Raw genomic sequence first — 567,338 nt, 5'->3', positions numbered from 1 at the left:
CTAACCTAACCTAACCTAACCTAACCTAACCTAACCTAACCTAACCTAACCTAACCTAACCTAACCTAACCTAACCTAACCTAACCTAACCTAACCTAACCTAACCTAACCTAACCTAACCTAACCTAACCTAACCTAACCTAACCTAACCTAACCTAACCTAACCTAACCTAACCTAACCTAACCTAACCTAACCTAACCTAACCTAACCTAACCTAACCTAACCTAACCTAACCTAACCTAACCTAACCTAACCTAACCTAACCTAACCTAACCTAACCTAACCTAACCTAACCTAACCTAACCTAACCTAACCTAACCTAACCTAACCTAACCTAACCTAACCTAACCTAACCTAACCTAACCTAACCTAACCTAACCTAACCTAACCTAACCTAACCTAACCTAACCTAACCTAACCTAACCTAACCTAACCTAACCTAACCTAACCTAACCTAACCTAACCTAACCTAACCTAACCTAACCTAACCTAACCTAACCTAACCTAACCTAACCTAACCTAACCTAACCTAACCTAACCTAACCTAACCTAACCTAACCTAACCTAACCTAACCTAACCTAACCTAACCTAACCTAACCTAACCTAACCTAACCTAACCTAACCTAACCTAACCTAACCTAACCTAACCTAACCTAACCTAACCTAACCTAACCTAACCTAACCTAACCTAACCTAACCTAACCTAACCTAACCTAACCTAACCTAACCTAACCTAACCTAACCTAACCTAACCTAACCTAACCTAACCTAACCTAACCTAACCTAACCTAACCTAACCTAACCTAACCTAACCTAACCTAACCTAACCTAACCTAACCTAACCTAACCTAACCTAACCTAACCTAACCTAACCTAACCTAACCTAACCTAACCTAACCTAACCTAACCTAACCTAACCTAACCTAACCTAACCTAACCTAACCTAACCTAACCTAACCTAACCTAACCTAACCTAACCTAACCTAACCTAACCTAACCTAACCTAACCTAACCTAACCTAACCTAACCTAACCTAACCTAACCTAACCTAACCTAACCTAACCTAACCTAACCTAACCTAACCTAACCTAACCTAACCTAACCTAACCTAACCTAACCTAACCTAACCTAACCTAACCTAACCTAACCTAACCTAACCTAACCTAACCTAACCTAACCTAACCTAACCTAACCTAACCTAACCTAACCTAACCTAACCTAACCTAACCTAACCTAACCTAACCTAACCTAACCTAACCTAACCTAACCTAACCTAACCTAACCTAACCTAACCTAACCTAACCTAACCTAACCTAACCTAACCTAACCTAACCTAACCTAACCTAACCTAACCTAACCTAACCTAACCTAACCTAACCTAACCTAACCTAACCTAACCTAACCTAACCTAACCTAACCTAACCTAACCTAACCTAACCTAACCTAACCTAACCTAACCTAACCTAACCTAACCTAACCTAACCTAACCTAACCTAACCTAACCTAACCTAACCTAACCTAACCTAACCTAACCTAACCTAACCTAACCTAACCTAACCTAACCTAACCTAACCTAACCTAACCTAACCTAACCTAACCTAACCTAACCTAACCTAACCTAACCTAACCTAACCTAACCTAACCTAACCTAACCTAACCTAACCTAACCTAACCTAACCTAACCTAACCTAACCTAACCTAACCTAACCTAACCTAACCTAACCTAACCTAACCTAACCTAACCTAACCTAACCTAACCTAACCTAACCTAACCTAACCTAACCTAACCTAACCTAACCTAACCTAACCTAACCTAACCTAACCTAACCTAACCTAACCTAACCTAACCTAACCTAACCTAACCTAACCTAACCTAACCTAACCTAACCTAACCTAACCTAACCTAACCTAACCTAACCTAACCTAACCTAACCTAACCTAACCTAACCTAACCTAACCTAACCTAACCTAACCTAACCTAACCTAACCTAACCTAACCTAACCTAACCTAACCTAACCTAACCTAACCTAACCTAACCTAACCTAACCTAACCTAACCTAACCTAACCTAACCTAACCTAACCTAACCTAACCTAACCTAACCTAACCTAACCTAACCTAACCTAACCTAACCTAACCTAACCTAACCTAACCTAACCTAACCTAACCTAACCTAACCTAACCTAACCTAACCTAACCTAACCTAACCTAACCTAACCTAACCTAACCTAACCTAACCTAACCTAACCTAACCTAACCTAACCTAACCTAACCTAACCTAACCTAACCTAACCTAACCTAACCTAACCTAACCTAACCTAACCTAACCTAACCTAACCTAACCTAACCTAACCTAACCTAACCTAACCTAACCTAACCTAACCTAACCTAACCTAACCTAACCTAACCTAACCTAACCTAACCTAACCTAACCTAACCTAACCTAACCTAACCTAACCTAACCTAACCTAACCTAACCTAACCTAACCTAACCTAACCTAACCTAACCTAACCTAACCTAACCTAACCTAACCTAACCTAACCTAACCTAACCTAACCTAACCTAACCTAACCTAACCTAACCTAACCTAACCTAACCTAACCTAACCTAACCTAACCTAACCTAACCTAACCTAACCTAACCTAACCTAACCTAACCTAACCTAACCTAACCTAACCTAACCTAACCTAACCTAACCTAACCTAACCTAACCTAACCTAACCTAACCTAACCTAACCTAACCTAACCTAACCTAACCTAACCTAACCTAACCTAACCTAACCTAACCTAACCTAACCTAACCTAACCTAACCTAACCTAACCTAACCTAACCTAACCTAACCTAACCTAACCTAACCTAACCTAACCTAACCTAACCTAACCTAACCTAACCTAACCTAACCTAACCTAACCTAACCTAACCTAACCTAACCTAACCTAACCTAACCTAACCTAACCTAACCTAACCTAACCTAACCTAACCTAACCTAACCTAACCTAACCTAACCTAACCTAACCTAACCTAACCTAACCTAACCTAACCTAACCTAACCTAACCTAACCTAACCTAACCTAACCTAACCTAACCTAACCTAACCTAACCTAACCTAACCTAACCTAACCTAACCTAACCTAACCTAACCTAACCTAACCTAACCTAACCTAACCTAACCTAACCTAACCTAACCTAACCTAACCTAACCTAACCTAACCTAACCTAACCTAACCTAACCTAACCTAACCTAACCTAACCTAACCTAACCTAACCTAACCTAACCTAACCTAACCTAACCTAACCTAACCTAACCTAACCTAACCTAACCTAACCTAACCTAACCTAACCTAACCTAACCTAACCTAACCTAACCTAACCTAACCTAACCTAACCTAACCTAACCTAACCTAACCTAACCTAACCTAACCTAACCTAACCTAACCTAACCTAACCTAACCTAACCTAACCTAACCTAACCTAACCTAACCTAACCTAACCTAACCTAACCTAACCTAACCTAACCTAACCTAACCTAACCTAACCTAACCTAACCTAACCTAACCTAACCTAACCTAACCTAACCTAACCTAACCTAACCTAACCTAACCTAACCTAACCTAACCTAACCTAACCTAACCTAACCTAACCTAACCTAACCTAACCTAACCTAACCTAACCTAACCTAACCTAACCTAACCTAACCTAACCTAACCTAACCTAACCTAACCTAACCTAACCTAACCTAACCTAACCTAACCTAACCTAACCTAACCTAACCTAACCTAACCTAACCTAACCTAACCTTGCTGGCTGGGATACTCCCCTTGGACCTGCGTATACAGGAGGCTGCCTCGCTCTATGAGGCCCGGAGGGGAGTATGCCATCCAGTGCTGGCGGGTGGGGAGATCGAGCGTGTTGCATCGGCACTCCAGATGCCGCACCCAGCAGAACGGGGAGCGATAGAGCTTCGTCACCTGGTAGATGAGGAACAATACCGGGCCAACTGCGACTTTGATGTCCGCATTTTCACGGATGGCAGCAAGATAGAGGGAAAGGTCGGAGCCGCACTATCCATCTGGACTGGTGCGACGGAGACGAAAACCCGAAAGCTTGCTTTGCCATCCTATTGCACCGTCTACCAGGCCGAGCTTCTCGCTCTCTGCGAAGCCACTCGGGAGGCCCTGAAACGTAGAGAGACCAGCTGTGCCATATACAGCGACTCTATGGCAGCCCTCCTCACAGTCGTGAACCCCGAAGCCCTCCATCCTCTTGCCGTGGAATCGAGAGACGCCATTTACCGCAGTAGCATCCAGAACAAGAGCGTCTCCTTGTTCTGGATTAAAGCTCACGCGGGGTTGGAGGGTAACGAGAGAGCCGACTCGCTCGCAAAGGAGGCTGCCCTAAAGTCGAAACGCAAGCCGGACTACGATATGTACCCGGTATCATTCGTCAAACGCTTTATCCGCATGGATACGCTTGACGAATGGAACCGGAGATACAGCACGGGGCACACAGCGTCCACCACCAAGCTGTTTTTCCCGAGTGCGGTTGAGGCGTACAGGACGGTACGCAAGCTGAGTATCACCAAGGAGTTGACCCAGGCTCTAACGGGGCACGGTGGGTTCTCCGAGTATTTGACTCGCTTCAAATGCAAGGACAACCCAGCGTGCGCCTGCGACCCTAGTGTAGCTGAAAATGTTGCCCACCTACTGCTGGACTGTCCTATTCACGGCCAAGACCGTTTTAATGTGGAACAGCGTACCGGTCTAAAAATGGAAGCCGGAAATCTGGAAATTTTGTTAAGTAGCAAGAAATACCGGGACATATTTGTAAATTATGTAATCAAAATTGTAAGACATGCTAATAATAGGAATAGTTAAGTAAAATGATTACATTATATATTTATAGATGTATATCAATAGTAGTCATAACAATACAGTAGATATAAGAAATTAGACTTAAGAATAGCATAAGGTGCAAAATGTTAGAATTAAGATCTTGGTTGTTATTTGTATTTGTAAAATAAAACTTTGCTGTGTACCCTTTTTAAATAAAGAAACCCCACTGTGTACCGACATCCTAATGATAAGCGTAGAATAGGGCCGTAGGAATGACAGAATGAAAGATGATGGATAAAAGTGCGAGAGGCATAAATGCGAGAACTGGTATGATAATAGAGACTCGGAATGAAAGTGTAGCGTAGAGTAGGGCCCTATTGCGGGCAGAATAGAAATAAGTACATAGATGGATAAGATATGTACGTATAGTATTGATAAGGACCCTGCCTTTCCTGTGCGGCAGGGGTACGAGAAAAAAAAAAAAAAAAAAAAAAAAAAAAAAAAAAAAAAAAACCTAACCTAACCTAACCTAACCTAACCTAACCTAACCTAACCTAACCTAACCTAACCTAACCTAACCTAACCTAACCTAACCTAACCTAACCTAACCTAACCTAACCTAACCTAACCTAACCTAACCTAACCTAACCTAACCTAACCTAACCTAACCTAACCTAACCTAACCTAACCTAACCTAACCTAACCTAACCTAACCTAACCTAACCTAACCTAACCTAACCTAACCTAACCTAACCTAACCTAACCTAACCTAACCTAACCTAACCTAACCTAACCTAACCTAACCTAACCTAACCTAACCTAACCTAACCTAACCTAACCTAACCTAACCTAACCTAACCTAACCTAACCTAACCTAACCTAACCTAACCTAACCTAACCTAACCTAACCTAACCTAACCTAACCTAACCTAACCTAACCTAACCTAACCTAACCTAACCTAACCTAACCTAACCTAACCTAACCTAACCTAACCTAACCTAACCTAACCTAACCTAACCTAACCTAACCTAACCTAACCTAACCTAACCTAACCTAACCTAACCTAACCTAACCTAACCTAACCTAACCTAACCTAACCTAACCTAACCTAACCTAACCTAACCTAACCTAACCTAACCTAACCTAACCTAACCTAACCTAACCTAACCTAACCTAACCTAACCTAACCTAACCTAACCTAACCTAACCTAACCTAACCTAACCTAACCTAACCTAACCTAACCTAACCTAACCTAACCTAACCTAACCTAACCTAACCTAACCTAACCTAACCTAACCTAACCTAACCTAACCTAACCTAACCTAACCAACAGTCGGCTCCCGACCGTCGTGGAGTGCGGACGCGTCCACCGCGCAGTGTCTGCGACTCGCGAGTGCGACGTCTGCGACCTTTGCGACCTACGCGACTATTGCGACCTACGCGACTATTGCGACCTACGCGACTTTTGCGACCTACCTTTTTCGCGACTCGTGCGACCTGTGCGACCTACCTTTCGCGCGACTTCCGCGACCGCTGTGCCGTCCGCGGAGACTGTGACTCGCGCGACCCGTGCGACCTACCTTTTGCGCGACTTCTGCGACCGGTGCGACCTACCTTTCGCGCGACATCTGCGACCTGTGCGACCTACCTTTCGCGCGACTTCTGCGACCGGTGCGACCTACCTTTCGCGCGACATCTGCGACCTGTGCGACCGCCGCGCCGCCTGTGGAGGAAGGCTGCGACCTACGCGACCCCTGCGTCTTTTGCGACCTACCCTTTTCGCGACCTGCGCGACCGGTGCGACCTGCGCGACCGGTGCGACCTGTGCGCCCTCTGCGACTTCTGCGACCTCTGCGACCTACCTTCGACGTGAGTGGCGCGACTGGTGCGACCTGTGCGACCTGCGCGACCGGTGCGACCTGTGCGCCCTTTGCGACTTCTGCGACCTACCTTCGGCGTAAGTGGCGCGACTGGTGCGACCTGTGCGACCTGCGCGACCGGTGCGACCTGTGCGCCCTCTGCGACTTCTGCGACCTCTGCGACCTACCTTCAGCGTTGGTAGCGCGACTGGTGCGACCTGTGCGACCTGCGCGACCGGTGCGACCTGTGCGCCCTTTGCGACTTCTGCGACCTACCTTCGGCGTGAGTAGCGCGACTGGTGCGTCCTGTGCGACCTGCGCGACCGGTGCGACCGGTGCGCCCTCTGCGACCTGTGCGACCTCTGCGACCTCTGCGTCCTGTGCGACCTCTGCGACCTGTGCGACCTCTGCGACCTGTGCGACTTCTGCGACCTCTGCGACCTGTGCGACTTCTGCGACCTCTGCGTCTTTTACGATCGGCCTTCCACCAAGCATGTTGGGATTGAGCAGCTCGCAGCCCGAAGGGCCCGCAGATGCGCTGTCAGCAAATGAGTCCTTGGATGACATCCCCTTCGAGGAATGCTACCCCACGCCTGCGGGCTTACCCAGAGATAGTGCAGAGGGACAAGCAACCGCTCGGGAAAAGTACAGGAGGATACAGGAGCTCAGCAAGAAGATCGTGGTCACCATCACATCAGGCAAAAGCGTCACTTCTGAAAACAAAAAACTCATTATAGCATATGCACAAGATATTGAAAGGCTTAATAAAGATAATATGAATGTATTTGAGACCACCGCTTACCTGTCTGACGTCAAGAACTGCCTGGTAAAGACCATCAAGCAGGAAGTTGCAAAAATTGCAACTCCCGGACATTCCCATCCCCCAGCATCAACCTATGCAACCATAGCTGCTTCCAAACCCAAGACGGCGCCATCCCATACCAAGCTGAAACCTAAAACAAAACCCTCAATTATTATCTCACCAGTCCAGGAAACTATGTCCCGCCAAGAGGTTGCGGAATGCTGGAAGAAGAGCATCCCCTTCAAACAACTCAATTATGCCCCCTCAAGCCTCCGTCCCCTACCCAAAAACAAAGTCAAGATCGAGTTTGATAACAACACCCAGAGGGATGATGCTCTTAAGCGCCTGCAATCAGCAGCGGGCATCAAAGCGGAGTGTGCCAAAAAACTTCAACCAATGCTTCTGCTCAAGGGCATATCTAAAGAATTAACCAGAGAGGAACTCATAGAGGTGATCACCAATCAAAACGACTGCATTAAGGAGCTCAAACCTACAGAACAGGACTTGCGTTTAAGATTCATCAAAGATAACAAAAGCGACAAACTATATAATGCTGTTTTAATTGTCTCTCCTGAGATCTGGAAAAGATCAACTGAAGCTGGCAGGCTCAATGCTGGATACCAAAAGGTACATGTCGAAGATTTCGTACCACTGCTACAGTGTTACAATTGTTTGAAGTTTGGGCACACTAGAAAGAACTGTAACTCTCAAACACGCTGCTCTCATTGTGCATCAGAGGAGCATGGGTATACCGAATGCCCGTTAAAATCCAAAAAGGAGGCGGTGGAGTGCTACAATTGTAAAAATGGTAAAAATGTGACAGCTAAAAATCACTCTGCAACATCTTTATACTGCTCATACAGGGACTTCATGAAAATAAATTTAATTAACAATATTGATTATGGCTATTAAAACTAAACTAAATATATTACAATGCAACGTTGATAGAAGCTATTGTAGTCACAATGAATTCTTAAATTACTTTATTAGTAATAAATATGATGTTGGGCTCATATCTGAACCATACACTGGAAAATCCAATACTGTCAAAAATATACAAGGACTCGACATATTTCAATATCCTATGGATCGTAAAGTTAAAGCCTGCATAATTGTTAGATCTGGACTAGGAGCAACGCTCGGAATGAGCGGTTTCTCAACACCGAATTTCAGCGTGATGCAAATCATAACCAATGGTCGTAAGATGTATATTGGAAGTATTTACATAGAGCCTAATGAAGACACTCATGGCACTCTTAATAAAGTTGAACACTTCATCAAAAGTAACCAGAATGCTAGTATTGTTATAGGGGGTGATTTCAACGGATGGAGTCAGCTTTGGAACTCTGCCAAATCTAACAAAAGAGGTAGAGATGTGGTACAACTGGTCGCCTCAAATAATCTGGTCATTGCTAATACAGGATCCATACCTACATTTCAAACCATAACACATAGAGTTTGTCGTAGTTCTATAATTGACCTCACAATACATTCCGATGACTTGGCGCCTAAGCTGCACGATTGGCGTGTTAACTTGAACGCATGTCCTTCCTCCGAACATAACGCAATCGACTTCAAAATAATTATGGGGAAAAATACTATATGCAAGAAGGAAAAACAATCTACGCGTAAATACAATACTAAGGAGGCGGACTGGCTTGAATTTGCTAACGAGATACGACAGACTATGCAACATAAGAAATATGATGAAGTTAATATCGAACTACTAAATGCTGAAGAAATTGAGACATATATAAGCAACATCACGAAATGTATACAAGAGACATGTGATAACGTTATGAGGCCCGGAGGACGAACGCGCTCGAAGCCAACCTGGTGGACTGAGGAGTTAGAGGATCTGAAAAAGAAAGTCATTAAACTTCACCATCGCATCCAGGACCTCAAACGTGCGGGGAAATCAATTGACCATGCTCTAACCGAAAGGGAACAAATCAGGAATGAATATACGGAACAAATTAAAAATACTGCAACTAACAACTTTCGCGAATTCTGCAATAAACAAGGCAAGGAGAATGTCTGGTCACTGACCAATAGATTACTCAAAAATGCCCCTCAGCCCAAACCACCAACTACTCTACGAATGGATGACAACACCTATACTACCTCCGGAAGTGACACGGCTCGAGCCCTACTAGATAGATTCTACCCTGATGACACCAAGGACGACTGTAGAGAACAAGAACAAATGAGAAATGACATGTATCATGTACCCAATACTGACGACGATATGCCATTTACGGAAGAAGAGATGTTGGACCACCTGAAAAACATGAACCCTAATAAGGCCCCGGGACCTGACCACCTGACATCGGACATCTGTACCGCTTTTGCTACTTGCTATCCCAGTATAATAACCAGAGTTATGAACAGGTGCGTCAAACTATCTTACTTTCCTATGCAATGGAAAACGGCACAAGTCATCATATTGCCCAAGCCCAACAAACCGGATTATACTACAACCTCATCTTATAGACCAATTGGCCTAATTAACGTATTTGGAAAGTTACTTGAAAAACTCATCTGCAAAAGAATAACCTATCATATGGAAAGGACTAAAACAATGATCAACACACAATATGGCTTTAAAGAACAGATATCTACAAACGACGCCCTGAACGCTGCAATCGAAATAATCAAGGAAGCTAAATCCAATCAAATGCAGGTTATAGCAGTGTCTTTAGATATTCAAGCTGCATTTGACAATGCTTGGTGGCCAGCGCTTTTTAAAAGATTAAAGTATATTAAATGTCCACAAAACTATTACAAGTTAATATTGGACTACGTTCGGGAACGCGTGGTGACTCTTAATTATGCAGATAGCCAACTCACCAAGAAAATGACGCGCGGATGCATTCAGGGATCGGTTTGCGGACCACTTTTCTGGAACCTTATATTAGATGATCTCCTAGAGACCCAATTTCCTGAAGGATGTCACATACAGGCTTTTGCCGATGACGTACTACTGATTGTTAAAGGATCCAAGCCAGCGGAGGTCCAATCTGCTGCTAACACGGCACTTAAGCAAATAGTAACCTGGGGGAATAAAGTAAAATTAAAATTTGGCCCTTCAAAGACACAGTTGATTGCATTCACGCCTAAAATCAAGACAACTAAAATAATAATGGACAACTTAGAACTAGAATATATAAATAAAATTAAACTACTTGGAGTCATAATTGATAAAAATCTAAAATTCATTGAACACTCTAAATACATAATAAATAAAGCTTTAAAAATATATAATAATCTGTGTAAATTTGTAAGACCTACGTGGGGCATAAACTCTGATAACATTTACATAATATACAAACAAGTCATTGAACCTACTATAACCTACGCTGCTGGCATCTGGGGAACTGCTACTCAATACCAAACTGTTGTGGCAGGTTTAAGATCTCTGCAGAGGGGATTCGCTATCAAAATACTGAGAGCATTCAGAACAGTCCCTGCGATTACCGCCATTGCGCTGGCTAAACTTACCCCCCTCCATCTAAAAGTAAATGAGATAGCCACAATAGAAAGAGCTAAATTGACTGGCACAACTGATATCTTACCTGACGATGTGACGCTGGAAAGGCCTGTAAGGAGCTCGAGTCTCCTTCATCCAGCCGAAAGGATAAGGGTACCACACTGTATGGCAACCACACAAGAAGAAGTTGAGCGATTCTGCGCCAGTGACTGCGTACGCATTTACACAGACGGAAGTAAGCACAGCGAAGGCAAAGTGGGCGCAGCCTTCGTAGCTCATTATCCCTGTGGAAGGAAAGTGATTAAGAAATATAAGCTGCATGATAGCTGCACCGTGTTTCAAGCCGAAGTACTCGCAATACACCGCGCCTGCGAATGGATAATAAGCAATAATATATTACGCGCTACTATACTTACCGACTCGCTATCTAGTCTAAAGGAAATTGAAAATAAAGACAGCACTAACTGCACAGTTGCATCTATCCATAAGCTTATACACAGCATAACAAGAACCGGTAGCATCGCATTTGTTTGGGTCAAGGCACATTCTGGTCTACAGGGCAACGAGGAAGCGGACGATGCAGCCAAGACTGCAGCTACCCAACATAGCCAATTTGAATACACCAAGTTCCCAATCAGCTTTATTAAAAGACACGTCAAGACTGTGAGCCTATTTAAATCCAACGAGATATACCAGCAAACGGAAAAAGGACGAGTTACAAAGATATGGTGCCCTAAATTAGAGGACATTCACTATTTATGGAGCATACTGAAACCATCTTTCGAGCTCACTCAAATACTTACTGGCCACGGGTACCATCTGCAATACCTAAACAGATTCAAAATTAAATCCAGCGACAAGTGCCCTTGTGATGGATCGACTATACAGACAATTGAACATCTCTTAGTGAATTGCCCTAGGTATAATAAAACCAGGTACTATCATACACAAGTATGTAACTATTTAAACATTGGAGAACCATACAAGCTGAATGACATATTATGCCAGGAAGGCTCAACCAAAACCTTTTTAACACATGTAAACACCATAATTGGTACTCTTAAAGAATTCAATAAGAATGTCACCTAACTAACAATCCCTCATTTACGCATAATATTAATATACCAACCATTACTTACTTACCTTTACCGTTTACAATACGGTTAAGCCACTTTTCATAATACTAATACAATTCATTAGTTTACCATTTATGATATGGTCACTGTACAACTATCCTATATACAACTACCTAATATACCGGACATTGTCTTATTATATCGACATTAAGACATCAGCGAACTTGACCTTACCTACTTAGTCCGGCCAATCCTACCCTACTATACCGCATTCCTACATCATTTTCCGTCGCCATATTGGCTCTAATTTGCTTGGAACTTCAAAGCCGACACCATGAACAACTGTTCGGACTGTAAGCGGTTGAGGAAGAGGGCGGCTAGACTGAAGAAGGAAAACAAAAAGCTTCGCTTACTGCTAGCTGAGAGTAGACGTCGAGCAGGGGCAACACCACCCCCTCCATGTTGTTCGCGCGTCGAGGCACTCGGAACTGATGATCTTCCTCAACCAGACATCTTCGACATGCCCTGGCTGGCCAACCTCACGCCCCCACGAGGGCCTGACCCGCCAGCAACCGGAAGGCCTGCATCCACTATCTCAGACACGGCTGGGAGTATCATCTGCTTAGATTCCGATTCATGCCCAGGCTCGGTGACAGACGTTCACTCTGGACCTCAATCACACGCAGCGCCTACTACAAGCACTCTTGCGACGACCAGCAATGGGGCTCCGACCGAGTGCAAGCAGAGCTCTGTGCATCCGTATTTCTGTGAATGCACTGGAGTTGAGAGCTCGTTGCTGAAAAACGATGCTCGAACCCCTGGAGTGGCGGCGGCTACGGCTTCCCGTAAAGAAAAGGATCGGCGACCGGAGGAGAGCGTCCCGACTAGTGCGGCAAAAAGTGATAAGTGCGTATCAAAAAGTGATAAGTGCGTATATCAGTGTGTGTTTTGTGGTCGCCAAATAAATGGTCGACAAGTGAAACGTCATTACAAGTGCCATCACCCAAACTATAACTACGATACGTGCTCGCGATACTATCCGCAACTTTATTATATTGTCACCAAGGAACTTCATAACATGTGCCCAAAAGACAATAGACCTCATGAAAGAGTGATTAGATCCGTAGTGGGAGCTGACTTGACGTTTTTCGGACTAAAATAGATTATACTTAAAATACTATTGTTTATTGATTACTTAATTGATAATAATTTAAATTTATATAACTGAGCTGATTAATAATAATTGTTTGTTTATTATATAACTTAGTCACTTAAACCTGTGAACAGGACATAAATATTAATTTTGTAAGAATAATTATTTCACTAACTTTTCTTTAAATACTGTGTCTTTTTGCATCTTATTTTACATAATCGTGTGCTATTACGTGTATTAATCTAACAAATTAATAATTTCATGAATGATTGTTTATTAATGTCTAAGTATAACTTCTTTTTATTTCTTAATTATGTCACAAAGTTGATTAATAATTATAACATATGTCTACTAATATCTTTACTACCTTTAACACATTGTTTAAATATTTAGTTTTAGATTGTGTAGATTTAAGTAAAATTCATTAATTAAGAATTTTATGATAATTTTCTGTTCTAATTTACTTTGTATAATTGAGTTGATTATTAATTCCGAGCCACTTTGTGTCTTAATTCTACATTATTGTGTGTTATAATGTGTGTCAACCTAATAAGTTAGGGATTTAATTAATGTTTTGCTTATTGATGATTAATAATAATTTCTTTTCATACTTTTATTATGTATACATTGTTGATTAATTATAACATTATTTTTAAAACACTGTTTAGAGTATATAACTTCAGATTGTGAAAATTATGTCAATCTTATCGATCTAGCGTTTTATAATAATTTTCTAATTTTCTTATCAATTTTCAAGTCTTGTATCATAGCTTAACCATGTGACAATGAACATAGTGTCAACATAATGCTAATTCAATGTTGTCTTCTTTAGAATAACACCATAATATTATTGTTACAAATTTAGGCTACTTACTTTTATATATAATCTTAGTTCTCTAAGAATCGCCCGTATCAAATCGCGAGGAATCTTAGGGATATAATGTAAACATGTTTGTAACACATGAATAAACTCCCTCCGGAGGCGGAATTACCCTTTGGTGGAAATCTTAAAAAAAAAAAACCTAACCTAACCTAACCTAACCTAACCTAACCTAACCTAACCTAACCTTTTTTTTTTTTTTTTTTTTTTTTTTTTTTTAACGTTGGAAAATGCGTTACGCATACCACGCCGCCCGGGGGGACGACGTGGTTATGTGGGACTCCCCGGGTGTCGCCACCCGGTATACCCACTAAAAACCAACGGTGTTCCTCCTTGCCGCCATGTGGCGAGGACACGGGAACGCAGCTGCACACAACCGCGTCCCCGCCGGCGGATGCCCATACGGGCCCAACGCCCATGGGAGCGCGTCTAGCGCCTCCCCCTCCGCCGAGGGCTGCCCCGGAACACTGGGGAGCCCTACGGCACGGGACCTATGTTGTGGACGGCGGTCCCCCGACCACCGCCCACAGGTCCCCGTCAAGGCGGCGCACGGTCAATAGTGACCAGGTGCGCCAGGCGCCGCCTTCCTGGTCGTCTGCGGCGCATCGGGAGTGAGTCAGCGGAGTTCCCCCGCTCTCGCTCCGCCGCTTCCTTCTCAGACAACACTGCGTCTGAGAAGGTGACGACCGCATTCCAGGCCGTTTCACTGCCCACCATGGCCACGATCATGGCGGGCAGCGAGAGGTCCGCCCCTATCACCGCGGACAAGGCAGCGCGAGGGACCGCCCAAGCGGGGCACTCCTCGCGGGTGTGCCGTGCCGTGTCCACGGTGTTGCCCACGCAGTGATGGCAGTCTGCGGTGGGTTCCCTACCAACCACCCCAAACAGATACTCACCGAAGCACCCGTGCCCGGTGAGGAGCTGCGTGAGGTGGTAGGTGGGAGCGCCTGGGCACTCAACCCAATCCCGCAGAACGGGTCGGATTGCCGCAACCAACTCCCGGCTGGCATCCGGGGTCTCCAGCTCCTCCTTCCATTGCTGGAAGAGGATAGTGCGGGCCTCCTCCCTCCATTGCGCTACCTCCCGAGGAGGCGGGAGATCGCCGTTGGAGTTGGCGTCAGCGCGCCGCCTGTACACTGCCGCGAGAACTCGCGCCTCTAGCTCCCACGGCGGACTGCCCGCTATTAGACAGGCCGCCGTGTACGACACTGTACGGTATGCCCGGGCCACCCTGAGTGCCATGACCCGCTGCGGTCGCCGCAGTAGGGTCCGGTTTCGGGCGCTCAGGGACTCCGACCATATAGGCGCACCGTACAGCGCCATGGAGCGGATGACCCCCATGTACAGGCGGCGGCATGATCCTCCTGGACCCCTCATGTTGGGGAGCACACCTCCGAGCGCTCCGGCTGCAGCCACCAATTTTGGGGCCAAGCGCCGGAAGTGCTCCTGGAAACTCCATCTGCCATCGAGGACGAGTCCCAGGTACTTCATCGTCGACCCGATGGAGATGGAGGTTCCGCCGACCACAATGTGGGCATTCGCTGGTGGTGCGTTCCGCGGCCCATGGAACGCCAGGGCCTCCGATTTGTGGAGGGCCACCTCGAGCCCGAGATGCCGAATTCGGCACACTACTTGCGCCACTCCGGCCGTGGCGAGAACGCCAGCCTCCCGGTGGGTGCTGCCGCGGGCCGACACGAGAGTGTCGTCAGCGTAACAAGTTACGCTGACCCCCCGCAGCGTGGCCCCGCGCAACACCCAGTCGTACCCGATGTTCCACAGGAACGGTCCCAAGACCGAACCCTGTGGAACACCGCACGACATCTCCCGACGTGCCCAGCCGGCTCGTGTCGGGAACACCACTGCCCGTCCGCTGAAGTAATCCCGGACCAACCTTTGCAGGTGGCCGGGAACCCCAAAATGGTCCAGGGCATTCATGACCGCGTCCCAGGGGAGCGTGTTGAAGGCGTTGGATATGTCCAACGAGACCGCCAACAACACGTCACCCTGGGAAACCGCCTCCTCCGCCTGCTCCCTGACTCGGGATATGGCGTCTATGGTTGACCGGCCGACCCGGAACCCATACTGGGTCTCGTGCAGTTGGATGTGCTCGGCGAGACGGTGAACGAGCACACGCTCAAAGAGCTTGCTCATCTCGCCGAGCAGCACGATGGGCCGATAAGCAGATGGCTGGTCAGCCGGACGCCCGTCCTTCCGCAGGAGCACGAGTTTGCCCTCCTTCCAGGGGCTGGGGAAGCGGCCCTGCACCAAACAACCGGTGAATAGGGCCCGAACTTGGCTCCCCAGCTCCGAGAGCGCTAGGGCTAGCACTCGTCCTGGCACACCGTCAAGCCCAGGTGCGGATAGCATATAAGCGCATCCTAACCTAACCTTTTTTTTTTTTTTTTTTTTTTTTAGCGTTGGGAAATGCTTTACGCATACCACGCCACCCGGGGGGGCGACGTGGTTATGTGGGACTCCCCGGGTGTTGCCACCCGGTATACCCACTAAAACCCAACGGTGTTCCTACTTTTCCACTGTGGTGCCAGGACCCGGGAATCGCCGAAGCATTCTTCCGCGACCCGGCAGTGGTGGCCTGTAAGGCCTCGCCTCGTCGTGAGTGGCGTGCGCGGAACACGCACGCAACGCCTACTCGAGCCAGTTGAAAGTTGGAACGACAGACTCCCCCGAGTCTGCCGCCCGTGGCTCCCTGGGTCTCCCCCTTATGTGCACTCCTCCCCTAGTCCAGTGCACACAGGGTGAGACCCGCGTCGGTGTTTGGGCGAAAGATGGCCGACATCCGCCCGCCATCCCCGCCCCGCTCCGCTCATCTGAGCGGCGTGCGTCGGTGGTGGAAGTGAGCTTCCACACAAGCTGGTCTGGTCTCCCGCCCCGGTCTCCCAGGACGAGACCGAGACCATCACCACACCCACAGAGCCGTCAGTTGGTATTCATGGGCTCAGTACCAACTCGTCCCGCGGCCTGCGGGCGGGAAGGTCGCGAGGAGGCCTGAGGGCCATCGCGAACCTTCCGCTTGTTCCTCGTTTGGGCAGTACATTTTGAACTGCCCAATCGGTGCTCCGCCGGTCTTCTCGCCGCCTCGCACACTGTGCAGTGCGGGGTAGCGGAGCACTGTGAGGACTGGTGGCCGGTTTGGCCGCATCGGAAACACTGGGTGCTCCGGTCCACCTCGGACTCGCACATGGCGTGCGCATGTCCGGTTTCGTGGCATCGGAAGCACCGCAGCGGACGCGGCTCCAGCACCCTCACCTGGACAGAGGTCCAGCCGACAAGGAGGCGACCCTTGGCTACCCTTTTAGCAGCTGCTACAGGGCAGCTCACCATCAGGGAGCCCATGCCACCCGCGCCTTCGCGAATGACACCGGTCCTGACGGCGTCGGTCGCACATCCGCCGGCCGTGGCCACTGCCTCCACCACCTCTTGAACGGAGACGGAGTCATCCAGGCCCACAATGCGCATGTCTGCGCGTTTTATGGGCCTGGAGACTTTCACCACGTCCCCGCTCATCGACTCCCTGAGCTTTTCAGCCAGGGTGTCGGCCTTCTCGGCGCTCGTTGCGCCCGCGAGCTCCAACACTCTCGCGCCGGTCACCGCCTTGCGGATCCTGAGGTTGGTTATCCCCAGGCTCTGGAGATTCACCTTGGCCTTGGCCGTCCTCAGGACATCCGCATAGGTGGTTCCCCCCTCCATTGCCGCCGGTTGTAGATGCAGCACTACCGCCGCTGTGCGGGGTGTGCGCATCTTGGGCACCTTTGGGCGCTGTTGTGTGGGAGCCGCCTTCTTCTTTCGGCCTTTGCCGACGGTGGTCCAGCCGTCGCCGGCAGACCCGGAAGGCAGGGGTTGGGCCTCGACTTGGCCGCCGTTCCCTCCCTTCTTCCCCTTCTTCCTCCCCCTGGGGCCCCTCTTCTTCTTCTTCTTGGGGGGGGCAGAGGTAGGGCCACTAGCAGCCGCGGCTGGGCCTTGAGAGGCCGCGAGCGGCGTGGCACGTGTGGTGCCGGCTGCGGTGGCAGTCGCCTTCTTGGTTACTGCTGCGGGAGTCCTCGCCGAGGCAGCGGGAGTCCTAGCCGCAGCAGCATAGGTCTGCGCGTTTTTGCGGTCCGCCGCTAACGGGGGGCGCAACGTCTTTGGAGGCAGGAGCCTGTCCTCTAGACCTGCCAACTTCGCATCGATCATAAACCCCACCTGGCTTATGATCTGCGCGGCAAGGTCTCCGTCGGTATCGGACGTGGCTCTACTGCTCTTGCGCAGCGGCGGGTCCGTCTTCTTTGCCGGTTTGGCGCCTGCAGCCCTTGGGGCCGGCTCCGGGAGCGGGCTCTCGGAGACGAGCGAGGTCTCCATTGGCGGTGCAGGCGCTGGCGCTGGCGGTCTCATGCTTTGAGATGCGCCCAGCGATTCCCTCACTTGGCGCATCTCCAGACGAAGGGTCTCCATCTCCTTCCTTTGGTCGTCGATCGCTTTCTGCAGGCGAGAGTTCTCGGCCTGCAGATTGCGCGTCTCCTCGCTCACCGACGTGGAGCGGAGAACGTCCAGGACCTCCATAATAAGTCTGGTGGAGTCCCTTAGGGCACGGACGAAAGTGCCCTTTAATCTGCCCGACTTGCTAGCCACGTTTTCGATAACGCCGGCAGCATCCTTCGCCTTCTGGTACAGAGCGGCGACCGTCTCTGTACCAGGTGTAGGGGCGGGATCAGCTCCTGCCACCATCGTCACTGTTTCCGGCAGTGTGCCGGAGCTTCGTAGGCCGAAGACTTTTTTGGCTGACTCAGCCACCGCCATTTCAGCCTCAAGCAGGAGCTCCTCCCGCCTGGCGCGGTTGAGCTCCGCTTTGGCCTTGGCCAGACCCACGTATTCTCCGGTAGTGGGAGGGCGACCTCTACCTCTCTTGGCCCGCGCCCTCATGACGGGTGAACCGAGCTCCGTAACCGGAGCTCGGTCCCCCTCGTCAGAGGACGGGTCCGAGAGCACAACTGTTTTGCGCTTGCGCCACAGTGTGCCCTCTGGGAGGGAGGATAGGCTCTCCATGGAGCAGACGGTCCGTAGACTACTCGTTTCATCCGAAGATGAAACGAGGCTAGGACCGCTCCGTCTTGGCCGTCTCTGGGCTTTTGGCCCAGGGGCAGCAACTTCAGCACTTGGTGCTGGGGTCACGTCAGGGGATAGGCGCTCCAACACCACCCGCGCTTCGGGAAGCGCAGACGGTGTTGATGCGCGAGTGTCATATCCGGTTTTGGCGTTGAACGCCGGGTAGAAGTCTACCCTGTCCAGTCCTTGTTCACGGGAGCTCGGTGAGCCCACGAAGCGGTCGCAGTCCCCCCCACATACGATCGGGGACCTTAGACCGGATTCACCAGTTTCCTGGCTACCGGCGTGGGTATTAACTTTCTTGATCGCTTTATCCATAGTAGCTGAGCCTCAGCTGGCGGTCTCTTTTATTAACCAGGGTGAGCTCCCTGGGGTGCCCTAACGGCCTGAGCGTCAGACCATACAGCCCCTCGCCGGGCACCACAAACTTAGGCTTACGGTGATTTTTTCAGAGGTTTTCTTCCTCGCGGCCCCCTCCGCTCAGTGCGGAGGCGGCCCCCGTTCCAGACAGCATTGCGTCTGGGCTACGGGTCGGGCCGACGGTGGCCGAAGCCATTGCCCGGCATTGCTGCCGGACCCGCCGCCCCTGCCAACGGTGGGGCCGAAGCCCCTGTCATCTGGCCGAAGCCAGAGACGCCGTCGGATAGTCGCCCTCCTGTGTCCACTCTGCGCACCACCTCGTCCCTGCAGAGGGCCACGAGCGAGAGCGACTCCACCACGCTGTTTTGGTCCGCGCCGGCCGAAGCCGGTACCCCCCCATTACTGGGAGGGCATTCCCCTATCCGCCACCTGGGGACGCGCCCGATGGGAGATCAGCAACTCCACACGGGATCCTAACCTAACCTAACCTAACCTAACCTAACCTAACCTAACCTAACCTAACCTAACCTAACCTAACCTAACCTAACCTAACCTAACCTAACCTTTTTTTTTTTTTTTTTTTACGAGGAGAAATCCATCATGGATACCCAGCCGCCCGGGGAAAGCGACTGGGTTATGTGAGACTCCTACTCACTAAAACTCCTCGGTGTTCCACTCCCTTCGCCGATTGACGGGTGTCCGGGGACGTTGGCACACTCTTCCGTGCACCCGTCGGCGCTGTCCGATTCGGACACTCCCTGAATACAGGATGGGAGGAGCAGTCCATCCTGATCTCCGATGTTATGTGATCTGCCAGGAACACACGGCAGATCACATCCTCCACGAGCCCTAGATGGAATCGGGCGACGGAATTTCCCCGCTTCCGTCGCCCGAGGGCTTGGCTAACTAGGCAAGAGTTGGCGAGCAAATACCCCCCTTCTCCGCCCAGTTCGCCTTCTTCGGATAGGATCCGAGAGGGGGTCGTCCTCTCGGGTCCGCTCGGCAGCCTCCTTCTGTGCCACCACGTCCTCACAGAAGGAGACCATCGCCTCCCACGCTCTCTTGCTGCCAACCATGGCGTTGACCACGGCTGGCAGCGAGAGGTCGTTCCCGACCACCGAGGCGAGCGCCGCTCGCTGTTGCGCCCATTCTGGACAGACCCCCAGTGTATGGTCGGCGGTGTCGTCATTGCAAGCGCAATGGTGACACACTGCCAACGGCTCCCTGCCGGCTATGTGGCACAGATATCTGCCGAAGCTACCATGCCCCGACAGTATCTGCACCAGCCTAAAGGTGAGCGAGCCGTGACGTCGGTTCACCCATTCCTTCAGGACTGGGCGAACAGCCGCCACGGTCCGCAAGCCAGCGCACGGCTCTTCCAGTCGCTGCCTCCACCTTCGCAGCAGACTGCGTTGAGCGCGCTTTCTCCATCTGGCCAGGTCTTCGAAGTCTAGGCCATCTTGTTGCTCCTTCGCTTCCGCACATCTCGCGTAGACCTCCGCAAGAACCTCAGCATCGAGGTCCCACGGAGGCGTGCCCGCAAGGACACATGCCGCCTAACCTAACCTAACCTAACCTAACCTAACCTAACCTAACCTAACCTAACCTAACCTAACCTAACCTAACCTAACCTAACCTAACCTAACCTAACCTAACCTTTTTTTTTTTTTTTTTTTTTTTTTTTTTTTTTTTTTTTTTTTTTTTTTAACGTTGGGAAATGCGTTACGCATACCACGCCGCCCGGGGGGACGACGTGGTTATGTGGGACTCCCCGGAAAAGCCGGTATACCCACTAAAACCCAACGGTGTTCCTCCTCGCCGCCATGTGGCGGGGATGCGGGAACGCAATTGCACACAACCGCGTCCCCGCCGGCGGATGCCCTCTTGGGCCCTGCGCCTATGGGGGCGCATCAAGCGCCTCCCCCACCGCCGAGGGCTGCCCGGAACACTTGGGCAGCCCTACAGCACGGGACCTATGTTGTGGACGGCGGTCCCCCGACCACCGTCCACAGGTCCCCGTTAGGGCGGAGCTCTGTCCATTCAAGGAACGGTGTCCATCTGCTCCGCCCCGGCCCTCTTGGCCTTGCGCTTCTGCCGCTTCGGCTTCGGCGCACCCTTCTGCGGACCTTTGACTGCCGGCTTGGCAGCAGAAATGCATCCGCTGCCACCGATGGAGTGAGCCGCCGGTTTGCCTGCCGTCGCACAGACGGGGCAATGGGGCTCAGCCGAGCAGTCTCGCGCCTGATGGTCGGGTTGACCGCAGCGGAAGCACAGTCGGCTGCGGTCAACCTCGCAGGAGCACTTGACCCCGAGGTGCCCGGGCTCCAGACAGCGATAGCACCGTGCCGGTCTGGATTCGAGGAGCCTTACTCTGGCCGACGTCCACCCGACCAGTAGTCGGCCAGAGTCGGACAGCCTCTTGGCGGCCGCCACCGGACAGCTGAGCCAGAGGGAGCCGTCACCTCTTGGCCCAACGACGATCCGCCCATGCTTCACGTCTTCGACCGCGCACCCTCCTTCCTTGGCGACAGCGTCAGCCACCTCAATGGCGTCGGCTGAGTCGTCCAGCCCAGTGACGCGGATTTCCGCGCGCTTCACCGGACGGACGACTCTGACCGCTTCCGGGCTGAGGACCTCTCTCAGCTTCTTAGCGAGAGAGTCCGCCTTCGCCGCCGAGCCTTCCCCTCCGATCTCAAGCAGGCGCGCACCCGTCGCCGCCCTGCGGAACCGCATGTTGCTGATTCCGAGGTCAGCGAGGGAGACGCGCCGCTTGGCGTCGGAGAGGATCGAGGCGTAAGTTACGCCTCTCTCCTCGACTCCGGGCACCAAGGTCAGCGATACCGCTGCCGTTCTTGGTGTCCGGAGCTTTGCCCTCTTCTGGGCCGTGGGCTGAGGCTTTGGCGGCTCTTTGGCCGCTTTGGCCGCTTTGGCCGCCTTGTTCTTGGCCTTTCGGCCAACAACAGCGGTCCACGGCTCCGCCGTTGGTGCAGGGGCAGGCTGGCGCCGAGCCTCTGCTGCCTCCTGTGCAGCCAGACTTTTCTTCTTGCTCTTCCCCTTCTTTCCCGAAGAAGGGGGAGCAGAAGAGGCCTGGCTGTTTGTGGGAGCCTCTTTGACAGGCTTTGGTTCTGCGCCTGGTCCTGTCAAGGGGCGGCCACTGCCGCTTGTGGAGGCGACTGGGGCCCCTGCTGGCTCTTTGGAAGCAGGGTTTGCCCTGGCACTCCTGGTGTCCGCCGCGAGCGGAGGTCTTCTGCGCGGCTCCGGGAGGAGACGATCTTCGATCCCGGCCAACCGTGCGTTCAGCATGGTGCCGAACATCTCGGCGTTGGCGCGGGCTGTCTCCTCCAGTAGCTGCCGGAGGCTTGGCTCCGAGCTCTGAGGCTGGGATGGTCGCTGCCGCAACTCTTGCAAGTCGCGGCGCAGATCGGCGACCTCCCTCGTGAGCTTGGAGTTAGCAGCCTCCAGCCGCATCACCTCCTCAGACATCGTCCGCTCCCTGATCTGGGACACGGCCTCTTGAATGCCCTTTACGGCATCCTTCAGGGCCCGGACGTATGTCCCTTTCAGTTGTGAGGACTTGGTGGCAACCATCGTAATGGTTTCCAACGAAGTCCTCACCACGTTGGCCAGAGCAGCGCTCGTCTGCTCATCCTCCTCAGGGGTGACCATGTGGGGGCTGGGCTGTAAAGAGGCCCTAGCCTCCCTCAGGTTTCGGGCCATTCCCGCCACCTCTGCCTCTGCCTCAAGCCGTAGGCTCTCAGCCAGCTCCTGATTATATGCCGCCCTGGCTGCGGCCAGGCCGACATATTTGCCAGTGGAGGAGGGCGGACGACCTCTCCCCCTTTTGGACCGGTGGCCTGCCTCGAAAAGCGACGCAGGCGAGTCCGACTCCTCAGCCTCAGCGTCCGACCGGTTCCTTTTTAGGAACCGTCTTCCGCCCGACAACTCCGACCCCACCGTCACCATGCTAGCACAGGAGGAATCATCGTCCGAGTCCATGGACTCCTCCTCCCGGCTAGCGGTCTTAGCGGTGACAGGCGTGTCACAGCGTGACAGAACCACGCTGAGTCGCCTCTCCTTCTCAACTACCGACAGCAGATCCTTGCCGCTTAGGATCGGCTGTACGGGGTTGGCATTCTCCACAGTCCCCTTGCGGAGACGGGTGGCGCAAGCGCCTAGGCCAGGGCAGAGTGCCGCTTCCGGGGTGGTGGATCCCGGTTGCGCCACTAACTGCCCCGCGGACTTGGTGTCCGCATCAAGGCCGGTAAACAACTGTGCCTGAGCACGCTTCTTTTCTCCTTTCTCTCCCTTCCTCTCTCCTTCACGCCCAACGTTCAGCTCCGAAATCTCGGCTTTGCTATTTGAAATTTCCATATTGAGTCCCACGAGTATGGGGGAAAGGGTGGTCCATCCGGGCAGTGCCCCCTGTACCCGGATAACCCTAATACCGCTGGGGTGCGGGAGGTGCCCCAGGGTTGGTCGCTAACTGGCGGAGAATACCCCCTCCGCCACCTGCCGGCGCCCCGACGCCGCGCGAAGGCCCGAAGGCACCTCAACGCCGGGACTTTGGGGGTTTTTTATTGAGGTTGGCTCCTCTTGGGCCGGCCGACCAAGGCAAGCCCCTTGGTCCTGGTAGGCCGCGAGACATGTCCACGACACCTGACCAGGATAACAAGTTTGGCGACGGTGGCCGAAGCCTGTCCGACGGGCATGTGTTCATGGCCGCCGAACCCGTCACCGACGGCGCCAAGCGCCCTCCTCCTCCGGGTGGATTTTTTAAAGAGGTTGTCTCCTCGCGGCCCCCCCCACTTGTGTGGGAGCGGCCCCCACGCCTCGGAATACCGAGGGTTGCGGGTGGCCCGACGGCCGCCGTGCAATACGAACGACCGCCGCGCGCAGGCGAAACGCCTCCTCCCGGCGGTTTTTTACAGAGGTTGTCTCCTCGCGGCCCCCTCCACTCAATGTGGAAGCGGCCCCCGTTCCTTTGGCGCCCCACCACAAAGCGCTAAGGGTTACGGGTTGCGCAGCGGTGGACTTTGCCACCGCCGCGCTGGATTCTTCTTAGCTTCACTGCATCATTGGGCTAAAGCGGCACCCGCCGATGCAGCTACTGAGCCCCCCCGCCACGACAAGGCGAGAATCCATTGGGGGGGAACCTAACCTTTTTTTTTTTTTTTTTTTTTTTTTTTTTTTTTTTTTTTTTTTTTAGCGTTGGGAAATGCTTTACGCATACCACGCCGCCCGGGGGGGCGACGTGGTTATGTGGGACTCCCCGGGTGTTGCCACCCGGTATACCCACTAAAACCCAACGGTGTTCCTACTTTTCCACTGTGGTGCCAGGACCCGGGAATCGCCGAAGCATTCTTCCGCGACCCGGCAGTGGTGGCCTGTAAGGCCTCGCCTCGTCGTGAGTGGCGTGCGCGGAACACGCACGCAACGCCTACTCGAGCCAGTTGAAAGTTGGAACGACAGACTCCCCCGAGTCTGCCGCCCGTGGCTCCCTGGGTCTCCCCCTTATGTGCCCTCCTCCTCTAGTCCAGTGCACACAGGGTGAGACCCGCGTCGGTGTTTGGGCGAAAGATGGCCGACATCCGCCCGCCATCCCCGCCCCGCTCCGCTCGTCTGAGCGGCGTGCGTCGGTGGTGGAAGTGAGTTTCCACACAAGCTGGTCTGGTCTCCCGCCCCGGTTTCCCAGGACGAAACCGAGACCATCACCACACCACACAGAGCCGTCAGTTGGTATGCATGGGCTCAGCACCAACTCGTCCCGCGGCCTGCGGGCGGGAAGGTCGCGAGGAGGCCTGAGGGCCATCGCGAACCTTCCGCTTGTTCCTCGTTTGGGCAGTACATTTTGAACTGCCCAATCGGTGCTCCGCCGGTCTTCTCGCCGCCTCGCACACTGTGCAGTGCGGGGTAGCGGAGCACTGTGAGGATTGGTGGCCGGTTTGGCCGCATCGGAAACACTGGGTGCTCCGGTCCACCTCGGACTCGCACATGGCGTGCGCATGTCCGGTTTCGTGGCATCGGAAGCACCGCAGCGGACGCGGCTCCAGCACCCTCACCTGGACAGAGGTCCAGCCGACAAGGAGGCGACCCTTGGCTACCCTTTTAGCAGCTGCTACAGGGCAGCTCACCATCAGGGAGCCCATGCCACCCGCGCCTACGCGAATGACACCGGTCCTGATGGCGTCTGTCGCACATCCGCCGGCCGTGGCCACTGCCTCCACCACTTCCTGAGCGGTGACGGAGTCATCCAGACCCACAATGCGCATATCTGCGCGTTTGATGGGTCTGGAGACTTTCACAACGTCCCCGCTCATCGACTCCCTGAGCTTTTCAGCCAGGGTGTCGGCCTTCTCGGCGCTCGTGGCGCCCGCGAGCTCCAACACTCTCGCGCCGGTCACCGCCTTGCGGATCCTGAGGTTGGTTATCCCCAGGCTCTGGAGATTCACCTTGGCCTTAGCCGTCCTCAGGACATCCGCATAGGTGGTTCCCCCATCTGCCGCCGCCGGTTGCAGATGCAGCACTACCGCCGCTGTGCGGGGTGTGCGCATCTTGGGCACCTTGGAGCGCTGTTGCGTGGGAGCCGCCTTCTTCTTTCGGCCTTGGCCGACGGTGGTCCAACCGTCGCCGGCAGACCCAGAAGGTAGGGGTTGGGCCTCGACTTGGCCGCCGTTCCCTCCCTTCTTCCCTTTCTTTCTACCCCTGGGACCCCTCTTCTTCTTCTTCTTCGGAGGAGCAGAGGTAGGGCCACTAGCAGCCGCGGCTGGGCCTTGAGAGGCCGCGAGCGGCGTGGCACGTGTGGTGCCGGCTGCGGTGGCAGTCGCCTTCTTGGTGGCAGCTGTAGCGGGGGTCCTCGCTGAGACAGCGGGGGTCCTAGCCGCAGCTGCATAGGACTGCGCATTTTTGCGGTCCGCCGCTAACGGGGGGCGCAACGTCTTTGGAGGCAGGAGCCTGTCCTCTAGACCTGCCAACTTCGCATCGATCATAAAGCCCACCTGGCTTATGATCTGCGCGGCAAGGTCTCCGTCAGTATCGGACGTGGCTCTACTGCTCTTGCGCAGCGGCGGGTCCGTCTTCTTTGCCGGTTTGGCGCCTGCAGCTCTTGGGGCCGGCTCCGGGAGCGGGCTCTCGGAGACGAGCGAGGTCTCCATTGGCGGTGCAGGCGCTGGCGCTGGCGGTCTCATGCTTTGAGATGCGCCCAGCGATTCCCTCACTTGGCGCATCTCCAGACGAAGGGTCTCCATCTCCTTCCTTTGGTCGTCGATCGCTTTCTGCAGGCGAGAGTTCTCGGCCTGCAGATTGCGCGTCTCCTCGCTCACCGACGTGGAGCGGAGAACGTCCAGGACCTCCATAATAAGTCTGGTGGAGTCCCTTAGGGCACGGACGAAAGTGCCCTTTAATCTGCCCGACTTGCTAGCCACGTTTTCGATAACGCCGGCAGCATCCTTCGCCTTCTGGTACAGAGCGGCGACCGTCTCTGTACCAGGTGTAGGGGCGGGATCAGCTCCTGCCACCATCGTCACTGTTTCCGGCAGTGTGCCGGAGCTTCGTAGGCCGAAGACTTTTTTGGCTGACTCAGCCACCGCCATTTCAGCCTCAAGCAGGAGCTCCTCCCGCCTGGCGCGGTTGAGCTCCGCTTTGGCCTTGGCTAGACCCACGTATTCTCCGGTAGTAGGAGGGCGACCTCTACCTCTCTTGGCCCGCGCCCTCATGACGGGTGAACCGAGCTCCGTAACCGGAGCTCGGTCCCCCTCGTCAGAGGACGGGTCCGAGAGCACAACTGTTTTGCGCTTGCGCCACAGTGTGCCCTCTGGGAGGGAGGTTATACTCTCCATGGAGCAGACGGTCCGTAGACTACTCGTTTCATCCGAAGATGAAACGAGGCTAGGACCGCTCCGTCTTGGCCGTCTCTGGGCTTTTGGCACAGGGACAGCAACTTCAGCACTTGGTGCTGGGGTCAAATCTGGTGATAAGCGCTCCAACACCACCCGCGCTTCGGGAAGCGCAGACGGTGTTGATGCGCGAGTGTCGTATCCGGTTTTGGCGTTGAACGCCGGGTAGAAGTCTACCCTGTCCAATCCTTGTTCACGGGAGCTCGGTGAGCCCACGAAGCGGTCGCAGTCCCCCCCACATACGATCGGGGACCTTAGACCGGATTCACCAGTTTCCTGGCTACCGGCGTGGGTATTAACTTTCTTGATCGCTTTATCCATTGTAGCTGAGCCTCAGCTGGCGGTCTCTTTTATTTACCAGGGTGAGCTCCCTGGGGTGCCCTAACGGCCTGAGCGTCAGACCATACAGCCCCTCGCCGGGCACCACAAACTTAGGCTTACGGTGATTTTTTCAGAGGTTTTCTTCCTCGCGGCCCCCTCCGCTCAATGCGGAGGCGGCCCCCGTTCCAGACAGCATTGCGTCTGGGCTACGGGTCGGGCCGACGGTGGCCGAAGCCATTGCCCGGCATTGCTGCCGGACCCGCCGCCCCTGCCAACGGTGGGGCCGAAGCCCCTGTCATCTGGCCGAAGCCAGAGACACCGTCGGATAGTCGCCCTCCTGTGTCCACTCTGCGCACCACCTCGTCCCTGCAGAGGGCCACGAGCGAGAGCGACTCCACCACGCTGTTTTGGTCCGCGCCGGCCGAAGCCGGTACCCCCCCATTACTGGGAGGGCATTCCCCTATCCGCCACCTGGGGACGCGCCCGATGGGAGATCAGCAACTCCACACGGGGGGGGAACCTAACCTAACCTAACCTAACCTAACCTAACCTAACCTTTTTTTTTTTTTTTTTTTTTTTTTTTTTTTTTTACGTTGGGAAATGCGTTACGCATACCACGCCGCCCGGGGGGACGACGTGGTTATGTGGGACTCCCCGGAAAAGCCGGTATACCCACTAAAACCCAACGGTGTTCCTCCTCGCCGCCATGTGGCGGGGACACGGGAACGCAACTGCACACAACCGCGTCCCCGCCGGCGGATGCCCTCTTGGGCCCTGCGCCTATGGGGGCGCATCAAGCGCCTCCCCCACCGCCGAGGGCTGCCCGGAACACTTGGGCAGCCCTACAGCACGGGACCTATGTTGTGGACGGCGGTCCCCCGACCACCGTCCACAGGTCCCCGTTAGGGCGGAGCTCTGTCCGTTCAAGGAACGGTGTCCATATGCTCCGCCCCGGCCCTCTTGGCCTTGGCCTTGCGCTTTGGCCGCTTCGGCTTCGGCGCACTCTCCTGCGGGCTTTTGGCTGCCGGCTTGGCAGCAGAAATGCATCCGCTGCCACCGATGGAGTGAGCCGCCGGTTTGCCTGCCGTCGCACAGACGGGGCAATGGGGCTCAGCCGAGCAGTCCCGCGCCTGATGGTCGGGTTGACCGCAGCGGAAGCACAGTCGGCTGCGGTCAACCTCGCAGGAGCACTTGACCCCGAGGTGCCCGGGCTCCAGACAGCGGTAGCACCGTGTCGGTCTGGAGTCGAGGAGTCGCACTCTGGCCGACGTCCACCCGACCAGTAGTCGGCCAGAGTCGGACAGCCTCTTGGCAGCTGCGACTGGGCAGCTGATCCAGAGGGACCCGTCCCCTCTCGGTCCGACGACGATCCGCCCATGCTTCACGTCGTCGACCGCGCAGCCTCCTTCCTTGGCCACAGCGTCGGCCACCTCAATGGCGTCGGCTGAGTCGTCCAGCCCAGTGACGCGGATTTCCGCGCGCTTCACTGGGCGGACGACTTTGACCGCGTCCGGGCTGAGGACCTCCCTCAGCTTCTTGGCGAGGGAGTCCGCCTTCGCCGCCGAGTTCTCCCCTCCGATCTCAAGCAGGCGCGCACCCGTCGCCGCCCTGCGGAACCGCATGTTGCTGATTCCGAGGTCAGCGAGGGAGACGCGCCGCTTGGCGTCGGAGAGGATCGAGGCGTATGTTACGCCTCTCTCCTCGACTCCGGGCACCAAGGTCAGCGATACCGCTGCCGTTCTTGGTGTCCGGAGCTTGGCCTTCTTCTGGGCCGTGGACCGAGGCTTTTGCGGCTCTTTGGCCGCCTTAGCCGCTTTGGCCGCCTTGTTCCTGGCCTTTCGGCCAACAACGGCGGTCCATGGCTCCGCCGTTGGTGCAGGGGCAGGTTGGCGCCGAGCCTCTGCTGCCTCTTGTGCAGCCAGGCTTTTCCTCTTGTTCTTCCCCTTCTTTCCCGAAGAAGAGGGAACAGAGGGAGCCTGACTGTTAGTGGGAGCTTCCTTGCCATCCTTTTTGTCGGGCTTTGCGGGCTTGGCAGGCTGGCCACTACTTCTCGTAGAAGCGACCGGGGCCCCTGCTGGCGCAGACTGAGCAGGGTCTGCCCTGGCGCTTCTGGTGTCCACCGCAAGCGGAGGTCTCCGTCGTGGCTCTGGGAGGAGACGATCTTCGATCCCGGCCAACCGCGCGTTCAGCATGTTGCCGAACATCTCGGCGTTGGCACGGGCTGTCTCCTCCAGAAGCTGCCGGAGGCTTGGCTCCGAGCTCACGGGCTGGGATGGTCGCTGCCGCAACTCTTGCAAGTCGCGGCGCAGGTCGGCGACCTCCTTTGTGAGCTTGGAGTTAGCGGCCTCCAGCCGCATGACCTCCTCCGTCATCGTTCGATCCCTGATTTGGGACACAGCCTCTTGGATGCCCTTTACGGCATCCTTCAGGGCCCGAACGTAAGTCCCTTTCAATTGTGAAGACTTCGTGGCGACCATTGTAATGGTATCCAGCGAAGTCTTCACAATGCCGGCTAATGCAGCGCTCGTCTGCTCCTCCTCTTGGGTTGCCATGTGGGGGCTGGGCTGTAAAGAGGCCCTAGCCTCCCTCAGGTTCCGAGCCATCCCTGCAACCTCAGCTTCTGCCTCAAGCCGGAGGCTCTCGGCCAGCTCCTGGTTGTATGCCGCCCTGGCTGCGGCCAGGCCGACATACTTACCGGTGGAGGAGGGGCGACCTCTCCCCCTTTTAGAGCGGTGGCCTGCACCCTCGAAGGGCGACGCAGGCGAGTCCGACTCTTCGGCCTCAGGGTCAGACCGATTCCGTTTTAGGAACCGTTTCCTCGGGCCTGACAACTCCGACCCCACCGTCACCATGCTGGCGCAGGAGGAGTCGTCCGAGTCTAGCATAGACTCATCCTCCCGGCCAGCGGTCGTCGTGGTGACAGGTGTGGCGCAGCGTGATAGAACCACGCTGAGCCTTCTATCCTTCTCAACTACGGACAGCAGATCCTTGCCGCTTAGGATCGGCTGTCCGGAGTTGAGTTCCTTCTCCATGGTCCCCTTGCGGAGACGGGTGGCGCGAGCGCCTAGGCCAGGGCACTGTGCCGCTTCCGGGGTGGTGGATCCCGGTTGCGCCACAAGTTGCCCCGCGGACTTGGTGTCCGCATCAAGGCCGGTAAACGACTGTGCCTGAGCACGCTTTTCTCCTTCTCCTCCCTTCCTCGCTCCTTTACTCCCAACTTCCAGCTCCGAATTCTCGGCTTTGTTATTTTTTGAAAATTCCATTATGAGTCCCACGATTATGGGGGAAAGGGTGGTCCATCCGGGCAGTGCCCCCTGTACCCGGATAACCCTAATACCGCTGGGGTGCGGGAGGTGCCCCAGGGTTGGTCGCTAGCTGGCGGAGAATACCCCCTCCGCCACCTTCCGGCGTCCCGACGCCGCGCGAAGGCCCGAAGGCACCTCAACGCCGGGACTTTGGGGGTTTTTTATTGAGGTTGCTCCTCTTGGGCCGGCCGACCAAGGCAAGCCCCTTGGTCTTGGTAGGCCGCGAGACAAGTCCACGACACCTAACCAGGATAACAAGTTTGGCGACGGTGGCCGAAGCCTGTCCGACGGGCATGTATTCATGGCCGCCGAACCCGTCTCCAACGGCGCCACGCGCCTCCTCCTCCGGGTGGATTTTTTAAAGAGGTTGTCTCCTCGCGGCCCCCCCCACTTGTGTGGGAGCGGCCCCACGCCTCGGAATACCGAGGGTTGCGGGTGGCCCGACGGCCGCCGTGCAATACGAACGACCGCCGCGCGCAAGGCGAAAAACGCCTCCTCCCGGCGGTTTTTTACAGAGGTTGTCTCCTCGCGGCCCCCTCCACTCAATGTGGAAGCGGCCCCCGTTCCTTTGGCGCCCCACCACAAAGCGCTAAGGGTTACGGGTTGCGCAGCAGTGGACTTTGCCACCGCCGCGCTGGATTCTTCTTAGCTTCACTGCATCATTGGGCTAAAGCGGCACCCGCCGATGCAGCTACTGAGCCCCCCGCCACGACAAGGCGAGAATCCATTGGGGGGAACCTAACCTAACCTAACCTAACCTAACCTAACCTAACCTAACCTAACCTAACCTAACCTAACCTAACCTATTTTTTTTTTTTTTTTTTTTTTTTTTAGCGTTGGGAAATGCTTTACGCATACCACGCCGCCCGGGGGGGCGACGTGGTTATGTGGGACTCCCCGGGTGTTGCCACCCGGTATACCCACTAAAACCCAACGGTGTTCCTACTTTTCCACTGTGGTGCCAGGACCCGGGAATCGCCGAAGCATTCTTCCGCGACCCGGCAGTGGTGGCCTGTAAGGCCTCGCCTCGTCGTGAGTGGCGTGCGCGGAACACGCACGCAACGCCTACTCGAGCCAGTTGAAAGTTGGAACGACAGACTCCCCCGAGTCTGCCGCCCGTGGCTCCCTGGGTCTCCCCCTTATGTGCCCTCCTCCCCTAGTCCAGTGCACACAGGGTGAGACCCGCGTCGGTGTTTGGGCGAAAGATGGCCGACATCCGCCCGCCATCCCCGCCCCGCTCCGCTCATCTGAGCGGCGTGCGTCGGTGGTGGAAGTGAGCTTCCACACAAGCTGGTCTGGTCTCCCGCCCCGGTCTCCCAGGACGAGACCGAGACCATCACCACACCCACAGAGCCGTCAGTTGGTGTTCATGGGCTCAGTACCAACTCGTCCCGCGGCCTGCGGGCGGGAAGGTCGCGAGGAGGCCTGAGGGCCATCGCGAACCTTCCGCTTGTTCCTCGTTTGGGCAGTACATTTTGAACTGCCCAATCGGTGCTCCGCCGGTCTTCTCGCCGCCTCGCACACTGTGCAGTGCGGGGTAGCGGAGCACTGTGAGGACTGGTGGCCGGTTTGGCCGCATCGGAAACACTGGGTGCTCCGGTCCACCTCGGACTCGCACATGGCGTGCGCATGTCCGGTTTCGTGGCATCGGAAGCACCGCAGCGGACGCGGCTCCAGCACCCTCACCTGGACAGAGGTCCAGCCGACAAGGAGGCGACCCTTAGCTACCCTTTTAGCAGCTGCTACAGGGCAGCTCACCATCAGGGAGCCCATGCCACCCGCGCCTTCGCGAATGACACCGGTCCTGATGGCGTCCGTCGCACATCCGCCGGCCGTGGCCACTGCCTCCACCACCTCTTGAACGGAGACGGAGTCATCCAGACCCACAATGCGCATATCTGCGCGTTTTATGGGTCTGGAGACTTTTACCACGTCCCCGTTCATCGACTCCCTGAGCTTTTCAGCCAGGGTGTCGGCCTTCTCGGCGCTCGTGGCGCCCGCGAGCTCCAACACTCTCGCGCCGGTCACCGCCTTGCGGATCCTGAGGTTGGTTATCCCCAGGCTCTGGAGATTCACCTTGGCCTTAGCCGTCCTCAGGACATCCGCATAGGTGGTTCCCCCTCCATTGCCGCCGGTTGCAGATGCAGCACTACCGCCGCTGTGCGGGGTGTGCGCATCTTGGGCACCTTGGGGCGCTGTTGCGTGGGAGCCGCCTTCTTCTTCCGGCCTTTGCCGACGGTGGTCCAACCGTCGCCGGCAGACCCAGAAGGTAGGGGTTGGGCCTCGACTTGGCCGCCGTTCCCTCCCTTCTTCCCCTTCTTCCTTCCCCTGGGGCCCCTCTTCTTCTTCTTCTTCTTGGGAGGAGCAGAGGTAGGGCCACTAGCAGCCGCGGCTGGGCCTTGAGAGGCCGCGAGCGGCGTGGCACGTGTGGTGCCGGCTGCGGTGGCAGTCGCCTTCTTGGTTACTGCTGCGGGAGTCCTCGCCGAGGCAGCGGGAGTCCTAGCCGCAGCAGCATAGGTCTGCGCGTTTTTGCGGTCCGCCGCTAACGGGGGGCGCAACGTCTTTGGAGGCAGGAGCCTGTCCTCTAGACCTGCCAACTTCGCATCGATCATAAAGCCCACCTGGCTTATGATCTGCGCGGCAAGGTCTCCGGTATCGGACGTGGCTCTACTGCTCTTGCGCAGCGGCGGGTCCGTCTTCTTTGCCGGTTTGGCGCCTGCAGCTCTTGGGGCCGGCTCCGGGAGCGGGCTCTCGGAGACATGCGAGGTCTCCATTGGCGGAGCAGGCGCTGGCGCTGGCGGTCTCGTGCTTTGAGATGCGCCCAGCGATTCCCTCACTTGGCGCATCTCCAGACGAAGGGTCTCGATTTCCTTCCGCTGTTCATCGAGCGCTTTCTGCAGGCGAGAGTTCTTGGCCTGCAGATTGCGCGTCTCCTCGCTCACCGAAGTGGAGCGGAGGACATCTAGGACCTGCACGATGAGCCTCGTGGAGTCCCTTAGGGCACGGACGAAAGTGCCCTTTAATCTGCCCGACTTGCTAGCCACGTTTTCGATAACGCCGGCAGCATCCTTCGCCTTCTGGTACAGAGCGGCGACCGTCTCTGTACCAGGTGTTGAGGCGGAATCGAGTCCCGCTGCGTCTGTTTCCGGCAGTGTGCCGGAGCTTCGTAGGCAGAAGACTTTTTTGGCTGACTCAGCCACCGCCATTTCAGCCTCAAGCAGGAGCTCCTCCCGCCTGGCGCGGTTGAGCTCCGCTTTGGCCTTGGCTAGACCCACGTATTCTCCGGTAGTAGGAGGGCGACCTCTACCTCTCTTGGCCCGCGCCCTCATGACGGGTGAACCGAGCTCCGTAACCGGAGCTCGGTCCCCCTCGTCAGAGGACGGGTCCGAGAGCACAACTGTTTTGCGCTTGCGCCACAGTGTGCCCTCTGGGAGGGAGGTTATGCTCTCCATGGAGCAGACGGTCCGTAGACTACTCGTTTCATCCGAAGATGAAACGAGGCCAGGACCGATCCGCCTTGTACGTCTTTGGGCTTTTGGCCCAGGGACAGCACCATCAGCACTTTGTGCTGGGGTCACATCAGGTGAAAGGCGCTCCAACACCACCCGCGCTTCGGGAAGCGCAGACGGTGTTGATGCGCGAGTGTCGTCCGGTAGTGGCGTTGAACGCCGGGTAGAAGTCTACCCTGTCCATTCCGTGTTCACGGGAGCTCGGTGAGCCCACGAAGCGGTCGCAGTCCCCCCCACATACGATCGGGGACCTTAGACCGGATTCACCAGATTTCTGGCTACCGGCGTGGGTAATAACTTCTTTGTCCGCTTTATCCATTTTTTGCTGTACCTCAGCTGGCGGTCTCTTTTATTTACCAGGGTGAGCTCCCTGGGGTGCCCTAACGGCCTGGAACGCCAGACCATACAGCCCCTCGCCGGGCACCACAAACTTAGGCTTACGGTGATTTTTTCAGAGGTTTTCTTCCTCGCGGCCCCCTCCGCTCAATGCGGAGGCGGCCCCCGTTCCAGACAGCATTGCGTCTGGGCTACGGGTCGGGCCGACGGTGGCCGAAGCCATTGCCCGGCATTGCTGCCGGACCCGCCGCCCCTGCCAACGGTGGGGCCGAAGCCCCTGTCATCTGGCCGAAGCCAGAGACGCCGTCGGATAGTCGCCCTCCTGTGTCCACTCTGCGCACCACCTCGTCCCTGCAGAGGGCCACGAGCGAGAGCGACTCCACCACGCTGTTTTGGTCCGCGCCGGCCGAAGCCGGTACCCCCCCATTACTGGGAGGGCATTCCCCTATCCGCCACCTGGGGACGCGCCCGATGGGAGATCAGCAACTCCACACGGGAACCTTTTTTTTTTTTTTTTTTTTTTTTTTTTTTTTAACGTTGGGAAATGCGTTACGCATACCACGCCGCCCGGGGGGACGACGTGGTTATGTGGGACTCCCCGGAAAAGCCGGTATACCCACTAAAACCCAACGGTGTTCCTCCTCGCCGCCATGTGGCGGGGACACGGGAACGCAACTGCACACAACCGCGTCCCCGCCGGCGGATGCCCTCTTGGGCCCTGCGCCTATGGGGGCGCATCAAGCGCCTCCCCCACCGCCGAGGGCTGCCCGGAACACGTGGGCAGCCCTACAGCACGGGACCCATGTTGTGGACGGCGGTCCCCCGACCACCGTCCACAGGTCCCCGTTAGGGCGGAGCTCTGTCCATTCAAGGAACGGTGTCCATCTGCTCCGCCCCGGCCCTCTTGGCCTTGCGCTTTGGCCGCTTTGGCTTCGGCGCACCCTTCTGCGGACCTTTGGCTGCCGGCTTGGCAGCAGAAATGCATCCGCTGCCACCGATGGAGTGAGCCGCCGGTTTGCCTGCCGCCGCACAGACGGGGCAATGGGGCTCAGCCGCGCAGTCCCGCGCCTGATGGTCGGGTTGACCGCAGCGGAAGCACAGTCGGCTGCGGTCAACCTCGCAGGAGCACTTCACTCCGAGGTGCCCGGGCTCCAGGCAACGGTAGCACCGTGCCGGTCTGGAGTCGAGAAGCCTTACTCGGGCCGACGTCCACCCGACCAGTAGTCGGCCAGAGTCGGACAGCTTCTTGGCGGCCGCGACTGGACAGCTGATCCAGAGGGCGCCGTCCCCTCTCGGCCCGACGACGATCCGCCCATGCTTCACGTCGTCGACCGCGCAGCCTCCTTCTTTGGCCACAGCGTCGGCCACCTCGATGGCGTCGGCTGAGTCGTCCAGCCCAGTGACGCGGATTTCCGCGCGCTTCACTGGGCGGACGACCTTGACCGCGCCCGGGCTGAGGACCTCCCTCAGCTTCTTGGCGAGAGAGTCCGCCTTCGCCGCCGAGTTCTCCCCTCCGATCTCAAGCAGGCGCGCACCCGTCGCCGCCCTGCGGAACCGCATGTTGCTGATTCCGAGGTCAGCGAGGGAGACGCGCCGCTTGGCGTCGGAGAGGATCGAGGCGTATGTTACGCCTCTCTCCTCGACTCCGGGCACCAAGGTCAGCGATACCGCTGCCGTTCTTGGTGTCCGGAGCTTGGCCTTCTTCTGGGCCGTGGACCGAGGCTTTGGCGGCTCTTTGGCCACCTTGGCCGCTTTGGCCGCCTTGTTCCTGGCCTTTCGGCCAACAACGGCGGTCCATGGCTCCGCCGTTGGTGCAGGGGCAGGTTGGCGCCGAGCCTCTGCTGCCTCTTGTGCAGCCAGGCTTTTCCTCTTGTTCTTCCCCTTCTTTCCCGAAGAAGAGGGAACAGAGGGAGCCTGACTGTTAGTGGGAGCTTCCTTGCCATCCTTTTTGTCGGGCTTTGACACGGGCTGACCACTACTTCTCGTAGAAGCGACCGGGGCCCCTGCTGGCGCAGAGTGAGCAGGGTCTGCCCTGGCACTCCTAGCGTCCGCTGCGAGCGGAGGTCTCCTGCGCGGCTCCGGGAGGAGACGGTCTTCGATCCCGGCCAACCGAGCGTTCAGCATGTTGCCGAACATCTCAGCGTTGGCGCGGGCTGTCTCCTCCAGTAGCTGCCGGAGGCTTGGCTCCGAGCTCTGAGGCTGGGAGGGTCGCTGCCGCAACTCTTGCAAGTCGCGGCGCAGATCGGCGACTTCCCTCGTGAGCTTGGAGTTAGCGGCCTCCAGCCGCATCACCTCCTCAGACATCGTCCGCTCCCTGATCTGGGACACGGCCTCTTGAATGCCCTTTACGGCATCCTTCAGGGCCCGGACGTATGTCCCTTTCAATTGTGAAGACTTCGTGGCGACCATCGTAATGGTTTCCAGCGAAGTCTTCACTACGTTGGCTAGTGCAGCGCTCGTCTGCTCTGCCTCCTCATCCTGGGCTGACAGGAGGGGGCTGGGCTGTAAAGAGGCCCTAGCCTCCCTCATGTGCCGGGCCATTCCCGCCACCTCTGCCTCAGCCTCAAGCCGTAGGCTCTCAGCCAGCTCCTGATTATATGCCGCCCTGGCTGCGGCCAGGCCGACATATTTGCCAGTGGAGGAGGGCGGACGACCTCTCCCCCTTTTGGACCTGTGGCCCGCCCCTTCGAAGGGTGACGCAGGCGAGTCCGACTCCTCGGCCTCAGGGTCTGACCGATTCCTTTTGAGGAACCGTCTTCCGCCTGACAACTCCGACCCCACCGTCACCATGCTAGCGCAGGAGGAATCATCGTCCGAGTCCATGGACTCCTCCTCCCGGCTAGCGGTCTTCGTGGTGACGGGCGTGTCACAGCGTGTTAATACCACGCTGAGACGCCTCTCCTTCTCAACTACCGACAGCAGATCCTTGCCGCTTAGGATCGGCTGTGCGGAGTTGACATCCTCCTGTTTGGTCCCCTTGCGGAGACGGGTGGCGCGAGCGCCTAGGCCAGGGCACTGTGCCGCTTCCGGGGTGGTGGATCCCGGTTGCGCCACAAGTTGCCCCGCGGACTTGGTGTCCGCATCAAGGCCGGTAAACGACAGTGCCTGAGCACGCTTAATCTCTCCTCCTACTTCTCCCTTCCTCATCTCTTCACACCCACCGTCCAGCTCCGAAATCTCGGCTTTATTAGTTGCAGAAATGTTCATTTTGAGTCCCACGAGAATGGGGGAAAGGGTGGTCCATCCGGGCAGTGCCCCCTGTACCCGGATAACCCTAATACCGCTGGGGTGCGGGAGGTGCCCCAGGGTTGGTCGCTAGCTGGCGGAGAATACCCCTCCGCCACCTTCCGGCGCCCCGACGCCGCGCGAAGGCCCGAAGGCCCCTCAACGCCGGGACTTTGGGGGTTTTGTATTGAGGTTGGCTCCTCTTGGGCCGGCCGACCAAGGCAAGCCCCTTGGTCCTGGTCGGCCGCGAGACAGGTCCACGACACCTGACCAGGGTAACAAGTTTGGCGACGGTGGCCGAATCCTGTCCGACGGGCATGTATTCATGGCCGCCGAACCCGTCACCGACGGCGCCACGCGCCTCCTCCTCCGGGTTGGATTTTTTAAAGAGGTTGTCTCCTCGCGGCCCCCCCCACTTGTGTGGGAGCGGCCCCCACGCCTCGGAATACCGAGGGTTGCGGGTGGCCCGACGGCCGCCGTGCAATACGAACGACCGCCGCGCGCAAGGCGAAACGCCTCCTCCCGGCGGTTTTTTACAGAGGTTGTCTCCTCGCGGCCCCCTCCACTCATGTGGAAGCGGCCCCCGACCCTTTGGCGCCCCACCACAAAGCGCTAAGGGTTACGGGTTGCGCAGCGGTGGACTTTGCCACCGCCGCGCTGGATTCTTCTTAGCTTCACTGCATCATTGGGCTAAAGCGGCACCCGCCGATGCAGCTACTGAGCCCCCCCGCCACGACAAGGCGAGAATCCATTGGGGGGGTCCACACGGGAACCTAACCTAACCTAACCTAACCTTTTTTTTTTTTTTTTTTTTTTTTTTTTTTTTTTTTTTTTTATTTTTTAACGTTGGGAAATGCGTTACGCATACCACGCCGCCCGGGGGGACGACGTGGTTATGTGGGACTCCCCGGAAAAGCCGGTATACCACTAAAACCCAACGGTGTTCCTCCTCGCCGCCATGTGGCGGGGACACGGGAACGCAACTGCACACAACCGCGTCCCCGCCGGCGGATGCCCTCTTGGGCCCAGCGCCTATGGGAGCGCAACAAGCGCCTCCCCCACCGCCGAGGGCTGCCCGGAACACTAGGGCAGCCCTGCAGCACGGGACCTATATTGTGGACGGCGGTCCCCCGACCACCGTCCACAGGTCCCCTTTAGAGCGGAGCTCTGTCCGTTTATGGAACGGTGTCCATCTGCTCCGCCCCGGCCCTCTTGGCCTTGGCCTTGCGCTTTTTCGCTTTTCGCTTAGGCGCAACCGTCTTCGGACCTTTGACTGCCGGCTTTTTGGCAGCAGAAATACATCCGCTGCCGCCGATGGGGTGAGCCGCCGGCTTGCCTGCCGTCTCACAGACGGGGCAGTGGGGCTCGGCCAAGCAGTCCCGCGCCTTGTGGTCGGGTTGGCCGCAGCGGAAGCAGAGCTTGCTGCGGTCAACCTCGCACGAGCACTTGACTCCGAGGTGCCCGGGCTCCAGACAGCGGTAACACCGTACCGGTCTGGAGTCGAGGAGCCTTACTCTGGCCGACGTCCACCCGACCAGTAGTCGGCCAGAGTCGGACAGCCTCCTGGCGGCCGCGACAGGACAGCTGAGCCAGAGGGAGCCATCACCTCTCGGCCCAACGACGATTCGACCATACTTGAGGTCTTCGACCGCGCACCCTCCTTCCTTGGCCACAGCATCAGCCACCTCAATGGCGTCGGCTGAGTCGTCCAGCCCAGTGACGCGGATTTCCGCGCGCTTCACTGGGCGGACGACCCTGACCGCTTCCGGGCTGAGGACCTCCCTCAGCTTCTTGGCGAGGGAGTCCGCCTTCGCCGCCGAGTCCTCCCCTCCGATCTCAAGCAGGCGCGCACCCGTCGCCGCCCTGCGGAACCGCATGTTGCTGATTCCGAGGTCAGCGAGGGAGACGCGCCGCTTGGCGTCGGAGAGGATCGAGGCGTATGTTACGCCTCTCTCCTCGACTCCGGGCACCAAGGTCAGCGATACCGCTGCCGTTCTTGGTGTCCGGAGTTTTGCTCTCTTTTGGGCCGTGGGTCGAGGCTTTTCCGGCTCTTTGGCCGCTTTGGCCGCTTTGGCCGCTTTGGCCGCCTTGTTTTTTGCCTTTCGGCCAACAACAGCGGTCCACGGCTCCGCCGTTGGTGCAGGGACAGGCTGGCGCCGAGCCTCTGCTACCTCCTGTGCAGCCAGACTTTTCTTCTTGCTTTTCCCCTTCTTTCCCGAAGAAGGGGGAGCAGAAGAGGCCTGGCTGTTTGTGGGAGCCTCTTTGACAGGCTTTGGTTCTGCGCCTGGTCCTGTCAAGGGGCGGCCACTGCCGCTTGTGGAGGCGACCGGGGCCCCTGCTGGCTCTTTGGCAGCGGGGTTTGCCCTGGCAGTCCTGACGTCCGCTGCAAGCGGGGGCCTCATACGGGGCTCGGGAAGGAGACGGCCCTCGATGCCGGCCAGCCGAGCGTTCAGCATATTGCCGAACATCTCGGCATTGGCGCGGGCCGTCTCCTCCAGTAGCTGGCGGAGGCTAGGCTCCGAGGACTGGGTTGGACGCTGCCGCAGCTCCTGAAGGTCGCGACGCAAGTCGGCGACCTCCCTCGCTAGCTGAGCGTTGGCAGTCTCCAACCGCCGCACTTCCTCCGATGTAGTCCGGGTTCGTATAGCGGACACCGCCTCCTCAATGCCTTTTGCCGCATCTTTTAGGGCTCGGACGTAGGTCCCCTTCAGCTGCGACGATTTGCTGGCCACCATCAAGATGGTGTCCAGTGAGGCCTTCACGATATCGGCCAGAGCAGCACCCGTCTGTTCCGACTCCTCTGCCGATAGATCTTCTGCTTGGAGGCTGGGCTGTAAAGAGGCCCTAGCCTCCCTCACTCCTCGGGCCACGTCAGCGACCTCCGCTTCGGCCACGAGCCGGAGGCTCTCCGCGAGCTCCCGGTTGTATGCGGCCCTGGCTGCGGCCAGGCCCACATACTTCCCGGTAGAGGGCGGGCGTCCTCTCCCTCTTTTAGACCTGTGGGCCGCCCCTTCAAGGGGCAGCACCACCGAGTCACCGGAGTCATCCTCCCCCTCGAGGTCTGACCGGTTCCTCTTCAGGAACCGTTTTCCGACCGAAGGCTCGGAACCCACCGTCACCATGCTAGCGCAGGAGGAGTCATCGTCCGAGTCCATAGACTCCTCCTCCCGGCTAGCGGTCTTAGCGGTGACAGGCGTGTCACAGCGTGACAGGACCACGCTGAGTCGCCTCTCTCTTTCGACTTCGGGTAGCCGATCCCTGCCGCTAAGGATCGGCTCTCCGAAGTCAACTCCCTCCTTATAAGTCCCCTTTCGGAGACGGCTGGCGCAAGCGCCTAGGCCAGGGCGCTGCAGCGCTTCCGGGGTGGTGGAACCCGGTTGCGCCACAGAATGCCCCGCGGACTTAGTGCCCGCTTCACGGCCGCAAGTCTTCTGTGCCGGAGCACGCGTTTTTCTTTCTCCTTCTTCTCCCCTTCCTTCTTCTCTACCTCCTCCCTTCAGCTCCGAAATTTCGGCTAAATTGTTTTTAGTAAATTCCATTTTTGAGACCCACGAGTATGGGGGAAAGGGTGGTCCATCCGGGCAGTGCCCCCTGTACCCGGATAACCCTAATACCGCTGGGGTGCGGGAGGTGCCCCAGGGTTGGTCGCTAGCTGGCGGAGAATACCCCCTCCGCCACCTTCCGGCGCCCCGACGCCGCGCGAAGGCCCGAAGGCACCTCAACGCCGGGACTTTGGGGGTTTTTTATTGAGGTTGGCTCCTCTTGGGCCGGCCGACCAAGGCAAGCCCCTTGGTCCTGGTAGGCCGCGAGACATGTCCACGACACCTAACCAGGATAACAAGTTTGGCGACGGTGGCCGAAGCCTGTCCGACGGGCATGTATTCATGGCCGCCGAACCCGTCACCACGGCGCTGAACGCCTCCTCCACCAGTTGGATTTTTTAAAGAGGTTGTCTCCTCGCGGCCCCCCCCACTTGCGTGGGAGCGGCCCCCGCGCCTCGGAATACCGAGGGTTGCGGGTGGCCCGACGGCCGCCGTGCAATACGAGCGACCGCCGCGCGCAGGCGAAACGCCCCCTCCTGGCGGTTTTTTACAGAGGTTGTCTCCTCGCGGCCCCCTCCACTCAATGTGGAAGCGGCCCCCGACCCCTTTGGCGCCCCACCACAAAGCGCTAAGGGGTTACGGGTTGCGCAGCGATGGACTTTGCCACCGCCGCGCTGGATTCCTCTTAGCTTCACTGCATCATTGGGCTAAAGCGGCACCCGCCGATGCAGCTACTGAGCCCCCCCGCCACGACAAGGCGAGAATCCATTGGGGGGGAACCTAACCTTTTTTTTTTTTTTTTTTTTTTGGTAACGAAGGGGAAATCCTCATGGATACCTCGCCACCCGGGGGAGTGACGAGGTTATGTCGGACTCTTACCGACTAAAACCCCTCCGATGGCCCTCTGCTGCGCATGTCGGGAAGCTCCGGGATCTCTAGCGAACGCACCGGTGCTTCCCTCGCGCCTGCTATAAAAAATGCGCGTCCCGGGGTAGGTCCCCACCCCTACGCCATCTCGCATTTACAGCAACGCGAGGCCATGTCGCGTTGCCGTCCCTCCCGGAGACCGTGTGTTGGGCGGTTCGGGCCCCCGCCCTTACCACCCACGATCTCCAGTGTCCCCTTTCAGTCGCCTCTTACGACAGGCAGGGGGTACCGTAGCCCTATTCTTGCACCCGGTGCTACAGGGCGGACTCGGCTAGACAGCCACGGCTACTGCCGCTACCGCGCGTCGCCGACGTCGCCTTCTCCGGGCGGGATCCCTCCTCTCCCGATCTCGCTCCGCAGCCTCCTTCTGGGTCATGACGGACTCACAGAAAGTGACCATGGCCCTCCAGTGACTTTCTCCCGACAACATAGCCGCAACTACTGCTGGGGGGGAAAGATCAGCCCCAATCGTTGAGATCAGGGTGCGTCGTTCCGTGTTCCACGCCGGACATTCTTCCAGCGTATGCTGGGCATCATCCTCATCGTCACTACAGTGATGACATTGCGCTGATGTTTCGCGACCAATCCTGTGTAGATAGTGACCGAAACAGCCGTGTCCGGTGAGCACTTGCGTCAGCCGATACGAGCCGTTCCAGCACTTATCCATCCACGGGGCAAAAGATGGAAGTATTGCCCCGACGACTCGCTGTCGTGAGGGTCGTGGCCCTTCGAGTCGCACTCTCCATTCCTCGAGCGCTTTTAGGTGCTCGTGCTCTTTGAGCCTCTCCACAGCACGCTGAGGCTCTCCTCTCTGGCGGATGCTGCGAGCAAGATGGTACGTTCGCGCATCCATGTCCGCCAAGATGTCTAGAGGCGGGCATCGGGCCAGGAGCATAGCAGCCTCGTATGATATCGTGCGATATCCCCTCACGATTCTGATGGACACTCTCCGCTGTAAACTGTTAAGTTTGTGCCGTTGGTCGCTTGTCAGGCTAGAGGCCCAAACAGGCGCACCGTAGAGTGCCATCGATCGCACTACTCCGGCATAGAGGCGCCGTACTCCCTCTCTCGGTCCACCGAGATTGGGTAGTATGCGATGTAGTGCGCCAATCACCTTCTCGACTCTGGTGTTCAGGCGATTGTGGTGTTCCCAGAAATCCCACCGACCATCCAGGATAAGGCCAAGATATTTTATGTGCCTACCAACCCGTACTTGAGCATCGCCGACGCGAATCGACGAGTCTGGTGGTTCCTCGCCCCGTGAGAGGTTGTGGAACCACAGCGCCTCGGTCTTGTGCGGCGCTACCTGGAGGCCAAGATCATGTATTCTCCGGGTAACACATGCCACCCCCAACTCGGCAAGCCGAGCCGTCGTCTCGAAGCTGTCTCCATTGGCCAGCACAAGTGTGTCGTCCGCGTAACAGACAACGTGCACGCCAGCGGGGAGATCGACTCTCAGGACTGGGTCGTAGGCTAGGTTCCAAAGCAGGGGACCCAGGACGGACCCCTGAGGGACCCCGCAATAGACCGGCCTCCGATGTACCTCTGCATCTCGTCCCACATACGTTATGTGCCTGTCCTGTAAATAGGCGCCAACTATCTCTCGGAGATAGGGAGGTACTTGGTGATACACCAGAGCCTCCCTAATCGCCTGCCAGGGCAGGGAGTTGAACGCGTTGACGATATCTAGACTTATCGCCAACGACACCCCGCCCTGGCATACGGCCTCGTCGGACAGAGAGCGGACGCGAAGAATCGCGTCCACTGTCGATCGACCCCGTCGGAAGCCGAACTGGTACTCCGATAGGTTGGGACCTTCCAGCACCAGATGATCGACGATTCGGTCGGCTACTATTCGTTCGAACAGTTTGCCGACCTCATCGAGTAGGCATATGGGACGATATGCAGAGGGAGAGTCTGCAGCCCTGCCTTCCTTCCTCAGGAGAACCAGGCTCGAGTCTTTCCACCCGGAGGGGAAAAGGCTTTCGCGGAGGCAAGAGGTGTAGAGTTGCCTCAATCTGTCTCCAAGGACGGTAAGAGCCAGCACCCAGGCCCGTCCCGGAATTCCGTCAGGACCTGGGGCGGTGTTCTTGGCTCTTAAGCGTTTGACAGCTCGGTCAAGCTCGTCCTGCGACACCTCAAACTGTGCAGACCAAGGTATAGGATCTGCAGAGGATGGGGTGACAGGAGTGCTGTCCTGGACCCTAGGGAACAGTGAGTCAATCACTGTCCGCAGTAGAACGGGGTCCATTGTCTCCGTTAAGGGAGGTACCCACGGCCGGAGCTTGCCCAGTACTAGTTTGTACGGGCGGCCCCATGGGTCCCTGCTCAGATCTTCCAGGAGCTCTTGCCATGCCCGAGCCTTTGCGTCAGAGACGGCGAATTGGAACACCTTTGTCGCCTCTCTGTATGTCGCATAGGTATCGGCTTTTTCTTCCGGCGTGGCTCGGCGTCTTCTTCTTGTTCGGGTGTACTGGCGTCGGGCTCGGAGGCATGCCACTCGCAAATGCGCACATTCCTCTGACCACCAGTACACCTTCTTCCGGATTAGGGCCTTCACTCGGGGCATCGACGCGTCACATATGGACGTCATCGCGCTCCGAAACCAGGACGCTTCCTGTTCAGGGTCGGAAGCGATCCTTCCGCCCGGCCACAAGGCGACGTTGGCCGCCGCTACAAGGAGGTCCTGGTCAAGTAGTTTCAGGGACCAACGGCGCGGTGGTCCCACGTCACTCTGAGCGCGTTCCGGTTGGCGAACTGAGACATCGATGATGATATGTCTGTGGTCGGAGAGAGTGACCAGCTCCTCCGCCACTCGCCAACCGGACACTAAGCGCGCTGCAGCGGGAGTCGCCCACGACAAGTCGACGATCGACTCCCCCTGCCACCGCACACAGGTGCTTACGGACCCCTGGTTTAGCAAACGCAGGTCTAATCCGTCCGCCCACTCCTGCAGAGTCTCGCCCCTTGGTGTGTCCCGAGCACCTCCCCATTGTCTGGCGTGGGCATTGAAATCCCCCAGCACAAGCACCGGACGAGGGCGGCAGCTGCGGATGCAGTTTGCCACCGAGTCCAGGTAAGACTCGAATGCTTCGAGGCGACAATTGGGCGAGATGTAGCATCCGACCACCGCCAAATGCCCCCATTCCACTGCGACGAATCCCTGTCCACTGCAGAGCAGGGAACAGGGAGGGTCGCTTCGTCCTCCTCCCCAGTGTATAGCCACGGAACCGCCATCGCCTGGGAACCATCGAGGATGGTCCGGAACGCGGTAGGGTTCTCCGACAACTGTCAGTGCAATCGACCACTCCGCGAGCGTCTGCAGCAGTAGGTCTTGAGCTGCGCGGCAGTGGTTCAGATTGCACTGAAGGACTCTTAGGGGAGGGAATCTTGGGCCTCCATAGCCTCCGGTGGGCTTTCGCCCTGGCGCGAAGATGGCGCTACGTCACGGCTGGGTTGAGGATTCTGCTGCTGTCCTCTGCCCTTTCTCCTCTTAGGAGGGGTGCACTGCTGGCTACCCAGTCGGTGATTCGACGGTCGCCCGAGGTCTGTACAGACCGGGCACTTGGGCTCGCGTGCTTGACAGCTGCCTGTTTTGTGACCAGTCAGGCCACATTTGTAGCAGCAGCTGCTGCGGTCCTCGGCGTTGGGACATTGAGATCTGACATGTCCCATCTCCAGGCATTTGAAGCATTGCAACGGCCTAGCCGTTAACACCTGGACTCGCGCCGACGCCCACCCCACTCTTAGCCTCGCCGTGCCTGCGAGTTTGCGGATAGCGATGAGCGGGCACTTAACCCAAGCTGTGCCCATCATCCGTGGCGAAAGGCGGATTTCTCCGACTTTGACATCCTCCCGCGAACAGCCCCCCTGGTCCGCGATCGCAGAAGCGATGTCAGCCTGGGTTACGGACTCATCAAAGTCCGTGACCCTGATCTCGCCAGTCTTCACCGGACGCGATATGCGCACATTCATATCCGTGAGAGCGCTGCGCAGGCGCGCGGCGAGGTCATCTGCCTTCCTAGCACTGTCAGGACCAGGGACCTCTAGGATCAGTCCACCGGTCGCAGCCCTCTTCTGCCGAAGATCAGAGATCCCGCATTCTGCGAGACTCACGCGCTGCTTTGCTGCACCCATGACCGCAGCATAGGTGGTGTCAGCCCCTTCGGGGACAGTCACGGCCACAACAGCAGTGTTAGGGGGCCGAGCTGGCTTGGCTCTAACACTGCTCGCCTGTTGGGCTGGCTTTTGTGGCTTAGCCGGTTTGGGCTTTGAAGCAGCTGCCCTCTCAGATGGTCGAGAGGCAGGCTTCTTGCCCGCGACCTGGGCCCATGAACGGGTCTGAAGTCCTGAGGGACCCGCTACTGTCGCTGTCACTGCCGGAGCCCCCTTCGGCACTGGGGGCGGCTGCAGGTTGGCACCTTTCTTCCCACCCTTTTTTGCTTTCTTCTTCTTCTTCTTCTTGGGCGCTGTTGTCGCAGGCGCCACTACTGGAGCGACTGGAGCTGGTTCCTGGTTCGGTCTGCGGACCCTGTCCGGATACAGCTCAGCTTTGAAGTCGGCCAGCTTCCTCTCGATCAGGGCTCCAACTCTATCCATGAGGATCTCGTCAGAGCCCCTTCTCGGCTTAGGTGGCGGCGGTGGTGGTAGCGCCGCTGCTGGAGCGTCGCTTGTCACCAGCCTCTTACCCAGGGGCGGCCTGATGGCTCGGCCTGGGAGTAGTTCCGCCTTGAAGGCAGCCAGCTTGTTTTCGACAAGGGCTCCGATGCGATCCATTAGGATTTCATCGGCGCCCCTGGCGGGCTGTCTTCTGTCCTCTTTTCTAGGAGGCGCGCGCTCCCGCTGGCGGAGAAGCTCCGGGGGGGGGGGAACAAAAAAAAAAAAAAAAAAAAAAAAAAAAAGGTTAGGTTAGGTTAGGTTAGGTTAGGTTAGGTTAGGTTAGGTTAGGTTAGGTTAGGTTAGGTTAGGTTAGGTTAGGTTGGGGGGGGGGAACCTAACCTAACCTAACCTAACCTTTTTTTTTTTTTTTTTTTTTTAGCGTTGGGAAATGCTTTACGCATACCACGCCACCCGGGGGGGCGACGTGGTTATGTGGGACTCCCCGGGTGTTGCCACCCGGTATACCCACTAAAACCCAACGGTGTTCCTACTTTTCCACTGTGGTGCCAGGACCCGGGAATCGCCGAAGCATTCTTCCGCGACCCGGCAGTGGTGGCCTGTAAGGCCTCGCCTCGTCGTGAGTGGCGTGCGCGGAACACGCACGCAACGCCTACTCGAGCCAGTTGAAAGTTGGAACGACAGACTCCCCCGAGTCTGCCGCCCGTGGCTCCCTGGGTCTCCCCCTTATGTGCACTCCTCCCCTAGTCCAGTGCACACAGGGTGAGACCCGCGTCGGTGTTTGGGCGAAAGATGGCCGACATCCGCCCGCCATCCCCGCCCCGCTCCGCTCATCTGAGCGGCGTGCGTCGGTGGTGGAAGTGAGCTTCCACACAAGCTGGTCTGGTCTCCCGCCCCGGTCTCCCAGGACGAGACCGAGACCATCACCACACCCACAGAGCCGTCAGTTGGTATTCATGGGCTCAGTACCAACTCGTCCCGCGGCCTGCGGGCGGGAAGGTCGCGAGGAGGCCTGAGGGCCATCGCGAACCTTCCGCTTGTTCCTCGTTTGGGCAGTACATTTTGAACTGCCCAATCGGTGCTCCGCCGGTCTTCTCGCCGCCTCGCACACTGTGCAGTGCGGGGTAGCGGAGCACTGTGAGGACTGGTGGCCGGTTTGGCCGCATCGGAAACACTGGGTGCTCCGGTCCACCTCGGACTCGCACATGGCGTGCGCATGTCCGGTTTCGTGGCATCGGAAGCACCGCAGCGGACGCGGCTCCAGCACCCTCACCTGGACAGAGGTCCAGCCGACAAGGAGGCGACCCTTGGCTACCCTTTTAGCAGCTGCTACAGGGCAGCTCACCATCAGGGAGCCCATGCCACCCGCGCCTTCGCGAATGACACCGGTCCTGACGGCGTCGGTCGCACATCCGCCGGCCGTGGCCACTGCCTCCACCACCTCTTGAACGGAGACGGAGTCATCCAGGCCCACAATGCGCATGTCTGCGCGTTTTATGGGCCTGGAGACTTTCACCACGTCCCCGCTCATCGACTCCCTGAGCTTTTCAGCCAGGGTGTCGGCCTTCTCGGCGCTCGTTGCGCCCGCGAGCTCCAACACTCTCGCGCCGGTCACCGCCTTGCGGATCCTGAGGTTGGTTATCCCCAGGCTCTGGAGATTCACCTTGGCCTTGGCCGTCCTCAGGACATCCGCATAGGTGGTTCCCCCCTCCATTGCCGCCGGTTGTAGATGCAGCACTACCGCCGCTGTGCGGGGTGTGCGCATCTTGGGCACCTTTGGGCGCTGTTGTGTGGGAGCCGCCTTCTTCTTTCGGCCTTTGCCGACGGTGGTCCAGCCGTCGCCGGCAGACCCGGAAGGCAGGGGTTGGGCCTCGACTTGGCCGCCGTTCCCTCCCTTCTTCCCCTTCTTCCTCCCCCTGGGGCCCCTCTTCTTCTTCTTCTTGGGGGGGGCAGAGGTAGGGCCACTAGCAGCCGCGGCTGGGCCTTGAGAGGCCGCGAGCGGCGTGGCACGTGTGGTGCCGGCTGCGGTGGCAGTCGCCTTCTTGGTTACTGCTGCGGGAGTCCTCGCCGAGGCAGCGGGAGTCCTAGCCGCAGCAGCATAGGTCTGCGCGTTTTTGCGGTCCGCCGCTAACGGGGGGCGCAACGTCTTTGGAGGCAGGAGCCTGTCCTCTAGACCTGCCAACTTCGCATCGATCATAAACCCCACCTGGCTTATGATCTGCGCGGCAAGGTCTCCGTCGGTATCGGACGTGGCTCTACTGCTCTTGCGCAGCGGCGGGTCCGTCTTCTTTGCCGGTTTGGCGCCTGCAGCCCTTGGGGCCGGCTCCGGGAGCGGGCTCTCGGAGACGAGCGAGGTCTCCATTGGCGGTGCAGGCGCTGGCGCTGGCGGTCTCATGCTTTGAGATGCGCCCAGCGATTCCCTCACTTGGCGCATCTCCAGACGAAGGGTCTCCATCTCCTTCCTTTGGTCGTCGATCGCTTTCTGCAGGCGAGAGTTCTCGGCCTGCAGATTGCGCGTCTCCTCGCTCACCGACGTGGAGCGGAGAACGTCCAGGACCTCCATAATAAGTCTGGTGGAGTCCCTTAGGGCACGGACGAAAGTGCCCTTTAATCTGCCCGACTTGCTAGCCACGTTTTCGATAACGCCGGCAGCATCCTTCGCCTTCTGGTACAGAGCGGCGACCGTCTCTGTACCAGGTGTAGGGGCGGGATCAGCTCCTGCCACCATCGTCACTGTTTCCGGCAGTGTGCCGGAGCTTCGTAGGCCGAAGACTTTTTTGGCTGACTCAGCCACCGCCATTTCAGCCTCAAGCAGGAGCTCCTCCCGCCTGGCGCGGTTGAGCTCCGCTTTGGCCTTGGCCAGACCCACGTATTCTCCGGTAGTGGGAGGGCGACCTCTACCTCTCTTGGCCCGCGCCCTCATGACGGGTGAACCGAGCTCCGTAACCGGAGCTCGGTCCCCCTCGTCAGAGGACGGGTCCGAGAGCACAACTGTTTTGCGCTTGCGCCACAGTGTGCCCTCTGGGAGGGAGGATAGGCTCTCCATGGAGCAGACGGTCCGTAGACTACTCGTTTCATCCGAAGATGAAACGAGGCTAGGACCGCTCCGTCTTGGCCGTCTCTGGGCTTTTGGCCCAGGGGCAGCAACTTCAGCACTTGGTGCTGGGGTCACGTCAGGGGATAGGCGCTCCAACACCACCCGCGCTTCGGGAAGCGCAGACGGTGTTGATGCGCGAGTGTCATATCCGGTTTTGGCGTTGAACGCCGGGTAGAAGTCTACCCTGTCCAGTCCTTGTTCACGGGAGCTCGGTGAGCCCACGAAGCGGTCGCAGTCCCCCCCACATACGATCGGGGACCTTAGACCGGATTCACCAGTTTCCTGGCTACCGGCGTGGGTATTAACTTTCTTGATCGCTTTATCCATAGTAGCTGAGCCTCAGCTGGCGGTCTCTTTTATTAACCAGGGTGAGCTCCCTGGGGTGCCCTAACGGCCTGAGCGTCAGACCATACAGCCCCTCGCCGGGCACCACAAACTTAGGCTTACGGTGATTTTTTCAGAGGTTTTCTTCCTCGCGGCCCCCTCCGCTCAGTGCGGAGGCGGCCCCCGTTCCAGACAGCATTGCGTCTGGGCTACGGGTCGGGCCGACGGTGGCCGAAGCCATTGCCCGGCATTGCTGCCGGACCCGCCGCCCCTGCCAACGGTGGGGCCGAAGCCCCTGTCATCTGGCCGAAGCCAGAGACGCCGTCGGATAGTCGCCCTCCTGTGTCCACTCTGCGCACCACCTCGTCCCTGCAGAGGGCCACGAGCGAGAGCGACTCCACCACGCTGTTTTGGTCCGCGCCGGCCGAAGCCGGTACCCCCCCATTACTGGGAGGGCATTCCCCTATCCGCCACCTGGGGACGCGCCCGATGGGAGATCAGCAACTCCACACGGGAACCTAACCTAACCTTTTTTTTTTTTTTTTTTTTTTTTTACGTTGGAAAATGCGTTACGCATACCACGCCGCCCGGGGGGACGACGTGGTTATGTGGGACTCCCCGGGTGTCGCCACCCGGTATACCCACTAAAAACCAACGGTGTTCCTCCTTGCCGCCATGTGGCGAGGACACGGGAACGCAGCTGCACACAACCGCGTCCCCGCCGGCGGATGCCCATACGGGCCCAACGCCCATGGGAGCGCGTCTAGCGCCTCCCCCTCCGCCGAGGGCTGCCCCGGAACACTGGGGAGCCCTACGGCACGGGACCTATGTTGTGGACGGCGGTCCCCCGACCACCGCCCACAGGTCCCCGTCAAGGCGGCGCACGGTCAATAGTGACCAGGTGCGCCAGGCGCCGCCTTCCTGGTCGTCTGCGGCGCATCGGGAGTGAGTCAGCGGAGTTCTCCCGCTCTCGCTCCGCCGCTTCCTTCTCAGACAACACTGCGTCTGAGAAGGTGACGACCGCATTCCAGGCCGTTTCACTGCCCACCATGGCCATGATCATGGCGGGCAGTGAGAGGTCCGCCCCTATCACCGCAGACAAGGCAGCGCGAGGGACCGCCCAAGCGGGGCACTCCTCGCGGGTGTGCCGTGCCGTGTCCACGGTGTTGCCCACGCAGTGATGGCAGTCTGCGGTGGGTTCCCTGCCAACCACCCCAAACAGATACTCACCGAAGCACCCGTGCCCGGTGAGGAGCTGCGTGAGGTGGTAGGTGGGAGCGCCTGGGCACTCAATCCAATCCCGCAGAACGGGTCGGATTGCCGCAACCAAATCCCGGCTGGCATCCGGGGTCTCCAGCTCCTCCTTCCATTGCTGGAAGAGGATAGTGCGGGCCTCCTCCCTCCATTGTGCTACCTCCCGAGGAGGCGGGAGATCGCCGTTGGAGTTGGCGTCAGCGCGCCGCCTGTACACTGCCGCGAGAACTCGCGCCTCTAGCTCCCACGGCGGACTGCCCGCTATTAGACAGGCCGCCGTGTACGACACTGTACGGTATGCCCGGGCCACCCTGAGTGCCATGACCCGCTGCGGTCGCCGCAGTAGGGTCCGATTTCGGGCGCTCAGGGACTCCGACCATATAGGCGCACCGTACAGCGCCATGGAGCGGATGACCCCCATGTACAGGCGGCGGCATGATCCTCCTGGACCCCTCATGTTGGGGAGCACACCTCCGAGCGCTCCGGCTGCAGCCACCAATTTTGGGGCCAAGCGCCGGAAGTGCTCCTGGAAACTCCATCTGCCATCGAGGACGAGTCCCAGGTACTTCATCGTCGACCCGATGGCGATGGAGGTTCCGCCGACCACAATGTGGGCATTCGGCGGTGGTGCGTTCCGCGGCCCATGGAACGCCAGCGCCTCCGATTTATGGAGGGCCACCTCGAGCCCGAGATGTCGAATCCGACTCACCACCTGCGCCACTCCGGCCGTGGCGAGAACGCCGGCCTCCCGGTGGGTGCTGCCGCGGGCCGACACGAGAGTGTCGTCGGCGTAACAAGTTACGCTGACCCCCCGCAAAGTGGCCCCGCGCAACACCCAGTCGTACCCGATGTTCCACAGGAACGGTCCCAGGACCGATCCCTGTGGAACACCGCACGACATCTCCCGACGTGCCCATCCAGCTCGTGTCGGGAACACCACTGCCCGTCCGCTGAAGTAATCCCGGACCAACCTTTGTAGGTGGCCGGGAACTCCGAAATGGTCCAGGGCATTCATGACCGCGTCCCAGGGGAGCGTGTTGAAGGCGTTGGATATGTCCAACGAGACCGCCAACAACACGTCACCCTGGGAAACCGCCTCCTCCGCCTGCTCCCTGACTCGGGATATGGCGTCTATGGTTGACCGGCCGACCCGGAACCCATACTGGGTCTCGTGCAGTTGGATGTGCTCGGCGAGACGGTGAACGAGCACACGCTCAAAGAGCTTGCTCATCTCGCCGAGCAGCACGATGGGCCGGTAAGCTGAAGGCTGGTCAGCCGGACGCCCGTCCTTGCGCAGGAGGACGAGTTTGCCCTCCTTCCAGGAGCTGGGGAAGCGACCCTGCACCAAACAACCGGTGAATAGGGCCCGAACTTGGCTCCCCAGCTCCGAGAGCGCTAGGGCTAGCACTCGCCCTGGCACACCGTCAAGCCCGGGTGCGGTCTTTTTGAGGCGGAGTTTCGCCGCGGCGTACCGCAACTCCGCCTCGGACACAGGCCTCACCTCCTGCTCATCCGCGACAGTCACGGGCCGGGCAGACCACGCCCGACTCGGAAACAGCGTTTGCACCACGCTCTCAACCAACTGGGGTTCGAGAGTCGTGGTGAGTGGCGGAGCCCAGGGCCGGAGCTTCCGCCTCACTGCCCGATATGGTCTGCCCCAGGGGTCCCGGTCTAGGATGGCAAGCCAATCCTCCCAGGACTCCTGTTTGGCCCGCGCTATGGCCGTCTGGAGGGCACTACAGGCGGTCCTGTACTCTGCGTACAAGGCATCCTCCAGAGGCCTGTCGCGGATGCGACGCCTCCTGCAGCGCGTGTATCGGCGCCGAGCTGTTACGCACGCCTGGCGTAACTGGCGCAGCTCTGCGCGCCACCAATACACTTGCCTGCGTGGGGGGAGCGGTCTAGCTCTGGGCATCGACGCATCGCAGATGTTCGCAAGCGATGCGCCGAGCAGCCCCGCTCCCGCGTCGATGTCATCAGGAGGGTCGGTGTCCACCACCCAGCTCTCCACGATGGCGGCTTCCTCCGCCAGCTCACGATCGAGCCGCCCAAGCACCCACCGAGGGCCATCCTCCGCAGAGGGGCGGATCGTTGGTGCCGTTGTGGCGGCAGACGTGGAGACATCGAACCGGATGTACCGGTGATCCGACAGTGTCTCCACGTCTACCTCCACCCTCCACCTTCGGACTCTCCGAGCCAGGGAGGGGGTCGCAAACGTGATGTCTACGATGGACCCCCCCTGCTGTCGGACACAAGTGTCCTCTGCGCCTTGGTTGAGGACTTCTAGGCCCAGGGTCGCCGCCCAGTCCTCCAATTCCTCTCCTTTCGCGTCCGTCGCGGGTGATCCCCAAGCCGTGGATTTGGCATTGAAGTCCCCCGCGACGATCACGGGGAGGGAGGAGACTTGCGCGATCAGCGCGCTGACTCCTGCGAGAGCCTGCTCAAATTGGGCGAGGCTCCAGCTAGGTGGGAAGTAAATTCCCACGATAGCTATCCCGCCAGAGACTGCCCGAATGCATCCCCTGCCCTTCGCTACTTTATCGAGGGGAGGGGAGCCACCGGAGGTAGGGGCGAAGATGGCCACCGAGCTGGTGTGGTCACTCGCCCAATCGTCCCGATTGGGAACCGCATATGGTTCAGAGACCACCGCCACGTTTATCTTCCACTCCGCGATGGTCTGGGCCAGAAGGTCCTGTGCCCTGGCGGAGTGGTTGACATTGGTCTGGAGGAAGCGGATGGGTTCCATTTACGAATTGGTGTCCATCCGCTCTCCCCTGGCCTTCTTGGCCTTGGGCTTCTTTTTGTCCTTCTTCGGGGCCTTAGCCATCGGCTTTTTGGCGGCGGAAATGCATCCGCCACCGCCGACAGAATGAGCCGCCGGTTTGTCTGCCGCCGCACAGACGGGGCAGTGGGGCTCGGCCACACAATCCTGCGCCTTGTGGCCCGGCTGGCCACACCGGAAGCACAGCTTGCTTCGGTCGACCTCGCAAGAGCACTTGACTCCCAGATGCCCAGGCTCCAGACAACGGTAGCACCGTGTCGGTCTGGAGCCCAGGAGCCTCACTCTCGCAGAGGTCCACCCGACCAGTACCCGGCCGGAGTCGGTCACCTTCTTGGCGGCCGCGACCGGGCAACTGAGCCACAGTGAGCCGTCTCCTCTCGGGCCGACGACTATCCGGCCATGTTTGATGTCATCGGCCGAGCATCCGCCTTCCCTGGCCACCGCATCAACCACCTCGATGGCGTCAGCCGAGTCGTCCAGCCCAGTGACGCGGATCTCCGCGCATTTCACTGGGCGGACGACTCTTACCGCGTCAGGGCTGAGAGCTTCTCGCAGCTTCTTGGCGAGCGCATCCGCCTTCGCCGCCGAGTCCTCCCCTCCGACCTCAAGCAAGCGCGCACCCGTGGCTGCTCTACGGAACCTCACGTTGTTTATCCCCAGGTCCGTGAGGGAGACGCGCTGCTTGGCATCGGAGAGGATAGAGGCGTACGTAACGCCCCTCTCCTCCACTCCGGGCACCAGGGTCAGCGTCACCGCCGCTGTTCTGGGTGTCCGGAGGACAGCCTTCTTCGGGGCCGTGGGCCGAGGCTTTTGTGCCTCTTTCTGCGCTTTGGCCGCCTTGCTTTTTGCCTTACGGCCAACAACGGTGGACCACTGCTCCGCCACTGGGGCAGAGGCAGTCTGAGTTCGCGCCTCTGCAGCCTCCTTAGCCGCCAGGCTCTTCTTCTTTTTGCCTTTCTTGGCCTTTTTCCCCGCGAGGGGGGGATCCGCAGGAGCCTGGCCGCTATTGCCAGTTTTCTTGGTTGCCTCCTTACTAGCCTTCTTGGGCCGCTGGCCCAGGCTAGACCCAGTCGCAGGAGCGCCATCACTGCTGGTGGACGCTACCGGGGCCCCCGCTGGCTCTTTGTGAGCGGGGTCTGCCCTGGCAGCTTTGGCGTCCGCTGCAAGTGGGGGCCGCACGCGAGTCTCTGGAAGGAGTCGGCCCTCGATGCCGGCCATCCGTGCATTCAACATATTGCCGAACATTTCGGCATTCGCACGGGCCGACTCCTCCAGCAGCTGCCGGAGACTTTGCTCCTGAGACTGGGCCGGTCGCTGCCGCAACTCCTGCAGATCGCGGCGCAGGACAGCCACTTCCTTCGCCAGTTGCGCGTTGGCGGTCTCCAAGCGCAGGATCTCCTCCGAAGCGTTCCGGGATCTAATGAGGGACACCGCTTCCTCGATCCCCTTCGCTGCCTCCTTTAAGGCCCGGACGTAAGTCCCTTTTAGTTGGGACGATTTGCTGGCGACCATCAGAATGGTCTCCAGCGAGGCCTTGACGATGCCAGTGAGGGCGGCGCTCGTCTTCTCTGCCTCCTCCGGAGACTGAGACTCCATTTGGGGGCTGGGCTGTAGAGAGGCCCTAGCCTCCCTCACGCCTCTTGCCACTCCAGCGACTTCCGCCTCGGCACTAAGCCGAATGCTTTCGGCAAGTTCTTGGTTGTATGCCGCCCTGGCTGCGGCCAGACCGACATACATCCCAGTTGACACCGGGCGTCCTCTACCCCTCTTCGACTTGTGAGCCGCCCCTTTGAGGGGCGACCCAACAGAGTCGCCTGAGTCGTCCTCCAGCTCGGGGTCCGACCGGTTCCTTTTAAGGAACGGTCTCCTTAGGTCGGACCTCTCTGACGTGACCGTCACCATGCTTGCACAGGAGGAGTCTGAGTCCATTGACTCCTCCCCCTGGCTAGCCGCTCTCGTGGTGACGGGTGAGTCGCATCGTGACAGTACCACGCTCAGCCGGCGTTCTTTCTCGATTCCGAGTGCCAGATCCCTGCCGCTTGGGATCTGCCTCTCGGAGTCGTCTCCTCCCTCTTCTGTCCCTTCACAGGGACGGGTGGCGCAAGCGCCTAGACCAGGGCATCGTGCCGCTTCCGGGGTGGTGGTTCCCGGTCGCGCCACAGAATGCCCCGCGGACTTGATGTCCGCTTCACGGCCAGTAGTCAACTGTGCCTGAGCACGCAAAATCCTTACTCCCTTTCCTTCGTCTCTCCCTTTCGCTTCGTCTTGCTCCTCCATAACGTCTTTTTTGTTTTTATAAAATTCCATTTTTAGACCCACGAGTATGGGGGAAAGGGTGGTCCATCCGGGCAGTGCCCCCTGTACCCGGATAACCCTAATACCGCTGGGGTGCGGGAGGTGCCCCAGGGTTGGTCGCTAGCTGGCGGAGAATACCCCCTCCGCCACCTTCCGGCGCCCCGACGCCGCGCGAAGGCCCGAAGGCACCTCAACGCCGGGACTTTGGGGGTTTTTTATTGAGGTTGGCTCCTCTTGGGCCGGCCGACCAAGGCAAGCCCCTTGGTCCTGGTAGGCCGCGAGACATGTCCACGACACCTGACCAGGATAACAAGTTTGGCGACGGTGGCCGAAGCCTGTCCGACGGGCATGTATTCATGGCCGCCGAACCCGTCACCGACGGCGCCACGCGCCTCCTCCTCCGGGTTGGATTTTTTAAAGAGGTTGTCTCCTCGCGGCCCCCCCCACTTGTGTGGGAGCGGCCCCCACGCCTCGGAATACCGAGGGTTGCGGGTGGCCCGACGGCCGCCGTGCAATACGAACGACCGCCGCGCGCAAGGCGAAACGCCTCCTCCCGGCGGTTTTTTACAGAGGTTGTCTCCTCGCGGCCCCCTCCACTGATGTGGAGGCGGCCCCCGACCCTTTGGCGCCCCACCACAAAGCGCTAAGGGTTACGGGTTGCGCAGCGGTGGACTTTGCCACCGCCGCGCTGGATTCTTCTTAGCTTCACTGCATCGTTGGGCTAAAGCGGCACCCGCCGATGCAGCTACTGAGCCCCCCCGCCACGACAAGGCGAGAATCCATTGGGGGGGAACCTAACCTAACCTAACCTAACCTAACCTAACCTAACCTAACCTAACCTAACCTAACCTAACCTAACCTAACCTTTTTTTTTTTTTTTTTTTTTTTTTTTTTTTTTTTTTTTTTTTTTTTTTTTACGTTGGGAAATGCGTTACGCATACCACGCCGCCCGGGGGGACGACGTGGTTATGTGGGACTCCCCGGGTGTCGCCACCCGGTATACCCACTAAAACCCAACGGTGTTCCATCTCGTCCACTGTGTTGCCGGGACCCGGGAATCGCCGAAGCATACTTCCGCGACCCGGCAGTGGATGGCCTGTTAGGCCCCGCCTCGTTCAGGGTGAGTGGCGTGCGCGGAACACGCACGCAACGCCGACTCGAGCCAGATGGTAAGTGGAACGACAGACTCCCCCGAGTCTGCCGCCCGTGGCTCCTACGGTGATGGTCTCCGTAGTTGCGCCCTCTCGGGTCTTATCGTCCCTGGGTCTCCCCTGATGTGCCCTCCTCCTCAAGTCCAGTGCACACAGGGAGAGACCCGCATCGTTGTTAGGGCGGTAGATGGCCGACATCCGCCCGCCGTCTCCGCCCTGGTCGTCTGCGGCGCGCGGGATCAGTGGAAGTTGCTTCCCTCACCCGCTCCGCATCCTCCTTGGCCCGCATCACAGCCTCACAGAAGGTGAGAACTGTTTTCCACGACCTTTCGCTGTCAACCATGGCCTGGACCACAGCGGGCAGCGAGAGGTCGCGCCCCACCACAGCGCCAAGTTCGACGCGCTGCTCCGCCCAGGCTGGACACTCTTCCAACGTATGTTGGGCCGTGTCCACGAGGCAGTTGTCACAGTGGTGACATCTAGCGGTTGGTTCCCTCCCGATCAAGTGCAGATACTTTCCAAAGCATCCATGCCCGGAAAGCATCTGCGACAATCGGTATGTGAGGGAACCGTGCCGCCTGTCCACCCACTGGATCAGCACGGGACGTACTGCCTCGACCACTCTCAGGCCAGCACTAGGCGTTTCCAGCCTGCGCTGCCACTCCTCCAGAGCTGCCTGGCGCAGCTCCTCCCGTCGGCCTTCTACCTCCCTTGGAGCTGGATAGGCTCCTTGGGAACGCGCCTCCTCACGCCAGTGGAACACTGACGCGAGGGCCCTCGCGTCCAAGTCCCATGGCAATGTTCCTGCCAGTAGGCAGGCCGCCTCGTGGGATAGTGTGCAGTACCCCCTGGCCACCCTGATCGCTATCGTTCTCTGCGAACTTCGCAGGAGAGCGATGGTACGGCGATTCAGGGTGTCTGCCCAGATGGGGGCCCCGTAAAGGGCCATGGACCGCACGACTCCCATGTACAGTCTCCTACAGGCATTGCCAGGGCCCGAAATATTCGGGAGGAGCCTGCTAAGTGCCGACGCAGCAGCCGAGAGCTTTGGTGCTAAGCGGCGGAAGTGGGGCTCGAAGCACCATCTGCTGTCCAGCACCAGACCCAGGTACTTTATGTTGGGCAGTACCTCAATGGGGACGCCATCCACCACAATGCTCGCCCCAGCCGGCGGCTTGTTGCGAGGACCATGAAAGGACATGGCCTCAGACTTGTTGAGAGCCACCTCCAAGCCAAGTCGGCGGATGCGGCCCACAACATGTGCTACGCCGGCTGTGGCAAGCATCATGCACTCTCGGTGCGTGCCTGCCTGAGCCGTGACCAGCGTGTCGTCCGCGTAACAGGTCACGCGAACGCCACTGAGAAGCACCCCTCGCAGCACCCAGTCATAGCCGATGTTCCACAGGAGTGGCCCTAGGACCGACCCCTGTGGAACACCGCACGACATATTGTGCCTGCGCCATCCATCTCTGGCAGGGTAGGCAACTTCTCGCTCGTGGAGGTAGTCTCCAATCGTGCGGCGGAGGTAAGAGGGTACCCGATGATATCGGAGAGCCTCTCTTATGCAGCTCCATGGGATGGTGTTGAACGCATTGGCGATGTCTAGTGACACCGCCAACACCACCTGCCCCCTGGAGACTGCATTCTCCGCTATGGCCCTCACCGCGCTGATGGCCTGGATTGTAGACCTGCACGGGCGAAAACCGAACTGGTTTTCGTCCAGGTCCGGTCCAGTGTCATCCATGTGCTGAATGAGGCGCATTGTTATTAGACGCTCAAAGAGCTTTGCAGCCTCATCCAGCAGCACGATCGGACGGTACGCGGAGGGGGAATCAGCAGGCCGACCATCTTTCCTCAGGAGGACCATTCGACCCGATTTCCACAACCGAGGAACCCTGCCCTGCCGGAGGCAGGCGTCGAACAGTCCTCTGAGTCTCTCCGCGTATTGCTCTTCCGCCATGACCCACACGCGTCCAGGAACACCGTCTGGTCCCGGAGCTTTGCTCCCCTTGGCTCGAAGCCGAAGAATAGCAGCCCCGATCTCCCCCAGGCTGACATTCGGGGTGTCCTCTACGTCCTCCTCGTCCTCCTGCCAGGGAGGCACCATCGCTGGCGGCGTGTGTTCCTCTCTGTCCGGGAACAGGGAGGAAACCACGGTCTCTACGAATCCAGGCTCAAGGGTTTGAGTCAGGGGGGGTGTCCAGGGGCGGATTTTGTTCCTCACTACAAGGTAGGGGCGTCCCCATGGATCCCGGTCCAGATCTTCCAGCATCACCCTCCTGCTCTCAGCCTTGGCTTCGTCAATAGCGATCTTCAGCGCCAGCTTGGCGCTTCTGTAGCCATTGGCGAGGGCTTCCTCCCTGGCTTCATCCCGTCTCCTCCGTCGGCGTTGACGGGAGTACTGGCGTCGCGCGAGGACGCACGCAGTGCGTAGCTCCTCGATACTCGCTGACCACCAGTACACCTGCCTTTTCGCAGAAGGTGGTCGCGCTCGCGGCATCGCAGCGTCACAGACGCGCGTTATGGAGGCACGCAGATTCGCCGCTTGCTCGTCCACGTCGACTACCGCGTCCTCCTCCGTGTGCGGCGAGACCCATCCCTCTACAAGAGCAGCCTCAATGAGAGCGTCCTCGTTCAGCCGCTTCAAAGCCCATCTCGGACCATCGCCCGAGGTTGAGCGGGTGCCTACACCGTGTGTCGTCGACGGGAGAGACAAATCGAGACGGATGTACCTATGGTCCGATAATGTCTCATCCTCAAGGACCCTCCACTCGACGACGCGTCTTGCTACAGCGGGGCTGGCGAAGGAGACGTCTACTATAGACGAACCTTGCCAGCGCACGCATGTAGGTGTTGTCCCTCTGTTTAGCAGGCACAGGCCCGCTGCCGTTGCCCACTCCTCCAGCACCTCACCCTTCGGCTCTGTTGCTGGGCAGCCCCACGCCACACTTTTGGCATTGAGGTCACCCAGCAACAAAACCGGAGCGGGATGATTCCGCAGAATCAGCGCCTCTATCTCTCCCAGAAACCTCTCGAACTCGGAGAGAGACTTGTTTGGGGAAAAATAGACACCAATGGTCAATATTCCCCCAACCAGAGCCGCCACGCTTCCCCGACCCTTCGCTACTTTTTCGAAGGGCGGGGAGCCAGCCGATCCCCGCGACACCAATGCTACGGAGCCATCACTGGCTCCCGCCCAGTGACTCCCATCTGGTATCAGATAGGGCTCCGCTACTACCGCCACCTGTATCTCCCACTGCGCCATGCTCTGCATCAGCAGGTCCTGAGCTCTGGCGCAGTGGTTGATATTCGCCTGTAAGTAGCGAAGAGCCATCACTTATTAGGAGCCGGTGTGCTGTCCTCCTCCATCGCCTCCATCTGCTCTACCCTTTCGGGCGCAGATGTCTGGCGTCCAGGTTGTGAGGGACCTGGTTTTTCCCCCACAGCTAGCCTCCCTTTTCGCAACGGGGAAGTACAGGATTTACCCCCCATCACGTGGTCCGCTCGTTTTTGTGCCATGGCGCATACTGCACAGTGCGGCTTTTCTGTGCATTGTGCATTCTTGTGCCCCGGTTTACCGCAGCGGTAACATACATTGCTGCGGTCATCCGATCCAGCACATTGTGCACGCACGTGTCCCCTCTCCATGCACCGATAGCATCTCAGTGGTCTGTGCTCTAATAGCTTAACAGCCACTGACACCCAGCCCACGAGCAGTCGTTGCTCTTCCGCCAATTTTTTGGCGGCCATCACCGGGCAACGTAGCCAAACGGTGCCAAGCCCCGATGCATCGAAGCGGATTTCACCACACTTTATTGCCTCCTCTGAGCAGCTTCCGGTCTTTGCAACGGCCGCAACCACCTCCTCCACCGTGGTGGAATCATCCAGGCCGGACAGTCGCACTTCCGTGCATCTGACCGGTCTAGAAATCCGAATGTCCTCGGCGCTGAAAATGCCTCTGAGTTTTTCAGCAAGAACATCCGCCTTACCGTCACTATTTGCTCCCGGCAACTCGAGCATTCGCGCACCCGTGGCGGCTCGCCGGAAGCGGAGGGCCTGTATGCCAAGGCTGGCCAGATCTATCTTGCTCTTGGCCTCAGCAAGCACCTTTGCATACGTGGCTCCCTTCTCCTCTGCCTGGGGGCAGATGGTGACCACTACAGCCGCGGAGCGGGGTGGCTTCAACTTTGAAGCCTTGTGCTCCATGGTCGTTCCCCCCTCTGCTGGTCTTGTGACCTTCGCCGCTCCAGCCTTGCCTTTCCTCCCACGTTTCACCACCGTGGACCACATTTGGTCAGTCGCAGATGGAGCCGGTGGAGGTTGGGCGCGGGCAGTCGTTTGAGGCTGACGACTAGCCACCGCCTGGGGCTGTGGGCGAGGTTCCTTCGGGGGCTGCGAGCGAGGTGCAACCGAGGGCTGCGAATGTGGGCTCGTCGCCGAAGAAGAATCCTTCGCGGGTGCCTTCAGGCCTTTCCCCTTCCCTTTGCCCTTGCCTTTGCTCTTCTGGGCAGAAGGCGCCGGCGTTTGGGGCAGCCGGTCAGGGGCCCTCTCCCTTTGGATCACTGCAGTTGTCTGCTTGGTTGCCGCAGCAGCAGTGGACCGCGTCGTCCGTGCCGGAGCCGGGGCGGAGGATTGCGAGGTTGATGGGACGGGGGCCTTTGAAGGGCCCGGCACTGCGCTGGTCTCCATCTTCCTGTCCGCCGCCAGTGGAGGACGAATCCGCTTCTCCGGCAACAAGCGTCCCTCCAGAGCCTCGAACCGTGCACTCACCATAGTACCCACCTGTACCATGATGGACCGCACCAGTTCCTCTGTTGTCTGAGGCATTCCCTCGGTTGGCTGAGGCGTCCGCTCCACCACCGGAGCCGGAGTTATCCGTCGCTCAGCGCGCTCTAGACCAGCTCGCAGATCCGCGACCTCCTTACGGAGGTCCGCGAGTTCGGCCTCTTGGCGGCTGCATCGAGCTTGAAGTATTCGTGTCTCGGTGGACACACTTCGCGCTGCGCTCACGTCGACAGCCATCCGCAGGAAATCCACCGCCTCGTTGAGGTCCCGCTGGTAGGTTCCCTTAAGCCTGCCAGAGTTCTTAGACACTCTGGAGACCGTGTCTAAGAACTCCTGCGCCCTCTCCCTGAGAGTCTCCGTTGGGAGTTCCTCCACATTTCTGATGGAAGAGGCTTTGGGTTTAGAGGCACTGGTCGAGCGCTTCTTCCCTCCCTCCATCTCCTCCTCAGCCGCCGCCGCAAAGTCCTGCTCTTGCAGGGCTTTCAAGTCCTTTTTGGCCTTTTCAAGGCCAACGTGTGCCCCAGTTGACGTGGGGCGTCCGCGTCCTCTTTTGGGTGGTGCCTTTAACCAACGGCTTTTGCCGTCAAAGAGCACAGGAGACTCCGGGTCCGAGATCGAACCAGGGTCTTCCCCCAGAGGCCGCTTGGCCGCTCTTGTAAAGTAGCCGCTGCTGCGCGGCTCCTGCTGGTGCTCGGATGACGGAGCCATTCCTGGGTGGGCAGAACCCAGGGATGACTCAATGTCTTCGAGCGATGCGCATCTTGCGCTATCCTTTCGCATGCATCCATTTCCGTTATCGTCGCCAAGGTCGTCGTTTTTATTAAGATCCGAAGTTTTTGTTGGTTGGGTTTTAGAAGTAGAAGAGAAAACAAGATGAATATTAGACGCCGTTTTGATTCCCACGAGTAGGAGGGATCTACGTGGTCCACCCGGGCAGTGCCCTCTGTACCCGGGTAACCCTACTACACCTGGGGGGCGGGTGGTCCCCAGGGTTGGCCGCTAGCGGGTGGAGTTACCCCCTCCACCACCTGCAAGCAGGCGCCCCGACGTCGCGCTAGGCCCAGAGGCACCACTACGCCGGGACTTTGGGGAATTTTTTAATGAGGTTGTCTCCTCTTGGGCCGGCCGGTTAAGGCAAGCCCCTTGGTCCCGGGTCGAGCCGCGAGACATGACCACGTCTCTGCCCGGGGAAACAAGTTTGTTAGGCGGTGGCCGCAACCTGTCCATCAGCCATGTCCTCATGTCTGATGAACCCGCCGTACCAAGGCGTCTCCGCCTCCCGCTAGTAATTTTTTCAGAGGTTTTCTTCCTCGCGGCCCTCTCCACTCGGAAGTGGAGACGGCCCCCGGCCCTGCAGACGCAGGGTTACGGGTCGGGCCGGCGGTGGCCGAAACCATTGCCCGGCATTGCTGCCGGACCCGCCGCCCCTCGGAGTTGGGTCGAAGTCCGGATTCCTCTGCCCTCTGCCCGAGCAGAAGAGCACGGAGTGCGACCCATCTCCGCCGATTTTGGTCCGCGCCGGCCGAGGCCGGTACCCCCCATATCTGGGGGGCATTCCCCTATCCGCCACCTGGGGACGCGCCCGATGGGAGATCGGTTACTCCACACGGGAACCTAACCTAACCTAACCTAACCTAACCTAACCTAACCTAACCTAACCTAACCTAACCTAACCTAACCTAACCTAACCTAAACCTAAACCTAAACCTAAACCTAAACCTAAACCTAAACCTAAACCTAAACCTAAACCTAAACCTAAACCTAAACCTAAACCTAAACCTAAACCTAAACCTAAACCTAAACCTAAACCTAAACCTAAACCTAAACCTAAACCTAAACCTAAACCTAAACCTAAACCTAAACCTAAACCTAAACCTAAACCTAAACCTAAACCTAAACCTAAACCTAAACCTAAACCTAAACCTAAACCTAAACCTAAACCTAAACCTAAACCTAAACCTAAACCTAAACCTAAACCTAAACCTAAACCTAAACCTAAACCTAAACCTAAACCTAAACCTAAACCTAAACCTAAACCTAAACCTAAACCTAAACCTAAACCTAAACCTAAACCTAAACCTAAACCTAAACCTAAACCTAAACCTAAACCTAAACCTAAACCTAAACCTAAACCTAAACCTAAACCTAAACCTAAACCTAAACCTAAACCTAAACCTAAACCTAAACCTAAACCTAAACCTAAACCTAAACCTAAACCTAAACCTAAACCTAAACCTAAACCTAAACCTAAACCTAAACCTAAACCTAAACCTAAACCTAAACCTAAACCTAAACCTAAACCTAAACCTAAACCTAAACCTAAACCTAAACCTAAACCTAAACCTAAACCTAAACCTAAACCTAAACCTAAACCTAAACCTAAACCTAAACCTAAACCTAAACCTAAACCTAAACCTAAACCTAAACCTAAACCTAAACCTAAACCTAAACCTAAACCTAAACCTAAACCTAAACCTAAACCTAAACCTAAACCTAAACCTAAACCTAAACCTAAACCTAAACCTAAACCTAAACCTAAACCTAAACCTAAACCTAAACCTAAACCTAAACCTAAACCTAAACCTAAACCTAAACCTAAACCTAAACCTAAACCTAAACCTAAACCTAAACCTAAACCTAAACCTAAACCTAAACCTAAACCTAAACCTAAAACTAAACCTAAACCTAAACCTAAACCTAAACTAAACCTAAACCTAAACCTAAACCTAAACCTAAACCTAAACCTAAACCTAAACCTAAACCTAAACCTAAACCTAAACCTAAACCTAAACCTAAACCTAAACCTAAACCTAAACCTAAACCTAAACCTAAACCTAAACCTAAACCTAAACCTAAACCTAAACCTAAACCTAAACCTAAACCTAAACCTAAACCTAAACCTAAACCTAAACCTAAACCTAAACCTAAACCTAAACCTAAACCTAAACCTAAACCTAAACCTAAACCTAAACCTAAACCTAAACCTAAACCTAAACCTAAACCTAAACCTAAACCTAAACCTAAACCTAAACCTAAACCTAAACCTAAACCTAAACCTAAACCTAAACCTAAACCTAAACCTAAACCTAAACCTAAACCTAAACCTAAACCTAAACCTAAACCTAAACCTAAACCTAAACCTAAACCTAAACCTAAACCTAAACCTAAACCTAAACCTAAACCTAAACCTAAACCTAAACCTAAACCTAAACCTAAACCTAAACCTAAACCTAAACCTAAACCTAAACCTAAACCTAAACCTAAACCTAAACCTAAACCTAAACCTAAACCTAAACCTAAACCTAAACCTAAACCTAAACCTAAACCTAAACCTAAACCTAAACCTAAACCTAAACCTAAACCTAAACCTAAACCTAAACCTAAACCTAAACCTAAACCTAAACCTAAACCTAAACCTAAACCTAAACCTAAACCTAAACCTAAACCTAAACCTAAACCTAAACCTAAACCTAAACCTAAACCTAAACCTAAACCTAAACCTAAACCTAAACCTAAACCTAAACCTAAACCTAAACCTAAACCTAAACCTAAACCTAAACCTAAACCTAAACCTAAACCTAAACCTAAACCTAAACCTAAACCTAAACCTAAACCTAAACCTAAACCTAAACCTAAACCTAAACCTAAACCTAAACCTAAACCTAAACCTAAACCTAAACCTAAACCTAAACCTAAACCTAAACCTAAACCTAAACCTAAACCTAAACCTAAACCTAAACCTAAACCTAAACCTAAACCTAAACCTAAACCTAAACCTAAACCTAAACCTAAACCTAAACCTAAACCTAAACCTAAACCTAAACCTAAACCTAAACCTAAACCTAAACCTAAACCTAAACCTAAACCTAAACCTAAACCTAAACCTAAACCTAAACCTAAACCTAAACCTAAACCTAAACCTAAACCTAAACCTAAACCTAAACCTAAACCTAAACCTAAACCTAAACCTAAACCTAAACCTAAACCTAAACCTAAACCTAAACCTAAACCTAAACCTAAACCTAAACCTAAACCTAAACCTAAACCTAAACCTAAACCTAAACCTAAACCTAAACCTAAACCTAAACCTAAACCTAAACCTAAACCTAAACCTAAACCTAAACCTAAACCTAAACCTAAACCTAAACCTAAACCTAAACCTAAACCTAAACCTAAACCTAAACCTAAACCTAAACCTAAACCTAAACCTAAACCTAAACCTAAACCTAAACCTAAACCTAAACCTAAACCTAAACCTAAACCTAAACCTAAACCTAAACCTAAACCTAAACCTAAACCTAAACCTAAACCTAAACCTAAACCTAAACCTAAACCTAAACCTAAACCTAAACCTAAACCTAAACCTAAACCTAAACCTAAACCTAAACCTAAACCTAAACCTAAACCTAAACCTAAACCTAAACCTAAACCTAAACCTAAACCTAAACCTAAACCTAAACCTAAACCTAAACCTAAACCTAAACCTAAACCTAAACCTAAACCTAAACCTAAACCTAAACCTAAACCTAAACCTAAACCTAAACCTAAACCTAAACCTAAACCTAAACCTAAACCTAAACCTAAACCTAAACCTAAACCTAAACCTAAACCTAAACCTAAACCTTGCTTGCTTGCTTGCTTGCTTGCTTGCTTGCTTGCTTGCTTGCTTGCTTGCTTGCTTGCTTGCTTGCTTGCTTGCTTGCTTGCTTGCTTGCTTGCTTGCTTGCTTGCTTGCTTGCTTGCTTGCTTGCTTGCTTGCTTGCTTGCTTGCTTGCTTGCTTGCTTGCTTGCTTGCTTGCTTGCTTGCTTGCTTGCTTGCTTGCTTGCTTGCTTGCTTGCTTGCTTGCTTGCTTGCTTGCTTGCTTGCTTGCTTGCTTGCTTGCTTGCTTGCTTGCTTGCTTGCTTGCTTGCTTGCTTGCTTGCTTGCTTGCTTGCTTGCTTGCTTGCTTGCTTGCTTGCTTGCTTGCTTGCTTGCTTGCTTGCTTGCTTGCTTGCTTGCTTGCTTGCTTGCTTGCTTGCTTGCTTGCTTGCTTGCTTGCTTGCTTGCTTGCTTGCTTGCTTGCTTGCTTGCTTGCTTGCTTGCTTGCTTGCTTGCTTGCTTGCTTGCTTGCTTGCTTGCTTGCTTGCTTGCTTGCTTGCTTGCTTGCTTGCTTGCTTGCTTGCTTGCTTGCTTGCTTGCTTGCTTGCTTGCTTGCTTGCTTGCTTGCTTGCTTGCTTGCTTGCTTGCTTGCTTGCTTGCTTGCTTGCTTGCTTGCTTGCTTGCTTGCTTGCTTGCTTGCTTGCTTGCTTGCTTGCTTGCTTGCTTGCTTGCTTGCTTGCTTGCTTGCTTGCTTGCTTGCTTGCTTGCTTGCTTGCTTGCTTGCTTGCTTGCTTGCTTGCTTGCTTGCTTGCTTGCTTGCTTGCTTGCTTGCTTGCTTGCTTGCTTGCTTGCTTGCTTGCTTGCTTGCTTGCTTGCTTGCTTGCTTGCTTGCTTGCTTGCTTGCTTGCTTGCTTGCTTGCTTGCTTGCTTGCTTGCTTGCTTGCTTGCTTGCTTGCTTGCTTGCTTGCTTGCTTGCTTGCTTGCTTGCTTGCTTGCTTGCTTGCTTGCTTGCTTGCTTGCTTGCTTGCTTGCTTGCTTGCTTGCTTGCTTGCTTGCTTGCTTGCTTGCTTGCTTGCTTGCTTGCTTGCTTGCTTGCTTGCTTGCTTGCTTGCTTGCTTGCTTGCTTGCTTGCTTGCTTGCTTGCTTGCTTGCTTGCTTGCTTGCTTGCTTGCTTGCTTGCTTGCTTGCTTGCTTGCTTGCTTGCTTGCTTGATATGGTCCTGTTATCCTTCCTGTTGAGATTTGTCAGGTCTACGCGGTAACATCAATACTATGAAAACCGGTGTTTATATTGTCAATTATCCATACTAATATTATAAATGCGAAAGTTACTCTGAAAATAACCTAGAAATGGTCAAGAGTTTATAAATAAACACGCCATCGTTCTTAGGGGGTAGGCAGTAGGCAGATAACTAAATTGACCTAGTGATTTTTAGTCGCTTTTGTTGGGACTTTTGCTCTTTCACGTCTAAACGGCTGAACGGATTATATGAAATTTAGTAAGATAATAGATGGTTACCTAAAAACGGATATAAGATCACGTCATCCATGATCATGTGTTTCCTAAGTATAGGGGGTAGGAAGCAAGCAGAAAACTGAATTGAGTTAGTGATTTTTTTAATGGTTTTTTTTACGAGTTTTGCTCTATCATGCCTAAACGGCTGAATAGCTGAACGGATATTGATGAAATTTAGTTAGGTGATAGACCTAGAAAAGGATATGGGCTATTAATATTCATGCTATCGTAAGTACTTAAGGCGCAGAAAACTAATTAAGTTAGTGATTTTTAATCGTTTGTTTTAAAAGTTTACCTCATTCACGCCTTAACGTCTGAACGGATTTTTATAAGACTTTGTTAATTTAAAGATAGGATCCTAGGCACGGACACAGGCTACTTTTTACGGCGGGAAAATACCTCATTCCCGCGGAAATCTAGCGTGATCGTGTCAAGAAGCGCATGACGCCATAGCTACTGAAATGATTTTGATGTTTTTTTTTAAACTGAGTGTTACTAAGACTTCAAGTTAAATATTTATTTTATTCTGTTTTTATTATTTGTTATTATAGCGGCAACAGAAATACATTATCTGGGAAAAAAATACCAACTTTCTGACCATCACGTGTCATGGACACAGCCTGGTGACGGACGGACTGCAGTCTTATTTAATCCGGCCCCGTTTTTACCCTTTGGGTACTGAACTCTAAAAATGATACAACATATTATAAAATGTTTTATTCATTTATTGAGTTTCTCATATTGTGTTTGTATGCAGCAAGGTGATTCAGTTACCCAATTAAAATTTGATGGTGTTTATGGAGTTCGTTAAAGTTGCGCATGTTTCTAAACTGGTAGTGAAACGTCTTCCTCCTCTTCTTGATGCGGCCCAGGTGCTGCAGCACGCGCAGCGCCGGCAGCAGGCGCGACACCGCGCTCGCTGTCTGGTCGCCTATGCAGAACAACCACGTCGTCTCTATATAAGCTGCAAGCACACGTCAAATTTGATGATTCTGTCGTTGGCCAAACGATGGTCTGCTGCCTGGCCGTGGAGGGTCGCGGGATCTGAAGCATGGGTGCCCCGCAGGGGGCACGGGTGGCCCAATTGGCTAGTTTCCATTTAGTCAAATTCCCCATCATTCATTTGATTTTTACTAATCGTCAAAACAAGAAATTACTAATCATATGAAAACGCACACCGTGACGTCATAAAAAAGCCAGCTTGGGAAATATTCAGTTTCTAAAGCGGTCGGAGCAAGAAGAATTACACAGATTTGGAAGATGGTATAATTTTTTTAAATTACTTATTTAACTCTCGTTGCTACGCGGAGAGGTGTTGTAAGTTTCGGTCCTTTATCTGTATGTGTGTCATGTTTGAAATAGTTTGAACTGTCTTGATGAGTACTCTAGTAGTGTTGGTGATTGGTATTCAGGGTCTGAAGATGGCTAGGTGGACACAGGAAGGAAATCGATATTAAAATGAGGTAATCCTCTCGAGTATGGGTATCGTTTGATTTTGAATAATACTCTGGTCTAAAAGCGAATTGGGATAAATCTTGATCTGTAACCGCATCGTTCCGTACGTACCTATCGAACTAATCGTATAGCCTATATTCGCTTATCTTAAAATCCATGAAATAAAAAATAAAAGAAATACTCATTCAAGAAAAGGAAAAACAACAATTGTCGACGTGTGCTTAACAGAATGTGATCTATTATGTTATACTAGCTTTTACCCGCGACTTCGTCCGCGTAGCGTGTTATAAAAGAGAGATCTTTCTGTGTGTGGGAGTGCGTGTCAAATTTTAAGCATCTAACTTATGCAGTTTAGATTTTTTCATACAACATATTTTTCCCGTTAACTCCCATTTTTCAAAATACAGCCATAACTAAACTTTATATTTACTAAGGTATGCATGCATGCTAGATTGAAAACATCTATCTTACGCGGTTTCGATTTTTTCATACAAATGTTTTTTCGCGGTAACTCCCGTTCTCGTGGTAATTTTGCAATATCCTGTTGCAACTAAGCTTTAAGTTAACTAAGGTACCTACATGCCAAATTTCAAGCGTCTATCTTAAGCGGTTTAGATTTTTCATATAAAACGATTTTCCCGCTAATTCCCGTTCCCGTGGCAATTCCGGGAATTCCTTTCTTAGTGCACCTCTACGGTACCTAAGATACGTCCCTTCCAAATTTTAAGTGCCTATGTTTAGCCGTTTAGGCTGTGCGTTGATATGTCAGTCAGTTTCTCCTTTTATATATTTAGATTATTCACTAAGATGTAACATGTTAACACCAGCACCTCGGCTCTCAGCGGTCCTCGCCGCGCCAGTAAATAATCTTCTGGTAAGCCGAAATAGACAATAAGATTGTGAACAGTCAAACAGATCAAAAGACATTAAAAATAAAGAATATACCCCGACACAAAAAACGTTCGTATGTATACTATAGTACATACATTAATGTATAGTATAATAAAAAGCTCATCAAGTGCGAGTTGGACTCGCACACCGAGGCCAGGGTTCGAGGAGCAAAATATTATGGATAGATGGGCATAAAACAATCAAGCTTACTTGGTGGTGGATACACCTTTCCATTATCGAACAAGTTGTATTTGTTAAAGTGTATATAACAGCTAGCGGCATCCATGTAGCAGTGGTTCTTGAACATAAACCCCGGCAGCAGCGTGTTGGTGGGCCGGCTGCCGCACACCGGGCTGTAGATGTCCGGGCATTGCTGTGGACACACCACCCCGACCACCCGCCACTGTCACTGGCGACTGTACACGGTACAGCCTCCGACACCGACACTCTGGCCGATTAAACGGTGCTACATCTTATTTAGGTACCATCCATATTTGAGACACACTTGGTCTCTATGTTAGTTACTTGAAAGGTATTATGAAAGTAACAATGAAAACGAAATTAAAAAAATAACCGCCTTCAAAATCTGACTGATATAAAGTAAGAAATTAAATTTCTTTTGTTTTGTTAAATACAATGTTGAAATCGAAATTCTCAAGTTGGCACAAGTGGTGCATTTTGCAGGGTTTGAACGAATGTTGCGCCTACTTTCATACTTTTTATGAGACAGATTTTGAAGCGGGCTTAACTTTTTAAAATGTTTTTTTTTTATTTGCCTAGACATATTATTCAGTGATCTTATTTCCTCCTCGGAATCTCTATATGTATTTTAGGTAATGTTCGGAATATGTTTGAGATATCAAGTTATCAATTAAACGTAATTATCAGAAAATACAAGCAAAGTAGATGCGCTTAGGAAAACATATTTTTGACTTCATCACTTCATGTCCACAGAGGGTGCCACATTGAATTGATTGGCCGCTAGGTAACATAATTACACATCAATGTGCTGTAGCGTATAGGAACAGTCAACACTGTAGCAAGTAAAACCCCATTTGTTAAATTCTGAAAATGAGTGTAGAACGTACATCACAGCGAACAGTCATATTCTTACATACATCAATCAAACAGTTAATTTTGCTTCGCCTTAGAAGGGTAATTATCAGAATGATACATAGATTGGTATACCTCTGGGCACTTGTGATAGCAGCTCGAAAGTAAGGGCTGGTACATAAAGGTGGTGTTAGTTATCGCAGGTATTTGTGTTAAAGGCTCGTACACATTGACGGGGCCCATCCATTTCACCAACACGCGTCGCGTGGACTTATTCATTGTTGACTTTATGTCCCGAATCGGCATTGGGAACATATGAGTCGCATTGAAGAAATTGTCTATAGTGTGGTTAGGGTTGCCATCAAAGTCAAACATACTTCCGTTCACGATCATTACAATATTTCTTTTTGAAGGTTTCTTTTCTCTTTCAAGAAACTTTCTGCGCGTTTTGTCGTTGCTATATTGTGACGGAAACGGATTAATTTGATTATTACCGTCACCAAGCTCCTGCGCAGCGATATTGGTGGTCGTGGCATAACGACCTTCATCGTGTTCTTCTCTCGTTGTTGTTCCTTTAGCGACTTGTTTAAATTGTGCGGAAGGGCGTAGTGAACTACAAATGTAAAAGTCGGTTTCAAAAAATATTCTTGCTTTGTGACAATTATATTTCCATAACTCGCAGTTATTTGAAAAAAGTCTGATTTTAAACCCTGCGCCGTACTGTCTGATACCACAAACTGCATTTTCGTTAACTTCGAAAGAGCAATTAAACTCAGCGCATCGAGTTTTGTTTATTTCGATAGAATCATCATCGGGTTCCAATGCCTTAACAAATATGTTATTTTTCGGTGGGGCAACACTGGAGGTTTTGACATTGGTGTCTCGATCAACAACACTTGATCTGTCAGCTGAACTCGTTGTCAATAATTCTTTGGACATCGGCAAGCTACTGCAGAGGTCAAGGTCAGTCTCAAAGTATTGTAATTTATTCAAGCAATTATATTTCCAAAGTTCGCATTTGTTTAAAAAAATTTTAGCTTTAAATGCTGTGCCACGCTGCCTGATACCACAGACAATGTTGGTTGTGATTTCTATAGAGCATTGAAGTTTATAGCAACGTGTTTTACTTATTTTAAGTTCGTCTGAACTGGTTTCCTTAATCCGGATGTCAGCTTTGGCAAGCGCTGGCCCATGGTCGACACGGGCACCCTCGCCTGGTTCTTTGCTGCCACTTGGTGGTATCGCGTCGCACATGTAACCAAACGTTTCAATATATTTTCGTTTTGTACGACAGTTGTATTTGAAAAGTTCGCATTGGTTTATAAAATGCCTGACTGTAACCCCGTGGGTGCGCTGCCTGACGGCGCACACGGCCGCGCTGTCGGGGCTCGATGAGCAGGTTATATTATTATCACATTGTGTTTCAATATCTCGTCTCGGTTCATTCGGTTCAGTAATTAAATCAGATTTCGGCGGCTTTCTAATGTGTTTGCGTTCACAGTATTTCATTTTTATTATTCTGTATGCTGAAAATATACAAATTTGTTAATAAATAATTTTATTTCAAATCCAATTGACACAGACGTGGCAAATACCGTGAGCGCTATGATGTGCGTGTCAGTCGAATACCACAAGAACATCCCGGTGCAACATCTGTGTGCTTTAACCTTTACATGAGATAACACATAAGTACACACACAGGCGATCATTACTACGTATACATACATTGATATGGAAATGACAAACATAATAATAATAATAAAACACTTTATTGCACACAAATTTACAAACAATTTCCAGGATAACCTTATTCTAAGGTGGGCAAAGGCGGCCTTATCGCTAAGAGCGATATTAGTTTAGGAGAAAATGAAAAGTAAAAAATATTTAGAGACATAAATAGTTAGTTACATAGGCACATATGCCACCGGATTGTGTTTTTGTGTTTCTGTGTGCTCGTACGACGACGTCGTGCTCGCATCGATTTAATATATCCACGTGGATAGCATTCTTTGTTCCTATTGGTCCCAGCCCTCGGAAGCCGCGCGGCAGCAGATAGTCATGTCGTCTCAGCTGGAGTACAATCGGCGCCCACGCCGTATATAATATACGATGTAGCAGCGAGCCGTAGAATAAGAAATGATAAATACTCTCTAACCTAGCGCTGCCCGGCCGGCGTTGTCCGTGCGCGTGCGCAGTCGCGATCAATCTTCCGCAAGTTGCCTACCTTTTCTCAAAATATGTGGCTTGGCCGTTTCGCTACCATCATATGAACTTAAGGTGAAAAAACTATTTCGCTATCGCCATCATAGGCAACAAATGTATTGACTGTTCATTGCCATTCTGTTATAACGTGCTTCTTATAGTAGCGGAACGGGCAAGCCCCATATTTTACCTAACGTGTAGAGTTTGTAAACTTATAGTTTGTATAATTAGGACGTGTAGATTTAGAAGCTAGGCTCCACATGAGATCTGACGACTTTTTGACATTGTGGTCAATATGATCTCGTCTCGGCACACTTTACATGGAAATGTTATTGTTGGGATATTTTCTTTCTCTATGATGTTATAATACATAAATCTTACCATTATGGTAATCCCCAACGTGACATCCATATTGTAAAAGTTTGCATTTACTTGTAAATACTTTAAAATAATGTTTTCCACGTGTTTTCCTCACGCCGCAAGTTTTCTCAGTTTGGTTTCCACGAGCAACACAGTCCTGCAGCCGCGTACAGTATTTTTGCTTCATCAATTCTCCATATTTTGCAGACGAAAGTTGAAGAAAACACACAAGTAAAGCAGCACATAAGTATTTCATTCTTTTTGAATTTCTTTTAAGTGAGGCAATATAATGTGTTACCTCAGGCACATCCCGGCCCCGCCGGCAGGGACATGTCCGTGTCTGGTTGCGACTGCTGGGTGCCAATTACAGCTACATACTACACAGATTGATCTGGCGGGGCGGCGCCAGTGGTGATGAGGGCCGTTGAGGGCTCTCACCCAGTACAAAGTTTAAGACAATAACAAGCCGGGGGTGCCCAGTCGGGCGGGAACCTCGGCTCAGGGCGTCGTCTGAGTGGATTTTATTTGAAAGATCTAGTCGACCCTAGTGCGCCGATAGCGAAAAATGAGGGAAATCGTCGAGCGCGCCGGCGGGATCAATATCGGGGTCCTGTAAGGCAAATAGTTGATCAAAAAATAAAGAACATAAAAACGCATCAAGATTTGTGGCATAATACCTATTTACAAATTCCGTCTCTCGTGTGGACCGGTCGGTATGTATGTATATGTATTAATTATATTATGATCGCTTGATCGAGATCCACAAACACTTGCGCCAACTTCAGAGGAGATAGTATTGTATGCAACAAAAATTACCTAATTAAGAAAAGGTAACAAATAATTATTTGGTTTAGTACGATGTGAGAATCTAAATTCCGAATACAGTCGCGCCCTGCCACCCCTGCAAATGCCGTGGTCACACCCACCGCCCGCGGTCTGCTAACAGCGACAAGAAGAGGAGCATTTTTAAGTATTCGACAAAGTATTTACCTATTATTTTATTAGTGTTTTTATGAGACAAAAGATCGGTCCAATTTTTCAATTATACTTGTTGTTTCTGGTGATGGAGTCGGCAGGTAGTCGTCATAGGATCTTAGACAATAAAATAACGTGAACCCTCTCAAGTATAGGTATCGTTTGGTTGAACTTTCGAAGATGAAGTTCAGTTTTAGCTTAAGTTTAATTAAAGCTCATGTGAAGCTTACTTTATGTAAATAAGCTTATTATAAGATTAATGATTAGGTATCTACTCTCTTGGTTGTCTTTGATTACTTGTGGCTCTGCCCACCCCATTAGGGATTACGGGCGTGAGTTTATGTATGTTTATGTATGTATGATTAGGTATCTAAATGATAAAAAATATGTTCACAGGGTCCGCTTATATAACCTGAAGATTTGGCAGGTCCGGTAAAAATCGTGAAATATAATTTAAATTTATATTTAAGGAGACCCCTCCACATTGAACGTGCTTCCAACAAGCGTTGTCTACTCGACTACTCGTGCTTACCAGCGGACACCTCCGTTGAATACGCGTCACCAGCGTCTTAGCTCTCAGCGGTCGCCTATGTCGATGGATATGATGAGTGTTGCGGTGACAAGGGATCAGCCCGTGACAATTGTCCACCATGTCCAATGTATTAGAAAGGTCCGACTGTACGAGTTGCCCGGGAGACGAGCAGCTGAGCGTGTTCTATTATGTTCTGTATTCATTATTGAAACATACAACTATCATTAGATTTTTTATTAAATAAATATAAAAATAATACCTATTATTTTTCTTACTTTATTACTAAGGTATTATTTTTCTTACATTACGATACGGGTCGACTTCGGGTCGGGGTTTACTTTATGTAAATAAGCTTATTATAAGATTAATGATTAGGTATCTACTCTCTTGGTTGTCTTTGATTACTTGTGGCTCTGCCCACCCCATTAGGGATTACGGGCGTGAGTTTATGTATGTATGTATGTACGATACGGGAGAACATAGCACCTACAAGCATTATTTATTCCACATTGCCTCAAAAAGAATTTCTGTTGACTCCCTGACTACAAGCAGTCGAGCATTCAAATGTAGTGAACCCTAAATAAAACTAAAATATATACTTGACCACATTTTGATCACTTTTTAATTAGGTATACTTAGCTAAGTCATAATACTGGTACGTACCTACTTTACAATGTATACTTCGATCGAAATTACTCAATGTTCAATCAAAATAATTAATTGGCCATAACACATAAAATACCGTCACATGTAGTTTATCGTAAAAAAAGACGATTTTGTACAAGGTTGTAGGAGAAGGAATGGAAATAAAGATATGATAACCTTTGGCCTGAGGAAAAGAAATTCTAGAGGAGAGAGGTCGATACAGTTTTGTGAGGAAAATGGTTATTCAAACAGCCAAAAAGAAGGCTATATACTTGGAAGGTTCCAGGAGATATTGGACGATACCAGTTAGATTATACGTATACTAGTCAAAAATATTAATAAACAGAAAGTCACATTATGCAACACTTTGCCAGGTGCCGATTTAAATACAGACCACAACTTGCTTATTAGTAAACACTATTTTGAAATGAAGAAGCAGAAGAGGAAAAGCAAACCAAACAAGATAGATCTCAATAAACTTAAAAGCAATGACAGAGTGCAATATAGTAATAAAGTATGAGATGTGAAGGGCATAGAACACTGAGAGAGTTGAAGATACTACAGAATAGACTAAAACCTAAAGAAGGAAGTGGTAGGAGACGACCAATATGGGTTCATTATTCGTAAGATTCGCAGATGACATTGCTGCATTCACAGAAAATGAAATATCATAACAAAATCTAATAAAAACTATGGACATGATATTCAAAAAAATTCAGTTGAAGATAAATACAAGCAAAACTATATAATGACAACATCCAACTAACAATAGTCCTATTAAACTAAATGACAACATATTAGAAAGAGTAAATACTTTTAAATATCTTGGAAGTATAATAAATAGTGACTCATGATGCACCCAAGACATAATAGCCAGAATTGCAATAGCCAAAGCATTTAACAGAAATAAATACATTTTCATAACCAAAAATATATCAGTTAAAATCAGGAAATGGTTTATTAAATCCTACATTTCGAGCATTGCAATCTATGAAAGTGAAACGTTGACTACTTATGACACAGAGAGAGGATGGAAGCGTTTGAGATGTGATGTTGGCGAAGGATGGAGAGTTTAAGCTAGACTGAAATGGTGTCAAATGAAAAAGTGCTGGAAAGAGTAGAAGAATAAAGAACCATAATAAAAACTATAGAGAACCGAAGAGAGAAATATCATTGACCACCTGATACGACACGACTCGCTAATAAAAAACATCATAAAAGGAAAAATTGAAGGAAAGACAGAAAGGGGTAGACCTAGGAGAACATTTATGAGACAAATAAAAGAGAAGGTGCAGGTCGTGTCGTATCAGGAAGTGAAGGATTTGGCGGGAAGAAAAGAGAAATGGCGATTACTCCACCGACAAGAGCGCAGCTCTTAAATAAAGTGAGACGAGTAAATGATTGAGTAGAAGGCGTATTGGGAGCGATACAAGTATATTTAACAGGCAGAGTTCCTTTGATTACCTTCCATCTGAAGACCCTACATCATGTAGCCTAAAAGTGTTTGCCAAACTCGAATATCAATGTCAAAAAAAAAGATGTCGAACCTATCAAGAGTGGTTGTAAGTTGTCTTCTGACTAGTCGTGGCTCTGCCCACTAAATTAAGGATTACGGGCGTGAGATTTTGTATTTATGTAAGTAAAAGCAATCTGTACTAATTTATGGTTCTGAAAAATGAGTACGGTCAATAAAGGAGTTGCAGAGTGCACAAGAGGACACCTAAGCGATTCTTTCAGTTTGTTCAGGGTGTTTAGGGAGTTTACATACTTACTAAATGTCCCCACGTCTAGGAGGATAGCCGGAGTGAGGGGAGGGGAAAGGTTCCATTGTCTATGGAACCTTTCCGTCATCATCGGTGTATGTCCTGCGGAGAGTGCCATTTGTTGGCTCGCCACTTCGCCAGTAGCGGCCAGTGGCGGGCGACTGCACCTCCTACACATTACGGCGCAGCACTGCACTAATTTGTTATAATGACACAACAATCCCCTCACAGGTGACACCTATTTCCATACACAGTGAACAGATCGTAAATAGTCACATTGCGCATACCACGCCAGCTATTTATAATTAAAGTTGTACCATACAAACGGTTATACGCGCTATATTTCAAGGAAAAAACCAAATAAATAAGTTGTCTACTCACTGTACTTTGTTTGATTGTTGTAAAAAATCGGCCAAAATATTTTCTATTTCACTTTTGAGAGCGCCATTTCTTTCGTTGTCGGAATTTAGTTTCCGCCCAAGGTACGCACGGGTAGCCGGAGCATATGCCTAGTGTCTACATATTTTTTTCTGTCGCAGTGTCGTTATAATATTTATCTTGAATTCCATTCAAGGTCATTCCATGACCGACTTTAAAAATTCAAATTTTAATATGGTTCTGTAATATCAACACAAAAATAATTAATTTAAAATAAATATGTAATTGAAATCAAGTCATTATTTGTTTCTCCTGTTATTGTTATGCTTCCATTGTAAACGGTGCGTGTGTCTTGGGGTGTCTTTCTTTTTGTTTTGCTTTCTGTCGCAGCTACTTACTTGTATGCTGGGGGCTGGGATCTATAATTGGCTTTGTCTTATTAGTTTGATTTAATGATTAGTCAATAAGTGAATGCTGTTGATCTCTCAAATATTAAATAAATAAACACATAAATAGTTCTCGCAGCGCATGAGGTAGACATCACAATAATGTAGCATTCTAACGGGGAAAGAATTTTATGAAATCGGTCCAGTAGTTGGACAGTTTGTTCGATACAAAAATACAAATTTAGTCTTTCCTCTTCATAATATTATAGTATACATATAAAAGGTAGTGACATCAAATCTGTTAATTTGTCAAAGCTGTGTACTTGTAGAAATTGAATGTATTGCGTGAGATCGTGTCGCGATACGCTTTTATTTGGATTTTCATATAAATTGTTGAGTTTCGTGACTTGCGAAGCTCTCGGGAGCTTCGCACGTGTCGCGTTCGAGTACGGTCGGGCTGGACTGAAATGAAAAAGGAGCACGAGTGATGGGAGTTTATTTGGAGAATACGTGGAGTCGTCAAGTGTGACAGATGCACCGGCCGGCGGTGCCGGCGCGGGCGCGTGTGGCGCGGCGCTTGCGGCGCAGGTCCCGCTGGCTGGCGGTCGGCGGCGCGGCGCGGCGCTCCGGCACGATGGCGCAGCCGCGCACCGCCAGCGGGTCGGCGCCGGGGCCCGCCCTCTCCGACGCCCGCCTACCGCTGAAAATACGACGCGTCCGTCCGGTCGGGCCGCCCCCGCCGCCGTCGGAGCGAGGACGGCGACCCCGACCCGAACGGGCCCCCGACGTCGAGCGGCGCCACGAGTCGCGCCCGCGCCCGTTCGGGTCGGGGTCCGATCGATCGTACGTCTATCGGGGCGAGTCGCCGTCGTCGTCGACCGACGCGGACCCGGGGATTGTCGATCTTATGAAACACATCGTACCTTCGCATCGGCTCGCAGACGTCGATTCGCTCGTGTATCGATTCGCTTTTTGTTTAATCGCGGAGCATAATTCGATCGCTCGGCGACGGCGTTCGAGTGCATATCTCGTAAGCGCGAAAGTTTGAGGGGATTTCGGGCGGGGATGTGGGGATGTGGACGCTCGTGATGGATATCTGTGACTCTCACGCGAAAGCGAGTGATCGCATTTTGACAAATTTCAAATGAATGTAACGTCGTAGCTCACTTTCGACCTCCGGCGCGGGGGCTGCGCGGGGCGCGCGACGGCGACCGCGCGGGGGAGGGGGGCGCCGGCCAGCAGCGGGGGCAGCGCGCGCGCACCGCCTGCAACAACCGCCTGCAGATTCTCAATACGTGGCGAAAGCCGCACCGGCCGAGCCACCGACGCGACCGTTCAAAATACCACTCCACCCGGCCAGGAGGATTCACCGACGGCACGGCGCGGCCGCGACGACGACTCGTCTCACAGAGCCGACAGAGAGCACACCCGAAGACACCCCGGACACACAGACCCAACACGTCGACACGGACGCGCGCATCCACCGACGTGACATTCCATTCCAGCCGGCGATGCGGCGAATCAATCCCCCCACGACCCTACAAAATACTTTAGGCGGAACACAGTCGCGGTGGCGGGTCGAACCGGCGAGTCCTCGCGGTGATGCGGTCATTTTACCTGGGCGTCGGAGCGACGATCAGGCGGCGGGCCGAGCGCGGGCAACGGCTCCCCGGGCCGCCGGCCGCCCCGCGGCGAACGGGCCGACGACCCGTAACCGATAGCCGGCGCTGCGGTCGAACGGCGACGCGGAGTCGACTCACATTTGCACGCGGACCACTCCGTATCCTGAAATAGTATACTTAATTTGATATTTCTAAAAATGAAATCACCCAGAGTGTTCACCGTAATATACCTATCTACGAACTGCAAATTCTTACACCCGTTTTCTAAAATGTTAACCCCAACCTTCGTGGACTCCGCCCTCAGTTCTCAGTTGAGACGACCTCAAGGTGTTCCTTGAACTCGGATCAAAAATCGTTATTCTCACACGGCGCCTCATCCTCCATTGAGGTTGAGTAGAGGAATGACGTCATTACATTCGGAAGTACTTACTATTTTGTTGGCAGTATTGTACAACTCTAATTTATGGTAACATACAGATGTTAAATGTTATTATAAAAAAAAAACAAATTGACAAATTGTTGTTGTTGTTGCTGTGAACTTTTTGACGGGAACGGGAACGGGGTGGTTGCTTTCTTCATTGGATAATCTAAATAATTAATACGAAGTGGTGTTTTGTGGTTAATGATCGCATTAAGATATTCGGAAAACTTTCGCGATAGTGTTATTAAATCAGAAGATTCAATAAATGAAGTATACTTTAGTATACCTATCTAGTTTCGCTTCGTGCCAAGAAGCAGCTTCATTTAACTCGAAAGTTTATGCGGACTTTTGAGTTAATTCGTTTGGGGTTCGGTGAAGGAGTCTGCTCCGAGGGAGGGGCCTTCGTAAGTTCTAAACCTATAAGTATACAAGTTTTTGATTTATGAGCGGGTCAAAAGTGGCTCCAAATGGTTCGTGTAATATTACACACGGTGCGGCTCGCCAGTTCTGTTTCTTGAACTTGGCTTGACACGCTACCGCGTGTCTAGATCAAGATACCCATAATAGGGGATTGCGTTGTGCACTGTATTTATTGCAAAACACGTTGAACTGACGTCGCGGCGACGCGACGCCGAGGCGTCGACGCCGCGTAGACGCTGGCACGACGACGACGCTCGTGTGTGCATTTTTTGTAGGAAAAGTGTGAGTTGGTATATACCCCTATGACGTATTAAATGTTACATAATACTCACTAAAAGATCTAAAAAATAAGAGCATCACAGTCAAAGTTTAATACGTCGCGTCGTTTTACTTTAGTATCGTTTAGACTTTGTGTAAAATGTTCTAAATTTTCTCTATTGGATTTTGAGGGAGAGCGATATTCTGCAACAATGGCCATTTTTTCATAAGTAATTTTACAAATTGTACGATAAATACTCTTTTAGTAGGTAGTATTATTTCACTATATTTTTTTGCGCAGTGCTGCAAACAATATTTGCCCATATCGGATGAAGACTTTTTGAGCTTTCATTTGTACCTAGGTACTCTAGTGATACATTGATGGTGTAATATGTTGTAACTACCCGTAGTGGACTCACCTGTGACTTGGTGTCACTGCAGAGGTCGGTGGCGGCGTCACTGCGGGGCGTGTGGCGGGCGCGCGGGGTGGCGCGGGAGTCGGCGCGCGTGCTGGGGAAGCGCAGGCGCAGGTCGAGGCGCGCGGGCAGCGCGGCGCGGCACGATCCCGCCAGCGTCAGCGACCAGCCGTCCGCGCCTGCCGCCCACACCGGGTTAATCCACATCGATCGCCGCCGCCGTGCACGTGCCGTCGTTCAACAAAACGTTTCGACATGTAACGTATTAACTTTTTTTGTCCTCGCTTATTGTCCATTTGCCTCGGACAGCATCTACCACTCGCTCGGACAAATAGAGAACGCCGAGGCTCTCGTCCGGCACAATGTTTGAGACAGCCACCGATGGGCGACGTGCCCGAGGGCACCTCGACTCGGGCCGTCGTCTGGGAAGATTATATTTGAAAAAATCGATCGACCCTAGGGTCAGAAATTACAGGGTGTAACTTGAAATAAAATTAGGAGGTGCCCGCTGGAATCGGGACCGATGTTCTTCGTAATAGCTAAATTCTTTTGCTGCTAAATTATAAAAAATAGTGGTTGGGCACCTGTGTCGTGTACGGTGGGGAGAGCGTCGGGCGCGGGGCTGGCGGCCGGGGCGGCGCCGGGGGCGACGGCGTGGAGGACACGGCGGCGAGGGCGCGCGCGGCGGCACGCCGGCGCCGGCCGCGCCTGCTGCGGCTCGCTGGCCGTGTCGCACTCGCATTCGCTGGAACTCCGTTCGCCGACGATCGGGGCTCTCTCCTCGTCGCTCCCCCGCCAGAGCGGAGAAGGGCCCCGCCGCCGAGGGGATCGAGCCCACTGCGTGCCGACGGATCTTCGGTCTTCGACCTCCTTCCGGTCGCCTCTTACGATGCGCTCGTCGGGACCTCCCGCCGAGGTCGGACCTTCCGGTAAATAAAACGACAATGTAACTTCAGAAATTTATTTGCAATCACCACGAAACAATATTTAACGGTTCCCACTACGAGCGAGTCGACGTCGCGTCGTGTCCATCAGCGGCGACGACGTCGATCTGTACGCCGAGCGAAGTCCTCTCGGTTCGAACGGTCGATACGGTGCAGCGTCGAGGCGGAGGAGCGGTGGTGCGGCGTGCGGCTACTCTACGGAGACGGAGGGGGCGGCGGGGGCGGTGCGCAGTGCGAAGGGCGGCGGGGACGGGGTACATGCGAGCGCTATACCTGGCGGCGCGCGCGGGCTCGTGGCGGCCGAGCGGCGGGCCGGCGACGGCTCCTCGCCGGCCGATTCCGGGCTGAGACCGCTTCGCTCCTCTGGAATCGCGTCGAACACTCGCTCGAAGCGTAGCGATCCCGAAGGCGCCCGAGGTTCCGCACCGGGAACGGAAGCGCGCCTGGCGGGCGCGGATACGACCGCAGGTGTCGTCACGATCGTCGCGGGCGGTACGGAAGTGCGGCGCACGCGAGTCGTGTCGCTTTTGTCTCGGCGAATCGGAACGGGAATGCGCGATCGTCTCCCTTTCGAAGTGTCGACGCTTTCGTCGGAGTTTGTCTCGGACGAACTTCTGGAAACGTTTCCGTATTCTAGGATCTCCAAAATTTCTATGCATTTGCCGCCGTCGTGAATTTCCGACTTATGGTACAGTCTGCGCGGTCCGCGCTCTCGGAAAGGTCGGGGCGGGGGCGGCGTGGGGGCCCCTCGTCCGGTGTCGGCGCGGGGCCGCGTCGCGTTCGTGATGCGTTTCGTGTTGTCGGTGCGGGGTTGGTGGGGTCGAGGTCGCGGCGGCGAGTCGTCGGCGAGCGGCGCGGGCGGGTGAGGGGCACGTGCGCGTGCGATGCGCCCGGCGCGGTACTCCTCGCGCGCCACGCGCACCACGGCGTCGTCAATGAGGGCGTCCACGAGCGCCGCGCACTGCCGCTGCACGTCCCGCGCGGGCGCGCGCCGCGCCCCCGTCCGCCGCACTCCCTGCGCTCGCATCTCTCGACGCCGATGTCGTCTAAATAAGCGCTGCCTTATCTTCTCCGGCATGCGGTCCGCCACCCCTACGTTTTCATTTTCGCGAGCGCAATCATCGTCGTTCATGCGTATAAAAAACGATTCACCCCTCTCTCTCGGCGGAGGATCGTCCAAACCGGCGGACGGGGAGGGCGGAGACGACGGCGAGAGAGAGCGCCGGCGCCGGGGACGCGCGGGCCCGGGCGGCGGGGGCGGCGCGGGCGGCGGGGGCGCGGGCGCCGCGCGGGGCGACGCAGGGTCGTCCAAGCTGTCAACCAGGCTGGCGCACGGCGAGCCCGCACCGGACCGTACGCGCCAACACGCCGGGTTGGCCTCCGACTCGTCACCGAACACGTCCCGTCCGGCGGGCGGCGCGGCCGCGGACAAATCGCGGACGCACAATTCTTCGTTACCGAAAATAATCTGATTATTCGACGTCGGACTCAAATGGACCACGGTGTTCACTCCGGTATTTTGCAACTTAACTTTGATCTCTTTCTCTACGACACTGATTGTGCCGTCGCCGCCGATCGACACCGTCATACTCTCCAGTCGATCGGTCAAAGAGTTCAAGCTATCCACCAAAATGTTGGAAACGTATTCGTCGATGTCGAGGGTACGGTCTGTCGATCGAGACGCGGGAGTCCTCGTCGGCCGTGACAGACCCGCGGGGGAGGTCGCCGACACGACGATCTCGAGGAGATCCGGCGGGGGCGACGGGGGCGAACCGCCGAGAGCGCCGGACGAGACGGGGAAAGAGTCGGCGGCCGAGGGCGGCACGCGGACTCCGTCGACGCCGACGAGGGTGGCGGACACTTCGGAGCGCGAGCCGTCGAGCGAGCGAGTGTCGCAGCTGCACAAGGGGCGGGCGGGCGCGCCGCACAGCCGCCGCAGCAGCGCCGAGCGCCGCACCAACTCGCGCGACGCACACGCCGCGCCGCCGCCCGGAGACGACGCTCCCTCCCGCTCGGACTGCTCGCTCGCCAGCCGGTACCTGCCGCACGAACACCGGTCAGTGGCCAGCCCGTCGAGGGACAGCGGCCGGGGCAGCCGCAGCACTCACCTGCGCATCACGGTCTCGGGCACAGAGTAGCGCCGGCGCAGGAGGCCCGGCGAGGCGGGCGCGCGCCGCCCCATACCCGCGCCCGCCGTCCGCACGCTCCCCTCGCCCGTGCAACCGCCCACACTGCACACCGACGCCGACGCCCCACTTGTTCTGGAATTTTCAAAACTAAACATTACGCGATCGCCGATAACTCCAAAGTTTAACTAGTAGGGGGTAGCTTTTAGGTAAAATATTTTTTAATGGCAAGCTTGACCTCGAACTTGTAGCACGCCGCTCGCTTGTAGGTATATGGCGCGTTATCTCGTAGCCAATGCGGTCGGCTCATTGTTGCATCTTGTACAATAAACAAGCGCAGCCAGGAGCAGGACTGGGGGGTTACAGAGGCCACATCGAAGCAATTCATCTAAAAAGACATATTGCAATTTGACATTTGCGCATATAAAAGTAAGTGCGCAATGCAAACAAATGTAAAATAGCAATATTGCTTTTTTATATGAATTGCTTCGATGTTTTAACCCCCTGACTGTACTAAAACGTATTAAATAAGTATGTCGTATCCACGCAGATATTTTAACCTCTCCTGAATTTCTAGTAATAAGTAGTAGTAGGTAGTAGGTTTTTTTACCGACTTCAAAAAAGGAGGAGGTTCTCAATTCGACCGTATATTTTTTTTTTTTTTTTTTTTTTTATGTTTGTTCGGGCATATCTTCGTCGTATATGAACCGATTTTGATAATTCTTTTTTTGTTTGAAAGGAGATATACCCAAGGGGGTCCCATGTCAAGGAAGTCAGGATCTGATGATGGAAGACCAGAGAAATCGAGGGGAATTTTCAAAAATCGTAGGAGCGACTAGTGCGTGTGTAAAGTCATATTGATCGGATCGATTTTTAGGCTTCGGGAAAACTTCCCGACCTTCGAAAACTGGTCAGCATCAGGGAGATACCCTATGGCCTGGCAAAACTATACAACCTGGAGCAATTTTTCTTTCACGAAACGTATTTAAATCTTGATCAAATTCAATCGCCGGTGCAAAAAAACAAAATGGCGGAAAAAAAAGATGGCCGCCATACAAAATTTTGTCGATTTTGGAAGAAGCCCGTTTGGGTAAAAATAATGTATGGGGCGCTTACTCAAAACGTCATGTAGAGTACGGAAATACTTTCTGGTCACCAAAAACTGCTCCGCATCAGAGAGATACTCTACGGCCTGGCAAAACTATCGCACGTGAACCAATATTTCTTTCAGAGCACTTATTTAAATCTTGGTCAAATTCCATAGCGCGTAAAAAAAAAACAAAATGGCGGAAAAACAAGATGGCCGCCATACACAATTTTGTTTTTTTTTTTTTTTTTTTTCAGAAAATGTCTCGGGATATAAAATATATATCGGGGTTGTGATCGGATCGTCATGTTAAGTATGGAAATACTTCCCGATTTTCGAAAACTGCTCCGCATCAGGGTGACACCCTACGGCCTGGCGAAACTATCACACCTGAACCAATTTTTCTTTCACGAAACCTATTTAAATCTTGGTCGAATTTAATGGCCGGTGAAAAAAATACAAAATGGCGAAAAAACAAGATGGCCGCCATACAAAATTTTGTTTTTTCAGAAAATGTCTTGGGGGTAAAAATGATGTATAGGGGTGTGATCGGAACGTCATCTTTGAAAACTGCTCCCAATCAGGGAGACATCCTACGGTCTGGCAAACCTATTGCACCTGGATTTTGTTTGTTTCCACGACACCCATTTAAATCTTGGTCAAATTCTATCGCCGGTGAAATAAAACAAAATGGCGGAAAAACAAGATGGTCGCCATACGAAGAGGGACAGTTTCGAATAAACAGGACACGCGAGCTGCTTTAGCAGCGAGCGAACCACGCGAAATCTACTGTATCTATATGTATGCGTGAGTGTGTATGATAGCAGCTTCCACTGACAACCACATGTGTGTATGTACACATACACATGTGTGTGTGTGTGTGTGTGTGTGCGTGTGTGTGCGCGCGCGCGCGTGTGTGTGTGTGTGCGTGTGTCTGTGTGTGTGCGTGTATCTGTGTGTGTGCGTGTGTACGTGCGCGTGAGCTCGTGTGCGTTAGCGCGTGTGTGAGTGTGTGTGTGTAAACATGTTCATCAATAATAATTGTGATCACTACTAATAATATATTATATTATTATATATGAATATAAATCAGAAAATCTGTCTGTCTGCATCCTTGCTCGGTCTAACCATCACTTAAAATCGTAAAATAAAATAAAATTTTTAACAAAAAAAAAACCGACTTCAAACGCAAAACTAAAAAGCAATAAATAAATTAACTTCGCACAAAGTAATAAGTACGTATTTTCAATTAGTTAATTAATTTATAATTCTGAAGTCGGTGCCAAGTAAATGCTACAACAACCCTACTACAATATCAAATTACTATGTACACACAATATTGTTTAATACCTATATCAAAGCAATTACAAAACAATGTCAAACAAAAAATTACAAAACAATCAGTATTGAAAAATATATGAATCGGTACTTCGTTGTAGCATTTCCTTGGCACCGGCTTCAGATTTATAAAATAATTAACTAATTGAAAATACGTACTTATTACTTTGTGCGAAGTAAATTTATTTATTGCTTTTTAGTTTTGCGTTTGAAGTCGGTTTTTTTTTTGTTAAAAATTTTATTTTATAAAATGCACTAATTATGAACAAAACTTTTCGGTTGTAGTGTAGGGGACCACTATGTAGTGGTAACTTTTATTCTATTTATCCGCAGGGATGATACATACGAGTAATAGGTGTTAAAACTTATGAAGTAGGTATTTTTAAGTTCAGTTCAGTCATCTTTTATCCGCCAATGTTCATCTCAGATTGAGTAGTATATACAGTAAAGTATTGACTACTCGTATATGGCGAAAAGCTATAAATAGGTGACAGTAGTTTGAACGACTTAATTATATTGGTCCCACACATGGTAGTCACGGCGTGCGGGGCGCGGGCGGCACGGCAAGCTATTCCCGACGCCTGCGCCGGCGCCGCGCCGACGGCACCGGCGACACTCCGCTTGTTCTTATTCCGACAGACTCGTGCGTGACTCGCTACCCGAGCACTTGCTAATTCATTTGTGTAATAGACTTTATTATGGAATGTATGAAACAACAGCCTAACAGCCTCCGTGGTCTAGTGGTTAGAGCGTTAGGCTCACGATCTGGAGGTCCGGGTTCGATTCCCGATGGGGACATTGTCGAAATCACTTTGTGAGACTGTCCTTTGTTTGGTAAGGACTTTTCAGGCTTGAATCACCTGATTGTCCGAAAAAGTAAGATGATTCCGTGCTTCGGAGGGCACGCTAAGCCGTTGGTCCCGGCTATTAGCCGTAAAAAACACCTCCACCAACCCGCAGTGGAGCAGCGTGGTGGAGTATGCTCCATACCCCCTCCGGTTGATTGGGGGGAGGCCTGTGCCCAGCAGTGGGACGTATATAGGCAGTTTATGTATGAAATACAATGGACTATTGAGTATTGCAGTTGCTGCCATACTTCTTTGCAGACCTCGGTGGCGATCGTGCGCAATTTCAGTGAGGCTGAATGATCCGCTCGGTCCTGTCGTCGGTGCGGAGTGTACGGGGCGGCTCGCGCGCGGACGGCACGGATGCCCGGGGCGGGTGTGGGGTGCGTGCGGATGTTCTCGCTGCAGTTTTGCATATTTTCTCCGCACGCTCCGGTTGCGCGCGCGGCGTGGCGGCGGCGGCGGCGCCGCGGGCGAGAGGAGCGTGGGGCGCGGGGGACGCGGCGATGCATCGCCGGCGCCGGTTCACTGGACACGCGCTGCACATGCACATCTTATAATCTCTAAATAGTTCCATGAGTACTACACAGACCACTAGATCGTGTACCACTTAGTATCTTGTTCTGGGGGGTTAAAATGGCTACATCGAAGCAATTCATCTAAGAAAGCAATATTGCTAGGTATTTGACATTTGTTTCCATCTTTGGAATTCGTATCAACAGTGGCTGCAAGTTGTCTTTGATTACTTGTGGCTCTGCCCACCCCATTAGGGATTACGGGCGTGAGTTTATGTATGTATGTTGACATTTGTTTGCATTGCGCACTTACTTTTAGGTATATGCGCAAACGTCAAATTGCAATATTGAGATGAATTGCTTCGATGTGGACATTTTAACCTGATATGTTTTAGTAGGTAGGTTATAGGTATCGTTGGGGTAGAGTCTGAGATGTTAATTCCAACCTTCCTCGACGCTGACTTCGATTGAGCCTCAAGAAAGCCTCAAGGCCTTCTTCGAACTCAGTTCAAAATCGGTATTCCATGGCGATGGCTTGCCATCAATATTTTGGGATTAGCTATAACGTTGACAATATGATATTCCCGACTCCAGTGACTGATCTCCTGAAGTCGAGGAGTTAAATGTCAAATTAGAATACCAAAACGCTCAGCTGAAGCCGAGTCGGGTGGAGCAACAGTCGAGTGAACATCTTACAACGCGGGGGTTAGAATTGTCTCGCACTCAATATATCAAAACAAGAGAAGTGGAACACGATCCGGAGGTGGTCGTTATTATGTGTGTACGCGCATCGCGATTCGCGCGTATCCAGGGAACCGGCGGCGGGTTGTACAGGTCTTCTAAGTAGGTAGGTACTGGCCTGTCAGCAGGCTTGACATTGAAAAATGTTTAAACAAATATTATCAGACATAATACAATAGTGAAGCCACATGAAGTAGAGTGGGTACATTATCAATATAACCAAATGAGCAGAGGTTCCCAAACAAGACGGTGCCTGTACTGATGATTCGGGTTTAGTTAACCTAACCTAACCGATTTGTTAACGAAGCTAACTTTACATAGGTATTACGTACATACTAAATACCATCTCACTTGCCCCAAATTGATAATATTTACAAAGATTTTTTTATTGGTACTTATTTAGATAAGTACGTTTATTTTACTATAGTTACGATTATTCCTTGGGGGAGGCCTATGCCCAGCAGTGGGCGTCGTACGGCTGATGATGAGGATTATTTAGTTTTAGGATAATTCACATTAATATAATAAAGTTTAGGAACATCAATAAGTAGTAGGATTATGATCCTACTACTTATTGATGTCCTACATTATGATGTAGGACAATAAATGATTAGGACTATGGAGTATGAGTACCTACTTAATATACAAATATTAGGAATATCCCAACGTCTATTGTCCTAACATAATGATGTTAGGACAATAGACGTTGGGATATTCAGCATATATTTAGATATGGGTACCTATATTTTTAAACGCTTAAAATATTTATTAAGTAGTTAGGTATTAGATAAGTACTGCATGACTGTGCGACGATGGTATCATGAATGTGACGTGTGGTGTGAGGCCTATGATGGTAACTACTAAAAGTAAGTACAAAATGGTGCTAATTCCTGTAAATACCATCTAATTTTATTTTAAGTTATATCTGTCATTTTCTTATCCGCCGAAAAGGAAAGGGACGGGTAATCGACAAGCATAAAATTTATGGAACACACGTCAATTTTAAGCACAAATCTAAACCAACCGTCTAAAAATTTTACGTTCGTCAATAACCCGACACAGTTAAGTAGACAGCACGTCAAACGGATTGCATACAAGAGACGTACCTTTTGATTCGCCCGGGTTATTCATTCATTTACTCATTCTTCCTAAAATTAAGAGCTGTGAATCATCCGTCCCTTTCCTTTTCGACGGATATGAAAATGACGGATATAACTTAAAATTAGGCGGTGTCTGCAGGAATCGGGGCCATTGTTGTAATAAATAAATAGGTAAGTAAGTACGCGTTTATTAATATCATTTACCAATTAAAAGTAAATTTTGTTAAATCAAAATTTTATATTAAGCCCTTAAAATAAATAAAAAGTATTCGCACATTACCTACATAAATTACAAATATAAGGTACCTATGCAAAAGCCATGTAAGTATAGGTAGGTACCTATTATACTTTGTAAAACAAGGTAAATACAAGCTTACCTTTACGGTTCCGCAGCGCTGTGTTTGAAAAGCGAGCGAGCTGTCACCGGCCGAGCACGTCTTGAGCGAGCGTCTGCGAGATATGTACCTGCGGCGGCGGCTGGCGATGGGGGCGGCTGGCGTGCGACTGGCACGCCGCCGCCCCCGCGCGACACTCACCGCGAGCCGGAGCCGGTGCGCGTGCCGCCGACGGACGGCGCGGCCGCGGCCGTCTCCTGCCACGCGGCTCGCAGCGTCGCCAGCGCAGCGCGCACGCCGCGCGACGAGCTGTCCGCCGCGCCGCCGTTGCTGCCGCTACCTGTGTCGTCACAAGTGTATATCACAGCTGCATACACAATACACGCGCCGCCGCGACCATGCCGCCGGCTTCACGCCGCCCGCACCTCAATGGTAACTCGAGATGAGCCCGGCACCTACATAGACCGTAAGGCGCCACACTTCCATAATATTTGTTATAGTGCAACGGTTACCTACTCACTTAGTTCGTGAAGTGATTCGCATTGCTGGAGAGTAGGGATATTCATCAAAGAGGGGCACCGCAAGGTAATTGCGTTTTGTTTTCGATTGATTACAAGATTTAGGCCTGTGTAGTAACTAGTAATCAGAAATCAGAAATCAGAATCATTTATTCAACGTAATTATCATGGATAAACTTGTTGAAGGTCAATGTAACATTTTTGAATTTACGTCATTTCGCAAGGTGTTATGGCTGAGGAGAAGAAATGACAAGAAACTGCAACAGCAACACATCTTTTAAAAACCAATGAGGATATACATTACAAGTTATTTAATAACTAGAGGAACACATTCAATACCAGACATTTTTATCATTTAGGTAGTCATTAATCTTATAATAAGCTTTTTTACATAAAGTAAGCTTCACGTGAGCTTTAAATTTATTTTCTGACAAATTTAAAATATTATCTGGTATTTTATTGTAAAAACGTATACATAACCCCAAAAAAGATGAATTTAATTTACTTAATCTAGAATTTTGAATAGCAATTTTATGTTTATTTCTTGTATTGTAAGTATGCCTTTCACAGTTTCTCGGAAGGAGAGATAAGTTTTTACGTACATACATAATGTTTTCATATATATATTGACTTGCGACCGTCAGTATATTTATTTCTTTAAACAGCTCCCTCAAAGAGTCCCGACAACGCAGCTTATAAATAGCGCGAACTGCTCTTTTTTGAATGATGAAAATAGTTTCTACATCAGCGGCTCGACCCCACAGCAAAATACCGTAAGACATTATGCTGTGGAAGTAGCTGAAGTAGACAAGTCTAGCAGTGGGTACATCTGTGAGTTGTCGGATCCTTCTGACGGCATATGCTGCTGAACTTAGCTTGCCCGCTAGTGATACAATATGTGGGCCCCATTGAAGTTTTGAATCTACAGTAATTCCTAAGAAAACTGTGTGTTCAACAAAATCTAGTTTCTCGTCGTTAATTTTAATGTTATTATTTACTTTCTTTACGTTTGGTAGAACAAATTTAATACACTTCGTTTTCTTAGCATTTAGAACTAGGTTATTTACTGTAAACCAACTTAGAACCTGCGACACAGCGCTGTTTGCTTCGTCAAATTCCTCTAACTTTCTGTCGAAGTAGTTTTGAAGACTTCTTTTTATTTTAGTAAGTACTTTTGTATACTTTAACTTGAATGATGAAATAAAAGCTTACTTATTTATTTTGATAATTCCATTATCATCATCAATTTAAGAGCCGCGCTCGTGTCGGTGTAGCATTCTCCATGCTACTTTTTAGGGAAAAATAGGGCAGTGGTTTCCATTATACTAAAAATAAAAAAAAATTGTTTATAAAACAAACACCAAACAAAATATTATGACTCCCAACTTTGAGCAACTGTGTTGCAAAAAGTATGTACTACTTATGCTTGATAAGCAGATTATTTTGGACATTCTAAAATTGTTTTATTATTTTAACGCTGCTATTACCATTTTAATGTCTCAAACGGTGCCCGAGGGCCTTTAAAGTAAATACATACACATACTTAGTCGGTCCCAAAGTTCTGTCATATATGAAAATAGTGATAAAATAAAAAGTACCAATAAGTTTATAAAAATTTATATATCAATTTAAAGTATATTTATTAAGAAATGAAAATAACTTAAAATTATTCGAAATGACCTCCCTTGTTTTTAATAACTTCCCTCAAACGCCGCGGCCAGTCATCTATCGCAGCACGCACCATATTCATGTCTATTTCAGCGACGGCTTAAATTATGGCTGACTTCAGGCTCGCCAAATTTTTGTGGGGTTTAGCACAGACCTTGTTCTCTAAGACCTGCCAAATTTTATAATCCAGAGGATTAAGGTCCGGACTGGAGGAAGGCCAATCTTCGTGTCTAATAAAGTCAATTTTTTGATGGTCGAACCAGGCTTGAGTAGTTTTGGCTTTGTGTGCAGGCGCAGAATCCTGCTGGAACACGAAATGATGTCCTGAAAATACTAGCGTGTTGGGCAGATCTTTGACAAGCCGATTCAAAACCGTCTCTTGGTACACTTTTGCACTGGTTTTGACACCTTTTTCGCAGAAATGGACCTCCGTTGGCCCATAGTAAGAGACACCTAACCAGACCATCACTGAAGATGGATGATGCCCATGTTGAACCCGCGGAACTTTTTTTCCTGCTTCTTCAGAGTTCTCTGCGTACACTCTATCGTTTTGCTTATTGTACTTTTCTTCTATATCAAAAATTTTTTCGTCTGTAAAAAGTATGTCACGGTGTCGGTTTCTCGCGTACCGTTTTAATAACAACCGGGATCTTTTGAGTCTAATTGCTTTCAGGCGGGCATTAAGTAAGTGTCCACTCTTTTTCTTGTATGCTCGCAACTTAAGGTCTTCGTTTAAAACCTTTTTGACTGTTTTTCTACTGACCCCCATCTGCAAAGCCATCAGTTTCTGTTTTCGGACAGGATTTCTTCGTATGCGCGCCTTTATCGCTTTGATCACTGCTGGTGTTCTTGCGGAGCGAGGCCGGCCAGTTTTTTTTCTTGTCCTCAACACTTGAGACTTCATTATACCTATTTATGGTACGATACACAAACCTAAGTGTTATTTTCAAATTTTTGAGCAACTTGAAAATGGTACTCGGCGAGTGTCCACAGCGATGCAACGCTAAAATTGCGATTCGGTTTTCTTTCAAGGTCCACTCCATCGTAATAAATCACGGAAAATGATCATTTTTTGTTTTAAAATAATTGTCAAACATTCAAAAATGGAACGCCATAAAATTTTTCTAAAAGCATGTTCGAAATTTAAAAATAATGTGCCTGTGACAGAACTTTGGGACCGACTACGTACATAAACTCACGCCTAATTCTCATTGAGGTAAGCAGAGGCTATGGAATTCCATTTGCTTCGATCCTAACACACTTCTCTTGCTTCCTCATCAATAAACAGCGAGAAAAGTAATCATAGGGAGGACAATATCAAGCAAAGGGATAGGTGAACATATTGCAGCTGAAATCATCACCGCTAACAGCGTTAGAGGAAAACATTAAAGCGCTTTCAGTTTCGGAAAATGATGACGGAAAACAAATTACGAGTATGTCCATTTCCTGTAACGCTGTAAGTGAAAGATAAAGAATAAGGAGACGACATAGGGGTACATAAGAACGGGTTCTTACCGCGTTTAAATGGGGATATGAGTCGTTTACGTTGGTGTTATTTTGACATTTATTAAATGTCTGTGATCAAAACATAATATTTGAATCACAACTCATTTTAAAATTATATTGTTACATTTTTAACACACTTTCTTTTGAATATTTTTTTCTGAGTAAAATGTTGTAAACAAAAAATAATATTTGATCAAGGTACTATAGAATATGTATTATTAAAAGGTCTGTCAACATAAAAAGAAGATAATTATATGTTCTTAGTTTACGTAGGCAAAAGTAGGTTTGCCTGCAAAGCGAGCCATAAAACCTTGGTAACCTGTATCGGGTGTGCCGGGTGCCGCGCAGTTACCTCCGTCGTCTTTCGTTGCTTTCCTGTCCGAGTTTACCTCCATGTGCTGTGTAGGTACTACTTTGACCAAGTGGCAGAAAATAAATGTTGATCGTCAGATTTTTATTGATCTGAAATATTATCCAATGTTCTGTTGTAAAATGATGAATGAGTAAGTATACAAAACAATCATTTTGTGAGATGTAGGTTTTGTAAAACATTTATTACGTAATGTTGAGTTGTCAAATGATAATTGATCGTCCGCGGTTTTTCATAAGAAAATTTGGTACTTATAGGTAATGACTGTTGGTATTTCGACGGGTCAGCAATTCACAGCGGTACATGCAGGTATATTCCAGGTATGTGGGTCACTTAATTAGAATCGAGCGCTATTGGCCAACGAACTGTACCAGTTTGGCGAGGGTGTTTTGTTGAATTTATTTATTTAAGATACACCATCGGTATATTCATAAAAATTACATACAAGTAAAATGCAACGGCAGTGGCCGTGTGTTGTAACATTACAGGCGTATACAACATCAAGTTAAAATGTTAAACAAATAATAAAACAACACGTACATGTGTTTGAGGTAACTTAAAGTTAGAAAAGTTAAATAATAACAATGTTGGTTAAAACTATAATAAAAAGTTAAATTATATGAAACTGAATATAATATAATACTCGTAATTTAATATTTAAAGTTAGTGAGGGTTCCGCCGAAGATGTCGATGTTATTGTTACATGTTTTGTTATAAGTTAGCATACAACGGTATAATGGAGAGTATTTGCCAACATTAGTACGATGTCGGGGGATGTGCAGACTGTAGGGAACCGTGGAGGCTCTCTAGGCGCCGCTACGCCAATCTGAGACAAACAAATCATATAAGTTATTTCTTCAAGAAATAAATTTAAAAATATCCGTCTCTGCCTACCCCAACGTGAAATTTGCGTCATCTTCTGAATGAAATAATAATAATAACAAAATCAATCTGAGTACAGTTATGGTAAAAAAAACATAGTTATAGAAGAAAAACAATGAGCCCGTTGATGTCTTTTGTATGAAAGAATTTTAGTAGGCAGCATGACGCCCTTGAAGATGTGTGACGCTGGAGGGAAAGAAGCGGTTGCTGGTGAGAATCCGAGGGGGTTGGTATGATTTCACTAGATGAACCGGGATAACCAAGGGCGGCCGCACGATCAGTTGTAACTGTTGTTGTTACTTATACGACACAATGACACGATGAATATTCCGACGTTACCATGGCGACGGAAAACGAAACAAGCTATTTGGCCTACATTGGCCAGCCGCCTCCGGCTGCGGGTGTGCGTGCACCAACTATAGCAACATGTTAGGTATGCATCAATGGCGTGCACTGTGGCTAGACGCGTACACGCGGCTGCCTTTGTCACCTGCGACCGGTTGTAGGGCAGGGGGACTGGTTTTTGATATGACATGTCGTCGGTTGCATCTTCTCAAACAGCAAAGACAATCTATCCTCCGTCTACATGCATGCACCGAACAGAACAGCTTGATTCTTCTTGTTACATGGCAATTTATTTCAGCCAAGCATGTGTGGACTGGCGGTCGTATGGTGGGTGCTAGCGCACAGTACCCGCTGGCCGGATGGCGGCTGATCGATAGCGCGCGCTAACGTGCCGCCGTCACGCCACCACCGCGCCGCCGCCCGCCGCCCGCCGCCGCCCGCCGCCGACCGTGCTGCGGCGGACCTCGCGCGTAATGTCTTACGTACCTATAAATTACTATAAATATCACGTTTGACCTTTGCTAACAAAGAACTTTATGTTTTTAAATCTAACACCGACCCAATGCGTGTCACACCCGTTTAATAATAAGATTTATTTTTCTCTGAAATTCAACTTCTTATAATAATAAGGTGTTCATATTTGTAGGTAAGTAACAGGAATAGTATGATACTTCTATTTATTGTGGGTGAATCTTTTGTGATATATTTGCAAAGTTATCATTCAAAGATTTAGTTGTACGATCTCTGTCACCATAACCACATCGTGATAAGAATCACATTTTATCGTCTGAATGAACCTGTCTAGAGCAGGAAAAACTCAGTTCAGTCACTCGTACGATACGCCGGGCACAACGACTAAACCGAAACGAATTATAAATTCAACAATCTCATATCAGCCTGCATTACTTACATTGGATTGATGACATAACTGCTCAGACCAGGCATATAACGGGCAAGTTGCTTCTCCAAATATTGCATAAAATAAAGCAAGCACATAATTTTAATAAATAAGACATTAACCTAAAAATAATACAAGTAAAGTATAAGTTTAAGAACTAAAACCCGACTACGGCAAAATCACACCCGCTAGTAAGACGCAACGACAAAATATTTCGGTCGAATCCTAAGACTTTGCTTACCACGGCCATAGAACACCTAAGGGATACCATCTTCGGCATACGACCACGACTATCTCCTAAACATCACAATTCGGAAGAATTTCAGAAAAATATTTACTTGTTTTGTTAGGTACCACCTCTACTTCCAAAGGACTTAGGTGGTGGTACAGGTTACAGTATAGAACCTAGTTTGAGGCGTATGGCAATGGAATGGTTGGGAGGGATTTCCACTATGAAGGCTATGGCTTTCCCAATAAAAACAATCTCGGCTATTACACTATACACACCATCGATGTATAATATGGTGCTAATTAATTGATGCACAACACACACACATACGCGGCGGGCCGCAAGCACCTCTACGAGATGTAAATACCACCACCGAGGATGACTGCGAGAGGATCCCCAATGTGCGTCTGCAGTGCGCGCAGGTGGACGCTCGTGGCTCGTACGCCTCGTGGTGGCCCGCGGGAGCAGCGCCGGCGTGACGTGCCTTACACATGTATCAGGTGATACCAGTATCAGTCAATAGCTTCATAAATCGCTTGCTATATTCGAAAGAACAAACATTACAACCCAAAAAATATTGTACGTTTCTAAAGCCAATTTAGGTCTGACTAGATAAACCCTAGTTTCATTAAACAGAGTTTCGGCGGCGAGAGTCGACGGCCCAAGACGCTCCTGGGATTAGATATAAACTCGTTGGTTAAAGTTCGAAATATAACACAGAATACAATTGATAAGTTGTACTTATAGTTTGTACCGCAAACTTTTTAATTTTTAAATATTTCCTCGTCTTATGGTTGTCTGGAAAAAATCGCTTTAAGCGATAAGGCCGCTATTTGCCATTTACCTAGTTACGAGCCTTTTGGTAATATTTCCTTTTATTTTGGTGGAATAATATATATTTGTATTGTTTTGTAATTCGTATATGCATTTTGTATGTTGTGTACGTATGTACATACCTACAGTCAAAGTCCAAACCAATTGAACTAAGTACTACTATATTGTATCCTGTGCTTTGACAGAGACTAGTCGCCAGACCCGAGGATTGACTAGTCAAATCTAGGAGCGACGCGCGACGGAGGTTCGTTCTTTGACTATAACTCATAGAGAGATAGTAGGTTGAGAAAAATCTTGTTCCCACTTATGCGAAAGTGTTACCGCATACATCTCAATAGTTTTGTTTCCAGAAACAAACATAATAATAAATATAAATAAATAAATAATAATAATGAACATGAGGAAGGGGAAGATCAACAATAGCTCACAGACAATTAAAGAGAAGGCGAAAACAAGTCAAAGAATTGGCCTTTGATTGACAAGAATGGAGAATGCTACACCGACAAGAGCATGGCTCTTATGTTAATGATGATGACTTCAAATGACTTGTAATATTAATATAAAAAGTTACTGTGGCCATGTCGTTATCAGCTTGCTTCTCAAACGGGGAGTGAAACTAGAAAGGGGAGGGGAACTAGACTTGCTCCAATGCATTGTATTATTTTCACTCACACAATGATATAGCAGCTAATTGATTCGATAGTGAACATTACCATAAGAAGATTACCTACAAACGGCGATAAGGACACTCTATCATGTTGGTGTAACAAAAACCTCTGTGAATGGTGCATATACTTCTGACTACCCTAATTGTGAATATAGTCGTGAGCATATTATGTTATGTTGTTACGTTTAATGTTATTGTAAATATTATGTTTCTACCTAAGGTGAAAAGAAGATGCGTTGGACAGGGACAGTTGACGAAACTTCCAAAGGTTTCATTCAATTCCAGTCCAGTAGGACTTTGTCAACCAGTTTGTGGTCCAGTGCGGTCACCGGTGACCGGGCGCGGATAGGGCGGCGCGCGGCTCGCGGGCGGCGGTCGCGGCGCGCACTGCGGTCTCCGCGGCCGCCCGCGCCGCCGACCAGTGACCACACGCCCCCGCTGCCCCGCCGCCCCGCCGCCCCCGCCGACCCAGCTGCCCTCACTGCTAGTACTGTCAGCCAACCCTCACGCCACCGGTCACCAATTTTTAAACATAGTATGTTATGTATGTTATATTACATCACTGCTATAGGTATTCATAATCAATACCTATTAATAATAGTGATGACTTTGCTGTGACTAATTATTACTGATTGAACCTCTGATTTAAAACATATATACGTATCAAAGGAATTTATCACAAACAGTCATGACCGCAAAGTAGACTCAAAGTTGATTACGATAACGTTGAGGTAGAGCGAGAAGAGCAACACAAGCAGCGCGGCCAGCACTAGCAGCGCGGCAAGCGGCGCGCGCCCGGCGAGCGCGAGCAACGACACGTCGGCGGCCGCCAGCAGCGCCAGCGCACCCAGCATTGGCGGCGTCACGCTCACGTACAGCGCGCACAGGTTGCGGCTGCGCGCCGCGCCTCCCGCCGCCAGCAGCGCGTGCGCTGCCACCGCTAGCACGCCGAGTGCGCCGTGCGCCCGCCGCAGTGGCTCGTGCACGCAGCCCGCACCCGCCCAGTACGCCGCCACGTGCAGAGCGCCGCACGCGCCGCCTAGCGCCGCACCCGCCACCACGCCCGCGCGCAGCGGCAGCACGCCACAGCACGCGTGCACGCGCGGTATATCCAACCCCATTTTTCTCTCGTGCACCGACTAGCGGCTATCTAAAGGAATTTCTACCGGCATGCGGCAAACGAACGACTTAGGAACTTGTTGTTCACTGATATATTAGATAAGAATGCTAACGAGGTGCTACTAAAAGCAGATTTTTACAATATCCAATAACTAGACATGGCTTTTTTTCAAATGACAGTATAAACAAGACATGAATATTGTTTTTTCCTTTTTTAAGAGACAGGCTAAGATCGTAACACCATGACGCCTAGTCTTCAGTACATTTCAAGTCATGAATCATTCCATGTTCATGCACATTTCTTTACTTTTAAAATGACATCAAAATTCAACGCTATATCGAGCCTGGTATCTTAAAAATACGACCTTAACATGAACGTTTTTGTTTTTGTGAAAACCAAAATTATAACAATTTCCAAAACTCAAACAGACAGACAATTATATTAAGTAAAATCCCGATTAAAAATGTAAGTAAGTACCTAACTTTACATACCAAGAATGGCAAAACAAGCCTTCCATAACAAGGAGTACATGTTCAAGGCTAAGATAGCCAAAGCAATCAGAAAACGATGCATCACAACTTTCGTATGGAGTATAGTCATCTATGGATGTGAAACACAGAAAGACAGAGAGAGAATCGATGCCTTTGAAATGTGATGTTGGAGAAGGATGGAAAAAAATAGTTGGACAGAAAGGGTTAATAATGAAAAAATTCTAGCAAGAGTAAGAGAAAGGAAAAATGAAATAAAAAAATAAAAGGAGACAATTATTGACTGTTATTGAGGACAGAAGAGAGAACAGTTAATACGACACTATGAATTATTAAAAAGATCATAGAAGACATAGAGGACGGGGAAGACCAAGAAGAGCTTACATGGAACAAATGAAAGAGAAGACGCACGTCGTGGTTATAATTAAGTCAAAGAATTGGCTTTAGATATACAAGAGTGGAGAATGCTACTCCGGCAAGACCGTGGGTCTTAAATTAATGATGATGACCAGGGGGTTAAAATGGCCACATCGAAGCAATTCATCTAAGAAAGCAATATTGCTATTTGACATTTGTTTGCATTGCGCACTTACTTTTATATGCGCAAATGTCAAATTGCAATATTACTTTTTTACATGAATTGCTTCGATGGGGCCGTTTTAACCCTCTCGTTCTCGTTTTAACTCTGAACCAAACATCTTTCATCTTAATCTTGAAATGTATCATCAATATATCTGTCAAGTGTGGTCCCCATTCCCCATGCAAGTACGTACACCTACCACAAATATACAATGGCGCATGCCTTATATGTATTACCTATCCGCCTAATGTAAGTAGGTATAGGTACTCTCCTATTTCTCTTTTGTTGGTAATTTGCCTATGTGTGTTATGTTAATTAAATTAAAATGTTCTATAATAAATGGAACACTACGATTTCTGGTTTGTTATTGTCATGACCTCAGCCATCCCAAGTTCCGTATGATTACCACTACATACGGGAAACCCTGTTTAAGTAGTACCATTAGGTAATTAAAACTGTAATAATATTTTATTGAAAATTGCTCTGTAAAATAATAAAAACATTACTCGTGGAGTAATTAATTTTTAGGGTTCCGAAACAAAATGGTAAAACGGAACCGTATGGTGGGAGTAACTCCGTCCGGTCGAAAAGCGTGCCACCCCCAAAGTTGAGGTGAGGCAAACATTATAGGAAAACTATACTATAGCAAATAAGTTATCTTCCTCCGTTGTCACAAAGAATAACAGGCGTAATTACTTAGTAGGTATATTATTAGTAGTAGGTAAGTACTGTGCCGCAAGTAGTTATGGTTCTAAAAGTACACAAATCGATAATACGTACTTACCTGTAGCAACAGCCCGGCGCAGCAGGCGTGTAAGTGCGCCACGTGAACGCTTGCGCACGCCGACCGGGCCTGGCCGCGGGGAGCGCCGAGCGCGGGCTGCACCCACAGCGCACGCGCCGCCCGCCGGCACCGCGTCCACTCCTCCACTCACCGCAACCGCGGAGTAGCCAGCAGGGCACATTTCACCCGTTGCCAATGGCAACTCTATAGGCGGCAGAGATACCTTCTCGGGAGGTACAAAAATGCTCCTTGACCACACGTCATCACAGTCACCAGGACTCGAGGTCGGTCTCGGTGTTGGCAATCTTAAAGGCGGCAGCGTTCGCGTGTAGGGAGGCAGGCGGCGCGCGGGCACGGTGGCGGCGGGCCAGGCGGCGGCGGGCGCGGCTGCGCGGCGGGCCATAGCGCCGGGGGCGGCGGCACCGGGGGCGGCGGCGGAGGCCGCGCCGGGCAGCAGCACCGTCGGTGGCTCACAAGACAGCACACCGAATGGGTGCGCGAAGTAGAAGAGACACAAAGGTCGACCCTAGTATAATAAAAATGAAGTGTAAACATAAAATAAATAAATAAATAAGTAATCAAAACATCGGAAATAAATACCTATAATAGATGCCTTGAAAGACAAATGGCAGGCACATTGTTCACCAAGAGAAGAAAGTGATCGATTACCAACGAGTTAGCAATTCTACTTTCCCCCGAGTGATGTAGGTACTTAGTGCTTTTACTACACCTAAATATGTGGAAAATAAAAATAAATAAATAAATATAATTTAATATTTGTTAACCGACTTCAAAAAAGAAGGAGACTATCAATTTGGTCCGTATTTATGTCAATAATGGTGTACAAAAGTCCACGTGCACGTGTGACCTCTCACACATCCGGCTCGAAGGCTCGAAGGGCGAATCTAGCGGTAAACTACACTCTTGTGATAAATTATATTTAGAATGATAATTGAAAACGGCTAAATGATATAGAAAACGGCGTTTGAAAGAAACGATATATATATATACAGGGTGTTAGTGACATCGTAACGAATACTCAGAGGGATGATTCTGACCATGATTCTGAGTTAATATCAAGTGGAATTTTCCGTCGTAGATAGATTTTTTCTTCCCGCATTTATTAGGGACAAAAAAAACATACACTTCTTCTTCACTTTTATCTGGGGGCACGGGAGTGCCTCCGCCAAGACGAGCAAAGCGCAGCGCAAGTGTAGGGGGCACTGCCTCCCGAACTCAAGCCGGGAGTTGGTGGTGGCAATTCGACCAGTCCTTCGGGACTGGATCGAGTGCCCTGGCGCTCCCACCTACCACCTCACACAGGTCCTCACCCGGCATGAGTGCTTTGGTGAGTAACTGTTTAGGGTGGTCAGGAGGGAACCAACTGCGGAGTGCCACCATTGTGTGGGCGGCATAGTGGATACGGCACGACACACGCGCGAGGAGTGCTCCGCTTGGGCGGTCCTTCGCGCTGCCGTGTCCACAGTAATAGGGGCGGACCTCTCGCTGTCGGCCATGGTTAGGGCCATGAGCGGCAGCGAGCAGGCCTGGAGAGCGATCGTCACCTTCGGAGCGGCGGAGAGGGAACGGGAAGACTCTGTCGACTCGCTCCCAATTCGCCGCAGGCGACCGGTGCGTGGAAAGCTGTGCCTAAGTATCTATCAAAAAGAAGTGAAATCCCAACAAAAACATTTTCATGTAAAATGTGTCTAGACGAGATCTTATCGATCATAATATCAAAAAGTTATCAGATCTCATGTAGAGCCTAGCTTTTAACTCTACACGGGCTAACTATATACAAACCCAATGTTTACAAATTCTATGGCCATTTCGCTACCATCACATGAGCGTAAGGTGAAAAAAACTATTTTATGCCGTCACCATGGGCAACTTCATTCTCTGGTCATTGCCATTCTGTTATTATAGTTCTTGTCGGAACGAAACAGACAAGCCTATTTTGCCTAACGTGTAGAGTTTGTAAACATTGGGTTGGTATATAGTTAGTCCGTGTAGAGTTAGAACCTTAGCTCTACATGAGATCCGATAACTTTTTGACTGGCACACTTTACATGAACATGTTTTTGTTGGGATTTGTCTGACAGTAATGCTGTACTTTCTGCCCCTTTTAAAAAAGGAAGAAGGGTCTTTCCTCGTGTGCAGTATAAAATGAGATAACACATCTTTAGTAGATAACCACTGGGTAACTGACTGATTATAGGACCTTCCGCGTTGTAGAATGGTCCGAACAACAACAACTGTCAATTATACGTAGTAATTTTGTTGGCTAGGTACGTACTATTGTAACTTATTATACTTCAATGAGTAGGTATACTCTTTCGCATTAAGCTGTATTCTATCTTTTTATGTCAAATCCTACGAAAGAGGAAGGCATAAAATGTTTACCTTTAGCCTACGTAATGTTGAAACGCAGATCTACGTACAGTGAGCGGGTACAACTGCCTATTATGTTTGTCACGCCCATGTTGTGTGCCACTGGCAGCTCCTGTGCTGTGTATTTACTGTCGCCGCAAGCACGCGGCGGCGGCCCCACCACCACTAGTCGTTCGTACATAATGTTTACGTACCTTTATGTCCTCCGTAGAAGTCGCAGCGTCTGATCTACTGGTGTTCATGTTTTGCCTACATGGTTTTTCACTTATATATATTATATGTAAACGTAATGCACATGAATGACACTTGAATATCGAATCATCTAGATATTGTGCTTTGTTATGTCCTGCATATTGAACAGGTAAAATATGAATCTTAATGTCATCGTTATATGCTTTTCAAGACCACGGATGGCGAGGCATTGGAACTCGTAATGAAGAAGAAAAGTAAGTATAGGAATGCCGTGGCATAACACTACAACGTAGTCAGGTCTTTATGGAGTACAGGTATAAGAAGGCAGTAGCGAGAGAACCGCGAGAGACAGGCAGGTGCAGCGCGCGACGGCGGCGCCTCTGGCGGGGGCACTGTTGGCGGCTGGCGTGCTGCTGGCGGCGGCGGCGGCCCGCGCCTGGCACGGCCGCCCCGCCTCGCCGCCCTGCCTAACCCAAATACAGCCAGGAAGCTTGTACTCTACCCTACTGACTAATACTTACCAGAGTGCCACTCATCTCTACTGTTTTACGTTGTACCACGCAGTTACCTACACCGTAATTACTGCAATTATTATTATCCAGTTTCTATGATAACATATCGGTAGGAATTCAACCTAATCATACTATACATTTACTTTTAGAAAAACCAACACCTACTTACATTTAAAATCTATATTAGGGCGATACCTGCCTATACTTAATAAAAACTAATTGGTTAGTCTCGCTAAAACTCGAGAACGGCTGAACCGATTAGGCTAACTTTAGTCTTGAAATATTCGTGCAAGTCCAGGGAAAGTTTAAACGGTGATAAAAATGGAAAAGAGTGATACGAAGTTCAGCGGGTCATCTAGTAGATTTCAAATGCATCTTCTGTACATTATAGAGCACAGTCGAGCCAAAACAGGTAAGTACTACCTATATCGCTCTGACAGCAACCTATAAGTATACACATAACACTACCCTATAAGAAGCACAAATAAGGTGTACAAATGTACCTAAAACACAACAAATAACAAATGGTACTATTTACAAATAAGTCAGCAACGAACAAAACCCGTCCCCGTAAGTGCCCGGTGATGTGCCGTTCCCGGGGATGTTCCCACTTTGGGAACGTTCCCAGCAGTAAAAAGTCGCAAAAGTTATGTAATAACTCTCCTTTTTGCGTCGCCGAGGTCGGGTAAAAAGAGCTTTATTACCTAACCTTTAGGCAGATAAGATTAGAGTACAAGAAAGACCAATTATTATTTGAAAAAGAAAAACAGCCAGTATCCTTACTATTAACGAGTTTTTAAAACGGGAACCATCCCACTTTGGGAACATTCCAGGGCGTCGTCGTCAAACTCCTCTTTACTGAGGGCGAGCTACTATTGAAAATATCAAGATCTTTACTTTTATCATTGAGATTTCTACCTGCTATCATAGTATATAATGCATGTCCCTATCTGACGTCTTGGGGATGCTGCTTCCAAATACCTACCTATCATAGGAAGACGAGGAACAGTAGAACTTTATGGATTTTTTTGTATGGTTCTCGTGACAAATAAGTCAACGATTGATATATTTATCAATATTGTGAGGTATTATTATCAATTTAGGTGACTAATGTTGCCTATAAGTTTTATTAAACCTAATAATTAAGTAGGTAAAGTGGGTACCTAGCTACCTACCTAGACGATGACGTGAAGTTTTAGTGAGTGTCAAGCCGTTTATCACAGTTATCTTATATCAATAGGTAGGTATATATATTTAGCACAGAGAAAAATACTCTTTATTAGGCTAGGTTCGACTTTACAAAATGCCCGCCGACCGAGTAGGTAAAACCATACCTGGTCTACTAAAGATACAACGACATCTTACAGATTAACATAGGTACTATTACGTCACACCCACGACGTAGTATTACTCATTGAGTGCTACTTACAACTTATTTTGTTGTTGCTTGGCATGGCAGTTGACATTTTCGTCAAGCAGCGCCCTCTAGTTACGAAACTGCCCTTTTTGCAGTGTTGCCATAAAATGTGTATCGGGCGGTTTGCAAGATATTTGTGATTTGTTTGAATGCCGTGGTAAACATAATTATAGGAGAAATTGCCATACGACCACAGCTATCTCCTAAACAACACAAAAAGCGACTTTCCAAGCTACACTTCCCAAAAACAAAATATAGATAGCGCTGTACAGATTTAACGTGATAATTAATTGCTCGGGAACATAATTGATTATTCAAAAGTATAATGTAATAACAGAGGCATAGTTACTTTTTACCGACTTCAAAAAAGGAGGAGGTTCTCAATTCGACCGTATTTTTTTTATGTTTGTTCGGGCATAACTTCGTCGTATATGAACCGATTTTGATAATTATTTTTTTGTTCGAAAGGAGATATACCCAAGGTGGTCCCATGTCAAGGAACTCAGGGTCTGATGATGGGAGACCAGAGAAATCGAAGCGAATTTCCAAAAAATGTAGGGGTGACTAGTGCGTTTGTAAAGTCAAATTGATCAGATCGGTCTCTAGGCCCCGGAAAACTTCCAGACATTCGGAAACTGGTCAGCATCAGGGAGACACCCTATGGCCTGGCCTGGCCTATAAAACCTGGAGCAATTTTTCTTTCTCAAAACGTATTTAAAACTTGGTCTAAACCAATCGCCGGTGAAAAATACAAAATGGCGGAAAAACAAGATGGCCGCCATACAAAATTTTGTTTATTTTGGAAGAAGCCCCTTTGGGTAACAATAATGTATGGAGCGCTTGCTCAAAACGTCATGTAGAGTACGAAAATACTTTCTGGTCACCAAAAACTGCTCCGCATCAGAGATACACCCTACGGCCTGGCAAAACTATCTCACGTGAACCAATTTTTCTTTCACGACACCTATTTAAATCTTAGTCAAATTCCGTCACGGTTAAAAAAAAACAAAATGGCGGAAAAACACGATGGCCGCCATACAAAATTTTTGTTTTTCCAGGAAACGTCTCGAGGGTATAAAATATATATCGGCGTTGTGATCGGAACGTCATGTAGAGTATGGAAATACTTCCCGATTTTCAAAAACTGCTCCGCATCAGGGTGATACCCTACGGCCTGGCGAAACTATCGCACCTGAACCATTTTTTCTTTCACGAAACCTATTTAAATCTTGGTCGAATATAATGGCCGGTGAAAAAAAACAAAATGGTGAAAATACAAGATGGCCGCCATACAAAATTTTGTTTTTCCAGAAAATGTCTCGGGAGTAAAAATTATGTATAGGGGTCGGAACGTCATCTCTGAAAACTGCTACGCATCAGGGAGACATCCTACATCCTGGCAAACCTATTGCACCTTTTTTGTTTCCACGACACCTATTTAAATCTTGGTCAAATTCTGTCGCCGGTGAAAATAACAAAATGGCGGATAAACAATATGGCCGCCATACGAAGAGGGACAGTTCCGAATAAACAGGACACGCGAGGTACTTTAGCAGCGAGCGAACCACATCCACTGACAACCAAATGTGTGTATGTGTGTGTGTGTCACTTAAAATCGTAAAATAAAATATTTTTTTAACAAAAACTAACAACCCTACTACAATATCAAATTACTTTGTACACAATATTGTTTAATGCCTATATCAACGCAATTACAAAACAATGTCAAACAAAAAATCATAAAACAATCAGTATTTGAAAAATATATGAATCGGTACTTCGTTGTAGCATTTACTTGGCACCGACTTCAGAATTATAAAATTAATTAACTAATTGAAAATACTTACTTATTACTTTGTGCGTAGTAAATTTAATTATTGCTTTTTAGTTTTGCATTTGAAGTCGGTATTTTTTTAAAGCGGGGTTTTAGTTTTAGACTTATGATTTCATTTATATTATTTGTGGGTCTTATTTACTGAAATAACGTACTTTCATTATTATGTTTTCCCCACTAAAAGAGTTGTGTTTGATCTCTGTGTATTTATTTATTTTTTAAAAATTTATGTATCTTCCCCTCCTTACTAACAACCATGTCATTAGAAGCGTCTTGATTGTTTGGTCTGGCATCTTGATTGTGAAGTAAATAAAGGGAAGCTTAGGAACTGAACTGTAAACGGAAGGAACTATTTATTTATTTAGAAGATTCAAATCGATTAAACTAAGTTGCCAGAAACATGAGTAAGGTTGCAAGTTTGAAAGAGGTAACTTCTAAGAGTTATTCGATACGATACTTGTCAAAATTACTCATCAAGTGAAAGTATTGTATGCAAAGTATCGAGTACAAAAGTATCGAGTCGAAAGGAAACGCATTCGATACCACACAGTATCTACCACAATCTCTATATCTTTTTTGCATTTTCATTGAAAATATACCAATTTTGATTGTTTTTAATTTTCACTTCTCTTTACCTCCTTTAGGGTTTATACGATGTTGCACGAACGCTGTTAAATCTTTTAAATTTGTCAAAGTTTGATTGTCAGAAAACTACAATCCAACTACAATCACATTCTGATTGTTATGATTCAAAGAAAATCAATATCTTATTATTACTGCACTATGATCATAATTTGAATGGACCGTATTCTGGCCAGAAAACCAAAATCTATCTTTTGACAAACAGTGCATGATCCCACAAATCACGATCACAGTACAGCAATAATAGCGTCGATATTTCTTTGAACCGTATGTAATGATTGATCTTCTTCTATCGTTATTTTCAAATTTCAAATATCAAAATTATTTATTTTGGACAATACAAGTGTACATCCAAAATTTGTTAGTAACAATGTACTTACATGATAGGTAAGTTAACAATCAAATTAAATATTAAAAGTGTTAGTAACAATGGAACTTACTTCTATGTTAGTAGCACAATACCTACATACTACTATTATTTATCATAGGCCCCAGAATCAGGCATTATCAGTACCTTCATCCAGTGCCTAACCATAAGGCAGTCAACCTTATCAGTAATAACCATTCAGGAACACGCTGCCGCTGCCCCGCACCCGCCGCATCAATGAAGCTATTCGCTTTCGCACGATGGCATCGAAGACATCTGTCCGTGTTTCGACAAACATATCCGATGCACTGCAATAGCGTGGCAATTCCAGTATCACCCTGAACGTATTATTGAATTGAACACGCAACACCCTGTATGCCTTCTGCGTATAGTTGGTCCATAGGCTGCAAGTGTAAGATGACTGGCATTACGCCTTGAAAAGCGTGATTTTAACTGCCCTAAAACATCTTGCAAACTTACGAGCCAACATATTGCATAGGACAGTCAGGGCTCTGTGTTCCCTATCCATGTCCAGATCGTCTTTACGAGTACTCGTGACCCAGTGCCCCAGGTATTTTAATTGCGAAACATTTTTAAGAGGAGTGCCATTTAAATATACCGGGTGTAAGTGACATCGTAACGAAAACTTTGAGGGATGTTTCAGACCATGATATCAAGTGGAATTTAATTAGTATTTTTATAGATTTTTTGGTCCCAAATTGTGTTTTAAGCTGCATATAACCCAAATTTAAAATAAACAAAAATGAGTAATTATTAAAAAATATCGATGTTATAACCACAATAAGTAATAACGTACGTACAACTTCAGCTGTGCCCAGGTGAATAGCCGCACGGGTCAATGGCAACGCGCGCCAATAAAGTAGGCATTACGAACAGACAGATACTATATCTTTCTCTGTCACCTGCAGCATAAAATGCTTCTCTCTAGTCTCTCACTCTAGTCGTTGGCGGCGCGGCGGCGGCGCCTTTGACGCTTTGCTCTAACGCCGCCGCCGCCGCGCTTTCGCTCAGTCGGATGCTAACCTTGATGTGAATCGCGCGAAATTTTTCTAGGATATTTTTTCGTGTTCGTGAGTGTTTTGTGTTTGTTTTATTTTGCAAATGAGTAGTGTCGACTACGATGATGGACAATTTACTGCGGAACAATATGGAAGAATGTTGATGTTAAAGATAAGGTGTTATGTTGTGAGTGCGTGTGATACCTACCTACTGCGGAGGAGACGCGATGTTGCATACCTATGTGACGTGACGTGACGTGTTCTAGGTTACCTAGGTACTTCATCCGAAGGTTTTTTTTTTTTTTTTTTTTTTTTTTTTTTTTTTTTTTTTTTTTTGACGTGACTTATTGTAGATTTGCCGCAGATGGCATTAACTACTTGGCCGGACAAATGGGGAGCGCTGAAGGCTCTCACCCGGTACAACGTTTAAGACAACAGGCCTGAGGGTGCCCAGTTGGGCGCGAACCTCGGCTCAGGGCGTCGTCTGAGAGGAAAAATATTTGAAAGAATTAATCGACCCTAGTGGGTCGATAGCGATAAGCGCTGAATGAGGGAAATCGTCGACCACGCCGGCGGGGTCGGTATCGGGGTCCTGAAGTGTTTGGTGTCGCGAGCTGATTGGCTGCCTCTATGGCTAAAGTGATCGGGTCGTCGGGATCGTATATTACGTCCTTCGGACGCCGATACTTTTCAGTACCGTCCCTAAGCGGAATGTACTCGGAAGCCGCAACTACCAGGGGATTTGGGTGGTGCGGAGCAGAATCGAAAAAACGTTTGGAAGCTAATTTGAGCCATTGGGCAATGGTTGGCAGACCTAGGTCAATGTGCAGATTTTCATTGCGAAGGAACCACGGAGCTCCCGTGGCTTTCCGCATGAAACGATTTTGTATTACCTGTAGACGGTGGATTTGAGAGGGACTCGCATGAGCGAAAACTACCCCTGCATAGGTCATGATCGGACGGATGCAAGTCGTGTAGATTTTCACCTTATTCCTAAGGGACAATTTACTTCGCTTGTTAAGGAGACAGTGAAGACGGCCCATTACAAACGCGGCGCGATCGCGCACACGTTTGATATGGGCCTTGAAAGTAAGACGTCTATCTAAGACTACGCCGAGATATTTGACTTGCTCCTCCCAAGGGATCGGCTTGCCAAACATCTTGATGACTTTAAGTTGACGGCGTGACCGTGGCGTGTTATAATAGCCCTTTGAAAAGTACACCGCTGCACTTTTCTCCGGGTTTACCTCGATTCTCCATTTGCGAAACCACTTGCCCAAGGCATTGGCCGCGCGTTGGAGGATTCCGGTCATCATAACTCGACCACGGCACGAAGAATAGATGGCTGTATCATCCGCAAATAAAGCTAATTCGGTATTAGGGGATTTGGGAATGTCACTAGTATATAATGAAAATAGTAAAGGGGAGAGGACGGAGCCTTGTGGGACTCCGGCATGTATCGGGTGCGGTGACGAGAGCGTCCCCTCCACGCGGTAGCGAAAGGTTCGATTTGAGAGGAAGTCTCGTATGATGTGCACGAGACGGTCTGGCACTCCCAGTGAATAAAGCTTGTAGATCAAGCCGTTGTGCCAGACTTTGTCGAACGCTTTCGCCACATCGAAGAAGAGCGCTCCCGTAGCGACAGGTTTTTTTAAGTTTAATCTACTAGATATATGTTCAACAATACGGTGCACTTGTTGAACGCAGGAGTGTTTGGTTCTAAAACCAAACTGCTCTGGTGGAATAAGACTATTGGATTCGGCGTAGTCCCGTAATCTAGCAAATATCAGCCGCTCATAAACCTTCCCCATGGAATTGAGGAGACTTATGGGGCGGTAACTCGAAGGTTCGTTTTTAGGTTTCCCAGGCTTTGGTATACCAATTACAATTGCTTCTTTCCACTGCTGTGGAAAGACGCAGTTGCTCAAGGCGACGTTGAATATTGCCGTTAGTAAGCAGATGAGGGGAGCACCGAAGTTTTTAAGGACACTTCATCCGAAGGAATAACAGTTAATGTAAGGTAAGAGTAGTGTTTATAATTAGTTAGGTACATTTTAATAATTGCTAGGTAGGTGCTTCAACAAACTCAACAATTTTTAAACGTTGAACCACTAAGCATCTAAATAAAAGAACGAAAACTCCACTACAATACCTACCTAGGTATCAAGTATCATGCACGCACGTGTAACGTAGCCGCGCGTAGGTAGGTAGGTCTAGCGACTGTTTCGCGTTGTTTGATTTACATTGCGGCACAGTAAAAACTTAAATAAACATTTGCGACAAGAAAAACACCCACCATTGTTTTTAGTACAATCAAATAAACGTTCCATTTTTTTTTTCGTTACGATGTAACTTACACCCTGTATAGGTGGTACTTCTCTATCGGTTTTCTTTCCCGATTTAAAAACCAGCAACTCACTTTTTTGATTTTTCACTGTTTTTGTTATTAATAAGGTGGATGACAAACCTCAGCAACGCTGATGTCAAGATTAATATTGAGCCGCCAATGGCTCCTGACTACGTACTTACATTAATAAGTAGTAACCGGGACTAACGGCGTGAAGTGCCAGCTTTCCGTAGCACTGCTCACCTTACTTTCTGACATTCGGGTGATCAGTCAGCCTGTAATTTTCTAACCAAACTAGGGCTCACAAAATGAATTTGGAATGTGTTTCCACCGGGATTCGCACCTGAGATCTCCGAATCGCCGAATGAGCCCAACGCTCAAACATTGGAACACGCTCTACGAGGTACGAGGATGAACAAATTTTGACATAGCACAAAGAGGTTTTAGTTTGACGGCTGTAAATTCCCTATAAACTCGACTTACTCTAAGTAACATTTGTTGTATGTATCACTTCTCGTACCCGCTCTTGTTCTCGAGACGGTTTTTATGCCCGAGTCAAAGAATGTTAGACTAGCACGCTTCAGCGAGAATGTAAATAAATGGTAAACCCTCGGCCTTTCTTTTAGACGTATTATGACTTCTTGGTGATACTTCACGAGACCACATGCTCGAGAGAGTACAGCCACGGTGCTAAATTCGCTGCCATGTGTGTGATGCGCCTGATTTGTTTTTAATTAAAAGTGACTTTTTAACGTAGAAAAATAAATGACCCCATGCTTAAACGTTATGACGTCACAAGTGTTAGCCACTTTGTAGTATCGAAAAAAAATAAACGCTGTATTTTATTTTTCATGATCTTTAATGGGAGATATAAATATAAAATAGTGGGTATTTTCCATTACGCTAAAATACCATATATTATATATTTTCAACTGTTACGAGCAGAAAAGTTGTAATTTTTATTTTTTGGTCTTATATAGTTGGCTACTCTGGCAACACTGTGCTGTTCTGTGCTGCTGCTATTTAGTTGGACCAAGATTACCTCTATTTGTGTATTATTTTTTTAATAGTTGCTTACTAAAACATGTTATCCACTGCCGCAAGAAATATTTCGTCGGTGTTTACTTGTTAGTATGTGCTTCAGTGAACAAGTGCAAAGAACTCAAGTGAAAGCGCGCAACCGACCACTGTCAGTACTGTGTTGGCTGAAAAGTTTGATCAAAGTTTCTAGTGGGAGTGGTGTGTATTGTCATGACCCGGAAAATATTATCAGTTCGGTATCCAGAGGAGTGAACTGATCGGCGGCAGATAACCCCTGTAGAAGAGGATGGAGTCAAGTTATGTCGGTAAGTAAAGTGGAGTTGGGTCGGTGAAGCGAGACCTTGAGTGATCGGCGCGCGCGCCGGCGTCGTTGGCAGGCGTAGTCTCGTGATGCAACAAGCCGTCGCGGCCGACTCTCAATTAACTTATTACAGCCGATGTGTCGTCGCCGCCGCCGCCGCCGCCGCCGGGCCCACATTCGCCGCGGTACTAGCTCTCGCGCCTATCTTATCTCTGTTCTACGCATACACCGCGCTCGCCACACGTCTTAATAATGATATACTTTATCCAATTTGGGGCATATCTACTTACATCAGTATAATAATTATAAGGCATCAATGTCTGTCTATTACATTCATCTAGAGAGTAATAGGTATGGCTCCTATAGTACCTATTCAATTTAGTTACTTAATTTAGGTACAACAAATTTTATAATTTATAGATAACATAGGTAACGAAGAAGATGATTTAATATAATCTTTTTTATTCAAATTTTTAATAACGATTTGATCGCCCTTGGTCATCATGCCAGCTGCATGTGTGCTTCCCCATTATGTACAATAAAAGTGCAAAAGTTGGTACAAAGTGTTACTATACAAATAAATTAATAAAATAATTAACATATTAAGTGACATTGGCATTTAACATTTTATGCAATGTGATACGAACAGGCACAGGTTTCCATAAGATTTTTTAATAAATTGTGATTTGTTTGCTGAAAGTCACAGCTGTCAAATAGGCACCACAAAACCTGCACCAGCTTCCCATAGTGCGTGACTGAGACCATAGGATACATTCTAGCAAGAACCTAAAAAAAGAGTGGTGTATATATGGAACAATTTCCTTTTTAGCAGATTATAAAATGGCAGTTTATAGTTAAGGTGCCATTAATAATAAATAAGTAATGTTTTAAATTAGCCAGTGTTAGGTAGACTATACTGCAAACAGAGGCAAAGATAAGAGGTGTGTAATCATTGTACAGCCACTTTTGTATTGTATGGAAAAATAATAATAATGTGTTGTGGGATGTTACCAGTTTAATTGATATTTATAGCTAAATATAAATTTGTAAGTAACAGAATACAAAAGTATTTTTTTGAAATTGCAGATTAAAGTAAGGGTTTTAGCTTACCTGTGATAAGAAATCCCTCTGCACAATAGTCAATAATTGACTATTCGCCCTGGTTATATTAGCACAAGAAAGCATTTTAATATATATTTGCAAAGTGTGACTGCCGAGTGCAAAGTTGAAGTACGAGCTATTTGTTCACATTTGTGCCACACATGCCAAATCCCCTTTACTTTGCCAATGCATATAACAATAAAGGAAATTAAAGAAACAAAAACCATTACTAATTACATATGTATCTGTCAAAGTATTTTTAAACCTTATTTTACTGATGCCGATTCCAGCAGATATTTTGTGATTAAATAGATAATGTTATATCTGTAACTTTCTCATGTATATGGTGTCCCAAGGGACAGTGTACTGTTATTACACTATTGCATTAGCCGAAGTAGAGAGAGAGAGAGCACCCTTGGGGGTTCCCGAGTCACCCCCCCGGTATGTTCAGCAATTTTTTTTGGTTAGGAAATATGAATCATTTCGTAAGTTTTTGGAGTCTCAGAAATAATTATATTCTCGCTATCTCTTTCTTACTTTTATTTTCAGAAAAATCGGAACTTATAAGATCATTTTATTGTTCATCTGTCAAAACCCTCTTTCTCGGGAATGTGTAGAGGTTGAAATGAGGGACGTTCCAGGCTACATTCCTTAAAAAAATATAGATCGGCAGAGTTGCCTTCACTAAACCTGCTAATTCCATAAATAACAGTATGTATCTTTTCTTTGTTTTTGGGTATGAATGAGATGATCCTTGTTATTATACCCACACACAACATGTTTTCCCCCCAATATTATTCTGATAAAAATGAAGAGAAGCAATATAGGTGGCAACATAATTCTGTATCATATCTGCTTCCAATATCAAGCAACAATTATTTTTATAGGTAGTTATATGCCATTTCAGATAAAGCATTACAGATAAACTCCATTATAAAAAAAAAAATGATGCAGCTCTTAAATAAAGAGAGAATATTTTAGTAATTTGTATGTAATTTTAAAAATATTTATATTTTAGACTGTGTTGTATATTATGATGTTATTATTTTTCATGTGTATAATAATTTTGTTACCTGTAACTTGTTTACTTCATAATATTGTTATTAAATCTTAACAGCACCTTCTATATTTGTTTAGGAATTGTAGCGTGGATAGTCCCTTGTTAACATCTAATAGGTACTGATGTGTGTGGTGCCTTAAAGCTGTAAAAATAAGGCTTCTAAATTATCAAAATCGCATTTTTAGCGAAGGGGAAACAAAATGACAATAGTTCTTTTACAGCAAGCCAAAGTCTCCCTTAGGAACACTCTGAGCGCGAGTCGGACTCGCACTGGACCGGGCTTATTTTGTGCTAAGGTGCATAATGTGAAGTAAATGGCATAAACTCTCAACTGGACCTGAACCTGCGCCCAAGTTGCCATTGGCATGACAGGTATTGTCATTGTTAGCTATTGGTGTAAGATATGCAATGAGTAGATACGAGGCGCCTTGTAGAGACAAGGGGGTTAGAAAGGCCACATCGAAGCAATTCATCTAAAATAGCAATATTGCAATTTGACATATCCGCATATAAAAGTAAGTGCGCAATGCAAACAAATGTCAAATAGCAATATTGCTTTCTTAGATGAATTGCTTCAATGTAGCCATTTTAACCCCCCTGGTGTTCAGAACCCATTGTTTTATGACATATGTTGCCCAGTGTCATACTAATTATTTGTAAACTGCTGCATGTTTGTAGGAATTTTCTTTTACATGTGCTGTAAGACCTTCCTTCTTGCCAAATTTCATGATTCAAGGTTCGTGGAAAGTACTCCATAGGTTTTGATTCCCAATTAAATGTATGAAAATAACAGTATACCTAACTGAACACAAAAGAAGAAGTATTGCATTATTATACTTCTATTGCATTATGAAAAGAAGGAGTAGGTAGAGGTGGACAGCATATACACCCACTCTCCGCCACTCAAGTACCTTTGGATTGCAGTGATTTAGAAGTTTGATTTGATCAGCAGCTTATTACAGCTTCAAGGAACTGCTGACGTCACATGTTAATTTCAACTTGATACCTTAAAGCTTCATAAAAATCAGTAGATTTTTTGTTGCTGAGTGCAGATGAAGCTGGTGGATTATTTTATAGTACTTATCTTTAATTAAATTTTTACGGATCCCTAAAATTAAGTGTGCAATGTTATTAACTTTACTAGAGTGACTGTTTTTACATGTCAATAGTAAAATAGTGTACAGACAGTGACAGATTGTAATAAATAAGTGTACATCATGCGTCTCGATCAAAGATGATCGCTGGAGGTGCGGATATGGGTAGGGTAGAGCCGCACCGAAAAATATCGTCGTAAAGAGTGGCGCGGCACGCGGCGGAGCGCATCGGGCGGCGGCGGCGGCGGCGGCGGCGGTGGCCCGGCGCAGTGTCTGCGGCGCGCGGCAGCGGCATGCTCGCGCTGCTCAAGGCGTGGGAGGCGCTGGCGGCCCGCGCCGTGCACAGTAAGCTGCGCCCACGCCGCTACCACCTGCACGCCGCACGTCGCCCACGTCACCCACTCGCATTACTAAATTATTCCATTCTTTTTACAGATGAAAGAGAGGACGTGCAGAAGAAGACATTTGCCAAATGGATTAACTCGCAACTGGTAAAGGTTAGTGGGCTAGTCGTTATAAACGTTGTAGTTCTGTAAATATTGCACTTTACTGATGTTTTGGGATATTGCTAAGAGGGGATATCGACAATGTATGGTACCTACTCTGCAGCTTTGAAAAACTCGTGGCAACTGCACGGTGTTCTTCTTCTATTGTGAGGTGGATGACCAACCTTATCAACCCCAGTTTCAGGGTTACTATTGAGCCGCCAAAGCCGCCCCTCGGTGCTCTGAAAAACCTTGAAATAGACCCTTTTTACAAGATTGCGACGAAGCAAATAGAAGGGTTATGTGTTAGACATTTTTTTTGACGTGACTTATTGTAGAGTTGCCGCAGATGGCACTATCTACTTGGCCGGACCAATGGAGACATCTCACCCGTTATAAACGATAGGGATCGGCTTGCGAAATATCTTGATGGCTTTAAGTTGCGTGGCGTGTTATAATGGCTCTTTGAAAAGTACACCGCTGCACTTTTCTCCGGGTTAAGTGTATGACCGCTATGGCCGTATGTATGTATGTCTCTAACATCTTCATTTCTAAACTGGCCCATTCTATTATCACTACCCATCCATCTTCTCTTTCATCCGTTTCCTTGGTAACCAACCCCCGGTCAATGTCTCCGTCGTGTCGGATCAAAGAGACGAGATGAGTAGTTGCCTATTCTAAACGCAAAGCGGACTGGTACAATTGCATCATCAGGTTTTAATGTTGGTGTTGCAGAATGCGAAGCCGCCGGTGGAGGATCTGTTCCGCGACCTGCGCGATGGCGAGGTGCTGCTGTCGCTGCTAGAGATCCTGACAGCGCAGCAGTACAGGCGCGAGCGCGGACGCATGCGCGTGCACCACGTCAACAACGTAAATACGGCGCTGGCCGCGCTCGAGGCCAGCGGCGTGCGCCTGGTCAACATCTGCGCCGCCGACGTCGTCGATGGCAACCCCAAGTTGATCCTAGGTGAGTGTCGCCTACAGCGCCCCCCAGCCCCCCGCGTCACGCCCCGCTGACCGCCGCTATCGTTACAGGCCTGGTGTGGTCGGTGATCGTGCACTGGCAAGTCCAAGGGCAGCTGGCGCCGGAGCTGCAACACTCTTCGCTCGAGCGCACGCTGCTCGCCTGGTGCCGCGCGCACACGCAGGTAAACTACAACCAAATACTATTTATAAAATATGTATATCCCTGTGCTGAATATCAAGTGTTAGTTTTGGTGTGTGTGAGCAGAACTACAGCGGCGTTGATGTGCGCGACTTCACCGTATCCTGGTCGGATGGGCTGGCGTTCAACGCGCTGCTGCACCGCTGGCGGCCGCAGCTGTTCGACTACGCGGCTGTGCTGCCGCGTCCTCCCGCCGCGCGCCTCGACCACGCTTTCGCGCTGGCGCACGCGCATCTTAACATCCCGCGTCTGCTCGATGTCGAGGGTATACTACTACTATATTACATGTACATTTCAACCTACATTCACTCTTGTGCATTCAAAGAACAACAACCGCAGAGGTATGTTTAAGTCTCATGTATAGGGGGCGAGCGATAGCCGTCCACAAATTCAAGAAACCACGTGACATCAATTTATTTATTTATTCATGTAATCGTTAACAATTTTACATTGTAATTACCTGTGATCCAAACGTAAATTTAAGCTCTTAAGTCTACGGGCACTATGTCGTGGAATAGAGAATGTCCCCTCGTCCACACAGCACATGTGTTGCGTTGGGCGCGTGTGCGTAACGTTATGGTTGTGGGCAGACGTGCACACGCCGCACCCGGACAAGAAGTCGATCATGATGTACGTGATGTGCCTGTTCCGCGCGCTGCCGCACGCGCCGGAGGACGCGCCCCCCGCCTCGCCGCCCGCCTCCCCTGCCGCCGAGCCGCACACTAACTCTGCTGATTTTGCCACCTTCGCTGAGGTACCTTTTACTATTTTTTATTCATATTTGGTTGCCATCTCATGGAGTTGTACTCGTTATTGGATCTCGCTTACTTATAAAATGTATAGTCAATCGGTTCTAGAAAAACGCAAAAAGTATGGCTGTATAAACATGGAGGTACCGATTTAATTGGCACTTCTACTAGTAACAAAAATTGAAAGCGTCTTGTATGGAGTTGAGAATATACACGACAAAGCTCACAATAGTAGCTGAGATACAGCAGTAAAATAAAAAAAGCCGGTCAAGTAAGTGCGAGTTCGACTCGCGCACCAATTTGTACAAACCGGCGTTTACCAAAGGATGTATAACTTTGACTTTGCCGTTGAAAAACTATTGCCTCCATACATCGACATAGGTCGTCATTTAGTTTACCAAGTGAATATAAGTTTGTAATCGTGTAAACATGTTTTTTGTGATGAAATAACACATTTACTACTTTCTTTATTTTTTACTTGTGCTGTACTTTAGTCCTTCCATTTTGCCAGATTTAATGATTCTATGTCTAAAAGGGAAGTACCCCATAGGTTTTGATTCCCCTACGAAATGTATGAAAACAAGACTAAAAATGGCGACAATAGTGTGATCCCATAAGGGTTGGGGTTTTACCTTTTATGGTACGGTGGTTTGTTGTAGGGTGGCGGCAGCCGGCCGGTGTCGGGCGCGACGTCGGCGTCGGCGGAGCTGGGCGGGTACGGCGCCGCGCTGGAGGACGTGCTGGCGTGGCTGCTGGAGGCCGAGGAGCGCTTGGCCGCGCAGCCGCCGCTCGAGCGGGCTGCCGCCGGCGCCGGCGCCGACGACGCGGACGAGCGACCTGCCGAACTGCACGCGCTCAAGCAGCACTTCCACACGCACGAGCGGTTCTTGCTGGAGCTGTCGGAGCAGCAGGCGCGCGTGGGCGGCGTGCTGGAGGCGGGCGCGCGCCTGCTGGCCGAGGGCGGGCTGGCGCGCGACGAGGCACACGAAGTGCGCTTGCAGATGCGCCTGCTCAATCAGCGCTGGGAGCAACTGCGCGCGCACGCTATGGACCGCCAGGCGCACGTGCACGCCGCGCTCATGCGCGCGCAGCACGACAACCTCGAACATTTCCGGTAACTCGCAATCGTAATGTATAATAATAATATGTTTTGATATTGGTCTTATTACCGGACTGCCAGAAGGGTTATGTGTTTCCCGGTTTTTCCCTTCTCTTGAAACATCCCAACGACTATATGGATTGTAATAAATGAGTTGTCTGTTTAAATATAACACAACCTGAAAGTTTTGTACGATAGCATCTTTAGCTAAACTAACTTTAACTTTCATATACGTTTAATTGATTGATTTACTAAATAAAATGATTTGAATTACCTATTTTCGTTTGATAGAATACAAAGAAGAAGTATACAAATTAATATATATTTTATAATCATCAGGGGATGTAAAAAGGTCTGGTGTTGGCCAAAGTCAACAGATGTGAAATCACATGAGAAATGGATTTAGGAAAATTCGATCCCTTAAATGAATATTTGAAGTGATCACAACGGGACAAGTGTCGGAAGTGGCATGGATGTTGCGATGGTGATCGTATTGAGAAGTTGTGCGCGTGTCAGGCGGTGGTTGACGGCGACGGAGGACCGCATGTCGCGCATGGGCGGCAGCGGGCTGAGCGCGGTGCGCGCGCTGCACGCGGACCTGCGGCGGCAGCAGCCGCTGGTGGACGCGCTGGCCGACTGCGTGGTGGTGGTGGAGGGCGGCGACGAGGGTGGCGAGGCGGCCGCCGTTGCCGAGATCGAGGACCAGCTGACGGCGCTGGGCGAGCGCTGGTCGCACACCTGCCAGTGGACGCTGGCGCGCCTGCAGCGCCTCGAGGACCTGCAGCGCCGCGCCGCGCACCTGCGGGACACCCACGCCCGCCTGCTCGCGCTCGCTGACGCTTACGAGCACCAACTCAAACAGGTACATTGGATTGTGACTGACACATACACCACTTACATTTATTACCTTTATTTTAATTTAGTAATAATGTTCAATAATGTATATACCTAATGTCTTCTTAAAGAAATAATGAAATGTTGTTGTGAATAAGAACTACGTTGAATTTCTTTGAACTGAAATAGTTTTTATTAACACACTTGTTTTATAAGTAACTACATTGTTCTATACTTAATAACTAAATCTCACCTGAAATAGAGAAACAATATTCGAAGCAAATGATATCACATTCAGAATCTATGTATACAGAGTTGGGCGTAATCGATTACTTTTGTAATCAGATTAGTAATCTGATTTAATGTAATCATAATTACATCAATCGTGATTACTTTGTATCTTTGACTACTATCAATCTTAATTACATGTAATATTTAATCATGATTACAGTAGTTATTAATCAATGATTACGTGATTTATTAAATATTAAAAATATATTGATAAATATTATTTATTTGCCAATTAAGTAATAATTTTATTAAAATTCTTACCTATAGTGTGACAGTCTAAAATGTCAAAAGATTTTTTTATACAGCCACAGTGCAAGGGTACATATAGTTGGATATAAACATAAATTTCATCATTAATAATTAAATTAAAATTATTATTATTAATAATACACTTTATTGCACACAAATTATTTAATTCATTATTTTATTATTATTTTTTTATTTTTGCGTCTTTCTTTAATTATAATAATCAATGCTAAAGTATGATCTGTGTTTTTGTTCAATTAACATGATTAAGAAAATATGGATATCAAATAATTATGTTCTTTAATTTGAAACCTAAGTAAAATTATGTAATCAATTAATCTAAATTACAATTTAGATTTATTAATCTGTAATCAATGTCAAGATTACACTCTTGATTTAATTTCTTATTTTGTAATTATGATTACAGATTATTACGTTTGTAATCTGTAATCATGATTGCAGATTACAAAAAGTAGTCGTAATCAACAATCAATAATCTAATTACTTTTTGCCCAACACTGTATGTATACAATTTTTTGTTAAAGTATGTTGTGGCGTGTTTAGATGGAGGCGGGTGAGGCGGGCGAGGTGGGCGCCGTGTTGGCGCGCATGGATGCGCTGCGGCGCGCGTGGCGCGGAGTGGCGCGTGCGCGGTCGGGCGCGGCGCGTCAGTTGGACGCTGCGCAGGCGCTGCTGGCGGAGAGCGCGGACGCGGGTGCCGCCGCCGCCGCCGCCGCCGAACTGCGCGACCGCGCCGACGCGCTTCTCGACCGGCTGCACGCCCTGCAGGACATCCTCCACGTACAGGCACATCGGGTAAGACATATATATGTTAGAGTAAGAATATTATACTCTGATCCCAAGGTAACAGTGACCTTTGTGGAGGACGCATAGCGCCAGTTAAACAATGGCTCACTGTCACGGCTTACTTTTATTGGATGTTCTCTGTACGGAGTTCGACACAAGAATGGTACAACTCGTGCGGCTCGCCGTCTTATAAGGGTTGTCCCCACTACCGTACCTTGCACGTGTATCGTAAACAAGTGCAGGTGTTGTTTGTTTGCTAGCCGCACGTGTTGTTTACAGTTAACATAATATTTAGATTTTCAATATTTCGCTGTCGCGCTATCATATATATACATTTACCATTCTATCGTGTGTTACACGAATACTTATAGTTTATTATATTTTTGTTCAAGATTAAAGATTTAGGATTCGAATTTGACATCGAGTCTCAGCTGGAGGAAAGTCCGGAAGCAAGTGACATAGATGCTATGGAACAAGACCAGATGGAGACGACACTCACTGAGGATGGCGTGGAGCGAGAGGTCAGCTCGGATAAAGAGCATCGAATGGAGAGTACAGAGCGAATAGAGACCACGGAACAGATAGCGGACACGAAACCGGCAGAGAGCACAGGACAGACAGAGAGCACGGAACAGACAGAGAGCACAGAGATCGCGGAGCGGACGGAGGGCGCGCGCAAGAAGCCTCGCCTGTCGCACGAACCGCCCGCAGACCAGCCCGCTGCGCTGGCCACGCGTGACCAACATTCTACCTCTGATGGTAACATCGAGATGGACAACGATGAGTCCCAACTAGTCGAAAAGGAGACTGTCAATGAAAAAATGCAAGGTAACATCACAATGCCAATGGTTATCGAAGCTCTGTATAAGTATGCATTACTAATGTTATATGTATATTACCAAAATTTTTACAGCGTCAACCAAACTGGAGGAAAGCCAGGAACCGCCCTCGACAGCAGCCGATGTGGAACACGTAAGGACAAAGCTATTGTTTAATTGACAAATTGGCTAAGGCACCGCTGCAGCGAACAGTGAGACGTGTGTGTGTGGGCAGGTCGGGGCGGGCGGCGAGGTGGGCGCGCGCTGCGCGGCGCTGGAGGCGTGGCTGGCGCGCGTGGCCGCCGACACGCCCGCCGAGCACGAGTGCGCCATCGCCGACTCCGCGCAGCTCTACCACGTGAAGGCGCGCTTCCAGGCGCTCAAGGACCAGTGCGACAACCAAACCGCAGAGTTTCGCGCCGTCAACGAAGCTGGTACAGCTTTATACATTTAACGTTATGATGCTTCGAGTTACCTATACGTGGTGAGATAACATAATGTACACACATGCCGCGAGGATGGCCCGGTGGTCAAATTACATCGTTGCAACGGCGGAAAAGTTGTGGATGAGATTAGTTCAGGATCAGAAGGAAGGTCCGTGTAAAATAGAGGAAGCCTATACCCAGCAATGGGGTGGTGCGGGGTGATTGAAAGTCCTGATGATACCACCCGTCCCAGGTAACGACATCCTGCTAGCGGCGGCGGCGGGCGGCGCCGGCAGCGATGAGGCGGCGGCGCTGGCTCGCCGGCTGACGGCGCTCAACGCGCGCTGGAACCAGGTCACGCACGGCGTCTACGAGCGTTACAAGTGAGCGCACACACACACACGCTAAACAAATAATGATCTAGACATCAACAGGGTTACATACACCCACTCCTCGCCAGCTATGTTTTAAGTTATGTGAGGTACATTTGCTTGCCACGTAAAATACTTTTGTTTTTTTTCTGTCATTTTTACATAACTTGGGACTTAAAACAACGCTGGCGAGGAGTGAGTGCACTATATACACCTCTGCCCACCCCTCTGCGGATATAATATTTGTTGTTATGTCATTTTTACAAATACTTTAGCTAAAAACTGAAATTTGCGTGTTCATTAAAGTTTACTGACCCGATTTATGACTTTGAGGTATCATTACAAGAGAACGTTGTATTTTCCCACCTTAGCATAGAGAGTTTAGTCCAAAATAAACAATATAAATATTAATAACCACATCCTTTTTCTGCGAATCTATAAAAGATAGGAAAGGGCGAAAAAGCTCTTGGTCTCTGAGTTGGAAGCAAGTAGAATTCCATAGTTTCAATAGAAATAGGCGTGGGTTTATGTATGTATGTATGTCTATGGGTTCAGTAGCTTTTTTCTGAGGCGTCAATTAGTCAAAATTTGAGATTAAATCAACCTCTTTGTTGTTTGAAGCTAACAAACTTGTTGGATGATTGGCAAGTTAACAATAAAATGTCCCATGACAGAAATGGTGTTCGCTCTACCAAATAAAGCGGGCAATGATCTGTATATACCGCTGGTCGAGCATTGTTGTGTGTGTGTCAGGGTGCTGGCGGAGGCGTGGCACGAGTCGGGCGAGCTGCGTGCGTGGCTGGCGCAGGAGGCGGCGTGGCTGGAGGGGCTGCAGAGGCGGCTGCAGGACGCGCCGCACACGCAGCCCGCCGACGCCGAGGAGATCGCCGACCGGCTATACGTGAGTGCCGCGTCCACGCGCCCATCGCTCGCGGCAGTACACCTCCGCACCTAGCCATATATGTTATAGGTCAAAATATACTTATTATTGCATTATGGTGTCTGTGTGTAGGATCTGGAGAGTTATGTTCAGAACCATAGCTCGGAACGACTAGCGCGCATTCAAGACGTGGGGCGGCAGCTGGCGGACGCGCACATCATGACGGGCTGGATCCAGGCGGAGCTGGAGGCGCTGAGTGCGCGCGGCGCAGCGTTGCGGGCGCAAGCGGCGCGCCGCGCCTCCGAGTTGGAGGAGGCGGCTCGTGCGCAGGCCACCTGCGAAGCCGCTTTGGACCACGTGCAGCAGTGGCTGGAGTCGCTGCCCGCGCGGCTGGCGCAGCATGAGGTGCCGGAGCTGCAAGCGCAGTTGGCGGCGGCGCGTGCGCGCCTGGCCAGCGTGGAGGCGGCCGCCGATGCCCAGCGCGCTGCTGGCCACCAGGAGCGCGCCGCGCGCCTCGCCGCGCAGCTCACGTTGCTGCAGGACAAGTTCGCAGCGGCGGAGGAGCAGTTGGCGGGGCTGAGCGGCGCCCCGCTGTCGCCAGACGAGCCTGAGCAGGAAACGGCGCAGGCCGAGGAGGCAGCGGCGCTGGAGGCGCGGCTGGCGCGCGCCACGGTTGCGCTTCGTGAGGTAGAGCGCGGCGCGGCGCACGCGCTACCGTTGCCCGGCGCAGAACCCGATGCCGTGCGCGCGCAGCTGCGACGCACACTGGTATTATATTCAACTATAGTATCTATAGATATCGTTATATGTATACAGAAATGACAGTCGTTTAACTTGTATGTACACACTCATTATTATTAAAACATCTTATATTCGTTTGGGTAGTATGTACATACTATTCTTGGTTAAAATAAATAAACTAATATGTCAATGACATAGTTCTGTTGAATAAGGAATGAGGTCTGTGCGGTGTGGTGTGTCTACTCACCAGCATTGTAAGACAATCGTCGCGGAACGTTGACTGTGTATTAACAAACACATTGGTTAAGAAGTGTGTCCCCTGAGAGTGGTGAAGGCGCTTGTTGTCGGGTGTCGGTGGTGAGGGGCGGAGCGGGGCGCCGTGACCGCGCGACATGTGATCCGCGGCGCGCTGGTGCGGCGCACGCGCCTCGCCGATATTTCTCAATCGTGTCCTCTGTTTCCGATACTTGTGCGATGTGAATTGTACCAGCGGAACTAACGACATAATACTCAATATTGTTCTAATTTGTAAGTTACGGTTGTAATTAAAAAAAAAAAAAAAAAACTGTAGATAGATAAATAAAATCCTCTAAACACTTTCATACTTTCATAAAGTAAGATAATGTAGTATGTAGTCGTATAAATATAAAAATATACGCATAAGTAATCGTAAATTATACAGTGTTTGGTTACTAATTTATAATTTAAAAGCATTAAAAATAAAGAAACCGTTGAAATAAAATAATTTCGTCTATTTAGTAATAATTACGAAGTTACAATGGCCCAAGCGAGGAAAGTGTGAAGGTTTATTTTTCATCAAACTCATGCGTGTGGGGTAGGGTAGGCCTTTAAAAATGTTATTTGAAGTTTCTAATATATTTCTTTTCTAAACTGAATAGTGTGCGCGAGAGATTCTTCCAAAGTTGTAAAGTGTGTCCTCCATGTTCTTCCACAATACCCGATCCTGTGCGAGATCCATCCAGTCAATAACTTACCTTAAAAAAAAATAAACAATATTAAAACATCGATCAAAGTTACAATGAACTACAAGAACTCTTATATCATGTTGCTTGCTGCTACGGAACACTTCACGGGCGAGTCGGACTCGCACTTGGCCGCTTTTTTACAAAAAGTGTTTGTTTCCGGCGCCAAAACTATCCAAAAGTAAATTTTGAATTTTAATGAGAATTTTATATATTTATATACCTAATATAAAAACGTACACATTTTGGTGATTTTATGTATCTACTGTTATATAAAACAAGAAAAAAATAAATGCATGATTAGATTAAGAGTAATTGATGTATAAATGAATGATAAGTGTGCAAGTGTGAGATGTGTGTGTGGTTGTCGCGTGCAGCGGCGGCGTCAGTTGTAGGGGTTCCGCGAGCACACGCCGCGCGCCGCGGCCGCCGTGCCGGCATGGACTGGGACGCGCTTTATTTCATTTTTGTTTCCATTTATGTTCTTTATAAATGCATCGTGAGTATATACATCTCCCCCAAGGTGCCGAACAAATTCAATTCTTGGAAATATCGTTCTATGAAAAGCTGCTTCCTTGTCCACATAGTTTAATATTATTATAATGTTTATGTGTATAATCTGATAGAGGCGACGGCGGTAACGTGTAGATGTAATGTGGTGTGGTTGCAGAGGCTGTACCGCACGCTGAGCGAGCTGAAGGGCGAAGTGGAGGGCGCGATCCGCAGCGGACGGCGCGTGGTGGAGGCGGGCGGGGGCGGCGCCGACGGGGCGGGGCTGTCGGCGCGCATCGACGCGCTCAAGGAGCTGTACAACCGGCTGGGCGCGCGCGTTACGGACGCCAAGGCGCGGCTGGAGGGCGCGCTGCTGCACGCGCGCGAGATGCACGCCGACCTGCACGCGCTGGCCGCGTGGCTCGATTCGCGCGCCGCCGCCGCGCCGAAGCAGGCGCTGGAGCTGGAGATGTCGCGCATGGAGGCCGTCAAGGACAAGCTCAACGCCAACTACGCGCAGTTCGCCAGCAGCTGCGACGCGCGCCACCTGGACTCACTGCGCGACCAGATCGAGCGCATCAACGCGCGTTGGGACCAGCTGCGCAAGCCGCCGCCCGCGCCGACCTCGCCCGCCGCTCCTGCGCACACCGACTTGCAGGTCACTCTTACTTTCATTATGCACTTAAGTTAAATCGGTCTAGGGCGTGTCAGACACAGTACCACTACATTAAACAAATTATGAGACATCTTATATTCCAGTGTTTTGATGACGTTGGTACCTGGTTGCTAACTTAATAATGTTGTTAGTGTTACTTATTCGACTTTAACTAAAAAGTAAAAAATAAATAAAAAATAATTTTTAATAAAATTAAACCGACTACAAAATCTGTCAAAAAAAAGAAATAATATTTTGTTGATTACAATGTTAGAATTTGAATAATGACGTCATCAGCGCAAATAGATAAACGGTCGCACACCCGTTGTCACGGGTAAAGTAACCACGGAGAAGCATTTGTAAGGTTTGTAGGTAATAAGGTTGATGGTTGTACCGACTTCAGAGTTTAGATTCTAACATTGTATACAAAAAAAATATTTCTAACTTTATATTTGACAGATTTTGAAGACGGTTTCATTTTTTAAATTAGTATTTTTCTGTTAATATAGTAAGTATTGCTATTTGTAATAATTATTATAGCCCCGCTATGGGCGGTAGAATACCTGAGAAATGCCATAAAATTACGTGTCAAGAAAAATCTATAAATCACTTCTGTCAGTAAGATAATCTTATCCTCCTGTAACATAAATTCTACATAACATTAACATAAATTCTTGCTTATATCTGCATTGGAGCACTACTAATTCAAACTCATGATAGGCACCATTATTGTGTGTTTGTACTTATCACTCACTCGTTCGGAGCTCGCGGTGATGCGGATGTAGCACCCGTGGTCCGTGGAGCACGTCCATTGTCGGGCAACACGTGGCGGCGTCCGTACGTGTGGCCACACCAGTGCGCGCTGCGTCCGCACGCAGCGGCGCTCACATGCCGAGCTGCGAGTCATGTATACCTCATCATTCACTTGCGGGCTCGACGCACTTTCAATTCGTTTATCACGCATATTACATCACTACACGCTTATTTTAGGTATATTAACAAATTTTTGTTCACCGTTGACGACTCAAACTAAACGAACGACTAAGAAATCTCAAAGACCTTTGATACTTTTCGTTTGCGGTCGTATGTGTAAACTTTTGTACATCGTAAGTGTGGTGGCTATGGGATGGTAACGTATGCATTAAACAAATAATGTAAATAGTGGCTGTACATAAAGCGACTGCTCGGTGTTGGTGTTAACTTGTGTGGTGTTGAACAATCGCTTCGTGTGTCATGGCATCGAGCCGCGCCGCATCGCACGGGACTCATGCCGCTTGCATCACCTCACCTGCCATTGACCGCACGGCGAGCGCGGTGCTAACCGAGCGGCTGGCCGCGACTAAACCGGCGGTTTGGGTTGCAGGCGGGCGAGGCGCCGCACTACGAGTGCGTGACGGACACGATCAAGCGGCGGCTCGAGAGCCCGCAGAGCGCGCGCCGCGACGCGCCCGACGACAAGCCCGACCTGAAGCGCTCCAAAATCCCGCTGGCGCTGCGCAGCCCCGCGCCCGTGCGCCGGCGCCTGCAGCACGCCGGCTCACGCGCCCATGATACACACCGACACACATCTCCAGACAAACATGACAATCACTTCCAAAACCAATTGGGTTTACATTCTTCGAACAAAATAGATTCATCGGCGCAACAAGAACATTCCGAATCGGGCACTCATCAAGATATCGCTGTAAGCGCTCGTGAAATTGCTAAATCGGCGGAATGTCCCACGGAAGGGGAGAAGCCGGACATAAATGGCGGGGAGGAGAGCGGGCGCGCGGACGCGGCGCTGGAGTTCGTGCCAGAGGGCACGGCGGGCGACGCGGCGGAGGAGGCGCGGGCGCCGGAGGGGCAGGGCGCGCCGCCCGCCGTGCACCTGGGTTCCGAGCCGCGGACCTTCGTGGTGGAGGTGCGCCGGCTGGAACGCCGCATGCGCCCTACGCTCGGAGTGTTGAAGTGCCGCGCCGAGGATCACTCGCCGCCGCCGCCCGACGACGCTTCCACCGCCTCAGATACACCGGAGACGCCGGCCACGCCCGACACGCCCTTGACACCTGACATGCCTGTAACACTCGACACGCACGCGACCCCCGAGCAGGCGCAGCCGGCCCCGGACCCGGTGTCGCAAATAGATGCGCCCGCGACCAGCGCAGCACACCACGCGGACGACCGGCCACCCGGCGAGCCCGCATCGCTCTTGGCTCAGGAAGTCATATATACTGAAGTAGAGGATACGCCTCAGGTAATGGGAAAGACATAGACAAGTTTATGATAATATAAACTTAGACGAAAAAATATCTCTACGAGTGGCTGGTACAGATTGGTACGTACCACCGCTGGAGCGCACGCCCACTGCCACTATCTTCTCAAATGACTCCGACCAAAGTTTCTTAATTTTAAGTTATTTTTCACTTCTAATATAAACAAAACACTGAAATAAAATAAAGCACTATGTACATTTTAATGAAGGATTTTCCAGACTACATTCCCCAAAATAAATAATATAGATGGCGCTGTACAGATTTGCCTCCGTTTAACCTTGTAACTTTATGGATAACAGACATAATGCATCTTTTATCTTTGTATTCGGCTATAAATGATGACACTTGTTATTACACCCAGGCGCAACACATCCTCCACCCACTATTATATTGATCAAAACAAAAAGAACCAACATAAGTAGCAACATAATTCTATACGTATTTGATCCAAATATCAAACAACAATTATTTATATATATATATATATATATATATATATATATATATATATATGCCTTAGCTATTAGATTATATTTTTGAATAATCATGTACCCTAAAATAGGTAATTAATATAATATTAATTCTGAACAGCGCCATAAATATTTTTTTTGTGGAACATGGCCTGGAAAGTTCCTCATTAGGGTTTTTGTGTGGGTTTTATATTGCCACACTATGTTTGGAAGTATTGAAGTGGGACCGTAACGTACGTACAGTCGGCGGGCCGCGAGTGGGCGGCGAGCGCCCCGCTGTCGACGTCGACGCCGCTGAAGTCGGCGCCGAGCAAGCAGCACGTGCAGGTGGTCGCCATGTCGCCCAAGCCTGCGTCCGCGCCCACCACGCCCACTCCCGGCACACCGCCCACACCTCCCGCGCCTAGGGCGCTGGAAAAATACCAGAAAATGGGTGACGCGCCACAAGTACGTAACCACATATTATCAGATACATAATCAGGTATTAATCAGGTGTCCGTAACATATAATAATATGTACAATAAATTATGTATTTGAAGAAAGTAGAGAGCAAAGAGACCGCGTTAACGGAGGAAAAAACGGAAGAGTATAGCGAAGACAAGAGCGTGGACCGCAGCGGAGGAGGAGAGCTGGTGCGCGCGCGCTGCCCGGAAGAGAGCGACCCCGAGCTGGAGCAGTTCGAGGAGGAGGCGGCGCATATGTCGCGCCGCATGGACGTGATGCTGCTCACGGTGCGCGGCGTGGCCAGCGAGCGCGACCCCGCCAAGCGGCTCGAGGTGAGTGCTGAGCAGGCCGCCGCCATAGCAGCGCACTGACTGCTGTCAGTTACGCTGCTGCGTAACTTTGGTGACCCTTTCCCCGCGCAGATCCTGAAGCATCAGCTGGGCGCGCTGGCGGAGGATGCAGCGGCGCTGATCTCTCGCGGGGACAGTCTCGTGTACGCGCTGCACGCGCGCAATCCGCTGCTGGCGGACTGGGCGCAGGCGCGCGTGCAAGATCGGCTGCGTGCCGAGTGGGCCGGCGTCATGGCCGAGATCGAGGCACGCCGCGAGCTGGCCGTGCGCGCCGAGGAGCAGGTGGTCGAGCTGCGTCGCCTCGTGGAGGCGTTGCGCGACTGGCTGGAGCGCGCCGCTGTCGCCCCGGACCCTGCAGACGTGGCCGCGCGCGAGCCCGACGTGGAGCGCGTGCAGGAGCTGTGCGCCGAGCTGCGCGCGCAGCGAGTGGCGCACCCCGAGCGCGCCGCCGCCGATGCGTGCGCGGCCTGGGCGCGCCTCGCCGCCGCCACTCTGCCGCACCACGCGCACCCCGACGCTAAGATCAAGCCGGTCAGTTATTTATAACCGCCATGTAATACTTTCACTTTTCATGTTCAATTTTAGACATTCATGTAGTGTTTCGTACTGCAGTACTTAGAGTACAGCTTTATAATGCATACAGAGACGGTATTACGGGGACTGGGGACCTTGTATAAAACCGCATCCCTTCCTGCAAATTATTACTGGGTCGTTCTTCTTTTTTATCGACAATAAAAAGACATTTTCTCAATTTATCGGATTTAACATCTTTAAAATTATAACGGCATTAAATATTTTAAAACATCATATAAAGATGTGTCTGTAGAGGACCATTTAGAGGTTCTCTTTATCTTGGTAACATACTTTTCTTTGTAGACACATTCCAAAAAATATTGTGACAGAGTGGTCCTTTTCATCGGAGACAGCATTTTAATTTACCACTCTGTCACAGAATTTTGTGAAAAACAATCAAGCTTCTTTAAGGACTAATTGAGGAACCGATTAGTATTTTGCTTGTATTTTGAGTATAATAAGATAACTATATTTTTGGACAATGGAAACATGAAACAAAATTCTAAAACATAACTTATCAGAAGCAGAACGAAGGACAGATCATTGTCGATAAAAAAGAAGAACGACCCTACTACACGTGTATGGTGTGTGCAGGACGGCGTGGAGGCGGCTTGCGGCGAGTACGTGACGCGAGCCAACCGCGCGCGCGAGGCGGTGGCGGCGCTGCGGGCCGCGCTGCGGGCGCCGCCGCTCGGGGGCAAGGACTACGACGACTTCCCTCTGCAGGAGGACGCGCTCGCGGTCAGTCAGCATGTGGCAGAACACCCCGACCCCCGCGCCCCGCCCGCCCGCACACGCCTCATGTACACTTCTGTTGCAGAAAGTGAAGGTGTCCCTGGACGAGGTGTCGAGCGGCGTGGAGGAGGCAGAGAAGGAATACTCGTGGCTGGCGCGACAGGGGCGCGCGAGCGAGCTGGCGCGTGTGCGGCGCGTGCGCGACAAGCTGCGCGGCGAGCTCAGCGCGCTGTCTGAGGCGGTGGCGGAGCGGCGTGCGCGTTGGGCGCGCTGCCAGCAACAGTGGGCCGCTCTGTACGCCGCGCTCGAGGACTGCGGCGAGTGGCTGGACGCGTGCGAGACGCAGCTGGACCGCGTGCGGTGCGGCAGCACACCGCCGCAGGTGTGCAAGGAGACGCTGCAGCAGCTGGAGCGCGAGCTGGCGGCGCGGCGGCGCAGCACGGGCGCGTGGCGAGCAGCGGGCCGCGGCGTGGTGGCCGCGTGCGGCGGCCGGCTGGCGCGCGACGTGCAGGACCAGCTCGACCTGCTCAACGACCGCTGGCACCACGCGGCCAAGCACATACACCAGCTCAGAGACAGGCGAGTCAAATACGCAACTGTTCTGTTTGAACGACTAAATAAACACTTAATACATATCACACCTACTCGGGACGAAAATAAAGTGTATGATTTTTTTGCCCCCTTTTCGAAACAGTAAGAAGGGGCTTGCCAAATAGGTGTAGTACAATTGGGCCAGTATATCTGGGCCAGTAATTTTTGACCCAGATATATGTATTCGTCAACATACTGTAATTGCTGCCCATATACCTCGACCCTATGTTTGGTACTTCTATGGCATGTATTCAAAAATGTATTAATGTAAATGGCTATGTGATGTTATGTAAGTGGCTGGAAATAGTCTTCTGATTATATGTGGCTCTACCCACCCTTTCGGGGAACATGGGCGTGAGTTTATGTATGTATATATATGTATTAATGTAAATTATTAAATATGGATTAAATGAATCTTATTTAATGTAATAAGTATGACACTTTGTGACGTTAAGTAATGGTTTCTGAAAGCATGAATAAATGATTCGTTTATTTAGCTGAATGTCAAGTGTTGTGTAGAGTGAATGCGGCGGAAGCAGCGGAGAGGAGGAGCCCCGGCGTGCCGACGGGGGCCGCGGGCGGAGCGGGGGGCGCGACGACGACGCTGCGCGCTGTGCGTGAGTTGCTGGACACCACCAGCGCCAACCCCTCGGACGCCACCAGCCTGTCCATCCGGCTCAGCCTCGTCAAGGTAAGCTGCCGCGCCCTGACCGCCCGTCTCGGCCGCCCTCTCGCGCGCTCTATAAACGTGCTGTTCTGTCGCAGGCTCAGCGGCCCCCGCTGGTCACTGAACTAGTATATTCACTCCACTGGTATGTCTCTGTTGTTCAAAATGTGTGATTTACATGCACTCGTTCGTTTCGTATTATTATAACCCAACCTAACGTGTTGAAATTATTTGTATTGAAGTTTGAGTAAAACATAATGTTTTTAATCATTCATTTAATAAATGAATACTTCTCATATAGTGAACGGTTAAACAATTCTTTATGAAACTGCATAGCACAAACTAATGTATAAGTGCTTAATTATTGTACATGCAAAAGTGTTTCTTGTCACGTGTTCAATAACATTATATATTTTTCATCAGCCACTATGTAACTCAACTGTAACCACCACCATAAACTCAGGTATGCAGGCAACTCAAAGGAGGAAACAGTTCGTGCATTTTTGCCTTTTTCATATGAAAACCATAAAGACGGCACGGAACAATAGATATCACGTGGTTACCAGGATGGAATTGAATTGAATCAGGAGTTGAATTTGTGCCCGCCTCTTTTATATGGAACTTAAATATAGCCAGATCTTAGAATTGATCATTTCATGATGTGTTCGACCATTTCATGAAATGGTCTTATTTCATGAAATAGACAACTTAAGCCGACCATATCGTTGAAACGTCAACTTTTTTATGACGTGACTTATTGTAGATTTGCCGCAGATGGCATTAACTACTTGGCTGGACAAATGGGGAGCGCTGAAGGCTCTCACCCGGTACAACGTTTAAGACAACAGGCCTGAGGGTGCCTAGTTGGGCGCGAACCTCGGCTCAGGGCGTCGTCTGAGAGGTGGTCAACGTTTAATGATATTGCAACCAACGTTTGGCCATATCATTAATGTAGGCGGTGTCCATGCTATGTGGTGTAATAAAATGCGAATAGTGTTCCCGATAATCGATTAATTTCTAAACTTTAATTTCTTAAGCTTAAGTACCCTAAAAAGGATTACTCTTGAATATCGTTGGCCAGTATAAATATAAATATACCTCTGAATGATGAGTATTATTTAATGTATTGTCTTCTGGAGCGAATTCGTCCGACTGGGACCAGTAATGCTTGCCAAAGAAGGATGTACGAAGGCGTCGCCGAACTTGCTTCTAATGAAATCTATCTCCCACAGTGCGTTGATGGTGATGTAAAATTTAATCTATAGTTTATTGAAAATACATTGTATTGTCAATATTGACAATACAATAAACTACTGTACGGAAAATAATATTTTTCAACGCACTTGTTCGTAAAGTAGCTCTTATTGCACAGCTTTTAGGTACATAAAGCACTCTTAATACACCGGTGCTGTAATGTAACATTACTATAATAATAATAATAAAATGTATTTCCACACAAAGCCACTTAACAACAATTTTAAAGTTACAAAATTAGTAAGAAGCAAGTTACAAAATATTGATTACAGCTGATGCCTAAAATAGACTCAAGCCTGTGTGTACTATAGGCATCAGCTACCATCTTAGTGTTACAATCATTTATAGATATAGACAGTATTAGATTGTGGACACAGATTCGTGAAACAAGCTTAGCTTAATGTTTGACAACATTTCGACTGCGAAAAGAAAATTTATAAAAGAACAGAAATTTAACATAATTAAAATCAAGATATAAATATGCCATATTTGTGTAAATGAGTATAGTATGAGACCAGTGGTTTATATGAAAGGTAGATTATGTGTGTGTGTGTGAGTGAGTGTGTGTGTGTGTGTGTGTGTGGGTGCATATGATTGTGTATGAGTGTTAGTGAGTGTGTGTCAGATACTGTATAGTGCTTCTTTGTATAGTTTTTTTTTTTAAATGTCACCATGCAGATTTTACATCCAGAAATTAAAGAACGAAAACAGTAGTTATTTCTGTGACTAAATAAATATATTTTTAATATTTGGCGCCATTGCCTCTATAACGGCGCGCGCAATGAATTCACGCGCCATTTGCTATTTTTTTTCAAGAATACGTCAAATATTTACAGTTGTGTTTTGCAAATTGTATTGTTTTTCTTCGCAAATGTGTTGAAATCCGTCGTATAAAACGGGCACAGATCTCCCCACAATCAATCGGAGGAGGGGGTATAGATCATACTCCACCACGCTGCTCCACTGCTGTATATGAATTTAAAAAAGTTAAGCCATTAACGCCACTCCATCGCTCGATCTCATGATAGTGGCATGTTATATAATTATAACGGGAACAAATTTATCTTCTGCCACTTTAGGTAACAAAACTGCCGATATAATAGAATTGTAATGCGCTATGCGTGTGGCTTGTAATGGCGGCGTGTCTATTTCTGAATCTATGAAAATATTTCTGTCCCATGAGTGCCGGAGTGTACAGTAGAGAGTGCGCGCGCATCAGTGCACAGCGCGCGCGACACGCCACTCACCGCGCTTTAAGCGTAATAAGGCTAACTCTCTTCAATGTTTATTTATTGTCTATGACTGTATAAGTGTTTTTATTTTGCTGTAATGAACGGTGTTCTGCTATCACAGCAGATGTACACAATTTAGTAGTGTGGTAAGAGACCGCCCGCCCCGGGCGGTGGTCGCGCGTCCATTCACCGCGCGCCGGCCGGCGGCGTGGCGCGGCGTGGCGTGGCGTGGTGTGGTGTGGCGCAACTTTTCCTCATTGTTTACGCCATTGCATTTATCGATTCGTGTTTCGACGTTTTTACTAAACATGTTATTGAATACACACTCAGTGAGTAATTGCCACGGTTTTAATTTACTTTTTTAGTTAGGTATTTTTTTATTTAATTTTCTTAACGACGGTTAAAACAAATATAATTTAATACAGTTTCTCAGAAATCGGAGTGGGTCTTTCTGTATTGTATATAGTTTATTGTGTTTTTGAAATAATTTAAGATTTATGTACGGAAAAAGCTGGAAACGATAGTGTGTTGACTACATTATGTATGTACATACATAATGTAGCTTCTATGTATGTATGTACATATAAGTACAAAGGTCTTGAATGCCTAGTCCAAAATATGATGCCTGTGGATTAGTCGAGTTATTTTGATTGATCCTCTGTAATTTATCCGAACTTAAACACTAGTACATATAATAAGATTAAGTACACATGATAGACAATGGCCTGACATATTTTCCAAAAAAAAAAAAATGAATAATTAATCGATATTTGATCTGTCTCGCTCGCTTCACACTCAAGGAATAACGATCATCGTTTATCACCGTAGGGCGCGTTCACTCTGCTTACATTCATAATTGTTGCATGGGGACAACATGTCTATCATCAAGTTGCTATAATTTTGCATGAGCGTTATTTCTAAATGACTTATGTGATTATAGATGTTTTGTGTCGTAGAAGCGGAGATGCGCTTGTAACACTTTCACCTTTTAAAAATATAAATAAAATCGATAGAAATACGTATTAATATGAGCAGCACTGCAGCAGTGTGGGTGACACAAGTGCGACTGTGTGGAGTTGTGTAGTAATGTGTTGTTGTGCGCAGGCGCGAGAGGAGGAGGTGTCGGCGCGCGCGCGTGAGGCGGCGCACGAGCCAGCGCTACGCCGCGACCTCGACCAGGTAAGGGGCCGGTAGCGTGGCGTGTTGTCACACGTACAGCGTGCAGCGGGTTGTATAGTAGTAGTTACAGTGTGGTCCGTGTGTGCGCAGGCGGCGGGTCAGCTGAGCGCGCACCGTGAGTACATCGGCAGCAAGCTGGCGGCGCTGGGCAAGTTTAGCGCGCGGCTGGAGGCGGCCGCCGCGTGGGCCGCCGCCGCGCGCCACCAGCCACCGCACGACCTGCAGGTATACCGGCGCACGCACACTTGGACAGTTTGGATAACACTTTGAAGTCGTTGCTTTATAATATCTGAACCTACGGATACGTGCACGCTCACGTCATGGCTTCAATGTCTTCGCAGTGGATAAACTAATGGTCAGGACGTTATCAAAACTGTTTATCGACTTTGGCAATAAAATCAAGTAAATAAATAAATGAATAAACGTTTAAACGTGGTATTACCTACATCAAAATGACTCTAATTGTGTATTGTGAATTCATGAACAAGAAATATTTACACCTTCACCATTTATTTTAATAACAAAATGTTCCTGATAGTTTGTACGATGCGTGTAACTAGGTATTTGTTAATAAATAATTGTCGAAATATTTAGGCGCAAGTGAGCGAACGTGAAGCGGAGGTGCGTGAGGTGCTGGAGAACTATAACAACTTGGAGCGCGAGTGTGGCGCCGCGCAGCAGTGCGTGGCGGGCGAGCTGCGCGCGCGCGCCGCGCGCCTGCGCACTGACTGGGCGCAGCTGCGCGCCGACCACGCCGCTGCCCCGGCCGTCGCCGGTGCCGACCACGCGCCGCCGCCCGGTGAGTCGCACCTTACAATGGTGACGGGTGTTACTTGAACTAAATCGTAAATAAAACACTTGGTGACGGCAATCTGACTTTGTATCATGTGCACACCTCAATTTGAGTTATTTACTTGTAACTAATTATAACCACAAAATTGTGTGATGTAATGATCCATAATGTCTGTAATCAATTAGCAACATGTAGAATTTATCTAAATTGTACGTAGCTTAATGTGCGTTGAGTATGGTGCTACCTAATCGCTTGTTATGGGTAATAAATACGTGGAATACTAACAGCTCGTTTCATTAACTGTCGTTGTGTCGTCAGCATCATCGGCGCTCGTACGTACTGTCTAACCTGTAATGTGGTGTGGGGCGGGGGCCCGGCGCCAGCCCCACTCCCGTGCTTGTAATTACTACCGCACACAACACCCTAGTTTTAATCACCCGGTACACTTTTATTTAAAAATAAATTTGAATGAAGCTAATCTGTGACCGTCACTTTTCATGGAAATCTTATCATTTGCAGCCACAGCGACAACCATAAATATAGGATATCCCTTTCCAAATCTTGAAAAACCAAAAAATAGAGTCAACACTAAAAGAAAACATAAGTTGTCCGTATGACGGCGCGACCTACTTGGCGCGCTCATTTGCCGGAATCAGTGCAGGCGGCGCGGACAATGCGGGGTGCTCTTTGTTTGACACAAAAACCACCCCCACCCCCCGGCCCCTGGCCCCGCGCGCCGCCGCCGCCCCAGATACACCCGACACACAGACTACACAACACAAAGCTTAGGTGATGATCTTGCGTTGCACCGGTTGTCTAGCTAAGACAAACAAGGCCATATTTATATTACTTTAGAAATTTTAGTGTAGTGCAGCGCTGGTCGTTGATACATCGGCAGCGCTGGCTTTACTTCCATCATGCACCTTGTTAGTGGAAAAAATATATGGTAAAATAAACCTAGTCATAAGTGTCGTATCATTTTTTTTTACTATTATAAACACACATACCGATTACATTTTAGGTAGTCTAATTAAAAAAGTCAAACAGTAAAAAAAACTAATTAAAAACAAAACCGACTTTAAAATCTATCAAAATGCAGAGAGGCTGCACCTCCGCTAAAGGTACAGTGGTTACTATGGTTACCTATGACAGCGGGTGGAACATGCAGTTGTTTACCTATGACAGCGGACAGTAGATCGCACATTATCAGACCCTGAATATCATCTGTCAACAGACCCTGAATAATGTCTTACGTCATTTTAATGTGGAGTTCTAATCCTATAACCACCTGGTTGTCATCAGACGCTGAATACGTTAGTATTCCTAGGGTTTGAGTGCTCGTCAAGACAAATTAAACAAGCCCAAACTCGGCGGACTTGTGTCATTTTATTGTGGAGTTCCTATGACCACCTGGTATTTGACCCTGGATCTTTTGATCATATCTAAGAACCTTCTCGCTAATACCACCTATCAAAAGTAGAAAACTGCATCCAAATGGGACTATCCGTTCTGGAGCTACGATACATAGACAAAGGAACGAAACTTATACACAAAAAATACATCTCTGCCTACCCCTTTGGGGATACGGGCGCGATGCTATGTTATGTTATGATGTAAAATATAACGAGGTCAAACACGAATATATTATGAAAGATCCTTGGCAAAGCTACGCAGACGGGGTTAATTATCAAACTGTTTTTATATACTTGACAACCGGTACCAGCTACCCCCGCCCACACCAAAGCAAACAGTAGAACGAGTCATCTGAAGACTAATTCGCCGCGGTCACCGCTCACACCAGCGGTCCAAGACTGAAATGATGAACACGCAACAATAAACTACCAACATTTAATTAACATACAGTACAGTACAGACAGCTCATTCAGCTCAATCCAGCTCATCTCTCTTAAAACTTTCCTCCAGCTGATTGGGAAACACTCACATTTACTTAAACTAGGAGAAGCAGATTAGCAACATATTTTCATTATTTACGCGTGACGACAATTAACTAATAAATACATAAACCTTAGTATTACTACAAAATAATTACAATAAAACCAGAATGCGCACAGACCCCCTTTGAAAATAAAGTAAGTAGACCAAAAACTAACTAACAATATTAAAAAACAAAACTTAAAAAGAAGACTAAAAGTAATCGGGATTCGAACAAACACATCAAATAGTAAAAAAATGTAGGTATATACTCGTATTACTTACGTTGATGTTTATAACTACTACAGTTTTTTTTAATAATGTGCAATGCAATATTTCGCACACAAATTCACGCCCGCAGACCGGGCCGCGCAGAACAGGGCCACAATAGGATAGAGCCATATTATTGGAATCACTAAATTAAAACTCCTAAAAAGTCATAAGGTGAATCCACAAAACTAAATTACAAATAGAATGTTAATAATAAATTAACACAAATAAAAATAAAATCGTAATAAAATTGGGAGCAATTGGTTTTGCAGCCTGCCGCCAAATCACCTGGGCCAGTTCGCTGTCAGTCAACTCTCCAGACATTAATTGACATCGTAAATAAACTGGTGGTTCACAGCGTGCGCGGTGGGTGGCGATGTGACAGTCAATTATAAATTATATTCAACAACAAAACATAATCTCACGACTATATCCCAATGGGGTAATCAGAGGTACAACCATCGTAAGATAATCTACGTTATATTATATCAGATTTCGTTATAAACCTTTGTATTTACAGCGACATCCATCGATATTTCTGCTACTACTGCTATCTGTTGATGTGAGCCGGAACTAACGCGGGGGTCACTGGGTTCATAATCGCGAAATATTTTAAAATAAGGGTAAAATTGTTGATATCTTCCGATGTTGATTAAAAACCTAGATTTTTATACAGTTTCAAGAGACCGCAGATTAACATGTAATACTTATTACATGTTTAGGTAATACTTTTTACATGTTAGGTTTTACAGGTTAGGTTTGTAATACTTATTACATGTTAATTTCAACTTGATACCTCCACGCGTTCCCGAGGAAAAGGTCTTGACAGACAGACGGACAACAAAGTGATGAAGTTTTACCTTTTGAAGTTCGGAACCCTGACAAATAAAATTGAGAGAGGTGTTCATATTTTCATAAAACGAAACAAAATACCGTCATCTCGTATTAGCTCAATAAATAAATAATAAATGAATAAAACACATGAGCGTCAAACTTGTAATTGTAAACTGTAAGGGCCCGCTATACATGATAGAAATTCCATTAAAAAGAAATCTAATAAAAGTCCAAATAATGGTCATAGACGTTTGGTGTCATAATAAAAAAATGTGTCCTGCCAGGATGGACGACGCGCGAGGGCTGTTCGGCCAGCTTTTTTTTTGACGTGACTTTTTGTAGATTTGCCGCAGATGGCATTCACTACTTGGCCGGAGTGTTGGGCTAGCGGTAGAGGGAATCTTGAGACAATAAACCTGTAACTTGGCACACTTGTTTAAAATCCCACCTAGACTAACATATACAAAAATGGAACACATGAGGAGTGAGCGTACTAGACACCTCTGCCTACCGCTTCGGGGATACAGGCGTGATGCTATGATACAATAATCGAAAAAATAACAGCGACATTATTAAAAAAGCTCGCAGTCATTGTAGTGTGACGTGTCCTGATCGTGAATAAATTTCACTCCGTCGCGGGGGAGGGTGTCAATGAAACTCGGGACATTGAAAACATCGTGCCAGGAAAAGTCAACCCGAGACGGTGATATGGGGCGATCGAGCAGGAAGACAAGGAGCGCAGAGAATAGGGGAAGATTTCCCTCTCGTTTGGGTGGCGTGCGGGACAGTGCGGCCGGGACGCGCGCGGCGGACACTCGCGCGACTCCCGCACGCGAGGCTCGCGCTCACTCGCGCCCACACTCGCCGCAGCGCTCGCCTCCGCCGGCGGCGGCCGCCACGCTGCTTCGCTATCCCCACGTCGTCAGGCGAATGCCTTCCAAACTGGATTTACGTTTTAAGCGTTGTTGATGTCGTGACAAGTACTCACCCTGGTTTGTTCCCCAATGTAAAGTAGTGCAACGCGTCAAGTTCGACCTACACCGGAGATACCAACTAGACTTGTCACTTGCCCGAAACGATATCTTCTCGTGCGCTGCGATTTACCCCGCACCGCGGTATCTCTTAATGAAAATATTTATTAGCTTCTTTTCCCAAAAAATAATGCAAACACCAAATTATTCTTGTATCTGGAGGAAGTTTGACGACATGTGCCGCGTTGACGACGACAAGTCCTCAACTGGTTTCATCAACGCTGCAACGTGTAAATAAACATGGGACAAGTGCTCCACGACGTGCTATGACTGCTTTTTAAGTTCGCGTGTGTTTGGTCGATCTATCGTAACAATAGTGGATTGGTTTGCGGTTTAAAAGGAGGGCTTGGAGTTCAACCAAGTTATTAAAATTACCTACTTAGTTATGTGACATTTGCTAAAAGATTTTACTCGAACTGAAGTTATGTTCGTAACTGGATGAGCTGACCTTTCTTTAAAGTTTTATGCGTAGAGAGCAGCTGAAGTGTGAAACGTGCAATCAGGCGGGGTGAGGCGGCGGGTCCCTGCCTGGAGGTGAGAGCCCCTGTAACGTTTGCTAAACCTTTCAGTAGACGTAAAGCCTCGGTGCATGTGTGCTGCTTTTGTGTTGCTGAATGTCAATTTTCTTTCCCCTCGGTCTGAAAAAAATGCCCTAAATATAGTATAATTCCAAAGGTCAGTCTGTGGGTCCGTAGTACGGCGTCGTCACGGACTGCACGCCTGGCCCTGCCTTCCGGCGCCGCCTGCCGCTCGCCGCGGCTCGCACACACTCGTTCACTCGTTTCAGTGCACACAAAAGAACTCATTTCGTGTAATGAAACTGCTTTGTTTATATTTGCATGATGCCTGTGTTTAACATTATTAGTCGTGCTATACTGAAATAGATCCTAACTATTTACGATTATGAAATATTTTGTAACGATTGGACACGAGGTAAGTTTTCGCGCGTAAAGTAGCGAGGAATGCAATACAAACCTAAATCGGGGTTATAGGAGGTAGCTATTTTTGTGCGTATGGTAGCTGCGCCATTTACGATTGTAAGTTGTGGTAGCATTTTTCTCATCAAAAAAAATTTAAAAAGGGAAACATGTTAATGTTTTTAAGATCATCATCATCAATTTAAAAGCCACGCTCATGTTGGTGCACCATTTTCCATGCTACTTTTTTAGGGAAAAATAGGGCAGTAGTTTCCCTCTTGCCTTCCGCCCGTTTTTAAGATTTTATATATTTAGGTGATATACAGATATTTTTAAGTACGTTTCACACAATAATATAGCTAAACAATGTGTGAGGTGTGCGGGGGCGGTGCGCGGCGAGGGCGGGCGGCGCGCGGGCGGGGCGTGGGGGGCGCGGGGGGCGCGGTGCCGCCGCAAGGTCACGGCCGGCTCTCCTGGCATCCCTCTTTCCGAGTTAATACTATTACAGTGTCACACGTTCGGTTTCCGTTGTCAATACAAATGTAATTCGAACGGGGGCTGAAGCTAGTTTGGTCAGTCTCAACATCTAGTTCGGTTTAATTAGTAGTGTAGGTGCTATCTCACCAGTACATAGGCACATATAGTGCCTTAACAAGTCATCTTTGAAACAACACGAATCAAAATTGGTGAAATCTAATTCAGTACCAAATTTAAATGAGTTTAAGTCTATATTATGGGTGTCTAAATACTATACAACCCTGCCTACCCTTTCGGGGATACAAGCGTAATGCTATGTTATGTTATAATTACTTATTCTAAAACCCGTTTTGTTCGTAGCGGTAGTCATGTTATTTAAAGCGATTACATGACAATTTCAAAATGAAAGGACCCGTACCACACGACCGGGGGACACCTTTAATTTTTCATCTTTTCACTTCATACAAAAGTCTCTTACCGTGTTCCGCTTTACGGCGTAAGTGGGAGCGAGACAGACAGTACGCGCGCGCTCTCCCTTACTCCTTAGCGGCTAAGGCCATTCACATAACGTAAGGCCAGAGGGGGTGAGGTAAATCTATTTCGGCGCCCGATACAAATTGAGTGGAGAGTTACCGCAGTATTATTTATACAAACCATAGATTTACTACTACCGAAGTTGAACATCAGCACTTAAAAAGTGGAACGCAAAGTTACTGTTAATACCATAGCAACGTTGACAGTACTTTACTCAGTGCGCGATTAGGCTCCGAACTGGCAACACGGCGAAGTGCGTGGTAAAACCTTGCAAAAATAGAAACTCAAAGTGAAAATAGAAGGATGAAACATCATAATATATTTCTAATAAGTAATGACATTGTGCATGTTATCATAGTATAAACATTTTAATGTTCGCAGTAAAACCCACCAAAATTATTATTTTAGTTGAAAATACATCATCAATAATCCGAGTCGCAGTATAACCCTACCGCATTACGAAGCACCACGCGCCAATATACGTAATAAGACGATGCGTACTTTCTTAATTTGACACGATTTAATTGAATCTATATACCGTTGTGTACGAATATATAGCTAAAAAAGCGCCAAGTTTTCGCCGTATTTTTGTATCAAGCGTTGTAACCTACGGTAGTGGTAATCCCTATAGAACGGCAAATCTCCGCCAAGACAGAGTCCTACCCCTATGGAAAAAACCTATTGAACTGCTTTGGATTTTAGATGCACGATGTCTGTGTCGACATAATATTTATGTTTTTGATAAGATTTCAGTTAGTAAACAACAAATATTTGTTAGAATACGCGCTATGAAAGAAGTCGCGCGGATTTCAATGGAACTAAATGACACGTCTAATTCTATGCAGATACTGCTGCGCCAGCGCTGACTCTACTTGTGGTTGGTGCAGAAAAGTATCTCACACATCGACCTGTTTGAGGAAATAGAACTCACAATTGAAAATTTTTTAAAATAATTCTGCGCTCCATATTAGACCTGTGTGCTTACACTGTGGTTGCAATGTAACAGTACAGTGGGACGGATCTTAGTAAACTGGTCGGTATGGTGGGTACCGAGCTTCTGTATTTTAGTAAGTCCAAATCTCAAGATCTGTGTAAGACATGATGATGTGATTTGGTACATTGCACTAGATCAAGTATCCTACAGCGTGGTTTCCATTTGACATGTGTATCGGTTCGTGTACGTTCGTGCGTACGGTTTTTCAGAACTTGTCCTGCGCACTACCGCGTTTTTATAGCTAAATAGTATTTAAGTGACGGGGTAAATATCACTGATTATCATTTATTGTGCGCGCTCACATAGTGTGGCAGGCAGGTACCATTAATTACCGTACTATGGTCTGGTAGGTGCATGAGGCGACGTTAAACACGAAGTGGCTAGTGAGAAGATGCTGTTTATATTAACTTCTCGGTCTTTTACGAAATTAAATAAAATTATTCTTTTTACTTATATGGATTCTATGGGTATTGGCCCCGCAGTAGAAGGCTTTTGAAGATATTTTTATCTGAGTTAAAAAGTAACCAGTGTGTGCGGGGCGCCCCGCGGCTTGGCCGGGGTTACGCCATTGACGTGAAGTACCAACATCAATACACTATGACAAAATAAATACGGCTATAATTATTCAAACTCGCATGAAACCGCCATGGGGAGGCCTTTGCCCAGCATTGGGATCAAGTGGGCTAGTAGGTAATAATAATAATACTTTCACGGATCTATGTGCCAATATTTTAAAGTCGTACGACCGAATGTCCTTTTAAAATCCAAACTGCACTGTTTAACTATTGTGTCTGTAAATCTCGGTGTTAGGAGGTTAAACAACGTTCCTCATTATACAGGGTGGCCCAAAAGTTCAAAATGATAACAAGGAGGTCAAGGCTGATTGGTTACTAGAAACAGCGTTGTGTTCAGCGATTATTTACGCCCATTTTGTAAGGTTTCAAGATTTTCTAACTTACTTTAGAAAACATTATTTTGTGGCTATGTCTTTCGTAATCAATCATTTAGTTTACTTGGTAATTATTCCAGAGGGAAAAGCAAGAACTAGATAAAAAATAAAACCAGCTCAGCCAACCCAGGCGTTTCATTCTTAGACGAATCGAAGATAAAGAAAAGTTATAAGAAGGCGAGCTGTGAAAATGTTCTATCACTGTTGTTAAAACGTTGACAAATAATAATTAAACAATCAGGGAGTTATGGACCCTGAAAGTATTTTCAAATACTGCTCCATTTATCCAAATAAAGTACCTGCTTTTAATACGGACACCGACCCTGACGACATGTGGACCGGGGTTGATAACCCGCACATTGGGAAGGAGCGGTGTACCTACAGCGGTAGACAGATCGCAGTTAATGGCGCTCGTAGTGGTGGGTTGCACGGTAGACGGATTTCAAGGAAACATTTAACATTTTTATACATTCATTTATACTATATTATTTTATACAAATAATCTCTATGATCTGGTGATAAGAGCGTTGGATTCACGTCCGGGAGATCCGGGTTCGATTCCCGACGCGGCCAAAGTCGAATTCTCTTTTTGAGACTGTCCTTTTTTTGGCTAGGACATGGTAGGCTGAATCACCTGATTGTCCAAAAAAGTAAGATGATTTCGTAGCTCGAAAGGTAAGATAAGCCGTTGGTGCCGGCCTACTAGCCCTAACGCTTCCACCAAACCCGCACTGGAGCAGCGATGTGAAGTATGCTCCACACCTCCTATGGTTGATTGAGGAGGGACTTCAAAAGTGTTTGGATTAAGTGCTGTATATTTGGGATTCCATTTTGTTTCTGTAATTTAGAAAAATAATACTATAATTTGTTGAAATAATATCGATTTACAGTGGTCCACTATTGAATGGTTTTATAAATATGAAGAGATAGACCCAAGATATGTCGCAATTACAATTGTAATTTGTTGTGACGGCGGTGTTGAGATGTTGAGTGTGTCCCTGCGCTGGGCAGCAGACTGGGCGACTAACCGGTGCGTTGTGTTGCAGAGTGGTGCGCGCGCACGTCGCCGCGGCGCCGCTCCTCGCAGCCGCAGGCGCCGCCGGCCGCGCTTCTTGCGCACTTCGACACCAGCGTGCTACAGGTAACTTCATTTCATACTAATTCCACTAGGAATGTAGCCAGTGCGGGTTGTTAACGGAGCTTGGTGGAGTATGCTCCATGACCCCTCCGGAGGATTGAGTAGAAGCCTGTGATCAGCGGCAGGACGCATTAAGTTATTAGTTATGAGTTAAATTACTTATGAAATAGATTTTAAACGAGTTCCACGCAACCGATCGAGCCGTTAATTGTGGACTTGGTGACACAATCTACTCAATAATATGTCATCGTCGTGTTGGCCACATTGGAAGTACATAGGTGCACCGTTGTCGTAATTAAACCTCCAGCTATATATTCGATATCTCCATTTACGCCACGTGTTACGATGTCTACTTTATAGAAATTTTCAAAGTTGAGAATGTTGTTCTAAATGTTCTAATATTAGGAAGAATTATTTCAGCATTTGCCTGCGATCTTATATATTACGCCACTGCGTTGATGTCATTAATACGTAATACCTTCTAAATTTGATTGGTTATTAGATACTTATCAGCAAATGATGAAACTGGCCGCAGTTGTTTCACGTGTGTGTTGCGTGTGCGCAGATCCGTGACTGGGTGTCGGTGGAGGTGGACATGCTGCGCGCGCAGCCCGTCGCGGTGGGCGACGTGGACGACATCCTGCACCAGCTCGACAAGCAAAAGGTAAGGTCCCTCCCCCGCCCGGTAGGTCCGCTGCCAGTCAGCCACGTCTGACCTCGGCCGTTGTCGGAGCGGCGACACCGAATAAAACCATGAAGTAGGAGTTGACATGTCTGGCGACGCGTGTACCGCTATTACTGGATGCTCTAAGGCACTTGTAATAAGTTATTGCCATCTAGGGTTCAAAACGCACGAAGCGATAATATACGATATATATAGATATATTTTGAAAATAGCTAATTTAATAATCAAAGTGTCTGTGCTTGGCGATCGAGCTCCTCTCGAGTTCTACGAGTTGATCAAAGAAAAAATGTATTTTTTTTCGCAAAGTCGTTTTTCTGGTAAAATGAACGAACCATAAAAGTAAATCCTTATTTATAATATATGTATATACAAGAGCGAAATTGTTAGAGCCTATGTGCATGAAGTACGTATATACGTATATTATCTATTACGTTAGGGTTCAAAAAATAGATAGGTTGATGATAATATGTAAATTCCACCCACAAAGACCCAACACACACACACACACACGACATCCTGAAGATTGATATTACCAGAAATGAGAACTGAAAATGATCAGTAGAAACAGTAATATCATAATGTCTGAGAATTTTTATTAATCTACCTGAGTATTAAAACACTTCCAGTTTTAACAATTATACGCGTACTTCGTCAACGGAAAAGTGGCCCTGTTCTTGTCTAAGTCCGAATCATAAAAGTGTTTATTAGTGAGTTTCTTATCTGGTGTCATAAATTTCCGTTGGAAAGACTCATCCCTACCAGTAACTTTAGTAAAATATTACCAAAAAACAAGTATGTTCTACCTATTTATTTTGTATATTAAGAAGACCTTTCAAGTAGGTAACACTCTGCTGGAATTACCACCAAAATGAAGACGGGGCTCACAGGTCTCTCCGAACAGCCCAAATATCCAATAAGAATAATTACGACGTGACGATGTTAAATATTAAAAAAAAAATAGATTAGATTAGAGAATTACCTATTTCTATTATAGTCTATTAAATTACTTAGTAACATTTTATGCCATTTAATTCTGAACAAAATAACATAAATGTAATTATTTAGAACTAATTGTATAATGGCGAATGACCTCCGTGGTCCAGTGGTTTGAGCGTTCAGCCCACAATCCGGAGGACCGGGGTTCAAATACCGTTGGTAATCAAATACATATCACGAAAATCACTTTATGATCCCTAGTTTGGTTAGGACATTACAGGCTGATCACCTGATTGTCCGAAAGTAAGATGATCCGAATTTCGGAAGGCACATTAAGCCGTTGGTCCCGGATACTTCTTACTGATGCAAGTTAGTAGTCGTTACATGAGTCATGTCAGGGGCCTTTGGCGGTTCAATAGTAACCCCGACACCAGAGTTGATGGGTGGGTAATCCATCTCACAACCCACACGATAGAAGAAGAAGATTGTATAACACACGGTCATTATTTTTGTAACATCTTTCAGACTGCATTCATGACAAATAGAGAAACCTACCAATTGTTTTGAGATGTTGTAGTATAACAGTATTGCAATAGATCCCTATCGTAGGGGATACGCGAGGTGAGTGGTGGCGGCGGGCGGGGCGGGTTGCGGCGCGGGGCGGGGTAAGACGCTAATCGCAGCCGAATTTAAAACAAGCCCAGAGCGTGCACACCTTGCCCGCCCCCCCCGCCGCCGGCCCGCCGCACCCCGCACCCCCGCCGCTGTAGAGACTCCCCTGCGTAGTTCATATCTATTTGTCGAGTTATTAAGGTAAACTACGTACGACATGCGGGTATCCCTTGGTAAAAATAATTCTCTTGGGCAACTGTTTACATTTACCGGCACTCTCGTGTTTAGTATCGTTTCAGTACCTACCTACTAGTATGCTGGCCGCGAGGTTGGCTGGGCTTTGTACCACATGTCATCCACTTTTTTAACCTTTTAGTGGATGAACAAAAATCCCTTTTTGTTACGTGAGACTTAACGGCGTCTCTGGTCCAGTAGTTGTGCGCCTAAGCTCACGATCCGAAGGTCCCGTGTTCGAATCCCGGTAGGCAAAAATCACTTTGTGAGCCCTGGTTTGGTTAGGACATAGCAGACTGATCACCCGATTGTCCGAAAGGATGATGATCTGTGCTTCAGAAGGCACGTTATATCGTTGGTCCCGGTTACTAATTACTGATGTAAGTACTTAGTCGTTTCATGAGTCGTGTCAGGAGCCTTTGGTGGCTCAATAATAACCCGGGGTTGGTTTTGACAGCAGGGTTGATAATCCACCGCATAACCAACATGATAGATGTAGAAGACATGGGACTTAATATATCTCTGCCTATCCCTTCGCGGATACAGGCGTCATGCTCTGTCATTCTAACTTCAAAATACACAATTTCCATAAAATATTATTTCTCTTTTTGGTTTTTCTGAGAAGAGAGTTGTGCCCAGGCAGTGGGGCTGACGTATATTTATGTTACCTATATTATATCACGTTTTTAGTTAGCATCTATCTGAAGTTAAAAAAAGTATATAACTTGTTTCTAACAATCACGAATTGTCATCAAAGGTACCTTTTTAGAACCTTAGGGGATGAATTTTAGAAAATTTGTCCTTTAGTTCAAACTCCTTCAATTGTGTCACTTATCTCGGAAACTATGTTTTTCGAAGGTCAAGTGTAGTATTTTTTGGTTAGGCTATTACCATTATTCGTTAGATTTACTACTTACTTAGAAACCTAGCTATATTGGAAGTAGATAATAATGACACCTTTGTGGTTGTGGTGGTCCATGCTTCAATTATGGTAAAATAAAAAGGAAAGATGTCGATAAAATAAAATATCGAGTGTGTCGCGACTCGATCGCGGTGCGGGCGCAGTGCGCAGACGCGGCGGCAATGGCGGGGGACGCTCGTTGCTAGGCGACCCGCGACGCATGCCCAGCTGACCGCCCGCCGCCGCCGCGCACGGTATGCACCTCGTACACTCCGTAGCACTACACACTTGATACTTTGAAGACTGTTTGGTATTGGATGTTACCTATTTGAGTACAATCTGATACGAAATACTAAGTATTATGCGAGTATCCGAAAACTTAATAACTTAAAGAACGGTTAAATAACAGAGCGCTTATTTTTCGGAAAATCAACAGCTACATACATATTGTAGAAATATAATAAAACGCAGAATAGTTACACGTTTCCATAATGTTTACGTCACTACAAGGTTTATTTTCAATATAACAGCAACAAAAAGCAGTTCTACTATTACTAAAAGTTGTAAAATCAAAAAGACGGCGGTGGGCCACGTCGCGGCCGCGGCACGGGCTCGCCGCCCGCAGCGCGGCACACGGTCTGCAGCGCGCGCTTACACGGCAGTGATCCTCGCTAGCTATTTATTTATGTCTTGTCGTGCATCAACAGCTACTGCTGCCGTTGTGGCGCTGTGCGCAGCAGTGGGACGTATGTAGGCTGTTTATGGTACGTGTAATGCGTCAACATCAGGGGGGTTCAAAAGGCCACATCGAAGCAATTCATCTAAAATAGCAATATTGCGATTTGACATTTGCGCATATAACAGTAACTGCGCAATGCAAACAACGAATATAACTAATACTGAGTTAATATCAAGTGGAGTTCTCTGTCGGAAAACTCATGTTTTTTTTACATTATTTTCAATTACATACTTTTGCGAAGGAAAATTACACTTGATATTAACTCAGAATCATAGTTGAATATCCCCTCTATAATTCTACTTAGATGGTTATAACAACATGCGGGCATGGTCTCTTTTTAAAATAGTTAAAAGTTAGAAAATGCGAAACAAGGAAGGAGAAGGGGAGGTCTTCCAGTGGGATCGTCATAGGCTGATTTAGATTAGAAACGTTAATTAGTGTGTCGACTGACTTTCAGATAAAACTACATATCTCTCGCAAAATGCTAACCAGACCATGAAGTGGGTAAAATTTACTATTTATTCAAGGGATTTAAGAAGTCTTCTCCTTTGCGGTCAATGACTCAAATTCAAATTCAAAAATATCTTTATTCTGTAGGTATCAATATTTATATTTTGAATCGTAATTTTTTACATAACAAACGTCTCACCCGCCAAAAACTACTGCAGCTTCTCACAATTTGTATAGCCGGGGAAGAGAAGCTGCAAGAAAAACGTTGGCACAGGGCCCTAGACCTTTTTTTTAAATACTATTATACATTTTATTATTTTGGCTACCTAATTTAAGATCCCAACAGCTAATTACATGCATTCACATCTTCTAGATAGTCACTAATCAAATAATAACCTTTTTTACAAAGTAAGTACTCTGTTTAATTCTGAATGTCAATAGGAATCTCATTGCAAAAACGTATACATTGCCCTATAAAAGATTTAGTGATTTTATGCAGTCAACTCACATGTAAGGCAAGTTTATGCTTAGTGCCGATCACTATTATTTCCAAACGATCCTATACCTATGTTTTTTTTTACATATAATAAATTTTCATATTCATATATTATAGGAAAGTGTATTATTGTGATGCCAAAGTTAAAATTACAAATTTCTTTAATTTTATGTCTAAGTGACGTTTTGGGTCCTGCAGCATGAGCCCACAGCAAGATACCGTACGACATTAGGCTGTGGAAGTAAACTAATGGCGCGGTTTCTACATCGGTTATTAAACGTTTATTTTTTGACCGCAAATGCTGCTGAGCTGCGCCTTGAGCCGGATTACTTATCAATATGAGATCTCCATTGTAGCTTAGCGTCCAAACTAATTCCCAAAAAAACAGCAGTATCAAGAGAGGCTCGAAGTATTTGTATTTGGGCATATTAAATTAATTAAATAAATTACCTGATTAAAAATAGAGGTGTGTGTAGATATAGTGTCGTATAGAGTGGAGATTGAGCTGTGTTGTCGTTGCAGGGCGTGCTGCGCGAGCTGGAGCAAAAGAAACCGCAGCTGGACGAGCTGCTGCACACGGCCGAGAGCCTCAAGGGCACCGAAAACAGACAACACCTGCACGGGAAAGGTACGTGCACCATACACACTTAAATATTCACACTCGAGAGCTGTCCCTTTTAATCATGAGTGGTTAAGGGGCCTTCCCCACGGCGCAATCAGACACCCCATGGAAGTGAATTTTTGACGACGTCATACATAACGCATCACCGCATACAATGCTCATTTTCAACTGGATCCAACATAAAATAATATAAAAATATTCAGCAAGGTAGTATGCAGCTTCTGACAAATAGGCGTATGCAGGTCAATCTAAATGAAACGAACGTAAGAATAACATTGCCAAGTGCGAGTGGTGTCACACTGGAGACTAACACGATGTGACCAGGGCGCGCCGCGTGGCTGCTTGTTTATTTTATACAGCATATATTCAAACGTACCAAACCGAGCCTTCCGTATAAGAGTAAAGATAACTAGGTCACAAACGGTGCGTATTGAGTGAAGAAGATAACCAGAGCACATATCTGTGGTTTTTGATGACCTTTAAGAAAGAGGGGTATGATCGTACGTAGGTCCGCGGTCACAGAACCCAGGTGCGAGTGCCGGTGGCAACACCAATCCCCCCTCCCCCCGCGCGGCTCGGCACGGCGGCGGCAACAAGCGCCAGCCGCTGATTCATATCCTCGCTCCAGAAACACTTCGTCTGACAGGCACGTAATATAATAACGCTGGTTATCACGCTGGTTGTGTACTGCGGGAGCAGAGCGTTGTCACGTGACGTCATAGCCGCTGTCTCGCCACGGCGGCCAGCCGCGGACGCGCGCCTGCGTTGTTTTACTCACTATAGACATCGCTTGCTCTGACATTAAAAGTTAATTTATTATTTATCTATAAATAACAACATTTACGGTTTTGATTTTAATGATCGATTTCATAAAATAGTTGTACCTAGTACATTGGCTTAGTTGTAGAAATCACTGGATAGATAAGCGGTGGTCTAGGTAGATGTACCACCTTAGGCCACATTCTCATTTACTATCAGTCCTCGCGGCAGAGCAAACGCGCCGCGCGCAGTTATATCGAAGACTTCGACCAATAGATGTTAGCACGACTGCTATTGAGTGGTCGAAAACCTTGACGTAATTCGTGACGTGCGCGGCGTAGTTGTCATGACCCTGCAGGAGACGTGGTCAAACAATACGTTTGAGAGACGGCGTAGCGTAGCAGGCTCCGGCTGCGTAACACTTTGCTACGTGCGTAGTGACGTAACAGGCCCCAGACGCACGTACATTCGTACTCGTGTCCTCGCGTCGCTTGTTTGCCAAATACTGATGTTTAATTCTTCTAGTTTTAATCTATAACATAACATACAGGGTGTTAGTGACGTCGTAACGAAAACTTTGAGGGTTGATTCAGGCCATGATTCCGAGTTGATATCAAGTGGAATTTTCCGTCGCAAAATTCATGAAATTTTGAGTTTTGTTTTTAATTATTTTCAATTCCATACTGTGCTTTAAGCTGCATAGAACCCAAATTTCAATAAAAAAAACAATAATGACAAATTTTTGAAAATTTTCAATGTAATGGAGACAACAATTTTGCGGTATCCGTAATCAGCTGCTCGAACGGGCCAACGGCCACACGCACCGCGCGCCGTGCGCCCCGCTCCGTACGCCCCACTCCGCACGCCCCGCTCCGCACTCCGGCAGCGGCGCGGCGGCGGCGCAGCGGCGGCGCAGCCTACAAAGTAGGCACTACGAACCGATCCTATTTCTTTCTCTGTCTATCGTAAATTATAAATTTATTTTATTCTTATTCTTAAATGGACGGATAATCGACAGGCATAAAATTCACACAACACGTCAATTTTAAGCAGAAACCTAAAACAACCGACAGAATTAAGTTGATAGCACACGTCAAACGGTTTGCATACCAGCGAGATACCTTTTTGATTCGGCCGGGTTATTCATTCATTTACTCATAGGAATCGGGGCCATTATCTACCTAAAACAGTTGAAACAGTAAATAATTGTATTCTTTGTTGTTATTAGAATACCTAACAACCAACTAACACAACCACCACAGATTAGGTAATTAGTTACTTACTACGTCAATCATCCACCAACTCAGTATGTAAGTACCTACGCAAAACCTCGCTACACAAAAATCGAGCGAGGTCGCGTCTAGAATTGGGCGAACACTCCGCCAGAGTGTTGCCTATCGATATTCTATCGATAGGTACCTAGTTTAAAAAAAAACAATAGTAGGTACCTATCGATAGATCTCTTATATCAATACCTACCATTATTGTTACAAAGCAAGACTATCGACTATCGCTAGTATCGATCTAAATGTACTATCACTACTTTCGATAGTTTAGACAATTTTCAAGTTCAACAATTGATAATCTACCTATCGATAGTTCGGCAACTCCGCCGCGTAGGCAATGTCGGCATGTTCAAAGAAAAAAATTGTCCAAGAGGAGTGACCTTATTTTTTCTTGTTACATGTTGGTACCGAGGTAAATAAGTACTAAGTTATTCGTGGTTTTAAATCTCATTGTTAAATCATCAGTAAAGAACTAATTAAACCTATCCTGTTCTGTGTACAATACCTATTCATGTAACGGCTACGTACCTACTTACATAAGTAGTAGACGGGAGCAATGGCTTAACGTGCCTTCCGAAGCACAAATCATTTTACTTTCGGACAATCAGGTGATCAACCTGTAACGTCCTAACCAACGGCCTTATAAACAGATTTTTATGATATGTCCCCACCGGAATAGGAACCCGGACCCTCCACATCATGAGCCCATCGCTCAACCACTGGACCACATAGGCCAAGAAGGTTCTAAGACATAATTAAAGGATCCTGGGACGCAAGACCTCCGAGTTAGGGCTTGTTTGATCTATCTTGATGAATACTCGGCCGTGAATAGCCGCACGGATCAAGGGCAACGCGCGCCAATAAAGTAGGCATTACGAACAGATACTAGGTATTTCTTTGAGTTGATAGGTATCAAGTAGAATTTCCTGTCGCAAAATTCATAAAAATTTTAGATATTTTCAGTCCCATATTGTGTTTTAAGCTGCATAGAACCCACACTTAAAATAAACAAATAAAAATTACTAATTATTAAATTTTATCAATGTCATCAATAATAATAATAACGTATCTACAACTTCAGCTATGCACAGGTGAATAGCCGGCGCACGGGTCAAGGGCAACGCGCGCCAATAAAGTAGGCATTCCGAACAGATACTATTTCTTTCTCTGTCACTTGCGCCATAAACATACTTCTCTCTCTCTTTCTAGTCGTCGGCTCGACTCGGCCGCGGCCGGCGCGTCGTCGGCGCCTTTGATGCTTTGCGCTAACGTTCAGCCGAATCGCGTGATGTTTTTCGAGGATATTTTTTTTCGTGGTTGTGAGTGTTTTGTGTTTGTTTTATTCTGTAAATGAGTAGTGCCGACTATGATGATGGATCACCATTTACTGCGCAAAAGTATGGAAGATTGTTGATGTGTTATTAAAGAGCAAGGTTTTGTGTTTGTGAGTGCGTGTGATACCTACCTACCGCGGAGGAAACGCGATGTTGCATACCTACGTGACGTGATATGTTCTAGGGTAGGTACCTACCTAGATACTTCATCCGAAGGAATAACAATTAAGGTAAGGTAAGAGTAGGGTTTTTATTGTTAATAAGTTAGGAACATTTTAATAACTGGTAGGTAGGTACCATGTGTGAAAAATCGTGGTAGTAGGTGTTCTACTTCAACAAACTCAACAATTTTTAAACGTTGAACCACTAAACATCTAAATACAAGAGAATGAAAACTCCTACCTAGATATCAACATCGTATTACGCACGCGTAACGTAGCCGCGCGTAGGTTTAGCGTCTGTGTGGCGCGTTGTTCGACTTACATTGCGGCACAGTAAAAATTGAAAATCTTAATTAGACATTTGCGACAAGAAAAACACCCACCATCGTTTTTAGTACAATCAAATAGGCGTTCCATTTTTTTTTTCGTTACGATGTCACTAACACCCTGTATACTTTATTGCACACACATGAAATAGAATTAGTTCAATGGGCGGCCTACCCACCGGTGTGGATCAACCTCTATGCCGGTTCCGTTAAATATATATTATTCTATCTAATATAATTAAATAATTATCATTAAATACCCAAAATAAAATTAATACAATCACTTTGATCCCTAGTTTGGTTAGGCCATTACAGGCTGATCAGGTGCGTCCGAAAGTGAGATGATCCGTGCTTCGGAAGACACGTTAAGCTGTTGCTGCCGGTTACTACTTACTGATGTAAGTAAGTAGTCGTTACATGAGCCATGTCAGGGGCCTTTGGCGGTTCAATAGTAAACCTGACACCATGGTTGATGGGGTTGATAATCCACCTCACAACCCACACGATAGAAGAAGAAGATAAACACCATTTTAATCTAGCAACCGTATTGCGACTTATTGACATACACATTGTGACATAAAATCATATCCGGTAGAATTGTCAGTGTAAAGTTGTAAGAGGCAACCGGTGAGAGGGCGCGGGGCGTGCTGAGGTCGGTGGGGGGCGGTGCGCGGCAGCCGGGGCGGGGGGCGGGGGGCGGTGGTCGGCCGGCGGGGCGCGGCGGCGCGGCAGTCGGCGCCCGCCCGCCCAGCCGCCGGCCGCGACCGCTCGCGCGCCGACGATCACTAAACATATCATTGCTGCTAGTGCTAGTAAGCCACCGTAGGCCGCCGCCCGCCGCCCCCGGCCGGCGCCGGGCCCTCCGCCGGCACGTATCCTCGCTTGATCGACTTACACTAATTAACTTAATCTGTAAAATAAAATAAGTAGTGATTGTTAGTGCGAAAGTGTAAGCCGCGATAGTTAGCCGGCGTCTCGTGTGAATGTTATACTGAGCAGGAGCGAGGCTGGCATGCGGCCCCGGCCGCCCGGCGCCGCGTCCGCCCGCCGGGGGCCGGGACCTCATCAGTTTATCCACAAATCTTGCTACAACTGCCAACCTATATTTTAACTGCTGCCATCTGCACTTTGGAAAATATTCTATATCTTCGTTTGAAATGTTAATATTAATTTCATAATTTCTTTAAAAACTATTAATTCTATAGACATCCATGCCACAGTAGGTGAGCCAAATATAAGCGTAATATCCATTAAAATATTTCAAGTATTTACGTTCGTACGCCACGTTTCATATAGAAACGTAGAGACACGTTAACTATCTTTGAGAGTCACTGATCTAGACATCAATTGCGAGTTAAAGATATCATGGTACGTAATTATAGCTGGCGAAGACTGGGTATATAATACTATACACCTCCACCTACCCCTTCGGGGATATAAGCGTGATGATATCGTTGGTGTAAAAAATCGACCATTCCTCCAGTGCCAACCTTCCAAGCTGCTGCACGTGGCCACACACATCGTTGTACACAAACAAACAAACAGGCTGCCCCTTACACCACACGCGCACAACGATGTCGTTCCCTTCGTGCAAAGCGAGCAGCGTAAGCGTACATTACGAGCGAGCAGCTCGTAATTCCTAATGGGGTGGGTAGAGCTACAAGTAATTAAAAGGTAACCTGAAGTCCTCTCGTACGACAGGTTATCAAGCAAGAAAAAAAATATTCGTATCTGGTTACCAAAGGTCAGTTACGAACGTGGATTAAAGGGACACGCCTGGGGAGATATGAAGTTGAACGCATCCTGTGTGTTGGTACGTTCTCAGTCCAGTATAAAAGCAATAAGGTATAAATGTCAATATTGAATTAGTGCTTGGTGTTCATCAGCACTTCCCTAGGGAATTCCGTTTCCACGGATTACGCATGCTGGCTGTCATTTTACCTAACAAAAGGGAATTAATGTATTATTCGGGTACAAATATTCAAGCACCAAGACGTCTTGAGAGACTACAAATAATGAGGATGATTATTATAAAAGTAACGATTGAATGTGATATTATGATGATTGGAGATGTCGATTTTGGACTCATGTCTACACAAGAATGCCTAAACCATAAATGATTCAGTAAAGCCACGACAGAATGATTCTGTCATATCTGATGTGATGGGCATACCGAGGCGGATCGTTAGGTCCCGTGCGATGCATCACGCTCCGTCTTACATCAGAAGTGGCTGCTATTTGTGTGCTGATTACTTGTGGCTCTGCCCTCTTCATTAGTGTGATGATCGATTGCTTGATAGCATAGAATTGGGTGTTCCCTCCAATGTGTGTCCTGCTTTCATATGCGAGCCCCGTGTGCTGCTGTTTCAATAAATGATTTGAAACTTTCATAAACATTTTGATCTTTTCCATTTCAAGAACATCTAATAAGCAAGGAGTGCAGTTTAATATTTACACCAAAATCTCTGACACAATTACAACAACAAAACAGTACAAAACTTTTAATCCACCGGACGAAGATGTAAAGTAAAATATTTACCCATAAACATCGTGTTTAGGAACTGTTATGTAAACAGAATATTGGAATGAAATAAGTAGGAACTCCATGTGGGCAGTAGCGCGTGCAGTAGCAGCCAGGCGAACGGCGACGGGCGGCGCGCCAAGCCGCTCGCCGCGCCCCTGCTGCGCCCCCCACCCTCGAACCCATTCTGAATCTTAACTATTCCTTTCTGGATGAAACTCAGTGACATCGAGTTCACTCTTTTATCAGATCGATATATCTTTATTTCAGACTCTGTTAGCTTCATTTCTTATGACATACTTACGTACGCATTTAGAAAAAGAAAACACAGCTTTTCTCACAATTATAATATTTTTTGTTAAAATTAGTCCTTCGCAATAAAAATACAAAACAGCAATAAAAATGTCCAAACAATGTTTGTAATTTTTTGAGGTTTTCGGAGGTTGAAAACATGGATTTTTATACTAAAACTACCTAATTAATGTCAGCAATGCCCATTGATGATGATGACACAGATCACATAAGTCAAGATAACTAAATGTACACTGGTCACTGCAATCATTCATCACATCTTGGTCTGTGTTGGTCATATCAGTTCCTATGTATTACAACTTGAGGTGTGAATCTGGGTCGTTCTGACCAGCAGCGGCATCTCCATGCTTCCAGCTTCGTTTTTACGCTCCTGGAATGAGCGAATGAAGATCCGTCGTAATAATATGATGAAAAGGCAGTACTATTTTAAAATTATTTTGCGTTTAGTACTTGGACAAGTGAGGTACGTGTCGTGCGCGGCGTGTTCCGTGGTGTGCGTGGCGTGTCGTGGCGGGGCGCGGGTGGCGGGGCGGGCCGTTGCTAATTTAACCACTGAATATTCCTTGTAGCTGGTGTATTTGGTTGTGATTACTTTCCTAAAACTAGTGAGTGAATGTAATTTATAGTGTTTGTACTTAGACGTTTACAAACTGTTAATACGAGACTTTTTTATATACGAGCTATTTGGTAGTCAATTATATTAATGTCAGTGCTAAGACTGCTTATTTTGATGTTATTTACGTCGGTGTAAAGAAGAGAATCTGAAAGAATGTCGGAGGCGGGTCAGCAGACAGTGTGCGAGGAGGCCGCGCGCGGCGGGCCCGGCGACGGCGCAGCGGCGGGGGAGCGACCGCGCATCGAGCCGCACGTGCATCCCGCGCTCGCGCAGCCTGACTACCCCCTACCCAGGCACAACCCTCTCGAGAAGAACCCGTTCGCGTCGCCGCAGGTGTTCCGCAGCAGTCGCATGCAGCAACACTTCGAGTTTGGCTCACGCGCATACGAGCACTCCCCGCACCGCGCGCTCGAGCTGGAGCGCGCGGAGTTCGCGGCGCGCGCGCTGTACGGCAGCCAAGCGGGGATGGTGGGGATCCGCGACATGGCGGGGATGGCCGGGATGACCGGAGCGGGGGGCGGGCGCGGCGCGGATGATTGGATGCGCGCAGCGCGCTTCTCGTCACAGGAGTACCTGAACGCGGCGGCGGCAGGCGCGCGCTGGCCTGACTACCGCGCCGAGTACCGCCAGCGCCGGCGCAGCCAGCAGGATCTGCACTCGCTGGGACACAACGAGTCAGGTACCTACCTACCGCCCACAGCCATAGCACATCTCCTTTTCCGACATATTCATTAAAATTAAAGTTCTCTAGTTGCGGTGCCCCATGGTAGCAAGTCACGTGTAATACTTTTTTCACCCCTCCAGCTCGAGAAGGGTACTACAAGTATTCCTGCGTAAAAACAATCTAGAAAAGTGCGTTTTATTTACTAGTAAGACAAGTACCTAGCTTTCAATTTTATACTTATCGTCGCTTTAAAGAGAAAACCACATAAGCGTCTGTTTGAAAAATCACATTCGGAAATGATTTATTCGCTAGTTTCTATTTTGAGATTTTGTGGTTAAATTTTTCTTTATTCGAGTTTGTGACTTTCATTTCATTGGATCATTGATAATTATATCACATGGCGTCCAAGGTTTGTGTCCGGTTAATAGCAATAGGCTCGCCCTCTATTTCATGGGATTTAAACATAGCTGATGAGGAGTGAGTCAGCCTACCCCTTCGAGGATACAGGCGTGATGTTCCAATTTTTACCCGGAATGAAATTGACTGAATTTGAGGTTTTGTTAATGTAAATCAAAGGCGACAAAAATATGTAGTTCGTTTTATTACTACCTACATGTGGTATAATATAATCCATTGGTGACCCAAAAATGTAAAAAGAATTAGAGAGGTGAAGTGTTTAACGAGAGGAAATCTGTTTTGTCTCGTGCTGTTCATTTAACTTCACTGCGCTGCGTTCAGTGGGCTAAAATGGAATGGCGAGAGTAGCATTCGTTACTTCGTAAATACTTTTATTAAACGTAACTTTCCACTCTTGTACAACAAATACGTTTAAATATTCCGAGAAAACTCTTAATTTTTACTTGATTGTAACTATATAGGAGCTCGGTGTCGCAGCGGTTAACGCGCTCGGTCTGCGATTGTTGGAGTTAAGCAACTTTCGCCTCCTAACAGCCTCCGTGGTCTAGTGGTTAGAGCGTTAGGCTCACAATCTGGAAGTCCGGGTTCGATTCCCGATGGGGATATTGTCGAAATCACTTTGTGAGACAGTCCTTTGTTTGGTAAGGACTTTTCAGGCTTGAATCACCTGATTGACCGAAAAAGTAAGATGATTCCGTGCTTCGGAGGGCACGTTAAGCCGTTGGTCCCGGCTATTAGCCGTAAAAACACCTCCACCAACCCGCAGTGGAGCAGCGTGGTGGAGTATGCTCCATACCCCCTTCGGTTGATTGAGGGGAGGCCTGTGCCCAGCAGTGGGACGTATATAGGCAGTTTATATAAGCAACTTTCGCAAAGGCCGGTCATAGGATGGGTGACCATAAAAAAAGTTTTCATCTCGAGCTCCTCCGTGCTTCGGAAGGCACGTTAAGCCGTTTGACCCGGCTGCATTAGCAGTCGTTAATAACCATCAATCCGCACTGGGCCCGCGTGATGGTTTAAGGCCCGATCTCCCTATCCATCCATAGGGAAGGCCCGTGCCCCAGCAGTGGGGACGTTAACGGGCTGATGATGATGATGATGTAACTATCTGTTGACGGTCAGTCCGCCCGTGGCTTGACTCCTGCAGCCGCTAGCTCCTACAGGCACCTCGCGAGGCGTCTCATGATTCGTGATACGCAACTACTATTTCGAATGAAAAATAAGCTTTTTACACATAGGTGTCGATACTTGTTAAGTTTTGCCAGCAGTGGCTCTGTAACACTTGTTGCCCATATTTTACCGAAGTTTCTTAATTGTAACCATTCTGATGTCAGACAAAATTATATGAAATAGAAATGTTTAAATGCGACCATGTGTTCGTACAAATTGTGTGTTATAAAAATACAGAAGTAAGTAGGTATTCTAGTATCAACGTGGACCCGGTAAGGTCACTGCAACTGGTACAGAGGACGACATACTTAATTATCAGTCACTGATATAAAATTTATATTTATCATACTTACTATTCTACTACTAGATCAAAAACTAGATCAATCCTCGGCTATCACATCCCGAGAATAAACTCCGTGATTGGCAGACACATAATACGAACACTAACAACTACGTTATATTTTTACGCGTAGTGTATCTGTCCGTCACAGAATAGTGCAGCTTTTTCTAATGGCTTAAATCGACCTATTGAAATGGAGTCGCTATTTAGAGATTCCTACCGTCAGGGATCATAGTTTAGAAAAAATAATTACTCACGAAAATTGAGTTGAAATGTCTTATTACTTATTGGAGCAGGCACGTTAAGCCGTTGGTCCCCGTTACTACTTACTGATGCAAGTATGTAGTCGTTACATGAGCCGTGTCAGGGGCCTTTGGCGGCTCAGTAATAACCCTGACACCAGGGTTGATGAGGTTGGTATTCCACCTCACAACCCATACGATAAGAAGAAGAAGCATTAACAGATCGGTGCGAAGTAAAAAATATAAACAATGAACATAATGTCAGGCGTCTAAAGACGTTATTCAAAGAATTACTTACTTTTGATAATCACGCGCCTGCCAGCCAGGCTGCAGTTCGAAGTGAATCAAAATATTTTTCTCGAAGCATTTAAATGTGAAAGTTTTATACATAGAATTCATTTTTCGTATCAATATTGCAGTGTCAGTAGACTGCGTCTCTCTTGTCGGACTTGGGAGTAGAACAGAAAGCATGTCAAGATCGCTAGACATCGTGATTGATTTACGGTTCGCGAGAAAGCTGGATGCTGGGTGTTTACCTCGATCAGAATGTCAAACGTTGCCTCGCCATCCATCACCGGAGCCGAGCCGTCTCTCGCGAATTTCTTCGCGTCAGTACATATTAGAACCTTTATTCTTCCGCGTCGGACTGTCGTTAGCGCTACGCCACCGCCGCCTCCAGCTCGGCTGCCTGGCCGCTTGTATTCGTCAGTGCACTAGTTCAGTTCATCCTGGGCGAGCCTTGACCTTCATATTTTTGTTAATTGGTCGCGCAGGGATGGCAGCTCTGAGCACCAGCTGTAAGACGCGGGGGCGGCGCGCGGTCGTTGACCTCGCGGGGAGCGGGCCCCTCTATCGATCCCATTCATGCGTGAGGCGACACCACCGCGTAAATCGTGCAAGGTGTTCCCTGTTCATAGTCTCGCCGTCGTTGCCGCCGCTGCGTCGTCGCAGAGTCGTCGCCCGCGCAACTAACGAATCAACTCTTACTCTTCAATTGAATTCCATTAATTTTTTTGTTGTATTTGTACAGGATTTACTTATTTATATGAATTTAATTATAGATAGATAAAATGCTTTATTGAGCAAAATTGACACAAAATACAGATATAAGGACAACATATACAGAAAAGCACAACAGGCGGCCATATTGCTCATGCAGCAATTTCTTCCAGGTAACCTTTGGGTACAGGAAAATTTTGTACAAATATAATAATAGCGGGTATATGTTTTATGTAGCAAATATTTTACTGCATACAATAAGTATTATCAGCTATTTAAACTTGTAACTTTGTACTAGCTCTTAAAGTATTGAACCTCTGAAAATCTAACAAAAATAGAAAAAGTAGTGATGTAAAAGTAATCGCATTGACATTCCCAAAAGTTTACGAAAATTAAACCTCCTCTTTCCCGCCGCCGGCCCACTCTCAGCCTCGGCCGTTTTACACCTCAAATAATAAATGTTCCATTTGTAACCTTTTGATGTATAATATTTATGTTATTTTAGTTGAGATCGCAACTTTTTCCTGGCATATAGGAAAGGCACACAGGTAGTATAGCTATTTATAATCTGTGTCGTCGGGACTCTCTAAGGGAGCTGTTTAAAGAAATAAATATTGTTAATGATTTCGATAGCTCACGACTGTAAATCCAAAGGGTTGCCTTGTCGGGTTGTGAGCACTTTAAAAGATGGAAAAGGGAAACGGACTCACGTGTGATGAGGCTCTGAACTTGGCTGGAATGCTGTTCCTGAGGGGCGCCCCTTATTACTTGTTCACGGTGAAGTTTAGAAGCTGGAGATGGTCACTTAGGTAGTTTTATGATTTTTTAACACAATATGTTATGATGTCCGTACGCACACTTGACGACCGCTTTTGAAGAGAGCGAAAATGGGTCGTTGGGGTGAATGAATGGATGTATGGGAATGGATATAGGAAGAGCGGGAGATTTAAAGTGCTAACTGATAATTGATTACTTAACATTCTCCCCCCCGCTGGCGAAATTAAGAGCCAGAAAACAAAATTTTGAAAATGTTCACTCAAACCAATAGCATACAATATTGATAACAACATGTTATGAAAAGTTGCATAATGATTGAAGTTAGGACACATGAAATAAATATTATGATAAATTGTTAAAATTAGATATATGATATACATTATACATACATACACACATGATGATAAATGTTATAATTTTGTTTAAAATAACTAATCAGTAAGAGGAATAGGGCAAAGCTTCACAAGAGGTCTATCTAAGTTCCCTTGTGCAGTTTTGACAGTAGCTGAACGAGGCACACCATCTCGTCCTAGGTAAAGTTTGATAATCCTACCGAAACGCCAACGAAGTGGGTGATTACATTCATCTTTGATTATTACTGGTTGATCGACTTTAACATCTCCAAATGATTTGGTCCACTTCAAACGTTGCGATAAGTTAGTTAAATATTCTGAATGCCACCGAGACCAAAAGTCTTGGTGCATGCGCTGCAATAACTGCCAACGTGTAAGTCTATTTATGCTTGTGTTTGTGTAGTCAGGCGTAGGCACTGTGGTCAGTGGTGCTAATGTCAAAAAATGACCCGGTGTGAGTACTGAAAAATCGTTAGGGTCTGAGCTAAGCGGGCATAGAGGTCGCGAGTTTAAAATGGATTCTACCTGCACCAACAGCGTATTCAATTCCTCATATGTTAGGATTTGTGCACCAATAACTCGGTAGAGGTGAGTCTTCACAGACTTCACACCCGCCTCCCAAAGTCCTCCAAAGTGAGGAGCTCCAGGTGGATTGAACTTGAACTCGATACGCTCAGTCTCACAAGCCGTTCGCATGATGTTTGCTAACTGTGACTGTGCGCCTTTGAAATTGGTGCCACAGTCGCTGTGAATGATGTTACACCGACCACGTCGACCTATGAATCGTCGTAGGGCCGCTAAAAATGCTTCGGTTGACAAATCAGATGCCAACTCTAAGTGCAGTGCTTTGGTAGCAAAACACACGAATAGACACAGATATGATTTTGTTGTCCGTGCACCACGATGTCTCTGAAAAGTAATGTTAAATGGACCAGCATAGTCGCAGCCCACCACCTGGAAAGCCTTCATTTGAGTGATACGCGAACGAGGTAAGTCCGCCATTTTTGGTTGATATGGAATAGGCTTCATTCTGAAGCAACGATGACAGTTTGATAAAACCTGATTAATGGCTCGTCGAGATGATAATATCCAAAAGTTCTGGAGAAGAAGATACTGCATAGTTTGTAAACCTGGATGCAGATTCTCATTATGCACACACTGAATGATTAAATCAGTTAAACGATGTTTTCGAGGAAGCAAGGCTGGATGTTTGGTTTCGAAATTCAAGTCTGATCTGGAAAGCCTTCCCCCCACACGAAAGACATCTTCCTCGTCCAAAAAAGGATTGAGTTTTCTGATTGATTTTGATAATGTTCGATTTGAACGAAGGCGATCAATTTCGGCTTTAAATGATGATTGTTGCACATGTTTTACTAATAGTAACAGAGCGTCGTGTAATTCTGGCTCAGTAAAATGACCTGTATGCTTGTCTTTACGCAGACATTGAACAAAACGCTTACAGTAAGCGAGGATGCGCTGAATTTTTCTTAAAGAAGAATATTTTTCGATAAGACGATCAAACGGATGTTTGATTACTGGCAGAGTACTGGTCAAAACACACGCACGCCTTTCACATGATATTTCAGGATCGATTGGAGGTGATTTGGTTGTATCAGGCTCAATAGGCCAATGATGCTGATCGTGAGACAGCCACTCAGGACCTGTCCACCATGAATTATGATTGATTAACTCATCTGGAGTTAGCCCGCGACTTGCGCAATCTGCGGGATTTTGCTTACCGGAGACATGCATCCACTTAGCATCCGGAATCTTTCTTTGAATGATTGATATACGATTGCCAACGAAGGCTTTATAATCTGTTGAATTTGAGTTGATCCAAGACAACACTATCGTGGAATCACACCAAGCCCATACACCTTCGATGGTGATCATATCTGCATACAGGTTTTTGATATGCATCATAAGTTCTGCGAGCAAAGTCGCACCACAAAGCTCAAGGCGAGGCAGCGTTCTACGTTTGGTTGGAGCTACTCTTGATCTTGCCCCTACGAGGGCCACGTGATGTTGATTTCGCTCGTCAGTGGACCGAAGATACACTACACCGGCGTACCCCGCTTCGCTTGCATCCGAGAACCCATGGAGTTGGTAAGTAACTGTGTCATTTTTAGTTATACGCCTAGGAATTCGAAGCTGCGATAAATGAGGTAACTGCTCTGTATACTTCATCCATATTTGATGAATCTCACCGGGAACGGCTTCATCCCATGATGTTCCCAACAACCACAATCGCTGGATTAAATGTTTAGCCATAAATGTTAATGGAGTAAGAAGCCCGATGGGATCGTAGATACGCGCCAACTCTGACAACATGGTACGCTTAGTACAATCTCTTTTGATTTGATTTACTTGATATTCGAAAGTGTCATTTTGTGAATTCCAGGCTAAACCTAGCACCTTCACAAAATTGCTGTCACTATCAAAAGTAACACCTGGAACCGCCCTATGATTTTCAGGAATGCTTTGCAGCACAGCGGTATGATTGCTGGACCACTTACGAAGCTCAAATCCTCCAGACCCCATTATGCCTATAAGTTGCTGTTGACGTTCTAAAGCCTGCTCTACGGTACTACATCCTGTAACGACGTCATCGACGTAGAGATCTTGACGCAAAATTTGCGCAGCAACTGGAAATGACTCCTCTTCATCTTGAGCTAATTGTTGGATCGTGCGAATGGCCAAGAATGGCGCTGATGAAACACCGAAGGTGACACGGTTAAGACGATATTCCTGAACGGGTTCATCAGGGTTACTCCTGAAAAGAATGCGTTGGTAATCACGATGCTTATCTGTTACTATGATGCGACGATACATCTGTCGAATGTCCGTCGTGAACACAATGTTATGAAGACGAAAACGCCACAATATATCTGTTATCTCTGCTTGAAGTTTTGGTCCCGTCAAAAGAGTGTCATTCAAGGAAATGCCTACTTTATCCTTTGCAGAAGCGTCGTAAACCACGCGAAGCTGCCCGGGTTTCACTACCGCAAAATGTGGAATATAATATGCTTTAGGAGATCGGCACTCTTCCGGCGGCACCACTTCCATTTGACTACTCGACAGGTATTCCAAAATATGTTCATTGTATTGTTTTTGAAATGCTAAATTTTGAATTAATTTCTTTTCAATTTGTTGAAAACGACGATACGCATTAGAATACGAATCTTCAAAAACTGGTAATTGATCGCGAAAAGGTAACTGAACAACGTAACGTCCTTCGCTATCACGACGAGTAGTTGATTGATAGATTTGTTCACACCGAATGTCATCTGCTGATTGACACTTCGGTTCAGATGAGATGTTATCCATTTCCCACAACTTTTGAACTGCGACATCGAGATTCGCGTCAATTGATACATGATTTACTGATAGAGGAGTAGGAATGGAGTCACTCGATGATGTTGGTGTACGTCCCATAAGGACATACCCGAAAATTGTATTGATAGCGGTAGCACCTTGATTTTCACCCTCCACTTTCCCCGGCAACAAAATTTGTGGAAACAGTTCTCCCCCCATCAAAATATCCACTGCTCGAGACTGATGATAACGCTCATCAGCCAATTTCAGATTTACTACATGTTTAAAATTGTTTTGATTTACATGATGGGTGGGCATGTCACCACAAATCTTGTCCAAGGTCAATGCTTCGGTCACAAAGGAAGGCTCAGATTTACCAATTGGACGGATCTCGAGGAACACCCTACCACTGGACTGCGCTGGAGCCTCACCTATACCCGACATGGGAGTGTTGGTCTTGTACTTAGTCAAACCTAAACGTCGTGCACAGCTGCTGGTAATGATATGGCTTTGACTACCCGGGTCCAGAAGAACTCGAACTCTCTGATATGCACCAAATCCATCTTTCACTTCAACCTCTGCTGTGGCAAGCAACACGAATGATGAATCTGAACTGTTAGAAATGTTTGATAAGGATGTTACTGGAGTGATAACATTTTCCGAAGATGGTGGTGAAGGTGCTGATTGCTGATTCGAAGCAGTCTTTTGATTTTGTTTGACAGGAAAATGTAGCAAGCTGTTATGCCGTTGATTACAAGTCTTGCATCTAAATTGTGAAATACACTTTGATGTGTTGTGGTTACTGCGTAAACAGTTGAAACATAATCTGTTTTGTTTAACAACCTCATTCCGCTCTTGAGGTGTCTTGTTTAAAAATTGTTGGCACATATAAAGGGCATGTATGTCCTTACATAAAACGCATGTTGGTGCATGTGATGTCTGAGCTAGAAGCATGGTAGGTTTTGATTGATTTGATTGATGAGAAGACTTTTGAACATTCCTCACAGATTGCATGTTTGATGTTTGAATGTTTGATGATAACGAAGAGCGTTCCAAAGCCTCACATCTTTCTTTTAAAAATGATTTTAATTGTTGGAAACTAGGGAAATCACCGACCTTACAATCCAATTCAAATGCTTCCCGAGATGCTTTATCAAGTTTGGTCAGTAGGGAATGGAACAACACAAAGTCCCAGTTGCTGGTAGGTAAACCTAATGAATCAAGCATTGACAGGTTTTCATTGTATGTGTCCAACAGATTCCGCAAGCTTTCAGCAGATCCCACAGTCACAGATTTAAGATTTGTAATTTGTTCCCAGCACATAAATGCTAAATATCTTTTATTACTATACCTATCCACCAAAGCATCATAGGCATGTTGATAATTTGCTTCAGATATAGGAAAAGCTCGAATAATGTTAATTGGTTCTCCTGATAAAGAAGTTATTAAATATTGAAACTTTTCTACATTTGATAAGTCTTTCCGATGATGCACCAGTGTGTTATATAAGTCAATAAATCCTGGAAAATCTTTTAGCTGTCCCAAAAACGTTGGCAATTTCATGGGAGGAAGTTTCAAGTTCTGGTGCTTTGAAGTGTCAATAGAAGGTTTAATATCACTCTGTTCTTTTTTATGTAAATGCTTTTTCATTATTTCCAGCACTTCAAAGTACATATCATCAGCTTCCTCTTGATACTTCTCCTGCTCTTTGATATTCTCTGGTGCAGCATTAGACTCTGTTAAGGCAACTACAAGATTGATATGACTTTCATTAAAAGTCTCCATATATGTATCTAAGCGAGAACCCCATACTTCTAGACGTGGTAAAAAACTTACATCACTCTTACACCTTCGAGCGAGGGCAACAGCATCCGATAATCGTTTGTAAGCGATATTTCGCTTTGATGTATAATGTGTGATCATTACTGCACTCATTTTCACTGTTTACACCTTGTTTACACGAATATTTCGAGTTTATCTCACTATGGACACACAAACCCGAACAGAACACACACTGATTTAAATGAATAAACGTTTAAAACAGTTTAAAACTCGACAAAAGTTCTAAAAAACACAGTATTTTGTTTTGAAACTCTCGATTCGTTGTACTGAAACGTCAAAAACTCGGCAAATGAACGAATGATTTGAACGAATGATACCGCCAAAGGGGTCGATTCTTGACGCTCTATTTTGAATTCGAAGGACCAGTTTTCTACTGATAGAAAACAATGTTAATTTATTTTATAAAAGTGAGATTTTGCTATGTTAATGAAACCAAATTTGATAAACACCACGACCGTTTTATAATAAAACAATGATTAAATGATAGAATTATTTATGTTTTTGTTCTCACATAAACGCTCGAAAATGAAATGATAAAAATGTTTTATAATGTTATTTATGATGATAGTTGATGATTGTTTACTTGTTTGCTATATGTTACAAACAAAAAGATGATGAATTTTACGATGAACTATACTCGTGTCGTATTCACTTAAAACAACGTTTGATGTAGTTAAGTATTCTTATGTTACTCACTAAGCACTTTGATTGATATTGAAATGATATTACCTAATGTATGTATGTTTACGTTAGGACACTAAATGAATTTGAAAATAACCACCCACGAATGCGAACGAACAAACTGAATAGGTAGTAGGTACTTTCTGGAATGTAAGAAAGTACTTACTGATTGATGTATAAAATGATAAATTGTGTGTGAAAAAACTAGGACATATGATAGAAAACACAAAAGTATGCTGTGAAATGATATGTTTTGTATGATTTACACACTATAAATGATAAATATAAACAATTTGCTACTTGGTTTTTGTGAACAAAATGGACGCCGAACTACGCCGCAACTTTCCCAAACAAGGCAACACGGTGCAAATTTAGAATATCCGGCTCGATGCGACCAGAAAATGTTAATGATTTCGATAGCTCACGACTGTAAATCCAAAGGGTTGCCTTGTCGGGTTGTGAGCACTTTAAAAGATGGAAAAGGGAAACGGACTCACGTGTGATGAGGCTCTGAACTTGGCTGGAATGCTGTTCCTGAGGGGCGCCCCTTATTACTTGTTCACGGTGAAGTTTAGAAGCTGGAGATGGTCACTTAGGTAGTTTTATGATTTTTTAACACAATATGTTATGATGTCCGTACGCACACTTGACGACCGCTTTTGAAGAGAGCGAAAATGGGTCGTTGGGGTGAATGAATGGATGTATGGGAATGGATATAGGAAGAGCGGGAGATTTAAAGTGCTAACTGATAATTGATTACTTAACAAATATACTGACAGTCGCAAGTCAATACATTTATGAAAATATTATATATGTTCGTAAAAATGTATCTCTCCTTCCGAGAAACTGTGAAAGGCGTACTTACAATACAAGGAATAAAAATAAAATCGCTATTCAAATTCTAGACTAAGTAAATTAAATTCGTTAAGTAATTCGGTAAGTTTTTTGCAATAAAATACCAGATAATATTTTGAATTTGTCAGAAAATAAATTTAACACTCACGTGAAGGTTACTTTATGTAAAAAAGCTTATTATGACATTAATAATTACCTAAATGATAAAAATAACATAACATAACATAAATAGCCTATATACGTCCCACTGCTGGGCACAGGCCTCCTCTCGATCAACTGGAGAGGGTATGGAGCATACTCCACCACGCTGCTCCACTGCGGGTTGGTGGAGGTGTTTTTACGGCTAATAGCCGGGACCAACGGCTTAACGACCCCTCCGAAGCACGGAATCAACTTACTTTTTCGGACAAACAGGTGATTCAAGCCTGAAAAGTCCTTACCAAACAAAGGACAGTCTCACAAAGTGATTTCGACAATGTCCCCATCGGGAATCGAACCCGGACCTCCAGATCGTGAGCCTAACGCTCTTACCACTAGACCACGGAGGCTGTTTAAATGATAAAAATGCTTGGTATTAAAACTGTAATGTATACCTACATTGATTTAAAAGATATGTTGCTTTTGCAGTTTCTTGTCATTTTTCTCTCCCTTTTCCTCAGCCATACCACCTTGCGAAATGACGTAAATTCAAAAATGTTAAATTGACCGTCAACAAGTTTGTTTTTGATTCTGATCCTGTATCGACTCGACAGCTCCGCGTAATGCACTGGCGATTAAACATTAATATAATTAATTTGATCAAGCTAGCTATTTGATCACGTGTTCGGAAGCATTAGACCGAACAATGTCTGCTTCTAATAACTGAATGGCGCATTTGGTAAAGCACTCGCCATAATTCTTGGTTTCACGGTTCAAACTCATATGGTCATATGGTCTGGCTACCCTTGTGGAGCCAAACGGGTCGCTAGTTTGACAAATAATGTTCCGTCGCAGCCATCACGATTCGCGACGACGATGATGATCATTGAATTTACGGAAACCGGGAGAGATTAGTTATTGTATTAGTAATAATTCAGTTAGGTCACTAATGGCTACAATCTCAGAAAACTACATATTTATGCATTAAAGTAAGAAAAAGGTAAATCTGACATAATTTTAACAAATCGGTTGGAAAGGGGTTTACGAATTATAGTGATACTTATGACGCGGTCCATGTTGCTCTGTGCTTCTAACTCTAACTTGAAATGAGATCAAATATAATGAGTCCTAAGACTGTAGTATTTTCAGTTTTTATAATTAAACTCCTCATATTAAGTCTCTTTATGTATTGTCACCGCCATTCTGTCACGCTTGTCAAGCAGGCAAAGTTGAGGCAAAGCCATTAGAGACATTACACTTCTACACGCTCAGCAGATACTCTGTAATCTGCACCATACAAATCTAATAAATCTAAGTATTCGGACCCTACATTTTTGTCAGATCGGGAAAATAATACATCAAATATTACTATTTATCGGTTTTAAAACAATAAATAAATAAAATATTCCTCTATCCGTTTTCCTGTAGTATTGCATCAACTTTTGAATGAAACACGTCATGGATCCGCACAACTTTACAACTTTAGGCTGACAAATCATGTCCGGTGCATATTTATGTTTCAAGTAGCACGTATACAAACAATAGTTGACGGCCATAAACAATCGCGGGCGATGCGCGCGCATCTTGGACCGCGACCAATTGCAATAAAGGTAGCGCGAGCCCGCCACCACACGCACGACCCGATCATCTTAAACTAGAATTAATGTTAACATAAATATCTAGCAACGAGAAGGGTAATATTCTGCTGGTTCAAGTTTCTACGCGTTTACGATTTAGGTAATTATTGGCAGGGAAAATATTGACTAAAAGGAGAGAACATACACACGTCAGATTGTGAGCCGGCTGTTTTGGCGTTAACTATTTGTTGCCGCGACTGTACCTCGCAGCTATGCTGTAGCTGCACAGTGTACACAGCACATCCGAGCTTTGGAAATAAACCGGCACTCAGATTTACGCACAAATAAATAAATCTAAATCGGTGTTGAATAAACATAATGTTATCTATTAGTAACGCGATGTATATCCGGAAGCCTCTCTCCGGCTTCCAGCGCTACATGCGGCCCGCACATGCCTCACAACATTTATATATGATCAAACGAACTTCTCGAGTGAAGTTCGATCGATATTATATGAGTCGCTTCATTCGAAGATATAAATAAGATTTACTAGGTAGTCCTTTTAACCTACAGGCAAATGATCGCACGTTCAAAGCATCGATTTATCAATCGATATTTTTTTTTTTTTTTTTTGTATTATCTGTGTCAACTGTCAATCTGTCATTCTTTTTGAGAGAAACTATAATATTTTCTGATAGAACAAGGGGATCGACAGACGGGTTGGGAGGGAACTTATATCTTCGAATGAAGCGACTCATATAATATCGATCGAACTTCACTTGAGAAGTTCGTTTGATCATATATTATATTTCGTCGCTTCATTCTTCAGATATAAATAAGATTTACTAGGTAGATGTTCAGAGACTAGTGTTTATTAATCAAAACACTTTTATGAAATCAGAAAATATTTATTTCTTTACCTTTGAGCAAACGAAACTTAAAATTATAATCACAGATTATTCTTATCATTAATAATTAGTTAAAGGAATTATTTACGAGCAGTATACGTATACAATCATTTATTTATTATATAAAAATATATTATGGAACGTTTTTATCCCTCAGAATCATTTTAGCAAAAACTCCTTCTTCTATAATTGGACGGTTGTAAAATCTAGCGAAGCTCTGCGACGTGGTGGACCAACCGGCTGTTTTCCTTATAGTGTCCAGACATACACCAGCGGAGGCCGCAGCCGACGTGGACGCGTGCCGCGTACTGTGCGCGCTGAATATCCTTCCGTCAACTCCACTTTCTGAAAGTGTTTGCTTAATCCATCTGCTGATCGATTGGGCAGAGGCTTTCTTATGGGGCTTCTTATGAGTAATGAGAAGCTCATCTATGTTGTCGGGTCTTAGCGATGGTGTCCTCTCGAGGTAATCTAGTAACGCCGTTGCTGGGCATATCCTCGGGTTCTCTTCGTAGAACGGTAAAAATAATACGGGAGGTTCTCTACCCGCCGCAGAGGTTTTAATAATATCGTGTATCGAGATCTTTATTCCTGAGGTCATTTTGTGGATATTGTTTACCTTTATGAGGGACAATGTCTGTACTCTATGAGCGGTACATAGGGCTAATAAGACAACCAGCTTTTTAGTGAGTTTTTCTAACGACAAATCTTTGTTAGGGAACCAGTCGGAAATGTAATTTAGCACAGTCTGGGGGTCCCATGTACTAGAGTACTTGGGTCGGGTTGGTTTCTGCTTATAAACGCCTTTCAGAAGTCGTTTGATTCGATCGTCTGAGCCGATATCATTCCCAACAAGCAACGATAACGCAGATCGATGGCTGTTAATTGACCCGTAAGACGCACCATTTTTAAACTGTATTGTCAAGAAACTTAGTATAGAAGAAACATCAGGATTAAAGACCTCAATCTTATTCTCAGTACAATATACCCACCACAACTTGTATGAAACATTATATTGTTTCAACGTATTGCATGAGATAGAGGACAGCATAAGGTCTAGCGCTACTTGGGGAGTATTCCGTCTTGCGAACGCGATCCTGAGAGCATCGCGGCCCCCAGGGTAAGGGTCTTGTGCAGTGGGTGTATTGATCTGGAACGAGATAGTAACAAATTCTTGTTAGGGCTAAAATAAATTATATCAGAAACTACCATTCTTTTTAGCAATGGGAACCATGGTTGCCCGGGCCAGTAAGGGAACACTAAAATACCTGTCGCTCTCTCGTTAACTATTTTTCTTAAGCATTTGAGAATCAAAGCGAAAGGAGGAAAGGCGTAAAAGTTGTATGAATGCCAAGGAATTGTAAAAGCATCCACCGAGAGAGCGTCAGGATCCTGCTTCCAGGATACATAAGTAGCGCATTTGGCATTAGTGCGAGAGGCGAATAAGTCTATATCCGGTTCACCTAGAGTGGCGACTATTTTGTAAAATGCCCAATCGGCTAGTTCCCACTCTATATCTGCGTTAATCTTACGCGATTCTTCGTCGGCTTCTATATTTTCCTTCGTGTTGATGTAAGATGCGTAAAGCCAAATGCCTCGCCTCTCGCACCATTGCCAAATTTGTTTTGTCAGTTCGTTAAGGTGTGGAAACTGTGTCCCACCCATACGGTTTATATAACATAAAGCCGTCGTATTGTCAACTCTAAGTAGGATAGAGCAGTTAGTTAAATTTTTAGAAAAACTTTTTAATGCTAAAAATACGGCTAGGAGTTCTAAATAGTTAATGTGATGAAAGAGCTCATCATCTTTCCATTGACCATTAACTCGGCTGTCATTGCAATAAGCTCCCCATCCAGATCTAGAAGCGTCGGAAAATATTTCCAGCTTGAAGTTATCATCGGGTCTTAAAGAGTTTGAGACGGACATAATATTGGTTCTCCACCAATTTAAGTCATCTAAAATGCAATTTGGTAATTTAATTTTAACCTCAAAATCAGCATATTTTTGAAGTGCCAAGTATTTTTGTCGCTCAAATTCTTTAGTGTATAGCCAGCCGTACTTAACAGCCGGACAAGCAGCTATAAGGACCCCGATTAATTTGGAAAAATCCCTAATGGTGCAAACGGGCAGTGTAGAGAATTTATTTAATAATGTCTGTATATTTCTTCGTTTTTCATCTGGTAAGCCAAGAGTCATATTAACTGTATGAAATATGAAGCCTAAAAATTTACATGTTTGTTTAGGAATTATTGAACTTTTTTCATAATTAATTACAAATCCGAGGCAGGTAAGTAAATTAAGTGTCTCCTTAACGTTATGGGAGCACTCCTCGAAAGTATCGCCTATGCACAAGATATCATCGAGGTATATTACAGACTTATGATTTCGATCTCGCAAATAACTGACAACTTCTTTCATAATCTTAGTGAATACTCTAGGTGCAACAGAGAGACCATAGGGCATAGCATTAAACTGATAACATTTTTGATCAAATTCAAAACGTAAATATTTACGATGACCTTCCCAAATAGGCACTAATAAATAGGCCTCTTTGAGGTCAATTGTGGCCAAATAGCCTTTTTTCGGAATTAGCTTTGCTGCTGTCCTATGGTCCTCCATTTTAAAGTGAGATGATAAAACAAATTTATTAAATGATTTAAGATTGAGAATAAATCTTTTACCTCCACTTGCTTTAGGGGCCAAAAATATATTAGATAAGAAATCTTCTTTGGATCTTTTACATATAGAAATTGCACCTAGAACAGTAAGTTTTTCTATAGATAAAAACATTTCTGCCCGTTCGCTTTCGGGGATAACATGAGCATGGAAATTGGCTTGTGAAATGTTACTGTTGAGTGGTATAGTAAAACCATCTCTAATCCATCTAAGAACTTCCTTATTTTCTGTAATTTTAAGCCAGCAATTATAAAAATGTCTAATTCGACCTGCATGTACCTCTATGGATGGTGCGACGGGGCATGTGAAAACAGGATTTTTAACGTTTAGAATCGAAAAATCCAGGAACGCGTGCTTTAGTTTGCCTCGCACGAAAAAAGAATGACAGATTGACAGTTGACACAGATAATACAAAAAAAAAAAAAAAAAATATCGATTGATAAATCGATGCTTTGAACGTGCGATCATTTGCCTGTAGGTTAAAAGGACTACCTAGTAAATCTTATTTATATCTGAAGAATGAAGCGACGAAATATAATTCAAATGAACAATGTCTTTAATAACATAAATTGATTGAAAACAATAGTACTCCGTGCGAGAGTACGTGCATATGTGTGGTGGTGGCGCGCATGTCGCACCACGCGGGCACTGGGTCGCGGCGGACTCGATTCATAAAGCTGTAAATCTAATTCTGATGTAGTAAAACAAGAAATGCAGTAAAAGTGTTGTTTGTATCGCCTAGTTTATGAGCGGGTCCAGCTGGTCGCTCCGGCCCCCCCCCCCCCCCCTGCCAGCGCCGGCCAGCGCCCTGCTCTCAACTGTTACACTGGCTACTCGTACAGATAGAAATAAACGAAGGGTCATACAAAATTAGTACTTTAATAAAACAAATAACGTGGCTGTGGGACCATTTCAGGTAAATAGTTTTGCTGAGAAATTACTTACTTATAAAAAGTACCTACTTACTTGATACAAGTAGTGTTGTACTCTGCTAATAATAGTGTAGCAGCGACCGGCGTGGCTGCAGCTGGGAGCTCGCCAGAACTCGTTAAATCAGTTCGTTTGTGAAGTGTTGTTGTTAAGTGTTGTTGTTGTTATATATTTCATAAGTTCGCAATCATTGGTTTACTTACTAAACATTATCATAATGTTGATGCTGCGGTGTTATTAATACTTACAAACATTATGACATCGTACGCAATTGTTTTTACTTGCAAGCAAGGTACATTTCTTGCCCAGATAAAGGCGAAAGTAACAACGTCGCGTGACCGGGCTGCCGCGTGAGCCGCACCATCCAGCTGATGTTGTTATTGCTGGATACACGATCATCAATAAAACTCCGTACCTGATAGGAGGCTCATGCACCCTGACCCCAGGGTAGATGAGGTCGGTTATAATATTGACTTCACAACCCACGAGAGAAGAAGGAGACGCACATATGCAGAGAGTGCAGTCAGCGCCAGACTTAGGAGTTCAATTTGACAGAAGACTGGAATTTACTGGAATTTGTAAAAGTGCATTCCGTAGGCGAAGCTTATTGATCATGGGAGCAGTAAGGGCGTTGTACAATGCTCTAGTTCAGAGTAAACTGGAAGTTGGATCAATGGTCTGGATTTTGCATGAGGACAAATACAGCCACATGCTTGAGAAGAAACAGAACAAGTTGCTTAGATACTGGTATTGGAGATTGTACGGTATCTGCCCGTTGTATCCACTGTGTATTGCTCCTTACTCGTGATGGGTATGGTGGGTTACAGTAGACTGGCTACGTGGAAGGTGCTTCGAGGGGAATTGTATAATGGCCAGTTGTCGGGGGCCCTCGGGCTTGCTATACCACATCAGCGGAAGACGAGTACCGAGAGGGCTGACACTAGTGGCCCCCCGCGCTATATACCAGCTGCACCAGGCTGCACAACATGTATGGACATGGTCCGCGGAGCTCCGTGTTGCTCTATGATGGACATTTGTCATTTGTTTGTTTTCGGAACTCTTGATATATTGTACAATAATAGGGTAGTTTCAAAGTAGTCAAATCAGTTACTTTTTACTAAACGTCTTTTTTTTTGACGTGACTTATTGTAGATTTGCCGCAGATGGCATTAACTACTTGGCCGGACAAATGGGGAGCGCTGAAGGCTCTCACCAGGTATTACTAAACGTCAAAACACGAAATTACTATGGAATTTGTATGAAAAAGCAACCTGTGAAAATGTCATACTTATTACATTTTCCTTCATTAAAGTTGATAAATAATGGGTTAAATAGAAAATGTTTTTGTCACCTTCAGATCTGTCTTTATTTAGTAATCAGAATTTTATAACTTATCTTTGATCTAAAACTAGCCAAATATGGACATGGAATGAAAACAGTATTTATTTAATTTGTAAATTAACATCCCAACAAATCATTTTCATGTAAAATGTGTCACACGAAATTATATCAATCGCAATGTCAAAGAATTATCAAAGCTTCTAACTCTACACGGGCTAACTATAATATAAACCCAATGTTTACAAACTCTACACGTTAGGCAAAATAGTCTTGACCGTTTCGTTCCTACAAGAACTATAATAACAGAATGGTGGCGGCATAAAATAGTATTTTCACGAATTTTATTGCGAATAGTGTTGTAATAATAAATAAATAAACATTTTTGACAATATTTTGATTACAAATATTGTGATATTATATTTATTTTTGTACCTAATCGTTCATATATAGGTAATAAATGGTACTTGTAAGAGTATCGACCGCGGCCCCGAGCCCGCGGCGTGCGGCCTCTTTTGGTACTACCATCAATCGGTAAGGTCATTCCCCGTGGAAGAGTCTCCATTTCCACTAATATTCTTGACAATAGAAATCGTTTCATTTATTCACCGGGGCAAGCTTCGCAGGAGCGAGGTGAGGCGGGGGGCGCGCGTCTTGCGCACTGTTGTAGCTCCACTAGGAACTCCATTTATGTATCCGGTAGTCTACTCTGTGATTACGATGTTTTTAGTATTTCGGTATTATTGTGTCGCGTCGTTTTAGGGTTGTCACCGGAGGTAGGGTGAGGTGTGGGGCGGAGGCGGCGCGGTAATGGCCCTGGTGCCGGCGACCATCGGCCCCGTGTTGTGGTCGCATTACCTGCTATCGATCCCGCCACCACTAGCTGTTCGGGTACCCGCTATTAGGACATCGGCAGGTCAGCTCCTCGTGTCGGCTGACGTCTGCCTCACAGCTGTGCACATGTATCTGAGACCAACAACGGCCACACTGCCTATAATATCGTTACCCTCGAGGAGCGCGCGGGCGGAGGTACCCCGAGATATATCCTCCTCACACCTACCGTTTTAATGAAAAATCGCAGCCGCCGCCGCGTGATTGATGTGTGTCGCACGGCTACCGCGCGGATGCTGCGGCGTACACATGCGCGACATGTTTTGCAAGCTTACAGGACGTCACACACATTTATTTTTTTTAATTTAAATTCTGGTACTTATATTCGGTTTCAACCTTATTGTCAGGGAACGAGTTACCTACATGTGTCTCGATATCTCTGCATGTTGTAGCGAATGCATGTTTCTCCGCACGATGGAAAGTTTCTCCGCACGAGACACCTGCTCGCTTGAGGTGTAAATGTCGCCCGTGATACTTTCTATTATTGACACTACAAATACGGTGGAACGGATGACGCGTTTGTGGCAGGAACTGCGATGCCTCAGACAATTTAAAAGCTAAGTTTGGCACTACGGTTGCGTCTGATAATTGTTGAATCATTATTTACTTCAATATGTTTTGAGGCAGATTTTGTAAACATTGCAAAAAATAGGCAAAAGTATAGGCACTGCATCGCAATGCAATATACAGGTGGTCGGCACCGGCAAGCAAGTAATGCCGCGGGCCCACACAGGCGGGGTTGCCGCGCCGGCGCGGCCGCTACGGTGCAACAAGCTAAGATACTGCTCATTTACATTATTAAATTACAATTTGAATATTTTAGACAAACCACGTTTAAGTACCTTTTTATATTCTATTGGAACTAAAGAGGTTACACTCAATATGCTCAATATGTAGCTTTGAAACTGCACTGAAAATGATGGAAAAGGTACAATTAGCAAACATTTGTCCAAGTTGTAAGCTTGGTTTTATGCTATTTTTTGTATCCTTACTAATAACACGTCACAGTATTGGGATCTAACGCGGTTTTTGTGTTTACTTTTCTATGATGGATAAGGGGAAGATTTGTTTATTGACAGTTAATTCATTGGTCAATTTTTCAAAATCTGCAACATATTAAGTAAATCGTAAATATCCAACGTGATTTATTTATAAAATACAATCACGTAACGACCTTACCTACTGATACTGTGCTCCGTGCACAACTCGTCTATTTGGGTAGGAGTTAATAAAAAATGGAATGGCGGAAGTAGCAATTAACGCGTGAATCACCGCGCGGTGCGGTCGCTCCGCCGTGCTCCGTTCCGACGTGCTCTGCCGCGCTTCGCTCCTCCGCGCTCCAATCCGCCGCGCTCCGCTCCGCCGGTCTCCACTCCGCCGCCGCGGCGCCGGCTGCACTTTCGTCGATGCCAATCAGTCCCGCGATACACCTAGCTACAACTAACACTGGTATTGAAAATTCCTCACTGGCAGAGATATTTTTGGATTAGTCACCCACCATAAATGTTTTTAAACGAAGCCCACGCATTTTGGTTTGAGAGTATAGTATTACGGCATATAATTTCTTCATATTTCACATAAATAAACATTAAAGTCATTATTAGTCATTAGTCATTATATAGAGTTTGGTAGCAACATGTAGCTCTAAAAACCATAATAATTTACAAGATTTCGTATTCCTGGTGCGGTTGCGGAGCGCGTCACTGTCACAAGTGTAAATGAAGTGACCGTCCCCTCCCTGCCCCCAACCCCCCCCCCCCCCCCCCTCCGCGCTCGTCGTTCCTCCCCCCGCACCCGCGACGAGGTTGCGTCGGAATCTAATCCATCCTATGAACGGTTTAATCGGATGCAATTCGAGGCGATACGATTGAGCTCAAACAAGCTTTGTTGGTATTAAGTGGCGAGACGAGCGTCAATGCAAACGTTTTGTTGTTTATGTAAGCGTGTGGTGCACAGTAGAGGCCGGACAGTAATTACATACGTGATGTTACTGTGCTATAGTAGCACGAGATTGGCAGTGGACGGTTTAGTCGGTAACGCAGACTGGCCGATGCTTTCATCACGCCATATCCATAACGCAATTTTTCGGTGAATAAATCACCGTTTTACTTTATTTTAAAGAAAGCTTGCCTAAAGTAATAATGATAATGTAGCATCGACATAAGGCTTTGCCCTAACTTATTACAATTAAAATCATTGTTCGATAAGCGATCGAATACACATCGTGTTAACTCTCTGGACTTTTATGTAATCTCGTACATTTATACTGCATCTGATATTTACATTTACGTAGTGACACCGATATTAAAATATGTTGTATGAACAAAGTGGGACAAGTAACGAATTCATTATTAATTAAAATCGGAATATTTCATTATTGGTTCCAGTGGCAAGCAATAAACAAAAGAGTAGTTGCAGATATAAATCCGAGTATCAGTTCACGGATGTGCTTATTACCAGTCATCGGGATGCGCCATTTGCGAGATTATAAACATTTATTTTTATTTTGTGAAATATTTATGTATTTTTGTGATTTTTTGTTTATATTATTTATTTATGGATTTTTGTATTTATTTTTTAAAAACATATTTCTTAATATTAGTAGGACTGCGTTTATGATATCTCAAACAGTTTTCTTTTATTTAATACAAGAAGAAGACAATATTGTAATGTCACGTAATCTCGCAATCTCAAAATGTCGGGGTCATACCCATAATAACAACAAATTATGTGTAGGGTCATTGACCCCTGCTTATTAACCCTTATTATTGATGAGCTACGGGGAGTGTGTAACGTATTTGTAACATGATATGTAGAATGCTACGCCCGCAGGCATACGTGAGACGTAGCCGCGTAGCTACGACGGTCGTGTGGGTGATGGGTAGCGGCCGACACTGCTACTATGCCGTTGCAGTGTAGACAGGCAGTATGTACGAGCCTGCCAACACCAGTAGGCAGGCACACCGTGTAGATACATTGCTTGCCATTCCTTGCTTTTCATTCGTTGAAGAGCGAAGATTTATGCTACAATTGACGTCAGAAGCGATTTGAATGTGTAGTATCTGAAGATAAGATAGCGCGCCGTACCTCCGCTTGACAACAATGTACACATTGCAGCCGTAGATTTTTTTCTTATAAATCCACATTGGCTCAAGGAAACTGCCGACTAAATTTATAGGCGCTTGAGCTGAATATTTGAAGGTTCCGATCACCGGTTGCAATCAACGTGACAAACCCGTCAAAAGCAAAGGAATACAAAAAATGTCTTTTTAAACATCTTCATGAATAATGAACTGCGCCCATACCCCCCCCCCTCCCCCGTCTCCCCCGTGCCGCCCTCCGCCGCTGCCGCGACCCCTCCCCCACCACCGCCGCCGCCGCCACTCCTGACTAACATTTTTATCTCCATTTGTGCCCATCCCGCGGAAGCGAGCCTTCCCGGGCGTATTTTTCAATCAGTTTAACAAGATTTTTATTTGTTTACTTACCTGGCTACGTATAAAGCCGTGTTAGCCTTATTGAGTCGCGTTTCCTTCTTACAGATTCCAGACTGTGTAGAAGGTAACAAGCCTTTGGTTTGTGTATAAATATTAAAGAAGGTCGATCGCTACCGCCTTGTATGCTTACGATTATTCTTACAATGCACGCGTGCGTGTGCGGCGCGGGCGCCGGCCGGGTCATATGCAGGCCCTCGTCACAAGTGTTCACATTATCGACGTGTCACCTCGCTGCTCGTCAGGGGAAGCGTCGAATTTCGCTAACGAGCGCGCGTCTTAATTATTGAATGCCTGCCTGTAATTGGTCGTGAGCGGAGCATTGCTGACGTGGTACGTTACGTTCTGTCTGTGGAGCCACAATCCCACGACCTAGATAAAAACATGAAGGGAGAGCGGAGCAGGTGCGGGGCGAGGGGTGCGAGGCGCGGGGCTGTGCCATGATTATCAAATAATCATTCCTTCTCCGGTCTCGGCTGTCGCAATATAATTGTCTTGTTTTCTTAATCAACGAAATGCTCCTGGTTGGTCTTTGGGAAGCGACCGCGTTCCTTTGATCACGCACAAAGGCTCTGTTTTTACTTTGTACAAGCAACAGAAACACGCGCCCCGTGCCGCCACCCGGTGTACGTGTGATGTGTGGCCGCCCGAGGCGGCGGCGGCGCGCTGACTTCTTCAATCGCAAGGTTCCATTTTGTGCATTGTAAAAACAAGTGACGGTCGCTGTCATGTCTGGTTACTACAAAAGATTAAAATCTCCAGTAGGTATTTAGTTTTTGACGTAAAGAGGCCGGTGTCAGAAGGAGAATAAATTGGGTAAAAAAATATTTAAAATCTATTGCAGTTTAAGAATAAGTAAATAGTTACAAGAAAAACCTCGGCACAGGGCCCTAGACGGTCTTAAAAAAATGTTACCTATGGTTAATACAATTTTTAATGTGGCCGACGTTACTCCCAACTATGTACTCTTTTTATTTTTATATATTTTTTTATGATTGACTACGAGTTTAAAACTATCCAAGGGTAAATTTTGATTGTCAGTGGGAATCCTATTGTATAATCGTGCAAGCAATGCTTGCTTGCCCCATACAGACAAATGGTGATTTTATCCGACTGACATACAAACAAGTATATTGTAGTTCCGACTACTTATTGTTTTCAAAATCTTATATTTTTCTTTACATACCAACATTACGTTTTGGCAGATATATTTTGCAATGGCTATGTTAAAACAGTAATGAGTGAGATTTTGGCTCTCAATTTGTAAATTTCCCGAAGGGCTCGTGTTTGTTCCTTCGGGACGACAGTTTTTGTTCACTGGTTCGAAGATAACAGTTTCAGTGCAGCAACCGAGCATAAATATGACGTAGATGAACACGGTGCTCCTGTCACACCGTCCCTAGTGTGTATGTGGCACGCACGGGACATCCCACGTAATTGTGTTAAAGTCACGGCGGGCACTTGAGTGCGCTTGCCTCCTCGCCAGCGAGTGCTCTCCGCATGATAATGGAGTGTTGCAAAACTTGCTTCACCGGTAGAGTGTGGCGGCGCCGGCGCCGGCGCCGACGGCTGCACGGGCCGGCCGCCGTCCGAGTGGCCGCGTCGCCACTCATCTCTGACACCGGACCAAGTCTGTTTGCCTCATAATTTAGTACACTCATAGCGTTGTCTTAGTTTATTAAAACGACACTTATTTATTTCTTGAATAGCTACTTTAGTTTTATACTTTTACTTACTTCTATATTTCTATGTAATATATATGTACGTGTATGATATTATATTATCGTAAGTATATTGGCATAATATAATTTGTATTACAGTTGCGACCGGGTTCCCGGCGTGGCGCACTAGCTCGCCGCTGTTACACTTGCGTGCACTCTTGAAAGGTTTGCTGGTCGTGCCCCGCCCCCCGCGCCCCTCGCCCCGCCCCGTCCGCGGCTGTTGTTTCAATAAACTTGTTGTTCGGACGGAACAAATTCGCTTGTCATGCTCGACAGCCTGCGTCCGGTTATCTCGCCAATGTTCACTATATTCTGCGCCCACGTCCACGACAGTAATTCAATTATTCGGGAAACGTTGGTTTTATGGTTTTTGCACAGGTTAAACTGAAATTGGCTTTTATCCCATTAGATCACCACTGGGTGTGCAAGTCAATATTGTATCGCTAAATATTTTGCTCGAACGCAACGTGACGCCGCCGTTAAAAAGGTAACGTAACATTGACATGTAATAAAAATACATACCTATTACCTACTTAAACAATAATTTCCAGCTATGCTCTTGCCGGCATATTCACCGTCTATACTATTAATATTTTACTTCTTGAAGATTGTTCAAAAAGCTTCTACTTGATGAATGTAATGTTCGTAGCGCGAGCTTGCCCGAGTGTGGCAGTGGCAGGGTCGGGAGTGCGCCGGCGCGAGGCGTGTAGTGAACCCACTTGTGTACACCTATTCACTTGTAACATTTGTTCATATTTATTTATATTTACTATTAAGTATACATGTGCGATATCGTTAGTAGTTTTTGAACAAGCAGCGCCCGCGCGGGATATCCAATGTGTCGCGGGAGCCCTCTTGAAAACTCTATTATACGTATATAATCTATTGAGTTCAAAAATATGAATTTACTTAGGTACAAGATCTCTCTACATATAACGTTTATATGACCTGCCAGCATACGGTCACAGATACTCGACGGTGTTATGCCGCAAAGAGTGTCTCGCTATTCTTCGACAACAACATGTTAAATAAGCTGATGGATTAAACCTGATAATATTAATTGAACATGAAGTGCTATGAGGTATAATGAACGATGCGCATACTTACTTGTGGAATATTGCAAACGGGGCGCGTGGTGTGGCGCGCGGGGGTGCGCGGGCGGCGGCGGGTTAATTAACGACACGTTGGATATTGCACCGATACACTGTTACTTTACACCTATTGGATACGATTCACCGCCATAATTGGCGAAACGTTAATGCATGTGGAAAATGGAATGGGTGAAAATGTTATTGGAAAATTTTGGGCCTCTGTTATTAATTTTAACTGCTGCTTTTTTACTGCCAAGCGACTGAACTAACTCACTGGAGCGCCTGTGACGACGTATTCATAATGACGTCATCCCAGGCCGCTGATCATACGCACATCCTTCGCAAGGTAAACTGAGTAGGTAGGCCCGCGCCTGACCGTTCTGTGAATACCAATGTGATATGTGGGTTTGCCGTATCGCCGTCTGAAGTAACGAATACTGAGAGGATTGATTCAGCTCGTGATTCTGCGTTAATATCAAGTGGTATTTTCCGTGCCGAAATTCCTGACTGATTTGTGTTTTCTAAATTATTTTCTATTCTGTACTTATGCAATGGAAAATTCCACTTGATATTAACTCAGAACCATGGTGTGAATCACCCTTAAAACTTTTCGTTACGGTGTCACTAACACCCTGTATAATGACGTGTTCGCCGGATTCATTTAATATAGACTGGGTATAATATATGGGTATGATGGGGACGAGGAGCTCGGTGGCGCAGCGGTAAACGCGCTCGGTCTGCGATTGTTGAAGTTAAGCAACTTTCGTAAAGGCCGGTCATAGGATGGGTGACCACAAAAAAAAAGTTTTCATCTCGAGCTCCTCCGTGCTTCGGAAGGCACGTTAAGCCGTTGGTCCCGGCTGCATTTGCAGTCCTTAATAACCACCAATCCGCACTGGGCCCGCGTGGTGGTTTAAGGCCCAATCTCCCTATCCATCCATAGGGAAGGCCCGTGCCCCAGCAGTGGGGACGTTAATGGGCTGATGATGATGATATGGGTATGAAAGCGCTTGACGGATATGAAATTATGAAATGAAATAATGTTTGTAAGGATTTTAGATGAACCTCATGTTAGAGGCTTCATATTACTGTCAACGTGATAATCGTTTAAGATCCACACTTGAATTCGAAAAATTTCGAAAATGTAGATTTAGGCCAGTAAAAATAAAGTTAATAAGGATTCACTACACAGCGTACGCGTCGATATAAACCTCTAATTATTAAACGGCAATCCGGCAAACTCCGCCCAGTTTGAACATGTCCAAGGCAGAATGTCACCTCTTTGATTCTTGTTTCACTTACAATCTAACACAATATGAAATAACTACCTGCCTATTTAATTAACATTAACATTTAATGACTTTCCTACGCGTTTTGATGTGTAGTTTTCATTGTTTTGTTTATTATCAACTAAGGTTCGACTTATTTGTAACTATTTTAAGTACTTAATTGTTACCTGTGTATATAAAGTATGCGTTGTTTGTTACCAACTTAATGAAAATAATGAGTGTTCACCTGCCTGGAGATGCCGAAAGAGCGAATCGTGTCTGAGTACCCGCACTGCTTGTACTGGAGCACAATCAGCCGGGTCGGCACGACTATCTACTGCTGCGGAATTGCTTTAGATATATGCAGTTTCTATCTTCTCTAAGGACACGGCTTGACAGCGCGGTCCACTATCTACCGTGGATAAAATTATAACTCGTAGCATAAAAAAATGTTCCTATCTGAAATAAAAGTGATGTTGTTTTTATTTGTTAACACTGTATTCCTAATTGTGCTGTTCTAAATCATTCGTCCATTTCGTAATCTTTATTTTTTGTCGTATTTACAAGATTAGAAAAGGATAGCGCTATACAAATTTAATGTTTTATTATGAGTCTTGTGATTGTTACTATGAAAAAAAAACACGAACGTTTTTGACATAAAATATATAAACAAACGATTCTTTGAAAAGTCAAGGTGCTGAAATTTTGAAGGGTATTCGTTGTGTTCTTTTTGAAAATGAACTGTTTCTTGGCACTGTCGCCCGCTGCTTCATTCTCTCCCTCTTCTCTTCATAAAAACTTATTACGTTCCTTAATTCCTCGACTAAAACTAAGCAAAATACTTGTGTTTCTTTGCCTGACAACGCCTATCTCAAGCTTATCTGCCACCCTCGGGACGCAGATAAATATGTCAATCGAAATGTCATACATAAGAAATAAATCAGACGGCAGCCATATTGGCGCCGTGCACGCACTTGGATATACTATCGGCAAGTGACAGTTGTTGGCGGAATTGCTATATACTCGTACGACGACCTCGTGCTCGCATCGATTTAATATATCCACGTGGATAGCATTCTTTTCTCCTATTGGTCCAAGCCGTCGGATAGTCGTGCTGACCCGGCTGCACATTGTACTGGCAGTGTACTCTGAATGTTAGCTTTTTCACGTCATCAATGGGGGCGCAAATGCGTACAAGTGAGGGAGTCTGCCGTCGCCAGCCGACATTCATATACTCAACATAATAGATATGAAGCACTCCCGGGGAACCTGAGAAAATATTTGTTTTGTATCTCGCCACGCAGCGTAGCAGCGTACCCGTCCTCGAGTCGGGAGTTCTCGTATTGTCTTTGATTTACACGGAATCAGTTGCCCATGTTTAACCTAAGCCCATGAATAAGAGGTATTGTGGTAAGGAGGAGATGGTAAATGTTGTATAGTAGGTAATGGTGGTGTTTGTCATTAGTGACGGCGCTGCGCGAGCACTGGGATGAGGCGAACGCGCGCGTGCTGCAGCGCAAGGCGCAACTGGACGCCATGCTGGGCGACTCGCAGCGGTACGAGACGCGGCGGCGCGACGCCGACGCCTGGCTGACCCGCATGGAGGCGCGGCTCGCCGCCATGCAGCCGCCCGGGCACACCGCCGATGTGCTCGAGATGCAGCTGCGCGAACAGAAGGTACACGCACACCTACTCTTACAAATAATTCACTTGTTGAGCACACGCTTGTTGGTAATGATAACATAATTCAGCGACGCGCGGCGGCGACGCGGGCCGGTATCGCGCCCGCCGTCTCCGCCTGCGACTAATATTAACATAATTGCACCAATAAATATTGGAGTTTTCAACAGAATTTGCATTTTAAATTATGTAGGTACTACACTCAACATACCTACAGTTGTTTTATTGACCCCGTACCAAACTAGTATAACCCTTCTTTATGCTTCTCCGCTGTCGGGTAAAAATAGAAGCTTTGTGTTGCGTTTTTATAGGTATACCTGTCTGTTATAACTCCTGCTGATATTTTAGTAACTATTAACGCTATCGTCTTTTTAGTATAATATTAGATAATGCTTGTCCATTATTTTAAAACTCGTTTCTGTGCGACTCGCACAGATTGTGTATTGCGAAACAGGCACGTCATGCAACTAGGTAAATTGTAAAATCAATAGGTACCAGCCAAATATTTCGGATTATTTTACCATTATTTCTTATATTAAATATATAATATATACTTTCGACCTATTTTTGTGATAACCACTGGATCTACGCGCGGTTTTTAATGTAATTTGTTTAAAAATGAGTTAGCTTAAAATATTACTTGTGCGAAGAGCGAAGACATTTTATTGCCTATTTTCATACTTACGTAGATTAAAACAATTTGAAAATTTGACATAAAATATAGGTAGATAGATAGATTCCCATTGGAGAGAAAAATATTACAAATTCGCTCCGGGGTCCATGCCCTGGTGCGACTGTCGCGAGTTGACGAGGTTCAATGTAGGTACAGCCGCAGATCACTGAACACTGACTATAATGTGTGTGTGTTGTTGCAGTCGTTCCACGCGGAGGTGCACCAGTACAAGCACCAGGTGGAGCTGTTCGGGCAGCTGACGCAGCGGCTGATCGCCGTGTACCGCAACGACGACACGTCGCGCATCAAGCGCGCCACCGAGGCCGTCAACCACCGCTACACCGAGCTCAACAACAAGTCAGTACCACCACACCACCCACACGCGACCCCTCGTCGATATTGCACGTCCACGGCCCGATATGTACTCGGGATCACGTGCAGTATTATGTATTACAACCTACAAAATCCTACAAATGATATATCACCTATGTGATAAACAATATTCTTTACCTTATTGTTGTTCCCGCCGCAACGATGGCATGTTAAAATAAGAAAATTATTATGTTTTAAATAGTTACATGTAAGCGATTTTACGCAACCGGTAGGTATAAGATGTAGAGATAACGTTCGTAACTCCGAAGTCGGAGGGTGCCCGTAAACTTGTTACCTACTCCCCGGCCGCCGGCGGTCGATGGGTGATACGTGATCGGGCAAGGACCGCATTACTGCTCCTGCCTTTAATGTTTTTGTGTAATTATATTGGTTTTGCTGTTCAGATTCAACAATAAATAATGATTTACACATTGAATGTTACTAATAGGTAGTTATTACAGAATCTCATTAGCTAAATGATACCATAATAAATAATGATGAACGTCGCCGATGTAGCCTGCCCGCTTGTGGCGCCCCTCGGCGGCGCTCGCCGTCTGCCGAGCCGTCAACCCGCGCCGCACCCGCCTAGTATATCGTGAGCTTGAAGCTAGATGGCGCTGACCAACATGCACGACGCAGCCGTGCTCGGAACAAAATGTTTTTTATTTAATTATTGTTAAAATAATGTTTTTGTGGCCAAATTGTATACAATTAATGCGGTGTAAATAAAATATTATTATGGATATTGTTTTACTTTGGCACGTGGCACGTCACACGCGAGTAGAAGTGTAAAACAGCGCCGCCTAGCAGCAGTAAACCAACACGCCAGTGGAGGCGGGCGTCGCGCCATCTAGCGGGGGTTGCTGATACGCTTGTTCCGCTCGTCTGGAACAATATTCAGAGGCAATTACAAGTAGTTTAGTTTCGCCCCGTATGGCGTTACTAGTTAATAATGTACTTAGTTCAAAATCTTGGGCAAAATTGATCCGGACGTCGAATAACGAATGCATAGGTTTTATTTAATTATTAGTAAATAATTTTAATAATAATAAATATTTAATAATAAGGTGTATTTGCATATACCATAAGCCACGTTGTTGTAACTTGCCGTTTAAACATTTTGTCAGTTAATTACCTTTTTAGATAACAATTTATTCGCATAATGCCTAACTCTGACTTGGTGGTAGTTTTGTTTATGATCACGAGTAGAAAAAATGTCAGGGAGTCGTATGGTGACTTATAACTTTGCCTATTGCGACTACGTGGAAAGTGTGTGTTGTACGTATAGTGATGTGTGTGTTGTGTGTGTGCAGCATCATAGCGCGCGGCAAGGCGCTGCAGGGTGCGGTGTCGTCGCTGCAGAACCTGGACCGCTCGCTGGAGAAGTTCGTGGGGTGGCTGTCCGAGGCCGAGTCGCTGCTCGACGCCGCCGAGCGCGACCCGCAGCTGCTCAAGGTTTGTGCTCCACGTCTATACATACACACTGACACCAACCTACCTGCATGTTAGTCCTTATAAAACCGCGCGTTATTATATTAATCGTCACCAGGAAGCATCTTGTGTTGTGCAGGTGCCAGACAAACACATGTATGTAAATGGTACATGTACCATTTTACTCGTATTATAAAGGGGTCCATCAGCATCCCGTCGACCTGGGCGTTGCTGACAGGACTGTAGCATTGCCGGTAGATAGTATATTGAAGAAGGGTAGAGGAGGGCGGTTGTGTTTTGTCCGCTACTAGCGCCCTCTCTGGGAGGGCGTCGGGAACAGATCGCGAGAGAGGTACTGCAGCGGCGCGGCTCCCAGAGCCAGCCCGGCGCCGCCCCGAGGAGGGCACAGGTGGCGCTGGCTGGCAGGAAGCTGCGACGACTAACAGCGGCCGGGTTTGGTTCGCATTCGCTACTAGTAACTGCTGTTTTGGATCATTCGTAATAGTTTCGATGAAAGAACGTGGCTAGTGTACATCGGCGATAGGGTCTATAATCGTATAATGTAACTTACATGACATACATACATAAACTCGCGCCAGTAATCCCAAATGGGGTGGGCAGACCCACAAGTAATCAAATACAACTTGCAGCCACTGTTGATACGATAGCCTCGGCTGGAATAATGTAATTTACTTATTATTTATTTTCATTACAATTCTCCACGCCTATTTCCCACCGGGGTAAGCAGAGACTATAGAATTCCATTTATTGAGTTTATGTATGTATGTATGTACAATTCTCCATTGGTATATCATTCATACATAACTATGACAAGAAGATTGGTCTTCCTTGATAGGAAGCGGGAACGACAGCAACTCACGAGAGCATTACCACTCGCAGCACGAGGTTGATATCAGAATTCGCGGGCCGATTTCTGTAATTTAGAAACATTAATATTATCTTACGTGTACCGGAGAGATGGTTCATAGATATATCGCATATTTAAAAGTTGGGCGTTGTTTTAAATTGGTCGGGAAAAGTTAGTAAGTAGAGCATTAGCTGGCGGCCACAGAGCACTTCGGCAGCGGCGGCGGCGGCGGCGGCGCTCATACATAATGCGCATACGAGCGCGGATAATATCGCGGCGGCCGTACGCACCTGCGCGCGGGTTATTATCTTGAATAAAGGACTTATTGCTTTTTTTATCTGTACATATTGGTCACCAGACCAGCCGATGTTCTATTTAAGAGCTAACACCGGGTTCTGTGCAAGTTTGCGAGTTTGGACGTCGAGCAAGCGACCCCAGTGTCGCCCGTCGGCCGCTCTCTTACACCTGTTTACCTTTTCTGTAGCGGCAGGTAAAAGTTTTTCACGTGAGTGGTCAAAGAAAGCGGCGCGGCTACAATGCGGGCAGCTTGTTATAATTAGGGGGGTTAAAATGGCCACATCGAAGCAATTCATCTAAGAACATATCGCAGCTCACAGTTGGTGCAGCGCTGTTACCATGGTTACCGTCCGTGATCCTATATATAGGTACTTTACATCTTTCTGATACTTTTCTGCATCATAAAAATACACAGAATATAACGTCAGCCACCGCCTGGACGACGTCACTGGAGTACCCGTGTGTTGCGTCATACGGCTCCGATGAGCGCATTCATATATATAATTGCAAATATGTAGGTATTAACTGGCTTAATTTATTCAAATTTAGTTTCTGTATAATATGGAATGCACTTATATTCTTAATCAAATGAGAACCGAGGCTTATTGACATAAAAAATTATAACTTGTTACTGAAGATTGCTTTGATAAAGTGTAATGTAGGCCACATTAATACAATATTTACAATGACTCTCGTAGATTATACTGATTGTCTCTATATAAAACAGAACAAACTTGTACAAAACAAGTATTTTTGGATAAAGGGACCAACGAGTAAAGTATTTAAATAACTAAAATTTTACAAAGTCGGTACGCATTGTAGTCCTAAATCAACAACGGATTAAATTTCAAAGTAAGAAGTCAAACGGACAATATTCACAAATTTAAACGTCGACTGACTTGTATTAATTATCTCGTAATTGTGAACACCCGCTCCCCGGGCCGCGCGGCGAGCGGCGCGGCGAGCGGCGCGGCGAGTTTGTTTATATTGTGGACGACGTAGGGCGCAGTGTATCACCAGTGACCACAGCTGCACCGCCCCCCGCCCCGCGCTTCCCTCGACAAACGTCAATTGATTTATAGTTCCATTTGAAAATTGCGTCTCACGCATTTCTAATATCGTACCTATTAAGGAATTACAAATACGGAGTGCGTCGTCCGTGCGCGCTTTGATCCCAAAATGTTGGCCCTTTCAGGGATTTGTTTATGGATGAATTAAAGGGATTTTCTTTGAGCTTTTTTCTTAATGTTTCATACGTTTCAGACGAAATAGAGGGGTTAATACGTTTCTTTCTTTTCCCCATTACACGAGCCGGTGGGTCCGGCGAGGTCCGGGGGCCGGCGGCGGTCGCGGTCCATTGTTACTATATAGAACACGCCGCGGTAATTGTTTTCAGTATACGATCACGAGGTGAAAGGAATATCTGTTGTTATGCATATAGTTACAGACGCGAGGTGGTTTAGCTTTTTACCTCCAACTAGCCGCAACTTCGCTGTGTGAACACCGCTGAAAGCAGTACGTATACATCAATAAGATGAAATGTATAATAATGTAGGTTTTCAATTTACATTTACATAAATAATTACAGCGATTTGTTGTGTCGGGGTGGCATCGGGCCCGCGACCTGCATCATCCGTCGAGAAGTTATTTCCGTCGCGAGAAGTGATTGGTATCGGGCGTCAGCGGCCGAGCGTCCCCCCACCGCGCCCCGCCCCCCGCGCCCCGCACCTCCCTTATAGTCAGTTAAACAGACGCTAAATAAGGGTAATTTCTCCACGACATAATTAAGCAAAGCTTACAGTTTCTCATATTCATTTCAAATTGAAATATATTGTTTCGTTCATCTTTACATACCCGGCTCACTTAAATTACATTAGTCTGAATTTGTTTCAAGCACCTTTTTTATAAGTTATTAGAGTATTTTTGTAGTAGTTGAAAGTGAAGTAGTGCGGGCGGCGGCGGCTCCTAATGGACGAGTGCCCGCGATATATATAGCGCGGGCACTGCCCCGGCAGCGCGCGCGACCGCGCTCACGGCCCGGGCGACCGTCCTCGGACACTCAAGTGCTTCCATGTACTTATGTTTCACCGACAACAGACAGTTATGGTTGATCCAGCGAAACAAACATTAAAAATAACAAACAAATAAGTAATAGCAAGCGCGTAATAAGTCGCCTCGTAACGATGGCGTAACAGCTATTAGTGTGAGGCAGCCCTTATCGTAAAGTATTTAGAACAATGATTGTATAAACCAAGGAAATAGCTAATAGAACATGTACGCTACATGTAGCCGAAGTAATAACCTAAATAGTTGTACCAGATACGGACAGTAGAAAGAGGTATTTTATTTTATAAAATGGCCATCCCAAATATGAATACATCAGTTATTATCTCAGGATTCAACGAGAGTACCTATTATTCATCAACATTGCAGCTCGTAGCACACCCGTAGCGCGGCGTAGCCCGCTCCTTCGTACAATCATTCAAAACTCACCGTTACCTATAGAGTATATTGTTGAAATATAACAATATTATTCTACCTGTAATTTAACATTTTCAGCCGCTATTTCTAATCAAAATACTTATTTATGCAAATAAGTATTTAATTATGTTTCGTATTTAGTTAAAGAAATGTGAATTTAAACGGGTAGGTAACCTAATATTAAAATCGCAAAGTAAACTAATAAAGTTCGGCGAAAAGTTTCGCGATCCTCCCCTAACGGAGAGCCAGACGAAAAGCGCACTTAAAAACCAAAACACGAGTGCGTCGATGCGGTGCGGCGCGGCGGCGGCGGCGGCGCGGCGCGGCGGCGGCAGTGTCGCGGCGCGCGGCGCACCCGGCGCACGTCATGACGGAGGCAGGACGGCCGCGGCCCGCGCCGCCGCGCAAGCCGGACTCGCTGGCGCTCGCGTGGCCTCGCTGGGACGACCCGCCGCCGCCCGCGCCCGAGCCCGTGCGCTCCTGCGACTACGCCTCGCACATACCCGATGACTTCGGCGGGTTCTCGCCGTACACGCCGCCGGCGCCGATGGCCGTGGAGCGCGTGGCCGTGCCGCGGCGGCCGGCCAGCGCCACCCTGTCGGCGGGGCAGTGCGCACCCTTGGCCCGGCGGCCGCGCTCGCTGGGAGCTGGGCAGCCACCGGCGTGGCCGCTGCTGCAGCCCGTGCCGCGGCGCCCGCGCCCGCTGCACGCGCCGCTGCTGGGCTCGCTGCCGCGCACCGCCACTTATTCGCTGCCGAGCTCGCGCAGTGACTACCAGCTGCAGCGCCCCGCCATCATGAGCAACGGCTACGGCGCGGTGCCGCCTAGCGCCGCGCGCCGCCTGTCGCTGCCGGGCGGGCAGGCGCTCACTCCGCCTAAGCCCTCAGCTACGTTCCACGGGCTAGCGAGCCTGACGGAGCGGCTGCACAGCCTGGCCGTGTCGGGCTCCGCCCCCGGCACGCCATGCACGCCAGGCACGCCGGCCGCGGTCCGGGACGCGGTGCGCCACCTGCTGCAGCAGCCGCGCAATGGCTTCCCCATCATGGACCACAAGCTGTCGCTGTTCATCGAGATCCTCGACGCGCAGGAGAAGTTCTCGCAGGTAGCCGCGCGCTCTCTTACAGCTGACGCCGCGCCACGCCGCCGGGACCTTGTTTACAAATATGAGTAGGACGACAACTCTCAGCACAGTATTATTGAGTAAAGCCCGCCGGCGACTCCGCCTGTGTATACGAGTCTTTAGCCCATGTGTTATTCGGATATACAGTTAAATATTACGTATAGTGAACTAACAACAACAATACAATACAACGAATACAACGATACAATGTAATAGTAGGATGAGCATTGCGATGAAAAAAAAAAACAAAAAGTATTAATATTCTGCAAATGCATTACATTCGGATCATATTTATAAGTATTTGTAAACTACGTAGAAGAAAAAATAAGTGTCTATTTAGTGATGGTTCAGATAAATAGCTTCAAGATTCCATTTTTAGACTTAATGGACTGCGACAATAGATGTCAAATCCAAAGCCAGCTAAATGAAGTTGACGGAGTATCACCTGCCGCCGGCCCCGCCCCCGCCCCGCGCCCGCCCTCGCCGCGGGTCAAGAGCCCGCTACATCGACACTCAACGACACCGATATGAAAGTCTCACCTAAAACCATCATCGGCCGCCCTCACCTACGACACGGAACAAACACTGACCTGTTTGAAACAGTGGATTCAATTAAAGGTATACTTGTAGTGTGCCACTCGGTGCAAGAAGCGGGCGGTTCTCGTGTCGCGGGGGTTGAATTTCATGGAGGTTCCATCTCTTGACCCGGTTTTTAAGAACTCTTTTGTTTCAATATGAAAAATTACTGGAACCGGTGAAATATAAAAGGAGCACGAATGAAAGAAATGAAATAAAGTTATGCGCAGTAGTGGGCGGGAGAATAAACTGTAGCTCGTAGCAGCGTAGCGGTGTAGCGCTTTAGCTACGACGCCGGCGGCGGGCCGTAGCCGCGGGTCGTAGCGTTTGCTACGCTCGGTAGTACCCGTTAACAATATTGATGACATATCCAAATACATATAATAACTATTTACATATTTTTATATACAATCATAAATTATGATTATGTCCAAGCGAACAGACTAAAGTCAGATAGCGTTAGTTGATAGTAGTTGTGGCCGAGCGGAGTATGGTGTCTGTCACATTTAATAACATCAATTTATGAGTATATCCCGAGTGGCGAGCTGTGAAATGAGTGTGCCAGCTGCCACTGAAGGGAGGACAGACGGCCACGCGGCTGCACTTAGGATTGCACTTACACGTCTTGGTTTTTGCAAATTCTAACCCAAATAAACTAAAACACACTTGCCAAACAAGTGGATAATGTAATAAAGTAGTTTTAGTAAGTAATAAAATATGAAGGAGCCGCCGCCGGCCTTACGTGGCGCCGCGACTGCCTCGAGATATACGTTTTTAAATGACTTCCGGTTGGATATAACGTTACTAAGAAATAAAGCAAGCGCCATGTTAGTTTACAAACGAAGGCGATGACAGTTATATCTTGTGCTCTATTTTAATCGATCCTTGTTCGTCTCGTGACGGTGAGGAATACCGCAGGTACACACATGCACAGGCTGACGCGCGGCGTAGTCCTCGTACCGGTGCCGTACACAAGTTGTTAAGTTTTAACGTTTTAGTTCATGCCCACAGTGCAGCTGCGCCCGCGCACCGTGCACTGCTCGGTGGCTAGTGCCTTGTTATTGCTTACGACCGTCACGTAAACACGCACAATGTTATGTTGGTCCTCTCGCAGTGAACAACGGCGGCGGCCGCGCCATTGACGTGTCAACAAGACGAATGTGCCGCGCCGCCGCGCGCGCCGCTCGCGGGACAAAGAAACTGCTCTTTCAAACTATTTACAATGAAAATGATTTGAGTTGTTTGCTGGTTATGTTTGTCGGACTGCTGAATACATTCCTGATTTAATTTTAATGTGAATATATTATATGTATTTAATTTAATTCTACGTGTTTGGCATGCCAAGACATGCGAAAGCTTTTATGTGTTAGTTGGTTACCATCTGGCTGGTACGGCAATTTAGAAGTAGGTCGTCAGTCCATAGAGGCAGGTGCGTACAGGAGAGGCGCAATTTCTCTGTAGCTACACCGAGATGGATTCACTCCCATAATTGGGAAACGTCGTGTCGAACAACGTGAGCCAATCTAAATAAATGGAGCGCGATAATCGGTCCGGCTCGGAGGCGAACGTAGCGGGCGCGGGCGCGGGCGCGGGCGCGGGGGCGGCTGCCAGGAGATGAGAGCGTGCACTACTCCTGCCGCCGTCTTATTGCCTGCCGAATATGAATCCGTATAATTTGAAACGCATTTAGGTCTTTAGTTACTTTCAGTAGGCATTCAGGTTATTGAGTGCCTTACCACACGGTTCGCTTGACTGCTCTCACTCCCACCTACTTTTGCCGTTTTTGACAAATGCAAATATGGTCCGTAAACAGGTAACTGACAATCAGGCGTTAAGCTAAACTGACACGCAAATTGATAGGAATTAAAATGTCGTCCCCCGCTTCATTACAAGGGTGACGGTAAATAAGGCGAAAAATCAAAATTTAATGAAGTCCCCCGCGCCGCGCCCCTCCTGACCCTGAACATTGTACGCGGCGTCACTACCGGCCCTCACACCGCCCCCACCCGGGCCGGACACTCTTCCCTCTTACTAGCCACAAGAAGCAAAATAAAACAAGAACTAGAACGATACAAATTAAAAAAATATAATACACGGCGAGGAAAATGGTAGGGCTCGCAAATGTTGGTGCGGATGTAATGAAAGTATCTATTATACGTAGATATAAAGTCGCGCACGCAGCACACCTCCGTCTTGTGTGAGTTCTTTTCTAAACTTGTTTACAGCAGCAGTAAGTAATTCAAACCGCGCCGCGCCCCTCCCGCCCCGCCCCCGCAACCATGAGTTTACACAATTGCTGAACGGATCATTACGCTGTTGGGTGTTCATTCCATCTTTAAATGGTGCTAAAAACATCGATCTCCGCGCGAAGAGCGTCCAGGTGTCCGAGTGTGGTGTGTCGGGCGGCCGGCCGGCGATGCATGTGGAACATGCGCATGCTTTATGCAGCGCGTCATTCCCCGCCGGGTCAAGTGGCGCGTACCGGCCCCGCCCCGCGGCCCCCTCACCACGCCGACGGACAAACGGACCTGGACCCGGGCCCATGTTCGGAACATTCACGTTTTTGTACTCCAGGTGTCCTCACCTTGTAAGGCTAAGTTAGAGGGTAGGATTTTCAATCTACCATCGCGTCCAACATGCGCGGAAAGATTAAAAACATTACGATAGAAAATCCGAGTATTTGTGCCGAGCTTTTAATAAAAATGATGAGACGCGGCGGTGCGTCGAACCCGCGTCACAAAGGAATGAGATGTAGCCTCGAACGCTCAGACGCGAGTAATTGGGAATCGCTTGAAAAACCGTGCGAATACTTACGACACGTTGTTTTGTTGCGCGCTATTGTGAGCGCCGTGTAAGTATTATACCCGCGCCGTATTACCTGCACATTAAGCGCTATTATGGCGCGCGCTGCGCCGCGGCGAGAGCATTTAATTTATCTCAAGTGTGGGAGATTCGGGTTCAACTTCCTTGAGCGCAGTTTTTATAACGAGCCACTTGCGAACACGTTTCCAAATATAATATACTACCTACTGTATTTATTACGGTAAATTCGTTGAGAGGTCCTGTCGGTCCGCCGGCGAGCCATTTGCGCCGCCCGAATAATTTTAATGATGTTATGAAGTAGTAAATCTGAAGTAACCGGGCAAGGAGCATGAGTAGCCGCGAGGACGCACGCGGCGGCCGGCGAGCGCAGCGGCGTTGCGCCGGAAGTGCGCGCGGCCATTAATAAACCAACGACAGCCGTGTTGAATAAGCAAGGGTTAATAAATTATGAATTCCGCCCTCAGATATGCAGCTTATCTACACAACATTTAAATTACAATGTGAATTTCGGCCCGAATTTTCATCGCCTCTGAGAAGTTTTTGCATTATTGCGAACAACGTTGCTCAGCGTCGTCGCCGGCGGCTGTCTGTTGCTTTGTTTTAAAAACAACTGACGGAACTTGCTCAGTTCCATCGAACTGCCTAATTTCATGAAAACCTAATCTAGGAAATGTTTCATCACTACAAAATAGCACTCTAACGTTAATAACTTTAATGTCACTGTAACGGATAACAAACAAAATCATAATCTTGTCATTAAACTGTCATTAAGTGTTTCCTGATGATTGTACGATAATCGGTGAAGTCGGCGTGATGTAGAGTTCCGGTCCGCGTCGCACTGCCTCCGCTCCGATGTAACTGACCTCCTCTACTCCACTGAGTGTGCCCTCCAGAACGTGTCGTAGGAGTCGAATGTCTTGACGGTTATAGTTTAGATCATCATATTATTATGTATGGTCACTGCGATATTCTGACGTTTCGTAGCCCTGCTGGCCCCGTTTCAACGCCGTGAACGTGAGCTGTATCACGTGAACGTAAGGTGCTTCTTGTAATAATGTTATTGTAAAAACGTTTAAACAATTTATTCTTGATTTTCGAAAAAGTATGTACGGAAGTAATATGATGCATTTTATAAATTCACCTTCATTCGCATAATTAAACACAACGGCGCACAAAAACAGCGGCAGCGCAAGGCTGCGACATGTAATGGAAGGACGGACGCGGCGGTGCTGTGAGGGTTCCGTTTTTGCCGTTTTGGTTGCAAAGCCCTAATTAGCCGCATTTGTATTATGTAACATGGCACTTCGCTAGGTGTCCCGGCCGCCGTGTGTGTGCGGCTACCAAAACTCCTAAAAATAATTCAACCGCGTTTTTCTGTAAGTTAGTGAATCAACATTTTACACAAATCGTTTTGCGGGTAGTGACAGAGTTAGCGGTTGGTGGCGCGCGAGCCGCTGAATCCTTAATTAGCCACAAACAAAAGCGGCGATTATTCAGCACAGCATCCGCCCGGCGGTGCCGGGTGCCGGGTGCCGGGTGCCGGGTGCCTGGTGCCGGGTGCTGACCGAACATCTCGCTCTCTTAATACTTGTCGATAATTTACTTAAGTAAATAAATTAATAAGGCGTCTTCTTACAATCCATTCTTGTTACAATCGGGATAACTGTTTGTATCGGAGGGTGACACCTGTCACTTACCAGTTGCCTGCGTCGCAGTTTGAGATTGGGACGTTGTCACTGCTCATAACTCCTGCCGGCGACGTCGCCGTTGGCACCCATCTTGTGACCATGCAAGTGACACAAACCCCTGACCCGCGTTCGCAACGTCATGTAATTTAAGCTTGATCCTATATTTAGAAAAAAAAGACAGCTTATTTGATGCATTTTTGTAAGTGTTTTAGTTTCGTGTTTAACTTTTTACGAGAGGCTAAGATGTAACCGCGATCCTGCGGAGACAAAACGTCGAGAGTGGCGACACAATGGAGGCGGGTCGCTCGCCACGCATAATTACCTAAACGAAAATCGCTCCATTACACTGGGACCCTTTTAGGGCCGCGTTATTACGTGTCGGCCGCCGATTAGCAGCCGGAGCGGGCGTGAGTGGGCGCTGGTGGCCGCGCGGTCGCGGCTTTTATTTTAGTTCATCTGCATAATATGCGCTCAGAATTGGGCTACAATGACAGATTTGAAATGTAGGTCGTAGTCTGCATCGGCGCGCAATGTCGAGTCTAAAATAATTCTAGAGTCGCTTTATTGGTATTCGCCGCGTTTACACGTAGACTGTGCTTTACAGGTTATACGGTACGTGTTCCTGCAGGCGTGTTACAATTAGGCGTAGACAATTGCTTGGTGGGTTGGTATTGCGGTGGGTACGAATACTTATATAGTTCGCGGATTATATCATAGTGGCGTCTAGTTTGAATACGTGGTCGTTACATGAGCCATGTCAGAGGCCGTAGGCGGCTCGATACTAACCCTAACACCAGGGTCGCTTTGTTGCACAGCAATTTGATTGCACAGAATGTCAAGGTGTGCTCGGTACAAAAGTGTACGTATAATTAATTGAAGCTCTAAGACTAATGCAGCACCGGTGGTGCGGAGGGGCGGGGCGCGGGCGGCGGCACCCGCACCACGGCGCTGTTGTGATGTAAATGAAGGCGGCCGCCGCGCCGGCGCCCCGCCACCGGATATAATATCATTGTATCCGTGGCACCGCGCCGCGCCGTGGTGGGCGCTGCGGCCTCCATAGTGCGGACTATTCTTATACCGATGCCCAATCATCTATACGATCGCATAAATTAGGATTTTCATAGGTATTTTAAGTATCATCGCATAGTTTAGCGCTCTAAAAAGTATGAAACAATATTTTTTGAAATACTTTTCTGCAAACAATAAAATAATGTAGTTAGATACATAATTTAATAAGTTGACAAGATATTCATTTTATACTCGAGTCATGTCAGGGGCCTATGGCGGCTCAATAATAACCCTGACACCAGGGTTGATGGGGTTGGTAATTCACCTCACAACCCACACGATAGAAGAAGATTCATTTTATACTTACTTAACTAGGGCAGCAGTAACTGTCAGTACTATTCAGTGGCGGGGGCGGGGGCGGAAGGCAAGAGGGAAACCACTGCCCTATTTTTCCCTAATAAAGTAGCATGGAAAATGCTACACCGACAAGAGCGTGGCTCTAAAATTGATGATGATGACTTACTTAACTATTTTAATTCAATAGGTAAGGTTTATAGATGGTGATGTTCAGAAGGTAGTCGTATGCCGTAGTAACCACCCCGTCCCCCGTGGTCCAGTGGTTGAGCGTTGGCCTCACGATCCGAAGGTTCCGGGGTCGATACCCGATGGGGACATATCACAAAAATCACTTTGTGATCCCTAGTTTGGTTAGGACATTACAGGCTGATCACCTGATTGTCCAAAAGTAAGACGATCCGTGCTTCGGAAGGCACGTTAAGCCGTTGGTCCCAGTTAATACTTACGTATGTAAGTCAATACATGATTCATGTCAGGGGCCTTTGAATAGTAACCCTGACACCATGGTTGATGGGGTTGGTAATCCACCTCACAACCCAGACGATAGAAGAAGAAGAAGAAGCGAACTCTTAGGATAAATTGACATAATTCCTGTAGAGGGCGCCGCTTTGTACTTAGTATGAGGTCACATAGCCTGTAACTAGCGAACATTCGAGACGTTTATTTCTAGTGACTCCTCATTTCCTACATTCATTCGCGTTCATACACATAACCCCCTTTTTGCTTTACCGTTGTCGGGTAAATATACTAGCGACGGGCAGCGGGCGGGCGGGGGGCGGGGCGCGTCCTGTGTACCTGCGGGACCAGAGCTCACTTAATACAAACAACAGATTTATTTAATTTCCCCTTCTTAATCAACTTGTATTCATCTCGAAATCCAATTGTGTTCTTATCTCGAGCGGGCAAGGTTTTTATTGGGCGTGTGGCTGCGTCGCGGCGGCGGCGGCGGGTGGCGTGGCGTGGCGTGTGGTGGCGTCACCTGTTGCCGCCAACAAACTGTTACGTTCCAATAAAAACCAGCATTCTAGGTAATCGCGTTGTCGGCGAGAGGTTACGATTGTAGACGAGGATGCTGTTCTTGGTAGAGCGTTCCAAAGTTTCCAGTCTTATACTCAGCACATCCGCAGCCCCCGCCCGCTGCTCACAAGTTGCGTCTGAAGTGAAAGATGATTTGGTTCATCTTTTGTTATTTTATAGAGCTCTCCTGCAGAAGGGATTATGTCCCTTCACAATTCTAATATCTAAAACTATCTGATCCATTGTCACCACAAGGTTCATCATCCATATCATTACTTCGTAGTAAAAGTTGACTGATTACTTGTGGCTCTGCCCACCCCATTAGGGATTATGGGCGTGAGTTTATGTATGTATGTATGTTGTAGAACTCTGAGTTACTTAGTATTATACGCCGCCTGCATCGCAAAAACAATAGTGCAGTACCGTATCAACGCTTGTGAACAGCGAACCTCGGTACGTACGGGCACTCGCTGTAAATAACACGTACCTCTCTACGTAGTGTCCGGCCCGGCACCCGCCGCTACCTTACGCTTCTCTAAATTCGTGTGTTTATACTTAAACATGCTTTAGGAAATAAGCAAAGTTTAAGATTACCCCCCCGAAATTATCTCAAGCATCTTGTGCGCACATGCTATATTCTTCGTTATATTAATTTCCGTTCACCGAGCGATAAATTTGACAGAATCTTGGAAATGGAAAATATTAAAGGAGCAGGGAATCACTTTTTTCTAAGTGTCGAAAGGTGTCCGTAATTTTATAGACATTTGGAGTGTCTCGGCGGCTATCGGCGGGCGAGGGGGGCGGCAGAGGGGCGGGGTGGGGGTTGACTCTAACGAGGTGCCACCGAGGTGTCGGATGGAAATACCCGATAAAGTTTTTGGGAAACGTTTATTATTGGAATTCGGTACGTGATTTTTAACTTCAGATTTGAAAGTTTGTCGAGTCGAGATCATTAGATCATCGAGAGTATCAGAGTGCTGTTACTTACCAAGAACTTTACATCTCCGAACTGTATTGAACGTGCTTAAAATGTTTCATTGAATTTATTTATTTATTTATTTATTTATTTATTTATTTTATTTAAGGAAAACCAACAGTTATAAAATACAGAAAGTAGACAAAAAACATAACAGTTGAAATTGTTGTACAGTATTTGTCTTTGCTTTTTCTTGTCCTCAAAAATTAGATTCATCGCGGGAGGGCGCTAGTGTCGCTAACGTCTTCTGAGTTCGTAAACAAATCCTCCTCGTCGAGATGCCAACACCAACTTACGTCAAATAATAATCGGCGCAACTCGCAACAGGTCTCCATAAACTTAAAAACTGCATGACACCCTCTCACAACTTCATCCATTACGGGGAATCGCGCCCGCGCCGCTCCTGCGATTGTGCACCCTATTTCAAGTAGGTCGCGGTTTAGAGTCGGCTGCCGGTAATTTAGGTGTTGTGTGAAAATAGATTAGCGACAAACTTAAGGCATTTTGCGGCAAGAAGAGTATGTGTATCTAGTTGAACAAGTGCGAGCACCACCGCATCGGCCGCCGGGCTGAACGTGCCATCGAAATGTACAATAGTATACATAGCTGCGGCATTAGGCTCCTCTCATGCATGCCGGTAGAGACGTACTTTTGAATAGTATCTATGTACTGCCAGTTGTGTTTTTGTTGTATTGTTTTTTCTGTTTTAGGTAACCTTCTAGCTTTGATATTCTAGCAGATAAAGGCTTATTCAAAAGATAGGTTGCTTTTCGGTGTCTCAGTATTGGCACAGTTAAAATGGCGTTTTGATTCGAGCCCACCCACACTGCCTCGCCTCTTTGGCGAATTTTCTTTAATTCGATTTCTGGCTATCAAAGAAGCTGTGTAATCGCGTTACAAAGCGCCAGCCTTTGACCCGGCCCGTCAGACGGCGCCGCCCGCGCCGGCCGCTAGTACCTATATATTGTCATCTAGTTGTTTGTGAGAAGCAACATAGAGTTCTACACACCTAATTACAAGATCCCTAATCTGTAGTAAGAATTACGTAGTATAGGCACCATGTAGGTAAGTGACCTAGTCACAAAAACGAAAGAATCAAATGCACCTAACTATCGAAATAATGTATCTCATTACTATATAAAATAAGTATCGATTTATTTCGTAAATTATATCGCACTTCAGATGGATTTAGTTCGGCACTTGCAATAGGTACAGAGCAGAGTAACGCACCTAACGTTTCAGCAGGCGCGGGCCATTTATTTACCGCCACTAATCTCCCATGTAAAACACATGACCCAAGTGGAGCAATTTAAAGAGGACACGTTTAAGCCGCCCTTTGTAATGGCCAAAGTTGGACCCTAACCCTTGCTGCGCAACTTTTTTGCGGGAAATTTATTTCGGTTAAAATTTTTAGAAGTTCGCAAATGTAGGTAGGGGCGCGGAGCAAGACGCGGGGCGCGGGGTGTGGGGTACAATTGTTGCTCGTTGCCGTATCTACCGCGGCTCTGCCACTGAACGTTCTTATTTGTCCAGATTCTCTGTTTTCTAATAGTAGTTTATAAACTTAAAACAGTCTTCTCTCAAAAGTTGTTAAAATTTACTGGCTTCGCGGAGCGTGCCTTCGGTGGGCGCAGGCCGGTAATGAGCTATAGTAGGCAGCAGTAGACTAGAGTGGTGAGGAGTTACATTAATGCAGCGGGTAAGTCGCCCCACGAGCTACGAGCCGCGAGCCACGAGCAGGGCGCACAAGCGGCTCGTCAAGAGTTCGAATTAAGTTTTCTGTTTCAGGCCAAGCGGCAATAAATCTGCCCAAACTTCTTGGCAATTAGTCTTCGGATTAATTGAGCCATGTTTTCTCTCGTGGTCTGTGACTTGCACGACAACCAATGTCTGGCATAAAAATACTATGTTTTTTATAATTAAAAGGATTTGAAGATTGTTGTTATTCAATATTGCATTGTACATTACTTACATGATTGTAATTGAGAAGCATCTTCTTCTCAGTTTTACTTAGTAGTAGAGACAGACGGCTTCTCAGGCTATTGCCCCAGCTACTGGTAATAGATACTATCAGAGTCAGTTATTGTGCTAAATATTCATGTGCAAGACCGGCATATTCTCTTAAAATCAACACACATCTGTGAAGCATTATTCATAAATGTAAATTTGCGGCTTAGTATGTTCCCGCGGGGGCGCGAGCCGCCGCGCGCGAGATTATTCAATATGTTGTGACGTTCGCACAAATGGAAAGATATATCCGATGGTGTATTTAACTTCCGTCGAATGAAACAAGCGGGTGTCCGCTACACACGCCGTCCATAACGTCATGTATCACTTGGAGCTGGATTGATGATAAAAACCGTTGTAGTATTAGTAGGATAATTATGATTGTTATAGATAGCCCGGTTATCCTGCAATGGACGTTCACGCTTTAAGTATCAATCCAATCCAAAGTGTTTATGTTTATTTTTTTCATTACGCAATTCTTTGATTGGTTTTAGTTTTCGAAGTAAGAGTATAAAGTAGATCTTTATTTTTTTCCTCGTTGTCCACCTCACTGCTGAGGGTCGTGACTTTACGTAATCCTCCTCGGCTCCGGTTCTGTGCCACATGTCCAGCTCCTTGTAACGGGCCCCTGCTGGCTGCTTGGTTAGGTCCCCCCGCCTGGTCGGTGCTCTACCTCTGGCACGTTTACCTGGGTATGTTGTATAATAAAAGTGAGTCTCCAATATTTTAATAAGACGTAGTGGTGGCGAGCTCGTTCCTTGCAGCACTTGTTCACCTGGCCGTCGTCAATATTTCGCGCTATCTAAATTAAAAATGCTTCTTCAAAGGTTAATACAAAGCGTTCCATAAATTTACCTTTTTCCAGGGCGCGCTTCACGGGGATTTTTTAATATCGACAATTACAGCGCGGCTTCCGCGGCCCGCGCGAGTTATTAAAAATAACTCAGATGTAAACCCTGAGTGTACGCACACGATCGCCGGCACGCGCCGCCGACTGTGTGTGCTTGATGGTTCACGCGATGTTGTGAGAGGTCTGTAACACGGGGAGATGCTGACGAGCGGGGGAGGGGGTGCGGACGTTTCACATTTTTCAAATGTTTCCCCGGTGTAGTTGATGCCGGTATTTCGATCACTCGCGAATGCCGTGAATTAATGTTTTGCGCTGTTATTTGTCGATCCAACTAAAATATGTCATGCCACTGGGTCTTGGAATAATGCTTGGAAATATTTGAGTATTTTTTACCCAACTGCTCAGAAAGCTTTCGTTTTAGGAATGTTTTTCGAGTGTAGGTACCTATGTTTTAAGTAATCTTTTATTTTCCTTCTAGAGTTAGATGGTTATTATTATCGGGGTTATTATGTGTTCAGGTTGATAAAAGCGCTGAAATAATAGTAGACCTCATAAACCAACAAAACCAAAACATTTTATGACACTCGATATTGGTACCAACTTCCCTAATTAACGAAATAACAGGTTTAATTGCGACACCGCGTATGTGCGGGAGATGTTGCGGCTCTCCAATGCAAGTCTTGTTTGTGTTTTTGGTGCGATGATTGATACTTGTTTGTGAGCATTTGAATCATTTTCAGTATTACAGGGTGAAGATAGAGGAGTATATGAAGGGTGTCAGCGAGCTAGTGAGTGTGGCCCGCCGCCGGCGCCGGCGGTGCTGAGTTATTAGATTGTCGCGCCGTCGAACGATCATCTATCTGCGAGTAGGCTCCACTAGTGCGCAAACTCGATTGTCTCGCGGAATGAAGGTGCGAGATCACTTCCAGCGCATATCAAATTTGTGAGATCAATTGCGGCGTGGAGCGACGCGGGGCACACCTCTATAGCCTTATTCTAAATCATTTTTATTGCTTGCAACGCGTCTTTGTTTTACAATGTCCTGGCAATCTAGCGAAGTGAAACCTTTATCCAGCTTTAAGGAATTAGACACCATATGTTAACCCCTATAACTTAAACGTGGTGGCTACACCACGTAGACACCAACTTGCAGCTAAGATCACAGCATCAGCTGTCTACGCTGCAACCGATGTTCACGAAGGCACGATCAGAGACGCGCCATTCACAGCGTTTGAATGTTTAAGGTTCACAACAATTGCGTTCCGTACAAACCGAAGATAATCTAAGTGACGTTTAGACTTTGTGGTTGGAAAACTATTGTCTGCATACAAATAAGTTTTTAATCGTAAAATCATATTGCTTTTTGTGATGAAACAACAAATTAACGATTTTCGGATTTTTCCTTCCTTTTTGCCTTTATGATTCTAGGCCTATGGGAAATACCCCATAGGTTTTCCCCTTACGAAATATATTATGAAAATGAAGCATAAAATGGCCGTATCTTCAGATTACGTTGATTTAGAAGCTCGATTTTTATCGCTAAGTATTAGATTTTAAATCTAACTTGATACAAAAGGTTCTCACCCGACATACCAACGGACAACTTGTATGAGTACACGCTGACAGTTTCCAATGCGACTTTCTTTATTAAATTTTTAACAGTAGTTTTATACGAAACACACATTTTTTGTAAGTTATCTATTTACTTATTGTTAATATTAAATTTCAACAAATGTGAGTAATTAGAACAAAGTACTTAGTATCAAAGTACAATCGCATCAGACTTGCGTCATTCTACTTATCAAACAGGTGGACAGAAATTCTCAGAGCGGCAGTATCGCAGGAGCCGTCAGTTTGTCATGCGCCGGCAATCTATTAAGGAGCAAAAACGCGGCGCAACCGTCTCGTATCGCATAAAATATTTATGAGACACGCACGGGGGGCGCGCCGCGGCGGCCGGCGCGGTCGGCGCTGGCGGCCGGTGGGCCACGGTCTTGTTATAACAACTGCCATAACAATTATAAGCACGCCTCTGGATTTGACATCTCATAATTGAGACATATCTACTTATTTTTGAAATTATTCAATAAGTTTTTGTCTTAGCATATATTGTGTTAATGGCAGGTCGTTTTCCTTAGATCTATAGATAGTAGCAGTTGGTTGGGATTACAGTTAGCCACCTTATGTCGTGTATTTCCTGTCTCTAGCTATGAAACAAAGGTGATCCGCTGCCAGCGCCGGCGCATCTTAGTTAGATTAAACATGGATAAACATGTCAGCTTCACAACTTGCCATGATCTGTACATAATATATTACTTAAAAATAATAATGAGTTATTGCAACCATGTGTGCATGAAGTGTTATAGCAGGTAATACCTTGGTACATCGTAAACATTTACATGATAAGTCTATACATAATTCACAAGCGCATTACTGTTTGACATTATTAATTTCATAAGTATTTAATCTATGTATGTTTTGTTTCAGGTAAGTGACACTACTTCTAAGTGACACCTTATACGAGGATTTGTAACAGTAAGAAGGTAAAGGCCCCAGTGCAGTATCAGAGTCATCGTCAGGTAAGCAGTGAGCCATTTCCTACTATGATAGGTTAGGACGTTCGTCCGCGGTCGAGACGTCGCGTTATACTCAACGTTGAATGTTCCCAGGCCATCAACAAACATTTGACAAAGTAGATAGATTAGTTTCCATGGAAACCGCGTGTGCTTGGCCAGTGTAATTGGGTGTTGTACCCACAGGGGAACCGCTGATTGGTGTGGCGCGGGGCGTGGGGCGGGGCGGGGGAGGTGTCACTGACACTGGCAAACCTTTATGAAAAAGAAATTCCATATTCTTATTATTATTTTTAAAATATAATGGAACATATTGATGTGGTAGCCGTGTCCCCGACTTTCCTAGCGGAGAATTGAGGCCTTTTCTGCACGGCTGTCATAGGTACCTATATTGATTGCAAAATATTTGTTACCAAACGTTTTCGTACTTTGCCTGGATGTACCTACATTCAAATCAAATACACTTCACTGCACACAACTTAATTTAACATTGTGCAAATAGGACATTTAAACGTTTCCCTTGCGTGTCTTAGCCACTGTATGTGGGACGAAGCGAAACATTCCTTCAAGTCGTATATTTAAACTAAAACAAATATTTGTTTAATACATTAATATATTTAGTTATTGGTAATGGAATGTCAGCCACGAGCCGATTCGTTACGTTGGTTGATCATGACGCGCTGCATCTGGTTATATTGGCACTGACGTAAGCATTACGACATGTAATATGAAAGAGCAGTCTCAGAAGAAGAAATAACTAAACTTATAGCAGACCTCCCGCAGGAGGTAGCACCAACAACAGCAAAATATGAATGGTACAGTTAGTAGTAGCGCGGGTGCGGGGCGCCGGCGGCGGTGGTGCGCCGCGCGCTACGAGGCGTCGTCGCTGCTTTCCTCTTCTTCCTCGGTGCCGGAGTCGGAGTCGGAGCCGGACGAGGACTTGTCGTCGTCCGTCAGCACTACTTTGTAGTCGTAGAGGAAGTGGTCGCCGTTGCGCGGGTCGTCCGCGCACCGGTGCATGTGGATCGGCACGAACACTGCAACACATGGGTTACCCAGATAATAAACAATAGTACTGCGCATAAGAAGAGACACTCTGCGCTCCGCATCCATACGAGATTGATTACACCACCTCTAATTTGGTACGCACTTCAGTCCGTAAGACGTACGGAGAAAGAGGAGGCCGCACTCGCGGGACAACGCGGCGCGCACGCGGTTACAACAGTGTACTTGTGTACAAACACGTGTCGGAGTGTCCGGGACGTGTCTGCCCACTGAGTACCACCGTCGACGTCACCTATTGCATAATACTGACTGGTGCCATCCTGGCAGTTGCGGTAGCGCATCATGCAGAGGCTCTTGAAGGAGCGGCGCGCGCGCTGGTACGCGCCGCACACCCAACTGATGCTCGGGTCGCGCCACTTCTTCTTCTCGTCAGCGATGCACCGCGTGCACTTGCGATGCCATTTTCTCCTGTAAATAAAAAATAATAATTCTTCGTCTTTGCCGCATCTCATGAAATTATAGGTATATAACGTTGTTTAAGACAGTACCTAGCTCCTGAGTGTCAACTATTAGTAGGTACTGGTGGTGGGCGCTGGGCCGCCTGCTGGGTTGGTACTCACCAGCCGTGCCTCTCCTCGGTGGACTTGGGGTAGTACTTCTTACTGTCCTTCTTGCCCTTACCCGACTCGTCGGAGTTGGCGCCCGACATCGAGAGAGTCTGATCGGCACTTCCTAGCGTTGCAACAGAATACATTGACGTTAATTAAAGAGCTACTGATTAAGTGGCACGAGCCACCAAAAAAAGTAAAAATAAATAAACTAATACTGTTACAAGCTTTTTTTAGTAATCTTCTTCTTCATTCATATGTGTTATAAGGTAGATTAAAGACTTTACCAATTCTGGTGTCAGGGTTATTATTGAGCTGCTCAAGGCCCCTGACAGGGCGTTCATTAATAATATAAATCAAGATAAATTAAAATAAGGGTAGTGGAGTGCGCGCCGTGTGTTACCGGCGTCCTTCTTGGCCTCGCCGGAGGAGGAGGAAGTGGAGCGGCCCTTCTTGTCCTTCTTCCCGCCCCCGCCCCCGCCCCCGCCGCCGGCGACTACCACCACCTGCGTGGTCTCCGGCTCGCCGGGCTCGCAGCTCGTGGTGGGCGTGGGCGGCATTTCCTGCGGCCATGGCACGGACAGCACCTCCACTGCCGAGTGCATTACAAATGTCATTATCACACACATACACATAAGCTCACGATATCCCTACTGAGGTAGTGCGAGGTACCATCATCGCAAGATGAACTAAGTACCCACACCTCAGCGAGCTTTCTGTGAATGTCCTTATGATATGGATTTTCTCCAGACTAAGCTCTTCAAAGCTCTTCAGACAGATCTTCACCAGGCTCGTTTGAAATCATTGGCCTCCTAGTCCTACTAATGAATGTGTCCGTATTGGCACATAGACACTCAGTAGAAGTATCCCATATCTAGCTGCAATATCTGCCCCATACATGATCGAAGTTGAGCTTTATGGCATTTACGGAGAGGTCAAGAAAGTGCCAACATGATCACTGTGATAGATCGTTCGCTCAAAATACGGCTATCCATTGGCAAGACTCTGTGAAAATGCTTTAAAACAGTTGGTAATGAAGCCAAGGCGGTGTGTGTGTGTCTCACCAGCGAGCATCAGCCAGAGCAGCGTCCCGGGCAGCCGCAGCATCGTTCACGGCCACCGACCACTCATACAACTTGCGCAACGCATCGCCCTCTTACTGCGATAACTCGTTTCCGCTACAAAATTCATTGACTTTTTTACCTATTAAAGTTTTTATTACATATGAAAACATTGTTTATTGCTTGCTTTGCATATTACAACTGGATAAGCAAACGCCTTTCAGCACTTCAAATCTAAATATACTTAACAAATATAATAACACAGCCTTGACGCAATGAGTCGTCGAGTTGTCGGAAATAAGTTTGTCCTCTAATACAAGGAATCCGTTGGATCCGTTGGAATTGTTTCTCATCTTTTTTGTCTTGACCCTTTTGTCAAGTAAAAACGTTTAATTGTAATCAAATACTTTTTTACATACACACCTTGTTCATACTTTATTGTTGTTTAAGAATGTAAACAGTTTAACAACTGTTATACGTATGCGGGTTACAGTAGGCAGGTAGGTATGGCGATAATTAAAAGCAGTCGCGTAATTATGTGAGCAGCTAACATCAGCTGGTCGTGTCCCACACGGATAAGGAAAGCAAGCCCATATACGAAATAATAATATTACACTCGTACTAGAAATTGTTGTGGAAATGTATAAAATTGAACCTTTCATAGGTATCGGCGTATTATCGTAAGCGTCGAGTACTACAATTATAACGTTTACGGATTTTCGTTTCAAAATGAACAAGAAAGCATATTTATTATGTTAAATAATATTATATTAATATTGTTGACGAGTCTTCAATTTATTTAAACTTTATAAATGTAGAACCAGTGTCGCCCGTGGTAGGCGTCCTCCTTGCAGCGGTGGTCGGACACCTTCACGAACACTGCAACATCAATACTGTATCAGTGTACGTGCAGTGCGGGGGTTATACACGTATAGATGATTGATATAGAGAGTATATATTTGGAATTGCCATAATTTGCGAAGAATATTTTAATTACTGTATTATATTAACGCTCAATTTCTACATCAATTAGCCCGGTCATGCCTCCTCCATTTTGCACCACCCTTCCCGGTCCTGCGCTACCCTCATCCACTAGTCTCCTGCCGTTGTAACGATGAACAATCAATGTAAGTAATTGAATTTAATTCTACGACTTTATTACTTGTGTTACGGGTATCCACGTCATCATGTTCAGGTATTCGTGATCATCGTCACCGCACCTCGTGCGTACTGCGTGGTGCGTCTAGTGTGTATAGTGTAGTGTAGGTACTGACTGGTGCCGTCCTGGCAGTTGCGGTAGCGCATCATGCACTCGCTCTTGAAAGAGCGGCGCGCGCGCTGGTACGCGCCGCACACCCACTTGATGCCGATGTTGGTGTGCTTGCGGATCATGTCCAGGGGACACGGCGTGCACTCGCGGTACGCGCGGTCCCTGCAACACACCACCGCCCATGTACTTGACACTACCTGCACGATCCTAATTTATTAATTATTGGTTTATCGGTCCAAGAAATATAATAATCAACTAAGAAACAACAAGAAATATAAATCAGTCAGCAGAACTGACGGTGATGAGGACTCAGGTGTAACGATTACACTCGTCCCGGCTTGACAAAAGGCTATTTTTCTTTTAATTTTTTTCTCTTGAAGTCTATGTTTTGTTAAATATTTGCGTTTCAGGATTAATATATGACGTGTATATTGAAAAGATATTTTTGGACTTTTCCCTGGCCACATAGACCTTTAGGATTGCAAGGATTGTAATATAGTACAGTTTGGTACTCACGCCCATCTCTTCTCCTTGGTCTCGAAAGAGCTGCCGGCGGAGGAGTGCTTGGCCTTGACATTGGACGCCGAGTTGATGGACATGGAGCTGCAACAAACGGACAATCTGCTGGCCACACGTTCTATGTGCCACGTTGGTCATACCAGCGTTGTCTTTACGACCGCGTCTCCAAAATTGAATGTGTATTTACATAAAAACCAAAAGCTATCATTGAACTAAACTTGACTGTCGAGTTGTGTTTACGGCTTAAGCTGTCTATAATAAGGCTCGTCAGCAGTAAGGCCGCACAGTGTGTTCTCTGTTTGTGTGTGTGCGGTACAGTAGTCTTGGTAGATTTTGTTTTACCAGGGACTTTTGTGTGGGTATCTGTGTAGCGTAAAGGTTCCGATTAGTGATCAGGTAGATGGGTGGTGATACTAACTTGTCGCCACCTTCCTTCTGGACGTCGCTGTCGCTCTTGGACTTGGAGGTGTCGTAGTCGTACCAGTTGGGGCCGCGGATGGCGCCCGCGCCGCTCACCTGCGCCAGGTCGGGCATCTCGTCGATGTGCTGCAGGTACGGCGTCGCGTGGTAGTCCTTGCCCGCGGCCGCCGGCGACACCGCCGCGCCTGCGCACACCCCACCCCCCCGCTCACTCTCACACAACCCTTCTAACCCAGCTGTTTAACTTAAATATCATCAAACTGGTTATTCTTAAGTTGCGGACATGTGCTCCAGATAATATGATACAATACAATCATAGTATTATTTTAAAAATTCTTTCGACTTGAGTCTACACCAAAATAAACCAACTTTTACTTACTCTTTATTTTTATGTGTTCTGAATGTTTCGAACAAACTATGTAATTTATGGGGCTAATAGTATTTTAGTATTGGCTTTTATCGAATTTCTTACCGCTTATTAGTACCAACGTTACTTTCCAAACTGACATTATCCTGCTCTTTTATTACTGTTTTGGTCGCAATATTAAATTCACATGTTTCGCGTCCTTTTGTTGTAATAAGGTGCGGAGGTACTATACGATTTGTCACAGAGTATTTTACTGCTTATTGGATATTTAAGAGCGGTGTATGGTGCTACATTATGACGTGCGCGCGCGCCGCTGCCGGCCGCAGTGAACTCTTTATGTTTTTACCGATTACAAAAATGGTTCTGATTTGGTTTGCATAGTAGATCCTACTTCTACGATAAGTATTATATTTCAGTATGTACATACGCACACTCACTGTGTCAAATGTTACTATCATAAATAAAACACTATCGCCGTAATGCCTCATTATAATTATTTTCAAAAATGGAGCGTGCCTCATCACTTGCTGCTTGCTGTACGTACACACTAATACTAATTAAAACATCGCCATAGTCCGTATTCTGCTGCTCGTCCCGCCTCCATCGTCTGTTGACGTTCATATATACATTCGTTTTGTTTCGTCACTCGAGCTTTTCGTCTGCCCCTGGAAATGTTATTATTCATATAATGACAGTACGTACACGTAGGAGATATTCAAGTTATTTTATGAACTATAATTATGTTAGAGAAAGCCAAGGTTGGAATATAATAAAATAAAGGATAGTGATTAGATAGGTAGTTACCAACAGAAGAAAGAAGAATTCGTTATGAGCAGGGTTCGCCCAAGCACATGGCGTAGAGTGCGCCAGCGCCGCGCAGGCAGTAGCAGGGCTGGCAGCGCGCGTGGTAGCGGTCGCCCGCGTACTGGCACCGCGCCCCATCTGCGTGCAACCACCACGCACACATACAAACATACACAAAGCGCCGCTTGCGACATCCCTTCCTGTACACTGCTTATATACTCCATGTTAAATGAAATACTTTTTACCTTAGAAGGCGATTTTTGCGAAGAAAACCCACAATAAGTAGTAAGCCAAGCCGAGGGAATTCTACGGAAGTTTGATTAAATAGAATTTGCATGAGACCCGAACACCATCTGCTCTTGTAATATATTTTTAATTTATGTCCCTAAAGTTGTCAGACCCCACAAGGGATTACTGGGATATGCTTGTTAAAAATTATGCGCAACTTCGGCTAAATAATTTCCTTAGCTAACAATACTTCGGCGAGTCATTTCAGGAAAGTGAATAGGTGTAACAGGTAGATAAATGTAAGGTTGAATGTGTTTGTAGCGAATAGTACGTGAGTGTAGAGCAGCAGTGCGGCACTAACCTGAGCGCGTCACCTTGGCGCCCGCTCCCGCGGCGGCGAGCGCCTTGGCCCATGCCTCCGTGCCTACAACCGAACGGTCTTCATTACTTCATCAATTTATTTCATCATAGTATATTGTTAAAAGAGTGTCGTATATTTACTTGAATCTCCTTGAGAAATAGACGGCGTTGTAGTGTCCCAGGCAGTCGGTTTCGCTGTCGATCTCAAGTAAGCCAGCGCGTCGGGCGCGGCGGTGGAGTAGTACGCGTTGGAGCCCGTCGAGTACGCAGCGGACATCGCTTCGACCTTCGCAGTGTTCGTTGCGTATGACGGGAACCCGTAGCCCTCAAGACCCTTCACAGGCGGTTCGAAAGAGGTGGGGGGTAGATAGTTGTTGACGCTGCTCGAGGCGCTCGCTGCGGCTACTCCTCGACTGTAAGAATCTTGAATTCCATTTGTTCCCATTTCATAGTTGTTAGAGGTCGGTAAACGAGCCGCAGGCGTAGTGTAATATTGATTGGTACTAGGTGGATACAATCCGGGCTGTGCACCTACCGGTCCCTGCACAATGCCATTCTGGTATCCATAAAATGGTGGAGAGTTCGTTGGATATACGTTCGATTGAAGAGGGTTCAGCAGAAGAGAGTTTTGTGGCACATCTTGGCTTGGTAACTCTACACTAGCGACCGCTCCAGCCACTGCGGAAACTGAATTCTGTTGGTTCACAGACGCTAGGTTTTTCGAATATGGTTTAGAGTTATATAATTCGTTGCTCTCGGTGAATACTGAGCTTCCAGGATTCCAATTCGAGCTGACGCCGAAGTTAGTCGTGGATTCCAATGGATTCGTTTTGCCTGTAAAAATAATTTTATTCTTTAAAGATTTTGCTATAAACATTTTTTTATTTTGCCAAGTTTATCTAAACCACGGAGTTTGAGCAATGTATTTCAATGTAGGTATGAGGGCCTCACCAGTCACCTACCCTCTTAACCTCTATGTAGGTAGTATTATTAGGTAGTATCACACTTTTCCATACGATGTCTATGTAAAAACTGGTTTATCGTAAACACATTTTAAATAGAGACACCAAGAAAATGAATAAGGCAGTCACGTCACTTGTCCTGGTATACATCAGCTGTGCTTGCTGCTGTGCTGCGCCGGTTGCATGGTTGCCTTCATATTCTGTGGTCAACCCTCCGTTCCATAATAATTCCTGCCAATAATATTTGGTTCCAAAGCCGCGTAACGTCCCGCAACATTGGGCTCGTTTATTTCCCCCTGAATGTGCCCTTTCACGTTTTGCTCTTTTAATGGTACCTTAGGTGATTGTTAATTCCCCAATTTTTGTTTGTTTGTTAATTTTGACGTCCATTGCCAGTTGAGTGTTGAATTTTTTTGTTACTTTACATTTGGATTGAGGGATCGGTCAATCGTTGTAGGCAAGTAAGTGTATTGCTAGTGGTTGCGGTGATGTCTTCTTAGCGTCGCGTCTTGTCGTCGTGTAGTGACGCCACTACACCTCTGTTACTACAGTTTAAGGGTGATGTGGTTGTACTGACAGCGGTCGCGGCAGGTTGGCGCCACGAAGCGCCCGCGCACCTGGCACCTGCACAGGCGGCACGAGTCGCGCGGGTCTGTGAACTCCACGCCGAACGTCTTGTACTCGCATAACTTGTCTGCAAGATAAAAGTAGTCAAGTATATACATCCCTTTCAAAATATTTGTAACAGGTAATCAATAGGTAAGTGTTATTATATTTACCAAGTAACTGCAGTTCTTCAGATTGTGCTGTAACACAGGCCAGAATTTATTATGAATAAATCTCTATCAGACTATTAAGTTTGTAAAAATTTCGTGTTGACTTTACAATACACTCATATTTATTTTTTCATTACCATTAATTGACACGGTTGTAGGCGGCGGGACGATGCCTGCAAATATAACGGAAAATGTCAGTGATACAGTAGAGGTGTGAAGAAACGTGTGACGATAGTGGCAGTACTGACAGCACTCGGGCTTGGTGTAGCAGTTGACCTCGATGGAGACGTGTCCGGCGGAGTGGAGCTCGTTGCAGCGGCACACCTGGCAGTCGGACCACGGGTGCTGGAACGTTGTGTTGGCCGGGTACGGCCTGCACGACTCGTCTGTCAACACCAAATGACATTCATTTATGTACCGTAATAAAACAACCTGCGAAGATTGTGGACCCACATTACTTTGTTCGTGCACTCTTATATATCGTTAGATATTATTTTACTTACGTGGTGGAGGACCAAGTAAGGGTCCACGATATTCTTGATTAATGTCTGTGACTGGAGGCCATGGTACTAAAACAAAGAGATTTTAATAAGTCAAATGTTAAACGGGTAGGATGCAATAACAGATTTATTAACCGAGACTCACGCGCTCCCGATACCAAACTTGGAGTTGATACAGGTGCCCCAGCTGGAATTGGCGTCGAGCCCGGCACTTGCGAATCCAGTGCAGTTGTAGTTGGTGGGATGAAGGTTGGATAAAATTGAGGCGACACCGTCGGTATCAGAGGCTGAGGCGATTGCGTCGGGAACAACCCGGGACCGTCGTTAAGCTGTCCTACATATGGAACTAGAATAGGTTCTTCTTTAGAATCGTCAATGGCCTGGCCCGAGACGGTAGGAACTGATGGAATTGGGTGTGGTAATGGAGACGTGCTGGGTACATTTGTATATGCAGGCGCAAATGGTTTCTGTGACCCAGGTAATAACGGATTAATGTTGTTGGATGACACTAGCAAATCTGGTGAATATGCAAAAGCTTCTGCAAATGAATCTGGAGAGTTGGGGTATTTTCCTGGTTCAGAAGGGAAAGGTAAATCATCTTTTATTTTAGGTGTAAAATCGGGTTGAATAATATTAGTTGGATGCTCTACTCCTGCTGGACCATCAGGGAATGATGTCATTGTATGTGGGAGATATGATTGAGAGGGTAAGATAGATGGAAGGAATGGGAGTATTGATGCAAATCCTGGTAACAAAACGAAAAATATTTTAAAATGATTAAAATTGAGAAATTATAAAATTGAACGGTGTGTTTTTAGCAAACTAAGTATGATCACTTGATAACAAATTTAACACTTTATATTTACAGTATGTACAGTGAAAGACATACTCAGTTTGCGCATGTTTGGAGCCAAAAACATATTTCTTATGTCATATCATGTTTTTTTTCTGATCAGCATTTTGACTGTGGATCGAAATAAATACAGACTGTTCAATATTTATATTTTTAATTAAATTCTCACCACAATTCTGTTCTGGGATGCACAATATCTTTAGCTCCGGAACCTCTTCGAAACATTTGCACTTTTTGCAGTTATCGCTGGGGTGAGGAAAGAATACATTCTTGGGGAACATCTGGCATAGCGGTGCTGCAACGTACAAACATTATATTCCACAGATTTGTATTCAAAATAATATACTTAATTTGGTTTGTTGGTTCACTTAAAGCTTATAGTGCGGATATTCATAGCATCGCACCGATGCGTACTTGATTTACCTCAATGCGCGAACGATTATTGGCAAAGATTTGGTTTTACTGTCTGACGACTAATTTGGTGTATTCATGTTGTGTATTGGTTGTTGTTATTTGTAATTTGGTTACTTGCCTGGAAAACACGACAATAATTAGATGTTTTAGGTTTTTTTAGTCAAATAGTTTTGCTATTGAGACCATTCTGTTTCTTATAGAGGTTTTTCGCATGTTTTTTTGCATGAAACGATTTTGTATCACCTGAACGCGAGAGAGGTACTCGCCTGATTGAAAACGACCCCGGCATAGGTCATGATCGGATGGATGTAAATCGTGTAGATTTTTTTGATTGTAACTTTTAATTTTAAATTGACATTATGTACCTCTTGACATTTTTATATCTTACAATATATCTACCCATAAAAACGGTAAAAACGCTTTTACTACGCTTGTTTACGAGACAGTGAAGACGGCCCATTACAAACGCGACGCGTTCACTCACATGTTTCATATGCGCCCGAAACGTTAGGCGTCTGCCTAAGACTTTGCCGATATATTTGAATTGCTCCTCCCAAGGGATCTACTTGCCAAACATCTAGATGAATTTGGGTTGACAGCTTGACCATGGCGTGTTATAGTAACAGTTTCCTCCGGGTTTACTTCGTTTATCCTTTTGCGAAACCACTTGTCCAAGGCATTGGCTGCGCGTTGGATAATTCCGGTTATCATACGGCACTTCTACGTGGTAGTGATATGTTCGATTTAAGAGGAAGATTTTGTTTAAAGTGGTGTGCTTACAGCTAATCAAATTGATCGAAACGGGACTTACTTGAAACAGGTATGGAATGATGCGGTGTAGAAGCTAAAAATTAAAATTTTATCAATTACCTGCTATTATTATATTATTCACCTGCAAAATTCTTTTAACAGCTTTACTTACGAAGCGATGGTATGTCAACCGGTGTCACTGAAATAAACGTATAAAAAGTTAAATGTTTTAAGAACTTAAACAATATTATGTTTTTGTAAAAAGTAGTTACCGCATTGAGGATTCTCCAAGCAAGCGATGCTGGTGTCGCTCTTGTTGAAGATGCTGACGTCACAGATGCACATCTGGCACGGGTTGAGCGGGTGCTCGAACGGCACCCCCGTCGGCAGCGGCGCGCACGCAAGCGCTGATGTACATACAATCCACTTATAAATATCTCAAATCATCTATTTTTTAAATAAAATCGAGATCTGGAAGAAATTGTGCAACATCTCATTCTTATCAACTTATTAGGTATTTTAAGTAAGCGTAGTTTGAGATGTATATGTCGTGGCCAGATCGTGGAATTGATCATTTCGTGATGTGTTCGACCATTTCAATTCAAATGGTCATATTTCATGAAATAGCCAACTTAAGTTGGGCATATCATTGCAACGTCAACGTTTAATAATATTTCAATCAACGTTTGGCCATATCGTTAATGTAGTCGGTGTCCATGCTATGTTGTGTAATAAAAATGCGAATAGTCGATTAATTTCTTAGGTTCAAAATTATGCACCTATTCGATATGGAAAATTGTATAAATATATTGATTCATCGATTATAATATTAATCAAGTTTTAAATATAATCGACACCAGCGCTACTACCGGTGGATAATGTTACTAATTTTACGATATGATTGCCAACGTTTGGCCATATCATGAAGTAATCATGTTATGTTAGTTGCTCATATCGTTAAACGTTTTATGTTCATTGATTTGGCTAAACTACATCATGATGTGGCCCACGTGTGATATTCTATTTCATGAAATATGACCATTTCATGAAATGATCGCGTACATCATGAAATGATCAATTCTAAGATCTGGCCTCGACATATACCCAAAAGCCTAATAATCCAAAGGTTACACGTGTCGGACACCCCTCTTAGCGTGTAAGTCGGTTCAATACATACCTCCGGGTCTGGGTCGTAGATACTCTGATATGGGGTTTGGATATTCAAATCCGGCTCCTGGGTATCCTGGTTCAGCTCCTGGGTAACCTGGTGCAGGTCCTGGTACGCGTCCTAGAATTCCTGGTACGGTTCCTGGGTACGTATGAAGGTGAAGTTGTGGTAGGTACTGGTCTATCGGGCGGTAGTCATAGAGGAGCGATGGTTCGGCGCGCGCGCATCCAGCGCAACTCGCGCACGTTGCGTGCAACAGGAAGCCTGTGCGAATGCACGCGCATACCAGACATTGCTTGCTGTTGATCACGACGTGATGAAACTCTGCTTCTTTTGAGCATTTAACTAAATTCTCAGCACCTGATAAAAATATAATATAAAAAAACTGTCAAGTTGGAAAAATTATAATTTTTGCGTTATAAATTGCTACTCACCAGGAACATTTTGAAGATAGATGAGTTCATTGCGTGGTATGAGTCTTGAATTCTGTGATGTATCTGCAGCAAACTCATTACTTTAGTATATGGTTAGTTAGGTACATTTCGTAGTCAAAGGCCAACCTCGAAATAGGTTCCTATCTCGGCCTTTGACTGATGTATTTTAGTCTAATCAGGAGTACGTTTTAGTACTCAAACGCTAAAATTTAAATAATTCGTTTCGGCTTTTCCCTAGCCTATCCTAGAAGTATCTGAACGCCTGTACGTCTTCTACAACTTTTCTATTAATTCAAAGGTACATTATGAAAAAAAAAAAACTGTTTTGATTACCATTTTTTTATGGCGGTGTAAGCGGCAAAGATACGAGGCGGAAAAGTTGGGATTCCGAAAAAGCAGGTCAAATCTATAGAAAAACTCCCGAAAAACTTTCCAGGCAACCAGCTTAGTAACTCACTTACTGAGCTATCCATCTATCACTACTTTCCAGAGACCGACTTCAGCCTAGATCACCGACCTCCATGCGTAAGTTTCACGGGCGAAAAGCTAGTTTAAAATATGATCTCACCTATATATTGAGCTCGCATATTAGCTCCTATATTTTGTGGAATATTGGCATAATTATAGTCCCTTTGAGCATTTGCTTGAGCTTGAGATGAGACGTATGCAGGAAGGACCTCACCAAGACCGGCTGCCTGGGCTGCATTCATTGGACTAAAACCTTGAAGCAGTCCTCGTAGTTTACCAATGCTGTAGTCAGGATCGTTGGATCCCAAGCTATATGGATCAGTTCCCGAACTTAATAGCTCAATTGTAGCATCTGCTTTAGTTTGAACAGAGGTGAGAGGTGGCGGTCCGGCGATATATCCAGTACCATACGGCAGCGCGCCGTAATCCCAGGCGGCTTCAGCCTGCGCAAGCGCACCCGCTGATGTTCCGGACCGGCTGTTCTCGTTATTCAATAGTACGCCGTCGTTTTGATGTGAGACTTCACTACTCATTGCAGGCGTACGTAAAGACGGTTTTACGTCAGAAGTAATCGGCAATTTCCGTACATCTCTCTCGGTACTGGTACCTAAAATTTGATAATAATAATTATATAATCATCATTGTTAATCGTTTTATTTTGCTAATGTAATTATACAATTTTTGTCTACCGTCATATTCAGTAGTTGTATCTGACGCAGCTCCGGCAGCGACGGGGTCAATGTCGGAAATAGATCTTTTTGATACTGAAAATTAAAGTATTGTTTTTTGGACTTGTCCTTAAGTTTAGTATGTAATGAATACAGGTTATATTACAAATCTTACCAGTTTTTTTTGTATGTTTGGAGTACGTGTTTTGAGCATGTAAGGCCACAAACAATAGCGCGGCTGCGACCAGCGCGCCGGGCCCTGAGCCCCGCCACATGGTGTCTGCGCCCGCGCCGCGCGAGCTCGTGTTACCGCTCGGATACTCCTTACTATCGCAAGTAATTTTATAAATGAATCTCCTTTACCACTGTGGCTAGTTATAAATATGCAGTAATTGATTTGCATGAAATTTGATTGACGTTTTGTTAGTAAATGACTTTGATTGGTAGGTTCGTATTTGTATCGTTTTCTTATGCTTGTAACATTAGTTCCACCAGTATCATTTTGTATAGATGTCAATCTTTCATATGTGATTTGATAAGACGTATTGGAAGTCAAGCGTCATATTTTTTTTGATTTAGTGCACTTAATATTTTTTACATTATTAGGAAAAAGGAACTCTGAAACAAATTTGTGACGCTGTAAAAAGCCATGTACCAAGACATACATAACTTCCTGAAAATAGCTTTCTTTTGTTTAAAATAATGTTCATAAAATGAATCTACCGGAGAACCGTGTTGCTCTATGCATGAATCGGTCTAATTATGGTTAGAAATCCTTTTATCCACTTTGTTAGTTTGCATGTTTTGGTTAGGTGTTGGCTATTTCTATGAACCGATATAAAATGTCCTAGTCCGTTATTAAGTAATTCACTTTCAAATGATTATGATATTTTTTTGTAAATAACTTACTTAGCGAAATGGTCAAGTCACATATTTTACCTAACGTGTAAAGTTTGTAAACATAGAGTTGGATACTTAAGGAGTGTAGAATTAGAAGCTAGGCTCCATATGAGATCTGACGACTTTTTGACATTGTGGTCGATATGATCTCGTCTTGGCAACATTTTACATGAAAAATTTTTGTTGGGATTTGACTTCTTTCTTTTTATTAGATGCTTATGCACTGCCACCGCGCCGCGCATATCGCCAGCCTCGACCAATAGACGAAACGTACGCTATCCACGCAGAAAATATTTTCAATCCAGATTCACTCAGTAAGAAAAGCGGCCAGCAGGCAATTGTTCGACTGTGCACCCTTTAAACGCCTAAGGTGTATGCGAGTGTATGCGAGGGTGTGCTCGACTGCGCACCCTCTTAATGTCCTGGGCATGTAAATCATCAATTTACCAAAAGAAAGTTCGATTTTTTCTAGTACCTATCGAAGCATTGTCAACCAAACTACGGCGCGACAAACTTATTTTTGCACTTCGTACAATACAGTTGCGGAACAATATGTTTGAAACTCGACTGCATTAATACATTTTTTTTTCGGGGGGTGAAATTTCGAAGTTTTAGTATTTCCTTGTTGTTTGTGTACCTACTTATACTAGCTTACATTCCAAAATGCAGCCTTCTAAGACATGTGGAAGTACGTACAACCGTAATTATAAGGTACAATTATGACGATCGTTAGTGAGTCAGTCAATGAGTGAGTATCAAAATCGTTTTTTTTGTATATCAATAAAATCTAAAGTATGGTAGCTATGCATTTGAAACTATAGATCTTTATTAAGTCCACTGCTGATAACAAAATCTGGGAATTGGTTTATCTAGTATAATCCAAATCAGAGTCATGAGGGTTCAAAAAATCGAGGAAACTTTTAGAGAAAGGTAGGTAGTGGCCTGCCCTGATGCTTCGCTTTGCTCGTCTTGACGGGGGCACTCCCGTGCCCCCAGACCCAGATAAAGATTTTTTAATATTACTGTGTGATGTAATCGGGTAAAGAAAAAAAACATATTATATCCCACTAAATTCTTTATTGATGTTAATGTGAAGCGTGCTTATATATTGTCATATTTCCTTGCTGTCCTTAAACTAAGCTGAATCAAGTCCAAAGTCAAATCCTGTCGAGAGATCATCGGTGTGGTTGTTGAATTATTCTGGAACAAAACAGACGTGATCAAATACAATATTTGAGGTTTTGTCGAGGTTGTTGTTTGTTCTAATGATTTTTTCAGGGAAATAACACGTGGTTGAATAATACTGCATGAACAGTGAAATTGTTAGGTTAGGTTGGATAATTATTTCCTTTTTTTAATGTATCAAAGTGAGACTTACCGATTACTAAACTCCTCTTGCGTCGGGCTTCGGCGCTCTTGAAGGACTGCGTGTTGGCCAACGCGTTGGCAGCGGCATTAGCAGCCGCGTTGCCTTTGTAAGGGTAGTGGTCGATGCCACTGGCTTGAGCCTGAGCCTGAGCTTGCGCTAACGCGTTAGCATCCCTGTTTCCTGGGACTACAACTGGAATGTGACCCTTAGCCCGAGCCCGAGCCAGAGCCTGAGCCTGTGCTGCAGCGTCAGAATCCAAGCCTTGTGCTGCTGCTTGAGCTGCTGCTTGAGCCGCAGCGTCAGCACGACCAGTTAGTCCTTGTGCTAGAGCCTGGGCCTGAGCTTGAGCTAGAGCGTTAGCGTTACCCCATCCTCCATAAGGATAGCCTCTGGCGCCGCCTTGCGCTTGAGCCTGAGCCTGCGCCTGAGCTGCAGCGCTGCCACCTCCCCAGCCGTAGGGGTAGCCGCCAGCGCCGCCCTGTGCCTGAGCTTGAGCCTGAGCTTGAGCTAGAGCATCAGCAGCTCCGCCTTGTGCAAGTGCATTAGCCTGGGCCTGGGCTTGCGCCAAAGCGTCAGCATTACCCCATCCTCCGGCGCCGCCCTGAGTTAAAGCCTGGGCCTGGGCTTGCGCCAAAGCGTCAGCATTACCCCATCCTCCGGCGCCGCCCTGAGTTAAAGCCTGGGCTTGGGCCTGGGCCTGAGCTAAAGCGTCACCGCCACCCCAGCCTCCGTAAGGATAGCCGCCAGCGCCGCCTTGTGCTTGAGCCTGAGCCTGAGCTTGAGCTAGCGCGTTGCCATTACCCCAGCCTCCGCCGCCTCCTAGTGCCTGAGCCTGGGCCTGTGCCTGAGCTGCGGCGTTACCATTACCCCAGCCCCCGGCGCCTCCTTGAGCCTGAGCCTGAGCCTGTGCTTGAGCGACAGCGTTAGCATTACCCCAGCCGTAGTCTAGAAAAAACAACAACATTACACATTATTATTGACATCATATTCGGGCTCCATTATTATTGAATAGATAAAACGTTGTTTCGACATTTTGTTAAAGTACAAGCGAATTAATTTTGGTAACTCTCATTGCCACTTGAAACTTTATTAAACTCTGCTAATTTGCTTCAGTCTCTGAACGGTGCATGTCTACTTTTCCGTTACTGCCTTCGCATAACATCTCCTTTCACTTTCTTTTTTCATGAATGTACTGTTTTATCTCCAGTTTACACGTGTTTCACGATGTCCATCACTTTTTATTACTTTTATTATGGTATTATGAGTAAATAATAATAAATGTTTCGTTTGATTGTTTTGCTGAGAGAACTCTTGTTGAAAGTGAAGTGTGATTAGAACTTACACGGCGGCAAAGGCACAGGAGAGGGCGCGGGCGGCACGCAGTTGGGGTCGGGCCTGGAGTCGATGTACACGTAGTTGTAGCGCACGCGGCACACGTTGATGCGGCACCCCTCCGCCTGCCACGGCACCAGCGGCGTGCGGAAGCGGCACTCCGGCGCTGCAGACAATTGGTGCTCGGTTAACAAACGGTACTTTAATCAATAATTGTATTATCCTTACTGTAAAATTATATAGCTGGAGACCCATATATGACTGACTGATACGTTCACTGACATACTTGTCCTCCTAGCAGGAGTTTCTATAGTCTCTGCTTACCCCGGTGGGAAAAGGGCGTGAATTTTGTATGTGTACTACTCGTTTGCCAAAGTTACATTACATTTTCATGTCTATTTATTGATTTGTCTTGAGGATTCTTACCTACGTAGATGATCACTGGCACGATTGTGTTTTCTGGAAGTAAGGTATAAAAGTTTAATATGACATAGTTTTGCATTTATTTACATTAAGTAAACAATAAATACATGTTAACTTACTAGGGTATGGAACTGGAACTACCACTATTCTCTGAGGTCCAGGAACCTGAATGTATTTGGTAACGGCATATGGCACCGGGTATGGCACATCCTTCTCGGGTCCGGGCACGGGCACGGGCACGGGCACGGGCCGCGGCACCGGTACGGGCACAATCTGTGGCGGCGAGGGCACCGGCACCGGGCGGTCCACGGGGTACGGCACGGGCACGTTGTGGTTCACCGGCACGGGGTACGGGCGGGGCGGGCCGGGCACGTAGATGGGCGGCGACGGCACGGGCACGGGCACGGGCACCAGGATGCGCTTGCCGGGCACGGGCACTGGCACGGGGTACGGCCGCGGCGGGCCCGGGATCACTACCGGCGGCGGACCTGCCCACAAACCAACAAGCTTGTTTACTACTCTCTCGGTAGCGTTCTCACAGAAAATACATTGGAAATGACGTGGAGCGTACATATGGGTTCAGGAGCCGGCGGTACCGGGACAGGTATCGGCCACGGGCCGGGCGTCGGTCCGGGAATCGGCGGCGGCGGCGGGGGCAGCGGCGTCGGGGGCAGCGGTATCGGTCCTGGCAAACAAACCACATTTACTTACAATGTCTACAGAGTACAACTCGTTGTTGTTGTTTATGTGTGTCAGGGTATTAATTGTTTGTGTAGTAATCGATAGTAGGTCTGCTTAATAATCCACAATTTCTAATTAGTCAGCTTAAAGCCCCTATAGCCGCCAATGACCTTGAGCATCAAAATCAGAGAATTGTCAACCGACTCAAGCGAACATAGCGACGTCACGGAGTCGCTGTACTGTTTATTGTTTATTATATATAAATATTATGTATAACAAAGTATAAAGATAATAAAAAATAAAGAAAATATTATATTAACAATAAGTGACAATTCATAAAAAAACAATCAAAACGGTATGTAAACTAATACTAACTACTAACACTACGGTATACCTAAATACTTTACCTACGAATAAACTAAAGCTAAGTAATAATACCTGCTTCAAGACAACAATTAATATTTCCGTCCGACCTGGTACAAAATTGTTACACTGACATCAAAATCATCCGCATTTACTTTCTTGGATTTTTCCAAATAATTCGTGACTATTTTAGTTTTTAAAAAGTTGCACTAAATTATATTTCCTTGTAAATATTTTTTTGGACTACAACAACAATTTAGTTTGGATTTGGAAATCGTCACTCATACCATCGCCGGCAATTGTTTTGGAGATGGCTCGCGAGTTTGGGAAAAAAGAGTTTTGATGGCAGTCCAACTACCACGAATTGTTACAAAGGTTCTTTGAGTGACGCAAGTATACATACTAACAATGTATTTTTGGAAATTCATCTCCAAAGAAGTTAAAAACTGGGATGAACTCTGAGATGTTTAAACTTTGGACCATGAAATTTCATACAAATGTACTTTCAGTGACGCAAAGGAAAACTCAAAAGGTCTTGAGATGGTAGTTTTTATGAAACGTTATCAGGGTGTAAAAATTATAGAAATACAGGTTACCTATCACGTTTTTACTAAAAAAAAACGGTATTATCCATGGATAGACCTGGCTCTATTATACTTACCGCAAGACTACGCGGACGAAATGCTAAACCTTCTTATGTAACAAGTTTTATGAAAAATGAAACTATAATTTATAAAAACCTTTCAGAATTTCAATATTTTGCGGCAGACTAACTGGTTCTGAGCGTAAAGACTCAGATGGCGCTTATCAATGCCTGAAACGCTCTAACAAAGTTCTCACAACGCGACGCACATATTTTGACTAATACGTTCACATTTCAACTCAACGTCACACCGTCAGAGCGTCGATCCCTGGTCACACCTACTCGGGACTGGCAAAAAAAATCACAACCTTGTTGCCAAACTGGTGTACCACGGTAGAATACAGCAATCCAGCACGCCATCGGTACCAATTCCCTGGAGATCTTAATCAGGTTTTTGTCATCGGGTAACAACATGTCTACAAGCAGTCGCACACGCTTTGTGGACCTGCTATTCCACACGTCAGGACTTCGAAGCGTCAGGAACGTCAAGATCCAGCTGCCCAAGATGCCTGGATCATACTCTACACTCAAACATCGGCATAGCATCCAAGTTTTACTGCCATACCATTGCTGTCAAGCAACGCACTCCACCCGGCGGCTCGTCACCGACTTCTCGCATCTCGACTCACCGTAGCCAGAAGCACATCCTCACTGTGCGTAGCTCTTCCTGTCGCTAAAAGACTCACTGAGAGCACAGCACCACGACATCCCTGAAGTGGCACTTGACTTATGTCATGAATTGACCTCCAACCTGAAGGGATAGTGATGTGACTAACCAACTAGTTTGTCTGCACATAGAAACACAGATAGTGCTTATCGGAACCTGAAACGCGACATAATTTGCAGCGCAGTTCACACTAATGAGAAAAATAATTGTAAAAGTCGGATTAACTGAATTCAAGCAAAGTATATATAAATATATATATCAATATGTAACAGAATCAATAATTGTAATTTTGATCTTCAACAAAATCTTTGATAATTACGTTCGTACATGAAAAATAAAACTATTTTTTTTGGTACTGTCTAGTCTGTAACGAACAATACCACGTAAGATTTAAAAAAAAATTGATGACTCCACTGATTTACTCCCTAAGCCTTGTTCAAATTTTTTGTACTTACGAATTAATTTTAGAATTTTAAATGTTTGACTTACATAGAACCGTCGCTGACGGAGACGCTGATAGAGAGGCCATTGACAGACTGACGAGGAACGATTGCAAACAAAAATGGCCACGCACTAGCTTACGTCATAATATAATAAAAAACTACAATATATTTAGGAGGATTAGGAAAATTAAAGTTGAAAAGAGCTTCATTTAAATATTTTTTTTAGTATAGTACTTAATATTCCACAAACTATTCAAACGTTCCTATTGTAGGAAATATATCAAAGCGTAACATACCTATACATAATAATATATTTTTTGTGGAACTTTTGTCCGGCTTATTTAGGAGGAGTAGCTATTCGAAACGGTCATTTCAGGTATATAGGGGCCTTTATGTGTATTCCGAATCACAGAAGTTTAGAATGAGTGATAATTATGTATGATTGAGTCGTCGTTTATTTTGGGCCCACGTGGGCCTCGCTCGAGCCACGTTACTGACCTCTTCTACTGAACTGTAAAGATGTACCATAACATTGTGGTTACTGTTACAATATTTAAACTATTAAAAATGAATAGGTACCTGGTGTATCTGTAACAAAATATGTTTTTGTTTACTAGGTGTATAAGTAGATTATCGTATATGGTTCTAAGTTTTGTGGACAATCCAGTATGTGAGACATTAGCAGCAGGGCCGGGTGCTCCACTTGGCCGTGGCACTGCAACGGGTGTCAGGGGCTCTATTATACCGACTACCATTTTTTTTAATTACTAACGAGTACAAGTTGCTTTATTCCTCTTTGTACTAATATACATCTATACTTATAATAAATCTGTAGAGAGGTCAATTCTGTACATTAAATATTTTTTCAAAATAACTATCAGGGGGTGATAAGTGATCGATACTGATGCCAAAAATGCAATCAGTAAAATTTTTGTCTGTCTGTCTGTCTGTCTGTCTGTCTGTCTGTCTGTCTGTCTGTATGTTCCTTATAGAAACAAAAACTACTGGACGGATTTTAATGAAACTTGGTATAATTATTCTTCACACTCCTGGACAGGTTATAGTATACTTTTCATCACGCTACAATCAATAGGAGCAGAGTAGTGAAGGGAAATCCTTTTGTATGAAAAATCTAAACCAATCAAGTTAGACGTTTGAAATTTGGCATGCAGGTACCTTAGATAGATACCGTAGAGGTGCACTAAGAAAGGAATTCCCGAAATTCCTACGGGAACGGGAATTAGCGGGAAAATACTTTTGTATGAAAAATCTAAACCACTCAAGTTAGACGTTTGAAATTTGGCATGCAGGTACCTTAGATACCGTAGAGGTGCACTAAGAAAGGAATTCCCGAAATTCCCACGGGAACGGGAATTAGCGGAAAAATCCTTTTGTATGAAAAATCTAAACCATTCAAGTTAGACGTTTGAAATTTGGCATGCAGATACCTTAAGTACCGTAGAGGTGCACTAAGAAAGGAATTCCCGAAGTTCCCACGAGAACGGGAATTAGCGGGAAAATCCTTTTGTATGAAAAATCTAAACCACTCAAGTTAGACGTTTGAAATTTGGCATGCAGGTACCATAGGTACCGTAGAGGTGCACTAAGAAAGTAATTCCCAAAATTCTCACGGGAACGGGAATTAGCGGGAAAATCCTTTTGTATGAAAAATCTAAACCACTCAAGTTAGACGTTTGAAATTTGACATGCAGATACCTTAAGTACCGTAGAGGTGCGCTAAGAAAGGAATTCCCGAAATTCCCACGAGAACGGGAATTAGCGGGAAAATCCTTTTGTATGAAAAATCTAAACCACTCAAGTTAGACGTTTGAAATTTGTCATGCAGGTACCTTAGGTACCGTGGAGATGCACTAAGAAAAGAATTCCCGAAATTCCCACGGGAACAGGAATTAACGGGAAAATCCTTTTGTATGAAAAATCTAAACCACTCAAGTTAGACGTTTGAAATTTGGCATGCAGGTACTTTAGTAAACTTAAAGCTTAGTTGAAACAGGATATTACTAAATTCCCACGGGAACGGTAGTTAGCGGGAAAAAACATTTGTATGAAAAAATCAAATCTAAATAAAAGGAGAAACTGACTGACTCAGTGACTGACATATCAACGCATAGCCTGAACGGCTGAACGTAGGCATTTGAAATTTGGAAGAGACATAGCTTAGGTACCGTAGTGGTGCACTAAGAAAGGAATTCCTGGAATTCCCACGGGATGGAAATTAGCGGGAAAATCCTTTTGTATGAAAAATCTAAACCGCTTAAGTTAGACGCTTGAAATTTGGCATGCAGGTACCTTAGTTAACTTAAAGCTTAGTTGCAACAGGATATTGCAAAATTCCCACGGAAACGGGAGTTAGCGGGAAAAAAACATTTGTATGAAAAAATCGAAACCGCGTAAGATAGATGTTTTCAATTCAATTCAATTAAATTATTTATTGCATTCCATGTAGTACAATGGGGTGTTACATAGGCATAGGAACTAAAACATGGACCCTGTGGGGCACAGCAACGTTGAAGGGAAGAGAGGATGTGTGTATTAAAATTAAAACTCAATGAACAATCAATTAAAAAAAAAATCAATTCAATCAATTGATTCAATCTAGCATGCATGCATACCTTAGTAAATATAAAGTTTATTTTTGGCTGTATTTTGAAAAATGGGAGTTATTGGGAAAAAAATTGTATGAAAAAATCTAAACTGCATAAGTTAGATGCTTGAAATTTGATATGCACTCCCACACACACAAAGATCTGTCTCTTATATAACACGCCACGCGGACGAAGTCGCGGGCAAAAGCTATCTTTAATATATATTTTACAAGCATTTGAGACCTTTCTATGTTTGCTAAGATTCTCCAATAAGTAACTCTATTTTTCTCGTGTCGTGTCCAGTCGTATTGTGTCGTGTCGTGAAACAGTACCGGTCACACATGTATAGGTAGTAACTAAGGAATAAATGATCCCACTGCTGGGCAAATATTAATTAAGTACGTAAATTTTGTTGATGTACCTGGGATGGGTGGGATCGGAATCGGACCTGCAACAAGCAACATAATCAGGTGATTAGTATAATTATTGTGATAGACATAATGCAATGCAGTAATCATTGGCATGTACGTGTGAACAACTTTTACTTGGTACGCCATGTTCTAGGTGTTCACGTTGCAACGTGTTGGTGTGTTCGGGTCGCGTTCATTGGACAAGCTTAATGCTAAATACGGTTAAGTTCTATTAAACCGGCGATCATGCTGTTTGTTGGAAAATGAGGCGCAGCAAAGGTCTGAACGAAAATTCACTACGAGTTACATAGAACCTCTGAAACAACAGGAATAATATAACAGGTTATTTAACATCATGCACGTATTTGGAATTCAGAGAAGCAAACACGTGTTAATAATCGCAATATAAATTTAAAGTGGAGTGAAAGAAACGAGCATAGGAACCTTCCAACATTACATCACAAGCAAAATATTACGCACATAGTAATCTAGTGTGGCAGCCTTTCAAACCGCTTGTTACAACTCAGTTTACGTTGACCTAAAAAATGCGTTACGCCAACGACGAGAATGAAGAGTAAAAGAATGGCAGAAAATATGGAATTAAAACCAATATTGCGAATTGAAATCGTCAATAACAGCAGTAAGTCAATACATAAACCGTAACTGCGAGGATGCGCATGTCGTTGCTCGAGCAAAACTAGTGAACGCGGAATACATAATGACGTAATTGCAAATAAAAATAGACACAAACAGAGCCTCGCTGCCGCGGCCGCTGTTAGAGGCAGGTGAAGTGGAGCCGGTCGGAACAAACGGACTCTCTAGCCCTGTAACGAGTTCTATTATAGACGTTTCGGCCTTCAATTCTGTCGATACATACCTAGCAGCGGGTGTTTAGTATACTACCGTCAACTGCCAAGCGTAACCTTTTTGCGTTTTGCAAACCACCTGTCAATTAGCCTGATATAGCTTACAACACGACGGTGAAAAAGTTTGCATGTGACCGTGGCTGATCACAACTCGTGGTCATCACGCTGGATCGAACACAACATTGAAGAAGACCAATGTTTGGGTTCTTTCCATTGCCTGAAACATACGCATAAAATTATATAGGTAGATGTAAGGTTTATAACAGTCTCATCAGAATGCAACAGTGGCCTAGCCATCACTTAGCGTTCATATAAGGTTTGGGTTGTGATGACTGATTTAATTAAAGCTCAAAGGGTACATACAGGCGCAATTGAACTCGATCACGTAACATGACCATGATTCACAGTGTTACACACGAGATAATGCCCGCTGTGCTCCTGTATGTGTATGGTTCACAATATTCGATAATACCGTTAGAATGTCCACTAAAGTTGACACAAATATCAAGACCGTCTGCGCACGTATAAGTAAGTATCTAGCACACGATACTCGAGTACACATGAGTATCGTGATATAAGGCGCATATGAAGAGAGAGAGACATATCGAAAGAAGTGATACTATAACATCACAGACAAATAAAATAAAATAGTCACCTGGTGTTGTTCCATCTAAAATAAAGAATGGAGCGAAGATATCATTTAAACATAATCACGAGTCAAGCGGTCAGATACGTCCTGAGCGTAGGCATAATAGTGTCTAATACCTGTGAGTGTCTCATGCTGTATGGTGGGAAGATCTATAACATGTGAGTGCGCTGAAACAAACACCATGAGGTACAAATATATATTACGTACGTATGGTGAACATCTAAATATTAATAAAACCGCCCATGTGTAGTGACTTCGCATAATTAACAATTAAAAAAATCTGTATTTAAACATGATAATGTCCAAGTACCTGTGAGTGTAACGTTAATGTTGTGTGGATGACAAGAATTGCAGAAGCAAGTGTTAATGAAACGCTCACAGACCATAAGTTAAAAGAACGAATGTTGTGTTGAATCTCATGTGTTTATACTCGTAGGCATAATACCGTCCAAGTACATGTGTGTGGTCGTGAATGTTTAGTTGACCAGGTACTTGGCATTCCACACCAGTGAATTCTCTCACAGACACCAGGTCTACCAACAACGTCTGAATAAGTTGAACAAGGTTGCGCGCCTGGTACTGTCATGTGCTTTCTGCACAAACTTTGTAGTGCCGTTTCTTTCAGCCTCCGGATTAGTTACAGGGGATCCGTTTTATAGCTTTTCTGTGTAGTATTGAACACAGCGCCATCTCGCCTTGATCGATGGAAGGTCCGTGAGCATCGACTTGCTATCGTTGGGCTCCGCAGTCGACGACTTTCCACCAGTAACCGGAAGATGGCGTGTGCCGATATTATACGGAAGGCTATATCTTGGAGTCCCTTGTCAAGTAGCTGCTGAAGAATGTTGGTGCCAATATTTAATACAAAATTATATTTGGGAATTTTCGGTGTCTCCTGTCCTTGGACTTGTTAATAACTTGCATTTTGAGTGTGCGACGGCGGCGTCATCTAACGGACGATTGAGGTCGTACTAGCTTTGTCCGTGACGTAGGCGTTGAATTGGGCGATTTATATAGTCCTGCGCCTGCGAGCTGCCGCATTCCCCAGACAGCGCTCCGCCGAGCGGGTGTGTCCACACCTTCGATTTTTAGTGTGAATTTCGGGTGAGAATTTGTCTTTACAATGCGTTATAGCATTTTAATCGTAATTATCAGTGTCGATATATGTTGTCATTGTTTTTCTTTTAGGCGGTTTATAAGCGTGTGACCGGTGGCCCGCAACTCCGTCGCACGCGCCGCCAAATCTTCGTAAATTTTTATTCTGGTAAGTAAGTTATACATTTCTGTCATCTGTCGTGACTCGTGAGTGTTAGTGTTTGCGGTCAGGATTCTAATGTGCGATTTGTTCCGAATAGGTGTGGTTTTGGTGTCCGTGGCGTGGACACGTTGCTCCGCCATTTTGTCCCAGCGTCGTGGCATCGACGTCATCGTACGTTGGCCGCATACGTGGCTTCTCGACCTCCGACAGGTGAGTCTTTTCATATGATTTTGGGGAGTTAGGTTGTGCCTCCGCCCCTAGAGGTTTAATTTACCCCTGTGCGTTTTGTCCGCAGGAGGTGTTTTGGGGAGGTGTTTTGCGAAGGTGTTTTGTGACGGCTGTTTTACGAAGGCTGTTCTGTTCTATGACGGGTGTTTTGTACAGCTGTTCTGCTACTGCTACAGCTACAGCTTATTGGTAGCTGCTTCTAGTCGGCTCGGCTTCCTTCCCGCCGCCGAGGGCAAACGAGCTAGGGAGGTTTTTATAATACCTTTCTTATTATTTAATAATGCTTAACGAATGACCAGTGGCCTTGAATACCTGGAATGTACCCTTAGGATTTAAAAGTTCCAAATACCTACTTATATTTTTGTGTAACTTTGGTTCTCTTAGTGATTAATAAATCCGAGTAAACCCATTTGCTTATTTCTTATTTCATCAATCCACTTTCTTCTTCTTCATCATCATCTTCTCTTCATTAAATTTTAAACATTACATGGCGCCCGATTACTGAGGTCTAAAGGTTCAGGGTACGCCCCCGGTCTTCGGTCTTTTGCTCGAGGATCGGCTGGTCATTCGTTGTGTATTTTTTTTTGTAACGTGTAAAAAGAACAAATTGTGTGGTGATGGTGTTTCTTCATTTACCCCCTAGTGAATAAGATTTATCGTATTCATATTGATGTGTGCTTTAAACGAAACAAGTTAATTTACATATACCTACAAACTATTTTGTATAACTGTGTTTTTAAATCTACATTTGCATTATATATTATTTCTTTTGCTTTGCATACTTTTAAAGTTTGGACTTTGAACTCGTATAGCATTTTATAACATCACATTGTTAAAAAAAATTATACTGCGTTGCAGCTATTTTGCTGTATAATTAAACTTCTTAAATTGTTTCTTAAAATTTTGAGCTTACTTTTTTGTTTTTATCACAAATTTGCTTTTATAAAACAAAACATTATATACCCTACAAAGGTTTTTTTTTAATGTAACTTTAAATTTTTAACATTCTTGAGTAAAATTATTATTGTTGCTAGTTTACTGCTTAGCTTTGCTATACAGCTTTTTTCTTCAAAATTTTATGAAACTTGGCGTGAGTTTAGAATTATATTTTTGTTTTATACCCTCAAGGTTTATTTACAATTTGTAAATTCTTTCAAATTATGCAACAATTTATAAAAGCATTTCGGCCTAATTTAAATTAAACATTTAACTTGCTGTCTAGTAAAATTATAGTTCTTAGTTGTATAACCACGGCTATACATAAGTACCTACATGCTTGTTATCTATCTTGCATTCCTTTTGAGCTTATAGCGAATAAACTGGTTTTGTTTTTTTTACACGCTCGTTAGTATTACGTGTACGATCTTTTATTGTTGAGCTATTGTTTGCTTAATAGTTTTGTATTCTATTACCGGATAAATTCTAATAAGTAAATCTTTTGAATTGGATTAATTACGTTAAATAAACAACATTTATACATTGTTAGTTTTATAAATAACTATATTTTTTTTACATTTGCATTTTGTTTATTTGCATTTATTTTTACTTTTCAAGTAGGTATTTAGTTAATGAAAATATTCTTTGATTATTTTTTTTTCTTTAAAACTTAGTACTTAGTTAAATCTTTGTTAAAGTACATTGGTCATTCATTTTTTTTTTTAATCATGGGATTGGAAGGACGTCTAATTAAATTTCGTCTATTACGTAAAGATGAAATAATTTACGAGGTATTATTTCGTGGTGCAGGGCCACCACTTGTACTATACATCTTCACATTTTGAAGGTGTGGGTACACCGGCAGCGTTGGGGAATCACTTAGGTTAGTTGTCTTTTAGGTTAGTTGTTGTAGGAGCCGATTTACTGGTGGACGCGCGGCCGCTGTGGGGCTCGCCGCGCCGCCACTGGCAAATTGTGGCCTATTATATTGTTGACGGTGGACGTGTGGGCATTCCCTAGGTTCCCCACACTGCCACTGTCGACATATCCAGTTATTTTTATTATTTCTTTTTTAATTTTTTTTTCTCTTTATAACTTTATTTCCGAGCAGCTTGCGGGTGGACGCGCGGCCACACCGGCGGCACGCCGCGCCGCCATCAACAAGTTGGGTCGATTTTTTTATATTTTTTTTTTTCTCTTTTTTTTGTTTCGCGTTAGGTAGGGATTAGTACCTAATCGTGTGGTTTGTTGATGGTTGGGGTCGAGCACTCACCAATAGTAAGGTGAGGTCACTTCCCCGCCGTTTTAGGATGTTGAGGGAGTGGTAGTTGTGACTGATGGCTGTTGAAGTCATTAGTGTTTATTGATGGTTGGGGTCGAGCACTCGCCAATTGTAAGGTGAGGTCACTTCTCCACCATTTTGAGATGTTGAGGGAGTGGTAGTTGTGACTGATGGCTGTTGAGTCATTAGTGTTTATTGATGGTTGGGGTCGAGCACTCGCCAATTGTAAGGTGAGGTCACTTCTCCACCATTTTGAGATGTCGAGAGAGTGGTAGTTGTGACTGATGGCTGTTGAAGTCATTAGTGTTTGTTGATGGTTGGGGTCGAGCACTCGCCAATTGTAAGGTGAGGTCACTTCCCCACCATTTTAAGATGTTGAGGGAGTGGTGGTTGTGACTGATGGCTTTTGAAGCCGTTAGTGTTCGTTGGTGGACGTAGTTATTGCTACGGACACGTATTATTGTTGTAATGAGTCATTGCGACTTGCTTACCGACATGTTTTTGGCGCTCGTATGCGCGCTATTGATGCGATTTCTTGGATGCGAAGTATTTCTTGGATGCGAAGTATTTTTTGGATGCGAAGTATTTTTGGATGCGAAGAATTTCTTGGATGCTATCAGATGTTGTTGTGCTCATGGTGAGCACAGGTGGTATATGTGCCGTCTCGGCAAGTTTTTAAGTTGTGCGGCCTCTGCCGGCAATGGCATTTTTGCCTTTATTTATTTTCATTGCTATAGTTTTACTTTTTTATTTTTTGGATTATTTTTTTTCTTCGACTTTATCTTGAATAGCATTTGTGTCTGTTTTTTTTTTAATTTTTAAAGTTATTTCTCTTTCAAGTTAAACTTGAATATTTTTGTTGAAGTTTGAGTTTTGGTTTGTTTGAGGAATCAGCTGGAGGGCCAGCTGGGATTTCCTCGTTTGTTTTATTTTTTTTAATTATTTTTTTTTTCACTCGGAAATCCTTTTGGGTGGGGAGGTATTGTAGTGCCGTTTCTTTCAGCCTCCGGATTAGTTACAGGGGATCCGTTTTATAGCTTTTCTGTGTAGTATTGAACACAGCGCCATCTCGCCTTGATCGATGGAAGGTCCGTGAGCATCGACTTGCTATCGTTGGGCTCCGCAGTCGACGACTTTCCACCAGTAACCGGAAGATGGCGTGTGCCGATATTATACGGAAGGCTATATCTTGGAGTCCCTTGTCAAGTAGCTGCTGAAGAATGTTGGTGCCAATATTTAATACAAAATTATATTTGGGAATTTTCGGTGTCTCCTGTCCTTGGACTTGTTAATAACTTGCATTTTGAGTGTGCGACGGCGGCGTCATCTAACGGACGATTGAGGTCGTACTAGCTTTGTCCGTGACGTAGGCGTTGAATTGGGCGATTTATATAGTCCTGCGCCTGCGAGCTGCCGCATTCCCCAGACAGCGCTCCGCCGAGCGGGTGTGTCCACACCTTCGATTTTTAGTGTGAATTTCGGGTGAGAATTTGTCTTTACAATGCGTTATAGCATTTTAATCGTAATTATCAGTGTCGATATATGTTGTCATTGTTTTTCTTTTAGGCGGTTTATAAGCGTGTGACCGGTGGCCCGCAACTCCGTCGCACGCGCCGCCAAATCTTCGTAAATTTTTATTCTGGTAAGTAAGTTATACATTTCTGTCATCTGTCGTGACTCGTGAGTGTTAGTGTTTGCGGTCAGGATTCTAATGTGCGATTTGTTCCGAATAGGTGTGGTTTTGGTGTCCGTGGCGTGGACACGTTGCTCCGCCATTTTGTCCCAGCGTCGTGGCATCGACGTCATCGTACGTTGGCCGCATACGTGGCTTCTCGACCTCCGACAGGTGAGTCTTTTCATATGATTTTGGGGAGTTAGGTTGTGCCTCCGCCCCTAGAGGTTTAATTTACCCCTGTGCGTTTTGTCCGCAGGAGGTGTTTTGGGGAGGTGTTTTGCGAAGGTGTTTTGTGACGGCTGTTTTACGAAGGCTGTTCTGTTCTATGACGGGTGTTTTGTACAGCTGTTCTGCTACTGCTACAGCTACAGCTTATTGGTAGCTGCTTCTAGTCGGCTCGGCTTCCTTCCCGCCGCCGAGGGCAAACGAGCTAGGGAGGTTTTTATAATACCTTTCTTATTATTTAATAATGCTTAACGAATGACCAGTGGCCTTGAATACCTGGAATGTACCCTTAGGATTTAAAAGTTCCAAATACCTACTTATATTTTTGTGTAACTTTGGTTCTCTTAGTGATTAATAAATCCGAGTAAACCCATTTGCTTATTTCTTATTTCATCAATCCACTTTCTTCTTCTTCATCATCATCTTCTCTTCATTAAATTTTAAACATTACAACTTGTAAATTGAGATATTAGTCACTCACAATAGCAACACATGAAATAAGCTCAAGACAATATTCCCAATTGGAGAAGACAGAGGTAAATTAACTTTATAGTTTTTCTATTAGCTGTATAGTCTATACAAGAAGATTTTAGGCTTATTAAAGAACAGCCGTCCAAGTACCTGTATGTAGATGTTTAGATTTGTGTGGACGATCTGAAACATGTGTACTGGTGTCAAAATAAATAGCGGAGGACATGATACATGTATGTATAGTCAACTCGAAAATATGTTAGAATAGATAATCAAAAGACACGCGTTCAAGTACCTGTGTGTAGATGTTCAGGTTTGTGTAGATGTTTAAGTTTGTGTGAAAGATCTGAAACATATGTACCAGAAGTTAAATCTAAACTCGGAAAAATTGATACTACACAACTCGAAAAGATTTTAGGCTTATTGCAGTACACATGTCTAAGTACCTGTGTGTGGATGCTCAGATGTGTGTGGATGTTCAGTTATATGCAGATGTTCAATTGTGTGTTGATGATCTAAAACATGTATATCAGAGTTTAAACTTATGTCGATGGATATTATCATTTGTATCAATAATCAACGCGAACATTTTTTGGTTTACGAGAAACACCCATCGAAGTACCTGCGTGTGGATGTTCAGGTGTGTGTAGATGATCTGAAACACGTGTACCAGAAGTTAAATCTATAATAGAGAGACTTGATACTACACGTATGTAGCGTCAACCCGAAAATATTATACGCTTATTGAAAGACACTCGTCCAAGTACCTTTGTGTAGATGTTCAGGTTTGTGTGGATGATCTGAAACATGTGTACTAGAAGTTAAATCTAAAAGGGGACAAATTGATATTACAGGTATGTGTAGTCAACTCGAGAAAATTTTAGACTTATTGAAGGACACCTGTCCAAGTACCTGTGTGTGAATGTTCACTTGTATGTGGATGTTCAAGTGTGTGTGGATGAGCTGAAACATGAGTATCAAAGTTTAAACCGATATCGGTGAACATATTATGTTATAGTTAACTCGAAAATCTTTTTAGATTTTAATATTTTATTGCTGAATGGGCTAATAATCTGCTCATAAGACACTGTGTTGTAATGTTTTTGATGAAAATACTAACAATTATTGGATCTTGTCATCTGATTAAATAAATAAATTATTGATATTATTTTTGAAAGACACATAACAGACTACCTGCGTGTGGGTGTTCATAATACTACATGTATAAAAACAACTTGAAAAGGTTTAAGGCTAATCAAAGAACAAGTCCAAGTACCTGTGTGTGGATGTACAAATGTGTGTGGATGATCTGAAACATTTAAATCAGAAATTGAAACTAATTTAAACTGAGGGATTTCCGATGAAGTGAAGGACAGCCAAGTGGAAAAGACGTTTGGCTAATTAAAGGACATCGGTCTAACTACCTGTGTGTGGATATTCAGGTTTGTGTAATTTTGTAGGTTTGTGTGAATGATCTGAAAGATATGCTCCAGAAGTTAAATCTAAAATCGGGAAAATTTATACTACACAACTCGAAAAGATTTTAGGCTTATTGCAGGACACATGTCTAAGTACCTGTGTGTGGATGCTCAGATGTGTGTGGATGTTCAGTTATATGCAGATGTTCAATTGTGTGTTGATGATCTAAAACATGTATATCAGAGTTTAAACTTATGTCGATGGATATTATCATTGGTATCAATAATCAACGCGAACATTTTTTTGGTTTACGAGAAACACCCATCGAAGTACCTGCGTGTGGATGTTCAGGTTTGTGTAGATGATCTGAAACACGTGTACCAGAAGTTAAATCTAAAAGGGGACAAATTGATATTACAGGTATGTGTAGTCAACTGGAGAAAATTTTAGACTTATTGAAGGACACCTGTCCAAGTACCTGTGTGTGAATGTTCACTTGTATGTGGATGTTCAAGTGTGTGTGGATGTGCTGAAACATGAGTATCAAAGTTTAAACCGATATCGGTGAACATATTATGTTATAGTTAACTCGAAAATCTTTTTAGATTTTAATATTTTATTACTGACTGGGCTAATAATTCGCTCATAAGACACCGTGTTGTAATGCTTTTGATGAAAATACTAACAACTAATGAATCTTGTCATCTGATTAAATAAATAAATTATTGCTATTATTTTTGAAAGACACATAACAAACTACCTGCGTGTGGGTGTTCAGGTTTGTGTGAATGTTTAGATTTATGTTGATGATCTGAAACATGATTATCGAATTTTAAACACATGTCGAAAGACATTATACTACATGTATAAAAACAACTTGAAAAGGTTTAAGGCTAATCAAAGAACAAGTCCAAGTACCTGTGTGTGGATGTACAAATGTGTGTGGATCATCTGAAACATTTAAATCAGAAATTTAAACTGAGGGATTTCCGATGAAGTGAAGGACAGCCAAGTGGAAAAGATGTTTGGCTAATTAAAGGACATCGGTCTAAGTACCTGTGTGTGGATATTCAGGTTTGTGTAAATTTTTAGGTTTGTGTGAATGATCTGAAAGATATGCTCCAGAAGTTAAATCTAAACTCGGGAAAATTGATACTACACAACTCGAAAAGATTTTAGGCTTATTGCAGGACACATGTCTAAGTACCTGTGTGTGGATGCTCAGATGTGTGTGGATGTTCAGTTATATGCAGATGTTCAATTGTGTGTTGATGATCTAAAACATGTATATCAGAGTTTAAACTTATGTCGATGGATATTATCATTGGTATCAATAATCAACGCGAACATTTTTTGGTTTACGAGAAACACCCATCGAAGTACCTGCGTGTGGATGTTCAGGTGTGTGTAGATGATCTGAAACACGTGTACCAGAAGTTAAATCTATAATAGAGAGACTTGATACTACACGTATGTAGCGTCAACCCGAAAATATTATACGCTTATTGAAGGACACTCGTCCAAGTACCTTTGTGTAGATGTTCAGGTTTGTGTAGATGTTTTGGTTTGTGTGGGTCTGTAACATGAGGAGACAAATTGATATTACAAGTATGTTTATTCAACTCGAGAAGATTTTAGACTTATTGCAGGACACCCGTCTAAGTACTTGTGTGTGGATGCTCAGATGTGAGTGGATGTTCAAGTGTGTGTTGACGATCTAAAACATATGTACCACATGTTTATTTGTTAATTCGAAAAAAAATTTAGGGTTAAATATTTTATTGATGACTGAGCTAATAGTCCGCTCATAGGACACCGTGTGTAATGCTTTTAATGAGAATATTAACAAGCAATGGATCTTTCTATTTATATTTATTTATTTAAATACATAAATTATGGCTCTTTTTTAAATACACACATCCAACTATCTGCGTGCGGATGTTGAGGTTTGTGTAAATTATTTGCAAAAATATTACAAGTTAAATCTAATATTGGGGGACGTGGTACTACACGTTGGTACAGTCAACCTAAAAATATTATAGGCTTATCAAAGGACACCCGTGTATCAGAAGTTTATACTAATATGAAGTGAGAGAGTGAGAGGACATAGACTTATCAAAGGACACCCGTCTAAGTACCTGTGTGTGGATGTTCAGATGTATGTGGATGTTCAATCGCGTGTTGATGATCTAAAACATGTTTATCTGGTTTAAATGTGCATATAGTTTAAAATGCATATCGATTAACATACTATCATATGTATTCATACTTTATCTTAAATATAAATATTTAAAGCTTATGAAAAGAGACTCATCTAAGTACCTGTGTGTGAATGTTCAACCGTGTGTGGATGATCTGAAACGTGTGTTAGAAGTTTAACTTATATGCAGTAATATATTTCTGAGGACAGGAGTATGATACTTCATGTTTGCATGGTCAACCCGAAACGATCATTATAAATTAGAGAGTAGTCTCAGTAGGTACCTGTCACTATAATATTGCTTGACGTGTGTGGATGTTCATGAGTGTGTAGATGGTGACCTGAAACATGTGTATCAAAATTTAAACTAATATTGGTGGATCAATATTATATGCATGTTTTAATGTTTTATTGTTGAGAGGGGTAACAGCCCCCTATCAGAAGACTTATTAAGGCCATACGTCTAAGTACCTATTTCTGACTATGTTATTGCTTGACGTGTGTGTTTGATCTGGAAATTGTGAATCAAGTTTTGAATCTCATATCACAGAACCTGACTCTACTACATGCATATAAATTTAATCAGATGATAATTGGGTTTATTAGTGGGCACCTCAAGTACCTGTGTCGGGATGCTCAGATGTGTGGGCGTGTTCAGATGTGTGAAATGTGGGATTTGAAATTTAAAGTGATATGAAGTAATTTAAATCTCATATTGAGTGACATGATTGATATTACACGTATGTACAGTCATCTCAAAAATATGATACGCTTATCAAAGGACACCCTCCAAGTACCTGTTTGTTGATGGTCAGGTGTGTGTGAATTATCTGAAATGTGGGATTTGAAATTTAAAGTGATATGAAGTAAGAGATTTCTGAGGACATGATAATTTATATGTGCATGATTGACTTAAAAGTTGTATCCAATGTTTGCTTACTTATTATGGTGTAAGATTTAGTTTAGTTTTTTTAGTTCGTAAAGCCAACCCGATAATATTTCAGGGTTATCAAAAGACACCGCCTTGTACCTGTGTGTGGATGTTCAGATGTGTGTGGATGTTCAGATGTGTGTGGATGTTCAGATGTGTGTGGATGTTCAGATGTGTGTGGATGTTCAAGTGTGTGTGGATGATCTGAATCTGAAACAACGTAACAAACTTATAACGTTAAACATTATAATCACTTGTATTTATATTCAACCCGAACATAATTATAGGCTTTAATATTTTATTGTTAATAGTCCCTGATAAGACTCGTTGTTGCATCCTAGTTGCCACGCTCTTATTGAAAATACTAACAACTAATAGATCTTCATCTGATTAAATGAATAACTTATTGCACACGTTCAAGTACCTGCGTGTAGATGTTTACTTGTGTGTGGATGATCTGAAACATGTACATCAGAAGTTAAATCTAAAATCGGGGAAATTGATACTACACGTGTGTACAGTCAACTCGAGAAGATGTTAGGCTTATTGAAGGACACCCGTCCAAGTACCTGTGTGTGGATGCTCAGATGTGTGTGGATGTTCAGTATTATGTAGATGTTCAAGTGTGTGTTGATGATCTGAAACGAGTGTGCCAAAGTTTAAAATGTATATCGGTTAAAATAATATCACATGTATTTATAATTTAACCTATGGCCTAAGGCTTATCAAAAGACACTCATCCAAGTAGCTGTGAGCGGATGTTCAAGTGCGTGTGCATGTTTTGATACGTGTATTTGAAGTTTATACTAATATGAAGTAATATATTTCACAGGACATGCATGATTCTTCATGTTTGCATGGTTGACTTGAATAGATTTAAGGATAGTTAATGTCTAATGTTTAAGTACCTGTCACTATAATAGTGCTTGACGAGTGTGGCTGATCTGAAATGTTTTTATCAAATGTTTAATTTTATATGGCGAGTTCTGATACTATGTAAAAAACTTAAGCCAAACCGATATTACGTATATCAGGATTATCAAAGGACACTGCCTTGTACCTGTGTGTGGATATTCAGATGTATCAGAATGATCGGATGTGTTTGTATGTTTAAGTGTCTGCGAATGTTCAGATGTGTGTGCATGGTCAGACTCGTGTGTATGTTCAGTTGTTTGTGGATGTTGAAGTGTGGATGGATGATCTGAATCTGAAACATGTTTATCAGAGTTAAAAACTTATATTGTTTAACGCAATATATCACTTGTGGAAGTGGAAGAAGGGAAGAGAGGCCTTTGCCCTGCAGCGGGCTATTAATTATAGTCCCGAGATATGGAAATGACAAACATAATAATAATAATCACTTGTATTCACAGTCAATTCGAAAATAATTAGGGTTTAATATTCTATTGCTGACTGGGCTAGTACCCGTAGTCCTCTGATAAGGCACCTTGTTGCCATGCTCTTATTAAAAAAAAACCGGGCAAGTGCGAGTCGGACTCACGCACTGAGGGAAAAGCTCCCAAAAACAACCTTCCGAGTAGGTACAAGAAAATTCTACATGCGAAACCCAAAGACGAGTTAATGGATGAGTAGACGGTATAGGTAATGACAGCGATTAAGCTATGAGATCACACTATCAGTAATCATGTAGCACCAGGGCGCTTACAAATCAAATGAACGCAAACTCGATCAGAACCTCTTTAACCAGCCGGTAGCTGCCGGCTACATCTTAAGACGCTGGATATTATATAACATCATTATCATCACCACAAACAATTGTCGAATCAAAGAAAAGATATCGAACCTATCAAGAGAGGCTGCAAGTTGTCTTCGGATTACTTGTGGCTCTGCCCACGCCATTAGAGATTACGGGCTTGAGTACTTATTTACGTAAACAAAAGCAATCTTCACATCATTGACGTCTATATCTATCGGAGAGCACATTTGTCATCTCAAATCTTCAGTAGCGGCATTAAACCATTTTTCGATGAATTCTACACAACGTAAAAGCTACGAGTATCTCTGGCGTTTTGACCTCTCACTATAAGGGTTCCTGTATACCATTTTGATTCGAAATCCTAAAACTAATCCAACAACTAATGGATCTCGTAAAAACATACACATACAAAAGATCCCGCCTATTTCCCGCTGGGGTACACCAGGCACAAACCACGGATCTCGATATCCGATGAAATAAACACAATGATTGCTATTGTTTTTAAAAGACATACATTCAAGTACCTGCGCGTGGATTTTCAGGTTTGGGTGGCATATTAGAAACATGTGTACCAGAAGTTAAATCGCATATCAAGAGACGTGATACTACACGTAGGTACAAGTTACCTAAAAATATTATCACAGAACACGCTTCAAGTATCTATGTGTAGATGTTTCGATGTGAGTGGATAATCATCCACACCTAATCAAGTTGTGTTTACATGATCTGAAACGAGTATTAGAAGTTTGAACTAAAATGAAGTGACCAATTTCTGACGACATGATACTACATATGTGCATGGTTAACTCAGAAAGAACCTTTCACTATAATGCTCGACGCTTGCGCTGGATCTGTAAATTTTGGTTCAAACGTATTATTTTATTGTGCGGCACCTGATGTAACTAAAGTCAATAGTCAGTCAATATTTCAGGCATGTCAAAGGAATTCCGCCCCCTACACCTGCTTGTGAATGTTCAGATGTATATAAGTGTGTGTGGATAATTTAAAATATTATGAACATAATATCAAAATTTAAAACTTACACGGCAAACAAAATATTCATAATCTCACCAAAAAACACTCATTCAAGTACCTGTGTGTGGATGATCTGAAATATGTTTATCACAGTTTAAACTTATATCATTCAATTTAACATATTACTTGTATTTATGGTCAGCTCGAATAATTTTAGGCTTTTTTTGTTGACTGGGCTAATAGTCCCCACCTTGGCTGAGGCACCTCGTTACCATGCTATGCTCATAATGAAAATGCTAACAATTCTTATTATCAGTTTTTAAACAATAAATGATTACTATTACTTTTGAAAGTTGCACATGCAAGTACCTGCTTTTGGATGTTCAAGTTTGTGTGGATGATCTGAAACACGTGTATCAGAGGTTTGAACTAATAAGTAGTAAGAGATTTCTGAGGACAAACCGGAAAGATTTTAGGCTAAGTCCAAGTACCTGTGATTCGGTCAGGTTTGTGTGGATTATCTGAAACATATATATCTAGAGTTTAAACAAATCTCGGGGACATGATACTACATGTATGTACAGTCACCCCTAAAAGATTTGCGGTTTATCAAGGGACACCCGTCCAAGTACCTGTGAGTATTTGGCCTGGCGTGTGCAGTTGCTCTGAAACATGTTAACAGTAGTTTAAACTAAACATGATATTGCTTTATATGTCGGCGAACATGTTACTTCGTGTGTACGTAGGTATAGTAGATTAAAGGACATCTGTCCAAGTACCTGTGTGTGGATGTTCGAGTGTGTGTGCATGGCCTGGAACACATGTATCAGAGTTTAAACCAATACCGGAGGACATAATACTCACATAAACGTATAGTCAACATGAAAAGATTTTAGTCTTATCAAAGGACCTCCGTGTTTGTACCTGTGAGTATATGGCCTGGCCTGTGTAGAGTCTCTGAAATATGAATTAGAGTGTGATGCTCTGTCGCGGGGCCACCACCTCCAATTCAGTTGAAAACGATATAGATAACTGTACGTACCATGTACATAGTGTACGTGAAAAGATTTTATGTGTACGTGCTATAATTAGAAAGAAAACAACAAATTAAAGTGGCTTCGCTGGAGAGCATACTCCCCAGCGGAGCCACTCAGTTTGCATACTTCGAGATGTTTTCTTCCTGTAAATTGAAGTATAGTTTGATGTACGTACTACGTACATAGTGTACGTGAAAAGATTTTATGTGTACGTGCTATAATTAGAAAGAAAACAACAAATTAAAGTGGCTTCGCTGGAGAGCATACTCCCCAGCGGAGCCACTCAGTTTGCATACTTCGAGATGTTTTCTTCCTGTAAATTGTAGTATAGTTTGATGTACGTACTACGTACATAGTGTACGTGAAAAAATTTTATGTGTACGTGCTATAATTAGAAAGAAAACAACAAATTAAAGTGTATATGACGGCATGAACAAAACGTGAAGCGCTGAAGATTTTAAGAAACAATCTCCTTGCGAGAACTTTTTATCTATGCACAAACTACTAAGAGAACCTATTTCAGACGAACGTCTCTCATACAAAACAAAGAGCCTCAGAATTTAGAGTATGACACTTGATTTGACATAAATATAAAATTATATTGCCACACGCAAAAATAATTGTGGGGTTGCCATAGTAATGATATGGCACGGCGTGGCAGTAGTGATAGCTTTAAATTATTCAGATTACTTTAAATTTTGATGACAAGGTTTGGTGACGGATCGGTACGGCACTGACAATTTATGTCAAATCTGTCATAGATACACGGCCGGAAATGTTCATACAAAAAAATTGTACCATAGCGCAAATGTACCGAGTTTAGAAAATGACAGCTACTTCACCCCTCTCCTACTTCATTTCACCCCTCTGCGATCTTCCGCCATCTTGGGACAATCTTAGGTTAGGATATAAACATAGACACAAGGGCAAGCGCTGCCCGCCCGGCGTCCTAACCAAACAAAATCCAAAATCAATCATTGTTTCATTGTAGTTTTATAAATGTAAGTGATCGAGTGAAATTTGCGTTGAATAAATTCCGTAGTTAACCTCTCAACTAGAAAACTGTGATATCCATACAGTATGAGTGTAAGATCTCTCTCTCTATTTAAGAGCTGCGCTCTTGTCGGTGGAGTAACCGCCATTCCTCTCTTCTTCCCGCCAAAACCTTCACCTCCCGATACGACACGACCTGCACCTTCTCTTTTATTTGTTTCATAAATGTTATCCTAGGTCTACCCCTTCCTCTCTTCCCTTCAATTTTTCCTTCTATAATGTTTGTTATAAATGAATCGTGTCGTATCAGGTGGCCAATCATATTTCCTCTCCGGTTCTCTTTAGTCTTCAATATGGTTCTCTTTTCTTCAACTCTTTCCAGCACTTTTTCATTTGACACCATTTCAGTCCAGCTTATACCCTCCATCCTTCGCCAACACCACATCTCAAACGCTTCCAATCTCTCTCTGTCTCTCTGTGTCATAGTCCACGTTTCACTTCCATAGAGTGCAATGCTCCAAATATATGATTTAATAAACCGTTTCCTTATTTTTAATGATATGTTTTTGGTTTTCAAAATGTATTTTTTCCTGTTAAATGCTTGTTTGGCTATTGCAATTCTGGCTATTATGTCTTGTGTGCATCTAGAGTCACTATTTATTATACTTCCAAGATATTTGAAACTATCAACTCTTTCTAATATGTTGTCATTCAGTTTAACAGGTCTATAGTTTGCTGGATGTTTGGATGTTGTCATTATTTTAGTTTTGCTCGCGTTTATCTTTAACTGAAATTTTTTGATTACAATGTCCATGGTTGTTATCAGATTTTCTAATGCTATTTCATTTTCTGCGAATGCAGCAATGTCATCTGCAAATCTTACAAATTTGATGTTTTCCCCATTGATTTTAACCCCCCTTCCGAACTTTCCTTGATTTCTTTAATGGCGCACTCTATGAATATGTTGAATATCAACGGTGAAAGGGGACAACCCTGTCTAACTCCTTGTCGTATTCTTGCTATTCCCTTTTCTTCTCCAATCTCAATCACTGCTTCTTGTTCTCTATATAATTCCATTATTATTTTCCGGTCTCTGTAATCCACTCCAATGTCCATAAGTGCCTTCATCATCAATTTCCAGTCCACCTTGTCGAACGCTTTCTCTAAATCTATGAATGCTATATGTGTGTCTAACCCTAAATCCATTCTTCTATCAATTATCATCCGCAACGCTAGTATACCCTCTCTTGTACCTTTTTGTTGTCTGAACCCATATTGGTCGTCTCCTACCACTTCTTCTGCTTTAGGTCTTAGTCTATTCTGTATTATCTTCAAAAGTATCTTGGCGGCCTGAGAAATAAGATCGAGTGTAAGATAAGTAAGCGAAAAGACGAAAAGACGCTATATTTCACCAGTTTCCTAAAAGTGAGCTAGGAAGAACTCTAGAAGTGCAGAAGTTACAGTGTTTGTGTGATGACAATTTGCGAAGGCTTAGGACTACTGGGAACAATTGTGTTTGCCATGCGGATTGCACAAAGACATTTTTATTAAAAACTTTCCGGGTCTCTCAAGATTAGCAGTGTTATTATAAACAAAATATTAAAGGGTACAGATGTCTCTAGATTAGAGAGTTTAGAGGAAAGTTTGCCATTAATGCAAAAAGGCATATTTAAAATAATAATAATAAAGCTCTATTTCAGAAAAAAAATCCATAAAATATAAAACAAAATTAAAAAATAAAATGTTATACAAGTAAACTGCAGTTTTTTTTTTATAAACCTTGTCATCAAAATTTAAAGTAATCTAAATAATTTAAAGCTATCACTACTGCCACGCCGTGCCATATCATTACTATGGCAACCCCACAATTATTTTTGCGTGTGGCAATATAATTTTATATTTATGTCAAATCAAGTGTCATACTCTAAATTCTGAGGCTCTTTGTTTTGTATGAGAGACGTTCGTCTGAAATAGGTTCTCTTAGTAGTTTGTGCATAGATAAAAAGTTCTCGCAAGGAGATTGTTTCTTAAAATCTTCAGCGCTTCACGTTTTGTTCATGCCGTCATATACACTTTAATTTGTTGTTTTCTTTCTAATTATAGCACGTACACATAAAATCTTTTTACGTACACTATGTACGTAGTACGTACATCAAACTATACTACAATTTACAGGAAGAAAACATCTCGAAGTATGCAAACTGAGTGGCTCCGCTGGGGAGTATGCTCTCCAGCGAAGCCACTTTAATTTGTTGTTTTCTTTCTAATTATAGCACGTACACATAAAATCTTTTCACGTACACTATGTACGTAGTACGTACATCAAACTATACTTCAATTTACAGGAAGAAAATATCTCGAAGTATGCAAACTGAGTGGCTCCGCTGGGGAGTATGCTCTCCAGCGAAGCCACTTTAATTTGTTGTTTTCTTTCTAATTATAGCACGTACACATAAAATCTTTTCACGTACACTATGTACATGGTACGTACAGTAATCTATATCGTTTTCAACTGAATTGGAGGTGGTGGCCCCGCGACAGAGCATCACACGAATTAGAAGTATGAACTAAATGACAGAAATATCGGAGGATCTGAAACTACATAATGTATAATCAACCCGAAAAGGGTTTAAACTTATTAAAAGACACCCATACAAGTACCTTTGTGTGAATGTTTAGATTTATGTGGATAATATGAAACATGTGTACCGTATACTTAGGTAATCCGAAAAAAAAATGTAGGCTGATCAAAAGACACCCATCCAAGTACCTGTTATTGTATGGCCTGGAGTGTGCTTATTATCTGAAACATGTGTATACGAGTTTCAACAAATATCGGAGGATACGATACTTCATGTATACGTATAGTCACCCCTAAAAGATTTGAGGCTTATCAAGGGACACCCGTCCAAGTACCTGTGAGTATTTGGGCTGGCGTGTGCAGATGCTCTGAAACATGTTTAACAGTGGTTTAAACCAATGAAATAAATGGGAAAGGATATGAGGTACTACGTGTACGTAAGTACCTATAGTCTACCCGAAAAGAATGAATGGTGATTAAAGGACTTCCGTCCAAGCACCTGTTTGTGGATGTTCAGGTGAGTGTGAATGTTCTAATAGGTGTGGATGATCTGAAACATAGGTATCTAGAGTTTAAACTAATATTGAGGACATGATACTACATGTATGGTATAGTCAACCCAGTAAGACCTAAGACTTATCAAAGGACAACCGTCCAGGTACCTGCTTGTGGATTTTCATGTTTGTGTGGATGTTCAAGAGAATGCGTTTGATCTGGAAGATGTTGGTCAGAGTTAGTACACCTGCGCTAAGATCTTTCTTGTGGCTACTTTTCTTATACATGTTGAGAAGCTGCGGTTGTTTTAGGCAAATTAGATCAAAAAACATATTTAAAAAAATAATAATATGCAAAGTATAGCAATGTAACCAATTGAATAAAGATGTTTTAAATTAAAGTCAACCCGAAATGATATTAGGCTCATCGAAGGACCCCCATCAAGTACCTGTGTGTGGATGTTCGAGTGTGTGTGCATGGCCTGGAACACAAATGACAGAAATATCGGAGGATCTGAAACTACATGATGTATAATCAACCCGAAAAGGGTTTAAACTTATCAAAGACCTTTGTGGGAATGTTCAGGTTTATGTGGATATTCTGAAACATGTCTGTCGTATATATTTTAGTGTTTAGTTAATCCCAAAAAAAATTAGTCTAATCAAAGGACACCCATCCAAATACCTGTTATTGTATGGCCTTGAGTGTGCTTATGGTCTGAAACACGTGTAAGTATCAGAAGTTTAAATTAATCATGTTTATTAATTATTATTATTCATGACAAAAATATCGAAGGATATGATGCTACTTGCATGTAATGTCAATGTGAAAAGATTTTTGGGCCAATCAATTCGTCGATGTATCTGTGATTATATGGCCTTGCGTTTGTGGATAAATTTAATTGATCTTTAACGCTTTTACCAAACTCGCACGTGGCAATGGCAAGTTGAGTTTTGTATTTAAAATATCCAGATAAAAGTTAATTCAAAAGATTGAATAGATATTTAGCAAAACGTCTACTCTGTGCGTTAGCATATTAATCCAACAACTTGAACACGGACCTTCGCTCTTTATCTTTAGATGACTTGAAACATGTGTGTGCAACAGAAGTTGTCAATGGATGTGGGGTATAAAATTGGCAATTGGTCCTAAAATAGATATTTGTTTCAGAGGGTTAGATAACAAGTACGTGTTTGGAAGTATGGATATGGGAAATAATTTTGAGTAAGATTATTTCAAAATGTTAATAATTTGTCAGTAGTTTTGTAATATTTGTGGCAATACACGGCAGCTTTAGAGTTACCTGGCAGTACCCCAGCAGGGGCGGCGGGCGGGGAGCTTGTTGAGTTGTGGACTGTTGGCTCTGCAATGAGTACTCTGGCGGTTTAGTTCCCGAAATGGAAATATTTTCCCTTCATGCAGAAATATAAAGTATTACGTTGGTAGTAGCTGCTGGAATATGAAGTCCTGAGCGAACGATTTTTATCCTCGATACATATTCTTAGATGCTCTTATTAGAAGCTCTCACAAAGAGAAGACGTCGAAGATAATGAGGAGTACCTGGTCCAGGAGCGAGTTTCTGCTCTTGGGGACCTAGATATACATCGTATTGTAATGATGAACTGAAATCACAGCATCAATGTAGCCAAAGGTACAAAAGATAAAAAGGTCAGTGAGAAGAATGGGGTCGTACCTACCTGGTGGTTTAAGAACTGAAATCCCAGTTGATTTAGACGGGTTTAAAGTATACCCCAAAATTCCCCAACCTTCAAAGGGAAACCATCGCCAGTAGTCGGGTCTTCTAGATAGATTATGAGCATATTGCCAAGGATTGGGTGCCTTAGAACAGTTGGTTATTTCTTTGAATATATGCATTGGTTACATTTCATTTCATTGGTATAACAATATGCGTACCTGCTGATTGCCCTGGGGAATGAGGTTGATCTGAAACGTGGATATTGTTATAACTAATATCGTATACGAATTTTCAAATAATTATCGAATAATTTAAATCATCATTAAGATCAAGGTGTCCTCCGTTTTGTGCTTCAATTGTTTTGTGAAAATTTCAAATTATGTTATTGTCTTGTATCGTGTGTGACATCCTTTTATAATAAACAATTTCTATTCTATTCCAAATAAACTAACAACCGAGGGACTTCTGTTTTGGAAGATTGCAAATAAGATTAGAGATGTTAAATCGATTTTAACACCATTTGGTCAGTATGATGACAAATTCTTCAGTTACCTTTAAGATTCTTTTCAATCTTACTTACATATGAAGCGCAAGATTTAGTTTGTAAGATGCGAATATCTACGAATTCGACATGAGGAGTGGATGTAATAATATAAGTCAAAATAGTGCGGCGGTATGACCTAGGTCACGCTTGGTACCTGTTGTCGACGGCATCACCACACTTTCTTCGTGTAATTGATGACCTGAAATAAGTACTTAAGTGCTCACTTATTGTCCAAAATCAGAATTTTCAAGAAGTCAAAAATTGGCGTAGGGTATAGATAGATGGAAAATGCTACGCTGACAAGACACTCACTGACAAGAGTAACTCTTAAGTTAATGAAGGAAGAAAGTCAATAACTGGTAAAGTCACCGTAGTCGTGGTTGTGGAATTTTAAGAACAGTAATGAGGGTGGCTTCTCAAGCATCACACAGTACTGGCTGCACTGTGGAGTGCACAGGACATCGTAGACAATAATAAGAAAACGTTGAATAAGTACCTGCGCCTGCGCCTGGCACGTACAGGCTGCGTTCTTCTTGGAGCCACTCACCTGTAATCCCGACTTCAGTTTTAAAATATCGCAATATATTGGAATTACGAACAATCACCGACCCTGTGATAGTGGGCTGTGTTGATTGCAACAGTATAATTTATATGGTTGGACCTACGGCGGCAAACTAAAACCTAATAAAAGTTTTTAAACTGTAAAGTGAGCTGAAGTGCTGAAGTTTCGCTCAATTATATTTATGGCGCGTGGATGTTAATAACAGACTTGCTTTTATTTCACTTGCACTACGAAACAGTGAGAACGCTAAACAACAGGAAACACGTGGGTAAGTAGTGGAGATACCGGTGGCGAGTGAAGGCCGGGCCGGGGAAGGCCCGTCTCACGCCTCACCATAGATATCATTGATATCAGAAACAAGCGTGATTGATTCGACATCGAAAAACGTTTGCTCGCAGTAGGATATGGCCAGTTTTGTTTCTGAAAACTTGTTCTAATGATGCATACGTTGATTTAAATGATAAAATTTGTGCCCCGCTGTGGCATTCTGCGATAACAATTTAGTTTGCCGGCGGGCGACCGTCCGTGAACTTTGTCTAGTTGATGACAACGAAGTCGCTTTGTGAATTTTTACGATAAAAAATTGAATTGATTTACCAACATTATTTATAACATTTTTGATAAATCAAGTCGACAGCTATAAATTTTGTTTTGTATTTTATAATATTTTTAAAGGTACCAATCTGAATAACGAATTCGGAAGCCAAATACAAGAATTGTTTTTTTATAAAACTTAAAGAAAACTGTCAAACCCATGGAAGTATTAAGTACTTATTGCGTTCATTGTCACACCAGACCGCCTCAGGCGATGTTGTCAATCCTTTAGTATCATATTAAGTATGCGCCAATGACAGAATCAATCTCACTGCTGTTTCCAAGTGGGTCTAGGCTCTGGTCAACCCACATGTGTTATTATTTAAATTCAGGAACTTGTCATAAAAAAATCTATAGTAAAACAAAAAAGTAATCACATGTAAATAAAAATAGGCTGTGAAATACCTAAAGAGATTTATTTGTTATAGATGACCCATCTAAAGTTACAATGATAGTGTTGAAATTTTAAACAAGAAGCTCAAATTAATTACATGAAATATTTACCTGATTTATTCTCTTCTGGAATTTAAACGAAAAGTATAAACACTTGCAATAAAACTTGGACAATTCAATGCTCATGAAGCTGAAATAAGGAGGTATCGTCCTGCGGGGCGCCGCGTCATGCGCCAGCGCCGCGCCAGAAGAATACCGCGCGGGTCATTATATCACTTCGCTACCCACTGCTTGGGTAACGCTGTCGCGCCCATCTGGACAAATATCTCTGTGTAATATATAACACTCTTAATATAAATATAACTCTATCGATCAGAGCCCGCGAATTGCCATGTCTCGCGCGGTACTTTAAGTCTAGTAATTAAATGCCTACGCGCCTGAAATTTTCAATTGTAAAAAAAATTCAATAAGTAAAATACTCATTCTGATTCGGGATTACTCTTCGTTTTCGCCGAAGTTGGTATCTATGTTTAATAATTTTTCAAGTATTGTAAGTGAGTCAAGTACCTGGTAATAGTGGAGTTGCGTCGTCGGCGGGCGGAGGCTCCGTGGAGTTGACATGACCTGCAACGAGCACTCGGCCCCTGATTACCTCAGCTACCGTTCGCTGACGTCCAATATTCCAAAATGCAACAGAACCAGTCTCACAATCAACACGAACAGCAGTAACTGTGAAACTTGAAGATAACATTTGTGATGTAACAAAAATTGCTGCTAAACAGCTGCTACGCATCAAAACAATATTACAGGAACCACATACAGTGCAAGGTTTTCCAAAAAAATAAAGAACAAGTACCTGACGACACGATGCCTGAAAGTAAATACACAATTATTATTCAGATGACAAAATGCACACAGATCACACCCTATTTTACCCGACTGCATAAGCAGAGTAATTAAATAAATGGTCACAAATATTCGAAGTAAGACAACATAAAGGTAATATTAACAGTGGGCTAAATGGTGGGCAGTAACGTTCATCCGCGTACATAATTCGGATATAGTAACAGAAACGATCGTAGATGTATGTACCGGTGACGGGCTAGACGGTGCCTCGTATCATGGTACTGTCAAATTGATAGAGAGACTGATGTTGACTTCTTCAACTGCCGAAGGGTGATTTAGAGACGACATACAAAAATAATAACATAGGTATACATTTCTGAATTTTTTAGGCTGACGACTTCTCATTCTTTTTCTTTCAGAAGAAAATTACAGGTAAATAGTGATTAAAATTAACTAAGAAAGGTTATACAGAATAGACACATAAAGTAAGTAAAAAATAATGTGTATCTACCTGGTCTAAAGGCTGACGGTAAGGGTATTAACGGTCCAGCAGCCAGCACTCATGTGTTAATCATTGAATTTAGTAAAATCGAGAGGTGATACTTAGCTCGTAGCCATATGAGGTATAATACTTCATATTCTTGGCAGCAATGGATTTAAAGGGGCCTTCTTTGGGAAGTGTTAAAACTCTTGGATTAAATATGAAATTAGTAAATTGTATTATGGATTCAGTAAATCGTAGTTTCTAACTTGGTACTGGCGTATCCAACGGCTTTTCTCCTGGCCCAAGCTTGAAGGTTACGTAACACAGATAAGGTTCACTCACTCATGACTAGACAACTTACCATGTGAATAGTAACAGTAAGACATTTCTTGATTTGCACGATCCGAACACAAGTTGTGTAAAACGTCCAATAGAAATAGGTGTGTGTTAAAAGAAGTATGTACTCAACTGTAAGTATATCAACTTAAGCCAGGTGTAATCCATGTCAATGATGTTTGCGTTCAAAGAAACCTGTGAGGGTGTGTTTAATGAGCATCATACCTGGTGGTGGAATCGGGTAAGGCAGGGGGGACGGGTCCGGCGGTGGCGGCAGCGGGGCTGCAATACATACTGTGTTGGACTATTGTGCCAGCGAACAACGATAACATTAAAGCTTTTTAATATTATCATTGCTGTAATAAAACGGGGAATTGGTACATATTAGATAAACTTACAATATAATAGCGTAAATATTGAGTGTTTACCATAGGGACAGTCGGCGCAGGCGGCACACTTAGGGACGAGCCCGTAGGGGGCTTCGTAGCAGGCACAGATGGCGCAGCCACTCGGTCCCTGGTCATAGTACATGTCTCCATGATTATTGCAGCGGTTCGGCGGCGGCGGCAGTGGGTACGGGTAGTAGCCTCCTCGTCCAGCATTAGCGGTCGCTGCAGCGTTCGCAGACGCCGACGCTCCTCCACCTCCTCCTTGAGCATTGGCAAGGGCTTGCGCTAAGGCATTCGCGGCTGCTCCTCCACCACCTCCTTGAGCATTGGCAAGAGCTTGCGCTAAGGCATTCGCGGCTGCTCCTCCACCACCTCCTTGAGCATTGGCTACAGCTTGCGCTAAGGCATTTGCGTCTGCGTATCCTCCTCCGCCTCCTCCTTGGGCTTGGGCTAAAGCTTGCGCTAAAGCGCTCGCGGCTGCTCCTCCACCACCTCCTTGAGCATTGGCTACAGCTTGCGCCAACGCATTTGCATCTGCGTATCCTCCTCCGCCTCCTCCTTGGGCTTGGGCTAACGCTTGCGCTAAAGCGTTCGCGGAAGCTCCTCCATTACCTTGAGCATCGGCGAGAGCTTGCGCTAAAGCGCTCGCATCTGCGTACCCTCCTCTACCACTTCCTTGAGCATTGGCTATAGCTTGAGCTAAGGCGCTCGCGGATGCGTCTCCACCATGTGCTTGAGCATTGGCTAGAGCTTTCGCTATGGCGCTCGCGTCGGCGTGTCCTCCTCCGGCTCCTTGAGCATTGGCTAGAGCTTGCGCCAAGGCGCTCGCGGAAGCGTCTCCACCACGTCCTTGAGCATTGGCTAGAGCTTGCGCTATGGCGCTCGCGTCGGCGTATCCTCCACCGGCTCCTCCTTGAGCATTGGCTAGAGCTTGCGCTAAGGCGCTCGCGGAAGCGTCTCCACCGCGTCCTTGAGCATTGGCTAGAGCTTGCGCTATGGCGCTCGCGTCGGCGTATCCTCCACCGGCTCCTCCTTGAGCATTGGCTAGAGCTTGCGCTAAGGCGCTCGCGGAAGCGTCTCCACCGCGTCCTTGAGCATTGGCTAGAGCTTGCGCTATGGCGCTCGCGTCGGCGTATCCTCCACCGGCTCCTCCTTGAGCATTGGCTAGAGCTTGCGCTAAGGCGCTCGCGGAAGCGTCTCCACCACGTCCTTGAGCATTGGCTATAGCTTGCGCTAAGGCGCTCGCGTCGGCGTATCCTCCTCCGGCTCCTTGAGCATTGGCTAGAGCTTGCGCTAAGGCGCTCGCGGATGCGTCTCCACCACGTCCTTGAGCATTGGCTAGAGCTTGCGCTATGGCACTCGCGTCGGCGTATCCTCCTCCGGCTCCTCCTTGAGCATTGGCTAGAGCTTGCGCTATGGCACTCGCGTCGGCGTATCCTCCTCCGGCTCCTCCTTGAGCATTGGCTAGAGCTTGCGCTAAAGCGCTCGCGTCTGCGTACCCTCCTCTACCACTACCTTGAGCATTGGCTATAGCTTGCGCTAAGGCGCTCGCGTCCGCGTATCCTCCGCCGGCTCCTCCATGAGCATTGGCTAGAGCTTGCGCTAAAGCGCTCGCGTCTGCGTACCCTCCTCGAGTTCCTCCTTGGGCAATAGCTTGCGCATTCGCGTCTGCGGCCGCGCTTCCACTTGGTCCTTGAGCGAGCGCATTTGCTATGGCGTTCGCATTGGCAGACGCGCCTCCTCCTCCTGCTCCTCCTTGGGCTAGAGCTTGCGCTAAAGCGTTCGCGTTCGCAGACGCCAACCGGTCATCCACTCGTTCCTCGGACGCTGCACACACACAAGTTAAACGATCACAAATTATGCAATGTACGTGGGATCCTGACGAACATTGTCATTCATATTAAGGTATAAATGGGACAATTCACAAATATTAATGTATGTCCTTATTGTGGATGCAGTAGTTGGAGCAGGGACTCACCATCGGGGTAGGCCGCCACCAGCGCCACCAGGCCCAGAAGCCCGAAGGCCCTGACTGACCACATGTCGCTACTTCTGGGTGGACCTTACACTGAGTGAGCGGAACGCCACCCACCGAAGATGCCGTTTGCCGACCACAAGTCTCTATTTAACCGTTTCTTTGTTTACGGGTTGATAACTATGACAAATCGATCACGTTATTAAAAAGAATTAAATCGAAAATTCATAAAGTTTCCATGTATTTTCATTTAATAAAATAATCTTACCGTGACGGCCGTGGTGATCGGATTAAAGTAACTGATGGTGGACTGTGAAAAATTTTTGAGTTATGGGTGTGCAAGACGGTTAGAGGCGCGCCGTCCCCGGTGGCCGGCAGTCGCGCTGCGGCTGCGCCGGCGGTGGGCTCCGGGCGTTGTGTGAAATTTGCACACAATTTCATGAAATTCTAACAACTTATTTAATTTCCCATTTGTGTAACGCTAGATCTTCTTTATACGAAACAATCAATATTGTTTACGTCCACCTAATATCGGAAGTTTGTAAAATTAATTTGAAGTTCAGATATTTATTTACACAAAGTTGGGACTGCTAAATAACACAGTGTATCTATAATTGGGCGCATGGGCCTACGGTAAATACGTTCTTACTGCGAGTTTGCTGATGGTTTCCACCAAAACCAATATTTATTTGCTAAACTTACACTGTAAAATATGCTTCCGTACTTGTACCAATCATCTCACCGTTCTGTACGCGGCAACGAAAATGACGCGGTCACCAGTCGTCACTGGCTCACTAGGTGCTTGGCAGCCGTGTCAGCGTGAGGTACGTGAGTTTTGTGTTTGTGTGTATGACAGGGAGCCGGACGTCTCCACATCATCGGGACCTGGGTAGGAAAGGTGCCCTTGCAGTGGTTTGTCTCCTGCCAAATTGCGGCTATCTTCTCTGATCAGACTGTACCGAGTTCTCACTAGCGTGCGTGTCTGTACTCACGCGCACACCTTGCTACATGTTTATTTGGTTGTTGGTGCTGATATGAATATGACTTCACACATTGTCTTTATTACTTACATTCACGTTCATAAATATTTTTAAAATTGTACTTTCGGTGAAATCCTATCACAGTGCGTCAGGGGAACTCGAATTAAACAAAAGGAATAATGCTCCGTGATGGCCGTTATGCAAAACACATGGAAGGTTGCACAACATAGAATATCATTTGCCTTCATCTCCAAAGTGGCAGGCCAGATAAGTACGGAGGGAAATCTTTACTTTGCATACATTTCGTACATTTTTACGCTTTATACGTGTATTACGTAAAACGTCAAATGGACCTGTCAAATACACGAAGACACGAAGAAAACAGGATAACGCTAGGGAGATGTTATTAAATAAAACGTATGGATCACAAGCCACGTGGGTGTACTGCCTGCGTGCAGCGTGCGTGCAGCATACATGCAGCGTGCGCTGCTATTGCAAACGATTGTTGGGAACTACGGCTTACTTTCCACATTAAATAGTTATGAAGTACGTGAGCAAAACCAGGAGCGCTGTCTACCGCTCCCGAGCGGAACTGGTGACTGTCTGTATACATTGAGGTGGAGCAGAGACCTCGCGGAGGCTCCGTTTACATGGAATTGGAATACGCAAAATTGCACTTTGTAGGGACGCAAGTCTTGTGATATCTCTGCATTCAATCAAAAGTGGATTTTGCTTCCAAACAGTAAAGTCGAATATGGCAAACATCGGTCTTGGAACATTAATCAAACTAAAAATATACTTTTGTCCGTTTACATAAAGTTTAAAACGCCTTGTAGGTTCGACGCTGCTGAAAAATGCAACTTTTAACTTGCAGGTTCAAATTTCATAATTTTGTTCGTTGTTAGTGGTCCCAGGCGAGTCCGCTCGCTGATACTTGTTTATGAATGAGTCCCGGCAGGCGCGGGGCGTGTGTGCTCGCGTGTGCCCGCGTATGCCCGCGTGTGCCCGCGTGTGCTCGCGTGTGCCCGCGTGTGCTCGCGTGTGCCCGCGTGTGCTCACGTGTGCCAGCGTGTGCCCGCGTGTGCTCGCGCATGCCCGTGCGTGTCCGCGTGTGCCCGCGTGTGCTCGCGTGTGCCCGCTTGTGCTCGCGTGTGCTCGCGTATGCCCGCGTGTGCCCGCGTGTGCTCGCGTGTGCCCGCGTGTGCTCGCGTGTGCCCGCTTGTGCTCGCGTGTGCTCGCGTATGCCCGCGTGTGCCCGCGTGTGCTCGCGCATGCCCGTGCGTGTCCGCGTGTGCCCGCGTGTGCTCGCGTGTGCCCGCTTGTGCTCGCGTGTGCTCGCGTATGCCCGCGTGTGCCCGCGTGTGCTCGCGCATGCCCGTGCGTGTCCGCGTGTGCCCGCGTGTGCTCGCGTGTGCCCGCTTGTGCTCGCGTGTGCTCGCGTATGCCCGCGTGTGCCCGCGTGTGCTCGCGCATGCCCGTGCGTGTCCGCGTGTGCCCGCGTGTGCTCGCGTGTGCCCGCTTGTGCTCGCGTGTGCTCGCGTATGCCCGCGTGTGCCCGCGTGTGCTCGCGTGTGCCCGCTTGTGCTCGCGTGTGCTCGCGTATGCCCGCGTGTGCCCGCGTGTGCTCGCGCATGCCCGTGCGTGTCCGCGTGTGCCCGCGTGTGCTCGCGTGTGCCCGCTTGTGCTCGCGTGTGCTCGCGTATGCCCGCGTGTGCCCGCGTGTGCTCGCGTGTGCCCGCTTGTGCTCGCGTGTGCTCGCGTATGCCCGCGTGTGCCCGCGTGTGCTCGCGCATGCCCGTGCGTGTCCGCGTGTGCCCGCGTGTGCTCGCGTGTGCCCGCTTGTGCTCGCGTGTGCTCGCGTATGCCCGCGTGTGCCCGCGTGTGCTCGCGCATGCCCGTGCGTGTCCGCGTGTGCCCGCGTGTGCTCGCGTGTGCCCGCTTGTGCTCGCGTGTGCTCGCGTATGCCCGCGTGTGCCCGCGTGTGCTCGCGCATGCCCGTGCGTGTCCGCGTGTGCCCGCGTGTGCTCGCGTGTGCCCGCTTGTGCTCGCGTGTGCTCGCGTATGCCCGCGTGTGCCCGCGTGTGCTCGCGTGTGCCCGCGTGTGCTCACGTGTGCTCGCGTATGCCCGCGTGTGCCCGCGTGTGCTCGCGCATGCCCGTGCGTGTCCGCGTGTGCTCACGTGTGCCAGCGTGTGCCCGCGGGTGCTCGCGTGTCCTACTTGTGATGGCGACAGGCCACTCATCATCATGTAGTAGGTAGCCATGCTATTAGAAATCGTTTCAGGAAAATTAATTGTTATTCGTTGTAACACACACGTCACCGCACAATGCCATGACAGCTCAACATCCAGATATTGACATATTTTATAGTAGATTAAACTTGTTTATGCAATTTTCCATTTGTTATTTAAGCTCAGCGTAAGATTGCATTATTTATTGCAAAGTTACCCATGTTTGTGATTTGTTAGTTTAAGTTTACTGTACGCATTGGATTGTTTCGTTAGTGCACTAGTAAAATTGTTTTTCTAAATAAATAAATAAACACTGTATTATACCTACACAGTTATACCTACCTACTTACAATGAAGCGTTACATCAGGTTTGTCATGGTTTCGTAATGGACAAGCGTGCTGATGAGGAATCCGACTTTAAATTATTTAGATATGGTCGAGATAAGACACGCGGCACGGGACAAGCACGCCGCCGGGCGGCCGGGCGCCGGACGGCCGGGCCGGAACCGGACGCACCCTAATGAGGGTTCGTACCACTGGCTGATTGTCGGTTGGCTCATCACGGACATTTTCTCGACTGCCCGATGCCTAACTTTTGGTAAATTATACTTATTATGATTATACCTAGTCAATCAGTACACCTACCTAGCTACGTACCTAGCTTGATTACTCTCTGACACATATTGCAAGATGCCGTGTCGACACATAAGTAAATAACCAAACAAATGCGTTACTTTTTCGGAGCCAATCTTCGGGTTCTTTTTTCCCCGAGTACCGTTTAAAAACAGTTACAGTACTTATGGTGAAATATGGTGAATTGTATACGTCGCAGAAACAAGGATCGTAAACCTCACAATGACAAAAGTCATTAATATTTTTCTTGGTGTGCTCTGATCTTGGATCGTGTTCAGGCTTAAAGTAGAAAGTCTAAATACAGGGTGTTAGTGACATCGTAAGGAATACTGAGGGGGATGATTCAAACCATGTACTTAAACGAAAACTCTGAGCTAATATCAAGTGGAATTTCTTGTCGGAAAAGTCATGAAAATTTTAGTATTTTTTACATTATTTTCAGTTCTATGCTTTTACGACAGAAAATTGCGCTTGATATCAATTCAGAAGCATCACCCTCAAAGTTTTCGTTACGATGTCACTAACACCCTGTATTACTTTTTATTTTAAGTGTTCTTCTTTCCACGACAGATTGCATGGACGTCCACTCTCAGTTGTGCTCATAAAACGTAATATCACCAGTAGGTGGTTATGCCTTGCCAAGTGTCTCATCATTTGTTGCGTCAGTACTGTTTTATCAAAGCAAAGCAATTTATTTAAGCAGATAGTAGGTTCTGTAGGTGGTCGAGGCGGGCCGGAGGCGAGGTCGTCGGCGGACGCTGGCGGGGCTCCAACCACTACAAGTGTTCACTCGCGGAGAGATGCCCATGTATATTTGCGCATGCGCCGCCCGATATAGCCAGAATCAACTAGCTGCATTCCTGATTAAACGATCGCCCGCTACTTCCACCTGTACGTGCGAAGTATCAACATTACACTCGTAATTGAATTGTTATCGACTTGCTGCCCAGAGAGTTTTACGAGTAATAGACTGGCGTGAACAATATCGGTATCGTGGATTAAACTGGTACAAACTACAAAGTATCAGAACTAGGGGTGGTCGCCAGTTCGGCCGCCAGGTCCCCGTCGGCGCGGGCGGCGGCGGCACCGCAGTGAGCTCTCCCATCTCTCAAGTGCGACGTAATCAGGTAAGTGCCTCGTATTTCACTGGATTTGCGGCCGCCCCGGGTTCGATTCCTCGTTTAAGCGGTTGGGGCACTCGCGAGCTCTAGTAGGAATTGTTTTTGTCTTTTCGCATTCAAATGAAGTGGTAAAATGGGTTTTAATTTTGTTGAGTGTAATTTGAGCACTCAAACGCAACGCTGCTGGCGTAGGTCATTGATCTGCGTTTTTGTTGAGCGTTTTATTGGTTTGTTTGCTCAAGTTGTCAGGGTCGTGGATGCTGCCTTGGGAGTCAGCTTACGTCTTCCACCAATAACTATCAGACTCATTGCAATAATAGTGAAAGTCGAACCAACTTATTTTGGCTCTGACTTTATTCATGAAAGAATAAGAACAAAGGAAAAGCAAACATCTTTTATGTAGTACTTTACTAGCAACCGAGCCGCGTGTGCGTCGACAGAGCGGTTAGCTGAGTTGTCTGTCAGTTGGCAGTGAATGCGCACGACGATCGGGTGATGGCGGTGCCGGCGGGACAGTGTGTGTCACGTGTGCAACGTGCCGCCAGGTGCGGGAGCAGCTTAACATTATTTTTATATAAAAAGTAGGTATCAGTAACATTAAACACTGGCGCTGGTGCTGTAGAAAAGCTTAGATTGGAATTAACTATTGAAAGAAAATATCATAAATTATAGATAGGTACGGAGTGTGGATTTGCGGCTGCCGACGTCTAGCGAGGCCCTAGAGCTGTGTGGAGAACTTTTTAAACTTGTTATTTGAATAACGAAACAATATCTCTCGGGATACATCCTCCAACCCCGTCACAACTTCACATTGAAACGGCCGAGATCTTTATTTTCCCTCTTCAAGTCCTCTCCGAAGACTCTTTTGTTTGGAAAAATATTTTTCCTCCGCCTCTCGCTCGCGTCCCTTGAAAGGTTTTCGGCCACCTTATTTATTGACGACTTTATAAAAATAACTCTACAGGAATTGTGACCCGGTGGGCGCCGCCGCCGTATCGGCACCCGGCGCGGCGGCGCGCGGCGCGTGTGTTCCATTGGAGCCGCTTGTTTACGGGGCGGGGGGGCCGACGGCGATTACTTATTGCTGTTTAAATGGAAACATTGGAACCAGCCATTGTTGCTTCTCCATTTCTTGCTCAAGACACAAACGAACCCGCCGCTAGGGAGCACCCGCGCAAACATTATTTTATCTCTCGTCTCTGAAACCAATCGCCGAATCAAATTGATTTTGATGCAAAGATATATTTTGATGAGGAAATGGTGTCTGTTAATAAATAAGTGTTATTTTGGGAGCTGTGTCGTCAAAACAATCAGAAATGGCGTTGAGATGAATTTAGAAATGAAGGCGGCGGCGCAGCGTAGCCAATTGTGGTGGGTAATGAAACAATGCGTCACACATGCGCAGTGCACGGCTGGCGAACACGATTTATTTACTAAGTATTTCAAACTAATATTAAACAAGATATTTTCATTAATCGCTGTAGGCATGTCGATGGCATACTTAATTGTTCTGGTTTGTTAAGGAATGAATACCGATTATACATATTAGGCATACTGTAGTGACGTACCTAGACTCGACTAAGGTCGCACGGCATGTTAGACCCTGGCCAGGTACCCCGTAAGGTCACACGTGTAAAATAAAAACTTCCACCCCCGCAACATAACTTGCAATACATTATACTTACCTATCAATGTTGATTACCTACCTTACTTAACATGCGCATTTGTCGCAATACTCAATGATTAATGGCTAGATCGAAACCGGTACTTCTTAACGGCACAAATTAAAACGTTACATTATCGGTGCTCCATCACCCGCCGTCGACTAATGTGACGTGTGTATGCGTGTCGACAGTCGCCGTGTCGCCGCCGGCGCCTGCGCCGAACATACAACGAGACTGCCTCTGTACCTATATTCAAACACTATTAATATAAGAAAAGCATAAAGGGGCATAAATACATATAATAATTCCACAAATCGTTGGAAGACTATGTAGTTTATAACATTAGGTGTACTCCGTATGACGTTGAACACTGTTATATGAGGTTTGCTTGCAGTAGATAAACGCATGCGTTGCAGAACTTCAAAACCAAGTAATCAGCGGGTATTGACACTGACGCCGGTATTGGGGCCGACGCAGCGCGGCGCGACAGCCGCGTGAGGCCGGTCGTTACGTACCTAGGTCTGTCGCCCCGGGGTGAGGTGGCTCATGACTGCGACACCTAAGTTGGGCTTTCTCTCGGAATAACATGAGTGTCGATTACGAGTTGTAAACAAATGTAACGTAATGCGTGTGCGTCAAGCTAGCGGCCTCAAAAAAAAAATGGGCACGAAAAAATAATTTGACCATACCAAAAAATAGTACTCTTATTGAAAAAAATAGTACCTGTTGTAAAAAAATTAGTACCTTCACGGTTCTGGATTTATAGCCATGTTTTATTGCACTTGCTAGCTTGACGGTGAGCGAAATTTGGCGAGAGTTAACGACAAGGTCTTTCGCTTTGATTTAAACGCCAAAAAATAGTACCGAAATAGTACTTACCCCCTGCAAAATACCGAAATGAGTACTTCAACGGTTCCAAAGTTATAAAGGCAGTTCTTTGATCCCGCTGGCTTGACGTTTTGAAAATACCTATTATCTAGGGAACGCTTGCATACTTCAGTTTGTAACTAATGTCAATAAACTCGTATGAAATAGTACTCCCTACCATCATAATTTGGACCTGATTCTCTTTGTAGAAATATGTCAAAAAGTCATTATAACCTATGTCATACATTTATCAAGACAGGTACAGTCGCGAACAAAATTATTACACATGCTCAAGAAGAATGTTGTCAGATTTTAGTTATTTTTCCCCATTTTTGGGTAAAAATTGGTGAAGTGCCAGGGTTGTCAGATGAAAGTAATATCATTGTTGAAACTCTTTGAGTTATTCTACAAATACTGCAAATTGTTTATTAACAAACACTTCGATCCGTAACAAATTGAACATGAAGGTATAAATTATAAAATAAAACAGCAGATTAAAAATGTATTATGATGTATTAAAATCACAGATTGTTTTCAATAAGAACTAGACCCATGCAGCCATTTTCTATTAAAATTATTGCATATGGGTGTATGCAATAGCAATTTTTTGTAATAGCAACACTCTGAAGTGCAAAGAAATGGTAGGGTAGACCTCCAAAATGGCAATACTGGCGATGGCAATACTTACGAATAAATTGTGAGGTTATGTAATTGTCTACGTGACTGTATCAACAACAAATGTATGGCATAGGTTATGATGATTTTTTAACATATTTCTAGAAAGAGAATCGGATCAAAATTATGATGGTAGGAAGTACTATTTCATACGAGTTTATTGAAATTAGTTACATACTGAAGTATGCAAGCGTTCCCTAGATAATAGGTATTTTCAAAACGTCAAGCCAGCGGGATCAAAGAACTGCCTTTATAACTTTGGAACCGTTGAAGTACTCATTTCGGTATTTTGCAGGGGGTAAGTACTATTTCGGTACTATTTTTTGGCGTTTAAATCAAAGCGAAAGACCTTGTCGTTAACTCTCGCCAAATTTCGCTCACCGTCAAGCTAGCAAGTGCAATAAAACATGGCTATAAATCCAGAACCGTGATGGTACTAATTTTTTTACAACAGGTACTATTTTTTTCAATAAGAGTACTATTTTTTGGTATGGTCAAATTATTTTTTCGTGCCCATTTTTTTTTTGAGGCCGCTAGCTTGACGCACACCGTAATGCGGGTTTAGGTTGCATCCAAATGAAGTCAACACGACCTACTGACGCCGCATAGTACTCGATCCCGCAGATCGTGCACAGTCTCAGCTCAAGTTAATCTGGTTATTCAAAAAACAATTGCTGTGTCAGCCCGTCTTAACTTAACACATAACTACAATAACTCTCAAATTTCCTGCATAAAAAGCACCCAACTATTTCCCAGAACTCTGTCACCTTCTCTCTGCCGAGGCCGTTGTATCTGCGTCTCCCTCGCTCATGTATAAACACAATATTACCATCATTAGTGTTTGGTACGCGCCAAGTTTGGCGTTTATTATGGAAGTTTCGCTCTGTGAAGGTAGGCTCGACGGCGACGTGGCCACCTTCTCTGCATTGGTTTTATTTTAAGCAAACCTCAAAACGTATCTAAAAAATCATATATTTAATACCAAAACCATCTACCCAATTTGATTTAATAACGCTTTCGACCACATTTTGTAACAATGGCGGAAGCAAGAGACAGTCACATTTTATAATCCACCCTCAGCTACGCGGTTTTATGTTAACTATGCAAGGAGATGTTAATATGTATTTACGCAAAAATAAAGGAAAGGAACAATAATAGCAGGATGCCTAACGGCCAACGGGTATAGTCTGCGGTACTGTGGTACCGCAGACTACTCTCGTTGTCTCGCTCGAAATCGCAACAGCTACTACCCGACGGTAGTAGGTTGCGGCACGATCGAATCGTCGTAGCGAGCAACGGCGCGTGGGCGTTTGGGCACGAGGGCGCGTGGGCGCATGGGCGTTGGGCCGACATCGCGCAGCGTTCGAAAAATAAATATGCAATTATTACAGATATTTGGACATAACAAGATTTTCTATATAAGTGCTTTAAACTGAGGTGGAAATTTTACTTTTAACTTCCATTTGTAAAGGGATATTTTGATTCGCATTAATGCTATAATCCCTACTTATTTTCAGTTTCGAAGAAAACATCAAAACCACTCAATATCTCTTTTGCCTACATGTAGGTAATCGCTAAGTCGTTTGTCCCCGGTTTCTATTTGCTATTTATAAAGTTTTCTCTTGTGTCATGGATTCTCCCAGATCCCGTATTGTTACAGAAAAGCCTCTTTGCATCTTAAATCGCACACAATACGCTCCTATGTTATTCTTTACAATATCTTGTTGGACACAGCTGGGTGTTTTATCTGTGCGATGTGTTGAGCTGCGACCGCCGTGTGGGAGTCACCGTTACCCTGTTTACCGTCCACGGCTTATGTCGTGTGCTCCTCCAACGCATCCCATTATTCGATACATGAATAGTTTTCTATTCTATAACCTGTGCTTAACATTTGTTTGTAAGAAATATACTCTTTCTTCTTTCTATTGTACGTTCCTATGTCGTATGATACCTGGATCTTTAATTTTACAACAACAATAAAGGATTTGCAAAGTGTGGTAGAGTTGTTTGCAGAGTATCGCAGAGTGTGTACAGACACCCCCCCCCCCTGCCGCGCCCCGCCCCGCCCCGCCCCGCGGGGACCACATCACGCACGCCAATAATTGATATTTATCGTCTCATTTACACATACTTTTTCTAAAGGTTACCATCCAATACAAAGACATAATTATACCTACAATATACATACATAACACAGGAAAATAAACAGAATAAAGAGCACAATAGGCGGCCTTACTGCCAAAGTATAGCAATATATTCCAGGAAAACCTTTGGAAAACATTTATTTGATACCTTTCAGAAACATACTTATAAAAATATGCGAAATCCAAAGCAGTAGGACGAAGTTCAGTAAATATATGTATATTCCGTACACTGAACATGAAATGACTAAAGTATATTCCAAAACTACCATGTTAGGTATTCCAATTTTAATCACGGTAAGTTTAAAATTAAAGTTTTTAAATAAAGTTTTTTATCCGACTTCGGCGACCCAAAAAGGGGGTTATGAGTTTGACCGCTATGTAAGTATGTATATATGTAGGTATGTACGTCTGTTCGAACCTAACTTCTAAACACCTCAAAAACCACCTCAAAAGACGCCAAAATAATAAAATAAAGTTTAAAACTAAAGCCCGACTACCATAGAGCAACACGGACCGGAGGGAGTAGCCATAGGTGTTAGTTGCCAATACAATATTTTTTGTCACTTTTTGCGGGGCGGGAAGGTGTGACACGTCACAATGTAGTTGTACCAATCGTAGATAAAAGGACTATCGATAAACTAAAAAATCGCCAGAACTACGATATTTTGTATTAAGGGTGTTGGGACCCTCGCTCAGCAACAATAGATGGCGTAAGTGTAGCAGCGGTGGTCGAAATTATAATTTTTGTCATAGATAAGCTAAACTAAATGAGTTCTACACCATTTTTTTCCACTACTTGAAGGTCTCGAGAACCTTTCAAATCATTAAAAAAAAAATTCAAAAATATTTATTTTTCAAAATTGGCTTACAAAGTTAGCGCTTTTTGAACGTCAAAAAATTAAATTACATATTATTATGTAACTAGCTGTAATACTACTACCACATCGGAATCTGTAACGCTGAGGGAAAGACGTGGCCAGAAAACCTCCCAGCACAGGGCCCTAGTCCTACTGTTTCATGTTTTCTTTTCTTTTCTTTTTTTTAAATACAGTTTGTATTACATAATTTATAGACTTAAATACAATGGTATTCCAATTACAGTCGGTGGAAGGAAAGTGAAAAATAAAGACTTTATGTGACTTTATCACAGCAACAGTGTTTTATGAGCTCCCTGACAGAAGCAGGCCTGTCCACATACGCAGCACCCGATCACGAGTTGACGCGAAAGCCAGCCATCGCTCCCTTCGCACATTTTTGACGGAAAGGTGCGACCCGACTTCCGGACGCCACCGCGTACACGAACATTTCGAGGCGAGCATGCACCACTTATATAAAGAAGCTCAGAATCCTCCGCCTGGATATAAAAAAAGTACTCTACTGTTCAAATATCATCAAGTGACCTACAAACAATAAAGAATATTATAAATCCTTCCTATTTTCTACAGGTATACTCTGGTTCTGAAGTTACGTCCTCTTTTTGTTACAAATAAACATTTACAAAACTTTTTTAATGTAGTTTCTAATAATACGAGTAGTAAGTAATAAAAATAACATTTAAGTAGGAAGTTGTCAATTACTTCAGACCCAGAGTAAACCTGAAGAAAATAGAAAGAATTTATCATATTTTGTGTTTGTATTGTATTGGTTCTCGAGACCTTCAAGCAGTGGCTAAAAGGTGTAGAGCTCATTTAGCTTAGTTTGTCTATGACAAAAATAATAATTTCGATCACCGAATGGCATGGCTACACTTCATCTATTGTCGCCGAGCTAGGGTCCCAACACCCTTATCTTTTAGCTACGACTCTATATTCAAAGTCGCCATGGGCAACTAGGTTTTTCGACCCCAGTGGAAGGAAGCAATTGAAATTGGCATACATATTCCAGGTAAAAAAAGTTTTCCGAGAATTAAATGGTAATAATGTGATATATAATCAATAAAATATGGATCCAATGCCACATTGTTTACAAATTTGACGAACCAGATCCCATTTTAGCAGTAATGAAATTCTTTTGAATAGTGATGTTTAGAAGATAGCCGTGGTCGTATGCCAATCTATCCTAAACATCACTAATCGGAAGAATTTCAGAGAAATATACCTATTTTCTTGTTTCATACTTTTTAGAGTGCGATTTTTCCGTAGCCGGGTTATAGCTTTTAAACTTTATTTATATTTTAAGTTTGGGTACGGAAAAAATAATGCCATAACTTATGTTTTTACTCGCGCGACCGGTCAGTTAACAGCTTCATTTACGCTTATCGAATTCGTTTTTACCGTATTATTTTAACGAAGAAGCACCTCGACGGCCCCTATTTCACTTGAAACGACTGCAAAGTGACACAATAAATGAAACTAGAACATAAATAACAAACGAACGTTTCCTGAATAGCAATAACCGTGTCGAAGGTAGTTAAGCAGCGTATAAACTAAGCGGACATTTAGACAAAGATAGTTGTAATTTGTGGCGAAGTGCGAGTAAGAATTCACAACTAAAGACTTATCGGCTGTAGAGATCCGGCGGGAGCCAAGCGCAGCTTGTTGCAACACTTCCCACGGCGCAGCCACTCGACCACTTGTCACCTATCGGAATGTGTACGCGTACTTGAACATCATTAATAGGAAAGTAAAAGTGCCCGCTGATAAATCGGTCAAGCGCGCGCTGTCACCGGCTCAGCGGGCGTCACTCGGCGCCCACGCCCGCGCCGCGCCGCACACCTTAACGCGAGCCTAGATTTGTTTGTCAACACTACTAAGCGCGCTTAGGTCTATCCTGTATCTGTAGTATCAGAGCCTTACTAACGGAATCTTCAATACAAGCACAAATGTTACGGTAGCCGGGTGCCGGCGGTGCATCGAAACAAACAGGCGCACCTGATAGGTAATATCCGGTCCGTCGCTGACAATGACGCGCGGCCAACTAGCCAACAACCTCATAAGCTCTCGCTCTACTCTCCTTTGTGGCTTTTCAAGCAAATACTAAATACACCTATTACAGAGGACAAATAAGTTAATGGAAGTGACCTGTGACCTGTTCGGAGTTCTCTCTATTTGTACCGACCACTTCGGGGATCGCGAGCTATTCAGAATACGAGTAACGCAACAGGGGCGGAGAAAGAGCAGCGCATCGTCAAAGCATAACACGCTCGCAGCGGAGCGGGGCGGCGGGGCGGAACAGGGCGGAGCGGAGCGGAGCGCGGGCAAACAACAAGCTTTCACGTATTCGAGCATGAAGTGCGATCGATGCCACTCCGGCGATCGTGTGAACCTTTATCGCATAACATACCAAACGGGGACTTTCTCTCAATGTCGATACTCATCTTCTTTGTGAACGAGCTACTCCAAACGTCCCTAATTCTTATTTGTTTATAATTTGGTAAAGTCAGTATCAACTTAAGGTTACCGAATGTGACATTGACATTTATTTAAGTACGCATCAGTGAAGGTAGAAATATGGTATATGATTATATTAGTGTTCGTGTGAGCATGCTTTATCTCGACAAGCCGTTTGAGACCTCTCGTGTATACCTAAGTACAGAGCCGCGATAGAGTCAGGGAGTTAGCGACATAATTGATAGCTCCATTTGTCTCAATCCCGAGGTCGCTAATTATATGCAGCGCGGGCGGCGGCGATGACGGGCGATAGTAAGTAAATAATGACGCGCCGTCATAATTACAGGCGCGCGCCTGAGTGATGTTGCGCCTGCGTCGATCCGCTACGCTGCAGGCTCACTCCTTGTAGTCACACGCACTATCTACATGCAATATTAATCGCAATTTCATCCAATTTCCTAGTATTTAATACTACCTGCCACACTATAAATACAAAACAGAACATTCATCCAAATACTGTCATTTCTATATTAACATTTACATTTAGTAGTACATGTAATTACAGGAGAACATGTAATTACAATAGTCACTTCTCATCAGGGGGGTTAAAAGGCCACATCGAAGTAATTCATCCAAAAAAGCAATATTGCAGTTTGACATTTGCTCATGTAAAAGTAAGTGCGCAATGTACACAAATGTCAAATAGCGATATTGCTTTCTTAGATGAATTGCTTCCATGTGGCTGTTTTAACCACCCGGGTACGTCTACATCAACCGGAGAGGGTACGTAGCGTATTCCACCACGCCGCTCCACTGCGGAAATCAAACTGAAAGAATATTGAATATTGAAAGTAATTCTCAAAACTGTCAGTATCTTTCTACTGATTAGGTACTTGTATATGGTTATTTGTCACAGCTATTTATGTAACTTATCCGTTTTGTTTCAGGTACGTAATTCATGCAAATTCGGGAGATCGTCGTGGTGGCATGTGAGTAATGTGCCGCGCGGGTGCCGAGTGCCGTGTGCCGCGGTAGTGCCCGCCGCGCTCGGCACCCGCGTGCGCCACTTGCTAACGTTACTTTAAAAGGTACACCAACACGATAAAATACTTTCTAAACAAGAAACTGGTAAAATATTCTAACAATTTACTGTTTATCGAATGTCATCAACTTATCACACACTGGGTACTGACACGGCCATCGGCGTGACGATCTTGACTATATCGTACCTGAGTGGGAATGATAACACAGCTCCGCTTGTGGTTTAAGTAATTGAGCCGTTTATGGATTTGTAATCCTGAGAATTTGTCCATCACAGACTGCAGTGTAGGTCCGTATCGTAGTACGACACCTTAATTAGCATTCATTTGCATATCGAAATCATAAACATGAGGTAAGTATTTCAAAAAAGTAATTATTTCCCCCATATTAATATTTAACGTTAGTTGGCGCTTGAAAGATTAGAAATTAGTACTTAACGAAAACTTTAGAGGGATGATTCACACCATGATTTTCAGATGATACCTATCAAGTGGAATTTTCCGTCGCAAAAGTATGGAACTAAAAAAATAATGAAAAATATAAAATTTTCATGTTTTTTCCGACAGGAAATTGCACTTGATATCAACTCAGAATCATAGCGTAAATCGCTTAACTACCACCCATACGTACTTGTGTGACTGACTACCTGTACGTACTTGTACGGGGTGTACCTACAAATGAAATCGTAACGAATACTGAGAGTGACGATTCAGCTCATTATTCTGAGTTAATATCAAGTGGAATTTTCCATTGCAAAAGTATAGAATTGAATATAATTTAAAAAAAAAAAACATGAATTTTGCGACAAAAATTTCCACTTCATATTAACTCAGAATTATTGTCTGAATCATCCCCCTGAGTATTCGTTACGATGTCACTAACACTCTGTATATTATGTTCAATTTCCATTACGTTAATAATAAAATAAATGCAATTTGCATCCTAAGTAGTTGATACAGTTGCTAGATGCTAGATTGCTATGTGAGTCTTGAGATAATGTAATAGTCGCACTCGTGCCGGTATTTCTTCAATGCGCAATGACCATGTTAAATGACTCTACGTACAAGTAAAGATGTCGCCCGCCGGCACCTGGTCCCTGCCCGTGCGGCGCGTCCCATTGCTCTGGCCACCGCCTTGCTGCCGTGTCACTGACACTCATCTAAGGACCACCACCTCACCACATCTCTCATTGATACGCTCCTAATTAAACAATCAACCGTTACAAATATTTAGATAACCTTGTGTACCTACTAACTAATAAATGATGTGGGTATGTGTTCCTTCGCGGTGCATTTCTTGTAGATCACAAAAACTGACCAAGTTACATTGTACGCGCCTGTCGTTCAAAAGTAGTTAAAAATGAAAATTGCGAACGGTATATTTTGACAGGACGCATCTGTACATAGAAATTGGCCGCGCTGGCGCAGTTGTTGTAGTGGCCCAGTGTGATGAATGCCGCCTATAAATCAGCGGCGTGCTCCTCGACGCGGCCGCCGCCAGGGACCGGCTGCCGGCACCACGCTCGTCGATCGCTTCACCAAACTGTGCTATCATTAAAATTAATCTTTCCAATAAACCCCGCACTTTATTTCCATATATTATCATTAACCAGCGCGCGGCGCAGGCGTGCATTCTCTAAACACCCACATGTGACAGTGTAGGTACAGTGGCGCGCAGCCGGCGGTACCCTCGCCGCCACAAGTGGAGCGTGTGGCCGCGCACCGCGGCGCAGTGCTCACGTGGGCGATAGACCGGGACGCTGCCAAAGATCAAAAGGCTCGGATGAAAGCTCGGGAGCACTCATCCGAGCCGGCCCGCCCGTGAGAAAAAAAAACAATTTAATGCGCTAACTTGCACACCAAAGTATAAAACATGTTTTCAAAATATTTTATGTTTTCTATTCCCGGGTACCTATTCATATTTATGTGGATTCATTCAAAGTTATTGTTAAGTTTAAAACAATTATCCATTCAATTTATTATAAGAAGCCCTTTTATCTTAGTTAAATTGAAATGGACAGGCGCATGTCATAATACGATTCAAGAGTAAAGTATGTGCGTGTCAAAGCTCGGCACGCATCAGTAACCGCTCTGTGTACAATATCATGCTCTATGCCCCGTTAGTATTACGCAAGGCTAGAGCGCGCTCACGGCGGCGGCGCGGCCGCAGCCCGTTACTCGCTCCATGCTGCTGCGCGCGGCGCCACACCGCCACGACCACGCACCACTACCATTCCACAATAAATCGTTTAACTATACGAAAAAAAAAACAAAAATTAGTTTATCAAAGTTGTGCGCGACTACTTTGTCAATATAATTCCAGTGAAAACTTGTGTACTCGGAAACAAGTCGGGATTACCCGCGTTTGTGTTGTGATTGTAAGTGAGGTGAGGGGTTCAATAATAGTGCCGTAGTGATAGTGTCGTAAGGAGCGTCATTCATAAAGAGATGTGTCAATGGGACCGCGAGTGCGCGTGCGCACGCACCGCCATTCAAGCTCTTGATGGGTACGTATTTTTTCAGATGATGACTTAATACTAACAGTATCACGTATCAGGTGATTTATTGAAGAATCTAGGAAGTTAAACATGACGTGGCCTGGTGAGTGGCGTGTTAATAATGATGGATGCCCACTTGTGCCGGCACCTGTAAGTAACACAACCTACCCACATCCTTGATTCTTCGCAATTTCTGTTGGCGCATTATGTTAGAGCAAAGCACTTCCTTAAATTATGTTTTATGACAGGCATCTTACGCTGAGATTAGCGGCGTTGTATAAAAAATAAGGAAATAAGGTGCGTGTAATTCAATGTCATGTTTGGTGGAGGTCACGCGCCGCCTAATGTCCGCCGCGTGCGCACATTGTTGCACACATTTGATTTGGCGCTTTGCGAATTTCATCTTTCATGTTGCTTACAAGCGGGAGTGCTATAAAATGAAATTGTTGTAACGGCCGGGTTTAGATCACGGCTTATTGAATGTGCGCAGTATTGCACTCGGTTTATAAGTACGGCTTTTCAGGATTACTGACCATCAAATCCGCTGATGGTGTGTGTTTCAGATTACGATGTTGATTTCATGTCTTTCGTGTTTTTCTTAGCGTTTGATCCGCATCCGAATCAGGCGAGGTGGTGCAATCGTGCGCGGCTAGCTGAACACAGCGCCGGCGTCACTGTCACACCTCGCCGGCCATACTGTATAATTACATCGCATCGCATAACACTGCTACTGTTTACTTTACAAAGAGAAAGTAAAAATGTGATGCGCAGCGAGCGTACATGCAAATTAATTCAGTGTATGCCAAGATGAGTGCCGGCACTTGTACGGAGCGTTTCTCATATTTTATCTCGTCATACTTAACATTAGCATTCGTGTTGGAGATGTAATCCAGCGTTTGCTCTTGTTATTCTTGTTTCTTGTGCTGTGTGTAACTGGGTACTGGGCCCTGAGTAAATTGTGTAGTTATTTGAGTAGAGGACACTGTTGTTTTAAATGAGTATGAGTGGTGACGTCGCCGCGGTGTAGCAGTGGCGCCGTCGCCGTCGCCACGCAGACAGATCGACGTGCGCACGCGGCCCCGCATCGCCCCGCCACATTACTCTGGCATTATCACATTTTTAATCACTTAAAACTACTATATTGGATAATTATGATGTTCCCCAAAACAACACGCAATCATATCGTTTACGGTCTCCTTATGTCCCTTATTGTAGATATTCATGTAGATAAATGAATTAATGGATGTCAGCGATACATATTTTCATTTGAATGTTTGCCGTTTACTCGTATAACAACGATGGGAAAGTAATCTCCCGCCCGCGCGTCCGGGTGCCACCAGACAATGCTCCATTTACGGTCGTGCTGCAGACTATATATTTACAGTTGTAACAATCCACTTTGTTTCCAATTATTAGTATTTACGGCCGCTCATTACCGTCATAAAGTTTCATCACAATACTGGCGGTGACCAGCTGCATGCGCGCACGCAGCCCCCGCGCACCGCCGCCGTTTAAGAACCGGGTTAAGTGCTGCGCCAAATAGGAATGGTTTGTTTACATTCGTTGTTTGCATACACATTCAGCATTGCTCGACCAGTTATCCGATTTCATATTATTCATTCACCGTACGCGCATTGGACTCGTTTATTTACTACTCGAAAAGAAGCTGATCAATAACACTCAAAAACGGCTCAAGTGCGTGTTGTGAGCATTCGTACAAGTGTACACGGTTCCTTCTAAGCAGTTTCAAGTAGTGTGATTCAAGGGAATGTCTATTGTATTGTGTTAAATGCTTCGTACCTAAAGTTCAATGCCATTGCGAATACAAAATGCTTCCGACTTGAATACATTCTTGTTTTATACAGTTTTCTTTCACGTCAGTGAAACGTTGTTTGTAATTAATTATCCATCACGAACAAATTGTTGCGATGCGTTATTGTGGTCTCTAGTCTCTACTGGTGCACCGTGTCGCTACTACTGTCGTCTTCTTCCACCGACAACGCACGCGCAGGTCGTCGCACCGCCGGTGCAGCGCCCACGCCGCGCCCACGTGGGCGGAACTTTCCTCAACATTGAACTTGGCCTACCTAATTCTCAATGTTTATGAGCACCGCTACATGCTAATAAGAAATAAAAGTTTCCGTTCCACGGACGACCGTGTTATCGGGTCCAGTAGAGGTAGTTCCGTCGAATTTTCTTTTGACATCGGCGACTATTTATGCCGGATCCAGGTCATCCGGGTGGAACGGATTTCGGACGTTCACCTCCTGCAGCCGGCGAGTGGGCGCGCTCACTCTATTGGTCAGCCTCGATATTTGATGATATTTGCTTTGATACAGTTTCTACTAAAAGTAATAGTCAAGTTGTCAGATTTTCCGAACTAAGGTTTATTAACGATCGACCCTGTGTTAATGGCTCATGTGGCACATGACTCGTCGCGTCTCTGCTGAGTAAACGACATCACTTACTGGATGGGTGGAGGAATGAGGAAACCAAGCGACACGTTGCTTGAAGGGAGCCAGACACCTCATGAAGAGACTGCTACATAAAAGGCGCGAGTCTCGTACGATGGTACCTACTTACTGGGCGCACGCCTTAGCAGCGACACCTCTTTGCGGACTTGTACCGGAACTTCTCTCTAATTGACTTGAATGTCAAAGCAGGCTTTATAGTAATTGGCTCTGACACGTAATACCTACAAGCGTATTAATTACTCGGTGTATCGCACAGTGCAGGCTGCAGCTAACGACTCAGTGGAGTATGCGCCCGTCCGCCGCCGCCGCACTCGCTCCTAATGACAACTATGTCACGGTGACATGAAACACTCGGACATACCTATGAATATATTCCGATGTCTTGAATCCTAAGATTCAATATTCTAAACGAGATTGAGTTTTCCAAATCCTATTATCTCATTTGCACAGCGTGTCCTGGAGCCGTGGTGAATAACGCTATCGGTCTGCTACGCAAGTTACCGAATGCAATATTGGACTCCAAATCCGAACAATAGGGGTGTTATTTCAACGAGTGCGCTTTGTAATTTCGAAGGTAGAGTTATAGGTGGTACTGTCAAAGGCCCGCGTGGAGTGTGGATGCGCGGCGAGCGGCTCGGCGAGCGCTGCGCCGCGGGGATAAGGTCGCCGGTCGCGTGCCGCGCGCTGAAAGGTTTCCCCTGTTTCGTAAAAACTCGCCATAGATTCGACTGCGCCGCACACGAGTATGATCATTAGTTTCGACTTTCATTTCATTCCGCTCTTTTGAACCTGTTTTACCGCTTTCATCCGGAAATATCCCGATTTGGTCCCTTTGCGTTCAAATGCATTTTACAGATTGAAATACTTTAATGATGCTGCCGGCCACGATATATATGTGCCTGATGCATAGTTGTTTGTTATTCAGGATAATATTTTATTCAAATGCCCGGAATACGCAATGGCGTGTGTAGGTGCGGTGGGCGCGGCGGGCGGTGTCGCGGTGCTGTGTCGCGGTGCTGTGTCGCGGCCGCCGCCAGCGCGACGCGGGATATATTTGTCACGTTGTAATGCGCTCAATGGGGGCTGTCAACAGAGTAATGTCAACATCCGACGAGTGAGGTGGGCGCGGGCGGCGGGGAGGGAAGTTGATCCCATCGGATCTGCGATTTATTGCTATCACAGCAAATGCGACGAATCTTTTATTACATACGAATCCACGTTTTTTGTCAAACTGTTGCGAAATGACAAAGGAGGAGCCCTCTAAAAGCTTTGGTTACATTTTTTGTTAAAAAAAAACAAATCTGGTGTAATATCCCTGAAAGCATAGCCTTCAAACGCAGCCAGCCATATGCACACATTTATTTTTTCGGGGACATTGAATGAATTGTATTTGTAAAACTATCCTTTGATGTGAGTAATACCTACAAAGCAGGTTGCTCCGGGGCGGGGCGGAGCCTCCTCCGCTGCGGTTGTTAGAGCTGGTATCGATGTCTGGGAGACGCACCACGTCAATTGGCTTGAGCTCGTGTGTCTATGTAACAGCGTCACAGGGTCTACCTGAAATTATTATTACCTGACATCACTATTTACTTAAAAAACGAAAACTGACATTTTCTGACGTACTTTTTACATACATACATAATCTCATACCTATTTCCCACCGTGGTAACCAGAGACTATGGAATTCCATTTGCTTCGATCCTGATACACTTCTCTCGCTTCCCCCACATTCATCAATCGTTTCATACACGCACGCTGGTTCAGAGTACATCGTACTAAGCCGTACGTATTTTTTATAGCGTTATAATTTTGGATGACCTGGTATTTCTTTGAACGGGCTTAATTACAATACATGCCGGGATCTTGGCTAGGTGATCCGAGGAGAATGTTTGCTTATCTCGTGATAAGCTGCAGCCTCGAATTGTAACGCCGCGCCTGCGCGTGTGCTCTCATTATCTCATCACAAAGTACTTACAAGGTGAAACCGCCTCCTTTCCGCGGCTTCTCACATATCTAAATATTATAATTTATAATTCCCGAAGTAAATATTATAATTATTTCGGGAGTGGTACTGACAAACGACCAGATTTGGCTGTCCTATGAGTTTTGATTCATTTATCTCTATCAGAATTTCCAAACCACACATGTTCATGTTCATTTAACGCTTAACGTCCTTTATTGTCCATTTGTGGTTTAGAACGTAGATAGGTAGTACTGTAATATGTGGCAACGCAGCCGGCCGGGCGTCTTCGGCGCTGCCATTACCGCCCACTGGCCGGCCCGCGCGCCGCTAATGGCCACAAAACAATGTTGCGCCACCCGGCGCGCCGCGGCGCGGCTCTCGCCTCGTGCTGCGCTGCATCGCCCCGGCCTCGCTACGAGGCCGCTCCTGACATCCCGCCGAACTCTGAAACTATTAGAATTCAATGGCCACTATTACACTCGCAAACTTCTTCACCCATTAACGCATATAGTTACTTTTTTCTAGGAAGACTATTTTGTTTCTTATATACGTCTATATATACTATAGTTGCCACGTCTTGTCCCTTGAGGTATTAGTTTAAAATGAAGTACTTGAAGGTCACTCTCAGGCACTCAATCACAAGTAGAGGCTACGGCTGACGTCATGGCCCTTGGCCCGCATCGGCACGCTGATCTGAAGTGGCTAGTCTCCTCGTTACCTATCTCACTAAACAAATGACCCTATTTTAAGGTGTCGTAACGCTGCTGCCGCCGCCACCGCGCCATAAAAGCACCGGCTTACAAACTATACACAAGGTCGCGGGCGCGGGGCGGGGCCGGCGCGGCGCGGCGAGGGGGAGGCGGCTCTCGGGAGATACTTACACGGTTCCGGCGGCTCCTTTACGACTTGCAAACACTTGCTATGTAAATTTTCACTTTGAGATATATTATCTTCGCCACCGTTGTAAAGGAGGACGTTTATCTTCACCGAAGTCAAATTGAATTTTTACATAAAGACATTCTGGAGCATCTTTAGTTCTACCTTTTCCAAACACCGTGTACAAACTGTACAACGTAGGTACCTAGTTGGCGATCTGACCTCGCGATGTAACAACGAGCAGGTCACCCACGCGAGCTATCAGCACGCGCTAGATCGTTATAGTCAGTGTAGTTGGGCCGATCATGGCATTAGTCACTGCAAGGTAATGTTCATAGGAGATGTGATTCAGATATTTCCTGTTACTCGTTCCATTATTTTTCAAATCAAATACCGCCTTAACACAACTTAAAATACTGTTCCGGCAGCAGCCATGGAATTTTTACCCATTAAAATTTTGTATCTGTCATAACAATTCCAAGAATGAAATAATATTCATCTCCAAATTGTGATTCACTGACTTTGATGACGTCATCAAACCATCGAACTAAACGAGCATTGAATTTGGCCTCGAAGATTGTAAGAACTCTATTATTCAATTCGTAAAATAACACTTTATACCTATAGGTAATTATTTATGAACCAAGATCCAATCTGATTCCCCGGTAAAAATATTGATGCCGACACGGACATTACTTTAGAAAATCCCGACCTCATAAAACAGACATCAAATGCGCCGGAGCGCAGAGATGCGGCGGCAGTTTATATAGGTACTTACCATTCGCGTCGCCGCCCCACTTCTTAAGTCATTTTTATGTTATGTTGATTTAATAGAATTCTAAGATGTACATAATACTGGAGGAGTTATGAACGGGGAAACCTTTCTTATAGTTCCAAAATACTCGTAAAATCTTAACTTTAGCTGGAGTGCGAAAAATATATAAATAGTTTTTAGTCGTAAGTAGGTGTCAGTGGTGGTATCGCGACAGACGCGGCCGGCGGCGAGGACGGGAGACGGCACGGGACCTACGCCGGGCTCGGTGCCTCTGTGCTCACCACACACGATAACTCAGTCGTGTCGGCGCTAACTGCCGCCCAATTACCGGGGTTACAGCCCGCCGCTCCCTCGCCGCCTGAATATCTTGTTGGGGATTTACATCCCACCATATTCATTTATAAGTATCGACTTGAGTCACGTATTGACCTACCACTGTACTTGAAATTTTGGGTCAATCATGATCTCCAATTACGAATCGTAACCAAGTCACGGCCGTATCTTCACCGGGTGTTAATTCCGTCTAAACGGTGGCTGGCCTAGTTAAGCTGTGCTCGCACGGTGGGCAGCCGCGATGAATCAGTCAGCTTTAAGAGACGTCGCAGCTGACAGCTATCCGTGTGCCGCTTCAATCCGCGCCCGGCGTCACGCTCAGAACATCATATTTGACCGCGGCGGCGGCGGTAATTGAGCAATAGCTGTCGCGGTAACCTTAACGAGGTTTGAGAATTAGTGTAAATTAACCGATATCGATGTCAAATTGAATGCGGATCCGAGCAATCGGATTAGTTGATTGATGACCTCCGCGTGTTTGCTGGCGGGAGTCCCCCCCCCCCCCCTCCGCGCCCCGCCCTCGTCCCGCGCTCATAATTAATTCATTTATTCGTGTGTGCCTTTCGATAGGGGATTCAATCACTCCACTTCAGCAGTTTAATGCGAAACGGTCCCAATACCTATATAGCAGCTCACTGTGTTGTGAACTTGTGACTACACCTTCCGTAATTTCTCCACTGCGGTATTTTATTTAACTACTTTCATTAACGTCACATAAAATTTCATTCGTCTATTTCATTTTCGACGGAATGTTTCCAGTTAATCAAATCACAATAGAGCTTTTATGTCGACGATGTGATTTTACAAGTCATAAATTACGGCAATAAAATAAATATCGTGAACTATTGAATAGAGCGATTAGAGCAGCAATCGCCCGCTGCCTTCGGGGTGTTTACGATCCGGTGACGTTTCTTTACGAGCAGCGACGTGCTCAATAGGTACAGGTCTGATTAAATTGCCGCGTATGGCGCGCGCTTCCAAAGGAATGTGTGTCCTCCGTTGCAATTGTTCGCACGACGTTCCTCTCAAAGAATCGTTAGTTTATACTTTGAAGATTTTTCACATTTATGTTTGATCTTTTGAAATGGCTACGTAGTACTGGTTACATACATCAGCGTTCACCGTCCCCTCACGTCTTCTCGTACATATCTAAAGCTCGTTTCCTGCGGAGCATGTTCACGGCTCTCCTGGCGAGAGCTAAGCGCTTTATAAAAAGGTTGAAATAAGCATTAACAAGCTGGCCATAAAACACAAGCTGTTATCATTAGCGCTGGCGGCGCGCCAGCCGCCGCGCCCGCGCGCTGGACGCCGCTACCTGCATTTGATGCTCCTGCTGAACAATACAAGGAGATTCATATAAAAAACTAAATTTACCAGCCCACGCGGTAGTTTCCGAGACGCTACTACCTTAGAGAGGTTTGAAATGATTAACATAATGAGCTCTAATCCTGGAATTAATGTCTAAGCGACTATTTCATTGTAGGAAATAATAACTATTCTATTGTTCAAAACCGAAATCTACATACACTTGAGCCAAACCCTGTTTATAAACTGACATTAAGTACACCTCATAGTACAAGTAGGAAGTTGTGTGGGCAAGCAATTACATGGCCGCCCCCGCAAACAACCCTGCCAGTTGGAGGTTGCACGCAGTACCCGAACAGGAACCAAATTGTATTAACGCTTTCAAGCTGCAGCCTTTGATCAACACCAAGTTTAATTGCATCTCGTCTCGATTGCAATTTGGGATTTGAGCGGGCCCGCTCTCATCAGGAAGCCGTGACAGATTGCAGTGTGTCCCCGCCCCGCCCGGCACCGCCCCGCCGGCGGAACCCGAGCGTTATATAGGTACCGAGCGGTTTCTGCTATCAATAGTGCAACCAGTGCCTTAATAAAGCATATTGATAGCCTTGTCTAGTATGAAACGTCTTGGCCATATAGTTTGTATCCCAATTATTATAATGGGCGTTACACGCTGAGTTGTGACTGTATGGAACATTGGCTACTTAGTTACAAATAAACTAAACACAAGTAAAATATCACCAGTTAAAATATGCGGAGGCAAAATATACAGCGCATCATTTCGTGGCTGTCTCTTAAGTGGTGCAAACGTGTTGCAGCAGTGTAAACACCTAAGCACATATCTTCTTTTCTTCGACCTTCCTTCACTCTCTCAGTCTTCTTCAATGAAATTATCAACACAACATTCTATCAAGCTTTTCATTTCAGCCCTACAGCGACCCAATAAACTAGACATACCCAAAATCCTGTGCATACAGCAGCAGTAATAAATAAAGCGTACTCATTACTCTGTCGCTCACAACATCACCGTTGCAACAGAAACAATTGACGCGTTGAAGAAATCGTTAACGTTGTGAGTTTACGAGTTTTTTTATTATAGTTTAGTTTTATAACGCCCCAATTGAATAACTGTCAGTCGTTCTGTTGGGGTTGCCGGTAATGCGCCTGCGGCGAGCGGTGGAGCACGGGGTGGAGCGTGGGTCTACAGGTTGTTTTACATGGCATAAGTGTTAGTCAAATCTCCGACACGACTGCTAAAGACAGAACAACAAAGAACATTAATAAGGTAGCCTCTAAGTGAGGCAACACGAATTCTTTCATTCAAAGCTTCTACTTTTGTTATTGATTTCCTATAAATTGCTTGGATGTTTTTGTTGACTTTCTTGTGAAGGGGCAAGTGTTAGAGCAATAAAATGTTCTGTGTCGGCACACAATATAACGACTAGTTTATTTTATGTCGTCTCAAAAATACCGTCCGTATGATCGCCGGTCGTAAAGCAGCGGGACTGGCCGCGGGCCCGCTGCCGCCGGATCGTACTACGCCGTACTTGGCCGGTGTATCTGCACGCGCCCTAACTTGGGGATAGTTCCGGCGAGCCGCGGAGCTGCTGCACGTTACATTGTGATAACCCCGCACATAAACCCCGGCCGCATGACCGTAATAGATATGTAAATTAACGGACGGCATTCAGGTGCTACACTGAACCGCAAACATTTTTGCAATAAACACCGACAAACGCGGAAAAATAAAATAATTTCTGATATTCCTAAGTATTTTATCACAAAGACATGTTTTTGTATAAAAACCCTATTTGTGAAGCTATTAAAATATTATCTCTGCGAAAAAGTCGAGGAAATGGTTTCTAAATCCGTACTTTTGTCTTCAAGTTACATGACAGGAAAATCTAGGAGACAGGGAATGACGCATGTAGAATGTGATCGGGTGTACGCGACGCCGGCGGCGCGCCGCGGCGCAGTGTGGCGCGGAGCGGGCCGCGCCGCTCATGAAATATGGACGCTCATTCAGTAAGCCCGTAAAACTGATGGCTCGCCACGCCCCGCCCCGATCATAATACCATTATTTATTTACATGCGTTTTGTCCACTCGCCACCCCGCCCACCGACATTAATTACTGTATAAATTATCTTGTAATATTTCGCCTGTCGCTGCACGTATACATACTGGCCGGCACTTGGGACGAGAGACACAAAGTTGACACAAATTTTGAACAGTTCACTCGTACAAATATTAAAATGAGCTAACATCCATTTTCTAAATGACTGCTTCGGCCCGCAGCACAAATCTAATTTAGGTCCACAAAGAACACTTACATTTGCATATAATGGTATCTTAATGGAGACAGTGCTTTGACCGTTAAAGCATTCCAAATGCTCCTAATATAATATTAAATTTCCATTGTCTTGGAACAGTTTCGTGTATCTATTAGCTGGGGGAGGGCCACAACCCTTGTTCTTGCCGGCGGTACTCTCGGGCATGGGACATTTAGCATTCGTTAGGAGCTCGATCACCGGGCTGCTTTTATAATTTGTGTAACATCAGTCGGCGTTATCTCGGTAAACACAGCGGCGCGTCCACGGGGTTGAACGAGTGTGAGGAGCGATAGTGCGACACCGCTTGTGTCAGTTGCCGGCGGCAGCGGCCGGTGTGGCCGTGGGGTGACACGCCAAAGTTCCACTGTCGTCGTAAGCGGCGCGGCGCGGCGAGGGCAAACAACGACCCTGCGGTAATGGAGACCCGTCCGAGTTCCGCCCCGCTGAGAAAGGACACAACTGGGTAAACATCACGTGCTGAAGTTTGCCCGACATATACCATATATCTATACTATCTCATATATATGTGCAATCCGCATCACATATGTCTATGCATCATTTATTGTGATCCTCTAATAGATAAAGTGCTCAATTAGATTGAACTGAGTGGCTGTCCGTTACTGTCAGCTATCATAATGTAAGTGAATTATATTGAAGCTTGTGGCAGCCAGTGTTAATATTATTTCTCATCAAATGGTGGTTTATTCCTGTCGTAGTGTGTATAGTACGTATCGCCGAGGTGGTTGCCGCGTGGTGGCGCGTGCGCCGGCGGCACACGCGGCGTCCTCGTCATCGATATTGCTTCCTGACATTTTCCACGACACTTTTTGTTGAGAAATACGTCTTCGCAGAAAAAACTGTAGATACTTGGTAGAGAAATTGTCGAGTCGGCGATCGAGTGGGGTGTGTTTTATGTGCCGTTAGCTGTCTCCTTGATATATGTGATAGACCGTAATGGAAACTAATGTTTGATAGTAAATCGATTTTAACTTTCACACGTAGAAACATAATTTAAACATTTAAGTTTAGTGTTTCGTGTATATTTTACGCAAGAACTAGACAGCAAATTTGTTTCTTTAAGTAATTTCAACAAAACTTTATCTGTGTTCAGAGCATATTTTTGATAAGTAGCAATAGCTACGTAATAAGTACGTGACCAGATTAAAATGACCGGATCATTGGATGATGATAGTGGCGAGTGTTTCAGTTTCGACCTGGTCGTCTCATACACGCTAGATGTCGATAGTTTCTTCTTAGAGGTAACTGACACCGACGGTGTAGGTACTGTTTTTCAATAAAGCTTTGACTTTTTGCTCTTTTTAATCGCTCCCCTATGTGATACATATTGCCTTGTTATTACCATTTCCAAGGATAGTTTAGAGTCCGTATAATATGTTGTCAAGTTGCCTTCCGGCAGTGGTTTACAGAGCGAGTGTAGCTTTTTTTTTATCAATATCAATAATTATTCTGAATCATAAGACACTCCAATCATATAATACACCACTTGTGTTCCTTGATAAACATGCCGTCACGTAGTAACAAAGAGCTCGTTGGCGCGCGAGCGTCACAGTCTGGAAGCGTAATTCTAACGGAAGGCATGAATGAGTCGCTATGTATCCTAACAGTTGCACCTTAATAATTGCTAGGATAATAGCCTTTGTCATTGTATTTTATATAATTCTAGATATCATAGTACAGTGACGCTACATTACCTATGATAGGTATTTATGAAAGCTTGCTCACTTTGCCTGTATGTGCTTATAAGGTGGGTGGGTTGTTAAACGTCAATGTCGCGATGCAATGCGCTGATAATAATGTGGACCCATGACATAAATAATGTTACCAGGCCGCCGGTCGTCGGCGGACCACGCGGACGCGGCCCGCTGCCCGCTCCCGCCTCCGCGCCCGCTCCTTGGACCTGCATTTTCGCTAATTGAATGATTATTAACCAATCAAACACAGCCGGTGTACTAGATACCGCACACGACTCCGCCTGCGGCCACACGATGACAACCGCACTTGCGGATCACAGTACTCAGCCTCTACCACTCTCTGACTCTGACAAATTAGTAAATTGTTTACGTAGGTATCGATGTAGTAGTGCAAACAGTGATATTACCTTCTAAAGAAAGTAAACTATCTAGAGCTCTTTGCATAACTTGCTGAAAATGTTGACCATGGAGTCTAAAGGCTGTGCTTATGAATTGAGTGAATTACTTACTCTCTACGTCCAACAGAGCTTTACTCGTGTATTCTGGCAAGTCGGGAGTGCCGACACCCGACAGACGCTGGCTTTAACACGCTTCAATAGGTTTCATTGCTTAAGAAGGCCCTTTTTGCTTTCGTGTAACTTGGATAAAATTAATACCTATTCAAAGGAATTTGGTAATACCTTGATCCATTCGATATCTAGTAGTCCGATTATTACGCGCCACCAATTATTACGAATAGGTACCTGTAGACGCAAATAAAAAAAAGTTAGTGGTAGGTTACCTACAGCCGACATTGCGATATTAGATAAAAAAGTAATTTAAATATTAAGCCTCATTCAAAATCTGTCTAATAAAAAGATAAGACGTGATATTTTGTTGAGGAGCTGTGGTAGCCCAGTCAGACAGATAGAGCCTTATTTTCTATCATTTGTCAGATGGATCAAAACCTTACTAGGTGCTTAGAATCGTGAAATTTTGCACGAAGGCAGGTCTCACAGCACAGGCACACGCTGCTGTTCCACCGTAAGACCAAACATCACCTTCGTGCTGCCCACACTAACACTGTTAAAGGTATTCCTTCATACAAAAGACATTAACGAGATCCGTGTTTTTGTTTCATAACACCTAAGGTTTTTTTACAAAATAACTATGAATCATTTTAAGCCGATTTTGATGAAACATGCACTACTCATATATTATTGTGGTACGGACAAACATACACCTGTTAAATTTGGCACACGTCGTGTTTAGAAAACCCCGCAACACTAACACATACGAATAATTCATAATTCATAATCACATATTTACAATAAAAATGGTATTACAGTTTGCAGATGGTCAGCATTTAACATTTGGTCTAAATTTTTAGTTATTCAAATTATAACATGCAAATAGTTAAACAAAATAAAATTGATAATTTAAATGTCAATCATGTACCTAACATTAATTATGAAATAATAATAAAATAATTTACAATGTCATTATCCAAATTACACATCACAAAAAAAAAACAAACAATACACAAAGAAGAGAGAAAAAATAAAAAAGAAAACAATGATATAGTCGTTCTAGTTCGGTTCTGTTCGTCATTCGGTTAAGGCATTCATTGAGTAAACACCCCTCACGAATTAGGCAATGCTGTCTTCTAAAAAATCGTCCAGAGAATAGAACAGCTTTTGCAGTAGTCATTCGTGAAGTGATTTTATATATAATATTGTGAACAATAGGTATTACGTACATATGTACGTAATATGTAACTACTACGTACTACGTATATACGTTACAGTTACATTGACAACTTCTTTGTTTATAATTCGGTTTAAAATTTAATCTCGCGTAAGTAAGTAGGTAGTTATAGTTTTCTCAACTTAGCAAATACCTTACAGTGTGCACGGTACATAAAGTCGCGATACTTGCGGTTGGGAGTCGTGAGCAAGCGATATCATCTGCGTGTGAGCAGCGCGGACTTGCGGCGTGCGTGCGCGCACCGGGCGACGACCGGTCAGCTGATCGCAGTGTCGTGCGCCGCCGCGGGAATCCTTTACTCGTGTCGTGTGACAGACTTCACTTTTGTTACGTTTTTACGGTGTCTGAGCGGTCCACATACTCATAGCAATATTTCTGAACCTCGCTTAAAATACATAAGTGTGTTGTAGTACCTATTGATAGAATATTAAGTTTGATGGAAACAAGCGAGCTATAGGCGGCTCGTCCGCTCGTTCCAAACGTTCGGCCTGTGTCGTGAAGCTATCCTCGGTTGCAGCCGATGGACCATGAAATCCAAAACTTGTTTATGGGCCTCGACTGAGAGAAATTAGCGATCTAGTCCTTACGGTGTGTGGCCAGGAAGCCAGCACTGTGGTGCGGGTTCGATTCCGAGTAACTCGAGCCAGTGACTCACGTTACTGCACCGCAGCTATTTATGGAGCGTGAAATCGATAGGCCATTCGCTTCAGTTCCTAGTTCGGCTATGGTCCGATATTGATATATCACTGAGTGGTCCGCGATGCGCTGCTCGGCCCGAACGCCGCGACTTCCGAACTCGTGCTTTTAAACCAAGCTACGCCCAAAGTAAACACTAAATATACATTCACGTGTTTATGATTCGTTTCGTTACCTGTAATAATAAAATTGGAGATTTTCACAGTACCTAAACAAACACATGATGCGATGAAATAAATATGAAATGTAACGTAAACTGCAACCAGACCGGTGTTTTTGCTTCCGGCGACGCCAAGTATGGCTTTTTATTTATTTTTTTTATTTTACGAGGAAATCTCCCATGCTGCCCAGTGCGGTGACGTGTTAACACAACAAGAAGATTTACTATTTATTTCGCTGAATAAGTAAATTGCACCGGAATTAAGTCTCCTGCTTCCCTTCGTTTTCCTTATTTCAACATTACACGTGTGCTCAGCGAAACATGGTTGTGATTATTACTGAATTCGTGTACGTATGTTGTTGTTTCTAGTTCGTGCCCTCCACCCGCGCCGCACGAACGTTCGTGCGGATTTCAAATCGGCTAATAATTCATCGAGTCATATCGCGACACATGTCCCCCCCACCCCCCGGCCCGTCTTCAGTTTATATCCGAGACATGTCGGGCGGACAGCTTGACAAATTGTCACTGTTTCCATGTATAAATCCTTATTTAAACGACCTTCCCCATGGATATTATAATTAAGGAATGTTTGGACTGGTCTCGAGCCACAATCCATATCATAATAAAGAAACTATTTGTCTACATTCCGCACAAAGTTGCGGAATGCGTCTGCTCCACGCAACGAGGCCTGTAACTACGGTAATATTAGAACAATGGAATTGGTAACATACTTTCTGTGTCCAGTGAGTTCCCTTATCAAATGTAAACTATAAAGGATGGGCAACGGCGCCACGATACGCCACACTACGCGAAGCCACGCGACGCCACGCCACGCCGCGTACACTCCACTCGTGATGGAACTTGGAAGCTGGCGGATGTGGTGCGCCACTGACCGGTCGCCGAATATGGCGTGGAATGAGCCGCATTGACGGACTAACGGATCCCGGGATTTATATGTATTGCCGCGCTGTGGGGAAAGCGGTCAGCCATCTCCGAGAACAATCGCCACTAAATTCCTAAGCAGGGTTTAACAAATTCCAATATACCAAAGACAAGTGAGACAACGTAAATATAAATAAAACAAGTTTCTCATTCCGTTCCAACGGCATATATCCGCGGGGCCGGCCGGTTGTCCTCCTCGTAAAATATCTGTGGTACCACAGATACCATTATATATGTGGTGTGATATCTGCACTATGTTACATGAATCACTTCGGATCATTTTTTATTCTACCATTCTCTAGAAAGTGATTTTTGAAAATCGCCTGAGTGAGGTACTGATGACTGACTGACTCACTCATCAAAATCTTTTTATTACGTCCAAGTGACATAGGACGTAAAAAAGTGCTATAGATTATGAGACATACAGCGTAATGTCGACAAATAAATCTGAAAGTAATATACTATAGTATGGATGGTATGGAAGACAAAGTTATTAATGCGGTTACTTTCAAATATTGTGTATAAACCTGGGTAAAGTAGACAATTTTGTGTTGCTTTATTATCTACCTATTGCACTATTTTACTTAAACAAAAATACCTAAAGATCCTTCGTCATTTCGTCTTTTTACAACTACACTTTTCATTCATTCAACAGGTAAATTATTGACAGTAACATTTTATAAAGATTACTGACAAGAATATTTAGTAACCGAGTTAACTAAAAAAAAAACCCTTGGTCTAAAAATTTGCGGTATATTCCATTTTTCGATATTTATCAAAATTGTATTCATTAGTATTTTACAACGAATAGTTGATAGAATATGATGAAAAACAGCTGAGACCTCGTTGAGACCTAAAGGGCCGTATTGCGGCGGTGCAGACTTGCTTTTCCTACTTATAAAAAAATATCTCTTAATTACATGTTTAGGGAAACTAAGTATCGACACATGGCACTGGTATTGGATGCCATGTCGATGGTGTCTGTGTCAACAATATCAGTTACGCTGATGATATGGTGCTGTTGAGCCCATCGATTGGTGCGCTGCGACGTCTGGTGAAAATATGCGAGACCTACGCAGAGGCTCATGGGCTCAGATACAATGCATCCAAAAGCGAGTTCATGGTGTTTAATACAGGTGCTAAAAGCTACCTAAATGTGCCTGATATAACGTTATGTGGCTCTCCATTGAAAAAAGTGGATAAGGTGAGGTATCTGGGCCATTGGGTCTCTGATAATTTGTCAGATAATGTAGACATAGAAAGGGAGCGCAGGGCGCTGTCTGTTCGCTGTAACATGTTGGTCCGCAGATTTTCGCGTTGTAGTGAACAAGTAAAGGCGACGCTTTTCAAAGCGTTCTGCCAGTCGTTCTACACGTGCGGTCTGTGGGTCAGCTTTACGCAGCGAACTTATGGAGCTCTGCGTGTTCAATATAATAACGCATTCAGGATGCTGTTCGGACTGCCGCGTTATTGCAGCGCCTCATTAATGTTTGCAGAGGCGCAAATTAATTGCTTCTACACCATCATGAGGAAACGTTGCGCCTCCTTGCTGCGCCGAGTGCGCGCCAGCTCGAACAGTATCCTGAGTGTGTTAGCAGACCGGTGGGACTCCCCGCTGCTGAAGCGCTGGATGCAGCTGCACGCTACTGTGCCAAGGGTCGCGCGTGTGTATTAGCTTAAGTTGTATAAGTTGTTACTAACATTAGAATATAAGTTGTTTGTTACTAACATATATGGATACAGTCCGAATTAAATAATTTGAATTTGAATTTGACACATGCTAGAGAAAGTAAGGGTGTGTAATAGCAGTTATTTTCATCAAATAACAATTTTTGATGACATTTTCTAAATGAAAAATAACTAAAACTTTTGTATTCAATACATTTTCAACATGAAGTTGTTGCGATTTGAGTAGTTTTCAAATGAGTTTTCGTAAAATTATACACTTGCAAAGTCTATTTGCGAATTGAACAGGTGATGATGCGCCTCTTGTAAAACTAATATTTGCTAAGAAATCTTTGGTTAGACATAATTTTTAAACCTACCCCAAAACATACCTATTGCGAAAGAAGGCTGCGCGGGTGGTTGGTGACAACAAAAATTTGTGAGATATGAGTGGATACCAAATGTTTATGTAAATTATATCTTTGTTACTCAAAAGTGCTACTTGTCATGTGTCTCTTCTTTATCTAATTAAACTTGAACTTAATCGTCTTGACTAATTTAAGAATGCAATAAATAATTGAGAATTGAATTGAGAAGAGCCACGCTCTTGTCGGTTCAACATCCATTCTTGTCTTTCAAAGGCCAATTCCTTCACTTATAACACTTATGAGACACGACGTTCGCTTTCTCTTTAATCTTCCATGTAGGTTCTTCTTGGTTTTTAAAAAATTCGTCGTGTCTTATTAAGTGTCCAATCATCTTGCCTCTTATCTCATTAATAACTCTCAATATTTGTCTTTTTTTCCTTTTATTAACACTTCCTCATTAGCAACCTTATCTGTTCAACTTATTCTTTCCATTCTTCTCCAACACTATATTCCAAAGGCCTTGAGTCTCTCTCTGTCTTTGTCAGTGTTCAAGTTTCACATCCATAGAGGACTATACTCCATACTAAAGTTTTGATGCATCGTTTTCTGATTGCTTTGGCTATCTTAGCCTTGAATATGTACTCCTTGTTATGGAAGGCTTGTTTGGCCATTGCTATTCTGGTTTTAACGTTTAAAGTACATCTTGAGTCATTCGTTATTATGCTGCCTAGATATTTAAAATTCTTTACATCAACTTGAACTTAATGTGTATGCCATAATAAAAAATGTTCCAGATTAAAAAGTATGAAACAAGAAAATGTTTATATGATATTCTCCCGAATAGCGATGTTTAAGAGATACCCGTGGTCGTATGCCGTGGTGAGCAAACTGTTAGGACAGATTGGCTTTCGATCACGGCTAACTACCTCCATTTTGCCGCCGCAGTCGGGTAAAAATACATAAATAGATAATCTATTTTTCTTATGTCTATGCAATAAGGAGTTATTGTATTGTTGCTTGCCAAGTCGCACTATTGAGTAACGAAGATAACACACCTATACAAACATGAGAATTTAGTATTCAGTTATATCTCATTACTTTTTTGTTACGAACTTGGTCTTCTTTCACATTTATGTTTTGGGTGATATAGTTATAATCTCTAAGCACAGCTCGCAGTTTTCGTCTCTGAAATAACTATCCAATAAATCCCGCGAAACACAACATTAATCAATTTCAGTCCAATAACCCTTTGCTGTAGAATTCATAAGCAAATTCTGCGGGTACCTGTCACACTAATCATTCACCTCGAGACAATGATGAATAGAGGCAACCCTCGCGTACTGTTACCGGCTCCCCACTCGCCCGCACCCTCCCCGCACTGCTGTTTGTGGATAATATTACCGGTGGAGCATCGGAACTATGACGGCGGACGGTGCGGTCGCGCCACAGATGTACTCCCGTCGGACCCACGCGAGGCCGCAGCGTGCCGCGTCGCACACCGACAGCGCACGAGGCCCCTCTCCGGCGGCGACGCGTTATCTCTTCACTGTCCCCTCACCTGTTTACTTATGCCCCAAATATCAACGTCATGTGTGAGCTCGTGATATACGGGCGACTTCCCCGCGTGGACCACTTAATTCTCTAGTGGATGTCAGACGCAAAATACTTAACTCAAAATAAGCCTTTATCACAACAATAACAAATCAAAAATGTACCGTGGTGTCGCATCAGCCCCACAATAAATTCTCCTATCGGAAATTGAATATGAAATCTGCATAACGTTTCACTGCGTAGAACGAAAGGACGCAACCGGAGCCAAGCCAATATTAACTTTGTTTCATGTGCGGTACGATTTTACGTCGGTCTATAAAACGGCGTGACTCCAGTGTGGGTTTTTCTCGCGATACAACCGCCGATATTTTATTGATTTTCACGTTTTTTTGCCTCCATAACGGATATAAAGTTTTGTTTCAAGTTGAAAGTTGGAGAAGTGTGCGATAGAGATAAGAAGCCCTGGACTCAGTGCCGCGGCCGGCAGCCAGGCGGCGGCGGTGGTGTCGGCGGCCGCCCTGCGTTGCGTGACGGTCATGAAACGTATTCTGGGGGTGTTCTGAGATACTAGAGTGAAAGTAAAAGAAGGAGGTGTGGGGGCCGAGGGGCGCGCGGGGCGCGTGAGCGGTGGCCGCGGCGGCGTCTCATAATCCCGGCGTGATTAACAGCGGCGGACAGTCCCCGCGGGGATCCAATAAACAGTCCCGCGGAATCATTTGCGAGATTGCGGGATTCTGGCCCGAGTGTTAATTTTTGTAATTGCCTGCGGCTCTATTGGGTTATGTGCCAGATTGTCGGGGAGTTTTCTTTTCCTGATGGACCCGAATATTTATTGCTGCGATAATTTGATGTGTCTTCCAGAGAAAGGAACGATTAATATTAAGCTTCGCCGATTTCAGATCGACGGCGCGAACAATTGCTGAGTTATGAGTTGGATCTGACTTGATACATCCGTATTTCGTCATAAATAGGCTATTCAAGAGTTCTCTAGCGGCAATAGCTACACAAACGGCACAATGACGTCTTTAAGTAAATTTTAATTAAGCAGAGTGATGTATTGTGGGCAGCGGGGCCGCGTGCGCGTGCGCGGCCCGCTGCCTTTTATAACCTCGTCGTTGGTCGTTCGGATTACGTCGCTCAAGCCGCGATATAATTACACTTTATGGCGCGAACCGTTTTCTGAACTTAAATTTGGTACTACTTTGAATTTCGAAGACCGAGTTTGATTTTATATTGCTACATGAAGTAAGTAGATACAACTAAATAATACGATATTGCTCAAAGTGAAATTAAAACAGTGGTTTATGAAGAGATAAATTGAAACTTTAATGAGATGATTAACGTTAGTTTAGTGTCAGCAGAGGGCAGCCGCAGCGGCCGGTATCCGGCATCCGGTAATGCGACACAGGACGGACGGACGGACAGGACGGCCGCTCGCTCTACATAAACAATGCGGATTCGTTCGATATTACTCTCCGCCCCTACTCTGTAACAGTAGTTTTGCATAAACAAGCACAAACACTCCGGGTTTTTGTGCCGGGATCGAGAACAAATATAGTTTTTTCCCTCCTCTCCGGCGGCGGGAGTTTGTCACGTAGCGGCCAATTTGTAAATAAACAATGGCCAAGACCGCCAACGATCATAAACCCGAGCGGCGCGCGCGCTGGCGACTGTCGCTGATCATGAATCAAGCCGCGCGGCGCGCGCTCTCGGATTCATGACTTCATTAATGCAAACTGTCATAAATATTAAACGATTACACGTCTTAGTACTTATAACAGCGTTAATAAGTCCAAATAGATGGTGGTTAAGCCAAAATAATGTTTATTAAGTGAGTTTGCGGGGGAGGCGTTTAAGTTAATGCACGTATTTTTATTTTGATCATTCTTTAGGGGTTGCTTAAGAAGTGGAGTAGGTTATTCCTGCGTTGCTTTTATTAAAATTATGAAAAATATCCGCAACCGACACGCGGCCTACGTGTCCGCGCCTGCGCGCCAGCTTTGACGAGCGAACTGCGATAAACTGTTGTATAAGAACTTTGAATATCTAAGTATTTATGTATTGAGATTTTATTTTTTAAGTTACAATTCAAATGCATTAAGGACATTCCTGTCATGATTATAAAATTATCTTTATTTGTTTCAGGTAAGAATAAAGTTGGTTGTGAAACTAAGTATTCCCGTGAGGTTCGTGGCAATAACAAAACAACAGTAAGTACCCACGTGTTGCAGCGCGAGAGTTACACATGTTATTATACATATTACCCGCAAGTAATTGTGCCGTAACGTGGAAGCCATTGTACTTAACTAGTTCATAAATCCGCAAAATATCTTCCACCCTTCTGATTTAATTAAATTAATTAATAATGTATTATGATGCTAGAAATCGAGTTTAATTTGTAGCAATAAACCTCGTTTAACATGTTAAGATAATTTTAGTAAGTACCCTAGGCAGTTAGTCAGCTAGGCAAGTAATTAGCTTCGTACTGACTCTTTTTGACCGACTTTAAAAAAGAAGGATTATCAATCCGACCCGTGTGTATGTAATATTTTTGGAATCGCACAATATTCGTATATGTTAGTCATGTGGACTTCTAAACACGTGCCAAATTTCATAGATGTATAATATGTATGTTTGTCCACGGTTTTCTCAGAAACTACATTTTTTTATTGGATTAGATATAAATCGGGATAGTAGTTTTAAAGTTATGGTTGAAATTTTTAAGGAACAATAGCAATGGACTCGTTGATGTCTTTTGTATGAAGGAAACCCGTACCGGTGTTGGGAGCAACATGAAGCCGTTAAAGGTCATTGAAGAATAATTGGGAAATGGTCCAGGAAATGTGGGACATACGTTAACTAAACTAATTAATTCGAGTGTTTTTGATATTGGTGCCTGGTCACAGACGTGATAATATTTTCAGTGTTACCTACTCAAGTTTGCATTAAAAACTAAATTCTTGTTTTGCTTCGAACGGTTTAATTTAACTTTTATGACTCTTGAATAAAGCGATTTTCATTCTTCATCTATTTTACACATACACATAAGAGCTCGCCTAAATTCTCATGGGAACGCCACTTAGTACGATTCTGACTAATCACTTTCGCTTTAGATTTGTATTTTACATTTATAATTCCTTAAGAATCTTATATCTGTAATCGACACTATCCGAAAGTTACGCATAATTTATTTAATAACTGTATCCGAAACCGATAAAAATATATTACATTATACATATCTGAGTCTAAATTTTATATCCACGACACCCCAGAAGTCGCGTCGGTCGGCGACGCCGGTCGCCGCGGCCCGCGCCCCTAATGCGGGTCTTACTTCATATTTTCCGTATGAATATGCAAATCGCTGTTCATTCCGCCACAACGTCATGTTTATTTTTACACCCGCGAGTTGGATTCATCCGGTTATTTGTTGACAGCACTGCCGGCTGTTAAACGACCGTTTCATATTATCAGAAAACACTTTCGTGAAGGGAAATACAAAAAAATACCTTTTTCGGTAAAGGCCTTTGAAAGTATCTCCTTTGTTAAAATTAATTAACTTACGAATACCTAAATATTTTAATAAGTAGCAAGGTCGGTTTGGTTTAGTTATTCGTTTCAACAATTATTGTTTTACAATTTCGGGTTTCAAATTTATTTCATTAAAATTTCCATTTTTAAGTAAATGAAAAATAGGTATTTTAATAATTTTCTAGGTAATGCAACGTCCCTTCTACTTTATTAATTTCAAACCTCAATTGTTACCCACGGGCTGCTGGCGGCTGCGGGCTTTGATTCTATACGACTACACTGTTCGTTGATAAATCAATTTAATCACAATTGATATAGCAACGTGACACTACAGCTCGCCAACGCGAGTGTGGCGCGACCCTTATGTCAACGCCGATAGCGCAGAATTAATTGCTCCCTACTCATTCCAACCGATAATTCCTGAAAACATTTTTCTCTCCCGTTTAACATTACAGCCGCAATACGGTAAATCAAGGCTGGCATACAATGCATTACGTCGTACATTGGTTTACGCGATTTATTCAAAATATGAACGAGAAATAACAACGGAAGAGTCAAAAGTTAGTCAAATATTTCAATCGTATAGAGCTTTCGTATTGTGACATCAACAATTCCGGCGGCATTCGCCGTGGAAGTTCAGACGCTCAGATATTCGAGGCTCGCAGCGTCGAGCGGCGCGGCGCAGCGCGGCTCTACGGCAGCGCCGCGCGGAAACAAATCACACAAGTCACCAAGCAGCACACAATGCCGCCGTGACATCTGTCGCCGACTGTACCCGCCCGCCGCACCCGCAGCGTAACGAGCTTTTGTTGCTCACTGTACTTTTGTCAGTTTAAATGCTGACGACGCGTGCGGGAAATTGTCTATCGGTGGAATCACGCCGCAGCACCACACAGGTTGCGCAGCATGCGTGGAGGTGACACGTTACCGCCGCCGTCGCCCGCGCCGCGCCAGCCGGCGGCGCCCACCGTCACGACCGAACGCAGCCGGCACGGGCCCGCGGGCCGGCAGGTGACTCCACCCTGGTTGCATGCAAAATAAACAACACCACAAGCAATAATTAACCCACCTTTAAATTCCAGTAGGTAGGTTTGGTGCGACATTTACTTTCCAGTTTTAGTTCTAGCTTTTAGTGTAATATAAACCATTCTTGTAAAAGTTCAGGATATTGATTGTAGATTTCTCTCAGATGGCATGAACTACTTGTCCGAGCAAATGGGAACAATGAGGGCTCTCACCGGCAAAAAAATAAAACAACAGGGTACCCGTCCCTTAATTCTGAAAGGCGTGCAAAACGTAAATGCAAACATAACCTACATCAGTATGCAGATAATACGCGGATGTAAAGTTACACAATTGTAGTGTTCGGCGCAGGTAGCGTTTACCGGCGCATTGTACGCGTACTAGTAAAATCATGTCAGTGGGCTTAGCGTGCAGAGCCGCGCGGCGTGGCTTAAACCGCGGCTTAAAGCCGGATCGCGCGGCTTAACTTGCGTGCAAAATGGAGCCCAGCGAACTACCCGCACGGCGCGACCAGTTATTTACTCGTTATTTTATTAATAAAAAGTTTTGTTAGCGTAAAATATCCCGATATCTTTACCAAATTCAATTTTATTAAAAAACTACTAACAGATTAGCTCGTCTCATATTTTATTGAAATAAATAGAAACAGATTGTACACGGGTTATACCTAATAACCTTTTTTACAAAGTACTATGTTCAATTGCTGTCTTAAAGCTGGTCAAAGGTATATTCTGAATGTCAATGGGAGCCTTATTGTAAAAACGTCATTTGCCTCTTAAACGATTTAGTGATCTATGTAGTCGACTGACATGTAAGGCGGCACAACGCGCCGGTCATTATTTTTTCCAAACAGTCCTATATATTTTTTTACATTATTACGTTTTCATACATATATTGTGATCGCTTCTTTAAATTAATTTCTAATTGACGTCTTGGGTCCCAATTTATAAATCGCCCATCGCCCGTTGACACTTTTTTTTTATCGTCACAGCAAGATACCGTACGACATTAGGCTGTGGAAGTAAACTAATGCCGCGGTTTCTACATCGGTTATTAAACGTTTATTTTTTGACCGCAAATGCTGCTGAGCTGAGCCTTTTGGACAACTTGGCGCTGTTTGCATCTTTAGACTCCTCCCGAGTCTCAATAACATGATTTCTTAATTCACCGCCAGTATCGGTTGTTGAGCGACCCTTTGTGAAACCAAATTACTTACAAAACATTAAGTTGTTTAAATTAAAATGTTGAAGTAATTGGTGTAATGTATTTTACTCAAATATAGATGATGATAGAAATGTAGTAAAGATATTGGCCTATAATTAGTAGGGTCTGAAGTAACGCCAGCTTTATATAATGGAATGACTTTACTGTGCTTCATTAAATCAGGAAACTCCCCTTTAACAGAAATAATATTATAATGACTTTAACAGAAAAACCATCAATATCCATCCATGTTTCACTGCAGCTCCTAAATTACTTATCTGATTTTAATGAATGAGGTGTTAATCAATTTATTTTATCATTGTCCTGGTTACACAGGCTAGGTACTTTGACATTTAACTTAACATGATGGCTGTAAAATAAGAAAAAAATATCTAACTGAAAAAGAATAACTTAATATTTCTATGATAAAATCTATAGGGCACGTCCAATAAATTGGATATTTGATCTACTTACTTAAAATTATTTGTTAAAGATCCCTACCTGCTCATAATAATAATATTCTTTGCCATTTGTTTTGTGTGTTGTAGAGCCGAAAACTAGTACCGGTGTCATCAGAAATATGTTTTGTTAAGTGGTACCTTTCAGTGGTGCATAGGACTTTAAAGTGCTTGCGAGTATAATTCATTCAGGTTTCCTTTTCTTGTATTCAGCAGAAATTATAATCTATAGTTTGATCAGCGTGTTTGCTTGGAATATTTGTTGGTGAGTAATGGAGGCTGGTGGTGTCGTCTCAGCGGCGCGCTCGACACAATCTGACAAACTAACTAAACTTAGTTCCTGGTGAACTTTCATGATGACGAACTTCTTCCAAACTTACGTATTTAAGCACATAATGTAGCAGTTTACATCAGGCGCCTGGTAATTGCAGCGTAGTGTGGTATTAAATTGCAGTGTGGAAATGAGCAACTGCAGTCTAGCGTGATATTAAATCGGCGTGTGTAGTGTGTGTGCGTGTGTGGGTGGCCGCACTCGGCACTAATCCGACGGCTGCGAATCAATCGGAGCGTGTTACCAGCGCGCGCTAATCGCCGCTAAATCGCGTGGTTGTTACCTCATGTTATCACTGCACGTCCCGCGTGCTGCGGGCCGCGCGCCCTCGCCTGCACGCATTGCACATACGTGGGTCCCGAACACCGTAGCGCCCGGGTGAACGCTTTAATAAATTCATTTCAGTATTTTCATCATTATATATGCTCACTAACTACGGAGGGGTACGAGACTGACGAAGCGGTATTTTTATAACCCTAAACAACCGGTAAATAGTACAAAGTGGACAATAAATTGTCGGCAATAGACAGGGGTCGGGGTCGGGATAGTTGTTACATTTTTGTCCGACGACGCCGGATTAACCTGTCCGCGGCCCGGATTATCCCACACCCGGCCCCCGCGGCCCGCGCCCGCCCCCGCAGGCACAAGTGTATCGCTGCCGGTTCATCTTTTGATTGGTTGTATTTGGTGAAACAATTGCGGCCGGGACCCTTCCGGCCGACGTCGCCCCGACCTTAGAGTTACGAGTAAATGACGTCCATTAGTGTTGGCAACCACCACGTGTCGTGAACGGGAGATAAACGTCTCCCTGTCTGCTTAGATACATCAGCTAATGTTTAATTACGTTATAGCATTAAAGTGGTATTTTAGTTTGCATAACTTGGTAATAAAACCTTTCTGGCATAAAAAGAGGGCGGAACAAGGGGTGCGCAGCGCCGCGTGCGCATGACTTAAGCTTACATAATCATAATCATCATAATCATCATTTATTGGTAAAAATATTACACGTCAATATAAAAAATAAAAAAATTCTTAGTAATTAGGTAACTTATACCTATAGTTACATAGTTCAAACCATTTTAAAGAAACATTAAAAAAATAAATGAACTACTTACTTAAATACAATTATTATATATATTACTTTTTAAAATTTTTAAAATTTACAAGTGCTAATCGTGAAATTCACCTACCTACTGCCCGCTGGATGGTCGATATCGACTGTGACTGGACATGGATCACGGTAGCACATTTTATTTATTACACAAACTGACTCTGTGACTCCTCGTTCAAGTACAAGTTCCAAGATGATTAGAATGGCTCCCACTAATGTTTACTACTTATCCACTAGCACTCATAATCCGACGAACGAGGAGTCACGCCTGTTCATCAAAAGTCCAGAAGACGAAATCATGTCAATTTCGGAAATGCGACTAAATAAAAATGCCGTGCATTATCACATTCCTATAGGTGCATTAGGTCTGTATCTTCATAACGTATGACTTTAGCACCTGGTCTGTCCACTAATACAAAATTACAAGGTAACTTGCATGACATCAAGGTGTTCGTTCAATTGTGATTTGTGTAACTGTACTGTAACCACTTGCGCTGTAGGACATTAAATCTCAATTTAATTATATCGCCGCGATCCAACGCCCGGCACCCGGCACTATGCACTCGGGACACACATTACCTAATGAGCCCGCTGCTTACAATCGATAATGCTTAAATCATAGATTTATTCTTTGTTAGTTGTGTAGCTGATCCCAAAATATAATTTTAATCATTTTATTCCTATTTATTTTATTTATTTATATTTTATTATTTTATTTTATTTATTTTATTTTTATTTATTTTATATTCGCTATTTTTTAACCGCTACTTTTATTCATACTTTCTCTTTTGCTTTGCGGCTCATACTATGCTTTGGCAAAACTTACCATTTAGTACAATCAGCAAATACTAAGTAATTGAAACAATTAAACCGATTTCAAAATCTATCATAAAAGTAAGAAAGGTAAAATACAGGTAAGGTACAATATGTTTTTAATACTTTTTTTTAGATCAAACTTGAAAGTACTTGTGATTTGGGACGAAGCGCAACTTCAATAGTGATATGGGACAAACTAAGATTTTTTGGAATGTGGGTGAAACTTCTGGACGAACGAAGAATATATCAAATCATATCATTTTAACTCTCCTATTAACTAGAAATCAATACTTTAGATCACAATCGTCGTTTAAATATATCGTCGTCTTAACAGACGAGAGTGTGGTTAAAGGTGAACGTATTTTCTATAAAAAAAATATGCAGTAAAAATGTCCGAAAACAGATTGCAAGTATATAAAAACATCCTAAAACAAAGTGCAAAAAATAATGGATCATAAATGTAGCGATTGCTTTTGCATGTTTACAGTAAACGACAGCGGTAAACCTTTGCCATGAAATCTAGGTTAGTGTGTGTAGCCAGACCTGTGTGGAGCGGGGCGCGGGGGCGCGGGGGCGCGGCGCGCGGCACACAGCGGTGGTAACAGCCACAGTAATAACTTGAGAATCTCATATCATTAGCTCACGGCGGAAGTGCGGGGAGCGGGGGGTTATTGCATTCTCCGTTATGGAGACAACTTATTACGGACTTAGTTCGCGACGTAAACTCATGCTGATGACATCTTCTGATGGCATTTTGGCTTCTAGAAAAGTTGTCATTCCCATATGCGAAAGAAACGCAACCCTATGTTACAAGTGTTTAACTTTAATCACCTCATTGTACAAGACTTCGGTAATAGCGATCCAACAGCTATCACAGAAAAAAACACGTTATAGGTAGCCCGAGTATTAACTAGGCAGTTATAAAACTATCGTTTAACTAAACCGTAACCGCGGCTCTTAACGATAATAGTAGCAAATTGCCGATTTCAATTACCCGGCGGTGGGAGCTAGCGGGACCGCGGGACCCGCCGGCGCACGCGCACGCGGGGCACGAAGCGAGGGGCGCGGGACCACTCGCGTCTAACCGGACGTCGTGCAAATGGACCTCTCCATTATTTTCATAATGCACTTTAGTTTCTTTAGAAAAGAGTAAAGTTTTATGCGACGTTTAATTTTTAACGCGGTTATTTTTGTTTCATTAGGACATATTTTATGTGCAGGAAGGTAGATATTTTTCTTTGTTTTAATTTGTATATAGCGCGGAGGCTACCTGGCGAGGGGCAAACGCGCGATAGAGCACGCCTGCCCCTCGTTGGTTGGAGTGCTGATTATACAAATATGATACCCCGGCATGGTCCGCGCCAGCGCCTACTACTCATGTACCTACCGGCCGCGGCTGCTCGCAATAATTCATTTTGAATATTACCTAAACCAAGTCTTGATTACTGCATTATTTGCTTTGTAAGGACACGACACACGTGATTTCCATTTGCAAGTGACCTACGAGAGGCTACGAGTACTTCACAGCTATTAGGTAATATAAGTATGTGTCCGCCACACTGGTACGCTAAGTTGCTAACATAACACATAGGTAATGTAATTAGCACTGAAACATCAAATTGTAGGGATAAGATTTTAAAATAAAAGTAATAATATCTCTACTTAACTTGTGTTACATATTTGTAAGTTTTCTATGAATTGCATTGTAAAAGCAGCCCTGGTGAGGTGTCCCGCCACATCACAGCTTAACACCTTAAAATTCTGGCGTCGTAGCCAATAAATATCCGCTGCACTCCTCGGGAGAAATTCACGCCATAACCGTCGAAAGGTCCCGTCGTGGCGGCAAGAAGGTGTCGCCATTAGCCATAATTTTATAACGATAAAAGATCAGGATCGGAACTTCGTTTTCCAATTATAACAACATAATTAATCCATAATTTATTTGAAACGTTCATCGCCCATTTAGGACGTTCAATGCAATGTAATTCATTAATAGCTTGGTTATTTTACTGATATAACATAAAATCATAATTTTAACCTCTGTGTTCTTAAATTGGTTTACCTATATTATTCTAACGCCGTCTCTGACGCCGGCAATACCAAATAATATGTAATTCACAAAAGGAAAATTAAATCGCAAAATGTGACTCGGACGGGACTTGAACCCGCGGCTCTTGTCAAGCAGGGACGAGCCTGTTAACCATTACACCACCAGGTCCTCCTGTCTATGCGACATTCTTTCGTCATTAAGCCGACGCCTTCTCCTAAGCACGGGTGAGAGATATAAATACAAATATAATTGAATATGTAGTTGTTCCTATCACATTCACTCCTGTGCCATGTCTCCGGGGTGCAGTGCTGCGAAACCAGTTTCCAAATTGCCCAATAATAGGTACTTTAATTTCCCATCGTTTTTGAACCTCCACTAGTCCTCGTGTGCTGCAAGTAGTACGTAGTTATAGGTAACACGACATTGTCTGCCCCGCTACCGGCCACCGGCCACCGGTCGCCGGTCGCCAGCCACCGGCCACCGGCCCGGCGCGATACAACGGTCACGTACGAGGTACAACGTGCCGATTGTCACTTTGCTCTCTAGCTTCACTTTATCAATGATTGAATCGTGTCCAACGTTCAAAATACACGAGAAATAACCGACCTATTACCTAGTTTGAATATTTCACTACGCTTTTTTAAATACTTTTAAATGGCGCCAAAAAAGCTAATTTGGCGGTCCAGTTAACGTAACATTATTCACTTAGTCCTATCTCATTCATGACAAATATGTTTGACTCAATTCAATAAACCCCATTCACGAAACTGTTCACACATAATACGTTACCTGACTCGCGCCGCCGCCGTCGGTATCTCATAATATTTCGCACGTTATTTATTCACCTCGTCTGCTCACTTCGAAGTAGCTTTTTCAGCCTATTTCACATGAAAATGTATCTAATGCAAGTTCCTAGTCTGCACTGAGATAAATTGCCAGTCCACGGTCCTCACTCATAATTTTACTGAGAGAGCACTCTCGTGGGGCCGCGCGGGGAGCGAGCCGGGGCGAGGCGGGGCGGGGGCTTTGAAGCATATTGTTGCTGTTTTAGAATAGTGGAGAGCGGTACAATTAGGTGCAGGTTTAGCCGGTGATACACGGTGGCGCGGCCGCTGCTGCCGGCTGCGGCGTGGAGCGCGGGACGAGCGGCGCTTTCTTATTCTTCTTCTTAATTGGATATTTGGAGCATCACGCACCTAATGGGCACCCGCCTCCGCTCTCCGCAAGAGCTCTGAGGAGATTACCTCAATTAGGCTATTATGAGAACGAGGGAACCCTTTCTTTTATAACGCACACATTATTGCGGCCCAGCTATAGCTGGCAGGAGCGAGCCTGCTGCACCGCTTTAGTTTTTACGACGCCTCTCCACTGGCTCGGGATATTGCCCGAAACGATTCCCGAAATTGAATCCTGATTATCATAATGATAATTTATAGTTGACCTAACAGTTTTATGTTTTATTTATTGCCTTTGTAAGCTGAGATAAGTAAAGAGAGGTTCTCATACCTGTTCAAGAGACAGTGGCGGGAAGAGTTTTTAGGAGTCACATGTCTTTGGATTTGCGTACGACACTTGTGCGTTATATTTTTTGTGTGGTTGTGGCAATCCACTTTGAGTTTGACGATAGTAGTAGAGCGGTGCGGGCGGCGGCGGCTGATGGATGGTTGTGACGTGTGACGCAGGGCTGGTGCGCCGGGGCACTTGGCTCGAAGCTGATCACCTGACGGCTCCGACGGATGACCTTTGACTGGGTTTTTTACAAAAAACAAACGACCTGCCATGGCATCTATACCTAAATATAGCTTACGTAACGTTATTGTTTACGATAGGTAAGTAGGTAGTACTTACATATATTGTACTGCTAATGTCGTAGAAAATGATGACAAACAATACTAAAATTATAAATATAACATAAATTGGTATTATGTTTAATGTAAATAAATAACATCAAATTTTAATGTAGGTAACTGATATAGTTGTTAACTCTAACAGCTTAGGCTATTTTATATTACCATCCAAATTCCTAACCTACTTAAAATTACAGAAATACTTAATAATATAATAATTAATGTCAGAGTTATGAACAATATAGTAATACAATGTAGAGATGTTAAGTAACTATTTGTGTTTAGGTGTTATGATTCTCGCGGCAAGCACCAAACTAACTGTATATTGTTGTAGCAGTGCGCACCGCGCCGGCGCGCCGCAGCCCTATTACTACGCAACGGGAAACAAAGTAAAGAAGCATGTTCATCTAGTGACTCCTTAATCTTTCACCGGCGCGGCCCAAGTGGAGGTTACTCTATCCGCGACGCGGCGGAGGGAACGCCGACCCTCCCGAACAAGTCATCATTCTTTTCACAACTTTCACACATAGGTAGCAAAGTAAATTTGACTGGTTTACAATACAATACAATACAATACAAATACACTTTATTGCACCAAAATAAAAAGAAATAATTACAAAAAGTCTCTTAACTAAGTACATGGCAAATGGCGGCCTTATCGCTTAAAGCGATTTCTTCCAGACAACCATACTGGTTTATTGATTCGAATGTGAAAGATTTCGTAAAGTGTCTATATTCCATCTTGTGGTAGCGCTTCCGTTTGAGGAGGCGAATGTTGGTGAATCCGTATTCCCGGCAAATGCTGAGCCAATACCAAGTACGGGCGGAGTTGGGCTAAGCCTAAACTCAATATTCAAGTTGGCTGTAGTATACACGCGGAGAGTCGCTCGTTGTCAGTTTGTTAGTGCCGTCTGCAATTTGATTACGCGGCCGCAGTTAGCCGAATCGAGTTAATCTCGCTAACCGGAATAATTAAGCGCTGGTAATCTAGATGTGGCTGAATCACGGCGACGGAGCCAGCGCCAGCAACTGATAGCGCAGGGTGCCGTGTGATGTGTGGCACGTGCCGGGCGCCGTGGGCCGTGCCACAGCAGCGGCACGACATTACATGCCAGCCGGCCAGGTGTCTTCAACAGACACCCGAGTAATATTGTGCTCCATATAATAATATGAACCTCTCTCCCTAAACTTAATCTCTTCGTATTTTTTCTGTATTAAAATAAATAATTTGCCCATCATGAACATGACTGCAACGGTTCACGTCTGCACGCATGTCCTCTATACTAAACTCTTCGTGTCGCAATTACTCAGAAGCGAACCCGCAGGCAAATCAGAGTGTAGGCTAATCTCCCGTGGAACCAATAAATACGTACTCAATTTTTCTAAACTCCCAAGAGCGTTAGCAGCTTACGGCTGTACTGTGAAGACTCCGCGGCTTATAGAGGATTAGAGGTGGGGGGGGGACCTACAGGATAACTCCGTGCCCCCCCCCCCCACGCCCTGCCGACAACTTTTATTTCCTGTCTCGCGTACGGATTCCGGTCATGGAGACACTCCACGAATAATATCCTTTAAATTAGAGCTTTTTTCAAGGGATTTTTTCGTATTCAAAAAAGGGATTACAATTGCGGCCGTTCGTTGTGTTCCGCCGCAGTGTCGCAGTGTGGTACTCGCAGCGGGCACGAGCCGGTGGCGGCCGGGCGGCTCTGCCGTTATGACCACACAACGCTTATCGACTAATTGATCGCAACGACTGAAATGCACCTGTGCGGAATAGGCAGGGGAAGCATTCCCAAATATAACACCAAAACATACTTAATATTCACGAAAATCTAGGCTATACATATAATAAAACTTTAAGTACCTAAAGTGTATAAATATTGTATACACTGAGCAGCATACATAGATGACGTGACTGGAATGCATTTAGCTGCTGGCGAAGTAGCGCGGTTTTTAATACTTTGAGGGGCGGCCATAAAACTTCAGTGCTTTAGCATTCCATTTCCTCGTGTGTCGACTTTAACCTTTTCCAAGTTCCCGCCAAACCGGCCAGCGTTTATCCGAGGCGCGACGTAAACATAGCTGTCTGATGCCCGCTGGTTGCCCGAGTTGCCTCGCCGCCTCGCCGCCTCGTTGCTCGCCTCGCCTCGCCGCACGGCACCTCACTACGGGCATTAAGATACCGGCCGGGCGTGCTGAGTGTGGCTTCGTGAGTGGAAATGGCCGGTCTGTTTGTTCTAGCCACGGATATTCCGTGTATAGGGTCTGAGAGACGCTCGCCGCTCCCCGATCGTGTTATGGTTCCACGGCGCTGCCGATGTTCTCCTCGTTGCATATTCGCATATTGACGCTTCCTTTATACCGCTACCATTACAGGGGGATTTTGATTCCCGCCTGTAATAAAGTGAAACATTTACGTCACATTGAGAGCTCTATCCCTACTCCAAACTATTCCAGCTCGATATATATGTATATAAAACTTAGATAATAAGTATCCTACTCTATGAGTAATATTGCGAGTAAGTCGGTCGCCGTATTTTTGAGTGTATCGACATACGAGTAACGACGATGACCCCAACTTCTTCTTTCTTAAAGGTAACTTTATTTCTTTCTAACCATTTCCAATGTATCTTATTAGGTATACCTAAGATAAACTAAAACTTATTGAGCTTCGCACTCCTAATTGATTCTGAGCGCAAGTAAAACTGAACTAAGTACCTACTTTATGTTCGAGGTGTAATAAGTTTTAAAAGGATCCTTCGCAGATTTCCTGTGTATATTGAAGGTTTCCTGCCCGAATCAACTAGCGAAATAAATACAGCTAGGTGAGTATTATATTTTATGCACACGTTCTAGTACTCCACTCGTACTCGGTAACAGGCTGGAAATATTAAAACGAGCCGGCGCTGTATCCATACTGAGGTGTGCATACCTACGTGTGACCGCGGTGGCGCGGCCGAATATTTCAGCCGCCTAGCCGGTGATAACTCTAAAATTGTGTATCAACACCTCGACATAATAGTGCTAAATACGTTGTGCAAATTAGGAACAGAATGGCGGCCGCCGCTCGTTTTTAGAGGACGATTTTTGTCCTAAATTCGGTTGTCGCCGCCAGCTAGCGTTATAAATGCTCGCAGAAGTTATCAGATCTCCAGAGACTATTGAGAGGAAATCGATTTGCTAATTTCATTTATTCTTTCCAGCGTATTGAATTAATTGGAGAACGTTATCCGACGGTGTCTAGCTAATTATTTAATGGAATTAAAAATGATCGTAGCTGCGTAGCGGAGGAGTGCGCGTGCGCCGCCGCCGTCTGATGTGTAATAGAATTGAAACTTGCAACTTGTGGGACGGCGCTGAATGTGTGCTGATTGGCGACTTCAACAAATTTCAAGTTATCCTTTACGCTACATGTATTTTATGTTCGATACATTTAAGTATTTGCGGAGCCTCGTGTGTAAAACGAACGTTATTGCCAATGTAGGTACGTGAACTGACCTGCCGGGGGACGTTACCTCCCGCGACACCGCGCCACTTCCTCCATTAAGGCGGGCAAGCGCCGGCGGACATCTCCACAGGTTAATTTTAAAGCGTCTGTATGAAAATTCATTCAGATTATATCAGAATTTACGGCCAATATATTTGGACAGCGAGGTCCATCGGTGATTTAGTACCGACGAAATTGGCACATAAGTTAGCGTGCGCGCCGGTCGACGGCGAAATGCGAACGGGCTATTTGACATGTATTCCGGAGCGAATCGATTTCCGCCCTATTTCTGTTCGATTGTAACTGCAGGATGTGTAAATCAAGTTGGTACCTACTGTTGCCGCCGAGCTGGCTCCGCCGCGCGCTGCCCACGCGCAGTACTCGCCGTCAACGTCATGCTAGGTACCAACTACTTCAGAACAGAATTACTTAGTACAAAAAACATGGCCAGTCTAAATCATTTGTTCGTTTGCTTTTTATTATTATCGTAGCAAGGGTATTTCGTGGTCTCTGCCTACCCCAACAGGAAATAGGCGTGATCTTATGTACCATTTTCCCCGCAGAGATATCACGTGCCTAATGTAGGTGAAACTATTCAGTAGAGTAAGAATCGCTGTTCTCTAGATGCCTTTATATTATACTTCTGAGATGTAATGATACGGAACAAAAAGTGGTCGTGTAACTAAACCAGGTGATGAAGTAACTCGGTAAGGGAGTAAACATCCCCCCACTTAGGAGCGGGGTGATGGAGTAAAAGTGGGCAGTGCGGTCCGGAGCTAGATTAAGTGGTTATCCGATAGGGGCCGTAATGAGGGCCGGCATCTGCGGCCGGTCACTCCTCGCCCCCCGCCACGCCACACACCAATTTGTACACAGGTACCACCCGCCCACTAACTGGAATGCGATCAATGAACCGCCGCGAACGGATAGACTTTTAATCACGCACATTAAAATATTGCAAATATCAGACACTCGTAGTACTTGACGACTTGGTAACATTGACTGTGCCTAAATTGTATTCCTATAGGCGTGACAATATCGATAGTATTTTAATTAAAATACGGATTAATAATAAATTGATTGGATTCGCTTATTTTAATTTCTCACGGGTATTTTAGTTGGTAACCGACTCGTAATTGTATGATACGTGTGTCAATCAAACATCTTGGAGCTGGAGGTTGCGTGCGAGCGCGCCACCTGGTCGCAGGTGCCGGCCCCGGCCCGCGCCGCCAGCGCCGCCCGCGCCGCCTACCTACTACACTATCAATCTGCGATTCGCGAGTAACCATTAAACAAACACACAGTTTGACAAATCACAGCCGTGTCGGCGCGGGCGCGGGGCGGCGGGGGCGGCGGAGGGCCGGCTGATTGATGTCCTTAGACCCTTGTCTATCCGGCTAGTTCTTAACGTATTTGGAGCATGAAAACGAATGTGAGCTTAATTTTTTAGAAAAGCAATACATGATGTTTAATCTCCCGGATCTTTCCGGGATGGAGCTAATGGAGATTAAAAAAGTATATCTAGTCTAAGATTACCAACCTATGTAGGTACCTCAAGGAAATTACTGCAAGGTTATTGGGATTATACGCTAAGGACATCGCGTATAGACGCAATAGCAAAACCTCTTGCGTCTCTATCGTATTACGTATAAAATTTGTTACTACTAACATAATAAGAACTTTACATTTTTGATAAGAAAGGAAGGCAAGTACCTACCTAATTGGCAAAAGAATTAACTGTTTTCAATATTTCCGCTTTCAGAAATACAGACTCCATTTGTTTACTTGCTAAATTAATGTTGATCTCACAGAACCCTTAAGGTCTACAAAACATTTATTTCTAGTGGCCCGGCAGGAATTTGCAAGCGCCTTGTGGTATTGATATAGCAAAGACGCATCCGTCGATTTACAATATGAAAATGTGCAATACTGGGCTGGGGGCCGCGAGGTATGTGTCGGTTCCCAAATTAATTAATTTGTTCAATAAGTTCTGAATAGTCGTAAAGTTGCAGTAAATCGTCAGATTGTTCAATTCAGATGTTCAGATAATAGAGCTTAATGCGTGGTGAGCTCAACGATGGCAAACAAAAAGCGCGTAACAAACTGTTGATAATGAGGAGCACATTAACTGTCACCCAGATAGGAGAGGGGAGTGGCGGCGGGGGGAGAGGGTGGTGGAAAAAACGGAAACATTTTAACAAACGACGCGGCCGATCCGGCGCGCCGACGTCGACAAGCCGAAACAAATTGTCGACTACACAAATCGGGAAAAAACGTAGCGGCAAATAGTACGTTTTCTCTTGATGTTTTTGCATGACTTCGGATCGGGGTCAAACGCGGGACTCCACACGTTCACAACTTCACTACGCCTGAAAAAATCGCGTCGGCAAACCTCGTCTATTAATTTAATGCACGACCTGTATTGCCAAGCACCGCGCGCCTTGTTATCTCTGCCCGTGGTCGCACGGCATTGTGCCGGCGCCGGCACCGGCGCACGCACCGGCCACCTGCCCGCCTGCACTTACAACCAACATGTGAAACAAAAGCCTCTCGTTACATAATACTATTCTTACATTTTCGTGACAGCTCCATTATCTACGTCCTTTCAGAAACCATTAATACGATATAAGGGAACAAAGACTTGTGCGTATAAACGCCTGCGGCAAAGTAAAAGCCAAGTTGCAGTATGGAGAGTGTATAGCGCGAGTATTGCGCAGGCGCGGGCCCTCGCTGGTTGTGCCCGCTATAGTGGCTGTGGTACAACACAACCTGCCCTGCATCAGCGATTAGTTCCGAGTTGATTCCGATCGCTAGCAATTTGTAATCGTTCAATTTGTATGCAATTGGTAACCGAGTCAATTATTTGGCTATTAATTCGTTGGGCTTATCGCAATGTCCGCCGCGCTGTACTGCAGTCCATAACAGTAATGCAGTCGTATGCAGATGTGTGTACGATGCGATATCACTTCATTATCATTACCCAATTCACTTAAAATCCAATAAAAATCTGTTAAAAATATATTTCGAAAAATATTTGTTTTACGTTTGAAGTTCAACGCTATAAATATCAAAAATATATGTGGGCGCTACTTGTAGGTACTGCCAATGATCATAGAGCACTAACGTAAGTAATAATAGAAATGGTAGGTATGTTCGGCAGCGCGCGGTATGCAACTATTATTACAGTTGCGATGAATCTCCTCAAGCAGTCCGTGCGCCGGAGGATCACAATCGCATGATGGATGTCCTGGCAGCCGGCGGCCGGAGCCGGCGGCCGGAGCCGGCGCCGGGCGCCGGACGCCGGCGGACCGGCGCATTCAGCGCGCCCAATGGACCGTGCCGCCAGCCGGATCGCTAGCGATCACAAAGACTCCGCCGAAATCTCATATGAATATAATTCACAGTCGATCGAGCCTTCCAACTCCATGTTTTCTGAGATTTCCATTTACTTACGCGACCCGCAGCCGCGCCGGCAGCCAGCGGCGCCCGAGCCGCGGCGTCTTTTGTTCAAAACTTTCCTTACAATTTTGTGATAAGAAGTTGCCGAGTTTTCTTCCTTGACCCTTAGTTTAAGTTGTTTTCGGCGTTTGAAATAATAGAACTGTGAAACAAAAATGTTACTATTTTCTCATAAAAGTCTCGCGCGTTAAGTGAAAACACGCGCGAACACTTTTGACAACAATTATTCTCTTCGCGCCCCCCATTATATCCTGATAAGTAGGTTACACAGTAAATGCTATCTCAGGTAGATATTTACCCGTGTTATTATGAACATCCAAGAATATAGCGCCTGTAGAACAGACGAGAGAAGTTTATTTAAAACCAATCAGTTCTGGTGGTTTGCGAGTGCCGTATGTTAGGGCGCGTGCGCAGTGATCGCGGCGGTGAAATTGCCCGGAATGGGAGAAAGTACAGGGAAGCGGTTCACGAGTGATCGGCCGCAGACTCGCCAGCGCCGGCGCGTGGTGCTCGGGGGCCCTCAGTACTAACCAGCTACACATCACGTCTAGGCTTTCAATGATTTCAGTCAATGTCAATCAAAATGTGGAGTCCTTCTTTATTTAGGTTTAAAACAGTACAACCACCGAAATCATTTTCATGTAAAATGTTGCCAAGACGAGATTGTAAGAAAATGTTTTTGTGAGATTTCACTTCTTTTTGTTAGATGCTTAGGCACAGCAACCGCGCCGCGCACGACAGCGCGAAACATAAAGACGAAACGTGTATAGGTACAATCTATGCAGTTAAACGTCGCACAAAATACTAAGGCAAAGAATGGAAGAGGCAGGAATCGGGCGGGTCCCATATCTATAACTTTATAACGTCTACAATAGGACCTATTTCTACGAAGGTGGAAATTAGTCAGAACAGTTTAATTTATTACCTATGTTTTTAAAGCCAACCCAAGCTTGTGCTCCATGTCACCCAGATACACATAAATGAGCAAAAACTTTCGAAATATGTCCGGGGGTGCCGAGTCCGTGGCTGGCGTCGCGAGACTCGCTGAAAAATAAACTTCCTCCCGCGCGGCTAATGAGGCGCGAGCGGGCACATGTATCGCCCTCAATGATCATTTGTACCCCGCATCGAGTCGCGGCCGCGCCCGCCGCAAGGGCCACACATCTTTTTGGCTTTTACTAATTCGTTGCCTTCCAACCCACTTGAGACGGGTTGTTTGTTCAGACACCAGAAGCGATATTATTGTATGTGTAGTATTTTTAGACGTATTCTCCCTTTATGTAGATATTCCACCAAATTCAAGGATTTATCAAAGAGTAAGCTTTAGAGGCGCGGGTCCTTAATACTCCTTATCCCATTAAGAGAAGAATGCCAGTGATTTGTCGAGCTCGCGGCTCTGGCGGATCTGGCGGGGAAATGAGCCGTGGCGCGGAGAGGGGGCTCCGCCGCCGCCCCGCAGTGTACACCACACATAGACAAAGAATGCGGGTAGCTGCGGAATAGTTGTCGCGGGCGGGATGTCTCCCGGATGACGCGGCCGGGAAATGGCCCGCGCGGCGTGCGGCGCGCGCCACAGCAGCCGGCGCGCGCTTCTAACGCTCCCTGGAGGTGTTGCTTAGCCTATAAGGCAAATTAAAGTCCGCATTACATTTTCAATACAAAAGGAAATAGCATTATCTTATATAGTAAAACCTACTTATAAAAATATTCTTGTGATAATTAATACACACTGCCAGAAACAAAATCTGAAACGAGGATGCAACCGTTCAAGTTAAAAATAAACTTCATTCTCTTGTGGCCGTTGAAATATGAATATCATTATTTTCCATGAAGAAAAACTAGCCTCCTGTGATTTGTACCATACTATGAAAGTGGGAAATAGCTGGGAAGTGGATGGAAATAAGAGCTAAACGCTACGAAGACAGATTTGTTTTATCCGCCATTCTGCGGTCGGCTGCGGCCCGCTGGATTTATTCTCTCCTCCTGCGGCTACATTTCTCACAGCTCTAGCTCACTGCCCGCCAGCACCCACTATATCTCCACTAAAAGAACATTCCTACTCTCGAAACTTCATCAACAGCACGACAAATTTTGTGACTTAGTACATGAATGTCGCTACGAGACAATAGGCCGTCAACTAAGTACCCTCTGACATTATAACGTATCTCAAATATAAACTCTTTCAGAGGACGCACATAATGGTATCAAGTTAGGAAGCAGTTGCAGTCGAACTCAATGTATATTCAACTGGCGACGTTTAAATTGAAACAAGTTTAAATGGCATGATAGTTCGCCGGAGGAAACTTGTATCTAATTTTACATTTGGACCTCGTCGGAGTCACCTTTGTGTCGTGTTCTAACTCAGAACTTTACACGGGTCGCTACAGAGGACCAGATAAACTTTGCTCGACGTCCCCCGCAGCCTGAGGGGCGCGAGCGCGGGGCGGGGGTCCATTTTTCCCGAGTGGTGCATTCAGTATTCTCCTAATAAAGTTACGCTAAGTTAGATGCTCATAAATCCCAAAGCGGAATTCCTTTCATAAACACGAGTGGTCGCCGCTGCCGTCCGGTGTCTGGCCCTTGCCCGGATATTGTACTCGCTTACTGATCAGCTGTTCTCGCAGCTGGTTGCCCAGTGGTTCGCTGCTGCCTGGCTGGGTAGCGGCTCGATGGCCCAGACAACACTCATCGAGATGTTTATCCTGGAAAAGACAGCGCTGCAGTGTGAAATATGGGATCGGATGCAAATGAAGCTATATGCTAGTTCGCAGCAAACTTGGGTGGAAGCTTACTCTCATCCTACGCGTTCAACTTTGCATGAACTTGGCAACTATTACAAATACCGATTTACTTTGTTAGTTCAGATCGCAATTATGAACATAGTTAATTAAAACTTCTTTAATGAATATTAGTCCACATACTTTACTGATAAAATAATAAAATGAAGATCTATAGAATCATAATTACCTAAAGAAAGCTGTCAATTGCACCGATAGTTATAACAACTACAGAAAAAAAATGTAGTAAATATAATATTGAATTACTTAGGTATTTTCTGTTAAACAGGAGGGTTAAAAGACCACATCCAGGCAATTCATCTAAAAAAGCAATATTGCAATTTGACATTTGCGCACATAAAAGTGAGTGCGCAATGCAAAAAAATGTTAAATAGCATTATTATTTGTTTAGATGAATTGCTTGGATGTGGCTATTTTAACACCCCGGCACCTGTATGTGTCATGTATGCACACATCGCCGATAATCATTGCGATGCAACATATCGCCGCCGCGGCCGGCAGCTCCCCACCGTCTCCGGACTACAGCCGGGCCATTCGTTTGATTAAACAACTTTTTACTTACATTTCAATTTTATTGCTTTGGGTTTTTAACACCCTCTGAAATAAACTTTGATGTGCGCAATGTGTACGTTAAACGCGGCACACGCCGCCGCAGAAATAGCCATATTCGTTTTATGTCGTCCCTCGTTGCGCTCCCCCGACTGAATATTCTGAGTTTGTCGTTGGGTTGTCAATTACACACCGTTGTCTGCACTAGCTCGCGCGCCTGCATGTTATCCTCGACACAATTTAATTGAATGAAATGGTTATCAATTGGGCGTGGTATAACGAAGCAGTGGCAGCAAATAAATCGATGATCTGATGAATAGGCGCGCGCCTGCGGGACCCGCGCTTAATAAGGGGCCCTAATAGGCGCCGAGATTTCCCTCGATGGCCTTATTTAGGCGCGATACCACTTTGTAATTAGTTAAAGTGCCTGCGTCTTATGTATGCAAATCCAAGTGATGCGATACATGTATTCAGGAGCCACTGGAGGCTAGTTGAGCCATAAGTTCCATTTTTCGTTTGCGTAATAATGTTGCTAATCTGAAGTCCCCCGACCTCCTCCGATTGCGATGGGAACGTTTCAAACAACTTTATTAACTTCACTCCTCGATCTCGATTACTCTGATGAGATGTTAATTTAATTTAAATTCGATTCAAACTTTTTCCTTAAGGTGCATTTTCACAAATTGATTGGAGTTTAATTCGATACGGGTAACCAACTTTTTTCTGCGGGAAACGTTATACCTATACCTACCTATAAGTAGATATTTAGCATGTACAATTTTAAAAGTATATAAGGATATTTTGTTAGCTTAATCTCGATCTATGTATATCGGTGCACTACAACACCATGCAGCGTCGTAGTTACTCCTGATTATTCTAGAAATAACGTGAATGTTCATATTAATAGATGTAATAACAGTTGACTAACGAATGTGTTTGTGTTGTTGCAGGTACAGTCAGAGCAAGAACAAGCGACGATCGATCGTCACACAGGGGGTTGTCTTTGTCGAGTGTTAGGTGTCCCACCGTTGGGACAACAAGCTGGTCTATGCTCAATGTATTCACTGGCAATAATGACGGCATGCTCTCATAGTAAGTTTTGTGGCGCGGATCGAATACGGGTTTCATTTTCCATGTTCTTGGGACTTGTCGTAGCTATATGAAGATATATCATCCATTTTAGATTTGTATTCGCATCTGATGAGCGTACTTACCCCACCGGCGCGGGTAACTCGATCGCGGGGGCTCGAACCTACTCGTATCAAACCAGTTTGGTGATATTGCAACAAAGTTCAATATCTATTCAGCGGAGGACTTTTATATTCTTTTATTGGATCTCATATTTTCACCGCTTTCGGCATTTCAAGTGAATAATAATACTTACCAATTGCATTGCATTGATTTGAAACAAAGTTTATTGGATTCAGTTCGTGTCGTTTGGATTTCGAAAGTACGTTCTGTTGTTATAGGTAAAATAACAGGCGAATCTATTTTATGTTTTAGTTTCACATTAAAATCGTGATTAATATTGGTTTTAGAATTAATAGGAAGAAGTAACAAAAGTGAACGCAACAGATTATTGTAACAGCGCGCTAATTAAAATTAAAGCGAAATTACATTATTTCACTTGAACAATAAAGCTTCATAATTATTGTGCACGCATTGCAACGAAATGTGAGTGGCCATAATTCTAAAAACGTTTGAGATAAAGTTCAGTAGGCTTAGAAAATACTTGTGTGTTAATCTCGGGAGACGAGACTGATTCGGCGAAGATGATAATCTCTTCGCAGATACAAGTTGAATGGCGAAGTTGCGATATCAGGTGCGCCGGCTGCTGCTCGCCGGTGATTAATTAGTCGAGTGAAGTTTTGTGGCAGTCTGTCCTGGCCATGTGGGTAGTGGGTACCTACTAGTTGGTTGCGTGTCGCGTGTTGACCGCCTTGTGCACTCGAACCATCAGCGTCGCAATTCAAATTTATTTTTTATAAATATATTCTAAAGAATGTTGGGGTTTTTGTGCGTCCTTTGATAATAAATATTTTTTCTACACCTATAGACTCATAAAATAACGATGTATACGTAGATAGGCCATCACACAACTTGATTATGTTCACAATCGGTAAACCCTTCTTGTCAAGTTAAATTGTTTATATACTTTATCATCATCATCACCAGCCCATTAACGTCCCCACTGCTGGGGCACGGGCCTTCCCTATGGATGGATAGGGAGATCGGGCCTTAAACCACCACGCAGGCCCAGTGCGGATTGGTGGTTATTAACGACTGCTAATGCAGCCGGGACCACGGCTTGACGTGCCTTTCGAAGCACGGAGGAGCTCGAGATGAAAACTTTTTTTTTGTGGTCACCCATCCTATGACCGGCCTTTGCGAAAGTTGCTTAACTTTAACAATCGCTGACTGAGCGCGTTTACCGCTGCGCCACCGAGCTCCTCACTACTTTACATGAATATACTTTACATACTATACTTTATATGTGGTTCAAAATAGTTTCACTTCTAACCCGAAAATGGATCTGTAGCTAACGGCTGCGCTATTCGCTCGAATTCCGGAGCCAAAAGCCGATAACTCATCGAACTGCTAATCGGGTTAAGTTTGTACCGCGGGCCGCCCCGCCGCGCCGCGCGCCGCGTACCGACGGCGACAAAAACTGTCGCTTAGATCGCTCCTCGCGGCCACAACACAACTGAACAGATTACCTCCTCTGAAACCTAAACAAGACTCAATCTTAAGTAGATTCGTAATGTCATTAAATGGAATGTCCGGTGCTAAGCGCTGGGATTATTCTCCTAACAAATCTTTTAAATTACCTTGTAAAATAATAGAATCTACAAATATTAAACAACTTAAGCCAAAATTCTGAAATCTTCCAAACAATTAGGATGGTACAACCTACCACCCTACTTTTACTCTTAAAATCCGATAAGCCGATCGACCGGCCGTTTTTTTATTAATCTTCTTAAAATTATCATTATTTTGTCGGAAAATTTAATGGAGTCGAACACGAAAAATGTGGCGGAATCAATAATTATTATGCGGGTGAGTCGGTTTATTTGACATTGTTTCGGAAGATGCTTTCAGCTGTAAAGCAGGTAATTAATTGCGTCGAATTCAAGTATTGTGATAGCGTGTAATGTAGCGTTGCGTAGTTAACAGTCATTAATACACGCCTATAGGTACATAGGTATAATATGAAGCACGTGGAGTTCATCAATTATCGGATCGCACTACCTGCTCTGTGGCTGGAGGTCAAAGTTGCTCTAACTCAGTCTCAACTAACAGACGATTGTCTTTGTGCTATTTGCCGTCTTCGCATTCCACTCAAACTCTGCATAAGGATCGCACCGATGATGTTCACCGGGACTGCCCTTAGTTTACTAAGTGCTGCAACAATCTCATCAAAGGAACAATTCGGGTCAAAGTTACGAGCATGCCCGCGGCATCAATCGAGCGGTGATCAACGTTGGCGCGAGTCTGTTGCAGCGACGCGCGTCCGACCGGTCCCTCTCAATTATTGAATTCTCATTCCGCCACCCGACTTCCCACGTGCTGTCGAACAAACGAACGTCACCGGCCCAATTGCCTCTTAATCCATTTGATATTTGAACATTTGATAACACTGGTGAATCATCTCGTCTTCCTGTTCGTACTCAAAATCGGTGTCTTTGTTACAATCGTCTTATTCATAACATTCGTTGGTAATCTCGATATTTTTAGTTTGCGGAAGTTTGAGCTAGAAGACAAATTCTTCAGTGCAGTTGCATATCAAAATGTGGCCAGATGAAAGGATGATTGCGCGACGTGATCGCAGCCTGCACGGGCCGTCGCGCCGTTTAGCCCCGCGTCGCGCGTCGTCGGCGGTCCCCGTGAATGCACGAATCTGAACGCTAACTTTCAGAATTGAGGGTTACGTCTTCTTTAAAAATATGTCCCGCGCGTTCGTGCCACTGCCGGCCTGAATTTCAATCGCTCGCACCCGTCGTTTTAGACTTTGCCAACTTTAGTAAAAGTGACGTTCTTTTTCAACCACATTTTAAATTCTATATCAAATATTTAATATTAGATAGGAGAATATCCAAAAATCTACACAGTCTCTATAATAAAAGCTACTATAGAAAACCATTACGTATTACAATCAATAATTGAAGTTTAAAAAAGTATAAAGATTCCCTTTAAATGGATTTACATTCAATTAATGCGTATTAATACAATAATCTTGTAATCTGGCGTAACAAGGTTCCCCGGGCAGCGAGGGCTGCTGGCAAGATTATGTCCTGTCTCGGGGCATTTTTCATGCCGCGCTGAACACAATTCCATTACGCGAACCGCGGCTTGGACCGGACGTCTTCATTTCCTGGTCCCGGCCGGGCCCTCGTTTGGTTGCCCAAGGTTGTCAGGTTGGCCAGCGCTGCCCAATGCCCAAGTCCTGCTGATGGCCTTCTGTCGAGGAATGATTCATTGCAACCGCTTTACGCGTAGTTACGTTACGTTGTTGTTTTCCATTTTTATTCGCAATAACAAGTCAATTTCGATCGGTAAGTCTTGTCGTGGTTTAGTTTGAGTTTATGCTAAAAATATGTTTAAGTGTTGTGCATTAGTCAAGGACATTCGGTGGAGCCCTACAGACATTTGTTGCTTGTTAGATCGTATGTTGGAGTATTTAGGATCATCGTAAGGAATAAGTTAGTTATGAAAATATTAAAAATAAATTAATTTTAAACAAAGCAGCGGGCAATTTGTCCTCTCAGGCAAGAGGAAGCCAAGTAGCAGGAGCGGAGCTTGGCTCCACTCCAACGTCAGCATAATTACCCCGAACATTGGGGTGCTTCCGAATAATTGTTTCTGTCATTATTTTATTTGTATTTGCTTCAATGAAATTCGCACAGACAAGTTTTTAATTAGTTAATATTTCCCTTTTGGACTGATTTACCTAAGTTTCCGAAGAGACCGTTCCGCTCGCTGCGCTCAACTTGACGTGACCTGCGACCGGAACCGGAAACTTGCCACTGACACTGTGAACAGTTGCACAACTGGGCAGCCCACCGGACCTTAACAATTCACTATTTATTCTTCTGTAACTTCAACTCTACAAATTGTTTACGATCAGACATTCTGAAGTGAACAAGTCTTTCTATTCTATTCTAAATTGGCCTAATATACTAGTTATTTTTATAACTTTATAACCTTTGATGGGTTTGCTCTTGGCCCCAGACTTGCCCGAAGGCATTGACGAGGCCTAAGATGGAGCGAGCTCGCCCAGAAGGCGCCTGTTCACTCTGGCCTTGAAAGCACCCGGGTTATATGCATTCGGAAATATAGAAGACGGCAGAAAATTCCACTCCTTAATAGTGCGCATAATGAAGGACGATACGAAGCGCTTTGTGCGAATAGTTGGCATATCCACCAAATAGGGTCTATACCCAGAGAGGCCTATGCATTTTGCACTACCCTTTCCGGTCCTGCGCTAACCTCACTCACAACTTTCCCGCCTTTGCAACGATGTCACCCGATCACCGGGCCGCTGCCGGCCCACTGACCTTTCCCCCCGTGGCCACTATTCCGTTACGGCCTTTGTCCACCGTCCATTCCGTCTAACTAAGTGTCCGGCCCAGGTCCACTTGTGACTTATGATACGCTTATTCATGTCATAGACTTTCGCACATAACATAATTTAGTAAATAATAGGTTAGATTAGCTTCGTTACCAAATCGGTTAGGTTAGTATACTATGTATAGTAGGAGCCGTGCCTGTCATGGCTGCGGCCAGCCCGGCCAGACCCGAATTCTACCAATTTTAATTCGTTAACTACCTTGATAGTCGCTCTTAATATTCTGTACTGTCTCTTATACAGTGTGTTAGTGATATCGTAACGAAAACTTAGAGGGATGATTCAGACCAAGATTCTGAGTTAATATCAAGTGGAATTTTCCATCGCAAAAGTATATAATAAAAAATAATTTAAAAATATTAAACCAAAATCATGAATCACTTTATATTAATTCAAAATCATAGACTGAAAATCATCCTTAGTATTCGTTACGATGTCACTAAAACCCTGTATGTAGTGTAAAAAAAATACAAATGTGTTTTTAATTGTTTTGTAGTAGGTACCATATAGGAGTTTCTCCGAAATGTTTAATGCCCGCCCGGTAGCGATAATTTTACAAATACGAAAACCATTATTCGGTCGGTCGGTGTTCATCCCGGAATAATCTGTTGTAACCGGGATTAGGGCATCAAACTCATTCCTTGAGCGGGATTACAGCGACCGCGCGCCCGCTGGCTGCGGCACCGCACGCGCCTCGTTACATACATACGCGACGCGGACCACACAATACCATTTGGATTATCTCAATAAATAATTAGTTGATCCGCTTACTGTAGTAATGAGTTTCTACTGCATGCTCGCCACCAGCGCCCGCAGCGGTGCACGCCAGCCGTGCGGGCGTGCGTGCACTATGTGCACGTGACGAGCTTGCTTCGTGCGTCTTAGTTTCTGCGCTCCTTAATTTCAGCGATTTCAGCCTTAATTGCTGATTTTCTAATTAATCTCTCGAGAGTTTGATTAATAGGCCTCCAATGAGCCCCGCCGGGAGACGATGATTTAGTGATTTCGTTGAAAGCCGCCATTTTCCTTTCAGTTTAGGTTTTCACTCGCTAATTAATAAGTAGAGTGTCAAGTTTTCAAAGTTAAGGCGTTTGTTTCGTTATTTTTTATGCTACCCTCGGGAGCAAAATTTAGAAAGTTCTGAGCAAGCTTATGAGATTGTCGAGGGCTTCCTCCGACTGTGACAAGTATTTCTTCGTTCATGAAATAGACCAATCCCATTGACACATCTCTTCAGTCGGCGCCGAGAACATCGGTCACGAGTCCAAATTGAGTTCTCGTTACAGTGATAAATGCCAATCGTAAATCACGCCGGAAACGCCAGCTTGAGACACTACTCAAAACCAAATGAGCGAATGGACTAACTGAGGAGTTTGAAAAAAATTACGAGTGATCTCAAAATGGCGATGGAGACCGGCAGCTGATACCAGCGAGACCGAAGAGTGGAAGCTGCAAAGGAGTCTACACGGCCTCCGGGCGCCCGAGGCCGCGGGCACATGGCCGGGCCGCCCCCGCGGAGCTGCGGGGGCGGCCCCGCCGCTGCTGAGTGGCCCCGCCGCGCCCCGCGCGCGCCTCGCCAAGTGGCACTCCGACGTGTGGGAGAAGTTCGTTACCAAAGGTGTTTGTTACGGTTGCGGCGGCGACTGGGACTTTAAAGGTGCACTAAAAGTGGACATTAATAGTTCGGAGTATACGGGTTATAGATATTATCATACAAAGCCTGGATATAGAATAAAAGCGCGTTCTTGCGAAGATGCCAGATTCATTCACATCAACTTCGTGCTGCTCGCCGAAGTCAAGCATTTCGAAAAGGTGAGTATATTTACTAAATTGTCATTTGTCAAACAGTGTGAAGCACGGCAACTGAGCTGGTCTCACGGACGTAATCCCGTGCGGCGGGGCCTGCCGGCGGCGCGGCGGCACCCACGCCCTGTGCAGATTACCGCTCCATGATACGACTTACTTTAATTAATCATAGCCCCAGTTAACTCTGACTTCTAGTTTACACCTTACCAACCATCACGATCTATACCTTATCACGTCACAGTAAGGTTTGGGAGGGAGCTGTGAGTTTCGCACATGTGTCGGTAATTAAAGGTAAAGCCCGGTTTGACACTTGACACGGTTACGGGTGAATGAAAGCACGACGAAGGAATTGTACCTATTAATTAACTTAGGTTTAATGGCCTCTTCTGACTATTCGCGGCAGGAGGGGGCGGCGGGGGGTAGATCCACCAGTAAACAATTTATGGTCCAAGTTTCTTCAAGTAGGTATTCGGGTACAGAATAGTTCAAAACAGGTGGGGACACTTTACCTTTACCTTATCGATACTAATTCTTCTTTCGTTTCATTTTACAAACAAAGTTTCAGTGGCCTTTAATAATCTAGTTTATATTATTATTCTTTTATTATTATTATTTCGTACAACTTTAGGGCCACTAAGTCCAAAATTATTGCTTAAAGGACAGATACGTAAAGGGTCTTGTACTGGGCCATTTATTACGACGGGCATATGTAAATTTCTTTTATCTGCCATATTTTATAAGTAATCTGACCGAACCCCAATAGATTTTACGTTTGAAAAACGTCTGCCGTTTGCCCTCACAATCTTTTTCTCAATATAAAAACGCATTTTAACGGAGCGCACCTACTATTCTTCCTTTTTGTCAGATCAAATTCAATCTTAGTAATTGGTGAAATAATGTTTGTGCGTGAATGCTTCCTGGCGCGTGCGCCGTCGCCGCGGACCTCCCGTCACCCCGTCAATATACAAGAAGGTATGTCAACGTGCCCTTTATGGAGTGTTTTCCGATACATGTTTTGGCGACCATCGATCAACGCGTGACGCGGAGTGATTGGCTACAGAAACCCCACAATGATAAGTGTAATTACCTAGGGCCCCCTGCGAGATTACGTCTTCCAAATTCAGTTAAGGGTAACTCTGTTTACAGAGGCTTTCTTTGATAGCGCTGCGAATACGACCCCTTTCCTTATAGGCCTGAAATTGGCTGCTAAGACAGGGTGGGCAGGCGAGGAAGGTTTACATTCGATTAGCCTCACGAGCCCGATGCATCTGCTTGATTGGATTTGTATTTTCACGAGCAAACACAGATTACACAAACATAAAAAAAAAATTCGTTTACTTGCTGTATTTTTATTTCCTACCAGAACATTCGATCAAATCGTAAAATGCGATTCCCAAAAATTATTCTCTTCTCATTTCCATTTAGTTTGCAAAAACCAATCTGCCAGTGAAGTTTCAAACGATCATGTCGTATTCAAATTGCAACATCCCCGCCCCCGCGGCCCCTCCGCCGGCACGTCGTTGTCCGCAGAGCGCAGCCCCTTAACGAAATTAATTTAACATCTTGTGTGACACACGCGAGTTATCTGCACGTCCTATGAATATTAATGCTGCTCTAATACACTCGCGGCTTATTTATGATAAATGTGTCGGGACGTGCGCGCCGCCGCCCGCCTCCAGCTGACCAGCGCACGCTTTGAAGCCTCCAGCACGTGTCCGCCTGCTACTCACCTCTGTATATGAACACAGCTAGCAGAATTATTATATACCATTTCGATTCGCAAATTTACTATCGGTCAAATCACTTATTGTTTAGCGTCTATTTTAGTTACACGGAATAAAATATCGTCACGTCTACATATCCGTAGTTAACAGAGGTGGCAAAGTTCATTACAGACAAAATGCTGCTAATTGACAGCGCCCCGTGGTCGAGCCTCCTAACTGCATTACGGCCCCGCGCTCCTCCCGGCGGCTTCCGTGAATCTGCACATTTGGAGTTTGGGCCTCCAGGCTGAGCATCCAATTTTGAGCCTCCTCACTCAATGTTGCTGTCATTCTGCCAATAAAGAAAACGATGGCAACCTTCTCCGAAGAGAAATTAATTAGCAAAAATCCATTTGCAGTAGTTCCAACGCCACTCGGCAGCTCATCGTAGACTGGTGATCATAACAATACCTGAACCAATACCGTATAACGAGCGGGAATTGCCACGATTGAAATGTAGAGTGCTATCTCAGCTAATTGGTTCCAAATCCAATAATCTAGAAATTTAAATCAGTTTTCCGATAGGATTGCGGTATGATCTAGCTAATTGGGAACTTGCAGTTGTGCCTCAGGTCCTGTTAATTGGGCACCTCAAAATGTCTAGCATATTGGAGGAATTGTTTTCAATTTATATTTGAAGAGATTTTGCTCAGTTTGATCTGGTGAGCAGCGTCACGTGGCGGCGGGGTTAGACGTGCCGCTCTCATGCTGCTCGCCGCTCCTTGCAGCCGCGCCTCGTGAATATCAAGCAGACAACTTGGGAACTGAACAGGAATTGATATCGAGATTTGTTTCGGGATTACTGTTCACAAACTTGTATTCACTGAGAGAAACGGATAAACAGTTATGTCTGACTTACGTAAAACGTTCCACTCGCGCTCTATTTGCCTATTAAAACACGGATCATGCGGTACAGTTTGTGCTTCTGTTTATCCAGTATTTACCAGACAAAGTATTTTAAGTTTATGTTTTGAGTTGAGCAGTTATTACATGTCGTCCTTTTGGCACAATTTTGGTTTTTAATAGTGATTAATCGATTTGAAGACAACTGCTTAACACTTTTTGAAATGTTCATTCGTTATAGGAAGAATGAGTGAGCAAGTGCGAACTAGTCTCCATTGAAGCGGCCGCGAGCAGGTCGTTATCGCAGGTGCCCGGGCCGGGTATATCCAGCTAAATCCGGTTACAACCCGGTTACCAGGCGCGGGATTACCCGCTTGATCCGGTTCTGCAGTCGTTTGCGACTTGATTTATTCACTTCGGGGGATTCTAGTCGATTTTTTTATTCGAAATGGAGGGTTAGGAATGTTTTGATATTGTGGGATTTTTGTTGATTTATGAGCTTGTTTGATTAAGTGCCTTGCTTGACTTTCAACTCTCTGGTGCATTAGGTACAGATTCCTGTTAAATAGGTGATGTAACTTAATTCAGATAAGTATCAGAAAATATTGCATATTTACAAAATCATAATCGGTTAGGTATAAAATAAATATTAAACTAACTACGCCTACCTGTGGGCACCAATTTACCCTTATCTTTAAATGTGTCACCTCAGCGGTGATCTTTTTAAAACGACAATTAACATTATTTCACCCGTAAATTAAGCTAATTCACGCGCAAAAACGTCGGCCATTTTGTCGGCCCGCGTCCGGTGTCCGGTGCCCGGCGGCCGGTGTCCGGCGAGCGCGCGGTGCGTCGTCGGTGTACGTGTGTAATCCGCCACATTACCGATTCCGGTCACGGCGTGATCCTCCTCAAAACATTTGACTAATTCTCGCTGTTAATTCTCAACTCCTTAACGTGTTAAACGTCTATCACTCGGACCCATTTGGACCCGGTTTTATGGAGAATTTACATAATTTTGTAGGGATGACGTGTCGTGACATCTTGAGGTCTGCGAGACCGGAATATATTGAATAAAATACATGCAACGAATAATGGAGCGTTCGCGAGCAATCATAATGCGGCTCATCGTCCTTTAATAAGATCGCTCTCGATCTGTTCCTGTTCAATAACACGCCGGCGCTGGCGCCAGGGGGCTTTCTTCTCAAATCAATTAGGTTCTACTTCGGTTAAACAGATGAATCAGGCGATAATAGCACACCGAGTCGACCGTGGCAGTTCTTTCAATTGACAACATAGAGAAGGCAATTCCTTTTTTACCTAATTTACGAACATAAAATGCCTTGTGCGCGTGGAGCGGGGAATATAAAACTTTAGCGTTTTGTTATTTTGTAACAAAAACAAGAAGTGTATTTCGTGCTCGCTTAAATCGCTAAGCAAACAGAGGGCGGCGGCGGCGGCGGCGGCGGCGGCGGCGGCGCGTAATAACTGCTCAACTCAAATAAAACACCAGAATCATGCAGTTATTATTTTTCAGACGTTTTCATTGAATTATCAATATTAAAAAGTATTCAATATTGTATAAATATTAATATGAAAATCAGTGATGATTGAATGCGTATCACATGATCTCATCAATTGCGATGTGCACTGAACGCCACGTGACGCTGACGTATTACACAAGTTATCGAAATTATCAATCAGGAGACATGTGATTCTCCGACCCAAGAGACACGCGGGAGATAAAGAGGTGACATACGCGAAAGTAAATTAGGTACAAGTGACCGCCTTTATCTATGTATTTAAATCTTTTATCATTCTGTTCATGAATCGCAGAAAAATGGTTCCAAGGTCGAAAAGGCTGTAAACTTTTTAATTAATTTAACAACCGCTAGAACTCGGTAAAGAAGGCCTTGTAGAGTGGCACTGATTATTTTACAGTGTAAAAGGAGCTCAGTGTGGATTTAAGGAGCGTATCAATTTAACGATACCCCGCCTCCGCGTCCGCGCACCTGCGGCCGCCTCTACGGCTCCGCTCTCTGCGCGCCGTGCGTCCCGTGCGCTGCACACTGCAACTAAGTACAATACTCACCTCGCAATTAATGCACAAATTATAACAATTGAAAAGCGGTTTCCAAATTCTGCCTCGTTTGAATTTGAACTGCTCTCCCAAACAGGCTTGTTATACAAACCGCCATTCATAATCACGAAATAATATCTGGAAACTTCAAACGTAAAGGGCCCACTTGATAAAATCATCAGTGTCTATGCCTACGCCATTCTTTTCATCGGCCAAAAAAGTGAAAAATATTGTAGGTGCTACCCACACGGAAGAATTCTCAAAGCATTTCTTATATCAAGTTACCGCTTTAAATAAATTGATGAATTATATATTCGAGCTTATGAAAACACGGGTACGGAAAGTAAAAATACGCGTTCCGTAAATTATTCTTTGTTTGTTGTTTCTTATAAAAGTGGTCAGGTAAATCTGTTCGGCAATAAATCACAGTGTGAGACGCGGGAGGATCAGTCCGGTCCACTAATGTAATAATGAAGCATTGTGCCGGGCGGGGCGAGCCCGAGAAACAAAGCTTGGCTATTATAATAAATTGGCGGAGGACGCCATTCTCGTTAACAAGTATTGCACACTCCATCACACAGCGTCTCCGCGTCGGCCGCAGCCTCCTGACAGGCCACCTCCAAACATCCGCACAAGGTTTAGGTAAATCGAAATAATACTCGCCATTTTTTTGTGTTCCCTTTTATTTTGTATATTTTTTTAGTATGCCGTCTTTGAGATTTCTGGAGTATCTTGCTTGTAGAGACAGACATTCAGTAATAACGTTAACTTTTGACGTTTTCGCCACGAGTATCAATTTCGGCAAAAAAAATTTGTTCATTCCATTTCCCCTTCAAGCCCTAATATTATAATGTTAGAGATGAGTGATATTTTCTAACTACATAATGATTCACAGTTCTCAAGCTTTACATTTATAAAGAAATTGCAATGACCTATGTAGGGGTAGTTTTCTCTCAGGCGAGTCCTTCTCAAACTTTTCGGGAGCTCTGTCGAAAATCTGCACATAGACCTACTCCTAGGTCTGCCAACCGTTGTGCAATGGGCACCCAGGCCTGTTGTCTTAAATTTTGTCAGCCCTCAGTGCTCCCTATTTAGCCAGGCAAGTAGTTAATACCATCTGCGGCAAATCGAGCATAAGTCACGTCAAAAAATAAATCAATATGCAGGGTCCCGAGCCGATGTTTGCGGTCAGGTCAACATCAACCTGCAGCACCGAGTTATCTCCTTTTCAAGTACAACGAAGAGTATTTGATTTCGCGACAAGATTGAATTTGATTTGAGGCTTACTGTACGAACATGGCTGCACGGCTGCAGAGCCATGTGTGCCCGCTGCACGACAAACATTCATTCCCGCAGGTGAATCTCCGTTTGAGACCCTGTTGATCTTGTCTCGGGTTATATTTCTCTAGTTTACAAAGCCTCCTGAAAAATACCTACTTCTGAACTTCTGACACAGAAAAGTGTCAAATATAATTTGTAAAATTTTAACAGGTAGGTAGTTACCGACTTGGAAAAGTGTGTGTTTAGAAAAGGTCACAACCTCAATCTTTTCCTGTTTATCTGGGAACTCTACCATTATTAATAATTCTTGCGTTAGTTATTATACATGGTCGGATTAGTTATTCATAAACAACCCATACGAAGGGGCGGGTGTCTGGTGCAGCGGGCGCGGACAGCGACTGCGGCTCATGTGAATCGGAGATGTTGTTTGTCCGCGCCTTCATTAGCTAACGTCAATCATAGAGGCGAGTTTACTTTGCCCGCACGTAATCACCTCCCCAGCATTAACGGATAAGCCCGCGCCGCGCCGTGTACACTGAATGCGGTATTTTACAAATCTTTATGGTCGTTTTGGGTCTGCCGCTATGTTGTGTGAGGAGGATATCTGAATATGTGGCTAATTGGTTAATATACACAATGCTTTTACGGATCACCACAATGTATCGATTCAAAGATATTGAACTTGACCAGGTTTGAAAAGCGCAAAATAGCTTCACGCTGTAATCAAATATATCGGCCTTTATTTTAAAATTGTATTTTCTGAATTTTCCCATCCGTTTGAATGCTAGCGCGGGGCGTGGCGTGTGCGCACAGCTTTAATGAAAATTTCGTTAACAGCGGCTGTGATTGCACGTTTGTTTACCAGGAGCTAGTGACGCGCGTCGCTTAGTTTTATTGACTCCAATTTGAACTCACGATCACTTTAGAAGATTACCTTTTTACCTACCAACTACTCTAGCGGACACTTATAGGCGTAAATAAAAAAAAAAATAACTGCGTATAGACTTTTATGGTGAATATATTGTAATTTGAACGTAATGTTGTTCTTGTTTGTGCTTATAGATCACCTTTGGATATTTACAATTGATATGAATTGTAATGACACTTATGCTTATATAAGTATGAATGATATCTAATTTTAATAATAATAATAATAAAAAACAAAAAGAAAAGGCATCTACCACAGAGGCTTCGTCAAAATACTTATAAGTACATAATTATATTGTACTTCACCATAATATGTTAGTTTCATACTTGCTTGATTTATCAAAAACTTCTATTTACTACACTGGTTTACATGATTGTAAGGCAAGAGATTCCGCTGATACAGTTTCAGTTTGAAAGGTTTTGTAGTTGGATCGCGACGGAGCTGAGCTCACTCAGTGAGCCGCTCAGTGAGGCGCTCGGGGGCGGTGGCGGCCCTACGGCGGCTGAAGCGCGTTTTATTTTAATTTTACCTGAGGTTTCATTTCAATTTCGCTTGGAATTAATTCCGGTTCATTTTCGCCTCTGTTTTCCGATTTTATTTTCCACATCATTGGCGTTGTCAGCTTCGTGTAACCCGCCGGAACAAGCACTATTAATTACCGCACGGAAATTCTGTTTTTAACACGCTTTTTCTATTTGTAAAATTAATTTCTTCGCTTTAATTTTCGTAACAATCTGTGGAAGTTGTGGCTTGCTTGAACGTAACACAATAACATAATTATTATTAAGATCCATCTTGTTATTCACCGTAGTGTTGATCCCTACGACCTTGAGGAGACCGTCAACAAAATTGTTTAGATGATGGTCAAATAAAATTTGCACATTTAATAGTCAAAGACGTTTACTTTCAGAGGTTGAAAGTTGGAACAAAGGGGAGTTTAGAATGATGATAGCGTGCGTGCGGCTGCGTGTCGCTGCGGGCAGTTGCGGGTGGCGGCCTTGCCACCTCAATAAAGCGTTAATGTTATGAAGGTTTTTGCGCGTGTCCGATAGCGCGCGCAAACAACATCAATATTGCGCCCGCACCACATTTCCGGGACGTACACAACACCGCGCATTTTTCGGCGACGGAATTTTGCGATGTCAGTTTCGGTTTATTTATCTGTTTAAACATTGACAGGAAGCCGTAATTTGAACGCACAAGGGTCGGAAATAATAGGGTTTTACATGCTGGCTTTACTACTTTGGCTGTACTTTTAGGAGGTTAGCGATACTGTGGAAAAATTAAAAATAATATGTTAATTTTACAAGATTTAATTTTCAGCGGTAGTTTTTGTTATGGCAGCAATAAAGGAAAGCAAAATGTATGAAAACAAAAAACCAACAACACACACACACATAACATTAGCTCAGGACTGTATTTCCAGTTGGGGTAGTCAGAGGCAGATGAACTAGCTAAAGTACTGACAATAAAAAACCCGATAAACAAGTTTAATTACCTCTTCTTATTACGGTATGTAATGCGAGGTACATGATGAGAGTTGCCCGGAATGATTCAGACCATGATTCTGAGTTAATATCTAATGGATTTCTCCGCAAAAGTATGAAAAAAAAAACAATTTTTTTTTATGAATTTTCTGACGGGAAATTCCTGTAAATTCAGAATCATGGTCCGAATCATCAACTTGTATGACTATACCTATACGTACTTGGTGGAAGTCCCTGTACAACGCCCGCCGCCGCCGACCGCCGCTATTGCTGCTACTGTCATACGGCAGCAAGTGCGTACCGGACCTCCTTGATGCCTATTTTAGACCTTGGTACTTATTGAAATATTCTAACACATAATTTATCATTGCAAAATGAGAACAATACTGCAGTTAAGCCGATCAAGTTGGGAACCCTGGCAGTAGTATTATATAATACCTGCATCGTGCTCCCATGATGTGCTGGTGGAATATTGAACAGATTTCAATTCTCAGGTTCCACCCGTTGTTTCACAATTTCCAATGTGGAATGAACATTGGTAGCTGTGTAGAACGCGACCACACGTGTGCGGGTTTCTAAATTTAATCGGATTAAATTGGAATGTTTCTGTATAGCATTAATGTTAGCAGTTTACATGGAGTATTACGGCGGCGAGATACACGGGAAGGACGGTCAGTGAGGGTACTGCACAAAAATACGCAACCCGTTGCCCAATTACTATATACCAGCCGGGTTATGTGGGCAACATTATGTCGGCGGCCTTGTTGGCGGCTTCACTCATTGCATGTTGGGTAACTGAAGTACCCGGCGAGCACCGGACCACGTGGTCGGCGCGGGCGTGTTGCCGTTATGGCTATTTTCTTCTATATGTCGTAGGGTTGGCTTACAGATGATCGCTTTGGCCTATTCCGAGCGCATTTAGTACACTAACTGTACCCACACAATGCTACTTATGTAGTTCACACCAATGGAAGTGTTTAGGATTCTTATTTTCCGTTTTTTCTTGTCTTTTATTTTATTTATAGCCCTAACGCTGGAAATAAATAAGTCATTATTGAGTGTGGTTGGTAGTGATGTAGACAGGCCGGGAATGAAGGCTGAGGACGCGCGCGTTTGTTAGGCCGCGGACAAATTGCCCTCTTACGTCAGCCAAACAAGTTGCGGCCGACGGATTCTGTGAGATATCGCCGCTTTTCACGTTTTGACTTGGATTTACTGGAGTAAACATTCCAGCGTATTTCCTCGTATCAAAAATGTTCCACAAACTTGCTGCCATGATTCTAGATTCAGATGTAATCTTATACGCGCCGGTAAAGTTCCAACCCGAGTTAATTAGGCTATGTACGTGCTCCTAGAAAATAGTGCATTCATAATAGCGGTTATTTAAGTACGCCTACATTAATTTGAGGGGCTAGTAGGGCTCTGCTGATGCATCCAGTTTTAGGCTAATTGGGTTCCTTCGCACGACCTGAGCAACTTATTCATATTTACCGCTACATTTACAACTCGGGAGTAAGGTTCCGTAAGTTGCGTCGTCATTCGTTCACGGTTACAACTTTTAGCCAAGTAACAACTTCACTCAGAAGACTGTGACGTCATCACATTTTTTGTTCCGTCTCGTTTCGAATATTTATCTTATGCTTAGTTGATCTAGGCGCTAATTATTCTCGTTATTTTCTGTAAGTGTACGTGTAAGTAATATCTCAAACGACCGTTTCGTCTAGATAAGTTTATCCTTTCTGTAGTTAAATTTGCCACATCATCTTAAATCAATCACTATTCAATGAAAGTTTGCCTAAGGTTTACTATCATGTTAATTAATTAACACCTTGTTTGACACGCGTTCCAGCAGTGTTAAAGTTCTCCAAGTATCCGAATGCGAAGCGAGCGGAGGTTTTAGCGAATAGACTGGCTGTTGCTATTTAATATGAATTGAATTAGTATTTGATTGACTTTGTGTTACGTCGTAGTGATAACATTAATACTTATTCTAATATTTTAATTAAGCATCTCACCTTCTGCTAAAAAGTTATAATAAGCGATAAAAGCGAGCGGTATAATATTGCTAGAAATGAAAGATGCTTGAGGTGGGCGTTTCGCTTATTATATTCTGGTATAAAATTTGAAAAGATTGAGTTCAACAAAGTATTTTTTTGTACTTACAGTTGTCCTTCAAACTTATACATCTATGATAATCTATGGTCGTATGATGATTTTTAACATGGTGATGTTTGTCGCCAGGACCTGCAGTCAGAGATCGAGACGCACCGCGATGTGTACGCGTCGCTCACGGGCACGGGCCGCCGGCTGTTGGGGTCGCTGTCCTCGCAGGAGGACGCCGTCATGCTGCAGCGGCGCCTGGACGAGATGAACCAGCGCTGGCACCACCTCAAGGCCAAGAGCATGGCTATCAGGTAAGTCACACACATCTAATTTGCCAATTGTTACACTGCTGAGCTAAACCCTTCCTTTTAGTTCGGTCTTCAGTTTATTTTGACTTGACTTATTTTAGATTTGCCGCAAATGGCAGCAACTACTTGGTTGGACAAATGAGGAGCGCCGATCGCTCTCACCCGGTACTATTTTAAAGACAACATGACCGAGGGTGCCTATTTGGGCGCGAACCTCGGCTCAGGGCGTCGTCTGAGAGCATTAGTGTTCAGTGAACTGCCAGAAGTTTGGACAGTAAACTTCGATATTGCCACGACATCTCTTTCAGGCTCGACCTCGTGTTCGATATACTTCCTGAGGCACCAGCCCGCTGCTGACAGTCTTACTCCCTGATTTGATTATGAGCTATTGCAGACCCTACACCCCTCCCGATCTTTACTCCGTTCCTCTGTGCAAACGTTTTGCAACTACACCCGACCGTCTATTACTATGATACATAAACACAAACTATAACAATTTCTGCCAAATAATTGCTGCATTCCGCAGTTGTGATTAAATTTTATTCAAACAATTTCACACTCTGCGTGTGACTATTAAAATTATATTAATAGATTGCTTAGTTGGAATGTACGAGTATTACTAAACTATGTATTACTAATTAACCAGTCAATCACACTCCTATAATGGAAATACTTAATTTGAAGTGGGAAATTGTTTCAAACTACATACATAAAATTAGAATCAAATAGCTATCCATTGAAATGGAAACTGCGAGGATTTCTACAAATTGTGGAGTTTTATTCACCACTTGAACCGGATTGATCCATCGTCCTCAGAGCTGCTGAGAAGTGATGATGGAACCGGCCCCGCTCGCCGCTCCGGCCGCCGTCGCGCCGGTCTCCGATCGCCGCGGGACACTTCTCAATTAATTCTTGTTTGTGATATCAATTCAGTTCCAGTTGGTGTGTAGAGTGGAAAGATTTATTATCGGACTCTCCCTGCGGGCATAAAAACTCGGGATAGGTTTAGAGAATTAACTGTTGAAAATTTCCGAATGGCTCTTAACTTTACGAGCGTCGGTGTTCGCATAAAAATCGTTTTGTTTGTTCTATAGCTGACCCTCCCGGGAACACTCAACACGTTGCCCGCGCCGCGTCGTCTGCGTGCGCGCCAGCTGCCGCGACGATGTTGTACTGCTGCCGATATTTCGTACCGTTTTCAAACATACTTCGTTTAACGTCATTTTTCGATTAGATTTTTTTGCATTTCGGAGGCCTGTGTAATGGAAATGTTGTTAGCGTCCGTTGGCAGGCTATGAACGCGAGTATATGTAAAGTGCCAATACACCAGTTTGCCATCAATCCGGTTGTAGCAATAAGAGTCGGCGGCGGCTAGAGCAATTTGGGCGGTAATGTAGTTAGCGCCATCATCCGGCGTTACCTGGCGGCACGGCGCGGGGCGGGGGCCGGCCGGCCAATCCGCGGCCGCCGTCCGCCGCCGGTGCCGGCAGAGGTACGGTACCAACACCACACCATCATTTTTTGTAAATTTCGCCAGCGGCCAACCGGCTTCCACGCATGATAGGTATCGTTTTGAAGATTGAAACCGCTGTCATGCGTGGGTTTATCCTAGATGGACTACGTCAGCGAGTCGTGTTCCGGTTAAGGGGTAGAAGGAAGAAATAGATTATTAAGGAGTGAGGTCCGGCAACTCTTTATGTCAATTGGATTTACTTGTCCATTGCCTTCTCTATTATGAAACTAATGTGACTTAGGTTTTAATAAAAAATATAAAACATGACGCTCCTAATACGACGTGTCGTCCCGACCGTTTTATGAAGGTTAAAAGCAGTTTGCACTAACAGGATACTTTTAAAAATTAACTGTTTTTGCAGCAAAAACTTCAAATTGGTGGACAACGCTATTACCGTTATTTATAGCTGGGCACGACGCGCTCGTACTAACGATAAATACGTGAAAATGGCGCAAATTGTATTGATTTTGAAGTTGGACGCGCTTTGTGGTCAACATGGGCCTTTGGAGCGCGGTCAGCCGGGCCTGCAGAGCACACCTACACGCTAAAATAGCTTCTTTGTGGTCATGGGATGAGTGTTTTGATAAGCATAGCGATAGCCTATCCAACAGTAGCGAAGGGAGCCGTTCCTTCCCGGCGTCTCTCACAAGGCGCCGTGGGTGCGCCCGCGCGCTGTCAGCATCGCGGACCTGACAATCACCCCGAGCTGTCAATTAAAAGAGCGTTAGATATAATTCACTTTGAAGTCTAGAGGCGCTGGTCCCATCTATCAGAAAATAATTTTAACTCGAAATTTGGACAATCTTCAAAAAGGGACTCAAAGTAAATGAAACAGGAAATTGTGCTAACCAGTCACAAGAAACTATTTAGGCTAAATTGTCATTATGAAAGGAGAATTTCATTATGTACAATATTGTTTCGTTGAGCTTTGCGGCTTTCGCTTCTGACATTTTTGTGAAGGTTGCCTTTATTGCTGCAAAAATTAAATTGAAAGACGTGTCTCTTCTGCTGTCGTCTTTTATTTATTTTCCTATTTGTAATATTTTGAGATGGTTTTGTCAAAACATGTCGAACTGAATGATCGAAGAGAAGTTTCGGGTTAGACATTACATTTGTGCAGCGAACTTTACCCCACAAGTGGCTAGTTCTCTGTAGGTAACATAATACTGTGCATGCAGCGGCTCCTCGAGCCTGATTGGCCGGTGTCAATCAACCCTCCGGAGCTCCGCATTGTTGTCAGCCGTTATCATAAGTCATGTAAATTGGTTGTCTGATTGGGATACAGCTTGCTCGGTCACCTATTCAATTCCTAATCCGAATAGACACAGTTGCCTGCATACGGTACGATAATGGAATCCTTCCTAAGCGAAATTGATTTTCATCGGAAGTATACGGCGGTATTCCGTAAGGTGAGCCACAATGGCGCTGGCATTAGCACCGGGATGAAGTAACGAAGCCCTCGTAAAGATACTTAACGCTAGCTTCAGTATGGAGAGTGGAGATAATTTATTCCTCGAGATTGCACTGGCAATTTTATGATTGTGAACCTATTTGCCTAGATTTGCATTCTTAAATTATACAATAAAACAATCCACGCCTGGGTAGGGTTGATCACTGGGCTAACTATCATTGTTGTAGTCAAACACGTATCCTTACTTCAGAAGGTGTCGCGATTTAATCACTTTACCAAACACTGATGCATTGTTGCTCTGTGTTCCCGATATAATAAATCATAAGCCTTCAATGGTAAAGCGAATGCGGACGATCAAATAATATTGGCAGCTACTTATTTCCGGTTCGAAGGATGAAAAATGCCCATAGTTACTTTTCAATTAGCGACTCGAATTACTCAATCTAAAGCACCCGCCTCCATTGACAGGTCGATAAATAACCGCCAAAATTTTAATTTTCATCCCGTAACAGTCATTTTTAATGTCAGCCATCTGTTTTTAACGATAGGCCCTGAAACTGGCAAGCACAACTTAACAAAAACAGTTTGAAGCATGACTTGTAGTAAGTAATTTTACCGAAGAAAAGATAACACTCCAGATGTAATTCACAAGTTCATGCTCGCTGTACGTACACTGTTGACTGCGTCTCTTCCGCCCTTATTATTCATTCCGTATAAATTTTCCGATCTCTTTATTTTATGGCCCCAACTGGACTGAATTAATCATTCTAACTTAACGATACGTCATAAATCTTCTTCCCTTAGTCGCCATTAACTGTAAAAAAAATTGAGCGCAATCCAATAATAAACGGAGTGTGTTTAATTCCCTTTGATTGAAGTGGATTTTGATGCGTATTGTGGCTGATGTATGCGTTTAATTAGATAGAAGTGTCCGGGTATCGGATGCAGTTCGCGGCACGCGCGCCGAGCCGGCAGCTGGCGGCACGGGTAGGCGCCGGCCCCGACTCAAAATTACAAATTCACGCCGCCTTTGAGTGCATAGCTCGCATGCCGAACACGAGCGAAATTTCCCGAATTACGCTCGGCCGTCATCCTTTGTGACGTAACCACATCCGGCGTAAGCCGGCTGAGGAGGCAGCCACGGCCTGCATGCTGTAGGTGCATGACTTAACACCACCCATTGAGATACCTACCTTTGTTTTGTTACAGACATCCAAGCCGGTGCCAACCGCGTGCCATACATCAAGGCAGAGATAACAGAATAAACATTATAATAGAGTACAGTAACATCTACTGTGATAAGTCGTGCAGGCACCCACGTAAAAGTGATTTTATTGCCCACTTTACAAGTGATAGCGGCGATAAAACTTTTACAATAGCGGGCGCTGCCAAGATATGTTTGCGGCCGATAAGAGACATGCTCTAAGAGGCATAAAGTGTGTTTGATTCCTTTTCAATTCCACATAAAACTTGGTTTTCCAAGCCTTAAAACGAGAGACTTCAGTTGAGAGATCTAGCCGGGTTATAACTAGACCACTAATAATGAACATCACAAACTTAGGAATGGTTTTAAACCTTGATATCGGAAAGGGGTTTAAAATGTGCTACCTGAGCTTTTTTCGTATCTATCATAAGTATACCGATTTCTACATATGTGATTATTGTTGATGCTTAATGTTTCATATCGCATTAAGTACTTATGTATGTGTTGTGTGCAGCTTTAGAGGACCTGTCGATTGTTGACGCGTGTGTGCTCGCCGCTTGGCGACCGCGATTCGCGTGTTGCATGGCCCCAACTAGCACAATAAAAGCGATCTGCATACGTGGCGTCGTAAAGCGCTCTGTTTAGTGATTTCATCGCGAATAAAACAAGGAGACTCGGCTTTACTGACGCCGTAACACTCTGCCAATATTCATAAACGGGAACACACTAGCGCGACGCAAATTGAGTTATTGGATTGATGCTTTATACGAGTATAGCTTGTAACGAAGCATTTCGGACCAACGAGCCTTGTAGCGACATCTTGTGGTTTCTGGCGATATAACGTTGTTTTTATATTTTACCCGCAGGAAATCACAGATGGCGCTGCAGGGTTATCGATGGGCCCGAATATTTTTAATTATTTTATTTTCTTCAAAATTTGGTATATTAAAATTATCTGCAACATTTATTGAAATTATATTATATTTTATTTAGGTTTTGGATCAAACAAGTCGATCGATTGTTGTCGTTGATTCGGCGAATTTATGGTTTGGTAGATTTTTTCTAGTTTGGCAACTTTGTTCGTGGTTCTTGTGTCAGACTGACAGCTGGCTGAGCTGAGAGACAGGTTATGGAAAGTGGGGACGTCGCGAGAGCGCCGGAGACTCCACTGCCGTAACAATAATGTGGGCAAATTAAAAGCCACGATTTATCGGCGACATCAAGAGCCGATGTCTCGATTTAAATAAACAACTTAACCGAGATGGTGAGTCCTCGCAATTCTTCGTGCATATTTTTGCACCAACTTTGTGATAACCTCGAGGTCCTTGTTTTCAGCAACATCACTGAAATCCCATCGCCTAAGGTCCAGTGGGTGGGTTTAGGTTTCATCCGAGCGATGCCCAACTATCCCGGATGAACCTGTAAGTTATTTTCTTTGTTTTACACTCGTGAGTTGCCCTGCCACGCTGTCAGCTGAACCACATGCTAATCATTGCCATTCCTTGTTGCAGATGGGGTTTTAAAAGTTTTTCTTTAAGTTTTAACGTTTTAAAGTTTTAACGTTTTTGCAAGTTTTAATCTAAGAAGAAGTTTATGATTGGATCAGACTATTTCAACAAATTTTGTGAATGAAGATTGCTACTGTTTTCTTCTGCGTTTGCAAGTTATTTCAAGCTTCATTTCGGCGGAGCTTGCCTTGGTTGTTTGCACGTCGAAGCTTTCCTTTGTGCGGCGCGCATGTGGAAGTGCCGCGCCTCTCCTTTTGTCAACACACCGGATAAGGCCCGGTGAAGGTCTGCGAGGTTGACCGGTGGACGTGCAGCCCGCCAGCTGCGTAACAGTTGGCCCGCTGCGCCGCCATCGTCCAGCACGCCCTGGCCTGAGCCGGCCTCAACTCATCACCTGTACGGTATTCCGGAACGCCTCAGGTAGGCCTGATAGTCGGAGGTCCTCGAGTAAGTGAGGTGCCTACAGGTGTACGGACAGTGTTTTAAACAGAGTGATATCCCATGGTTGTAACGGAGTGACAATTAACCTGACGGACCAAAGCGCGACCTGTCTCCCTCCATAGGGTTTTTGACCTACCTATGGTTAATGAAATTTGTAGATTTAAAAATATACATTGTACAAATTCAAGGGAGTTTTCTTTGTCTCATGCTCACCGGTCTATAACATCTAGCTGTGCCCTTCAGGTAAACACCACTTTATAAATTTTCTGAAACATATCAGTATTTTAACACCATTTCCTACTTTACCTACCTTTTTATATAGGTAGTCAAAAATCTAGTGTTTCAAGCTGGTGCAGTGAGTGCACCTGGCGGCATAGAATTAAGAGTAATACTCTCCGCTCCCCACCCTCGGCCATAGTTTAAGGAGTCTTGAATCGCGAAGGCTGCGAGCGCACCGTTTTTTTTTTTTTATTTTTATCAGTTTATGTGTTCGAATTGTGAAATTGGACGCCGACGTTCTTTCGTCTGATTCGAATATTAGGTCTCACAGTAGTGGCCCGCGAGCGCCTTTGTGGCGCCTATCTCTGTTTAGTTTTTATGGTGATTGTTCATCAAAACATGATAATAATTTGCAATAAAATTGAGGTAAAAATCCTGGGGCACGGGCCTTCCTTATGGATGGATAGGGAGATCGGGCCTTAAACCACCACGCGGGCCCAGTGCGGATTGGTGGTTATTAACGACTGCTAATGCAGCCGGGACCAACGGCTTAACGTGCCTTCCGAAGCACGGAACTACTACTAGGACTAATTATTAAAGTTGTTTTTATAATTTTCGTATAAAGGAAGACAAAAGAAAGCTGTAACTCTGCCTCTTTTTATAAATAATTTGGTTATATCTAATGAATTTGATCAAATAGTGTGTTTACGCAAAGCAGTTCGGTTCTGGCACTTCGCCGGCCGCTTCCGCGATGTGCTCGCTTCGTTCGCAAGGCTCATGCGCGGTGGTCAGCATACTAACCTAACCCATTTAGGCTGAATAGTTTAGTACCTTTACCTATCCTAGTAACAACAACATTAACAATGTCAAAGTGCGGTTATAATGTAATCAATAGAATGACAAATAATAGAAAATAAAATTGATTAACTCAAAAACTAAAAGTTTCCTGACAAAATGAATACCCGAATTTTAACCGTGAAAATATTCCCCGTCGATCTGTATATTTCGTATTCCGAAAATCTGGATTTTCGAAATAATATAGGACCAGTTTTTAAGTTAAGAGTAATAAAGCTTATTTATTTATATTCAAAACCTTCATTGTATTTTTTTTATTGTGATTTATGTGGAAAGAAATAAATAAATATTATGATTATAAAAACTTCTTTCGTAAGTAGTACCACCTACTTAAGTAAGTAATAACGGTTAATTTAGGTATTGTAACTGGCAGCTCCCAGACGTCACACACACAGAAGCGCATGTACGATAACGTCAAAGTGTAGTGTCTGTGTAAAGCAAGGTTGTTTGTATGAAGTATCCGGGGTGTGCCGGCGGCGCAGGGGCAGAGACGTATGTAATATACCTACGGGGTTTTATTGCTCATGTGTCACTGTACCCGCCAGACTGCAACAACGGCTAATAGTGATTTTGACGACTCGTCGCGGTGTGCTCGTCAAACTAGCTCATTAAGTGGCTCATGTGGGGAGCAATAAATCCCAAGCAGCCCTTCTACGACGACGAACTTTGAGTAAAACGCTAAGACAATGGTCGCGTTTTACTTGGGTCTTATATCTCTTGCGTCCTTTAGGCCTGTATTTTCGGGAACTTTGTCCTCGAGTTGGTATGCGGGTCTCTTGTACGTATATATTGTGTGTGTATGTTTGTAGCGGGGTGCTGCGGTCGGGCGCAGGTGAGCCGCGGTAGTAGTCCCGAGCTTTGACGGATCCGCCCCCGGTTAACTAATAGAAGCCCGCAGGGACAGTTCCAATATGTATACGTCAAAACCGTCAGACCAAACTATACTGGCGGTTTTTGTGCACGTGGCGTACATTTATTTGTATTTGTGTCCTTTAATAATGCTGCTAGTAGGTCGATAATTACAATAGGTACATATAAACTGTTTTGTAAAGTCCACCGAAAACTATAACGATTTATCAACCATTGGATCTTTTCCAATGAGACCATAACATATTATCCGAATAGCTGCACGTTAATCACCTCCGTTACACAAATATAATGCGCATGAGCAAGTGTGCGGCAAGCCGTACACTGAGTTTGTGCAGAATTGAAGTAAAATCTAGTTTAAGTAAGTCGAGCAAGTGTAAAATTCACAGCAATTGTCTCAAACGCAGAGCTCTAAATTTATGGAGTCGTCCTAGTGACGTCACACAGATATCGACAGTTCCGTAATTTTGGAAACTGTATCTTTATCTCTTTTATCTTACTGCCTTGTAACAAAATGAACGCCTAACTCGCTAATAATGAAAACCTAATCACTGAATATAAAGTTTCATTTTTGAAGATCATCTGGATACAACAAGTGATCTATCTCAGTTAGGCGCTCATACATAAATGAAGTGCACGTTTTATCGACAGCGCAGCCCCGGCGCTCCGCCCGCGCCACCCGCGCCGCACTACTGCTCAGCCGAAGTCACGGCTTAAACATATTAGGGAGCTGAGCTGCGGCCAAAATTTCAACAATCGTACTTATTTCGGAGCTTTATACCAGCCAAGTTTTTGAATTACTGTCTCCAGGCACGGAGCCCCTCTTTATGGGACTTACTTTTATGGGACATAATCCCTAATTTCCCCATGCTAACATACCTTTTAAATTAACGTTCGTTTATCTGCAGCGAAGTGAGATTACGTATGAATATTTAAATTAGAAGTTTTGATTGCTAATCGAAACTTGGATTCGTTCGAATTTACATCTTCTTGAAATGGTTGTGGTGAATGTTCATTGTTGATGTTGTTACTTTGTGTTTCATCGTTTTGTTGTAATAATATTGATTAGGGGGGCTTGTACCTGCTTTGTTTATAGAAGACGAACAGGGGGGGGGGGGTCTCAGTTAATGGTAAATATTTTACCTGGGTAGACTTAACTTAACATAATATATACTTGATGTTTGTACACAGGAACCGTCTGGAGAGCAATGCAGAACATTGGTCGGCGCTGCTGCTGTCGCTGCGCGAGCTCACGGAGTGGGTGATCCGCAAAGACACGGAGCTGACGGCGCTCGCGCCACCGCGCGGCGACCTCAACGCGCTGCTCAAACAACAAGTGAGTCAAGAAACTACTCGCAAAACTTAACAACAATTATTAAACGACAAGATAAATCCTACGTTATGATGATGAAAATGTAAGGTTATGTAAAAAAACTGTAAACTGTCACCGTCGTGAAATATTAAATTGACATAAAAAAGTTGTCATATTTTGTAATTTTACATGTGGTAAAATTTAATGATCATGACAGATATGACGTAGATGTCGATATTCCGAATTTCCTCGTCGCGTCGTGGAAATCTGTCATCCGTGCAGGCTCGTTATTGATAATGCACTTTCCCACTTTCTGGTAAAGCGGTTGCGGCGGGCACGCATCAACGATAAATAATTTGACCGCCAGCCTAATCCTCGCCCATCATCGCACGCCACGCTAAATGGATCGCCCGCCCCGGGGCTGCACTGCGCAATACACCGATGTCCTAATTACTGTCAGACTAGTTTACATTGCAGAGACATGCATAAACGTCACCGCATCGATGCTAAATCATATGGCAGGCGTCTGTTCACGCTCGAGTCAAGTTATCAAAGCTAGCCGTTAGTAATGATGTTACGCTGAAATGTTTAACACCAAGTTATAATTTTAATTCTGAAATAAAGTTACAACTACAATTAAATTATTCATCTGTTAAACGAAGTTCAAAAGTTGGCAGCAAATTGTTTAAATGTACACGATATTTTTGGTTAGTGCTGGCTGCTTAAAATAGATAGACATTTTTGCGGTGTGGGTTCACCGGTAGCCCTAAATTGCGCCATTTTGGAAAGTGCACACCGCAAAATGGCGGATCCGCGTATTTGCGCGGCGGCGGCGGCGTGCTTGCGGTGCGTTTCAAACAATCTGCTTTAAAATTAATTACTGTGACAGAACCGAGCGCGGCACAGACCACCTGGAGGCTGAAGACTAGCAAATAAGCACGTAATTGAATTATTTAACAGGATTAGATAACACACAATGAGCGAACTGCTGAGGTCTCCCCACGGACTGAACTTCCAAGCTCGCTCGTGTTAGATATTACTTACTACAGGTAGTTTTTGAATCGGTCAAGAGTGTAATGAGGTTTTGCGCAAACTCCACTAAATAATAGATGAATTGGTGGTATCGGGTCCACATTTGGCACGGCGCGGGGGGCGGGGGCACACGGGCGTATCGCGGGTGAAATCTCGGCGTGTAAAACACACGATATTTTACTTCTTGCCTCGTTGGACACGATAAATTCCCACCGAGAGAGTGGAAAATCAAAAATAATGGCGATCGGCTACACGAGACCCGATAGAGTGTAATATTTTATGATTCTAGGCCATAATTTATATGTTACACTTAAAATTTATGTGGATCATCCTTTTAAAAGGTTTCCTTGAAATCTCCGGCTACTATAAAATTCAGTCGTGTTGGCTGGCGACTGACGCCGGCGCCTTTATATACGTATCTCCATATCATCAAGCGCCGTGGGCCGGGACACAGCTTTACAGGTTTACCTTACCAAATAAAGTGAACCTGCGTGCAACGTCACAGCGCCGCTCGCCTCCACCTCGCCCTCAACGAGCGCCTTGATCAAACTAAATACAAGTGTGCTTGTTAATTGAATTGCTGCTTTACCTCAAATATTTCGAGGGAAAACGTAATATGACTACCCGATTGAAATTCGTTAACTGTGTTTATACACATAGAACACGGATGGTGTTGGACAAGGAACGAGAATCTTACTAGGTATCCTGCATTGTTTACATCTCATCTTCACTTATCTCCTACAACTTATGAAAACGTTTATGTTCCTGAAGAATGCTCTTAGATAAGAGCCGTCTTATAACCAATGTGTGTGGTGTCCCAGGATGATCACCGCGCGTTCCGCCGTCAACTGGAAGACAAGCGGCCCGTGGTTGAGAGCAACCTGCTCAGCGGGCGCCAGTACATCGCCAACGAGCAGCCGCTCTCCGACACCAGTGACACCGAGCGTGAGTACCACTCTTGTATTGTCAGGATTATCAGCTGGAGGCGGCCCGCGGTCGAGAGCGACCTGCTCAGCGGGTGCGAGTATTCGATCGTGGAGCAACTTTTATTCGATTTTCGAACTTCAAAAGTCGTAGTCGCAACCGAAATTGTTAAAACGGTTGCCGTCATCACATCAGAAATGCTTTTCTATTTGCTAGTTAGATCTAACGGCAGTTTTTCCCGGTGTCTATGTATGTCTGTGTGCATAAGCGTCATGTAAAACAATAGTTTAATAAACCGGGTGAGAACTCTCAGCGCTCCCAATTTGACTGGCCAAGTAGTTTATGCCGTTTGCGATAATAGGTGACGTAAAAAAATATACTATTAACCACCGTTCCTGAGACGGCCGTATGCTTTTTTTTAATTTTCATTTCTTTTCCTCCGCTGGTCATCATCATTACCATTTCCATCGCTCATTATAAACGTTTTTCCTGAAGTTGTGTCCGCTTTTTCTACGCCTCTCCTGGTAATGATTCTAGATGATTCTAGTGTCATATACGTGTAAATTGCAATAGATAAGTAAATGTTATTTTAAGTCAAGTTACTTATTTGCCTTTTTACTGATAAAATAATGAATCTAGAAAGTAACAAACGGGTATAGGTAACACAATGCGTCTACAAGTTCTTTGTATTTGATTTTATTAGGCGTTTTGTTTAGTAAGGTATGTACGTGCTCCGATTGAGTTGTCGAGAGATTTTCTTTGTACAGTGCACCGTAATACAAAGGCATTCCGCACTAGTGCCAACATTCCGACAATCCTCCCGCCACGCTCCACTGCCCACCGATTCTGGTTATTTCTAGATTTAATGAAAGAAAGAACTCAAAGGAAAGATTACTTCACATTTTTCTTTTAATCTAGCTCGACTTTATCGTAAAGCAGAAGTCGATATCGCGCGTGAACCCAACCGGCGGCTCAAAGAAACATCTGATGTGAAAGCATTCCTCGACGAAGCGAGAGACATGATAAATATGTACAGAAAGGTTAAAGTCGTAAAAAATAAGTGGGGGCCCTGGCGCATGGCGCTCCGACATGATTATGATCGTCAACAGTTATAGACATGCGGGATGACGTCACGACGTAATAACAGACACTAATTAATGCACTGAATGCTCAGGTTGCTGACACCCTGGTGATGCGCTATAGGTACCTTACCTACAAGGCATACAATTACAATGTAGGTATTCCTGCAAGCTTAGAATTTTGCCTTAATTAGGGACGGCGTCAACACTCAGCCATCTGACGACAGCCACCGCATAACTTAAGCATTTTCTTGTTGAACACCTTCATACCCGAAGTAGCGGTTAAAAACATCATGCCGGCGACCCCGTGATTTTCATGCACAATTTGGGGCAATATAAAACTCAGATATCAGTAACAGTGTTACTTGTAGACCGTGTTAATTTTTACCCGACTCAAAGGAAGCAAAGGAGGGTTGTATGTTTGACCGTATATATGTATTTATTTATTTATTTACTCGTATAGGAAAACCAACAGCTACATTAAATAGTATAAACATAAATATAAATCACAAAAGAGCCTATTATAGGTTTCCACAGATAGACTTCGGTATATGTTGGTCATACAGCAACAATAGATAGCAAAATAAACTAGGTGCCTATACAAAAATAGCAAACACATTACACGAAAAAATCAACTAGTCGCCCACAATGCCCGGGATAGAAATCTGTAAGCAGAAAAATGCCAAAAAAAAAAAATGTGAAAATGTATGTGTGAACGCACGTCTGTTTCTTATCCACTTGTCAGAATTTAACAAATGAGGTGTCACTAGAAGCGTCTTGATTATCCGATGGCTATATGACGTAACGAAAAATTCAATGTGGCGCTCTATATACAGGATATAAATTGGGGATGAAAAAAACAAAAATTTTAATGGTACCTAGTGTGTTGGGTATCAAATGAAAATGTGTACATATTACTAGTTTTTGCCCGCGGGTTTCGTTGTATTTGCTTGAAAATTACGTTGAATTGGTAACATGACTCAGATATGTTCCGGATAGCTTTTAAGACCCAAACATAATATTATAAATAAAAATATACTTAAAAAGTATGAAACAAGAGAATAGGTAGATATATTTCACTGAAATTCTTCCGAAAAGTGATGTTGAGCAGATAGGCGTGGTCGTATACCGTGGTGGGCAAACTCTTAGGACACATTTCAGAGAAATATACCTATCTATTTTCTTGTTTCATACTTTTTTGAGTGTGATTTCTCCGTAGTCGTTTGAGAGTCCATAAATATGCGCGTAGTGTGGTCACGGTGGGGGTACTCGAACAAAGTGAGTAAATGAATGAGTGAGTGCAATTACAGGGCGGGTCGGTAGCACTAATTGCAAATTCCGAGTGTGGATGGATAGCAATAAATCTGTCGATATTCACAAGGAGCGCAGCGCTGCAATCAGCGCGCATTATGGCCGGCCACTGGCGGGGGCGGGTGTGGGCCCTGCTTTACATACCCAGCACACCCAGCGGACACTGGACAAATCTAGTTTCAAATTCAGTTTTATTCTCCTGGTACGTACGCCGGCTAAGAAAATTTGGACGATACCCTTTACATTTATAAGTGCGTCCTTTAGTTAAAGGGCGCAAAAAACGTACCTACCAATAGTAAACTTACTGAGCAATAGGTTCATTATGATGGCCTACGTCCGCGCATAAAGTGAGGTCCGCCCAGAGCCGCGTTTTAACCGCGCCGCATATGTACAGTTTCCCGGTCGGTGACGAAAGAATTAAAAACAGGAACACCTCCTTCGTTAGACCCGGCTAGTCCCCACTGACGGCATGGAGCTGGGCAGTAGGCTGGCTGGGGTGGGTCTGGCATGAAGCTGACATGGCTCAATTATTACTGCCATCATGACCAACATTTTTCTTTAATTTAACGCTCCCCACGTCGGCTGTCGTTACGCGCTCGCTTCGAATGTTTTGTTCACAAATAAGTATTACAGTGAAAACAAGACGCAAACAAACTAAATCGCAACTTGCACATTGCAAACTCTACTTTACAAAGAACGGAATGCGATTCAACTTTTTGATTTAACATTCATCCTTCGTCGGACCTGGCAGAAATACACTGAATGCAACAAGTAGGTACCTAAAAGAAACATGTGAAAATTCCACTCCCAAAAAACGGAAAATCTACAGAAAGCATACCTCTTTTAATTAAACCGGAGCAGTACCGGCGTAGCCTTTGGATCCGCTTGTGTTGGTTGATTAAGAGGTTTGCTCAGAAATTCTTAATTAAAATTGTAGGTTCACTCGTAAAGGAGTATCTGTTAACCCTCGCCGGCCGCTGCTGCGGGAATAAAAAGTGTAATGGCCGAGCCAATAGCGCCGAGTACAGCCGTGAGCCGACTGAATAAAAAACATGAAGTTTGGCGAACGATTTGAACTATTCACGCTCGATATAATGCGCCATGATGTTCTCCCTCCGTATAATAAACGAAAAATGCAAAAGGATAAATGAAAGATATTCCATCGCAGCGAGTGCGGCGGGCTCGCTTGATTGGCTGCGGGCGGCGCGGCGGTGCGGTGCGCTGCGACGGGGAAATTGACTCGATTGTTCGGTGACGGCATTATTTTAAACATTTTTAGCTCAAAGGAATCTGTAGAACGCTTTGTGACGCAACATTGTGTAGTTACCGGGGAAGTATTGAAAGGTTAAACCGAACCGGACATGTGGACTGTGAATGACGAGACGGTAACTCGCGGGCGTGGGCATCTCACTCAGGTGTTTTGATATTTTACAAAGGCTTTAGACATTTAGTTGTGTGCCGTGAGGTCGCGGGCCGCGGCAGCGGGGCAGCGGTGGGGGCGGCGCGGAACTAACGACGTAATTATTAAATTCCCGCCTTTTCCCGGAGGCTCGACGACTCACGCTCCAGATATTAGCTCTTAGCACGTGCACCAGCACTCCGCGGCCGCTTTACCGACATATTTCTAGCTTGAGAGCAAAAAGAAACTGACACACCTCTGTGTTCAGATTCCAGGTAGAATATTATTAAACTTTTAAAGAAATATGCGTCTGGGAATTTTTAAATCTCGTCTTTTTCCAAATGCAACGAAAATATTTTATTATGCGGCTAAAAATTTTGTTCTCCGTTGAGATTCGCCGTGGTCGGCGTGGCGTGGACAAGATGCCTTTAGTTCTAAGACTTTTCTTTTTGCGGAATAAATGTTTATTTAACAATTTCTCAAACAAGTCTCACAGTTGATAAAAAATAGTTAAACAGGTACCTTTCAAATATTTTTATGAATTTTACTACTACTATCAGCTCACTTCATCCCACCACAGAACGAAGGGCCCCCTTTCCTCCCCCAATCCCCCCTAAACACTACTGGTTGGTCACGCCGGCTCCTAATATCAGCCCCAACACCTGGCACTGGCTAATTATAATTTATCTCCGCAGTTGGTCAGAACGAGGGCGACTCCCGCGGCTACCGCTCAGCAGAGGAGCAGGCTCGCGAGTTGGCGCGCTCCATCCGGCGCGAGGTTACCAAGCTAGCGGACAAGTGGAACTCGCTGGTGGATCGCAGTGACGCCTGGGGCCGCCTGCTCGAGGACGCTGTCCAGGTAAGTCCCTATTTTTACGAGCAGGTTGGAACGTCTATTCAGGACCCTGTGTCGCGGTTTTTCTTGCTGATATTTTTTCATGGCAGAAACAAAGCATTCAGATCATCATTAGTACATGCATTGCTTCTTATATTATATACCTATCAAAATTATAAACTTGAAAAGTTCATCAATTTTATAACTCGTGGCGCCATCTCATAGGATTTATAGGAAGTTCGCGAACGATCGATAACACTTGGGTCGCTGGATGCGTGATACGTCTAACGCCACTTAGATGGCGCTACGGGGTTTAACCATACGAGACGTCCTGAAAGCAAGCTTACCAAATTACCATATTCTCGGGCGAGTTATTAAGTAATTATAAAATTACATCTTTCTAAATAAGTCATAAAATGTAATAGGTAGGTACGGTATAATATAAGCTGTTACACTCATACACTGATTTCATTTACATTCGTGACAACATGAAAAGCTTCAACAGCGCTTTGATCGCATTGTGGATTATGATTAACCGGCTGAGCGCGTGCGCGATCACGCACAATATGTAATGTCAATCTCGGCGTGTAAAGAAATTGATGTCAAACGTTGTCGCCCTGTTGTGTGCGCATCCGCTTAATTGACATGCATGAGCTATAAGCTAGGGCACATGAAATGCATGTTCACTTCAATTGATGTAGCCATAGTATGTAATTAGTGGGCGGATCTGGCCCAACTTAGATTTATTGCTGCATTTTTCTGGTGAATTATGATAGACGTGCATCGAATCTCTATCATTCTCTCCTGTACGTACGAAACGTAAACATTATAATTCATCATCATCATCAATTTAAGAGCCACGCTCTTGTCGGTGTAGCATTTTCCATTCCAGTCTATCAAAGGCCAATTCCTTGACTTCCAACATTAAACATTATAATTACTTACTTTTATTTTAAACTTTGAAAAATGTTATAAATATCAAATGACAAATTTAAAACCTCGTTCTGTCATGTCTTTTTCCGCAGATCTCTCCACATACATGTATTTTCCTTTTTAACCGACGACAAAAAAAAAGAGAAGTTACCACGTTTGTGTACCTGCTTTTCCCGTGTGTGTTTTGGTAACTCACAGTTGGATCGTCCGGTTCCTTCCCAATTTTGCGGCCGTTTCATAATCGTGTCATCATTATTGTACCATGAACCATCTTCGGTTGGATGGATCTTCATATGAAATCTCTGACCAGCTATACGTAACCTAACACTCGTAATTCAAGTTGCAATGTGAGTCAGTGCGACAGCCTCAATGTATCCTTAATTGAGACGTCGCCTACATTGTGAATTGTAATCTGTGCTAATCAGGCTGCGCCCGCGCACGAATGACGCCCTGAATTGCAGCTGATAAATGAACACTGAAGATCCCTTCAGTGTTGTATCCACAGACGTAATGTAATTCCGGGATACGGTGTAAGTTCAAAGTTGTATTATAGAAAATCTAAGATTTTGACATACTTTGTTTTCATTTGTAAAAAAAACATAAACAGCATTATGAAAAAAAGTATCTAAACCAAGTGACTTTGATGAGAGTTGAAGAAACGAAAGTGGTGTATCAGGATCGTAGTAAGTAGAATTCCTTGGTATCTGCCTACCCCCACGGGACACAGGCGTGTTCTTATGTTTCTAAACGAGTTTTCTATTTTTCCGTCATTCTTTAAATAAATGTTGCGCTTTCGTGTCCAAAGTGAATCGGGATTAAAAAGTTGGAGCGCAGCGCTCGTCACACAGTTGTAAACTGGCGCTGTAAGCCGATTGGATGCCGATTGATTCAGCTGCAGTACTCGCCCGCGGTCTTATGACGCTCTAGACAGCCTTTGTACTCCTAGACCGAGACGAAGCTCGTCGTATAAGCCGCTAAGTGATGATTTTCATGCTCTGTGATAATAAATTGTGTAAAGTTCTTGTGGCGCATAGCTCGAACAATGTTGTTCCGCTCTCATACTTGCTGGTCGTCGCAAGCTGGCTGCAGGCCGCTCCTTCCAATTAATCGCATCGACTATTGTCAACGTAATAACCGCTGCTCATTGTCCTAACATGCCCTAATTGGCCCTTTGCTAGTGCCGTTTGTCCGATAGATAGGTATATTCTGCCTACTCATATTTATACCAACATACAAACATAAGCGGTCTGAAATGTCAGAGCGGCAACAGTTCAGTTGCTTGACAACATTCACACCGGCGTGATAGCCGAAAGGTAATAAAGTTATGCAGTTCCGCTGGATGCAAATGATTCTTATTTTAAATTCTGATTGATGCACAAGCGACTGCTGTTTGCCGTTCAATCGTGGCATACTTTAGTGTACCGATGCACCATCTAACATTCAGCACCAAAACTTTGAGGAATAAAAACAGTCTGAAATCCGTATACACGAATCACGTTGAATGGTATATGCTAGATGACTTCGTTCGCTAATGGGGACGATTAGAGCTGAGACCTGCGCAGTGCACGCTTGTGCAGTCAGCTCGCAGGCGGCGCCTCGACCTGTGTGACCGGCCTCTTACAGTACATGAATTTTAGTGATCCATAAGAGAGGATTCGTCCACGTACACCAACACTCTTATGTCCCATATCATGAGCGCCTAACATGAGATGCGACACCATAAATTTAACGACGATGTTCTGTTATGACAAATAGAAGTATCACCCTGTCAGTCGCGAGACACGGGGCCCCCGCGCGCCGCCCCCTCCCTCGGCGCAACACTTCAAAACAGTGTGTAATTTCTTCAGAAAGTATTAAATTCTGGATTCGAGTCTTCTCCTTGAAATGAACTCATCTCATTCCGCGGCTTTTATCGTCGTAAAAGGTTCTGAAGCTCGTCAAAGTGGAAGTTTTGAAGTGTGGTGTTAGCGAGTATTAGTTCGGCCGGCTGTAGCTCTGCTGTGGGCGCGGCGCACAAATAAATCAGGAAACTATTTTAATTACTGGCGTCCACTTCGAACCAACTTTGTGAAATTGTGGCGACACACACTCACATGTGCTGGGACGTATGTTTTAATCACGAGGATCACACGCCTGGATGTAAGAAAGCCAGTCTTAAGGAATTTAATATTCTGAGACAGGCGACCTAAATAGGAACGTATTCAGTGCTTGTTTTCGAGTCTTAAATAGGATGCTGACTTTCGTAGATGTGAAGCTTTCGTCGGTGTTCTCGTTTAGCATCGCTTTTATGGACTAAACTCAAAGACGAAGTTGGGGCCGTGCAACTGTCGACTGTGTCGCGGAATACACAACTTGCTGCGGTCACCTGGCGGCGTCTCACCACTCACCTTTACCCCGCTCGTTACTGAGTCCCTAGTGTAGCTGTTCACGACCGTGGCGGGAGGGGGGGGGCGGCACTCGATGAGGTCGCCTACATTCGGAGTATAACAATGCAGTGGTTCGTTATCGGATCGTTACCGGCCACTCGCTGCAACGACGCGCCCTCGGTCAAGTGACGGAGCATCCTCGCCGACATTTTTTTTGACGTTACTTACTGTAGATTAAGTACTTGGCCGGACAAATGAGGAGCGCTGAGGGCTCTCACCCGATACAAAATTTAAGACCTGACGGTCTGAGAGTGGGTGCCCAGTTAGGCGCGAACCTCGACTCATGGCGTCGTCTGAGGGCATCATATTTGAAAGAATTAATCGATCGTAGTGGGTTGATAGCGGTAAACGCCGAATGAGGGAAATCATCGAGCACACCGGCGAGGTCGGTATCGGGGTCCTGAAGTGTTTGTTGTCGCGAGCTGATTGGCCGCCTCTAATATGGCTAGAATAATCAGGTCGTCAGGATCGTCTGTCTCACTTCTAGTTCGTGGAAAACATCCAAATATACTATTTCAAAATACAATGTCAAACCAAACCTAAGCCAGTCGTATTCATAATTTATTTCGGGCAAAATATGAAATGCAAGTATTGATTGGCGCTCTGAATACATCAAGCTTACATTGAAACCGAGCTCACGTATTTGTAAATTTTATATATAATTTGCGGATATAATTTTGTTCTCGCAGCTGCGTCATCAATCATGTATGGCTACGGAATTCTTCCTGAAGTAAAATGTGTTTGACAGCTGGACTAGGGTGGCTAACAAGTGATGCGACGGCTGCCGACGTTCAGAGGCGGCGGCGAAGCTCGTTAGCGATACGATCGAATACGCAATCGGTTTCAGTTCGAGTTTTTCACAAGGTTCTCGACTCCGCCCACACGCCTTACGTCCATTGTGCCTGTATATTCCAGCGGCGTTTATTCGATACTGTCACAATAAACGATACGTCTGACCCTATCTAACGTTCAATGTAGAAAAATATTAAGCGCAATAAGCTCGTAAATACAGCGCAAACATTGTATTTCTTGAAAACTTCTGAATAAGTTCAAACTATTTTTCTCGGTCCAATATTTCTTAAAACAATGGAGGAAAGAGCGGGCGAGTTATTGCCAGCATCACGAACTCTCCGGCCGGATGCATCCGACAGTAATTGAACGGGAGGTCGAACCCGAAGCGTTCTGAATGGTTCTCGGCACCACCGCGCTAGAGTTACCTTCACGGAAATGTATTTCTAGTAACGTGTGCATTTGTCGTATGGGTGTTACCGGCGGAATGCTCCGGTGAGTGGGCCGCGAGGCGCGGGCGCGCGGGCCGCCGGTGGGATACGCTCGCAGGAGCCCGGACGCCTGTTTGCGGTATTTCCGACACAGTAGACGGATGTATTTTAATCAAAATCGTGCTTTACCCTGACATAATAATGCTTTGATGGGGATTTTTATTTGTATTGCGAAAATTGTGCTGTAATGCAGGCAACGCGCTCCCGGTGCAGTCTTCATTTGGTTTGTAATGTTTGTAGCGTTAGGATGAATTATTTATTTGCAGCTTCGACTGCACGGTGGGTTACGTCATTCTGTAATCCACGAGATTGACATAAGTAACAAACATCTTTCAGGGTTGAAGAAAATTACGTGAAACATCCCTTATTGCGAAAAAAGCCAGCAAAATCCTGTTTGAAAACGACAGATATTAATAGAGCAAACATTCATATAGAGGGTGACGGAGGAAGGGCGCGGGTGGCGGGGGAGGGGGCGCGGGCAGACTGACAGCAGTCGTGTGCGCGCATATATTAAGAGGAAGGTTTGTCGCCTCTGTGGACAATTTTGCCGTTCACAGGACGTTGTCTGTGAGACGAACATGCCTCGTATCATATTGGCGGCGGGGCGTCCCCTGCGCCAGGTCACTACCAACATTGTAGCCGGCGATAGTTCAACACATAACGCTATATTCCGGTAACCAAACTGAGGGTTCACGCAGCGCAAATAACACTGACAGCAGCATTCATATCTTATATAATCTACAAGCGTTAATTTAATTGGCATTTAAATATTAATTAGCGTTCTGTCATTCAGTTGATACAAGATACCTAGTAGAAGGCTTCGTGCGAGTATATTGTATATGTGTTTAAACAGTGGGGTATTTTCTGTTGAGTATGCGATGCGCCGTCCGACGACCCGGTGTCGCAATTGGAGTTAAGTAGGTGTATAATCCGCAGCGACCGAAGCGACCGACCGCAGCCGACCACCGGCCACCGCCGGCGGCTTAGCAACCTTCCTCACAGCGCAACGCGATCCATACGATAGCGAAACAAAAATATTGTAGATGTCTCTTTAACTTTAGATTCGTTGTCAGTGTAGCGCCTATCATCTGTTTCTGTCCATAATCCAATTTTTGGACTTCATAAAGGACGCGTCATTCGCCTTTCTTTAATTTCGTCCATGTAAGCTCCTCTTGGTCTTCCCCTTCCTCTCTTTCCTTTTATCTTCCCTTCCGTGTTTTTCATAAATTCGTCGTGTCTTATTATGTGACCAATCATACCCAGTCATATTGAAATGTACCTATGTGAGTTACAACGGTATTTAAAAGTTAGCATGGCTGAACTTTTTGTTTCCACAAAAAGTTTTTGTTACAACATTTACACATTCTTGACGTCCCTAAACTGGTTAAGCTCATACATTCCAACAAACGGATTACAATATAATGTAGGTATTTTTAAAATTATTTGAACTGATCTGAAATGATAATTAGTTAAATAAATACATATATAAACACACATTAAGGTTTACTTAGGATGAATCATTTTCATCACAGTAAATAAGTACGACATAGGTATATTCTAGCGGCTTTTAATGTAGGGACAAAATAAAAGACAGTCGAGTGAGATAGAATAATGTTGTGTTAGGCCGAATCGTCTGCTCTCGTCGGAAATCCAATAGTTCTCGTGAAAATGTGTAAGATATTTGCTGATTGTAAGTCCGATTTTCGTATGGCTCCATGTCAGCCATGGTAGTGTCAAATATGTGCCTCCAATGAATAACTTTCTGTCTATACATACTTTTATAAGACCGCATAAAAAAGTGCGCAATGGCAACAATTGTCAAATAGCAATATTGCTTTTTAGATGAATTACTTCAATGTAGCCTTTAACCCCCTGTTGCAGTTGAGTTTCTTGACATTTATTTTTCTTAGCCACACCTTTAGGAATCACTTAATTTACCTTTATCAAGTTTATCCCTGAACAATTTACAATTTCGAATATTTTCAAAAACAGCCTCCGTGGTCTAGTGGTTAGAGCGTTAGGCTCACGATCTGGAGGTCCGGGTTCGATTCCCGATGGGGACATGGTCGAAATCACTTTGTGAGACTGTCCTTTGTTTGGTAAGGACTTTTCAGGCTTGAATCACCTGATTATCCGAAAAAGTAAGATGATTCCGTGCTTCGGAGGGCACGTTAAGCCGTTGGTCCCGGCTATTAGCCGTAAAAACACCTCCACCAACCCACATTGGAGCAGCGTGGTGGAGTATGCTCCATACCCCCTCCGGTTGATTGAGGGGAGGCCTGTGCCCAGCAGTGGGACGCATATAGGCAGTTTATCAAGAATATTTTCAATATTAATCGACTAAGTTCTTAAAAGTTGAAGTCAGCTTAACAGATTTAAGTTATCTTTGTGTCCCGGTACCTATAGGTAGAGGCTCGTCCACACTGGTACCGCGCCCGGTACACCGATACGATGCCGCTCTCTACCGATACCACTAATCAAAAAGCTCTCTTTACAATAAAGGGGTTCGGTAGGTTACGTTACCGAATATACCGAGACCGTACCGATGTGTCGCCGCGAGACAAGCGAGAAAAGGGCGCAACAGACAAAGTTCCGAGACCCACCAGATTTCATAAAGTATTGTCTCGACAATATTTTCAAGAATATTTCCGATAACGCCATTGTCTCTCGCACTATTGTACCTGGACTTTTCAATTTGTGAAATGTTGTAGGTATTTATTATTCCAGCTCTTAATGTAATTCAATACTTTTGTTCCGCCTGTTCGATTTTTATTATTTATTTTATCTGTGAAATGCAAAATAACTGACAACTATGTAATGTAATTTTGAGGCTTGAAATATTAAAGTTTATTATTTTCAATTCATTAATTAAAAGTTTATTGTTTTACAGCACCATTATTAATGAAAGCAAAAGAAGGTTCGATAATGATAGCATTTCAGTAGGTGTAACGTGTTCACAATACAGCCTCCGCTCGCAGTTGGCGAGGCGGCTACGCGAAATTCGTTTTAATTAGTGAATTTAACAGTATTTGCTGATTGTTAATGCATTTTCAAATTAATAATACAGCAAATATTGCGGTGTACCGACATCAGCCGCCTGTAAGCAGGCGCACGGGCCGGGGCGGCGGCGGCGGCCGATAGTACTCGCTAAAACAAATATTACATTTCAATATCCGATCCATTTATTCATTAATAAATCGAGGTTTACAAAACGATATCTCCGGCATAAAAATTAAAATTTTACTGATCTGTTTACTCGATACTTTTGATTGTTTTGCGAGCCGGTCGGCAATATCAACAGAGCCCGTTGTCGGACGGGGCGGCGCGGCGGCGGCGGGCTGTTCGCCGCCAGCAGGCATTACGCCCGCCACGTGTCCAGCTCCTGTGGGGACTCGATCCCAACAAGATTGCCGGCTGCTTGGTGCGACACCGGCGGGGTACGCCCGGCCTGGACCACTGCTGGCCCGTAATTAGCACCAAACAGTTAGCTGCCTGTTTATTGATCAATGAATTTTCCGTTTTACTGCACATAATAAAATGGGTTGGAGATAGGTACTTCGAACGTCTGGGTGGATATAATACGAGTTATGTACGGCTGTTAATGACACGTTCAAAGCAACATGGATTGCCGGCTCTTTGATGGGCACCTACCAATTATAATAGAAACATTGAGCAGTAAGTGTCGGTGAATCCAATTTGTAGTCTGTCGGGCTTTTGTTCGATTGTGCGTTGATGTGCTGTGGCTATTTCATTTCGCTGAGTTTTGGGAAATGAAATTATTCATTTTTAATCCTGCTATTAAGTATAAAAGTTTTTTTTTTCGATTCCCGATGATGACACATCTAACGAACACTTTGTGAGATTGTCCGTGGGTTGGTCAGGACATTACAGACTGAGATCTCCTGATTGTCTGAAAAATAAGATGATTCCATGCTTCGGAGGGCACGTTAAGCAGTCAGTCCCAGCTACTATTTACTTAATAAGTATGTAGTGTTACTTAAGCCATGTCAGGGGGCCTTTGGCTTGTAAGTCAAGCCTTGGTGTATCGGTCATTGATCTCATAACCCTCACGAAAGAAGAAAAACGGAAACTAAAAGAAAGTATTCCGAGGTTGATTGAAACATGCTAAATTGCGTGGGAAGTATGTACTTGGTCCACTGACAACCTGAACATAGCACTTCTCGGCATGTTTCGACTATAAATTCCGGTTAATGTTTCAATTCAATTTGAACGTTTACGTTCTCGAGGGTGCTAGTTGAATGTGGAATTACCGACAACTTCTGAAGCCCATTGTTCGTGTTGGTGGTGATTGATGACGTCACGCGGTGCTGCGCGGCCCCAGCCGACAGGTATACCCTGCATGCACCCTGATATGCACTGCATGCGCTGCACTGCAACATTTTAGCACATGCATCATAAAGTTAAGCCCGTATTGTAGCATCTGAGGCAAGCAGAGGGACGAGTTGTATTCAGACGCCACTCTTGAGACTAACTCCTGAGATGGATATGATGGTGATCCGACCATCGTCTATCATTATAAAAACAAACGTAAACAACCTATACACGTCCCACCGCTGGGCACAGGCCTTCCCTCAATCAGCCGGAGGGCGTATTGAGCATGCTCCACCACGCTGCTCCAATGCGGGTTGGTGGAAGCAGCAACTTATTTTTCAGACAATCAGGTGATTTAGCCTGCAATATTCTAGCCAAACAAAGGACAGTGTCACAAAATTATTTTCGACAGCTCCCCATCGGGAATCAAATCTGAATCACCACATCGCGGCCAATGTTCTAACCACCAGACCACAGACGCTGTTGGAGGACTAGGCGTCCATAATTATAATAGTTAAAAGTAGTTTATTAATTCAATTACTTGTCATTTCATTTATTAGGATGAAACAATGGCCCGGTATTCGAACTCGCAGCACATGTCTAGCTATTCTAGGCGCTAGTTCTCAGGGCGAAATATGAAACATTTATGTAGCTAATGTGGTAGCGTAGTGAGGACGAGTCCTGGTCCCGGGCAGTATATCACCGTTACTGCGACAGCATGTTACTGCGCAACTTGTATTACAGTACAATCCACTGCTACAATTGTTTATGGACGTCCAAAATTAACAATCGGAATATCCACTTCAGCGCATTGTATCTATGCCACTATTGATGTACGACGCAATACAATCCCATTGTCCGGGTTGTCTACGCTAGATCTATCAAATTAGACAAGACATGACGCCTAGTCGACTGCCAGGATGCACCCATACAAACATTTCATTCTTGCAGTGTGCCGCCTGACACTTAGGTACGACCGAGACACGCGGGGGTGAAGTCGGCGCCCAGTACGAATTAGCACGGGGCGGAGAGTTACCGTTCTATAAATTAAGTATTGGGAATGTGACCATCGTACAAAGCGTGATGGTGTATTCAATTTAATTAAAATAAAACATCAAGGTTTACACGGAGCATATAGTGTCTGCGCTTGCGTCACACAACTCAACTCATACATTAACACATACCAAATAAATTGTAAAATCGTTTGCATTACACCGTCCAAAGCGGGTTTATAGGTTTTTTATATTACTAATTTACTACTTATCATTAAATATAAAATTCTTCTTTAGGTTATGTGCCCCATGACCTCATTTACCTCGATGTCAGGGTACTCGTAACTATGGAGCTGCCACTGGCCCCTGACATGGCTCATGTAACGACTACAAACTTAAATATAAAATGAAATATAATAATAAAAAATGAATGCCATCCAGAGTTTATTTTTTGTTATATTTCACGAATTGGAAACTAAGCGGATTATACTGTATTCCAATTCTCGTTAGTTTTCAGCGGAAACCATAGAGATGGGCTTACAATAATCGAAACTAGTATGCAGGGACCAAAACACATTTGCACTAATATTTATAAGCAAAAGTTACATAGTACTAGTATTATTTCTTATTCTATGATAGTAGGTACATGCTTATTTACTTATCGGTGGGCGAACAAAACCGAGCAACGCAGGTCATACAGTTTTTGTACTTGCGTGGTGTTGTTTCCCCACGGACGTTATGTGCACATTTGCTAATATTTTCTTTTCCTTTTCAGGTAAGTGTTTATAACGTCCTGTTTGTCCGGTATCCGGTGTACAGCCCGGTAAGTACACGTGACATTTTGTCCACACTATAATTATTATATTATAAAAGCGAAAGTAACTCTGTATTTTTACGCTTAAACCGCTGAACCGATTTAGATGAAATTTGATATGGAGATTGTTTTAAAGTTAGGGAAGTGTCCTGGAGATCACCCTCTAAGGGGATGAAAAGGGGATGGGTTAAATCGTGACGCGGTTGGAAAGCTAGTAAACAGGCTCACGTCCTCAAATAAAACACGGCTCTAGTAAAATGTTTAAAGCTAATTACAATGTGGACTAAATACTAAATATATATAATGGACATGATTACGGCTGGGACCGATCTCGCAAAGTAGGTTTTATACGAGACCGTTTGAGGGCATGTTTTTATGGTAACTAATCAAGACAGAAGCGTACCACGGAATAGTTAGGTACCTGTATCTCTATTTGAACCCAGACCCGAGGTTCTCAAGGGTAAAGAAGGGTAAAAGATGCGACTACATCCCGCCGCACATAATACCTGTATTCACTCCAAGCTGTTTACAATACGAAAGTTGGGAAACGTCCCACAATAGCTGTGAACCACGCACACTCAACCTTCCACGTCCCCTTAATACGACTACCATTATGCGCCTCACAATAGTTATTCGATGTTTGGTGATCATTATTTGTTGGAATACTCAGCGCGGTTCTTTACCTTCTGGGGTGGAGTACTCATAAGTTGCTCGGTGAAGCCGGGGTACATACTTCATCATGCAAAGGATGTACCTCTGATTACTCCAATTGGAAATATAGTCGTGAATAGGATCGTATTATTACGGTTCATAAGTGGGTAAATTGAGTAAATAATAAAATTGTCTTATACCTATTATTTTCTTTGAGAAACCATCACTCAATCAAACTGAAGACCTAAATTCGTGTGAAAGGAAGTTGTTTACGAGAATTACATGACTTTACATAATTAGTTGTATGAATTAATTACCAGTGTGGAGTTTAATTGGTTGGTTAGTACGTTCTATAGCTTGTTGGAATAGACCTCAGCTGACGCATCCGCGAGCATTCAGCGGCAGATCTCCGCGGCGATAGACACGAGCTGTGGTTACACTTCCCCCAGTAAGAACTTCAGCAAAGGTGAAGTTCGGCAATTTAATAAATAAATATAATGATCTCCTAATTGATTGCCAGCGTTCAGCGTCTTGAATCGCCGCGGTGTAGGTATAACACCACACCTATTGCGAGTATGTCGTCTCCTCGCGTTGAATAACAAATACATTAAGAGAAATCCCCGCTTTAAGCAGCCAAGCCGAGCATAATTTCTGATGATAAGGTGTCAGTAATCCGCGCAATCAGTTACCGGACTAATATCAGTCGTATTAATATGTTAATATGAGATCGATTGGCCGGGAGCCAACAACGTTCCGATCCAGCTTTTTGCGCCCTGTTCCATTTCACGCAGTATCGAATTTGGCTCCACACGTTGGAAGGGAAATTTTTCAGTAACTGATTTAGAGAGCTAATCTGTATCCGCTGCGGATGTTTTGTTAGTTGCCCGGTAAGTGGTTACCGCGAGCAGCGTCGAGCTTTCAATGGACTTTGTAGCTTACGGAATGAATCTAGCGACTCTCGGAAACTTAGGTCTATTTCAGAAACAAGTTTCGTGTACTGAATTTATAGGTAACTGTATAATACCAGCAAACTGAGAAGTGACCTAATTTGTGGAAAGACGCAAGTAACTATTACATAATCTGTGCTCAAGCACGCTGTTATATACCATAGAAAGCCAATATTATTAATATCAGCGGCCGGCTCTGAAAGTGACCTAGTTATTATAGATTCCGAATAAATCCTACGTAGAATAGTCACGGAGTGGGCAAGTCATTAATATGCGCTGCATAAAAACGTGCAGTTTAATCGTGTACTCAGCGATATGCTAACGCAGCGCCGGCGCCGGCGGCGGGAAGTATCGCGTACATAATCTCTGCCGTTCTTTATATTAATATTAAAACTGAAAAAGATGATGTAGCTACCAAGGCTGAGAAGGGAATGTTAAGATGGTTTACACGTGTAGAATGGATGAAACATTGTACGATTACGAATGCGGCAAAGGTTATGTTGGTAGGGTTGGCAGAGGAGAACCCAAAGAGGCGTACACTAGTACACTAACCTCATTGAGGATGTCCTTAAAACAAACGTTTAGTACGGTTGTGAACCGGCGGTACTGTGAATCGTAGCAAATGTAATTCCAGTGTCTGCCTACCCCACTGGTAATAGGCGTGAATATATTGTGTGTATGTAGTACAGAATATGCTAAAGATGTTTATTGTTTCGTCCTCCCGCGAGCGAGGGCGCCGGCCGGGGGACAAAGACTGCTAGAGGTCGTACAATGACAATGTATCGCAAACTTTGAAATGGAACTTGGAATATCCGCGCAGACAATTTTTGCATCGGATATTGTCGTCAGTTGACGGGTGTTGCTATGCTGCGCCCAACAGGGTAATGAAATTATTACTTGTTCCTGCGTGAGCTTTACAAAATGTATACGTAACCGCCATATTTTTTTTTTGCTGATTACTCAGTCACTATACGGTTCATCATTATGCCATCCCTCGATTCGTAACAACCCAAGTAGCAAACAAGAATTGTGATTAAGTCATATATGTCTAAACTTTAGCTAAAGTGAGATTTATCCAAATCAAATAGGACTTATTAGGAATTCATAAATTCTTTTCCTTCTTTAAAACTATATAGTTTTCAACAAATCCTACTTTAGATAATTTAGAATACACAAAACCAAGTTAAGTATTCTCAAAACTATTTAGTCTTATCTCAGCCTACTGTTAAGTCTAAAAGTATATTTTTACTTTACTCAGATTATTTGAAGGCTCACTTAATACTAAATTGATTTACTGAAGTATCAGTTTAGTCTTGTAAAGTAAAAAATGAATTGCCTAGATATACTTAAGGCAATTTTAATACTAAGCTTTGAGATTAGATTAGTTAAGATTATTTGTTGCTCTTATACAAGACTGTTTTATTCGTTTTTGACTACAATAAGTAAAACATAAGAAAAGTCTATTCACTGGACGATAAAATCGAAATAGAAGCAAGCAGAAAGATGGATGAAGTTCAAAAAATAAAAAGATCTGGTGGTTTTCGAATGCAGAAAATTAAATACAGAAAATTAACCTGTGATAATGCACATCCTACTGTTTTTGTTAGCGATGCGATATCTTCTTCATTGCTATCAATTTTTTCTATCGATTAGTATAACACAATCATTCAATTTTGTCAAAAAAATCGTAAGTTCCTGTTTTTCAATTCCGAACCAGCGTGTGGCGGCCCAGGTACCTACGTCTCGCACAAATCTTCTCAAAAATGATTAAACTAGTCTAACCTAGTCTAAGCGCACGGCAACACTACACCATGAAAAATCGAGTTTTATATTAAAAACCTGCTAAGTTCAAATTTAAAAGTAGGTACCTATTAGTCTAATAATAAATAAATACTTTTCTTTCTTCTTTCATTCTTTCTTTTAATAATTTTAAAAATGTACCTATTTTTAACAAAGTTTCATTGACAATCATAAACATATCTATTTTAAGTTTTGTATATGGTAAAATGCATTTAAAGTGGGCATTAGATTCGCTTCCAATATTTTTTTAGCTTGATAAAGTCATCGGGAACTTGGTCGCCATTTTTAACAATAATGTTTTTGGTGGAATTAGAAACTACCGTGCACACGCACGTCGTTAATCAAATTGCAAGGGTTCTTCGTGTATACAATATTCAACGGATACTCGTTAATTTTTACAAAAATCACATTGTATCCGTTGGCAATTAGAAGCGCGGTGATCGTACCAACTTTGCGTCAGCGAACCATGTACCTATGAGAATGTATGCGCGGTGACTCGTTAGCAAATTGAGTTTGTTTGTAACTAAAAAACTTTGCTAACGATAATATTGAACTTGGCTCTCATTTCACATTTATGTTTTTGATTGGATATCATTACTTTTTGTAGGTAAGTACATATCCTCGTAACGCGTGGGTCCTTTTAAAAGGACAAATTCAAAACTAAAAGTCGACTTTATAAAAATAAAACATTTGAATACCTATTAAACTTGTTTAAGATTCACGTTAAGTTAAAAAAAATATATGCCAGTAAAATGGATGAGAGTTGTGTTGTATCATGGGCGAAAATCTGACAACCTATCACCGCTAAACACATGTTCCAACTTGCTTACCTACCCTCATAGTACTTGTCGAATGTGGCATCAAGTGGTTCCATGATCACTTAGTGCTCTGCCTACCCCGATAGGGCATATAGGCGTGATATGTTATGTTAAGTTAATCTACATACCTACCACAAAAAGACCGGCTGTCATGAGTTTTGATTACTTACTGATTCTTACATCTATAGTTAGGTACAGGCACTAATTAGGTATTTATGTTAAGCGTTCATAATAGAATCTAATTATTTAAAAGTTGCTAGTTTTTTTTTCCTTTGTATTCATCTAATTACCTATCTGCATACCAAATTTTAACTTTCTAGGTCATCTGCAACTGGGTTAGAGTTTTGATCTATAGGTCAGTCAGTCAATGATAAAAATGAGGATTTTTGGATATTAATATCTAAATAACCGTTTGAGATAAGCTTATGAAATTTAGAACACATATGTATGTTGCAAGTCTCAATATATGAGCCAAATTTGATACGTTTATGTGATATAGTTTTTGATTTATGAGGGGGTCAAAAGTGGCTCCAGATGGTTCGTGTAATATTACACACGGTGCGGCTCGCCAGTTCTATTTCTTGAACTTGGCTTGACACGCTACCGCGTGTCTAGATACTTTTCTTTCTTCTTTCATTTCATTATTTCTTTTAATAATTTTAAAAATGTACCTATTTTTAACTAAGCTTTATTCACAATCATAAATATATTTTAAGTTTTGTGTATGGTTAAATGCATTTAAAGTGAGCATTAGATTCGATTCCAATATGTTTTTAGCTTGATAAAAGTCATCGGGAATTTGGCCGCCTTTATTAACAATAATGTTTTTGGTGGGATTAGAAACTACCGCGCACACACACGACGTTAATCAAATTGCAGGGGTTCTTCGTATATACAATATTCAACAGACACTCGTAATTTTTTACAATAATCACATTGTTTCCGTTGGCAATTAGAAGCGCGGTGATCGTACCTACTTTGCGTCAGCGAACCATGTAGGTAACCTATGAGAATGTATGCGCGGAGACTCATTAGCAAATTGAGTTTATGTTTGTTAGTTCCATTTCTGATAAATATTAAACAATTAAGTAAATCACATTCCTATCCAAGTAAGAACTTAGCATAACAATATTGTTTATCTTCCACGAGTCGAAAAACTTACCTCTTAAACAAACATACTTTCCATACGTTTTAAAAGCTCGTTCGATTTTAATTGTTACTTGTTACATAGCTAATTCTGGCACAAAATAAACAAACATGATTTTACGACAATACTTCACTAAATCAAAATAGAGGATAACTTTAGATATAAGAGTTTTAAGTAGGAATTCACTAAATACTTTTTGTCTTAAGTGGGTATACTCCTAGACAATTGAAGTAAAATTTATCTTAACTAGTACTTGATGAAGTGCAACTTGACTTTACTTTTCTAAACTGATTCTTACGAAATCAATTGTTTCTAAAGTCTTACTTCATTTAGAAAAATATTACTTAACGCCATTTTGCACTTACGGGACGAAAACAAGTAATTTTTTTTGACAATATTATCGTCAAAAACTGAAGTAAATTAATATAATATTTCTGTTGTAGTAACAATTACTGCGTTCAGCTGTCACATATTAATAGAAAATGAATTTATCTGTACCATATGTCACCATTTTTTTTATTTGCTGAATAATCAATACAAATTTTATTATTATTTTTCTGGTATATTCAAGGCCCTTCTGTTTTTTAACACTTTCTATCGATTTTACACGAGAAACAATCATGCGTTTATAATTTCCTGTATGTGAAACGGCGGAATAACCTTTTGTTAAAATAACAACTAGTATTTTAGTCGCCATTTTCTTACAGACTTCATTTCTTGTGTTAATGTAAATGTTCGCCATTATATTCTAAAATAAAGACGCGTGAAGTAAAAATCGTTTTAAGTATGACCTGAAGTTTTACTTCGTTAAGTTACAATTGACTCAGTGCAATTCAATCCTATAGTCTTAACTAAGTATTGTAGATATCTTCAAGTATACATTCTTGGTATTAAGTGATACTACAAGAATTCTAAGTTTAGAATACGCAAGAACATTGTCTAAAGTAGGGTTTAAGTCTGACTTAGCGTTGTCTTAAGTCTGTCTTGTATAAGAGTTAAAGTATGTGCCCACTTTTACTAAACTGTGTCTTCAAGATATCTTGAGGGATATCTTGGAGACATATAAGACTTATCCAAGACAAGGGCTTGATTTAGTCAACTTGCCTTCAAGATATCTACAATTCTCTTTTAAGACAATCGGTTGCTACTTGGGAAAAGTGGCTGTTCGGTGTCTTCTACTAGGAAATACACACGTATGTTTATGTATTTATTTACAGCATGCATTTGTTTAACTTTTTCACCTGAATACGAGTAGGTAAATCATAGTTACTTGTACAGAAAGTTGCAAAATACAAAATGAACGCTGCGGCGCTCACTCTGGTTAGTCAAATGTATTTATATGGAAGTTAGAATAAATATCAAACAATCGTGCACGTACGTGTTGGTTTCTCATTGTTGTTGTTATTGGTGGGGTGTTGTGGCGTGTTGTCATGTGTCGGGGCGCGGAATGTGGCGGACTCTTCCTCGGTTATAACGCACAGATTAACGATTTTCAACACGTTCACTATACGTGAGTCTTTGACAGACGCATACTAGGCTACTTATTAAAATTTACTTATCAGTTCTAATATAAAACTATCTGGAATCAGCGTTATCTGAATCGACATCGCGCATGTACGCACATGTCGGCGATGCTCCCTACTCTCGACTATCCGTCACACGTGCGCTACGATCACAAGTTGAACTTTTCAAGTTCTACAATCTCTGAAAGCATTCTACGTTGAGTATATTTCAGTTTCAAAGTAAATAAACTCTCAGTTCGAGGCAGTCATACTTGTGGTGGTTGTTGAAGGTCGCGACCTGCGCTCCGGACATCTTACACAATATACTTATTTATTTCGTCGCTATGCGATAGTACCTTTCATGTTCATACGTCTACATTTAGCGTTTCAGTAACGCCGTCGCTCGTTTTGACAATGATTTAGTGGACTGTTGATGTGTTATAAATACCGAGGGCTTTAAGAATGCTATTGTCCACCGAAGGTGCATACATCACGGGGATTTGTTCCCGGCAGTGGCTCAGAGAGCACGGCCGGTTGCGCAAGATGCGACGCGAGTGCTATTAAACTGTACAACACAATGCGCTATAAAGTGAAAGAAGTCGGTCGACCGCGACGAATCGATCAGAATATACAGCCGACACATTTCCCTTTGTTTATTAGAATAATTACGTTTAATAGTTCCTTAATGGCTTCCGTGTTTTACCATTTGTTTTGTGGAAAATAAAGATACATTTTGTACTCAAAGCCGTGAACCATGCGTGAGCCCCATTAGATTTACGTATTTGTACTTGATACTTTTCCTTTCGTTTTCCTAACATTCCTCTTTTAAAACGATTTAGGTGTGTAAGCCATGAAAAGTTATAAACTGTACGTCTCGATCTGTGGCACTCAAGTGAAGGTTATGAATAAAAATGCGATCATGTATGAGATGCAGGTCAGGAGGCACCGTCCGCGTCACAGTAAGCCGGCACTCGGCAGTAAAGCACACATTGTAGCGCGGCACGAGGCGCGCGGCGCATTGTGCGCGGCCGGCGCGGCGCAGCTGGGGCGGGTTACGTCTCATTGCTCGCTTCACTTTTCATCACGTGAAACACCATAAATCCGCACTTACGGGGCGGCGTCATTGTATTCACTCGCCACAATAGCCGGACCCCCGACTCTCTCTCTACGCCGGGCGTTAATTGACACAGTCGTCGGGTGTCCCGGCTCAGGCTAGTGTAGCGCGCAGGGAGGGAGTGCCCATCAGAATTCCGCGGGTGCATCCAGTGCACACGGCGGCCGGAACGCGGCCATTAGTCGGCCGACCGACCCTGACGGTTCATTTCACAAATTACTATAAACTCTACAAACACAGTCCAGACGGAAACTCAATTTACTTTAACGAAGTTAGAATTCCGATGCGTTTTGCCCACTCTTTGACCAGCGGACGAGAAACATCATGTCCGGCTGTACCTACAACAACATATATTCATATAGATACTGCGATCTGTACAAACTGGAACACATATTAATTGCTTTGTAAGACCAACATTAATCCGCAAACTTCCTCTTGAGGGTATCTCAAGTTTGTTATAAGTACGTGCGTTGCACAATTTTCCGTTACATTTTAGGCACATGTTCTCGTTGACAGTTAGCTTGGCAGTCAGTGTCGGTTGACTAAAGCATGATCAATGTTGCCATTATCTCAATGTGCACTATACCAAGCGCGGCGGCGGTAATTAAATGTCACTATAGCACACCGTATAGCGACGGTATGAGCGTCAATCAACATTGCTTGACTGCATATCTTTCGACGTAAATCGATATGGTTGGGGTTTGTTTACTTTGCAACACTCAGCGGGGGCGGAGAGACATTTTTGCTTGCGAAGTTGAGGCTGAAGTAATAACCTTCCATATGACCCTATAAAACTTGGGTACCTACTGCTTAAGAATTATTTTCTATTCATATCGTCTTTTAAACAAAAAGATTTTTAAATGTTTTAAAGTATTTTACCCCCGACGGGGCAAATAACGGGGTGACTCGGCCGCCGGCGCCACAATCACTGTTATCGGTGATCGGTAATTAGCAGCGGCGGTGTTTGTTAATTAATTCATAATGAAACACCCTCGGGATGCCTCGCTGCAATCGATAGTGCTCCTGCCCATCGTGTTTACTTCGAAAACACTAGAATTATGCTTTATTTGCCTTCAAAATATTTTCACATAGTTCCAATATTTATGAAATACGTTTTATTATTACAATATTAACTTGTTTTTAGTTTTCCTGATTTCAATTTATATTTTCTCCGAACCGAATAAATACGAACGAAAATTAAAAGCTAACTTATATAAAATAAAATGTAAAAATGCAATCAAATGGATTATCGTTTACATGTGTGTAAAGCCAACGGGCTTTGAACTAAACGTAGTTCCCCGACGCGGTCTAACACTAACTGTTATGAGTATATTACACATTGTGTGTGTACATTGTGTATAGAGGTCAATGTAGAGCGCCGCTCACAGAGATGCGGCTGTTCTAAAATGCGGATCCCATTATTTATTTAGTCCGCAGTAAGTGCCACTCAAAACACTGTCTTAATTAACCAGAAACTGAGAGGAGCTGCAACGTTAGGGTCGCGACACTGTGACGCGACCTCCGCGGTATACTTACCTGCATCTGTCTACTACATACACGCAACTTACAACCTCTACGATTATACCATCCGAGCCTTATATCGGAACGTGCATTAGAATGTACAGAATTTAATATGAGACAAGATTTGAATTCCATAGTTTATATCGAGAGACTTTAATATCTCATAAAATCCTTTTCAAAGGCAAGTCGGAAATTGTTGAGATAAAGTCTATAATATAAAGTTGCCTGGAACTTGGGAAGTAATGTTCCACCTGCGCTGGTGTGTCGCGGCGGGCGCGCGTCGCGCGTCGCGGCCGCGGCTGTATCGCGGCGCGTGGTTGCGGCGCGACCCCTCCTTATGAGCAAAGTTTCCGCGACTCTCGCTACAGAGCGCGCGTTGCGATGGCTAGGCTTTGCATTTTCCCCGCCGCTCATAAATTCATAATTAAATAGCGAACTACTGGCTTTCTCTCGTTATGGAGCTCAAATTTTATTTAATTCTTCCTTGGCTGCTGTCCCTCGGTGAGCCAGCTTTAGTTCCCCTCAAATATGATCCACTTTTATTTCATTAAACACTTTAGTTGCATCACGCTTCGCCGCTCTAAAAATAAGTAAATGAAGCTACTGCATCATGCACCCTTATTTACTCTGTTGTAATCAGCTCAGATTCCCTGATCGTCCCAAACTTGTAAGATATATCCGGACGTCGGGGAAGAAGAAATACTCTAATTACCTACACTCCGCTTTATTACAAAAACAAATATAAAACGAGAACATTAATTTAAGAAGATTAAGAGCTAATAAGTAAATTACGGGCTTAGTACAATGTAGCGTAAGAGCGCCCCGGCGGCAATCTGATGCAGTTTGCAGTCCATTTGCTGGTTAGGTACGGGCGCGGGCACGAGCGTGCGCGGGCGCGGCGGCGGGCGCGGCGCGGCGCGTGCCAATACGGTTCCAATTCCGTTTCTTTGTCAGCTCCGCCTGCGAGTGTTAGTTTTGCAACTTAAATAACTGCTGAACTTTCTACGGATCGCGCTTAACTCGACTGAACTCAACAAGACTTTGAGTTAAGTTTCAGTTAAGCTGGCATAGTTCTCGTAGCATATTAATTAATACGGATATTGTTCCGGTTGGATTCTTGAGAAGTTTTAACCGTTTTGCTTTTTAATGAGCAGCGGCGACGTGATGTGTCGGTGTCGGCTCTCTCCTCGCTCCTCGGAGTGCACGCTGCCGTCGCCTGCAGTCACTGCGGCAACTTTGCTGCTCCCTTCATAGATATTATACATGTAGACAAAGCGTTATCCGGATTTGTTAGGGTCGAGCTTGAATTTCAAGACTTCATTAAAGCTGTCTCTAATTGACGGACTGAACTAATAGATGATTAACCATAATATTAATTATTATGTACCTAATTGAACGGCCTTGCCTTGCATGCATGTTCACAATATGACCATGTTATGTAGGACAACGTATCTCCGCGCGTGGTCCGTGAATGTACACGATATATTATATTATATTAAATGCCTGTCCACCCCACTGAGATAAGAGCGCAATGTCGGTCACTGCAGGACCATTATCCGGTTTACGACGTCCGTTCGCCACTTATATGTTCTTATTATATTATTATATAAGTGGGATTTAACAGTTTATTGTGTTATTACCGACATTCAGTATATAGGGAACATAACAGCTGGACCACAGCCGAGTTGATACATCGTCTTACCTAAACCGAACCCTTCACAAGTCCTGTCTTTTCTGCACATCTGACCTTTCAGCCCGAAAGCAAAACGGGACGTATTTTTTGGGTGTGTTGGTTTCCTCACTACGTTTTCCTTCACCGTTGAGCACGTGATAATAAATTTATGATCCAAACATGAATTTGAAAACAAATTCCAAAATCATTGGGTTTAGCCCATGCTGGGATTCGAGCCGCAACCTCAAAGTGAGAGGGAAGCGTCCTCCCTACTAGACTACCACGGTTCAATTATTATTGACTAGCTTTTGCCCGCGACTTCGTCCGCGTGGCGTGTTATATAAGAGAGAGATCTTTGTGTGTGTGGGAGTGCATACTTATGCAGTTTAGATTTTTTCATACAATTTTTTTCCCAATAACTCCCATTTTTCGAAATACAGCCAAAAATAAACTTTATATTTACTAAGGTATGCATGCATGCTAGATTGAATCAATTGATTGAATTGATTTTTTTTTTAATTGATTGTTCATTGAGTTTTAATTTTAATACACACTTCCTCTCTTCCCTTCAACGTTGCTGTGCCCTACAGGGTCCATGTTTTAGTTCCTATGCCTATGTAACACCCCATTGTACTACATGGAATGCAATAAATAATTTAATTGAATTGAATTGAAAACATCTATCTTACGCGGTTTCGATTTTTTCATACAAAGGTTTTTTCCGCTAACTCCCGTTTCCGTGGGAATTTTGCAATATCCTGTTGCAACTAAGCTTTAAGTTAACTAAGGTACCTGCATGCCAAATTTCAAGCGTCTAACTTAAGCGGTTTAGATTTTTCATACAAAAGGATTTTCCCGCTAATTTCCGTTCCCGTGGGAATTCCGGGAATTCCTTTCTTAGTGCACCTCTACGGTACCTAAGCTATGTCCCTTCCAAATTTCAAATGCCTACGTTTAGCCGTTCAGGCTATGCGTTGATATGTCAGTCACTGAGTCAGTCAGTTTCTCCTTTTATTTAGATTTGATTTTTTCATACAAATGTTTTTTCCCGCTAACTACCGTTCCCGTGGGAATTTTGTAATATCCTGTTGCAACTAAGCTTTAAGTTTACTAAAGTACCTGCATGCCAAATTTCAAACGTCTAACTTCAGTGGTTTAGATTTTTCATACAAAAGGATTTTCCCGCTAATTCCCGTTCCCGTGGGAATTTCGGGAATTCCTTTCTTAGTGCACCTCTACGGTATCTAAGGTATCTGCGAGCCAAATTTCAAACATCTAACTTGAATGGTTTAGATTTTTCATACAAAAGGATTTTCCCGTTAATTCCCGTTCCCGTGGGAATTTCGGGAATTCCTTTCTTAGTGCACCTCCACGGTACCTAAGGTACCTGCATTACAAATTTCAAACGTCTAACTTGAGTGGTTTAGATTTTTCATACAAAATGATTTTCCCACTAATTCCCGTTCCCGTGGGAATTTCGGAAATTCCTTTCTTAGTGCACCTCTACGGTATCTAAGGTACCTGCGAGCCAAATTTCAAACATCTAACTTGAATGGTTTAGATTTTTCATACAAAAGGATTTTCCCGCTAATTCCCGTTCCCGTGGGAATTTCGGAAATTCCTTTCTTAGTACACCTCTACGGTATCTAAGGTACCTGCATGACAAATTTCAAACATGTAACTTGAATGGTTTAGATTTTTCATACAAAAGGATTTTCCCGCTAATTTCCGTTCCCGTGAGAATTTTGGGAATTCCTTTCTTAGTGCACCTCTACGGTACCTATGGTACCTGCATGCCAAATTTCAAACGTCTAACTTGAGTGGTTTAGATTTTTCATACAAAAGGATTTTCCCGCTTATTCCCGTTCTCGTGGGAATTTCGGGAATTCCTTTCTTAGTGTACCTCTACGGTACCTAAGGTACCTGCGAGCCAAATTTCAAATATCTAACTTGAATGGTTTAGATTTTCATACAAAAGGATTTTCCCGTTAATTCCCGTTCCCGTGGGAATTTCGGGAATTCCTTTCTTAATGCACCTCTACGGTACCTAAGGTACCTGCATGACAAAATTTCAAACGTCTAACTTGAGTGGTTTAGATTTTTCATACAAAAGGATTTTCCCGCTTATTCCCGTTCTCGTGGGAATTTCGGGAATTCCTTTCTTAGTGCACCTCTACGGTACCTATGGTACCTGCATGCCAAATTTCAAACGTCTAACTTGAGTGGTTTAGATTTTTCATACAAAAGGATTTTCCCGCTTATTCCCGTTCTCGTGGGAATTTCGGGAATTCCTTTCTTAGTGTACCTCTACGGTACCTAAGGTACCTGCGAGCCAAATTTCAAATATCTAACTTGAATGGTTTAGATTTTCATACAAAAGGATTTTCCCGTTAATTCCCGTTCCCGTGGGAATTTCGGGAATTCCTTTCTTAATGCACCTCTACGGTACCTAAGGTACCTGCATGACAAAATTTCAAACGTCTAACTTGAGTGGTTTAGATTTTTCATACAAAAGGATTTTCCCGCTTATTCCCGTTCTCGTGGGAATTTCGGGAATTCCTTTCTTAGTGTACCTCTACGGTACCTAAGGTATCTGCATGCCAAATTTCAAACGTCTAACTTGAGTGGTTTAGATTTTTCATACAAAAGGATTTTCCCGCTAATTCCCGTTCTCGTGGGAATTTCGGGAATTCCTTTCTTAGTACACCTCTACGGTATCTAAGATACCTGCATGCCAAATTTCAAACGTCTAACTTGAGTGGTTTAGATTTTTCATATAAAAGGATTTTCCCGCTAATTCCCGTTCCCGTAAGAATTTCGGGAATTCCTTTCTTAGTGTGCCTCTACGGTATCTAAGGTACCTGCATGCCAAATTTCAAACGTCTAACTTGAGTGGTTTAGATTTTTCATACAAAAGGATTTCCCTTCACTACTCTGCTCCTATTGATTGTAGCGTGATGAAAAGTATACTATAACCTGTCCAGGAGTGTGAAGAATAATTGTACCAAGTTTCATTAAAATCCGTCCAGTAGTTTTTGTTTCTATAAGGAACATACAGACAGACAGACAGACAGACAGACAGACAGACAGACAGACAGACAGACAGACAGACAAAAATTTTACTGATTGCATTTTTGGCATCAGTATCGACCACTTATCACCCCCTGATAGTTATTTTGAAAAAATATTTAATGTACAGAATTGACCTCTCTACAGATTTATTATAAGTATAGATACATGCGTATCATAAATAGAAAAGATTATCCAATATACTTACGCAGCATTATAACAGCAAAATGAAAATATTCTTGTTGATATTAGTCTGCAATTAAGTATTAATGAATTGCTTTTTAATTTGCGGCCGTAGTCGTTATGAATGTTGTCATTGTTCGTGTGAAATGACAAGCAATAACCACTCCAGGTATTGGTTCACGTCAGTGACGCCCCTCATGTCCTGGTATCTCCCGGCGGGCGGGCCTCCGGATGCCATTTAAGCTGAGCTTTGAACGATGTTGCGGTTTTCATCCGACATTCTTGTACTGACAGTTGAAAAACACACGTTTGTAACAAACCAGATACGAGCCCGGAACAATTGGACCTGTCTATCTTATAAAGGTGTTTCTATCCAAAATGAAAGTTCAAATTACTTACAAAGGTTATTGCAACTGGCCACTACAATGGAGGATTTGAATGTGGACCAGTCACCATCCTTCAGCGCTCCCCATTTATCCGGCCAAGTAGTTAATGCCATCTGCGGCAAATCTACAATAAGTCACGTCAAAAAAAAAATTGACGACGTCATAACATTGATTATCGTCGCCTTATTACTGGAAAATCACCCTTTTTGAAAAATCACATTCGGAAGTGATTTTTGTTAACGAAACCTAACAATAGACAAGCTTGTTTCAATCCATGTAAAACATATGGTCTGAGTCATAAGGCGACATGAACACTTTGTTGAGATATATCTGCGCATACAGAAGACAAGTAAACAAGAAACAAAAGCTAACTGGCACTTTAGTCAAATCGATGTCACATTACGGTGTCGTATTATGGTGTCGGGGGTAACCTAGAGCCACGGACCACTGCAACCCATGCGCACTACCAAAAATGGCCAAACTTGTAACTACAAATATAGGTTTACACATTTTTGGCTACACAGTGGGCGGTTGTCCAAAGCTGAATTAGTCGATTTGGGAATTAAAAGCACTGAATGTTGTCAGCACCGCGTTAGATTGGACGCGCAAATTGACGCACGTCCACGACAGGCGGACCGTGACACAATACAATGTGAATTTTAACCCGACCTTTGTGATTACACCACAAATTGGAACAGCTTTTTTAACTTTAACATTGATATAGCGGAATATCAATACATAAAGACAAAACATAACGCGTACGCAGTCTCGCTGATTGCCTACAGGGAAACATAATTATATCATCCAGATTTTAAACAAACAGACTTTATAACTGAGTACCATTAAAGTTGAATTTGAACATGAATTCAACGTTTGTCGAATTTTAATAATAGGTTTATTTTATCTGTTATTTCGCTGTGCTCAACGAGACGGAAGGAATCTTGATCAATACGACATTTTATGGCTACTACACCTGGTCTCACGTCGAATCTCTCTAATTTTACGAGCAAACAGTCTCGGAGTCTTCGCTGTTTTCGAACAACAATATTTTCGTTACAAATTTATTGACTCGGAGACATAAATTTACCATCGGACGGCGGATTTTTCTATTTTAGGTAGGTATCATTGAATTACGGTCGGCGCCGGGACGATCATGTCGTAAATCTTGGCTACATCAGCCGCTGGTTTACAAGTTTGTCATTTCCATTCGAACTGTCAATTGTTAGTTACCTAATGAATTTAAGTTTAGCGAGTCACCCCGATCGTGGAGCGTCGGTATAAACCAGCGCCCAGATACAAACCACAATGTACCTACCTATATAAAAGTGTTGGATGTCCGCAATAAAAAAAGAAGTACATTAAAATAAAAGACTCGATGTGAGAGTGGCAGTTGCGTGTTTGCAACTGGTTTTAATGGATTTCCAGCAAGTGTTCCGGGTTCGTTCCCAGGTGAGTTTCAACAAACATGGTTATTAAGTTGCAAACACGCAGCGCCTTGGGATGTGCCGGTGTTTACCAATTTGTTTGTGACAAACTACTGTGAAGCTATTTCGGAAGCAATCTTGACTAACTTATGGTTGTTACATTCCTGTTGAAAGATTTCAGGATTGTGAGGCCATGACAAGCGCTTGCTTTAAATACATCTACCGACACTTTGTAAAATTCGTGGTTTGTATCACACGCGACCTAGACAAACATAAACACAACTTGAGCAACAACAAGCCAGAATTTCAAGTGTTATAATGGAAGCGAAAGTTGCGAACATCACGTTACATCGCCGGGTGTAAAGTGTACGCGCGCGATAACACCAACAAACAGATCGATGGAGGCTCCTCCGCGCCCCACAGGCCCGCTCGACGCCGAAATTAAATTGACGAACAACTATGAAGAAGTTTGATATTGCATTTAAAGTGCAATCTTGTCTTTTGAACCTTGAGCAGGCGAGAATGTTGAGCACTAAACGCTCTAAATTCCTTCCTACCTGGTAGTTAGAACCACTAAGTGCTTAAGGTAGACAATCCTGCACTGCGTGCCGGCGGCTGGAATAACGTGATAATAGTTTTCGCAGTCATGTTCATTTCACACAAGAAGGCGCTTTTGGCAACATCTTTACAGCCACACATCTCATAGGTATTGTCTAGTATAATAGTTGTTGTTTCATTGACTGGAGTAGTATAGTAGGTACTACTATAGTTGTACAAACCCGATGCTGCTCGTACAAGCACCCTTGTATGTTTGGCTTATCTTCGTCGATTGCATTGTATTGCACGCCATTGTTATGATACAACGCCGTTTTTGACAAATAAAACAAAGGCAAATTGTAGTTCAGCTCATTGTCTTCATCTGCCACTACGATGACTGTTAAGGGATTTGCGAATCTTTCAAAATTCCCTACGGTTTCCGATTCACTGGGATTTTTGCTAATCAATAAACTTGATTTCTTGCCGGAACTCTTGTATTGTAGGAGATCTCCGTCCGACGTTACAAGTTGTCTGTTACACAATCAACATTACCGAAGCTAACGAGCTGTCTGTCCTTACCAATTACTAATAACAGTTGCAGTTAATTCGGCAAAGTTACTGCATTATGGCGACACGCCGTAACACGTGGGCACATGTCGCAAGTCGCAACACAGCTACTTGTACATAATGCAGATAGCATCAGCGATTACAATGCTCCATCAGATGAGGCGGCGCGCGGCGGCGGCGCGGCGGGACGCGGCCGACGCCCGCGGGACGCATTGTGACGGCGTATTTAGCAACATCCTGTAGACTACACCTCTAGGGTCAGCGACCTCCGTAATTAACATGTATCCCGCCTGCGGGTAGATGACATCCGATATGTTGATAGTGTTGATACGCATGATCGGTCCTCTCCGAGAGATGGATTGAACAGGACACCAAGACTGTACATTGAAATGTAACGCTCTATTCATAGAGATAATTCTTTAAGCGATAAGGCAGCCATGTACAGGTTAAGTCACTTTTGTATTTTTTTTATTTTATTTTGGTGTAATAAAGTATAATATTTGAATTTTGTAATTCGCTTTTCCATATTCTTGTCAGTCTTTCTACATAATTATTGGTAAGTAGGTCATCTTTAATCTAAGTATATACGAGTATTTTATAAAATTATCGCGTTAGTGAGTATAAACAGCAGTAGTGAACACGTTCATTGTTATGGCGGAGAAGTGTTCAACAGCATGGAGTTCATAATGTATTTTACTTTAAGTATACTATTTATACAACTTCCGTTTCTCTAAGAAGAATAATTTAATTTGTTTCCGACGAAGTGGCAGCGCGTTCGCTTCACACAAGCGGAAAAATGGTTTTCTACAATCTATTATTTTTTTCTCTCCCTACAAAGCGGTTCGGTTGGTTGGTAGCTTATCTGGCCAGCACTCCTGCGGCGAGCAGCGGTATTTTAACATAAAAGGAAAAGAAAATTAGCTACTTGCGTGGTTTACACATATAAGCAACAAATTCTCTACAAAGACTAAGTAAATTTACTTAAAAATGCATCTCTTTAAAACGTCACGTGACCGGCCACGGGCAGTCGACACAACATTAATAACATGCAAAAAAGAGAAACGGATAAAGCTGAGAAGTGTTGCAGATATACGCAGTTGCATTCCATTTAATTCTGAAGCTTCGAATGAAACGTTGGCTTCATTTAAAGTTTTCATTTATTTTAATGAAATGCTATCACCATGGAAGCTTCTATTATACCGTCTCCAACACGTAAGTGCGGTTTGGAAACTGTCGCTTCACAACGTCCCTAAATAGCCAGCAGTTCTTTCACAATTTGTCCTAGGTAGAACACAGACATGTTGAAAACAGACGCTTCAACAAGTAGGTATTAAAGTGCCCACAGTATTTCTAATTAGGTACCTATTTAAATGAAAGCCAGAGGAGCTTTGTAAGTGTAATTTTACATGGATGGAATCTGAGTCATTCCTCCGTGATAGGAAAGCCAAGCCCACACCTCAACGGGGCACCTACTCTGTGCCTTCAGCCCGTGAGATTACATACCTACGTGCGCCAGCGCCAGGACCTAGTATAATGGCGATGATTATGTAAATACGGGCGTCGCGCAGGGCGCGTTAGCTTTTGCATTTTGAGTTTTGACGCGCGCGCCGCGCAGTGTCATGGCGGCCGGCTGCCCGGCGCACGCGCGTTCGCGCCCCGCGCCATCTTGAAAAAACTCGGCATTTTTATCGTTTACAAACTTTGTTTATTTATTTTTCAAAATGTCCGGATGTGTAATTTACAAAGTTTAAGTGTGGTTTGCAGTGTAATATTCAAACATAATTGTACAATTCTGTTTTTAAATTATCTTGCGAAAAGTTTTGCGTTAGTTTACTAAAGTAATTTGAGTTACTATCGCTTTTTCGTTCCATTTTAGAACGTTTTAATGGTGTTGTTTTAATGTTGTATTTAATTGAGCAAAAGGAGGTCGAGTGTCGCAACTGGTAATGCATGTGGGGATTATGTTCGTCTGTCGATCTGATTCCTAATAGGCTTATCGAGTTACTGTTATCTGTGATGTGTTCCGAGGCGGGGTTATGTTGACACCCGTGTGATGATATTACTGCAGTTCTAGTTGTTGGTCTCGCTTTGATCTTGATCGTGGTTTGCATTTCACGAATTTAAAGCTCTTCATTTAGTCAGTAATTATTGGTAAATGTAGAGTTGAAGATGTTTGTTGTTTCGTGAGGGCCTTCTTTACCTAATGACACATAGGTACGTGATGACTGTCACCATGATAAATAATAAACAAACCGCCGACTAAGAGGATCTTTTATGGAAACGGCGCGATAAGCAGATTCCATTGAGGCGATACAATAATCGATCGTGCGGAATACTTAATATGTTTAAAATAACATCATGTTCGTAGGACGTGCCTGTGTCGACGCTCAGTACACTCATTCGCAGTAATAGGTACACTGTCTCTAGAGATGATGCAGGTACCTACATTATTATCAGTGATAAAGGAGGTTGTACATAATAATCGTTTAATGTTCAGATGTGCCCTTCAAAAACGTGTTGTAAGTACGTTACTACCTACGTAAACGTTGCAAAATCGTATTAGCGCACGTGAAAGTGAATGCAGATGGTTTCCTATAAGAATCTAATTCGAAACAAGCCGCACTAATGGTGATCTCCTTCCAAATTCTCTTCACGGCATAGGTGCTGACGGCTACTACTTATGTGTATTTGTGAATGTTTATAATACCAGATTCTGCTCGCATTCAGTGGCAGGGCCACGCGCCGGCGCACTGTCAGGGACGCTCCGTAAACAAAAGACGAGCGCAAACGCAGAAAATTGACGCATGCGCGGTGCGTCAGTAGCGCACACGTCAACACAACCCGTTCCGTCGTGCTCTATGGGACTGGGAAAGAGACGCTAATTACGTATGATACGTATTATTCTTGTAAAATCGACCACAGTTTGACATGTACAGTTTGGTTCTTTGCCTTTCTTACTTATAATAATTCAAGGAGCTTACAAACTTAATCAATTTCATATAGATCCAATAAGCCGTGGTAGGCCGGCTGGTAGAACACTTGCCTCTCACTTTGAGGTAGCAGGTTCGAATCCAGTACAGATTATACTAATGTTTGTCAAATTTATTTACGAATTCATGTTTGAATCATAAATATTATCACGTCCTCAGCGGTGAAGGAAAACATCGTGACGAAACCCACATTCCCGAGCAATGCATTTTCGGAGATGTGTGCCCTAACCTATATTGGGCTGGTTTTCCCTTCGCGGGTTGGTAGGTTAGACAGGCTTGTGTAAAAAATCGGACCTGTCAAATCTTCAGGTGAGAAACGGGATAGTGTTAGGGAAATGATAGATAGATCCACTAATGACCATTGCTCTTGAATATATCTATTAACCTAAATGTCAATGACATCTGGCAGCTGTTGTCAACAACATTGTGCGTCCATTATAGCAATAACTACGAATGTCTCTCGACAACTACACTACCCTGTTGATGGACAAGTACTCCAACTAATTTACTTGTGAGCATTTTGATAGCTACAAAGTACATGAAGCTTAAAATTATAACATGATGAAAGCCCTGAACGCGTTTAAACAAGTAGTTAATGACGTCCGAGGTTCATCTAAAACAAGCCCTTAGTTTTAAGAAGTACATAAAAAGTGTTCGCGACTGTACCTAACACCTGGAATCGCTCGCTCATTCACAATGGTGACAAATTCTCAGCCGCTACTAGGCTTATGATTGAATCATTTATTATGATATATCTTAACATTCAATCAGCATAATACTTAAAACGGTATTTAATTCGATAGTTGGTTATTTAAAGCATGACCTCACGTGTCAGTGAATAGCTCAACGATATTGTTGCGTTGCGCAATGCAGACATTATTGACGGCTTAAATTATTTTAACACCGGAGTTTATTTAAATGTCCAAATCTTGTTTATTGATCAGGCACGATTCTGTACATGCGTGACGCAGATTTTCTAATAGCAGTCTGTCATTTCCGGCGTGTGTCAAAGCTAACTTTAATTAACATTAAAGAACAATTCAGCGGAGAGCTTAGGCCGGGCCCGCGCCCGCACCGCGACTCTGACTCACGAATGAAACGTTGCCCGTGCGCAACTTCCGCTCCTGTTAACTATAGTCTCGACTACTCTCGCCCGCTAACAATGCTCGCGCATGCTTTTGTGAAATGCATGTTAATCTACATTGTACCAAACACAACGTCTGAATGTAACTGTGATTTATTCAACTTCCGAGCTTTGAGTTAGTTTGCCGGTTGTGTTAGTAAACTGAGAGTAGGTCTGTAATACAACGACTACCGGATTGAGAGGCGCGCTGCTCCGTGCGTGGCATTTGCGATGTGCACTTTTCTACTAAACTCGATGAATAAAATAAATATTGTCTGTAGGAAGCTTTCGTGGCGGTTGAATACTTTCCATGTAATTGAACCAGAGCAGAGCACAGCCCGGAGGAAGTCAGCCAGAGAGCGTGGTGCCACTGGTGCCCTTGTTCCAAGTTCGCATGCCCCACACTATTATAATCGATTCACTTTTCCCGCCGCGGCCGCGCGTCCGCCGCGCGCCTCTCCGTCCGACACATCTTTATTCAGAGCATGCGCGCCTCAAATGTCAAACCATTTATTTTCACTCTTTTCCCGCCAAATTCACTTTCTGCTCCGTTTGCCCGACTCGCGAGATATTCCATTTTACTATCGTTACCAGCTAATGGTGATTTTTTCCTCCCCCGAGAAAGCGTTTCCTTCCATATAGCTTTCAAGGATAAGCGGAGCTTTGCCGAGAATAAATGTAAGAAGCTCAGTTCAAAAACGAAGAACACAGAATTAATATTAATATAGACAGTAGTCAATTAATCATTCACAGTTACCGGTCGCATCATTTGTTATACTTTTAATAAGTCATAAATCATATAAAGGCTGGCAACACTTGCACGTTGGACTGCTGCTGGGAAAATAATACAAAAATTATCCCGTGCCCTTAATTATACGAGAACTCACTTTTTTTCGAGTGCGTTGACCCTTATGAAAAAGATATTATGAGCTCGGAACTGCTCTTAACAAGTCCATATTCTCACAGGAGAGGAATGCTGCATGCGACACCATTAGCTTAATTGTTGAATCACAGCGCACGTCGAACCACTACGGCCCCGTGTGTTTAACACTCACCTGCCTTTGATAAATAGATAGAAGCTGTGTGCCAGATGCTGTAGCTTATATATTAGTATCGGCATCGGTAGGTGCCTATGCAATGAGAAGGACGTCGTTGATATTTGTGCCACCTACTAAAGATCACTTAAATACAGTATAGTCAGGTTCAGCTGAGCGAGCGGTGCCAGTAACGGCGAGTCTCGGCGCTGCTATCAATTACACAGCTTAGCATAGGTAGTCCCAACTCGGCCGTGAGCTCTGCTAGAACCTGTTCAGAGTTCCGCGGCCGCTAAATAAACCGCCGCCGGATGCTGATGCACCGTTTGTTTTGCTGCAGCAGCCCCGCTGCACCGGCTAGAAATAGGCTTTACTACCTGGAAACGTGTCCAAAATGCAACTGCCAGTGACATTCTAACATTGTTTATTACTCATTGCTCGGTTGAAGTTGCTAGCTTTGGAAGTGGTGCTAATTCAGACGTCTTGAATAAAGGAATTGAGCTGCTAGTTAATGCTCGCACTTCCTACTCGGCCGGCGCGCTACATTATTTACTCGGCAACTGTTTACCCAAGTTAATGTTCCGACATTTTCGTCGCGTGCAATCAAAGAAGGCTTCTCTGGGATATACAAAACCACAACGGGTACTGTATCAATAACTTCGAAGAGAACTGTAGTAGATATAATTAAATATCTTCCCTAACTTTGTTAAAAGTTTTCTTTTGATTCAAAGAAAAGGAGAGTTCGCAAAATTGGTTTCCCTTTACGAAGCCACATCAACGCGTTGGTGTTGATCTGAATCGCTCCACCAGCGCCGGCGTCGGCGCCGCAACATTCCTCCAGATCTAAATCAGTCCCGTCTCGGCTCCCCTCAGAATGCAAAAAGATCGCGTCGAGTGTCCTCAGCGCCCACACTGGAGATATTCCGAATTAGCCAGTCAATTACGTATAAGGAAACTCTGCGAGGACACTTCTCCGTAATTCAGCTGACAGTTCTGAGCAGATAGATGGGGCTCATCATGCAGATTGCGGGTTGTGAGGGAAATAATAAAATATAAAGATTTATGAAATTTCAGTGAAGCGAAATCATGCTTTCATTGTACCGCGGGTGGCGGTTATAAAAACTTTGTCGGTGGCGGAACCGGCGAATGTTGTTGCATTGTCGGATGAAATTGTTTTCTGGATCGTCGCCAGCGATTTCTTTATTTTTTGCTATCGACAATTGCCTCCAGTTTTGAGTGCCGAAGCTTTTGTCCGTGACTTCCATAACCCCTATTTTCTCTAGGGGCTATTTTACGGATTTTATCTGTCATTATATTTCTGTTCAACTTTTTCAATTAATTGGCTGGGTTGGTCGAGTTATTTTTTATTCGTCCGTATGTCTGCGAGTTGGTCTTGCGTGGAGGAGTCGCGGCGGACGGGTCGCGTGAACGCAGCCGCTGCTGGTGGATGACGAATTAGTATATTTGTGGAGTCCGTTATTAACCTGCGATGGGTGATTCGATGTGTTCACGCTCTCTGACGCCGACGACAGGTTTATTTTAAATGCCGACAAAAAGGTTTGACAAATTATTAACGACTGTCAGAGTCGTCAACGTGTTGCACTAATTAAGAACTTGTAAAAGTTTTTGAATGTTTAGAAGTCGCATTCCAAGGTAATTTAAAAACAGAATTGTGCTTAGGTATATTCGTTAATTTCAGTAATATTAGCTAAAAATACCAAAGATACTTGTAGATAAGTTGTAAAGTGCCTTGTTAGAGTATTATAGTCAGTTTGGTGTGGCAATATGAAGATGCACTACCAGGTGGATCTGCCGGCGCGCGAGCTGGCCTGCAGGTCCTGCAGCATGGAGAAGGTGCAGATCTCGCAGGAGGCTGAGATGCTCTATTACGAGCTCATCCGCGCGCTCGAGGAGGAGGAAATGGTGAGGTCCAGGAGAGGCTCGTACTCAGCAGCTGCATCTTGGTTCTCTTGTGGGTTGTGAGATCAAACGCCAACATGACGGCTTAACTTTTCACCCTGACGGCTTAACTTTTCTTCCAAAGAACGAAATCATAATCTTAGGTGATTACAACTCCAGGTCCTAACTTAACCAAACAAAGGACAGTCTTAGTGTTTCCGACAGTGTGTCCATTGCGAGTAGTACCCGGAACCCCAGATCGTAAGCCGAACACTCTAACCAGTAGATCACTGAGACTGTTATAACATACAAGTTCACGCGCGGACCTTCAGATGTTATGCTGTAACTCTATGAGGTATAACCCACCGAGACGCCAAAGCCACATCGCCGGTAACGTCGCCAAATAATTTATATTGCCAAGTTGCCGAAGCGTGGTCGCTAAGTGAGTTAGGTACATATTATTTCAATATGAATTATTTGGCGACAGTCAGCGGTAACGTGGCAATGGCGTCTCGGTGAGTTATTCTTGCCCTTTTAGGTATTAAAATGGGTACACAAATGATTCGTCATAATAAAAATAATTTAGACCTTTTTAAATCTACAAAGGCAAAGTTTCCAATTCAACATTTACTTAAACTTCAGCAGTATTTGCTTAACGAAATTCATTGTCTCTTCTTAAGTCTTGTTCCGCTCATCTTTTACGAGCTTACTGCCTTTTTTATTGTTTTTATAAGTTGATGTACGGCGCGGCGCGGCGCTGGCTGCGGACGGCGGTGAACACGCTCTGGTTTGGTTTTGTTAATTTCGGCATCGGCGTACTAGCCTGCGACCGGTTTGGCAACTGATGACGTCACTCACACGTAATGACGTCAGATTTATCGTTTGTGCCTCCAACCTTAGGCCTTCACACTAAAACTTTACGATGTTTAAGAACATGAATAATAAAAGCAAAATATTTAGAAGGTCCATTGTCACTGGCAATTTGTTGCGTCTAGAAAGTTTTGTCATTTCGCTGTCCCGGGTATCATAACTGTGTATGACACTTACACAAATTAGGATAAACGTATCTGACATTTCTGTGGCTTTATTCCAAATTGGTAGCTTGCTTGCGCTTAGTTCCTGAGTATGAGACGGTAACTTAATGAGTGGAATTGACACATTTTTGTAGCGATAACCGCGAAATTAATGCGAAAGTTGTCGTGGGCTGGCTCGTAATGTAACGAGGTTATTCACTTTACTAATTTGCATACATCCACGAACCACGCCGCGGCGTGGCGGCGACGCGCAACCGCCGACATTTGCACCTCTTTTGTCTTAAGTGCTCGAAATACAAGAACGATGTATTATTTCAACGATATCTAATCTAATAGCTGTTTTTGCACCGTAAAACTGCGCTCCCGAGCTAAAAGCGTAAACAGCATGGACTAAATGAGAGACAGCGTGTACTGTGTAGCCCCCTCGGAGCCGCGTACTTGTAGAACGTAGAGCTGTACCTGCAGCACTTAAAGTGCATTCCAAATGAACAAAAGCTGCCATAAAGAGACAGTAGAAAACGCGACTGCTCTTTCGCTGCATCGTCTAAAAATAGTCGCTCAATTAGTAAGGCGCACATAATGATACTAAACCAGCACAGCATTCTTACCCCAGTGTAGTGGAATCCACTATCATGTGTTAAATGGCAGAGAGCCGGCTGGAACACTTCAAAGTGTTGCAGTTAATCCATTTAGTTCGATAGTCACTGTGCTAGTCCAAAAGGGCGTCTACATATTTTGCTGTAAAATAAATTCGTATCGGGAACATATGTATGTGTGTTGTATATGTGGGATTGTTTTCTTCCACACGATATTTGATATTATTTATCCCGTTGTACATCGAAACTATTTAGACGAGTAAATATGTAAAATATTATGAATATATATTATGAATGTTTTCAACAAGATAATGTGCATGTGTCTCTGATGAGTCTCAAAATACAGGACATCTGAACTGAGTCTCTACAACTGAAGTAAATAATAATTACATATTAGACCACCAATTCGTGGTTACATTTTTATCTTGCGGCAAGACACACAAAAAAAATATCATCTTACCGACGTCTAACTTTCAAGAAACTTATTATTTATTTCCTGACATACCACAGAATACTAATTAAGTATACAAAGTTTCTAACTTGTTAGTTATTTATTACGAACTTATTCTAGGTAATAGATTGATATTTGAGCACACAGGCCAGCTCATCCACTGGATATACCACGGCCCCCATAATCCTCCGTGTAAATTACCTGTTCTCGACCACAGGCAAATCAATTTGGCGAGGCATCCTCGGACGCAGGCCGTGATGCTCGTACGCCGGTTAATACAGCTATTATCTATTTTTTTGCCTACTTTTAACAGTTCCGCTGGTGTCGAGTGTCGAACGTTCTCACGATATCTATAGGGTTATTTTCTGTAATGAGACCTTGAACTTTTAATAAAACTTGCATTGTTATCATTTGCTTCAAGGTATTAAATTATTCTCAGATTTTTTGCGATGTAGGTACGTTGTGCGCGATATATAATTAGATTTTTGTTTTTTGTTTATGTTTATCTAGTTCAATCTCCACTTTATTTCCATATATTTCTGTTAAACATCGTTTACAATTAAATGTCGTGTAAAAACATGTCGGTAAAGTATTATAAGCTTATTTTGAAATAACTCCCATATTTACTATATGGAAACGCACAGTGCAAGTACCGTCATTGAACATTCTGTTTTATTTTCCTTCGTTAGTATTCAATCCTTCATCGTTTCTTCTGGTACAACAAAGGCCAAAAGGGTACTTTAATTTTTTAAATCAGAATCCCTCCCTTTCTCCCCCTTCCGTTGTATGACAAGCTTAAATGGCTTTCTGGGGGCTGTCGAGTTGGCTGACGCGTAAATTATCAAAATGCTCCGGCATACCATCCTATAATAAATTTTAAATCGCACGGAATTTAAGTTTACGCCACCATTTTAAAGGTTTCTCTCACGCGAGGCGGACTTGATGCTCGTGCTTTTTGTAACGGGAACTTTGTCTCAAATAGATTTTATATGTTTATTTTTTATATATCCTACTTATTAATATTTCAAGAAATATTGGAGACATATCAACTCCTTTATTATCGTATATTACGTATAATATTTATGAGCTTATTTATAGTTACCATTCGACTAATATTAACGACAGATAAACAGTTTATTTCGTACCTCCCTACGCGTTGAGCGTTACACATTAAAACGCGTGTGTTAAAAGCAAATCTAAGCTCCATTACATTACAGAGAATACTTTAATATACCGCTTTTGAATGAAAAATATTTTATGGTATAAATAACTTCGCAAAAAATATATATTATTATGAATGAACACGTCATCGTGACTAAAAATAAATATTAAAAGCTTCTAGTAGACACCGTTAAAATAAGAAATGAAATACTTATTCTAGACGACAGTATCATCTATCGTACGTTATCTGTCACGCCTTTGCCAACGGGGGTAGTCAGGGAGCACATAGCGCTGATATTGTACAGTTCACGGTTGATTTCGTTCTCGCTCGGTTCATCGCGTGTTGGGTGTGGGCACCGACCGCGCCACACTGCCAGTGAGCGAGTCAACACATTCACATATTGCTATTTATAATTATATTCATTCAGGAATAGAAATTGCACTTAAAAGATAAAGACTGAGGTACCCTATTTCCTTCTCGAAGATAGAGTAAGGTGATGCTGTCGTAGTTCGCTCCGTGCATAGTCAAAAACATAACGCAATGTACTATGTTGCTTATGAATATGGGGTAGGGACCTCGGCAGCGTTAAGCAATACACAATTTTCCGTCCTTTTTTTTTTTAATCTTTATTTATTTAGGGGTTTTTATCTATGTAGACATGCCAACCCCATCGTAACTAAAATTATTAAAATAGCAAATACAACTAGACCTTATTACTAAGTAATTATAATATACTCACTCTAAAAGGGGTCCCTGAAAATATTTTATTACTAGGTTGTAAAAAGCCACAGCCACCTCGGAAGTTGGAGCACTAAGGTGGGCTTGTATATAACTTACGTCTAATTGGTTTAATTTAAAATATTTCACCAGCGACTCCCTTTCATTTTGATTTTTGACACATTCCATCAAAATATGCGCCACATCTTCAACCCTATCACAAACATCACAGTTCGGGGAATCTGTTTTTTTTATTAAGAATGCATTTCCGTCCTTCTTTACAAGCATGATATTACGTACTAAGTAAAACTCAGCTAGCAATGTGGATTATTTCGAAGAACCAACTGACACTTTCATGGGCGATAGACCAATCCCTTGTCACGATAAGGTTCATCATATTCATCTTAGGATATCGATTACTCCTCTGTAACTTGTAGCTCTGCCCACCATATTAGTCACGGTGCGTGAGTTTACATATGTACGTATGTATAATGTACCAACTGGCACACGTAAGCGCCCACATAGAAGATGTTTGTTCCAACAAACAGTGCTCGCTGCACTAATTCATATTACATGAAGGACGCCTCGTAGCCATCTCCTCTCGCAATCCCTCAGTCGGTTCTTAAACATCCGCCGTCTCAGCGGAATTGTGTACCTTGTACCTGGGTACCTAGGTATTTGTACCTAGTGTACCTTGTGGTAGGTACTGGCGGGAGCAATCTCCTGCGCCTTGTTTCGGCTGTAAATATCCTTTGTGTCGACAGCGACGCCATGGCATTAACACTACCTTTAATACTAAGGATCGGGTTATACCACCGACTGACTCTCGTCTAGACACGCATAGTTGTTTGTTAAATCACTTATAAGAATTAATAAATAAGAATGACAATAAAAATAATATTGTTCACTAACCTTGTAAAGGTGACGTTACCGTTCAGCAGATAGGTACTATTTCTAATTGACAAATGTTTAGTATCGCTTTCATTCTGTAGATTTCACGAGCGCGGTATTTTCTCAGAGTCGTCTCTATCAATTAACAATTGGAGTAGTAAACTAAAAGATTAGCGGAGACGACGCCATAAACTGCAGAACGCCTTTAATTGGCCGAGACAGATGAGAGTTGGATGACAATAAATCGGAAAACATTTCCAATTGTAAGGTCTGCGTGTGAGCCTAGAGCAGCTTCGTGGAGTACGTTTCAAATCGTAGTGAATGGAGCGTATTGTGACGTGTGTTGTTGAGATCTATATGTTAGTTTTTACTTTTTGGAAGACGTCCGATGTCGTCAGCACTTGTACACGTCACATTTCTGTGGAATATAGTTTGAACTCGAATACGATATTGAAAGAATAAAAAAATATTTTGCAACAGACTGTTGGTGTTTTTATCAATCTGAGTAATACAGATCCCCGCAAAGGCGGTTTATGTTTTTCTTGTTTAAGTGTGCGGAGTCTAGTGGTCCGTCAGTCGGAGGCTGTATCTAGTGTACCTCTCCGGGAGGGCGGAGTGACAACCTCTTTTTGAAATATGCACACAAAGACGTCAGCTAAACGCTTGCAGAATTTTCTTCAATGTAGGTTACTCTGCGTCAAACTTAAATTCGAAAAGCTTATAAAGTGTCCCCAGTTTCTTTGACGGCTTTGTTAGACTATTTGTATTCCGAGAGTATTTTACTAAAGAAGAATATTAAAGTATACTGAGAAACGATGCGACGGAGTGAGAACATTGTGGACAACTTTTTGACTATTGACGTCAAGACAACTTATAGATAACATTTTACAATAGCTTCAGCGGTTAGATCTGTCAAGTGAGCCCGTGTTGTGACGTTCATTGGCATAGCGTGTCAGTCGAGTTGAGGGCGATCGATTCTGTTGATGTAACAGTAAATACAGCTGCAGGGTGACTGTAATGGTCATTGATGGTCAGTGAAGTGAAGGTGAAAAGTAAATCGGGGTTCTTTAATTTCTACCTGACTGAATTAAAAAAGAAAACGAGTTTCTACATTAATGGAAAGCTCCTAATTACTACTTTATATAATGTGTGTAATAATAATGTCTGACTTTTAATAAAACAAGTGTGCAGCAATTCAGAGTCATTACGCTAAAAATGCATTTCAAATGGAGTGCGACCTAAGTCGACATCAATAAAGTGTCGTATTGTGGTTGTCATATGAAATCGGCGCGCGCGCTCCGTGGGCCCGTCTTAACCTTGCACTCGGCCAATTATTGAGTGCGCCTGCGCCTGCGTGACTCACGCGAACAATCCCAAACAGTCCTCGTATTGTCTCATCATGAATGCATTCCAGAATTTCTCAAATTCTCATGAGTTTGTTATCGCAGAAGGTAGGCGGGAGAAATGATTAAACAACATTATATGTATGACAAAATTGATCTTATTACTTTTGACACAAAACATTCGACACGCTGACACACTAGGCAAAGAAAACATTATGGTAAAACATGCATAAAAAATGTTTCTTTCTTTATTACAGCCAGTCTCATTTTGAACACAACACTGACAAATCGTCTCCATTTTTGTGACCATTACATTCAAACAGTCGAAAGCCACCATGGCACGGTCATAGGAAATGTTAAGTGAAAAGCGACTAATGAAGGCAGCGGGCCGTTAGTTCGGTTTTGTCCAGCGTATCTCCAGGGCTAATTGTGGCCATCAACAAACAATACCAACCTTATAAGGCCCATTTGCAGCACACGCGCCTAATTGTTTGAGCGTTTCAAAGACGCACGTATGTTTCGGGACTCGTATGTGCTGTGTGAAACTTTAGGCGAAGCCGGTCGCGCTGCCTTCTGTGTTTAGCATAGTGCGTAGGTCATTTATCAGTACATTTTCTCGACACGTGTGTTCCGCCCTAGTACTCTATCCTTCTGACCTGCTGCCGTCATCATGCCGGAGCGCAGAACTATAGGTACGAACATGCTGGACCAAACCCAACATTCCAAGTGCAATGGGAGCGAGTTGGTCATCGTAAACTAGTGTTCGTTACTTGTTGGTACTTGTAGGTCATCATCATCATCAGCCCATTAACATCCCCACTGCTGGGGCACGGGCCTTGCTTATGAATGGATAGGGAGATCGGGCCTTAAACCATCACGCGGGCCCAGTGCGGATTGATGGTTATTAACGACTGCTAATGCAGCCGGGACCAACGGTTTAACGTGCCTTCCGAAGCACGGAGGAGCTCGAGATGAAAACTTTTTTTTTGTGGTCACCCATCCTATGACCGGCCTTTGCGAAAGTTGCTTTACTTCAACAATCGCAGACCGAGCGCGTTAACCGCTGCGCCACCGAGCTCCTTGTAGGTCATACTAAAATGCATCCAAAGTACGACCAGCCTATAATAATATAATAAGTATATCATGAATTAACATAATGTTATTTTTGTTGCAGGTAATGTCACCGTGGTGAAGAGGTCGTGATAAGACAGAATGTGCTGTTTCATAATTACTCATAAGCACAATACGTCTGTAAATAGGTAGTTTACCCAGAGGTTTATAGGACATTCGAATTCGGGCGGGTTTCGAAGTTAGGTCAATGCGCGAATGTGTGAAAATATATTTAAAAGCTACCATGATTTAGTTAGAATCTTAAAGGAGGTTCTAACTAAATCGCTATAAGCTCCGTGTTAAAAAGACGAGTGCCGACGAGCGCAATAAAGGTAAGTCAAGAGAACGATATACATCAACAATATCAAGATAAAGAAACCATGTTGAAGAGAGGAGATTGAAGATGGAGATACAAACTGAAAAGAAAATAACATTGAAGTTATGTCGGATTTGCGTGTGACGATGGCTCAGCCGGACTGACCTGCTAAGCTAACACGTATTAGTAATTTAGTAGCATTACAAAAATATATTGAATATATTTCTGTAAAATTAGAGTGGAAGGAATGAAGAACTAGCCTTTAATTAGGTAGCTACCTTAAGGACGCTCATTCGAGAGAGCGTAAAAAGTAGTTAAATAAAGTAGACACAATACACAAAGTAGTTAAATAGAGTGTTAAATTATGAATTAAAAATAATACCTAAATAAATAATCATTCGGGTTAGACACACATATAGCATTCATAGATTTAGAGAAAGCGTTCGACAAGGTGGACTGGAAATTGATGATGAAAGCACTTATGGACATTGGAGTGGATTACAGAGACCGGAAAATAATAATGGAATTATATAGAGAACAAGAAGCAGTGATTGAGATTGGAGAAGAAAAGGGAATAGCAAGAATACGACAAGGAGTTAGACAGGGTTGTCCCCTTTCACCGTTGATATTCAACATATTCATAGAGTGCGCCATTAAAGAAATCAAGGAAAGTTTGGAAGGGGGGGTTAAAATCAATGGGGAAAACATCAAATTTGTAAGATTCGCAGATGACATTGCTGCATTCGCAGAAAATGAAATAGCATTAGAAAATCTGATAACAACCATGGACATTGTAATCAAAAAATTTCAGTTAAAGATAAACGCGAGCAAAACTAAAATAATGACAACATCCAAACATCCAGCAAACTATAGACCTGTTAAACTGAATGACAACATATTAGAAAGAGTTGATAGTTTCAAATATCTTGGAAGTATAATAAATAGTGACTCTAGATGCACACAAGACATAATAGCCAGAATTGCAATAGCCAAACAAGCATTTAACAGGAAAAAATACATTTTGAAAACCAAAAACATATCATTAAAAATAAGGAAACGGTTTATTAAATCATATATTTGGAGCATTGCACTCTATGGAAGTGAAACGTGGACTATGACACAGAGAGACAGAGAGAGATTGGAAGCGTTTGAGATGTGGTGTTGGCGAAGGATGGAGGGTATAAGCTGGACTGAAATGGTGTCAAATGAAAAAGTGCTGGAAAGAGTTGAAGAAAAGAGAACCATATTGAAGACTATAGAGAACCGGAGAGGAAATATGATTGGCCACCTGATACGACACGATTCATTTATAACAAACATTATAGAAGGAAAAATTGAAGGGAAGAGAGGAAGGGGTAGACCTAGGATAACATTTATGAAACAAATAAAAGAGAAGGTGCAGGTCGTGTCGTATCGGGAGGTGAAGGTTTTGGCGGGAAGAAGAGAGGAATGGCGGTTACTCCACCGACAAGAGCGCAGCTCTTAAATAGAGAGAGAGAAATAATCATTCAAAAAGGGCTTTAATCGTCGCTGAACACGAGCAACCGCGGTCCGGGCCCTGCGGGCGCCCGCGGGGCTTCGCAATCTGGCCGCTCCGGGACTGCGCCCTTATCTCACATACCATACCAGTTTGCCACCATGTAATTTGTAACTATCGAGAACGAGCTCTTGTTCATTGCTCACACGTAAAAGGATATACCTACCTATGAACATAATGATAGTACTTTAATAGTCTAGAATGTATCCTATTTAGATTATTTACACGCTGTATAACATGTATATACGTAAAACGAGTTTAAAATGTCTCGATTCACGCGCGCGGGCGGAGCGGGGTGGAAAGACTGTCGCTTGCAGCCGCGCCGCGTTATAAAAACCTGCGGAAGATATTGAAATCTGTCAATTAAGTAGCGGGTGGGCGTTGAGCAACGCGCGTTGCAACGCTCCTGCATGAACGCTTTTATAGATACTCATACACTTGAATTCACCGCAAGACGAGAGGACGACAAAGGAGATTTTAATTCGATACAAAATACAACAGATGTATTAAAAAAAGAACACCTTCGTCGGATCGTCCGCTTCAGAAACACGTGTATTTATTCGTGACAAGGAAACCCTCGGGTCGGAAACTAGGCGCGTAATATCCGCACCTCAATAGGCGGAGAGCATCTTCGTGGTAAAAACCGTCGACAGTATCAAACACGTCACCGGTAAGCCTGCTCTCGCACGAGATATTTCCGCGTTTCCTTTGCATGTCTTAAACTTCATGTACCTCGTCGTTTAGTCATCTATCAAATCAGCCTCATTTCGATGAGGTAGCTCAGTTGATGTGTCTAATAACGCCACAGTGCCGCACTCTTAACAATTACGTGAATTTTGGCTTAAAACTAAGGAACCAATGCCTAACTCATCATGGTCCACATAATATCAGCGTCATGGTTCACGTGGCTTGTGCTGAGTGAGGCCCTTAACTTCAGGAAGTTACCACGTGTACCTCCTGACGTTCACTTTATGATCATTTGGACGCGAATCTCTTTTGTTTTATTGATATTTTGAGAATATTATTTTTGTGTGTGGCGCCCTTTTATGATAAACAATTAAATATTCTAATCAAATTCTAAAACTCGACGAGGTGTGGGTACTTAGTTCATGTCGCGATGGATGTGCCACTGACTACCCCAAATGCGATATAGTTTAGTTATGTGACGTAATGTCTAACTCTAGAAATTTGCTTTATTTTTTCCTCACACTCTATTGTTCAAGTTAAATCTCGTTATTCCATAGATGTATACGAATAATAATGTTACTGTAGTAACATGGATCCGTCTATCAGATGTACGCTGTATTGCCATATTATACAATTTCCTGAAGATTGATTCAGCGCAAAGCCTTATCCAGATCGCCATAATCGATCGGGGGCGCATACTCCATCATTGTCTGGGGGAAATTGCTTCACTAGTGGTAATGTAACGCTGCTGGACTGTGAGGAAGCGAGAACGTGGAATGCGTTTACCTGCTTACCACCCTGGGGCATGGCTACTCGCCATAGGTACATATATAAACTCACACCCTTAATGTCACGTAGTATCATCCGACGTATGGATTACGAGAAGAAATTGTCTTGTAAATAAAAACTGCTGCTCAAAAAATCCACTCAAGTTCTGTTGTCGGGCGTTTAATAGTTTTCAATAACTGTTATGTATGTACTCGTATCACTTTGAAGGGAAAACTATCCAGACTCAATAAAAACCAATATGACAAATCATTTGCGTGAAGCAGAATATTTTCCAAATTCCCGATAACAGAACTTGAGTAGATTTTTTTTCCACCAGCGTAGACATCAATATCAGATGTGCACTGACAACCCCGTTAAGGCTTGAGTGTGTGGTACGAGAGGGTATATATTATGATAGTCGGATCTGTTGCATCACGCTTTCAACCCGTCGCCACTCTTCAAATGATATCATCGGATTGCTACAGAGTAATACGAACTTTATGAAATGTCGCACCTCGACATTTAAATTTAAAAAGGCATTAGTTTCACTTGCGAAATCAATGCAATGCTATACGGAAAGCAGATGCAATATCTTGACATTACTGTAACAATGAAACACCGAATAAGTAAAGCCGAAGCTGGTAGAATAATAATGTTCTGCAGCTAAGGAGGTTTTTAAAAGTTAGAGGTGCTTTACATTCATATCCCGAGTAACAAATGCCTCATAAACAAATAATATAATCCAAGATACGTCTTAAACCGTTCTACCGTAGAACAATGACCGCTAGGAAGCAAAACAAAAAAAATATTTGCATAATATAAAAGTTGTGTTAGTCAGTCCTGTAGTTGGCCACCGCTGCCTTTTGACACGAATGTAAACTGCGTTTGTTTGATTTGAAGTCTTGTTGCTGTGTTGGTAAGATTTAGTTTTGTTTGTCATGTTGGTTTACTTAAGTTGTTAAAGTTCACGTATGAGTTCCCGGCGACTTGGAAGCGCTTTCATATTTCATGGACCTTATTGTTATAGCTGCAGCGTTTATTTTGCGTTGGGGTGGTTATATGTGAAATGGATGGTAGTTTTCATTCATTCAAAGTCGCCATGTGTCGGCAATGAGTCAGCGCGCGGGCAGGGCCGTTTGCCATTTATACCGTTTATATTTCTTTTGTTAAAACCTATTGACCTTCTCACCACCACTCGATTCAATAATTTGTTGGAAAATTGATTCAACTATACGGATTGTTTGCGATGTTATTTATTTTCCCGTCGATTTAATTACTTGAAATTAACTCGACGACCTAAAATGACAACACTACGAGTTGCAACCCCGTATTTTAACGGCAAATATTATTTTCCTTGTTTCCTAAACATTGTTTTTTTCTAATATCGGGAGGGAGCGAGGGTAAATCCCGGTGGCGAGCGCGTCATAAACGCGCGCCGTCCGGACCACGCCCGCCGTTTACCGGATATTGCCGGACGAAAACGGATTTGTCCGTAAAATGAAACAAGCGACTTAGCACCTCGCAACACTGTGTTGCCTCGTTTATTGGGTCTTCGGCAAGTGTGTTTGACAGATTTAAGTCGTGTACGATTTGATAACGGCGGCGGCGGCGGCGAGGTGGGATTTGCGGGCCCCGCGCGGTGCGGACGTGACGTCTTTGATAAAGGCGTTCGTGACGTCACAAGTCCTTTCAGCCACACTATACATACATTTCATGTACCTACGCTAAATTGGATACTTATGTCCTTTACTCATTATAACTGCAATCCGTATTGCACCATTGATTAGCTTACGTTGATCGAGTACTTACATATTCGCAGCTAGAATTTCCTTCGTTTGCCAGTATCAAAGGCGACAATTTGTTTGTCCATCGCTGTCTGCCCACGCGCAGCCTACAGGCCTCGGGAACTGGAATCCTGCCAACTATTGCGGTGGGGTTCGAGACCCGGCTAGGTACACGATGATCAACTTTACCTCGCTTTAGTGTCGTGACTGATTGGACCAAACTAGCATTGATGTTTTATGAGATCTTACTTTGCTATGTCAATATCAAGATAATCTTTTACATCATAAAACTATTCGAATTTAAAATGCAAAATGCACAACAGAGATTTTCTTTAAGATTATTTAACTTTTATGGAAATATTAACTGTAGCATTTTAAGCCTTCATGAAATTCTTTTATACGCTTAAAAGCTGCTTCCTTCAAACGATGTTCAAAAAGCACACTTTTAGAGGCTGGATTGCCTTTGAGATATTTCTTTAGAGAACTTCAGATTTGTTGGGATTTTGCTTCCTCCCCTCAGGTAAAGATGAAAATTGCATAGGTACTTTACCTCGTTGTTACCGCGGTAATACATTGTCAAGGAGTCTAGGGTCCAATTATATCCGCAAACATCAAATAAGTCTATTTGGAAACAACGCAGATGCTGATCTTCAGCAAAAGACAAGATTCTCTCTCGAGGTCGCTCACCCAATGATTGTCTCCACAAAAGCATTATACGTACTAACGCAGCCTTCAGCGCTCACAACGCTGAGTGGGCAAGCGCAGCGCCATAACGCAATAAAATGCAGCGCTGTTTTGTCAATTTAGCACTGGACTCGCAGCTAGTTTTGAAAAGCATCCTAAATTAGAGAAAATGAAATCGGTAATGGCCGGTTTAACGTCTGGCTGGCGGGACGGAGCGAGGCGGCGAAGTGGAGAGGACAGTTAAAAAGCGATGCACAGCTTTCGTAAGGCTTTTAAAGAGTGCTAAGAATGAAAATGTCACATTGACCTTCAACAAGTTTATCCATGATAATTACGTTGAATAAATGATTCTGATTCTGATTCTGATCCTCGGTGACTAGTCGCGCGGCTCGGAGACAATGACAACGTATATCTTTCTCATCGTCCTTGTTCCTTTCTGTACGATTGCCCAATGGTTTAGTAGTCTTGTTGGAGGTGAATTTACCGACAACCAACCGTCTGATTAGTAAATGGAATTTAAATACGCGTGTAAGTAAATGTGGTCGAACACGAACCTTACGCGGCGAGAGGCATGCGGGCTCTTAATTCATATTCTAAATGCCGCACGGCTGCACCGGGGAGGTCGACATACCGAGCCCTGCTAACGTTCAGAAAAAGTTACAATGACGGTAACCAGCTACAACATGCCCGAGGCCCGGACAGCCTAGCCCAGCCCCCTCCCTCTCCCCTGGGTCCTGGACCGTTACGTCCGCGCAGACGCGCAGGCGCATCTAAATCTGCATGCAAATTACACGCTGACAGATAAAAATCCAGAACGACTGGTTGTCGCGCCTCTGCGATCAGGATCGACTCGCATTAAAAAATATGATCGGAACAGGCTCGGCTAACTGGGCTTGGAATGTAAGAGCTTGCTTGTGTGACTACATGTGTAGAGCTTGTAAATTGTTGAATATTAGTAATGAGAAGGCGAACGATTAGCATTGCTAAGGTGCCACTGGAACTTGGCTTCTCGAGCGTACCTTCTACAGTATCAATGAATTTAATTAATCTATTTATTTTTTATAATAACTATTACATATTAATTATATTAATTTATATTTTCTATTTCGTTTGTAGTAAATAACAAACGATTCCCTCGCTCTTAATTTTACAACAGAAACAAAAGTACCATATCTGTCAAAGATCTCAGTTGTCGCTGTCGGCTCCAAACTACAAACTGTGTAGCGTTGTACCAAGTTTAGATAAGAGAAATGATAAAAATATTGAGTCTGTTGAAAGGAAAGGGACAATGGTTTGTCCTTGGCAAACTCGCTGGAGGCTTATCCCTTATTGTCGAGGGCTTACGTGTTTATTCCAGCTGGTGTATCGGCGGAGGAGTTGCCGATTTATTGCTCGCGCGCCAGATCTAGCGCCCTTTTGGATGCTTTATCGCTCCACTAATAAATCTAGTTGGCAGCTAGATAACACACATGCGAGCTTTGATGACGAAGTCGCGAATTGTATAACAGATCATGATTTTAACTTTTATCTTCATATTTTATCTGTTGGATTAGCCCCGTTAGTTTGATTCGTATGTTACGTTGAGTCGTAGGCATTGGGTTCTTGGGAGGAATTGTTGTCGAGCGACGCCGCTTATTGGACTCAAATTACCTGCTTAGTTGTTTGCTTTTTTCCTATTTACCTCTATGTGCATTATTAGAGGGTCCTATATTTATTTATAAACTTATTTACATAGTGACTACATTTATATGTAACATACTATTTGGAGTAAATACAATAGCAGCTATATTGTACCAAATAACAACAAGTTCAAAATGGCCGCCCTTCCGACCTAACACAATGTCTTGTTTACGTTCAACATGATAGGAGGAGACGATAACACCAGACGATATTTGTTTATCAACAAAAACATGTTTATTTGTTTAGATCTTTCATATTTACAAACTTTATTTAATTACTCCAGTTCTTATTACTTACAATACGCCTGAGTCCGTTTAGTAGACACGAAGAATTTGTTGATGCGGCTCAAAGAATTTAACAGGAAGAGCTTGAAAGTAAGTTTAAAATCCTAGGAGCAGTCATGAGCAATATCATGGTAACAACTTCAGAACCCTATAGCTCTAACAAGTTTGACATTTAATGAGACTTACAGTTCGATTTGTCAAAAAAGTCAATGTGACACGGTACCAAATTGTATCATACTCGGAACCGTCCTTGTGTAACTTACTGGAGGCGGTAGTCGTCCAGTAACCAGTGGCCCTGCCAACCCCGAATGGAGATTACTATATTTCGATCTTACGGTGAGACCTCTGTCTGTGACTCTACACACAGTAATTAGTTAATTAGGACTCTGTATCAATGTCCACCAGACGAAATTAAAAGCCGCCAATGGCCGCGATAGCCACGAGTTATGTCCACAGTGGCCCGTATAAGCATATACACACAAACCCGAGTGTGTCCGAGTTAGGGTATTGTCGACCACTGATTGCCGTAATTGCTTCCTGATAGCCCTTATCTGTGCTTCCGTGTGCACGGTACGGGTAACTCCTCTGTTACATTTCCTTTACACACGGTTCATATTAATATTATACGAAACAACTCCTTTTCATCCCTTTATGGATTACCCGCTAGCTTACGGCAAATCAGTCAAAGTCAATACATTTATTTTCTAGGTAAATTTTCCGCGAAACTCTTTGAACGTTATAATGCTCTAGTAGTTCTTTATTCGAGAGAGATCTTTTGAAAAGCAGTTCTATGTGCGGTTATCGATTCAAAATTATTAAAATATGGAGGCGACGTTCGCAGAATCTGGTGATTTGCTTTGATAGCAGATTTTTATGTTACTTTACGTACGTTGTGACGTACTACTTATGTGGTGACATACGTCTCATTTATTTCTGTGTTATTGGTTGACTTGATTATGAATCTTCATGTTTTTCTCATCGGTGACTGAAAAATCAATGCGAATGTTGAACTGCTTAAGGCGATATCTCACTAGAACACCTTCGTGGTGGGACCGTGGTTGCAAGTGCATACATTTTGTTGGTGGCGCCACCATGGTGTCCAGATTATATTCACTCCGTATTTATGGGCGACAAGCTGGAAACTGCCATTGCGCGGTTTAGCTGATAGTTGTCATCTAATGACTGCAGTGATAGTGAGTGTAATGGTATGATTTTCATCTATCTACCCTCACAGGCTCAAGAGGCGCAGTGTCCGGATCACAGCCCTCCTCCCCACGAATTGCGGCCCGCACTTCGTTCGCTGATGTAATTTGCTTGATTACCAGGCAAATTGACATTGCAATTTCTTGCCAACCGAGAAATGGCAATCTGTAAATACTTGCGAGAGTTTCCCGTCTGTAATACCTACAACTGTGCATATTGCGTGAAGTTACCTAGTGAGTGTGATATGAAGCAGCCTTTGATAGCGCTCTGTAATGACGTCACACTCACGCCCTCGAGAGAATGTTCATCTCAGGCTGCCTTTGAGTGCAGAGATGCCGCCCGGCTGCACGGCTGCACGGCAGATATTGCGTGAGGATTCACGGAAACTTTTTTATTAAAAATATATAAAATGATTTTCATTAAAACATGCTACCTCGCAGCAAACTGCAATATACCAGGTACACACAAAGACATTCTAAGATTTGAAACGTGATATAAACTTAGAGGAATTTACTATTCAAACGCTTCAGTCTACGTACATACGTAGAGTATTATCTATACTTACAACTCGTGCTAGAAATTAATCCAAGTTTGTAGATATTATGAAGTGACGACGTGCATACTCGTACTGCACCTCCACTTACTGATCTAACAACTTCTTACGTTTGGAGTCTGCATTTGTTAAAAACTTACTTCTGATTTTAACTTGTATCGCTTTAACTTATAACTAGACTTGTAACACTTTAAAGTTTATTCGTTTCTTGAAAGTGTGTTAGTTTTTTTTTAAATTGGGTTGTCAGACAGTCAACACACAAAGATAACGATTTTACATTGTCAAGAAAATCTAATTACTCTTCTAGTATATCAAAACACAATCTGAAGCCAAGTTTGATATCCCATCCTCCGTAAAGGATGCGCGGGCGCCACGCCGCGTGCGTGACGCCGGCACGACCTTGCAGTATTTTTATAAATTAATGTTCCCGTTCCGAACACATGTTTACACGTATTTACACGCGAGAATACGGCTGAAGCGCCACCGGATGTTTGTGGACACGTGTTGATTGAGTATAAATTAATATTGAAACGCTCAAGTGCATACTGCAATAATGGAAATGTAATAAGGGCATATTTATAGCGTTTCCAATAAAGCTGTGATTCGCTTCATTGGCCAATCGAATGAAAAAACGTTAAGTACCTAGTCTTTTCTTCATATCAAACCGAATTAGACTTGTTTCTCGTAAATTATAAAATATAGTCAAGCTAATTTCGTGGTAAAACAGTAAAGTACTTACACGAAGGTACCTAATTTTGTTTAATATTACAGTTGGAAACATGATTGAAACCCAAGTGTTGGCTATTACCAGGTTGTCGCCGCCACCCGGAGTGCGCCCGCGCCGCTCGCGTTGCGTCACCGCGCGATGTCGTAAGCGCCGCTTGACACGCTCGCCATTAGCTGAAACTAATACTTAATTGGTCATAAACTAAGCCTAGAAGAGGTCACGACTTGTAGGTCGGACTTAGACGCAACACATTAAGTAAATTAAGTAAAATTATAGTCAAAACTTAAATAAGTATATTGAAAAAGGCTTATCGAATTGCGTAGTCTTTTTCTATTTATTGCTCTACGTTATTGTTTAACACAATCTAGGTCGAGACTATCGTGCCTACATCTATTTCGCAAGCCTGCTAGCGAACACCTTAGATAAAGGCAGTTTAGTCCTCGATATACTAGGTATAGTGGACATTCCTTTTTTATCTTTATTATCATTATTATATACAAGAAAAATAAAGTGTCCCCTAAAACAGTATCTGAGCAAAACACAAGAAGCCACATTGCGGAGGGGCATTCCTCCCCGAGGACGCCTTACGCCGTAAAAAATATCTTTTTTCTTCTAAATACGGATCCACATAATCTTACGGTTGGCTAGCTTAGGTCGCGCACACACGAGTTATGACACGACTTTGTGATACACGGCTAAACACCGTCTAATAATAAGTACATGGCATGCCAGAAACGCATGACTTAAAATACAAATTCAAATTAAGAAACAAATAATGTTCCAAGCTGGCTCTCTCGAAGTAAGAAAATGAAAAACTTTGGTAGTTAGAGCTGAACTTTAACTCTACTGTTTTGAAGAATGTACAAGAAAATTGCATCGTGCAAAATAATATCGTCACTGGAAAGGCAAAATTACGTAAGCGCCAAAATAGGTATTTTGGGTTTTTTATATATTCGGAATCAGCGTTTCATTCTGCGTCGATCTGTCTGGGTAGCATTGCGATACGAGCACTTTTTTGGCGCTTACGTAAATTTAAAAATAGTTGACTTTTTTCAATTCCAGTTTCTTAAACGACAAGATTTTGGTGTTTTTTTCGTGACTGGTGTATAAGTAATATTGTGTTCCTATATAATAACTACATATTAACTTTAAGTAAATTTGGCATTCTATAGTTTGAAAAGTATCATTTTATTAGTAATTTTGGACTACTGAAAATAAAAATAGACAATTTATAAGTCATTTTTATTTACAGCTTTTTAAATAAGTAAGGCGTATAAGAAAAAATGTCTTAGCATGTTTATGCAGTGAATGGCGAATAAGTAATTTTGACTTACAGTATTTAGAATAAGTAAGGCGTGTACGTAAATTTGCCTTCGCATTTTTATGCTGTTATTAAGCAAGTTTGTGGGCTAGCAGTAAGTTTCCCAGGAAGTTATTTTTTAAAAATAGATCTAAAAGTAAAACTATTTTAGAATTGATTTTATAATTTATTAGCGACCCGCCCGGCTTTGCTCGAGTGCAATGCTGAGGAAAAATGAAATTATTTACGACATCACAGTAAAATCCTCAAAAATAACAGTATTTCTACACTATTTATTGGATGATATTATACATACCTATAAACTTTCCCCTTGAATCACTCTATCTATTAAAGAAAATTGCATCAAAATCCGTTGCGCAATTTTAAAGATTTAAGCGTACATTAAGGGATATAGGGACAGAAAAAGCGACTTTGTTATACTTTTTAAGTTCTGTCATTTGCATATTTAGCGCCAATTTTGAATTGAGAACTCAAAATTCAAATTTGTTGGAATTTCGAATATCAAAACAATTGAAAGCATTAGGATTAATGCATTTTTTTAGTTACAGCGTTGGTTTGAATCTGTCAGGTCACGTCCGAAAATGAATCTCTATTCTCGGTATGTCACATGGCGATTTTTGAGGATTAGTTGTCTTTATTAGGCATTTCAGGGACAACCATTTAAACGATATTGCATGACGTACTTGGTGTGAGGAAACTAGTTTGCCGTTACATCCCGCATTTTCTGACGATCATAAGGTAGCCCGCGTCAGATGGTGTAAGAAAACTCTTCAGAGGTTCAACCGAGGAGAGTCAAATCACTTGTACCACATCATCAGTGGTGACGAATCTTGGATTTTACACAACAATCTACAGTTTGGGTCTTCCAAAACGAGTCAAAGCCGACTAAAGTTGTTCGCTCTCGAAGCACTTCAAAGAAGATGGTGGCTACCTTCGTGGAGAAAATCGGTCATGTTGCGACAATTGCACTTGAAGATCGTTGGACGGTTAATGCGGATTGGTACCTCAATTTGTTTACCACAAGTCATCGCCGAACTTCGAAAATCTAACCCAAAGCGACACATGATGATGCGCAGGGGTGCAGGATGCTGCACCATGACAACTCAAGCTCACACACCGCTCGTCAAACGATTATTTGAATCAGGAAAACGTAGAAATTCTTGACCATCCTCCATACAGTCCTGACCTAAGCTCCAATGATTTCTTTACATTTCATAAAATTAAAAAAGAAACTCTTTGCGGTCAAAGGTTCCAGTGCGGTGAAGAAGCGGCCAACGCTTTCAAGTCAGCCATTTTGAACACCTCTACTTTGGAGTGGAATAAATGTTAAATAATACCTGGTTCGAGCGAATGGAAAAGTGTATTAAACTTCGTGGTAAATACTTTGAAAAACAATAAGGGGAATTATTGAGGAATTAAAAAAATATTGAGGAATTAAAAATACTTGATCCTTCCAGAGACTTGACTTGACTTAGAGGCACGTATGCTTGTCCTAATTCAAACAATTTTGAACCCAAATATACTACTGCATGGTCGACTGTGCTGCCCTGCATATGTTATATTATGTTAGTGGGCTCTGTTTTCCGCATTTAGACTCTAAGGTGGCCCATTATGCGTGTAATTGTTGACTACGTAAGCCAACCTATCTCCTTTCAGAAGCTCAGAAGCCTCCTGGGGATTTCACAGGTTTCGCGGAGCGACCCCATTCCTTTGAGGATTTTTACCCGTTGTGCTGACACTCCCGTGCATTCCAGGATTACATGGGGGGGGCAGTTTCTTCTGCGTCCAGACAGCCTCTGCAAAGTGGACTGTCCGTTATCCCTGTCCGTTATACCCTGGTGTCTGATCCTCTCCTTGCCAGTTCGTCGGCGGCATCATTACCCAGCGATCCACTGTGCTGCCCTGTATATTATGAACGGTGGATGCCAATGACAAAATTAAGGGCAACATCCTTCTTTCAGTCATTTTGTAATATCGTCCATCTTGGATTTGAAATTTTGACATAATGACAGTATTCTACTAGTGTAGTCCTATCATTTGATACCCATATTGAGGGGGTTGTGGAAAAATATGTACCTAGTCCGCTATTTTGGAACGGCGGCCATCTTGGATTTTAAATTTTGACATAATCACAGTATTCTACTTGTGTAGCTATTTCATTTGATACCCATATTGAGGGGGTTTGGAAAAATATGTAATCCCCCATTATGTACCGGCTGCCATCTTAGATTTATAATGTTATTGATTTTATTATATTGTACTGACATCGGAATTAAAGGTGTGTACCAAATTTCAGATCAATCTGACAACAGGAAGGTACTTAAATTGCAATTTCTAATTTTGATACAAATAAATACCGTACGGGTTTAGCTAAATAAAACCGTTTAACCCTTCCACGGACAGAGACCATGGGTCATTGGTGGTTCATAATAAGTAGTATGACACCTTGGAATCAGAACGTCGGTATACGTTCTGTCTTTGAAAGTGTTAAAAAGAAACTTTTACAAACAGATAACGGGTTGTACGCTATTATTTATATTTTATGAAACTTTATTTCTGGCACTTCAGTATTTTAATAGCTATTTTTATAAATCAATTGAAGTAATAAGTAATTTAAGGAGATATTAAGAATAATTATTTGTCTCTTACGTCTTTTTACCCATGTAAGATATTACAAAAACTTACTTAAAGAATCTTTGGTGAACTGACATAATCAATCGATCACTTTTTACGCAATTTTCACATAATGAAAGCAGATGTGTAAAAGTCGTTACAGTAACTTTTACTCCGCTAACATTACAGTATTATTATATTTAAAGAAATATTGTCGTTCTCGTATGCATTGTCGTAAGAGCTGTAAGTAATTTTGCTTCCAAATAATATTTTAACCAGATGGCGGTTAAGTAAATTTGCTTTACTGTAAACTGAAGTCATTTTTACGTAAGCGCCACTATATCCTAAAATAGCAATCCAACTGTAATGATATGTATTGCTGGACATAGAAAATTAAAAAACAATGTAACCTTACATTGACGTCATCTAAATTGGATAATTGGGTAAAAAGTTATGATAAAAAAACGAAAAAATGAAACTTTAAACGGCTTTTTCTCGAAATGGCCTTTTGGCGCTTACGTAATTTTGCCTTTCCAGTGACGATATATAATTTTTAAAGTTCCTTTCAAAGAGAAAGCTGGTTGTACGCTCACGAAACTTGGAGATTATTTCGTTGCTTATTTAGCCTTTTTCTTAATTTCATCGCGTATTTATAAAGCCACAGCCGCCGCGAGTGCCACCGCCAGCTCGGAATCTTAGTCTCCAGAACTTTCGTAACTTTTATCTCACTTAAAATACTCGCCGATAACCCGCTAACAGCCACTTGGTGCCTACTTAGTAAGTTCTGTACTTAAAATTCAATAAACTTTCTTTTTTGATAATAGCAACCCACGTACAAGTAGCTGTAGAAGTAGGTACCTGTATTGTGTCAGTTGATATCGATAGCCTGTATCGGGTGGATATCACTGACAAGCCGCCAGGTTCATGTAATTGGCATATGCGTAGACGGCGGAGGCAGACGTGGATTGGACTTGCCAATCCAATTAGAATAGGAACCGCAGGCTTGTATGTGCTGTGAGTGAGGAATCGGGTACATGTACCCTTTGTGGAGACACGTTACAACGTGGGCCTGAAGGGAATGCGGGCAGTTATCGTCGCAGGGATCGGGGGCCAATATCGGACCGGACCGTCCACGGGCCGCCGTATCGCCACCAAAATCTTACACACTCCGGAAATGCGAAGAATTCATCTGCAATAGACACTCAAATTCGCATGACTACACCAAAATTTTAATTTTAAATTTCGGAGAATACCTTTGCAATGCTTTGCAATAAGTACATTAATTAAATGCGTGCAACTACGTTCTGCGGAAACTGTTCATATTTATTTAGTGGCCACTCGGTCAAGCAAGCTGGCCCGCAGGTAATTCCGATATTGGTGGTAATAAATAATAATAAAATATTGCTTTTATTATGACGTAAGTGTTCGTCAGCCAGTACAAAGTGTGCAACACGCTCGTCCCCGGGACTACACCCGTCCGGTTATCGCGCCGTATCGGAGGACCGATCTGCGGCCGGATCCGACACGTATTATTAACTTACTCATACGTTTCTGTCCCTTACAAACTTGTGTCCCCTTTCAAACTTACATACACTTAACCACAAATAAAGGTTCTTTTGACGTCAACTTTGCTATCTTTTATGATAGCAAACAAATGATATTCGCGTAGGTACCTCGTCTCCGTACTTTTATGCTGCCTTAGTTATCGTATTTCATTACTAAGTCTGTTGTCTGTATTAGATTTCGCTCGGAGACAGTCGTTTACCAGAGAAAAATACATGAAGAGCGAATAGTATAAAATTAGTTATTCGAATTGTGATGCTTAATTTAACAAAGTAAAACTGTTTAGTAAATACTTACTCGATTATCGGGGAACGTGTTTCTTGTTGAATGATTGATATCATCATTCCTTGACGGAAAAAATGCCGATCTACAAAAGTTTTATTGCTGTTCAGCGAATTTGAATACGTAACATAAAAAGTGCCGAATCATCTTTGGACTTCTTTTACACGTTTATCAGAATTCAAACATACTTACCTATCAGATTCGAAGTTTCATCTAAAGAAACGTGCGAATGAAATTATGTACTTAAGCAACATTTAATGTATGTGATGTGGTTGTACTTTATAAATAAATAAATAGACATTTGCATTCCTGGTCCCAGTCCAGTACACCCTTATACTTAGATATTCCTATATAACTTCCATTGAGGAATGAAGAATGCAACTTGTTCGCTATTATGGTAAATTTTCAGGGGATGCATAGCCTTTAGATATGTGCCCAAGAAATGGAGAGAAGTGAAAGTAGTCTTTATACCAAAACCCGGCAAAAGTGACTACACGCAGGCTAAGTCCTTCAGACCCATCAGTCTCACATCTTTCCTACTAAAGACTTTGGAGAGGCTGTGTGATAGGGAGATAAGGACAAACGCCCTAATACGTAGACCACTACACCATCAACAACATGCCTACAGTAAAGGCAAATCTACCGAATCTGCACTACACACAGTAGTGTCACGCATCGAAAATACACTGTCAACAAAGGGTTCAACCCTTGGTTGTTTCATCGACATTGAGGGGGCTTTTGATAAAACAACCTTTACCAGCATTAGCCGAGCTCTTGAAAAACATAACGTCGACTCCACGGTTGCCGGGTGGATAGACAACATGCTTAGACACAGAGCCATACAATTCACTGTGAACAACACCACTAGAGGCATAGTAGCGAAAGGGTGCCCACAGGGCGGAGTCTTATCGCCTCTCTTATGGAACATAGTGGTTAACGAGTTGATAGAATCGTTAAACAAACACAAATTCTTCACAGTGGGCTATGCTGACGATCTATCCATTCTCATCAGTGGGAGATTTGAAAACACACTATGCGATCTCATGGGATCCGCTTTGAGAATAGTCGAAGACTGGTGCAATAGGCACAACCTATCGGTAAATCCGTCCAAGACGGAACTTATACTTTTCACCAACAAACGAAAATTGGATAACTTAAAATTACCCAAACTTTTCGGCACACATCTCAAATTAAGTAGCGAAGTCAAATACCTGGGCGTTATTCTAGACAATAAGCTGCTATGGAACAAACACCTAGAAAATAAACTGGAGAGAGCCTGCATAGCGTTCTGGCAATGCAAACGGCTCATGGGGAAAACATGGGGACTCTCACCTAAGATCACGCTTTGGCTATACAATACCGTGATAAAACCATTACTAACATATGGAGCAGTCGTTTGGTGGCCCAGGACCGAGTTCAGCACAACCATTACAAAGCTACAGCAGTTCCAGAGATTGGCCTGCTCTGCTATCACCGGCTGCATGAGAACTACACCTACTGCAGCACTAGAAGTAATTCTGAGCTTGCCACCCCTGGACCTGATCGTCAAACAGGAAGCCACGATGGCAGCGATGAGACTTCGCAACACCGGGATATGGAATACAAATGGCATAGGCCCACATACCAAAATTCTAGACAGGGCAATACAACATCAAAAACTTTTACTCGCCCCATGTGACAGTATCCCACAAACGCAGATTACAGAAAGAAACTATGTGATAAGTCTGCAGGAAACAGAGCGAGATCAATCCGGCATCAGGGAACTCCGCATCTACACAGATGGTTCCAAAATGTCCTCAGGGACGGGTGCCGGAGTTTTCTCACTCGACTTAAACATTCAAAAATCAGTGGCTCTGGGAAAATACAGTTCCATTTTTCAATGTGAATGTGTAGCCATAATTCAAGCCGCCAGCACAGTGAGGAAGAGAAAGGTCAAGGGTTATGACATCAGAATCCTCTCAGACAGCGCAGCTGTCTTACAAGCCCTAAATAGTGACAACTTAACCTCAGGGCTAATATACGAGTGCCACAGAGAACTGCAGAAGATGGCTTTAACCAACAAGGTTACCCTGCAGTGGATTAAAGGGCACAGTGGATCGCTGGGTAATGATGCCGCCGACGAACTGGCAAGGAGAGGATCAGACACCAGGGTATATGGACCCGAACCAATCCTGCCGATACCTTTCAGTCAGTTACGCTCGTGGGTACGGGACCATACCCAGCAACTACACAACGACAGATGGGCACAGCTGCCCACATGCAGACAGTCGAAGGATATCATGCCTATGATATCCAAGAGCTTCACTCGCCGACTGCTTCGTTTAAACCGCAATGACCTTCGAATAGTAGTGGGCAGTATTACGGGTCACTGTCCACTCAACAAGCACCTATTTAACTTAGGGATAACGGACAGCCCGCTTTGCAGAGGCTGTCTGGATGCAGAAGAAACTGCCCCCCATGTAATCCTGGAATGCACGGGAGTGTCAGCACAACGGGTTAAAATCCTCAAAGGAATGGGGTCGCTCCGCGAAGCCTGTGAAAACCCCAGGAGGCTTCTGAGCTTCTGGAAGGAGATAGGTTGGCTTACGTAGTCAACAATTTCACGCATAATGGGCCATCTTAGAGTCTAAATGCGGAAAACAGAGCCCACTAACATAAACATAAACATATGGTCAATTTGTCAATTGCTGCCTAATAAAGATTGGCATCAATCAGTACATACATAAAGCCAGAATTATAAAGGATTTTCTGTTTGCTGCTATTAGCACTCAACCGTGCTCAGGGAAACTCACAAAGACAACATTAAATCTACAAAATCGACTGTCAAGCCAGCACGAGCGTTACACCACCAGGTCCTCCTCCGGTCTGTGCGAAATTTTAGATCTATAATAATATCGTCGTAAGATTTTTAAAAACCCTGATATAATAAGTAATTGGTTTTGTAAACTGTGTAATGTACCCGGCAAATGTTTTTGTATTATCTGTCAGGCTTTACATAAGATTAGTTCGGTGGTATATAAGTGGGATGAAACCGACACTCATGACTAGATATTAGTTAGGACTAAGCTCGACGCAGGCACAGCCGGCCAACTTGCGGCTGAGGTCCAATTGAAATACTTAGCAAGTTGGTCACGACACGACGCAGCTAGTAGTTACTCCGGATACCAAATATTGTTTATTCCTGTTAAATAGAATGGTAAACTCCATAAAGATTTACATCGTACACTTATTAAGTCGAATTTTTCACAGTCTAAAACACGGTCCAGTAATTATCGGCTGGTTTATCGGAAATTAATATAAGTAGTTTAGATTTTAGACATAAGACAATAAATAGGCACTTATAAAAGCAACTGGAATATTCAGAAACAAAGAAATTGTTGCAAAAAATAACTTATTGGTAGCAATTACGTCGCTCCTTGCCGTGAGACAGTTTGTGTTACTTGAGGAATGAAGAAGAAAGTAATGAAACGAATGAACACCGTCCCTGCTCGCCGGACCGGCAACCGTCCGCCGGTCCCCGCCCGCCGGTCGCCGGTCGCCGGTCGCCGGTCCCCGCCCGCCGCCCGCCGGTCGCCGGTCGCCGGGAGACGGCAATCACTCCATTAGTTGCCGTTTATGTCTCAATCGTGCTCTCAATAGTCGGCGCCAACTCTCTAAACTAGGATTAAACGCCCCTCAATTATCGTGTTCAAACTCCCAACTGCACTTATTAATTAATTCTATCCTCATTTTTGAGATGCAACCGGGATCCTCTGTACAAAGGCTGTGGACCGAGGACAGGCCATTAAGATGAACAACTTTTACTAAAGGAACACTGAAACAAAGTCCACGGGAGAAAGTTGCAGGAATTCTTCCTTTCTCGTCCACTTGGCTATGAGCGCTAAGTACTATTACACTGAAGTAACCCACGATAATATGTTCGTACTTTGCAACTTTTCAAATAAAGTACTCAGCTCGCTGAAACTTAAATTAAAATGTTTTAGTTATAAGTACAAAGTATTCAAAAAGTGGTTTACGACAGAATAGCAAATACTTGCTTCGAACCAACAAAGGATTCTTACTAGAGAACTGAGAAATGTACCTTGGGAGCTTACTTAATTAGGTTTGAAAACGAGTTCAAATTTCTTCGTCGATGTTTCTAATTGATAGGTAGTTAAGAAAAGCACCATCCGAAGCGTGTCTTGGGATGCGTGCAAAATAGCGAGTTGCGTGGCAATGCGTGCGACGCGTGCGGCGGGCCGCACGCTCCGCAGCACGCACGCCGTAGCCGTCCAATTTCCTCACGATATTACCCCGGTGCGTAGGGAATACCAGCCCGTTCCCGCCGCGCGATCCGTCACCCGCCCGACGCTGAATTTTAAGGAGTTGCCCAAGATATAGAAACCGACTTAGATTACTTGTTGAAGAGACACAGTTGCGACAAACTATTAGGTATGTCGTAAAAAAAAATATTTTGAACTTTGAAGCTTCTATTTATTAAATCTACAAGTCTTACTCTTATTAATTAAAAAGATCAGTAAGAAATGAGCTTAAAAATGTCTGTATGGCCGAGCTTCAAATATTTAAATATTACAATAAGCAACAGTTATAAATATAATTAATCAAATAATTCAAGTAAGATATATCCTACCTTTTACTGAAACTAAGCACGAGTATAATTCAGAAACCAATAAAAAGCAAGCACCCATCCAGCAGAGCGTGTGTGCATGTCGCGGCGGCGTAATGTGTCGCGGCGCGTCGCACTCGGGCTTTTAATGCCGATTTGATACGTACGCGTCTATTAGAGCACTCTCTATCAACCCGATCGGGGACTTTACTTCCGATCCAATATTCACTCACTTATCCCTCCGCTAAATTCCTGCGTGTATTTTATTCACGTGGAAGCACGCATCGGTGCCAACAGCAGAAATGTAAATTTGTTTACGCGAGATTCTTCGCAAACATCTCAATGGTAATGGTGCTTTGCGGCGCGTTCTTTCGGAATAAACTCCATTATATGTTATTATTTGATGGGTTTAAATACTTAAATATTTCTTCTTTTGCAACGAGTGGGTTTTTACGATCCGACAAACAGAGATAGGCTGTATCTACCTAAGTAGGTGCTATAACTCGAGGCGGTGTGAAAACAGGCCGAGGGGCAAATTATTCGGGCCTTTGTTATTAAACGCCACTAATATGGCGGAGGCGATAACCGGCATATGTCGCCGTTATTACGGCCGGAGTGGCCATTGTACCGGCCAACGACCATTGCTGCGAACTAGACCCTTTCATTTCCGCGAATAAAGAATTCCAATTCTAGTGCGAGCCTGGACATGTGATCACACGTCCATCAACCTGTCAAACACCGGCTGCACTCGCTAAATGAATTCCCACGCATACGATCAAGACTTGAAAAAATGGAAATGTTGATACAGGTGAAAAAATACTTGAGGAGATATTACCATGCGACTACGTACTATGTAGACAGCAGCGCCCTCGACCTGCACGGGCGGTGAGCTTGTACTAAGTAGGTAGTGCTGTCCCCACCACTTACCGTAGGTATACCAACACAATCACGCATAGCATACACAGCAATGCCTAATTCAGAGCAAGCACAGACAAACAACGCCATTTGATGCTCCAAAACACGATACATGGAACAATTCAAAGCTATTACCTCTATTTCAAAGTTACTATTTCGGAAACTGCAAATGCCATATCTGTCGATAAGTGGCGCTTTGTGATGTCACAATGGCACGTGCAATTAGCTGGACAATCCGCGGTCTGCTTCGCGCTAATTAATTTTCAAATCGACAGTTTGGTTCGCTTACAGCATTTCGGACACTTAAATCTGCCGTTTACAATTTCAGCCGCGTGTGGACTATTGTTTATAGAGGTACAGAGGCTACCTTGCAGACAAGTTACGTGGCATATTCATGTAGGTATCCTACTTGTATTAACATGGTTGACGTGTTATCTCATCATTCTGTAGGAAGAATGACTGATTAAATGGACGATGGTGGAGGAGAGAACATCGAATTCATTGAGTGTTGATAAAAATCGTTGCTGACAAACTCATATTAAAAATAGACATTCATACATAAACTCACTTCTATTTCCCACCGGGGTAAGCAGAGACTATGACACACTTCTCTTGCTTTTTTTCCAAATTCATAGATCGTTTTATACACGCACGCCGGTTCCGAGTAGATCGTACAAACCTTTTCTAAGGATATCTCAAAATAAAATGAAGGAGTATCTGAAATGAATACATTAGAAGCAGATACAATTCATTACAAGACCACATGACATTGTAGAACAAGTACTCTGATATACGCGTGTGGACGGAAGCGTTGCGGTGCGCAGGCGCTAGGCGGCCGGCTGCAACCTGACACGAGAGACGAGGCTGCGCGTACGCCGCGACAAGGTCACTGCCACGCGCACCACTCCTGCGCAACGTGGACATAACATAAACAGCCTATATAGATCGCACCACTGACCACAGGCCTCCCCTCAGTCAACCGGAGAAGATAACAAGGACATTATGAATACATAATAAACATGGTGACATCTTGGGATCCGACAAGAGAATTTAATAACGCAAGATGTCTCTGTTGCACCTTCATAGATTTATGAGATCACACTAAGAGTTACGATTATTTTGAGTTGCTGTACGTCATCATCTGAACACCACTGACCAGGCGCAGGACCACTTCAATCTCGGAATATGAATACATTATTGGACCCTCTCAGTCGGAATTCAATTTTATTGGGTCATTTATTTTCCTTCTATGAATTGATTCGCTATCAGAGTTGTTACTTACAGGTTATTTTATAGATATACCCAATATAGTTACATATACATTTACGCATCAATGGATATACTTGTATCTACTTGAATACTAACTAGTGTGAGTAAACTGTTACAAACTATTATTGTTGTGACAAGTTAGATGCTGTAGCATGAATTCTTTTGCGTTGCCATCTCTACGATATGATGTTTCCCATTCGATGTCACCCTTACATCAGGGGTTTCCAAAGCGAGTAAAGAAAAGTGCTGAGAGATATTCTGTTTACTTTATCCGGAGAATAAACTTACTACTTATAAATACATTCATGAACAGTGATACATTGATATCTACTACTTACTGGTATTTTTGTCTACTTAGTAAGTAGACATCATTGTACCCTATTTTCATTAGCTACGGCGCCAAATCAACATTAAAGTGCGTCACGAACACAAGCAGTTTGGGAACCCCTGCTATGCATACTTAGATATTATGTTTTTGTTTACCAATTCTTCCGGTTCCGATCATCGGTTGTAATGAAGATGGCCGACTTCTACTGTTCTAGTATTGACTTGTCAATTATTCTTATTCCAGCGTGTGCGCACGTTCACAAATTCGCTGGACGAGCTCGCGTCGCGCGTGCAGGCCGCGGAAGCCGCGCGCTCCTCGTGGCGCGGGCCGGGCGACGCTCGTGACGCCCGCGCGCAACTCGACGCCGTGTCGCGGGCGCGCGCGCAACTGCCGCCGCTGCGCCGCCTCGCCGACGAGCTCCATGCGCAGGCGCAGACCCTCGCCCGCGACAAGATACAGCTGCCTGATCATGTGCTGGCTAGACTTGATGACTTGAACACTCGGTAAGTTTTCAATAAACCAAACTGTTTATAGGTTCGCATTTGACCGCCACCTGTTGCTAAGTGAAGTGACGATTTGGCGTTTCAGGATACTACATTATGTATTGTCCAAACTCAGTTTAATGGAATCTTTAAGAACGTTAGGCCACATTTTGACTGTTTTCCCGACATTGCAGCGTGGGTGGACTATGTGCCGGGGGCGAGGAGCGCGCCCGCCAGCTGGCGGGAGTGGCCCGCGATGGCGGCGCCGGCGCGGCGCAGAGCTTCCTCGCTGGCTCAGTCGAGCCTCCGTGGGAACGAGCCGTTACACCTGCCAACGTTCCCTATTACATCAAGTAAGTTAATATTTCTGCAACGCAATTCAGTAGTTTGGTTGGTTCATGTGTGATTGTCAATACAATACCCAATTTAATCACGTAATTAAATGTGAGGGAAAATAGCTAGTGATTTAACTAGAGAGGGCTTTCCCTGTGGGTTGGAAAACTAGATTGGTAGTCGCTTAAATCTGCAGGTCCGATAAGCTGGTATTATAATGAAGTATGGGTTTCAGCCATGAGCTGGAGACGACACACTGGGACCACCCGAAGATGATCGAGCTGATGAACTCGCTGGCAGACCTGAACGAGGTGCGCTTCTCCGCCTACCGCACCGCACTCAAACTAAGGACCGTTCAGAAACATCTCTGCAGTAAGTCTACATATTATATATTACTAACCATAACCACCACTCAATAACCAAGTTCTCAATAGTTTGTTTGTTACTTAGGGTTTCTTAAGTGATCCATTATAATGTGAAAGTGTTGGCTATGTTAGACTACCGAGCGCCTTTGAGAAGCTCAGAAGTCTCGCGTGTGTGGGTTCGCTGGCAACATGATTACTAATAGTGACAATTAGTTGTCTTCTTTTTGGTATACTTATATAGAGATAACTTGTAGATGGAAATGGACTCGAAAATGGAAACCGGAGCGTTAATATTTTTAGTTAAATACCTAATAAAATTTTCTAGATAAACGTAATCGCCCTGCGCAATGTAAGAGTACCTACATCTTGCATCATGTTAGTTTCAATGGTCCATTGCAACTTTTCCAGTACCGATACCATAAGAGGTAAATTTCGTACGTAACTTCTCCTAGGAATACAGCCACCCACTCGAATCGCGTTGTGGGTGGCCGCCTGTAATAAATACCGTACACAACCGGCCGTATCCAATGCACAAACTTGAAATCTTCTAAATCCTATTTCAGTTTCTATGAGAAAGCCAATCACTGACAAACACAAATGGTCTTTATTCGAATGTGCTTTAGACATTCAGCTATCGCGACAACAAAATTTTATTACCGTGTCATTACGGTTACCTATTCCTAGACAATAAAGTCAGAAATATTCGTTTAGAATCAAATAAGTAGATGCAGCTCAGATTGTCTACTTAAGTACCTACCTACCTAATTTATTTCTCGACATCTGAGTTTATGAAACAAGTACAGCTAAATTGAATGCCTCCTCTACAAAAGTTTTATTTATTTCAGAAAAAGGTCAAAGAATTTATAGAATAAGGGTCCATTGCAAATAATGAAATATACTCAGCCCTATATAAATATTAAAACTCGTGCTTATCTGCACAGTCACTCTTAATCTTTTTCAATAAAAGATATCTTATAGCTTGAACTACATAATAATCTAAATATATAAAAGGAGAAACTGACTGACTGACATATCAACGCACAACAGCCTAAACGGCTAAACGTAGGCACTTGAAATTTGGAAGAGATGTAGCTTAGGTACCGTAGAGGTGCACTAAGAAAGGAATTCTCGGAATTCCCAGCGGGAAAATCCTTTTGTATGAAAAATCTAAACCGCTTAAGTTAGACCTGCAAAGTTAGAGCTGCTAGTTATGCCTGCAAAGGTAGTATTTAGAGGACGATTTAATAATGTAAATAACAACTGCAAATGTAAATGACCTAAATATCTAGCACAATAAAGACATTGACATTGAAATTGACGCTTGAAATTTGGCATGCAGGTACCTTAGTTAACTTAAAGCTTAGTTGCAACAGGATATTGCAAAATTCCCGAAACGGGAGTTAGCGGGAAAAAACATTTGTATGAAAAAATCGAAACCGCGTAAGATAGATGTTTTCAATCTAGCATGCATGCATACCTTAGTAAATATAAAGTTTAGTTATGGCTGTATTTTGAAAAATGGGAGTTAGTGGGAAAAAAAATTGTATGAAAAAATCTAAACTGCATAAGTTAGATGCTTGAAATTTGATATGCACTCCCACACACACAAAGATCTCTCTTTTATAACACGCCACGCGGACAAAGTCGCGGGCAAAAGCTAGTGATAACATAAAAGCCTATTTATACGTCTTACTCCTGGTCATACGTCTCCCGTCAATAACAGGAGGAGGTGCGAAGCATACTCCACCACCACTAGTCATGATCAGGTGAAACCATCGCTATAACCACTGCACCACAGACGATGTTTGGAATACAGTATGAGATGTATTAATGCTTTGTTTCAGTGCACATGTTGCAACTGCCGGCTGCACTAGAGGCATTTGACTCTCACGGTCTGCGCGCGCAGAACGACCGCCTGATCGACATTCCTGACATGATCACTGTACTGACATCACTGTATGAGGTATGTACTAGTATTATATGGAACATCCTGTATTTTAAAATTTGATAAATTTGACCATAATTTCGAAAGCCAAATGAAGTCGACAACTAATAATTAAGATGTATCGTAAGAGTATCTATAACTACATCATCCTTCAGGATTCTTCCGTTAAGGTACATGAATGATGTATGTCCCACAGTGCCTGGTGTATCCCTCAGACTCTGTACCCATCCTCTAGTAACGCAAGATTCCTTCGATGTATCGGGTTTTGTATAGGGCATATTGTAAGCCATTGTTGTGTTGCAGGTGATTGCAGCAGAGAATCCGAGCCTGGTGAACGTGCCGCTCTGCCTGGATCTCTCCATCAACTGGCTGCTGAACGTGTACGACAGCCAGCGCACCGGGCAGATCCGAGTGCTCAGCTTCAAAGTTGGACTCGTGCTCCTCTGCAAAGGACATCTCGAGGAGAAGTACAGGTAACCAGACGATCAGGCAAGTGTCCGGTTTGCGCGCACCTCCGTTGCGAAGTCGTGGTAAGTGGGTTGGCCACCCGCCTCTGCCTTGTCCCTAGCAACGACGGGAGCGATGCAAACTGTTATGCTATGCGACGTCAACCACGTGGTCTTATGCTGTGCTGTGTACACTAAGAGTTAAGACAATGCGAAATTATTTGGTAGGGTTAACTATGTTCCCCCAATTGCTGCGATATCCTGACGCTTTTCTTCGTTTATGTCGTTATAATTGGTAATTGCTATGCGTTTTCTGTACATGGCTACGTTCGAGAGTGGAATACAAGGGCCATATTGGTTGAAAGTGCCGTGTTAACGTATGTGCCGTTTGCAGATACCTATTCCGCCTGATCGCGGACCCCTCTTGTCGCGCTGATCAGAGGAAACTTGGATTGTTGTTGCACGACTGCATTCAGGTACGTACCCTTGACATTGTACATTATTTTCTTACAATGAAATTACAAATTGCGTAGTATTCCGATTCACTTGAATAATTTATATAGTGAGCAGAATTATCCAGCCTGTACGGAGTATAATTATTAGCTACTTGTATCAATGCTTATTGACTTTCATCTATGCGAAATCCTGCCAATCGTCCCTCCTAAAGGTGACAGACAGCAAATGAAATATGCACATCATCTTCATCTTGAAGTACCCCATGTCTGCAAGAGTCACGACCCGCACTAGTTAGACAAACCAAGATTAAGAGTTCTTTCTATGACCTATGGATAATTCCTTTTTGCCATCAAACTGGCTTTGCGATTTTAAATAAACTTATTTATTCCTTAATTGTGATATGATAGTATGGTATCCGAAAATATAGGTACTTTGAATATCTTTAGTACAATTGATAACATTGTAACGTATGATACAGGTGCCCCGACAACTAGGAGAGGTCGCAGCCTTCGGAGGCTCCAACATCGAGCCCTCAGTGCGCAGCTGCTTTGAACAGGCATCTGCCGCCACTAAGGAGGGCGGTAAGGGAGGCACCCTCGACAGGAAAGGTAACCTAACTACCCTCAACTATCACGCACAGGGCATCTGGTGTGAGGTTTCCTTCTCCTGTCTATTATACATCTTTAACGTTCTACTAACCTCTTCGCTTTTAAAAGCTGCGCGTTTACTGGGTCGTAATCAGGGCGTCAGAATTTCTTGACTATACATATTAACTGTCGAAAAGTGAACTAAATCTCTTAGCAATTCGTGAATGCCCATGTTCCCTGCAGTCTGTCCGTCCTGTTGTTTCTTGGACGCGCAGCTTCAAAATTATTGCTTCTTGTTTTTCTTATCTTGTTTGTCGTGCATGGTCCCTGCTGTCCCAAAGGTATTGATTGTATCTACCTACTTAATCGCTTATCCATTGAATGTCGCTGAAATTCTACCATACTTACCAAATACCTAAGGCTGACAACATTTTCCCTAAGCTTTGCACCATTAAGTCATATTCCTAACAGACCTGATAATCAACCCAAATTTGACTTTTCCAGAGAAAGAGAAAGACAAGGATAAAGAGAAGGAAGACAAGGAGAAGACGATCGAGCGCGACGCTGATGGGCAGCTGCAGTACATCGAGGCGTTCCACTTCCTGCAGTGGCTGCAGAAGGAGCCGCAGTCCATGGTCTGGCTGCCAGTCCTGCACCGACTGGCTGCGGCCGAAAGCGCGCGCCACCAGGCCAAGTGTAACATCTGCAAGGATTACCCCATCATTGGGTTCAGGTAAGCTCTTCTGACGTACCTCACTTCCTGTAGTGGCTGTATAGGAGCCGCACCGACTAGCTGCGCCGATAGGATACCTATTTGCTTAGTCTTATAGACGTCTCTCGTTAAGATCCACTTTATGTCACGAATCCAGCATCAAACGAACGTTTTCTCCACAGATACCGTTGTCTGAAGTGCTTCAACTTCGACATGTGCCAGAAATGCTTCTTCAGCGGACGTAAGGCCAAGAACCACAAGCTGACCCACCCCATGCAGGAATACTGCACTGCTGTAAGTTTCTAACACTTGAGCATTTTAACTTTTATAGTTTGGGTACTTGTCAATGACGAACATAGCACCCACTCTGGGTCCTCAGGTTCGGAGTGTCCATATGTTTACGGCCAAAGTACGGCCGGCCAACGACATATTTATCTGGCGTCTTGAGGGTTGTGTCTCCAGTATTGGCAAGGTCGTCGACCTTAGAACCCACAAGAGAACGAGAAAAGATGATTGTGACGACACACTTTATGCTTCCAGACTACATCTGGCGAGGATGTGCGCGACTTCACCCGCGCGCTGCGTAATAAGTTCAAGTCTGCTCGCTACTTCAAGAAGCACCCACGAGTTGGCTATCTACCTGTGCAGACTGTTCTTGAAGGTAGGTTCTTGAAGCCGCTCGTTTTAGTAGGGGACAGACGACCAGAGGAGAGTCACTTGATGGGAGGTCTTCGTCACCTATGTACATTTGCAGAAACAAAAGTACCAGTGCGTTGGCAGTCGATATTACAAAGGAAACAAACATGAACCCGTATTATTTTTTGTAGGTTCGCGTTGGACCGCAATTTATCCTGATGGTTAGTGACAATGCTTTTGGTATGTTTTGGAAACAGAAAACGACAAGCTCTTACAGTTCTTCACTGTACGCAAAAAAATAATAGGCAAAGAGCTTCTTGTGGATGGCTCGGTTAATTTAATTAGCATGTTATTTTCATTGACTAAAGTAGATGTAATTTTGTTTTCCAGGCGACGCCCTAGAGTCTCCCGCGCCGTCTCCGCAACATGGCGCGGGCGCAGGCCTCACCGGCGGGGACGATATGCACTCGCGGCTGGAGCTGTACGCCTCGCGGCTGGCTCAGGTCGAACTCGGTGCTAGGCCCGGGGATACTCCTGATAGGTCAGTCACAAATGGAACTTTTTGAATAATTCGTCGTTTGACCACAACTTCACCTAACGATGACGCGCACAACTCCGCACAAGGTATCACCTATTTTAAATGCGCAGCTATCCTTGAAATCTTCAAGATATTTGTGGAACACAGGCAGCGGCAGACTTTTATTTATACAAATATTTTATGGGATAACGCATAATCACTCAATCGCCAGTAGAAAGCCTCGGTTCCTTCGCTATTCACAAAGGAGAACGCAAGGCGTCACATGGAATTGTTCTGTATTTCTGTGATAAAGATTTTATTGTGTGTATATTTATGTACAGTTATAAATAAATGTTAAGTACAGTTATAATTGCAATTTACGTCTCACTATTTTTTCTTAGCAGACACATACACATTTCACTCAGGCAACGAAATAACATTAAATGTACAAGTAACAATAACTAACAATAACTTTTTACGATCAACAACAATGAAAGTAAAATTAAGAATTGTGAGATCATATTAGTAAAGAAAGAGAGCAAAACAAAAACGAATATGTACAATGGACAAGTAAGTAGGTCTATAAAATAATGAAAATGGATAATCTCGTGTCAAGAAGGCGTGGAGGTACCTAGTTAATTGGCAGCAGTAATAAAGTCCCGTTTTATCGTTTGTAGTGACGAAGAGCACCAGCTGATCGCCCAGTACTGCGCCTCGCTGAACGGCGGCGGTGACGCGGACGAGGCGCCGCGCTCGCCCGTGCAGGTGGTGTCCATCATCCACCGCGAGCAGCGTCATGAGCTCGAGGCTATGATCAGGTACCCTGGCTGCGTGCAGCTTCTTTCTTTCAGTAAGGAAGGACACGAACGTGCTTGGTTAAAAGTAATATTTGTAAGGTACCTTTGGGCATTGATGTTAAGTTCCAGATCGCAGACGAGAACCTACCGACAGACTTGATCTCGTGTACGGAATTTCATGACAGACTAATCGTGTCACACTGCGACTCATAGCGTTTAACAGCTCCCGAATACTAAAGTCAACAACATTTGTGCCCGTCGGTACATCAATGCGTTTGACCTTCGTTTAATGTTTTATAACATAACTGAACACGCCTGTCTCCCTGAAGGTACGCAGAGGTGTACAGTTAGTTATACAGCCACTCCTCGCCAGCTATGTTTTAGTTGTTTATGTTTCTATAATCTGTCCCAATATCGCTTGCAGGGAGCTAGAGGAAGAGAACGCCAGCCTTCAAGCGGAGTATGAGCGACTGAAGGCCAAACAGACCCCAGGGTCCACCCCGGAGGACCAGCAACAGCATGCAGCTATCACCGCGGTCGATAATCGCAACGCCGCTATCCCCGCCGACCAGGTACCACTCTTTCACTTTGCATGGCTTCAATGAAGTTCCTAGCGAATTTTCCCTGTGTACACGCATGAAAATGTGTCAGGATAGTGGTAGACATGGAGTCATCATCAGAAAGCAGCGGAGGACGTCACACAAGACGAAAGATGGATCCTGAAGAGCACTCCTAAAGACGGATGCCATGCCTTCAAGGAACCTACGCGACGCTCCATTACCATCAAGACATAAATGGATGAAGAAAACAAGATTGAAACAGTGCAATTTTATTAAGTTATCTAATAAAATTATTGGAGACATGTATAGTCTTTGCATTCACTTTGATTTATGCATCTTTCCGCTCTGCGAAATAATATTCGCCAAGCGAAGGAGCTCCTTTTACCACTTTTGGTTTCATTTAATTTTTTTCGACATCGGACTATAATTAATTTAGAATTATACAATTATAGTAATATACCTACAGCTAAAATAGGTAGTGGATGAAACGCCAAAACACCAGAAGTATCAGCGCCACTGCAAAAATATCCTAGACTTTTTTGTCTTTTTTCCAGTATTAGGTTGGATGTTACCAACTTGAACGGTTATAGCATAACCGAATAGGTATTTGCAAAAAGACAAAGATTCTGGGACACAAATGATGCACCAAAATGCTCTAAAATTCGTCCGTCGCATTTGGTCGCTGCGTGGTCCTGAGTCACGCGGAGGCATAGAGTAGTACTAATACTGTGCGTGTTGCGCTTACGCAGGACATGATGGCCGAGGCGCGGCTGCTACGCCAGCACAAGGGGCGGCTGGAGGCGCGGATGCAGATCCTCGAGGAGCACAACCGGCAGCTGGAGGCACAGCTGCAGAGACTGCGCCGTCTGCTCGATGAAGTATGTGCATATCGCTACGTAGTGCCTATGAATAGATATATCTATGGGAGGTTTTCTGGCCACGTCTTTCCCTCAGCGTTACAGATTCCGATGTGGTAGTAGTTTTACAGCTAGTTACATAATATGTAATTTAATTTTGTTTGACGTTCAAAAAGCGCTAACTTTGTAAGCCAATTTTGAAAAATAAATATTTTTGAATTTTATCGATTGTTTAAAAAAACAACAGTATCGATAGATAGAAGTCATACGGTACGGGATACTTCCGAGAGTATCGATACTAGAAGCTCATTTAGATCAATACTATCGTTTCTGGCTATTGCAACGACTATCGATACACAGCAGTAGATAGTACTTATAGATGATTTTCAAGGCTAACAATCGATAGTCTAAATATCGGCAAAAGACTGCTTTACTTACAATTACTAGATACTTGTATAAATGGATGAAAGTGCAATAAAATTAAAAACATAGTAATTAAATCTAATTATTAATTCATTTTTTTTTACTTATTTTAAAATTAATTTCATTTTTAGGTGTATAATGCAATTTCTTTGACGCATTTTTTGCATCTTTCTCTAAAGAGTAGACAACGATTAAAAGCTACGACTTTTCGACTCGATCGATGAATACGTGTTCTAGAATTACTGTCGCATTATTTTTAAAGAAATATTTGCGCTAGCAAAAAAAAAAAACAAAATTTTATGATACGAAATATGATTAAAGATATATGCTTTTTCAAAATAAATTAAACATTTGTATTCTTGAAAGTGTTAATGTACCTTCCGAAACCTACCTTCTGTAACAAAACCTACCTTGTGTTTGTGTGTCGCCAGCCGGCTCAGAGCTCGCCTCCGGGCCGCACGGGCACGCTGCAGACACGCTCGGTGACCGCCTCGCAGCTGGCCACCGACTCTCCAGCCAAGATGCACAACGGACTCTACGACGGACCGCAAAGTAAGTTCACAAACACACCTAAAAACAAGGAAAATAAGAGTTTTTTTTCGAACCTTTTTTCTCCAGTGTTACCAACAGCGCCACTATTACTCAGCAAAACTGAGGATATTCACAAACTGTATTTCACTGTATAACTGTATATGTGTAAAATGCCCATGTGTAATGAATGACCTTGCTTTTGCCGGTGTCATATCTTGGTGGTGTAACTATATTTCGTTAATCTGTATCGCGGTATTTATGGATAAAAGTAGACTTCCGAAACATATAAAGCTGTAAGTGATAGAATCGGAAGAGAAAGGCTAAGGCGAATATGCCGTGATTAAATCCAGGATGTTTTTTTATAAAGGCCAGTCTATAATGCTAGTAAATAAAATAAATAAATAAAAATAAAGTATGCATGTAGACTTTGATGAGAGTGGAAGAAGCTTGTGGTGTGTCAGGATCGTGATAGTTGGAATTAAGTTGAATTGTTGCGCCATCGGGAATTAGTAAATATTTAGGGGCGTTTATCGCGGTAGATTAATAACAGTAGGTGTTGAGGGAGTCTTGAGTTGTTCCGCCATTTTGACGCTTGCCATATGGCCCAAGATGGCGGACGCGGGTGGGCGGGTCCGAGCGCCGAGCGCGAGCCGCTGCCACTGGCGGAGCGCCCGCCGCCGCCGCCGCATAGCGTGCACTCGCTCATGCATTGCGCAGGTCAGGCGCCGCGTGTGCTACTAGTCTGGTTTCCGCTTCACACTTTCATTTGCCGTTTTGTCAGTTTGATTCATCTACTGCGTAGATCTCGCAACTCACGAAGGCAGTCACTCTTAGATTATGTCTAAGTATCTGCACACTCTGAGGAGGACTGAGGAGCTCGGTGGCGCAGCGGTAAAAGCGCTCGGTCTGCGATTGTTGAAGTTAAACAACTTTCGCAAAGGTCGGTCATAGGATGGGTGACCACAAAAAAAAAAAGTTTTCATCTCGAGCTCCTCCGTGCTTCGGAAGGCACGTTAAGCCGTTGGTCCCGGCTGCATTAGCAGTCGTTAATAACCACCAATCCGCACTGGGCCCGCGTGGTGGTTTAAGGCCCGATCTCCCTATCCATCCATAGGGAAGGTCCGTGCCCGAGCAGTGGGGACGTTAATGGGCTGGTGATGATGATCTGCACACTCACTCTCGCCGTGCGCCCTCTTGCTGCGAAGTGCGAGTGCGATTGACAGACCCTTCGCGCACCTCAGTGGCTTACGGCCTATACTAAAGTACTTACTTTTTAACGTCACCCCCAGAGGAGCCCAGAGGGGGTGAGGTAAATCTAACTCGGCGCCCGATACGAATTGCTGCGGTACGGAGGGTTACCGCGTATCAATAGAAACCTATACGCAGTGTGTATCTCTATTCTATGACTAAACGTCGACCACGTTCGTGAGTTGCAAGAACTATAGCGTCGCCTCAAAGGGAAACCAAGTACCTAAACGCCTCTTTAAAAAATCGCATTCTTAAACTTCGATTTCATTCAATTAATTTAATTCTCGGTAAAAATTTACTTGGATTGAAACTAGCGTTAGCATCAGAATGCGATTTCTTAAAGAATTTTCACTACAAGGCGGCGATACTCCACCAACTTTACTTTGTCTTGTTGTGTCGTTTTTTGAGGCTTGGAAATCTGCTCAAGAAGCAAATACGAGTGGATTACTGTTGCTATTAATTGTCTAATTAGTTGTGATGCTTGTAGTTTGCATGTTTTTTTTTTTTATTTTGATTGTAATCAATCAGTCTGAGGATGTAAATACTGACATGACTTTTTTGTTGTTCCTTTTTACGCTGAATTAACAGGACGTTTACAGTAAGGTAAATAAATTCGTTATTTTATGAAAATCAACGATAAAAACGTTGTCACGGTCGCCAGACAAAAGGAACGGTATTATAAATACTAGAAAGCGTACAGGTCATCGAATAGGTATACAGCCTAAGGTACTGTTATGGTGTGACCTCTTCTAAGCTCATCATCCTGACAGGCAGGCGCGGTGTTTTAAAAGTTTATCTTATGACAGAGCGTATAAGGCGCCGTGCGTAATAAAGGCGTTAAAAAAGGGCTTTCATCTAATTGTCATTTGTAGTCAAAGACCCGCGTGACATGTGTGGAAGCGCCGCGTTGTTAAAAGACTCGCGTGACCGCATCTATTATTAGATGGAAGACAGTACTATTCTATCGCTCTTTTGTTAGTTCCTGGACTAACACATAGTTTATGATGTCTTACAGATGACCTCGGACGCGCAGTCGAAGAGCTAGTATCGGTGATGACGGAGGAGCAGCAGAGCCAGTCCAGCAACCCGCCGCCGCAGTACTCCAACGGCAAGCCGGCGTCCGCCGACGAGTAGCGCCCCCGCACCACCCCAACCCTTCTACCCCCGCGGCCCCGTCCTCGCAAAACTGTCGTCCACCCTCTTATCTCCTCTTGCTACAATGGTATTGCTTCACTTCCTTCACTTCATATAAGTTCACATACAAAGCCTCTGTGTACCTATATACCTACTTTCAAAGAACACTACTAATTTTCGACTCAGCGCTAACAATCTGCACAAGCAATGTCTACATTACCTTGTAATACAAGCTTAAACATTCCATTCACCACCTACTAATACGAGCGGGCTTCTCGAATACTTCACAATCGAGTCTTACCAGCAAGTAAGAGAAGTAGCGCCGACAAGCCCGCGGCGGCTACGCGCGCCACCGGCGCCCGCGGCGCTCGGTAGCCGCACCTAGCCGCGCCTCGACGCCGACGAAAATGTATGCAACGCTTATTATCAAATAAGGGCATGCCATTGTTGCAGTACGTATCGTGATTGAGTCATTGTAACCCCCCCTCTGTATCCTCGGCGAAGTACCCGTTTACTGTACCTACTCTAACCGACGTCCTCGACAGTGTTGCCAGAACGAAATCTATCAACGAAAAAGACACTGTAACGAGCATTTAGGTATATTTTAAAAACAATTGTACCAAATTTTATCAAATATGTAAATCTTTTTTACATACCTACCTAACTTTTTACATATCTAATTATATAGTACAACTTGCATACTATCATATCACTTCTTGTAAATTTCCCATATCATTTTTGCTGTATTATACCGGCATTTGTATAAATTTATGACACGATGCCTCGTCATCGGATTTTTATTGAGGCGATTCAATAATCGCGGACCGTAACGATGTAAGCCAGCTTGGGACTTGTAAGGGAGAGCTTTAATAGGATCACAGTACTAGCTTTAACGACTATACCGTTTTGGACATGTTTTACGCCGACCGGAAGCAAGCGACACCCGCCATACTCGGGCCTACTTTCTAGCAAATAAAGTTATTTATTAGATAGTCTTCAAACCTTCAATATACATGTATGCCATATCTCCGTGATGGCCGTAGATAGTAATTTTTGTTATTCTGCAAGTAGCAAGTAGTCGTAGCCGAACCAATATCAAACATGTTAACGTGTATGTTATATGTTACATATTAATCAAATTGTATTGTTAGATGAAACATATGGTTAATCAAACTGCTTCTATTCAATGTAGTAGGTTTTCCTTTCTACAGTACCCACGTGTTGACCTGTCCGCGTAGTAGAACCTTTTAGTAGCCGCCCCGTGCTCTCCGAGCCGTGCGGGCTCGCTGCGCGCGCGCCGGCGCATGTACCGCGCCCGCGGCCGCGGCGGCGCGGCGTCGTCTTACTACCACGCTACCCTTTAGATAAGAATATATTGGAGAGACTTTTATACGAATGTTAAGTAATCTGTTGACGGTAACTTCGACCACACCATATCATGGTTTTCCACGTTTACGTTATGTTAGGTCGGCGGCCGCGCCGCGCCGGAGCGTTATTTTAACGTTTATATTCCCATTTACTATCTTCTAGCTCCGCGACGGGCGGCCGCTGTTTTATTATACTTACTTACTCAATATTTTTATTATTATTAATTTGGCTAATATAGAATTTAAGAAAAAGCACAATTATCATTATTTTAACAAAAAGTTAATTCTATTTACTACACTAATATCGTTAATAATTTTATAGTATCTGTTTATCGGTAATATTAATGTGGGTAGGTTTATTTCCAAAACGTTGTATCGGCAACTATAAACATATTATATGTATTACTTACTCCTGCATTTATTTGATGGATATTTTACTGTGTTTATGACAATGTTTTAGAAGTTTAATAAATCCAAATAAACATTCAACATAGTAAGATGAATGCAGTTTTATTTCCCTATATGTAATCCTATTATCCTATCCTCCACATTATCTTAAACTGTACGCCCAAGTAGCAACCGACTGTCTTAAAAAATAATTGTAGATATCTTGAAGGCAAGTAGGCTAAATCAAGCCCTTGTCTAGGCTAAGTCTTATATGTCTCCAAGATATCCCTCAAGATGTCTTGAAGATACAGTTTAGTAAAAGTGGGCACATACTTTAACTCTTATACAAGACATACTGAAGACAATGCGAAGTCAGACTTAAACCCTACTTTATACAATGTTCTTGCGTATTCTAAACTTAGAATTCTTGTAGTATCACTTAATGTATAAGTACTTTAAGATATCTACAATACTTAGTTAAAGCTATACGATTGAATTGCACTGTGTCGATGTAAAACTTCAGGTCATACTTAATTTTAGAATATAATGGCGAACATTTACATTAACACAAGAAATGAAGTCTGTAAGAAAATGGCGACTAAAATACTTGTTAAGTTTTTTTTACAAAAGCTTATTCCGCCGTTTCACATACAGGAAATTATAAACGCATGATTGTTTCTCGTGTAAAGTCGATAGAAAGTGTTAAAAAAACAGAAGAGCCTTTAATATACCAGAAAAATAATAATAAAATTTGGATTGATTATTTAGCAAATAAAAAGAAATGCCGACATATATAGTACAGAAAAAATCATTTTCAATAAATATGTGACAGTTGAACGCAGTAATTGTTACTACAACAGAAATATAATAATAATATTAACTTACTACAGTTCTTGACGATAATTTTGTCAAAAAAATTACATGTTTTCTTCCTGTAAGTGCAAAATGGCGTTAACTAATATTAATCTAAATGAAGTAAGACTTTAGAAACAATTGATTTTGTAAGAAGCAGTTTAGAAAAGTAAAGTCAAGTTGCCTTTCATCAAGTACTAGTTAAGATAAATTTGACCCACTTAAGACAAAAAAGTATTTACTGAATTCCCACTTAAAACTCTCATATCTGAAGTGATCCTCTATTTTGATTTAAGTAGTAAAGTAATGTCATAAAATCATATTTGTTTATTTTGTGCCAGAATCATCTATGTAACAAGTAACAATTAAAATCGAACAAGCTTTTAAAACCTATGGAAAGTAGGTTTGTTTAAGAGATAAGTTTTGCGACTCGTGGAAGAAAAAAAATATTGTTATGTTGAGCTCTTACTTGGATAGGAATGTGATTTACTTAATTGTTGAATATTTATCAGAAATGGAACTAACAAACAAACTCAATTTGTCAAACAAGTCACCGCGCATACATTCTTATAGGTACTTACATGGTTCGCTGACGCAAAGTAGGCACGATCACCGCGCTTAGACTAGGTTAGATTAGACTAGCTTAGTCATTTTTGAGAAGGTTAGGTTTATGCGAGACGTAGGTACCTGGGCCGCCACACATTGGATCGGATTTGAAAAAAAAACAGGAACATACGATTTTTTTTGCCAAAATTAAATGATTGTGTTATACCAATCGATAAAAAAAATTGATGGCAATGAAGAATATATCGCATCGCTAACAAAAACAGTAGGATGTATATTAACACAGGTTAATTTTCTGTATTTGGATAGACGCCTTCGAAAACCACCGGATCTTTTTATTTTTTGGACTTCATCCATCTTTCTGCTTGTTTCTATTTCGATTTTATCGTCCAGTGAATAGCCTTAAGTATATCTAGGCAATCAATGTTTACATTGCAAGACTAAACTGATAACTTCAGTAAATCAATTTAGTGTTAAGTGAGCCTTCAAATAATCTAAGTAAAGTAAAAAAATACTTTAAGACTTAACAGCAGGCTGAGAAAAGACTAAATAGTTTTGAGAATACTTAACTTGGTTTTGTGTATTCTAAATTATGTAAAGTAGGATTTGTTGAAAACTATATAGTATTAAAGAAGGAAATGAATTTATGAAGTCCTAATAAGTCCTATTTGATTTGGATAAATATCAATTTAGCTAAAGTTTAGACATATATGACTTAAAAACAATTCTTGTTTGCTACTTGAGCTTATAGTAGTTGTTACACAGATTAAACTACAAAATATGCTTAATTAGGCTACTTTTGAGTTCAAATTCCGGCTAAGGCTCTAGGTATACTACCATTGAGAGTTTAAATTCGAGTTTGTTATTTTATGTTACTATTAATTATGTAGTACTATTAAGTATGTAGCCAAGACTAGTTCGTCTTGGCCCGCGGCTTCGCTCGCGTTAAATTCAGGGTAACACGGTTCCCCTTTCCCTGTGTACCAATTTTTAACTTCCTACCTTGAAAAACTGCGAAAAGTCGCATATAAAATTTCGCCCCCTTTTTGAAGGGGTTGGAGGCAGATTTCCACAAAAAATGTGCCACGATTTTTTGTCAGTCACAAATAGGCCGCATACCAATTTTTAGCTTTCTACCTTGAAAATTTCTGAATTCTCCATACAAACTTCCACCCCCATTTTAGGGAGGTGGGGGGTTAGAGACAAAAAATATCCTGCCACTCTTCAACCTTCAACTATTTTATTATTATTTGAAAGTTGTGAGGGCCGGACCGAATGCAGCCCGCGAGGTCACTGCGACCTTGACAGATCTATTGTGACCTTAAATCCCTACATTTAAATATCCTCCTCAAGACCGATCCGTTCGAATAGATCCAACGTCTTTTTGGGAGAAAGCTCCATGACTTCCTGGGGGTCCATTATGTGGCCCCCAAGTGTACGGCTTCTACTATGTATGAGAGCCTCACAGCTGCATAGCAGATGTAGTGGCGTCTCATCTTCCCCTAAGCAGAATCTGCATAGAGGAGACTCGGTCAGCTCCATTTTGTGTAGGTGCTTATTGAGTCTACAATGCCCTGTGAGGGCCCGTATCAACAACCTAACCTGCCCCCTAGTGAGAGTAAGGATTTTTGATGATAATTTCTTAGAAAAAGGTCTAATCAGCTGCTTTGAATGTTTTAGGCCAACTGAGTTGTACCAAAATTTCTTGGATTCATTTCCTAGTCGCACCCCCAGATGAAATCTAGAAGTGCTTTTCGAGATCCCGCAGAAGGGTTCGGGTCCGGTTAAACTTGTGCCCGATCCCTCCCTTGCGAGTTCGTCAGCAATTTCATTGCCCTTAATGTTAGAGTGCCCTGGGACCCAGCCTAGTGTTACCGAGTTTGAGGCCCCCAACTTATTTAGACTATCAATACACTCTAGAGTGAGTAATGAGTCTACTTCAGACGCCGCCACCGCCTTAAGGGCAGCCTGGCTGTCTGACAGTATGAGAATGTTACTGTTTGTGTTCCCCAAATTTTGGTGCACACAATCAATGATGGCATACATCTCGGCCTGAAAAACTGTGGCGTGCGCCCCCATGCTAGTCACCCTCCTTCGCTTGGGGCACCCTCCGTATACACCCGCCCCTGAGAGCCCGTCTCGCTTAGAGCCGTCGGTAAACCACACCCGATCAGCACTGGGAAAGGGCGAGGGTACAGTTCCAGACCACTCCTCTCTCTCTGGTATTACCACCTTGAAGTACCTCACAAAGTTATGAGTCCCGACCATGACGTCTGAGGGCATCGCCATGACCGGGTCAGTCATAAGGTCCTCTTTGAGCTTTCTCATGACAGTTGATCCCCATGTCGTCCTACCCCTTTCCTTAGCTCGGAGCATAGCTATTCTAGCTTCCCCTATTATGTAGAGATGGAGTGGAGGCAGGTTCAGTGCCGCCTCCATTGCTAAGGTTGGTGTGGACGACATAGCTCCCGTTATTATCATACAAGCCATTCTTTGGACGCTGGTTAGGTCCGAAATGTAGGTCCCAATAGATGCCTTTTTGAACCATGCTGCACAGCCGTACGCGAGCATAGGCCTCACCACAGCAGTGTAGAGCCAAAGCATGGCCTTAGGTTTAAGGCCCCATCTTGAACCAGCTAGGCGCCTGCAGGTGCCTATCGCAGATTTGGCTTTTCTTGTGATATTACCTATGTGTTGTGACCATGTAAGCCTTTGATCGAAGGTCAATCCCAAATATTTAACCTCGCTAGAGAAGCCTACTTGTTTTCCGAAAAGGTAAGGAGGTCTGAGTTTGTCGAGCTTTCTCATGTTTGTGAAAGGAACGACTACGGTTTTGCTCGCGTTAACTGATAGTTTGAACTCTAAGCACCACCGTTCAATTCTTCAACTATCTCCACTTAAAAAAATCACGTCATATCGTCGCTACGTTTTGCCGTGAAAGACAGACAGACAGACAGACGCACACATATTACACTTTCCCATTTGTAATAGTAGTACTTATGGATTCATAAGCTCAGCTACATATTTATAATCTTTAAAAGAAAGCATGATTAGAATGAGAGCAGGACAGAGATATTATAGTACATCGCCTTGCACAAAAGAAATGAGAGATATATTACTCTCAAGTTCATTCAAAACCACAGGTAGCATAGCTTGGCACAATTAATATAAAGTCTTAATATGCAAGCACAAAATTCGCAGAGATATTGAATTCGCCTTTTGCACGAAAAATAAATCCATTTATTACAATAGTACATTGTACGCCATATTCAGTGTTCCTGGGCACATTTAATTTTACAACAATAAATAATATACTGTATTTCTAAATAATGTTTTATTAAATATAACAAAAATAGAAGGACACTTTTATTACAATGTCTATAACTGGTAGACTATACAAAAGTGTCCAAAAAAATTTGTATTATGAAATACAATCACAACTACTTGAATAATGTCCTGACAGTACGCTGTCTGTTGACAAAGATATCTACATTATTTGTCTTTTTTTATAATAAAGTTGTACGAATCAGTATGAAATTGGAAGTAAGTCTCTATTAATTAGCAATCATTCAGCCTTTAGTTGCCTAATACTTACTAAATAAGTAGATCTTAGTTAACTTTAATTGTTAAACATCTTTTATTTAAATAAAAAAACAAGGAACTCTTATTACTAATAGTAAACTAACTAAATAGTGATCAGGCAACTACTTGTATGCATGCTTACTTAAAGGTCAATATTGACTAACATGGAATACAAAAGAAAATAAATAGAAAATAAGCTAGTAATCGTAGTAATAGTAGTTTTTCTGACAACTTTTATGTTCTAACTACAAAGTTCAACATGGAGCCACAACTTTTTCTACATGCTAATAGTTGTGGCACGTCTACAAATTCCATCATTAGTGACATCAGTTTGTAAATTAACTATTAAATATTTAATAGAACTTTAGGTAAACAAGCATTGGATTACCTAATCACTAAGTTAACAGAATTTAGGCATTACTAGCGGTTACTTTAGATTCCTGATGCCTATTAATATCACTTGTTTGTTCAGCTTGTGGGAAGTCTTGTTCTCGTCGTCTCCGGAACAGAAGCACATGAGGCTCGGGCCGGTGCACCATGAAGTGCAGCCAGTCGGGGCTCTGCTGCACACCAAGGTTGCGCCATTCTGTCTCCGTCATCAGATGAGATTTGGGGACCAGGCGCGCTATGTCAGGAGGCAGGATGACATGTCTGCAAGTCATCACATTACCATATTGTTACAGAAGGTTGTTATTTAAGACTTAAATTGGCACACAATTGGCAATGGTATGTACCTTGCACCTTACAATAAACTACGTATTTTTAGCTTCATAGAGTTGACTTTGAACATAGGCTTAGTAAAAAGTAGAATATCTGAGAAAAGCACTCGAGGATTAGCATCCAAGTAAAACTTACAAAGTAAAAAAAGGCTCAAAGGCTTGTAATCAGAAGTTGTCCGAATGTATCAGATACAATGACGTATGAAGTGGAATTGAAAGGAAATACAGCAGTAAAGGAGCTACGATGTGGTGTTACCTGTATTCATAGACGTCATCACAGTATCTTTCCGAGTATTGAATTTGATCAGCAGGCATTGCGGGATGTTATCAACACTAACAGTTTAGAGAAATATCTATCCATCAACAACAACTCCAATAAACAGAACCGCGGGAAACGTTTTCTGTTCACTCTATCTTACATTTGCTCACTGAGGTTTTGACTTTTCATTTCACTCACTGGGTCTAATTGTTTTTTTTTTTTTAGCTTTGGCGGGTGGCGGGCAAGTTTTTTTTTCCTTTTGCCCATTTGAGGGGCAGGCTAAGATTGTAAGACCATGCTGCCTCGTCTTCAGTACATCTAGCGGATTTGATTGAGTGCAGAGAGTGTTAATAAACCTGTACTTGGTCTTTGTAATAAACCATTTATTAAACCAAATGCGACGTTTTTTTAAGATTTATTTTCTGAATTATTTTACTATCTTATATTTTTAAAATGAAATAATATCATTACAAAATTTAAAACAAAAAAAAATATAAAAAATGTATATACTGAAAATACTTGGTCCTTGATACTGAATGATCTATTTTTTTAATTAATTTTGTGGGAAATATTATTCCCACCAATACATTGATACTGAACCAATTCTGAACGCATAAACGTAATGTCAACGTCAGAGACACTTGCGTTTCGTTTACTGTACCGGAATACTATAGGAACAATATAGGAATAAAGTTACGAAAATAAAATAAAAACAATATATAAAAATATTTTTTTATTAGTTTATTTTATTCGTTTATTTCTATGGTTTATTAATCCCAATAATGATTGTTACAGATTCTGAACGCACAAAAAGTAACTTTAATGAATGTCAATGTCAAAGACCCACGCGTTTCGTTTACCAGAATACTCCCGAAATATCAATAAAAAAATAAGAAAAATAAAACTTACCTAAGAAAATAAATTTTTTTTATTTTTATCACAAAAATTATTGTACTTTCGAGGAATTTCAAGGATAAAAATATGAACCCGCTTTTGAATGCCGCAGTCGACTAAAAGGTTTACTCTAGGATGTAATACCTACCTAGTATTTACCTACCAAACAATTTTGGGACGACGTCAAATGTTATTTATTATTATTTATTTATTTATCAATGTTCTAGAACTATCTTCTTATTTTTTTTTATTTTAGCTCAAAATGCAAGACTTGACGGATATGGCCTGACTGGTTATTTTTCAAACTCGTCATATTTTATGCCAGATTCGTCATGATACCATGTAGGTATCAGTTTTAACAAAATAATGTAAAAACCATTTTGGATTTAAATTGAATAGAACATGGCATAGTGTGGCGAGGTAAATCGTGGACCGGCGATTGGTTTGATGAAATAAAAACACAAATATGCTGATGAAGCTGATCTGCGTATAATAAACGTTTTTGGCACTTGAGATTACAATATTGCTTGTACGATATATCACGATATAATTACGTAAATAAAATAGGCGTAAGAGTCGACTAGTTGGTACGGACATTGAACAAAGAAGAAGGAAAGACAGTTGAGAGCAAAGACAATATGTCTACATAAAAAGTAATGTTATTAATCTATGGTCTTATAAGGGTGATGCATACACGGTCAATACACGGTCAATTTCCAACACTTCCCCTCACGCTTATAAGGCCATGTGTCAAAGATAGAGACTACATAAAATTCTTATACCTAACAAGCCAACATAACATTGGGTATTACATTCTTTAGAGGAAACTCTACAACACAGGAAGTTCCCTAATATAGCATCAATTACATCAGAGAGCTTCAACGTAGAGACTCAACTCTATTTGGTACATAACATATCCATCACCTATGCTAGATTCATACTATGGATAAACAATGAATGCTTGCTAGAGCCTAACGGTTTGGTGAGTACATCTGCAATCATATGCTCAGTTGGTAAGTATTTAACTGTGATTACATTATTCTGTACTAAGTCCTTAATATAATGATACCTTACATCTATGTGCTTAGTACGTCTATGACTGTACTCTTTAGCCTGTAGCAACTTGTGTGCACTCTGATTATCGTTGTATACTTTTATGTCTAAGTTTCTATTCAAAATTTCAAATAAAAAGTTCTTAATGAAACATAAATCTTTACAGACATCATTAATTGCCAAATATTCAGCCTCTGTGCTAGAGAGCGCTACACAACGTTGCTTCCTAGACTCCCAATTGATTGTGTTATTGCCTAGCTTAACAATAAAACCAGTATAAGAACGCCTGTCAATAGGATCGTTGGCCCAATCAGCATCAGTGTATGCAGTTAAACACAATTCACCATTACTGTTTACAAATAATAAAGAATAGTTAATTGTTCCTGATAAATACCTAAGTATGCGCTTTGCCGCGATCCAGTGACTCCGATTGAACCTGGTGTTATACTGACTAAGTTGGCTGCACGCATAAGCAATATCTGGCCTAGTGCAGACCGAAAGGTACATGAGACAACCCATAAGCTCGCGATAGTTATACCTTTCGTCACATAACTCTTCATCAGAATCGTCAAACTTATAATTTACAGCCATGGGTGTCGATACAGGCTTACAATTTGTCATACCAAACCGCTTGAGCAGTCTCTTAATATAATCCTTTTGATCAAGTCTTAAAATGTCTTTCTCTCTAGTTACATTAATTCCCAAACAACTTTTTAAATTTCCCAAATTCTTACAGTCAAATGTTTTTATAAGCAAATTAATTAACTCATCTTTCAGCAAATTGTCATTGTAAAATATATAAAAGTCATCGACATATAAAGCAATCACAATCATTTTCTTATCACTAGTCTTTCTTATATAAATACATGGTTCTAACTTACTTTGATGGAAGCCATTCTCACACAATAGTTTATTTACCTTTTCATACCAAATTCTACTAGCTTGCTTAAGGCCATAAATACCTTTTTGCAACAGACAAACCTTATCTTTGTCACCATTATGAAAGCCAGGTGGCTGATCCATATAAATGGTTTCTTTCAGCTCACCATTGAGAAAAGCAGTAGCTACATCAAGATGTTCAATATTTAAATTTAATTCACATGCTAAAGAAAATAAAATTCGCATGGTACTATGTCTTACTACAGGTGAAAATGTCTCCTCAAAGTCCACACCGTGAATTTGAGTAAAACCCTTGGCAACGAGACGCGCTTTGAATTTCATAAAGTTACCTGACGCATCCGTTTTTGTCCTATAAACCCATTTACATTTGACTATATTTTTGTCATGAGGCCTATCAACTAATACCCACACTTTATTAGCTATTAGAGAGTCATACTCACTCTTCATGGCAGCAGACCATTCAGCACACTGTGCACTGTTCATGGCCTCTTCGTATGACTGAGGGGTAACTGAACTTTCCTCAGGAACCTCACGTGCGACCATAGAAAAGTCTGTATCAAAGTCAGTATACCTTAACGGCGGTTTAGACCTAGTAGAACGTACAGGTCTTGTAGATGGAGCAACGGATGTGCTAGGCGCGGGCACAGCTTCCCCTGCAGATGACGGCTGCGGCGCGGGGGCACGCAACGAATCATTCAAGCCAAGCGCTGCATTGTCCTGCTCTTCATCATCTTCACTGCCAGTACAGAACTCTTCGTCGCTTCCATCTGAAAAATGCATGGGATTACATTTTAATATTTCATTTTCATAAGTCTGACCATTATTCACGTCTTCATTATCAATATTAGGGACATCACAAACACCGTTAGATAAATTATTGTCATTTGTATAATTATTAGAAATGTCACATTCATAATATAAATTATTATCATTATATAATTCATTAAAATTAATATTTGCCATGTCCTTGTAATATTTATTCTCTATAAAAACCACATTCCTAGACACAATTACTTTATGAGGGTTCAAGGGGTCCAGCAATCTATAACCTTTACTAGTAGTACTATAACCAACAAAAATGTAAGCCTTGCTCCTAGCATCCAATTTACGACGTTTTTCTTTAGGTATAAGCGAATATGCGATGCATCCAAAAATGTGAAGGTGACTAAGATCCGGCCGTGATCCAGTCCACAACCCCTCAGGTGTATGTCCCGCCAAAGCAGCTGTGGGACTTCTATTCTTTAAATAGACAGCAGTCATAACCGCTTCCCCACAAAAGCGCGGGCAGAGACCAGCATCAATTAATAAGCATCTCGCTTTGTCCAAAAGCGTCCTATTTAATCGCTCAGACACACCATTCTGCTGCGGGCAATAAGGCACAGTAGTTTGATGAATGATCCCCTCTTTTCTTAAAAATTCAGCAAACCTACTATTACAGTACTCAGACCCATTGTCGGAACGTAAAATTTTTATATGCAACCCCAATTGTTTTTCTACTTCATTTTTAAATGTAATAAAATGATGCATTACCTCCGATTTATTCTTCATCAAATATGCGTACGTCTTCCTTGTGAAGTCATCTGTGAACGTCACCATGTACTTCGCACCTCCAAAGCTTGCCTCTTGCATAGGGCCAGCGACATCACTGTGGATTATTTCTAAGGGACAAGTAGCACGTGCAACCTCGTCGGCGGGGAACGGCAAGGCAGCTTGCTTCCCAAGCAGACAGGTTTCGCACTTGACATCTTTACAAACCTGAAAACACAATCCAGTTGCTAGATCGTCCTTTAAAGCACACATTCCCTTTACCCCTAAATGCCCCAAGCGCCTGTGCCAGACCTCCATTGGCAACATCGGCACAGAGGCAGCGACCTTAGCACTACCTGCTTCTTGTCTATCACACAAGAACATTGAGTGCACTTTTTGCGAAGTACCAGCTAGACTATACCTATCCCATTTATAAAGACCATTAAAACTAGATGCGGAGGTAATCGGGTTGCCAAGAACTTTACAATCTTTATAAATATTACATCTATTCTTATTGAACACCACAGTCAAACCCTTCTCGGTTAGCCTACTTACAGACAGTAAATTAGTAGTCAAGTTAGGAACAAATAATACCTTTTCAATCTTGGATCCAAATGAATCATCCAATTGAATTTCACCAACACCCTCTGCAGCTAGAGACTCGTTATTTGCTAGTAAGATCTTGTTCCCTTTGATCTCCTTATAGTTGCTCATCAATTCCTTATTGTTACACAGATGATTGGAACAACCGGAATCAATATACCAGTCACAACTCTTCACGAAGAAAGCGGTTGTCTCCATTCCCGTAGCGAGGAGTGAGTGATTGACGGGCTTGTGATCACTCTTCTTATCACGTCGCATCTTGTAGCACTTGCTCTTGATGTGACCTTGCTTCCCGCAGTAGTGACACACAATCTTCTTCACGACTCCGCTCGTACTGGATGAATAATTCTTCTTGTTTGTATAAAAAGCAGCATTCTCCGTGTTGTCAGATTTTCTTTTTCTAGATTCCTCTTGCAGTAACCGTGAGCGAACAATCTCACTGCTTAAATCACTATTGGTCATGCAGGCAGTTTCCAAGTTAGAAACCAAAGCATCAAATTCTTCAGGCAAACCACTTAGAAGAAGTTCGGCAATTTCTTTGTCCTCGATGACTTTACCAATGTCAGCTAACTGGCAAACCAAATTCATTACAGATTCTATATAGCGAGACATTGAACCGAACTGACAGTATTCAATTCTGTGTAGCTGACGCAATAGCAAAACACGCCTATACAGACCTTTGTCCTGAAATATTTTCTCGAGGTTAGTCCATGCCTCCTTAGCTGTATTAGCATCACGAACGTGTTGATGACATGAGGACATAACACTCAATCCGATGCGGGCCAAAGCACGACCGTCGCGCGTGGTGTCGGTATCCGTTCCTTCTACAGTTTTCCATAGGCCCTCCAAAGTTAGCAAAAGCTTCATCTGATATTTCCACACATGGTAATTTTCCACGCCGCGCAGTTTCTCAATATTTTGTCCTGCAAAGGCGACTGGAACATTCGACAACGTGTTACCATTATCTTCATTGTTTGACATTTTGACATAAGCGTGCTCAGTTCACACGAGGCATGTAAAAACAGGACGACGGGAGCACGGCGACCAGCAGGGAAGGCGCGCCGACAAGCTCACCGACAAAATGCACTCCGATGAACAGCCACCGCTGAAACCTGCACACAAAGGTTAGGGCATAAACCAATCTAGGTATGCTGGGCCCATAACCTGTGGCGAGGTAAATCGTGGACCGGCGATTGGTTTGATGAAATAAAAACACAAATATGCTGATGAAGCTGATCTGCGTATAATAAACGTTTTTGGCACTTGAGATTACAATATTGCTTGTACGATATATCACGATATAATTACGTAAATAAAATAGGCGTAAGAGTCGACTAGTTGGTACGGACATTGAACAAAGAAGAAGGAAAGACAGTTGAGAGCAAAGACAATATGTCTACATAAAAAGTAATGTTATTAATCTATGGTCTTATAAGGGTGATGCATACACGGTCAATACACGGTCAATTTCCAACACATAGGTATTCAATATTACGCCTGTATCTCCGAAAGGGTTACACCATAACATCACACAAGCTAACGACTAAGTATATCCCAATTGGAGCAGGCAGAGTTACGTCTACCGCAAGATAAAATAAGTATCCACACCTTACCGAGCTTTCTGTTAGACCAACGAGAGAAAATGGTTGCCGAAGGGGTAAAATCCACACCTTACCGAGCTTTCTGATAGACCAACGAGAGAAAATGGTTGCCGAAGGGGTAAACAGGAGCATTTTGAACAAGCCAGCAACATTTATTCTACCTAATTTACTGCATTGCATATAATATAGATCTGTACCTACTTACATGATTCCTTTATGGACACAACAATAATGTTAGTGGCGCGTGTCCGGGGTGTGGTCAGAGGTACATCTATCACAAGATGAACCAAGTACCCACACTTCATCGAGCTTTCTGTCTGTTTCTTTCTTCATAATATTATTCTGTATACATTGACGAGTGTCGATTACAACGAATCTGTGATGACGAGTTTGAAAAATCACCAGTTACGAAGATGACGAATGAGGAGCAAATCGTTTGAAGACTACATACAGTCTCATTGCAGTCAAATCCCCTGGTAGTACCGGCTTCTGAATACAGCCCGTATACGGAAGGTACCTATTGAAAATTAATATTTATGCACCTGACGACTCGATTACTCGGCGGTCAATCAGCTCGCGACAACAAACACTTCAGGACCCCGATAGATACCCCGCCGGCGTGGTCAACGATTTCCCTCAATCGGCGCTTAGCACTGTCGATCGACTAGGGGTAGTTTCTTTCAATTTTATTTTAAACAACTGCGCACCCTCAGGTCTGTTGTCTTAATTTTTTGTACTGGGTGAGAACCCTCAGGAGAGCTCCCCATTAAACCGGCCAAGTAGTTAATGCTACTTGCGCAAATCAACAATGAAGTCACGCCGAAAAAAACTACGTAAGTATTTAAAGTTTTTCCTTTTGACTTATGAGAAAGGAAAAATCCGAGGTAGGTACTTAATCGTAAATTAGGTGGTTCATCATAAAAACAATATAATTATTATGTTTTATGACCTATGTCGGTGTATCGAGATAATAGTCTTTCAACAGCAAAGTCAAAGCCTCCCTTATCGTTGGTATTTTACGGCGTAAAAAGTATTATTGTTCACGTTTATCATTTTAGCCGCATCCACTATTTCGGTTCCTCCGGGAACGCGTTGCGCAAGTGGGAAGGACAATCTAGCATAATACGGTTATTTGCTGAGCTCCCTGCGTGGGCGCATTATCCAATCAGGCGGCGACCCCGGCACCGTAGCAATTCAATCACACGTCCCTCCGGTAGGCTCACCATCCTTCTTGCACAGATTTATATAAAAAAGCAATACCTACAGAAGATAATGGAAGGAGGACTTCCATGTGCTTGAGGCGTATAATTAGTTTACATTTGTGTTTATTAATAAATATATCTGGCATCTAATAATATGTCCCTACCAGAAAATGTAATTTTATGAAAATGTACTTATTTGGCTATACCTCTCTTTGGACAATTTAGTTCGCAATGGAATCTGTAAACTTGATCAAGTAAGTAGGTACATTGTACTTACATGCCAAAATGTCAACAGACTGCTTTTTGTACCTACTTAATAAATATAGTTTTGAAAATTTATTATGATCTCCATTTTCCCAGCATTATGGTCACCCAGACTCACCAATAAGCGGGATCGATCTCTGGTTCGCGCACTTTGTTCCGATCTATCGGCTGCAGCAGTTGATCGCTCTGGAGTCGGGACCATCAGGTACTTTCAGTTCAGGACCCTAGTTTCCACCAGCACCGTTTTGCTCTAACTGCCCGATGGCAGACCTCACCGTTGAATTCCTGCAAAACCTCCTTGGTGAAGATTATCCAGATGTGGTGATACTTGATTTTGAGGTACGAGAAGGTTTTGTTTAATATTTTTTAGAAGGATGGAGGAGTTTGATAAAATGTATGCAACAGCGACCTTTGTAAACTGCTAATTAGTAAATAATTTGATTCAATTAATAAAATCTATGTCTACGCACGACTCAATGCGATAGTAAGATATTGCTAGCGACGTAACTTTCTTCGAATAATAATGTAAGTAGTCTTAAGTTTGTTGATGTCTAATTCTCTATTTATATATTCCAAGTTCTTGTAAGTACGTATTATAATATAGGTACCTACATACATGTCCCCTTTCCGTAGGGACCCCTGGTGGATCTGACCTCAAGGTCAGGCGGCTCGATTGATATTATTTGTCCCCTCTATCAGGTACTTGTTACCTCACTGACTCTATTCGTACTGCAGTCTGAACTGACAGTGAAGAATGAATTGTACATTTCCGGATCATACTTATTGAACCTTATCCATTATTGTCTAACTTTGTTCGTTTACAGGGTGCGCCGGGATCTAAAAGAGGTGATAACTACACCTCGATGGTGTACCGGATTACTCTGAAAGGCATTCGTAAACATGTAGAGCCAGATGGCTCGAGCGAGAAAGATGAACCCTGGGAAGGTTCCGTGATCTACAAGTGTCTGCCAGAGAGCATTTTACGCAGGGAGGCCTTTAAAAGCGACGAGTTGTTCTGTAACGAAGTGGCGTTCTATAATAAAATTTGGCCAGCTCTTTTTAACTTTCAAGCGCAATGGGAGAGTGTAAAAACTCCATTTAAAGCTATACCAAAATGTTATTTGGCCCAAAATGACCTAGTAATCCTGAAAGATCTGAAGCAATTGGGATTCACGATGCCGGATCGTAAACAAGGACTGAGTATTGAGCAATGTTACTTTGTACTGAAACAGCTATCGCAGTTCCATGCTCTGTCGTTAGCAATGAAGTGCGACAACCCTGAAGGGTTTTACGAGTTGTTGAACATCCAAGATGGCATTTCTGAAGGTAAGATATAAACATATTTTATACTATTGGCTAATTTTATTATCCACTTGACTACTTTACCATTTTTCAGTGTTCTTTGTAGCTGAAAACCAGGAGTACTACAGGAGCTATTACCGCGAGGCAGGTCGTAACGCCATCGCTATGGTGGAGAAAGAGCTGGAAGGTTGTGAGGACAAGGAGTTGTACGTTGGAAAACTTCGAAACTTCTGTGAAGAAGAATCGTTCTTCCAGACCATGGTAGAGCTAGTCACGCCTAAGGAACCTTTAGCGGTGATTACGCACGGTGACTGCTGGACCAATAATCTGTTATTCAGATATGTTGATGGAGAAATTGCAGAGGCAAGTGAGATTAATTGTCAACTTCTCAAAGAATCTTAGGTAATCAATGTTAGTAATCACCTCCTTTTCCTATTTTAGATGTTCATCGTGGATTTCCAGTTGGTTCGTTACGCGTCACCCGCGCTGGACTTGGTGTACCTGATATACTTGTGCCTGGACCGTCAGCAACGCACCGACCATCTGACTTCCTTGCTGGAGTACTACACAGATGAGCTGCACAGAAGGGTGGTGGAGATGAGCGAGGATGATTCCATCTTCAATACCACCTTGAACAGGGATGCGCTGTACGAATTGTAAGTTACGCTACGCTAATTGAGCTAGTTCGTTGTATATGTTATATTGATTAATAGGAACTATAGTCAATACCTTGTGCAGGCTTCAGGAAGAGTTCAAGCGCAGCAGCCGCTTCGGTCTGGGCATCGCCCTGGATATGTACCCCATCATGACCTGCGACAGTGCTGAGGCCCCTAACCTTTATCAGGAGAAGGTGAGTTTTTACTTTTTATACAATTCAGCTTACTGGAACTTAAGTATTTTGTTTTAATGGTATTGGTGGGCGCGTTTTTGGTAAAACAAATTATAATGTAAGTAGACCGATATTATGTTTCAATATTTTTCAAATTAAGTTTACATCGATGCGTACGAAAACATAACCAGTTTGGTACGCGCTGTGCCTTTCTTCATTTGAATAAACCCTAATATCATTGGTTCCTGGATTTATCTTTGTTGATGTTTGATTGATTAGCAAGTTGTCACGTTACTTGTAGGAGGTTGGCTCGGCGCCGTCTCACGACAGCGTCAAACCTGTGTGGACAGCAAATGCGGAGTGCAGGAAGAAGATGACTGATCTGGTGCAAGAGCTCGTTGAGGCAGGAGTCTTATAAGATTATTATATCTCTGTATATTTATTATATTATCCTTTTATGTATCCGAAATGAGATGTCTTCAACATGCTTAGATTTTAGATACATATCGTTTACATAACTCAACAAAACAGGGTGTATTTTGGTATACAAAGGTTTTTTTAAGTCGACCGTGGTCTATGCTATGACAACTCGACCAATAACTTGACCATAGAGCTAGGAAAAATGAAGTACCTACCAACTAGATTAAGTTAAGTAAGTATTTTAAATTAGTTATATTATGAATTTTAAAGGCAAGGTAAGGAACTCGATGGCTCGCATTGTTTTAATAGTTTCCTAAAACGGTTGACTAGCTTGTAATTCTTGTATTAGTTATTATAGGGCAGATGTGGTAAATGTGGCACCTGCCAATTTATAGAATTAATCAGTACCTGGAGTGAATTGAAGAAACAAAAGCTTTATTACGATGGCACTTGTTAAGTAGGTAACTATGTGAGGCATATTGGAAAGAGGGAAATATCTCTTGCAAAGAGTTGGTAAGTACATTAGTTGGTACCTACTAAAGAAACTAACATGCTGATTCGAAAAGACGTGTCTTGAACTAGATTCAAGAAGATGAAGCTATAGTAACATATTATACATCAATGAGATAAAGGATCGGACTTGTACTAAGTTTAAGTAGGCACATTATTAGTCTTTTGTTTTATTTTGTTTCGAATAAGTAATAAAAGTAAGTATCATAATTTGTAGATGTAAATTTATTGTGTTTCGTTTAGTAATAAACACATAAAATAAAACATTGGTGTTAAGTTTCTTACAAGTAATTAATTTCTTTATATAATATTATAATTATGGAGCGTATAAATCGCTTTTGTGACATATAAACCTTTGATCAAGATCTACAAGATATATTATCGACTATTTACGTATATAAATCAGATCATTTTGCTACGTCTTGTTAAAATAATCTGCAGGTATGGAGTGCATGTCCAATATTACTCGCAGACACCAGCTCCGGGCGTGTGACAACAACACTGCACTGCCAGAACTTAAACTAAAACATTGGGATATTTCATAAAAAAAGTAAAAAAATACTTTCTAATTCACTGGCTTTGCAATAGTGAATACTTAAATTATTTATTCCGTCGACGCCCAAAAGAATTTAATATACTTAGTTTTCATTTTCACCTGGGCGCGGAACTATGCGAAGAGACGCACTCTTAGCCGGATTGTGTCCAGATCATGTCCTTAATAAAATGGTAATTTAAATTAGGTTGAAAATACCCGTACTTAGTCGTGGCACATTAATTAATTCGAAGAATAAGATTAATATTTTAGAAAGTAGGGCCTACCCTTACTGAAAGTCGTAATACATTACGTACGGGACCATTATCCTGGTGCAGCAATGACTCTTGATGCTTCAACATAATACAGATCTTTAAACATAATATTAAAACTTAAATGTATAATTTAAAAATAATCAGTCATTGAAAGCTTCAGATTTTCGTTGAGATTCTTGCGCCTGAGTTATCTGAAGATTCCAATAATTTCTGCTTATTTAGCTAAAGACAATAATTATTTCCATTATGATTAATACTAGCTACAAAGTCTGGCCATATTGGAATATAATCCAGGATGTCTGTGTAAATATATTTTAAATCGAGAGGGAAATCCGTGATTTGGTAGTGTCAGTTACTTGGCGCTAGCCCTGAGCGTCGGTGGTGTGGGGGCCACGGTGCCGCGGCCCTTAGAAGCCTGGGTGGGCCGCATAAAGCCGGAGGTCCGGTTCACGCTACGAACGGGGGGCCTCGCTGCGCCCACCGAGCTACCGCTGGACGAGGACCTGGAGGCTGGCATTCTCGACACCGGCTTCGGGACCGGCTTGGGAGCAGGCTTCACGGGTGCCGGTGGAGCACGCTTCACGGTCGCTACGGAAGCAGAACTGTTCAATGAGCTTCGAGAGCTCCGCAGCGAGGTACGCGACGTTGAACGTTCCACTCTTAAGGAGCTGGCGCGCTTCGGGGCACTACGCTTTGGATCTAACGGCGTCCGTGGCGGCGTTCTAGTCTCTTTGGTAGAAATTTTCTTTGGGACATCTGGGGATTTCGTTACTTTAGGTACCGGGGAGTCACAATCCACATTGCAGCCAGATGAAGCGCCCTGAGACGCGCTCTCCGAATTCAAACTTTGCGTTTCTTCGAACCCTTCGTCGTTGAGTTCATGCTCGCTTTTCACTTTGGGTATTCTTGGTGATGTTGTTCTCTCGATCGTTGGAGCCTTTTCTGGTTTAGCAGTCATAGATTTTCTATACGCGGCCCTTGACCAAACTCCGGTAGGAGTTTCTGTCGGAGATTTTAGCTCTCTTATAGCTTTTTGGACATCCTCCTGGTTGATGGACGTTTGCCGCCTCATCCGCGAGTAAGGATGTTTAGTTTCTTTGGTTGGTGTTTTTTCTGTACTGCTTTGGCTCTTGAGTCTATCCTGCCACCGTTTAAGTCTATGTTCTTTTTCATCCTTAACCACCACGTCAATTGGCTTTGCTACTTCTTGTGGCGTTTCCACTTGATATGACGTCTGAATTTCCAGTTTCGATGGTCTAATCACTTGTGTCTCCGCAACCAACTCTGTGGGACTTTCAGGTTTCTTTTCTTCTTCCGGAGAGCTGGAATCTGTGTTTCTTTTATACCTTCTGGTTCTTCGTGCAGCTGAAAACCTGTCAAACTGACCGTCACCTAAAATCTCTTGACACAAGTCCCTCATTTCAGCAGCCGCTTTCTCGTTTGTATTGACTTTAGTTAAAGACGGCTGGAACTTCCTACAGGGCTCCCTCTCTGGCGGCGGATTGAACATTTTTCTTTGCACAGGTGGTGTTTCGATGTTGTCCGAGTCAATTTCTACCCGATCGGTCTTGGTTCCTTTATCGTTAGTTACCTTAATATCTGGTAATTTTCGCTTTTCTTCTTCAGTAATAGAAACTAGTGGTTGGGGTGACTCTATTTGCTGGCGAGAACGTTGTCTCCTGAGTCGCCTCATTTCTTCATTTTCCTCAGTCTTCCGCCATGGAACCCTGTTGTCCCTTGTTTGTGGTTGAACATCTGGGAAAATAACATAGCTTATGTAGCATTTATATGTTTTATAATATAAAATAGAGACTACGGAATGTAATAAACTACCTTCTACAGCCTCGATCGCTTTCACCACGTCACTATCAGGTAGCACAGCAGGCCTCCATTCCGCTCTGCCTTCTGGCAGAGTGTCCAGTGTTGTGCTTCGTTCGCTCTCTGAAACGGTTAACGATAAGAATGATATCCAAACCCCAATGAAAATCCTTAATAAAAATCTTAGATAGCATCACATACCGGAGTCGTTTTCCAAGGACCGCCTGTTCGCCTGTAGTCGTCTTGCTCGTTCGCGTAATTCGGCATCTCGTTTCTCCTCTTGGCTGTTTGCAAGAAGCCATGATTCGATTTTTTGGCGCCACTCTCTGTAATTTGACATTGTTTTTGGGTATTCAATAGGTAAGCAAGTAAACCTTTGTAAAAATACAAGTTGTTGCTGTAAAACGTACTTCGGTTTTGCGGGCGCTTCGGGTTGAGGTGCAGGGGAGGGCGGGGCACGGGGTGATGCGGGGCGCTCCCTATCGCGTTCTCTCTCTCGTTCACGATCAGGAATCTCAAGACGAGCACGTACCGGGGCACGGCGGGACCATGAACGATCTACAAGAATACATTCAACGTATCTTACTTATCTTACTGTATTACCTAAAAATAACATCCCCCTGCTCGTCAGACTTACCCAAGCTGCCCCAAGCACTGCGCTCGCGCAGATCATTAGCAGCAGGTGACGAGTGACGTAGAAACTCTAACAAACCTTCTTCGTCACCTTCACCTGGACTAGCCCGGCTGCGTCTACGCAGGCTGCCAGTTGGAGTCACATCTGTTGCAATTAAATTAAATTAGAATTGATAAATTATGCACAAAAAGTAACCGACATAGTTTTTTTTTTCATTTATAATGCACTAAAGAGTAGAAGAAAATTACCAGGCGATGGTGAGGGGTCATGAGGACGTCGCAGAGATCGACGACCGAGCCCGTTCTTGATGTCCAGGAGGAGAGACTCCATTAGAGACTCGCACTCCGACACTGGCGTGCTGCAGACACTGCCACCTATTACCATGATGTACATACCCCGTTAGTAAAAGACACGAGAGAAGACGCTACAATCAACAATACAAAAGTCGAAAGAAAAGAAGGGACGACATTACCAGTCCTAGTTTTAGCTGCAGCAGCATCTCTGGCCCGTCTCCTAGCGGCAGCTTGCTCCTCGTTCGCTCGTCGCCTCTCGTTGTCACTGACGGCTTGACGGAACTTCGCGCAGAATGATACGAAAATCTACAAAACACAATTGCCTTGTAAAAACCTGCTTTGTCAATGTCTGTAACGAATAGCGTTCAAGTGCCGAATGCTTACCTTGAAACACTCTTCCAGTTTGAAAGACACAGGGTCTTCACAGAAGAAATCGGATAGTTGTTTACGCAGGCTTTCTACTTCTTCCATATCTTTGTTCAGTGCTGATACTTCTTGTTCAGCCACCTGTTATAAACATCATTATTACATTATTCTGTATGATATTCAAAAAGTTATTATTTGAATAGACTGTTTCATTTTAAGTCAAATACGTACGCTGAACACCGCGTGTCTGGCAATTTGTGTACCTTCCCCAGGCATGTGTTACAAACGTAGAATGAACCTTTTATTACCTGTAGGAAGTCTCCCATTTGCACTTTGATATCCGGCTGTGTCGTCGGGAGTTGGATCTCTCGCTTGAGCTGCGTAATCCTATTATCTAAAGTCTTGATCTCATTATGAATTTGTTCAACACTAGCTTTCGCTGCTTCTTCCAGCACCCTCGTATCATCAGCGAAATGGATCAGTTCTTTGTTCTTACGTTCAGCTTGCTATAAAAATGATATACCAATTAAAATTAATCAACTTTTTTTAGACTCGTATTACCTTAAATGTTAGTTGTTCTTACCATAGCTACATAGTGTACAAGCGTGACTCCAGGTTTATTGGCTCGGATGTCAGACAGTTTCTGCAGGGAAGACAGTTTGACTCCCGCTGCGCCTCCTGCGTACCCTCCCGCGTTTAGGAAGTTGCCTGCTATGAGCGTCAGGTACAGGACCTCCTGAAATGGGTAGAATTATGTAATGGTTAGTTACCCAATCTGCCTAAACATGGAATAATTTCTTCATTTAAAAAAATAATCATACCTGTATAGCTCTAGAAGACATCAGATCATCACCAGCCACTAGTATGGCGTTTATGGCACTTTCCAAATAACCAGCAGTTGAAGCCCACTCCTCTTTCAATAGCATACATTCTATACGCAATTTGTAGCTAAAAACACATCCATAGGTTAAATTATACAATACTAATTTTAAGAACATTAAATCTGATAAATGTCGTATAAGGTCTTTTACTCACTTAGGTAGCTGTATCAATTGCAGCAAAAATTTTTCAGCATTTCCCAGCTTTGTGACGTCACCCGTGAAAGCCTTCAGCATTTCACACTCGTCAATTTCTGGCAATATCTTCAGCAAACCTCGCAGCTTCTCAGCACCAATGTCGTCGTGAGCACCCTCTCTAATAAGCTGGATTATATCCTCATTGGAACTGAAATAATTATGGAGTAACAAGAATAGTAATTGTATAAAGGTACAATGAGTATGACTCTCATGTCCAACTTAAAATTGTTCCTATAAGTACCTCCTAAATTGTTTCAAGAAGATATTGACATTCAAACTCCTCTTTCCATCTAGAAGTGTAATTTCTGAAGATTCCTTCCTCGTCTTCCTTTCACCGGATGTATCGCAGATGGGACTTCTGCCAAGCCGCGGAGACGACCCTGCAGAACCCGTTGGTTGAATCTGTAGGTGACAAAATAGTTGTATTACTATAAGTACCTATTAATGACGAGTCTTGCACGATTATTTACTTGTGTATGGTTATGGTTTCCACTTAAATCCATACCTGCTGACAAAACAGCCCCTCAATCTCAGACCAGTCCAACTCAGTTTTCGGCGAATGTTTGTGACTTGAAGCCACTAGTGACCAGATGTTATTCCTGCCGATCACCTGAAAAAGTACAAACGTTCTTAATAGGTTAGTACCTATTTCGACAAATCAAACATATTTTTATTTTTTTCTAATAACATCACTAGCGATTAGTTAATCGTAATGAGTGTAGATTACAAAGGGTAAAGAACTAAAAACCCACTTTGTTATTAGGTATTTTGTTCCAATTGATGGTCTTCATCTTGGTCTTTGGGATGGGGGTCTCTTGTTGCGGTAGTTTGACGTCGATGACCGGCACGGGGGGTGACGTGGGGCAGGGCGCCGAAGGGGGAGGGGGCGGCAGCGCGGGCGGCGGTGGGGGCGGCGGCCCGCGCGGCGGTGGTGGGATCATCGGCGCAGGCGGAGGCGGGATGACTGTAACAAGATCTGAATTCAAAACACTTTATACCACATGTTTATGTTTAGCCTAAATCAGAGCTCTCTCAGCATTCCCAATTTATCCGGCCAAGTAGTTAATGCCATATGCGGCAAATCAAAGATAAGTCACATCGAAAAAAAAAATACATAATGATGCCCTAATGTCAAATTGTTGTTGAACCCAGCTAAAACTAAACCATCATGAGCTAAGCTCCAATTTTTGGAGGCAATTGCTGCTAACTAAAGTAAATAATAGATGGACTCAAAACAAATGCCACTAAGTGGTCATCCTTCCAATCTCTGATCGCGACAATGTCTTTACAGATTGTACTTCAAGTACCCTATCAAAATGCGCGGTAACAAAAACTAGCTTCTTTAATAAAAATGTTGTAGACGATGGATTACCAGCTGGTGGCACAGGTGCAGGCGGTGGTGGTGGCGGGGACAGTGCCCGCTGCAGGCTCTGCTTCCTGCCCGCACTCGATTGGTCCCTGTGCTGACACGTGCAACCCACTTTAGCCTGAAAGAATATTAATTTCGTGTCTTTCAACTCACAGTAGAGCTCACAAACTGGAACCTGTAATACCTATTGCAATGGGTTAAGCGTGCTGATCCGGAGACAGTAGGTACTAGTAGACTGCACTTTTAGGATTAGATTATGTAACAAGAGAATACCTTTTTGTCCATGAGCCTAAATACCATATGGTTTCTTCATCAACTTCTATTTTTGATGTATTTACCTGGACACTGGGCGCCCGCAGCAGCTTGGCGGCATCTTCCCTGGTCTCCAACAAAGTGGCTCGGTGGACCAGTGTCTCTGCCGTGTCCCACACGATGTCGCTCACCGGCTCCTTTGGGTCGATGCGCAATAGGTGCTGCAGGATGCTCAAGAACGGGATCTCTTGAGGAGTATCCGCTACCTATGATAGTTACATTTATTAACATTGTCGATTATTAACTTCCTTCCGCTATCCCATTTTGACAGGGTCCGCTAACAGAGACAGCTTATCTGACCTTTCAACCCGAGAGGAAAGCCCGCAGATTAAGTCTTATACTAACCTACAAAAACACATTTCACAGCCATGTGACATCATAGGTCCATGTTGGTGTGAATAGAAAAAATGTTGAAATCTGTATTTTACCTGTCTTTACCTAGTAAAGCCGAGGTTTCCAGACACAATAGTAAAACAATGGAGTTTGTATTTTAAATAGACTGTCGGCGTTACGACTTTAAGAAGGTATAGACAGCGATTGAATTCAAAATTCAAAAATATCTGTCATAGTACCTAACTAAGACTTTCTGTATAATGAGACCTTGCATATTATAAAATATATTGTCATTATAAGAGTTGCTGTTAGTGAACCACTGAGCACATGATCGTCAGAGTTGAAACAGTCGCCGAAACCGAAACCGGCTGGATCACATCATCATCACTAGCTTCCATATAAATTTGCCCATCCTCTTTTATATCCGTAAACAAGTCGTTGTTTTTGGCTACTACTAGCAACAACAAGTGGATAACATTATCCACTTTCTACTTTGTTCCTAGATTCTGTACATGGTTAATTCTGGTTATTAAAGCCTTTATTAGGATGCAGATCGCCCACGTGGAATACACCCATATTTTTCTAGTTTAAGTACTTAAGTGTATTGTGTTCGTTATGATCAGTTAAATATTTCTACATTAATATTTCTGCCGATGTTGTAACAGCAACATTGACAGCGGATTATCACCAGGGCATTCTGTTTTCGGGTGTTACCGGATATACAGGGTGTTAGTGACATCGTAACGAAAACTTTGAGGGGTGGTTCAGGCCATGATTCCGAGTTGATGTTAAGTAGAAATTTCCGTCGCAAAAGTATGGATTGGAAAATAATTAAAAAGAAAAGAAAAATTTTCATGAATTTTTTGACACGAAATTCCACTTGATATCAACTCAGAATCATGGTCTGAACCATCCCCCTCAGTATTTGTTACGGTGTCACTAACACCCATACCTACTTATATGGCTACCGTATGTACTTGTACGGGGTGTAAGTGTCATCGTAACGAATACTGAGAGGGATGATTCATCTGATTATTCTGAGTTAATATCAAGTGGAATTTTCCATCGCAAAAGTATAGAATTTAAAATATTTTAAAAAAACTAAAAAGAAATCATGAATTTTGCGACGGAAAATTCCACTTGATTTTAACTCAGAATCATGGTCTGAATCAACCCCCTCAGTATTCGTTACGATGTCACTAACACCCAGTATGTATTAAGTACGTACTTAGATATGTTAAATGTTTAGACCATATTGCAATCTTTAGACAAGACGCACGCTAATAGCGTACACTAATATGCCACGGCCTGGACAAGTTATATTGTTTTTTTTTCTATTGTGTGGATTATGTATGAGATCAATGGCCGATACCGACATCATGCAACCTGGTGTCAGGATTATTATTGAACTGCAAGATGCCCCTGATGATGTTTTTAAGAAATAGTATTTAAGACATCATTCATGTGCTTGTGTATCATGTGATTTCTGAACCACGGCCACGGTTTCATTTTACTTTTTTAGTAATAAAATAGTCATATTTGTTTAGAATAGCAATTGATATCACGTACTTTTAAACGGCGAAGGAACGTGATGAGAAAGTCCACATACAGAATGGCCCGAGGTGGGTGTTATTGGAGGTATGGTAATTGGACCAGGGTGTCTGTTTGCTGAAAGATCAGACTGGTAGTCGCTTCTACTAAAAGTGGACCTGTCAAATCTTCAGGTTAAGCGGGCCCTGTGAAAATTGGCATGATGCTAGAAGGATGAAGACGTTCATAAAGGTCATACCTGTTTCAGTATAGCGTAGAAGACGTCGAGGTGTGAGTTGAGGTTGATGCCGCCGGGGCCCTGCGCCTCGTCGCTCTCGCGCTGCTCCTCGAACACGTCCAGCTGCACGCCCAGGTCCGGGTGGCTGGCGGCGTCATGCCTGGGGAAGGGAAAAATTACATTATAAACTCATAGAATAAATAAAAACACTCGGTAATCTATCCAACTTCACGCCACGAAGCTGTTAACAAGCAAGTTATACAGGGTGTTAGTGACATCGTAACGAATACTCAGGGGGATGATTCAGACCATGATTCTGGGTCAATATCAAGTGGAATTTTCCGTCGCAAAATTCATGATTTTTTTTTCAGTTTTTTAAAATTATTTTCAATTCTATACATTTGCGATGGAAAATTCCACTTGATATTAACTCAGAATAATCAGATGAATCATCCCTCTCAGTATTCGGTACGATGACACTTACACCCCATACAAGTACATACGGTAGCCATACAAGTAGGTATGGGTGTTAGTGACACCGTAACGAATACTGAGGGGGATGGTTCAGACCATGATTCTGAGTTAATATCAAGTGGAATTTCCTGTCAAAAAATCATGAATTTTTTTGTTTTTTTTTTATATTTTCCGATCCATACTTTTGCGACGGAAATTTCTACTTGATATCAACCCAGAATCATGGCCTGAATTATACCTCAAAGTTTTCGTTACGACGTCACTAACACCCTGTATAGCTTCATCAGTTTCCTTCTCAGACCAAACTCAGGTTTGTTTTCCTAAATATCTTTACTCCCTATAACTTTGTTTTCAGTAGGTGTTGTGTTTGCTTCTCGGTAATTTCATCATCATCATGATTGTTCTGGAGGGATTATGAAATCGCATGTTGTTTCTAACGAGGGACTATCCAGGCCACGTTCCCCAAAAATAATATAGATGGCGCTGTCGAGATTTGATGTGATAATTATCTATTTTCTTATTACTCGGGTATATAATTATTCAGAAATACAATGGCAGAAGCATTAAAGTATAATATAAGTAAATATAATTGTTGCTTGATATTTGGATCACATTGTACTTATCTACTTACATAGAATTATGTTGCTACCTATATTGCTTCTGTTCGGACCACGAACAAAATATAAAAATATCTATGGTTTTGTTACTATTAAAAAGGTATTGTCATAGACAAATAGTTGACTTCCTTCTTGGCATCAAAAATGGATGCATAATCAATATCTTCTTGTGTTAAAAAATTATCTAAAACAATACTAAAAATATATGGTGATTTATAAAATAATAATAATAAAAGTGTAAAATGTGTGAATAAGTAAAAGAAAACAATAAACTTTAAAATATTCCTTTATGTGGTCGTTTAATTACCAGCACACCACTCAACCATCACATCTAGAACGCCACAGCTTCTCTTTATTTTAATCAAAATAATAATGGGTGGAGGATGTAATTGTCTCTGGGTGTAATAAAAAGGGTCATTATTTTATACCCATAAAAAAAGATGCATATGTCTGCTATCCATGAAATTAGAAGGTTAGGTAAACGAAGGAAAATCTTTACAGCGCCATCAATATGGTTTTTGAGGAAAGTCCTTGATTGAATATGAACTAAGCAGAAACATCCGAGATATAAGCGTGGTTCTATCCAATCGTAAGGACCTTGAATTAAAAGTTCGATGACGTGAGGTGTCTCAACTAGACAATCTAAATAGATAGGCAAGACACTCGGAATTTCAGTCGCTAGCATCTCGATAAGACCGATCATTCGTAACGAACTCACTCGCCGGACACTGGCCTTCGAAATGAGCAATAATTTCGGGCGAGTAAAAAAACGGTTAAACTCACGAAAGAGTCTTTATTACTACGAGATTATTCACATCGGGGCTCGGCTGCCATATTTGGCTCGCCCTCGGACACATGCGCCTACGCATGCGTTTTTACTTGTTTTCCTGCTCTAGATATACCTACGATGTGTTTAAAAGACATTAGGCTCTTTGAATAAAGTTACATTATCAGTAAAACACCTGATCCCTTGGAGCCTTATCCGACCACGCGGGGGATACCTACTAAGTATTGAATACATTAAAATAGCAGTTAACTTACAGATCACTTGAGTACTAGCATGTACTAGGTAATATCCTGATGTACCTACCTGCACATTCTGTTAAAGTAAGTGCATCGCTTACAACACGGTCCACATTTATGAGATTACTTTTAAACTAAAATTTAAAACATATTTACATATATAAGTAAGTATAATCGTGCTATCTTCCACACTTTAATTATTAAACTGCGTGTTTTGTCCATTTTTGTCGAGTTCTACGAAGATTATGTTTATCTGTTTTGATATGATTCACATTGTCAATTGTCGAGGGAGGCAGACGTAGGTACAAACGTTGCGTCATACGTTGATTTCAATGATTAAATCGATATGATTAATGTTCCCGTGATTAATGTACAAGTATGGTTGCACGTTAGGATAGAAGTTCGGACTGACACCCATACAATGCGCAAGAGCAACTTACCATGACAGACGGAACTTATAATAAATACTTTACTCTTCCATCTAATAGCTTCAACGCTTCATTGTTGTATATATGTAAACAGTAATTTATTAAAATGCTGTTTTTTGTTGTAAGCTTCTAAAAACGAATGAATAAAACTCAAAGCCAAGCAAAAAGCTCTTGCAAAAACCAAAAGATTTCGTTACTAAAGGTATTGAAACATATCGGTTTCCAGTCCCTATAAAAAGTAAGTACTTACCTATTTATTTAATATGACGTTGTAAGTATATAAGTATTATTAGTGATCTATGTTTACAATATCGATAGTAAAACAACATGGCGTTTTTTGTGCAACATTATACGGTTATTGAATTACCCATGGCTGCCCGCTGAAGCGTAACGGGCAAAAAGAGCGCAAAAAAGTGACTTGGTTTGAATAAAGGACAAATTGATTCGAGCCGGCGGTTTTTATGTGTAATGAAATTTATAGTTTGATTGGTAGCCGCCCACTCAGCCGGTAGGTAAGTACTTAGTGACAGGATCGTTAGTTGCACCTTCAAGGTTGGAGTTAGAAGGTCGTCCTTCGTAAAAGAACCTTCCTTTCATTAAGTTTCTTCTTAGGAGGGATTGGATCGACAGTTTCGTCTATTTTACCAAAAATAAGTTGAACTCATAGGCAATATATTATAGTATTAGAAATCTTCTTATCGTGTGGGTTGTGAGGTGGAATATCGACCTCATCAATCCTGGTGTCGGGGTTATTATTGAGCCGTCAAAGGCCCCTGACAAGGCTCACGTAACGACTACATACTTACATCATCAGTAAGTAGTAACCGGGACCAACGGCTTAACGTGCCTTCCGAAGCACGGATCATCTTACTTTCAAACAATCAGGTGATCAGCCTGTAATGTCCTAACCAAACTAGGGATCACAAAGTGATTTTTGTGATATATCCCCACCTGGATTCGAACCCGGGGCCTCCGGATCTTGAGCCCAACGCTCAACCACTGGACCACGGATGCCGTTATAGTATTAGAAATAATAAAGTTACTCACCTCAAGTTGTTCAGAGTAGGCAGCAGACCGAGAGCTGTAGAAAAAGACAAAATATTAGACAATTGATTCCAAACACATAAAACGAATGGAATATGCGGTGCCCAATATAGCTTTCACAGAGTAGTTTTAGGACATTGTAGGCTAAATCACTATACCTATATAGGTAGTAGGGATCATGGAAGTAAGTCGGTAGTACTTTTCTAATGACAAAGCACTGAGCTGAAACAACAGCTCAATGCTTTCAAGCATTTACTGCATTTTGAAGCGGAAAAATAGCCCGACTGATATTGGCCTGTCACATGCATATAGTTTGTGGGTGGCGTCACCGTCGGTGGCGGCACCACATTGGCCCCTAAAATAAGTCCAATATCCTACCGATAAACTCGTTGCGCACTCGTATGCGGTCGGGCAGGCGGGGGGCAGAGATGATGAGGCAGTTGACGAAGGCCACCAGCGCTGTCTGGTAGTCCGTGGTGGTAGCTGTCTTCAGCTCCGACACCACCACGCTCAGGCGGTAGCGCTCGCCTTTCAGGGTCTGCAGGGAAATACAAACACAATCACATTTACTGATGATGATACGAGCACCAAGAGAGATAGAATACAGGAATTCGTGATAGCCCTATTCGGAGACCGCGTGACTTACACATCACGGGTTCGAATCCCTGCGCAGGCTTTAAACCACTAAATTCGACTTGATGAATCTGAATTCATGTTTGGATCATAGATAATTGATATCACTTGGTTTCCAAGATTTGTGTCCGGTTGATGGCAATAGGCTGGCGCGATCTCTATTAAATGGGACTTAATTCAAATTCAAATTCAAAAATATCTTTATTCAGTAGGTAACATAGTTACACTTTGAATCGTCAATTTTTACGTAACGAACGTGTCATCCGCCTAAAACTACTGCAGCTTCTCACAACCTGTATAGCCGGGGAAAAGAAGCTGCAAGAAACCCTCGGCACAGGGCCCCTAGGCGTTCTTTAAAAAAATAAAAATAAACATAGTTGGCGAGGAGTGAGTGTACTAATGCTTATCACTTCAGGGATACAGGAGTGATGTTGAGTATTCAAAATAAAATAACAAGACACAAGTTACATACGTAACTAATAATCTACTCAACAGCGGTAATATAAAGACAATTATCTTCCAGGCAACCGTGAGCAGTGGAAAGTTGAAAAGAATATTCAACCAACCAAAAAAAAGCCAGCTTAATAAAATGTTAAATGAGATTTGGCGTTGCAAATCTTTTGGTGCGATACACATTGTTTTGTATGCAGTATGAATGACAGAATGAATGATAAAATAAGTTGTTAAGTACTTATATTATTTACGGAATAAAATGCGATCGAACCTTATACCGGTCGAGGGTGTCGACTGCGCGTGCGTAACCGTCCGCATTGTACACGCATAACGCCGACAGCAGCTCAAACACCTGCAACAAAACACATACAACTCACATAACATACATACACATGAAATATCGGCGCCCGAAGGACGTAATATACGATCCCTATTCTAGCCATACAGTCGGCCAATTAGGTCACCACGACACTACAGAACCCCGATACCGACCCCGCCGGCCCACCATGGACCCACTAGACTTGATTAATTCTTTCAAATATTAATGCTCTTAGACGACGCCCTGAAGCACGGTTCGCGCCCAATTGGGCACCCTCAGGCCTGTTGCCTTAAGGCCCTGCGCAGACGAGAGACTATCCGTGACGCACTTTTTAGTCTGTGAAAATATAACCTATGCAATTATATGCAGTAACGCACACGACGCGCAAAAAGTCCGGCGCGTTACTGCATATAATTGCATAGGTTATATTTTCACAGACTAAAAAGTGCGTCACGGATAGTCTGTCGTCTGCGCAGGGCCTAAATGTTGCATTGGGTGAGAGCTTTCAGCGCTTCCCATTTGTCCGGCCAAGAAGTTAATGCCATTTGCGGCAAATCTAGTAATTGTCAAGTCATATCAAAGAGAAAATATACACATGAATCATAGCCTATATTTTGACCTTTACTGCCTGGCTCAAACCCAGGATGTTTGGCTAGTGAACCTCTGGGAGCAGCAAGTCAAAATATAACAGCCCTCAGCTCTCTTCGACCGGCCAAGTAGTTGATGCCATTTGTGGCAAATGCACAATAAGTCACGTCAAACAAAAATAAAGAAATGAGTCGTCTTAACTGTCCAAACAAGGAAGGTAAACATAGGTAAATTATCCCTTAACACTTTCAAGGACAGAACGAGTGTTACTACTATTATGAATGAGGTCAGTGTTCGTGAAAGTATTAAGAATAAGATGATAAACACGACTTGCGTCTGATCATAACCTAACCAGGAGTCGTCTTTGTTTAAGCGAGTCATAGGTGTATCAGAGGCAGAAAAAGATAATCAAATCGTTCTGCGATTCAAAACAAAGTTAAGTACAAAAGAAATGCATTGACTGCAGCAGAACCCAGCTGGAGTATTGACCTCCGCCATCCGAAAAGGCAAGCGGCCACCGGACCTGTTTGGCCATAATGTTGTTATCTTTTGCATGGTTGTTCGTAATCGTGACTAAACGGCCCTTAAGTCTTGAACGTTTGATTTTATACCTAAATTCGTATCATTTTAAGTATACCGGCTTTGCAACGAAGCATTTTTTATTAAATTTTTTAGACTTGAAATATTATAGAATTGCCCGTATGGCATTTACAACTTGGCCAGAGAACTCAGCGGCTATAAGTGTGGGGATTTTGGTAATACGTCACAATAATCGTCATATTATGTCTTATCCTGCTAGTCCAGCCACCACCACATAAAACCATGTTGGTTTTTCCATGATGTCCGGAGAAATAAGCCGCTGAACACGTTCTGTTCGTAACAAGAAACATAGACAAAAACAATGTCTATGATCTTTTAAAAGTTCCTTGATCGCATCCAAAATGGATGAACATTTATTTTTCCCTATTTAATAATTGAATAAGAAATAGGTTAAGGTGCTTTTTGTGTAGCCATGTTGTGAGTGAAGAATAAATTACTCCATCGCACGTTCTTTTTCTCATACGCTCTGAGTCAGCTGAGAAGCAGCTCGAAAGACGAAGAAGATTGCGATTTGCGGTTACCTGTTTCTTGACGGGCGCGGCGGGCGATGTAAGGGCGGCCGCGAGCTTCCCCGCGTACTCCGCATGTTCCACGATGTAGTCCAAACCCACGCGGCTCTCCATGCCGGCTCTGCGAACAAGTGGACCTTTAGTCATTTCAAGTATTAGTAATAATAAAATAACCGAATCGTGCGATTGCGACCTATGTCGGTAGTCACAATAGTTTTTCTACGGAAAGTCAAAATCTCCCTTAGGAAGACTCGAGTCGAACTCGCACTTTACCGGCTTTTTTACTAAGATTAACCATCTAAAAGTTCTTGTAAACTCTTGAGTATCTTTTACAAATAGGAACCGTTTTTGAATCGTACGCGAAACTTAAAATTCAGAATGCGAACGCTCATAAAACCGTACCTGCTTATCCATGCGAAGCCAGGTAGAGTCGCTAGCCACATAAATAGGTCAAAATCAAATCACACATCGAGATTATGACCCGAGGAACACATAATAACACAAGTATAGTGCCTTATACGCAAATCTCGATTACTTATGCAAAATAATTCTCGGAACCTCGTGGGTTACGACACGGTCGCCTTACGAAGTGAACTAGGATTCCAAGAATGCTAGCTCACCAAGTGCCACACTGTTATAAACCAATTTTGCTACACTGTGTCTTGTATACTATGTACACCTACAGGGAAGAAAGGAAGGGAAATACCAACCAATATTACCACGGAACAAACGAAAGAAAAAGCGAACCACCTCTCCTGTTGTATTTGAAAGAATTGGCTTTGGATAGAGATATATGGATAATGTTAGGTTACTGATGATGATTTTTTTGACGTGACTTATTGTAGATTTGCCGCAAATGGTATTAACTGCTTGGCCGGACAAATGGGGAGCGTTGAGGGCTCTCAGCCGGTACAAAATTTAAGACAAAAGGCCTGAGGGTGCCCAGTTGGGCACGAACCTCGGCTCAGGGCGTCTGAGAGGAAAATATTTGAGAAAATTAATTGACGCTAGTGGGTCGATAGCGATAAGCGCTGAATGAGGGGAGTCGTCGATTACGCCGACGGGGTCGGTATCGGGGAGTGATGATGTCGATCCCTACATAATCACTCAATCAAAAGTCACAAATGAGGTAAATGGCAACCACTCCAGGCGCCCAATTAGATGGTCTATCATGTCCGAGATGATAATATAACATGGTAAGTATATTTGATTAAATAGCTTTCGCAAAAAACATCAGGGACGCCGAGTGTTATGCCCTTTCGAGGGTGTGGGCGGCGGAGGGCGACTGGACGAGTGGTCGTCGCTTGCGCACCTGCGCGCGCGCACCGCACAGCGATCGATCGATTTGTCAAGTTATCGATAAAATCAACCGCTCATTGATCATTCCAACTGGCCGGACCGGAGGATTTCGTAAACCGAGATGATTAAAAAACATGATATTTGACGCTTGGTTGATAGTTGATATCATTGATGTATATTGTATTGGTTGATATAATGACTGTTCTACAAATATAACATAGTAGAGTGTAGGTAACTACTTATACTTAGTATTTTTTTCAGTACTTATAAATAAATTCATACTAAGCTACTTATTTTTTTTTTACTTTACCAAAGTTGAAAAACACATTATTTACATCCTTAAAAAAGGTTTAGTACGATCTACTATGAACCGGGGTGTGTGTATGAAACGATTGATGAATGTGGTGGAAACAAGAGAAGTGTGTCAAGATCGAAGAAAATGGAATTCCATAGTCTTTACTTACCCCGGTGGGAAATAGGCGTGAGTCTATGAGATATGTACGTATGTAAAGTTAAAAAACTTTTTACAACTAAGTATGTCCAACAAATGTACCTAAAAGTACATAAAATTATTATTCGCAGTCACAATTTATCCCAAAAATCGAAATAAAATTCTAAACAATATGATAATATTAAACCTATAAATATTTATACCCAAAATGCCCGCAGACTCCGCGACAGGTTTTTAATTGACTTATGATTTATAAATTCAGAATTTACAACCGGTAAATGAAGACACGATTAATACGAGGTGTTGCTTCTTAATTATCACCTATCGATTATATCCATATAACACATAAACGAGATGCTGTGTTATGTTATATTGTAGATAAGTAGCCTTACTACACGTCCCACTGCTGGGCTCATGCCTCCTTTCAATCAACCCGAGGGGTTTGGAGCATACTTCACCACGGTGCTCCAGTGCGGGTCGAGGTGTTAGGTGAGGGACCAACGGCTTATCGTATCTTCCGAAGCACGGAATCATCTTAGTTTCTCGGACAATCGGGTGAATCAGCCTGAAATGTCCTGGTCAAACAAAGGACAGTCTTACAAAGTGATTTCGATGATGTCCCCATTGTTTTGAACTCACATGCGCAGTAAATCGAGTCCTAAATCAGATATGTACAAATACGAGTAGATATTAGGTAGCTATTGCTATTTGCATGCAAAGGAAGTATTCACTCAATATTCAGGTTGTTACGCATTCAAGTCAAACACTGCCACAATTTATCAAAGAGTTGATCTGAACCAATCAAAACTACTACATCAGTTATCTATTCGTCATCCGATTACTTTGTACAGTTAGGTACTAACATATTGATTATCTTTCAGAAACCTAGACGAGCGCAGTTAGTTTTTACGTAGGATTCGTAGCTGAACAGGAATAAAAGAAATAGTTATTCAATTAAATAGATGTTCCTAACACAAATATAAAAATATCCATTGACAGGAGGTTGATGGTGTTTGCTGTTCCGGCCAAGTAGTTAATGCCATCCGCGGCAAATCTACAATAAGTCACCTCAAAAAAAAATTAAAAAAGAATAAAGCGTTTGCTGGTGATATTTGTTTAACTATTTGTTCTAAACACACTATATACGGCGCGTACAGAATCCTTCCTTCACGATACCAAGCGAAAGTACAAAAGATTTGATATTCATTTGAAAAGCCTGTTGTTAAATTTTGTACCGGGTGAGAGCCCTCGGCGCACCTTATTTGTCTAGCCAAGTCTTTAATGCCATATGCGGCAAATCTACAATAGATAAAAGTAATTAAGTATAACAACGCTACAGTAAGCGCGGCAAAGCATCATTAATACTGATAGAAAGATTTATATTAGGTAAGTACTAAAAACACATCGCACGGCATAAAGCTCGTGTAAGCGTCGATAGTGATCGAGGCGGCGCGGGCGCAGGCGTGACCGCGCAACTGATTCGCGGATCACCGTGAATGTCATACGAAGGGCCGCGGCCGCCCTCGTATGGTGAACAGGCCCTACTATAGGCAGCAAGCGAAAGTTACAGTGACATAGATATGAGTTGTGTCTGCTTCTAAGACAGACAAGACAACCAAGAAGACACACTTATGATATTTTAATTAATTATTATCGGCATAAATTGATCTAACAATGAATTTAATACCATCAGATTTATATAAATATGCCACCTAATTTCCGATGTAGGTAAGTACCTGCAGTTATCAGTTAAGTACACTAACTTACCGTTTTGTTGGTAGGATAGAAAATGTAATTTTTAAATAAGTTTGCACAAAAAACATGGAACCCAAGCACTTATTTCAGCGCACCCAATGGGAAGCTTGCCGAATCAATGGGTCCGGGCAAATGGTGAACGCCATCGGAGGCAAATATACTACAAATCACGACAATAATGAGTAATTTTCGAGTCGCAAGCGCAGTAGTAGTGGCTCCATTGATAACATCGGAGCCCCAAACAGCGGCGAGAGGTCCTCACCTTGACTTTACTTTGACAAACCATTGTCTGCCTCTTACTGCTGCGCGGCGCAGGCGCGTGATCTAATGTCGCTTCAATTCCAATACGTGAAGGGAGGATACTAAAAAAAATAAAAGCCGATATTTAGGAAACACCTTCGTCAAACGCCAAGTAATTTGAAGTACTTACTTACCTAACAATGTGAAATAGAGCTTGTTGGATTTTGAAACTTTCAAGTAGACAGTTATTCTCTTTCTTTCGTATAGCATTTAAGGTCTCCGCTCTCAAGTTGTGAATATTTTTATCACAATTACAATTTATTTTTATTTTAAGGTTTAAGGTTTAAGATACTTTATTTCTCAAAAGAATACATTTGATTCGCTTACTGAGAAACAATCAATTTCATAATATAGTCGTTTAAACAACATTGGAATTGGACTAAGGTAGGTAGGTACTTAAATAACATTCCGAGACTTACTATACTAATTAGTAGGTATCTGTGTTCTATGTGCGTTGACACTTTCATTGTTCTATCCACCAGCAACACAAGATTCACACTACGACTACTTTACCGCCCTCCGGTTGATTGAGGGGCAGCTAGTGCCGAGCAGTGGGCTGTTTATAATAATGTTAATTAAGTATGTATGCACAATTTACATAGCTTTTCTACTAATAGACAAAACAAGCACCTACTGTCAATAAAGTCTTGATACATATCAATAGCTCCATAGATATAACATATGTGTTTTTTGTTTATACTTACTTACTTATACAAGAGTTTCGCGTGTCGATCGGTCGTTCAGCCATATTGTAATTTATATCTCGACAAATATGACGCAGGAGCAGAACTGTTGATATTTATGTCAAAACTCGTTAGTACGATCGTAACGAGGCGGCCGGGCGTGAAGCATTCTAATAATAGACATTCTAATCAACAAATAATATACGAGTAATTTAATACATTAAGTCACGTGGTAAATTGTTATAATAGGGTCGTAGATCTAATCTGCGTAATCTATTCCGACTTTTTATCGTTTGATATTTCCTTATTTCGCCTTAGTAGGTACTCCCACTATCGGACACGGACCTCCCAGTCTCGCCAGAGGGTTCTGAACGTTCTCCATGTTGCTCCACTGTGGATCGGTTTCTGATATCTTTCATCATCATCATCAGCCCATAAACGTCCCCACTGCTGGTGTACGTTCCTTCCCTATGCATGGATAGGGAGATCGGGCCTTAAACTATCACGCGGGCCCAGTGCGGATTGATGGTTATTAACGACTGCCAATGCAGCCGGGACCAACGGCTTAACGTGCCTTCCGAAGCACGAAGGAGCTCGAGATGAAAACATTATTTTTTTGAGGTCACACCCATCCTATGACCGGCCTTTGCGAAAGTTGCTTAACTTCAACAATCGCAGACCGAGCGCGTTTACCGCTGCGCCACCGAGCTCCTCAAATCCTCAAATCTGAAATCTTTATAGAGGATTATATTTAAAAATAAAAAAGTTTTCATCTTGAGCTCCTCCGTGCTTCGGAAGGCACGTTAAGCCGTTGGTCCCGGCTACATTAGCAGTTGTTAATAACCACCAATCGACACTGGGCCCGCGTGGTGGTTTAAGGCCAGTTCTCCCTATCCATCCATAGGGAAGGCCCGGCGTGCCCCAGCAGTGGGGACGTTGATGATGATATTTGAAAGAACCAATCGATCCTAGTGGGCTGATAGCGATAATTCGTCTCTTCCTTATTGTGCGATTATAATTAAGTACGTGTTATACTATATCTATGTGTACCTCGTCTTTTTACTGTTATAATTGTTAATCTGTTACCTGTGATAATCGACGAATCTGCAGTGCACGGTAAAACTTTTTACGTTTGTGATGTACTGTACTAAATATAAAAATGTACTTTACAATTGTTTATAATAAATAAATAAAAAGCAAAAACATCCAAAACACTACGGATTATATAAGTAGAAACAATATAAGTACGCATTAAAATTCCCGTTCGTGTTCGTCATAGGACAAGTTTTATCACAATCCAATCAATGCACTCTGCACTCAAGTGGACAATCCAGCACTTTCAGTCGATTCGATAGATAACTAAATATGAAACACTATTAGGTGCCTACCTGTGTATTTATATTTTTATGAAGACCTAATGTAGTCAAGACGACGAGTGAAATTGTAGGTTGTTTTATGATTCTCTGCGACGTGCATTCATATTCATAAACTTACCATCTGGTGAGATTGTAAACGCGCGCCTATTGCCTATATTTAAAAAAAAAACTTGGTTTACTGCCTCTACCGGCCTTATATATTTACAACTCATGTGTTGTAAAAAAACATCTTAATATTTTTACAAAAGCTCTTGACTTACGTTCAAACTCTCGGACTGTTAGAAACCCTTTCAGACTAGTTTTCAATGAAATCCCGGGGACACAAAAACATAATCTTGGTGGTTTGACATTTAGAAACTGTCGATGAATTAATTCCAGAGATAATTGTAGAAATGGATTTTGGAAAAAATTAAGTTTTAATTGATTTTTGATAACCGTTGACATGACCATAATATAACCATAATCATTTTGTTGGTGTTTTATTTATTTAAATTTTACAAAATTGTTCTTCTGACTTGTTAGTACTCTAGCAAATTTGCATGCCTTTGTTATGCTGTAAGAACGTAAGTATTATATATCGTTACCCCCCCCCCCCCCCACTTGACATACTTTATTCCTCTCAAACGTATGGCGTCAGACCGAGACGTGTACGATAACGTCAACGTGTAGTGTCTGTGTAAAACGAAGTGTTTTGTATGAAGTGTCGGGGGTTTGCTAACTGAGGTAGAACCCTTGCTCTTAGAGGACCTCGTTAGCCTTTCCAACGTCCTTGCATACTTTAGGTTTATTATAGCATATAATTATTAATTTTCCTAAATTATTGTCCGACAGTTCAATAGGAATCCGATCCAGGGTAATAAAGTTATTGTTATAGTTAATTTAATATAGGTAGCTGCATAACTTAATAAATTGTAACAGTTACGAATAGACAAATCGTGACACTTGAAGAAATATTTATATTGACCGCTTTGTGCTAAAATACTAAGTAAATAAAGGCTTTATGGAATGTGTCTACCTGACGTACGTATGCAGTAAAGTAAAAACAAAGTATATTTAAAGACATACATAAACATAAACAGCCTATATACATCCCACTGCTAGGCACAGGCCTCCCCTCAATCAGCCGGAGGGGGTATGGAGCATACTCCACCACGCTGCTCCACTGTGGGTCTGTATTTAAAGACATAATTAAGTAAATACTTACATTAAAAAAGACGAAAGAAGACAGTGAACGGAGTAAATAAATATAGATATAAAAAAGAGGTACATATTTTACTTTGAAACAAGAAGTTCGAAATAAATATACGTATTTAAATTTAGAATTGAATTGCAGTAGATAAAATACTAATGACGAATACCCAGTTGTGCGACCTAAGTACAATTAATGCAGCATTTTTTTACGTGACTTATTGTTATAGGTTTGTGTGCCGTGCTCGGGAATGTTCCCATTGTAGACTTTTTTTTAAATACATAAATAGGCTCGCGTTTAACCACAACCTCACCTGATAGTAAGTGACAATTTAGTCTAGGGTAGATTACGCTTACCTTGCCTTGAAGCTCTCACTCCCAGATTATAACGAGTTGGAAAAACAGACGACGGCAGACAGTTCCAATTTTTCGCTGTTCGCAACTCTTTAATAATAGGGACACTGGCTGCTTTTCTTTTTAAAATTTTTCTTTCTTGTAAATACTCTGATCCTATCTGCCAAAGGTCAGGTATTTAATGCTCTTTTTACATAATGTTTTGCGCCTTATTACTGCTGGGAACGTTCGCAAAGTGGGAACATTCCATTGGCAAACGTCATAACAACATCTAGGTAAGTCCAAGGTCCGTAAATAAAGCTTAGGTACTTATGCAGATATCGGTGGCTTCCAGCGAAGTGCCGCGCAGGACGGAATGCTGACAGGCCGGCGCTGCGTTCTTGGTACCGGGCGCACTCGGCACTCGCTCCACAATGCATGTTTACAGTACTCGGACACTTCCACTTACTAACTGATAGGGTCTGATTGTATTGACATTTGTAAGTACCTCATGACACCTTTATTCGTAAGCAGTTCTCGAAAACTCTTATTCTTCCATTGAGTGGGCTGTTAGGTGGATCACCAACCTTAGCCCACGGCACATCTCGACTACAACTTATGTCAGTGAGTAGTAACCGGGACCAACGGTGTAACACGCCTTCCGATGCACTAATCATCCTACAATCGGGTGATCGGACTGTAATACCCTAACCACACTAGGGATCACAAAGTATTTTTAGTGATATGACCACACCGGGATTCGAACCCGGAACCTCCGGATATTGAGCCCAACGCTGAACCACGTAGGCCGAATATGTACCTGCGGAGCTAAACAACTATTTTTGTAGTCAGATGAATAACTTTTGTTTAACGACGAATAAGTTTTAGTACTTAATATCTATGTCTTAGTGTAAAGTTGCAATGGCGACTTAAACAATAAATTATAGTTAACCACCTCTATGGCCACTAAATAGAATATTAATATTTCTTAAATACAAAATACTAATAAGTCTGAAATAATAAATAAATAACGCCAAAAAAAAAATATCAACGCCACATTTGTCCACAAAGCACAAAATGATTTACTTACCTTAATGAATGAATCAGTAGTAATTCGGTCAATCAATCAAATCCGTCAACAGAAAAAATGGGAAAATTCAGCCCAGGATCTTCTATACAACTTTTTTGTTTGCACTTTAGATTTTTATTCTTACTATTACATGAGGCGTCGTAATATGAAATAAATTATCCATTAGCTGGCTGAGCATAATGGTCGGCCATGGCCGTCGCCGCCAACGCGCCATAGTTACAACGCCAATCGCGATGTTAATCCCATGAAAATGTCTTTAGAATATTTTAATTACTCACTACTATGTCTGCATCTTGAATAGTGTCTCTATTTGTTTATGAATGATAATGTGTATGTTATAACAAATAGCATTGCATTCAGAGCCCACGCGTAGTGACTACTTCAAGAGACAAAATATAATCTAGGAATTTTTGTTCTGTATTTTTTATGTTATCCAATTGCGTCTGAAAATTGTACCTATACAACTTAGAACATTCTAAGTTTTGTTTAATAAACGCTGTTATTACGCTAAAGTAATGTATCCGATTCTTTTTCTTAGAATCTTTCATCCTATTATTACTAAATTTTATATATGTACTTCTTACTTACTACCGAAATGTTCAACTTGACGTGTGCAAATCACGAATCCAGTAAAATTGCTAACATAAGATATCACTGGTTGTTATACAGGTTGTTTCATTATAGCAATCAACGCGCGAAGCAAGGTCGAGAGTGGGCAGGCGGCGTAAAAAATGCCCGTCTCGACACGGCTGATAACACGACCGAGTATCGACACAAGCCTTTAATCTCACTTTTTTATAGAAGTAACGCACAGATGTGCGTTATGCTATGATGTACATGATTACACGAAGATTCGTGTAATCATGTAATTCCTTGAGATTCACTCTGTCAGATGAAAGTTTGAATATAATGGGACTATATCACTGATAGTAATAAATAGACTACGTGATAGAAATATAGTGCATTGCCTAGTGCGGAAGAGACGAGAAGTATGTCTCTTTTGCACTAAAAGTGTACACCTTAGCACGAAAGAGACGCGATAGAGTATTCAAATCATGGGGCGTCAAAGTAAGTGGCAGTAAGATGTTCAGCTGAATGTGATGATGACAATAACTTTGGCAGGACCCTCGAGCTGATCTGATCATGGAGGTGGGTCGTTGAACTAACCTACCTATTTACAGTACTTATATTTTTTATAACTATCGTGCCCAGCAGTGGGACGTTTCTATTCTGTCTACGTTTACGTATGTACATTGTTATCCCTCACAGTTTGAATCACATTGACAGTCAGCCATCAATTAGAACTTTTCCACTCCAAAACATCAACGTGGCCATATTATTTTATTGCCCCGAGAGTGTTGATTACGCTGCAATTACGCGTGAATTTATGACCCTAGTGTTAGACCTGCGCGCACGCAGCCTTCGCGCAAGGTCCGCCGAATTTGGTCAGGGCGTCCGGTGGCGGGCGCCCTTACCATACCACGCTGGTCTGGTGCGGACAAATTGCAACCACTGCTAACGTGGATTATTTATTAGTCTGTGTGAATTACATTATTATTTTAAAAATGTTTTAGCTGCATCATTGTCCTCGTAATTGTAAGTGTGCAATCTGAAAGTGCACATATCGAATTGACGTAAGTACCTACAATTTTTATTTGTTGTAAGGCAACCAAGCAGACATGTAGCCACCTAATAGATATTCGATAGAATGTTCAGGTGAATAGGATGTCAAAGTCAGTCAATTCGTACCTATAAAACATTCCCATGACACGATCCAACAAAATCACGCACTGGATAGTACGCAAGTTTCAATCCAGGTACAACTTATGGTATCAATTTTTATCCGGAATTAAATTATGGTGTCTAAATGGTATTGCGAGGTTTTGTTGGAGAAAATCACATCTGGGTGGTTAAAAAGGTCACATCAAAGTATTCATATAAAAAAGTATTATTGCTCTTTGACATTTGCTGCATTGCGCACTTACTTTTACATGCACAAATGTCAAATTGCAATATAGCTTTTTTAGACAAAGACGCTTACGAGGTTTTTACTACGCAGCGACGATAAGTAAATCATATCAACTTTATTATTTCGACAAGTACCTACTTACTTGTTTTTTTAATATTTTTCACGTATCGTCAGCCGACAAGGCTCCGCACTGGTTCCGACGACGTTAATGTCAAGTGCGTCTGCGCACGCATTCCACAATTGTCAAAATGGCGGATTGGTGGACAACTCACGATTGCTAATTATGATTATAGTTTGTCATTATGTAGATGTGTTTGTTAATCAGTTATTTTGTAGATTTTTATGACAAAATCATTATTTACTTATATATAACATAGTATTAAAGAGAATGACCAGTTTAGTATTTTTAATTATTGATTATATTTCAATAACATTTTACCATCGTCTCAATGCGCGGTAAGAATTAGATCCGTCTAAGTACGTAAGCTAGTGTTGTGACGTTTATTAACATAGTGATGTATCAGTCGATATTAGGTCGATCGATTCTTTTCTATAATTGGAGCCGACCAACTTACTTTTCATTCAATTCATTTGGAATCCTAGAATTCATAATAGTTGTTCAGATATTTATGTGAAAAATTAAAATGTTAATACTTGCTTAGTGGACGCACTTTTTATGTGATTTATTTTATTGATTATTTATATGGGATGACACAACTACTTGGCTGGACGATTGGGGAGCACTGAGGGGTATCACCCGGTACCTACAACAAGATTAGACTTAAAGGTACTTAGGTCTTTAAGGGTAGTTTTGGCTTAGAGATCGCGAATATTGCATGGCTCTGAATTGTAAACCTCTGAATTCGACTTTATGCGTTTAAATTCATGTTTGGATCATAGATAATTGATTCCTATAAATAATTGGTTTCCAGGTTTTATGCCCAGTCGATGGCAATGGGCTAGCCTCCTATTTACATGGCGTCGGTGTGTACACTATTACACCTCTGTCTACCCCTTCGGGGATACAAGCGTGAACCTCTATAACGCTATTACGTAGGCGAAGCGTTAGGTATGCGGTCAAACGCCTAATTGAGTTCAGTTCAAAGCTGTAAGCCTTGATACACTCGAAGATTTAAAAAAAGAAGGCAATAGGTTAACGCGGGCGAGACACTTTCCATAATGCTACTGGATATCCAATTCGCTTTTTAATTAGGATGAATGTGCTTGAAAGCAAGTAGCACTTATGATTTTAATAAGTATTAATTAAAGTTTAAACTTACATATTTCAGAGGAGGGAGCCTGGTGAGCTGTAATACGGGTTTCGAGCCCAGTACAGACTCCAGCTCTCTCAAAGGTATTCTTTCAAAACATTAAATGTACCCATTAGTTATTAAGTGATCGTTTGTAAAGAGAGAAATAAATAAATAAGTAGATAAAAAAAAGTAATAAGTATTACGTAGCAAATCTCGCCCTATATTAAGTGTCGCCAATGTTATACCCTCCTGCGGCCCAGATTTCAAGACACTATTTAAACAATGAAGTTTGATTTTTAAAACGAATTTTTTTAAAGAGCGTTAAGCTTAAGATCGTATTGTAAATTCACGTTGTCTCATTTCTAACATGCCTACTTATATGAACGACTTTGTTACATCAAACGTGGCAGTGAGTATTTAATTTAGCAATAAAACTTTATTGTGCTTATGTTATCCGTTTGTAACTGTCCTATAAGTATGTTTTTATTTTATTTTTATTTGTTCATTTTAATTACCATAGTTATTAAGTAATAAAGTACCTTATGTATGTGGGATATAGAAATAACACGGGATATATTTTAAATGTCTTTACTTCTTTTATTTTACACACTCAAAACCTCTCACCCGACCGACATCGCACCAAAGACTCCCCTTTCTTACTTTTTAAAACTGTCTTACGTACCATTCATTAACCATCCTCCTTTCATACCATAAACAATCAAATTTCCATTCACTATACTTCCATAGTATTCTCACTTTCCTACATGTATATTATTGTATTGTAATAATGAAGTACGTCAATTTGGGAAGACACTGGCTCCACTGAAATCAACTGAAATACAGTTATACTAGTTTAGGAGTCAGGGCCTTATTTATAATTGATACTTACTTGTTTGTTGTACTGAATAAACTTTCTTTCTTGTGCTATAAAGAATTATTGAAGTAATACCTTTGAATACACAAATGCAGTGGTCTACAAACATTAGATTCGTCTTTTTATTTTCTGATCTTAGCTCAGAATGTTTCTTAGTGATAGTGTTCGAAGCAATGCCCTTTACCCGCGCATGCGCCCTGCAGTCCTGCGCCAAATCGCGCGGGTCGCCGGGTCACTTTCACTGCGCCCGCGCTAGCGCCTTTTGTCACAAATGGAGAAATTCCATTTCGCAAACCTGCGAACAATGGATTTCGTAACATCTCACTGAATATTATTAGCTAGCTCTAGCCTGGCCTACGAATAAACTTACAACTTTGACGCTGTTTCTTTTGTTATACAGCTCCTTTTCGAAAAGTTGGTTTAAATGGCGAAGGAATCCTGATTGTATTACTCTTTATGTTTTATTCACGATGTTAAACGGGTCTTGAAAAAAAAACTAGTTTATGACAGTTTCTGTACTTTTTCATAATGATGTGACTTATTGTTGATGGCTTTAGGTGGCATTCTCTATTTGGGTCGACTTCCTAATATCATCACAGAGTGTGAACAAAAAGTGTAAGCTTTTCATTGCTGTAACGAACATTGGAATTTCCATACGATAATTAGTATCATGGACACCAACCCGAGCTTAGTCCACGATATGACTCATCTGTCCAGTCCCCACCTTAAGACTTCCCTTCGTCCATATTTGGCAGTCCACATCTATTTTCCGAAGACACCTAAAACCGTGAGTCAAATGACAAAGCGGATATCGGTTTGACAAGAAACCGGCCAGATATAGAATATGACGCAATTGAACAGAGTTTGGACCTTAACGACCTATTTCGACTTGTTCCAGCTGGATGCTACTGAACTATGCTGCATTGGGAGTAAATAACTGGGAACAAATATAACATGTTGATTGTGTACGCGGTTATTATCATAAATAACAGATACCTAATAACGGGTTCTTACCGCGTTTGAAGTAGGGATATGAGACTCCCGATATTTCGACACTGTTGCAAGTGCCATGATGTCGGGAGTCTCATATCCCTGCTTTAAACGCGGTAAGAACCTGTTATTATGTGTTTTAGTTATAACATTTTTAGCTACTTACTTATCTTCCCGGGCATGTCATTAAAGATTGTCGGCGAAATCTCCGTAGATGGAAAGGTATGTAGTCAAAAAACTTATAGGTTTATCGTTGCGTCGATAGAACATTCTGTATGTGGAAAGGCCTGTCGTGGAAAGTGACGTAGATGAAAGTTTCTGACGACAAAATGTCCATAGGCTAAAGACTGCTGGGGAAATGGAATTGAGGGTGGTATTAATATACTAATCTCAGCTTTGAGTCTGCCCTCAAGATCATGCCAATGTGACAGTTCTTATATAAAAACAGGCACTTGACCATGATCTTGACTTGAGGGCAGTCTCAGCTGAGATTGTAATGCATCGTCCTGTCGAATACTCCAATTGCGAATCGGTCGTAGGAGAACGGTTGCAGATTCCTGATGATGAATTATACGTAAGGATACAATAATCGAAACTGACAGAGGGATTACCGTTTCCAACTTATTGAACTGTTGAGGGATGGACTGATTACCTGACACCGTATACGGTACATCATTATAAATACATAGTAGGCGGAGCCAATGCAACTGCTGATACAAACTCCTGAGATGGATACGATGAACGCTTTGTGACAAGGGATCTGACTATCGTCCATCACGTTAGAAACAATCCCTCTGGCGGATTTAACGACAAATTATTGAGCCGCCATAGGCCCCTGACTCATGTAATGACTACGTACTAACATCAGTAAGTAATAACCGTGACCAACGGCTTAACGTGTCTTCCGAAGTACGAATCATCTTACTTTTGGACAATCAGGTGATCAGCCTGTAATGTCCTAATCGAACTAGGGATCACAAAGTGATTTGTCCCCACCGGGATTCAAACCGGGTTCGACAAGCAGCTGAAAGTGTTTTATGTTTTTATTCGCTCACAGTCTAGCATAGAAGCTCGTCATATAAACCTGACTATCAAAAGTGGCTGCACTTCTGTTGTGGTTCTATCCATCCCATTAGGGATTACGGGCGTGTTTTTGTGTATGTGTATGTTCCGGCTAAGTGGGCAGACGGGCGGGTGACGATGATGAATGATTTGTGCGTCTGAGTTTGTTAGGAGTATTATATCGCGGCGGTCATCGCACGGAAGCCGCCGGTTGTCTTGTTGTTACAACGATCATTTGGTGCACGCTGACTAATCTGGGACAAGGAAGGATCGCAGCCATTATGTTTCCATGTCAACCAGCTAATAACTGGTACTAGTGACTTTGTACGCGTGATAAACAACAGCTGATTTTACATACTTATTAAAGAACTTTTTTGAATGTATTTTTTTCTCTACCTCTGTGGGCTAGCGGTTAGAGCGTCAGGCTCACGATCTTGAGGTCCGGGGTCGATTCCCGATATGGAAATTGTGGAAATCACTTTGTGAAACTGTTCTTTGTTTGGCAAGCACTTTTTAGGCATGAATCGTCTAATTGTCTGAAAAAGTTAGATAATTCCGTGTTTCGGAGGGAACTTTAAGCCCGGTTATTAGCCGTAAAAACACCTCCATCAACCCGCAGTGGAGCAACGTGGTGGAGTATGCTTCATACCCCCTCCGGTTGATTGAAGGGAGGCCTGTGCCCAGCAGTGGGACGTATATAGGCTGTTTATGTATGTATGTTATTACTGACATAACATAGGGCGTTCCAAAAAATTGTGCCAAGTCATACTTCACAAATATGTAAGTTCAATCGTTATTGGGAATAATTCGGGTATCTCTGGACTTCGAGTTGAAACTATTATTATGTGCAGCTTGTATATCAAACATACATACATAAACTCATGCCTATTACCCACGGGGGTAAGCAGAGACTATGGAATTCCATTTCGGTCCTGACACACTTCTCTTGCTTTCTCTGCATTCATCCATCGTTTTATACACGCACGCCGGCAATATATCAAAACCTATGGAAAATCTAATATAAATACCACCCACGGTTCGTTGCTCGTGCCGATCACATCGTCACTTACAATTAAAAAAAAAACTTGTTTTATGTACATTATGCAATGAGGTAATTTTCATCAATGCCTTTGTGGAGGGTTAATTCAAAAGACCTTCTACTTGCAGCCAATAGGAAAACAAAAACGTGACGAATTCAACAAAAATGTAGAGATAATTTGGTGAGTCAAAGGTTTTTGAAGTAACTCGAGGAAGGAGCCTTATCACCTGCACTTAGCCGTCTCCTTGTGTGGGAGATAGGTCTATTGAGGAAACTCATTGTTCATGGTTACTGTCGATGGTAATGGTAACTATTACCTAGAGTTACGTGTGTACCTCATTGATTTGCCACAACCGTAGATACGGCGCTTCATACAAAAATGCGGCGAAAACTTGGCGCTTGTTTAGCTATACATTCGTACACAGCGGTATATACATTCAATAAAATCGTGTCGAATTAAGAAAGTACGCATCGTCTTATTACGTATATTAGCGCGTGGTGCTTTGTAACGCGGTCGGGTTATACTGCGACTCGGATTAAGTATTTGTTTTAAACTAAAATAGTAATTTCGGTGGGATTTACTGCGAAAATTAAAATGTTTATACTATGATAACACGCACAATGTCATTACTTATTAGAAATATGATGGTCCATCCTTCTTTCTTCGCTATGAGCTTCTATTTTTGCAAGAGTTTTCCACGATACCTCCATAGGCCCCCTCATGTAACGACTACGTTACTTACTTACATCAGTAAGTAATAACCGGGACCAACGGCTTAACGTGCCTTCCGAAGCACGAATCATCTTACTTTTGGACAATCAGGTGATCAGCATGTAAAGTCCTAACCAATCTACGGATCATAAAGTAATTTTTGTGATGTGTCCGCACTAGGATTCGAACCCGGGACGTCCGGATCGTGAGCGCAACGCTCAAACCACTGGACAACGGAGGCTGTAAGATAATAATGATACATTAATGGTAAGTACTAAGTGGTAAATTTTAAAGTAAAAAAATCTTTAAAGCTATTTAAGCCTACTTTTGAAACATTTCAGTGATGGCGCGTTAACGACTGATTTAGGTAATCTGTTATACACGGTTGGCCTAGTCACATGACTCAGTTTGTTAGACTTGACTATGTCTGACAGGTTGGACGTATTTTATAGTTCTATCGACTCTACAAGGTGTCGCAGTGATAATGAGAATTCGCACATGTAAATGGCCGAAGGCCTCCAGTCTTCCAGTTCAGTGTACTTAGATAGTATCCCAGTAGAAATAACCTCCTTAGAGGAGGCCTCGACAGCTATTAACTCCCTCACGGATCACGTGAGGTCGGTTTTGAACGAAAGTTCAAAACAGGTTCCGGAGATGGAAGACCATCGCTGGAAACTGCCTACCGACATCCGTGATCTGCTAACGGAGAAAAACGCAGCCACCCGCGCATATGATTCCAATCGCACCGAGGAATGTCGCCGTCATTTGCGTCTCTTGCAGCATACTGTAAGAAAACGTATTAATGACATGCGACAGAATCGGTGGGATAATCTTTTGAGCGGCATTGAGCCCCACCACCAGGCCATCTGGCAGCTGTCTAGGTCTCTTCAAAAGGATACGGTTGTTCCTACTCCCCCTCTCAATAGGCCTAACCAACCCCCCGCTTTCGACGATGACGAAAAAGCCGAATGCCTTGCCGACAGTCTCGAAGCCCAATGCTCGCCCAGCACTCTCCCTATCGATCGTAGGCACCTCTCGACGGTGAACTCTGAAGTTCAGCGTAGGGCTTCTGTACCTCCCACCGATCCTCCTCTTCCACAGGTAACTGAGGAAGAGGTCCTAGGTATTATCAAAAGATTTCATACCCGAAAAGCCCCTGGCTCAGACGGTATCACGAATCGTGTCCTTAAAAACTTCGGTGCTCCCCTCATCTGCTTACTAACGGCAATATTCAACGTCGCCTTGAGCAACTGCGTCTTTCCATAGCAGTGGAAAGAAGCAATTGTAATTGGTATACCAAAGCCTGGGAAACCTAAAAACGAACCTTCGAGTTACCGCCCCATAAGTCTCCTCAATTCCATGGGGAAGGTTTATGAGCGGCTCATATTTGCTAGATTACGGGACTACGCCGAATCCAATAGTCTTATTCCACCAGAGCAGTTTGGTTTTAGAACCAAACACTCCTGCGTTCAACAAGTGCACCGTATTGTTGAACATATCTCTAGTAGATTAAACTTAAAAAAAAAACCTGTCGCTACGGGAGCGCTCTTCTTCGATGTGGCGAAAGCGTTCGACAAAGTCTGGCACAACGGCTTGATCTACAAGCTTTATTCACTGGGAGTGCCAGACCGTCTCGTGCACATCATACGAGACTTCCTCTCAAATCGAACCTTTCGCTACCGCGTGGAAGGGACGCTCTCGTCACCGCACCCTATACATGCCGGAGTCCCACAAGGCTCCGTTCTCTCCCCTTTACTATTTTCATTGTATACTAGTGACATTCCCAAATCCCCTAATACCGAATTAGCTTTATTTGCGGATGATACAGCCATCTATTCTTCGTGCCGTGGTCGAGTTATGATGACCGGAATCCTCCAACGCGCGGCCAATGCCTTGGGCAAGTGGTTTCGCAAATGGAGAATCGAGGTAAACCCGGAGAAAAGTGCAGCGGTGTACTTTTCAAAGGGCTATTATAACACGCCACGGTCACGCCGTCAACTTAAAATCATTAAGATGTTTGGCAAGCCGATCCCTTGGGAGGAGCAAGTCAAATATCTCGGCGTAGTCTTAGATAGACGTCTTACTTTCAAGGCCCATATCAAACGTGTGCGCGATCGCGCCGCGTTTGTAATGGGCCGTCTTCATTGTCTCCTTAACAAGCGAAGTAAATTGTCCCTTAGGAATAAGGTGAAAATCTACACGACTTGTATCCGTCCGATCATGACCTATGCAGGGGTAGTTTTCGCTCATGCGAGTCCCTCTCAAATCCACCGTCTACAGGTAATACAAAATCGTTTCATGCGGAAAGCCACGGGAGCTCCGTGGTTCCTTCGCAATGAAAATCTGCACATTGACCTAGGTCTGCCAACCATTGCCCAATGGCTCAAATTAGCTTCCAAACGTTTTTTCGATTCTGCTCCGCACCACCCGAATCCCCTGGTAGTTGCGGCTTCCGATTACATCCCGCTTAGGGACGGTACTGAAAAGTATCGGCGTCCGAAGGACGTAATATACGATCCCGACGACCCGATTACCCTAGCCATAGAGGCAGCCAATCAGCTCGCGACACCAAACACTTCAGGACCCCGATACCGACCCCGCCGGCGTGGTCGACGATTTCCCTCATTCAGCGCTTATCGCTATCGACCCACTAGGGTCGATTAATTCTTTCAAATATTTTTCCTCTCAGACGACGCCCTGAGCCGAGGTTCGCGCCCAACTGGGCACCCTCAGGCCTGTTGTCTTAAATGTTGTACCGGGTGAGAGCCTTCAGCGCTCCCCATTTGTCCGGCCAAGTAGTTAATGCCATCTGCGGCAAATCTACAATAAGTCACGTCAAAAAAAAAAAAAAAAAAGCACATGTAAATTAAATCGTTCTCATTATGTGCCGATGTTGCCCGATATTGGCCGATTGGTCGAAGTTAAGCCGTGGTTGCATAACGGACCGGTGGTATTCAAGGTTAGTGTCGATGCGCCCGCGCACCGCCCGCGGAAGTTCCAACAGACGATAATGAGACGCGATTTAAGTATCGCGCATGTGTGGTATTGTTACTCCATCTGTGATGGCGGCTCGGGAATACCAACATGAAGTTTTAATTATTCATGTGATTCCATTTCATTGATAATATGCAAATAACTACTATTTAGGCAGGTCCTTATTTTATTCCGTAGTGTAGTTTTACACGTTACATTCCTACAATGAGGGACCAGGCTACGTTCAATCTTCTTCTTCTATCGTGTGGGTAGTGAGGTGTAGTACCAACCTCATCAACCCTGGTGTCAGGGTTACTATTGAGCCGCAAAAGGCCCCTGACATGGCTCATGTAACGACTACTTACTTACATCAGTAATTAGTAACCGGGACCAAAGGCTTAACGTGCTTTCCGAAGCACGGATCATCTTATTTTGGGTCAATCTGGTGATCAGCTAGTTAATGTCCTAACCAAACTAGGGACCATAAAGTAATTTTTGTGATATGTCCCCACTGGGAATCGAACCCGGGACCTCCGGATCGTGAGCCCAACGCGGAGGTCGTTACGTTCAATAAAAACAATATAGATGTCATTGTACAGCTTTTCACGCGATAATTACTATTATCTCGAGTAAGTATATAATAAATAAATAAATAAATTATTCCAAAATACAATGTAACGGCAAAAGCGTATTAAAAATAATTGTTGCTTGATATTTGGATCACATAACGTAGAGAATTATGTTGCTACCTATACAGGGTGTTAGTGACATCGTAACGAATATCGAGAGGGATGATTCAGACCATGATTCTGAGTTATTATCAAGTGAAATTTTCCGTGGCAAAATTCATGATTTATTTTTAGTTTTTTTTTTTAATTATTTTCAATTCTATACTTTTGCGATGGAAAATTCCACTTGATATTAACTCAGAACAATCAGCTGAATCATCCCTCTCAGTATTCGTTGCGATGTCACTTACACCCCATACAAGTACATATAGCCATAAAAGTAGATGTGGGTGTTTTTTTAATTATTTTCTGTTCCATATTTTTGCGACGGAAAATTACACTTGATATCATCTTAGAATCATGGTCTGAATCATCCCTCAAAGTTTTCGTTACGATGTCACTAACACCCTGTATTGCTTCTCTTTATTTTGGTGTAATGACAAAGGTCATCATTTTATTTGGTACCTATTTGTGTCTGGGTGGAATAATTTAAACCCAAAAACAAAGATAAAATATGCATATGTCTGTTATCCACGAAGTTAGATGGCTAAACGAAGGAAAATCTGTTCAGCACCGTCTATATTGTTTTTGAAGAATGTACCCTGGTTAGTCCCTCCAAAACGAATTAAAAAGCTCTGCATTGAACTGGTCGGATTTTGAGATAGATGTCTATTGTTTCGTCTTTATTTTTAGAGTCGAAAAGATTATTTTCTGTTGTGATTAACGACCACAAAATCAAAAAAGCTAAAACGAACACAATAAGTACCAAATTTCAAATTAAGAACACTATAGTTAAATGACTAAGTAATGTGAGGCAAGTTAAAGGCTTTCTAAAATTCTAATCAGTCAATGAGTGTCCTCAAATTCTTTACGAGGCTGGTAGGCACTGTCGGAAGTATTACTATACGTACATAAACTATACAGCCTACGTGCGAGTACCTGCGCATGCGACCACAGAGCACGGAACTAGTAAATTGAGCTTGGCTGATTGAGTAGAAGCGACAAGACGGTCATAACAATTACCGTGGCGGAAACATGGCAATTTATTTTGCCCGAAGATTTTATAACGTGATTTTTTTTAGATTAAAATCAGAGAGACTGCCGACTCCCGATATTTCGACATCTTGGGAATATCGGGAGTCTCATATCTCTGATTTAAATGCGGTAAGGACCCGTTATATATGTGTTTATTTTATTTTATTTAATTATGATAATAACCGCGTAAACCTAAAACAATTTTGTAGATTTGCCGCAAATGGCCCGAACGGAATTACGAACTACGGAATGGAACTATGTGGCCGAATTGCCCGAAGAGATAATAATAATAATAAAATAAAAAAGATGCAAAGAGAGTGCCAAGGCTGAGGATACGGTGTAAGCCACATGGCATTTTTATAAGACATTTACTGCCGAAGCCGCTTCTAGCAACCGAGCGTGATTGTGTTCCGTGATCTGTGTGAGCATGACGAGTCGAGTTCGACTGACATTATGACGGACAGACTCACGTATAGGGTAACGGTGCATAGATGGTCAGAACGATGCATTGTCTAGTAGCAGTCGTGTTAGGTAGGGGTGACAGTAATAGTGTTGTGTTTAATTACTTTGTTTACGATTACGACACAGGCGACATAATAATAATTGTAGAAAACGACAATTTATAGTCCTTATTATGTTTAACTTTGAATGTTTTAGTAGGTAAGTAAAGTAAGGACACAAAAAATATTGTTACAATAAAAACACCACAAAACCAATTCCACGGTTTGTCTGTGGGAGTGGAGTTCGCTTAAAAATATTATGTATTAAAATACAGTTAACTAAGTTAGTGGGTGCTTAGGTAAAGATACTGTTAAGTGTTGACTGAATGTTACTTAAGTATGTCAAATTTCATTCAAACTTGAAATGTGAAGCATTTGTAAATGTAGATCGAAATGGATTTAGGATAGTGTCCAAAGATTTCATAGAGTCCTTTTCTACGTTTCAGAGACAGACTAAGAGCGCTTACTGCAGTAAACAAAAATAAAGTATAGTTTAAAAAATCTTAGGTATTTTTGTTTCAATACTTAGTCAAATTCAAATTCTATTTTAAAACGACAAATGTCCAGAGAAAGTGGTCAGCCCTGGTGAAGAGCGACAGGAAGTGGCTACCTAAGTGTCACTGCGGGCGGAAGCTCAGCCTACAGTGCGCACGCGCACCGCACAACTTGTGATGATACACCATCATGCGCAAGAGACCAGTGCGAGGAAACAGGGATAATATCTATAGGATTGTTAACTGGGTACATCCGTTCCAAGGTATTTATTAGCTAAAAGGTATTTATTAAATAAAATGAATGATAGATTTTCTTTAGATTAATACAAATATTTAAAAAACTGCCTGATAAAATAGGCAGTTTTTTTAAATATTTGTATTTCCAAGATAATACTTATTATTGATACGCAAATTGCTTATAATAATAGTTCAACAATATCAAACTTCAAAAAAATATAAATAAAAAAATATTTTTAAATGTTATAGGTTTCCTTAAAACTAATTATTAAGTAAATTAAGTTATCGGATCTTGTAAAATCTAGTTTTCGGATATTTTTTAGATAGAAAAGCGCTAACCTTGTCAACCAACTGCGATGTTGATTATGAATCCGATCATTCCTAGAAGTTGATTATTTCCTGCGCCCAGTACTTCAAATCCATGACCATTTTAAGACCGTATCTCACTATGGTAATTAGATTACATAATTAATTGAATGCGCCTTGTGCAACGACTTAGGTATTTAAGGTATTCAGCTAACCTAATCTAATTAGACAAATGGCAGCAGTTACGATAAAACGGCCATCATTGGCACTGTTTTTATAGCTTTAGAAAAAAAAAGAAAAAAAAAGAAATGAAATGTATTTGAACAACCTCGTTGCCAAGATAAGGCTCGTGGTTAAATGAAATGAAGATGCCACAAATAGATACAAATAGGGTAGGTACCTACTGATTTGTATCAACAGCTTAAGACTCCTTAATTTAGAGGAGATATAGGTCGTACGTTTTGCTGCTCTGTTATATATAAGTTTACTTACAGACTACTTAGTTTGTTTACAGACTGGTTACTCACCCTGGACTATTCAACTACTGAAGACCTCGTAACATAAATTTTCTACTTACCTCTTCCTCATTTTATACCTACAGTCATAATCATAATCATTTATTTGGTTAAAACATGGTATTTTAACCTAGCAGCAGTTTATTTTTAATGCTTATCTTTGTTTTCTTTTCTTTTTATTTTATAATTTTACATTGTAAGTAATATTAAAGTCATCAGACCGAATGTCCTTTTAAAATCCAAACCCCATTGTTTAACTATTGTGTCTGGAAATCTCGGCCTTAGGAGGTTAAGGCTAGTTTTTAATAAAAAATAACTGGTTCCCCAAGATTCAGGCACTGCTTAGTTTGGGGACCCCTGTACAACTCCTGTAATCCAATTAGATTATAAGCACACCTTTATTTTTAAGTAAACATATATTTGTATTTCTCTTATTTTGTGCAATAAAATTATTATTACTATTGTATGTCTTTTTCACATCTCGGGCCTATGGAGGCCCGGACTTTTGGAAGGCGTGCGTGGGGCCGAAGCCAACACGTAGAGGCCCCTTAAGACAGTTTAATCTAAATGTGGTGTGACACCAACCGGCGATTATCCCTGTATGCACTATGGGAGTGCACCCAAAGACAATCCCCGGTTCGTGTAGGACTATTGCAGATTATGGGAACAAAGGGAACTGGGCTATTGGGTTGGGGGTTAGTGGACCGGGATACTGGAGCTATGGGGGACTATGGCGCCTGCTCGACCAATGTTGGTAAACATGGATAAATGAGCAATTATTATTATTACTTCCCTAGTAAAAAAAAGAAACAACAACGTTAACAATAGAATAGAATAGAAATTGTTTATTATAAATACAATAGTGAACACTTGTTCTCTCGTTTTGGGTTGAGTGAACACAATAAAAGACCTAATCAACCCTGGTGTCAGGATTACCATAGAGCACGTAACGTAACGACTAAGTACATACTTACTTAACTAAATAGTAGCCGAGATCGACTGCTTAACGTGTTCTGTGAAGCACGGATCATCTTACTTTTCGGACAATCTGGTGATTCAAGTGTGCAATGTCCTTAACAAATAAAGGACAGTCTGATGATTTATCTCCAGATCGTGAGCTTAACGCTTTAACCACTAGACCACAGAGGCTGTTAGGTCTAGTCATCTCTTCAAATTAAGTTACTTAATGAAACGGGCTCTAGGTGTTATCAACGCGTGTACCCAGTAATTATCTCCGTGGACCTGGTCAATTCACGGCCTGCTGCCGTGGAATCTCCGCGTTGCTCTAGCGTCGACATGTAGGAAGCCGCCATGCATGGCTCCAGGCCGCCTTATAAGGCCACCGCCATGTTATGAAGCCTTCGCTCCGACGAGAAATGCGCAGGATTGCCATTTACGCGCATTTAATAAGCGCATTATCAATCTGTGTCTATAATAATGACCGTTTAAGGCGTGTGCGTTTAAAAATAAACCACTTGTTATAACCTGCAAATGTGTTCGTGAATTGCGGCGTTAAATGATTTATTTTATGGTCGTATAGATTGATTGAGCCGGTTTATATGGCAGTTAGTTAGTTTTTTTTAATAAGTATTCGAGGGTAAGTTGTGATCATTGATCTAGCTGTATCAAATATCTAAGATATTACTTTGGCAAAAAGTGTAAAACTATTTTCAATTACTTACAATTATCTAGTACAGAATATCATGAGGAAATCTGAAACAAAAGGACACAAAATTAATATTAATAATATCATATATCATATTAATATTTATAATAATTATTAATAATATCGAGACTCTCTTATCCCTGATTTAAACGCGGTAAGAACCCGTTATTATGTGTTTTAATCATGACACAAAATTAAAAAAAGGAAAGTCAATAAAGCAACTATAAACCACTATATGTATGCTTAATGCTTACACAGGTTGAATGCAAAAAACAAATCATTTAATGTAACATCTAATTGTACACTTATATTCACAAATAAAGAATTTAATTTGACTTGAAAAGTAACGTAAATTAATGACACGCAGTCAGTACAATAGGTACGACTAGGAACCTTACTAAATAACGTAAGCATACGACTTTATTCAAGTAGTATTTAGTAGCTTATTAGATATGGAAACACAATCACGTACAGCGGCAGTGCACGCGCAGACTGCAGCGATAAATAACGATATGATATAACAGCATGCGCGCGCGGCGGCGAGATCAAAGCTCCGTACAAGGCGGGACGCCTGCGCAGCGGTTACATGTCCTCATGGGAGAGCTGGTAGCCCGGCAACTACTTGGCTACTGCCGCACAACCTGTGTTGGACATCTTAGGTGAATTATGCTGCGTGTTTAGAGTATAAACACATTTGCGTCGGCCAACTATAGGTACCTGCTCACATTTTCATTTTCGTTCGGAAGAATTTGCACTTTGCGTTAGATAGGAGCGTGGTAAAGTGGTTCTGAAGTTAATAAAGAAGATATTTCAATAATAATGGTATGTACAAATAAATTATGTTGTATTTGTATTTTGACTAGACAGGAAGGATTACATAGCATTCTCCAACCACTGAAGCTGTGTGATTTGGACTCATCTGAGATCCTTTTAGTTCTGTGTATTACGTACCTAACATGCCCTTAGCTTTTAAAAAATATATTATGTTCTAACTTGGTTTTTCTAACACTGAGTCAATGTAGTCCTGTGGTTCATAGGCTTGTCTCTCAAATGTGGAGCTCCGGATCGAACTACGATACTGGACTTGCATCTATGTGTTATTAATTTATCTTAAGGGCAGTTTTCGAGAACATCAGGACCGCCTAAGTAGTATCACATATCTCAATAAAATATATGCAGAAAGATTGTACACATTTTGTGCTGAAATGTACTAGGGGTGGTATTAATAAACTAATCTCAGCTTCGAGACTGCTTTCAAGATCACGTGTGACAGTTCTTATATAAAAACAGGGACTTGAGCATGATCTTGAGGGCAGTCTCAGCTGAAATTAGTTTAAATACCACCCTAAAATTATGAAGATATGTACTTAAAAGCTTTGAACGACAATCTTTCTGCATATATTTGATCAAAATAATGATGTAATACTACATAGGCGGTTCTGACGTTCACCAGTTTTCACTAATACAGTTGTCTCGACCATTATATACGACGATACGGCCCACCTATGGTGGGTACTTAGTTCATCTTGCGATGAATGTACGTCTGGCTACCCCAATCGGGGTATAGTCAGCAGCTTAGGCAACGCTCGCGCTAGTAAACTTACGTAGTTATTATTTCCCGTGTTTATTTGGTAATGTTTCCGTAACTTACATGCTAAGGGTCTCTTTCTACCAATTGTCGACGTACGTCGGTTTTGGTACACAGTGACCCACATGCAGTATCTATGTAGGAACACTTTCCACCAGCTATCTACTGAGTAGGTACAGTTGCGGGTTCGTACTGTTATGTAACATTTTTTTTTGACGTGTCTTATTGTAGGTTTGCCACAAATAGCATTAACGTACACATTACGACGACGCAACGTGGCGATTTGTGGAGGCAGGCCCTATTAATACATCGTCGTATTCCGCTACAATTTTTACTTTTAAATGATTGGCGAAAAGTGCGCGTATAAATACTTTGTACGTGTATGTATGTATACTAAGTTGTAGTACTCTTACAGGGTTCCTGTGTGTACTTTCCTCTACTTTTAAGACCTCTGTAATAACATCTGGAACGCAATAAATAAGTAACTAATCTTATCTATACACTGCTGCTTACCCTTTCAGGGATTTATGCGTGATGCGGTGTTTATGTCATTAGTTTGTTATCTAGCTATATCAGCACACTGGCTACGCTAACAACATCGATTTGTTAAATTTCGTTTCAAGGCCACGCCAGGAGCCGTTAATCAAACAAGTGCTTATTTAACCTACTTCACAAGTGAGGTGCAAATAAAACGGAAATGTTCTCCTTGCGTCTGTTTGCCTGCGCCGGCGCCGCGAAGGTTAGCGCCGTTTTGCATATCGTGACCGCCTGTTTCTGTCCAATGTCGTGTTACTGAAAAAGGCGCTCATATTTTCCTATTGTGACGGCTGATACAATCTACTTGGTGAGTGCTGACACGGCGAGGCGGTTGTATGATTTATGACGTGCCTCATGGAGACGGCAGTATGCAAGACCGCTTTTGGAAGGTTTATAAACAAGAAAGGAAGACAAAATACAAAACACGATGTAAATGACAATGTAGACGATGGGACAGTCTGCTGGAAGACATTTCTACTAGAAAGAAGCTGATCCGTTTCTCTGTCTTGTGTGTTAGTCGAATTGTCTTATATACTCCTCTGTGTACAATAAATAAATAAACAAAACTCCCGCACTAACCTAAGCTGACGACATACATTGAGATGTTTTACAGTAAGTATATGATATATTTGAAAGTAATGTGAAAAACGTTGGAAAATACCTCTTTAGGTACTTAATAATATGATGTTTCTTTTCTTGGACTCTTTAAAGCGCTTATCGCTATCGACCCACTAATTCTTTTAAATATTCTTCCTCTCAGACGACGCGCGCCCATCTGGGCACCCTCAGGCCTGTTGTCTTAAATTTTGTACCGGGTGAACACCCTCAGCGCTCCCCTTTGTCCGGCCAAGTAGTTAATGCCATCTGCGGTAGATCTACAATAAGTCACGTCAAAAAAAATTGGACTCTTTAAATAATAAACAACAAAAAAATGATCAAAATGTAACCAGCAAATAAAAATATTTGCCCTTGATAGCTCTTGTGTTCCTAACAATAGTAAACCCAACATAAACATGTCCACTCTACAATACTTCATTCATCAGCGTCTGCGCCGACGACGTTTCCTTACAAATTATAACTGATGCGTTTGCGCAGAACATGTGTCGGCAAGTGGGTCAAAACCGCGCGTGCGCCTCACGGCCGGCCACACGCTTATGTAACCATTGTTTGGTACCATCTGACAGGTTATCATTTGGAAGTTGGAACTGGACTTAAATTTGACCAGGGGCCTTAGCCAAGTTGCATATGATTTCGTACAGCGACGGTGACAGTTATTAAAATATATGGGATTGATTATAACAATCTCATACATCGATTTCCCCACCAGGAATCGAGCCCAGGACTTCCGGTTTGTGAGCCCAACAACTGTACCACGGAGGTCACCGCACACCGCATCGTATTTTTAAATATTTAAGTACCATGGCGTAGTGGTAATTCCTAACATTAACCAGGTGTCTGCCGGTAAAAGTCCGAAATGAACATTTATAAAAAAGAACAATTTGGATTTACCATCATCACTAATAAATTGAAAAATCTTTTCTTCTTATCGTGTGGGTGGGTGAACCAACCCCATCAACCCTGGTGTCAGGGTTATTATTGAGCGCCAAAGGCCCCTGACATGACTCATGTAACAACTACATACATACATCAGTAAGTAGTTACCGGGACCAACGGCTTAACGTGCCTTCCGAAGCGATCCGTGGTTACTTGGACAATCAGGTGACTTACTCGTCTCTTACTTTCGGACAATCAGGTGATCAGCCTGTAATGTGCTAACCAAACTAGGGATCACAAAGTGAATTTTGTGATAATTATGTTCCCACCGGGATTGGAAACCGGGGCCTCCGGATCGTAAGCTCAACGCTCAACTACTGGACCACGGAGGTCGTTGAACGTTGAATGAATAATCTTATGATTTACCAATAAAATAACACATAGATACATACTTACATAAACTCACGCCTATTTCCCACTGGGGTAAGCAGAGACTATGGAATTCCATTTGCTTCGATCCTGACACACTTCTCTTGCTTCCTCCACATTCATCAATAGCTTCATACACGCACGCCGGTTTTGAGTAGATCCTACTAAACCTTTTCTAAGGACATCTCCAATTTGGTCAATGTACGTCCCAGATAACACAACACACACACAAACAGATAGGTGTATAGGTAGATAAAATCATCGTAGTACATCGGTATAGAGTGATTGTAAATGGGATTAATATTTATAAAAAAAACCTATAATAATATGTAATTTATTTTTTACCCAAGAAGATAAAGAGACATTTATATCAGATAAATGTCTCTTTATCTTACCTGTGGCGGTCTCCTCGATATATTCTTCTTATATTTATAGATTGAACATGAACGTGTTAATAATTTAGTAGTGTTTACCTCTGCGCTTGCGCAATCGTACGTATACAACCTCGGTGCAACCTTAATGAATGAGCTTTGTAGTTTATCTCTCGGCGAGGACATGTTATCGCCGAAATACTGTTTACTGATAAGAGATAATAGTGGGAATGAGGGCAACGACCGCGAGGGTCCCGGGATGAAGAGCGGGACTTCTTGAGTCACTGTGTGCACAGATAACATGATCCAGGGATAAAACGGCCGGTATGTTTTAAAATACTACGTCATTTTAAAGAGAGTTACCGTTCTGTAAGTCCGTAGATTATTCTTAATTCTAAAACATAAAGCAATGAATCATAGACCAGACAAATTGCTACTTCGTGTAACCTTCACCGAAGTAGTCTGTGATAGCCCACACAATATACGTAAACTTGAATCTAACTCTGATCGTCAATTCGGTTGAGCTTTGAACAATAATTACTAGTTTATTTTTTGACGCGACGCATTATTGTTACCTGGCCGCGTGCACAAAACACCCTGTTAAAAAAGCTATTATCTAAGAGTTATAACAAGAAAGTGTTGTAAAAACTGGCGAATGAACCCATCATTCATCTTCACCTGCTGACGCTGGCGATACCTAAAGTCCTTCTCCCAACCTTCACGACGCACGCCTATTACCACCTGAGCTAATTACCACAGCTACACCATCGGTTTCTCTCGGAAGGCGGGGCCATCAGGCACGCCTGTGTCATTTTCACGCGAAGCCTTATTAAGGCCTCACTTTAGAGGATGTGCACCTAGCTATTAGCGCTCTAATAGAAAACCTCGCTCGCTCAATTGCAGGGTAGACACGTAACCAGTTCGAGAAAGACATCACTTGCAACTTGTTATAAGATTATTTACACCTCGTGATCGCCCAAGGCTATGAAGTCATTTAGGTGCTGTGTCCGCACATCGCGGCACGACGGTGGAAAGTTGGTGGCAAAGTGACATTGTAAGGGCCATAGCTCATCGGCCACCATAGTGGGTCCACCGCCGTGGCACCACCAGCAAAATGTACGCAGTTGACACCTCGTGTCTTTTTTGTTGCGTATCCAACAAGACGCCAGGTGGGGAAGTGAAGTTATATAAATACACCTGCATTCTCTAAAGTATCTGGTACAGTTTCTAAGGGTCTAAGTCCTATTCATAAATATTTTTTTGACATTTAAAGCATGTAATGCTAACGGAATTGTTTTGTCCTGTAGGACAAAATCTCCTAAATTGAAATACTTATAGATATTAATAAAAAAATTAGTTTTCTTTATTTCTTATTGTGTACCTACTTACTAGCCTCTACGGACCTTTGTTGTCCGAAATAAATTATTTTTTTTTATTTTAAACTACTTAGGTATAATCTTTGGCCGATCTTACTTTCAACTGATATGCGAATGACTGCCACTTTGCTTGTCTCCGTCGCGTGTAACGTCAGTCAGCTATACTAGCCGACATGGCTTTACTTTTAACTTACAATAATTTATTTACTCAGCTTAATGATATTTGTCTAGCTGATGTCTAACAGGAAGCTTTTAATGAATGGTGCATAATAAGGCCATTGTCTTACAGCCCGTGTTTGTCTGCGCGAGCGCATAAGACGTACACAGATACGTCGTTGTCAATAATTGTGAAGTGAAGTCAGTCAATCATTGTTTCGTTTTTTGTGCACATAAGTTACACGTTGAGTGTGTGGTAAACAATTTTTTGCTTCGAGGATATTCTGCTTCATTGAATTGTGTATTTTGCTTTTATTGCATTGAAAAGTAAAACTGACGTAACTTTATTTAACTTTTTTGGACTGAATCTGGTCTCTTTTTCCTCCAAATAAGTATGCTCCAAATAGGTTTGTACCTGGCAGTGGACTTTTTATTATAGTATAGAGCAGCTACTTGAACTTGAAGCCTTTAACTTAAATTGTCTAATAATAAAGTCACTATAGTCCTGTGGTTCATCGGCATCGGCATCGGAACGCCGGTAACGGACTTACACCAGTTTTTCACTAACACAGTTGTCTCGACCATTATAGACGGCAATACGAATCTATCATGTTGGTCTAACAAAAAACTCTGTCAGTGTGACTACTTAGTTCATTTTGTGGTAGATATACGTCTGACTACCCGAATTGGGATAAAGTCGTGAGATTAAGTTATGTTTTAAAAAAATCGAAGGTGGAGGTACTTTACTTACTTACTCGTACCTATAAGCCAAGTGAAATTCATACGCCTCGCGTGAATAGCACGCGAATATCAGCATAGCGCCTAGTTGGTTCCCAATAGTATACCTACTGACAGAATATCTCCTACAATAGACGTCAAATGTGTAGATAATTCGCAACCCTCGGTCCACCTACAGCAGGACCTTCGCTAAACAAACTGATTAGCACACAATCGCTCGGCAGCAACACTGTCGCATGTGTTAATTGTTTTGCATACAAACACCACTATTGCGGACAGCCCCCTACGGAACGGTTTTGGCAACGTTTTAAATTAAAGTTCGCAATTAAAATAATCGAGTCAACGACATTTGAATTCCAAGGGTTTGGTGAACTTCGGGAGACGGTTTGGTAAGCTGTGTTTCGAGTGAACTTGCATTAACATCCATCTGAAGGCAGTCTACAATTAAGTCCCATCACAATGTCCATCACGTCGATGACCACATACCATCAGGTAGCCCGCTAGACTTTATGCCATCTATTTAATAAGCATACATACATAGCCGATATACGGCTCACTGCTGGGTACAAGCCATCCCTTAGTCAACCGGAGGGGGCATTTAACATGACAAAAATCACCTAGCCTAGCCAAGGTTGTGCGACCTTCCAAGCAACTTGACCTACTTCACTATTCAAAACAGCAATAGGCACCATTACTTAAGTACCGCCATAACATGACCAGAAGCAGGGTTTTAAAATTATAACCAAATTGGGGATTAGCATAACCATTTAGACTTTAACGATTCTAGTTTATATAACACTTACCCGTGCTTAGGGAAACTCACAAAGACAAAATTTAAATTGAATAAATTCTGACTCGGACGGGACTTGAACCCACAGCTCTTGTCAAGCCGGGACGAGCGAGTTAACTATTACACTACCGGGTCCTCCTCACACACAACAGCCGTATGACACCCACTGCTGGGCATAGGCCTCCCCCAAGGATCTCAACGACGATCGGTCCTGCGCTGCCCGCATCCAGCGGCTTCATCTTCACCAGATCGTCGGTCCACCTTGTAACGGGCCTACCCACTGAGCGTCGTCCGACACGTGGTCGCCACTCCAGAACCTTTCCGCCCCAGCGGCCATCGGTTCTCCTCGCTATGTGTCCTGCCCACTGCCACTTCAGCTTTGCAATTCTCCGAGCTATGTCGGTGACTTTAGTTCTCCTGCGGATCTCCTCATTTGTCTTCCTCCTGTCTATATGAAATTCTTTCGATCTATGTATCGACATTTATTATTTAGGCATTTGCGACCTCCTTATTTTTTTTTTGCCGCTTAATTTATTTACTTGGCCAAAGGGCGAGTTTGCACCCAACAATTGTCATTGTGTGTGTTTATTTTTAACTAAATTAGTATTCAAAGCTATTCATTTGGAAACCATGATGCTATTGAATAGAAGATGGTTATCTCTGGACGTGTCTGTTTATGGTAGTGACTGACAGAGGTAAAATGATTTAATGCGCACAGCAGGTCGCGTGTGAACACCCGGTGAGGTAATGCTACTCCAGTCAAAGACAAAAGACATAAAAGGAAATTCTATGCTATTATTGTACTAGTTATGATTTATTTTTTATTTATTTTTTTATTTATAAAGGTACATACAACATTACAGTGTAATCCAATGCGCTGTATGACGAGAAAAAAAGACAATAATTAAGTGAGCGACAGACGGAGGGTGAAGAAGAGAAACTAGAATCACTTAGAATGAAATTATATTTTAAATTTACAGCTAAACCTAACTAACCTAGGTGCGAATGAGTCCGAAGTTAGGACTACACTGAATTTTACTTGTTGACGACAAGAGCACCGCAGACAGACAGCAAAAAACAATAACGTATCAAAAACATAAAATCAATAAAAATGTCATTTAATGACAGGCCGGAGACCAGCCAGTCGCTGCCTAACCAAATAGTTTGCGACATTCTGGGCCCTCAGTGCGAAGCACTAAGTCCTATGTTGCAGCAACTGACTGATCTACCGGCAGACGAATTAACTTTCGCGTCGGGCGACGCATTGACGCCCCGCTTGGGAGCGTAACATCCACAACCCTCACTGTCCCGTCCGCACCCGGGTGAAGAGTTGCCACTCTGCCTAAAGGCCAGCTACCACGAGGTAAATTGGGGTCTGTAATCAAGACGACGTCTCCCACCTTGAAATTGATACTTTGCTTCGCCGCTGGTCGTTGCGCCAAGCAAGGAAGATACTCGGTTATCCACCGCCTCCAAAAATGGTCCGCCAATCGCAGCGTGCGTCTCCAATCACATCTTCTTATCAGATCGGAATCGTCCAGTCGAGAGCCCAACCATGCGGTATTCGAAGATGAGCCCAAGATGAAGTGAAATGGTGTTAACGATTCTATAGTGTCAGGGTCAGAAGACACGTAGATGAGCGGGCGTGAATTAATGAGCGCCTCCGCTTCCAACAGCAAAGTGAAGAGGATTTCTTCCCTCGGAGCTACTTCTCGAAGTGTTGAAGATAGAGCAGCTTTGACTGATTTCACAAGCCGCTCCCAGCAGCCTCCCATGAATGGCGCCGAAGGTGGGATGAAACGCCACTCAATTTGATGGTCTGCTCCAAATTGCTGCAGCTGATTTGAAGCCCCGACAAATGCTGTGCCGTTGTCGGAGAAAATCTTCTTGGGGCAACCACGGCGAGCGATAAAACGTCGCAGACTTAAAATTGCAGCATCTGCAGAGAGACTTGCTACGACTTCCAAATGCACTGCTCTGACAACTAAGCATGTGTAGAGAGCCACATAACGTTTTTCACGCCTTCGTCCAACCGATATATCGATCGGTCCGAAATAGTCGAGGCCCACATTAGTGAAAGGGCGACAGTGGTGTTCTAGACGTTCCTTAGGTAAATCACCCATTGGTGGGGTGTAAGGCAAATTCTTGCGTTTTCTACACCAAAAACATTCCCGAGCTACGGCCTTTATAGCATATCTACACTTCAGAATATAGAAACGTTGCTTTATTTCGTTTAAAATTAGTTCTTGATTGGCATGACCGGCTTTTTCATGAAAGTGACGGAGAATAAGGCGGACGGCAGGATGGCGTCCGTCCAAAACGATTGGCGACCTGGAATCGGCGCTGATTCCTGGAGCACGAAGAATGCGGGAACTCAGGCGCAACAGACCATCATCGCTGACACTTAAAGCGATCTTCCGAAGACGACTATCTCTTGAAAAGGGTGCGGACGTCTTTAGGCACCCGATTTCTTCGGGAAAACTATCGAGCTGTGAAGCGAGTAACAAGCTCTTTTCTGCCAAAGATATATCAAAGGACGTTACATCTGAAAGAGAGTTAGTATTAGAATATAATTTAGAATTTAGAGAATCGGTAGGTTGAACAAAGGATCGAAACTTTCGACAGGCAAAAATCACGCGCGCGGTGGCTCTTAAAAGACGTAGCCATTTAGAAAAACGCGACGCGACGGGCACAGGTGGTGATAGAAGGAGTCGATCACGATGAAAACCTATCATCTCACGAGGTGACGATTTTAACTCTTGTAAGGACGAGTCTGATAGGTTTTCAATGTTAGAAGGCTCTAAAGGCCACTCCTCTGGGGAACAGAGAAGAAAGGGTGGACCGGTGAACCACCTATGGGAGGAGTCTACGGAAGTCCTCTTTGCTCTTGTCGCATCATCAGCGACATTAAGATTGCTTGGAAGCCAACGCCATTGAGTGACGTCCGTAGTCTCCGAAATTTCACCAACTCTATGAGCCACATATGGCTTAAAAATTCGGGCATCAGTACGAAGCCACTTTAGGACAGTCATGGAGTCCGACCAAAAATAAGTACGCGTGGGTTTCAGTCGATGGCTAGCTTTAATCGTGTTAGCAAGACGGGCTGAAAGAAGAGCTGCTTGAAGCTCCAGACGCGGAATCGAAACGGGCTTTAAAGGTGCTACTCGGGCTTTACTGCCGATCAAAGCTAACCTGACTGTACCGTCGGTGAATAAAAAACGCCAATAGGCGACGCATGAAAAAGCTTGTTCACTAGCGTCTGAAAACATATGAAGGTGGATCTCAAAAATGGATGAGTTAATACCCACATACCATCGAGGTATTCGTATTGTGCTAACGGATGCAAGCTCCGCAAGCCAGTCGTTAAAAATAATAGTGTAATTAGAAGGAAGCTCATCATCCCAACCTAAACGTTCCCTCCACAGAGACTGGACGAGAATTCGTCCTTTGACAGTGATTAAAGACAGCAAACCTAACGGGTCGTACACCTGCATAACACTTGATAAAATAGAACGCTTTGTGAGCTTGTTATTTTTAAACTCTCCAATGCGAAAACCTAAAGAGTCTTCATAGGGATTCCATTTGACACCAAGAGCGCTAACATCATTATTGGAAGGTAAGCTTACATCAAAACTAGAGTTTGCCCACAATTCCTTGGGTAACAAAGATAGAGCCTCGGGTTTATTAGAGATCCACGCCCTCATATCAAAACAACACTTTTTATGCAGTGCTACCAGCTCGGCTGCCAAATGAGCAGCAGAATCCACGTCGGAGTCGCTACCTATAAAATCATCCATGTAATGATCTTGTAGAACAGATTGAGCGGCACGCGGGTAAATTAACTCGTTCTCCGAAGCATTCTTGTTCATAATGTAGATTGCAGTGCAAGGACTGGACACTGCACCAAAAATCATAGAACTCAAATGTCGCAAACTATTTAAACTAAGACCTTTAGTGACCGCGGCAGCGTCGTGAACGACTCTAAGCTTCTTCTTTTGCGGATGATAAACACCGAAATGCGGTAAGTACCACCTCGGGCCGCTTTCGGACGAATTAGATTGTTTGGAATGATTGTAATACGTTTCAGGACGACATTCCTCTGCGTAGCCCTTTTGAATAATGCCACACATGAAGTTCTTGTACGCCAAAGCAAAATCTGAATTTCTAGCCATTTGCCTTTCTAAAGATCGAAGACGAGAGAGAGCTTGAGGATAGCTATCGGGTAAACGAGTCGTACAAGAATCACTACGCCATGGCAGACCTACTTCAAACCGTCCATTTTCAACTCTACGCGCGGTCGACCCCAAAATATTTAGAGCACGTTGATCGTCGACGCTGCTGTGGCGAGTAGGAAGCACGGAAACACCAAGCGAATCTAAATGATACTGGTTTTTAACGAGAGCTTCTAAAGAATCGTGAGATAAGTCGTTGTTGTTAGGTTCGTAGCAGGTGACTCGATGAACAGAAATATTACCATTTGAAGTTGATAATGATGACCCACTCGCAATAGGACCAAAAAGCACCCATCCTAGTAAAGTTTTAGTAGCGACGGGCTCGTCGACTTTGCCTTCCTTTATATCACGACCTAGTGTAAGGAACCAATCCGCCGCCCCTATGAGAATAGTAGGTGTAGCGTCTTTGTAGCACAACTCGTCAGCTACGCCAGCCAAATACTTGAAACGTAGAACATCGTTTTCGTCGATTGTTCCGCAGAGGGAAGTGACGCAGAGCCGTGCAGTAACTTGTGATGGCGACGTGGACATCCGTCCAAACCACAAGGCTTAGTTTTACACGTGTTCCACTTATGTGGGCTCCCCTTAAGACACCTGAAACAAATTTTATTTTGACGTATGAAGTTCCATTTTTCGTCTACAGAAAGCGTTTTAAAAGTTGAGCATTCTTTAATGCTGTGAGCCTTCTTACAGAATAAACACGAAGCAGTAAGATGTTCATTAGATACGTGCACTCTGTCACGCTGGGCCGTAGAGGCTTTCAAGCCGAGCGAGGCTCGTGGAGCGGACGCAAGATGTTCACTATGCGAATGTACGTCCAAAAGAGAGCCAAATTTCAACTGTTTGTCAGCCTCTGTTAACAAAAAGGAACTTAATAACAGCAACTTGGAGGTAGATGAGCCTTCCTGAGAGTGTTGGCTAGCATAGTCTAGCCACCTAACTTTAGTACACTGACTAAGCTTATTCATCACGCTTTGAAATAATTCAGGTGAGTGTAAGTATTGCTCCTGATTGAGTGTCTTTATAGTCGCTACGCAATTACGTACCTTACACGCAAAAACATTAATGTCTCTACAGTCAGAACTCAGCTTGAGCAGACTGCGAATGTTGGCGACTTCCTGGTGCACGATGAGTTCCGGCCGGCCGAAGTGCAGTTCTAGCGCGTCCAAAACTACGGCTGGGTCGGCGGCGGAGAATAACAGCGGCGCCACGGCGTTGCGCGCGGGGCCGCGCACGGCATGTCGCAAGCGAACCAAGTTTTCTACTGCAGAGAATGCATGCTTAGAACACTCATACGTATGTTTAAATAATAGCCACTCCTGAGCGGAACCATCAAAAGTAAGAAGCTCCACATTCCTAGGCTTTTGTGTCGGAATCAGATTAGAGAGTACGTGAGCTAAATGAGCTATGTCTGATTGGGGTACAGGATATGAAGACGGCGCTGCAGGTGGCGCAGGGCAGGTGGTCGGACCACACTGCGGTATGTGCGTTACTAAATTGTGTGGCTCGGCACGTTCGAGCACCTCAGTGACGTTAGCGTCCACCCACTGCCTTGTCCTTATACTCGATAAAATAGATTCAGACTTAACTGACGTGGCGGAGGCGGCGACGTCGAGAGCTGCGAGCTCCGCGCGCAGCTCACTCTCCTCGGCCCTCTGCTCCTGCTCGTGAAACGCTTTTAAACGTTCGAGCTGGCGCCGTTCGAACTGCGCTTCAACTGCGAGCTTACGGGCGGCGATGGAAGCCGCAGAGCAGCGTGAAGCGGTCGAGCGCGGTGCTCCTTCTGAAACTTGAGTAGGCTCAACTAGGGGTTCGGAGGCGGGGTTACCTGTGGCGGATGCAGGGGGTGCGCTGCCCGAAGGCTGCGAAGCACCCGCCGGGCCCCGACGGACGGTGTCCGAACCCTTCATACTTCGAGTTATGACCATAATCACTACGCCGATAAAAAATCAAAGGAATCGAAGGACCAAAAATGTTGACGACAAGAGCACCGCAGACAGACAGCAAAAAACAATAACGTATCAAAAACATAAAATCAATAAAAATGTCATTTAATGACAGGCCGGAGACCAGCCAGTCGCTGCCTAACCAAATAGTTTGCGACATTACTTAAAAACTATTTTACATTATGGCTAAATCGAGGTCACAATTTGGTGGCGTGATTGACGTCAGCGCATCGCGTTCGGGCGCTGGCTCAGCAGGCTGGCTGTTCCATTAATTATGCTGACTTGAACTCGTGGAACGATGCTGGTCACGGCGTACGGGCGTGAGCAGGCGGGCGAAGGTACCGGTTACGTAACATCTCCACCCTCAGAACAGCACCTATTCGAAGACTATCGTGGAGAATAGTGCTGGTCACCATTTCTTGGGTTATCTTTTTTCAGGGTGGTATACCCTGGCCTTCCTGCACGGAGAATCGATGTTCCTGGTTGAATCGATGGTTTGATATCATGTTAGGTTCTTGGATTCTTCCCGGTCAGATTACGGCAGTATCGTAGTAATTGCTTGCAAGTAACTTAGATAACATTTGAAATTTTCGTCGTTACTTGTAATTTGAAGTGGCTTCATCTCGAAGTTCCCACACTGTTAGGTTTTGGTGCATTTCTGTAAGTACGTCTGTCGTGTTACATTAAATTTCGACATCTTTTCCTCTCTTCCTGTTGGGAAAAAATATGGAAACTGAACCTTTAGTGGCTTGTGTGGTCCTCGCTGCGTTTCATTTCCATTGCCCTAGGCGGGAAAGGAATTCACCGTTCTGATGTTGGAAATTCATGGCCTATTACGACGCGGAGCGGTGGATAGGTGGTCTATTGCCTGAGCATGGGTGCCTGGTGGACTTCGGGGATGGCGAGGTACGCATATACATTAGTCTTCAGGGCATACTGCATATCCATCGGTGTCCTGCTTCTGGGATTCCTGGAAGACCTGGATGCACTGAAGGGCTGGGACGAACCATTAGGTACTGCACCGGCGAAGTAATTATTCTTCTTTTTTTCTGACCTCTTTTTTCTTCACTTATGTAATTTTCTTCTTTTTCTTTTTTCTTACATTTTTTCTTGGCTTAATTACACTCTGTTCCCTTCTTCATTATCGATGCTTGGATAACCTCCGTTGTGACTTCACGTAGATTCTGAATACTCGAGATGGTGCTTGACAGTCACCCGGGCAGCCCGGAGCACGGTGTTCGATGTGAGATACGCCTGAATTTGCTCGCGAACTGACCCGCGAGTATCCTACTGACTGCGCCAATTAAGTGAGCGACAGACGGAGGGTGAAGAAGAGAAACTAGAATCACTTACAATGAAATTATATTTTAAATTTACAGCTAAACCTAACTAACCTAGGTGCGAATGAGTCCGAAGTTAGGACTACACTGAATTTTACTTAAAAACTATTTTACATTATGGCTAAATCGAGGTCACAATTTGGTGGCGTGATTGACGTCAGCGCATCGCGTTCGGGCGCTGGCTCAGCAGGCTGGCTGTTCCATTAATTATGCTGACTTGAACTCGTGGAACGATGCTGGTCACGGCGTACGGGCGTGAGCAGGCGGGCGAAGGTACCGGTTACGTAACACAATATAAAAACTAATATAACACAAAATAAACAATGAATGAAAAAGAAACAAAAAGAAAAATAAGACTATTAATTATAAAATAATTTAACTATAAAAATGTAAAAGCCTCCGTGGTGTAGTGGTTAGAGCGTTAGGCTCACGATCTGGAGGTCCGGGTTCGATTCCCGATGGGGACATTGTCGAAACACTTTGTGAGACTTTCCTTTGTTTGGTAAGGACTTTTCAGGCTTGAATCACCGGATTGTCCGAAAAAGTGAAATGATTCCGTGCTTCGGAGGGCACGTTAAGCCATTGGTCCCGGCTATTAGCCGTAAAAACACCTCCATCAACCCGCATTGGAGCAGCGTGGTGGAGTATGCTCCAGACCCCTCCGGTTGATTGAGGGGAGGCCTTGTGCCCAGCAGTGGGACGTATATAGGATGTTTATGTATAAAAATGTATCGCAATCTACAGCTGGCTGACTAGCCACGCTCCACTGTGGACTAAAATAAATCCAATATCAAGCGACACCAGTTATACAAAAAAAGTAAGTACTTACTTGCAATACTTTTCTCTAAACAAGCCAAAAAATATCACACACAAGTAAGTATAAAAGATGCGTGGTTATTAAAGTACGTAATAGGCAACTGCTTACCAAAATAAAATGCTTATGAATATTTTAAAATCATTCACAGAAATTGTTACGTAGTAAGTAGGTACATAAATTTTCACTATATGGGGTATTAGTCAACAAGCTAATTAAGTGAACCAAGTACCCAATAAAGCCTTGAAGTCACTTCGCTGGTGATCACGTAAAACATAAATTAATTACGGAAATCAAGGTATTACTTCCCATAAAAACTGGACGTGTTGTCTTCGTGTTGTGCCATAAATGCGGTGATAAAAAGTTAATTTTATTTATGACTCATAAAGTTGTTATGGTCAGATGGGCAGAAATGATGTATTTTGATGATTTTCTGTGATCAGCCGAAGGGTTTATTGATATGGCATTTCAACTTCCTTCCGGATATTGGCCGGCTCTTTATGCTGTCTGGGCGTACATATTGGATTTTGTTTGAATAGTGAATTGTTTAGTGAAGACAATTTATTTAATGTTAACAGACTCGTTAGGAGGACGATCCAAAACCAAGTTTAAGAAGTGGCAGTCGGTAACAGAAGTAAGTTTGATACTTTTGATAGTAAATTTTCTTTTGTAAATGTTAGACTCGTCAAACGTTGTTAACTTTTTCTTTTATTAAAATAGGCTTTCGTTTGACCACAATTTCACCTGATGGTAAGTGACGATGTGGTATAAGGTGGATCACGCTTACCTAGCAAATGCCTATTTACTCTAGCCTTAAGACTCCCAGATCATAACGAGGTGGAAGAACAGACGATGGCAGACAGGTATTTTCGATAAAGAAGAACAGAACAAACTCCAAGCAGGCTTCAAGAAGCCAGTACCTAAGAGCGATTGCTCAACGACAGCACCTAATTGAATCATTACCGATGTAGGTAGGTGCAGTATGTAACATATAGAAAGCAGGACAATGCGCAGGCGTGTCAGGTTTCCACAATAGAGGATGCATCACGCACCATCGCGCGTAATGCGTTTTTAAATCACCACTCCAGTGTGAACGCACCTTTACGCAAGTAGGGTTGCCTAAGGGATTTCTCTAAATCCGTGACCTGAACACTAGGTTGTTAGTTCTGCCATTAGTAGTCGTTACGGCTAACGAACCTTCATAGAATGATGATGAATTTCAACACTTCGAAGCGAGGTATTTTGTAAAAGCTTCTGGAGACTATTCAGACAAGGTGATCACAATTTCAACATAATACATGATAGGAATTTGTATCATGTGTTTAGAAGTCTAAACAATCATCATCATCAGCCCATTAACGTCCCCACTGCTGGGGCACGGGCCTTTCCTATGGATGGGTAGGGAGATCGGGCCTTAAACCATCACGCGGGCCCAGTGCGGATTGGTGGTTATTAACGACTGCTAATGCAGCCGGGACCAACGGCTTAACGTGCCTTCCGAAGCACGGAGGAGCTCGAGATGAAAACTTTTTTTTGTGGTCACCCATCCTATGACCGGCCTTTGCGAAAGTTGCTTAACTTCAACAATCGCAAACCGAGCGCGTTAACCGCTGCGCCACCGAGCTCCTCAGTCTAAACAATAACTAGAGGTTATTGTACGGATCATTTAGGAAAGCTATAAAAGTACATCATAATTCTGTCAACTGAACGGAGTGCAGTATCCCAGCAACCCTGCGCGGACACACGGTGCGTGACCGTCAAGTGACAGGAGCTTCCTGCGTCGCCCCCTCCCCCGCCCTCTATCAGCGCGTGCGCCCCGCCAATCAATGCCCGAGTCGATCCCCTCGAGTTCGTTGATCACTTTCATTGTTGTGATGAAGGTAATGACTAATGACATACAGATGAGATGACGGTTGACTAATCATAAAATAAAGCCCTTGGATGTATTCCATTATATTATAGATGATAATAATAAGTTAACAATAATACGTTTATTGATAAGAACTTGCATTAGATGAATGGTAGATTCAGACATCGATTGAAATTTGAAAGACAAAATAGAATTTGTAGATGAAATTTCAAGAGCTAACAAATTGAAATGTGTAATTATGATTATTAATGTAGGGTAGGACATGAGTCGTATAGCAGATAATAACGAATTATAAAAAAAACATAATAGTTAAGATAGATGGATTCATCTAGATGTACAGGAAGCGACAAGTAATTATAATAATGTTACTATACAAGGCATTAAATTAAAAGGATTAAGCAATAAACATACTTACATTAATGTGAATACTAAAACTACAAGTAAGTGACACAATATAAACGTAAGTAAGTTGTTTACGACAACAACTGACTATAACATTAGCATCGGCTTTACATGTTTGCTAGAAATTAACAATCTCGATCCATTATTATGATTATAAGCGTACGTTATTATTACGATTGAACGATCCTTAACAACCAATTTATTAGACAAATGAGACATAATATTAAGAATGGCCGTTAAGGCTTCTTCCGTCACGATTCAGGCTCATTAGCTCACTTATAAATCCAGTGTAGACCACAATGCCACTGCGTGGTCTGACCTACAACTCACAACCAAGCTTCTAAATTTGATAAATAGGTCTGATTCAGTACATGTGACTCCATATGGCCTAATTTCACAGCTGAAGTCGGACAGGAAAAAGTGACTTAACAGAAATTTGATATTTAGGTACCAAAATTCTTGGAACTAAAACTTATGTGTTCACAACATGGTCTTACGGGAATAATAATGGCGCCTGTCACGCAAAAGAGCGAGTTTATTTTAACAATCAAGGTTATTATAAAAAGAACTTGACCTGAAAAACTTACATGGGTGACATTTATTCTTCTAAGTTCAAGGCCAAACTTTCCTGTGAAGCCTGTGAGGTCCGGTTTGTCGTGAAGTGTTCGTTGACATGACCCGCTGACCTCGCGGCCTCGCCGTCTGTTTGGAAAACACATGTTTCCAGTGAAATTGCCTTCCTCTCCAATACGGGAGAGTGTAATGCTACTTTACCATTTACTCGACGCGTAGGACGAGAGTGCTTGGCAACTTCCGTAAAAATGTGCACAGTGATTTGTGTCTCGGGTTTGTTGACAATTTGAGTCAAAAAGTAATTTACACAATTTTGTTACAATAATTCCGAAAACTAGCTTCGTTTTAACAAAGTATCTTTCTTTCATTGCAATAACCGAGACAGGTTCTTACAAGGCTCTAGTTATTACTCTACTATTTGTTTATCTTCGAATATTTCCCAAGTTTCCAATACGAGTAGTAAGTATTATGTTTTCATCAGCGTTGTTGTCGCAAGCCGGTTGCCGGTTGCAGATGCGGCATTGTGCCTCGCAATGTTTACATCTAGTTAGTATTCACGACATGTTTCAAAACACACCTCGGGTTAACAGTTGCCTCCACATACGTTAAAAATAATTGCCGTGGGCAGAGTATCGCGATGGACATTTTGTTTGATATTAATTCTATCTCATTTTTGAAATTGATTTTGTGCCAGATGTTTGATTATCAAGTTGTGTATGTATTATCATCGAAGGTTCAGACCTTCCTTTCTTCTTTACTTACTATTTTATAATGAAATTTTTGAGTCAGTAAGGAGCTCGGTGGCGCAGCGGTTAACGCGCTCGGTCTGCGATTGTTGAAGTAAAGCAACTTTCGCAAAGGCCGGTCATAGGATGGGTGACCACAAAAAAAAAGCTTTCATCTCGAGCTCCTCCGTGCTTCGGAAGGCACGTTAAGCCGTTGGTCCCGGCTGCATTAGCAGTCGTTAATAACCATCAATCCGCACTGGGCCCGCGTGATGGTTTAAGGCCCGATCTCCCTATCCATCCATAGGGAAGGCCCGTGCCCCAGCAGTGGGGACGTTAATGGGCTGATGATGATGAAGTATATATCGAAACAAAATAACCAGCTTGCTACCGTATTCAATCAACATTTTCGTAATACGCAATATTTAACATTTTGTAATCTTCTTGTAACATTCTCGTAGGTATCATTACCACACTTTCCCTTTCTGTGAGACATACGAGTGCTTTACATACTCAATTCGCTCTCAGCGTTGTAAAATCTAACGTCAAGTGCTCTTCAACTAGCGTTTGCTAACTAAAAGCATTGACGAAAAAAAAGCATCTACCCGCCCACGTTTACCGGTCGTGAGAACCAACAACTGGACTGTTTATATCTTGGACTTGTACAGGTTCTATTTGATGATAATTTATAATGGGACACTCTCTGGAATTGATGGTTTATTTATTTAAAACTTTAAAGTTGTCAACGTTAGCATTCACAGAAATCACACCTAGGTCCAATAGCGAGATCTATGAAAAAAACATTTTAAGTTGGTTACCGTCTTTACCAAAAGAAAAAATACCAGGTGTGAATGTAACATTCCGGTACTCGCTACTGTTTCCACAGTTTCACCAACGGAACCAGATAGGCTTTCTTCTGGCGCTTAACTTAATGTTACCGATGCCGACATAATGCGGCAATAAAAAGTTGTAAAACAAATAAATCAATATGTCGTACGGACCGGTTAACTTCGGCGTCTGAGCACAGATAAATCTCTTAAGCTATAAAACCTGCTATTAACATTTTTCCGTTCATTGTAAATCATGCGCACACGGCCTGGGAATTGACAATGTTTGCGCATGCGTCGAATCTGTAATTTGGAAATGATCGAACGTCTATATTAAGTTTATAAAAGTGTCAGACGCGTTCAGTTTCTTAAAGAGTAGTGTTTCGTACTAAATCGAGTTACCTATTTATTTTATACCTACCGTTGTCCTTAGCAATACAGGTATTAAAAAAGTGTGGTAAGTATATAATTATATAGATTAAGAACACTCAGTTTTAAGATCATTTTTACTCTGTGTGCCACTTTCAGATGAAGATGCAATTGCTCTTAATATCTTTCTGAGATTTAGATTTAACCTTGAAATATCATCAGATACAACGACCCTACTTTCGGGTTGCATAACTCTTGCACCAGCATCGCTCTAAGGAAGTGTCAGCGTCATCGCACCAAGTTTGGCCATGCTCTCCGGCTATCAGAGTGTGATTGGACAGCTGTTGATTATGGCCATGAGTGACAGCGTGTCGGCTCCCTTGGTTCACGGGCGAAGCATCTTTCAAGGCGTGGTTATCGTGTGTAACTCCTGTTATATTACGTAGGTGTTGTATTGTGCTCTGAGGTTTTGTATTTGAATCTCACTGCATGCTTTATAAGTAAGTATTTCTTTTGTTTTAGTTGATTTTGAATGTATTTACTGCACATAAAACGATTTGAATATAGAAGAAAAGGTATGCAATATATTAGGCCGACTTTATTGCTTGGCATGAAATGATAGTAACTACGGGTAGTATAAAAACCTTTATTAGCTAGCATCTTACATGCAACAAAGTAGACTGCATGTGTCGTGTTAGTAAACAGCTAGTGTCTATTACCAACTCACTGATTAGTAATTATTTACGGCCGTCTGTTAACACTTATTAGTGTTACAATACTCTATGAGTTGACGTTTTGTTATCCAATAACTAATACTCACAAATGAAGATGTCAGCTGCAACCTGCCAGTTTACTTAGACCCCCCTTGCCGTTTCACTCGCAAACAATTACACAAGCATACAGAGGTCATTTTTGTTTGGTTGCAAGACCAGCTGAGATGGAGCCGTGTAATTCTTCGGCTATGAAAGGGAGTTTTGCAGCTGAGGGCTCAAGTTGGGTTGGTTGGTGGGTCCTATTATGTAAAGTGAGTTATTTCATGGTGTTTTAGTAAAACAGTCACGAATGTCACGACGCGGTCCCATAATGTCGCTTCCGGAGTTACATGTTGCTCTGTGTACTAATGCCGAGTTTCAGTACAACTGCTTCAACGACGCCAATAAGGTGGTAGACCATGGATAATTCATAGGTATCTTGTTGAACAGCTGGCCAAGAATATGTTACGCGAATTCTGTAAGTAAGCTCTTCAGCTATAATACTCTAGAATAAGTCGTTGTGTGTGAAATAATACTTTAAAAACAAGCCTCGTGTCGGTGTTGCTTGCAATATTAAATAAACTGTCTTTTGTCATTAAATAATATAAATAAAAAGCCTAATATTCGTCCCACTGCTGCGGACAGGCCTCCAATGCGGGTTGGTGGAGGAGCTTTTATGGCTAAAATCCAGGATCAACTGCTTTATATGCCCTCACGGAATCATTTTAGTTTCTCAGCCTGCAATGTCTTTACCAAACAATAGGATATTCTCACAAAGTGATTTCGACAATGTTTGATTCTCCATCGGGAATCGAACCCGGATCGTGATCTATCGTGAGCCTAACGCTCTAAACATTAAACTCTAACTACGGAGGCTGTTAATATGTATAAGTATAGCTATATTTAAATGGAAATTAGCTAATTTCCATCGACACCAACAGTCAAACATGAGGGCCTTTGTCCGGCCAAGTAGTTAATGCGGCAAATCTACGATAAGTCACGTTAAAAAGTAAAAAATCAAACATGGCGAAAATATACGTACCAGATAGGTACCTACCAGGCGGGAACTAGCAGGCAAGTAAGTTCACGAACAAAAGTCAGTCAATAAGAGAAGCAACATTCATAGTAATATGTTATACCTATTTTATGCAGACGTGTATTTTGAAGGAATGTGTCGTTAATCCAAGTATAGCAAGCTGCAGCACCTTATTATCAGTCCATAATCCGTTGTTTTCCTTATACACCGAATAAAGAAAATACATCAGATAATCCTCACTGAATACACATTGAACGTATTACTGGACCGTGATTTTTCTTCGTAATTTTCTTACTCGTATTTTCAAAACATGACTTCAATTATTTGATATCAGATAACGTCTATAATGGCTGAGTCACTGTGTTATTGAAAGGTTACAATAATATCCTTATTGTGGTCGTTACGAGCTACTGTTACAGCACCAGTGGCCGACTGGAGGTGCTGAAACAATAAACTTTTTCGAATCATCACGGCGAAAACTACCGTGTTTGACTTTACTCTTTTTTTTGACGTGACTTATTGTAGATTTGCCGCAGATGGCATTAACTACTTGGCCGGACAAATGGGGAGCGCTGAAGGCTCTCACCCGGTACAACGTTTAAGACAAAAGGCCTGAGGGTGCCCAGTTGGGCGCGAACCTCGGCTCAGGGCGTCGTCTGAGAGGAAAAATATTTGAAAGACCCTAGTGACCCTAGTGGGTCGATAGCGATAAGCGCTGAATGAAGGAAATCGTCGACCACTCCGGCGGGGTCGGTATTGGGGTCCTGAAGTGTTTGGTATCGCGAGCTGATTGGTTGCCTCTATGGCTAGAGTAATCGGGTCGTCAGGATCGTATATTACGTCCTTCGTTGACTTTACCAACTTCGTACATGCATACATAAACACATGCCTGTTTCCCACTGGCGTAAGCAGAAACTATGGAATTTCATACCTATTCATTTCATGTAAGTAAACATTATGTATGACATAAAATAATCTAATACACGCCGCTTATTAAGACTTAAAACCCTTGATATAACTCGCGTCATGCGCGGCGCGGAACCGGGGCGGCGCCGCGGGCGCTACTGGGAATAAGGCTTCCTTTTATAGATTGCATAACATTACCTATTCCACCACATAATACACTAGATATAGATTATTCCGGCCAAGTAGTTAAGTAATGCCAATTGCGGCTAATCTATAATAAGTTACGTCAAAATATAAATACAACGAAATATACTTAGATATGGGGTCGCGTCATGAAATGACACTTTGTAAAGTAAGCGTTTACCTAAATGTAATGTGGAAAGATTATAATTCTTGGTGATACGGCAATAAAACAGTTATTCAAACAGCTTCGTGGTATAGTGTGATATGAGTTATAGTAAGAGGACAGAACGAATACCGCTATGTTGAGTGGGTATGGCACAGGATGTGTCGGCTATAAACATATTGTCTGAGTGCCATTGGAGATAGATTGCCTATAAAGCACCGGACCTTATCCCACTAGGCCACCATGGTTGCGCCACCAGCGGGACATTATTTGGGATTTGGCTGTCGGCGAGAAATTGGTAATGATTTTTTGTAGGTGACATTACCACGGTTGCCCCACACACAAGACATTTTTGTGATAAGTCCCCGGGTATCAAACCCGGGACCTCTAGTTCGAGACATCAACGCTCTAACCATTAGACCGCGGAGGCCGTAAATTAAACTGAAAATAACCAACAAACACGCAAAAAAAAAAACATTTTTGTCTAAACGAATTTAAAAATAACACATTGCAGGTGAATGGACATCACAGAACCAGCTACGTAAACCGTTATCGTTATCAACAGAGGCTGGAGAAGGCCGTTCGTTATCAGCTAATCTGCTATCATTATCACGACCGCTCGAACTGTGCTCGGCGTCATCACTATCTCTATACGGAGTGGAATTGTGATAGGAAACACAATAGGAACCATAATACGCGTGAAACTAACGCAGTCGTTAAAAATGCCACTTTATATTCTTACCCATAGAATTAACTCCGATATAAGGAGCAGAGATATTACAGACGTAAACAATTTACGACCTCTGCAGTCCAGTGGTTGAGCGTTGGACTCACGATCTGGAGGTCCCGGGTTCGAATCCTGGTGGAAAAATATAACAAAAAGTCACTTTGTAATCCCTAGTTTGATTAGGACATTACAGGCTGATCACCAGATTGTCCAAAAAGTAAGATGATCCGTGCTTCGGAAGGCACGTTAAGCCGTTGGTCCCGGTTACTACTTACTGATGTAAGTAAGTAGTCGTTACATGAGCCTTGTCAGGGGCCTTTGGCAGCTCAATAATAACCCTGACAACAGGGTTGATAGGGTTGGTAATTTACCTCACAACCCACACGATAGAAGAAGTAAACAATATTGGTTTTTGCTTTGCGATATCGGTGTGTGGACTCACAACAGTACTTTTGATTTTTATAGAATCTAACATATTACGCTGCGTCGAGCGTCCTGGGAGGTTTTCCGTTGCAAATTGTCTTCGTGTTCTGGCTGACATAAAGTCATAGCGCCGCGGCACTTCAAGTATATAAAGAGATCATCATACATAAATAAATACTCATTTCACCGACTATTAAACTGAGCAAGTGTGTAATAAACGCCTGAGCTGTCGCAAAGTTAGTACATGTAATAAAGCACCGAGGCAATGGAACGATCTGCTTACAGCCACTTACGAGGTCGTGTGACTGAGTACGAGCCGAATGCGTATAAATACACCCTAGGCGAATCATGCGCATCCAGAGTTCAACAGCCTAATACAGGTGCCGCGGAGCTAGAATACTTGGACGTGGTGTCTTTTTAAAAATAGTCAAAATCTCCAGAAAGAAACGTGTAAGATAAGTCGTGTAAGGTAAAGCTTACCTCACTAGAACACCCCGGTTGCTCCACCTGGGTTGCGCAACCAGTTTGTTGCCGGCAATCAAATCCCGATGGCGTGAAAGAGAGGAGGCCTACTTATACCCAGCAGTGGATGGATACAGGCTGAGTGGACAGATAAAATCAAATCCCGAATTATTCTTATCTTGTGGGTTGTGAGGTACCAACCTCATCAACCCTGGTATCAGGGTTATTACTGAGCCGCCAAAGGCCCCTGACATGGATCATGTAACGAGTACGTACTTACATCAGTAAGTAGTAGCCGGGACCAACGTGCCTTCCGAAGCACGGATCATCTTACTTTCGGACAATCAGGTGATCGGCCTGTAATATCCTAGCCAAACCAGGGATCACAAAATGATTTTTGTGATATATCCTCACTGGGATTCGAACCCGGGACCTCCGGAAGCGATTACTAGATATAGTGGTAGATACAATTTAATGCTTCGTTTAACATAGGAAGCTCACAATGCCAAATATGGCCGACATATAAAAGGTTTTTAAAGTTAAAATATTGTTGGTTTCTGAGTTATAGTGGCTCTGCGCACCTCAGTAGTTGGGAAACGGATCTTGTTACAATTTTGTCTATTATCTATATCTAATCTACACTAATATTAGGAATGAGAAATTAACTCTGTCTGTCTGTTAAAATTTGATATAGAGATTTAAGGAAGAACATAGGCTAATATTTATCCCGAAAATCACCCTGATGGAAAAACGCGCGATAACCGGAGTCGCGTAAGCTACTGGCCCCAATTCCTGCAATCATCTCCTAATTCTATTTTAAGTTATACCCGTCATTTTCTTATCCGCCGAAAAGGAAAGGAACGGATGATTGACAAGTGTTAATTTTAAAATGAACGAATAACCCGGGCGAACGAAATTAGCATCTGTCTAGTATGCAACCCGTTTGATGTGTGCTGTCGACTTAATTCTGTTGGGTTACTGGCCAATTTAAAAATTTTGGAGGGTTTTTAAAAAGCCTGCCTAAAATTGTCGTGTGTTTCATATAAATTTTATGCCTGTCGATTACCCGTCCCGTTCTTTTTCGGCGGATAAGAAAATGACAGGTATATCTTAAAATAAAGTTAGATGGTGTGTACGAAAACCAGCACCAGTTTAAGTAAGTAATCCTAATCTCGTATGTTTCGTAGCTCCGTGATCAAAACTCTATTGGATTACCAGTTTCAATACAATTCGTCATACATTATGATCAGCATTACTCATACATATTAACTCGGACGAATTAGGCTTAGACTAAGCAGCTGAACAGATTCGACATACGGATGCAACGGCAGTAAGTAAGTACCTAAGCATAATACTATGAGACAGAAAGAAAGACGAAATAAGAACAAAACAAAACAAAATTACTAAAATAAAAAATATTTGAGTTCGTGTTTTAAAACAACTGAGCAAATGAATAATTTATAATGTTATTTATATAATGCCGAAGGTCTTACACACAATAAATTCTCGCTTGCAATATCCATTGAGACAAGACACAAAATTATCAGAAGACAACTTACGGCCAGAAACGGTAGAAACGGTAACTTACCTTTTTAAATAAGTTATAATTTAGAATTTATTATTACGATGTCAAATAATTATTACTAATATTACAAATAATGATTGAGTAATATTTATTAATAGGCCATAATAAGAGGGCAATTGAGGCGATCCTCTAGCCTGCATCACTATACGTCATGCGCATCAAGCTATATTTAGGGCCGCGCGTGTGCCGGGAACACTCGATTGATTAAGCATACAAATTGGCCTTAATTTTGGCGGCAAATTTGGCACAATTTATGACGTGCGCGAGCGCTGATTTCATATAAAACAATCAACGTACTGTAGCACTTGCAATATTATTTCAGAGTTACAACGCGCGAAACTTCAAGATCTATGAATGGTTATACAACTTCATAGGAACTTAACTTTTACTATATTCCACATCTAATAAAATTCGAATACTTTGTAGTTTTGTTTGTTCTTTTTTAATTCAATGTAAGGAGACATAAGTAATTTGATGAAGGTAATAGAGTTATGAAGTATAACTCCTCCGGATTAAAACGCACAACACCTTAGAGCAACTCCACTATTTCGTCACGAAGGTTAAGAGGCAACACAACAACATAAACTTATCAAACATATTATGTTATCATTATAAACAATCTGTAGTGGTAATTAAATATCAGGTTTGTAATATCTTAATCAGCAACCATCGAGCCATAAATCATCTTGCTCAATAGCGTGTGAGTATCATTCGTTGAAATGAGTACCTATTACTAACTTTGACAACTATTCATTTTTTTTAACTTTTTTTTTAAGTACTCAAAATTACTCTACCGCATATTTAATTTTGTATGACACGTACCAGAGTTAGAAACTGTCACAATTCATATCAACACTCATGCTTTTGAATTTAATTTATAATGGTTTGGATTATTGTAATCTTCTTCTTTTCGTGTCGATGGCTAAAAAGACGTTTAAGTACTTAAATAGTTTCCCAGTATTTAGCTACGGCAATGGCGTTGTCAGTAGCACAATGAAATCATTTTTATTGTTGCAATACTACTTCATTTGAATTTAAAAAGCGCCTAGGCTGTTTGTGAAGACCTTACGCCACAGTGGCGCCACCTATTGCGCCGCCATAGCACTCTCGGTGCCCAAACAAGATAATCGTCGCAAATGGATAATAACAGTGTTTACAAAGATCGATTAGAGCTGATTAATTGTTTATTCGATAATCAGGCGCATCCATATCTACGTACGCAGCTTCGTAATAGAGTTATTTTTGGCCATGGAAGGTAATAGGCGATAAATTCACTCGCAAAGATTATGCGTTGTTTGAAAATGTTTGTTATAAGCATGTAAGTATGTGAATTAAAGTGCTCCATTACGAAATGTGCTCTGGATAGGTTGTTTACACGACCTTGGTTAGGTAAACAAAAGTTTGATAATATTACCATCTAGGTAGTTAAATGTATGTAGTGTATTTTTATAAATATTGGATAGTTTCGTGAAAACAGTCACCACCCAAATCCCCTGGTAGTTGCGGCTTCCGAGTACATTCCGCTTAGGGACGGTACTGAAAAGTATCGGCGTCCGAAGGACGTAATATACGATCCCGACGACCCGATTATTCTAGCCATAGAGGCAGCCAAACAGCTCGCGACACCAAACACTTCAGGTCCCCGATACCGACCCCGCCGGCGTGGTCGACGATTTCGCTCATTCAGCGCTTATCGCTATCGACCCACTGGGGTCGATTAATTCTTTCAAATATTTTTCCTCTCAGACGACGCCCTGAGCCGAGGTTCGCGCCCAACTGGGCACCCTCAGGCCTGTTGTCTTAAACGTTGTACCGGGTGAGAGCCTTCAGCGCTCCCCATTTGTCCGGCCGAGTAGTTAATGCCATCTGCGGCAAATCTACAATAAGTCACGTCAAAAAAAAAGTGAAAACTGTAAGAGAAGCAGATATTATTTGGAATAAATTAAGAAACAAGTTGATTACGTTGCTGATTACAGTCAATCTTAAATCCGAAACAGAAGGTAATGTAAGGTCCTATAACCTGACACCTGGACTCGCGGATGTTGCTTTTTGTTGAGATGACAACCTGTTACTATTACTACTGCTGCTCAACAATAAGTAACGCCGATGTGGACACCAGAATAGTAGCGTTGGTTGTAACGATGTCAACCTCTCTGGTTGCCATCGCTCCTGGCCACTAACTTCATGTCCTGGCTGGTTAGCTTGCTGACCACATCCCCAGAACACACGTTCGACTTTTGTGTTCCCCGTCACTTTCTTAACAACTTTGTGTTGTTTGAAGTATTTGTGACATGGCAATTGTCATAAACATCGTCATTCAAGTTCAGTTCAAGATTACAATTGTTAGCTATATAAGCGCATCCATTCTTCAGTGTTCTCCATTTTCCTCCATTAACCGCATCAGCATATTCAATCCACATCAACCCTTATAATTTTATTTTTTCTAATATTCAAGTTATTAATATTATCGAGGAGTTTCTTTATTCGAGACTTCGCATTTCATGGTACCCACTTAACTACTGTCCTCACCTAGCAACTGTCCAACATCTCCTTTGTACTTAGTTCTACATTATGTCTCTTTATTATTTATGAACCATAACCACACGGGAGTGTGATCGTAGATAAACATGCACTGAATGGCGGAAACTGGACCCGAATGAGCCATAAATTTGACCCCAAAAGGGACTCGCCCACTACACAACGGTTTTTTATAAGGCCAATGTTAATTTATTATTTTTTGCTACACTTTTGAGTTTATGATGTTGCTTTCAATTATGCTTTTATTAATAAATCCTAAACAGGTAATTTGCTAAGGCCTACTTACTTAACATAATAAATATGTTATATTCTTTAAATTTGTCATTTCTGTAGCAAATGACATTACCAAAATTAAAATTAAAACTGAATTTTAAGTACCTATCACCAGAATACGTACCTACTATAAGGTACTATATTCCTCTTTCGACCCCGGAATGTTTGCCAACTATGATAATGATCTATCATCGTAACCGGAATTCACAACATCAACTCTGACAACCTCTGACTGGACTCTTTATTCCCGGCCTACATTTTTTGCACAGCAGGATATAAACACTTAGCACTTCAACCCAGTGTCATTCACCCTTGATCTAATAGCACCGGACGGACAGATAGATCATCTTAGATGATCTTGTACGGATTTGTGTCTGAATATACGAAGTAAGCCCCAAACTAGGTTGACTACTGACGAAACGCACAAGTTTGGTATGTGTTTTTGTGTACTTTTTTTCAATCTGCCATCGAGTTCAAAGTCTTTATCAGATGGTATATTGTAAATTAAAGTTTAGATAGGTGCAGTCCCCTGACTGCTATCCTCAAGGTAATGTTTTTATACTCGCTTATCTAAGGAAAGTATATATGGCCTTGACTGGTTAGTGTAGCTTTTGAGTTTTTCCTTGTGTTTTTTATGGCAAGTGACAACTTCTTCTTTGATAGCAGGTTCCTAGGCATTTCTATTTTTCGGTATCCCGTGTATACTAGGTTGGACCAGTATTTTTCCGAAACTTGTTCTGGAATCTTTGCAGAATTTCCAGGTGTGTATTGTATTAATTATATTGTTAACATTTTAAGGTAGTAACATACGATTTTTTATGACAAAGTAAAACCAGAATTCAAAAAAAATTTGGAAGACCTTATGATCTCCATATCAAGAGCGGATCACTGTTACTATTAAACTGTTAAGAAACCGTTTTTCAAAAAAAAAAACTTAAACGAATCAGGCGCATGCTTTGCCAGTTTCAGCAATGGCGCTTAACTGCCACAAACACTTGAATCTATTTTTACGATGAGCCTGTTAGTCATCGAAGCATTTCCGTTTTGTCAGGCCTACAGTCTGGTCTTAAATTTACTATATAATTAGCTTCTCGCATTATTGTCATACAACGATATTGTTGGGTCCTAGAATGGAAATGATCAAATTTATGGTGACAGCTTATCAGCAAGGACATCATTTTATTATAATTTATTTTCCATCATACTCACATCTTTCGACATTTAACGCATGCGGTTTAAGTGTCCGATCTCACTAGGACACTGTTGATTGGGCAACCGACCAGACACTAAGTGTCAACTGCATTTTGATGGTGACGCGACTGTGATGACACTATCATGGTATCCTACTAGAATATGGTCTTAAGCTGTTGGAAGCTATACCTTTTAAGAGCTGAAAGCTTTGTATGCATTTTCTTTATCTCCATCTAAACTGAGAGGCAGCTGCAAGCTAGATACTTGGTAGGTAATAAATTAATTAGGTATGTTAAAATTACCAACTACAACTCACTAAAGCGGTGAATGGGCCATTTGGCGACCACTACATTAGTATATTTCGCGTTATTTGGTTGTTTTCCGTCGTCAACTCGTAATACGCTCCATTTAATTAGATCCACAGAGCCATTGTCTCGAAGAATGACCAAGTTTTGAGATTTTATTGCTGCTCCACTCAGTGGAATGGGCTCGTCTAGTTGTGACGGTAATTTACTTGTTTTACCGGGTTCATATTAACTGTTAGGACAGTGTTGAGTAATGTCGTTTTTGTTTGTAACCATTGGGTGACATCTAGGATAGGCTCGTGGTTGGTCATATCGCCTCAATAATCATGACAATGCTTATTACTCCCGACGATAATCGAGATTGACATTGAAAACTTTGCAATATCATATGTGGATCCGCGTCCTTCAAGCCGAAGCGAGTTTACAAAAAATAAACAAATAAAAATTGATTGCGAAACAGCCGTAATCAATGGAGCTGATGTCCGGCGTGGAACAGCATCATTATCCAATTGCTGTGCTCGCCGTCACATAAATCTCAATGAAAACTGGATGCCCTAATGTGCCCTTTCTCATGGATCCATCGGGGAAGTTAGGGCACTGGTATACAGACGCAGGCGGACAGGCAACAGCGGTACAAACTCAATTCTATGCTATATATGTATATAATTTCATCGAAAGTTGTTGAAGATACTATTTCTTCAAAAGTCAACATGAGTAAGGGCCTCTGAGGCACAATGGTCGAGCGTTGAGCTCATAATCCGGAGGTCCTGGTTTCAAGTCCCGGCGTAGACACGTCTAACAAAAATCACTATGTGAGACTGTCAACAATGACAATAATAACCCTGGCACCAGGATTGGTGAGGTTAGTCATCCACCTCACCCACATGAAAAAAAAAACGGAAAATTTAAAGCTTACTTAAATGAGACAAGAAAGGTGTGATTTAAAGTACAGACAAAATAGTTAATAAGAGCAATTTTTTTTTAGAATTTGGCAAAGAATCAAATTGTTCACAAAAAAAATCCAGATACAATAATTTCGAGCTTAAGAATACTACGAAAAATTATAATCCCTCCATGGTAATTCTGGTCAAATACTTAACTTGAATTTAAGAATCGCTAGACGCTCCGCTTGACGGTTACCGTGGCCAAATTGTAACGATGCATAATGCAAAGGGACTGTGGTCTAATAACAAACTTTTGAAATATAGGCAGCTATTAGATGTCTCTCGAGATGTTATACTTCCTAATGGACATAATATGTGCTAAGTGGTTCATAAAAGTAATAATCATTTGAGAATATAAGGCTGATGTAATCATACTATCTATATTAATGTGTTTTGTGTAACTTTTTCAACATTTTCTGCCTTAGGAGGCACAAAATGAAATTGAGATGATTAATTCCGGTCATTTAATAGATCACTACAAATGTTGACTTAATTATAACTTGACTTCTTAAAGTACTTATGTCACAAGGATTTCCATAGTTACTTACGATAATTTCTGACACCGACATGTATTCCAAGTTCTTTTATTTTAATCACGATTGTATTGAACCTCACACAATAAATATGAGGTACTTACTTAAGTTCATTTACAAAAAAATTAACCTTACGTACTTATTTAAAAGTTAAAACAGGCGCGCGAAGCATTGCGCCCGCGCACCCTCTTGTTTTGCTTTTATAGAGTCACCCGATCAGAGATCGTGACACTGCGCTGCGTCGGCTGTCTTCTGTTGGGATTGGAATGTTTGGACAAATGTTCCCTTGAATTTCTCCTCTGGATACTGTTTGTAAAATATGACACTACAGATGGACCAATGCATTTTAAACTTGCAGATGTAAGTGCCTACACAGTAGTTTATCAACAAGATTGTATGGTACATTTATTAAGTGCATTTAACTTTGGACTCTGAGAACAATAATTTTCAAAGATAGATGAAGAGAATCGGGATATTGAAATGAAAATAAATACGTAGTTCAAATTCTCGCCTTCACATTACTATCCCAAAAATCAAAAACGTAGGTACCTATCCAAAAGACCGGTTAATGAGGCTAATGGGTAATAGAGAAGGTGTTCGGTTGCGCAAGAGCATGTTTTGTCTCCGTCACAATGGAGCGACATGTGTTTATGTGCTAATATTCACGCTAAGTCACACAAATATGAGATGTCACGGCGCCGGACCGTTACCGCGAGTCGACGACCCCTCGTCAAAGTAAAGACGGATGCACATAGTGGAACAAGTTACATACAATCGTAATACAAGTCATCATTCTCTTGCCCTTATCCCACTCTAAGTAGGGTCGGCACAATGTATTCTTCTCTGCCAGTCATCGTCTTGGTACTCACAGCTTTCATACGCATATCCTTCTTCACACAATTCCCCAGACTTTCTTTCTTCTTTTTTATTTCTTACACAATAGTAATAAAGTCCATAGGAGAAAATTGTCCCTAAAGTACTTATCTACTTACTTATTTATGCTTTGTGTAACGTTCATCATATATTTCATGAATGGCTCAAGATCAAGGCTCAAGTTCAAGGTCTATTCCAAATATTCTTCTCAAAGCAGGCGGGAATAGTTACCTTCTCGAGGAAGAACGAACACCATCCATATAACTGTAGTTGTACCTACACAATGCTAGAACCCGCGATTGGTCGCGGTATATTATAACAATAAATGAGACGCTCATGTGGTGGCAGTTAACATTTGTTGCAAGAAAACGGACCGGAGCCAAATAACAGCCGAGTGGAGTAATAGCCGGCAATAAAGACCGACCAATAGGTCACCAGACGTACAGGAAAGCTGGACTGCCCCAGGGCAGATACCGTTACCAATAAGTCTGAACGACACGTGTGCTAAAATATATTATAGATATCTGACACCTAACTACCTTGCCTTACTTCCTTTTGGATTAGAAGATCTGATTGAAAGTTGCTTCTGAAAAACTCCTTCAGATTAAGTAAGGGAACCCCAAAATAAAAACTGCATTTTTAAGCGTTAGGTTGGGTTAGGTGCTGTCACGTTACGGTAGTTTTCAGTTACTATAAAAAAATAATAATTTTTACTTCTGAAAATGTATTTAGAAACTCATCGCACGCATCTCATATAAATAATAATAGTTCCAGAATCAAACCTTGCGGCAGACGAAATTTTGTAACACTAACTTTTGGCTATTTTAAAGTGTATCGGGTTGTTATATATATGTAAAATATCGAGTTAAAAGCAGAGACAATCTCTTAACAAAGTATAAGGAGGATTTCCGGCTGCTACCGACGAGTTTATTATTAGTAGCTAGGCAAATGCCGTGAACGGCTCGCGGCGAGACATCATTTTTATAGTCCTTCCCACTTAAACAAAATAAAGTAAGTCAATCATAGTTAAAAGTATAGACATCTCATAACATTTTGTTATACAGACATTTTTTGAAGATGGACATTTTTTGAATACTGGCGCTTTAATAATGTTGTTACTTTCAACAATAACAAAATGGATATCACAATAATATTTATCTAAATATTATAACGTTGTGTCTGCAAAGAAATGATCAGATGCAAGCATACATTAACAATGCAGCTAATAAGATAGCAACAATACAATAATAATGTTAAATATGTAACATTATACTTACATGTTCAAGCTTCACATTCATACAAGGTACTTAGTTTAATTCCATACAAATTGCTCGCGTTGTGTTGAATAAACAATATTGTTATTCTTGTTTACTGTAACGATTATCCCTTGGCATTGCATGTTATACATAATATGTGTAATCGCCTGACTCATTGCACGTAAAAACTTAATCGCGTGTCATCGAGTTGTCCTCTTGATCACTTAGTGCTTTAATATGTTTTTTACTCGTCAATTGTAAGGATATACAACGGCTTATGTCATACAATACGTTAATGATAATTCTATGTGAATCTACATGACATGTTTTCTTGTCATTATCATCTCCTTGTCGGTTACACTTTCCTCAACCTAATTATTTTCCAAAAAAACTATAGTGTCTTTATAAAGTTTATGGTAACACAATTTTGAACAGTCTTGATCCATGCTTAGCATTATTGCAATTACTTACAAAATTATAGGTGAAGTCTAATCTAAGTACACTTATGTTTTATGAAGATCGTTCGCTACAAAGTGTTCCCAGGCGCTTACTGTTAAATGCATATTTACCGCCCACTGTAGCGACATGCTTAAATTAGCGGCCACCAGCACAGCGGACTCTAATGCTAAGTACTAAATGATAAGTAACTAATATAAATAGTCCGCGTGTCGTGATAATGAAATTATATAATGTACTTTCAATATACATGATATTCTCTCCGTCTTAATAATTAATGGTATATGCGGCAAAATAAGTCACATCAACAACACGATCGATACCTACTCTTGAATAGGAATCTTTATCTTGATAAAGACAATCATAAAAATACAAATAAATATAAAAACCTGTAAATTATAAACAAACGAATTGAAAAAAGTCTTATAGATGGTCAAAATGGCGCAGAAGAAGAGCATAACAAAGTGGCAATATTATTACTGGGTATAGCCAATCCTATTGATTCCGCTGTCCGCCATCTTCGAAGACACGTTTAAGGCTACGACAGTTAATAATCGTTGGCTGTACTAGGAATCGAGGCAAGGACGCCCGGTGTGAGCCACAGCCGACATTTGTTACGGACGAATCACGGCTCATTGTTCGCGCATACAATCGCACTTAACCCACTTGTTGAGTTTGATTCGGAAGTGATTATAAACGGTGATGTTAGGATTCACTGCTGATAGGTCTCACGCCACAATCAAGCGGAGAGTACCTATTGAGTGTACACTATTACAAGTAAGTAACACATGATACTACAGCTAGCCCTATAATTCTTCGTTTACTTGATTGTTAGGTGTATGGAAAAAGCTTCTCTTTAAATACCATTCTGCTGTTCCTCCATTTGGTAAAATCTATGTAAATACGACACCTTTTTTGACGTGACTTATTGTAGATTTGCCGCAGATGGCATTAACTACTCGATGGGGAGCGCTGAGGGCTCTCACCCAGTTCAAAATTTAAGACAACAGGCCTGAGGGTGCCCGGGGCGTCGTGTGAGAGAAATATCCCACCAACTTTAGAAGGAAAGAAAGAGGAAAGAAAGAGAGCTTTTGCATCTATTGTTTGTTACTCAAACCCAAAACGCAACTTCAGCACTACGAAATGATCGTTCTAATCTTGCTAATACTCAGCTATCCTCATTAACTTCCGAACAGTATATCATCAATGGGCCACCGCCACCGGGCGTCGCACGCGCACGTCCCGTCGACGCATTCCGCGCGCGCGCCACTTGACACGCCACATTCCGAGAAGTGTCCTGCGCGCGCTTATTTTTGTAACACAAGTCCCAACTTCGATGAAACAGAGGTGCATTCGATGCCTTCACGTCAAAAGCTTTAAAATTGTAAAAACACGCTTGAGCAAAGCATGACACTGCTACCATCATTCTGTCAAGAAGTTGTGGTCAATGATGATATGACCAGCATTTATACGTACGAGGGCCATATGTGTGTTGTAATTATGTAAAACTGTAATAGAAAGCATCGATTTAAGTGCAAGTAGAAATAAAAATAACATCTAATGTCCAGTCTAAGTCAAGCAATATCCAGACAAGTAATTACCTCAACTACTTAGTTAGCATCGACTAAATAGATATAAGACCATAAATTACAAAAAGAACACTAATAAAGATACTAGGTGACATTACTACAAGAAAAAAATATAAAATACTTTCTATTTTTATCGCGTTCTTGTCGATGCAGGTATTTAGACACGAAAGCAGCAAAGCAGTTAGACGGGTACACCGAACACGGTAAATCGACATTTTTTATCTCGCCTAGCCACACAATAAAGAAAAAAATGAAGATTATTAAAACACATCTAAAAACTAATGTGGCTAATAGGTCTAATGCCTCTCAGAAACGACTGCTAATGTAATAAAACTAAAGTAATATGCTAATGAAATGGCTGGACGAAATATGTTTGTATTATTAAAAAGCGTTGCTCTCTTAATCTGTATTTATTATTACTTACTTACTTAAATTAAAAACCCGAACACGATCTATAAACAGACAACGGCCATTTTGACTGTTAGCATAGCAACAAAAATCGTAAATTTATTTATCACTTCTGGGATTATTCGACTAAACACATCAGCAAGATTTTTAAATCAAAGTAGCAAATACACGGTCAGTACCACGCATGTGCGGGTCGCACACGTCGCGAAGCAGTTAAATCATTTACATTGTTCGCCGTACGCGCCGCTGATTGAGGTATTTGTATGCAGCAACTCTGTATGTATCATAATCATATTGATGTAGACTCTACACCATTACCCATTACCTACCGCAGACGAAAAAAATTGAGAAATAGTGTAAATGAAATATCAAACAAATCATAAGATGGGGAAAACAGAGTTTCTAAAACACGTAAGTGCGCATAATGTGACAAAGTCTTACTAATTTTGAGAGAAAAAAGTAAGAATAGGACGACGTCATCCAACCCGAGAATAGTATCTGGTAAAAAAGTTAATCTAGGAAAGTCACATTACGGAAGAATCCAATCGACAGCAGGTTAAAAGTATACTCTGTACCGAATTATCCCAAAACTGTAAATAGGTTTTTAATCCCTGACCTGCCTCACAATGTGTTTCCTATAAAAGGGATTAGAGGACTTTCAGATATTTTTACCGATACCTGTTACCAGAGGATTAGAGACAGCTAGAAGCTACTAGTGGTGTGAACGAGAAAGCTCTATTTGTTTTTGGTCGAACAAGAGGAGATTTATTCTAAACCGTTTTATGGGGAATATTCTTCGAAAGTCATTGACCTTGAATGTGAAATGTTAAGTTTAAATGTTTTCCAGCTGACTAATAAAATTTTCATAAAATTAAGTTACAGCAGCTGAACAAACTTGGAGATTACTATTTTATTTATGTTCTACTAACTAGTGATCTTCAAAACTGTTGCGTTGCTACATTTATTTTGGTAGGGTTGATTTTTTAGAAGTTTAGAAACACTGATGAAATCTCTGATACCTTTAGAATATATTATAACTAAAATATATTAATTGGACATAAACTCTGTAAAAAAGACTTCATTAGTAAGAAAAAAGTAGACAAAATATATATAACTGAACATTACAAAAATAGACGACATTACCAGTACACTCTTAGGATCGAGTTCCTCAAAACGGATACATTTAATATGAAAAAACCTTAATGACGCAACGTCGGCGACATCAACCAACATCAAGTCAGCAATCATCTCATCAGTTTTCAAATAGAAAAGTCTGACGCAAGGATTAACTAAGAGCCCGCAAAGTGCTACCGTTTATGGTCTAATCGCTAGGAAAAGTTCCCTGCGGCGAGTTTTCTCTGCCGCGATAAAAACCGTAGATATTTAAACGAATGATTGACAGATGCGACATTCTCCGTGGTCATAAATCAGTCTGCGCTCAACCAGTCCGCAGGAGGTCCACAACCTCCAGATAGAAACGTAATCTACGTAGTAATAAATGTTTCTTTCTTTCTTTCTTTCTTTCTTTCTAATCTTAGTTAGATTGATTTTACGGGAACTATTTTTCATTTTCTAAAAATTTGAATATTTTATACCAATTATATTTTGTTTATCTCCATGATTAAAAACCGAAACTCGGTGTAACGTGGGTACTTAGTTCGTCTTGTGGCGACCTCTGACTATCCTAATCGGGAACAAAGTCGTGAGCTTATATTTTTACGGTCGTTGAATAATAGTTGTACTTTTCTTTAATGCTGAATAGTATTATGTTATTTTGACTAACTTATTAGATATATATTTCAGTCCATCATTTTAAATCTAGTTTATTTTTTTACTTACAGTTTAGTCATTTAGTAATATTTTCCTGTCTCTCTTCTTTTTCTTCCCTCTTTCAAACATAAGATCTCTTTCTATGTTATGATTATCTTTAATATCTCATACCCTGCGGCTTCTTCCATCTATAGTCCTCACCAACCCACCACGGTGAGTGTTCGTGCAAGAACGCACCATCTTTAGGAGACCAGAGGTGACTCAGTATCAGGTTGGCTACTTGCTGCCCACGACGGCCATGAGTAAAAATATTCACTCCTAAATTGGCATTTCCAAGAAGATTTGTCATTTTCATTCATGCGAATGACGGATTACGAGTATAAATAGCAACAACTGTCTAAGGGCAGCACGTAGCGTGTTTGTCATACTTTACAACGTTTTGTGGTAAACAAACCAAGTTTGTATTGTCAATGCCGAGCTTGACAAATTTATTTATACCTGTAGGACTAACATGCAGAACGTGATAAAATTTTGTCACGGTATTTTTATCGATTCTGACGATATAATTATGACGTGATAGGAAAAAAACAAACTTATCAATTTCTACAAAATTTGTTTAATCGATCGATGATTTTATCACGTTGTGTATGTTAGCCCTATACCAATAACATATTTGGCGGTATCAGTCAGCTATTGTTCAAAATCGGATTACAAGCCTACAGATGCAACAACATTATCACTATCTATAGTAGACACAAATAAATATTATATTTCTTGTCCTAATAAAAAACAGATTGTGAACCAGATGTTACTACTTCACAGCTCCAGACAACACATTAATTACTTCCAACAACTTGCATGTGGGATCATGAGACTTTGCACTGACCGCGTCACAACTAGTCACAAGCACTTAGATTACGCGAACACAGTATTCTTATTACTACGAATTGTTATTTATATTTTTCCTCAAATAAATGACGAGTAATGTTTGATGTCGTTTTGTGATTGTTCGACTGGGTCAAGGCTGGTGTTGGGAAGTCGATTAAGGAGCAGTTTAGTTGTTTAGTCAAGTAATCAAGTAGTCTGGCAGGTGGTCGGCCCACGGGTTTCAGCTGGCTTACACTTCCACTTGCAATATTTACTTCCGCAACAGTTTTATGCTGATATATACCGCGATCGGGACTTAGTAAATTGGATTTTTTTACACGAGATTCAAAACTATTAATGAAAGTCATGGGATCATCAAAATAGTTACAAGTCAGTAGAGTTACGACCTATATGTATCTACAGGGTTAGGCCGTTGTTACTGTCAACTTGAAGAAAACGTTTTTTTTTAACTTGTTTGCTTTATAGCGCCTGAGGCTTCTGATTTGGGAATTTTTCGTTCCATCGGCTAAATCGATTTTCACACATATACCTGTCCGATATACGCAATCCGAGAATTTTCGGGAAGCGTCGAACAAGGCACACACTTGCCGGCGTCGCGGCGGCGGCGCAGACTCACGCGCAGCGCATAAGGTCGCGCAGATAGCAATGACCCGTTTCGCCTTATACAGCGCCGTTGCGAAAACCCACCTTAGCATTCCCGTGAACATCTGTTCGAGATGAAGGCTGCTGCCTACTTCGTGCCTTCGGATAAATAACAACCTGTCAGATGCGTACGCGCAAGGTCGGGCAACTAGTGACGTCACGGACGCCAAGGGTAGCAGATTGCGTCGAACAAATTTTAAGCACATCAAAATTAAAAAAATAAGGTAAATTTTTATTCAGATTCTTCATCAATATCTCAACCCTCGTCTACATATTGCATCGAAGTGTATGTGTTTACTCTAACTAGTTAATCTCGAATTATTCTGTCGTCATTTACTAAACAACATAGTTGCCTACACCCAACCCAGGAACCATCAAAAAACAATATACCTACGTACAAACAATCACTCAATTAGCGATTTCAACCACATAATCACCCGGCAACCACCTTTGGAAGTTCAGTCGGAATGTCGTCCGGCACCTTGAGCGGGCGGCGTATCTGTTCCGGCTCCCGGTGCGCATACGACGCACGCACGACGCTTGCGACGCTACAAGGTCGTACCTTAAAATGTCTGCCGTGTCACCTGATTGCTACTGACATAAACGTAGGAGAATCTTCACCATTCTTTTGAAAGACAGTTTTATTCAATCGACGATACATCATCGGGAATTAAGTACAATTATTTTATTTAAAAAGTGTAATTCGATCGACGGTTTTTGCGTATTGTACGGAGTCCTTTAATTAATCTCAACAACGGTCGCGCAACAGCGGCGCTGCAGCAATGCGACTAATTTGAAGACGCTGTATGTATTATAAAAATGCCAAAATGACACAACACTTCCTATGAACGCGCATTTGTTTATATTAGGTACTATATTTACTTACCGTTTATACCTACCTACATTAATTACGTATTTATACTAACATTAAATATTTATACATAAATTTTGTGATATATTTTTGTTTATTACCATAATTCTTCGATTTGGTATTAAACATATAATCTGTGTACACTATTAACGCATATTTATGGAACACGCACGACGTTCGTGCTTCACCCACATAGCACCAGCGTCGTGGTTCACGCCGCGACTTGTGCTGAGTGAGGCATTTTATTCCAGGACGTCCACCACCACCTAATCATAATTTCTTCGAACATCAGTTATGCTTTTATGTAATTGTTTTGTAAAAAAAATAAGTGATGTTATTGTCTTGTTTTAGTGTGTGGTATCCTTGAGGAGCTCGGTGGCGCAGCGGTAAACGCGTTCGGTCTGCGATTGTTGAAGTTAAGCAACTTCCGCAAAGGCCGGTCATAGGATGGGTGACCACACAAAAAAAAAGTTTTCATCTTGAGCTCCAGCGTGCTTCGGAAGGCACGTTAAGCCGTTGGTCCCGGCTGCAATAGCAGTCGTTAATAACCATCAATCCGCACTGGGCCCGCGTGATGGTTTAAGGCCCGATCTCCCTATCCATCCATAGAGGCCCGTGCCCCAGCAGTGGGGACGTTAATGGGCTGATGATGATGATGATCCTTTTATAATAAACAATTTCTATTCTATTCTAAAATGTCAAAATTAATATTATTGTAAATTGTATTATATAAACGAATTAATAAGTCAAAAAGCATATTCGTTATTACCCATAAATAATTTAACTCTAACACACAGTCACTGGGACTGTAACCTAGAACCTGACAGAGGGCAGCAGTAACTGTCAGTACTATTCAGAGGCGGAGGACAGGAGTCCTAGGACGGCTTTGAAATAGACTACTCTGGGCGCAATCGCGTCAGACAGAGTACTGCGGGGCGGAAGGCAAGAGGGAAACCACTGCCCTATTTTCCCTAAAAGTAGCATGGAGAACGCTACACCGACAAGAGCGTGGCTCTTAAATTAGTAATGATATGATGACAGGTTCCCTTACAAACATCAGAATCTGTGAAGTGACATCCAAACATTAAGTCTTAACCCACTCATGTATCTTCTTCTTATCGTGCGGGTTGTGAGGTGGAATACCAACCTCATCAACCCTGGTGTCAAGGTTACTCATGTATAATACTTTAGTATAGACTTAACCCCTCGCACACTTCACATTCCACATTCTAAAACAATCAATATAACAACTTTTAGCGCGTAATAAATCAATCAGGGCGCATTGAGTTTCATCATGACAACAAATTGCATGCAAAATTGTTTTTTGTTGACACGCTGTGGCACAATCCACTAGCGGTAGCTATTAGAATATAATAAATTTTAAAAAATATGATTATTTAAATGTCAAACTGTGACCCCCGAATGGGGAGGAAAGCTCCACCCGCCCCCCGAACTAACCCAACCACTTTTAGAGCCCTACCTCACCACCAACAAAATGTATGCAGTTGTATAAAGGAAACCACACTTGTTTGCGCAAGCAATTAGTCGTCGGCAGAATAATTTCACGGTGTCCTAAAGACATTACAGCCCTTATTTTGATAAGTAGAATGGCGATAAAAAGTGAAATATAACATTAACATAAGCTCACGACTACATCTCAATTGGGGTAAACAGAGATACATCTATCACATGATGAACTTAGTACCCACGCCTCACCGAACTTTCTGTTAGACCAACGTGACAGGTCAGCCGTATAGCCGTCTATAATAAAAATATATAGCGAAATATTGGCCCCGATTCCTGCAGACACCTTCTAATGTTACTTTAAGTTAAACCTGTCATTTTCTTATCCGCCGAAAAGTAAAGGGACGGATAATTTACAGCTCTTAACTTTTGGAAAAATGAGTAAATGAATGAATAAACCGGGCGAATCAAACAGGTATCTCGCTGGTACGCAACCGTTTGACGTGTGCTGTCAACTTAATTCTATCGGGTTATTGGCCAACGTAAAATTTTAGACGGTTGTTTTAGGTTTGTGCTTAAAATTGACGTATGTTCCATAAATTTTATGCTTGTCGATTACCCGTCCCTTTCCTTTTCGGCGGATGAGAAAATGACAGATATAACTTAAAATAAAATTAGATGGTTTTTACAGGAATTACTTTAATGCAACATCCTACCCGCGTCCGCCCGCCGCTCTTCGCCCGCGCCATACCTCGATGGTCAAGTGTGCTAAGTGACAGCAATTGTGCAATTTCTATCAATAGATGTACTGGCAATGCGTAATTGATTGAGAACGGTTGACAGAGCGCAAATTAATAGATAATATTATGTGCAGAGCCGGCGCGCCCGCGCAGCTTCACCTCAGTCGTTTGTATTTTTTTATCTGACTTTTCGCTTTGGATCACACGGAATTCACTACTAGACCGGCCAAGTAGTTAATGTCATTTGCGGCAAATCTACAATAAGTCACGTCAAAGAAATAAATAGTAGCGCCATCACAGCCACGCCACCTCGTTGGTTGTATTTGGTGGCGCAACCTTGGGTCTTCTTCTATCGTGCAAGTTGTGAGGCGTATTACCAACCTCATCAACCCTGGTGTCAGGGTTATTGTGCCGCCAAATGACCCTTATATAGCTCATGTAACAACTAGGAACTTAAATCAGTAAGTAGGTGGTACTCTATGAAATTAATGATGGCTTAACGTGCCTTCCGAAGCACGGATCATCTTACTTTCGGACAATCACGGATCAGTACCTATGTAGTATCCTAACCAAACTAGGATTATGAATTGATTTTTGTCCCCACCGGGATTGAAAACAGGGACCTCCGGATCGTGAGCCCAACGCTCAACCACTGGATCACTGAGACCGTTAAAAAGCCTAAGTAATAGGCCATTTTGAAGTAAGCAGCGTATCTTATGTTCTACATCTTATAAAACGGAGTATGACCCAAAGCTCGACTCCGAAAGAGAGACAGTCGTAGAAACAATGTAGGTAGACGCCCTTAAACTTTATATTGAATTTCCTGCCAATAACTCCATATCTTGGTACCAAGTTCCACTTATAAGCAAAGCGTAGGCGGCGCGGGCGCACACTCGTTTAAATCACATTCGTTGGTGACAACATATAGGTACCTTTAGATTATTTCTAATATCAATGTCAATTGGAGCGTAAAATTCCTTGCGAAATGTTATTACCAGTAGCTGTGTACTTACGATTACTATGTGAATATATTATCACGCCAAAACTGTTGATATAAAAGAGGGGCCAAGTTCATTAGGCTTTCAACGCGGCCGTCGCGCGGATGCAGCGCTGCAATAATGCGACTAATTTGATAGAAGATACGGCTCACCACCTATCACGTTGGTAAACAGAAAGCTTGATGAGGGGTATTTAGTTCATCTTGCGATGGATGTTCTTCTGACTAACGAAGAAAGAAAGCATTTATTGGGATATAGTCGTAACATTATATTATACTATTTAACATGAATTGCACCTATCATAACACTTATAATTGTTATAAAAACAACAAAATATAAATGTATGTGGCCAGATCTTAAAATTGATCATTTCATGATATGCTCGTTTTGAAGCTAAGAAATTAATCGACTATTCGCATTTTTATTAGACCACATAACATGGAGACCGCCTGCATTAACGATATGGTCACCTTGAGTTGGTTATTTCATGAAATATGACCATTAATGAGCAATTCTAAGATCTGGCCACGACATATAGATATAATCATAACGATTAACAAACAAACTTACCAAGACTGGCGCTGGTATCATTCACGTACACTCTCACACACAGGTTTAGTCATTGGTCTGTGTACATCACATTTTCCACAAGTCACGACTTGTGGTCGGCACTGTATTTAGGTTGCGTTGAAACCTGTAACAAAAGAACTTGGCTTTACAGTATGTCCCCGGACACGCGGAAGGGGGGGGGGGGGGGGTCTTTCGACACACACATATTTAATGAGGTACTTTCCAGGGTATGTTCCCCAAAAATAATAAAGATGGCGCTTGTCCAGTTTTAACGTGATAATTATCTATTTTCTCATAACTTGGGTACATAATGGCAGAAGCATAATATAAAAATAATTGTTGCTTATTTGGATCAGATCTATGCATAGAATTATGTTGCTTTTACCTATATTGCTTCTCTTTATTTTGATCAGAATAATAATGGGTGGAAAATATATTTATACATTGTTTTAAGTTTACGCGGTTGTTATCATAATTAAAACACATAATAACGGGTTCTTACCGCGTTTAAAGTGACAGTGAGTGCGGTTTGTCGTAGTGAGTTTGGTGCGAGTTCAGATGGTTCCGAACATTCCGATATCAAAAACATAAACAAGCGGCAAAGAAAGAGGGTAGACAGATATGTCTGCCCGTAGAAAATTATGGATCTACCTACTCCACTCCAATCTCATCAGTCATCCCGTGATCATGGCACTTGCAACAGTGTCGAAATATCGGGAGTCTCATATCCCCATTTAAACGCGGTAAGAACCCGTTATTATGTGTTTTAATTATATTTATGCCTAGGTGTAGGTAATAAAAAGGGTCATCATTATACCGAAACACATAGACAAAAGATGCATACTTAACATGTCAGTTCATAATATTACATGTGCGTACAGCGACACCTATATTTTTATGGAAAGTCCCTCATTAAGTAATTAATTCATAATTAAGAATTAGGAATTTTCGATGAAATTTTGGTTGACATTTACTTATTACTTACTAGGCCGAAAATAACATTATGGTCTATAAAAGACGTACCTACTATCTAGAACTTAACCAACTGCAATCAAACTGCAATAGGACTAACCGAATTTTGTCGCAGTTGGATGGCAGTCGGTTTGCAGCACAAATCATAATGTTTGCAGTTTCGTTGCAATAATGACAAGCGTCAACTCTGCAGTTCATATACATTCCGTATTTTTTTGACGTGACTTTTTGTAGATTTTACCGCACATGGCATAAACTACTTGGCCGGACAAATGAGGAGGGTTAAGAGCGCGCACCTGTTAGTAAGCAAAGTTAAAAAAAAAAACATGTCGCAGTCTGTCTGTAACAGCCCTATGGGGTTCTTCTTCTTCTACCGTGTGGGTTGTGAGGTGGATTACCAACCTCATCAACCCTGGCATCAGGGTTATTATTGAGCCACCAAAGGCCCCTGACATGGCTCATATAACGACTACGTACTTACATCGGTAAGTAACCGGGAACAACGGCTTAACGTGCCTTCCGAAGCACGGATCATGTTACTTTCGGACAATCAGGTGATCAGGCCATAATATCCTAACTAAACTAGGGATCACAAAGTAATTTGTGTTGTATGCTCCCATCGGGATTCATACCCGGGACCTCCGGATCGTGAGCCCAACGCTCAACCACTGGACCACGGAGGTTGTTCGTCCTAGGGGCCTATCTCTCTAGGATACCACGGTGGCGCAACCATGATCGCGCCACCAACAAAATGTTCCAATTGTATAAACGCTACCTCACCACTTACTAGGCCTCGTCTGTATACTTTTTGTGGTGGCGCCACCATAGTGTCCTAGTGAGATATGGTCCTTAGTCCTTAGTGATGCGTTACTTGGGACAAGAAGTAATCACAATAGGTGCAATCGCTGATGATGAGTGAGTCAAGTGAGGACTGTCAGCCAATTCTTTTTTGTGCGTGATAGGCAAGCATTTGACCACAATTTCACCTGATGGTAAGTAATTGTATGTCTACCTAGAAAGTCCTAAATAATCTTCCAACCAATCCCAAACAAAACAACTTTACATTCAAACTATGATCGAACAAGTTACAAAGGTTCACCGTGCAATGGAATTACTTATCAGGGTCTATAAATATATCGTGCCCATCGGGAGCTGAGGTGCGCGAGCGCATATCTCCCGGCGCAGATAGAGCGGGCGTGATACGAGAGCTTCTTGCTTTGTCCTATCACCGCGATAAAAGAGGAAGATAAATTCCTTTTGACCCTCCGAAGATGAGGGATTTTATTGTAAGTATTTATTTTACTTTATAGAAACACTTTGAGTATACATATTTAAGCTAAAGATAATTTGTACTAAAAGAACTTGGTATTTAGCAGTGATGTCTTTATAAACTCAATAAATTTAAAGTACTTTTCTACTTAACATGTTTTAATAGAAATGATCACATTAAAGTAGGTACTTACTTACTTGTTTTAGAAATATAACATTTAAACTGCTATTATAAGTCACATAATATACTTGGTTAGCATAACGTTCATAATTCAAGTTAAGTACCAACTACTTTTAAAAAAATATTTGAGGTAATTAAGTAATAAAGTTCTACTGAATAAATATTTGTAACAAAAACTATTTTGTGGGTGAAATATAATTAAATCTTCTCTCTCTCTCTTTATTTAAGAGCTGCGCTAAATATTACTGAGAATTAAAACTTTATGCTTTGTGACTTTGAATCAAGGTCTCTTTGAGGAGCTCGGTGGCGCAGTGGTAAACGCGCTCGGTCTGCGATTGTTGAAGTTAAGCAACTTTCGCAAAGGCCGGTCATAGGATGGGTGACTACAAAAAAAAAAGTTTTCATCTAGAGCTCCACCGTGCTTCGGAAGGCACGTTAAGACGTTGGTCCCGGCTGCATTAGCAGTCGTTAATAACCATCAATCCGCACTGGGCCCGCGTGATGGTTTAAGGCTCGATCTCCCTATCCATCCATAGGGAAGGCCCGTGCCCCAGCAGTGGGGACGTTAATGGGATGATGATGATGCTTTGTGACTTTGAATCACGCTTTAAGTATCTTTCAAAACATAAGTGGAAGAGCTAACATCGGTAAAGCCGATTTAAAAAAAAGATAGGTAAGTATATATTGAAACTTCTACATAAGTACTACATTTTAGTTTTATCTACTAAGTTTCGTTCTTAATACTTATTTAAATATCAAGAATCGTCTATTTAACTATAATATTCTCGAAGGCACGTATATTATACTTAGTAAGTAATTAAAACCGAACACCATGTAGTTTGATTAGCTATAGCACTTAATGTCAGCGGCGGGTCATCCCACGCATGCGCGCAGCCTTGAAGCTACTGACTGTTGTATGTACGTCGTACGTTACAACGCTGCGCCTGCGCCGGTACCTAATGTTTTGGGAAGTAAAAAGTACTTCTTGAATAGCTTTTGATTACTTAAACATAACATAAATAGCTTATATAGGTTCCACTGTTGATCACAGACTCTCCCTGCGATCTATCGGAGGGGGTATGGAACATACTCCATCACCCTGGTCTAGTGCGTTGGTGGGAGTAATAATTGGGCTAGTAGCCCGGTACCCAATGCTCGGTTAGGTACCTATGTTAAAAATATTTTTTTAGGCTGTACTTTCATGGTATCATTCTTTTAAAACAACAGTAATAGTCTTTTAAGTACGTATCACAGTGGGGTAGCTTTTCAAATCGATCTAATTGCATCATCTCCGCTTGGTCTGCTGCGCCTGCGTCTATCCCTATTTCAAGATCACTCGGTGACTATCATGGGGTAACTCGCAAAAATGTATTTATGTGTGTAGTACTTCATTTGCACCCGCAATCTTTGCACTTTTACAAAATTTCCTCTCATTATGTTTGCCTGGAAGAAATCGTTTTAAGCGATATGCCCATCATTTGGCACGCACTAGCTAGGTCACATTGGTAACTTTGTTTTTATTTTGATGTATGTAATAAATAATACATGAATTGAAATGAATTATAATAAGTTTCACATCGCAAATATTAACAAAACACGTCCACATAATGACAGATACATGACACCTTCGCTGTAACTTAACCGACGTCATAAATAAGAGGTGTACCAGTCGACATACGAATTAGCATAAGCAGCCGAGTGGCCGCCATTTCACTTTCCTAAGATTCTACTTCGAACTCCACATACCTCATTTCACTTCACTATACATTAGTAATAGTAGCCGGGACCAATGGCTTAAAGTCTCTTCCGAAGATCGTCTTATTTTTCGGTCAATCAGACGATTTCAAACTTGGCCGACAAAAATTTCCTGGCCGAACTAGAGACAGTCTCACGAAGTTTATGCTATGTTACGCGTGTCCCCACCAGAATCGAATCCAGGACGCTCAGTCACTGAACAATGTAGACCATTGGAATGATATTAAGATATATGATGGCAAGTTATATTATTATTATTATAAACTCACGCCTATTTCCCACCGGGATAAGCAGAGACTATAGAATTCCATACACGCACACTGGTTCAGAGTAGATCGTATTGAACCTTTTCTAAGGACATCTCCAATTTGATCATCGTAAGTCCTTCTCGGTCTTCCTCTGCCAGCCCTACCATCAACTTTCGCTTTATATACCGCTTTTGCAATTCTATTATCCTTCATCCGCTCAACGCAAGTTATAATGTTTATTGAACCCCTGATACTGCGTTAGAGGAACACATTGAAACAATTCACGTAAAAAAGCAATATTGCAAGTTTAAACGTAAGTGTGCAATTCTAACAAATGTCAAATAGTAAGAATTTTTAGTTTTTTAGATGAATTGCTTCAATGGGACCTTTTCAACCGCCCGGGACACTTTCCTCTAGATAGACCTAGTTATTTCCAAGAATAAATAAGTACCTAAGAGGCTCAGTAAGAATGTTGTTTAGCAAGATTGAAGAAAAATTTACAGAAAGCTCGGTGACATGTGGGTACTTAGTTCATCTGGCGACGGATGTAACTCCGACAACCGTTTGCGATATACAGTGTTATGTATTTTCCAAATAAAAATCTGTATGATAGTAAAGGGAAACTAAAAATGAAGGTAATTGAAGCTCAAAATTTGTACTTACGTACTTGGAATTACGTGTGGAATTTGTGGCTAGAATAAGAATGAGTAAACAAACAATGTTATCTCAGTTACAGAGGTTTATGCATATAAAATTTACTCGCTGTCTCAGTTATAGAGGTAACTATGATGATAAATCGAAAGAACGAATCCCAGATATAGAGGCTTACCTCGTCCCACTAACAGAGGTAATTCAGTGCCAAAGTGTTGGGACCTCAGCATGAGTTCCAGTTATGGAGGTTTCTCATTTATCCAGGTCCCACTTAACCAAGTTTCACTGTAGTAGTGAGCTAATGTTATGAATGTTTAAGGAAACAAACACTAGATTGATAACAACTTTCTGCAACAGTACGAGCTACAATTTAGGGCCAGTTTTAAGACGGATGTTGAGTTTGTCAACAGATGAAGAAAGCACAGCGCAAGAGCATGCGCTGTTTAGACAAATATTAGGGCTGGCAACATTTACGCGGTTTACTGTTTATTCTCTTGGCAAGGTCGCACTTTCACTGGTTAGCACGCGAGTGCTTAGGTATGTCCGACATATTTGTCGAAACAGGTAAATTACATATTTTGGCCGAGCCAATATTTACATTAGTACTCATATTGTAGCATCAACAGTGAAGCTAGAAAATAAAAGCAGACAAACATTTTACTGGGAGCCAATAAAACACGTTTAGCTGTTTATCTTCCCGGGCGTGTCGTAAAAACCGACAGAGGGATTGTGATCTTCCGAACATGACGGACCATTGTACGGGCGACAGGCTGTGCTGTTTGCGCTTATGTCTCTACCCACCCCATTAGGGATTGCAGGCGTGAGTTTATGAATCCGGACGATGCGTGAAGCACTACCTGAACGATGACTGTCCACATTTCGTAACCTCGTATTACTTTAACAGAACTATAATTTTCTCTAATCAATACCTATGACTGTTCTATAACCACTTAATTGAAATATCGCGTGTATGGAAAAATATTGCTCGAGGCACCGTTTATTGAAGGTAATAAATAGGTAGGTGTTTGATCTGTAATGGATATCCCTAATAACTCATTCGAACACACTGTGCTATTTCTTTGTATTTGTAGTTTTTTTTTTGACGTGACTTATTGTGGATATGCCGCAGATGGCATTAACTACTTGGCCGGACAAATGGGGAGTGCTGAAGGCTCTCACCCGGTACAACGTTTAAGACAACAGGCCTGAGGGTGCCCATCTGGGCGCGAACCTCGGCTCAGGGCGTCACCTGAGAGGAAAAATATTTGAAAGACCCTAGTGACCCTAGTGGGTCGATAGCGATAAGCGCTGATTGAGGGAAATCGTCGACCACGCCGGCGGGATAGGTATCGGGGTCCTGAAGTGTTTGGTGTCGCGAGCTGATTGGCTGCCTCTATGGCTAGAGTAATCGGGTCGTCGGGATTGTATATTACGTCCTTCGGACGCCGATACTTTTCAGTACCGTCCCTAAGCGGGTTGTACTTGTAGTGAAACACAACAAGAACAATGTTTTTCCATAAAATCCATTGATTTTTATATATGAAATTTCACCACCAATTTCAGAAGCCATTAAGAGCGATTGCGTCTCGGAAAAGTAAATTTTCTCATGACACTACTGGTAGAACCACTCACTACTGCCTACAGTAAAAAGGACGAACAGAGAAAATGAAACATCAAAATAGAACAAAAGGCAAAAAATACTTACTAAACAAATGAATATCTTACTTAAGAGTATGTATCTATTGAACTAAGTACTCAAATTACTTAGTACCTATTTTCTATTACAGAATCAACTTTACATTAAATATACACACATAAACAGCCTATATACGTCCCACTGCTGGGCACAGGCCTCCCCTCAATCAACCGGAGGGGGTATGGAGCATACTCCACCACACTGCTCCACTGCGGGTTGGTGGAGGTGTTTTTACGGCTAATAGCCGGGACAAACGGCTTAACATGCCCTCCGAAGAACGGAATCATCTTACTTTTTCGGACAATCAGGTGATTCAAGCCTGAAAAGTCCTTACCAAACAAAGGGCAGTCTCACAAAGTCTTATTTCATCTAGGAGCAAATAAATATTTGACAGCAGCAACAAGTATTTCCATTGAAAGTCATTGTATTGACAAAGTACAGCTGCCCTGGCCCGAACACTTGAATCAACTCCGTTTGAACCTCATACTTGAATAACTATTTTGACACATCATGTACCTAATATATGTACGAGTGATGTACTAAAACACCAACTGAATTATGGTAATAGAGAGTAGATATCAACAGCCAAAAGCGACCTGGAGGTCAATGACCGACTCAACCTTTGTACCAGGGATTATTATCGGGGAATTCAATTTGAATGAAACTTGGACTTCCAGATGATGTGTCGAGCGATCGCACAACTAGACATGGCGGCCGTTTGCAAAAAGTAGCATAGATTATAGGTACCTATAAGATTTTGATTTCTATCTTCAAAACTACTTCATGACTTGTTTGGAAAATATGACGTACATGTTAATTATACCTACAACTGTAACCAAGTGCACCATATATAGTACAATAAGTAAAGCCATGTTTGTGTTCTAAGTGCTCAATGCCTGTCACGACCGTATGTCGTCTTGGCTCGCCTCACATCCGTCCGACCAATATTGGCTAACCTCCACTCATACTGATATGAATGACAAACCTCATCCGACTTCAAACACTAATGAAATCACGACAGACAATGAAAATAAATCCAAGAACAACGATTTAAAATGTAAACAAATGATTTAAAAGAAACTGGAAACAGAGTGAACAACACACTTAATAAGCAAGCGCAGGAATAAGAAAACATTATTGATTGACAATTGTAAAGTATTGTAAACAAAAAAAAGAGAATACGAATACAGAAAGTTTACAAACTACCTATCACCGAGTATTGGTCAGATACAGATGCAACTGTTTGCGGCAAAAACACTGAAGCAGACCATTTATGTGTTAAGTGCATGCGTAATATTCAATTACTTATACTTTTCAATGACCTGAGGAAAACGTTCTAGGTGCATGCCTTGAGAAATTTTCAAACTGCGGACTTAAGTAATGAACGGAATGTATAGGTACATACAGAAACAAGTAAAACTAATACTTAGGATAAGTGGAGGCTGAGGTAAATAATTTTCCGTACAGTTACTGACACTGCACACGCATCATTTGTTACCGTTGCATGCCTACAAGCTAAAAGCTAGATGGAAATACGCTAACATTTAAATAAATACATATAGATGAACCAATATGTTTGTACAGGGCAGGGTTTTCCAGTCATTTTTTTGTTTAAAAGGCTACACATATCAAGTTAAGTTAAAAAACTACATCAAACACGACATCAACACTAAACCAAAAATGTTACAACTTCAAAAGAAATACAAACAGACTACAACTTATAAAAACACCATAAAGTGGCGCCAAAATGTTACGAAACCCCAACGTAAATAGATATGTGGATATTACAAAGTTATTAAGGATAATTATGGTGAAAATTAATCTCTGGCGCGCGCGGCGTTTGATCTATTTTCCGACGAGGAAGCGGAGCCCTTAGCACTCGGCAACTTCGACGAGAGCCCTGACACGTGCTGCCCCCGCCGCACCTGCACCGACGACGTTTGTGCGGAGGACAATGCCGCGGTTGCCAGCTGCAGGCACACCGGACGGCTCATCTTAATCTAGCTGCATAGTTAAGTGTGACCATCTATTTTTATTTTCCGTCGCGAAACGTGGACACCTTCCGCTACACAAAGCTCGGCTTCCGGCGTCTCGAGACGTTTTTCTTTCTCCGTGGAATTTTAACTAGAACTAGTGTTGATTTTGAAATGGAAATTGGTTAAAAATACTGTGAATTTTGATGCTGAAATATATGAGGAAATGTTGAGCGCCGAGTATGAGGAAGACTTTGCACCTGACGGCGACGCGACGTAGTGCGTTGACGGTTTTGAGCTCTTGACAGCGACATCACAAGTTGACAGCAAGCAGGAAGTGTCCACGGTGATTATTATCAGAGTTAACGGTGAGCAGTCGAAGTCCGGAGTCACTACCAATATCGTCAACCAAACCCAAACAAGTATTTATGTCATCACACAATGGAATATCATTACGCACTTATTCGTCTATCCACGATTAATATTCAAACTCAGTATAAATTGCTGTCATTCTACGAAGCTTACACCTTCGAAATAGCGGCCAGGAATAATTCAGCTCTTATTCTGTTCATAAAAAATTGCACTCTTGTGACGCTGCTGCAATTATCATTTTTATCAACTTTTAGGAAACTGGGGGGCTTGCACCTTGATATTTTAAACACACTGATACTTTATTATTATGATACTTAAAAATTTGTCTTCTGAAGGATATTTTACAGAATATGGAATTTTCTAATTTAAGACAAAACTACAATTTATCGTCGTAAACAGTCTGCTGAGTTCCAATATAATATTGGTGATTGTCTGTCTCTAGCTAGTAGCGATGCTCGGCGGGTGTCGCGCCTCGGCGTACGCGCCGATCAAGGCCCTAACTCCTGTTTTGGTTCGGCTGACCTTCTTGGCTCACCTACAGATTTCCAGTTTAGTACTCCGACTGGCCGGAGCTTTTTGTACGAAGGGTCTATTCGAATGCGACTCAAATTGTTATAAACTAAGTAAGTCTATTTCTCTGGGACTGTTTTTAATTTAATAATAAGACAGTTTGCCGCTTTTTGAAATAATTTACAAGCGAGTGCAACATCGTTCACATGACTTTTCTAACTATACGGTAGACGACAAGTCGTCTTCAATCGGTCCGTCTTGATTTGGGAAGATCGTTCGGATTCCAATACTTTAAATAGAAGGCTAGGCCCATCAATATTGTCTCCATTATAATTAACTGCGCTTTTATCTGAGTTGTTAACCCTAAAGCACCATCCTCATATGTAAAAACATCTAATGAATTATTCAATGTGGCCCTTTTATCGAGATCAGTCGGTACCTGTGGTTATACGGCAGAGTTTAGAAGATGGTCTTGTGTATGGTAGTGTCGCGTGGGTTTTGTGGGTTGCAAGTTGTCGGGGTAGCATCGAAACAGGTTCTATAACCGGGTTCTGGGTGGGATGTCACCGATATCGACCTGGTCACCGGTCAAGCGTCGCTCAGGTGTTTGACATTGGATTTCTAATTTTTTGGGAAAATAGGTTCGGCCGTGAGAATTTCGTTCGTATTCATTCGTTCTCGTTTTGTTGATACGTAATGCGGTTTGTAAACGTTCCTATTGTTGTCTGCTGTTGTAGGTGCTATACGAAGACTGCGACTAATGTTCTTAGATTATTCAATTAATATAAAAGCAACTTTGAAGGACATTCCGGTTACAGCAAAAAAATTAATCTCGATACGGCGATATTAAACAAAATTTGGTTTTTGAAGACACACATATTATAATAAGAAATATTGCGCGTTACGCGTGACGTGTCTATACTCAATCAGTTTGTAGTCGCCGCCGGAATATAGATGATCAGAAAAACATTATTTATAATTTACAAGAAAATAATAAAATCTCTAACACGGGTTATAGGAAAGTGCATAAACATTAGGTTCTGTGTCTACATGTGAAACTCATAAGATTTCAGACATACATTACATTTAAGTCAGATTGTCATGAATAGGTAATCTTATACTTTATCGATGTCCATATTTAGAGAAAGATAATCGTGGATTTCCTTAAGTTGTCATAAGGTGATCAACACAAAGCAGTAAGGACCTTAGATTTGACTATATTAGTTAAGTATAAGTAGATTATGATTTTTTTTGGGAAACGGAATTACCCCAAAATTACACGTAGATAATATCGATATAGAATTTTAATTTGCTTGTAACACAGGTGTCACAGCCAAAAAACAATTACTTGTAAGCTAATTCTAATATCAGATTTTACCTAATAAGAGCAGCGGTAAATAGGTATGACAATAATTATTAACACAAACAAGATTATGTTACGATAAATGTTGGTAAAGATAGACTAAGTAATTAAATTAAATTATATGAAGATGAAATTATCAATTAAGTAGGTATATTAATAAGATGGGCTTAGTGAGTAGGATTAAAATGTTTTAACGACATTAACCATTACAAGTTATTCGTAACGTCAAAAGCTCTAGTTTATGATCTGACAATATAAATAAAAAAAAAATCACATCATAGAGCAGTAAATTAAAATAATAAAAAATTTAAACTTGTATTGGTTCAAAATTAAAATGAGGTCGTCAAGGTATTTATTGCATCTCGCCAAAAGCCTTAACTTATTCACACGCCAGCGACATTAGCTAACGAAACAAATTCGCAACGCTTAACCGTTAAATTCAAACTTCGCGAGATGCGCACACGCAGCTTCCGCGTCGATGTCACTTAATAAAAATAATATAAAAAATTCTGACGTACTTAAATCAGTGTTTGTCTTTTGAACGTTCAATTTCAAACTTGGAACTGTCAAACGCGTTTTCGAAGCACAGGCACACGCGGTCGTTCGTAGCGCGAGTCGTGCGCGCGCTGGCGGCGTCAGCAACGCACTGCCGTCGTCCGGCGTCCTTCGACTTTCACTAATGATAATACAGTGTAACGCGGCTCGTTTCAGTGGCGCTCCAGCGGCGGGCGCGCCCCGGGCCACCGCAGCCTCCGCTCGCGGCCGGGTATCCGCCGCACCAACCACCACTTTGTCAAACGCTTGTGTTTAGTCCTTTTGTGCAGGGCGCGGTTGCCTTGCATAATCTACTGCTTGTTTACCTGTGCTAATTGTTTTTATTAAGGTAAACGCTCCTATTACCGCCAGGTTAAGCTATGCTCTGATTACCTCTCAGAAATTAAGTACTTCTGTATTTGCTAGTGCAGCTTATTTATTTTATTTGTATTGTTATGACTGTCTTTTGCTAAATACATCAAGAATTTTTAATTTTGAGTGAATATTTTGGATAAAAAATAATTTTATGTCCGAAAACTCACTTGCCTCTATTACCGCCACATGAATTGCGGTTTTTTTCTATTACCGCCTTTGCTGCATCGAATACCGCCAACGAGATATCTAACCAACATGTGTCTACACTTAGCGGGATCCCCTGTCTGGGAGACATAAGAGTGATGCAGAGAATTAGATCTGGATTTGTTCTACTGAATTATGCTGAAAACAGAATTTGTTCCGTTAAAAAAACGGAAATACAAAGTTTTCTAACCGACCTCCAGCCAGCGGGATATTTACCAAAGTTAAGTCTGATGAAGTATAAATTGGTATTAACTTTTAGATCTGTATTTATTCTGTTCAACAAAACAAAAAAAAATACTTCTGTCATCCTTATTTCAGCTACAATCAAGCTGCAATGAAACCTCCAGTCAGCGGATTTTTTCTCTCCCAAGGATCTCCACAACGATCGGTCCTGCGCTGCCCGCATCCAGCGGCTTCCCGTCACCTTCACCAGATCGTCGGTCTACCTTGTAGCAGGCCTACCCACTGAGCGTCGTCCGACACGTGGTCGCCACTCCAGAACCTTTCCGCCCCAGCGGCCATCGGTTCTCCTCGCTATGTGTCCTGCCCACTGCCACTTCAGTTTTGCAATTCTCCGAGCTATGTCGGTGACTTTAGTTCTCCTGCGGATCTCCTCATTTCTGATTCGATCAAGCAGGGAAATACCGAGCATAGCTCTCTCCATTGCCCGCTGAGCGACACCGAGCCTCCTCACGAGACCCATAGTAAGCGGCCACGTCTCACTGCCGTAGGTCATCACTGGCAACACGCGCTGGTCAAAGACTTTCGTCTTGAGACACTGATATTTTGGACGAGAAGATATTCCGCAGCTTCCCGAACGCTGCCCATCCGAGTTGGATCCGACGAGAGATCTCTTTCTCGAAGTTGGACTTACCTAACTGGATTATTTGTCCTAGGTAAATGTACTGGTCTACAACTTCGATTGTAACGTTCCTAACCTGAACTGGAGTGGGTGCGACATGGTCGTTGGACATAATTTTTGTCTTTGCCATGTTCATGCTAAGACCCACTCGTTGGGATGCGTTACTGAGATGCTCGAGCATGGTGTTCAGGTCTTCCAGAGTCTCAGCCATTAGGACTATATCATCGGCAAATCGAAGGTGCGTCAGGTACTCACCGTTGATGTTGATGCCAAATCCTTTCCAATCCAGAAGCTTAAAAATATCCTCCAATGCAGCAGTGAACAGTTTCGGAGAGATGACATCTCCCTGTCTCACTCCTCGCTCAGTTGGATCGGATTAGAGCTCTGGTTCTGTACTCGAACTGACATAGTGGCATTTTGGTAGAGGTCCCTTAGCTTTTCAATGTACCTATGGTCCACTTGGCACCTCTAAAGAAACTGCAACACCGCTCAGGTCTCCCTTTCTCATAGTCCACAAACGCCAAGCAAAGTGGCAGATTATACTCTTCGGTCTTCTGTATAACCTGCCGCAGCGTATGGATGTGGTCTATGGTGCTAAAGCCTTTTCGGAAACCGGCTTGTTCGGGAGGCTGGAAGTCGTCAAACCTGCAAGCGAGACGATTCGTAATGACCCTCGAAAACAACTTGTATACATGGCTCAGAAGCGAGATAGGTCTGTAGTTCTTCAGTAGGGCTTTATCACCTTTCTTGAAGAACAGGATCACCTCGCTTCCGCTCTATGCCCTCGGCGTTTTGCCCTGAAATATGACGGAATTGAAGAGCCTCTGGAGGGCTTTGAGTATTGGCGTTCCGCCCGCTCTCAGAAGTTCTGCTGTGATTCCGTCATCTCCTGCCGCTTTGCTGTTTTTGAGCTGTTTGAGGGCCATCCTAATCTCGTACAGGCTGACGTCCGGGATATCTTCAGTGTAGTGTCGGGTAAGCTTGGCTCGAGGGTCTCAAGCCATGCTTTCGCCTGATGTTTTCGTGGAATATAGCTGTCTATAGAAACTCTCAATCTCCCTCAGGATTTCGGGAGTTGACGAAATGATTCTGTATGAGGAGTTTTCAATAAACTTTATTATTATTGTTATTTTTTTATTAAATGAATTATGACATAAACTACAGAAAAATCTTTTGGTTTCATAAATTTATATACATAATTGACGTCTGTCTCTGTCCATCCGTCTGTCTCTGTCCGTCCGTCTGTCCATCCGTCGGTCTCTGTCTATCCGTCTGTCTCTGCCGGTCCGTCTGTCTCTGTCTATCCGTCTGTCTCTGTCCGTCCGTCTGTCCATCCGTCTGTCTCTGTCCGTCCATCTGTCTCTGTCCATCCGTCTGTCTCTGTCTGTCCTTCTGTCTCTATCTATCCGTCTGTCTCTGTCCGTCCGTCTGTCTCTGCCTGTCCTTCTGTCTCTGTATGTTCTTCTGTCTCTGTCCGTCCGTCTGTCTCTATCTGTCCGTCCGTTTCGGTCTGTCCGTCCGTCTGTCTCTATCTGTCCGTCCGTTTCGGTCTGTCCGTCCGTCTGTCTCTATCTGACCGTCCGTTTCGGTCTGTCCGTCCGTCTCTGTCAGTCCGAAGAATAATGCATCACCCTGTCTATAAATCATAAGAGGGAATCCTATGGTGGCGGTAATAGAAACATGTATGTAATTTCTGTGTTTCAATTTCCGCCACATAAAAATTAGCCTTAAGAAAACAAATAAATATTCAAAATGAGAGCTACGTATGTAATAACCATTTTCAAAGCATATTTTAATAAATATATAAATTATTTAAATTATAAATTCATAATTACTTCAACTACTTGTTCATACATTTCTTAAAAAAATACGTTAACTTATATGCAGTACAGGATACTTGAATTCCACCAAATGTGTGGCGTTAATAGATTTTAATATAGTTCATGAACCATACTATAAAATAAGATGATAACATTATGAATGATTGGGCATGTTACCTTAAATAACTAAAAAATACAAATATCATACAAATATCGATCGCCGCCATAGGTGGCGGTAATAGTAACCAAATTGCAAATGTATGCTTCTATCACCGCCACATTTTAAAACTCAAATTAATCAGTTAAAACTAACACAAATGTCAAATATAGCATGCTTTCTCCGTTCTTAAACGTATTAACAAGTAGTTATAATTACTAAAGTGAAGAAAAATATGTTTCATCGGACACAAAACCTTAAGAAAAAAATGTTGTATGCTTATGCATTTCAGTAGTGGCTTGTATGGAGCGCGTTGCTTGCGCGGACACTGCATACTTACAGACCAATCACAAATTAGACTGTTGTTGCCCACGCTCAGGGGTATGTTCGTTTCATGGTCAATTAATACATGTATCTTTTGGCATTTGAATCAATTTTCTATCTCAGACACAATTCAAAATATCCGCAATTTAAAAAAGGTGGCGGTTAACGATGTCGATTTTTGGGTGGCGTTAATAGGAGCGTTTACCTTAGCATTTTCTAGCGTTTATCAGTAAACATTGCAATTTGTTTCCCTAATATGTCTCTGACCATTTAGCTACGTGCAGACTTTAGCACTTATTTTCCGCTATGTAATCTAAATTTTAAATACCCTTGTGAGGTGTGAGTTTTGTTGAACATAAACAATGTAAGGTAGGTAGCTAGGGAAACTTGAAGGTACACAGTCCTGAAAATTAAATGGCTTCGAAACACGCTACAGTATTCAGGAGAACGTAACATGCAAAGTAAGTAGTAGATAATATATTACAGTCTAAAATTATGATCATAGTTTATTTTACATTTTATTAACAATATTATAACTTTTTATTTTAAGACGAACGAGATGATAAAAACGGAAGGAGGAATATAACACTTACTTATAACGAGGCAAATTGTTTCCCAATTTGGCAAGGAAAAATACAGGCAGAAAACAACCGGCAAAGTTCAAGGTGCGAGCCGGAGCCAGCCTGGAGGAAACTCTTGCTTTTCCCAAAAACGGATAATGTCATGAACGGACTTTATGATGAGCGAGTTTACAGCAGCCGACACGACTCGCCCGACGTTTCTTTACGTTTCTTCCTGTTATTAAGTAGGTAGTTCCCTAGAAGAATTGTAGTATACTCATATATGATACTTAATACACCTAATATTACATTAATAATTAAACCTTATATGCAATTTAATTACATAGAAAGGGTGCAATTGTCTGAAATATCATATTTATAATGTCTGTACCCTCAGTAGTAATCTTATCATCTTTCAGATAATTCAAACAGTGTCCAAGTGGCTTTTTTTATATTTTCTATATCAAATCCGTATTTTTTTGTTTTGTCTGTCATAATCGTCAATCTGCAACAACTTAAGATTTTTGTTTTATCTGATGAACCAATATTAGATTTATAAGTGTCAAGGTCATCTTATAAAAACTTGTGTATTAATAAATAACTAGTCATTTTTTCCTACAATTTAATAAATGTTAATATGTAATTTTTCCTGTAGTAGGTATGTTACAGTACATGGCACAACATTCGCAAGTCCCATGCTATAAGGGGCTTCGAGGTACAAAAGGTGAACGCACTCAAGCGCAAAAATAAAGTTAAGGACGTGATTTAATTAATTGTAAGGCAATTTGACTTTTATTGGAGTTTAATCTTTTTAAAATAGCAATAGCTGTCCTTTTGGGAAATAATAACTGGAACCTCCGTCGGAGCAAGAAATATATGAGCGTTTTTATTCAATATCTTAAAATTGTTTTACAATTTTATTCATAAATTAAATAAATACAACAACAAAATATCAAAAGGACTGTCCTCTTTTATTATTGAAGCCTTTGCCCTCTTGGAACCTTTACAACTTCAGGATGATTGGGATCGCCATTGCCCCGCACCACGTAGACAGTTTCAACTTCATCATCATTATGGTTCACTTTGTCGCTATCAACGACTGGTCCATCAAGTTTGAAGTGTTTGTCGTTATCATTAAACTGGTAATACGATCGGTTGCTCTGAATACCGGGGAAGGTAATCCCTTTGGCTGTACGGTTTATTTCATTATGTTCAACGTTATCTTTTTCTTTATCTGGAAATCTGAGATGCCGACTACCTCTAACATTATTAGGATCACTATGAGAGTTGAAGTAAGGAAATTTCCATGTCGTTACGACTTCATAATCATCAAAGTCATTATTATCATATTTTGGCTTCTGATTTTGAATGCGCTTTTGAATAGTAGATGCCTCTTTTTGCTTTTGACCTTTATCTATACTATTGTTGGAAATAGTTCCTTTGAGATCACTTTTTCTATAATAAGGATAGTTATTGCCATAATTTTGCTGATATCCGTGGTATAGATTAGATCCTTGGAAACTATGCGGTTGTTGCTGATATGTATTGGTATACAAACCATATTGATTGGGTGGTTGATATGGAGAATTCCCTTGATAATTTCCGCCTGAATTGGGTTGATAATAACCGTAATTTTGGTTTAGTGAGTTTTGTTGCTGTCCATTTCGTAGCGGCTGGGCGTACTGGCCTGGTGCATATTGTTGCCCGTAGCCATTGGACTCCTGTTGTGGACCATACCCGTAAGATCCCTGTTGATACCCGTATCCACTCGGTCCTTGGTGTTGTTGTCCGTATCCACCTTGTTGCTGTCCGTATCCACTGGGTCCTTGGTACCCATTCTGGTCAGAGTGGCCTTGAAAACCATATTGGCCTGTCACGTCAGCCTGTGGACCATTGCCGAATCCAAAGAATCTAAAAAAACCTCCTTTGTAATTATTTAGGTAGTGAATAACCTCCTGTGGGTCCTGGGGGCAGAATGGGAAGGACGTAAAGCATTTGGTTCTATTTTTATCGGAATGGAGACCGGTGAATATTCCTCGACCGAATACAGTCAAGGCAGCCAGTATTGGAGTAGGGCTGATACCGCTTGAAGTTGTTATCCCGCTGAAAAGGAAACCAATCAGAAGAATTATGATAGAGGCTAATGTAGGTTTCTATTTATTTTTAATAACCAGTGATTGGATATTCGGGCGCCTATTTGAATAAAGACAAAAAAATCCGCTAAACGGAGATTAAAAAAACCGATATCTTAATAAATATTAGTTTCATATTGTAGCATTTTATGAAGAATATTTTGAAAAACCAGCAGAGGACATTTAAATTCCCTAGTGGATTTCTGTCATACACCCGTGCTCCTATTACTTTGTGACAAGCATTCAGCGCTTCTCCTTTTAAAAATCATTGAGTCAGTAAGTTTTTTAAGATTTTGTCAACAACGAGTGTAAAACCTTCTATAAGTACGATAACTGACAGACTATCTGTTTCTTTTAGAGAATCAGCAAACAAAATTATACTTACGGGATAAAATGAATAACCTGACGCACATTCTCCAGGACACCCTTGAGGCGCTGGTCGGCGCGGCCGGCAGCAGCTTCGCAGAGCAGACGGGAGATGCAGAGCAGGTCGTCGTTCCGCGCAATGGAGACCAGGCCGTCTATCACGCCGTTCAGAGCAGACTCTTGTGCGCGCCGCGGAGGCCCTGGTAGACCGGCAAACGTGTAATGTAGATTAATCGAAACTCAAAAGTTACAGATAGGTAACTGAAGTTTGAGCGGAAGCTCGAGACACATAGGGTGTCTCAAAAAAATGTGGGTATAATGGCCGTATTGTGGCAATGATTTTAAACATTATCTAAAAAATCAATGCCGTTAATATTTTTTTAGTAAAATTTGATAAATTTTCATAAATGCCGCCGTAAGCTAGTGACAGTAACGGTCCTAATAACTAAAACACACAAAAGTACCATACTTACGTACTAAGTACTTTATTCCTATAATTTAACACTGTTTACAATTGAGAGCCCCTTTTCATTTCTTGGTGAGCCTAATACTTACGGTATTCTCCAAGTCCAATTGGTACTCCAGCATTTACAGGTGGACCATAATATTCTGGGTACGCGGCATATGGCAGCGGAGGTATCGGCAGCTTTCGCCGCAGCTTACGCCTGCGCCGCCTATTCTTCTGTTTCTGACCACCTTTAACTCCACCATCGTTAATATCATCTATGACTTCATTGTCATTTTCAAATGTCACTATACCATCAGGGCGTACTTTTGGAAAATCAATATTTTCGAATATTATTCGATTTCTAGTTATGATTTGGTTTTTGAACTCAACTATATCGTTGCGAACTTGGTCAGACGATTTGGCCAGTTTGGAGTTGAAAATGTCTCTGGAAATTAATACCAGAATAATTAATGTTTGGAAAATTACGAAGTGGCTTAGATTTGACTGGGATGACATTTGTAATTTGATCAGAAGTACAAAAGTCGTTAAAAATAGGTATATTTTATTAAGGTAAGTATTTATATTTATACAATTTATTTACAAATATTTTTGAAAGATTTTAGGTACTGAAAGATATCGGAAATTATTTTCAAAATAAATTATATCTGTAAGTATTTTTAACATTTAGGTGTTTTGATTATCATCATTATAATGCTGAGGAGAAATTCATGTTGTGCCAACCCACTTGGTGGGATAACGGCAGGATGTTTTTTTTTTTATTATGTTGTCCATTTACTTACTCTAATAACTGCACAGCGTCATATTGTTTAGTGTTATTCTCCTTTAATTGAGAACCACGGCAGATAACGAGGAACTGAAGAAAGAAGACGGCTAAAATCATGTAAATCTGCATTTTCGTTGCTCTGTCAATCTGGAAAATGAGACAAAATTTTTGATAAATTCCATACATCTGTGTCTTTATTTACAGATCAACACTTTCCATTATTCATGAAAACTAGTCCATTAAAGACGGATGAATTTGACAGCTGTCAGAACAATAGATTTAAGTACGTGGTATCGTCGGCGTACTGGGAAAACCTAGCAAATACACAAAAAAAAAGCTTTCTTTTTGCTGTATGGATCGAAGGCATCGGGAGCTGTAGATTAAATTCAATTTAAATTTAAATATTCAATGACAATACCTACTAATAGTGTCATCGGCGCTATTATTTATTCGTAGATCGGCGCTAATTATCGGCTTTGACCAATACATAGCGCATGCTATCTACGCAGATAAACAACAACTATTGGTCGAAACCCTCGATATAATTCGCATCGCGCGCGGTGCAGTTGCTGTGCCGCGGGGGCTGTAAGGTTTTGTAATTTACGAGGTTTTCAAAGTACGCTTGCACTAAAATATTTTCTGTTTGTCTATCTTTACATATCTACTATAAAATAAATAAAACTTTTCAGCTAGGTACCTGCACACCCATGAATAGAATCTAAGGTAACAGCAAAAAATGGTCAAAACACATTAAGATAAGAAGCTATGACAGAATTATAGCTAATTAACGGTTTATTGTTTATTTTAATGCTTCTAATTAAATACCGGGGCATTTCAACTCGTCGATAAGGAATGGAAACAATGTAAGTCATGTTTTAATTAAGAAATAGTCATTCCGGGAATAGAAGTTGGGACCGCTACGCAAATAGACTTTCGATCACCACTAACAAGTTCCCACGACATGGATATATACATGTAGATATATACATAATTTTCTTTTTTTTATGCGACTTGTAGTGCATTTAAAGCATTCACCACTTGATCGAAAGATGATGACTACTATTGGAATGAAACACATCTACACATTTGCCTTCGCCTTTCTCGCAGGAGCTTTGATTTGTAAGAACATAGTTTGTATCAATAATTTGTTTATAGGCTATGAAATGGTGAATCAAATAAATAATATGCTCATGTATTCTTATTATGAAATATAAAGACATTTTAACCGACTTAAAAATGTATACAATTTTTTTAATAATAATATTTTATTATCGTCTTAGATACAATAGTTTTGCCTGGCCACTCTCAATAAGACTATTTATCGATAGCTTAAAAAAACAAGAATATCGATACTATTGATAGTAGTGAAATGTCAGTAAGGGTCTTTTTTTTTCGTGACTTATTGTAGATTTGCCGCATATGGCATTAACTACTTGGCCGGACAAATGGGGAGCGCTGAAGGCTCTCACCCGGTACAACGTTTAAGACAACAGGCCTGAGGGTGCCCAGGTAGGCGCGAACCTCGGCTCAGGGCGGCGCCTAAAAGGAAAAATATTTGAAAGAATTAATCGACCCTAGTGGGTCCATATCGATAAGCGCTGATTGAGAGAAATCGTCGACCACGCCGGCGGGGTCGGTATTGGGGTCACAGTAAGGGTCATATCTCACTAGGACACTGCGGTGGCGTCGCCACTCTCAAAATGTATAATATTATAGCGTTTGGCGAGTTAGCGTTTAAATACAACCTACTTAAAATTTGTTAGTGGCACCACCGTGGTGGAGCCACCATTGTGTCCTAGTGAGATATAGCACTAACCGTAGAGTGTTCACACAATTTAGACGTTTAACTACACTTAACACCAGGTATTTTTACTTTACTCAGAAGGAACGTTCGCTTTAAATAGCTTTAAGTTTGCTCTAATACTTAAAGTAAAGCTGCTTGTTTATAAAAAGATGAATAAAAATAAATAAATAAAATAATTTTAAACGCGGTAAGAACCCATAGCTTATAAATTAGAAAAAGTAGATAAATATAGAAGTTGGGTATTAATATCTAACAACTTTGAATTTCGCTACTTACCTACCCTTAAGGTAAACATTAGGTAAGTACTAGGTAAGTATTAACAGCCTCCGTGGTCTAGTGGTTAGAGCGTTAGGCTCACGATCTGGAGGTCCGGGTTCGATTCCCGATGGGGACATTGTCGAAATCACTTTGTGAGACTGCCCTTTGTTTGGTAAGGACTTTTCAGGCTTGAATCACCTGATTGTCCGAAAAAGTAAGATGATTCCGTGCTTCGGAGGGCACGTTAAGCCGTCGGTCCCGGCTATTAGCCGTAAAAACACCTCCACCAACCCGCAGTGGAGCAGCGTGGTGGAGTATGCTCCATACCCCCTCCGGTTGATTGAGGGGGAGGCCTGTGCCCAGCAGTGGGACGTATATAGGCAGTTTATGTATGTTTTATGTAAGTATAACTAGAAGGGGTAATCAAATCAAATATACTTTATTGCACACAGACAAAACATACAAACGCTTATAGCATCAGTACAAACGGGCCTTATTGCTCTGAAGCAATTTCTTCCAGGCAACCACTGCCAGGAATTCGCCATAATAAAAGTTGGATAAGGGGCATTGCAACAACAACGGCAATAAACTATAGGTAATATTTATACAAATACACTATACATTCTTAAAACATATTAACTTAATAATACCTAACCATACTATAGAGAAAATAAAAAACTATACGCAGATACACAACAGAATAAGTACGGAAATATAATAGAATACGTCATAATAGTAAATACACTAAGAATTAACTCATAATGAACTCGCAGCAGGTTTTTGAAGCTCTGAAGAGAGTAAGCGACTCTGATGGAAGATGGTAATGATGATGACAATGAAGCAGTAAAAATAGAGAAGGTATACTAATAAAAATAGGTATACAATGTACCTAAGCAAAATAGTAAATATGCTAAATAATTTAACATATTTCATGACAATCACGTGACTGCAAACTACTTTGTTTAGGGAGGTCCTAACCAATTTACAAACGCCATTTTTGAAATGCAACCGCTTAAAAGACCTCTCTAATTTGATATTAAAAATAATATATTATTATGTTCCTACCTCTACAGATTTCCTTAGACCCCAGCGCCGCACCGCACACTCTAGCCTCCTTCCGTAGAATGCGCAAACGCAGAGAAATGCCTACAGCGTTGGCGGAGGAAAGTCGGTGATATCATCTGCCTATAAAGGACAAACGACAGCCTCCGTATTAGGAGCATCCTGTTCTGGTGTTGGATAACCAGAGATTACGTTGTTAAAACAAGAGAAAATTATAATCTCCTTCTTTTTTTAAGTCGGTTAAAAATGGGCTGTTATGATGCAAAGGTCGAAGCCACCGCTTCCGCGAGAATCGTTGGTATACCTATGTACCCACATACGCATTTGACTTGCGCAAAGGGGCGAAGGAAGGAATGAATAAACATAACATACATAAACTGCCTATATACGTCCCACTGCTGGGCACAGGCCTCCCCTCAATCAACCGGAGGGGGTATGGAGCATACTCCACCACGCTGCTCCACTGCGGGTTGGTGGAGGTGTTTTTACGGCTAATAGCCGGGACCAACGGCTTAACGTGCCCTCCGAAACACGGAATCATCTTACTTTTTCGGACAATCAGGTGATTCAAGCCTGAAAAGTCCTTACCAAACAAAGGACAGTCACCGCACACAACAGCAACAGCCTCCGTGGTCTAGTGGTTAGAGCGTTAGGCTCACGATCTGGAGGTCCGGGTTCGATTCCCGATGGGGACATTGTCGAAATCACTTTGTGAATAAACATACATTGAATATTTTTATAATAATAGACCTGGGGTTACAAAGGCCTCATCAAAGCAATTCAAACATCATCAACATCATCTCCCTAGCATTATCCCGTTCTTCACAGGGTACGCTTACCTAACCTGAAGATTTGACAGGTCCGGTTTTTATAGAAGCGACTGCCCGAAAACCAGCCCAATACAACTTAGGTCACATACCTACGAAAATGCATTTCTCGGAATTAATGTGGGTTTCCTTACGATGTTTTCGAGCACGTGATCCAAACATGAATTCGAAAACAAATTCGACAATCAATGGTTTAGGCGAAGCAATTTAAACAGATGTCAAAAAGCAATATTGCTATTTGACATAATTTGTTTGCATTGCGCACTTACTTTTTTATGCGCAATTGTCAAATTGCAATATTGCTTTTTTAGATAACTTGCTTCGATGTGGCCTTTTTGACCCCCCTGGTATAAATGTTACTTCATCTCTTCCGCTCTCAGACAAAGCATTGAAAGATCCCCACGAAATAGCGTTTTTCTTATTAACCTAACCAACATGACGACATGGTCGTACGTACCTATGGTCGGCATTTCCCCATAACTTAATAGATAATATAATATATTTCAGTAAATACCTTTAACAGCCTCCGTGAGTTAGTGGCTAGAGCGTTGGGCTCACATGTGGAGGACCGTGTTCGATTCCCGATGGGGACATCGTCGAAATCACTTCTTGCGACAGTGTGACACTATGTGTGTTTGGCTAGGACGATGCAGGCTGATTGACCTGATTATCCGAAAAAATAAGAGGATTCCTTGCCACGTACCTATTCCTTGCCATGCCGCAGTAGAAGCGTGGTGGAGTATGCTCCATACCCCCTCCGATGGATTGAGGGAAGGCCTGTGCCCAGTAGTTGGAGGTATATAGGCTATTCGTGTTGTTACTTGGAGAAATGTAAGCTTATCCAGAAAGCGTAAGCAGTGTTTCTTAGTAAAAAAAAGGCCTGAGGAAGCCTAGTTATACGCGAACCTCAGCTCAAACAATCTTTTAGAATTTACTGTCCATCATATCAAAATTGCTTTCTTTTGCACCACTTGCCTAAGCAAGTGGTGAGCGCTAACCCAATAGGCATTCTAATAATATCTAGTCGATGACCCTCAATTGTAATCAATCAGCCCATCGCTCCACTCTCGGCTCGTGACGACAATGACAGCTGAACAAAGGCTCACATTGACCTTGGGGTCTATTTCGTCAGTCCAGTACCGGTTCTGGACATCTTGCGCCACCGTGGGGAACTTGGCCAATCGGAACTACACGCCACGGAACTCACAACTGATGGATGCACTGCTTTTGTTTACATGGGATATTGAATCGGGCTTTGAACTACTGTATTCGACGAGATTGAATTCATGTTTGGATCGTAGACAATTAATATCACTTGGTTTCCAGGATTTGCGTTAATGGCAATAGGCTCGCCTACTACCACATGGGGCTTAAACATAGCTGGTGACTAACAGGAAGGTCCATAGTAAGTGGGCCGATAGCGATAAGCGCATGAAACCGAAGAAAATGTCGACCACGCCGGCGGAGTCATCATCATCAAGGATAGCCACATACATAAACTCACGCCTAATTCTCACTACAAGTAAGCAGAGACTATGGAATTCCATTTGCTTCGATCCTGACGCATGATTTCCACATTCATCAACCGTTTCATACACACACGCCGGTTCACAGTTTGAACGCGACCGTACTGAACCAAAAAAACATAGACAAAGATACATAAAAGGATAGAAGCTTAGGAAAATGAAATGCGTTGCGGCCAGATGTAAGTCAAGCCTTACATAAAGACAGAAGCGACAACATACACTCACGACTAGTATTAGTGGTGACAATAATAAAACCGGAGCTTCATAACTAACTTACCTACTTATAATTTAGTTGTTATTTTCCCTTACAGTTTACTCTAGAATTACACCAAGTTTGACGCTTGTATTTGTATTATTATAGAGCTATACATGATGTCGTTTTTTTCACCGAGCGAGGCGAAAAGCCGTTGAAAAAAAGCGTTACATGTCTGGGCCCCCTTCACGTTTTCTCTTCCTGTTTTTTTTATTAATTATTATATAATGCATATTCTAATGCTATCAACTAGGTATCAAATATCTATGGTCCAAAAGATACAACCTTTTAAATATTAAACTTTGAGACCCTCTGACAGACAAAAGGACAGATGCAAAAACGTTTTAGGGGTAATAATCGGAACCAGAAAAGTACTTATAAGTAAAAAAAATCAAACATTTTTTTATAAGTATCATCAAAATATTTACTGGCCCAACTCAAGATGTTTTTGATTTTAAATGATATAAAAATCTACTTGCCCCTACAAAAGAAAATATCGGCAAAATCGGACCTGTCCCTGGCAGGCTGGTAGTGAAACCGTTCATTGACTCAACTATTCCTGTCAAAGTCATTGCGGTGAAAAGTCACTATTCGTAAAAAAAAATATCTAAATATTAGTAAATATTGCTTTTTCTGTGTATTGTGCTAATATTTGCTCGCAGGAAAATAGGAATATTATGTCATGAGTGACGAGGAGGACGTTTTCTCGCCTAGAGCTAGATACGGATCACCGTCCCAACGTTCCTTCTATGAATCGCTTGGGTCAGGCTCCCTAGTGTCCATTAATGATGATTTTAATCAACCCTCAACTAGTAACGAGGATGGGAGACGAGCTGGGAAACGACTATTCAATGGAAGTGACTTTGAGGATGATGGTGAGTGGACTGAAGTCAGTAGGAAAGGAGGAAAGAAGCTGCGGCGGGGAAACACGAAAACGGATAACAAACAGGAAAAAGATAATGTGATGTACATTTCAAGCAAAAATAGGCTTCCCAGGCAGTTTGTGCTTGCCCGAACCCTCAAAGAGTATAGTTTGACAGACGTGGTTCAAGTAAAGTACATCAGTCCTTTTAAAATTCGTCTTCATCTTTCAAATGAGATTGCTGCAAATAAATTTCTGGACAGCAAAATTGCTTCAGACAAAGACTGGATAATATACAAAGCGACCGAGGTGTCATTCTGCTACGGTGTTATTAAGAATGTGGACATACATATTTCGGAGGAGGAAATAAAGCAAGATATTGAGAGCTCTGTGGAACTTTCGTCAGTAAAAAGGCTTAATCGTCGTAATAGAGAGGAGGGAGGATGGTGTCCGAGCGAAGCAGTTCGCCTATGTTTTAAAAGTTCGTCGGTGCCTGAATATGTATTCGTTTGTGGAATGAAGGTCCAGGTGATTCCATTCGTGCACCAAGTGTCGCAATGCTCCATTTGCTGGCGCCTCGGTCACACTCGAGGAATGTGCCCTTCCAAAAAAATAGTATGCCCTAAATGTGGGAATAATCATGAGAATTGTTCCACAAGTACATTTAGATGTGTGAATTGCAAAGGGTGTCATATGGCCTGGTCCAAAGCGTGCCCAGCCTATATTAAGGAAAAGAAGTTAAGGGAAATTATGGCCGAGCAGGGGTGCACATACAAGAAAGCCTTAGATATTCATGTTCCATCTGTTACACCTTCATCATCCATAAAACCCTCCCAATACACCGTCACACCGATGTCAGAGATTCCTCGACTAGATGCTCCATCTTATGCTGAGGTAGTACGTAGTAAAACGAAGGCGATTGTACATAGACCTGATGAGCCCGAAGTTGTTAATCTGGGTTCTTCTCATCCTAATCGGGCAACTCACTGGGACGAAATCATCTCTATCCCACTCCCTGAAATAAATGAAAAACAGCCGAAAGAGAATGAAGAACAACTTGGAAAAATTGAGAATCATCCGGAGCAAAATAAACATGAGAAGCCATTCAGACGCGATAATGAAGGAGAAAGGCGTAATTTTAAAGATTTTATTCGGAAAGCCAAGGATATTTTAATATCTGAAAAATCGGCAATTGAGAAAATTATTTTGGGATTTAGTTTGGTGTTCGATATTGCAAAATGCATGTGTGAAGGAGGTTTCTTCAAGGAGATTTTTAACAGTTTTATATCCAATTTATAATGGCTAGTCCATCCAAAAACTTTACAGTAAGCTTTTTACAATGGAACTGCCAGAGCTTATGGCCTAAAAGAGGCGAATTTGAAGCTATTTTGCAACAGGAAAAAGTTCACATAGCAGTTTTGAGCGAGACCTGGGTTGAGCCGGAAACAGCCATAAACTTTAGCGGCTATAACGTCTACAGGAAAGACCGCGATGACGGATATGGTGGCGTGGCTATCTTAGTTCATAAGTCGATTAATTCATATGCGTGTCCACTCGATGTTGGAAGAGTAGGAATCGAGGCATTACAGGTTAAGGTTTTAAACTGCAAATTTTTAAAAAATGTTGTTGGCATATATTGCACTTCTCCTGTACATACTACGCAGGCTGACTGGGACAGGCTATTTTCAAAATTTTCTAGATTATCTTTAGTTGCTGGAGATTTTAATGGTCACCACACAAATTGGTCTTCCAAATCAAATTCTAGGGGTAATCAGTTGTTTGATAGCTCATTGGAGAACGGGCTTGTGTCACTAAATGATTGTAACCCTACGAGAATTAGGTTAGTTAACGGGATTCTCCAACAAACATCGCCTGACATTACATTTGTCTCGACCGATATTGTGACATATTTTAAATGGTCTGTGCTAAATGAAAATCTAGGTAGTGATCACAGAATTATTAAATTTTTATTTCAGTATCATGATTACGTGCAATTATCTCCTAAGCGCAACTTCAAAAGAGCTGATTGGGATGCCTATGCTAAATGTATTGATAATGAGTTCTTAAACATAATGGATAACACAAGTGATGTCCAATGTATGTATGACTCTTTTATAGGGATCTTAAATTATTCAGCGGATAAAAACATTCCTAAAATTAAAGTATGTATGAGCCCCTTACAAAACTTTAAACCCAAACAATATTGGCGCCCTGAATTGTCCAAAATTGTTGCGGAAAGGCGACTTGCTCTAAAAGAATTTAGGCGTAACCCAACACCTTTAAATCTGAATAGACTTGAAAATAAAGTTAAGGCAGCTAAAACTGAAATTTGTAAAGCACGATCCAAAAGTTTTCATAAATTCTGTGATGGATTAGATGAAGCGACTTCCAGCTCAGATGTATGGAAACAAATGGCTTGGGTAAAAGGTCGCCATTATAATAGATGTTTTTCCCCAGTCGAAGAAAAAAATAAATTGCTATGTGACTTAGCGCCTGATACTGTGACTCCCCCACAACCACTTTTTAAATCATCTAACCCGTTATTGGAGGGTGATTTTTCTATTCAGGAGTTGCTTTGTTGCCTTAAAAAGAAGGACACTGCTCCCGGTGACGATGGCGTTACATATACTATGATGTATTATCTCCCTTTATCGGCCAAAATACATCTTCTGAAGTTATATAATCTTATATTTAAGCATTCTATTATACCGGAGCAATGGCGGAGTATACAAGTAGTTCCTATACCTAAGCCTGGAACTTCAGCTGTCTGCAAATTAAGACCTATATCTTTAATCTCATGCCTATGCAAACTCTTTCACTCAATGATAACTAAACGCTTAGAATGGTTTGTTGAAACCAATAAAATTCTAGCTCCGGTTACAGTAGGTTTTAGGAGGTGTCACTCTAGTTTGGATGCACTTACGCGGTTAGTTTCTTATGTACAAGTCGGTTTCTCTGAGAATATCCCCACCCTAGCCTGTTTTGTAGACATTGAGGGTGCCTATAATAATGTATTAATTGAAAAAGCTGTTGCTATACTTGATAGTTTATCTGTTGGTTCCAC

General features: G+C 43.7%; 9 protein-coding genes across 9 annotated transcripts; 2 read left to right on the top strand and 7 right to left on the bottom strand.

Moving 5' to 3' along the window:
• Window positions 1–35,969: 35,969 nt before the first annotated feature.
• Window positions 35,970–38,128, bottom strand: LOC126379775 (uncharacterized). The gene is made up of 2 exons (XM_050028595.1): window positions 36,119–38,128; window positions 35,970–36,026 (listed from the first exon to the last, which is right to left on the bottom strand). The coding sequence occupies exons 1-2, from the start codon at window positions 38,126–38,128 to the stop codon at window positions 35,970–35,972; spliced, it is 2,067 nt and encodes a 688-aa protein (XP_049884552.1).
• Window positions 38,129–54,653: 16,525 nt separating this feature from the next.
• LOC126379774 (uncharacterized) lies at window positions 54,654–56,966 on the bottom strand. Its single transcript, XM_050028593.1, has one exon. It carries the CDS (start codon window positions 56,964–56,966, stop codon window positions 54,654–54,656), a length of 2,313 nt encoding a protein of 770 aa, XP_049884550.1.
• Window positions 56,967–69,614: 12,648 nt separating this feature from the next.
• Window positions 69,615–72,788, bottom strand: LOC126379773 (uncharacterized). Its single transcript, XM_050028592.1, has 4 exons — window positions 72,549–72,788; window positions 71,571–71,733; window positions 69,789–69,978; window positions 69,615–69,699 (listed from the first exon to the last, which is right to left on the bottom strand). Exons 1-4 carry the CDS (start codon window positions 72,786–72,788, stop codon window positions 69,615–69,617), a joined length of 678 nt encoding a protein of 225 aa, XP_049884549.1.
• Window positions 72,789–80,173: 7,385 nt separating this feature from the next.
• Window positions 80,174–92,061, bottom strand: LOC126379772 (serine/arginine repetitive matrix protein 1-like). Its single transcript, XM_050028591.1, has 8 exons — window positions 91,865–92,061; window positions 85,844–85,996; window positions 84,009–85,774; window positions 83,376–83,714; window positions 82,795–82,970; window positions 81,272–81,439; window positions 80,822–80,919; window positions 80,174–80,354 (listed from the first exon to the last, which is right to left on the bottom strand). Exons 2-8 carry the CDS (start codon window positions 85,915–85,917, stop codon window positions 80,174–80,176), a joined length of 2,802 nt encoding a protein of 933 aa, XP_049884548.1. The 5' UTR covers window positions 85,918–85,996; window positions 91,865–92,061.
• Window positions 92,062–102,006: 9,945 nt separating this feature from the next.
• Window positions 102,007–105,830, bottom strand: LOC126379771 (uncharacterized). The gene is made up of 5 exons (XM_050028590.1): window positions 105,816–105,830; window positions 105,635–105,757; window positions 104,097–104,369; window positions 102,712–103,237; window positions 102,007–102,032 (listed from the first exon to the last, which is right to left on the bottom strand). Exons 1-5 carry the CDS (start codon window positions 105,828–105,830, stop codon window positions 102,007–102,009), a joined length of 963 nt encoding a protein of 320 aa, XP_049884547.1.
• Window positions 105,831–114,429: 8,599 nt separating this feature from the next.
• LOC126379770 (dystrophin, isoforms A/C/F/G/H-like) lies at window positions 114,430–435,742 on the top strand. Its single transcript, XM_050028589.1, has 54 exons — window positions 114,430–114,778; window positions 118,465–118,526; window positions 119,250–119,481; window positions 119,550–119,662; window positions 119,746–119,944; window positions 120,270–120,433; window positions 121,088–121,542; window positions 122,044–122,389; window positions 123,463–123,714; window positions 124,098–124,533; window positions 124,619–124,677; window positions 124,759–124,957; window positions 125,202–125,331; window positions 126,073–126,220; window positions 126,332–126,967; window positions 128,594–129,073; window positions 130,434–131,306; window positions 132,039–132,242; window positions 132,335–132,571; window positions 132,662–133,120; window positions 133,757–133,903; window positions 133,983–134,476; window positions 135,008–135,179; window positions 138,746–138,820; window positions 138,911–139,045; window positions 139,415–139,646; window positions 148,598–148,692; window positions 149,255–149,353; window positions 154,265–154,370; window positions 187,107–187,172; window positions 190,832–191,043; window positions 191,922–192,076; window positions 193,405–193,546; window positions 340,183–340,355; window positions 349,562–349,706; window positions 351,536–351,659; window positions 356,123–356,286; window positions 422,091–422,350; window positions 422,524–422,682; window positions 422,898–423,034; window positions 424,872–424,990; window positions 425,276–425,445; window positions 425,813–425,894; window positions 426,353–426,482; window positions 426,966–427,194; window positions 427,356–427,467; window positions 427,714–427,834; window positions 428,200–428,350; window positions 429,004–429,144; window positions 429,548–429,695; window positions 430,433–430,561; window positions 431,395–431,515; window positions 432,104–432,211; window positions 433,758–435,742. Exons 1-54 carry the CDS (start codon window positions 114,760–114,762, stop codon window positions 433,874–433,876), a joined length of 10,875 nt encoding a protein of 3,624 aa, XP_049884546.1. The 5' UTR covers window positions 114,430–114,759; the 3' UTR covers window positions 433,877–435,742.
• Window positions 435,743–440,365: 4,623 nt separating this feature from the next.
• LOC126380400 (cyclin-dependent kinases regulatory subunit-like) lies at window positions 440,366–441,819 on the bottom strand. The gene is made up of 2 exons (XM_050029793.1): window positions 441,604–441,819; window positions 440,366–441,279 (listed from the first exon to the last, which is right to left on the bottom strand). Exons 1-2 carry the CDS (start codon window positions 441,660–441,662, stop codon window positions 441,039–441,041), a joined length of 300 nt encoding a protein of 99 aa, XP_049885750.1. The 5' UTR covers window positions 441,663–441,819; the 3' UTR covers window positions 440,366–441,038.
• Window positions 441,820–449,801: 7,982 nt separating this feature from the next.
• On the top strand, window positions 449,802–452,915 carry LOC126380345 (uncharacterized). Its single transcript, XM_050029714.1, has 6 exons — window positions 449,802–449,989; window positions 450,475–450,976; window positions 451,047–451,315; window positions 451,394–451,608; window positions 451,691–451,802; window positions 452,083–452,915. Exons 1-6 carry the CDS (start codon window positions 449,912–449,914, stop codon window positions 452,197–452,199), a joined length of 1,293 nt encoding a protein of 430 aa, XP_049885671.1. The 5' UTR covers window positions 449,802–449,911; the 3' UTR covers window positions 452,200–452,915.
• Window positions 452,916–549,772, bottom strand: LOC126380291 (inverted formin-2). Its single transcript, XM_050029599.1, has 25 exons — window positions 549,635–549,772; window positions 538,127–538,250; window positions 493,020–493,050; window positions 468,188–468,296; window positions 466,431–466,511; window positions 465,452–465,611; window positions 465,077–465,110; window positions 461,509–461,647; window positions 459,413–459,592; window positions 459,078–459,192; window positions 458,458–458,669; window positions 458,211–458,315; window positions 457,947–458,107; window positions 457,665–457,853; window positions 457,451–457,577; window positions 457,213–457,365; window positions 456,938–457,135; window positions 456,648–456,770; window positions 456,443–456,569; window positions 456,219–456,344; window positions 455,974–456,114; window positions 455,747–455,894; window positions 455,538–455,662; window positions 455,352–455,459; window positions 452,916–455,273 (listed from the first exon to the last, which is right to left on the bottom strand). Exons 4-25 carry the CDS (start codon window positions 468,287–468,289, stop codon window positions 453,871–453,873), a joined length of 4,257 nt encoding a protein of 1,418 aa, XP_049885556.1. The 5' UTR covers window positions 468,290–468,296; window positions 493,020–493,050; window positions 538,127–538,250; window positions 549,635–549,772; the 3' UTR covers window positions 452,916–453,870.
• Window positions 549,773–567,338: the final 17,566 nt, after the last annotated feature.

This window comes from Pectinophora gossypiella, chromosome Z (genome assembly GCF_024362695.1).
Source record: "Pectinophora gossypiella chromosome Z, ilPecGoss1.1, whole genome shotgun sequence".
In the NCBI taxonomy this organism is placed as follows: Eukaryota; Metazoa; Arthropoda; class Insecta; order Lepidoptera; family Gelechiidae; genus Pectinophora; species Pectinophora gossypiella.
The sequence above is the reverse complement of the archived record's forward strand: the minus strand, read 5'-3'. Positions and strand labels throughout refer to the sequence as shown.

Bases quoted from the DNA above. Each gene is read 5' to 3' on its own strand.
- LOC126379775 (XM_050028595.1), bottom strand. From the start codon at position 38,128: ATGAACATTTCTGCAACTAATAAAGCCGAGATTTCGGAGCTGGACGGT. The intron at 36,027-36,118 runs GTAAGGCTTCTC...GGTTGACCGCAG, and splicing joins TCGGGTGGACGTCGGCCCGA to CCGACTGTGCTTCCGCTGCG.
- LOC126379774 (XM_050028593.1), bottom strand. From the start codon at position 56,966: ATGGAGGAGCAAGACGAAGCGAAAGGGAGAGACGAAGGAAAGGGAGTA.
- LOC126379773 (XM_050028592.1), bottom strand. From the start codon at position 72,788: ATGTTTGACTTTGATGGCAACCCTAACCACACTATAGACAATTTCTTC. The intron at 71,734-72,548 runs GTATACCAATCT...GTGTGTCCACAG, and splicing joins GCTATCACAAGTGCCCAGAG to CAATGCCCGGACATCTACAG. The intron at 69,979-71,570 runs GTAAGCTTGATT...GTGTGCTTGCAG, and splicing joins AAAGGTGTATCCACCACCAA to CTTATATAGAGACGACGTGG.
- LOC126379772 (XM_050028591.1), bottom strand. From the start codon at position 85,917: ATGGGGCGGCGCGCGCCCGCCTCGCCGGGCCTCCTGCGCCGGCGCTAC. The intron at 85,775-85,843 runs GTGAGTGCTGCG...TTCGTGCGGCAG, and splicing joins CCCGAGACCGTGATGCGCAG to GTACCGGCTGGCGAGCGAGC. The intron at 83,715-84,008 runs GTATAGCGCTCG...ATTTACCGGAAG, and splicing joins GAGCCCGCGCGCGCCGCCAG to GTCCGACCTCGGCGGGAGGT.
- LOC126379771 (XM_050028590.1), bottom strand. The intron at 104,370-105,634 runs GTTCTCTCGCTA...TCTTTTTGATAG, and splicing joins GCACCTGCCTGTCTCTCGCG to ATACTTAGGCACAGCTTTCC. The intron at 102,033-102,711 runs GTAAGTACGTAT...TGTTTGGTTCAG, and splicing joins GCGCCGGGCTGTTGCTACAG to AGTTAAAACGAGAACGAGAG.
- LOC126379770 (XM_050028589.1), top strand. The intron at 138,821-138,910 runs GTAAGGGGCCGG...GTGTGTGCGCAG, and splicing joins TACGCCGCGACCTCGACCAG to GCGGCGGGTCAGCTGAGCGC. The intron at 351,660-356,122 runs GTGAGTACCACT...TTATCTCCGCAG, and splicing joins CGACACCAGTGACACCGAGC to TTGGTCAGAACGAGGGCGAC.
- LOC126380400 (XM_050029793.1), bottom strand. From the start codon at position 441,662: ATGCCTGCTGATCAAATTCAATACTCGGAAAGATACTGTGATGACGTC. The intron at 441,280-441,603 runs GTAACACCACAT...GATGACTTGCAG, and splicing joins GATGACGTCTATGAATACAG to ACATGTCATCCTGCCTCCTG.
- LOC126380345 (XM_050029714.1), top strand. From the start codon at position 449,912: ATGGCAGACCTCACCGTTGAATTCCTGCAAAACCTCCTTGGTGAAGAT. The intron at 449,990-450,474 runs GTACGAGAAGGT...GTTCGTTTACAG, and splicing joins TGGTGATACTTGATTTTGAG to GGTGCGCCGGGATCTAAAAG. The intron at 451,803-452,082 runs GTGAGTTTTTAC...CGTTACTTGTAG, and splicing joins CTAACCTTTATCAGGAGAAG to GAGGTTGGCTCGGCGCCGTC.
- LOC126380291 (XM_050029599.1), bottom strand. From the start codon at position 468,289: ATGGAGAGCCGCGTGGGTTTGGACTACATCGTGGAACATGCGGAGTAC. The intron at 457,854-457,946 runs GTACTTATAGGA...TAATTATTTCAG, and splicing joins TTCTTGAAACAATTTAGGAG to TTCCAATGAGGATATAATCC. The intron at 457,136-457,212 runs GTAAGAACAACT...TCATTTTTATAG, and splicing joins TTGTACACTATGTAGCTATG to CAAGCTGAACGTAAGAACAA.